At 40.9% G+C, this 483,449-nt stretch overlaps 3 protein-coding genes and 1 long non-coding RNA gene across 4 annotated transcripts; 1 reads left to right on the forward strand and 3 right to left on the reverse strand.

The window, feature by feature from the left end:
* The first annotated feature begins 41,384 nt into the window (after positions 1 to 41,384).
* Positions 41,385 to 154,538, forward strand: CEP85L (centrosomal protein 85 like). The gene is made up of 13 exons (XM_030489908.1): positions 41,385 to 41,465; positions 58,128 to 58,289; positions 85,658 to 86,421; positions 122,495 to 122,616; positions 135,364 to 135,481; positions 137,597 to 137,773; positions 139,958 to 140,110; positions 140,372 to 140,526; positions 142,100 to 142,217; positions 142,570 to 142,620; positions 147,998 to 148,105; positions 148,472 to 148,685; positions 150,017 to 154,538. Exons 1-13 carry the CDS (start codon positions 41,417 to 41,419, stop codon positions 150,178 to 150,180), a joined length of 2,355 nt encoding a protein of 784 aa, XP_030345768.1. The 5' UTR covers positions 41,385 to 41,416; the 3' UTR covers positions 150,181 to 154,538.
* Positions 89,221 to 104,983, reverse strand: LOC115609549. The gene is made up of 3 exons (XR_003991895.1): positions 104,844 to 104,983; positions 99,798 to 99,832; positions 89,221 to 92,237 (listed from the first exon to the last, which is right to left on the reverse strand). It is a non-coding gene; the product is annotated as an uncharacterized LOC115609549 (long non-coding RNA).
* On the reverse strand, positions 96,594 to 97,692 carry PLN (phospholamban). Its single transcript, XM_030489909.1, has one exon. It carries the CDS (start codon positions 97,095 to 97,097, stop codon positions 96,939 to 96,941), a length of 159 nt encoding a protein of 52 aa, XP_030345769.1. The 5' UTR covers positions 97,098 to 97,692; the 3' UTR covers positions 96,594 to 96,938.
* A 43,380-nt stretch (positions 154,539 to 197,918) lies between the features above and the next one.
* SLC35F1 (solute carrier family 35 member F1) lies at positions 197,919 to 437,430 on the reverse strand. The gene is made up of 8 exons (XM_030490249.1): positions 436,766 to 437,430; positions 301,779 to 301,954; positions 250,708 to 250,835; positions 237,174 to 237,333; positions 232,312 to 232,468; positions 227,508 to 227,560; positions 222,060 to 222,214; positions 197,919 to 202,038 (listed from the first exon to the last, which is right to left on the reverse strand). Exons 1-8 carry the CDS (start codon positions 436,966 to 436,968, stop codon positions 201,814 to 201,816), a joined length of 1,257 nt encoding a protein of 418 aa, XP_030346109.1. The 5' UTR covers positions 436,969 to 437,430; the 3' UTR covers positions 197,919 to 201,813.
* Between the last annotated feature and the right edge of the window lie 46,019 nt (positions 437,431 to 483,449).

Genomic DNA, 483,449 nt, shown 5'->3' on the forward strand with positions numbered 1-483,449 from the left:
TGTGTAGGGTAGAAGCCTGGTTTAATTCACAAACATACAAGAAAAACTTATCTGAAAAGGGTAGAGGGACCCAGCATTTTCCATCACCTTTTTGTGTAGTTTGTTGTGATTTGTTGCTTCTTGAAAGCATGTTTTTGCCAATTACAGAGATGATTTATTTTGCTATGGGGTTTCAGTGGCAGAAAGGCTGGGTTTGAAATAGTAAATTGGAGTTAACAAATGCCCCCAGCTCCATCATCATCAGTTTTGTTCTGGGACTACTTAATATCATCCTAGCAACCTCTAATTGGTGGTACCCTCAGAAGTAGCAGCATAGTTAATAAACAAGGACATTTCTATTAAGGTGAAAAGAAAACCCCAAACAATGTTTCAGAAGACTGTTAGCTTGGTTCCTCACCCACTAGTATAAATTATCCTCAGACCTTTATCACATCCCACCCCCATCTGCTGAGCCCTGCTCATGGCATAGTGCCAGTCAAGCTCCAGAAGCCTGAAGTGCCCTTAAGGGAGCCTCTGTCCTGTCCCATATTCATAGCTGCTCTTTGCCTGTGGAGTCCAGGGTCATACTGCTCACCTCAGGGAGCAGACCACAAGAAGATTCCAGCTTCCCCATGTTAGACTGCAGGCATCTTCTGCAGTAATGCTTATCTCGCTCCTAGCTCTTCCCAGCTTGCAACATTGACCCATATGCAACTCGTCACCTCCTGCCCTCTAGCATGAGTGCTTACATCCCCTCAGCACAGACAGGGCTCTGGGGCAGCTGTTGCACATCTGCCTGGGTAGCTGGTCTGCCAAAAGGCATTACTGGCCACTCAGTGGGGCAGAGCCTCAGGCTGCCACTTTAGCAGCACCCAGCAGCCAAGCTGTTACTGTTCTTCACTATCTTTTGCTGCCTCTCTCTGTGTAAACTCTCTCTCCGCTACCTCAGGCGTAAAAGAGGAAGATCCCAGGGAGTATCTACAGAAAGTGGCCAGGAGGAGGTCTGTGTGGATGAGACTTTCTCTACAGGCTTGGTACTCCCAGACACCTGGGCTTGGGAAAGGTGTCTGAGGTACAGGTATGTTGCTTGCACAAGTCAATGGACTCCTTTCTTCTCTTCACCAGAAACCAGATGTTTCAAGAGAGTCCTTGAAACTCCAGGCTTTCAGGCTTGAATAAAAAATGAAAATAACAGTTACATACCCCACAGCAGGATTTTTAAGGCAGAATCCATTATTTTTGGCAAAGAATAGGTCAAACTATTTCATTTTAACCAGAAACCAGCACCATTAAAAATAAGATGCAAAGCAGCAGACAGAGTAAAGCCAAACTTCCATTTCAAAGGAGCAGACTCATTTCAACACCTCAGATGGCCCTAGCAATGTGCGTAAAGCTCTAGTAAACATCCATAATTTATCAGAATACCTTCCTAACCTTGGGAGGTTTAACTCCTTAGTAGGTAACTAACGTTTCTGTTATAACTCAAACTATGATAGGACAGAGGAACTTCAAGAAAAGCATATGGCAGAGAATGTTTGTATGCTGTAGGACAGTGTAGGGTTGACTTTCTGTTTAGCCTGGATGAAAGGCAGTGTCAGAAGGCATTGTTCTTGGGAGCAGTTACAGTGCTTTTATTCTCTTTCTATTTTCTCAGTCTCCAAAGAACATCCAGCACTGAAAACTGAATTTCTGAATGCCTCTTTTGTTCTGAGCTTTGTTTGACTACTATAATGAAAAGTTTAAGAAATACTTAGGTCTGACCAATCCACTGCCTGTACCTGACATTAATACTGACATTGACTTTGTGGAAGCAGATGCAGGTTGCTGTTGTTCCTCAAAATTCAATAAATCTAATGCCGTTAAAGAGAGATCTATTATGTTACTAAAAATGGGATCCATTTTATAAATACCAGGCATCCATGTACTCCAGAAAGGTCTGTCACCATGGAAGTGCTATGGAGCAGAATGGCTCCACACAAGCTGTGCTACCTGAAGCTTCTTAGGCCCCAGTCATCAGTACCCGAAGACTTAACAATGTCTTTTCCTGATGACTGTGACTAAAGTCCATCAGACGGTAAAACTGGCAGAAATATAAATCTTTGCAATGCCTGGAAATATGTAAACAGCCCCTCCAAGAGAGTTAAAAATGAAAAGCAATAAGCAAAGTAAGTTAGGATGAAAGATAATATTTTACACCATTTTCTATTTTACTGTTTTGGTTAAATAAACTGTGCTGTAACTTGGACACATTCTATATTGAACAGCCATCATGTCCTTCATAGAGTCTCTAAAATTGATATACTTATGTATTCTTGTAATTGTAATTCAATATCTGTTAGCTTGTTACGCTGTCTTTGGACAACCCAGACAAGAAATAAATAATGTATATTTCAAGCCTAATTTAACTTTCAGTGATTAAAAAGTAATTAACACCAGTTCAGGCAATCTGCGCAATCACGTTTCTTGCCATCACTTTAGTTTTCTTGGAACTGAGAAAACTAACAGCTTTTTAAATTAAACAAAACAAATGTTGTTTTGGTCTTTCCAGACTGTTCCTGGTAAATCCTGCTACCCTCATGCCTGAAAGTAGTTTCAGTAGTTTCAGTGAAATCCCTCGCTTAATATGTAAGTGGCAATGAAACACGAGACCCTGAGCTGCAAGAGTAAGTACAAAGGAGGCTGTTTCAGAATCGTTGCTGGGCCTGGCCCAGCAAGTAATCCTGCCAGCTGTGCTGCTGCGCCGCTGCCGACCCATGCTCTGCAGCGGGGTCGTGGGCTCCTCCTGCCTAGAGCCTGGCAGCTGCAACACCCAGACATACAAGCTCCAAATTGATAGTTCTGCCTTTTTTATAGGCACGGCATTTGGCTTCTGGTTTATCTTTTTGGTTGTTTTCTTGGCTGGCTCCAGTGTTTCCTACTTTCAAAGACGTGGGTTATGGCGACCACTCTTATTTGATGTACGTCTCCTTCCTCCCTTTGTTTCTCTTTCTTCCTCTCTCTCTTCCTCTCTGTTTTTCTGTTTGGGCTATGCGTGATTGCAACCAAGCTTCTGCATATAGTCCTTAGGTTAAGCCACTCCAGATCTGGGCAGTTGCTACCACATCCTCTGGAGGTAATTTTCTTTTCCATTTTGTGTCATGCAGGTTGAACTATTTTCTGTAGCATAGAGCCTGTACATTTGAAGCAGCTGATATATTTTCTAAAAGAGTCAGCACTGTTTGTCATTGTAATAATGTACATACTTGCTGAGTGTTGTATCAGTACTAAAGCATGTTATTGCAGCTTATCTTTTCAGAACATTTGGAAGCATTAATATTTATCTATTACTCTGCCTATATTAAAATATATGTAATTAATGGGTTTTGTCAGTTTTTAAAATAATTATCAGTTCTTCTGTAGAGGTCTAAAAGGGAATAAAGAGTATAGTAATATAAGGAGGTCATTAAAGAAGCTGTAAACATTCATTCACGAATTCCTGGAGTGATAGTAATTGCTCTGCAAGCAAACATCTTTGGTAATAAATCTTTCCATTCACATGCTCTAGGAAACAGAGAAGGAAAGGGACCAGCAGCCCTGATTCCTGACACAGGTGGTTTTATCACTGCCCTGCTAAATCATCTCTAGTAAGTTTGTTTCACAGATCTTTTCTGTACAAATCTGTATCAGTGTAGAACAAGAATTCCCAAATGACATTATTTTACTTATAATACTGCTAGCAAAATTGTTTACAGAGAAGGTCCTCAGGCTCAGCTGATTCATTAAGCAGTAAGTATGGCTTTTACAGCCATTACGTGTGGAGTTTTTATCATCAGGCTATTAATCCAGATGTTGAAAGGAGTTCAGCAACATGTGACTCTCTTTAAAAGTTATTTGCATTTTAGGTTGGTGGTCTTCCTTGGCCTAATACATAACATAGAAATTGGTCTGTTTGGAATGCTAACTGAATATTGCCATGCATGCAACCAAAGCAAAACAAGGAATTCATTTACTGCTTCCCACGGGCAGGCAGGTGCTCAGCCATCTCCAGGAGAGCAGGGCTCCATCATGCGTAATGGTTACTTGGGAAGAGAAACCCCCTTACTCCGAACATGCCTCCCTTCCTTCTTCTGCCTCCAGCTTTGTACACTGAGCATGATGCCATATGGTATGGGATATCCTGTGGTCAGTTGGGATCAGCTATCCTGGCTCTTTCCCCTCCCAACTTCTTACCCACCCCAGCCTGCTTGCTGGTGGGGTGGGGTGAGAGGCAGAAAAGGCCTTCACTGTGTAAGCACTGCTCAGCGCTAACAAAAACATCCCTGTGTTATCAACACTGTTTCCAGCACAAATCGAAACCATAGCCCCATACTAGTTACTATGAGGAAAATTAACTCTACCCTGACCAAACCTAGTGCATTCTCCACCTCTTATTCCATACCATGCTCAGGTCTGATACTATTCAATGCATCCTCATTAACCACCGCTCCCCTCCCCATCCTTTAATACAGTACACAGATATCACTCCCTTAGTCTATGCACCACCCCTGTAAAATGTCTTTAAAATGTCCACAAAACATCCACTGAGTTAATTTAGTCCATGACTTTGGCTCCGTTACAGTAGTCGCTCAGGACAGGAGAGGTGGTGTGTTGCACGGAGTTCTTTGGCACAAAGCCAGCTCAGGTATGGTCACTGCTGCACTTGCGCTGCTTCTTGTAAGGCTTCTACTCTGCTGTTTCAGGTGGTTCCTGCTATACTAATCCCTATAACATGCAACTCAAATCATGGATTAAAACAATGGAAATGTGCAGTCTCCAGCCCTGGTCCCTTTGGACCAGGCTAGGTGGTTTAACATTGCAATGAACTATGACTTCCAAGACAGAAAAAATAAATGTCCATTTAATACCTGGGGTGCAGAAAGTAGTTAATTTTCCTGTCTTTCTATGTATGTATTTGAGGACTTTACTGCCCTCAGGCAACAGAGTGCCTGTCTCTAAGCAGTTGCACATGCCACATTTCTTACTGTTTCCCTATCCTGCACTTTCTATTTTCTTTTGATGGGCCATTGCTTAGCGATCGATTTTACTTCAGCCAGTGAATTCTCCATAAATAAAAGGTTTGGAATAACACTTAAACAGTCAGTTATTGCAATTCACTTGTTTATTCACTCAGTCAATAGCTTACAGTTGGTAAAAAACCCCACTTTGGCTCTGAGACAACAGGCAGTTCATGCACTCCCAATGTGAATCCTTTCCCAGCAGTTGCAAAAGGACCCTACAGCAAAGTGTTAGGAGTTATCAGTGGAAACACAACACCCTGTGTTTCTTTCTTTCTGAATTACTTCTACCTTGAAAACATCAACTGGCAGGCCCACAGTAAGTTGGCCTGGATAGGTGTTTCTGGAGTCAGTTATATGGCTAGCAGGGAAATCATTATTGCAAAAGTCAGTCTCTTACACAAAACTAATTCAGTGGACAGTACTGGCATACTGACATATGCTGAGGTGCTGGCAGAGAGAAGCTGCTTCAGTCTGCATCAAGTTTGCTTTCCAAGTTAATTGCTTCATCGTTGCCATTGCAGGATCATGCATATGCATAATAATTTATGCAGTCATTTCGTGTTGGTTATTATTACTACAAACTTCTGTCACTTTAATTAATAACTTTCACTTCATGGAAAGCATATTTTAATGAGGTTGAAATGCAAAGTGTACCTTAAAAATCAGAAATTACTGTCGCTGAGTTAGTGGATGAAGGAGGCAGGCTGCTAATGCCAGAATTCCAGTGATGTGGGCTTTAACTCCTCGGTGTGATTGCTTTTTAGTACTCAAAATAACTCACACAGTTCTGAAGCAGTATTAGCAATGCTAAGTAAAATCTCAGGAAATGGTGATGAGGAGAGTGTGACTGAGAAACTGGGATAAAAGATAACACAAGAAACATCATAGTAGTTTATAAGTGTATCATTTAGGGGAGGAAATCTTATCTGATACTGCTAACTGGCAAAAAGGTATCTAAAGCCCTGATTCTGCAAAAGCCATGTAAAGAGAAATATAGAATATGGCTGGATTTAGAAAGAGAAAATACATGTTTTAAGGTTTGAAATAAGTCTTAACATTTAGATTCTCTATGTCTGTAAACATTTTCAGTATGTCTCTTCAGTGACCGGAGTGCTGACAGAACAAGTGTGTTGAGAGGTGGTTTAACCAGAGGCTAAGCTGTTCACATTAAATTCACATTTCACATTAAATTCTGCATTTCCTAAAAAGAAGTTTTTATACATATGATGATAGATTCTATGTATATTTTCATGGGGTGTCCTGCACTGTAAAAAAATTCCAGAACCTAGGTATGTCTTACCAGTAACATTTAGTTTGTCATTAACTAAAGTGGATATGCATGATGAAACAAATTTGATGTCACGTCCAGATGTTACATTTACTGAACGAATGCAGTACCCTTTCGTAAGTCTTTAAGGAGACCCATCTGTAAAAAAAAATCACTTCTATGAATGAACCAGTGCTGCTTAAAATGTGTCTTTTCTAAATCATTATTATACATTTTTAGGTTGTATGTTTGCCTCCCACTAAAGGGGAGTTCCTTCTACTGAGTCAAATACTCTAGGTTTACATATAGGAAGAAACACAAGGTTGGGCGGCCAAACTTGTAAAATCAGTTTGGTACCTGAATTTTCAGTGAGTTTTTACAGATTGTTCATAACCAACGTAAGATGTCTTTCAAGTGGAGTTTGGGAAAACTTCAGGAAACTTGGGGAATGCTGTGACTTGCACTGGTTTCTGTAAATTGCAAGTGAATAGGGCCAAAGTAAGAATTCTTTCATCATACACAATGTGGAGTAGGAACAGTGGTTCCTCCTCTCTTGTGTTGTTTCTGCAGGTCTCAAGGAATTTAGAAAAACACAGAAACTTATGTTGTCAGTGAAAACAGTGAGCTTAGCAGAAAGGCTGCAAAGAGCAAGCCACAGAAGTGTGACTCTTCCTGTCCACTTCCTGTGTAAAGACATATTTTAAATCAGTGGGTTTTGAACTTGTGCATAGGCTGCATAAGGTCAAGATAAACAGAAACAGAACTGGCAAAGTGAAGGGAATGCACTTCGTGGTTAGGTAATTGCCCTGAGTGTTGAGAGGAGTTGCAGCCATGTGAGACCACAGCCAGAGATGCTGGAAATACAGCAGTCTGACAGGGATTCCATGTTTTGTGTTCTTGCTGAGGTGAATAAAATAAATGGGATTAATTTTGTTTGTATTGTGCGCATTTGCAGCACAATGTCAGTATGGGCACATTTCTAAAACTCACCTTAGATTGCCAACCATTCCTTTACAATGCTCTGAATCAATCTAGTGGCACAGGAATTGCCTTTCCGGTTTGCGTTTTCTTTCTTTTGCCTGGAAGATGCACTGTGGGGATCCCTGCTGAATGAGTGAGTATTTCCAGCTGTGTTAATAAATTTTCTGAAAAGATGACAAGAAATTGTTTGGATGTTGTCGTTTAACTGGCTAAAATCAATTTTGAATTTGAAAAGGAAGTGTCTAGTATCGATTTCAGACATACAGTTTGCAAAGAACTAGCAAATATACTGTGGGGAACAAATCTTTACAAGGAGTGGAGGAGGAGCGGCCCTGAAACATTTCCGTGATTCAGATATTCTTCAGAAGTTCTTCCTTAAAAGGGGCACTTTGAAATGAAAATGCTTCCCTTTTTTAAAAAGAGGAGGATTCGATGCCAGTGCTTGGTTTTAAACTTATCCTTGTTTCTTCCCACACAGTGAAGCCACATGGTTTGAATTAAAGAAACAAAGTAAGAAGCAATAACCATGTTTTTTAAATGTTGCTCAGGAATGTGCCCATTAATGAGAATAGCTAATGGGAAGAAAGAGCTTTGCGTAACAAAAAGGCTGAACTCCAAAACAATTCCTTATTCATTCAAAAAAGAAACTTGCATAAACATCTGTTTACTATAGATGGTACTATCAGCTCTGGAGAACCACAATTTTAATATGAATTGCTGTGGTTTGGTTTTGTTTCAGGCAGTGCTTATCAAAACACACTGTTGAGAGTAATTATTTACCCTACAGGTATTTGTCTCTCCACTCAGTGAACCCCTACAGTCTTCATTTTCAGACATAAATTACAGACTTACATTACAGATCTGGTTTAACAGATCTGATCATTCTGAAAACTGCTAGAATTTGTTCCTCAGAGAAAATGGCTGTATTTGCAGTTGTCTTCAGGTGAGGACAGCAAAGTGTCTCACCAAGTGAAAATAGTTGCATAAATGCAGTGGAGGGATTTGCCAATTGACAAGTAATGGCCTAGTGTTACCCAAATGCAATCAGTGGTAGCAAGCTCAGTATTTATCTTAACATTTGCCTGGGTCCCAAGATAAAATGGCAGCGGGTAAACCCCATTAATCCCATGAGGAGATATATCTCCTAGCAAGGAAAAATGTTTCAGTGTTTCGTTTAGCCTCAAGAGTGTTGCATCAGAAAAACAAAGACTTGAGCATCTGAGTTAAAAATCATATCTTCAAAACCCCTGCAGTACTTGTGCGCAATGCAAATGGGAGTTTCTGTGTGCCAACTTTCCAGCAGTGGAGGTCCCTCAGGAGTTAAGTGTATGTTTTGTGTACAGTCTGTTGCTACCTAGCGCACGTAGCTAAGCTACGCTGAGATCTTGATTTTAAGCAAATGTCTACGGAGCTTATTGGTAAGATGAGGTACATTTGGTACTCAATGAATCAGATTCAACGTACAAGATCTTTTCTCCATTAAACAGTAGTTCAAACACTTGTTCTTGCGTTCGTGAGTTTTTGAACTTACCTCTATGATGAGTGCTTAAATTAGCTACATAATGCTGTAGGATGAGGCAGCTTTGATCTTTTCTACTGCAAAACGGGGGAGTTTTATTGAATAGTTAGAGAAAGACAATAACTTCATGACTAGACCACTTGTCTGGATTGTCAGAGGGAAAGAAGACTCAGGTTCTTCTTTCCACTCTTGTGAATACTTAACATTAAGCATCTCACCAATAAATAGGTTCCCAAAACCTAGGTGAATGCTCAAATGTCAACGCCAAGCAGAGACTCAGTGTAAATGTGTAAATAGTCAATACAAAGAGCAACACTTTCAATGCAGAGAACCAAGAGAACCCCATCCCCTGATGAAGCCAAAGTTGGTAGCTCCTCAGGACTGTGTTGGCTTCCCTTCCCTGTGAACAGAACTGCTTCCAGGGAAGTTTTTATGTGACTTGCTCTCGGTCAAATGAAAATTTTAATATGCATTTAAGGCCAGCAATATCTTGTTTCATAATCTGACAGAGCTTCTAGATAGGAAAACACAGGTTTGCAATGCTCTGTAAAGAGGTAAAAGTGGAATCTGGGCCATCCATATACTGGTTCAAGCAGTGGATTATTAAGAACTGGAGGTCTTCTGAAGGTAGCACCTGCCATAATGTGTGTAAAGAAGCACTGGCACAGATGCCTAGTTTCAGGACAGAGTTCATGTCTGTGAATATAGAGAGGATGGAAGTGCCTGCCTGCAGTGAAGAGCTAGATGTGTAATATCCTGTGTCTCAAAAGGATCTTACTGGCAGCTGGTCAGACAACCAGCCACCAGAACCTGCATCTGAGCCCCTCACAGAGCTTAGGCTGAAAGCATTCCTCCCTAGTAACCTTCAGGTGCTTCTCTCCTTTAGCTGTTAACCCCATGCAGGGGTTATGGCTGTGAAGTTAAATAGAAAGCTGGTCACTTAAGAGCCGGGTATTGCAACATATGCATTCTTTTGTGAAGCTTATCCCTAGCATGTAGCAGCTGGGTCCTCTTCCCCCTCTCATACTGCTGTTCACTTACATGCATGCTGTACTGCCCAGAATAATTGATGATCCTTGGCTAGAGTGATGGGCTAAGGGAGAGAGGGCAGGACAGCTGGCTGAGCTTCCATGGAGGAGTTTGCAATGTTAAACTGAAGAAAGAGAAATGATCAGGTCGAATGGGGCTCTAAGCAACCTGATCCAGTTGAAGATTGCAGGGGGAATTGGACTAGATGACCTTTAAAGGTACCTTCTGACCCAAACTCTTCTATAATTCTATGATTCTAGGAGTTAAGAGAGAACTTAAGAAACTATAAGGTGAGGAGTCACTTGAAAAGGAAACAGCAAGAGGGTTAAGGCAATAAGAGGAACCCAGAGAGGAAACAGAAGATGCAACTCAAGGGCAAAAGGGCTTTTGGATCGATTGCAGAGATGTCTGACTTGTCAGGGGACAGCCTTTTCACTTCCGTCAGCTAGTAATATCCAACATTCTTGTCAAATCATCTGGTGCAGTTATCTGCTGATAATACAGTAGTGGAGGTAGTGCAGTGGAAGAGGAGAAGGGGAAGATGCTGCTTTTGTCTGTGTTTGCAGGTCCTTCGGAAAGTGGCAAAGTTACCTGGGGTATCAAATAACCCACATGGCAGGTGCATTTGGTGCAGGCAGGTATTCCATGGAAGTGTTTTTCCAGACACTGCTGTTCAGACTATCTGCATGAGTGGTGAAAGACTGGATGTGTTTAATGGGAAAAAAATGCAAAGAACCCAGGTGCCTTTCACTGAAGCTAGGGAAAACTTCTCCTTCAGGGAGCCTCTATGCCCTTTTAGCTGTGTTACGCAAGAGCGCATTGCTAACTTGCCCTAGTTGCTGGCACAGATGTTTCCTTTTACATGTGCATCTCCAATGATTTCATAGCCTGGCACGTAGCTGCGTAAGCAGGGCCTCCTGGAGTCTATATAATGGAGCTGACTCAGCATACCAATAAATACTTTTCCCTAACCACTAACCCTGCAGAGTCAGACTGAGATCCTAAAGGCATTCTGCAAGTTTCTTGTCTTGTGCCCAGAAACACAGGTTCTGTAGGCTAGATCTGCCCTTGGGCAATCCTATACAACTGCTCTTTTCGGTAATTCTGCTGTCTGTATCAACCACCCTGCAAGGGTTGGCAGGTGTCATAGAATTTGTTCTTGCAGTTCCAACTGAGTTATCAGCATTTTATCCACTTGCATGAATATTTCATTGCTCTGCTGTTAGCCTCTACCTTATCTCACCACCCAGCAGGTACTAAACTGATTTTGACAAAAATGCAGATCTGAAAGTAAAAACCTTGGTGAGGCAATCTAATTATTAAAGACATGCCAAACTGCCTGCAGTATCTGATGTTATCAGAGCTTTTCCATGAGTTCACAATCTTATATACATACTTCTGTGAACTGGATATTAATTGCAGCTTTCTGCATCTGTCAGATGCTAATTCAGAAACAAAGAAGAGATTGTAGTTCCTGTCTTGAAGGCTGTGGGACACTGGCACGGTTTCAGCTAGCTGTCTGCCCTACTATGAAACCCTCTTGTAAGAAGAAGGTAGGAGCAGGGTCTAGATTCACTACAGACAACATTCTGTCTCAGCCCAGAATGCAAAAGCATGTGGAGTTGTCTTTGGACCTACTCGATCCGTGAATGTGCGTATCTCTTCTCAGCACCCTTTCTACCACACTGCCGTAAAAGACAGAGCAAGAGGGGTTCAAGTTCATCCCTGTGTGACAAAGAGGAAGTAAAAGGTCAGTATTGCCTTTAAGAAAGACAGTGAACACCTGTCCATAAAATCAATAATAAACAATAGCACACCTAGGGTGCTTTTCACCTGTAGATCTCGGAGCACTTCGTAGAGGTAACTTCCGAGCATAGAGCTGACATAAATAATAAAGCCTTTTTGCTGATATATTTCATGTGGATCTTTGTTAAAGTCACTTCTCTCCGCATGGCGTAGGTTTAAGATTTACATGCAAAGTACAAGAAGAAGGGGAGGCGGCTGCAGTTGTTGCTTACCAATCCAGTGCTGACTGCCTTTGCACTTTGCAGCGGGTGGTTTGAGCTGCAGACGTGTAGCTTACCCGTAATTACCACAATTTCCTGTTGCACTCATTTGAAAAGACAATGTTCCTGAGGAAGTTATGAAGACGGCAAGTAAGTTGCTGCCTTAATTTCTGTGTGTTTGGCTAAGAGTTTTGCCTTAATTATGCCAGATAGATAGAGCTTATTTACGGTGCGTCTCAAAGGGTGCTATCTTTTGGAAGGGTGAGAAGGCTTGTGCTTCCAGCTAACATATGGGGAAATTCGGGTGTTCTGCAGTCCTCTCAGCATATTGCTCAGAAACAGCTGCAGAAGATTCAAGGCAATTCTTTCTTTTACTAGTGCTGAAACTGGGGGGAAAGTAACTTAAATATTCAGTTGCAAGATGCTGCTGCAGCTGGGATGTCAGATAAGAAAATGTAACTATTAGTAAATCTACTGTATGACAGTAAATGTTCCTTAAAGGCAGTAACTAAAAAAGCAATTTCACGTGTTCAAACCAGCATGTTTTGGTTTTTTTTTTCTAAAGTGCTGAATTATTTGTGCCTTCAGCTGGACTCTCCCGATGGTTGTGAAGTGTGTGCTAGAGAGCTCCCTCGCAGTTCACAAAGCAGGGGTTTCAATAGGAAGGATATCTGTACCTTTTTGCTAACAGCCGTGGCTTCCTGCCTTTGTTAGGGGAAGTATGGTGGAGGGACGCAGCAAGTTTGCTGTCTGTCTGATGCACAGATAACCTGTTCAGGGCGCACGGCGCTGCTGCACAGCTTGCAGCACAGACAGGACTGCTTTGACTTTGCCTGCGCTGTCTCTCATGACAGCACTTGCCTTGCTAGTTACAGCTCCAGTGCATATGGAGGGTTGAATGTAGCTCTCAAACAAGGGGATTATCCAGGGAGAATATTAGGTGCTGTACTTTTTTCTGGGCACACAACATGTGTGAGGAAATGTTGTGGGAAAAGCTGGGTTGCTAGGCAGTTGTTTTGCTGGTAATGCGGGAATTAAGCCAGCACAGAGCAAGCCGTAGGGGCTGTTGTTTTCAGGCCACAGAGGAACAGAGAGCCTCAGCGTGTTCTTTGCACTCTGAGTTTTCCTCTGTGCCTGAAGATTTGGAAACCATTGATAGCACCACTATTTAAAACTGATAAACCACCTGCAACAACCCTTCTCTCCACTCACCATAAAATTTTTCATTTCTTTAACACATATCAATTGTTATCATTTCTTTAACACTGATCAATTTTTAAGTTCCAGTTCATGCAAGCAGGTTGGACTAGATGACTTTTGAAGGTCCCTTCCAACCCAAACTATGATTCTATGATTCTGTTGTCATTTCTGCAGAAAGTGAGATTTAGAAAAGAAAAGAAAGCTGCTAACTTGAAAAGTTATAAATGAAAAAAAAAAGCAAAAAATATTATGGTTTAATGTGTGAGATGAATACTAGAGAAAAATTATTTAGCTGCATACTCATGAGTGACACTTCAGGTTTCTTCTCATTGTCATTCCACTTAAGGTTGAGCAAACTAGAATGCTCCCCTGCACACTTCCACGAAGTTAAAACATCATTAGCTGGATAGGAAGTGATGTCTGAAGGCCCAAAAAGATCCCTGTAGTTTATGTGAGGAATTGCAAGATCCAGAGACTTACAACAGCAGCCTTAATAAATGGGGACTAATTTCCATTTCTGAGATAGAGAGAAATGTACAGCCCTTGGGCACCGCACTGTACCTCAGTGGACTGTGTGGGGCAATCTTAGGTACTTCAGCTGCAGAACTGGGAATTCAATGCCAGACAGCGGGAAGCCAGAAAGCTGCTCTCAGGGAGAGTCCAGATATTGCACCGACACCCTGGCTCTGAATTAAAGAAGAGAGAGGGTGAGAGAGGGTATTTTTCAGTGCTGCTATTCATCGTATCTCCATTGTCTCCTGTGACTCTGCAAAAGGCTTCATGTCAGAGAAAGTACCATTAGACTTGGCATTCATGGGCATCACTACTGACAGTGCCAGCAGGGTCTCATGGCCAGACGAGTGTGGAGAACAGGATCTTGCATTTGAGTCACCTTCCTGCTGTCTGCTGGCAAATTTTGTTTCAAAGGATTATTGCAGCTGGTGGTGGTGGTGCCAACCCAAATCTCTGTCAGCACCGCGGCTGGCAGCGGTGTGAATGGTTTGCCATGAATGCTCAGGAGGATGAGTTCATTCCTGCTGCCTGTAACGCAAAAGCTCTTGGATGGCCTGAGAAACCAGAAGCTGGGTGTCATCTTTCACGGTTACTATATGCGCCTTCCTTCATTTGCCTTGTTGTATTTCAGTTAATATTTCCCAAGTAGTGGCTAAGAACATTATGGCATCTTTTTTGGCTTATGTTGTTAGTTTCAATTTCAGCTAGCATATTATCTGAATATACACCCCTATTTTCTTCTCACACAAAGTCAGTTTCTTTTTTACTGCACTTCATAAATAAGTCAATGTACAGAATCGTATTACAGAAGCTCTACTAAATAATAAATAATGCATTTAGTTTGCCATATGATCCTGTTCTTGTCTCTCTGCCCAGTGCTCCTCTAATTCACAAAATGTTTTTTTTATCATAGGGTATGTAAGTTAAGATTAGGTCTTTTGTTGTACCTTTCACAAAACTCATGCCTATTCTGAAATAGATTCTTCTGCAAGGAGTTTATACAGAGCAATAATACACAGAGGAAAAACCTTTACTTATTTTATAATGTCTGAAGTTTTAGTTGTGTTGGATTGGGGCTTTTTTTATGTTTTTGTTACAAGTCAGTGAAGTTTGGAGTTGACAAGCAGCATGTTCTCCTAAACCCCCTTGACTCTTGGCAGACCAGGTTGCATGGGGCTTTGACCAGCCTGGACTAGTGGGTGGTATTCCTGCGCATGGCAGGGGTCACAAAAGGATTTGTTTTGCAAACACAGAGAATGTAAGTTTGAAGAGTAAAGTCAACAGCTTCCCCAGACTGGTGCATTACTGGTCAGTGTGTAGAAGGCATGGCAAAACAGTGACCTTCTGCAAGGGAGATGACAAGAATTACACAAGACAGTGACACAGCTGATGTGCATATCACCTTCTGTGCAAAGGCAGCCTGATCACAGAGGATGGCAATGGTTTAAGGAAATCATGAGGGATTCCACAGTGGAGGGGGTCTTAGCTTATGCGAGGTGTCTCCAGAGAGAGAGATTAATAACTTTCAGCCTGTAATTTATAAGACCCTGGGAATGTATGCACTAAATCCATGAAACACCATACAAAAAAGCAAGCTTTGCTGTCAGTGAACTTAGCATTTGGGAAGAGTGTTGAGAGAGCAGAGAAGAGGACTAGTGGAAAGGACAGAAGGAGTAGCATGCATTGCCATTTCGTTCCACTTGTGAATGACTGGACCAGATCTGTAAATCTCACAGCTCTCCCTGGCCTTGTAACTAAGGTTGCTCTAATAATACAGACCTAGCACTTGCCTTGAATCTAAAATGTTGCTACTAGAGCTTTTAAAGAGAAGATATTTTCCAGTGTGCATCATCAGTGCTTAAATTGGGGCTGGACTGTACAGGGCCTTCATCATCCTCCGAGTCACTTCAGGCACTGCTTATGCCTCCATCTCCTTCTCAACAGCCTGCCAGAAAGCAGAGGATCTTATCCAAAGATTATTGCACCTACTGCTGACTCTGATGGGAATACAGTAGCCTTACCTTTAAAATACTGGTGAGTTGTGTGTGGCAGGATAGCATGTGTTGAAATATTCCTCTGCCTTGTTTATTTAATTTGTATCACTCAGTGTCTTCCTAGTTTTAATTTTTCCATCTCCTGCCCTTAGATTTACAGCCAATAGCATGGTGTCCCCTCTGAAAGCATTCCTTGGAATAGTTTCTGCAGCAGTGTCTTGTGAGGGACAAGGACACAGGGTGTTGAAATCTTGTTAGCCCTCACATAAGCCAAAGTCCTTTCTGAGAGGTTCTTAGAAGCATGTCAATAAAATGTCCATAAAGCAGATTGGTAAGAGGAGCTCACACTGCAATGAAACACAGCGGGAGAAAAGGTTGTACGGCAAAGATCTCACTAAAAGTGCTGAGAAGAAAGTAGATGTAGCTACTACCTTCCTTTTGAGGTCTTCACCCTTGTAACCTTCTCTTCTGGCAAAAGTGCAGTTTTGCCCACTTTGTCCATTACCACACACATTCAGAGCTGCTTGCTGTTTATTATTACCATACCAACCTTTTCAAATGCTGATGACGCATTTCTGTTCTCGTTTCCTCCTCTGCACAAATGTATATGTCACACAAACACCATGCAGTCATATTCTGGTGAATCCTTTGATAAAAATAATAGGAGCTACCCAAGGGAAGGGATGAAGTAAACGGCTCAGAGGGTGGGAGCCTAAAGTTTTAAACAACAGTAAGAATTAAGAAACTGATGGTATAGGGAAATAAAGACATTTTAGGGAATGAAAAACTGAGCCTTCATTTCTGACTGTGGCTTTCAAAGCAATAATGGTTTCCTTCCCCCGCTCCTCCCAGCACATACGCACATCTTTCCCTCAAAATAGCAAGTTATGATGACTGCAGTACAGAGAGAGAGCCAAAAGATTTGCTAATATATATTCTACACATACCAGTGGTGGCTATGTCATACAGAAAAAATGCATGGGATGGTTTTTTCCTCCATTTTTAATAGCAATAACCAACAGAGGTCAGGGCATTTCCTAAGGATATATTGACTGTTTGGAGTTAATATCCTTCACCTTACTCATGGACCACCATTTGCTCCTATCCAGCCATTAATCTGCAGGAAACACTCTGCACCATAGCCACTGTTTCCAGCATAACAGTAGAAACGGTGTTTGAAGAGTGGGTAGAAGTGCTACCCTGCACCTAAAATGCAAGTCATGTGCAAGAACAAGGGCAGGATGCGAAAGCCTCTTGTGCACAGGACCAGGCTGATTCTTGTGGGACATAACACCGTCCCTAAGCCGGATATCAGGGAAATAGGCTGACCTCTTCTGACACAGTAGCCTCATCACCCACAACCAAGTTCCAGCGGGAAGCATTACTTGTCACAGCAGCACCTCAAGATGCATAGACATAGGGTCTTTTCTGTCACCAATGACTTTTTATCCATTTTTTACCACTCTCTTGTATGGGATGTTATAATAAATCAGCCAAATGTGTTATCTTTGATGAGTGACATTTCTTCATGCTTGCGGTTTGTTCAGTCTATGAATGAAATTACACTCCCTTAGTCTCTGAAAAATTACAGGCAGAGAGTAAGTGCAGCGTGAGGAGGACGGTCTCGGGGAGAGCACAGATGGAGTCTGACAGAGCAGAGCCATGGCAACTACATAAATAAAAGCAGAACTGTTTATAAATATTTCCCTTTTTTGGGAGTGGGTGTGAGCAATTGCATTATTTGAAGACACTTTTCTCTCATCACACTTTTTTCATCCCTGGCTCTGCAGTAGGTTCCTATGGAACACACGGCAGCAGCAGTAGGCAGGGTGGCTGGGGGGGCCCCCTCAGCCAACACAGCCCAGCAGAGGAGCCTCGGGAGCCTCTGAGCTGGATCTGCAGTGGGAGCCCGGGCATGGGGCAGAGCTCTGCCTTGCTGAGTGTGCTCTGCTGAGCAGCAGAGCCAGGAGACTTGGACAGCCCCTCCGCTAACGTGACTTAGCTGCTTCCAGCAACCGAAATAGTCCTTGTACTGCCGCCAGCTGACTCTGTAGCCAGTCCCATCCTGTCACTCAAGTGGTTGCAATTGAAGCTTTCAGCATGTAATTCAAAGCTGATGTGATGAGGAGGGTGTTACAGTTTCATATAATAGAATTTGGTTTTACTTTGCTTCACAAAACAGAGGATTATAAGCGGTTAGGCACAAAACCTCTCCTAAAAGAGCTTTGCTTCCAGGCCGCGAGGTGGCTTTGATCCTGTGAAAGTACATTTTTCCACCTTATGTAAACTGCCTCAGCCCTTTCAAAATGATGCCGTCCACGCTCATTAATTCAGCTTTTCAAAGCTCCTGTTGCAAAGCTGAGGGGCAGCACCATGGAGGGGAGCCCAGGGGAGTGGAGGGGACCCCCAGTGCAGAGGTCTCATAACCAGGGGAAGCTTCTCCTCTGAGCAAAAGCCCAAGCAAGGCAGATGATGATAAGGTGAAGGCATGACCTCAGAAAAGGATACACAAGTAGAGCGAGGAGGAAGCCGAGAAGAGGATGTGATTGACCAGAGCGGGGCAGGTCACAGCGAAACAGCAGCCAGGCTCATGAGAGAAACCGAGCAGAAAAAAACATGAGTAAAGAGTTAGTCTCAAAAATACTCATAAAATATGTGCCCAAGTGACGGAACTGCTGGTATGTGTCTGAATATTTCTGGCAGCTATTTCTTACAGTTTTGAATAGATATTTCTAAAACACAGTAGTATGATTTTACTACATTATCGTATTATTTAAAAAGCTTTTGCTTAGTTCTTTTGCACAGTATCCAAATAAGAATAGCAATGTGTATTTAAATCCTTTGTTTTGGAAATTTTTTTACGCTTATGAAAGAAACACATCTCTGCTGAGCAGTATTGCTGGAGATGGTGAGGATGAGTAACCCTGCATTGGTATTCCTGCTGGCACTACTCCATGGGCCCCAGCCAAGAGGTTATATAGACACAGGCTAACAGAAAGATTCTGCTTTGGAAAACTCACAAGGCTTTTATTCTCCTTTTATTCCCTGCTTTTAAGCCTGGGAAGCAGAGCGGATGCCATGAGGGCCTGGCACGGGCATCAGGAGGGGCACACGTCCCAGGCTGGAGGCCAAGTGATGGGTAACACCCACATGGGGGTCTCCATCTCAGCCCGGGGCACCCCTCTCACCCTCCTCCCACCGGGCCAGGAACCAGTGAGATCCCATGGCTTTGGCTTGGGGACATGGGGAAAACTGCATATCATGAATTAAAATCTGGGAGGAAATAGCATTCTGAAAACTTTGAGGAGCATGCTCAAGCATGGCAATGTTTTCCAGGACGGTCCTGGCTCTTCGCTCTATCTGTGTCTCCAGCCAGGCCAAATGTCCACTCAGACTTTCCCCAGGTTTAACTGATGATTTCCTGGAATTTCCCATTAGTTACATCAGGAGGAAAAAGCCTTTGACAAGCCTTAAATCAAAGATAATGAAATTCACTAAACTGGAAATTCCTTTATTTGTCTAACTGTGATGCTCATGGGGCAGCTCAGGGGAAAGCCAGGAGGCACACAGGAAACAGGCTGCTTTGCTGGGCCGCGGCTGGGGCCATCAGCGCGCTGCAGTGAACCTGGAAAAGCAGGAAAGTGGGTGAGCAAACCGGGGAGCAGGGCTGGACACCGGAGCTATGCGGTAGGACTCTGAGCTTTGGGGCAGAGGAGAGCAGGACAGAGTGGCTGGGTCGGAGAAGAGCTGAGTGCTGATCCTCATACGGATTGCTGGGGTACACGTCCTTCCTCTCCTCTTCCTACCTTCACCTATTTCTGCTTTTGGCTTTATATTTTGCTGAAGCACAAAAGGAGACATGGTTTGCACCAACTCATATGGTTTCTAATTTAGGTTGTACATTGGCGTGTGAATACTTAGCCAGGATGTGAATATAGTTCCTTAGCTACTCCGTACCCTATTCTTTCTGGATGTCCTTACTATGTAATAAATATTGTGGTAACCTCCTCTGCTTTCACAGTGACCATGCAAAAGCCTAGTACAGGCTAGCTGTCAATTCACACCGTAGCTACTGCACACTAACTTACTCACTGTAGGCAGAACCTGACTTAAAGCAGCATCATTTCTCTGCATGGATGAGGCTTATTTTTGCTTGTGCTTGTAGTTCCTATGTGATCAGACACCAACTGCAGCTGGAGCGTCTAAGTGGCCTTGTAATAGAAGCAGAATAATAATTATAACTAATTGAAATGGAATAAATTTCCATTGGTCGATTTGGCAGTGTTAGGTGTACTTGATAATCTTGAAGGTCTTTTCCACCCTAAATAATTCTATGTGTCTATGATTCTATGATTCTTAATTGATTGTGTCATTGTAAGCACACTGTCAGATGAAGTAAAGAAAACCCTTCATTTGTAAGCTGTTAAATGGAGACATACAAAGGCCAGTTCGAGTCTTTAATTTCCAAGCTCGTCTGCAGGAGAATGGTTGTGGGTATTTCTTTTACTTCCAGCCTGTCACAGGTACAGTTCTCCCACTGGTATTTCAAACAGTATTTTGTGTTTGGCTGGAGGAATCTGCCATTTATATTTCCTAAGCCCTGCTTCTTGTGTGTCTGGGAGCTTTTGGCTCACACCGCTGGGACTTGAAGAAGTATCTGTGAAGACAAGTGATGAGATGGAGGCATCTTTCTTCAGTCTGTTCCCTGTTTAGCCCAACCTCCTGTATTTGCAGAGCTACTTGCAAAAGCCAAGAATGCTGCTGTGGAGACAGCCAGTCCCTCCTTCCTCAAGCTATGAGAGAGCCATCGCTTGGAGGCATCGTTCAGGGGGAGCAGTTTTAATGGCATAAACAAGCACCCCAAAGAGTTCCCTCTATTGGACATGGAAGGGAGAAAAAGGTTAACTAGTTGGAATTAATCCAGCTATAAAGGCAGAGGTAATTAACTTTGTGTTTAATTAGGACGTCATGTATGTGAAAAGGGACGTTCCATGGATTAATAGTTTCCTGTGGTGTATAAATGCCAAGTCCAAATTAAATAGATTGGGAAAAGCAAATGCTGAGGTGAAGAGGTAAAAACACACAGTATGTAACACACGTGGGCTTGTAGTAGCATGAATTTATTTTGTCATGGAAAAAGGCTGAAAGGGCTTGAATATTATCATCTGAGGCTGGTAAGTGACACTTGACCACTCTATCATTAATCAGGTGCCACATTTTGAGGGTTTTTCTTTTTTAAAGGCCATTTATTTCTCTATAGCCTTATAATCATGAAAATCTCCTTTTTTGTTAAGAAGCAGCTAGTTTTAAAAGAACATTACCCATAAATAATGCTAGCTCCCTAGCAACACAACAGACAGAATGGCACTCTGCTGGTATCATTACAAGGTAACATCAGAGAAATTGGTCTTTGCACAGGGCTTCTGGAGCCATCTTTTGTGTTAGGAATATTGTGTCAGGCTCTAATATCACCAGGTGAAGCTGCAAGAGGGATGCAGTGCTCCATGACAGAGGTTATGGAGAGCGCTTTTCTGAGGGAAAACTTTTGGGGTAGTGCAAAGCAATAAAATTCCAGAGGTGTTTGGTAGTATTGTTTTGGGTACATGTCAAGGGCCTGGTCTTGGTTTAGGCTTTGAGGGGGTTTTCTATTCCATTCAGGCTTTTTTCTAAGCACATCAGATACTAGGACTAGGCTGTTATTTCACAGTTCCAAGGTCAGCAAACTCACTGTCAGAGATCATGGCAAGAATGTAGACCAATTTCCTGAGAAGTGCTAGAAGCTGGATTGTTCAGGACGTTGAGAGGATGCTGGAGAAAATAATGTTAAATAAAGAAATATCATGATATTTTGCAGGGGGATAAACTATGTCACTGAGGAAGTTTCTTCCAGATGTGCGTTTTGTGATACTTTGAGCTAGAGAACAGGATCAGAAACCAAGATAATAAGGTAGAGCTTTCCAAAAAGGAAACCTCTTTATTTTTTTTTGGCCCAGCAATATTAAAGAAGATTGAGGAAGGAGAAACTAACTGTTGTCATCATCCGCTTTTAACTGAAGTCACGTATTGTCGCTAGCAAGAGGCTTATGTAACACTGTCTGAAATGCCTTTGTGCTCAGAAAAGGTCATAACTAAATGGCTTCAAAGCTTAATCAGTGCAAGTATAGGACAATTTCTGTATTCCTTTATAAATCAAATGAGGTCAGCAGAGTTACTTTGGATTTACAGTAGAGTAAGTGTGTGCAGAATATGGCTCCATGATTTTAGCTGTGCTTTATTTCCACTGTGCAGGTATTACATGTTTGTTTGGAACTTGCATAGAGTAATTTTAAAGAAAAGACCCAGTATGCCAAAGCATAAAGTAATACCTATAGGACAAAAAGTGAAAAGTTTAACATTGTTTAATATACAAAATGTTTTCTAGTGTTTCTACAGCAGTCTGTGAAACTAGAGAATACTTGAGGTAGGGATTACAGTGACTAGTTTTGTATGTAGGACATTTTAGAATAGGATTTTAAAGTACAGCCTTGCTGTCTTTATAGTTGTGTTTATCTTCTTGACCCATTATCTATTTACGTGATCTGTAGGCAAAGCCATAAAACCTTTGTAGAAGCAGCAGCTCTCAAGAAGAGTCTGGTTTGTCAAGTTTCTTTTGAGCTAGTTTAGATCCCTGGGTTTGTTGGGTTTGGCCACTTAGATAGCAGAGAGCACTTTCACCGTCTCAGATCACACAGAGGAATCAGCAGGGCCCTTTGCTTCAGGATATAAACGTGCCATTGGCAATGCTGGGGAAGCAAAGGCGGAAGGAAGAGAACACTTTCAGCACAAGTGGTCTGTTCACTTTCTGAAGCAGCCGAGAGTGAAATTTGATTTGAACCTGTAAAACAAATCCTGCACTTCTGTATAACTGCTTATGCAGAATCTGGTAAAAGGTGAGACTTCAACAGGGAATAAAAATCAGAAATAACAAAATAGAAATCATGTTTGGATTGACAAGGCTTATATGCAGGTCTGGGTCAGCACTTTCATGGAAGTCCCTGGATTTAGATCCTAAGCCTCAAGTCGTTTCAGTATGAAGAGGAATGGTGGAAAATAGAGAAGAGAGGAAAGAAACCAGAAAGCTTCTGATGGAAGGTAGACGTAGCTCATCTGAACCAATGCATCTTTCTTAGGATTCCAGTGCGGCTTTTTCTAGATGGGACCTATAGAGACTTACTACTGCTGAGCAGACTGCAGCTGCTACCTGCTGCCAGAGCCAGGGCACTTCCAGCAACTGGAACTCTTTTCACTGATTCATGTACAAAAAGTGCTCAGAACATGGCCCTGGGAGTCAACGATAAAATGCCAGGAAGGGTTTGCTCAGTGCTCTTGTTTTGGGGGATGCATTAGGCCGTGCTAAGTTCAAAGGGGTGGGTTTTCCTGTTTCTTTTCGAATGATGGTTTTTACATTGTACAAATATGGGAGGTGCACATACCTGCGGTCATTTTTCCTGCAGAAGCATCATGGAGCAGACAGATAAAATGATACAGCTAATTAATTTAGGAGGGTTATTTAAAGGTAAAGAGTTGAACAACACAAGTGACTGTTAAATTCATTGCCAAATACAACAGCTTTTGTGAGTGCTCTAGAAAAATAATCATAAACATGTTTGCATAAAATCTCTTCTGTATCTATGTTTTGTTATCTCGCTATAAAAGAGAAAATGCCCTTCCTGCTGGGAAAATTTAGTGTGACAATGACTTTTTGAGCAAGTCCAATTCAGAAGTCAAGGTGCAGCTGTGCTGTCTCAGGAAGAAAGGACAGTGTTCCCAGACATTTCCTGGCCTGGGAGGAGTATGGCTCCCATCAAGAAGCCTGACGCTCTGAGTGTAAAGCTTGTACCTGTTTTGGCTGGACACCTTGCTACATTGCAGAGGCTCCCTGCCCGGTGCCAGAAGTAGTGCTTGTGCACTTTCTGGCAGACCTCTCCCGCAGAAGACCACTGGGTGCGCTGGAATTGAGGCTTTCTGCAGCAAGATGTCCTATTTTTCAAGTCCAGCAAAGCAGCAAGCAGGGAGGCAGCCCAGCTCAGAGGTGACTTCACAATGACATGCAGGCTCCTTGCCTGCCGGCTCAGTGTGTTGCCAGGCCACCCCAGGTCCAGGGGGTGGCCAGGCAGAGCAGGAAGAACTGCACCTACCCGCCTATCTCCACTGAGAACAAGGCCACATCTGAACTGATCTCTATTTATTACCCCCAGGGAAAAAAAGAAAGTTATCCTGCTGATGCTACGCATGAGTAAGTGCACTAATAATGCTACTCTAGGAATGGGTGGTGTAACATTCGTACCTGTCTTCTCTAAGCTTAGTCTAGTCCCATGCATGCAATGCTTTCTATCACTTGATAACCCATCACTATGAATTACCCAGTGATTTGTTGATTTGAGGTATGTGCAGTGATTCCACTGGTAAAGCGAGGCAAGAGAATTTGTACTGGCCAAGTTTCTGAATAAATAGCAATGGAGTGACATCTTCTTAGAGATGTATTCACATTGTGAAACAGGCAGATAAATTTAAAAAAATCTTATTTTACTAGGCTTAATACTGTACTGGCAGCACTGATGTAGCTTGTGGAAATGAATTTACATTTCATGTAGACATCTGAGGGAGAGATTTGCTGATAGTGATCCTTCGTTTTAATTACAAAAATGTCAATTTACATCATATTTGAAATTTACTGAAATCAAAATAAATCATAAGACCATCAGACACTTGGGTTTTGTCTGCATGTTCTGGTGGCAGGGCTGGGTATAGTGTGAAGAACATGACTGGAGCAGCTGGTTTCTATCAAATGGCATCATGATGGTATAAGGGAAGGTAAACTGGGCGCTGCTGGCTCTCTCATTTATGCTCTGCAGACCAGCTGATGTAATTGTGTCTGATGGATCTCTTTCTCTCTCTGTAGTGTCCTGGGGAGCTGCACTGCAGTTGTCTATTCATGCTGCACTTGGCAGATAGCTAAGTGAACAGAAGTGCACCATCTAAAAAGGCAATGGTGCCGGCTTCCCATTAATATTCCTGTCTGTCCTTTTGGTGAGTTCTAAGGGTAAAAACACATGAGTCTGGAATCTGTTAACTGTTAAGTAGTTATTACCTTACAGACACGTCAATGTTGAGGTAAGGTCTTGTGATACAATGAGTTTTGCAAAACAGCGCCGTGTCTGCTGGACACCAGACTAAGGTTATATACATCTCTCTTTATAGACCAGTGACTTCGTGTCAATGGCAACATCTTTCATTCAGTGACCTGGAACCTGATCTGTAAATGTGTTTGTCTGGCTTTATGTTCATGTGCATCCTTTGTATTTTTTAGTACACTAGCACTGATATAAACGTGCTTCATGAAGCAAGCACCTTGATTAGATTTGGGCTTGTGTAAATATTTTGGTTTATGTACACTAAATTACTTCTTCCAGATAACCACATTTTCTTGCTTGTCCAGTAGAAAAGCTTGCCAAGTGCCTTGCACTGGTGCCCAATTACTACAGCTTTAACTCTTCCACAGAAACATTTGCATGCAGTAGTGGCTTTGTGCACTCTTTAAAATCCTTTTTGTATTGTGTAGTAAACACGCTGTTCAGTGACTACTAAAATCTATTTAGTAAAAATGTGATGAAAAAATGTAAATATTAAACGATCATATGTAAAAGCCAAAGCCATATCTCACCATGATTTACCAGAAAAATTTTGCCTGACAAAAAGCTTATATGTAATGGTAAATTGTAATAATGACATAGAAGAGAGAAGCTTTTCCTAAAAGAAATACAATAACAGTTTCTGGAATTCAAATCCTTGACATCCTCTGCTTAAATTCAGTCTTCTTTAAGAGCTGCAAAAAAACCTCACTAAATCGTTCCGTCTCCTTCCCTGAATTCTTGAAACCATGCAGGAAACGGTTTTTAGATGTGTTGTCAGATTAGTTTCCTGTAGCCAAATAATTACATTTTTTAAAGAATTTGCAAAGAGCTAAAATGTGACTTCTTTTTCAATCTACATTGCCAGCAAGGATGAAGTTAAATACAGATATTGAAAGTAGCATTTATCATGGATGGCACTGCAAAAAGAGCAAAACTTGGAGCGTCACCTTAACTGGCTGGTTGTATTCTCTATTTTTCAATACAAAGAAAATGAGAACATACAGGGCATAAATGCTCAACATGTCTTTTAGGCAGCAGCTTTCAATCTAATTGCGTGAAGAATGATATGCAAAAGATCATTACACGACGCGTAAGTCAGTAGAGTGTCAGTCTCACTGCATGGCTAAGGGCAGGGAGATTACAACCACCACCTTGTGCCTTTGCTAAGCTCTTTATTTGGCTTCTGGCTTGAAAGAGGTGCGAGTTCTAGATTAGAAATCCAGTGTATGACATGCTTTTGTGAGTAATCCAAGTTAGTTTTAAGTGACTTGTGTTCTATGGCTTATTCATGTTCTGTATGTCCTCAGATGGTTACCTACAAATCCACTGCAAGGAAGATTGCTATGGACTCCTATGCATTTGTCAGAACATAAGGGAGTCTGTGGCAGGCACAGTCTGGAACTGGCTCCAGTCCCTTGCAGTGGCATTTGGGATGCGAAGTGGTCTCCAAATTACTTTTTAAAAGGCTGCATGGTGCATCAGCTGGGAAAGGGTTTGCTGTCTCTCTACAGAGGATGCTGATCAAGACAGAAACACATTTTCTGGTGAAGTCTGTAAGTGATTTAAAACCTGGTGCAATAGTAAGTGAATGCAACGCCTTAGAGCTGTGCCTGCCTGTGTTGGCTCCTTGGGACCCAATCAGACATAAGACTATGGACACCATTCTCAAGTGAGGCTCTAAAAAGCTGGGGAGCTTCTGGTCCAGATGACTCTGCCCCGACCCAGGTACAGGACCCTGCACTTGGCTGCATGTTTCCCAAGTAAGTGCAGCTGGATTGGTGGGACTTTGCTGTCAGGAAGGTTTTCACTTGTGTGCCCTGAAAATCTGGAGCCTGCCGCATTCAGTACCCATACTCTGTTTTATAGCAGGGTTTTTCTTTCTCCAGCCAGCGCTGGGAACACTGACATTCACCCAGCGTGTTTCCTCTGTGCTGAATTTTTTTTCTACGTTGAATGACTAACAAGAGACCGAGCAACACTGTGAAGATGTCTTTTCATTGCTAGTGCTCAGATTTTCCATTCATTGCTAAGACGCAGCATCCATTTCCAGCAGTAAATGTCATGCACACAATAGCTCTGCTGTCGGTGTGAAACCTAGCTTAACTAGAGGAGGAGGCATAAAAGATCAGAGCTCATCCTCTGTGTGCAAAACTGTACAATCAAAAATATGTCTCATACTGGCAATTCAAAATAGATCAATTAGATAAGGGTGTATCCTAAGGCTCCATTGTCTGCCTGCATCAAATGTTACTTTTCTTTTTATTTGAATCATCTTTACATGTCTAGGCACTAGAACTGATTGTGGTCCTTATGTGGCCAAAAGAAGGCAGTGTTTGAAGGAAGGTTTGCAGACTACATGCCTGAATGCACATGGTCTTCACCTGGGTGAACAGGGGTTGGGTGAACATCAGGAGATACTGGAGCTGTTTGTCTTTATCCAGCTGGGAGCAGACAGTATTCCAGGCGTCGTGTTTAAGCAAGCAGGAGATGTGAGAGGCAGAAACAGAAGATGGTATAAGACAAAGGAAAGTAGAGCCAGCAAATTCCCAGTGCAAGTCAATGTTGAAAACAAACCCTAGGGAATGTGTTTGAGGTCAGCCACTGAATCAGTAGCAAAACCCAAATCAAAATCGGAATCTTCTGTCTTGTAGTTTGACCTTCACTGCATAGTCTGTAATTGATTTAAAAGTGGTGTAATTCCTTAAGTGCAGAAGTGTTTCATGTGCATGAGAACATTTCTCCAGCTTTATATAGTAAGCGACACATAAAATCAGATTTGGAAATAATATAGTGTGCAATGAATAAATGATACGCTCTGACATTTGGTGGTGTTTGTGAGATATAAGTCTATTTCTAGTGCAGTGCAGGCTTAAATAGCCGAGTGGTGTTTATAGGAGATGGGCTGCTGCATTCCTTTTCAGTTTGCTAATATGCACTAGTCTACTGAAGTAAGCCAGCCCTACACTGGGTAAACACATGGGACTCTGCTCATCTATAGGATGATGTGAATAAACCATCATACCTTCACGGGAGACCGATGCATGCACCATGTCGTAAAGTGTGAAAAATTTAAACAGAATTTACACTAATTGACCATGCTCATTGGATACACTCCCAGCCTGCATGCCTTAGTTTACCTAGCTGAAACTTGAACTATAAATAATCCATAGATGGAAAATCTTTGTGATGGACACTGAAATTCCAGTGAGATGGTTGTGAAGCATAGTTTATTCTTGCAAACACTTTAAGATCTTTGTTTTAAATGTGTTTAAACCATAAATGCTATCATGTGTTTGTTTTACTGCAGTTCAGTACTTTCATCGTTGCATTGTTACATTAAGAAAAGGGGCATGTTGTTTTGACTGGATTACCATGGAAAACTTTGTTCTGTGCAGTCCTCCAGCTGGAGCACAGAAACATGAGTTCTCTTGTACTGGTGAATGTACTAGAGAGATGCGGATATGGGGCTGTGTAGTGCCACTACCAAGTAGTAGAGGCAGGGAAAAAATCATCTTTTATGACTGAACTGATGTTCAGTCACTGGAAAAAAAACAAAACCCTAAGACAATGGGGCAAATGTTAATGATTCTTCCTCTTCAAGGTCATTTTGGCTTGTTGCGTTTGGCTAAATCTGAACTACTTTAGGAGATGGCAACAAATATTTGAACTTGAGTGTAGATTCTGCTCTCGGTTTTACAGTGGTTCTCTTTCTCTACAGTGGCCTGAACTATGTCCCCCAAAACTATGTCTGAACTTTTCTAGATGCAGCTGGTGCAGCTGAGGTATCAGGCTTTATTCCGAGCCCTGCTTTCAGTCTTCAAAAATTCAAATCCCATCTAGCTTAGGAAGGTGCTGAGCCAAAATCCTCTTTCCTTTCTACTTGGATCTTGCTTGGGTAGTAGCTAAGGAAAAAGCTTCACCTAGTTCTGCTAAAGCAGCTCCATCCTACCCTTTTACTGAGAATCATTTTAGCTGAGATTATTGCTGTGATCAGTTAATTAAGCCAGATAGAAGCATGCAGAGAGCCAAAGCATGATTTTCACTTGCAGCATCTAGGTCTTGAGAAGGAAAATGTTAACATGTGGTACTATCTTGCCACTTGCAAATACATGATTGTGCTTGAACACTGTTTCACTGGAGGGGAAATCTGTAAGTGGAATTGCAAACCTTCCTAATGGAAACAAGGACAGATCATGAACAAGGTAACTGAAGTAGCTGCTTGATTGATTATATTAATGCCCAGAAGGGAATGTGTCCATTATATTTTTACTGTGGCTTTCTATTGTATCCTTCTCTCATTTAACAATGATCCACATACAAGGAAGGGTAAGAACAATGCAAATTGGAGGAGGGAAATAATTGTTATTAAGCAATGTCCTTTTGCTTTCAGACTAGCTGGCATTGTTTTCCCTCTCTGTTAGAAACCCCTATGTATAGCCAGTGAGCAGGGTTGGCTGCTTGGTTTGAATTTCTCTTTGTCTATTTACTGTGACAAAAAAGACCCCGGCTTGTAAGCAAACTGCAAAGCACTGAGCAAGGATGTGTTCTGAAGGACAGGAACAGCTGGGCCCTCTGGAGGCTCTACAGTTTGCTGGTTAGGGGTCTCCAGGCTGCTTTCACTTACAGTTTTATGTATGTGAATGATATGCATATCCAATTTTATAAATTATTCCAAAGAGGAAATAATGCTGCTCTCCAAACTTTCCCCTCCCCAAGATGAAGAAATTGTGTCTCCAAAACCACGTCATCAGAATTTTCTTCTCTTTCTCTCCTTTCTTTCCGTCTCCGATTCTTTCTCTCATTCTGTTTTTTATTCTCTTTCTGAAAATCACTACATTCTCATGGAGGGGACAAATAACCTTTACATTTTGTTTGCTGCTTTCTGAAACACTTTGCATAAAGACCTAAATGATCTAAAAATGCATATCTTGCTGATGGTTCTTTTTACCCTATGCGAATTTAGCAATTCAATCATCAGCTTGATTTGGAACAGGATTGAACCCCCAAAATGGATTTCAGTACTGACTGCCCAGACTGCATGAAAGTAAGTGAGAAAAGAAAGACTGACCCATCGACCTATTTGCCTGTCTAAAGCTTTTACATCAGACAGCTTGAACAGTTTCTGAGCTGAAGAGTTTTTGAGGAGGCCATGAAGGCTCTAGAAGCTGACACTGACACATTTCTGAAAAGGCACTACTTCGGAGTACATATATGTGTTCCTTTGTGGCATCCAGAGTATTGTATTTGACTGTGAGAACCAAATTGTATTGACTTAGTGAGATCCAACAGCACACTTCATGCTGTTTGAGAGGCAAATGAAAAGCCAGGGCCTCCTACCAGGAGCCTGTTTCTTATTTATGAAAAGCTAACTATGCTTTAATTGTGGTCTGGAAGTTCATGTTATTTCAGAATTGTTGTCTTAATTCCCATCATGCCAATTCTGCAGATGTGGAAAATCACCCTCTTTACTATATTGCCCTTGACTCTCTTCATTACCATCTGCTAAGGTTTCAAAATCTGTTACAAACTTGCTGCTAATTTCAACTTCCTTTCCTTTTTCTGGAGAAAAAAAACCAACAAAGAAACCCAAAACAACACAACAAAACACGAAAAGATCCCGAACCAAAAAACGAACCCACAACAAAGACAACCCATCTGTATAGCTACTGAACAACTTACCATGCTGTAATGAAGAACTTTCGGAGACAAAAGTCAATACTTCTGCTTAGGTCAGCCAAGAGGAATTGTCTTTTCTTGGGTACATCCTATACCCGTCTCTTCTTCCCAAGGGAAAACAGTTTTCACCAGGCAAGCTGATACTCTGCCAGCCTGAAAAACCTGCAGTGTTTGAAAAACTAAAGCTGTCTCTAGTAAAAACCTCTTTTCTAGTATAAGCATTCTTTATTAGCCAGCTATGTAGTATTGAAGTGTTCAGAAAATAGTATTTATTAGTATTACGAAAACAGTAATTTTCTTAAAAGTGCATTAATTTTTAATGTATCTATTCTTTTTCACTTTTTCTAATAGCTAGGCACAGCATAGAAGTAATTAGACTGTTTGGATTCTCCCTGTGTGTTTTTAAAGGATTTTAATTTAAATGATAGACTTGCAACTGGTGAGTAATAATGACATCACTGTTACAGTAAAATCAATTTGTAGCAAAACCCCAGCTTACTAGGCTACGAATACACAATTCTGTGGGTAGTAAGTACATTTAGCATTGTCTAACAGGAAAGCATTAAAACTGGAGAGCCCTGGGCTGTTGTGCACCCAGTTTTCATCATCTTTGAAAGGGCTACAACAGGACTCACTCCCACCGGTGCAGAAGTGATGTCTGAACGTACAAGGTGGAATAAGAGTGTAAGTCACTGAGGAGGGGCTAGATACCATGAAGGCCTGGAGAGACAGATACATTGCACCACCTCTTTGAAAGCCTCACCACATACATGTATGCACACACGTACTATCATGAATAACTCTTATGATGCATTTGCCATTGACTTCTGCAGATGCTAACAACACACTAAATGAGCTGCCTATTCATTTGCAGTAGTCGAACAGGACTAAAGCTGTCGGCAGTGCCTACATCAAAGCTGAAATATGATGAAAGGATTTGTGTTGTGTACTGAATGGGGACAGACCTGCATCACACTCATTTCTCGTCCAGCAAATGCTCCTTCCTGACACTGTGACACGTTTACTGGGGCAGGTCTCTCTCTTTTCTGTGCTGAGCAGGAAGCCCAGCCAAGTCTGCCACTCTTCTGTTAAATCCGTAACAGTGTGACCAACTGTCAAATCTCAGGAAATTCTATGGAGCTAGCTTTGCATTTAAAAATAGAGCTGATAAGGGTGGATGGGGGAAAAGCACATTCAGAAATCTGGCTTTTTGTTCTTTGCCAAACAGTCCCACTCTCTCTCAGATGGATTTTACAAAATAATAATATAATATTATACAGAATTTTGTTCCCATGTGGGGAACAAGGGCTTGGGAAAATGAGAAAGTTTTGAAAGTTTCGAAAACGAGTTCTTAAGAAACTGTGGTCTTCTGGGATGGTAAACTCTGTGGTTAAGTGGCACAACTAATTGGATCATTTCTTATACAGTCCTCGTGTGCTTACTCGTGCCTATAATCACTGGAGTCAGTACTGAGGTCCACTCAGTCAAACTATTTTTCAAGCCTTTGCAAGTTTGGGGTCCCTGCAGGTGCATCAGCAGAGCTTCCCCACAGACCAGAGCCCTCGTCCTCTTCTGCACTGAACCAATAACTCTTGTCTCTGCCTTTTTTTTTCCTTTTTGTAAATCCAACCACAATGCATCAGGGAGCTTTTAAGTCCATATTGTGCTGCTCTGCACGGAATAGCCGTCGGGCAGGGAGGACCTGCTGTATGAACCCCACGCCGTGTGCTGTGGAAATGTTTGAAGTGGCTGAGGTCGAGAGGCAGTAAACCCCTGTATTGCAGTCACTGCTTGGATAACAAAAAGGATTTCTGTGGGAAATCCTTGCAGCTACAGATATGGTTGATCAGGGCTCTGCAAGAAAGTCCATTTCAGTGACTGCTCGCTTGTATTTTAAATGCATGAGTCTTTAGCAAACTAGTCTCTTACCATATGGTCCCATTTGAGTACCTATATATACTTAATGTAAAACTATATTTGAAAGTCATGTGAAAGATTATGCTAAAAAATCCAGTGAGGGAAAATTAGAGACTTCATTAGATAAAGAAACAAGGAAACACAATTCACAGCCTCTCAAACTAGACAGTTGGATATGTTTGGTCCAACTTGGACCACAAATTGATGTGCTAGCCCAATGAAAATTATTGTATTTACTAACTTACCTTCTTTTTTAATGAGGGAACTAATCTGCCAATATTTTCTTTTCATCTGTGTTCACCCAGATTTGAATTTGCAATAGGTCATGTCTTGTTGATGATGGTGAGCTTCAGGAGGGTTATCTGAGCGAAACAAAATGTTGATATTTCATCTGAATTTTAGAACCTTCTTGTACTTCAGAACTGATGTGTAAATCTTTCCAGGTGAAGCTTTGTTTTGAACATTCAATGTGCCTCGTTTTGAACATTCAATGTGCCTGATGATGACATGATGAAAAAACCCCCCAGTTTTGGTAGTGATTTTTTAATGCTTCTGTAGAGGCAGTTTCAGCAACTAAAACACAACGCAGCAAATGCTAAATATAGACTCAAGTAAAATGGTTGGTAGTTTTTGTTTACACAGCTCAGGTTTATCTCTGTGCAAGGGAGACTGGTTTACTTAAACTGAAATATATAAGCTCAAGAATATGGAGCACTAAGCAGATATTACTGTTTGATAATGTTCTGCTTTTAGAGTTTGTTACATACTTCTGGGGTTTAGATCTTTCAGATTACTTTGGAGGTCTATCAGAGTCACCTTTCAGAGGTCACAGTTTTATGCTTTAAACTTCTGTGTTCTTGCATATCGGTAACGTCTGAAAGCAGTAACATATAACTGCGGCAAATGTGTTTTGGAATATGTCACCTAATTCATCATTTTTAAAATTAGTTCTTGAGTTCCATCCTTAGTACAATGCAAAATACACGGTTTTCTTGTGGGTTTAATGCAAATTTTGTGAGCTTATCCTTGCAGCAATTATCTTCAAACACAGAAGTGAAAGGCAAGTAATATTTGCATGTATTTAAAGATACTTTATTACAGCTGTCTGCTTCCCTTTAATTTCTTTCTAATTTTTTGCTCTATCTTTTAACCGCAGTGGTTGTGATAAGTAAACATCTTGTCATGGTGACTGCTGGGGATGTGCTCCAGCAGGGCCAACATTGTGAAAGGCTCACGTAATCTAAGCTCAGTACAGCTCCTTGTCTTTGAGCAAGGACTTCCATGAATGAACTGACTTCATGGAGCATTCACTGGAGTAGTTTACACATGGGAGTGTTGTGTATGACTGCCTCTTGCACTTTCTTAGTGAAATTTGTTGCTGTCCATTTCAGCTTCCTGCACTGCTTGTCTTGTCCTGTTCTTGATTTTCACCTGGGGGAATACAGCTAGTTTTGAACTTTTAGACAGACTATTTACCTCTTACCATTAACGCATTTTATTTGGGTGGTTCAAGATACTTACCTTGTGAATAGGTGGCAGTCATCCTTCCTTCAGAAGCTAGGGGGATGTTGCCATGTTCTGGATTGACCTTCTGATGCTTGGCACAGAAGACAGTAACACTGAGAACTAAATGATCAAAGTATAGAGCATATTTGTATGGTACTGCCCTGCGTGAATCAGAAAACTGGAATTACGATCCTTCAATTTCATTTGAATTGATTTAACCAGATATTCTTATTTGAGGTATGAGAATGGTACACCAGTGCAGTACATGATGTGCAAGTCTTAAACCATGGGATTCCTAAATTAGTGGGACAATACCCAACAATTTAAGCAGCAAAACTTAAACTTCCATGCTTATTTTATTTATGTACATTTAAAGTTACATGCTCATTTAGAAGCTCAATTTCCTGTTTTCTCTGTGACCAAATATCAGGTTGCATGTTTACTAAAATGCCTCCCAGATCAATTTGGTCCCTCAAGCAATATATTAAAAGTAGAATCCTGGAGAATGATCTTACAGCCAAGCCAGAGTTGCAAAGTTACTTTTAATAAACAATCTTGTCTGTGTTAATTTTAAGTCAAAAGCAAAAACAGTCTAAGGATACTGTGGTGGATTCATACATATGGCATATACTAACCCTGACATCCCGTGCAACAGTTCCGATGGGCACTATAGTCAGTACAAACTACTACAGTCCGCTTTTTGCATTTCAGTCATTTTCTACTGTCTTGGGTGAACTGGGTTTGTCTGAAAACGTATGTGCTAATATATGTGTTTATTAGTTTAATGTGAGAATGCTGTTAAAATGCCCGAAGTATATGGAACACAAGATATAAGCAAATTGTGCTTGGGAGTCTCAGGGATACCAAAACTAGAGTGTTTTCTAAAGCTGCTCGTCCTGCACGCTGGGAAGTTCCCAGCAGTGCCACAACTGGTGGCTGCTGGCCCTCACGCCTTGCACAGGGAGTGGGGCTGGTCCTGAGACACCCGCAGGGGGTGTGCTGGGTGGGTCTAAAAGTGGCCTTTTAAACTGGATTTTATTCTAACAGCATAGAATGCCCCATCATTTTAGGCAAGGACCGTTAAGAGAAAACAGAGTAGTGTAACTTTCAGTAGTATACTGATACATGATTACAGTATATAGTAGTGAATTATTATAGAATCAATGTCAGTGATTTTTGTAGAATGGAGAAAAAAATGGGGTGGGGAGCTTCATAAATTTAATTGTATTTATAGTTAAAGTATGAAATAAATTTTTCCATCAGACTTTTACGTATGGGCATATGACAGCACCGAGCTGACTAAACTGAGCACTGGCATAACTCCACTGACTTTACTGAAATTTCATCTCTTTGCAGCAATACTGGGTTTGGCTCAAAAACAAGTGGCCAGATAATTTTCTGGCTGGTAATGTTCATAGCTTGTATTTCTGACTCGGGGTAAACAAACTACATATTTCAGGCTATAAGAAGATAGTGATGGCCACTTGGAAGACATTTCCATTTCCAAGTATTCAGACAATGTTGCATTGCTGGCTGGTTGTGCTGTAGTGTTTGGCCTTCCTGTATACAGTCGTCGTAATTTTGAATTCTCTATTTCCCAAAAGTTATGAAATTCAGTGGGAAATGTTAGTTGCAAGAGGAAAATAGGATTTATTCCTTTCTGCACTGAGGTGGAGATGGAGCAGGGAACCTCGCTGCATGGTCTGATCCTTTGTTTCAGTGACAGCGTACGAGGGGAATGCTTTTTGATTAACCTTCAAAGCAAGTAGGTTTTAAAGAGGCCAGCTTGAAGGCTGGTTTGTGCTTCTAATATGGCAGTTACGTCACATCTGAGGTGGAGTTTAACCTACATACAGAAGCTTAAAAACCCCCTACAAATTATCGTATAGTGATATCATCCAGCGCTTTATCCTTCTGCGCTCATTTGTCTGTGTGTAACACAGAGTCAGGCAAGACTGCCTTGAAATAAAAGGCCAACTCTAAAAACTCAAGCACTGCCAGTGGCAGTCGGATTGAAAACCTGAACCGCAGCACTGCTGAGGCTTCTTAGGCTCTACCATAAATTTTAGCAAAGGAAAGTAAATATAAAACGTTCAGTGTTTTGATAATCCCAAAATGAAAGGGTTTTGGTATAGCCATTTTGAGACCGAATTGTGCCTGCCTGGTCTGATCACTGCTATAGCAGTTATCTCATGCCTTCATTCTCTTCATTTTGCTGTTTTTTCTCTCTGAAGAGTACCAACGAATACTATCAAGCACCACATTATCATTTTTTATCATTACAAAGAAGCCTCTAGTCTGCAGGAGGTCCCAGATATGGCCTTCATCAGATGTTTCAATGTCGTAATACACGTACAATATCACCAAGAGGTCTCAGTCCTCTCTCTCAGGAGAATTTACAGATTGCTATTTCTTCTTGACTTCAACCTACTGGGAAAAAAAAGCACGGGCGCTCCTAAAATCAGATAGCGTGTTCATAGAAGGTAAAGGTGGCTCAAGTGGGCTCAAGAACAAGAGAAGCAGAGAGACAGTACAAAAGCCATGCAAAGTGAGTAGGAGAAACAATTTCTGAAAAACTTTCTTTTGTGGAAGCATATTGTCTTGCGAGGAAGCTGGATATGTTAGTGAGCCCACCAGGGCTAGAGGAGGAGGCTCGCTGCTCTGGTACAGGCACTTCAACTTTTCAGGAGCTGGCCCTGATAGGAAAAAGAAAGGAAAAGGCCTGCCACCGGCCTATGGGTTTTAATATATTCTCTCTATCTCCTTCCACGGCATTTATATTTCACCTTCTTTCCCACTGCCTTTGGGAGAGGAGGGGGTAGGGAAAAGGGAAGGTAGAACAGCAGAACTCAAAAATTTCCCCTTGAGAAAAACATACTTGGGAAATTCGTGATTCTCTTTACAAGTTATTGGTTAGATATCACTGGATCCCGCCCCCTGGATATATTCTTCTTCCTGCAGTATCAGAGTTGCTAACACAGAGTTGATTTAAATCTCTTAGACTTATTTTAAAATCATATGACACAAGAAAAGTGTTTGCCCTACCCACCAATAATGAACCATGTAAAACCTTTGACTCCCAAGGGTCTTCTAGCAATGATGTAAATAGTTTCTCAGGTGAAAATCTGTTTCTGAAATCTGGAACATTAAGAGCAATCTGAAATTTCAGGGAGCTGATAATAAACCATAGCTCTGGTAACAACAAGCTGCTTGGTTTGATTTACTCCCATGATATAAGCTATTACTGAAAACGTGGCACAAAGCAGATTCAAACCGCTATCAATTTGTGTTCCTTTGTGAAAGGTGTGCGCTCTCATTGCCTTGTAGAAGAGGCAAAAATAAAACCACCGCATGCACCGTGTTATTTCATGGTGCCTGCTTGGCAGCTGCTAGGTGACACAGTTTATTGTTAACACTGTGCACAGTGCACGCGATGTACTTTTAGAGGAACATTTTGGTGTTCAGTAGGCCAACCTGCCCCTACCAGCAGGGACGCAGTTTATTAGGTAAGCTAGTCTGCTCTTAATTATAGTGCCACCCAATGCAGTTTAACATCTTGCTTTGTAACATACCCAGTTGTTGGGGTTTTTTTGCAAAACAGGAGGAATTGCTCTAAGGCTTCTCGAAGGCTGCTTAGACTTCACTAGGACACAGTGTTCAACTGGAAAACCTGTGGGTGGAGGAACAGCATTTCTGTACTTAGCAAAGCAACTCAAGAACTGCAAATTCGTGATTTTAATTTCAAAGTCGTTTGCAATATAGATGTGCTTGCAGAAATGCCGCTGTTGCTTTTTTGATAGAATGCACACATGCTTGATTTCTTAATTAGATAGGGGAAATAGCTGCATTCTCTTAGAACAATGTATAGCTATTTAGCGTTCAGGGGTTTTTTACTAATCTTTTAATTCTATTAAATGTGAAAGCAAGTGTATAGAATGAATATTGAACGCATTTCTGGCTTTAATCAAAGAAAAATGCTGCTTTCAGAGGTTATGCTTCAGCTTAATTCTATTTAGAGCATTATGTTTTTACTCGGGAGGAAAAAAAGTGATTTCTGAACCTGGAAATAGACCACAAGCCCTTGGGTAAGATGTGCTGCAATTGACCTTAATGAGAGAGCATCTGCCTAGTGCCAGTGCTTACTTAAGCTGTTACTTTCAATTGTTATTTTACTTCATTGATACTGCCAAGAGGGTGGAGCGTGTGTCAAAAGAGAGTGGTGGGGAGAAGACTTTTCAGACAATAAGAACTTGAGTCCATGGCTTGTCTGGAGCATCACAGCTCCCAATAATTATCTGGGGATGTGGGCTGTTTCCACTTACCGTTGATTCACGTGTAAAGTTACAGGAGTTTTCTCTTGTACCACGCTGCCATTTTCTAGGAGTATTGAGAGCTTTACACCCCTCTTGAGCAGGGCAGAGACTGGAACAGTCCCAGACGCTGGAACACAGGCTGTTACCCTCCTGATTGTTATCAACCCAGGAGAGGTAAGAGGTGATAAACCAATGCGACTCATCTTAGTGTAGGTTGGCTCCATTAGGCGCAGAGGGACAAATGCACGTAGAATGGACTGGAGCCAGCGCTACCCGCTGCCCCTGCACAGTGGGGCCTTGTAGGTGGGACAAGAGACTTGTTAAGAAGCAGGGCTTGGGATGTCCTCAGGACCTGCTGCATTGCCAAGCTGAGATCCCTGTGAAAGTAGTGCCTTGCTTCCGCAGTGTTAAATAGCACAAACTCGTCTCTGCAGGAGGTCTAAGCCAGACAGCACACTTTTTCAAGAGGTTTTTGAAAGTCCAAAACAACCAGTGCTGCCAGTCTAGAGCTGTGTACATAAGCAGACTAGAGACCTAAAACATTGCTGGATAGTGAATAAGCTAAATTTTTTTTATAGAGTAAAACTACTGGCTTCAGTTTGGCCTGCTTTCCAAACAGATACACTGAGGTTATTGGTAACAAAAAAAGCTTTATTAATTACACTTAGTTTCTATAAAAATAACTGGAAATCCAATCAAGAGGATGAACGTGTCTCGGATTCTGTTATCTGACTGCTTAAATTTAAGCATGTTTGGGGTTTTTTTTTCTGCTCTGAGCACCAGCGCTGTCAAAGCACAGATGCTCCAGTGGGGACACCTTAGAAGACACAGTGTTGCTGTCAGAGGTGATTCAGTCAAACTGCTTGGTTATGCTCTGCCACACTCATCTTGGCCTTTTTACCTGTTTGGTTTTCCCCTTTGTGGTATTGTTCATGAGGAGTTGCATAGGAAACTAAAGCTTCCATGAACATGTAATACGAAGATAGATAAAAACTCTGCAGTGACATTTATTAGGAGATGGAAGAGCCGTTACCACACTCTTTCCAGGCATGCTGCTTTCCGGGGTCATGATATGCCTCTGGATTCTTGCAGCTTCATCACCGGGCAGCATCACAAACTCCAGAGCTCAGCAGCTCCTCACCTGCTGCTAAATGCCTTCCTCTTCTTGATATTCAGCTTCCTCGCAACTCACCGCATCTCCCCGTAAATATGCACAGTACATATGCTTATCCAGCGAAACAGTACGCCACAAATGTTACACACAGACAGCTCCTTTTAAAAGGTCTTGAACTAACCTGCTTACATATATTTTGGTCTTGACTGTTTTGCAAGATACTTTAGCTCTTTTTCTTCTTACGTTGATGTTTACCCACCATGCTCTCTCTCCCAAACATTGTTCAACATTGAAGCTCACATTAGGGTTGAAAGGCTGGACAATTTCAATCAGGTTTTATCAACAATAATCTAGACTCCTGCACTGGTCTTTTACTGTAAACCAGTAAAATGTAAACTATTATCATTCAGAGGACCTCTAGCAACAGCCTGAAGGTTTTGATGGGATCTCCAGGAGTTTTAGAATTTGGTATTTTATTCACTATTTACTAACTTCTAAAAGCCTGTATTTCTACCACTCACCTACAAAACACCTAGTGACAGCTACACTCCATAGTTAAAACAAGCTGGTGAGGAATGCGCATTGTGTCAGTTCTTCAGTGAGCATGTAAGGGCTTTATATGGACAACATAACAATGTGCAGCATTTTTACTTGCTCATGCCAGTACTTCTGAGGCCTGTCTTTTACAGGGTACATTATGAATACCTAGGCATAAATAAAATATGACCTGTGCTGAAACATAACATATAACTTTCCAAAGAGATAAAAGCTATTCTGTGATCATCAGCTACCAATTAAAAATGCATTGGGTCAGCAGGAAGTGTTTGAACACAGATTTATTGATTGTGAAGATTTCCACATGAACACAGAACTGCTCCTCACCTCCCTGTGCTGTCACATCCATCACATTCTGCAATGCACTGCTTTTTGTATCTTCATGGTGGTGGCTTCTGTAATTTTGGGATGGTTAGACTGAAGCTGGAAGCTATCCAAGTTATTTTCTCCTTCTCTTTATGTTTTTGTCTGATAATGTGGGTTGCTGATTGAGTCACGGTACGCTCGTTCAGAAGTCAGTTTAGAATGGGGACATTGGGCTGCATTGCAAACAACAGTAACACGAAGGCTGCTATTGCAGAATTCTCTCTCGAAGGACTTGGAGCAAACTCTAAGCAGCTTGTGGTAAGGGGAGGGGGGAGCCTCTTGCTGGGTTTGAATTATCGCTGACGGAGCATTTTGTTTCCACTCCTGTGGCTTAAACTGTATGATGACACTGAGGGTATTTTGGTGGAACTGATCGCTGAAATGAATGTTAAGATGCTTCCTTCTTTCCACTTGGTTTTCTTACTAGAACAAAGTATGGGTAAATTCTTATTTTATGAACTCTGCTAAGTCTGTAACGTATTGGCCTTGTGAACCTCAAATGCTGTAATTCTGGAGGAAGGCATTTCACTTTTCCTTACCGATTATACCAAATTAAGTGCCCTCCATGAGGCGTTTCCCTGATGACAGTTACACGCCGTTGCTAACGGGCCCCTTCCCCGATCCAGCGGGCAGGAGGCTGGGGTCCCGCTGGACAGCCTTGGGGGCGGGCGGACGAGTAAGTGAACAAACCCGCGGCCAACGGGACGCCCAAACCACCCCTGCGGCCCCACCGCGGCCTGAGCGGGGCGCCAGGGCCGCCTCACCGGCCACCGTGCGGCTGCGGCCTGGGGCTGGGCTGGGCTGGGCTGGGCCGGGCCAGGCTGAGCGGCCCCCCGCCCCGGCCCCCCGCGGCACCTCATCCCGCGCCCCCTCCCCGTGGGCCGGGTTATGTAAGCGGCCCGTCCCCGAGCAGCGGCAGCAGCATCTGCGGGGCTCCCGCCCCTGTCTCCGCCCCGCTCGCAGCGCCGGAGAGGCAGGCGGCGGCAGCGCAATAGAGCAAGTTTTGTCTCCTGCGAGGGGGCGGTGAAGTCCCACCGCCCTCAGCGGTCGCGGCCCGGCACCATGGGTGCGGCGCTTCTGGGGCAGGCGGCAGCCCCCACCGCGCCGACAGCCCCCCGCTAACCTCCCTCGCCAGCGGCTGCCTCCGCCGGCCATCTGCGCCGGGGCCGCCGGGGAGCGCGCAGCCCCGCACTGCTGCCGCCGCCGCCGCCGCTGCTGCTGCCGCCCAAGAACGGCGGCCCCCCCCGGCCCGGCCCGGCCCGGCGCGGCACCATGTGGGGCGGGTTGCACCCCCAGCTCGGCTTGCGCGGCTACAAGGCGGGTAAGGAGCCCCGCCGCCGCCCGCGCGTCCCGGCGGGGCGGGAAGGGATGGGGCTGAGAGGACGCACAAGGATCCCGTCGCAGTGGGGCAGCGGCGGTGGGGCGGGCGGGCCGCGCCGCGCCGTTTCCTCTTGCCGCGGCCCGGCTCCCCGCAGAAACGTCTGAGGAAGCCGCTTCCTCCCCACACGGGCGGGAAGCGTTAGGGCCCCCACTGGCTCCATGAGGGGGACGTGGCGGCGGGGCCTCTCGGAGAGGGCGCGGGGGCCGGCCCGCCGCCGGTGCCGCCGCCGCCGCGGTCCAGACCGGGATGGGCAGGGAGTCCGGCCGGTGGGCTCGGTGTTTGCTTAGCTGGACCATGCAGCGGATGGTAGAAGCTGAGCTTAACCTACATAATCCGTTTCCTTGTTCGGGGCTTTTTTCCTCCCTCTGTTCTGTTAGTATAGCTTTAGGCAGGGGCTAGAAGTGTGCTCTGCTTTATGCTTCTCATTTTGAAACTGCAACAAATCGAGTCCTATTTTTTTTATTCCCTCCCCCTTTTCTGGCTGTGGGTTAATTACAGCCTAGTTCCTGCAGGTTGGCAGGGAGACATTGAAATTTCACGCTTGGAGTTAGGTTGTTACTGAGGAGACATGGATCTGTAAGCGAGGGGCTGATCTCGGCCGTAAAGGCTGGCTGGCAGAACTGCCAGACGAGAACGGGTGGATTGATTGCAGAACCGCATGAGCATTACTTTTGGGCAGGTAAGAAGGGGTACCGACTGTCTGGGATGCCCTTTTCAGGATTCGGAAATATTACCAACTGCATCACCCTGCTTTACTCTGGCAGAGTTCTTTCCTGCAGATAACTTTGTGGTATTTTAACTTATTGAAGCAGTCAATCACTTGTGAAAGTCTGTGGTTTGGCTTGGCTCTGCTGTTACAAGTTCAAAGTAGTGCTGTTGGAATATTAATTTTTTTTCTTCAGAAATTTGGATTCATGTTTTAATTTTGGGATTACAGAATGCTTATGCAGTTAGTTCACTTATTTAAATGGCAGGATTGTTTTGCTTGCAAATACAAGAGCTGCTAAGACATTCTCAGCAGCTGCCTGAATCTCTACAAGTAGTCTAATGTTTCGTCCCTATAATGTGAAAGAAGACATTGTTCCTTTTTGTCTGTACTATTATTAAATTTTTAATTCCTGTGTATAACACGTTTGCCTTGTTGGAGTGTTGTGTGGTTGGGTTTTTTATTGTTTTGTTTTGTTGTTGTTTTTTCAGTGCTTCCACAAAAGGATGGAGTGACATTATCTTTGTGCAACAGCTTGCAGCGATACTGGGTGTTCTGAACTCTAGGTGCAGAGATTTCAGTTAATTTGATGGAAGCTGCAGGAATTTAAGGTGTTCTAGTTCTCGATTATTTGTGTCTGGGGCAGGAATATCAGAAGGTTGTATGACAAGCACGCACTGGCACTAGCTTCAGACCGTTAAAAAGATTGCTGGTGTTCATTTTTCATTTGTTTCAGAAAACTTGGGATTGTGGCATTCATGACAGTGTCTTCCCTTTTGCTTGGGGTCAAATAAAGTGGATTAATACCACGCTGAATTTGTCAGCAATTCTGGTCAGTCAGTTATTGGGTGGATGTTTTGCTTTGGTTTGTTTGTCAGAATTGCCTTTAAGATTTGAGAACTGATTTTGGGTATTGCTTTTCTTTCCTCCCCCATACTCTCTTTCCTTTAAATACTCAGGGTTAATATGAAGCTCAAAACATATGTTTATCTAAAAGCAGTAGAAGCGTAAAGTAGCAAAACTTGTAGAAATATCTCTTAATTTGAGATAAGACAGAGTAGCAGAAGGTGGTGATTAATTAGAAAGCAAGTAGCTAAAGATTTGGGCTTGAGATATGATCTGTGCATTATAACTTCCAACATGGTCAGTCCCTTCCTTCACCAGCCTTACTTTGAAAGAGTCAAGAAGCTGCTTCAAGAGGTTCATAATCCCTCTAAAGACGAGGAAGTTAATTAGCTCCATGCAGGTTATTTAATGAAGGGATGATGGCTACTAAGATCCTGACTGTTACATTATTGCTGGGTTAGATTTTTGGTGTGTTTTTGTTTGTTTCTTTTTTTTTTCCTGAGAAGGAAGCTGTCCATGGGAAAAGTATTTTGTCACAGAATAGTAGCATCCTACTAGGAAGCAGAAGTTTAGGCATTTAGTTTTCAAGCTGAAGGAAGTCTTCATTTGCCAAGATATGTTTAATTCTTTAACAGCAACTACTTGCTATGGATTCTGATTGTCTTTTAAATATTGGCATGGGAGCATAACTGTTAGTGACTTGTTAATTCTTATTAAGCTGTGTTTATTACCAAAAAGTGTTCCATTTTGCTAGTTGTATTCTAGTTGTCTATGGATATGGGTATCTAGAAGTCCTATTTTTTGTTGATAATCTTGCAATACCCTTACAAAGCTAGGTGTCTGCTGGAGAATTATTAGATTTTCGGTAATACATGCAGATTAATTCTGATTTTCTTCAAATGTAATAAGCAGGGACACTTCTTAGGGAGTATTTAATTTGTGGCCTTTAATTTTATTCCTTCCTGTCATTTCCAAATTGTTTGTGCTTTTCTGTTCGATAGGAGTGCTTTCTCTGGGAAAAAACCCAAACCCCAAATCAAACCCCAAAATTACTGTCTTGTTTGCATGCTGCTGAGATTTAATGACAAAGTTTGCTGCCCATGCAAAATTAATTAATAAGTTCAGCTTCTTACAGTCTCGATATCTGTCCGAGAAAACTAAATTGCTGGTTTTGGAATGCATATGATTAACTTACAGTCTTTCAGTCATCTTGTACGTAAATGGTTTATAAAAACCTTGCAGCATAGTTTATACCTCTTTAAAGACAGCAGTTACTCACTATGCTGCAGGAATTTAAATAACTGCAGTGAAGGGCATACAGCATTTCAAACCCTTTGCTTATTCACCTAGACCATCATTTGAAATGCACAGTTGGCTAGTAACTTTATTAAGATTATGAAACGTTCACCTGGATGTGTTGTCCCTCTGGGGTGCGCAGTCATTCATTTAGGCTATGTGTGTCAAACGGATGCCTGTGGAAAGTGAAACAAACACACTTTAAAATGAAATAACAAATACTTACTACTTTCAGTAAACTATACCACCTTCAGTCAAGCCTCTCTCCACTATCCAATATTACCAATAGTTGTCCACTACTGAAATTTGGCTGGTAATACCTGTTTAGGTGACAAAAGCCGGAAGTGATGAAAACTAGAAGTAAGGTGCTCAAAAGGATCTGATTGACATTCCCTAAAAATAGTAGCCTGCATCCCTCTGCTCCTAGAGCCCTGGCAGTGTGATTTGTTCCTCTGGCAAATCCCAGAAGACCCCTGTGTTCTCATGTTTAACCCTTGTTGGCAGACCCATGTGGGTCTGAAGGGCTCTGTAATGATGTCACAGCCAAAGTGCTAGCAACAGTAAGATCACAACACGCTGTAAGGCCCACAGGGTGCTGCCTCCTTTGGGCACCCGTGGACTTGACAGGCAGCTTCGCAACACAGGTGAGGAGGTGGGGCTGGTGACACCTTTTCATCCTTTGGGGTGGAGGGGGACAGAAATCCAGTAATTTCATCAAAACAAGTTTTATTGGTCTGCTGTTGGTCTGCAGCTGGGGATGTGCCAGCTCCTGGGACATCCTGAGAAGGCAGGTTTATATTTTCAGGCTAGGCAAGGTAAGAAATGGTGAGTTAGTTACTCTTACCAAGGGCAGACTTCAAATTGCTTACCAGTTACAAGTGTGCGTGTGTGTGTGTATATATATATGTATATATGCACACTTATGTATATGGTGCACTGTGAAGATTGATTACCCGAGCCTAAAGATGTGCCATCTGCAAGACTGACTGCTGGAGTGGCCTTTGCTGTCTTCCACAGATCACAGTGATGTGAATGGCATTCTGTGTTTGAGTGATAGTGAACAGGGGTTAGTTACTTCTCTACAAAAGCCATGCCTTTTCCCCCCCGCCCTTCCCTCCAGGCAATTCACTTTTATGGACATAATATCCACTCTTAATGCGTATAAAAGGTGAATGCCTTAACTGCTTAGCAAGAAAAGAGTGGTAGATGTAAGAGTATATTGTTGGTTTTAGAGGTTAGCAATTGTTCTAATCTCTTGTATGTTAAACACTTACTGACTGAATATAGACCTGTGGTTTCAGTAATTCTGCGCTTCTAAAATTTTTTAATTATAAGGAAGCAGTAGTTAGTTTAATGATTTTGAGAACAATGCTTTGATTTTAAACAGTTGTGCAGAATAAGTACATAGTAAAAAGCAGCCTGAGCCATCATGCGCGTGGTAGCGGATGGTGGTGAAGGAAGTGCTAGTTAAGGTAAGAGCAACTGTAGTTCCTCCAAAGAACATGTAGGATTTATGTCCACCAAATACTGCTTATTAAGGTTGCAAATTATTTATGCTCAGATTTTAGTCAGGCATTTAATACTTGTTAAAGAACCCCTGCGTTCCAAAATACAGACAAGTTGCCAAATATAGCGATAATGCATGGTGGTAAGAGTAACTGAAAGCCTCCTAAATCAAATAGTTCTTGCATAACTTGAGGTTGTAGCCAGAGGGGATTATCTGTCATTGTTGGAAGTGAAGCGTGTTTGTTGTAGACAGGTTAGTTAAGGAAAAGAGGAATGGTACTGCATTTGTTCAGTATCAGCTTTGCCTTTTGTACTCTTTGGATGCTTGTTTTTATCATATAACTTGCCTATGGCTTAATAGTTGAAGAGTTAAACTAATAGCCAAAAAACAGCCAGCACGGGAATTGACAGGCAAAGTGCTGGCTTGGTTGTAGTTGGTGGTAGTCTCTCAGGTGCCCAAATGCGTCTTGAAATTGTACACTGACAATAAAACAGTCTCATTGTGGTTGCGATTAGCTTTAAAATATGTTCAGTGTATTTGCTGTGTGATTCAGAAAGGGTCTTTCCTACTGGCTGCTGCAGTGGGTTAACCTTGGCTGGCTACCAGATGCCCCGCTAGCCTCTCGCTTGTTCCCCCTCAGCAAGATGGGAGAGAAGATGGGGTGGGAGAGCATGCGAGTCGAGATGAAGAAAGGGAGATGGTTTACCAGTTACTGTCACAGGCAAAGCAGACTTGATCATGGGGTCAGTCCATGGCAGCTCCTCTCCACTCCTTCCTCTGTGCTGTTCCCCTGCTCCAGCCTGGTCTCCCTGACAGGGAATCTTAGCTCTGATACCCAGAGCTTCTGCTCCTCTCTCCTGATGTCACCTCTGGGCTCGCAGGGCTGTTTCTCACACTTCCCCTTCCTCCCCCCCCCATTGCTCCCAGGCAATGTTTCAGTGTACTGAAGTGTAATAAGGTTCTGGTTTCTGTCTTGGGCTCTCACATGAGAGTTTTGTTGCTGACTAGGGCAAGTTGAGGTTCTAAATATGGTACGTGGGACACTGCAGATCAGCTTTGGAGGCTCAGGTGGATGGCTGGAGAACAGGAGGAGAACATGCAGCTGAGAATAACTTGTGTAAATGTGATCACAAGTGTGCTTAGGTTTGTGTTAGTCCTGACCCATCATCCCTTATGGGCCCTGAAACTGCTGACCCCTGTGGAATCGCCCCTGAGCATGCTAGCTTTCCCTGGGCACCTCTGCAGCATCTGGCTTGGTTGCCTGTGCTTGAACATCCTATCGATTGCACAGCTTTGCTCAAGTGACCTTCTTCTCCGCAGCCAGCCAGGCCGTAAACGGCACTGCATCTTTCTGTCCTCATTCCCCAGGGTTTTTGAGACTCAAATGGCCCTCTGTAAAAGAAAGGCAACTACTGAGATTTTTTTTGGGTTTTTTTCTTTTTTCTTTCAAGATATGGTAGTCCCTGAAATGTGGGAGGATGTGACAGATAGACTCCCCTTCAGGCAAAAGGGAAGAGTTTATGTAGGTGGGTTGCAGGGCATGATTTCATTTTATGGTTAAGATTATTTAGTGGATAGTTGCTCCCATCCTTCTGGGTACCTCTGCTCATGTATCTTTACCAGTTCCTATGTGCTCACTCTAGCAGCCTTATGGCAAGCTAATTCAGGATGCGGGACCAGGAGAATACTAATGTTAAATAAATACTGAAGCAGAGATTTACAGGTGGCTGACCCTGGTGTAAGACACTGCTGCAGGAAACATCTGTGCTGGTGTCAGGTGGGTGCGGAATACCTGGGGTCAAATGGGCTGCTCTTCAGTCAGCTGATGGATAGCGGAAAAATCTCCTGGCAGAATCCTGCTTTGCCACTCCTGATGACATCAGGAAGTATATAGCTAATCCACAGACGTACTGTGAAGGCCAAGGAAGATTAAGAGAGAGGATCAGGAAAAAGTGACATTAATTCCACTGGACAGTGTAGCTTCCACCAATTAGTGGCCTCACACAGAGGTTTAAGCAGGTCCAGAGTAATGGATAATGACTGAAGACGTAGTAGGAGACTATCTCAGTCTTGCTGAGGAAGGACAGTGCCAGTAGTGTCAAGGAGAAGTCATGCTGCCTCTTTGCTTGTTAATATACCCAAAGTAGACTTAGCCAAATGCAAGTAGAAAAGCAAAACTTTCGACTTCCTAATACGTTATGAGACCTTTGGTGTAGTACTCAGCCAAGAAACATCTTGAATCATCCTGGAGTCAGATCTGAGGTTCCATATAAGGTATACTTATGCTTTTAATGTCTGCTTTACTCCTTTTGTAGCATAGTTTCCAGATGGTGTGAAAAGTAGCAACTTTTTCAAACGTTTCGGAATAAATAAGACCTTTTTTTCAAGACTTTATTGCTTTAAAGGATGGTATTTTCTCTCCTGAATGCCTGCTTTACAGCAAAGCTATTTATACTTTCTGGAAATTCTTTGGAGACGTTCTTATAGTTGAAAATTAATGCTTTGTATAGAAGTTCAGTGACCAGCACAGAGCAAAGGCCCCATGGTTCCGTGGCTAATAAGAAAACAAAGTGGGAGTATAGTGGTCCAGCTAGAGGCACTAAAAGGCATTGAAAATGCCGTTACTTAAAACTTTATCACTCTTGCAAAAGAGACTTCACAGAAAACAAAACCAACACTTGCGATCTCAACATCTTTCTGTTCACTTCATCACCTGAAATACCAAACTGATGGAACAAGGGCCTTTGTGTGGTTGGTGGAATTATTGTAATGCCAAGTTTTGCTTTAAAACTGATGTAGCTGTGACGATGGGAACACAAGAGGTACTGGTTTGAACTGGAGCATCCTGGCTGGGGCTCATGGCGTACAGTGTGAGGGATTTTTTTACTTCTCTTTTTTTTTGAAGCTGTTGCTCTTTCTTTTTAAATTCCAGAGTATTGTCCCTGCTTATATTGAGTATGTGTGAGCTGAAGCTGAGCTTGGAGAGAAGTTGTGCCCTGTGACATGAGCACTGAAAGTTTGTAAGGAAAATCCCTGTATGATTTGAGTGAAGCCACTTAACCCAAATGTAACAGTATGGGAACTCCCTTACATGATGTGCATACTTCTGTTAGCATGCACTCAAACTATAGTCTGGCTGCTCAGGCTCTGGTACGTCCATATTAAAGTAGATCCTGTTGTGTGTATAATGCACATTAGACCTCTGAAAAATGGTGCAAAAAATTCTGTCATTGTTACACATAAGCAAAATGTTTCAATGATTTTTTTGGTGTATGTGGTGTTTATCTTCATTTATTTTAGTGTCAAGGATATCTTTAGATCTGATACCTGATTACAAGGAGGGGAGAAATCATGCTCTTCTTTGAAAAAAGAAAGACTGCTAGACTCCTTTATTTGATCCACTTTGGTACGTGTGGGAACTGCTTAAAACCATGTGGAATTTTTTTGACTCATTCTAGCAGCTATGATTACTTCATTTTCCCCCATGCACAGGAGAGATTGAATTAACTCTTAAAGAGGGAGGACAAAGGTAATTCTGTAAGAAAAATGTTGGAATGACAGAGAGTTTGGAGAAAAAAAACTTAGCAGGTTTTGAATACCAGTAAAACTTAACTGCAAGAAGGGCTGTAACCTAGATGGTCATCTGTGAATATTAGCTTTTCTTTGGTAGGAGGATTCAGCTGGTCACTTACACGTGCACAGCTTTTTAACAGACTGGGAACTGGCTGCATGTCCTCAGGGCTTGCTGTTTGAAGTTTATATTAACTTTAAACATAACTTAATGTGTTTATTTTCCTAGACGTTCCCCTCCTCATATTGTAAGTGATAAACTTCCCAAGTTTAAAAGGTAGCCTTCTCCTCTGCAGTTACTATATGGAAGTGAATGGAAACTAAGAATATCTTTTTGTGTTTCTGTGGGGTGAATAGTGCATTGAGTCCAAAGACAAAGAGGCAAGCCAGCATAGCAGGCATGAGGTAATATATATAGCCTGTGTGCCAAATGTGAAATAAGAAACATCTGCAGTTTGTATTTTGAAGTTCTGTTTTATGCAAATGCTCGGTCTGGAAGCGGAAGGCTCACGGGAGTGCCATCAGCAATTGGACTGAATGCCTGGTCTTGCTCCTCTCAGTGTGCAATGAAAGCAAACTTCTTTCTTTCTTGACAAGGGTAGGTATTTCATCGTTAGGTTGATATTAAATAACAACAGCTAAATGCTGTCTTGTATAAAAATTGTGAAGTGTGTTACAGATTTGAGTTTGCTTTGCATGCTTTCTAGAATAGAAATTGGGAAGGTGAGTCTGTTATTGCATACTGTGTCAGTATAAGGATTTTGCTACTTATTTAGCTAACAGAACACTGTGTTGAACACAGCTTTCTGCTAGTTGAACAGATTTTGTTGTCTGCAGCAAAGCCAGCAGAGATTTATGCCTAGCTCACTCCAGTTTAGAATCTGCCTTAATGTGCAATTTGGCAGTAGGGATGAGCCTAGTTACTAGCTGGTTGCTGCTGAGCATCAGAAGTATGCCTGTATGTTCCCACTCCCTCCTTGGCAGTGCTTCTAGTCTGACCCCTTGCTGAGCCAGCTTAGGAAATCAAATTAGCAGATAACCTTCTTTTGTAAGCGGGAACAGTTTGTTCCTGAACCACCTTCTGTGAGGCCTGGAGTGGCAGGGCTTATGCTGGGGAGGCAACAGTGAGTCTGTGTCTGGGAAGGGTGACCAGCCTTTGCATAGCAGCTGACCGCTAGATCTGATTAGCTCTAATGTCAAACAGCATTCTCGGCTCAAACCTGTTTTAGCCGGGGGTGTTAGGTAGCCAGATGGACTCTTTGATGGGAAGACAGAGCTGGGCACCTCTTACTTTCTGTGGGCTTGGGGGTGGGGGTTGATGGAGAGCGAGCTACCTGATTACGTGCTCAACTGCCATGGCAAGGTTTTTCTGAAGCTCATCTGTCAAACTGATGTATTTATTCTTCTTGGCTCCCATTCTCCCGTTCTTCCTTGCATGAGAAACCTCGTAACTTGTTCTTGTTGTAAAGTCATAAGAAATTGCAACTTGTGAAAGTTCATACTGAAATAGTGTTTTTTATAGAAAACAAAGGTTTTATAATCATCTTGGTGAGAGATTGTACATTTAGCCACTTCTGGGGGATGGGGAGCCAAAATGGTTTAACTGTTTGTTATTAGGGAATTGCAGAGGCAAAAGAAGTCTGAGGTTTGGTGACACGATTTGCTTAAAATTTAGCTCTCTTAAGAAGTTGGAGCACAAGTTTATGTTCCTTAAAATATGACTGTAGTCAGGTTCGTCTAACTGATGCTGCCAATGAGGCATATGTTTACTTAGAGGATTGTATCTTTAGGAATTTCTTCTTTGGGTTTCTCTTCTACTTTTATTTTTCTCCTTTACTGTTTTATGATATTCCCCCTCTCCATAAGTGGATTCTTTGCAAGGCCTTTGTTATCAGCCTGTACAAAGAAAAATGTTGGTCTCTGTCTCAATATTCTTCTGCTTAAACTCTTGCATGCCTGTTTTTCTTGCACTGCTTCCCTCTATATCTGTACATTTTTATCTTCCCTCATATTTAGGATTTCTCTAATCAGTTTCCAACTGAAAAATGAAGAGAACTTAGTTAACTAGCTTGCAGGCTCTGTCAAGATGGCACACTAATAAAGGATGGGAGTCCTCCGGATGAGTCATACTTCAGCTATCTGACGTTGTAAAGTGCTTTTGAGAAACTGAAATGTAAAAACTCAGTAGTTAGGGCTGTCATTTCATCCCACTTTGCCCTGCTCCTATTTGCACTGTGATTAAGCTGTATCATCCACCTACTCTGCTGCATTCATGTGAGACGAGGGACCTTGTGGTACCTCAGTTCATGGCCAGGTGGTAGAGCTGTGAAATTCCACCACCTCCAGTGTTTGTCAGAAAGGGTCCTGAAACTGTCACCTGGCCACCTTCCTTAAAGCACCAGAAACCCTCTCTTACCAGCGTACTGCTCATCTGGGAGGAGGAGAGGTTGTGCTGTAGACCTGGAGCTTGTTTTGGACATTTGTATTAATAAAAGTTGCAATTTGTTTTGCAGAAGGATCCCGGAGGTGAAATGCACCTAGCGAGTGTCTGTCTAGGTGTCAGGGTTGGAATGCCAGGTTTTTAACATTATTTCAGGAGTCTTTATTTGATCATATGAGTTTTCTTTTTGCCTGTGTCTGCAGGGAACATTCATGTGCCTGGTTCTTTTTATTCAGTCAGGATATCAGATTGAATGAATCCAGCCAAGGTTTTGCTTCACCTTCCGTTGAAGGAGCTTGCTGTTGCACCATTCCGTCAGCTGACTGTCAGCTTTTTTTAAAAGACCCTACTGTTGGTGTGACATCTACTTTTTGGAAAGGGTGTTTTGCATTTTAAGTTCCCCTGCCTCTTCCTGTGCTCACTATTTGTGTCATCTTCCAGCAGTTGAAAAAAAAGAAATAGTGTAATTATTAGCAAAAAATTGTGCATGAAACATGCACCAAAGTGAGGTTTTATTTAATCTTTCAGCAGTAATGATCTTGCAGCTATGATGAGTAAACCTAAAATGTTTTCCAGCTGAAGTATGTTTAGTGCTACAATACAGCAAACAGTTCACCGGGAGACCTTTGTGGATTTGTTTGTAGACTTTCCCTTTTGAAGAGATGTGTGGTTGTTTAGCCAGATGGGACAGGGAGAGAGTGCAGAAGAGAGGCTGCAAAACCTTGAAGGGTTGGTTTGGGAGATGGGGAAGGGAGAAGTTGTAACTGGGTAAGTTCAGCAGCACCAGGGGAGTGCATGAGTAGGCATGGGGGAATGGGTTGAAGGTGAGCTACCTTCTTTCAAAATACTGTTGTAGGATCTGCTAGCATAACTAGTAGGGGTTTTGGTAAAGCTGTTGATGGTGAAGGTGAACCGAGTAACCTTGGCAGTGTGTTTGGGCTGAAATGACTTTTCCCTTGGAAGGAGCTCCTGGCAGTCTTCAATGGCATTGTGGTGTGAAATGCTATTGTACAGCCTGGTCATATCTGTGGTGGGCTAGAAAGAGCTCTGCATAGTTGTCAGGTTTGTTAGTAGCAAATCCTTTGACTGTATAAATTTACACTGGCTGTCACGGGTGGTTCACTCCTGGTCACAGCTTATGTCAAGTGGAATAGAAAAATCAGTATCCTTAAGTTAGGATGTATCTGCTGTGAATGGGTTTCACAGCAGATGAAGTCTTTTGCTGTTGCTTTTCATTCATTGTGTAGGTAAAATAATAGTATCATAGCTGTCGCTTAAAATAATACTTTGCACATTAAAGCATGTTAGAGGTATTTTGGGAATGGCTGGTGGTGTTTATTATGTTGTATATCATGTGAAATCTGTGCATGCCGCTGAAATTAGGAGTGGTAATGATCCAGCATTAACTGGGTGCCTTTCTGCCAGCAGTAGCTGACAGCATTCTGTAATACACAGAAAAAGTGTTTTTGTGGGGTGAATTTCAACTACTGTTCTCTTTTAATAAGTAATCTACTTCCTACACTTGTATATACCTGGTTGTTTGTTAACTGATCTGTTTTAAATACCTAGGCTGGAAACACAGCACTATGTCAGTATACTTAACTGGCCTAACTCAAGGACAGAGTCAACTGTTTGTATAAATAAGGCTCCTTCTGAGATGTGTTTGAGATCTTGGATGTATTTTGTCATTTTTGTCATTGAAAGTTACAGCCAGATGCAGTGAAACTTCTTTCTTTTCTGTTGAATCCCCTGAAAGGTAGATTTTCCTGACACAAGAAGGAATGTTCCTAGTCAGATGGCAATATACAGTTGATCAGCACAAATATCTATCAGAAATCTTTGATTACTTTGCTTGCCTCACTCTGTATTTTGGGCAGATGGACAGTAGCTGTTGATGGGCAGGTTTGAGGTTAGAGCAGCAGGGTAAAGCAGGTGTGCTAGTTGAGCAGCATGGGGACTCTTGTGTGTCTTCTCAAGCTTGATTCTTTTTGTGTAGGCTGTTTGCTGTGTGAAAGATTGTATATTTACAGAGAGCCGTTGAAAAGGAGATGGGGAGCATAGAACAGGGTGCACAGCTATTGGTGATCCTTCAGGATTTGGCTCAGGTGGGCAGTTTCAAATAATGAAACTAGTAAATGAGTTTTAAAATAATGACTTGGACTAATGAAGTCTATAAGGTCTTATTTTATAGGTGAAGTTTCCTCATTGCAGCTTGTGTAAGTGCCTTCCCTCAGCAATGGGGAAGGGGGTTTGCTCTCTGGCACTACAAATTTGGTACATTATGACTTGCTGCTGAGTGTTAATTATTGAGTCCGTTTCTGCTATCTTGTTGCTTTTATTTGGCCTTTTGGCCTTTTATGGGAGTGGGTTCAGTTAGCTTTGAAAAGCTTGTTTTCATGTAGACAGTTTATTTTTGTACTGGCTTTCTGTCATGCAGAATCACCATTATGTCAGCAAGGTAAAACAGTGCGGATGCACCATCAAACATTGAAAAGTGTAGACTCCTCGAATATGCCTTTAGCTATCTAAAAAAAAAACCCCAAACAAACCCAAACCCAAAAAACCCCCAACCATAAAACCCAACCAACAAAGCTGCATGTTTAATGTCAGGGCTTCTGTGGGAGACAAGGAGAAAGCACTTCTGGAGGTGATCGCATACAACCATGTTCTGATGGCATGTCTAAAACAGGCTAAAAAGCACATACCGTTTACCTATTTATATTCTAAACCAATTCTCTTTGTTGGGACATCTCTCTTTTAAATGCAGTGGCCAGTCCTGAGCAGTAGAAGCCCAGTAAGGGAGAAAATCAGACCATTTCACCCCATCCCAGCCCCTGTCCGTGCCTCTGTACAGGATGGCTGTGAGGGAAAGGTGTGATCCCAGTGACAGCACTGTAGGCACGCTTGTGCTGCACACAGCCAGCTGTGCATTATGGGGGGTAGGGATAGGGAGCACCTGGGTGAAGAGACCCTTCTGGAGCCCAGAGTGCTGTGCAGGGAGACTTGAGTATTTCCTTGGAGAGCCAGGTGGGATCTGGCAGGCCTGTGCTGAGCCAAAGCTAACAAACACTTGATGTCCTCATGTTGAGCTGTGTGTAGCTATGGATGTGTGCCAGCACTTACCCTGTCAGGTCTGCCCGCTCAGGAATCAAGCTTCATGAGTTAACTTTGAAAGGCTGAGCTGCGCCTGGGTGCGAAGTTGCTCCAGGAAGTGCTGCGTTAATTCTCTGTTGTGCCAGCAAGTCTTCCTGGGCCTGTGCTTCAGCACCATGCTTGGGGTATTGCCAAGCTGGCTGCATGTAGGTGTATAATTGAGAATACGTTATAGTGTGGTTTTTGTGATGTTTTTTATTTCCTCTGTTTACAGTACCTGTAGAGATCCCAATGGGGATGGCCGTCTGCCCCCTCTGTTATGTTAACCCATTTTACTGAGTCTAGTTGTGCTGTATTGTTGCATCTTTTGGGATATATTGCAGCAATACGTTTGGAACTTGAGAGGCTCTGATGAGATACTAGGAGGCTCTTCTTTGCACCGAGGATGGTTAAATGCTGGAACAAGCTCTGCAGAGAGGTGGTGGAATTTGTGTCCCTGGAGCTGTTGAAGACTCAGCTGGATGGGGCCTGGAGCAGCCTGATCTAATTAGCCTTGCTTTGAGCAGGGGGTTAGAGTAGATGACCTCTGAACATCCTTTCCTATGTAAGTGACTCTCATTCTGTGGTATTTTTAGCTTTTATTCCTCTAAGTTTCATCATGGTGGAAAGTACCTCTCCTTTTTCAGGGGCTGCATATGAATGGTTATAGGCTTACACACTGAGCACTTGTCTAACCAAGGGATCTAAAGAGTTCTACACTTAATGCTGTATTGATTTAATCTGCCATAGTGGTAACATTGTCTGCTGTATTTCTTTTAACACTTGTTTAATGCCATAAAAGCTGAAATGTCACCAAAGAATCATTTTGTGGAGAACAGCATAATGAAGGGTAAATGAAACTAAATTTCTCTTCTATAAATGTATTTTAAATGCCTCCTGAATCAGAACTGTCTCTGACTTAATTAGTTTGGGCTCCCATAAGGTAACTTTACTCTTGCTGGAATAGTTAGATGCAGCTTGAGAAGTATGAAAGTGGAAGTCTTGTGGAAAGTAGGCCTATTTAGAGGAATGGATGGTTCCCAAACCAGCCAGGGTGTTTCATGAAAAATGTGCTGGATGGCAGGAGAGGAAGAAGCATCCCAGTTTCCCATTACCTGTATGTGAAACTATTGCGTTTCAGTATGTTAGATGATGACACAGAGAGGATGGTATGAAGAATGGCACCTTGGAGTGGTATTCAGTTAGGATCTTGCCTGGGACCTCCTTTCAGGGTGTGACTGGTGAGCCACGGGTGAGCCACATGCAGTTGTGTTCATGTCTGGCTCTCCTGGTCTTCTGTTCTACTGCCTAACCCCTGGGCTTGAAAGCTGCTCAATGGAGTAATTAAGAGTTAAGATACTTTTGGGGAGGAAAACCAAAAAGTTTAAAGAAGACAAGGAAATATATTGCACAAGGTATGGTTTAAAGTGGAATGAAGGGGAAGGAGGATTGAGTGATTTTGAAGAGTGAGAAAGGATAGGAAAATGTGTTAAAGGGAAGAAGAGGCAGTAACCTCAAAGGAGAATGAAGTTGAGACAAATGAGATGGACAGGCACACCTAGGACCTCCAGGAACCTACTTAGAGAAAGCAGAGTCTCTTGGACATCATGCTACAGTTAAATAGTGCATACAGTAAGGCAGTATATACTGTATTCTTCCATTTACAAGTGGTTTGGCAAGCAGCTGTTACCACTCTGGCTAGTAGGTGTAGTGATTTGGCTGCTATATGGGGAGTATGTATTCATATATATATATGTGTGTGTGTGTGAGTTATAGATATACAGACATGTTCATTTTTACATCCTCTTCTAACCTATTAAATTTACTGAGAAACAAGTACAGCTGGAAATAGCTATGATCTGCAGATGTCATTGCAGAGGCAAATTGCTGTTACAACTTTGGATGGATGTTGCTGAAAACGTTTAAATGACCTAAAAATAACCTCATGTAGCATAAGAGACATTGTATGTGCACTGATACTTCTTCATGAGTCATTTCCTGCTGCAAGTGTTATGCAAAGCTAACTGCTAGAGGGGTTTATGTATGTGGTTATATATAAAATCAAGAGCAGGCTGTGCTTTTTTTCCAAGGTGCTTTATGTGGCTCTGCTGGCTTGGAGTGTGAACGTGATGAGCAGTATTCTGCCTATAAAGAATGCTCAGATTTAGGTATTGGCTGTTGGAAATTGTGATGGCCCTTGGGGTTGTACTCTGTGGTGTCTTTTCCCTTGAGACTGACTATATATTAGGCCACACATCCTGAAAAATTCCTTGAACAGAGGAACTGTTTGCTGCTCTGAATTGTGCTTTACAATTTAGTATTTTAATGATTGTTTAAATAAATAAAATAACCAAAATGAAACAAATCACTGGATGGATGGATGTCTCACAAAGATGGCATGTGTGCAGCTGCTGTGTTCCTGCTTGAGTTGGTAGTCTATCTTTTGATGACTGAAAACTGCTGATAACAGTGAAACATAAGGAATTACTTTAGATATCAGTGTTAACAATGTCATTGCTGCTTCATTTTATCACCTAGATCATGTGGTTTATGCGTAGTTGGACATGACTGCATTTCACTGGCCAAATCTTCAACTGGTTTCTAAAATTCATTGGTCCCAAAATTTATTCATCTCTGACTGTGTTTAAACGCTTGCAATGCAAAATTCTGCCGTGAGTTGAGAATCAGTTTTAGGGTAGGACTTGTATAAGTGTCTTGTTAAAGTTAGTGCAAGAACAGTATGAGGGTGATGCTCTTAAATAGCAAAAATATATTTACTGGTTGTTTTTTTTTTTTGGGAAGCTTCCACCTAGCAAAAGGATTTTAATTAAAAAAAAAAACCAAACAAACAAACACCAAACCAACCAACCAAAACCCAAAACACCCCTTCCCCCAGTAACAAAAGCCGACCAAACACCACCACCCCCCTGCAAACAAACCCACCAAAAATCCCAACCCAGAAACCAAACCCCAAAGCATTGGCACAGAGTCTGGCTCAAACCTCAGCTATGAAACATAAGATTCAGATTTCATCTTGACCAGTATTTTGTTGTTGATTTCTGTACTTTATCCATAATGACAGACTTCTGGCTTCCTTCTTTATAGGCTCAGATTATTCCTCAGTGGGATGGTTACCTGGTACTGAATCGCTGTGGCAGTCCACAACTATTTCATCAAGCAGTCAAAGCAATCCTGTCAGAAGACACAGTATAGCTTCCGACAGCGGGGACACTGGGATTGGTACCTCCTGTTCTGATAGCGTGGAAGGTGAGTTGACACTGTTTTGGATGTTTCTGAGAGAGAAACGATCCAAAATGTTTTAAAGGTACGTTTCCCAAAATAACAGTACTTTTCCAAAGCTGTTGAGCTCATGCAATTCTTTGTTTTCCTGGCTGTACCAAGTAATTGTTTTGATGAGGTTTGATTAATTTACTTCTGCATGAGTTATGTGCATTAACTTACATCTCTGCCACAAAGCCAGTACTTGTGTTAGATCTTTTGGTAATTGCAGTTACAAGAAGTGCCAGATTTGTACAGAGAAGTAATATCCTGTGCTACAGCACTTGATAAACAAGTGGTAAAAGCAGAAAAAAACTTCTGAGGGAGTTGGTGAAAGGACAGTGCCTTCTGGTATCTATTGTGTGTGTCAGCAGAGAAAGCTTGCTCATTGCGGTTGGGAGGAAAATGGGGTTGTTGCCTTCTCACTTCTTTCTTCTGGTGAGAAATATGTTTGCATTTTATTGCATGGCATTTGACACACTCAGAGATCATTAAGGAGAATCAGCAGTATCTGAAGATTGTTAAAACTTGGTTTGGACTAAATCATGATTATCAACATGGTAAGTTGATCTTATGAAAGAGGATTTTAGCCTCTAAGGTAGCATCATCTCCATAACATTGGCACCCTCCCTGTGGAATGCGTCACTGGAATTAAACCAGAATGAGACACACTAGACAGCAGTAAGGCTGGAGGTTTTCTTTTTGCACAGCCTTATTTCCCACTCAGATTTTCAAGACTAAGGTAATGACAGCAGGACTGTGGTGTATTTTTCTCCAGCATCTTTCTATGCCTGGTAAATTTGTCAAAAGGGGTAGCTGAATGAAGGAGAAAAGAGAAATTAATAGAAATGAAGTAAGGAATGCTGAATTAATGTAAGAGACAGAAGTCTCTATAGGGGGGCTGAGCATTCCTGAAGAGAGGTCCAGATGCCTCAGAGTTAAGTCTGTTAGGCTTCTTTGCACATGAAGAAATCCTTTCCACCCTCTTCCTGCTGCATCTGTCAGTTGGAGAGGAACTCCATAGCTTGCTTTCTGTTCACTGTAATTTCTAAACCTTTATGGGCTTTAGCAAAATAAGTTTTACTCAAATATTCAAATTCTTGGATGTAAAACTGAAATAGTAAATGAGTATTAATGCAGAAACCTTACTGCTTTTTTCTTTAAGAGATGTAGGGGGAATAAAGCTCTCATGATGTATGTGTGGGTATATATATATATATATTTACAATCAGACTCACCCATGTGTTGCACAATGCTATTTTAAGATGCAGTATTTGAATTAAAAACGTGCTCTCCCCTCCCCCCTTTTGTGGGCTTCCTCATTTGAGGGGTGGGAGAGGAAATGAAACAGCACCTCCTCATCAGATGTTGTCCTGGCTAAAGAGAACAGAGCAGCTGTTCTGGGGTTCTGGGGACAGGGACAGAGGGGTTGGCACACGGGTGCAATCGCCAGTTTGATAGGCACTTGTTACCACTTCACTAATAACTCTGGTCATTTGCATGCTTTTCATAGATCATTGTTACAAGCTGCATGTGGGGTTTGTCAAAGCAAAATAAAGAGGGGAAAAGTTGCAACAGCAGGTAGTTCATGAAGTTCGTACCTCTGGCAGTGCTCGGCAATGGTCAGTTCTACTGTATCCTTAATGTTGTCAGTTTCCAGCCACCTTGTTTGAAGAACTTTCAGTAGAAGAAAATAAAATGTTGAAGAAAAAAGGGGGGGAACCTAAATGTAATCCAAAAGTTAATGGAAGGAGCACGTGGCAGGTTTGGAAATGGAATGTGTATGTACATTTTTAGTGGAAAGTGCGTTTGCCTGTGATACCTAGTTGTCTGCCTCTCTCGAGCTGTCCCCACATCCACAAAAAGAGTATCATTGTGATCTGTGGGACTGCCAGGCCACACTGGTAATTGCAGACTTGATGCTGGCCATCTGCTCTCAATGTGGTGCTTGGGAAGAAGCCCTTGGGGATTTTTTAGAGAGGAATTTTTTTCACCAGTCAGCAGATCATTACAATTTTTAACAATGCTCAGAGAAGGAAACATGGCCTTGCCATTTCCTTTCTATTATGCCTACTAAAAATCAAATCCTTGCTTTCAGAATTAACATTAACATCTGCTTTAGTTCTGGAAGTGCAGGTGAATTCGTTTGTACAGATGTGTAGTTACTAGTGCAGGGAATGGAGCTCAGATGCACTTAAAATCTGTTTTACTGGTTTTCTTTGTATGTTAAATGTTTCTTCAAATTAATCTCATCCTTCATTTTAGGAACACTTGTTCTTTTTGAAACTGCAGGGTCTAAAAAGTAGAGCCAAGTAGCTGTTATGTTAGGCTTGAACTTACATGGTGTGGAGGGGAGATGGGTTTTGGCAAAGACAAGAGGAAGATTTTCTGTTAAAGTATCTTCAGTTGGTTGTCGTATATTATGTTGTGCAAAGGTAGGAAAATTAGGAAATAAAATAGCTATCGGAGTTTCGTTGTTGAAGTTGAGCAATGTTGATGTGCACTGGGGGAAGCCGAGGAGGGAAATTTAGAAACTCTAAATGTGGGGAAGTTTGGGTAGAGTAGGTCTAAATATTTTAATTCAGAGTGCTCTTAATTTAAGGATAAAAAAGCATTTTATGTCTGTGTAAACTGCAGTTAATGTGGTTGCTTTTTTGTCTGTTTACTTCTGGTTGGTAAGTGGTTCTGGATTTGGGTCAGCTTGAGAGTGAGATAAAAATAAATACTGTATTCTGTGTGGAGCAGGAGGAAGAGATTTTGGGATGGATTTTGCCACATTCTTTCAGGTTCTTTTCTTTTTAAACTTACCTTTGTCTATAAGTCAGCTCTGTTACTAGTGTTTTCAATTTGTACTGTACAAGTCTGGCTGAACAGTTTGTGCTTGGGCATTGATTGTAACTAAGTCTTCAGAAAAATCTCATACTCTCTGTTAAGAAAAATTGTGGAAGTGTAATGTAGAGCCCTATGAAACCGTTGGAAGCTTCCTGCATTTCTGGTAGAGTAGGAGGTTTGTATTCAGGATGAATTATGTGGAAGAGAAGGTTTTAGTTGGTGATGAGCAGCTGATCAACTATCAGTAAAGACTATCTGAATAGGCCTGTTCTTGTTTTCCTTCTCCCTGGCAACTCTGAAACCGGCAGACATAACATGGCTTATGGTTATAGGGACAAAAGATAGCTCCCAACATCAGACAGCTGTGCTGTGTGTAGGCATGTACATTTAGGTTGTGTCTTGAACTTCAGACTTTGACCAAAAGATTGTTGTTACTATTTTAGAGCTGAAGCTAAAAGAGGAAACAAGGTTAAGGGGAGGTGGGTGCCAGGAAAAAAAGCATCTCTTGTAATGAAAAGTGTGGGTATAAAGTTGTGAAAACTTTGCGTTACGGGATCTTGTGTCTTATCTTTAGGCAACTTGGAAGACTTTCATATGGGAGCAGATTGTGGTAAACTTCTAAGTTATGACTTCTCTCATTCTCTGTCTGCATTAAATGCGTTGTCTAGATTAAAGTGCTTCTCTTAGAATTTGCAGTGTCTATTAGGAAAAAGGCATGGGATACTGTATGTAAATGTGCAATGCATTCATGAAGCATGATGTTTCCTATTCTCCATCAGCGATAACAGCATTTATACTCAGAGTTGTTAATAACCAATGTGAGTCCTGTGCCATTCGTCATCAGTCTCTGTATAACCATTTCTTTTCCTTTTTTTTTTTTTACATAAGGAACATGAAATCTGTATTTTAAGCATTTTTAAAGCTGTTTTTATTTGGGTTATCTATTTAGAGAGTCTTGCCAGAAATTAAATAGGCTGTAAACCCCAGCAGAGCTCTTCCTCCTGTGCAGATTCTGAGTTTTGCCTTGGACAGGAGGGATAAGAGCTAGGTACTGATATGGCAAGTTACAAGGCCCATGGCTCTTGCAGCCAAAACATTTTCTTCTGTAAGATATGCTTTCTGTGCAGTGGAAAGTTCCTTGTAAAGCAGATATTTGTCCCTTACTATTAAATACTATTCTTGATTTACCATTTCTGGTTGCAAATTAATAGACACAACAATTCATAGAATATTGCTTTCTTGGAAAAGAGAGAGGGGATGCAGAGGATCAGAGTTACTACTTTTTTTATTGGGGAGTTGATGTTCCGCTAGTTTAACGTTTAAAAAAAACCCCCTTCTTGATTAACACCAGCACCCTACCCTACCCCTGGTAGAAATGTTGCTTTAAGATGGATGGGCAATTGTGTCTCTTGTCATTTAGAAACCTGAATAAGTATGGTCTCTTCACAATTTAACACTCTGTTCCATAGCTATAAATAGAGGTTGCCTCTGGGAGAAGAGTTACACAAGTGGTGGTTCAGGGGGTATCGGGGACTAGATGCAGCGTGCTTGATATTTTGTCACTGCATTTTGTGTAGGTTGGGCTTCTCTGGAACGCTTAGCTGAACGTTTTAGTGTTATGAGACCCAGAGCAGTCTCTTGTCCCTAGTTTTGAACCAAATATGTTACCTTTTTAACAGATTAAAAAAACCTAATTAGTTCAATTTAATTGTAGTGTTTCTTGATACGCCAGGGAACATGGTACAGCCAGCCCCAAAGTTATTTGATTTTGCTATTTCAAGCACTTTTCTTCCAGCAGGTCTCAAGCATGGTATTTTCACACTTGTTTGTTTTTTTTTTTAACTTTGTGCTGAAGGAAAAAGAGAAAAGTTAATAAATACAGGAGTTGAATATAGTGAAAAGCAGAAGTGAATTTCAGGAGGCAAAATCTATCTATGAATATCTTGGGGGGATTCTTCTTTTGTTTAGTTTAGCATGGTGCTAAAGATAGCGGGATTGAGAATGAGTACAGGCAAATGCAAGTTCACGCTATTAGCTTTGATGTCAGGAAGGTGCAACAGCACAAGGATCCTAGGTCTTGAGAGCTGGAAGTGTAGTTTGTGCTCATTGACTGCTGTGCTCTGGAATTTTAGAAGACGACAGATTTTTGGAGAAGTCCCTGAACTTAACTGAGTTGAGGTAAATCTCTGTGCCTTTGGATCCTGGCAAATACTGGCTTAAGTTCGGTGAAGTAGTTTGGTTATTTGGAAGGTAGAAAATAGTTATGTTTGAGGCATTCTTCCTTGGTTTCCTTCCTCCCTGCTTGCCAGGTCTCACTTCGTGAAGCAGTGTCCAGCCCTCTCTGAGTCAGCCTTATTGTGTTACTTGGATATTATCTATTCTGACAATCAGACGTGCACTTCACTTAGGCCTACATTAGACTCTGTTCTTTGTAGAAGAGGTATTGTCATCCCTTGCTAGAATGAAACGTCTGTATATATATGAAGGGAATAGGAATATTAACGTTTGGAATTTGGGTGTTTATTTTCGAGAGGTTTTTTTTTTGGTAGGATTTGAACAAAATTTAAGCATGGATTATTTCAGAACTCTAGTAATCTATTTCCAGGATTTAGTGGATAGGGGGAAAAAATGTTGCTGCTAAATTTCTGCTAAAATAAGACATGGAGAAGTTGCTTCAAATAACAATAGTGTACTCCCTGTGCGAACCTGGGTACTCTGAATTTGAAATTGGCTTGAACTAAACTAAAGGCACTTACTACTTCTGCAGTTGAATGTCCTGCAGAGAGAAATAGATGCTGCATTAACTTGTACTTTGCCTTCTTTTGTGGTAGCTTCTCTGTTGAAAGCAGCTCAGGGTATGCACACGCTCAGTTTGCCTCACATAAAACAATACTAGCAGGATGTTCCCCAGCCGGCAGGAGTGCTTTGCCTAGTGAACTTGGTGACTTTTGCCTTCAGCTAACATCAGTGCTTGGTTTTTGGAAAGATGACTTCTGATCTAATGAGAAATAACTTGGTGAAAATAAATTGTGATTACTTAGGATTTGGCAGCATTCACTTTGCTACTGTGCAAAAGGTTATTTCTATCATATATATTTTGGAAGCTATGTTGGAGTTATATCAGAATGAATGCGGTTTAGGAGGTGCGAGGGGTTGTCCCCTGCTGGCAGGTAAGCCCCCATGCAATCTGACAAACGGACTCTTCCCCCAGAGGGATGGGGGAGAGGATCAGAAGAGCAAAACCAGGGAAAACCCTCAAACCTATGGGTTAAGATAAAGACAGTTTAATAAGTGAAAGGAGGGGAGGAAAAAACCAAATCAAGTGATGCACAAGCACCACCAGCAGACCTGTCTCCAGCCAGGCTCTGAGCAACAAATACTTTGGAAAAAACCTGCCTCCAGTTATATATATATTATGGAATCCCTTTGGTATTTCAGGTCAGCTGTCCCAGCTGTGTCCTCTCCCAACCCCTTGTTCACCCCCTCGCTGGGGTGGCAGGGCCTTTGATGCTGTGTAAGTACTCTTCAGCAAAAACTAAGATACCGGTATGTTACCAACACTGTTCTTGCTCACCAGTGTAAAACACAGCACTGTAGGGGCTGCCGTGAAGAAAATTAACTGTCCCAGCTAAACCCAGTACAATCTCAGCCCCTTATTCCATATCATTTGTGTCATGCTCAGATGAAATCTTAGGGAGTTGTTTTTAATATGTCCTGTAATCTGTATTTTTGGAATGTAGTGGATATCTGGCATTTTGATGGGAAAACAAGGAGCCTCATAGAATAATCTTGTCTATATTTAGGCTACTATCATGAGACCTGAGCATGCCAAGCATTATACATCTTTGCTGGGAGATTTCATGGAGGACTTTGCACTTTTCCTTGCTACTGCTACATCAAAGACACCTCTTGGGCCTGCATTCAGCAGCTCTGTAACTTGGGATCTTACAAAGCAAGCAGAAGTGAGATCAATTTTAAAACAGTAAAGGAAAGGAATCTTTTGAGCCTTAAACTACCTTTGTATGAATACTGGGAACATTCTGTAGCTACTCAATATTTAATGTGCATATTCAAGTAGCATTTGCAGCCTTATCTGAAAAAATCACTGGACTCCTTTTTAATCCTTTTTGCTGTAGACAAAATAGTATGCTTAGCGGTAGACTGTAGTCACTTTGGATGTAGGCAGTGAGTTGCTTATAGCCTGTTGCAGAGTGAGAAAAGACCTGTGGCTGGTGCCTGGAGTTGTAGCTTGGGACCTGACAGACAAGACTGGTTGTATCCCCCCTAGAAAGGTTTGTAAATCCCGGTTTTCTAACAGTTTTACAACAACACTACCTATTTTTGGGGGGCTTATGCTTGCTTTTAGTCTTTATTCAACAGACCTGTTTCTACCTTAAAATATTACCAAGGAAAACTTTTTTTTTCCTTAGTGTCAAGTCCAGTTAGTGTGTTTAATGTCATCCTCTATTTTAGCTGTGATTTCGGTGTGCTAATGATAAGGAATTTTAGTAAAAACCCCTTTGAAGTACAATATAAAAGCTGCTTGTTAAAGAGAACCTTTTTCAGGGCCTCACTTGTGTTCCTGTGAGCTTCTGTGTTAAGTCAGATGGATTTTTTACATCAGTTTTGGCACTATAAAGGCAGCAGTGAGAAAGAACAACATGCAGAGACCACTCTTACATGAAGCGTATTTACTCCATCTCACTTCCTTCATCACTGTCTTTGTTCAAGTTAGGGGAATGAAGTGTCGGTATGAGAAAGTGAGAAACAGGCAGGAAATGACAAGTCCGACAAGCTAGCCTAGGTTTTGGGTGGAATGAAGCAGTTTGAGTTGTGGGGACTGGTGAAAGGGGGGAAAAACCAAACAAGCCTGCAAGAATGCTTGCCCCTCTGCTCATGCAGTTTGTTTGCAGCTCTCCAACTGATGGTTGGTAACGGCTGGCTTGTTAATTTTCAGGCAGAATAGGTTCTAGTTTATCGCTTCTGATACATCGAATTCCTTGAAGAACTGCAACTGTTCTGTTTTTAAAGCAATTATTATTGTCACTGTGCCTTTCTTTCTTTTCACCATCTTAAATGCTTCTTACCCAGTCAAAGTTAGAAGGAAAATTGATGTGGGTTTTTCCCAATGCAAACATGGTAAAAAGAATCTCTTAAATTTTTTCTCTTCTTCCTTTTAAGGGGCTGACAGATAGGACTTTGCTATGACAGTGATTGCATTTGTGGCAGCTGCAGTCATGGTAGTCTGCACTGCAGAAGTATAGTCAGCTATACAGAGGTCACTTCTTTGCCACTTGAAGGGAACAACCCCCTCATTCTAGAAGGTGTCTTTAAAATGCGAACTTGGCAAGTTTGGATGTATGAAAACTATGAATTGTGATGACAGTGGAGTGGATCAGGTTTTTTTGTTATACTGAGCTATCAGCAGCCTTTAAGTTAATTACAGGGTTGGAAGAGGGGTTGGAACTAGATGATCTTTAAGGTACCTTCCAACCCACACCATTCTGTGGTTCTAAAGAGCTGGTTTTCTTTTTTTCCTTTCTTACTGGTCCTTTGACTTTTTTAGGAGTTAAGTTATTCACATGGATTTGTGTATGGAATGATCATCTCTGAATGTTTATCTCTGCAGTACCTGGAATCTGTGACTCTTTTCACAGCCTCATATTGAGTACTACAGTGTAATTTTGTTTCCAAAGAAACTTGAGGATTGGTGGTGTTCTTTAGGTACACTTTACTTGTAATAGCTGACCTACCCAGGTTTAGAGTTCCTTTGTATCTTCAGCTAAAAATACAAGTGTAAGGTAGCATGTCATTAATTCATTGTAAATACAGGAAGAAAATGGAGCGGTGACTGGGTGCTAAAGTGTATTGATCATTAATCACAGAATCAGCTAGGTTGGAAAAGATCTTTAAGATCTTCAAGTCCAATCATTACCCCACTACTGCCAAGACCACCACTAAACCATATCACTGAGGGCCTCATCTTGGATCTCAGTGGAAGAAAAAAAGATATTCCAATGCAGAAGTGTATAAGCAAATTTAATTTCTTTGATAGGTTGAATTTTGCTGTTCTTTGTTCTTATCGCTAGCAAGGTTTTGGAGATGAGGTGAAAGAAGAAGGTTCAAAATCTGTTTGTGTTTAAGAGGAATCGGTATGAAATACATCAGGAGATTGGAGGCAAGAGCATCTCCTGAGATGTTCCTCCGTTTGAAATTTAGTTTTATAGCTGTGTACAAAAGATAATATTGTAGATGCTATTTTAAAATAACCTGGAAGAATTCTGTACATAGTCTGAAGAATGGTCTTGGTTACACAAAACTCAGCAAGCCTTTTCTCCAGTTTTTGACGATGTCATATGAACTATTTACTGTGTTCATTTGGATATGCCAGGTAGCACCAAGTGACCTGTTGTGATTTGGTATTTGGGTTGAGAGCTGCACTGAATTTGGAACTGGGCTGAAATGAACTTGTTGCTTAGGATTTGTTTTCTTGTGGCTCTGTTAAGATCTAGACAATATCAGTAGTGTTGGTACTGCCAGGAAAAAAAATAAAAGCTTAAAAACTGGAGAGGCCCTGTGTTCCCTTCTGGCTGCAGGATGGTCATTGAAACGTAGCGTTGAAATAGGCTTTTGATTGCAGGGCGAGTTGGGACCTTTGTCCGTTTCTCCCTTTTTTCATTTGAGAGAAACTCTTTTCACATCTAACTTCACAATAAAAGAGCAAAAGCAGCATCCTACAAATAGGACATCTGAATATGCTGCGGGTTTAAGCCAGTTGCTAAGAAGACCTTAGGGTATGTCTCAATAAAAAAGTACCTTTTCTTGCCTTCTGTCGTGATGACTTGTCAGTGATACTGAAAAAAGAATGTTTAAAGTTCAAAAGGGTAGGTTTTAAAATGTGGGGGGTTTAATATATATTTTTACTTGTGCAATAAATCTTGCCTGCTGCTCTTCAAACTCCTCAGTTTTCTGCCTGTGACTTTCTTGTTATTGCACTTAAGGTTTGGCTTAAAGTTAGATCCGTTTTGTCTGGATATAGATCCTGGGCTTGCTTTTGTCCAGAATGACATTTACTTAGAAGGTAGAGGTTGAGCCGCATCCTGTGAATGGCAGAATATTGGCTCCTGTGAGAGGAAGTTTGTGATTTGACAGAGGTTTGCTCTGTTCTGCTTTTGTCCTGTTGCTGGCAGTTGGTGGGGTTTTATTTTGCTCTTCTACAACCCGCAGGCAAACCCCCACAGCTCTTCTTTACTGTGAACTCCTCCCGTGTTCCTCACACCCACAGTGATAGCAAATCCTCTCCTGAAGTGACCACATGGAGGCTTTGGGAAGGTTTGCTGGTTAATTTTAGTACCCTCCATTCATAATAAACATCTTAAAGTATGTTCTTACTTCTTGACTACTTTGAAATTGGAGGGAAAAGCTTCCATTAAAGATGACTTTTCCACTGCAGTTTTATATTCTTGTATTGTTGTTTTCCTGAGTAATTGGCTGAAAGTTGATGCCTCATTCTGCTTATGAAAACAAATACAACTTTCATGATGAATAGCTTTTTAGTGAATATTCAAGATTTTTCTGCAGAAAAACGCTTTGGGGCATCCGTGGTAGGAAATGTTAGTTGCATAGATTGAAAGAGTATCTTCTGTGTATGTGTGTGCATTGTTTTAAAAATGGCTATTAACTTGCAAGATCAGGGAAAAAAATCAAAGGCAGTTCAGCTATATATGTAAGAATAAAATTATGTGTAGTCTGAGAGGGAGAAGGGTGATTAGCAAGAAAAAATGTGGTGTGTTTTATTCCCTCTAATGCAAGAACTTAACGTAAAGTTAACATAAAGATGGTATTTTAGTCCTTGGCTTGGTAAGGAGAATTGTAGATTGGGTTTGAATTTATTTATTTATTTATTTATTTAATTTCATGCAGAATCAGGGTAGTTCTAAGAGAAACTGATTTGTTTTTGGAAACTGGAATGACACTTATGGTGGTGGAGGACGAGATCAGAGACTCTGTGGGTGGTTGGATTCTATCAGATTATTAGGAGCTTGAGGGTTCTTGTAAAAGATACAGGAGTAGCTTTCCTCATCTTAGGTCAATTTCTTCATGTTTAGTGTATGTCTGGAATTCCTGTGGTGTTCAGGACTTGCATCCTCTTCTGTGCACTATTCCCCATGCTGCTCCTCCTCCATATACTTAATCCTTGGAGTAGAAAAAGTGGTAAAATATACTTGGCAGGTGTTAATAATGAGTTACATTTATGGATGACATAAACATAAATCAGCATTTCCCTCCTTGCTGATTGCCTGTATATTCCGGTATGTTTCTTGTTCCTTGAAACGACTGGGTGGATTTTGTTTTTGGATTTTTCCTCCTTTCGCGGCATCAAACAGAAAGTTTGTAAGGGTGTTGTGTTGCTAACAAATCGAATGGATTTTCTTTCCCCATGAGCAATCCTGGAAGAAATCACATTCCCATTTTGAGATCACAACATATTCTCCATGATGGTATGGCTCTGAAAAAGGGATGACAGTGGAAAAAACCAATTTTGCTCTGATCTTGCCAGATAATAATTTAGCTGTGACATGACTATCACCTCTTAAATGTATGGCACAACTGGCACTGAATGCACATGGGTTTAGGTTGGCTCCTTGTAACTCACTTGATGCTTGATAATTTAAATGCCACAGTCTAGCTCATCTGAAAATAGGAAGCAAATAATTTAGACTCTTTTTAAAATGCAGAATTAATAAGGATTGTAGTCTCCTTAAGAAAGAATTTGCATTGGATATTTTGATGCTGTAGAATCATAGAAATGTGCTTTGAAAAGACTGCTGGAGACGAAAGATTCCAGCCCTGTAGAATCGGAGCAGGACCATCACCAACACAGATCAAGTCAGCCATGCCTTTGTCTGGCTGATTCTTGAAAACCTTGACAGGTTCCTCAGCCTGTTTGGGTAACCTGTTCCAATGCTATTAACGAGTCTATATATATATATAAACTTTGTTTCATAATATAAATATATATATGTATAATTTTGATGTATCTTTGAAGAACAATTCTGTTGTTCTTTAGCAGATCGAATGATTTAATTCTTGATGCTCATCTGTGAATCAGAAGACTCAACATCCTGTGCATGTTTCTTAAATCGTATGAACTATGATAAACTCTTAGTGGCACATCCTTTTCCATTAAGGGTTAGCCTATCACTGTCAAAGGCTAAAAATACCTTGCATTTTCAAAAACAGAACAATCTTTCTTAGGCTGATATAAACAACGGCATTTTCTATGAAGTGGCAGGAGGTTTTCAGTTTTCCATTTACAAATGTAATTGGAGGAGCAGCTAGAGATTCTGGACAGGATTGCAGTTTATTGTTCTGTCTTTTGAATAGAAATTCTGAAGAAATAGACTCTTTAACTGTGTGAGAGAGGTTTTTGGAGTAAGCTTTTCCTTTTGAGAAGTGCTATGGTTAGAAGTACTCTTTACTTACTGTGTCAGCTGTGTCCGTATGCACTTTGCTGTTGACAGGGATGGCAAGGTCTTAATTCTAATGAGCTCAGCTTGAAAAATGAGTTAAAAATACATACAGATTGCATAGAAAGGGGCACCCAGAATCATTAGTTGTGGTTCTCCTCACATGTTAGAGAAATTTTAATAGGTAAAAGAAGACTAAAAGTTATTTTGGACACTGTTAAGAATTCAAATGAGATGTGCTGAGTTTTTTTTGTTTTTTTTTTTTTTATTTATTTTTTTTTTACTTTTGGCAGTAGAAAACTAAGAACTGACAAGTTCGTGGTGCAGATACTTAGTAAAGGAAGCATGCAGATAAAAGATTGTTTAGTATAGTATTTATTTAGCTTGGTGTTTTAATGGGGTATTTTTAAAATCAGCCTGCCTTTATTATTGTACTAAATGTGTGTAATGCACACTAGTGGTTTGTGTAGATATCTAAGTTTCATGATCTAAAATTAACTTGAATAGGTACTAAACTGTGAATTAGGATGTTTAAATGCTGTATGACTTTTATGTACATGCAGGTCCTGTTGATATAGAGTGTAGCTATTTTCCATCTGGGAGGACAACTAATAATAAAACAAAAAAAGTTACAGTCTTCAGAGTATAAAGATCTGCCCCCCAAATGTAGTTATTTTCATGCTTATGTGAATCTGATGTCATAGATCCATGAAGGATCATTATGGATTGGAACTGGATGGAAAGCCAAGCTGTTTGCAGGTTGGATGGACAATGGGGCCTTGGAAATCATTGCTTCTCTGTAAGTTCTTAAGTTACACTGGAAAAGTTTGTTCTGTCAGGTAATACTGCTTGTGGAAGAACAACTCCTGCCATATCTAGACTAAGAGGAAAAAAAATACTTGTGATGAAAAAAAATCCCGTGAAGAAAACACTTTTTCTGTAGGTTGCTTGGATATCTGTTGTCTAATATAGCTTCTAAAAAATCCTAAGTGATTCGTGGCTTCTGTATAACTGGAAGCATGCTGACCCTGTGAAACGTGATCTGAATTTGATCTTGCGTTACTTCCTCTCTCCTTACAGCACCCATCAGTGTCACCAGCTTCACTGTTCCTGGTCAGGTCTTGTTACTGCCCCATCTTCTCTCTCCAAATGGGGTCAAGGGAGAAGAGAGGGAAAACAAACCTGACTTGAAGTAGTCCACAGGATAGGTATGCTTTCCACATTCAGACCTTTCCATGGAACCTCTCTCACCTCCACCAGGTGTTAAAATGATCTTACGCTTTGATGTTGAGGGGGACTATGGTAGAGGACTTAAGTACAGGATGCCCAGCTGGATGATCTTTACATACACAACTGTTTCAGTTTGTTACTTTTCTGTTCTTTCGGTGTCAGTTCCTTTGAAAAAAAGAAAGTGGTGAATGCTTGGTTCTGGCCAGAGTTCCTGTTTTATGGTCTTTGTCACGACTTGTGATCTTACTAATGGCTCAATTCTTGTAAAACGTGGTTTTTGAGAATCATCTTTTGTCTTAAAAAGAATAATACGTGCTGTAAATAAGAGAAAAAAAAACATTGATCTATGCTGGTGGGATTTCTGCTTTTAGAAAATGAGATGGTGCAGTAATACTTTCATCCTTTTTTTGCTGATTTATTTTTTTCCTTTTTCATGTTTTCCTTTGTAAAGTGAGGTCTGGGAGAGTGGCACCGTTTTTCTATATGTTAAGACTTAATATCAGGAAGTGATACAATCAGACTCTTGCAGGATACAGAGATGTGGTATATATGGAGACATAGTGAATGAACAGGAAAAAATGCGGGTTTTGTGTTTACCCATGAGTTTAATTTTTTAGTGAAACTAAAATTTATGTAATCCTTAATGGAAATGGGGCTGGAATATTTTGGAAGAGGATGAGGAATGTGAAAAAAAATTCAGAAGCTCTTAAGTACTTCTGAAGTTTTGCAATGAAATAGGAATTTGAGAGTAGGTATGAATATTATGAATATATATGAATATTTAGTTAGTTCTGGCAGGTAGCATAATCTAGTAGAATTAATATAATGTGACTTACTGCCAAAAGTTCATGTCTGTGTGGCTCTGGGAGTATTGTACTCTCATAGGAGTAATTTACTTAATTACTGTATAAATTTACTGTAAAAGTTGAAGAACATTAATTAGACAGTTGCTTACATGAGTGGGTATTATTCCAGCTGTTGGGAGGTAGGTGTGGAACTTGATGGAGAACGTGACACGCGTGGTGATGCTCTGTGTTCCAGAGGTCATACATCAGCCTTGGAGAAGTGTGGATTTTTTTTCTGCTCTGAAACTTAATGATTTCTGAGTCTGGTTAATATGTATTTTATATGTACTTATATAGATACTTTATAAGTACTTATTTAGACTTACATAGTTCAATTAATGTATTATATGAGAGTTTGTGTGTGTGCGTATGCATACAGCACAGGTTACCGTGCTTGGTTTTCTAATGTCATTAATCTTTTTGGCCTATAATAAGTGAGAATAAAAATTGAAATCTAAAAAAAACCCCCAACCATACAGAAAGACAGCATAAAAAAATATTTGGCATTTCTGTTAAGAAGCTGTTCTTGCATTCAGTGTTTATAATTACATTATTGATATAGTTCTGTTTTCACTTCAATATCGTAATTGTGCCTAATCTGCATGCAAATGCTACAAGAAGATGCAAAAGGGAATTCAGCTGTGGTTGATTATAAAAAATATTTTATGGAATGTGAAGCATGGTAGCTCCGACTTATAAAATAGCCTTGTGTCAACCCCTCTTCTGAAGGCTGAAGCGCATCAATAGCTTTCTGTCACTTGCGTGGTGATGTGGAGGTCTGTATGTAGCTGCTGAAACTGTTGCCCTTCGCAGGGTTTCAGATGTCGTGCTGGTAGCTCGGCGGTGGGCTGAATGCCATTGCAATTTGCAGTGTTAGGGATTTACTGGTGCTATTAGGTAACACTGAAGAACACATTAGATACTGCATTGCACAAAATGGTGCTCTCATGTTTCTCTGGGGTGAAAAATGACTTCAGTTATTAACATCATTAGACAAATGTAAATTTTTTAAAATTTAAATACATGCTTTAAGTAGACAGTTCAGATTCTCTGAGCCTCGTGGTTATGGAGCTGACTTCATTTCAGAGCCAGAGAGCAGGTCCTGGTAAGCTGTTTTCTCCCGCACCAGCTTTTATGATATACTTTGTTCCCTGCTTATTTTGATCAAAAAGTAAGATCTGAAATTGAGTTGAGCTTTTAAAGAGTTCTGTTTTAATTTCCGGAACATGCTGTGCTAGTAATACCACAACTGGGATGTTTCTTAATACTTTGGAGAGAGGAGAAGAGCAGTTTTATATTGTTTTGTGTGAGTCAAAGCACTGCTAATATGCTTGGATACCATAGCGATGAGTACTATAAATATCCAAATATATGAGCCAACAACTGGAAATTAATTTATAAGCACTAAATTCTTTCCACTATCAAAGGCAGCAACTGAAACATTCTCTGCTCTTCCACCTCTGGCTCTGTACCTATAACTGTGCACATGAGAAAATAAAACGGACATACAGACTCTCAGTCTTCTAATTTTCATGGAGCGCAGAGAGAAGTCGTCACTAAACTCTTGGAAGAAAAATGTAATTCTCATTGTGTTGGAGCTTGTTGGTTGGTTGGTTGTAAACGTCTGTTGTTTGAAACCCTCTTCTGTTTTAATATGCTCTAGGAGTTAGTGCTCAGAAGACTGGGTAGCATTACAGGTACTAGCACTTAGAATAAGACTGCCGTTCTTATGTCATACGATACGCTTTGTTTAAACATGAAGGCTGTGCTAATACTGCTGGAGGTTCGCTGGGTACTCGGAGAGGCATGTTGGCCTGGAACCAGCATCCCATTTAGGTGCTAGGGAAATGACGCTGTTGGGAATTTTGATGCCAAACTGATTTCTAGAATTATGGTCATCAACCTCCAAAACTTTACCAAGGAAGGATTCTCTGTGTGTGGTTTTGTCTTTTTGTTTTGAATGCTTTTAGCATGTTTTAATTTCTGCAGTCATTCAAGATACCTCAAATGCGCAAGCTGGAGTTTGGTTACAGTTCTGTTCTCTACAGTGGATCAAGTCTTTTAAGCTGAGACTGTTTATATCATTTGCAGCAAGTGTTGTGTTTCATACCACGGAGGATGGATTTGGTGGACCAAATGGTGCCCAAAATATATATATATAAGTTGGAAAAGGAGTCTTTGGTCTTTGAGGATGAGAAACATTCTTTTAAAGCATTTGTCATAATTAATGACTTACATTTTCTTGCTCCTGTGGTTTAGTTGGATTTGTCACTTTCATGTAATCAGTGTGCCAATTCATAACACTTTCGAAATTATAGTAATGTCAGGGCATTAAGCTCTTCTCTTTTGCATAAGCAGTGGGGGAAGAAACAATAACTTTTTTAGAAATGAATTTCCAGTGACATAATAGAGACATAATAAACTGCTGTTAATGTTTTGGGGTTTTTGTTTTGGTTTTTTTTTTTTTTGGTGGGTTTTTTTGGGGTTTTTTTTTTTTTTTTTAGAAGTTATTTGCAAAGCTAAATATTTTCATTAGGAAAAGCTGGGATAAAAGGCTGTGCCAGCTGTTAAGCGTTTCTCTCCTAATTTGGTATCTGTTCGTTTAAATGCGGGTTATAGTTAAAATCTGATCTTTCAGGCAGCCTTTCCAAAAGACACAAATGGCCCTCAGTTTTTGGAATATTTGTAAAGTAAGTAACATACAGATTCAGCTGAATAGTATATAATCATCATTACTTTACGGGCAGACTACTAAGAGGTAAAGAAGCGCTGGTAAGCATGAAGGTCTGCATATATATTCCAGAAAAACTTGAGAGTTACATTATTCAGATAGTAACATGCATGAATTTGGGGGTTCCCCCCCCCGCCTTTAAGGTTATCTTTTGTAGCTTCTTTGATGGCAGACATCTAAGGAAGCATAGTTCCCTTCTGGGGCGGGGGGGGGGTTGAAGGGGGAAAAGAGGGGAGGAGCCTGGTTTGTTACAGTACAGAAATCCTCCTAAGAGTGTGAGATTTAGTTCTAAATAAAGCCTCTGAAGTAACACTGCTAATCTTACCACTTATTCACATTTGCTCAAACTATCAACTGTCCTCCAAAAAAAAGTGAAATTACGTCCTTCAGTATGTGTGGGGAAGGTGGAGGTCTAGGAGTGAGGGTTGTTCGTGGGCGTTAGGAAAATGTGAATCCCTCTCCGTGCTGCAGAGAAATGACGTGTTAGAAATGGAACAACATTCCATTATCAATCTTGGTATCATGGCTTCAAGGTGTGTCTGAAAAGAATCCTAGAAGCTAGAGTCAAAAGGGTAAAAGCCAGATGATGCAGGAAAAAAGATGAAGGAAAATTGAGAGTTTTCCACATCCGTTTACTATATTGTCATCAGTTTTGTAGGGTGGAATCCAGTAACTTTTCCATATCTTCTTCTTGCTGCTGTTGCTTTCAGAAATGTTTCTGTTAGTAACAGGATTGTCAGATTCCTTTGGCACGTGTCAAGTTTTTGGTTGCTATAGGAAAATTCTGAGAATTCCAGGTGGGTTTTACCCGCCTTTCCCCCCAGTTTATTTCTTCTCGAATTGACAAAGTTTAAAATACATACAGTATACCAGGGTAGCCGGTATTGCTCAGTGTAGAGAGTAGTGGGAGGAAACAAGTAAGGTTTACTAAGTGACTTCAGGGTAGTAGTTGTAACATTTTGCCTCCTCTTCTTCATTCGGGAAATAATGATGCTTAATTTTTGAAGTACAAAAAGTGACAACTTTTGTAGGATGTAGAGCTATGCTCAAATCCAATTTACGGTTAATCTTCATGACCTGAACTGACTTCCAGATGGTGACCTACATGTGGAGTAGGCTGTTGACTGGTTATCAAAGACCTAAAGCGCCCAAGAAACTTTAATGGAAGGCGAGTGTCTTGTATAGTAAATGAAGGGTAACAAAGCCAAGAATGTAAAAGCTAGAAAATAAGGAGCTAGATCTACTTTTGCAGTGTTGTATTTTGCTCTTTTATTTCTCGCTTTTTTTGTGTGTGTATTTTACGGGGGGTTTATGTTTTCTGGTTTTGGTTGGGGTTTTTTGTTTGGTTTGTCGTTTGGTTTTTTGCTTTTTATTATCTTGCCTTCTCCCAAGTCTTAGTAATTACATAGGCCAAGAGTTCTAGGTCCTCAGCAGACCTACTGCAGTTGAATATAAGCTACTGTTAAAATACTGTTGTTACCATTTGGGGATCAGTGTCTGAAGGGGGGAGACTTTCCCAGTGAGCTAAATTATTCTGGAGGCAGCAGCTGAATTTTCGGGATTCCTGGGGATGATTCCTGGCCCTTGGAAGGCATTACTGCTTGATGTAGGCATTCCCAAAGTTTATTAAGTAAATTGCTTGTGGTACATGAGCCGCTTCCAAGTGGTACAGAGCAGTAGCAGCGGCAGTGCTGCAGCAAGCTGGCTGTGTTTGGCGACCTGGCCTGACCTTCTCTGCAGCAGAAGGAAGGAGGAAGGAAATAGACAGAGACAGTCTTGCTATGAAGCAGTGTGAAAGCCATCAAGGAGTATCCTCCTGCCTTGCTGGACCGATGGCAGGCTCACTCTTGCACCCGCGTACAGCACCTGCTTCTGCCTGTGAAAGGATTTCTTTTTCCAACTGGGCGAAAGCTCATACACATGCGCTTTTGCTGCACACAAGCCTGTGCGATACCTGGAAGGGTCACCATTTAAAGGGCTGTCAGACGCTGGAACAGGCTGCCCAGGGAAGTGGTTGAATCACCATCCCTGGAGGTATTTAAAACACATGTAGATGTGGTGCTTAGGAACACGGTTTAGTGGTGGATTTGGCAATGTTAGGTTAACGCTGGTATTGAGTTATCTTAAGGGTCTTTTCCAACCTAAATGATTCTACTCTACGATTATGACTTTGGGCTGAGGCTCCCATAGTGAGAATGTAGAGGTAAACTAGGGGGATGGCGACTGTGTGTAAGGCTCCACTGGGGGAAATCAGTAGGAGAAATGGGGTTGAAGTATGAGATTGGGAGAGAAAATGAAGGTATGTCCCCTTGTCCACACTTGCATAGCCTGCCATAAAGTTGAAAGCTGCTGCTTCTGTTAGAAAGAGCTGGTCTTGGGCTAGGAACCAAGATAAAGAGACCTACTGCTTACTGGTGAGCAAAATGCGTACCAGATGAATCTAAATATATCATTAAGCTAAAGACCATCTTAGTAGGAGCAGGGATTAAACTTTCATTAATGGATAATGATCTCAAAAACATAGCCAGGAACTCCAGTCTCCTTGGAAGAGGAACATGGGATTTAATCTCCTAAAGTAACTTGACATTAGATTGCAGGCTCTGTTTCTACTTTTACTTATGAATAAAATTGAAGTGGTTGATACACACCTCAGTCAACAACAAAGTTGTAACTGCACGGAATGATAGTGCTCTGTGGGAGCCCTCGGGTTTTGCTCTGGTCCCTCGAGTTGGAGACTTCCTTGTGTGTGTGTCTCCTCCCATGCACTGCACCTTCTTTTTCCTTCATGCTTTAGATGAGGTGGTTCTGCTGCTGAAAGGCATCAGCCTAGGTAGGTTGGGGGTGCTGCTGGTGGTGACGGTACCTGGAGTAAGTTAGAGAGTTGGGATAATACAAATAAGTTTCCTTTGGAGCCTGCGAAAGTACAACTTCTGTCTGTCTTAGTGTGTAGAATGAAAATACCTGGCATTTCCCTGTCTCTGGAGGGCAGGGCTGGATTTCTGCTCTCATGGGCCAAGTTACTCTCAATTTTTTGGGAGTCATCCCTAGCTGGGGACGAAGAAGTAATGCGAGCAAAAGGGAGTTCAAGCTGTTGAAATAGATGGTATCTGTGGCATGGGTAGCTTGCAGATTCAGAAAGGAAGGAGGACAGATATGTTTTAACAGGCGTAGAATTTTTTTTTTCCTTTAGCCATTATTTTAAATGAAGGTCCTAGGGGGATATTTGGTTTCTGCATGTCTTCACTGTTAAGTGCTTGTTGTCGGAAAATGGAATTGGAAGCTGTAGATGGCCTTCATAAAAAGGCAAATGCAAGTTTAAGATTGAGACCTTCAAAAAAAATAGAGAAACAACCAACCACAAAGGAAAAAAAAAAATAAATTCCCTGTGGCAGTGTAAGTTTTCACTCATACTCTCATTTCAGCAAAAGGAAGCCGCCCGATTACATGACTGCTGTTCTGGAATACTGCTTTATCCTCTTCTCTGGGAGGGGAAAATCAAACCTGTTAATCTAAAAATCGTTCTACTTAGTTATGTAACTATTTCTTAAAAATAGCTCTAGATGGCTGGAACAGGAGGATAGATACTGCGGGCTACAGAGTTTCTCCTTTCCCTGGTTTTTGCTCTTAAAACAGCCACATTTATACATAATATTCTTTTGCTACTTTGTGGTGGCCAGTTGTGTGCCACTTATGTGCCCATACAGCAGCTTATGAACATCCTGTAGCGCAGATATCAGATACTGTATATCTGTGGCAGTAGAAATAGCACCAAAGCTGAGTGGTGAAGAGCTGGTAGGTAGGCAGAGAGGTACACAAAGTATTGAGGATGGGTATTTCTTTGTGTGAGTGTCAGTTACTGCTGTGAAACTTTAACCTTGAAAATGATTGTTCGGAACATCCTTTATCATTTTGTGTTTCTAGAAATCACAATTATACGTGATTGTGGGTATGTGATATCCTTGGGACAAGGAGGTAAAATGCATAAATCAAAAGGTTTATTGTGTTCTGGTAAAAAAGTTAATTTTTTAAAGACTTACTTTTATCTTAACATGTTCAGTTTACTCATCTAAAAGGATTTTATGTAAGTTAGATTAGTCTTTGTAGATTAATTTAGCAGATGGCCATTGCAAGCTTGAACCAATAGTAGTTACAAATAGTTTGTTTGCAGCAAATGATATGCAGTAAAGATTTGCTCTTGGGCTTACCTGCTCTTTCCTTTAGACTCTGATCAGCTACAGCCTGTGAAAACTTTCCTGCTTCAGTTTTATTTGCCTCATGTGCTCTTAGTGAATCTGTACTTCCACATTTCTCTAACATGGGCATCTGGAATAATTGAGTACAGTAAGGAAAATGGAACAGGATTTTGCAGCAGTTGACTCTGCTGTAATTATTTTTCTCTGCTGAATAATCTTTTCCTGTAAAACATATTTCACCTACTGCTTTTTGAAAGCTGTCCTTATTGCACAGGGCTGACGCTTGACTTCGTTCTGGAGTGGCAGCATCCCACCTCTATACAGTGCTCCTCTTCTTTCTAGTCCCTTGTTAAATCATCTTCTGAATATGGGCTTGATGTGAGCGAGCTAATTTGACCCAGATCTGGCTCAAGAGTAGGAAGTTATTAAATTTGTTTGAAGATGTTTCTTTTCTGGAGTTGTGGATTCCCCGTCTGAGTATTATTAGCCTAGATATCGCTGGGCAAATTGTCACTTCACAGAAGTATTAGTAGGCATTACTGTTCTGTATTAAATCTTAAAAATATCAGTTATGTTAAGAACCCTTAAGCAGGATGGCTGTACTCTAGTCTGTACGTGGTATGTTGGTGACTTAAAGGTGTTTTCTCTTTTTTTTGTTTGTTTTCCTGGATTTTGATACAGTAAACTTGAAGTAATATGAACACGGCTTCTAAAAAGGATGGTGAAGATTTCTAGACAGTCAGAAAAAAAAAAGAAGTAAATAAAAAAAGCCAAGCAAATCCAAGCAATTCCTGTGGCTGCTACTGCATTCTGGAGAGCCATGCTTTTGCTTCCAGAAGTTGATGAATCAGTCTCTTAAGGGCTTTTTTGCTAGGGCTGGCCTCTTGCCTGTCCATTCTGAGATTTCTCAGTTGGCTCATCTGATTACCTCTGCTGCATTAAGGCTAGTTAAATTTGTAAGTAGGTAGGGGGGAACACCCGTGTAGCATAAATCCTGCTGTCATGGCACGTCATCGTGGTCTTTGTTTTTCCAGTAACTCCCAGGAGAGTTAGACCCTTCTGTTGTTGAAAGCAGCTGTTTTGGAGAAGGTTTCTGGGAGACAGCCATGTTTGTGTGGTAGAGTGAAGACTCATGGCCTCTTCAGCAAGTTGTATATTGGATTCTGGAATTCTGGCTTGTTGCTGGGGTCCATGCAGTTCGTAGTTACAGAGCAGTTCAGAGAAGCATTCAGAAGAACTGACACCCTGTAACAAATGTAAGAACTTTTGTACGCTGAACCACAGCCAGATTCAAGACCTTGACCTTGTATTCTAGAGGCTTGACTTCCCTAGTTTATCTTCTGCTCAGTTACTAAGAACAATTCAGTGTGTTTTCCTGGATTGGAGTAATCTGTGTCAGTATTGGGGGGGGTGCTGGTGTGTGGGAGGGCAGAAAGAGAAGGTCAGCTGTTTTTAATACTGGTGTTTTTCTCCTTGGCCAGGGCTTTCTAATTATACCCTGGATAAAATATCAAATTTCAAAGTCCTTCACACAAGGAGGGTTCTCTGTTTTCAGTGACATTAGATTCACATGCATCCCATGAACATATGTATCATATGCATTTTGATTCATATTAGGTAAGTGTATTACCTGATTGCTCTGCTCTGATTTGATAATATCTTATTGGGAGCACTGAAGAATTGGGTCACATACAGAAGTACATCTTGTAGCCCTAGTTCCATTTTGCAGCCGAAGAAGTTATTTAGGGTTACAGTGAATGTTATCCATCTCTTACACATTATGACTGACCGCTGGACAGCAGATAAAGATTTTAAGAAGCTGAATGATGGTGTTACGTATCTGGCCTGAGAAATGGCTTCAGAGATTTTCTTCTAGTTATGATAAAAACATAGTTGGTTCTAGTGTTTTAAAAAGCATAACACAGGAAAATGTAAATGAGTAGGAGGTGTTCATTAACTTTATATTGGAAGGTTTCTTTCTTCTCTCCTTTAGAAAGTTTCTGCTGTGCTGTCTTCCTGTGATTAGCTTTTATTAAGACCAAAATTTATTCTGTTACATTATTTTCTATGCCAGATATGCAGAATGAAATAGTTCAGAAGTGTAACACGAGATTGTGAAAAAGCCGTATGAAATGCTCTTTATTTCTTATTCCGTCTGCTGCTATTATGTGGTAGAAATCTTGTAGTGTGTTTTTTAAAATAGAATTTTTTCAATTCTCATTTATGTGGTTTGGGAAGCATTGGATGAGATATTAAAATATCATGACTATTAGAAAAATGCTCTAGGGAGCTTTTTGGTGGTGACCCCCCCCAAGTTATTAGGGTAACTGAAAAGCAGAATTTGACATATAATCTTGATGGGTGGCAAGGCAGTAGCAACCAGCTGTATCGTTTTTTCTTCTTTTTTACCCCTCTACTCCGCTCTTGTGAGACCCCAGCAGGAGTTACCGTGTTCAGCCTAGGAGCCCGCAACATAAGAAGGTCGTGGACCTGCTTGAGTGAGTCCAGAGGAGGGCCATGAAGGTGATCAGAGGGCTGGAGCACCTCTCATATGGAGACAGGCTGAGGGAGCTGGGATTGTTCAGCCTGGAGAAGAGAAGGCTCAGGGAAGACCTTACAGCAGCCTTTCAGTGCCTAAAGGGGCCCTACAAGAAAGTTGGAGAGGGACTTTTTACAAGAGCATGTAGTGATAGGACAAGGGGCAATGGCTTTAAACTGACAGAGGGTGGGTTTAGATTAGACATTAGGAAGAAATTCTTTACTGTGAGGGTGGTGAGGCACTGGCGTAGGGTGCCCAGAGAAGTGGTGGGTGCCCGATCCCTGACAATATTCAAGGCCAGGTTGGATGGGGCTTGGAGCAACCTGGTCTAGTAGAGGTTGGAACTGCCTGCCCATGGCAGGGGCGTTGGAACTAGATGAGCATTAAGGTCGTCCCTTTCAACTCTAACCATTCTACCATTCTTCTAAGTTTTCATTGATCAGATCAGTCTTAACCATTGAAAGATTCTGGGTTCACACAAGCTATGTTTAAGAATGTTTGTAACCCTCAAATAAATACTAGCTCAACGACGAAGTGATGCTGAGAAGAGAGCACTTTTAGTTCTGAACTAGGCATTTGCTTACCGCGGCTACATGGAAGGGAAAATCTGCTGCTTGGTTAAAGTATTCTTTGGCCAGATGGAGGTTATTCCTGTGACTACAGAAGTAATGTCTTTCAAGTTCCATGGTGCTTTCTGTATTCTTTCCTATTGTCAATGAAATTTCGGAATTTTATGCTTTTTGTGTTGTGAGATGTTTCGGAGTGCAGACTGGCTCTTTTTCCAGCTGAGACTGCAGTCTAGGCAGACTGAAGCAATATGCTCTGGGAAGAAGTGTGAATTTTCTCGTATGCTTCAGTGAGCGTTAATAGGAAAACTAATTAGGACGACTTGAAGCCAAAATTGCTTCCATCAGCTGTAGTTGGATGTACGTGGCATTCCAAGTTTAAATCTGCTTGAAGAATTTGGAATCAGAAGTGAGGAACAGAAGTTTTAAATCTAACTCACGACTTAAATTTAGAGTAGACCCAGGAAAAATAAAAATCTTACACATATGAATAACTCTGTACTCTAATAAAAAATGGTGAAGGAGATCGTATATTTGTAATTATTACTGGTTTTAATTCTAGTTTCAAGACCATATATAAAAAACGGTACCGCAGATTTATTAGCAACATGACCCATCAGGCAAAAAGCTGGTAGTATTCTACTCTCCATTTCTCTTTCTCTGATGTGAGCATCCTGCGTGTATTTTATGGCCATCATCAGCACCCTGTGAATAACTCTTGAACTGTGTTGGCCAATTTCAACCAGCTCTGACAGTTTGGTCAAGTCTTAATGATGGCTGTGTGCTGTAGCTACTGTGAAAGTAGGTGGCTGGGTAGAGGCAAGAGACAACGTGGTGTGAGCTTGTGCTTTGAAGTGGGAGTGTGCATGGTGGAGCAGGGACTCACTAGGAGGCAGGAAGGCTGCAGCAAGAATTTCTACCTGCTTAGGAGCCCTGGCTCCTTTGGAGCCGGAAGACAAGTATGTAATAGACAGGTATCAGTCAAGGAACTCTGTATTTTTTTTGTGGACTATAATGCATTTTTTTTCTTATGAGGAGTGTGGCTGTAGGGCTGTTAATTTCCTGTTGTGCTGCAAGTACAAGGAGTGAGAACGTCTGGTCCCAAATAGGGAGAAATACTCAAGTTGAGGTAAAAGATCTTTATTTGGGTATGTAGAAAAAGAAGTGCTGCCGTTTTCAGAAGTAGTTGCACCATTGGAAGCTCTCTTCTTTCTCCTATCTGTGACATTCCTATCTGTGACTCAAATGGTATATTGAGTCAAAAACATCCTTTGAAAGTGTACCCCATTAATAACGCGTTCTGGTTTTCACCAAAGCCCATCAAACTGTGTATGCCAGTTGTACTTGTAAAGCAATTTTTGTCTTTTAATTGTCCCGCCATGAACTCTTGTACCAGCTGACAAATCCCAAAGACATGAGTTCTCCGTAGGTTAGGATGAGAGAAATAAGAAGACTCTATCTGTCTTGGTCTTGGCAAAAAGGACCCCAAAAGAATTTTTTAATCAAAGCAATTTCGTACTGTCTATCTGCCACGAACCTAATGAGCAACAAGAGCTTGCTAAGGTGCAGCCATGTGACTCGGTGGGAGCTGATCCTCTAATGAGAGGATTAGGTGTTTATTTCTGGTTGTCCGCAGCCTGTGATGCTCAGCACATGTCATTGGGTATGTGAGAGCTCTCAGCCTATCCTCAGTAACCTCTCTTTTACCTCTCTCATCTTTGCTTTTCCATTCCCTCCTGAATATCACCTCACAGATTTCTCTGTTCCTGATATTTGAGCTTGGGATAGATTTCATAAATTATGCTACATACGGTTTCTGTGTGCTGTTTGTATTTGGGTCTGTAAATAACACACAACCTAAATGGAACATGAAATTTTTCAGAGTCTTGGTTTTTAGTAAATCACCTGGGAAAGTGGTGTGGTTTAAGCCCAGCTGACAACTAAGTGGCACCACATGGCTGCTCACTCACTCCTGCCTCCCCCCAAATGAGGTGGAGGAGAGAGCTGGAATTGTAAGCGAGAAAACTGGTGGGTTGAGATAAGAACAGTCTAACAATTGGGGGTGGATGAAAGGAAAATAACAAAGAGAAATGAAACCCAAGAAAGACAAGTGATGCAAATGATGACAGTTGTTCACCACCAGCTGACCAATGCCCAGCCAGTCCCCAAGCAATGCCCCCTCCACCAACCTTCCCCCAGCTTTATATGCTGAGCATGGTGACATATGGTATGGAGTATCCCTTTGGTCAGTTGGGGTCAGCTGTCCCAGCTGTGTTCCCTCCCAACTCCTTCTGCACCCCCAGCCTGCTCACTGGTGGGGTGGGAGGCAGAAAAGGCCTTGACTCTGTGTAACTACTGCTCAGCAGTTAAAAGAACAGGCCTGGGTTATCAACATTGTTTCCAGCACAAATCCAAACCATCCTAACCCCATACCAGCTGCAATGAAGGAAATTAACTCTATCCCAGCCAAAACCAGTACAGGAAGTATAGTTCAATCAGTGAGATCCAAAAGACGGGAAGAGTTCTGTCCGAGAGGCCATCGTTGAACTGGCTTGTTTCCAGCACTGCCATTTTAAAGTGCATTTAGTGCATTTTTTTTTGCCTTTAAAAATGAGGAGTGATGTGAGAGGAATCAGTCCTGGTACTCCTGAATTGTGATACCTCTGCCATTTGTGATATACAAGCTACTTAATGTTATGTGGGGAGCTGCTGTTGCCACTGCTGACTACAGTTTTCTTTTTGTAATGATGGTGTCTGAGCAAAATAAATTTGAAAATCTCCCACTTAATGTTTCCATTCTCACAATCTTGAATGGTTTAGAACTTATTTTGTCAAGAAACCTGTTACTTTCTATTTCTGCATTTCACCTTGAATTTGATGTTTTGCCCTCTGGGCACTGAGGTTAATATGAATTCTGTATTGTACTTACGTGATAAATCTTCCTTCACAGATCATTCAACTTCAAGTGGTACATCCTCGTTTAAGCCCAGCCGATCACTGGTTTCTATTCCTACTGCCCATGTGATGCCGTCTAATGCCAGATCTTCACTTTCCAAACACAGGGAAGCTTTCAAGTCTGATGGTTCAAAATGGAGTACAAGCTTTGTACGGTCAGGAGGAGGCAGAAATCAGGGTGCCTTGGACAATTCTCTTGACATGAAAGATGCAAGACCTGTGAGAAGATGGTCTTCCTTGTCTAAACTCAGCTCACCAAATACCTTCAGCCAAGATGGCAGTAGTCATTCAGTGGACTCCAGGGCTAGTACAGACAAAGCCGTGTCACCACAATTAAGGACAAACGGGCCAAGTTGTTTGCATGATAGCATGGAGTTGCTAAAAATTGAGGACAAAGAAACAGGGAAAAAGCGATCTTCTCTACTGGACTGCAAATACAAATTTGAAACATGCAGCAAAGATGATTTTTCAGATTCCTCAAGCAGGAGACATGCCTTAGACTTGACCTACAGTGCCTTACCTGAAAGCAAACCTATGGCAGCCAGCAGCGAAGCTTTTGGACAGAGATATGCAACTCTGGGACAACAGGCTGTGAGTGGAGCTCCCATACAGCCAGCAGTGAGGACTCAGATGTGGCTGAAGGAACAGTTACGTGCAAATCCCCTGGAGTGCAGGACTGCTGAGGAGCCCTACGGAGTAGCAGCGTGGCATGTGCCGCAGCTTGAAGAGTTTAGAACAGGAGGTGAACAGCCTGTGCAGGTAAGGCTAAAGCTTGGTGTTCGCTGCCACCATGTGGCATCCCGAAGGAATAACATTAGGCAGTTTTTAATAAAATAGGAAAGGGAACAGGTGCTTTTAACCAGGTGATGATGTTTTAAACTTTGATTAGGGGTGCTGCTGCTGTTTCTCAATATTACCTGAATGCCAGCAGTTGTTTGTTCGGGGTTTTTTGGCATTCACTTACAGTTTACTCTGTTCTTTGTGCCTTATCTGCGTGAGACTAACATCTCTTTTTGTGAAGCTGGGCACAGTAAGAGGTCCATCAAATAACATTTTCAGTATTACTGCACGCTTTTAACTAATTAGAATCAAATAATAGTATTCAATTAATACGATTTCTTTAAATAAAATATGTAGGTTTTGTGTGTCATACTTGAAGTATTTTCATATAGCAAACATCAAGCATGTGGTTTTAAGAGAGAGAGAACCCTTTCTAATGTGACAATCCACAGTCTTCGTTTCCAGCTCTTCCACGGCAAAAGATAGCTTGTCAAGGAAGGCAGTATTTAAAATCTAAATGTTGAGGTTTACCTGGGTAGGTAAACTTGGCTTGGCAAAAAAGTCCCAAGCAGATTACAATAGCTAGGATATTATGTGAGCAGAGATAATCTAGCTCTATGTGCAAATTACTAGTTTGCTCTAGCCTGAAGATATATTAAGTAATTTACTAAGAGTTTTACTCAAATCTTGTTGTTTCTTCCATTGTATATTGAAGGAAAGACTGACAAGTGTAGAGGTTCTTGAGTCCAGTTTTGCTCTTAATGATGATCTGGGTTTGGGTTTCTTTTTGGGGGGGGGGGGTTTGTTTTGGGATTTTTCTGGGTTTGATTTTTTTTTGGTGGTTGTTTTGGTTGCTTGGTCGGTTTGTTTTTTTGTTTGTTTTAACTAATATGGCCATATAGCCTGACATTGTTCCAGGGAGCCACCCGTTACATTACCCTTACCACTACAAAACCTCCTCATCTTTCTCTAAGCTTTTGAAGATTTGATATCAAAAAATTCCGCAGGTGGAGGCAGAGGCTGATGGGGTCCTTTCAGAGCCAGAGTGACAGAAACTGGCTCACTGCTGAGGCTGGGTCAGGGGCACTGCCAGATGGGCTCTTGGCAACTCACAGCTACCAGTGGTGTCACGGAGCACGGGAGGCGTTTAGGAAGCGACTTACTTCCTTCATTTAGCTATATGTCTCTTCATCATCTCTAACGTACCTTTTATTCGGGATGGGTGTTCTAGAAACTTATTTTTGTTTAGGTCACAACAACTCCCAGGTTTTTTGATGTCCGGCAAGAGCTCTTTCACTCTGACTATGATTAAATACAGTGTCTCCTTTTTGTATGAAGGCAAAGTCTCACGTTTGAAACAGATGAAGCCCTGTATGTGTTACTGTGGTTATTCAAGACCTGCTGTGCATGCAGGCATTGATGCCGAGCTGTGTTTTGAGGGCAGAGCCAACAGGGGGAGCACAAGCATTAGTTATCTTTTGGCTGAATTCATAGAGGTGCTTTTCAGGTTTTTGAGATTGTAAGATTAAAGCATGAAGTTTTGCCTAAACATTTCTTGCTCCTGTTATTTTTATATCTGTATCAGTCTTGATTACATATGTTACAGGATCCGTCTAGCCGTGGTTTAGGAAGCAATGATCCTGTTGGCTGTCTGGTCAGTCCTGGAAAACAGGGGAAGTCCTTGAAGCTGTGGCCTTTGCTCTGCTTACCCTGACTTCCCACTTGAATGCGAGGGGGGCCCACAGGGAGTCTGACAGTACTTAAGGGCACAAGGGGTGTGGAGGAGGTTCCAGGTGGCCTTAGCAAGCAGAACACCTCTTCAGAGAAGGTGCATCATTCAGCTATGGGCATGATGTTTGTACCTTCTGGAAATAAATTTCTAGGGGGGATTTGGTCTGTGGTTATTGTGTAACATCATGGAGTGTATATGAAAGTTCTTTTCTCTAGCTAATGTGTACTATTTAATGTATGCTTTTTGAAGACAAACATTCTCCTACAGGTTTCCTAGGAACAGATTTTGACAGTAAAATAATTTCTATGCAGAATTTATATTTTACCATACACTTAATTATTTATTCTCAGTGTACTGCTGGTCTTCCAGCAGACATGACCATTGTAATACCTTCTTTACTTTTCTTTAACCCTCAGATAACACACAACAGCAGTTCTTACTTACTGAACCTGAGGCCATACAAATCTGGATAAAAAGACTATGTATTTTCATGTAAAGGCATTTCTAAAGGCCACATCCTCTTATCTGTCTTATTATTATCTCATTAGTAAATACTGTGTGCTAGTCCAGAAGTTAGGTTTAAAATAAAGCATGCTTTTAAAATTGTGGGAGATAATACAGTAAGAAGGAAGGTTTCAGAAGGTCACAGATCTACTCACTAGCTCTGTACAATGTTGTAGGCATCACTCTTTTCCGCTGTATGGAGCATCTGTATGATTTCTTCATGGTGTGCTAACTTGTGTCAGAATTTAGCAGAGCAAATAGATGGAAATTGCTTAAGTGCATCTTTTTCCTTTAAGGTATCTGGTTTACTGTTTAATGAGGAAAATGCTGCCTTGTTAATGTGTGTGTGTATATATATATATACACTATGTATATAAAAGTCACTGGAAGTAAAATTCTAATGCAGTGGGAGATTTAGAGATACCTCAACAATTTTCATTTCAAAACAGAGAAGGAAATAAACTGCATGCATACCTGAACACTGGTTAATGAAAGTTGTGAAACCTTAATTGAAAGAAAAAGGTAAAATATTCTTCAAATAATATTGTTGCCACAGAAAAGTTTATTCGGATATCAGCTGAAAGCTAGTTTTTCTTATGATCCTGGCAGACAACTAAAAATTATTAACCTCAGCATTTTTCTTGTGTCACATGTTGATAAAATCATACTTTTCAGCAAGATGAAACTTTTGAATGTGAGCAGTTACCAGCTTTGCTTAGTGGAGTGAACTACTTCACTGTGAGCCACAATTAAGCTCTTTTGTTCTGTTCCTTTTGCTGTGAAGTCAGTAGTCCAACAACTGGGATTCTGTTCATTGCATTGCATGTGCGTGCTCAGTCTGGAGTAAGCGCTAGCAGATGATGGGAAGCCAAACCTGGACCATGCTTGATTGCGAAAAGAGGCTTGGCACTGGTTAGCTGATAACTTTGCCAGTTTTAGATGTCATCTCAAGAAAATGCATGTTTCAGTTTGAACGGTGTATTTCAGCATTGTTGAAGACTCTTATTTTCATTGCTGGCTCAGAGGAGGCTGCTGGGGTTGTATATTGTTTTTCTTTCTGCAATCTAACAGCAGTGTTTCTTATATGCTTCCTTTTTATATAATTTTGGATCTGGAAATACATAATTCTTGGTGACAGTAGTAGTAAGAAGGAATTTGTGACTTATTTTTTGTCAGGGCTAACTCATTTATCTCATTTTAGCTATTAAACTCTCACAGTGTACTATGCAGAAGAGCACACAGACAGTAAGCTTTGTACAGTCCTGAGCGGCGTATCAGAGAATAGCCATTTTGTTGGGAAAAATGGTTTTTATTCTTTAGACTAGAGTGGGCTTCATATCAGTTTGTGTGGTTTTGGTATGCTTCAAGCCATCCATGTCAAGCATCAGCAGAAATCTTCCTAAATGATAAATAACTATGTAACTGTTACAACATATATCCCTTGTGTGCATATATATATTTTTAAAGCAGAATATTTCAAGATTATCAAAATAAGTAATAAAGTGCTTACAGTGATGTAGCTATGCAAAGTTTTCTGCTTTAAATGCAAACAGACAGGAGCTGATATTGTTATATCAACATTAAAAAGTTATAGATACGTAATTTGCAGAAGCTATTTTAAATGTTTTTTGCACATGTAACAGATGAGAGCAAAGCTTTGTTTTAACTATCCCTGCTGCCCTAGCTAATTGTGCTGGTTTGGGTGGGCTGCATTTAATTTTCCTCATAGTAGCTAGTATGGGACTAGGTTTTGGTTTTGTGCTGAAAAAAGTGTTTCCAGCCCAAACCAGCACAGTAATGCTGCCTAAGCTTTGGAGCAGGTAGCATAGAGCAGAATGTGGATGCCTGTTAAGGCTAGGACTGGCATTAAACTGTGTTTTGCTGGGCGTACTGCCGTTTCATAGGAGAAGTCTTCTTTGTAGCTCCAACGTAGATGAGTCTCTTCCAGATCACTGAACCACCCATAGTAACCAGTAATCATCTGGAAATCCTGAGGATGAACAGGAGTCGATCAGCTGTGTGATATACTCGGCACTTCTGAGAAGTGGTGGATCAACAGTGTATGTGCTGAATCAGGGGTGTGCTGTTGGCAATAAAAAGCTGGAAGCTGGGGCTTCCCCACCTCGTGAGCAACATCTACCTCATTTGCATGTGTGCAAAAGACTCTTAATATGGGTATGTATGGCATTAAGTTCACTGTACAACATGTATGTTGTTGTACAACCCATATGTGTTGGTACAATTTGTTCCCATGTTGTACTTGGGAAAGAGAAGTGCTTGTTTGGCCGCAGTGTGATACATAAGATATACTTCTGGCCACCTTCTTTCCCAGTGTATCTCAAGTGTATAGAGCTGCCTGCCTTCTGGGCAAATAATTCCAGCAGAAGTGAGCTCTTCTTGGTCGCTGTCCTTCCCAGGACCTCTGGGGAAAGTACATCATCCTGTAAAGGGTCATAGGAGAAGGTCCTGTAAGAAGCTTATGTTGCATGATGAAAGTGAGGACAAGCTATGGACTGCATGGTTGCACTGGCAACTAACAAGTGGTGTGTCAAATACGGCTTGAGGGCTCCCACACTGCACACTTGACCTGTGCCTAAGTGGTAAATCCGGCTTATTGAGGCTGTAGCACACTTCCTGCGTTCGTGCAGATGCGCCTGCAGCTTGAGTATGGGTCAGTGTTAAGGGCTCCTAGGCAGAGTTATGATAACCCTTGCTAATGGTAGTTTATTTTTCAGTTGTTTTGACAGCTGCTTCTTTTGATACTGTTGGATAACACTAATGGCTTCTGGCTTTTAAGGTGTTGCTGTGAACTGTAGGTGGTCAAAAGAGGTATAATAATTATGTTTTTGTATTTAGCTTATCCCCATCTCAGTTGCTGCAAGCTGCTTTTCATAGATATTCGTTTCCATCTACAGCATCTGTGCTTTTGCTCTCCACAGGTAATTTGATGCATGCTGTCAGCCCAATGTAGGTGTTTCATTTTGCCTTCCTGCTGTTTCTGTGTCATTTCCCATAATGTACATGTTCTACAGAAACTCCATTTAAAAAAATTGCTTTCTGCTGTCCCTTTTTGCAGAAATGATGTTCCTTGAAGGCTGCATATCTTTTGTAGATCTTTAAATACAAGTCAGCTGTAGCAGTGAGAAAACTACAGTAACTTCTGACACATACTTGGATTTCTTCAGGTACTCAGCGAGGCTCTAGATGCTTGCTTTATTCAGTGGCAGGTAGATGATTGTGAACAATTTTTAGGATTGCTTTCTGATAAAATAGGTGCGTGGATACTTTGGCATATATTTCAGTCTCTGCAGGCTTTGCATGTTTATGTTCACATAGTTCAAAGTGTCTTACATTATCATCGCAAAGTAAGATTTGAAAAGCAGAGCCTCACAGAGGTTCACATCAGCTTCACAAGGATAAATGCGAGCACCAGAACCAAGACGATAAGCAGAAAATTGAGCAGGAGGTTGACACCTCTGTTGTTAGCAAGATCCATGATGTGCATCAGTCTGCCCTCTTGTGCTTGCTGCAGACTCTTGATGGTAGATTTGGGTTGTTCCTGCAGTAGTAAGCAGTGTAGAATCACATGAATTTCATTGTGTGCTCGGCTGTTTGCCTGGTTTTAGTTTCCACCACTTAAGAAAAAAAAGTTTACAATAACTATTGCCCTCCCCCCATCCCCCAACCAAGGAATGTGGATGCTCCTTCAAGCCTTATTTTCCAAATACCTTAAAAATAAAAGAAAAATAAAGTTAATGATAGCTTTCATCTTTTCAGGCCCATGTGATTTTCAAAAGAATGGCTATTCTCAACACTTACTTGTTTCAGCAACAGACTGTTGAAAATTTACTTCTGAAAGATCTTTGTAGGTGCAAAACCTGCCCAACCTTCTCATCTGTGCAAAATGTCCCGCTTTAAATAGGAGTATTTCCTACCCTTCTAGGCTTTGGCATCGTGCAGTGCAGTACGTAATATTTTGCCAGCAGTGTGCTGTGTAGGATTAATTGCAGTTTTGCAAATGCCTTATTAAGAATCTAGATTGGGCTGGCAGAGGATGCATCCTTAGTGCTTTTAATAGCACATACGCAATAGCTTATTTTAAGATAGTATTAATAACTTAGCAATTGTGTTTTATATATAGAAAAAGTAGATATAAATGAAAGCAACAAATAGGACCACTCAGCCCTAACAGTGAAATGTTGCCAAAAGTTCCGTTTAAATAACCAGCTGAGGTTTTAGGAAAGATCACAAGAGGGCAGTGTTTTATAGTTTTATATTTTATTAAAAAGAATTGAACTTCTGGTATTCTTTTTTCTTACAATACAATGGGCTTATAAAGCAATCTGTTTGACTAAACTAACTGTCAGATATTACAGTAAGTCTAGGGTCTGTTTTAAGTAATTTGAATCACCAGGGTTCTTGCTGAGATGAGCAGCAGGTTTGAAGGAATCCTTATTTATAAACTGCTCTGGTTTTAATCCTTGCAATGAACAAGAGGTTTTGCCTATCTCCTTCCGCAACCAAAACAGATTCTCTCCTCCCTATCTTTAACATCTAGGCCAAAATTAAAAGGACTACATTTGTGGTTAAATAAAAGATATCTGTGGATCTTGTAAGACTTCACAAATACTTTCTAATTGTATTCTGACAGGCGCTGTTTATTAACAGCCATACAAATTCAGGCATCTGGCCTGTAATCTATACTATACTAGTATGCATCCAGATATGAACAAGAATACTCCCTAAATGAATGCATTTGTTACTCTGCTCTAATTTTGGCAGAGAGGATATAGGTAAAGTACGTTTAGGCATGAGGGTGTGTCTGACATGATTATTGCTCTGTGTGCAGTTGTAGCAAAACTTGCATAAAAGATCTTTGTGCCAAGGGGGTCGGCAAACATTTTGTGCATGTTTTGTGAATAATTTTGTTTAAGCCTGTTTTACACTTGTCTTTCCACTGAGTGGTTCGATTCTGTTGCTCGGAAGGGTAGTTGTTGCTAACTTGCTGCAGAAAAGTTAGTAATGCAAGTACGTGCTGCCCTCTATAGTGCCTCACTCTGGCTAGTCTTGATTAGAGCAAAATTTCAATGCTGAAATGGCTCATGTCTTCACCTAGAGAAAGATGAGTAGCTGTAGCAGTTTTTGCTGAAGAGCTGGCTGAGGAGACACATCTTTATAAGCAGCATATTCTTGTTCCTGATTCAGCTCTTTTCCAGTGTAAAATTGCCACTGACGTTTGTCATTTGTGGGGTTTTTTTTGAGGAAGAGTAATAGCAGATTGTTGCCTGTTTGGCTGTCTTTATTTATAATCCTTATGTAAGATGAATTTAGCCTTGGGTAGCGTGGAACAGAGAATTGAAAACTTAATCCAAACTACATGCTGTGTTTGGAATTTTTATTACAGCTCATAAAAGTAGTGAACATTTTCATTACACTTTCATAAAACTCATTAGGCTCTCATGTGCACTAGTTACTATGAATTATGTGTAAGTGATCTGGACATTGCAAAATAGGCAAGATTACTGTTGAAAACCAAAACAGAATAAATAGAAGTATCAAGAATTAGAAAGCTGGGTGATGATTTGCTCTTTTTCACTTAACTTTAATAAGTAGATGTTAGAATGCTTCTAAACGGAATTGTATTTAAGCATCTTATTTTATACATTACCATATTTTCAAGCAGTCACTTTAATAAATAAAACTACAGTAGATGTTGGTTTTAACACCCATATAAGTATACAAAGAAGACTGTACTATATACAAAAGGTTTTACGCTTGTAATCTCTGGCTTCAGTTGAAGAGACACAGAGGATGGTAGTGAGGATGGTAGCAAATTTTATGATCAGCAGAATCCTAAGACAGTAATGAACTATACAGTATATGCAATTTATCTGCATTGTTGTAGAATAATAGTAGGGCTTCCAGTTTATTTATACTTCAGTTTTCTTCTTAGTTGTTAATTGTTGTTTTGGTTTGGTTTGTTTTTGGTTTTTTTTTTAATAAATAATGGCTTTTCAGCTACCTATGAGGAAACTGGTGGGTTGTTTATGAGAGAGGAATGGGGCTTTTATTTCCTTAGTAATGCTTTACTTTGATTTTTATGCATTACTGGCTTATGAAACCAGTAATCCCAGTGTGTCCTCGGAATGTATGTACTGATATTCTACTCTTTAACACCTTTTTCTCCAAGAAACTTGCAGTACTGTAGAACTATTGTCTATTTCCAATTGAGTTTCTTGAAACACCTCCACACCAAACTAAAACTGGAAGCCCTATCCATCACAAAAACACAGATGTAAAAAGAGAAGAAAGTAGCTTTATATTTTTTCTATTCCCTCCCAGTCCCAAAGTGAACTATTTGTGGCTTTTCATAAGAAGAAGAATTAATAGGGAAAGTGTGCTTACTAAAATCTCATGCATTTGTGAGAGTGGTCAGAATGCATGAAAAGGAAATTAAGATTATTTTGACAGTTTGAATCAACAACAGTCATATACTAACTTGCAAGTGGGGATGTGTGTTGCCAATCTCATCAGCGCTTGCCCTAATCCTCTTAGAGTAGCTAACTAATTTCCTCTAGAGATTAACCTCATTTCAGAAGTCTGGTTTTTCAACATTCTGTTTGCCGAAGAGGAAGTGCGTTACCACTGGACTTAGTCGCATTCCATCGAAGACAAAGGTTTTTTCCAAAGATTTCTTCCCTTCCTGCTTAGGTGTTCAGCACCAACCTCCACTCATGGAATATTAAGTCTTAAAGGCAGAATACAGGATTAAGATAAACTTGTTTTGATTTCTGTATTCGTCAATAGGGTTGCTTACATAGAATGGTATAGAAAGATACCTGTTTAAAAATGGATTTCTATTTGACCTCTGTCTTCCTTGAGCTTTCTTTATTTCTTTAAAATAGTATAAAGTTTCTAGGAATTTAGCTTAATACCAGCAACATATAGGAGGGTTACAAGTCTACTGCCCAGTCTTGGTACTGAAAACTGCTGGAGTAGAAACTTCATCTTTTATGGGTATAGACTGTGGTTTATATGTTGAAAATATACTCCTGCAATGCTTTCCCTCCTGTGCGTAACTTTATAATTTATATTGATGATTTGTTTTAGGAAAGTACTTGCCTTTTTTCCCCAACAAGCATTTGCAGTTGTAGGTGGTGGTGGTACTTGTACAATGCACTTCAACACAGCAGTAAGGGTGACCTAGACCTTCCTCATTACCACATCAGATATAAGCCACCTCGTGTGACACTGGCAAATACCAAGTTCTCTGTAGCTTCAAGGTAAGGAAACTGTAAATTACGGCAGGCCATAATAAAGGTGTCTGAAGCCAAATATTAAAAATTCTGAGAATTATTTCTGGGTTATGCCAACTGTCATGTCAGTTAAATGACTATAGAAAATTGTATCTTTGATACCAGTGTGGAAGTCTCAATTTTTTCTGCAAAAGACAGTGAAAAAACTTTTCCGATGTCACTTCTGTAAGGAGGTATCTAGTGAAAAATACTGTAAATGAAGATGCCTTTTTTTTTTCTCTCCTTCTTTCACAAATCCAGGGGTGTGTGTATGTGTGTGTGTGTGTGTGTGTGTGTATATATACACACACACAACTGTGTGTATAAAAGATCCTTTAAATAGGGAGAAAAGCATATGAAATGGGATTTTATTTCAGAGTTAGAAGAGATTTTTGGTTTATTTTCATATTCCTGTAAAAAAACTCTAAACCAATTTGAATGCCTTCAGTTGATAATGCAGAGATGCAGCATCTTGGAATAAGCAGAGCAGAAGCTTCCCTAGGATGCATTGAGGGCTGTGTGCCTGTAAATGTTTTTTGGGCAGACATGGGTCAAATTTGGAACTCAACCAAGGGCTTACGGACTTTCAGAGAACCCTAAAAACACTCTGCCCCCCACAAAAGTGAAGTTGCCATTTGTGTGACGTAGCTAAAACATTGAGGAACTTACCAACTCCATGAAGAGCAGGTACTTTACCCCAGTCAGAAAAGACATCTCTTGATTGAGACATAAATTAGGTCATGCACAGCTTTGTAACAACAGGCTCTAAACACTGTTCTGTACAGAAGTAGTGTGTTTTTAATACATGTAGCAGGTAGTAAGAGATAGTGCAATGGTTGGCATACAGCTCTAGTCCAAGTGCTAGCCCCCCTCAGGAGGGGATCCTTGCATTGGGAGTTGCAGTGTAGGTCTCTTCCCTCTGGGGGTGACTCTCCTAGAGGACAGTGCAGAGAAGTGCTGGAACTTCAGAGGAGCATCACAATGATACAGATCAGCAAGAGGCAAATTAAAATCAGGCAGAAATTCACAAAGAGCTCTTGGAGCCTTTGGCGTGCTTGTGGGTTCACCTCAATAGTTGAGGCTCTCCTCAGAGCAGAGCGGGTTAAGTATTGGACCTTCTCCATGGCAACAAGAAAGCAGAGGGCACAAATCAGAGGTTTTAAGAGAGCAGGAAAGAAGAGAAGTTGTCAGGAACAGTGCAAAGTGCCTATTATCTTCTCTTTTTGTTTTAGACAGCCTTTGTGGAGCTGGGAAAGCAGGAAAGTGAAGAGTTAGAAATGCAGAAGTGTTTTGATCGGTGCAAACAGAGATTCTTTTAAAGTTCTAAAAAGCCCGAAATTAATAGATTGCCTTTATCATGTTTCTAGTTTGAAACAGGACTTTTATAATTTTATTTTTCAAGTTTAGGTCTGTGCTGTATTGTCCTCCTTCTCCTGAAGGCTATGGAGCACCTGCTTCTTAACCGTGGTAGGGAATTGTAAAATGGAAATTGTGGATATGTAGGTTTTATCCACATCATTGCTATAGGTCTAATCTTTTTGTCCTTTACAGTTTGTAAAAAGGCCATGGCTGGTTTCCCTCCCACCTCCACTATATCCGTTCAAGCACAGGTGAAGGCCTGATGACATGAGTCACAGACCTTTCAGCTAGGAGATCTGGATATCACTGCTGGCTGTTACTGACCTGGGCAGATAATCTGATTTACCAGTACCTTATTTTGGAAGGGGGGGGGGAGGTGCGAAGGGGAGGGAAATCTTGCTGAAGCATTTCCATTCCAAGTAAAAATTCTTTGTGGGGTATAATTAAAAGCTAATGCATCACTTTTATAGGGAATTTTAGTAATACATTTCTCAACAGACAAAACAGAGTAAGGACTAATGTGGTTTTCTGTAACACACATCCAGGACAATGTGTTACTAAATGCAGGTGCAAAGGCAGAGCACTGCCATGAGGAGCAAAATATAACATGTATATAACTTTGTCTCTGAAGTGTTTTATTTCAAGTATATTTTAAATGCAGATGGAAGCACAGGGTGTCAGTTATCTTGAAATTCCCAAAGAGTAGTTGCAGTGTAAAACCCTCCTATATGAACTTTCCATGGCAAGAGGCTGGCTTGGATGTATGCATGCTTAGCTCATAGTAAGGTGGAATCTGTAGGTGCTGTCGCAATTGTGAAACCTTGGTTTTCAAGATGATGTTGATACATGCATCTCTCAAACTTTCCTCCTAAAGCTGCACTTGCTCCTAAATGTTTTATGAATTTATATTATGATCATCTCTTTCTCAGAAGGCCTTTCCTTGTCAGATATCTGCTGCCCAAATTACATGATAATCCTGACTGAATCAGAGATACTTTGATGTCCACGAATTTGTCTTTACATGTGGCTAAAATGGAAAAACCTTAAAATGAAACAGAAGTGTCTTTCAGGCTCTTCTCTTTTAATTCCTCCATGTCGGGCTGTAGAGCCAAGTAGTACTGTATGAGCACAATACATGTGCTGCCAGTGCCAGTGTTGGTATTTAAAAAGAGGCTTTCAAAGGAAACCAGATTACACATGGATATTTTAATACCTTTAGAGGATTCCATATGATGACATCTCCTCCTAAAATTGACCTTCAGATTTTGTTATGATGTTTTGAGCTATAGTTGATCTTAACTTTATTGCGAATAAGACGCACACCAGGAACTTCTTTCGTAGTGACTATAATTTTTCAGCTTTGTTTGACTGTAAGCTGTGCCTGGTTTTGTCTATTTAAGCAGTTAAAGTGCTTGCCAAGTGTATTCTGCTTAGCTTTTTGCTTGTCACTGTCTACCCCAAGCGCAGTAAAGCAAGACATGCACAGGAATTCTCAAGCGACTTGGCTGGAGGCACATTTGTTCTCCCAGCCCAGTACAGGCAGGGGTACATTAGGCTGTTTATCTTCTTCTAGACAAGGCATCGTAGGTGAACTGCTAATGCGTTTACACTAGTATAGAAAAGTTTGTGTAACCAGCTTGTGTGACAGACGCTGCACAGAGAACAGTATTTCCTGCGGATGACTTCAACACAACTTGTTATGTCATTTTTTTAATGCAGGGTGTATGCAACCTGTGGTCTTTGGCTGTGTGTGACCTGCTACAGAAACATATCTGTCTTCTTCCTGGCTTCTTCGGGCCCTTGTAAGGATTGGAACAGCATAAGTTTTTGCCAGCATGTATGCACAATAAGTCCATTTCTGTGTGCTGCATTAGATTTAACTGCACATGTGCTGGCACCTGCACTGCTGTGTTGCTGCATGTTTCACTTGGATGGCTCAAGCGGGAAGGACCTGGGTCTCTGAAGTGCTTCTGTAAAAAGCAATACTAGTCGGTTGGGCGTTGCAGATGCAAGGCCAGCACAGGTGAGGAGAGATGATGAGATCTCTCTGAGAGGGGAAAAACCCACTCTTCCCTTTAGAATGGGTGAGGGATGTTGCTGAGGGAGCAGTCAGTAGGTCAGAAGGCTCAAGTGAGCTGAGCCGGCATTACCTGTTTGGTCATACATGACCAGAGAGGTGATACAAAAGGATCTGGAAGAAAGCTAGCCTAAGTTAAAATATATACCTTTTACAGCTAGAAAATGGTGTGGAGAAGGGATGAGGAAAGGTCAAAATAGAGTAAGTTGGTTTTCTTGATTTAAAAGCTCATGTGGTTTTGGAAATTTTTGGAACACCTACATGTTGTTTTACCTAGTAAGCCTGTCTGTGGGATTTGTTTTCTCATAAGCAAAGGAAGCAAATTCTGTGTCTGTATTTCAAAAAGCTTGTCTTTACAAGTACATGGCTTCAACTAATAAACACATACCTTGCTTGTTAATCCTCCATGGCGCTGTCACCCACCTAAAGTGTGCATAAAGAGAAACAGATTCAGTAACACAGCTGCATATGGGTGGCTACCAAGGTCAGAATGGACAGTCTGAAAAATAATTACGCTGAAATAAAGGCTGATCATTGCCACAAATAGTAGCTGTTCTCCCTTGTTTAGTCCCCTGACTGTGTTTTATGTCAGTGTTAGGAGGTATTACGCATGCACCATTTCTTGAAAGTGCAACAAAAGGGCAAACTATATTTGACCTTTTCTTAAAGTTGTGTTGCTCATGTGTGCCAAGATCGAGTATTGCACAAGAGAAACTGCTGGCTGCATTGCTATGCAGCTGTGTGTTCAATCCACTGTTGTTAGTGTACGTGAAAGGCTTGTCTTATGCACAGTGCAAATCTGCAGGTAAAGTCATGGGGCTGATACTGTCAGTTTCCATGTACGGGCTCCCCTACACCTGGTGCCCTAGAATGAGTCACAGACCACAATTGTTGTGTCCTCCTTCCCTGACATGTGACTGTTTCCCTGATTTGTATTAGGTTATTTTTATCTTTGTTCCTGGATGTCCTTCACAACGCGAGGAGCTATGTGACCAGAGAGAAGACTGTGGGCCACCCTCGTTCCTAGTGCAACTACGTTGACTCCATTGAAAGTCACACAGGATAAATTTGTCTCCTTTGGAAATGCCACAGCAATTTGGGACACAGATTGTTTCCTGTCATATGTTTACTAAATGCAGCAGTGATATCAGTGGAATGGAAGAGGTTTGACACACTTGATTTGTTGCTGTTCCATATAACCAAGTGAAGCCCTGAAAGGGCATTGTTAAAAAGTAATATTGTGTAACAGTCTATCACATAGATTTTAAAATGAGATGACCCAAACTCCAGTAATTCAATTTCATCCATTGAAAATAAATGTATTAATAACCATAAATGCAGGGATGCAAAACATACCATCAAGTTATGTGATCATTGGTTGTGTTTAGAACTGTTACCAAAAATTACCTGGCCTAAGAAATTCCTATAGGAATTTGTGAGCAGTGTGATACTCCTAGATAGGAAGGGCATCTTCTGCATGTTCAGAGGAAGTAAGTTTAAAGGTTTGCATGTATAGTGCCAAACAAAGAAGAACCCTGCATGCAGGACTAAATGCTATAAGTTGAGTTGAACCTGAAGCCCCTTGTCACCATTGTCTGTGGACTGTGTGGCCCCCAGAGAAGACATTGCAGAGTTTTAAATCTCTGCCTGGCACAGCATCTGCAGTTGATGTGTAGGCATCACTGGCTGTCCTGTGTTAGTGTATGTATCTTATTCCAAGTTGCATTGCTTTATTTTGAACCCTGCTGTAAAATACCTCATCATTGGCACTGTGGAGTCACTGTGGTTGAGACCTTCTGGTCTGAAAAGTCTCTGGTTTTTTTTGGGTGAGGAAGATGGGAGGTGAGAAAAGAGTGAAGCAGGAAGCAGTGTGAATTAACTTAGACCTCTAGAGGGTCTCACTACTGTCACTTCAATAAGTGAAAGTTTCCAATGACAAAACAGAAGTTGCTTACAGGTTTTCAAGTACTGAAGTGATTTATAAAGGTATATCATCATTTTTTACTTTTGGTTTTTTTTTTTTACAAAAAAACCCCAAGAAGCATGGAGGTGACTTGCTAGGATTTACCCCGGCAGCTGGATTTTGTGTTTGCCTGTGCTAGCGGTGCAGAATTCTGTTGCTTACTCTGATGCTAGGCTGAGAGTTGCCCTAGGCAGTTGTGTCAGTGAAGTAGGGTATTGAGGATATTAGCCAATTCAGCAGTTGCTGGGATGGGTGAGGGCAAGAGTGCAGACAACGGTGCAGGAGAGGACGGGTTGAGGGAGGAGGATATAAAAAGATGAGCAGAGGAAGAGTGTGGGAGTGTGGAAAAAACCCAAGTGCAAGGGGAAGGAGAAAACTGCAGCTGGAGTACATTAAGTCATTGAAGAGAGTTAGTGTCTTGTGGCGTGTAACGTCATTTTCTCAGTCACCTGCAGAAGGCACTTCCTTGGGATGGGGGAAGAAGCAACAATTCATCCCAGAGTTTGGCAGGTGGCTGATGGCATTTTTTCCTTCATTTTACCTTTTGTTTTAAAGTCTGTTTTGCACTGAAGTGTCAATACTTTTCAAGTGTTTGGGAGAGGACAAGGGAAGGCTCACACTTTAAGTTGTTTTTCTCTTCCCTATCTTATTAATTCGGTACTCTTACAATCTTCCTTTTGACTAGCTTTGATGTTCTCAGTGTCCTAGAAATAAGATCACCAGTAAGAACCTTTATGTGTATTTCAAGTCCATGAGAATGTGACAGGTGTAGATACCAAGAAATTACACCGATGAATAGTTGAACACTCCAGGCTTGGTATCATGGTTTTTGGAAGTTATCCACATACCTCGTGGCTAACTGGGGCTTCTATCTCTGTGCTGGTTCGTTAGAGTAGCCTGGGAGCTAATGCTTTGGGCTAGTTTTCAGCTGGGTTAAATTCCCTGCAACTGCTGCAGGACCATGCAGTGGGATCTTGAGCAGGTGCTTCAGCCTCCATACTCATTAGTTCCCCTCATCAAAATAAGACGTTAAATAACCATATCTTTTTCCCATCTGTTGGTATCATTTGGCTTTTATATAGTAACTTTCTTTTATGAAATTAACTCCTTCCATCTCTAGATGCACCAAGTACCAAACAGCTTGTTGTTAGCGAATGTAACGTTACTTTCCTGTAGGGCTTTTTTGTTTCAGTTGGGGTGCTTTTCTATTCCTAAATCAAATTATTCTTAAAGCAAATAAAAAGCTGCTTTTGTAGCTGTGTAGGTGTATCCCATTTTTCTTTGCTCATGGTCTGAAAAAAACCCAGTGAAAATCATCTTCATGCTATCTGATTACAACCTGATTTTAGTGAGTTTCATATTGTCCAATGAAGACACTATATTCCTAACCTTTTCTGAGGATGAGAAATAAATGCAACTTTTAAAAATAGAAGTGTGGTCTATACGTAAATCCAAATCTCTCTAAATGCGAATAACAATAGTTGACAAATGAGTGGCAAAAAAAAAAGGCAGAAAATTGTTATTTACTGTAAACTAAATGCGATATTTCACATCTGATTTGTAATACCACCTGCTATGTAGCACATGCTTCTGTCAGGACTGTTGGCTGTTGTTACTCAGCGTTTGGATTCTTGTGATATGGGATGTTATCAGTGTGAAATTTTTAGGTTTAACTTAACAGCTGAGCCATACTGTCATCTTCTTTAAATTACCTAACTCTGTGGCAGAATAGAATTCAAATGAACAGGCGTCTAACCTGCTGCAGCTATGGATGCAGTCCAGTAAACGGCTGCCTGCAGCAGGCAAGTTTCTGTATGTTCAATCTGTGTGTCTATGCATAAACTCTGTATTTTTAAAGATGTGTATGCAGTGTTTGTGTTAGGAGAGAAAGATGCTTTGTGGGGCAGAATAACCCCTCTCTTCATTGGAAAATACATTTTATGTAACGTTAGCCCTGAAAAGAATCTGTCTGTCAGAATCTTCTTGCTCATTGTAGGCATTGGTTTGAAGGCACTGGGAGCTCTGAAGTGGTGCCTCTGACTACTGGAAACAGCTTCTAGAGAACTTGATGACAGATTGTTTGCCTTAGAAGTAACAGGGTGTCCAGAACTTCCAGTACTTGTCTGTTCAAAACTGGCACAAGGCTGCTGAGTACAAACCCAAGCACCTGCATGTATTTTTGCCTGATGCCTACCAGTCAGTAGTAGGAAACAGAATTAGGTGTGTCTATTCAGTAACAGGGAAGACATGCTTCACAAAATCAAGGTGTATATAAAATCTGCTTTTTCTAAAACCAGAACCTTAAGTGGACATAACTAGTACGGTGTGCATTGATAGAAAGGGGGAACATGATTGTAAGGAGGAGATATTCCTTGAAAACCTACATATTCATGAATCATAATCCTTTTAAAAATATCTGTATATCTAACTGTTCAAATGTTCTTTATGTGACATGTTTCTGTTTGAGATGCACTCTGCAGTGATATTAAAGCTGGCTTGTATTTTGTTGTACAATGTGTACACGCTTCCCTTAGTTGAAAATAAATGGATTACTTTCTGCATTTGAAATTCAGTTCATGTTACAAACATTAGATAAATTGTTTATCTGTTATTAGAAGCATTCTGTGACAAGTTTGGCAGTTATAATGACCAGCAAGAGAAAATAAACGTTTAAAAACATTCACAGCAAAAATGTTGTATGAATCCTGTAGCTTGAACTGCTATTTGAGTAACATGACATAATTTCAGTTCTGGTACTGCTAGACACTGTTGACATTTTTAAATTAAGGGCACTTTTCCATCATACAGCAAAAAAAGTTTGCTCTCTCAACGTGTTAGATCAGAAAAATGTTTTTACGCATTAAATGTGGTGAAAGAGCTTTACCTTTGCTGGGCTGTGGTTAGGCAGCTTTGGGGAAACAGAAGTGTTTCAATAAAACTTTAAGTGAGTTACTGTCTTTGTGGATTAGTATTTAAAAACAATAAATAAATTAAAGAAAAAAAAACCAAACCAAAACCACCCAAACCAACAAAAAGGAAAGAAAAAGAAAACAAACAAAAAAAAAAACCCCACAACCCCTAAACCCAAATCACCAAAAAAAAACCAAAAGAGAAACAACCCCAAACCACACAATGCAAAACCCAAAACTTAGTTAAGTTAAAAGGAGAGAGAAAGGTCTGAGGAACATGTTCAAAGCTTTTCACCTGCTGGTGTAATGCTACCCGTGTGAATCATCTACCCAAGGAACGCTGGTGTCCCACAAGCATGTAGAAAAATCTCAGTTGCCTTTATTGTTGCTAAAATACGTCCCCACAGCATTATAGTTTTGACTCAGAGCTGCAGTGCCCACATTTCCATATTTTTGATAACCAATTATAACCAGCTGTTAAGTAGAGGCATTTTTGTAGAAAAGTACAGCTACAGTGCCTTGCTGCAAGAATGAAAAGCATAAAAGAAGAGAGGTTCCTTACCTCTAGTGTGACTGCTAGTGAAGCAAGAGGAAACTGTTCCAGGCTCTGGGAAGTGTCTGCAGATCTCTGGCAACTTGTCCGAGTCTGTGACCAAGTTGTGGGAACAATTGAAGTAGGCTGAGGGGAAAAAATAACAAAAGTTTCAGAGGCAGGACTCTCGGTGTCATTCAGCAGCTCACAAGTTGTGATTGGTCCTGTTTCTGCCTTCTGGCAGAGGCAGTTGCTCTTCTAAAACTTGTTCACAGCAATGATGTATTAAACATGGGCAGTATCTTCCCTGTTGCGGAGGGAGCTGTGTGCCAGGGAGACCACCTGCTCAGCCACAGAGTGAAGGAATCTGGGAAGTGGCATGATTCAGTGGGGTAGTGAAGGGAGCTGCTTGCTCACACCCTGCCTTTTCTTAAACAAGAACTTAAATGGGAATTTTTTCCGGGAGCTCTTTTGGATATGTTACTTTTGCTACAGCAGTGTTTTTTCATCATGAAAAACAATCTCTAGTGTAGGTGATCACATTTCACATGGTTTTTTTGACTTGGAATGATTTCCTTTTGTACAAGGGGTTTCTTAAACTACGTTTCCAGTATATATAGTTCTGATAATTCTATTACACAGCTGGTATTCAGTTTAGTGTATAATGTGCATTTTCCAATATCATCTTCTCACAGTACTTGAACTGAAATAATTCTGTGTTTCAAGTCTCTTCCAACCTTTCAGTTAATCTGTGGGTTGGAGGATTTTTTTTTATGCAAATAATTTGTGATAAATTACAGAGATAAACTTATCATTCCTATATAACTTGAAGTATTTACTTTTCCTTTAAAACACACACCTACTCTTCCCTTTTACTCCCCCCTGCCTCCCCTCCTGGTGTTTTTTTTTTTGTGGCTGGAAACTCTCCAAGTGATTTTTTGAGAACCTGTTCTGTTTGTTTGGCTGGGAGCAGCAGTTGGATACTACTTCGCAGGTTATCTTACGTATGTTATCCTGTGTTGAGAAATGATAAATGAGACCATAGTGCGTATATGGGGTAGGTTTTGCGCATCCAGGAAGTAGAGGATTTACTGCATGTGAAAGGACTGAACCGTTGAGTGTGCAAGCATCCAGCATAAGGCTTTGCATGTGGAGGCAGCTGACTGCATTTGCCTCTTCCTCATTGGGAAATTGCAGGCAAAAAGACAGGCGCTCAGCATAACTCCAAACACTTACAGATCTACTTTTGACAATAATTGTTTAGCACAGATTAGTGCTTGGCTTTGAGCAGGAAACCAGACATGGTGGCTGCTCTTTTTTTTTTGGTTTTTTTGTTAATGTATTGGGGTTTGGGTTTGGCAAGCCTTGCTGTGATACATGCTGCAAACCAGAGACAAAAAGACCTTAGATGTGATGTACCACCTTGTTTCAAATTGAGCTCTATTTTTATTTTTGTAAATAAGATTTAGCTCTTCAGCAAAATTGATTGTAACAGAGTTGAAGTTAGCAGCTCAGTTTGAATATAATAAATCTGCCTGCTTTCTGTTATCCTTTAATATCAAACGCAGAAATACAGGGTCACATATTTCAGTTGAAAGTTAATTGAATATCTCCACAGTGAGGAGTGATAGTTCTTTACCAGCGCAAAAGGTTTCATAACTTACTTATAATGGCATTATTAACATTATAAATCTCTCACAGTCAAGCAAGCTGTATTTGGGCTTTTTATGAGGGAAGCTTCATGTTTTTATTGCATGCTGTCATCCGGCAGAAGTGCTGCTATCATGGCATTGTTTGCTTTTTTAAAGATGTAATATGAAACTTGGACTATTGAAATTCACTTCTGGACTTTGTTATTGAAGTCTAACACCCAGCACTGCAGTAGCTCTGGTGCCGGTTCCTCCCTTTTACCAAGTCACTGTAAAATGATCATGTTATTTAGTTACTCCACCCCAAATTATCGGCTTTTTTTGTTAGTGAATTGGACTGAAACATCATGTTGGAGCTTTTTAGAAACAAGAAGCCTTAAAAGAATGCTGGGTTTGCTTGTGACCTGCTGACACAGTCACAGCTTAGGCGTCTTTTTAAAGAATGATACTTAAATGTGCAAGGTAAGGCATTGATAAAAATAGCACTATCTCATCAGAAATATGATACATGCCTTCTTTAAATGTCTGACTCCGGTAAGAAATTGTAAGATAGAAAATATATTCGTTAAATAACAGTAACATGTACAAGTTCAGACCACGTGGATGTTGTAGACCTTGTATTGATGATGTTTCTCTGGCAACACACTTGTTTGGGTACCCTCCCTGGAGAACAGTTCTCCAGTTTAGTATCACTCCCTCATGTAACTCATGGGGAGTTTGGTGGGATTCTGAGGCAGATGACAAGGTGTTGCTTATGGGACATGACAGTCTGACAGGTACAGACAGGATATACGAGCACATGTTGTATTGTCTGATTCACCCCTGCGTGAATGGGTCCAGACACCCATGTTTATCAGAAGGAAAACCTTTTTAAAAAGAGTCTCTGTTGGAGGTTCTGGTCTGCTTTATTTTGTTCTGGGAAACAAAAATGTGCAGCTGTTGCTTGCTTGACCTTAAATGGAGATGATCTGGGCTTTCTCCAGTGGGATTAGAAATCCGCCACCAGAGCATGTTTCTTCTCATAAATTTATTTAGAGATCTGGATGATATTTGGGGTAATGTCCAAAAAGAGGTGTGTTATACTGCAGCATACCAACTGCTTTATTTAAATAATAATAGTAAAAATTCTGTTCACGCTGGACTATGCTTGTCTTTCATATGCCAGTTTTTAAAATTCCAGCTGTAGACATTAGCCACCTGTATAACCTGCGTGGCGTTTGAGATGTCAGTATCTGCTCTGTTGATAATCCATGACTCTGCATAGAAATGAACCATAATCCAAGCGCAATTATAATGCACAAGTGAAAAAATTCAGCGGTAAGTCTGAGAAGTCAGGCTAGTGCATGGTTTCATGGTGCTGCTGCAGTTTTCTCTCATACTGCAGTGTGTTTCTACGATACCACACTGCTGAGGTTCTTGGGTTGCACGTTTGGTTTAAAAGTAACTAAAAACAAAGAGAAGGGAAAAGCGGGTGTTCTGACAGACGTGCACCGGTTTGTGTGTGTACATGGGACAGAATAGCAGATTTTGCTATTGAAGCTGAACACTAAAATGAGAATTTCCCCTTTTGTAACCAGAATTTTTCTGGCCTGATTCCGAGATGCTTCCTGCAGCAGGTGTAATTGCTTTTAGTCATCCAGGTATCAGCAAATGTGGCTTACAAGACACTTTTTGCTGATCTCTGCTATGGGAAAAGACCCAGCTAAAGTATCCTTCAGTTGCATTCGTGCTGCAGGTCTAACACAACCTAAAGGGAGATGGCAATTTTTTCTCCCTTCTAAAAGTACAGGAAAAGCAATATTTTCAGCTGCTGTCAACAGCATTCCACATTTACACCAGGTAAGGAGGTAGCCTAATCAATTCAGAGATAGTACACATTTTTTTTTAATGCCTTTGAGATTTTTCACTTGAATTTAATAGATATGACCCATATGCTTGTATGTTTTACCTGATGCCTCCTTTAATGATTGTTTTACTTCAGTGATTCTCATATCTGGAATCTCAATGTCTTTTGGATGCATGTGGATGAAGTTGCCTTTCTGAGGCTGAAGATTTTCCTCCTTGTATAGTGAGAGTTGAAGTCTCTGTTAGTGTTACAGGACACCGCTCTGCTGAGAAATCTAGGCTTTGCGTCATGTTATTCTCCTCTGGGATAAGAAGTATTTACTTTTCCTAAGCATTGGACAATCATTAAATTAGTTTGATCTTCACATTTTGTTCTTCATTATAAACAAGGTGAACTTACTTTTCGAAGCTGCCACTTGTGAAGCATACCGTTGCAAAGTGATTTAAAAACCTGTACTAAATAAATAGAAAACTATACAGCTGGGGCTTAAATATTTCTCATTTTGGGAATGCTGAAGGCTCTGGCAGGACTAGTCATCTGATTTGTTACTAACTAAAGACATTTTTCAGAAAGGTCATCTTGGATGTTTTCATTTCGGTTGCTGTTACTGGCATGAACTTTTAACCATTAAAGTAGATCACGGGGCTCAGAAGTGTGTAACGCCTGTTTTTTGTCTTTGGTGCTTTGACCCAATGTTACGAGAGAAGCAGAGAAATAAAGAGATTTTGCCTGGCTCTTTCTCTGAAAAATATAAAGTGCTCCCCCACAGGGAGCACTTATTTCACTTGGAGGCAACACAGTTAGCAGAGATTTGACCCATGTAGCCTTTTTATTTTGCAGCAAAATATTGACAGCACAAAAAGCCGTGCTCTTTCAAATCTCTGGTTGCTTTCATATCAATGAAGTGTACTTTTTTTACTAGATTAATGAAGGTCAAATAATTGAATAGTAGCAGTTAATTGCAGTGGTACCAAGTGTCTTCAACATAGCAATGTGATACAGAATAAAAAGTTTGATCTTCATTACAGTGGAAATTTTTATTTCTCCGAAATGCCTGGGAGAACTGTATTTTGGTGTTTACTGATGTCCTCAATTGGTTAAGCTGAACAATGTGCTTTAGGTGGTGTGCTGAGATCCTTATACCTAAGAAACCGTGTTGAGTGTCTTTGAGATAAACTGTTCTAGGAAGCACAGAGATTAGTTGTGTTATTTGACATGTTATGAGTGATGGATGAACGGTGGGACAAAGGCATATGAAGGAGAGATAAAGTTGGAAGACCATGTTCCAATTGCCAAGTGGTGGTGCTGGATTATCTCCACTTAAACAGTAACTGCAGAATGGAGGAGAAACAATTGGGGTTTAGATTTAGCTGCTCCTTATTATCAGCTGAGGTTGTTCTAACAGCAAAGCATGAAAATTGCCCAAAGGATGAACACATTAGCAGCATTTAGAAGCTGAAGGATTCTTTCATGCAGAGTATTGCAGTGACCATCCTCCTGTAGTGTGGACGGGGAGCTTGTAGGCTGGTGGCCTCAACGGCTTTCCTCACTGGGATCTTCATTCAGATCAACATGGACATTGCGTAGATCAGGCATTCAAAGAGTTTTCAGGCTAATTTTCAGTTGGTCCTACCTTAAGATGTGCATATGGGAAATGTGGACCAGAAACACCTTTCATTCTTTCGGTTGGCATTACAGAGTGGTGTCTTCTTCCACTTACTCCTTACACCTATTGCCCTGCCCTTTTTTTTTTCCTTCTTCATTTCTATGGAGTGGCTATAAATAAGACTAGCACAATTCCCATGGTGAATGTCAGCTATCTATCACTTCCTTTCTTTGTTACATGCCATTTGTAGCTAAAACACTAAGAGTTTTTTGCTTATTTGCTTTTTAGCTTCATCAGAAATCACTGATGTTTATTTAACTAACAGAATGTCTTTTGCTTCTTCAGAAATGAACTGCTGTTTCACAATTACGTATGTAGGAAAATATCCTGTATTTTAAGAATAGTTTTTTTCTGCTCTTAGCACTCCAGAAAGTTAGGATCCCAAACAGTATTACTTGAGATTTGGAGGTATGAAACTTTGTATTTTCTTTATTTTATTGTAGAATGTGCAAAAACAATAACGTTGCTCTACTCCTCTGGTTTAGACCATCTCTGAGTAGCAGAGAAACTAGGTAGAGATATACATACAGCTTTTAACTAGTTGTTACTGAACCAGCTTCTAGTTCTTTCCAAATGTTTGGTATTACTGACGTGCTGTTAGACAGTATACCAGGAAGGGTTTGCTGCAGATGCCCCACTTCTAGCAGCGTGGTGCATCACTACACTGGGAATCATTTTCCCCTCTCATTCTCTTAGTACTGGATGCAAAAGGGAGTCTCCAGCTGGAGCACGAGGAAGCCTGCCTGTGTGTGTGGTGTGTGACATTTTCTAGCATGATGAAAAATAGATTCAGATCCTGCCAAACAGAACATGCAGCTTCACCTCCATTTTGGCTCCAAGGATGTTCTGGGTGGATAAGACCTTGGTTTTCTTTATAATTCAATCAAGAAGTTCGTTCAACACATGTTTATATTTCTTTAGGTGGGGATAATCTCATTTGTTTCTGTTAAAACCAGTGTTTTGCTTATGAAATGGTTTCCATGCTAGAGAATCTGCTGGGAATTAATGCTCTTTGGAGAGTCTTGGTCAAATTGTCTTTTCTCTTGTCTCAGTTTCCTTTCTGTAGAATGAGAATTATAATTCTAGTTTCTTTTCAAGGTACTTTGAGATCTATGAGTGACAAGTACTAATTGCTGGTGATGGAAGTGATATTTATTTAATTTTTGTGTGAACTTTTTCTACTCTTTCTGTTTATATTAAGAAGGTGCTAGGACTTCCCCCAGTTTATCTCCTAAGGAAGGAAAACACCTTCACACACTGACACAGATGTTCAAATGCAGCCCTACATCATACTGCTACTTTTGTTAGAGACAAGTGCATTTCAAGTACCCCTCATAAACTCAAGTGGGAAAGGTTCATAATCTGGATTGAAGCCAAACAGTTTAAATATCTGTCACTTACTCCACACACTAATTGTGTGACTACCTTCCATGCTTGTGTGATGCCCAGTTTTGCAGACAGTCCAGTGTTAAACTGGCTGCATTTCTTCTGTTCCTCAGTGACACAGAAGTTTCAGGCTGGGATTTTCAAATGTTTGACTTTTGAGATTCCAGGACCTGATTTGTCAGAGGCACAAAGCCTCCAATTCCCTCTGAAATTTAGAAAGACACGCAGGTACATGGTGTCTCCATGTAAGTTTAAAATCATTATTTTTTTCCAAAATAGTTGTTGTTTACATGTGATACATGTGATGCTGTAAAGGTGGCTTTACTAAATCCCCCACTGCTGTTTATAGAGCATCCTTGTCTTTTTTTTCTTTTTTTAATCTGTGTTCGTACTAATGAAAGCTATAGAACAAAGGTGGGAGGGGGGTTGTTGGGGGGTGTGTGTCTTTATTTCTGCTTACTTTTTTCCTTTATCAGCCTAAAAGGGAGTGGGAAAGCAGTATATTACCTAATCATTCCTTCCCCATATGCTCTCAGTTATAGCATGTACAGAAGCTGCATCTGCAAAACTTGACATGCGCAGGCTCCGGTAATTTGGCTAGGCTCCATTCTTTTGGCAAGTGCCCATAGAGACCTGTTCTGGATTGTCGGTTTTTTACACCACGTGCTTTTGTGAGTTTGTGTGAATACTTGGGTTTGTCGTCATATAAATATTTTGAACATTTCTGCTTTAATTTTGTGGGAGTTTTTTGTTTCTTTTTGAAGTTCAGTTAAATGTGATGAATATTGCGCTCATGGCTCATGTTTCTTTTAAAGTCATGAAAAGCTGACACAAGCAGAATGCAGAACTGAGGCTCAGGTTTCTGATTCAGGGGACAACACCCTTCACAGAATCTAAAGATCTTCATTTTGAAAAATTTGGACTCTTGATAAAAAAATTGCAGAGCATCATTTTCCCCCAAATGTGTACTCCTGCGTCACGCTAAGTTCAGAGCGACTTCTCTCTCTTTCAGTATGTTTGCATTTTTTGTTAAGAGGCTCTGATGCTCTGTGCTTATCAGTCTGTCTTAAATCTTCTTTTCCAATTACTGCACAGCAAGCATTCCCTCCCCCCGGTATTCACCCAAGTCGCACTCTCTTTTTATTATCCTCTTGGTCCAGAAGGGCTCCAGGCGGTTTCTGTGCGAGACTGATGACCAGCTCTGCTCTTCCCGCAGAGTTTGTGCAGGCTGGCAAAAAAGAGAAACCTTTTTGCTTGCTTTCTGGGTCACTTTTTGCATTCACTCTTTTGTGGCCTTGAGCAGGAATAATAAGTAATGAATGAGCAGTCAACACCAGCCCTTAGGAAACTGGTATTTGTAGATATTAGCAGTGTAAATTTTTATAAATTATCAGAACTTGGTTGAAGATGCCCGAGTGCAATGCCTGAGATATTTTACTTTTAGGGGCACTTTATTCATGATTGATTCGTTCCTTCTCTTGTCTTCCCAAGTATTCATTTTTTTTTTTTAAATCTATTTCTGTCTTGTTTGTACAGTTCATAAAATTTTGTAGTGAATAATGTATGTCCTGCATTTGTACAGCACTTAAAACAGTGGTATTTTTGTGGTATTTGAATAACTGAAGTTGGTTTTGGTCATGCTGCTTTCCGGGCCACAACAGGAAACAAAAAAGTAAAATCAATTTAACAGTGAAGCTTTCACTAAAAGCATCAAAAAAAGGGGGGTGACGTTGCAGTTGTTCTCCTTGTGGAAGCTCCCTTTCATCTCCAGATTTATTTTGATTTTTTTTTTTAGTAAATAGCATTTAAATTTAAATGTAATGGGAAGATAAAATGAACACTTAATAAAACAAGTGCTTCTATACTTAGGAAAGACCCAATTGTTATCAGTGGAAAATTCCAGGCACTGTTGCTTTTAACGTCATATTAAGTGGCACCTAGAAGTGTTTTGTGTTCATAACATTTGCCAGAATATAAATGGAAAGGATTTCTGACAAAAATAATATTGGCGTTGTGTGGAGTATAAAGGAATGTTATAACATCACATAAAAGCAAAAGAAGTGTCATTGTTCATGGGCAGATAAGCAGAAGAGGGTGTATAATCTAGCCTGCAGCGCTGGGAGTGCCGTTTTCACCCTTTAAGAACATAGCAGCATAAGGTGCCAGAGATGAGACAGTCATGGGGGACTGCTGAGTGGCTGCAGCCTCTTGTAAGGAGACTGTCCTTGGCTCGTACAGTACCGATGTGCATCCCTAAGGATCTTGCAAAGTTTTTCCAGAGTTAATATGTTGACTTCTTAGTTAATTGTTTGAGGTTTTTGCACAATACCATCAAGGATGCTGGGGGGAACGAAACCTTGCTAGTTAAGCAGTGGCCAGCATTCCAGTTCGCTTCCCTTACTAATCCCCTGTTATATTCCTGTTTTATTCAGGAACCTCTGCTAGATGCAGATTTTGAGCACATACAGATCTTTCACACTTAGTCTCTGACTGTAGGCCAGGACTGTGCTGCTGGTCCTGTGTGTGCTCTTGTAATTCAGATAACCAGCACAAGCAGGATGTTTCAAAAGATAAGAAAGCGCAGGAGGTTTTTGGTTTTATTCTCTCATGCCCACCTGCATGTGGAAGTTCCACCTGATTGCATATCTAAACACCAGGTCCTGGCCAGTAACTTGACAGTGTCACAGCAACTGCGTAGTAGTATTTTTTTCAGAAGCTTAGAAAATATCCAGTCTGCAAACTGATGGAGGGTTTGGCACTGTCTGGAGTTGAGATAATTTGACTTGCGGTTGTGTGTTTGTACTAATCCAGCACAAAGCTGTGCCACTGTAAAACGTGTTGTCTTGTATGCTGCTTTTCCACTTAGCAGTGTGTGCCAGCGCTAGACTTCACAGGCCTTGTACAATGAATCTGGTAGAGCCTGACCCAGATACAAATAACCCTCGTGTATGGGATGGAGGGAGAGTGTAGGACTAGGGCTGTCAGGAGGGAGCTGAAAGGTAGGGGTGTTTGAAGTGGTGAGAAAGGGCAGGAGAACAGCCCCCCCCCCCTTTGACAGCAATGTAAATTTTCATGTAAATGCCATGGTTAAGTGACCATGTGTTTGCTATCAAATCCCTGTAGCTATGCCATCACTAGCAAATCTCTGCTTGCTTTTTTATTATTATTATTATTATTATTATTATTATTATTATTCTTTTCCCCTGCATGGTGAATACTATACCTGACCTTAGCATTTGTTTTCTCCCATCTCTCTTAGTATCCCAGCAACCATGTAGTTGCTATGCTTTGCTCTTAATTCATCTGTAAGCTATTGTGCTAAGGGATCATGTCTTCCTCTCTTGCTGCAGTTATCAAACCTGACCTTGATAAAGTTCAGAAGCCTCAGCTGCAGTATAAACAGTGCTGGGGAAGGAGTAAATGTATAAAAACCAGTAACTCGTGGGACAGTCAAATTCCTCCCTGGCTTTCGTGGGTCAGATCTGTGAGGTCTCTTAATAAAGCACGTAATGCCTTCTGTGCATTGGGGATTTCATTTGTGAAGGAGGCTTCAACAAACATTCTTGTAGAAGTGTAATGGCTAGGTGGAGTGCTGCTTTTAGGAAGCATTTTAATGCCGTTGCTGTTCATTCTTTTCCTTTTTGAAAGCTTTCCACTTTCTAAAAGATACAGTGGTAGTAGTGTCTGTAAATAGTCAGCATTAGCATTTTATTTTTTTATTGGAAAATCTTTAAAAAGTCATACAAGAGATGCAATAATACGGTTCCATCTAACCAGAGAGGCATGCTGCCTCCCACCTTGCAGAACAGAACAACTCATTATCACAGTTTTAAACACTTGCTGCAAAGAGGAAAAGGAGCACGTTAGTGCACTAGCAAAGGACTTAATGTGCTTGCTTTGTAAAGACCTGTACAATATTGCAACACCAAACTGAATGGGTCTGATTCTTATAATAGCAAAAAACCTGCATGAAAACAGGGGGTGTGGGGGAGTGGGAATTGTCCTTTATTTGTTGTACTGTTTGCCAATTTTGAGGTTCCAAATTCCCAACACTAATTTAGGATACTGCAAACTGGGATAACGGTTGGTGTGTCTGTCATGCTGGCTGCTTATTCTGTGGAAATCTTATGTGTAGCGTCCATGCAGTAGAACTGTGGCTATATATTTTTAAGGTGAACTGTTTCTTGAATGAGTTTTGATCTTGGTTTTCAGTCTGTGAAGTTTGAGCCTAACTGTGATCGGCAGTTCTATCCTTAGTCGCATGTACTTGGTCCCAGCATAATTTAACACTAACACTGAGAAGTCCTGATGTGTCATCAAGGACTGGCTTGCCCTTTAGTTCCTAAACTTTATTCAGTGTAGATCCAAAAATCTGAATCTTCTTTCAATTGTTTGTGAGATGCTACTTTTCTCCCAGTTTTTAATTTGCTTGGGGTTTTTTTTTGGCGTTTTTATCTTTTTCCTCCCATACTTGTATCCCAAATTGTCATATCGCTCTTCCACCAACCTTGGTTTGTATGGACTTTCAGCCTAGGAAACAAAGTGTTTGCTGGCAGATTACATGTCTCTTTAGCCTTTGTGGTATTTAGCTCTTTACTTACCACTCTAAGCTTTTTAATCTTTAGAGTTGTTCTTCCTCGAACATGTTCTACTATTTCAGTGGCTTTCTGGTAGTACAATGCCCAGAACCGAACATGTTCTTCCAGCTGGTTGTATGCAAGAGCTATTTAAAGTCACTGTTTTACTCCTTTCCTCACCCACTTTCTCTGTGACGTGACATATTGTGCATGGGCAAGTCAGACTTGCATTAAGCTGATTTTCAGGCAGGTTAAATTGTGACCTCCTGTCAAGTTTATTCCCCCTATTAGTTGTGGTCGCTGTTATATTAATTACTTTGCAGGTTGCTTGTCTGTGTAACAAAGTATGTGTTTGGGAATTTTTTTCCAAGCCTTATTCATTCTATTTATTTATTTATTTTCTGCACTGGATTCCACCACTTGCATTTGGCAGTGCTGACCTCTCTGCGATTAATCTTTATTTCTCAGTACCTCACAACTCAGTGGTGATTCAATTTTGATTTTATGTCCTTCTCCTTCTCCATTAAAAATTCCCCAAAGAGCACCACGTGTGCCAATGGCTGGAATAAGGGTGCAAGGACATGATTAGATGTTCTCTCCCTCATGACTGCTGGAGATTTGTGGAAGTACAGCAAAATGGGATGCAACCTAGGTGTTGCTGCCAAGAATTGTGGTGATTATATCCTGCTGAGCAGAAACACTGCCTTCCTTAAATGGCAGCAGCGGAATGGAGTGGAGTGGTAGGTAGGTGATGGTGAAATACAGACACCACAAGTCGGGATTTCTTGACTCAGTCCATTGCCTTGTTTTTACCCATCTGGGAATCTGTTACAATGCTTCTTTGTGGCTGTTCTTTCTAGTAGGTACTTTCTGTAGAAATTATTCCTTGCCTTCATTTTAATGTGATTTCACATCAAGGCCTGATTCCGTGCTTGCAGCCTCCTTTCAGCTTTCCTGCATGAGAGCCCCTAGCCCTGTCGTGTTTTGCTGGTGGGAAGATGGATGGTCCTCAGGGTTGTCTGAATTAAGGTTGCTGTTGAGCTGAAACACTTGGCCTGATGTTAGGAGGAAATCTGGGTGGGAAGGAAGGGGTGGGTAAACCCTTCTTTCCTTACCCAGGGCAGGGAGCAGCTGCAGGGCTCATCAAGGATGGCTGCTCTGCCTTTACAGATCTAATCCTTTTCCCATCACAGGGAAGCAAAGAGCAAGAGGCATCTCTGTGATAATAGTGCATTTGGGCTTGCTAATACCACATCCACCACCTCTTCTTTCTCCCTTATCGCCCAGTGACATGGTAGGGCAAGTGCTGTGTCTCTGAGGCACAATCCGTGAAGACATTTCTATTTGGACACTTGTATTCCTTTCCTCCACTGTTAGATGGACAGAAGGAACCATTTGTGCTCCTGCTGACATTGGTTGTGCCAATTCTTTGCTTTTGATTAGCTGGTGCTAAGGAATTCTCTTTCTCCTGAATACTGAATGCCTGTAAAATGCAGAGAGAGAAGAATGATACCTGCAGAGTGGGGTTAATGATAGCAGGACAGCACAGGTAGTTGGCTAGAAGAGATCACTCAGCATAACTTTTGTTGCTCTGCTAGCTGTTAGTAATGGGCTGTGAAAACTTTACAGTTGTGATATAGACAGTGGTATATTATTAAAACTGCAACTTTCAGGGAAAAAAACATTAAAATCCATTGCTGCTTTTGAGCAACCTGGTCTAATGGCTGCCCATGGCAGGGGGCTTGGAACTAGATGAGCTTTAAGGTCCCTTCCAGTCTCAACCATTCTGTCATTCTATAATTCCATGATTCTATGAGAATAGCTATCACTTTGTAATTTTTGGACTCCGCCTTTACTTTGCAATCCAGCACGTTACATGGAATGCTGTGCTACTCTGTGCTGAGACATTGAACTGCTTTAGGCTGAAACGACAAGCACGTTTGGAGAAGATTATTTTGATTAGCACAGTTAAAGCCCCAGCCATGATTGGCCTAACTTATTCAAATGTTGTTACTCTTTAGTCCAGAGAAAAATTCTTTTCCCACTGTTGAGAAACATGATGGAATCAGTCAGTAATGTGTGTTATGGTAATAAATATTTGCATATAGGCTAATATAGCAAAGATTTACTTACTTTTTTTTTTCCCCGGCAGCTAGCTGTGCCTCAGCAGTGACTTGAAGGCTTGCCAGGTTGTGAAAGTCAAGGCCAAGCCCTTGTCAAAAAACGAGCTAGTGGGGACCTTTGGATGCCACTGTGCAAAGGATACTGTTTTAACTGAACAGATGTTCTCAGTCCAAAGCTGATAACTCTTGGAAGAGGTGCCAGGTGACAAAAATAGTTGCATTTTCTAGGGCAGATGGAAAACAATGCTGTGTTTCAAGCTGGTATTTCACTTCGTAGTTGTGGAGAATTCAAGTCGAGGACTTGAAGTTGTGGATGGCTTTCCGTAGATGAGTCCTAAAAGTGTGCCTTACTCGCATTATTCGGCTTGATGTACTTGGGAGACAAAATACTCGAATGTAAATGGACCACTTGTATGTTGCCACACCAATCAAAGCAGCTAGAAGGCTCTTTGGAGTAGTCAACACCACGTGCTCATAAATGAGTGAAGTGTCTTGTAATTCTGGGAAGTGCTGAGAAGTATTTTTAGCATTTTTTTTTTGTTGTTGTTGTTTTTTTTTAAATTGGCTGAAACACGATAATCAGAAACAATTTTTTTTTTTGTTGTTTTCATCTGTTCAGAGTGACAAATTGAAACACACAGTTGTAATACAAAATATTCTATTTGTTGTTAAGGATGTATATACTCTGTAAGGTTAGCTATATTGCAAAGCCAAAAGCATCTCGGTCAGTCAGCTAAGGGGCCTCATGTATTAGGTTTAAAACAAAACCAACACTACTATTAGCATTTAATGGACAAGATATTACTCTGTTCTTAAATTTGCAAAACTTCTTGCCTTGATTTTCAGCAACTTTAATGTTTAATTCGCTTCTTGTATAGGCACTTATTGTACCAAAGTTGAAGGGTTTCTTTCTAATTTTAGGGCAAACTGTTAAGTTTGCAAAGGTGCTAGACTGAAGTAAGGGGCTTCCTTTGAAGAATTTTGCTAGAGAACCACTGGTGGCTTCCAGAATGTTTTCAGTTAAGACGGATTCATATTTAAATAGTTGTCTTTAATCTCTCCGTTTCTATAGTTCAGTCTTAAGATAAAATTCACCTTGTTCAATAAATGGGTTGATTTGGCTTTATAAAGCCATATATTTCCTGTTTATCATGTCAAACCCTTGAGGGCTGTTTCTTTTGGGTAGAGATGGAATTTCTGGCTGTGAAACATAGCTAATCCCAACTGCATTAAGGACTGTTTCTCTTTTTTCGGCTGTGGTGTAATGCGATTGAGGAGGATATAGAAAAGCATTCTTCAGCACTGTAGTGAGAGAAGCAAAGGAAAAAATTTCATGACACAGTGTACAGTGATAGTTCCTGATGTTGTCACTTTATATTGCATGACATGGCGTCTATGACTAAAAGACTTTCACTGAAATAGTTTTGAGCTGGTGTCTGTTAATTCAGCCAGTCATGTGGATAACTGTAATACAAAACAATATGTGACAATCCTAAAGTATTCTGTAAGCACCAAACACGAGTTTGAAGTTTATCTGGTCTGGATTGAGCAACCCAGGCAAGATTTATTTTAGATTCATTGATCCTTAAAGACTCTGCACATGTATTACTTACAGGAAGAATCATGACTTGGTTATCTTTCCTGTTTTATTAGGCCGCTGCCCAAACCTAAAAGAGCTAAGGTGATACCACCAATTTATGATTTTTTTAATGGTAATATTGGTCATTGTGCATGAAAAATGAAGCAAGACAAGTGCTAAATCCATCACAAATGGGTGGTAGATCTTAATCCAGGCAGCACTTAGCTTTGCCATTCCTTGCTTCTCAGTAGAGCACAGTGCCATCTTTAACATAACTTCCTTAAACAACCATAGGTTTAATGAACTGACTTACCAGAAATTGCAGATGATACAAATTTTATTCACATAAACCTTCAAACCTAGAATATGCTTGCAGTAACCAGTTGTATGAAGAACTTTATTTTAGGCACCACAATTGAGAGAATTTTCACGTTTTCTGTTGTTTTTATTGCTTGTGGAATGTAATTATGAATGAGCGTGGGACAAGAAATATTAACCATAGTCATATGAGCCGGCAGTGTGCGCTCACAGCCCAGAAGCTGAATGTATCCTGGGCTGCATCAAAAGAAGCGTGACCAGCAGGTTAAAGGAGGTGATCCTGCCCCTCTACTCTGCTCTCGTGAGTCCTCACTTGGAGTACTGTGTACAGTTCTGGTGTCTTCAACATGAAAAAGACATGGAGCTGTTGGAGTGAGTCCAGAGGAGGGCCACGAGGATGATAAGAGGGCTGGAGCACCTCCCGTATGAAGACAGGCTGAGAGAGTTGGGGCTGTTCAGCCTGGAGAAGAGAAGTTGCGTGGAGACCTCATAGCAGCCTTCCAGTATCTGAAGGGGGCCTACAAGAATGCTGGGGAGGGACTCTTCATTAGGGACTGTAGTGATGGGGTAATGGGTTCAAACTTAAACGGGAAATTTAGGTTAGATATAAGGAAGAAGATCTTTACAGTGAGGGTGGTGAGGCACTGGAACAGTGTGCCCGAAGAAGTGGTAAATGCTCCATCCCTGGCAGTGTTCAAGGCCGGGTTGGACAGAGCCTTGGGTGACATGGTCTAGTGTGAGGCGTCCCTGGCCATGGCAGGGGGATTGGAACTAGGTGATCTTAAGGTCCCTTCCAACCCAAACCATTCTGGGATTCTATAAATCAATGAACCATTTTAAGATAAAATTTCAATTTAATATTATTTTACTTCTCCTCAAAAAGCACTGTTTATCCAGTCAGTATGACCTTTTCAATAAATATGAGGTGCTTGGTATTGTCCAGCAAGGAACACAGTCAACATTTTCAGTGCATCTTTAGTCAGAAGTTGTCATGAAGTGTTTAATGTGCAGAATTGCTGGTTTTATTTTCAGTCATTCATAACTAATTTTACTATTGAGGCTATCCAGTTTTGTTAAGCAAAGGGTATATTCCCTGAAGCAGATGAGTTGGGCCGGGGGGGCGGGGTGTTAGGGGAGGAGGAGCGTGTGTGAGTGACAGTCTTGAAAGATTTTAAAACTAGTAAGTTGTGTCATCTTATATTTGGTTTTAAGTTATAATTAAAAGATGGAAAATGTGTTTCTGTCCATTTTAGCAGTGGACAAGCTAGGGATTGAACTGAGCAAGACTGAATGGGGAAAAAAACCCACCTTCTCAATTTACAGACAAGAGCACAGCACAGCTGTCAGGAGTTGGTTCCTGACTTCAGCTCGTCATAGTCTGGGGTTGTTAGGCAATGAATTCTCTCCATTTAGTGTTAGAATTCACAGTAAGAAGTGTGGCCTGCTTGACAGTTGTTTACCTGATTTTAATTGCTGGTGATATGTCTTGGTCTTAATACAGTTTATTGTAATTTGAAATTAGATTTAAAATTACAATTAAATACAAGTAAAAATAGCCTAAAATCTATTTAATTTTTTCTTAAAAAAAGGCCATATTTTATTTTTCACATTTTTCCTTCTGCTCTCTTCCAAAAACATAAAAAGGCAAGATAGTCCAGGATGCCTCCCAGATAATAAAAAGAAAAATCTTTTTTTCAGGATTAAGAAAACTGGTGGAGGATGATGATACTTCATGGTAGCTGATGCTGGGATCCCTCCGTCTGATCACAAAAGTTCTAACTTAAACCTTCCCTTATGTGAATTCCTGATATAAATATTTGTAATACTTTTTATATTTAGAGTATCAAAATGTTCTTAATTAAACATCCTAGTTAGTTGTTTACTTTTCTTCCAAACCATAATGTTGTTAGTTCATATTCAGTTCAGCTGTGGTCCCCCCTTTGTTGAGGCACATAGCCTGGCTTTTGAAGATGAATGGAAAGCCTGAAACCTGTTACTTATGAAACTTGTATTCTTGGAAACAGTTAGAATTTAACTAGAATTATATTCCCATATTCTGTATTTTAAATGTACACACATCCAGGAGATTTTCTCGTTTTCTGTATGCAGAAGTTACAGGTGTGAGTCAAGCAAGTGAATGGTAACAGTTACCTGCAGTTACCAGCAGGTCTAAAGCTATCAAGCCAACTTTTTTGCAGTGCTACAAGAATTGCAGCAGGATCTGAACATTTTGTGGTGTTTGTTTTAATTATGTACTTAAATTCTAAATGAGCTTTTCATCTCAAACTGCTTTCAGTGCTATGAACTCTTCAGTAGAGAAATGATAAAATAAGTTTTAAATCACTGACACTGGGCTGAAGTTTGTTTCAAGAAACTTGTTTATAAATAAGATCGTTTTACATAAAGCAAATGTGCATTAAACTGAAAAATAATTGTAAGGTTTCTGAAACAACAAACTGCTTTGTAAATGCTCAGGTATCTAGGATATTATTTACGTCTGTTGTTTTGGAGGCTAATTCTACAATTATTTTATGCAGGTTCCAACTGGAACATCTCGTCAGAGTTACCCAGCTACCAGCTACCAGGACTTCAGCAACTGGGAATCTCTAATGAAAATTAAAGAGGGGCTGCTAAGACAGAAAGAGATTGTGATCGATCGGTGAGTAACCTGCTCAGAGCTCCTGCTGCACTGATTAGATGATGTAAAAGCTATGATGGTGAAACTGGCTTGCAGGAGAGGTGCTTACTCAGGAAAGTTGCTAGGTTCCAGTCCAGGAAATATTTATACGTGTGAGCTAATCCTTGTAGGAGTTCTTGATGTTTGGATAAAATGAGGCCTTAACTCGGAAAACGTACTTTCAATAAAGGGCTTGAGCTTAATGAAGGTCACACTAAATTAGTAGATGTCATCAGGAACTGCAGAGTTTGAATGTAGGACATTTAAGAAGGGCACTTATATATTTGACAGAAGTATCATTTGACTCAGTCTGTGTTTCAATAATAAACTCTTGGCTCGTGGCTGAGAGAAGAGTGGTTGATCTTGAAATAGTTGTGTCCTCTTATTGATAGTTTGCTCCACAGCATGAGGAGAGCTGTGTAAAGCAGGCGTGTGTTGATTGCAGGAGTGTTGGGCATCCATTTTGAATGTTTTTATACTTCGTGTAGCAGTTCCTTTCTTTTAATGGGTGGAGATAAACAATTTGGGCATAATTTACTTTGGGATCAGGAGGATTATGCTTGTGCAAGATCTGTGCCTTCCTCTACTGCAACAGAGCAAGGAACTGCAGTGGTTTAAGGTGTTTCTGTCCCCTAGCAACCTGGCCAGTAACTCTGCTGCCACTGTAGTGATGATGCTTGGCATCAGCTTCCTGAGTTTGATGGGGCATATTAGTGTGCATTTACCTGCCTCTGCAGCTGAAGATGGTACGCAAAGGTACGCGCTGCAGGGGCTGAAGCACGGGCGCACTGTCGCACTCTGCCAGCCCTCCTGCAGAGGTGGTGATCTCCCAAGGGGATAAGCAGTTAAAATAGAAATATCCTTTAACCGTTGCTTACATCTCATCTGTCAGAGCCTTTTGATCAGCTGCTTAAAGGCTGTCTAAATTACAGTGGGTTTTTTCAGGCTTGCTGTATCAGTGTTAAGGCTGTATAACCTGCAGCCCGCCTCTCGGGGCCCAAGCTGTGAGCAGCATTTGGAAGTGCATTACCCATGATGGCTAGCAGCAGTCTTTGGTGCCTCTGCTGAGCATATCGTCCTCTGCACTCTACATGAAGGCTTGTTACGTGATGGCAACTAAAAAGGCAGTTCACATTATTCTTTTCAAACTGGAAATGTTTACAGTCAAGGGTGAAGTTTCTGAAGTGACAGCTTGTGACATAGTTGCCTGCTAACATTGCTCGATACCTACAAACAGAGCTCCATTATAAAGCACCGGTGTTATATTTCTTACTAGATGGGTATTAATAAGACTTAAGTGTGAATACTGCCTTTCTTCAAGGCAAATGAAGGCAAAAATTTGATATTACCTATATTTAACATATGGGGCACAGGCCTTGCGCTGAGAGTCAAGGTGATGTTTGAGAGTAAAGCTAAGTCTTCCAGCTCCTGGTCTTCCTGTGCTTATAAACTTCTTTTCAGAATTTGGATTTATTTGGAAATGGTGACCTAAAATAAAAATATAAAGTTTGACAAAGTGTGGTTAATTAGGATTCAATATGGTGGTAGTTAAATTACAGAATTTATGCTTTCAGGAAATGGAGGAGGAATTCTTTTGTTGACTGAGGTTTGGTAGTAGGTGTTTGCTGAGAAGGCCCTTTCATACCTATGGTTTTCATGGAATTTTAAAAGGTGTAGTTTCCCTAAGCCGTATCTCATGGTGAATTTACAAACTGATAACTGGAGAATGCCTGCAAGACTTGTTTACTTCTGCCTAGACTGAAGCTTGGGAGAGTTGGGTTAACTTCCTGCTGTCTGGAAGCTGTTGGAGCAGGTCAGCATCCAGCACCGTGCTTCAGCCCCAGCTGTTTGCTGCTGACGGGTACAAGGAACAGCTGGATGAAAAACAGCACACCAAGAACACCTTTCTCTTGCCCTTGTCACCAGCCTCACTTTCAACCACATTGGGACATTACCCAGTTTTTTTAAGGTTAAGCCCTCTTCTATTGGGAATTACAGTGGGGCACTGCTAATTCAGGAGGTGGAGGAGATTAACATCACTTCACACCACACACCTTGTTCTGCATGGCTTAAATCTATTGATAAGTAGGACATGGAGGCTCTGTATGAGGCAGTATCCTTAAACTGTTCTACCTTTATCTTGTTGAGAAAGGGAGGAGGCGCAGGGGAAGGAAAGAGAAACCTGCTGCCTGCTTCCCTTCTTACCACACAACGATAAAAAAGCAACAAAAATCCAGCCCTTCCGGATTAGATTTTTAAACTTCCTTGCTTTGCATCAGAAATCTAGCAGTTTGGAACAGCTGCAAGCAAGTTTCAAATAGCCGTTAAAAACGATGCAAGGATTCAAGGAATAATGCTTACAATGCAAGTCATCATACATGGGTACTTTGGTGTGTCACTGGAAGTTCAAAGCTGTGAATAAAATGTTTAAAAAACCCAAACAGCCACCTGCGTCTCTGACTACATGAAGTGACTTGATTTTTATTCTATACACTGTGTTGAACAGCAGATTTAATAATAGATCAGTTAAAAAGATTTGAGTTGTGTAGTCTGTCCAGCATAGCAAATGCATATTTTAAAGTATAAACGTACACTGTAGCATAAATGGGTGGGTTTAAAAGTGGGTTTGGGTTAGCTTTTTAAAACTACTGTAGGAATCACTGCTAATCTAATGAATTAGAGCCTAAGAATGTACTTTAAGTCTGCTCGTACAAAACGAGATGGAAACTGTACTTTTAGGAAGCCAAAATGTGGTGTGAGGAAGGGAGCCTGGTGTGTGTGTGTGTGTATGGGATCACTATATCATTTCTTCGAGGTATGTGTCTTGTTTTCTCCACATAAGAACTGTTGCTACAGGGTGTGAATAAGGACTTAGGGATTTTGTCTGCAAGAGGAAATCTGCTGCTGTAACACTTATTACTAGAATGTCTGTCACCTACTGTACAAAACAATTGAATTATATCATTGCCTTACTTCTCTGGTGTTTAGTATGTAACACTACAGTATATTTAGCACCAGAGGGAGCCAACAGTGTTTGTATTGGTTTAGAAAATTACAGCATCACATTTTAATTCTTTGTGCGGCTCCTCTGTTCGGTGCATTCACGACCGTGAAATTACAGTGTTTGGTACAATTGTGAACATCTCTTGAGGCTGGCCAGCCACTGTAGATGTCTCTAGTGTGGTCCTGGCGCTGTTTGTTTGGCAGGAACTGTGTGTAGGGGGTACATGAATATATGCCAAATATTTGAACATATGACATAAGCTGCTGAGAATAACACTGCATGCAGTCCAGGCTTGTGTTTGTGGAGCTGAGTGCTGTTCTCTTCCAGACAGCTTAAGGGCATTTGAACAGCTTTTTAAGGCAAGGTAGATATAGAAGTATAATTCTAGTGAATAGCTGCCATTCCTCAGGACATAATAACATTTACATTCTTAAAACAGTTGCTAAATCATGAGCTTTCCATCCGTAGGTGAATTATGCTTGTTTTCACTGGGGCAAGAGAATTAGATTTTTCTTGCCTTGTGTCAAATTGTCCTGACTTCAGTCATTGACATCGAACTGTTACGTGCTCTAATAGTGCTCATGTTACTGGTAGTGTAAAGCTGTAATTTTCTTAATTGGAGATGGTCTGTTGAGATCTGCAGCATTAGCATATCCACTTGAGTGATAATTTGATGTCATTCTTGAGAAGGCTTTGGACCTGTATGCCACCGAGGGCCTGAGCACATGCATATGTAACTGTGAGTCCTGTGCAGCTAGCAGGGCTGTGAGGAACCTCCTCAGAGTGCCTTGCTATGTAAAATGTTCTTTACTTGCAACAAGCCTGAAAAAGATGCATTTATCTTTTTCTGACACCACCAATCAGCCAGGTAAGTTGTGATTGAAGCTTTTGTATCTTGGGCTGGTAAACTTTCAGGAAGATTTTGTTACAGCATAGTTATTTCGTCATAAAACAGAATTTGTCAACATTCGTTTTCACATAATAACCTAAATCTTGGCACTAAGGAGAGGATGTAGGGCTACAAAGGCCGTATCTGCCAGGCCCTAGGGAGAGTAAGCTGTGTAGTGATGTCAGTCCTGGTAGATGTCAATGCTGTTGCTATCTGCAGTAGTTGACGTTCTGCCTTTCTGGGTTGGACAGTTTGGTGATTAATTAGCTGAAACATTAGAAAACTTTTCCTAATATGACTTAGTCTTTCCTCCTTGGTCATGTTTTCTAGACATCTGGTAGCTTTCGTATTCCTTGAGATCTCTCCAGCTGATTAGTGCACCTTCCCTGCAGTGTCCAAACTGGCCAGTCCAGGCCTCCCTCTGACTGAGCACTCATCTCTCTCACAGGCCATGTTTGTGTAGTGTTTGCTTCTTGCAGTATAACATCGTGTAGTTTCGGTCAGCTGCAATCCTAGGTCCTTGTCTGTGGAACTGGCACCAAGCTGTTTTCTGTTCTGTAGTTTTAAATGTTTTTAGGAAGTTCTGGTATTTGGCAGAGCTGAGAACAGCAGGGGAGGTGCAAGGCTTACTCTCTCTTCATCCTGCAGAAGTTGACTGCAGGATGTTGAGGGACATCCTGCAGTCTCTCTGCAGAAGTTGAAAACCTCCCACCACGGGAGGGAGGGTGCAGTCCTCTGAGCAGACAGCGTGTCCCACTTACGCCACACACCCCCCTGACAACGTAGCCCACAGCATACAGTTGCTGACTGTGCTTTTGCCTGCCTTGCTTCAGCGCTAGCTACCTCCCGTGGGTCAGGCTAGCATTTCAAACTTCCATGCAATTCAGAAAAGTCATTTAAAAATAACAGTTAAACCAGAACAGAAATCACCTCTGGACTCCCAGAGATAGTGTTCCCCTCTTCTCTTAAAGATAAGTTGTGATTGGTAGAAAGGTAGTCACTTTGAACTGCAGGCTCTTAAAGCAGACTTATTGCATAGGAAGTTTGAGATCATCTTTTCTCGTGAGCTTTGCTGATGTTGGAGTTCTTTGGCATTATCTTCCAAATTATGGAAAACATATTCCCATTGTTTTTAGGACTTTTTTTACTACTGATCTCTTTCCCTGTCAGTACTCTGCACGTTTGGACTTGTGGTCCCAAGGGATCATGCCTTTAGAACAAAGGGATATAAAAATTAGTATCCAGCTTCTTAAGCAACGAAACAAAGCAGCATACCTCCAGCTGCTGTGTGGAATAAATTGTAATACAGAAGGATCTATATTGTACTTTGCATCCCCATTCTGACGAAATCCGCTCAGGCATTTTTACCTAAAGCAACTCCTTCTCACTAACTCACAATTTTTAAAGGTAAGCATCAGTTGTCATTTGGTTTATTATGAAGTTACTGGTGTCCCTTCTGTGGTGGGGGAAGTTCTGTTCTAATGTTCCTGAAGTCTTTGTAGATACTGGACCTGTATATATAGAAGATACAGGGGCTTAGTAGTAGTAGGACTACTTAGTGTAGTGTGGCACCTAGATTTATGCTAATTTAAGTCTGTTAAAAGTTGAGGAGAGGAAGTGCTTCTCTGACAGACATGGGTTTCTAAAGGCTTTTTCACGTTAGAGTAAGTGGGGGCAAGACGAGTTTATGGAGAGTAGATGAGTTGATCCCAGGTTGAAGAAAATGTGATTTGTTTCCAGATGAATGCATGTATGAGTGTCTGTAAGCATGTGTCCACAGTTGGCTTGTCCTGTGTGAATATAAGAAACTGATGTGAATGTCAGTTATGTCCTACTAATGTTTTTGAGACATACAGAGAAGCAGTTGGTATATTAAGCAGTTTATTTATTATTAATGCTGGTCTCTGAAGACAGTTCAAGCTTGTGCATGGTGAGCTTTCAAAGGGGATTTTTTGAGCTCAAGGACAGAACTACAAATGAATCAAAATCAACATCTGCCTCTTCCATTGATACTTCACTCTTATGGCTGTAGCTTCTTTTTTGCTCATTTAGAGGGATCCAGTTAGTATGAAGTGGCACCAGTAGTTTTCCTCTGCATTCTCGCCAGTTTTATAAGTAGAGTTACAGTCATCCAGGATGGGGGGAGCATGGCTGCCATGTTTGTCTGCAGAGAATAGTGGCATAGGGAATATGCACCAGCAGAAGCAGCCCCTCACTGTGTGCAGGCAGAGAGACCGCAAATTTAGCAGACTCGTAGTTGAAACACACATGTAAAGCCTTTTTTGATCATTCCCTAGCCCTCCTTTAAGTGTTTTCTGATTCTGACCTTTAAATACAAATGTCCTGGTAAGGTGATGCTCTTATCACTGAGGCCAGTATTTGACTTGCCTTTCTCCCTTGACTGATGTGCAGAAGAGTACCAGCTCTCTTGATTGCACAGCAGTGCTGGGGTGGGCCGCAGCAGAAGTCCCTGTTCCAGCGATGGCAGCTTGGCTGGATGGTACCCACTGTGTCCAGGGCAGGGAAGGAGAGCCACAGCAATGTTGCCTGGGCTCTTGTCTCTTCAGCATTATCACAGGGCCCCAGCTCTAGGGATCAGCCCCACAGTTTTACTCAGGGCCAGCATTGTTCATAGTCATAGAATCATAGAATGGTTTGGGTTGGAAGGGACATTAAATGTCATCTAGTTCCAACCCCCTGCCATGGGCAGGGGCACCTTCCACTAGACCAGATTGCTCAAAGCCCCGTCCAGCCTGGCCTTGAACACTGCCAGGGATGGGGCAGCCACAGCTTCTCTGAGTAGTGTGTTCCAGTGTTTCACTGCCCTCATAGCAAAGAATTCTTTCCATATCTAATCTAAATCTACCCTCTTTCAGTTTAAAGCCATTCCCCATTGTCCTATCACTACATTCCTTTGTAAAAAGTCCCTCTCCAGATTTCCTGTAAGCCCCGTTTAGGTGCTGGAAGGCTGTTATAAATCCTCCCCTGAGTCTTCTCATCTCCAGGCTGAAAAAGCCCAACTATCTCAGCCTGTCTTCATAGGAAAGGTGCTCCGGCCCTCTGAGCATCTTTGTAGCCCCCTCTGGACTCACTCTAACATGTCCACATACTGCCACAAGCCTACCCCTGTTTTTTACCCTACAGTTCCTTCAACCCCAGTAACTTCTCACTCTGCTCCCTCCCTTCCAGCCCCACAAGGGCCAGGGGTTGCCGGGGAGCATGAAGGGGTGAGCAAGGACTGGGATCCAGGGAGGTGCTGAGAGCTCATGTCCAGGACACAGGAGGGATGCCAACAGCCTCTCTGCAAACAGGCAGGGCAGCACACTGTTAGTGCATTTTCTTCTTGTCATCTGCATATACCAACTGAAAGCGAGCTGCTTATGTACAGACCTGGCTTTAGGCAAGCTAGAAACAGTTACCTGGTGTTAGGGCACAACTAATGCTCGTTACAAGAAAGTAGGATAGTTGGTGGGCTTTTTTGCAGGTCGCAAAGGCTTAGAAAGTGTTTTTTTCCTTAGATGCGTAATTGGTTGAAAGCATTCTGGGATTCACCTTTGTCCCTCATTCCCTTAGCATCAAAAAAATAGAAGTTTGAGCTGGATTTAGTGGACCACCCTTTTCATACACTTGATGCTCAGAATTGACTTTCTGCCCAAACACAGTGGCATTTAGGATCAAGGGCTTTTGCTTTCGTCAACAGCAAAGGACATTGGCAGAGACCTGTCAGAACTGTGCTAGCATATGTCACTTCATTGCTTTCAGTCCTTTGAGTGTGGGCTTTTAGCTTCCTGATGATTGACATGCTTTGGTTTGATTTAAATTGTTGGGCTCAACACAGAAATTACTGTGTGGGAATGGAAGTGTCTGTGGCAGGCAGGAAGTCAGACAAGGGGAACTACTCTTCTTAAATGTCATAAAAATAATGACTCAGATTCAACATCTTAGTCAGGTAGCCTAGTCTCTAGTGCCAGCAGTTCCTGTAGGGATAACAGTCAGTAATTCTGGAAAAGGCAAGAGAATGGTATAATCTGCCATGGCAAGTTTTTAACTGTTCCTTCTTTACAAAGTGTCATTGATCTACAGTAGTGAAACACAACTGAGCCTTGAAATTTTGTTTGCAAAAATAATGAATGTTCGAGGAAACAAAAGAAAAGGGAACAAAAGATGTGTGTGTTTTACAACAACCGGAAGTAAGCCAAAGTCATTACTTTGTGAAAATAGTAGGGTTTGCTGTAAATAACTTAGCTAGAATGTAAATAACTAACGTGAGAATTAGGACAAAAGAGCTGGTTATAGGGGACCATAGAGGAAGTAGCCACCACTTAAGTCATGTGTGTTGGATAACCTGCCACTTCAGCCGAGTTCCCTCAGAAAGAGTGTACCTGGGAGCAGCACAGGGAGGATTTGATCTCAGGGTATTTATAAACTACGGCTAGAAGTTCAGTAAATGGGGTGAAAAGGCATAGTCCAGGGCATCAATGAAATAATAATAGTAGTAATAATAATAATAATAATAGGAGTGGGTTGTTTTTGAGAGGGGAAAAAAAGCCTTAAAATTGTTGCATCTGAGGAAAAATAAAAGACAATGTATTCAATGCAGAACTCTTCTGCAGTTGGCTGCAGTGGTCTTCTGTGTACCAATCTTCTAGTTCAAAAGGAGTTTCAGTTCTCTCTGTGTCTGTCTGTTTTTGCACCGCCGCCTCCCATTCCTGGAGACAGCATTACACCCTGAGGGACAGCTGGAAAGATTTGTGCCAGAAGTGTTTGTGAAAACAATGTTATTGTTGGAGTCATGTTTGTATAAATCAATTGGAAAGAAGAGTTAAAGTTTATACACTTTTAATGACATGTTCTTCTGAAACATCAATTTAAATAAGGAATATCCCTCCCAAAAGGATGTTTTTCATTCCTGCCTTTTGTGACTCTTTTTTTAACCAAGTTTTCGCCACCCTCTATGTCCCTTTGAGTGGCTGATGACCTTAGAGCAGGGTATTGCCTCCTTTTCTCCTTAAGTCTGAGGGGAAGGGGTAGGGTTGTGTCAAGGCAGACACTTGAAGTGAAAGAGTGTTTTCTCTTTGAACAAAGGAGCTGAATGAAACCATGTGAGAAGTGCCGTGACATTCACATAATACGTCAATAACTCTTACTTTGTTATCAACATAGAATTGTAACGCTCATTCATGGAAAAAAAAATAGGGAATTTGTGAAGGAGAGAAGTTTCCATGGTACCTAGGCACAGTAATTTCACTGAACCTGGTTGTGTGAGCTACAGTTTCTGTAAATGTAAATCTCAAGGTTGGGATTCTGTCAGATTCTCCCGTATCTTGAGCTCAGGCCACAGCCTGTGCCATCTTGTATGCAGATGGCTTCTGGAATCAGAAAAGGTTGAGGAACTCAATGTCTCGAGACTTCAGTCCTGTGTAAGATTGGGTGATTGGAAATTCCTGTGATGAGTTACAGGAAAAAGAGTAGGTGCAGCGTAAGTGCAGCTGCATAACTCCGGTGTCAGGGGGAGGGTAGAGAGGAAGGGGGGGAGTTAATCTTGGTTTTTTTTAAATCCTCTTAAACCTCTGGGGAGACTTGGTGGTGCTAACAGCAGAGAAATGGAAGAGTAGAGGGGACTTTGCCAACATTGGTCGCAGCAGTTGGAGAATTTCAGTTTGCTCCACTCTGGCCCTCTGTGAACACAGAGGATGCATATGAGGTTAGAAACACTGCATGTAGAAACATAAAAAATGAGAGTATCATTCCAATGAGAGTATACCTGTCTAGAAGGTAAAATACCTCAGTTTCAGGATTATTTATATCTGGTTTTGGCCTTCTCAGGGGGGCAGTTGCCATGTATCTGAGCAGAATCTTGAAAGCACTTAAATGCTGAAGGTTCGTTGGTTTGGGGGGTTTTTTTGAAAGTGCTGGGATGATTGATTGGTATTAGGGAGACTTCTGGGGGCAGCGTTCCTGCTGTAATACGTGAGCTGTGTTTGTGAGAGCCGTTTGAACTTTCCACATTCCCTTTAAATAAAGCTCACAGCGTGTGGTTATGCAGCGGATTAATAGTAACAGCAGTGGGCTAACAGAGGATTAAAACTGTCTTAGCATATGAGAACATCAGTGATAAAATGCATCTGGTATGAAGTCTCCAAAGATTTATGGGATTGTATGTAAATAGTAAATATGTTTCTATGGTGTTTATCTTGTGTTCTGGTTGTGACTGCTGGGCTGTTTTCAGAATTTTTGTTCCTGGGTGCCATGAAGTTAATGATGTTTTCAGAGAGGCGGTTATGCGAAGAAGTTTTGTGTGGGATCTACACAGCCTTGACACATTTCTACGGTGTGTTTTGTTGGCAAGGTTTTATAACAGTGGAGAGTTTCATGCTTTGCAGAGTGAAAAGCAGCAAGCTGGTTACACTCTGTACTAGCGCAGCTCTGTTTCATCACGGATTAATGTGTCTCACCTTTTTTCCTGCAGGGATTTGGTAGGCTAGGGAAAGGATTATGAAAGGAAATATGGTAATGTAGTTCAAACTACATTGGAAGTTCAGAAATACTCTGAAACATTTACTCCAGGCTGCAGTGTTTAGTTCAAGCTATTGAAATCCTGCCTGTGAAGGAAAGCACTGCTAAGTTACAATCAGCCACAAACAGAAAATCACTTAGTGCCTTCAAGGGATAAGTGACAGATGGATAAGTAATTTTAAAACATGTGGGGCAAGGGTATTTTAATAGATCTGTCTAGTAAGTAATAAGGTGATAAAGAATTAGAAATTACTTCTGTTCACAGGTTAAGGCAACTTAAACTAAATAATTTTGGTATCCGTGACCAAGCATGCAGAGGTCATCAAGGCTTTATATTTTCTCATGCAATTATACAAAGTCTTGGGCTCCTATAAGGTCTGTTACAAGTTAAGACCATATTCTTTTATCTAATCTTCAAATCTGTTTCTTCCAGAATAAGTTTGAAGCTTTTTGTTTGTAGTGTCGTCACAGGGACACCAACCAAAACCGTACAGTCTTTCAGTGTTAGATACTCCTTTTACATTTGTACAAGCGTGTTCCATCTAGATAGTGGAATGGAAGAGGGAAACCTCAAAATCACCTGTGGTGATACAGAGTATTTTAAGACTTGCTGTGGAATCACGTAAATACATCCAGTTGCTCTGTTTTTATGAATTGCATTGAATAAATTGTTCTAAGGGACTACCAACTTGTGACTTGTTTATACTAGTTTTTCATTTATTGCTATTCTTTATAGATATAAAAATAGGGAAACATAAAAAGGATGTTCCATAGGCGTGCATCATGTCTTCTGTAATGTGTATAACTTAAAAGTTTTAACTTATAAGGTAGTCACTACTTTTTAAATATTAAATTCCTCTTGTGAACTAAATAATTGGGATACAGTTGGCTGATGACTAGGAGAATGTATGTAGCTAAAATACTGCCTTTAATTGAGTTTTCACATCTTATTTTTCTTCTCAAAATTTGCAGTTGGTGTCTTTTCAACTAATACATCTTTTGTGTTAGTTTATAGATTGTGTCATATGTATTTTGTATACTCATGATAATATTTCCAAGATGTTTTTCCTCATTGTGGTCCTCCCCAAATTTAAAAAAAAAAGGCAAACCGACTTTGGTCTTTTTCTGTACTTCTGGAGGATTTGATTTTCCAGTGTGTGCACAGGCAGTTCTTCTCCCTTGAAGTTAAACTGTATTTGCTGTTTATCTCCTCATAAGATTGGGTTTTGTCATCTTGGTTCAGCATCATTATTTCCAGAAAAGCCAATCATACTGCATGCTTAGAGATGATGCTTTGAGAAACAGTTTGCATGCTTGCATGCAAACACATCCTAGTATAAAACAAGAAGGAAAAAGGGAAACTAGAGGAGTGTACAGAATTGGTTTTAAGTTTATTAAGAAGGTTGCTATGTGTGTTTCTGATGGGTGCTAACAACTCCAGTCTGGCCTCAGTTACTGAGGTACCCGTAGCTCCGCAGAGAGTACAGCACATCTCATAGGGCTCTAATTTGGGTGGAGGCCGAGACCTGACTTGTATTTGCCCTGCAGTCATGCTAGTTCAAATGCAGTCATGATTTAAATAGTGATATAATTTGTGATATAATTAAATAGTGATATAATAGTGATACTGTTTCCGCTGTACACTGGCCAAGTGATTCCTGTAAGAGGTTAATTCTGGTTTAGTACACAGTATGGTATTTTACCATAGGGATAAGGTACATCTTATGTAAAGCAGTTGTTTGAGAAAGTCTTAAGCAAAGCAAAAAGAAAGACTTTGCTGGAAAGCTGTGTTGACTGCCTTATATAATGACTTTTTCTTCCCCTTGATTTGTAAATCTTTTTAACCTGTGTCAAAAGTCAGCTCTGGCAGAGGGGGGCTGAGCAGAAATCCAAGTAAAATGAAGGTGTGAGGGTTTTTGTTTTCATTTTGCTTTCTCTATACTTTTTTGTGCTTATGCTTCTGGCCCTATGAGCAAATCACAACTAAAGCCTCCCACAAACCCCACAAAATTGAGAAAGTTTTCAGATCTACAAGATTTGCTTATTATTGCCAATTGAGTACGGATCCTCTGGGGTATGCTTAAGTGAAAGTTACATGGCAACTGTAGTTTAATAGCTCATATCCTGATGAGATTCCAGTTCTAGTGGTAAACTAGACTAGTTGCAGTCCGGCTGTGGTGGGAAAATGCCCACAGCTAATGTAGACCCAGGACAGTCAAATAGCATTGTTACAGTATTCTTCAGTGTAAGTCTTAAGATCTATGTCTTTTTAATCTCTGTTCCATTCCTTTTCTTTTCAAACAAAATCTGCGTATTACAGGCAAAAGCAGCAAATTAACAATTTGCATCAGAAGATAAGGGAGAATGAATTACGAGCTCAACATGCAAGACTGAGCCATCTTGTGAACTGCGAAGAACCTTACATGACTAATTTGCAGGTAGAATGGATATTTTTCTTTCAGCAAAGCTTTCCATTGCCCAGTAACTGACACCCAAAATCATGTTCACAACTTACTGCAGGCCAAAATGTGGAGCTTTTTTGATTGATGATGGTCGTGTAGTTGTACAGCCATAAATTGTATGGTGGAGAATACTCCTCTGAGTGTTGTAATTTGCCTTTCGCAGAAACCTAAGTTACGTTAACATTTTGTACATACTTGTTTTGAAATCTGATGAAAAGGGGGTAAGAATGAGGGATTGTGACACTGTACGAATAAGGGTTTAACAGAGTGCATGTAGTGCAGTTATACAGGAAGATATTAGGAGATAAAGTAGTTTGATAGGAGAATTATCTAAAAACAACTGATGAAAGGTTTTCTGGAGAGGAGAAGGAGGTACTACCCAAAGGAGTGCTTAGGCTGTGTCGATAGACTAGGCAGAAGAGATGTGAGAAGTTCAAACAGACTGGTGGAATGACTTTGCACGAGACTCCTAAAAAGGATATGGATTAGTACTTCTAGGGAGCACTTACTTTGTGAGGGGGTATGTGTGGTGGTATTTTGGGCATACCTGTCCTATTTTTTATCTAACTAGCACAAATAACAGAAAGTGTAAAGCATTTTTCATGGTTTGCATAGGCTAACCATGAAATGCAGATTTGAGGACTGTGGCTGCTGCCCTGTTTTAGTACACACATTCCATCTCCAGACCTTGGCATATCCAGAAGGCAGTGCAAAAAGAGAATGTTAGAGGCAGGTATGAAGAGAAATATCTTTTTGTCCCCATTTTATTACCATATCTTTTTCTGTCAAAAACACTGCACCAGTATCTCAGGTAGCATGCTTCAGCATGACATTAATTATGTCCTTGGAGTAACACAGCTGTGCATCAGGTGAGAATCTGGTTTGTGTGAGACAGGAGAGAAATTCCCCTGAAGCCTCGGTGTGAAGTTAGGTACTCAGAAACTTTTTCAGTTATCTAGGGATGGATAGACTTCAGTTATCTAGGAATGGATAGGCTTCAGTTATCTAGGAATGGATAGGCTTTTGGTGCTTTCAGAAGTTCTTTATAAAATGCTTTAAAATTCTGTCAAGATAAAGGTTTATGAAGGGGGGAAAAATTACTGCAGAAACTGAAATTTTAGTGTACGTATCTTAGTATACCATAGTAGACTTCGAGTAAAGCAGCAGATACATTCATCTTTCATAATTCAAAGAGTTCAAAAGTTTATAATGTATTAGGATTTCTGTTTGATTTGCGTGTCTTCTATAAGATTAGCTTACAAAGGCAAATCTCCTTTAATGGAGGTTTTAATCTCTTTTAATGCTTTGCTGAAGGAATGTTACTAGTTAAAAATACTGTCTGTGTAACTTCTTTAAAGATACCGATTTATGTTACTAGAAGAATCTTGAAACTGAAAGCCTAATGGGATGCATCTCCTTTTTTATCCCACATGCAGCTGATTTCCATTTTGTCCGTGTCTGTCTGTGGGCGGTGGAGGTGGAAGAGTAATTTTGAACTGCAGGAAATGGGAATGGGGGAGGGGTTTGGTATACAGGGCAGAAGGTAGGAGGCCTGCCTCCTGATTGTAGCTGTAGCCTCAGGTTTGGCCCTGCACTGTTCTGCACCTCAGGTGTGATAGCTCTAGGGTTTGACTAGTATTAATGTTCTGCTTTCGAGGGATCTTGAGTTTGGAGCATCTTTCACTTTAATATATTCGCAGCCATGTTATAGAGTGTTTTTCTTCCTAGGGGATGAGATGATAATGCAATGGCAGTGATTTGTTTCGAAAACACGTTTTGTTTGGATTTTCAGGGGGTTCATTTGGGAAAAAGTCATCTCTTCCATAAATCTGAGAGGGAAGGTGGCTCCACAATGTTCATTTGCATGTGTTGTGAATGTAAATGTGGCCAGATTCTTTTTTTTTTTCCCCTTAATTTTTGCTCCAGATTCCTGAAATACACGCTGTTACCACATGCTTCAATGTTTGAAAATCAAACCCCACCCTTCCTGGCAGTGGGAAAAAAATGCAGGACTGTGTTCTGCTGTGCTGCTCAATTATACGGTGGTATGTGTGTGTTCATTTGTATGATTATTTTCTTTCTTTTCGCAAGCAACCACAGTATGAGAGCACACCACTGCAGCCTCACGTTTCAGAAAGATCAGCATCCTACCTTGAGGAGCTTGAGCGAAAGTTTGCAGCATCTGGGAATACAGAATTACAACTCAGTGAATTTATAAAACTAATTTCAAACAAATCCAGTGAGGACAAAAGGAAGATGGAGGAGAAAGTAAGTGTCTTTCATGTTCCAAATTTCCTTTTGTTAGAGCACTGTTAAAGCAAGATGTGTTTTGTTTTGCTAGAAAGCATCTTAGTATGTGCGTTGCTGAGCTATTTTCAAATGGTAGATAGATAAACTATCTGTGATCAAAAAAATTGATAGATGGTGATGGCAGGTGTTGGCAATGGATAAATCTGAGCTTGTAGTGAATGCATCCTAAAAAGCGATACAAGATGAAATAGCAATCATGACGACTGTTTTAACCAAGTATCAGTTAAACTTACTTTAAAGAAAAGCTGCTCAGCTCTAAGAATTCATGTAGCTTAAAGTGTAATTACAGTAAATAAAGTATTGTTTAAAAATATAGAAAGTGTGAAAATGAAATCCCTATTTTTAACATGGTTTGTAGATGTGGCCCTCATGATTTGAGATGCACTTAACAACCTCTATGTGCCTACTCAGCAGGAGTGATTCTCTCGTTGCTTTGCTAGGATACACAGAGTAGACTTTAGTGTCATAGAAGGAAGGGGCTTAAATAGCTGTGTTCCTGGAACTCTCTTGACAAGGGGTTTTTTTTTGGAGGCTGAAGCAGTATCGAGTGGAAGTTTTGAGTGTCTTGACAACCTGCCTTTATTGCAAGCAACAATGTGCTATTGACCAAGTGGTTCCATTTAGCGGTTTAGGAATACGTTGTCACTGTTGCTTTCTCTTCTTTCCTCACTGGGCCTTACTACTGGGCTTGTATTTGTATTAATGTAGGTGCCAGGGGTAGGAGCAATGAAGTGGCATCTAACACACAGCAGTGTGTGTATGGAGGAGGAAGTTAAAACAAACAAACAAAACAACAAAATCCAAAGCTTGTTTTCCCCTCAGCAGAGTCAGCAAGAGCAAAAAACGAGTTAAAAAAAACCAAACACATTTTTTCATCTCAGGTAGCAGAAGGTGGAAAGAGTTCTAGGGGTGACACTGGGGATTTAGAGAGGGTGGGAGGAATCCAAAGCAAACACGGTAGCTATTAGAAGGAAAGAGGTTGCAGGTGAGGAAATTCCCTATGCTGTATATGCAGGACAAGAAAATTTTGAAACCATGTAATCTTTGTCATACAAGTACTGGAGTATTCTGACTGGTCAGCTTGTCATCCTTAGTGGTATGTGAGAAACAGAAAGAAGGGATTCACTTAGCTAACTGTCAGACCCCTGGCAATTCCTACCATTCAACACTGGCTTACATTTGCATATTTGTATCACTGCCTTAAGTTCAGTTTTGAGATCTTGATAAAATAAAAGATAGAAAGATTCCTGGCCTTCTGGCAGTCCTGAGTTTTGTGCCCCATCTAGAAGGCTGTCTCTGGAAAAAATTTCCAGATATTATTGACTTAAACTTTTCAGTAGGCTGTGTTAGTGAGCTCTGACATTGACAGTGTCATACATTTGTTTCTCAGTGAGATGGATGTCTGAAGCGCTGAAAAAAAAGTACATTTAGCATTTACTCCAGTGACAAGTGTTTTGTTATCTGTGAATTACTACACCTTAGTCAAGCAATAAAGATACTGTTTCTCATTAAATTTCATTATGACTGGAAAACACTCTTTTCTCGCCTGCCTTTCCACTTTTTTGCCTTGGGTAATAAAGCAAAGTAAGTACCAGGAATGCAGGCAAAGATAACACAACATAAAAAATCTTTTGCAGGCTGGTGGACAATTAAGATTTATGTAGAAAAGGTGTTAAAAAAGCCACTGTTCTGATGTCCTCTGATGTAATTGTCAGACTGCATTGAAGTCAGGTTTTTGGCTCCAGTTCTCGTTGGGTAAAGTTCTTGGTCCCTGTGTTTTAATTTGTTTTCCTAGGCCAGAGGAAGAGGATGGACTACAATATTTCCTGACCATTTGTTACATATGAACATCTCCATTGGTGAAAAAATTAAGACTATTTTAATTATTGAATTGTTTGTGTTTTCGGTTCACAAGGCAGGTGGAATGTTCTGGAGAGAGATGAAGCAGCTGTGGTTTGAAGTTACGTGTGCATCTGTGACTTGGAGCTGCTGCAGCTAATCATTGTTTGGTTTTGTTTTCTGTAGTAATCAACCCTTTCATGCAGCTGAGAGTATAATTCTTGAAGAATGACCAGCCTCTGCTTCCAAAACAGGTTTATTTTTCGCTGTAATCTTAAAACATGTACTCTTTCTTTCTTTTAGCTTAAAACTAGAGACCGATACATTAATAGCCTGAAAAAAAAATGCCAGAAAGAGTCTGAGCAAAACAAAGAAAAACAGAGACGAATCGAAACCTTAGAAAAATACCTGGCGGACCTACCAACTCTGGATGATATAGAAGGGCAAACTAAACAGGTAAAGGAAGTTTGGTTTACATTTTAAAAATACAAGTAAGCTGCCTAATATATGTTGTCAAATATTTACCTTTTTAACATGTTTTTCCCTCTGTTTAGGAAGAGAGGTATTTCAATGATTTAGAAAGCACCTGTAGCTATTAGGGTTTCTCATACTCAGAAATGGGCCCAAGATTATACAGAAGGTAACTGCAAGGCTGTGGCCTGCTGCAAGGCGTTCTGCTAATGTGGCATTGTGTCTGACTAATGTAACCTGTGTTAGCTGCAAATTCTAGAAGAGAAGAACAAGCAACTTCAAGAAACAACGACTGAGCTAGAAAAGAAGCTTGGAGAGGCCCGATCACAGTGCAGAGAGAGGGAATTGCAGCTGGTATGTCAGAAGAAAAAAGAAAAAGAGCTGGTCACAACAGTACAGAGGTATGAACAGCTGCTTGGGCTGTGCCTGGAAACAAGTGTGCTTTCCCACCTGATGTCCAGATCTAATGTTATTTGCACTCTTAATCTATTACAATGCTAGTGATTTTTCATTAAATAAATTGCTATGCAGCATGACAATGTAACGCGATAGAAAATACAACAAGATTTTTGTTTGTGTCAAGTTGCAAGTAATACCACAGAGAAGAGTCTGCCTAAGACACTCTTCACTACCTTTCTTTAAAGATATGGGACACCACTGCAGTGGCATCCCTGCTGTCAGATAGAGGATAGAATAAACATGTGCAGCAAAGGGGTATTGTATAGGAGCTGTCAGCACTCCTATTTGATAATTAATCCTATCACGAGCTGTGGAAAAGCTCCCTGGAAATAGCTGACAGGTGTGTCAGGGAAGGGTCAAAGATTTAAATAAATTGTAGCTGTTTCTTACCTTTTTGCTGAGGATGGGGGTGTTTACAGGGAGATTCAGCTGTAGCTAATCTGCTGCCATTGAACTTGCATAAACTGAAGAAATGGGACAGATATTCATGAGAAGATTCCATATGAGGCATGGAGACATTTAGATAATTTTAAACATTTACTTTTTTGAAGGGGGAAGCAAGGGGAAGTCACTTTTAGTAATTTATGTGGATGTTACTACAGTTCACCGTCCCTCCATTGGTTAAAGGTGCATGCCGCAGGAGTCTGAAAGTGTTTCCATGATGAAAGGCAAGCTGGTTGGGACACCTTGCCAGCCAAATGGTTGACACGTTGTTTCCCTCTTACCAATGAAAGGCCTTTTTTCTTCATGCCTTCATAATCTAGAGAGGGATCATTTTGTCTTTTCTGAAAGCCAACAAATAGTTGAAGTGGCCTCTGGTTTCTAAATTAAACAGCAAGATAAACACTAATAAAATGTGTTTCTTTTCTGAGACAAGCTGAGCAGGCAAAGGCTGTAGCTACACCTAGGAGTTTGAGTTCAACTACAGAGGGTCTGAAGATCATACCCTTGTGTGGGAGCAGCTGGCAAGAGTGGCTTTATGCTCCCCCCATAAAAGTCACAGGGGGCTTGAAGCATAGGCCACCAGTAGTCAGTGCAGCCTCTCATTCTAGACTCCACTTTGAGTTGTGTCTGCCCCGTTAAAAGAGTCTGATTTTAAAGCACCTGTAAGTTTGGGAGGTTTGAAGACTCCTCTGATCTATGCTGGTGCTGTCTGCCTCCCAAAGTAGCATGGAGCAGCTGTGAAAACCACCAAGTTTCTTTGCTCCTGTCTGCCTTCTCTCCCTACGCTAAACTGCTGGAGCTGTGCCTATTGGGAGATGTAGCACAGAATCTGGCCCATAAAACCATTCCTGCATGAGTCTATTCCTGACAGTGGCACAGACGCTTCAGTAGTTGAGGATTTTTCAATCATTCATCCACTGTTGGTTTGCTCTTCCGTAAGTCTGCATTCTGCTAGGTACGGTTTAATAGTTCTGGTTGGAAGATGGTGCAACTTTCTAATTTTTCACTAGAGCACACAGCTTTCCTCGTTTCTGTCAGCACACTTAATTTTTCTTTCATATTGAATGACAGCTTACAACAGAAAGTAGAAAAATGCCTGGAAGATGGTATTCGCCTTCCCATGTTGGACACAAAACAGCTTCAGAGTGAGAATGAATGTCTCAAAGAGAAGAATGAGAAAGCCAGTAAGGTTAGTCTGCAAATGATCTGTTGCTGGCATCTTTAACCTTGAGTTCCACATTTTTTTTTTTTTTATTTATTTTTTTTTTACTTTAGAAATAAGTATCTCACTAAAGAATTACACATCTGTTGCTAATTCAGATTTCTTTTCAATATCTGTTTCTGTTCAGTACATTTATTTTGCATGAATTTCCTGTTCTGTCAGAGTTAAACTCTCTGTCTTGTCATTTACACTTTCAGATACTCCATTAAAATCTGTGGCTACACATCTGTAAGCTGATTTAAACTAAACAAAAAAAACCAAAAAACAAAGGTATTTGAAGATATTCCAGCCTTTTACATTGCTCACTTTTATATTCTAGGTCATAGACAACCAACAAAACCAGATAGCTGGACTGATTTTAGACATGCAGGTAAGGAACAGCGTATATATATTCTGTCGTTTACTCTTGTACATTTTCAGTTCATAAAGTAACATTACTGAAGTGTGAATTTCATCCATTTATCTTCCCAGATAGGAGGCAAAGGTAGAAATTCCAAGAACTTAATCTTATGGCCTGTAATTGACGTGTGTTTTCTTGCAGGCTCATAATGTGGTAGTCATTGATGTTTGTGTGGTTTAGCACTTCACTGCTACTCACGATAAAGTGAAAAACTGTTGCTATGTAGTATCCTTATTCTGCTGGTCTAGTGGATGTTGTATCAGAACTGCCTGTTTCAAGTGTGAGAACTGTGTCTGTAAGAAACATTGAAGCCTCTTATCCAGCTTTGGGGTTCAGATGATCATCCAAAGTACAAAAGGTGATATGGAGTAGGAGCTTCACAGCTGAGACCCTTAATAGAGACAGGTACCTTTCTAAACTGTACCACTTCGCATTACACATCATCTAAGAAGGTCCCTGTTCAGCTGGTTTCTGACGTATCACTCACTCAGATATCTTAACTCCCTTGGCGGATCTTGGGTACCTAGGTTGGAGCCAAGGATTTTTCAAAACAGCAGAGGTTGTCAGCTAGGAGTCAGTTGCAGCTCTGTGGATCAGATTAACACATCGGGCTCCTGAGACTTCAAAGTCACTTAGTGACCAGTGTTTGTTGTGGAGAAAAAGAAACATTATACAGGTTATAGGGAAGAAGGTTTGACTTGGTTTAGAAAAAGCTGAGCATTTGAAAAAACAAACATCTGTTTTCAGCAAATACTGAAGCCAAATTCAGTAAATTCTAGTTTCTGCATACTTCTAGATTGGCGTTTGTCTCCACATTTTTATTTCCTTGCCTTCCAGGGAGAGTTACAGGGTTGTCCCTTGAGAATGAAGAACGTGCTCCTGCTTTGGCTCTGTGTAGGTTAGCTTTGGAAGAACAACAAAATGATAGTAAACAATCAGCTGAATGCCTGCTCCTTCCAAAGCGGAAAGGAGCGTTCTGTGGAGCTATTATCCAAATAATGAAGAGACCCAAAACTGCTTGCATAACGCTCGCTAAGTGAACATGCTTTTTTGTTTGCACACTGAAGCCAAGTTTGCTTATTCGTAGCTGTTGAAAGTAAGTTGTCTTCCACAATTAAATTGCTTCCATTCTCTACCATGCAGGTAAATAGCAGGCCTGATTCCTATAGACAATCATATTTTTGTTTGATGAAATTAGTGTATTAAATACATTTGTAGAGAAGTCGTAGGGGAATTCAAGTTGCAGCATAACATACATCAGTTAACTGAAAAGCAAAATAGATCATTTAAGCTTCTCTAGGTTTGAAGAAGACAATTTACCTAGATGTTTTCTTGGAGATGTTTTCATGGAGAAGCCTGTTACATGGAAAAATTAAGATTATTGATCTATAAATTATGGGTATATGTTGTGCTTAGAAGAAATATGCACAACTTGCATAAATGTATTATCACCAATCTAATTTTTTTCCTATTTCCTAACCTTTCTGATCTTTTTCTCACCATCACCTTCATCTTGTGAGACTAGTGATCTCTGTGCACATTTATACAGTTGGCGGTTTTGTGTGCTTAGTCTGAAGTGACTTCGGGGAGCTGAGACTAGGAAATGCTGAGTAGTTGTGACAGTCTGTGAATAGAGTAGTGTTCTGTTCCCCAGGACTTTCTTTTACTTTTCCTCTTCTGAGGTATTTTGTGTAAGGACAGAAAATAAGATTTGAAAATGATGTTAGCCCTCAAATTACTTGTAGGCAACAGCAGCTTCTTTGTATCCTTGATCTCCCTGGCCTTCCACATTTATTCCTTGGGAAGCATTGAAAATTAGGTCATTAGAAACTGAAATCCCGGATCAGCAGAGAGGTACAATTTATCTTCAGCTCAGATCTCATTTTATTCCCTGTTGTCTTCTGCCATATTATAAACTTACGCTTGAGAATGTCAGTTCATTGTTTTTAACTTGCAAGCTGAAAACAAATTCTGTTTCAGACAGCAGTGTATGAAGCAACGCTAGTTTCTATTTGCTCATAATTGTGGCTGCATATATACGACATCTTCAGAAAAAGAAAAATTATAGATTGCAGTGGTGTTTAAAAAACCCCTGTATTTACATGATTAATTTGAATATCGCAAAATTAACATTTTTTGGTACAAAATAAAAGACAGTAGAAGTAAGTCAGATTATGTGATGTCTGTGTTACCCAAAGTACATCTGTCAATCCTGTCAGACACAATAAACCCAAACTGTGCGAGGCTGGGAGTAACACCACCAAACTGTAACTTTGGAAAGCATATGGAAAAATAAGGGGTGAAGTACGGAGGGCTCATAAGCAACTGAGCAACTGGGAAATCACAGCACTGTGGGCTCAGCCAGGCTAGTTAAGCACATGTGCTTTTTCTGAGCCTTAAGATTAGGGTAGCAGAGAATGGTAGATGCTACGTCTATCTTTTAGAGACAAACACTGATTTCCACTTAAACAGTGCAGCTCATGAGCTGAACATGTGCACATAATTTGGAATACTCTATTTGGGTTTGGAGTAGTTTGCACCTCATGTAAATTTAATGGCAGATATAGTTCTGAAAATACGCTGGAGAGGGTAATATTTCTGAACCTGTCTGCCCCACCACCTTCCCATCCTCAGGAAGGCTGCACAGTCAAACCTATAATGTCTGGTGTTGACATGAACATGAAATGTGTAAGTGCTAGTACTAAGGCATGTATTGTAACTGGGGCTCTGGGTGTCCCTGAACGTGCTCTTCATCAAAGACTATTAAAATTTGAAGATACTTGGAAGCTGGGAGGGTGTTTTGGGCACCTGTGTTGCCCTGTTCTCCTTCCTAAGCATTCGCTGCCACAGACAGAGCTAGAGGGACCTTCAGTCTGACCCAGTATGGCCATTTTTCTCAGTAGATGTTTTTAAAAGACTAAGGAAGACTGTTCAACAGGTTCTGCAGGTTCTGCTCGTCTGCAAGGACAACAAAGGAAATGCCTGAAGTAGAGCTACTTCCTGCCCTCTCCCTGTCCAGGGTGTTTCCTTTGACGTGATTCTGGGCCTTCTTTCTTCCTCCCCTTCCTCCCGCTGGAGTGTGAAGCTGTGCTTTCTCACACAGCTTATCTTTAGGATGCACATTACTTCAGCTCTTCCTTTTGAGGGGCGCGGTGTGGGTGAACTAAGAAACAGGTCAAATGTGTGGAAATGGTTTTTGAAAACAAGTAGTCGTTTCTGGCTTCTGCCTGCTCATTCGTATTACTTACATGAAAATAAAGGGGTGGGGGTTAGTGCGTATTAAATGTGTATATTTTAGCACTGTTGTCATACCCATTGCAAAACTGGAAAAGAAAGAACTGCTTCTTCTCGCTGCTTGTGCAATGAAGCAATGAATTCATTGGGAAATTCTGTCAAGGCTGCACACCTCCCATGAGTGGCAAGGCCATGAAAAACTCTACATTGGCCCTGCCTTGCCTCTTGACAGTACTAATAGTTCTTACAGCTGGCAAATCAATTACATGTCTTCTCATCCACTCTGTAAGCCACAAACATGGTAAATAACAGGTCTGTATGTAGACAATACAGTCCCCAGTACTGGTACCTGAAAGTTCTGTTCTTTACACATCTTAGGAACAACTCCCACAAGAATAAATTTGGTGTATTTTCCAAAGCTAAGTAGTTCTCGTAAGACCCCTGAACCAGCATACCTTGACAGTTTGTTGTAGTTCTGTCAAGTGGGGAGCTTGGGGGGTTTTCTGTCTTTGATTAAAGTTACAGAGTCATGGTGCAGCAATTTAAACATACTTTTTACTAAAGAGTGACTTTGATCTTTCTATAGCATTTTATTTAAGCTACCATATAGAATTCCGTGTGGGAGAGCTGTCTGCTTTGAAAGAATTTTTAGTATTATTCCTACAGAGATTCAAGGGAAAAAAAAAAAGCATTCTTCTGGTACAGCATCATTCCATAAATTGAGAGCCATTGGTTTATGAAATGCTCCTTTTCCTCCCCTCATTGTGGTCTACGGTTTCACTCTTCAGAAGGTTACAGTGAAAACTGTGCCAAGGTGTGCACTGTTGTTTCCAGTGCTTCAGCTGTATTTTGAGTGTGATGGGATTGGATTTGCATCTTATAACTGAGATTGGGCGACAGGTTTTACATATCAATGTGCTGAGCTAGAGATGGAGAGGACACTTTATATGCACTGTGCTAGCACAGCATTGGATTTGTGAGTAATAACATTAACAACAAAAGAGGATTTTTTTCTTCATGAAAGCTAAAAACATCTCTCTGTTTTAAAGCCTGAGGAGTTTATGTAGTCACTATTCGTTGTTATTAGTATTCAGATAAAATGGTTTGACTGTTCCTTTTTCTGAATTTTGCCAGATGACCTTGAAAGACATACCTATTGATCTAAAAGCCACTAGTGAAATAAATATGAGTGCTTTAAACAACAGACACCTGTGGCCATGCTGAATTCACCCCCCAAAAAAAATCCACTTTGGAAATACCTCATGATTTCTCAGTTTCAGCTCTCTAGGTGAAAACTGGGATTGGCAGCAGCGGATTCCATGTTGCAGCAGTTGTTCATTTGTTGCTGCTTGTGACTGGTCTGGAAATCAGTCGTGGAAAGCTCCAATACTTAAGTACAACAGCATCCTAGAAATTTGCTGTTTACATTACTTGAATAGTAATTATTGTATCTGTTAAAAATGACACTATAAACTACAAATAAGTTACTTTCTTGTCTACAGTTGTTTTTTCAGCACAGTAGGGTTGTATATAGACTGCTCCATTTTATCTTGTATGTGAATGGTTTTAAAGAGGTTGCTGCTGTGTATCAGCTGTCAAAGGCTTTCTTAGCTGTATAGAAGGTGAAGTGAATTCTGTGTTACAAAAGGTTGGAGGAAGTCCTGCCATAGTCTTTGTTGAAAGGAGAGGCCAAAAAAAAATCTCCAGTTACCAACTTGGAATTGCACAATGAAGCTTAGCTGTCATTAATCTGCTATTTATTTCAAGTGAAATTTTTTTGTTAGAATAAACAATATTGCAGGGTTTTATTAGACTTCATGCATTCCATATTAGAGTAAGGTTTTGCACACACACAGTTTTCTTGTTTCTAAGCAGATACTGCTTATTTAAAGGGTTTCATTGATACTTGGAATAGCTGTGTTAGTCTACAGAGATATGTCAGAGTCCATCTGACTATTACAAGGTGCAACATGATAGAAAATAAAAAAATAAAAATTAATACAAAACAATAAATAAATGAAACTTAGAAACTTACTAAGGATGCATTTTTTTGTCAGTGCTAATATAAAGTATGAAAATTTAAAATCATTACCTGTGTTTTGATTCATTTTAGTCTATGCAAGAGAAGCTTTTGCAAGAAAAGCTGATTGTTCAGAAGATGACAAATGAGCTTGAAGAAAAAGAAAGGAATATAGAGCAGTTAAATAAAACTCTCTCTGAAGTAAGTAAAAACTCCAGTAACCCAACCTCCGACCACAGCAGCTGGGAAGTACCTTATAGAATGGTTATAAAATGGTAGGGCTTCATAAGCTTAATTACATGCTTAACTGTGCTGCCACGTCTACCATGCAGACATATAATCTTTGCAACCTCAAGAAGTGAGAATTTCAAGGGTGAAGGCCACTAGGCAATAGTAACACGGAATAGCCATGTAAAAGCTGTCCATCTGCCATTCTTTGGGGGGGTACAGAAATATGGATTACATGCATGGAAATTAAATATTTTTAATTATTTTTTGTGTGGTTTGAAACAGGAAACTTACACTGCAGACTAACTTTCCCCTTTTTCCCATTTACTTTTCATGAAGAACCAAAGACTGATGGAAGAGAATGCCTGCCTGAAGGAGCAGATGCGGCAGATCGAGCAGTCCAGGCAGCCAGTATCTGAGAAGATGCCTATCGCAGACCAGTTGTTCAAGGAAATGTCCAGTTGCTTGTTTGACTTGAAAGCACTGTGCAGTATTCTTACCCAGAGAGCGCAGGGCAAGGAGCCTAACCTTTCCTTACTGCTGGGAATCAGATGTAAGTGATGTTGTCATTCCAATGCTTAATAGCGTTTTGACACAGAAGAAAGTTTAGCTGATAGTGCTTGAACTTGCCAGCTGGACAGTCCCTTTAACGCAACTGAAGCAGTTGTGTGTGAACCGTATGCCTGGAGCACTCTGGAAAAGCTGGGCTTATGAGGCACCTGGGTCATTAAATGCATATGACTACAGAGGTCCTTGCCAAGTCAGGAGAGCTGGTAGCTGGCTCTTCATATGGCCCGCTCATGGATGTGTTCAACCCCCTAGAAAAGAGTGGTGTGTAGGAAGGTGTCCTTCCCTCCCTCCTGAGACACACTGCGGTCACCTTGAGGGTTAATGGGTGCTTTTCTGTCAAATGTGTTCTGCTCTATAAACTCATTATGAGCCAGGTGAAGCATAAGGAGGCCTGTTGTGGCTCTGGCGTGTGGGGGTGGGGGGTTCAAAGCCCTTGGGGTCAAGTGGTAGGAATATACATCTACTGTTGGAACATGTTCATGTCTAGTTTGGGATAGGGGTGTCTGTGTGTGTTAGATAAGTTTAGTGCCAGGCAACTTCATCTCCAGTACTATTAATGGCACGCCTTGTCTTTAGCACTTACTAAGCTGTTAATCAAGGAAATGAGAAGCACTCCCTAAAGCCAGTCAGACAAAGCTTCAGCATAGGGACTTTGTTGGGTCTTTTCTTTTAACATGCTTAATAGACATTTACATGGTATTAACCTGAACATATCATATTCTATCGTTTCTGAATGTTAATTAGAATTAATCAGATGGTCCAGTTCAGCAGTGAGTCTTTCAGCAAGGTAGAAATGTAAAAATACAGTGTCCTTTGCAGCAAGAGCTACTACATACCACATAGACTCACTCATCTGCACTGTAACCCCCTAAAGTACTGGCGAGTGCAGCATAAACCCATCTCAAAGTCTGTGAAGCCATTGTCAGCCAGCAGGATGAATAGTTTGCAGCATATCTGTAGTACTGTCATCATCTTACATGGCCTCATTTCCCAAGCCCTCCTATTCCTGTTTTCTGACTGGCCATAGTAACCTCCAATATCTCTATGAAATGTCAGTTCTACCCATTTTTTTCACTGCTTTTGAGATCCATCAGACTTCAGAAAAGTGTGTCTTTCAGAGGAGCACTGATGGGCTCCAAATTGACTTTTAAGTTTACACAGTACCACATTTTGTTGGCTTTTCATCATACTAAAGCCCGATTTGTTGTGATGTAATTAAAGTGACCTACCCCTTATTTCAAAGGGGACTGCCTATTTGAAGCGTTCACAGAGTGCAGTTACTAGAGCTTTAACCTTGGGTGTTGTTTCTTGTAGCACTGAGCTGTTCAGCTGAAGAGAATGAAAATTACCACAGCACAGAAACCCTTTCAAAGAAGCTCTTGGACGTTTGTCAGTTACGAAAAGATATTGATGAATTAAGGACTATAATGTCGGACCGTTATGCTCAGGATATGGGGGACAATTGCATCACTCAATGACAACATTTCATCTAGTAGCAAATGACTTATTAAATGCTGCTGTGTCACAGGTCTTTGCATTTCTATTAAGGAGCCATATCGGAAGACTGCAAATAACGCCGCATGTGCATCTCTGAGGACTGTGCATATTTAATCTCCAGAGTCTGCTGGGGAGGGGAGAGTCATTGTTTGAACAGAGTGGTACAAACTACAAGAAATCTTTTCTCCAAACTACTGAATGTAGGAACAAGCTGTGAAGAATGATTCAGTTGGACGCTCTGTTTCTTTCATTAGGGTTTATTTTATTAGTTCACCTAGTTTCTGGAATCAGAGCATCAAAACAGCCCTGCTGCTGCTACTCTCAGTCCTTTCCTTCATCAAAGGTTTGTATGGCATTATCTGTGTTCTGAAATTAGAGCAGGGTATCAAAGGACCTGTAGCTGTACGTGGGGAAGCCAGAGTCTTCTGCAGCTGCACTTCACTCTAGGAATTGCAATTGGAACAATCTTGGAGCACTACAAAATGCAGTTGCTCTTCAAGTTGTGTAAAAAATTTGATATAGGGAAGATGTTGGTTTTAGTAATGGATGTTCAGCTGGTTTGTCCAAAAGCAGAAGAAAACCGAGTTTTAACTCCTTTATGCAAGTGAAGTCCATAAAATATAGTGCTTTCAAATTGTTTTAACCACTTTCACGTTGCTGTAAGAAGTTTCAATAACGTGAAGTCTTTGACAAACCCAGAGAAGCTGGAAGGCATGAAACTGCAGCATAGTACGTGGCTGTTGGGGGAAAAAAACCGACTATACTTCAATGTTTGTACCATACTTATTTTTCCCTTAGGTCATCTCCATTTTAAAATGTGGGTGGTCTGTGTTCCATCCCTGAAGGCCTCTGAGGTGGTTGTGAACCACCTCAAACCATTTTTTACCACGGCTACAAAACAGGTGTTTGGCACTTGGTAAAATTAGGGCTCAGGACAGAATGTTCCCACTTAGCAGTATTAAGTACTCTGTTATCTGAGTACTGCAAAATTTTCCACATTGTTTGAGAATTCTTTATTTCTCCATTTACGTAGGAAGCAATTACATTTAAAAAATTAAGATCATGTTCCGTAGTTTATTCAGTGAGTGTCACTTGGCAGTGCTGTTTCACTCCTCTGAGACAGATGACATTAATGCTTCTGATTCCCTGGAACATTACTGCAAGTTAGCTGCACAGTTATGCATGGTGTAAAATAGTATTTAACTGAAGGAAACAAAAACCTGCAAAGAGCAAAACCACTCTCAGATCGCACTGTATATCAGCATCAGCTACGTATGTGGTATTAAAGTTTCAAGTGACTAAGGTTCAAGTCAATCAACTGATCCATAGTGTGGATAACGGCAGAAATCTCATAGAAAGCTTAGCAATTAGAACCAAGAAAATTCTAGGGCAACATTTTTATGGCAAAAGTGTTAGTATCTTCAGTTTTCTGATTATATTTGTGTTAATAGAAAAAAAAAAAGGTATAGCGGTGTAGACCGACTACCAGTTTTAACTTGGTGATGTTTTGCTTTCTGTTCATCGTTAAACAGTTACTGTTAATGTTGTTTTTATAATTTAGTGATTTAATTATTTTTTTTTAGCTATATGGACTTATTTATTTGACAGTTTTCTCTATCCTGAACCTACACATGGACTAATTTGTGAAAAAACATAGTGTTGTTATTTATATTATTGCTACATGGTATTTTCAGATAGATTAATGTGACTGGTTCAGCTCCTGTGAGCAGTAAATAGCATCTACATGAAATCTCAAGTGGAATTGCCTAGTGTACCTACTTCAAGGTAAAAGAAACCAAGGCCATTTTAGTTTAAATTTCTATGCTCTTTCTGTAGGTTTGAAGGTGTGCTTTTATACTAGTGCAAAACTGAAAACAAGGATCTTTGCACAAATGGGCTTGCGCAGTTTCCTGTGCCTCTAACAGTACTAGCTTTTGTGACTAGGGCCTCGGCTCGTTACTTTGGTGTAGTTCATTGGTGGTGGTGGCCCTGCAGTGAAGTAATAGTCTCCAGTTCATGGTATCTGTCTCATATCAGAATTCAACAATAGCATTTCAGAGAATAAACTAGAAGTATTAGGGAGAGAGGCAACACCCAAGTTGCATGTTACTGTTTCCTTACATGGAAACGTTGTACCTATAAAAATTAACAAGCAACATATTTTTCTAAATTTGGTGGAAATAACAAGGAGTTTAACAGAGCAATTAGGGAGGAGCAGGAGACTTTTTGTCTCCCTTTGAACTATTAAGCTGGTAACTTGGCTGGTGTGCCTCCACTGTCCCTCCTGTTACATGGTGATACTGTGCTACAGAGTTGAGGTCAGTGATTTTAGATTTGCAAAGCACTTCAGGAGCTTTTATGCTCTTCAAGTATTAGTGGAAAGTCCCTCAGGAAGGAGGAGCCATTTTAGTTGTAATACTTTGATTGCAGTGCTCTAATCTTGCACTGTAATATTTTTATTATGGACCCTGTAATATTTAGGTTGACTTTAAAGCACTTGATTTTAAAGAACCCTGAGTTTATCTGCCTCAGTCAAATTAAAGTAGGGAGATAAATGATGGATGTATGAGCCAAAGATGCAGACTACCAATTGACTGTCTACAGTGATCCACTATTTTCCTTTGATTTCTTAAAATTTGGCCTGTTGTAGTAGTAGTAATTATTATATCTGCATCAGTTTATGGATGCCTCTAAATGGAATAAGCTTTGTCTAAGATATGCATGATTGTTTAATTGGTTAAAATGTAGTGTGTGTGTGGTCTCATTCAGCATATTTAATACAGAGTTGATTAACGAATGTTAACATTGGAATTGCTTAGATTTAGTCATGACAACTTTTTGCTGTAGCTATTAGACAATCTCAAGGGCTGAAAACCAACTGCTCATGAATGGATACTGTACCGTTCTGGCTGCCAGCAAATTTGTACAGTAATGTTCTGTATAGTTTCAGATTGAATTTATACAATCCTTTAGAAGATATTTACAGTAACTACTGTATTTGAGAATGTATTTTGAAAAAGACTTGGAAAGTAACTGTCTTCGGACAAGCTATAGGTGATGCTATGTATTTACGGTATAGAAGTAATGCAGCTCAGTTGTGTAAATGTGATTTAGGTTGCTCACCCCTGCTCTGCAGCTTTGTAGTGTGATAGTTGTGTGAAATTGTGGAGATTGCTGTAACCATGCACTCGGGCTCCAGCATTCGAAACTGCCGGTGGCCATGAAGCCATTACAAGAGCTGAAATTTCGTCCATTACACTTACAAAGGGTTCCTTCCTTTGCCCTTGCTGCCCGCCTTTCATTTCAAATGGAGGGGGGGAGGGTTGACGTTTCTCTTGCAGTGTAAGAGCACAAGGAAAGAAAGCAAACCCCTTCTTCTGTGACCTGCTGTCCTAGCATGGGCCGCGATGGCACGCTGCAGTCACTCTGCATGGGAGTAATTTGCTCCAGTTTTCCTTGTCCTTATCAATGATGTTACACAGGTCGAGTTGGAGCTATAATTGGGCTCTTCTCATTGATGTGAGAAGTTCTGTCGTGAGGGGGGAGAACATCATCTGAACTAATCTGCATTCTTAGACTGCAAACAAATCAATGGTTGTTATCTAAAGAGATGACTTATTCTGGTAGCTCATTAGCAATATTAATTCACAGCTGCATACCTTTGTGCCTTTTTTTGCCTGAAGTAAGTGTATATTCCCCTTGAACTTTAAAGAGGTTATTAGGATGCTGATGACTGCACCTTGTTTTCTTCTTACCTGCCGATATTTTGTTCATAAGTTTTTGTAGTAGAACTCTCGCATGATGTCTAGAAACAGAAGTACTTAAACTAGGTACTAGGTGTACACTTTGAATGTTAGGCTGGTTGTAGTATGCAGCGTGAGCAGGAAACTCCAACCGTAATGTGTTCGTTTTGTGTATATAAATTGCAGTATATCATTAGTTCAGTGGGGAGGAGTGTCTGGAGCTATCTTTTAAAAGCACAGCTGACATATGTACTGGATCAGTCCCTGAAGACTGGTAGTTTTGTAAATTGGGTTCAATTTATGAACCGCTCAGAATACCTCATATGTAAATAGAGTTGTCATGACTTAATCACAATGTGTTCATTGTAAAAAGTAAAGGAGCCACTGGCTGGCTCAGCTTTAGGCTTGTTGTTCTTGCCTCTTTTTGTAATTTTTTTTAAAGTAGGGTTTACAGCTAGAATTTTGAATGCCAAAGTTCTATTTATTAAATAATAATAAAAGTTTTCATTGTTAATGACTGGTATTTTTCCACTGGAATTTGTTTGTTGATGTTTGGGATTTGTATCCACAGAGCAAAAATAAATTTTGTTACAAAATTGATTTCTTCATGGTTCTCATTTGTCCAATAGCTGGCATGTGACAGAAGTGACCAAAGCTGGACTAAGGGCAGGAGATAAGAAAATAATCATGAAAAATCTTCAAGAAGTCTTGGTAGCAAAACTATTATTTCAGTGTAGTTAAAGGGTTTTGGAGCAGAGGTCCCTTGTGAAGTCCCTGGTGCCTTTATAGGGAGTTGCACCTGTTATCCTTTTCGGATGCTGATTGAAGATGTTACAGGTAGGACTTTTTAAAAGACTAATTTGGCAAAAAAATAGTAAGTAGAAGTGTTATGATAGCAAAGTTGCTGAAAGATTCATCAGCTTTGGAATAACATGTGGTAGCCCCAAAGCCAGTCACACAGGTCAAGAAATAAAATCGGATGGTGAATTGAAACCAGCAGTGGACCTGGTACCAGGAAGAAAACTGGTGATCAGAAAGGACATGCGTTTTTAATTATTGCTTTTCAGTTTAGAAAGCACAAATGGATGGCTGGTCAGACTGAGCAGTAGCGAAGGGCAGTCAGAAAACCCTGCTCCATGAAGTACTGCAGGTCAGTATAGTCCAGCACAACCAAGCAGCATTGACTTCCCTTCCATGTCGAGTTAGTGCAGCCTTAGGAAAAGTCAAAGGTTAGGGGTTGTAATCAATGTAACAGGAGTCTTCACAAGTGCCAAGTGAAGTGGGATCACCCCAAAATGGTTTCTTCTGACAGTTCCTTGTGAGTGATCGTAGAACCTGTTTGAAGCATTGAGTGCTGAACAAGCTTTGCATGTAGAGTGGTGTTCCCCTTGTCCCCATCTGTACTGCATCATGCAGAGCACAAAAGTTGACACCGTGTCAACTTTTCAAAGACACTGGGAGGTTCACTTTAATTAGCTAATGCATTATATATGGTAGAGATCACTTGCTTTTCTCCAGGCTTGTGACTGAGCATTGAAAGATGGGCTTCTAGCTCAATTAAAAACATTCTGTGCTGTGCATAAATGTATGTAAAGGGTTGCACACATGCCAACTTTCCATAAGATTTCTGAGGGTGACCTTTTGTGAAGTGCCCAAAGTCAGGTTTAGGTTTCAAAGTATCATGATTAGAGCACTGCTAACAATAGTAGTGGTAGAAAATGCTCTGTTGCCTTTATGCCACAAGCAAAATACAACTCCAAATGTGGATAAAAGTGAAACATTGGGCAGTAATGCTGCACGTAACACTACAGCATCTTGAATGAGGGCAACTTGCAACAGCTAAATCTGCAGCAGATAGCCTACATTATGTAAATTAGGCAACTGCAGGATGTGCTAACAGCCCTGGGTCGTTTGTTTTGTAAATGGATGGGTTCAGTATACTTGGAGAATGGCCAAGTGTCAAGGGAAAGTGTATACTATTACCGATGATATTTAATTACACTTTGGTACATGCATATTTCTCTTCCTACTTAGTGTGAGTTAACCCCCCTTTGGGGGCAGCTGCTGCTTTTCTCCTTCTTTTCTTGGTGTGCAGGTGCGAATTCCACAGAGGTAAAGGCATGCCTCAAGTCCTGGAGTTGAAGCCTGCTCAGTTTGTGAGGAACCTGATAGGTTCAGCTAATGCTTCGTGGCTCTTTCATGAGTGGTTTGGCAGCACCCCTGAAGAATGTGACCCGAGGTATTAATAGATAAGAAAACTGATTTACTGGTTTGTGTACCTGTGAAAGCATTTGCCTGGAGGAAGGCAAAAGGAAACTTGTCGTGTTCTGGTTGAGAAAAATGGTATCTGTTGCTGGGCGAGCGAATTGTAGTGCTGGAGGTTGTGGTAAGAGAGTTTTCTAACTGAAAACTCTGCAAGGGGGAACCAAATAAAATCAAAAAAGCTCGTCTCCCTTACATTAAAACTGAGAATACAGGTAGTTCCTGGCTGCCCAGAGATGCCAAAAACCCCTCCCAGACCAAATGGGTTGTACTGAGCTTTGTGGTGGCCCCGGGTGCCAAACCGGAGGGTGCTGCAGAGCCTTGCTGCTGTCAGCTGCTGTTGGGGCAAGGGCCCAGCCATACCCTGCCCAGTGCAGGGCCGGTTCCCCACTGCCTTGGCTCCCAGGGCTGAGCTCTTCCTCATGGGATCAGGAGATGGCCCCGGTCACGGTGCTCCAGTGCGGGCTGAGCCAGGAGCTGGATTTTCCTGGTTTCTCAAGAAGCTGACTTGCCCTTTCCAGCAGCAGCGAGATGCAGCTCATTGATAATGTGGGCTAGCTGTGAGGCAGGTGCTGCAGGCAGTTGCTTCAATCATAGAAGACTTAAACCTTATCCCTCCTATGTTAAAACACACTGGAGGAGACAAAGTGTGAGGCCACAATAGCCTTCTACCTGTTCCCACGGCTGTTGTACTGAGCCAGCAAAGTAGTTCAAAATGTCTGCATCTGCAACCGACCACTTTCTCTGATGAGGCAACAGTTCTTTATACTTACCAGTTGTAATGATTTACTATTAGGGAAAAAAAATCCCCTCTTTAATAACTACATTTGGGTAGGTATTAAAACATTTTTTTTTTAGCTATTGACCTTTGATGACAAATGAATTGCCATTCTTTTTTTCATGGCTGGTATTTATGAGGCCTGTGTTGTGGAGCAGGCATATTGCAGAAAGTGATTTGGCTGAGATCTTTAAGCTAATTCAGTAATTGGAGCAAGGACTCATTATATCTCTGTAATCATATCCACTTTCATTAATATACCAAATTATTTCCCAGGACTTTGCAATCACTTTCAAACTTACTTTCTTTTAAAGTTTGGGTTTATGTTTCTAAGCACAGGGATCAGGTGCATTACAGCTGAGCTTGAGGTTGGAGCTGTCTGCTTAGACGTAGCTGTTCACAAGAGCAAGTCAGCATGCCTTTCTAAGGCAGTTTGGGCAACAGGACTTAATGGACTGATGTATTTTCTAACCTTCTGCTATTTTTGATCTCATAATGGCTAAATCAGACAATGCCAAATTTATTGTCAGTTAACCTGGGGGGGAATCCAGTGACAGGGAGGAAGCTCTGATCAGTGAATGATGACATGAACTGTTTCAGATGAGCCATCTTCCCCCAGTGCACAGACACTTGAGCTATTCAAGAAGCTGGTGCATTTGAGCCTGGTGTTTTAAGGTGGCCCAAAAGCAACACTGCTGCCTGTGGCAAGTCTGGAGCTGTGGGGCAGCCATGCGGCAGGACAGGATGGGCTGGTGAAGACACTCTGTCCCACTGCACACAAGCCCTGGCTGTGAGGCAGGTTCTGGAGTCTGACAATTGCACGCTGCTCCAGTCCATGAAAGCCCCACCCAGGCACCCTGGTGGGGCTCAAGCCTCGAGCACAACCATCCAAATCTTCATTCAGTTCAGCCACTTGAAAGCTCCCATGGAATTTTCAAACCGAGCGTTCTCCTCTGGTGGCTCCGCTGTGCCACAGCATAGTGATGGCCATCACCCTCCCATTATTCCAGACAACACCTTGTCGTCCTTTTCATGTCAGAGCTGGGGTGGCAGGACCCTGTTTCTGGACCCTTCTTTGGTCAGTAACTCTGGTCTGATAAACATGATTTACTGGCAGGTTAAAGCTACAAAACAGCCACCTCCCAGAAAAATCATCTCTGAAGTATTGTAACAATGACCAGAAGATCATCATTTGCAGTCTGCCTTTTGCCCCCCTCATAGGAGCTCATCATTCTAGGCAGAGAAAATAAAGGTTACAGCTGGGAGGGAGCTGGTGCAGGCAAACACTGCCCTGCAGGGAGCTCTGCAGGAGGAGAGAATGCTGCAAAGGGGTTTGATTGATGTCATAATCTGATCAGCTCCCAGACACGCTTCATTATAGAAGCCAGTGACAATCAGATCATTAGTTACATTATTGCCCACTGCCTCAGTGCCCATGAAATTGCAAAGATAAGTAATAGGATTTTTAAAGTTTAAATTATGGTTTGAAGATTTTAATTAAAAGCCAGTTCTAATCAATCTGTATCTAACAGCCTTTCCCTCGCCCTCATTCATAAAAATTAATTACTGCCATGAAGAGCCGGTGAGTGACTGTATCCTGCTCCTGACAAGTTCCAGCTTCAGAGCCCAGATTTGCTGCTGCTCAGGTGGCTACGAGCATGGAGGCAGCCCAAGTTGTGTGCACTGGTGAAACCAGTCACACAGGGCAGGTTAACAACCTTCCTGGTGCTGGGCATGGCCTGGCATGGGGTGCGTGGAAGTAATTTACACAAAAGCGATGGTCTGCTCAGGCCCTGGCATCTCAGACATCTGTTTGTGCCTTGGAGGTAAGGTTAGAGGAGCAGAAAGCAGCTAGATTTTCACCAATTTAAAAAGAAAACTTTTCTCAAAGTGCTGGCATTTCCCACATCTTCCCCAAAGTGCAGCTGCAGTTGCTATGAAGGTCAGCACAATAACTACCCCACAGGGCTGAGAGAGCAGCTAACAGCGTGGGGGTCCCAGGCGGCTTAAAACCGAGTGTGTACACGCTGGTTCCAAAATGTATTGAGAATGTAAGAATAAATACAAAACTGATCCTTTTTTAAGAAAATTAACCCCAAATCATCGGCTAAACTTAGCCTTGACCTTCTCAAGGTTCATCTCTGATCCCAGCCTGCGTAAACAAAATGAGACTTCGGCCTTAAAATACCTCATTTGGGAATTAAACTCTCTACAGCAGTTCTGGAGCCTGAAACAGAAACGCTTCCTCTGCCAAAGAGAGATCAGCAATTTTAACTGATGACTTTTATTAATTATCAAAAAAAAAAAAAAAGGATGCTACTGTTTCCCTCTGGGTAGTGGACCCGGTGTAGTGTACCCATCAGCAGGGCTGCTGTGGGTTCGAAAGAAGGAAATGATTGGTGTCCTGCCAAAAGCAGCCTTGTGCGCTTGCTGCCATTTACAGCACCATGGGCTGGTGTTTGGGCCATAGCTTGAACATACTTGAGAAGGTCACCTATGCACATATATACACCCAGAGCCCACTTTGCAGGTTGGTTCTCTACAGGGCTTGTGTTATTTGTATGCTGTTAGTGCTTAGCCTAACATTTCTCCATGGCCACCTACAGTAGTCTGAGAGAAGTTACTCACGCTGTGTGGCAAGGAGTGGCGAGTCACGATGGACACCCAAACACAGAGCCTGGGAGTGCAGAGGACCTGGCAAGGTCCACAGCAGGAGAAAGGGGATGGGGAGAGGCCTTCACCTACTGATAGATGGGTCGCACTAGAGGCAAGCAGTCAAAGCTTAGCTCTGCATCGGATGGCTGGAGACAAACCATTTCTGTGGCCATTCAGTCTCAACTGGTTGAAATGGGAGTAAAAGGTGGTTTCATGGAGGGGCAGTCAGAAGCAGCAGCAGTGACATCTTCTGTGTGTTAGGTTTAGGGCTGCACACAAATGTCCAGAAAGAATTCCTAAAAATCTCACAGCACTGTAGTACTGTTATTTATCTGCACACTAATGCAAAGCACAACACAGGTTCTGTTTAATTAAATTATTACATAAACTGACCTTCTAATAAAAAGAAATTAATTAGCCCTGCACTTAGACATTCTAAATCTGACTTTTGAATGCTTTTTGGATTGTTTCAGTGCACAGAGTGAAGAATTTGTTTCTTCTTGACACAAACGAACAAGAAGAGGTCACCTTTGCATCTGTGGCATGCCTGAAATGTGTTTCAGAGGCACCACAGCCTGGAAAATAGGCACAAAATGCCCAAATGTGGTGCTGTCTCTTCTGTTTGGGGTGAGCTGGACAGCTCTGGGCAAGTTGCTCCATCTCAGTGCCTCTGTGTATGTGTGTGTCAAGTGGAGATTACACAGTCTCCTTTGGCAAGCACCTTGACACCTCTGGATGCAAATTTCCACAAGAACTGGACAGCATCTCCCCTAATGAGCATTCACACATGAGACTGTGAGATTGGATGCTAAAAGAATTAGCAGTTTCCAGTGTACTCACAAAACTGGATGCTACATCTCCTGTCTTGAATACCTTATCAACCCATGGCAGTCAGTGACCCAGGAAAACTGTCCTGCTCCCAGAATTGAGATCAGTTGAACTGCACAAAACCAAATCCACTCCTCATACAATAGGGGAAAAGAAACAAAAACCAAAACCAAAACAACCTTTAAAAAGTTTACTAACTAGTACCCAGAGAGTCAAATTCAGCCAAGAAATTACGATTTCATTTACATACAGCGTGATTTCCCTGGATCCACAGGTACTACTGCAGGAAGAACGGAACTCTTTTTCTCTCCTTCTGTAGACCTAGCACAGAAAGCAAGTTTTGTTTCATCAAGTACCAGATCAGTTGTTAATTGCTGGATTCCCTGGGTTTGCTGCCTTCCCCACGCTAGGTTCTGCTCAGCCACAGTTTGGAGATTGTCGCACCGTGCCTGTGCATTGCAGCAGCATTGCTGCCTCACGTGCTTGCAGGCAAATGACCAGAGAGTGGAAAAAGCTAGCACATCGCTCAGGCATCTGGCTTTTTTGGGAAGCAATCCCTTGGGAAGTGAGTGCCACGGGAGAGCATCATTCAACATCGCAGGGCTGTGTGGAGCGCTGCAGGCAGCTGACGCCTCCTTTGCTATTCTCTGTTTCAGTCTATCTGGCCCTGAATTTGCTGAGCAGCAACTCCCAGCACTGCTTCTTGCCTGGACTCCGGTGCTTTTCCTCCCCATCCTGCAGTGCCGGTAGCCCCCCTTTCGGCACCTCCTGGTTCTACTCGTCACTTAAGGCCTGGACAGTGAGCACCGCCACGGCAGTGGCTGCTGTTGCACATCAGCATTACTCCGTGAGTTAATACTCCTAATTGAAAGGCCCACACTCATATGTTCAGCAGTCTGTCGGTGCTTCAGGCTGTATATGTGCAGTGTTAAATGGAAAACGAGCTCAAAAGTATAATGAAAAACTTCAAAAGCTCAGGCACAGCTGTTTGATCCCTTGACAAACAGCCAACAGATTATGCTCTCATTTCCAACAAGGAGAAGGAACACCAGAATTACAGAAATAATGTGGTTTCACAAGGAAGTGTCCTGGCCAAGCAAACAGAGATTTGCAGCACTGATGAGGACAAAACGTACAGAACAAAATGTACAGGATTAGTTTAAGTGCATCTCCGGATTTTGTCGATCACACGTGTATTTATAGTGCTCTTATTTTCTTTCAGATTATAAAGAAAAAAGGAGTTGACTTTGTTTCCTTGCTTCACGCTAGAGTGTCAGCATGGGATCTTAACCACACTCTCATGGGAGCCACAGGCATAGCAGGAGGTCCTTCTACCTGTGTATCTTACCTCATTTTAGGGACCGGTCTTTAGCTGTGGCAAGGGAATAATTCTCCTCCTGCTATAACCTGTGTTTCCTACACTCCCCATGTAAATGGCTGCTGATGCACCTAAAGCAAATGCTCCCAGATGCTGCTGAGCCCTTGCTGCACAGGAGCACCACGTTCAACAGGGGCTTGTCCCAAGGTACAGGCAGCTGGCACCACTCATCTTAGCCCAACAGCCACAGTAAAAATATTCTCGGCCTTGACTCAAAGATTTTCATTACCACTTAGTAAAGCTTTTCCTAAGTATTAATAACCCTTCTCTCACTCATCACCCTTGTCATACAAGCAAAGCCTGAGTGCACATCCAGTGTCTCACCTCCCACAGATCCTCCTTGGTTATGCTTCATGCTTTGGGTGCGCACATCACCATGTTCATTGCCTCTACCACACTGCAGGAGCTAAGGAGACAGCAGAAGGGACTCAGTTTGGCTGAGCCAAAGAGTGGAAGGGAGCTGGGCGAGCTCTTGTTGCCCGTATCTTGCACAGACAAATCAAAAGCAAAGGTCAAAGCCAATCCTGACTCAAATTCCTGTGCATCCTGCTCTCCTGCACCTTTTTCTTGTCCCATCAATTGCTCTTCCATCCACTTGACATTTGCTAGCTAATGAATAATGTGTCTGACCTTCTCCTAAAGCGAATTCAACAGCACAACCCTTTCAAACTACGGTATGCAGAGGCAAAACGTGACACTGGCACAGTCCATTTTAAAAACATCCAACTGTCTCTGGCTGAAAGCAGCATAGGCTCCATGCGAGTAACAGATTCTCCTTTACAGAGGGGCAGCCTTGGGGAGCACAACTACAGAAAGGCTTATGGGCTAATATAGTGATGCCCTGCATCTTTTTACTTTTGAATGCTCTTGGTTCAGCATTCAGTGACAGCACTCATTGCTGGGCTGCCCAGCGAGGAGTCTGTCCCCACCGTGGACTGTGCTTGTACCATCACTATTTAAAATGGTAAGGGCATGCAAATACTGACCAGGAAGAAGAAAACTTATTCTGCAAGTGAAATAGCAAGTTACTGTGAAAGAAAAACTGGAGAAATTACTATGAAGTCTTTAAGACTCTCAGCAACTATTCTAATGCTGGTAGCACTAAGTGTACTACTATGTAAAAAAGGGGCAAGGCTCAGCCTTTTGGCTCAGCTGCTGGCTTTATTCCCAAGCTCCATTTCATAGCATCAACAGGGGTGAACCCTGAACAGCACAGGCACGCTCACAGCACAGCCCTTGGAAGCAGAGATGGATTTCTGGTCTCCTTTTCATTGGCAGCACGGGGATGGCTGTAGATACATCTTTGGGAATAATAATAGGAAGACTCTTTCTGCAGCCTTCAAGCTTCATTTCTGCCCTGTAATTTTCCCTGAACACTCAGCAGAATTGCTCAGATGCCTGGACTCTACAGTGAGAAAAAGAAGGCTTGGATCACCACTTGTCTTGGATGAACATTTGTCCTTATTAGTGATTTATCACCAGTCACCATTTAATTACCAACGACATTTACCCTAGCGATGGGCACATCAGCTACATTATTAATGTGGCAAGGAATTGGGTTCCTCCATTAGCTGTGCTGTTTCTCTTGCAAAGAGAGAAAAAAAGTGTTTAAAACCATCTTTGGGTCCTAATTTATCCCCACAACTACAACTGCAAACTGGTTTCCCCTGACAGCAAACAGGGGTGCGGGAGGCCAGAACCATGTGCCGCTCCCAGGCTCCCACTGGTGTTTGGCACTGGCTGGCAGAGAGGGGAGACACACAATTACAGCTTCTTCATGGTGACACCAAATCAGCACTTAAAGAAACCTGCCCTTCTCCTGCTGGGGATTTCTCTTGGCAGAGATGGGAGGCACAAGAGGTTTACACATTTTACCAAGCTCAGGTTCTTGTATAGAGGAGAACAGTCACATCTCAGTTCTCCGTAAGGAAGCACAGTAGCTTCTAGAAATGTTTCGCACTAACCACCATCCATCCCACCCCTGGGCCCACGACCCTTTTTGCAGGGATGTTCAAGAACTGCTATTATTTAGCGGTACTGAAAAAATCCACGTTTAAGTACAAGAGGCTATTTATAAACCTGCTCTTCCAAAGCAAGATGTGCAGGGAAATAAATGAAAGGGGTTACTCCTATGCCTGGAAGGGTTAAATCTCTCTTCCATTAAAATCCTGAAGCCAAAGATTTAGAAAGAAAGCCACATAGGTCTCAGGTGACACTGGGGAGGGCAGGAGCTGGGCACCCCACTGAGGGCTTGCACAGCTTCTCCTCATGCTGCCCTGCTCCCCCCATGCCTTGTCCCAACCTTCCTGCCCTCCTGGTTTGAAGAGCAGAGCCCAAGTCCGTGACCACACCACCATTGCTCTCCAGGAGATACTGTACCTGGACAAGAGGACACTCTGCCACCTTTTTTTGTTTCCAGGAGGGAGTGTGGGGAAGGGAACAGTATGCATAACATACTGTATGCATAACACATACACGTTTTTATAGTGAACACCGCTTCTCCCTCACTGAGTTTTTGACCCCTCTGGTGAGGCAGAAGATACAGAGGGATGGTGAAGGGTAGAAAGCTGTTCCTCCCATGGTGGCGAGCACAGTGCTCTGCTCTCTCAGAAAAAAAAAAAAGAATAAAATTCAACATTTGTGCAGGATGACCCAAATTTCTCCTTTAAAACATGCATGAAGCTTTAATCTTTTTCTTTCCCCTGACATATCATTAAAATTCAGAGCAATGGAGGTGTCTATATCCTGGCAGACACTCAGCCCATTTCATTCAAGGTACTCATAAAATATTTCACGTGCTAAGGATGGCTGTCACTACAAAAAGTAATTCCTACGTAACCGTAGAAGTTATTATGATAGCATTGACATTTATATATTACTTCACAGTATATTTTTATGCTTGCTAAAAGGCAAAAAGAAAAATCAAACAGGAGTACAAACGGCTTCACATCAAGTACCTAAGCCTTCACCCTGTAACTTACTGACAAAACGTAATCCATTTGTTCTTCACATCCACAATGGACATCGTTGCTGCTTTCAGCCACCACTTGAATAATCCTGGAGGGAGGGGTGGGATTTGCGGCTGGCCACCTGCAGCTGAGTGCAGAGAGGCAGCCACCCCAAAGCCAGCTCCCCTTCTGGACCTGCCAAACCTTGCCTCCTGAACCACACCCACAGCTCCTCCTGATCCTGTCTAATCACTAGTTCACAAACTCACCTGGGGAGCCACAGTAATGATGGAGTCAAACCCACTTTGACTCAGAGAAGCCAGAACCCAGGTTTTCTAAGTAAGTCCTGAGCAAGCGCTCTGGCGTGTGCTTGTAGGTTGTCACGAGGGAGGAGGAAACAGAGAAAAATGCATAAAGCCAAGCCCTTGTGTCCTTGCTGTGGAGCTAATCTGAAGACAGTTTAATAGACATTGTGAGGCCTTCAGCCAGGCAACTGGTCACATCTACTTCCATGCTTAGGACAAGGTTAGCAGAAGGCATCTGAGAAATTACTTCAGATTAAGTAGGTTCATGGCACTTACTCCACCTATGGCTATGGAGACAACTGTGCCCCTAACGTGATTCTTTCCATCACTCCTCACAGCTTTCAGGAACTCTCACATTTTTCCATATATTACACACATTCCCAGAGCAGAATCCACATTTTTAAATCCATGGAGAGGGGAGCTGCAAATGGGTAAGTGTATCCTTAGAGGTCTGAGTCCAGTCCCTCTGGGTCCCACACCCATGGTCAAAAAAGCCGTCTAAAAATCCATTAATTTTAAAACTCCTTGCCTCACTGTAATTGAAATGCAGACCTCAGCAAAACATCTTGGCTAAACTAATGAATTTCTCTTTCACTCACACGATGCCATTCTTACAGAACAATTTGTTCGACAAAAAGCACACAGGCTCTGGAGACCTCAAAATCTACCAGCACTTAAGCTTCTAAATGATAAAATTGCCACATCAAAACATGAGAAATTAATTGCTACTAACAGCAGGACTTGTCAGATGTACTCAATTTAAACTGTACATCTTTCAGAATAACATGAATTGCTCCTTTAATGGACTTTTACATGGGGCACAATTGTAGCAATGACTTTAAGACCTCAAACATTTACAATAGCCTCAGAAAAAAACACACCAGAGCTGAAAGAATGTTTGGGACATCAGAGACTTGGTGAGATGGAGTCATTTTAAATGAACTTCCCATTATAAGGAGAACCAGAAACAGCAGATTATTTTGGTTTTTTAACTCATGACACCAAAAAATTTAAGTAAGTGCCTGACTCACTCAATATCAGCTTTTCAAAGAGTTCACTGCAGATAGATAAGGATAAAAAAATCTGGCATGTAATTCACATTTATATACAATTTACATGCGATTTACAAGTGTAATTATGTAGTAGTATTATTAATTATTAAGTAGTATTATGGATAAATATGCGATATAATTACTTGTATATGTACACATATATAGTGGTAATTATGCATGAAATAATATTTAATTAAAAAAACCCAAATCAACAACTTGTGATGAGATTCAGAGATTCCTGACAAAAAATTTAAAGATGCTTAAGTATCTATGCAGAAGTCATAGTCCATTTGGATGTTGCATTATTCTGTACTATCTATATGGTTATAGCTAATAGTCTTTTTTCTTGTTTTAAGGCCAGCATCTAAAATGTTTTGGGGTTTCTTCAATGCAGGTTCTTGCACCTTATCTGATAAAGCACTGAACCACACTGATAGAAATGAACAACAAAGTCTCTAACTCAGTGTGGTCTAAATCACTGCAGGCCTTGGAGTCCCCAGATAAGACTGCAGCTTCCCTTCGAAGTTACTGTGGAAACCTAGCCACGGCAGCCCCGAGAGCTAATACACCAAAGAGGCAAGACAGTAAACAAGTGGGATTATGACACAAGTGTTCACCATATACGGGAAGGGCAAGGATGAATTCCTTAGCTGTTGCTTAGTGCATATCTATTGTGTTAACTACCGTGAAACCATCTGCACCGCCTAGCTGGAAAAAGCACTTGCACTGACGTTCAGGGCTTTTTGTGGAGTACTTCTCAGATGGGAAATAATCCTATGTCACACAGCATTAGATGCAGGTCAAAAGGCATGACCTGTGTTGAGATTTAGAATGTTGCCTGGTGCCCATGAAAAGGACTTTGAAACTGAGGATGGAATCAGGAGAGGAAAAACAACTGTTAAGTTACGCAGAAATCTTCAACTGAAAAATGGTAGGAACCACATTGTTCAATATTAAGCTATCAGTTTTCAATAAGCTATTAAAGTGTTAGAAAACACTGCAAATGTGCCCTACAAGTGGGTTGTCTACTTGTCATAATGCTCCACAGTCGCTTTTTGAGAACACAGGAATGGAGCAAGCAGGCAACAGCAATCCCAACCTCCATGAACCAACCTGCTATGCCGCAGAGAGCTTGTGAGTGGAACTGTCACAGTGCTAAAGAAATACTGAACCAGACCAATGGAAATGTTGTTGTAGACTTCCCAGCTAACACCACCTATGTTGGAAGAGAAGGAGATCAGGTGCTGATCTGTGACTAACGAGACGTTCACATCTCACAGCAGAAGTGTGGTGTATTCTTCAAGTTCCACTTCAAAACTTCTGGGACTTTTTTTTGACATCTGAAAAGCAGGAAATAGATCAAGGCAAATTCACCTGTGGTGTAAGCCTATTTATTTAGCTCGATTTAGATTAGGTATGAAATTGGTTCCTACTGAGATTTTAAATTATGATTAAATTTGAAATGTCACTATCAGGCTTCAGAAAAGCGGGAGCTCTGGCAGGCGCTCATGGCCCCTGGAAGGAAGTGGTGCTGAGCCACCTGCAGAGCAGACATCCATCTTCCTGAAAAAAAATCATTAAATTCTTCTACCAGAAACTCATCAAGTTACAGGACTTCTAACAGAGCAACCTTCTAGGTGTTGTACTGTCCCCCTGAGGGTGGCAGAAAGTTGCCAAATTTCATTACAGCAGGGATGAGGTGGTTGGATCTTGTGTCCAACGAGCTGTAGCATCTGTACGATACCTTCAGCAACTGCTGCTTGAAGGAGCACAGTAATTTCTCTCTTTGGTGCTGCAGCTGGCTGAAAAATTGGTGACACAGCTCCAGATGTTGGCATGCAGCTGTTTAGCAGTGCTCCAGGTGGTATAAAATGTGAAGATTTTCTTGTGGCTTGAACGTCTTCTGCCCTCATGTCCACCTTTGTCCAGTCTCAGCCTGCTGGCTCTCGCGATCGCAGTGATGTTCATCAGTGGCACAGGTGGGAAGAAAAGACAGGTTTGACTTTATTTAGGCAGTTATTCATCACAATCTGGACTGGAAAAACCTTCTCTGCCTTGCAACTGAGTCGTGATCAAGGCAAGGAAACTACTAAGACTTGATAGATGTCTCTCTGTACTTCCAACCTTGCCTGCAAGCGAAAACTTGCAGCAAATGAACACAATGATAAATCTTTTAAAAATTAGATAAAACTCCTTCATCCCTATTAAACCACTGCCCACCCTAAGCTTTTCTGACAGGCAGTATTGGAAACGGCTTTAGTGGCTCCTTTTCCAATATAAAAATTAGTTGCCTTTCTTGTGTCAGCAGACATTTTGGTTTCCCTCCCACTGAGGATTAGAGCCACTTTGGTGTGAACACTTTTCTCCCAGGTGATGGCATTGTGGATGTGCACTGTGTTCTATATTTCATTACAAGTACCCAGTCTCACTCGCAGTGCAAAATAGGTGAGTGCTTAACAGTGACCCACCTTGCCTTCTCTGTGAGGCAGAGCCTCTTGATGTTCCATGGATTCAGATCCAAGCTTACTTGCAACTTGCATGTGAGTGACAACATATAGATGTTTTTCCTCCCTGAATGCTATTTTAACCTTGCTGAAGACAGATCAACAGCAGCTTGGGTGCTTCCTTTCTAAATGTTGGGTTGCTGGTAATGAAATGTTTTGGAGGCACGACTGCCCCAGAAGGCCCCCATTGCAAAATGGGTTGTCTGGGAAAAAGCATGCACCAGGCAGATGGGAACGCTGGGGGGATGGCAGGGAAAGGGGAGACACTGCTCCAACAGAGTTTGGTTGAATAAGTTTTCAAAACATATTTAGGGCCTGACAAATGATAGGATCAGTATGAGAAGTACTTCAGGCACTTTGAAAATGAGAGGTTTTCAAAGTGCTTGAAAGTTGGTCCATTGTTGGATCTCATAAAAATGAGAGCTTTCCCAGGAACCATGATAGAAGTCTGAGGTCAGCGCTTAGTTCCTCTCGAAACAGTCCAGCATGGATGTCTTATGCACTGAAGTAGTATTCCTGCACTATCTCAAACAGTTACAGAAGTAGATGTAAGTAAGACTAATTTTATATCTGGAGACACATGCAACTTTCTTAGGTGCCAAGGAGATCAGTGGAAGAATTAAAATCAAAACCACAGACAACAGGCAATACTGTTCTATCTTGTTTCGCTTAATTTAAAGGATTAGTATTCAGACATTCACCCAAAGAGGAAATCTTGTTAAGAAAACAAGGTAGAAGGTGTAACTGTGTTAAATCTTTAGAGGAGCATTGAGACCATTTAGAGACCACCTAGATTCCACTTAGGAAGAACAGAGTGAATAAAAAATCACGAAATAATAGAATAGAAGAAAATCAGGAACTTTGAAAGGAAATCAGCATGGCTGATGTGCCAAGGTAAAAGCAAGAAAGTATTCTTATGAACAAACAAAAAACCCATGGTGTCCTTCTACTGAGGATTGCAAACTCTGGTAGTATACAGGCCAAAAATGTGCAAGGAACAACTTGTAAAGTGTATTTAAAAAACCCAAACCGATACCTTTTCAAACACATTAAGGTTAGCATCTAAAAGACATGCAGCTGATCCACATGTGACAGAATTTCCTAGAGAAAGTAAACCATGATTGAATGCCTAAGTGAATCTCTGCACGTCTACAATTACCATTAAGTAGCGTGAAGAAGTTCTGGTGTTGGACCTGCTCTCTTTTGCCCATCCCTCCTTTTTTCAGTAGAAGACGCAGAGGGTCTCTCTCCAGATGCAGAATTGGCAGAAAGACTAGGGAATATTGGACAAAGTAAAGGGGAGGTAAATTGACAGAACAAGCAGTAGCGAAAGGCCAGGACCTAATTGTATTCACTCTGGAGTTCTCAAAGAACTCAGAGATAAAATAGCTGAACTGCTGCCAGTGGTGTGCACCCTCTCACCTGGCATCAGAGGGAAGGGGAAGGTGAAAACGTGATGGCAATATTCCTAAGAAGTGCCAGGGAGGTCGGGCCACTGCACACCAGGAATTCCCAACTGGCAGCAGAAATGTTCAGTGCTGTGAAAAAGAGCACCTCTGAGCTCACGGGTCACTGCAGCAGTTTGGAGAAGACCCAGCCTGGGTTTTGCAAAGGGAAGCTACGCTCATTTGTTGTCACTCAGCCCAGACCTCCATGTCCCAAGAACATTCCCGGACAGCTCCCTGTTTTTTCAAGAAGCCTTCTCAAAGTCTCCATAGGTTGTTAAGAGACTCTGGTGCCCTGCTGGTGAATGGAAATGGTCTCACACAGATTGACAGCTTGTTAGAGGGCTGGAAACAGAAGGCAGAACTGAACAGGTCATTTACAGAGTAGTCAGACCTCACAAAAGTAGAGCTCAAGCTCTTGCACTGATGCTATGCAACATATCCACACATGATTGGGGGAGAAGGGGGGATTTAAAAAAGATTTTCTTCCAGTACTAATTTAATCAAGATATTAAAGGATGTAGGGCAAGAGAAGAACTGCAGAGGACTTTGTGATACTGAATAGTTCTGTTATGAAATAGAAGATGAAGTGCAGCTTCCACTGAAACGTCAGCTCAGTAATGGTGAACCTGGGAGAAAAAAAAAGAAAAAGAGGAAGAAAAGAAGAGGACAAGAAACAGGAGAAGGAGGAGGAGTCACTTGGAACAAGGCACAAACACAGTTGTAAAGCTGGAACCCTGGGTACCTCTGTACCCCAAGTGCTGTAGGAAGTTCCCCGACTTAGAGATGGTAAAGGAAAAATGGATAAGTTTCTTAGAAGGTCAGCAAATGCATGGAGCTGTTTTCAGGCAAGCAATAACTAAAGTCACTAAGACTCTTCAGTCTAACAAAAGAATACCCAATCCCCACAAAACTGTATTGTCTATAAAAGTGCAAGTGTTACAGAAGAAACAAGTAGGGATATTTTACATCCTTTCCAGTACAAATAAATGGGGCATCAAGTGATGTTAGCAAGTGTCAAGTTCAAAACAAAACCAAGTTAAGAGCCTGACTGCCACACAGCATAGAGAGAAGATGATAAACTTGTAGAACAACGTTGTGGATGATAAAAAGTTTCTTGAGGCTCAAAACAGCAGCTGGAAAAATTCATCAAAGAAAAATCCATCATAATTTATTATATACAAGTCACCAGCTCTGGCTCAAAGTTCCCCCATGGCATTTCTGCCTGTGGCTAAAAATGTGTTTTGGGAATTATTGCTCCTGGCTTACCTTGACCTTATTGTCTCCTCTAGGCATCTGCTGCTGGAGGCAGGAATGTTGGCTATAAGTGTCTTTGGTCTGGTCAAGAAAAGCCTTTCTTTTCTTCTGATCACCCTAGCCACCAGGAAACAGTACAGACCTGTCCTAACAGGAAAAACAGAGAAATGTGTAAGTGCAATTAAAGAAATATATTATCCAAGAGCAAGACACAAGATCTCATTGCATCTGTATATGAAACACCATATAAGTAGTTTCTGTTTGCATTTTTAATCAAATCCACTTTCATCTTTCACTGTGGAGTCTCAAATCCATTACTAGATTTCAGATAGGATGCTAATCGCTGGAACTGGCTACATGTGCACTTTTTCCAAAATGGATCAGAAACAAGCACAAAGAAGGCTAGAAGATGGGGTGTATTTATTATTCCTTTCAATGGCAACCTTATCCAGAAGATGTCACCCAAATACAAGTAGTGCTCAGAGTTCCTAGGACAAGCAATATGAATGGGAGGACTTCAGACTTGCATAAGAACCACTGAAAAATCATGAAGGATGTTGAAAGAACACTTCAAAACTTGTTGTGTAATAGCTGAACCCCAGACACAGAAAAAACCAGGTGGTTAGTTAAGGTCAAATCAGTGCCTGGAGCAAAGTCTCCCAGTGCTTCTGAGAGTTTGGTCTAGCATAGCAGAAATGTTGCCACTGCTGCGACCTCAAGCAGATCAGCAGCCGATATCTGACAGATAAATATCATTGCACTTCTTTGTGAGAGCTGAGCTCAGGTATGAGCAGCATGGCTCGTGTTAACTAATGCACTGTGGCTCAGAAGAGAAGCTGTTGCAGGCACAAGTTCAATATAAAGCACACAGACCAGGACATCAGCCGACAGGAATTGTCCTGAGTCTTGAGCTTTGGGTTTAAGGGTTCTCTTGGGCCTCTCTGGCACCAGATGAGCCCCATGCCATCATATTTAACCTTCTCTGAGAATAAACCAAACCAAATCTACCTGGTAATGGTAAAGTCCATAGATGCTTTAGGACTGACAACCTGTTAGGGTGTATCACCACCTAAGTATCACTTTCCACAGACCTCCCCGATGAAGGTGTTCTAGGAGCAATAACAGTATGAACCACAGAGATTTTAAACTCAACAGCTCTTTATTCAGATCTTGTTTGTACACATGACTGCCCAAACAATTTAACTTCATTTTGAGCATGAAGTTAAAAGTAACATTTGGTCCAGTGTTTTGCACTGTTATGGGAAAAGGTTTTGTAAGACGTGCTGCTAGGAGATTATGCATAATAGTTGTGTAGTACGAGATATCACTTTCTTACAATGTCAGTTGACAGATTTAGCCTAATCTCTAGGAACCTGAGGCTGATGGAAAGTGTGTCCTTTCTGATTCTGTATTAATCAAAACAATGGAATGAGGCCAGGTCTACACTAAAAAGAAAAAAGTTTCTGTTACCTTGAAATCTGAAGGTATTTCAGCATGAAGTTCCTGTGTCCTAAAGCTAGCTGTAGTCTAGACAGATTTTTATATATATATATATATACACATTATTAGCAATAGTCCATTTCCATAATTAGATTTTCAATCTACTCAATGCAATAAGCAATTAGGTAAAAATTGATCTTACTTCAAAGTCTTGGCATCTAGCAGCCACTAAACAAAAAATATTTCAATTTCTAAAAATTCATAAAAAACAATCCAACCAGTAATGAGGTGAAATGCAACTCCTCCTTTGCAAGTAGAATTTATTTGGGTTTCAAAAGATGAATTGCATGCTTCTTGGCTAAAGAAGTTCAAATTGTAGTCCTTAAGAATACTAGTGCATGGAACCTAGCCTTGTTGCTTGTGTTTGAACAATCAAAGCACTCTTTTGCTTCAGATAAAGAGAAGCAGTTTCCTTAGCAATCTCTGGAAGTTAACCACAGCAACAGAAAAAAAGGTTTAGCTGCAGATACATGTTTAAAGCAGTAATAAAAATGCTATTCTACTTTACTAGCACGTTGGATCCCAAGTGATGACTAACAGATGAAATCAGCATGTTAGACACCCCATAGTCCAGAGCTCCCACACAGGGAAGAAACTCCACAAGGAGAGAGGGTCAGGAAGTTAAAAGCAGAAGTCAGCAGTGCTATAAATGTAATTCTTCAGTGCTTGTGGAGAGGAGCTGCCTGGTTCAGAGAGTCCTTTTCAGAAAGCTCTTCTGATTTTCCCCTTTCCATAACAGGGGTTTGCTTTCTGTTTTTCTGAGCAAGAATAAAGAGAGGTGGAAGGAGTGGGGCGGGTGGTTGTTTTAGTGTGAGATAGGACAGGACATCAGGTCGAATTATTGACAAAGATTCTTCTTTTCATCACACATGAAGAAGACCATATAGCTTTGCATGAAGGTAAGTCTACATCAAAATCTAATGCCTCATTAGACATAATTTGGGAGATCAGGAAATGTAAATAAAACAGGCATCTGGCCTTACTGGGTAGAACAAAATCAGAATTTCAGGCTCTGGAAAGCTCTGTTCACAGACCTACTAGGCAATAAATCATTGGGAATGCACAGGATGTTTTATGACAGAAATCCTCCTCCATTCCATTAAACCATTTCTTGCTCTCTTTGTCATAGCCTAAAAGAGGGTGCTTGATAATAAACACTCACAGGTCTGATTAATTTGCTGCTGTTTGTAAAAAACCTTCCTGGTTTCACATAGACCTGGACAACCAGTATGGTTAGGAAGTAAGATTTGAGACCAACCAGAACCACCACGGTTATCAATCAGTAACCGATGACATCTTTTCAAATTTCAAATTTAATAAGCCTTCAATGTATACATCTATGAGCAAAGATACTTACAGAGAAATGAAAACAAGGCAGGAGATGCTGAAATCTTTTCCCTCTTGTTATTTTGTGAGCAGATCCTATTCTGTGTAGACATCACAGCTGGGCTTGCTGGTAGACCCCAAGAAGAGCTTTTACCATCCTAACACATTTTTTTTGGAGGGGGGTGGAAAATGCTTCCAAATGCAACAGTGAGGAACTTGAGCTACTGTCAACTACAGGTAATTGAAAATTCACATTTTACTTCACATGCTGATCATCATTCAGTATTCTGTATTTTCAACCTGTGCTTAGCAGTATTCACAGGTTGTCATACATATTGCAATTAAAATAAAGACATAGTTATGAGAAAATGACTAGTTCTTTGCATCTAGTTTTATCTTTGATTCTGTGCTGTTGTCTATATTGGTAAAGAATGTGACATTACGCTTTTTTTACCTCTTTTCAGATGTCTCTTCTTTTTAATCTCTTTTATGAATCTCTTTTATCGTATTCCATCCTACAGTGCTTGCTGGTTCATATTTCTTATACTCTAAGGAGCTACAGTCACGGAGTTTCTGTAGCCGGTTTACCCGCAGTACTGATTACTTAAAAATGGGATGGAAAATGTAATTAAATAAGTGTACCTTCAATTTAATTCAGAGTTCTCCTTCTTGAGGAGGTTACATTGAAGCTGACCTCTCAGTTTCTTCTCTGAATGTTTCACTGCAGGCAATGAAGCAGAAGTGGTAGTTCAGAAGCTACACTATTGTGGTGATGGTGACCCCCTGCCAAATTTGGCGCTGGTGCCAGGGACAGAGATTCGAGCCGACACTAAGTCTCAAGGTCTTTTAAATTAAATTGGCATCCAGCATGAAAAGGTTTTGTAGCAGGTACAACAGGCTGGCAAACACAGTGAAGGCTGTGGTATTTTTCTCTGTCAATCTGGTTTCTCAATGTTCATTTTTCAAACATACCTCCTTTATCTATGTTGCTCTGTTTGAGCACTTGGAGGATGGGGACATTTTGGGATGTGCACCCAAAATGCAGTGGGCATGAGGTTGAGTGAGCTTCCCCCCTGGTCCTGGCTGTGCAATTTGCTTTCTTAGATGAGACATTATATCAGTGGTTAGAAATAGCAGACTTGTGGGTTATACGAGAAGAATCTGTATTTCATGGGTGAAGAACATTGGCCACATCTGTGATGTGATGTGTCTCCAACAATTGCCACCCTGGCAGCAGTACTTCCAGCACCAACCTTTTGTCCTTAAATCAAGATTTCCTCAAGGGAAGGTAGGTATCTCTTCTCAAAGATCAGAGAGGAAAAAGAATTCTGAACAGTAGCCTAACTAATTAGAGGATGTTATTAGAGAAAATGGAAAAGAAGGTTAACTGAGTCTCTGTTCAGATGCTTAAGGACTTGATAATTAAGAAGCAGGATAACTCACAGGCTCAACCTGAAGTATATAGTTAAGTCCACGACTGCATGAAAGCCTGTATTGTCAACCACTCTGAGACACTTGCAGCATCTGGTATTTACAAAGTTTTGTGATACAGAATCCTGTCTACTAAAAACTAGTCTGAACGCCTAGTTTGTTTTATGAGCAAGGCAATGAAGAAAATTAGATTTTAATAACTTTCTGTTAGCATCAATGTTGGATGGTTTTAAATAAATCACAGTAAGCAGGCACGTACTAGACAACCTATATACTTGACCATCTCAACTCACGCATCTGTTTCATTTTTTTTAAAACAAAACCCAGGCAAAGTAGAAATAAGCAGGATCATTCCCTTTTGCAGGATCATTCCTTTTTATTTGGTAAATGACAGCATCGTTTCATATAAAACAACAAAAAAATCATGCTGATCAGCCACCCACATACTTTCTTTAAAGCTCTCAGAAAATGAATCAACATTTAGAAAGCACAGCAAGTAGTGGCATTTAAGTAATATGATAACAGTCAAGCTGCGTTAGTGAATACGTATCCTTCCTTTGTACGTTAGCTTCCCTATGCACATGATGTTATAAGACACTGCTCAGCAATACGAGAATGTGATTTTCATGGGAATTTCACAACTAGAAATCACCTCTTCCTTTACAAACACGAGTAATGTAGTTAAGGTCCCCCTTTCCCCAGCACCAGCTATTGACAGAGCTGCTCCATCATCCTGCCACTGGTTACGTAGCTATGCTCCAAGCCCAGCATCTGTGTCTCTCAATGCAAGAGGTTAGCCACAAGCTACCTGTGCGCAGTGGACTTCTTGATCTCCCCACACCTCAATTTGAACTGAATTGGAACCTGACATGCCTTGGGAACATCTACAGCTATTGCTGTGCCATATCCCTGCCTTGTTGACAGTTCATTGCTGTATCAGTGATATGTACCCTTGCTTCCAAGGAAAGACAGATTAAAGAAGATAAAAGTATTGTAAGGTTTGCTTAGAGCCAAAACAGATGGTTGTCATTTCATCCTTTTCATATACAAGGCAGCTCCATGAAAACAAGTTTGGTTGTTTTTTTGACTCAGTATTTCCAGGAAGAGTCATTGTGAACAGACAGTGGTGGTGTCTCATTCTGCTGCTCTTGCCATTATTTAAAGTTGTGTAGTGTTTACATTCTTGTGCACTTATTTCAACGTTGTGTTTTGAACACTGTGTCTTAAATGTTTACCTTCTTTATTGCCAGCCCCTCCTTAGCACCAGCCTGATCTTCTCCACTTGTTTTGGGGTGTTTGTGGAAAGGGGAGATGTCTTGAATTTTCAGGCTGAAAGTAGCAAGTTATTGTGATCTTGTTACTATTCCAGCTGAACCCCTCCGAACCCCCACAGGTAATCCTTACAAGACACATCACCCAGGAATATGAGCTGCCTACCCGCTTCTGAGGCATCTCAAGGACAGCGGTCTTCCCAGGAGGCCACCCCACAGCTGACCCCAGAACCGAGCATTTTTGCAAATGGAAAATCTAACACATAAACCAGCATTAGCATATGCAATAAATATGTCAATCAACACGAGTCTTTAGCTAACTTGCATTTCAAAGCCAGGATACATGTATTAAAACAATGGACCTACTCCGATTGGCTTTCCATTGATGTCCTTGCAGTACCTTCTGGAGAACATTGGCTCCTAAAGAAGGGCAGTCGGCAAGATTTTGAGTGTAGTGAACATTACTTTCTAGGGAGGTAGAAGCTGAAAAGGTTTATAGTATTCTCTTTCAGCTTACATATGACTGCTGTTTGTGTCAGAGTTGTTGGTGAGTGATCATCGCAAGCAGTAATTCTGATTTCTTTGATCTGTATTGTCTGCCTGCAAAATCTTCATGGGCTATGAGAGACAGGTAAACATGTGCTCTGTGAGTGAGCAACCATCGCAGTAGCTTTTTACATTCCTTCAGGGAATGCTGGGACAAAGGGACCAGCATGGGGCAAGGCAGAAAGGGCCCCTTGCTCTGCACTCTACAAGGGCGGCTGGCAGCTCTGGGCAAGGCCATTCTTCTTCTCTGCCGTCCAAAAAGTGCACAAAGGCTTACATATCTTATAAATGCCATGTTATGAAAGTTAAGGAATGGCTGTGGCCATGGCACATTCTCTCTTTAAACAGAAGTCATGATGCCTGCGGCGGGAAGCTGGGTCCTGTCATCTGCACTCAAGGCAACATCTACCCACTCGTGAAGCAGTCCATCAGGTTTGATCTGCTTGGGCTAAGCAGGGACCATGCAATTAATTTCACTCACAAGTGGAATTTAAAGCAGAATTTAAAACTGCAGACCCAGAAAATTGAACTTAAAAAACTGCTCAACTCTGTGAAGAGCTCATAAACCTAAAATTAAAGCTCTAAACTAAATGCAAATGCCATAAGATACTGCATTATGTTTCTCAGTTATACCAATTTAAAATTTTCACACTGAGATAATCTGAGTAGCCCAACTCTGTGTCAGTAATATCACCTACACTAACACTGTGCAAGCACAGCAACGAACCCTCTCAGGCAGGAGGCCAGGTGCCAGCACCAGCTACTGAACTCAAAATCAATTTTTTCTCTCAAGTGTAACTTTATTCTTGTAGTCTATGAATATATCACTGTGTACAGGGACAGCTGTACACACATTTTGTAGAGATAAGTAAGATGAAACCACTGACTTAATAAATGCATTTTTTTTATAGCTGTGTAACACAGAGCAGGACTGAAGCAAAGTAATGCAAAGTAGGAAGAAAGTAAAGACAAGAAGATCTTCCACTACCTAAAGGGGGCCTACAAGAAAGTTGGAGAGGGCCTTTTTCTAAGAGCAAGTAGGGATAGGACAAGGGGGAATGGCTTTAAATTGAAAGAGTGTAGATTTAGATTCAACATAAGGAAGAAATTCTTCACTATAAGAGTGGTGAGGCACTTGAACAGGTTGTCTGGAAAAGCTGTGGCTGCCTCATCCCTGGCCGAGTTCAAGGCCAGGTTGGACGGTCTTGGAGCAACCTGGTCTAGTGGAAGGTGCCGCTGCTCATTGCAGGTGGGCTGGAACTACACAATCATTAAGATCCCTTCCAACCCAAGCTATTCTGTGGTTCTATGTTCTTTAAGATCTGTTACAGCTTCTTGCTCTGGAAAGGGAGCTTCTTTCCTGCAAGCTTTATTGTCTCAGTAAAGGATTGCTTTGAGGGTTGACTACAGGCTTTATTTCTCATTCTCCTGTCACGCACACAAGCAAGCTTGTATTTGCATCCCCAGTTCTCCTTCACAAAGTTTTGCATTTACCTGGTCTTTAAAGTGCCCCAGAATAAGCTGGACTTGGAATACCCTTTGCAGATTTAAAAAAAGGAAAAAAAAAACCCCAGATCAGCTTCATTATCCTCTGTGTTAATAGATATAAGTAACTATTTCCTATACTGAATTATAGCATATAAATTCACTCACCAAATATTTACTTGGAATTGGAGGCGAAGAGAATAAGGAAGAAAAAAAATTTTCAGACTAAAGAGAGCTGACTGCAGAAGCCAGCAGTTAATGCTTTGCTGGCAGCAGGCTGAGGTATCTGCATTTATTCTAAAAGCTAGCAAAATTAAAAAAAGCAAGGTCTAATGTACCACTGAAGCAGTAGAAAATGCCCTCTTATAACCTTCTGTTTGTAGTCATATCATTAATAATAAGAATACCTATTTTTCCACCCGTATTAGTCCACTTGAGCCTGACCTGAAATTGTTTAATGTTCTTCTTTCACCACAAGAGTTAGTTAATAGCTCCCTCTAACTCCAGGGTCACACATCTCAGCACAGTTCAAGATCACGCTTTTGGCAGAGGCATCCCTCACAGGAGGCAGATCTGCTCACCGCTGTGACCATTTGATGATTTTAGAACAAACAGAGGCATTTAGGCAGAAGTGCTGTGGTTGTCTTGCTCTAATGGCTTCGTTATCTGGCACGATGCCTGGCATCTTTTGATGCCTTGTTATCTTGTAAAAGCAGAACAGCTGCACACGTGGTACAGTTATTCCAATGAACAAGTCACAAGACTCTGAGAGATATAACTGGTGAAAGGCTGTTGAAATGCTTTTAGAATTATAATGACAACTTATCAATGCCTGGAACAAAATCATCCTGTTACCGATTAATTCACAGGCTCTGGGAATAGTGTTTGCCTGTGAAATCTCTTGTGCCTTTTTTTTTTTCCTTCCTTGTTTTCTATTGGTGATCTGTAAAAATGGAATGTTAAGAACAGCACAGCCATGGACCCTTCTGAATTTAGCTCTGTTATCAGATAGCTTTCTTGAGAGACTAATAGATAAAAGCAAAACATGACTTTTCTCACCAAATAACAACTGTTTTGACATGCACGGTTTGCGAGATAAGCCGCCTGTGCATGACATCATCTACAGACCTGTGATCTTTAAACTACAGCTGTGCTGCCCACTGGGTAGCCAGCTCTAAAAGGTGGGCATCAGCCCACCTGTGACCATGCAGAAAAGGAAACTCTTTAGGACTTTCCACATGAGTAGAGATTCCCTCACATGTGAGCTGGTGATATAGAAGAGCTCCAGATGAAACTGAATCTGGCTTTTATCCGCAAGCAATAGTGATAACCTATATTTCAACCAGTTGCCAGTGATTAAAGATCCCTTTTACTCAATGTACTCAGCCTTAGGCAAACATAAAGATCTGAACCCACGCTACTTGTTGGCAGGTATTCAGCTGAAGAACTACAGCCGCTAAAAATTATGCTCTAAGAAAACAGAGATGATAAGCAGAGGAGACTCAGTGTTAGATAAATTTTCACATGGAGGAGAACTTTTCTGGCACGCCCGAATCACACTCTCTGAGGGCAAGCAACTCCACATCATTCCAAAATAAGCCACGACACAGCTTGTTTCAAATAGAGGAATGACTCAGAGGGTGCCACTGTCACCACGTCTGGCTGTGAGTCCTTCAGAAGTCACAGTGACACCCTCGCTCACTTTGAACACTGGACGACAAAAGCCAGAGTGATCTTCACACTTCAGGCTGCAGAACAGCAGGTGGTTTGCATTTGTATTCAATCCAAGTGGTACAATAGCAGGGTTTATACAAGCTCACCCAGCTGATAACTACAACCAAAAAAAGCCCCAGAAGCCATCCCTCCTTGTCAAAACCCCATGGTAGAGAGTCTGTGCAGAACAGCTCTTGTGCTAGTAAAGTCCTGTACCTGAGACCTGGCCCATGCCAAGGCTTATTCTGTTTGGAAGCAAATCACTGAGAGAAGAAAAGAACACCTTGATGTGTTTCTGTGAAGGCAGATAAGAGAACACTAAACCAACGTTTGCCTTGGCTGGAAGAGGAAGTGTGCCATAAAGACACACTTCTGAGTTTTGTCTGTGGCGCTCCAACTTGTGTCCTGAAAGGGAAAGTCCCTCAGGCCAGTACTATATGATAATGCTGTGGTTGCCATTAGGTTATCAGAAGTTTCCTGTTTTCAGTAGTGCTTTTCAAGTCCATCTACAAGGCAGGAGAGTACTGGCAAGAGATCGTGACACCTAGAAGGACTCTTACCTTCTTGAGGAAAGGAGCCCAGTAGGTGTTTGTCAGCCTTTTGAAGTTACATTTCTAAGTGGAGAAAGAAAATACTTTACACTGGCTCCCCAGGACAAGGATGAACATTTCCGTGTTGAAACCTTTGCTTTACTTGCTGCTCTGGTTACAACTTTTCATTTTTTACCCTATCTGAACCTGAAATCATCTACCACCCCCACTCACAGCAGACAGTTTATGTAACATATTTCACAGTCTAGGTGCCTGGTCCACAAAGAAATAAAACAGAGATGCTGGCATCCAGAAACAGCATATGCAGGTCATAAAACAGAAAGCCCTCTGCCCTGTAACTGGTCGCAAACTAGCCATCACGTCCCTCCTGTGATCTCTCTTGCTAAGCTCCCAGTCCTTCTTGTTTTGGTTCCTCTTAGAAATTGACCTCACTTGTTATTTCAGTCACAAATACTGAACATTGCATTTGAGATTCTTTGCAGACAACCCTCTGCTTACTGACTACTATTTATCAAGGGCAGATTGTCTGCAGATGCCCAGTATGTGATTATGAAAGACTAAACAAACAGTATGGGAACAGCTTTAGGAATCCCAAATGCCAGTGCTGATGATGCATACAACTACTGCTTTATTATCAGAGAGAGCACAATATCAGTTGATCAGGTTTGTTCCCTGAATTTAAAGGACTTCTTTGATTTCTAAATTTCTAATCTTAAAAAAAGTCAACACCTTTCTCAACTTCAAAGCCAAGTCCCTAAATGGTGAATGGCATTGTCACGAAAAAACATCTAGCCATTCATAGATTAAAAAGCAAACAAGCAAACAACTCTCCCATCTCTTCGACGAGCGGCTGTAATTTCTCCCCAAATGTTTTGCTCATTATCTTTTCTGACATCCACACAGTATGAGAAGCTGAGCACAATTGTGCTGCTTTTTGCTGAGTTTTTTTGAATGTGTTGACTTACTGCTCACCTTTCATTGGCTCCTTTGTCATTTTGGTGACATGCATGTTATGGAAGTCCTCCAAAATAATACATATTTGGTGAAAGACTGAGTCTATAGACGTTGAATGGAAGGTAAAGAAGTTGCACATTCTCAACAGTGACAGAGCTCACAGGAAGGCAAGCCACGCTGACTCAAATGGGGTCATCTACAGCTTTGTGTTTGTTTTGCCTTGGGTTTTTTGGCATTCCCCCTCCCAAATCTTCCTTATGTAGCCTTTGAAAAGCCTGTCAGAGACTGATACCACATTGGTAAGAATTATAGAGTGTAAACAAACATAATGAACTCCATCTCAAAGCTGTTTCCAAGAAACTGAGGTACATATTGATTAAGATCATAAATTGCACACTTTCATTTGAACACTCACTGTACAGCTGAGAAGGCAAAGAAAGTACTTTATGTACTTTATGATGAATTTTGTTAGCTTGCACTGAAAAAAGACATCTTGCCAGACATCTTGAATAGGATACTTAGGTTTTTAGTCCCATTAGATTAGCCACTGGCTTATTTCCAAAAAGACATGGTTCAAAGAGTCTGGAATGAAGGGTCTCAGGTGTATAGATCCAGAAGCAGCTCTACCCATTGAACAGATGCTCACTAGAGTCTATGTCTTTTTTCTTGATGGCAATAATTAACCTCAGTAAACTGCAGTTTTCTAATTTGGTAAAGCTCAGACAACCGTGTTGTGGCATTACTAATACGGGAAGGCAAATATTGTATTAGGATACGAAATATGGTGAACATCATGCACATAATCTGAAAATCATGGCTCAGTGCTGACTTCTCATGAGGTTTTGCAATTGTGCCGTAAGAGGCTTCCCCAACAAGGGAGTAAAACTCTGAGCTGTTTATCATTTGCTAATACATACCACAACTGTTATAGGCAGCTTCTTCGAAATCTAATATTGTAATATCTATTTTGACAGCCAGAATCTTGGGATAAACAGCACTGAACGTAATGTGATTAGCAGCTGTAATTTCCATTTGATGGGAATGCAATAACCCTAACTCAAAACTAAACCAGAAAATGAGTAACTGAAATTTTCAGTCAGTCAGCCCTGGAGATAAATTTAAACAGAAAAAGTACCCACCTCTATTGTGGAAACTGTCTGAGGCTCGAGACCTGCCCAGCTGAGCCCCAAGAAACACCACTTCCAATGAAGCCAATCTAAACACCTCATATCAATTTAACTGTTAGCAGAGTAGCAAAGAATTTTCCAAAGCTTCTGATATTTTTATATAGCACTAGTTAGCATAGGAAGAACTGTTTTCTGAGTAACAAATATGTTATTATTGCCAAACACCACTGTTGGAAATGAGAGACAACAAGCACCTGGTAGGTTATTGACAGTGCGGTCTAACCAAAGAGATTTTCTTATCCTTTCTTTTCTTTTTATTTTTGACATTTTTTCTTACGTTGCTTTAAACACCTCAGGTAATGTGGCTTCTTCATCATGTTTTATGAAACCATTCTAATTTGATAGGTAATAATTAAAAAACTACCTGCAGGCTGAATTTTTTGTTGATTAGTTTAATGTAATTGATTTCAGAATATCTCCCCCCACTTGAAAGTCAAGTCTTTCAGACTGTCCTGGATTCAGCTATAGCAGTCATTTTTCTCCTGCTTAGTAGCTGGTGCAGTGCTGTGTTTTTTAACTTTCAGCCTGGGAACAACGCTGATAACACCGATGTTTTTAGTTGTTGCTAAGTAATGTTTATTCCAACCAAGGACTTTCTCAGTCTCATGCTTTGCCAGGGAGGAGGGGAAGCCGGGAGGAAGCAGAGACAGGACACCTGACCCAAACTAGCCAAAGGGGTATTCCATACCACAGCACGTCATGCCCAGTATATAAACCGGGGGGAGTTACCCGGAAGGCCCAGATCACTGCTCGGGTCGGGCTGGGTATCGGTCGGCGGGTGGTGAGCAATTGTATCCTCTCCCCTTGTTATTTCACTAATCGTTATTATCATTGGTGGTAGCAGTAGTGGTTTTGTGTTATACCTTAGTTGCGGGACTGCTCTTATCTCAACCCGTGGGAGTTGCATTCTTCCCATTCTCCTCCCCATCCCTCCGGGAGCGGGGGGAGGAAGAAGGGGGGGGGGAGTGAGCGAGCGGCTGTGTGGTTCTGAGTTACCGGCTGGGCTCAAACCACGACACAGACACTCAGGAAAGCTCACAGTTATGGACAGGTAATGCAATTTTACCTGCTTGTATAAAGCCTCTTTTTTTGCCCAACCCAATCTTTCCACATTTCAGACATTCCTGACAGTCCCCGAAGACTTCCTACCCTTCCTACAATTACTCAGATTTGCCAGCGCCAATTCTTTGGAAGTCAGAGATCAAAGGCTAGGTTTGGTGCAGCTGTACATAAGGTAGCACTGGCTGAACTCTGCTTAATCACACAATGCAGCAGACATCTGAGGAAGCTAAAAATCTTTCAGAGATTTTATTAGTATTATTATGATATCAAAGTGAATTCTTCTCACAGAGAAGACCTTTTTTTTTAACCCTCCCTAGTTTTTCTCATAATTTGAAACTGAACAGCAAATTTTTACTCTCTGAAAGATGTAGTTGCTAGTATGGAGCGAAATTAAATAAACCTCAAAACTGAAGGGTGTGTACTGGAAAAGAAAACAAAACACAAACACGAGGAGTGTCCAAAAGGTTTTCAGTGGTCTTGGAAGCTTCGTTGTGCATGTAATATAAGATTGCAGGTAGCAGTTCAACCCTCAGCTTAAGAGGTCCTGTGAGTATCAGCAATTGTCCTGAATCTGGAGTTGATCAATTGTTCTGAATATGCACTGAAGAAAAGTGACACTAATGGCTATGACAAATTGTTATTTAAGGAGACTGTCAAAAACTCTAACTCAGGACCAGAGCCTTACATAACCCTGCAATGTAATGTACTCTGTATACATAGGATAAATTAATCTTTATTTAATAAAGTCAAGCAGACAGCTCCAGTAACACCTCATTCTTATGCTTCAGCCATTGAGCTCTTCAGCAAGCCACAAGCATCATTAATTAAAAGAAAAAGAGCACTACCATTTAGCAAGAATTACTTTGAACAGTTCAGGAAATAGATGTTATGTCTTAGCTACTGCCACTGTTCCCAGAGCACACATCATAGCCTTCTTCCTACCAGCATTATGCATGTAGCTACAACTTCTGCCTTGCACATTATGTTCAGCTCTCTTACTTGGATTGTGTTATGTTTTGTGGACCCCATTCACTGTGAATAAGGACCTGTTGAAGTACAGTGTGTGGAAACCACAGCCAGAGAGGACTGGTGTATCCCAGAGCTTACATCAGCGTGGAGCTGATGTGTGGGTAGGGCATACCAGCAACCACAGCACTTCTGACTCCCAGGTCAGACGTATCCTCCTTCCGCCTTCCACTGCTTATTCCCTTCTGTCTTCTACATTTTTATTCTCACCTGTCTCCTCCTGGTACTGTCTCTGCTCCTTCATGAACAGTTATGTGGTGTTTAAAGTGTATATGTTGAGCATATATCCATGTAGTGGGCTGCTGCATACCCTTGCATGACCGAAGAGGGGAGATACGTGCATATATACACACCCTCTTGTACAAAGGATATTCTCCTTGCCTTATCACATGAGAACCAAGAACAAAGTCAGATGATAGATGCTGCATCTCATAGAAATGCAAAAGGCCATGTTTTCAAGAGCTGCTGTGTTTTTCTGAGGCTTTCTTACTTTACTTTACATTTAAAATCAGTTAGAAAAATATTTTTTGTTGATTCACATATCTAAATGTCAATTGTCAGAAAGGCTCTAGCTACTTATTTCACTACGAAAATATTCTGCACCTAAGCATTTCAGTTTTCTATGGCATTTCTATTAAAATCAGTCATATCTATAGGGCACTAAGGCATTCATTCATGAACTTCTTAAGGAATAAATCTGCTATTTGAATAATTGGAAATGAAAAGTTAAATCCTGAAATTCAATTTCAATGTGAGTTTTCACTGCAGGCCACAATGTTCTAATAACCTAAAGATTAGAAAAACTGAAAATCTACATATCAGTGTAATCTCCATGGAGAAAGGAAACTTCAGATTCAGCACAAGCATTTCTCTTTTACAAGTACCACATCTTGTTGGAATTTGTAATCCCCATTGTAGCCCTATGTTAACTATTTTGACAGAATGAATGGTGTTTTACAAGCCATGTGATTTTGACATCAAAACAAAAATATCCAACAACAACAACAGAAAGAAAACAGATGAAAAGCCACCATTTGATCCCATAGTGAAGAATGGTCCCATCACAGCCACTGTGTGGTAATCAATGAAACGCAAACTCAGATTTAACCCTCACTTGCCTGCCTTTAATCCACAGGTATTTTGAAAATGTTCCTGCTAATGGACAGAGGTTTACAGAATGCTTTCATTAACTCACAGCAGTGTTCTCAAACTACACATTTTCCCAGAGTCAGGTAAGAAGATGAACAGATATTAAAGCCAGGGAACTGAAAGCTGTTGCCAATTCCTTTGTGTAGCAGGAGCAGGAGAGGTGTTTTGGACGGAGTAACTGCAAGAAATTTATAATCTTAAATGCTGTTGTAGGAAATAGACAAACAAAAACATAATTACAGCAGCAGAACACATCATGGCAATTTCCAATTTCTTCCCCCCCCCAAACCCCATAAACTGCAGCAGTCTATGCTGCAGATAAACCAAGCAGAAGTAGTGAGTTTTGGGGAGAGAGGTAAACATGGAGAGATTTCCTGAATTAATGACTTTTGTTCCGAAGTATTGGAGCTTAAATGAAAGATGTTCTATTGCTGTTGGGATCAGAGTCTATTTCTTACATACATGGGCTCCAAACATGGCCAATAGAACTGTGAGATATTTTTTCATTTGTAAGCCAAAACCCAGTCTAGTAGATAGGAGCAGAGAAAGCTCTAAACTGGTGGGGTGAAGCAAAGGTGGAAAGAACTTGTGACGAAAGAGACCTGAACTACCTATGCTTTTAATGTTTCACTGAATTTTTGGGCTTGTGTTAGTAGCTGGAACTTCGGGGATGCATTTTAGTAAGGAGAAAAAAATCAGGCCTTGAAACTCATGTAGACAAAATTCCTCAAAACCTTGGGAGGTTTAGAACTAAAAGACAGACAGGAATGAGGACTCTAAATGGTCTTATAATCACTGCTCTTTATATCTGCAAAACAATAATAAAAGTATTGGATTCGAGGGAAAGACTGTATTGCTAACTTGCAAAAGGATAGCATAAGAAAGTTGGGTTGGAAAGAGAAACAGTGTACATATTTTCTACCAAAACCAGTGTTGATAATTGTGGAAAACAAGGTCAGAACCAGAGTTATTTCATTGGAGGGAATGGGGAAGTAATGCTGCACAGAACAGGACACTGAATAATGAACATCTTCCTCTTCCTCCACACATGAACACCTATGGTATACATACCTCTTTTTGATGACAATTACTTCACCTATTTGAAACAATATAAGCTTTGAAAGAGACATAAAGGTGACTAACAGGGAATCCACCCTCTGATCATCACTAAAACTACAGTCCTCTTTCCCCAGGCAGACTCTCAGGGGCTCAGTCAGTGTTGAGCAACTACTTTATAGACACAGATGCAGCTGACCTGCTGCCAAGGGATGCTAATCACTTCATTTTCCAAATTAGCTATCTGCATAAAACCACCAGTGTCCCTCTGCTTTTATACTTCAGGAAAAAAGTAGTTGCATTGGAAAATTATGAAACAGATGCTAGAATTATTGATGCTCTAGAAAGAACTTCCAGCATTTTAAGTCTCTTGGCCGTGGTGACTTGTTTCACGTTTGTGTTGCCATCTTCAATTTTCTTATAGGCCCTCACAACAGGGGAAGTATAGGCCAGTCATGTAAAACCCAAAACAGAACTGAAAACCTGTGCATCTGTTTTATGTCTTGTGGTATTAAATATTCATACACTAGCAAAAGGCCAAATGACCAAAATAAACCATCATATTGAAAAATTTAGCTCTACTTTGCCATCAGAGAGTACGTATAGAAATATCTGTGGCAGAAATACCACAATTTGTCTGAATGTGTCTGCCTGTGAGGGCACCAGCAGAAAATGAAGGGTTAAAACAATAGTGTATAGCGCTCGATAACTGAATACATGGGACAGTAATCACACAGAGGAATGTGTTGCCATCAGGGTGCAGGTCTTCCCATCTAGATGTGAACAGGAGGATGGCAACAAGGCTACATCACATGTGCCGTTCCCACCCCTGTCATCCAAAGAGAAGTCAAGTTACAGTCAGCACAATAACCAAAACAAGGAAATAAAGGCAACGGGCAGGAACTGTGATGAAGATTAGTGGAAAACAAGATAAGCAAGGTCCAGAGGCAAAAGCTTGTCCCATGGTAACTGTTGAGTCCTCAGAGATACATCAAGTCTGTTCAGAAATAAGTTTTCTCTCCTGACAGATGTGTTAAGGACTTGGAAGCTGAAATCCTAGTTCTTGGTGTTGTTCACTACTGATCTTGGATGGCTTGTGATGGGTGTGAATGAGTATAATCCGTGAGACAGTGAGTGTGACTGATGGCAGCTGTTTAAGGTATCTCCTTACCGTCTGTAAGGTCTTACACAGACTTCTCTTACATTAATTTACTACAAGATTTCAGGTACTAGAGGACTATTCTATCTGAAATGAAAGAAGTAATTAGCTTCCTTATACGGAGGAAACCTTCAAAAAGAACTCCAAAACAACATCCACTTGCCTGATGCCAGCTGAATGCACAACACTTCAGCGACAAAACAGTGAGGAGCTTCTGCTGCTGGAAACACTTGTTCTAATTACTTTCTCTCCTCCTTATCTGCAGCAGAAGCAAAAGCAGAAGTGGAATTGATCTCCTAAGTACTGTGCCCAAAGAACAACCTTTAAGGAGAAATTAATTAAAACCAAGACGAGCAGCAGCATTTCTTCAGGACAAAATTGCACACTCATCGAAAGGAGCAGCAGCTTCAGGACTGCAGAGTTCACAGTAATTAAGAACAGAGATGAGCAGATCCGATGGGAAAAGGCTGAACAAGGCTTAAGCCATGCTGTCACCCACAAAATTATGTCAGAGAGCTGCAGACAGTTTCGTCTGGCCAGAGAAGGCTGATTTGAACTTGAGAGGAAGGTTTGGGAGTCATTAGCATTTACCTGGTAGATGGTGCATGAACAAGTTTACTGATGGATAAGATGCAGAGGGAAGAGAGAAAGCAACCAAGGAATGAAATTCTTCAGGACTTAGAGGAGAGCTGGAGGTGACACAATTAAGAGCATTCTGAGGTTAAGCTGTGAAGCTGAGAAGAGGCAAACCAGGAGAATGACAAGTTTCTAGATCTCAGGGGAGCATGTGCCTGCCAACGAGACTTGCTGCATAATCTCAAAGTTTTTGCCAGCTGAATGATGAAAGTGCAGGATCAGAGATGTGTTCACAAAGATCTTCCCAAGGGCTGGGCAGGAGCCATCCTGAAGCTTCAGCAAGAGCTGGCAGCTGGGCAGAAGGCAAAGGGATTAGCTACTGCCCAGCCAGCATTTGTGCAACACACCTCCAGGAAAGGTCAGAATTTGCAGCTGTCTGTTATCAAACAGCTTTCTGCAGAAGTTGTTCCATGTGCACAAATGCCTGAAGGCATCATCAGGGGATGGAGATGGGAGGGTGGCATCCAAAATGAGAAGCTGACAGCTTAAGAGAGGAATGCATTTCAAGAATAATCCATAATTGCAGCAGTCCTCTTTTCTGCTTAAATGCAAAATCAATTAGGTTCCTCCTATTTTCAAATACAATACATCAAACACCACACATTCATTGGAGAAACAGAGATAAATATAGAAACCTCAGTAAGAGCAATCCAGTGCTTATGGCATTCATTTTAAATACAACAGCATGTTTAAATTTTAAGAGCTATGCCATATAAAATGGGAAAAAGAAAAATATATTTCAAATACTTAGTTCCTTTATTATTTTCAGTTGTATCCTTTAAGGCTTTTAAATATGCAGAACTCTTATATCCCAAGCATATTCCAAGCAGAGATGTAAATGTAAGAAAAAAAAAGGATATTAAATCATGGCAGGTTAAATTATTAAATCATCACAGTGGCAAGGCCCAGAAACAAGACTTAGCTCTGCCATCACTCAGAATTAGCACTATCACTTGCCTCAGTAAGAAGAAAGTATGAAAGCCAAATGAGCATGGTACAAATGTCACCCACAAGATATATGGAGCAATACTGTATATACAGCTATGCTGTATATAAGCTCTTATATATAGCTTTACAAGAACATAGAAACATTCAGATCTAGCTAGAAGTAGCATGTTTCTCCAGGTGACAAGTCAAAATCTTAGACTTTATAAGAGACAAAGAAAATATTCTTTCTTTTGAAGTGCTACTGGATAGCACAAATACCTGCAGTATGCAAATGAACATCACCTGCTACATCCTCAGCAGGCTGAAAAGTATTTTTGCTTGTGTCTAGGTAATATAAGTACAAGTAGTTGCATGTTAAACTGCTAAAGTGAAAATCAGCTTTGCATATTCAAGGCCAGGTTCGAGTCACCAGCTGTGAGTGAAAGGCCCCTACAGAAAAATTTGTTCTGTGGGGCTGTGGATTGATGCCATTGCCTCAGAAGTACAGCAGCTCCCATACAAGATGTACTTTGAATTCCCAGCAGGTGCTACTGCAATCTGAGGACAATTCTGCATAGGCATCTTCCATTTTGGGATCATTCCTTCTGCACTCATCAATTCATGATGTGACTGACTGGTTTATTTTCTGAGCACCACACCTTTCATTTCATGAAAGTCAGAATGCCCAAGCATTTTAGCTGTGTTGTTTCTTCAAAATGCATGAGTGACAATTACAGATTCAAAAAGTTCTTGGTCAGTGGTTACATCTTCCGTTCAGTGTGCTCTCATGTGTGCTCTCATATGTGCTGCTTCACTTTTTTTTCTTTATTCTCTTTATAAAATCTGTGAATCAAAATGGACCCCTTGGGCTCTGCTATTAATGACTCTGGCACACCACTGGGCCTAGGGAGAGGAAGAGCACAGGGCAATCGTAGCTTTCCTGCCTTATGAACCTGCAGTTACAGACATGAAACTGTCACACAAGAGGCCCACCGAGCCAAAGCAGTTTTTTTCCCTTTATTTCTCTCCCCTCATCTTTCCTCCTTCCTACTGAATGAGCAGTGAAAGAAGTGACACCTTTAGTTCCTAGCTCTGTTGCAAGCAAAGTAGGGGATATGCAGGAGAGGAAATGTTGAACATAAAATCTGGGAGTTGCTTTTGTCCAGAACTGCTGATAGCAACACTGGGTTATTTCATAAGTCTTAAAATTCTTCCAAACAAAATATTTTGAAATTGCCAACAGAAAGTACCTGGCATTTCTCATTAAAGTGTCAGTGGCAAACTCAAGGCGCTACTCTTACAGTACCTCAAACACACCAATTGCTATTCAGCTTGTGCTAAGAACGGTCAAAAGACAGCCAGTATCAACACGGTGAAATAAAAACCAGCAGACTAGGGTGGGTTATTTTCCCCCTGCTCAGACATACTGACCATCTCACAAATTCACAGAGATGACCTCTCCCCAGAATATAAACACCCAGCGCAGCAACAATGTTCCCTCATGCATCTATACACATTTTTAAGAGTCAGTTTGGAGTGGGGGCCATTGGTAGGAAAAAAAGTCACAAAAAGTAGGGCAAAAAGAATACCTTGTCTGACAACAAGAACGAAGTCCCTTTCCACACTATCGTTCTTGTTTGAGGAATTTTTCTTCTATCTTGCTATCTGGGAAGGGTTGTTCATTGACTTTGGCGGTGTTTTGTTTTAGGTACGCACACATCCATCACAAGCGCTGCAAAATACAGCTTCTAAAGAGGAGCCACCTACAAATGCAGCTCCTTTCTATTTCCACCATGATTTCAGAGGGATGTATGGGAGGTATGGATGTGAGAGCCCCCCAGGCAAAGCACTGCCATGTGATAAGGCAGGTCCTGCCATAGCATCAGTAAAAGTCAGTTGGAACAGGTAAGAGTAGAACTCCCTACTTTCCAATGTTAGTAGAAGCCAACAGAAGTGACATTGCAGTGTGGAAGAGAACCACTGCTTTATAAAATCAGGAGAAGTCACGGATGGCTGCCTGAAGCAAAGGGCAGATGCACCTGTGGCAGGAGGAGGTGAGGGCGAGGGCAGAGCACAGTTCCCCTGCACCCACTGGCGATCAAGGGGAGAGCTAGCGCCTCAGATTTTGCTGTGTTTTCATAGCAGCCAGGGTGATAAACCTCTCTCCCACCCCTCTTTAGCCTCTTAAAAATGTCCCCAGACCACAGCCCCTCTGCCCCAGCCTTGCTTTCCTTCACAATTCATGTTCATCCTCCACCCCTTTTCCATTCCAAGAGATCCCCCTCCCCACAATCACGACTTTCCTCTCTTCCGCACTGCCATGTCTTTACCTTTCATGACTGTAAAGGTACCTCAGCTTCACAGGGGACTGCAGGAGTCTGGACCTGGCCTTGCAGATGCCTTCTTGCCTGGAATGCTTACTTTGCAAAGGAGATACAGGACTGAATTTCATGTGACTGAAATTACCTTCGGCTGCCAAAGCCTTTTTTTTTTTTTAAGCCTTTCTGTATCTGGATTTTGCTTTAAGTCTCCAACACTGATGTGGAAAAGGTGTCCTGGTACAATGTGTGGGCAAAAGGCATGGCAAACTCACAAGGAAAATGCACAAGTTAAAATGGGAATGCTGCTACATTTTTCTAATGAACATGTAGCCTCTTCCTGGTATTTCATGACACTCACTCAGAGCAAAGTCCATCAGTATTCCCTTGTCATATCAGAATACCTGTGCTATAGCTGGCAGTGATGTTTCCCTTTCCACACCAGTGGAGACAAGCCATTGTTAGCGCAGCTGCTGCAATTACCTTCTTTAACTCAGCAGCTTACAACAGTAATTCCAGTTAAAGTAAACCTGTGGAAGGTGCCAGGCTGCTGGCTCTGCTAAGCGTGGCCCTGTATGTAGCCACGATTTGAAATCAAGTAGCTGTAGCAGCCCAGGCTTTCTTATGCTGTCTTGAGCATATGTCCTTCCCTCCCTCACCCAGGGGAAATAAAAAAAGCTCAGCTGTGTCTGTCTCCCCATCCTCTCTCATTAATTGAGGTCTGAGGTAGAAGTGAAGATTTAGGTTTGGGGGCTGAGTATTCACGGTCCTGCTCTCAGCCTGTCATGACAAACACCAGCTCAGTCACAGTTCATGTTTGCACCAAACACGGCTCAAAGGAGTTACTTGTACAAGGAGAAACAGAAGCTGTGAGCTGTCACTGTTATAGCTTGGATAAACTCTGCCTTTTTTTTTTTTTTCTTAATGGAATTAAGATTTTCCTTTATGTGGCCAGCTGCAGAAAGGCTGGAGAGGAAAATATGAGCTGCAGGTGAGATGTGGGAAGAGGAAGCCAGTCCCTGTGTATGTGAATGGATTCTCAATGCCATCTCTGAAAATAATTAAAGAAATTACAAGCTGGAGAAGCATTTATGTTTGTCTTTTCTATCACGAAAGGATGACGTAAGTTACCATCACTTGCTCAGTCCAAATGTCACTTCACAGCCTGAAATAATATGGCTTCTTTTGTTACTGACTTGTCAGTGACTACAAGGATACTCATAGCTCATCCTTCACCAGCCAACCCTCTTAACTTGAAAGTCAGAAACAGCTTTAGCAAGCAAGTTTTCACCTTCCCTGTCAGTCAAATTGCAGGCAAAGGAACATTGTTTTCTTGAATCTCTTAAGGCTGATTGCATACCATATGGTAGGATGGGGGTAGGAGGGGCATTTTAAATTCAATCACCCCCCCCCCCCCCAAAAAAAAAAAAAATCCCTCCAGTTGCAATGGAGCAGGGCTGGAATCTGACATTCATATAGATACCAAAAGAAGCTCCTATTCAAATATTCCATGGCCAGAAGCCCATTTGGCTGACTACACAAGCAACAAGGCAGAAAGATGTTTGTTTGAGAGGTCACAGAGCAGGCAGAGGACCCACACCATGGGGGCAGACCGGGAGGGAGAGGCAGAACAGCTAAGTCTTGAGGATGTGAATGAATTAATTTAGGTCTGGCCTGCATAAAAGAGTGTGACTAACTTGCTTAGAGCAAAAGGGCAGAGAAGATGAGCTTAGCAGTTGTCTTGGCTATGTGGAAATAGGCGGATGGTGATTGACTTGGGAAAAAAAGATTGTCAGACAAACAGGGTAACAGAGCACAGGTACAAGGGACCTAGGTGCTATCCTCTTCCTTTCTTTCAATTTTGCCTGTTCCACTTTAAAACTCTGTTTACTTTTATTGTATGTTGTATTAAGGCTCAAGACTAAACTAAAGATAAAATTTTGTGTTTTCCAATGCTTTGCTGGCCAGTGTGGCACACTTACACTGTGTGCCCTGCCACGGGAGGTGGTGTGCTCCTAGGATGCAATGTCAAAGCAGGGCATGCAGTGCTAATGTTCCTCATCAACTTGGTTATTTAATAAATCTTGCTGAATGGATGCTGAACTGCAACGGTTCTAAATGAATAAAGTTGTCATCCTGTTTTGTGGGTACTCTCTTTTAACTAAAGTGTAGGCTCACAGAGGAAGTGTGGGGACATAAAGACTTATGAAATCCACTCCAATGGTTGCATACGTGTGTGACCTATTTACCATCTGCAAAGCTGTTTAAGGCCAAGAACTACATTAGATAATTCAAGCTGAAGCTCAGAGGGAGTCAAGTTATGAGGCTCTTCAGATTGTTGTCATGATTAGCCCATTCCCTTCCCCCTTCTCACTTATGCAGTTCATTTAGGCAAGTAGTCATTTTAAGAATATGCAAATGCTGATTGCCTGTTTGCTATGGATCTGGCAAAAAGCCTGGCTTTTGTGACACTGGCCACTATAGGCAGCGTGAAGTTAAATATGCATGACCTCACATAATGTTGATCTGTGGGCCCACAGGCGTTCTGCACCTGTAAAAATCCAAGCTATTCTGAATGCAAAGTGTCTGTAGAATTATAAGTTGATCACTTAGTGTTTCAGTGCTCAATGATCATGTAAACTCAGCACATGTTCATTATCTGTCTCTGCTTTGGTAAGGTGTGAGAATAAAAACACTCTATTTATCCAAGGTAAATCAAATACTTTGCTCTTGACAAGCACTTATGTATTTCACATGGCAAGGAGGGGAAGATTTCATACGGACAGCTTTGCAGTTATGTTCAAATTGGATGAGTCCACTGCTGTCGAGACACAGGGAGTAAAATGCAAGAGTTAGTATAAATAATGTATTTGGCAGTAAGGAATTAATAATGCATTAGTAAGACCAGAGTGGCACTAGGCCATTGCCTGAGGGCATTGTATGTAATAAGGAGTCACAAAAGGTTAAGTATAGCTGAAGATTATAAAACAGAATCTAAGTAGTATAAAATCTATAAATCCACTAAAATCAGCTTTACCTAGTCTTGATTTACAAATATTTGTATAGTATATAGGATTGACAATATGTGTATTCTTAAAGAGATTCTGTCATCATGAGACTATCCATAAAGGGGCAAATTCTGACCTCATGAATACCAGAGGAATTCAGAGCATAGTTTTCAATTAAAAATGGAATTTGTAGGATCAGAAAAAAATGCCTACAAATAATCACAAATGTACTCTTTTACAGCAGAAAGGACTGCACAGAGTGCTGACTTTTAATTTTGAGCCTCAAGATTTACTTTGAGCCAAGTTTTTTTCTTCCACCTGGTTGCTGTACAGCAGCAGTGATAGCAGGGGCTCCTGCTTGCCAAGGGAAATGCTAGTGAAAGGTAGCGCAGTGGTTCCTCCCTGCACCCAGCAAAGAGACCCGATGGGACCACGGCGTACCTATGGTGTTTTCCAAGGCTGTGGAGGCTGCTCCGTGTCGGTGATGCGGCCTGAAGGAACACTGTGAGCCTTTTACTGAAACTAAAATTACAGCCACAGTGCAAGTAACAGTGGTCTGAGGCTTACAACTGCTTTTTTGCGGTCAGTTTGTGGGGTTTTGTCTCCTGTTGGTGGCTCACAGCCAGTCTGTGACTAATCACTGATTAGTGATCCCAACCCTATGGAATTTATGTCTTTCATATAGCAGGATATTTTATTAATAAGTACCACAGTGCATGACCCTGCACTTAAAATTGGAGGAGAAGGATGACATGGCCAAGACTCTTACTCCAATGTCATCATCACTGCTGCGTTGCTGGCATTTGGTACCCACTTTGCAACTGCCATGGAAACTGGTCTATGGCTGCATAAGTGTTCCCTTTTGCAAAGATTTGGCTTTTTTTTTTTTTTATCTTCAATTGTGGAGCAGACTTAGAAACCAGCTTTTATAACTGTAAAAAGCATCACTTCCTTATTTGTATGCCATAGCATATTGCTGTTAAGCATTCAGCTTTGGATTTGTAATATTTTGGAGAACTAGCTCTAAATAAACAAAAACAAAGGGAGATGGGTAGGTTTAAGCTGATTGAGCGTCCTTCAGTATTGAAACATGTTTGATTTAAGCGCAGAAAGATCCATTAATGCCTATTTATGATGTATTTTTAGAGTAATTCCAAGCAATTACTATTCATATGACTCAAGCACCCAGGCTGAATTCCAGCCAGGCAACAGAAGGAGATTTTTGTAATGCCAGAGAGACTCTTGAGCAGATTTGGAGGAAAATACAAATCCAACTGTTAGCATGATAAAGCCATGCACACCAACTCAAGTTTCTGGAGCTCTTGATAGCTCAGGAAACATTCCCACTGGAAAATCAGACATAAACCAGCCCATTTGTGTGGCACTGCTGGCTTTGTAATGTCTGGGGCTCCATGCAGTTACAGTGCAGAGGGAGGCTGGAAATGAGCTCACCAGTCTCCGTTCCCTTTTTCACTCTCTGCAATGAAGTATGTGAGAAATACCAATGAGAAGTTTCTTGTGGAGACATCAGGCAAGGAGAGATGGACAGATTCATATGCTGGCAAACGCTCTTAGAGGTGAATACATGTTCACAAAGTCTCACACACTCAGGATCTTCCCTTCCTTTCTTCCCATCTGGACTTTAAATGAGCCAGTCTCATTTTCTTCTTTTGCTCAATTCTGCTCCTCCTGACACTCCTTTTCCCCCAATATCTAATTTTTGTCTCCAGCCTTTCTTTTTCTATTTCAGGACTCTAGTGGGAAAAGCGCTGCAGCACGCGGCAGGGCAGCTGGGAGGGAAGGCTGGGCAAGGCAGCCGCAGACACTCAGTAACCTCTGCCAAATAAGCCCTTTAACATCATACACATGCGTTGCCCTACATTAATTCTAGCTTGATTAATCATTTCTGGAAGGCAGCGGGGGGAGTGCTTTTGTGTCCAAATGAGGGCAATAAATATCAGGATACCTGAGCTAGCCATAAGGGAATGGCAGGTTAGGACAGAGGGTGCACAGGAGACTTGTTACCCTGAACAGAAAATGCCTTATCCTGGAGCAGCACCTGGGGGCCAGGCAAGATACCTGAGGGTGTCTAATGGCACCTACGCCAAGACATCTTGGATGGAGTTGTAGGCGAACCACATCACAAGGGAAAGAAATCCTCAACACAGCAAAAAATTATGCCTTGCAGTAAGATTTACACTTCAGAAAAATTGTTTTAGGCTAAGAAAACACAAAGGAAACAGGCAAGGAAACTAATAATCCTGCTTTCATAAAGCATTTATTTTTTTATTTGAAAACATTATACAGGCATTACATTGCCACAGCCAGTCCATATAGGTGCATGCAAATATCAAAATGGAGAAAGGTTTGTTCAGCTTTTTGATGCAGGATTTGGGGTTGGGATTCTGTTTGCTTGGTTTTGTTTTGGTTCATATTTCCATCTGTGGTGTCAAGATTAGTGTGCTTTATTATGGCATTTAACAATAAAATCCTACCCATGGGGTAAAATTTGTATTTGTAGCTAGCTCAGGAATACTAAATGGTTTAAAAAAAAAAAGGAAAGAAAACGATACTACACGCTTGTCAAAATGTTAATAGCACAAGTTAGCAATCTCTACACTATACATTGAAACTTCTTATGACACAGTGGTGCAAAATTTTCAATTGCTTGGTCTATTGTTGTGTGTTTTGAAACTTTATAGCCGGAACAAAGACAAGGTCTGTCTCCCAGTGAAGGTTTTCATCCAGTAGCAGAAAATTACATCAGTCTTGCCAAGGGCTGCTCAAGGCCAGCAGAATAACAAGAGTTTCAGTTTGTTCAGGCAAGGAGCTATACAGAGCTAGAGACATCCTACGCAACAGAGAGTAGATAGCTGCCGGTTAGATAGCAGAACCTTTGCTGGTGCACACTGAGGTCTTGAACTGCAGAAAACAAGCAGGTAGAAGTAATGTTTTCCTTTACTAGACCTCAGTTTTTCAGTCAATGCAGTTACTTGTAAAGCTCTACTACTGTTTTCTTTTTATGGTCCATCCAGCACGAGCACACTGGTGCTAACCCAAGTATCCACCTTGTTCAACAGGAGACACAGACAGTGAAGCAGCCCCACTTTGCACATCAGACTCCTCCTGTGCAAGTATCACAGGGGATGCTGGCTGGGCGCAGAGTGCACACTGAATCATTTGTAACTTCTTTCCGTACAACAGAGCCTTTGAAAACAGCCCATAAAAATTGCTTCAGATGGCACCTCTCAGCCACTCGTGGATCACAAACCCTTGTAAGCAGAAACTCCCCGCCCAGTGACCTGGTTGGGAGATGCCTCTTGCCCAGCTGTTTCTGAGAAGACTCTAACAAACATCTACAAGTTAGTGTCAGAAAAATGAGGAGGGGGAGGCAGAAGGACCACAAACATTTGGCTTAAAAATAAATACTAATAATGAAATTAACCAAAACATTTATGCAAAAGGAAGGAATTGTAAACATGAAACACACACGCACGCAATCCTCAAGGTTCTCAGACCAACACAGGGACAAACATTCAGAGAAAGGTATTTAATTGGTATTAAAGGTAGCAAAAAAGACTGAAATGACAGGTGCCCATCAGTGTGGCTCTGGGCACCTGAGGGAGCCATGGTGGTTGTAACCAGAGCCCCTGCTCCTGGGAAATGTACAAAACCCACCTCAAGTAGAAGCTCTCCCAGGGCTTGACCCAAGGATGCTTGCTGGCCCCTGTGCCTCAGGGCTTCACCTCACCATGCGCTTCCCACCTGGACTTCCGCCCTATAGACCTTAATGTTTCTCACGTGGTTTTTACTTTATTTTTTTTTTAATCCTGTAGGATTTAGACCTTCCTTAACATCCCCAGAATATGGACTCTCGTTTCTCTATAGGAATCTTTTTTAAATTTTAATCCTCAATGATTTAAGAGAAAAAGCTTGGAAACACCAACGCTAAAATAGACTAAATAAACAGAAGGTTGGGCGAAAAGGAATCATACATTTGTTTAAAACCAAGCAATCTTAACTGAAGCTTTTGGGCCACTTTTGGGCACAGTTCGGGAATGCTGCAGACGCTTCTCTCAGCTGCAGCAAGATTGTGTCAGGCAGCCTAAAAACAGTGGAACAGAAATCTCCTCCTCCACAGTGAGAATAAGATACAACACACTTTTGCTGTTCAATAGCATTTTGGCATATGCCACTTCATGTATATTATGCATACATGCTTCTTCCAGTCTGCTTCAGGGAAGTCCCTTCTATATTAGAGCAGAACGGGACTATAAAAGATGAATGTTACCTCAGCAGAAATTCATCCTGCTTGGTTGAACTGTGTGGCCTTTCTAATCTCCAGGGTACAGATTGATTTGCTTTTTAAAACAGAAATAGGTAAGTTGAATTTTTCAAACATGAAGCCCTACATTTTCACTTGAGACAGGCTTCTTCAGCAGAATAACATTCAAATCAAATTCATCTTCTATGCCCACCAGCTAAATATTCATCAACGCTGTCATAAACTCAATTTTCAAATACAATGAATGTATACACACTTTTATAGTGCTATTGTGTACTTAAACTCCTTCCTTCTGAAGATCCTGAAGCAGTTTAAAATAACTTGGTCCCACAGCACCCCTGTGAGGTAGGTAAAATATGATTATTCCCATTTATAGAGATTGGGAAACAGCCACACAGAAGGTAAGTCATGCCCAAGGATCATGCAGTGATGTGGCAGATCTGTGAATAAAACCAAGCTCTCCTGGATTCCTCTCCTACCTGTTAGACATAAGATCATCTCTCCTTCCTTAATTTTAAATTGCAAATAAATGATGGATATTGAAATAATAATTTCCTTTTATTGAGCTCTCAGAAGAGCAAACATACAGGCAGAGATGGATTCTTTGTGGTAGTGACTAAGATATCCCCCATTCTGATAAGGCTCTTGGGGTAGAAGTACAGTTGTGGAGCACACCCTTACTATTTTCACATGTCCCCAGGAATGTAAGTAAATTGCTGAATTCTTCTGCTAGTTTTGTAGTTGATGAAAAATAATTGACTGCACCCTGCTGGTACGAATGCCTTTGCAGTACTGCAGCAACGCCAGCAGATGGTCCGGTCTTTCTGCTCATGAATTCCTTGCTTAATCTTCCTGATTTTTATAATTTGTGGGCTTTGGTAAAAAACCAGACACATTTCTAAATGGCTATTGTTAGAATAGTGAACCACAGGAGACTCAGCAAACTGGAACAGCAGAAGGCGCCCTTGATGCACTGAGTATCTAAAATGAGTGCCCTGATCCACATGATATGTCATCTTACCATGGAGAGGTACAATACATAGGAAACTAGAAAATGCATTTTTCTTTTTACAGATGAAAGTTTAAAAAGTAAGAAATCTGTGTTAAGTCACGACTACAGAGAACCTAACTCCCCATCACCTCATGCAGAACCTCAGCTGCTAGGAAATCTGCCATGGATCACAGAGAGGTCAATGCTTGAGTACTTCACTTCTGCAAATATAGAAAGGCTAAAATGCTCGCCTTATACCTATTCCTAGAATAGAGACGGATATTGTAAGTTGTCCCTTCTCTGGATTCACGGAACAGATTACCTAGAAAGGGCAACTAGACAGATAGTACAGATGAATTAATTGTCTTTCCCTCACCAAATCCAAGGAGCTAGTAAGAGTGTGTCAGGCTGTTGCTACCATGACTAACCCATCTATTTGTGCAAACAAACAAGTCTTAGAGAGAAATTAACAGTGGACTGCACAAGTGTATTTGCTGTAAAAAGGCGGCTTTTCCACAACTGGTGTGGCTTAGGCATAATATCTCTCAGTGGGTGCAGAAATACCCTTCTTTGATTTTCCTTTTGTAATTTCAGCTTAGATATTGAATATCTTTCACAGGTAGTTTGACATTAACTGATTCATATACAGCAGTTTGTATTGCAAACATGCTGCTCACATCGTAAATGAGGGACTGGCATCTCCTTGCAATGAACACTCTGGAACAAGTAATTTGTAGTTTTATGAGCTTTCCTTATTTGCTACCTTGCAGCTCACCAGTGTAACTGCACCTGGTAAATACCTTTCTCTATGCACAATACAGAGATAGTGGATATACGAGCTCCACTGAACCATCAGTAGGTGATCAATGGCCCTGGGTTTAAGCAACTCTAACATGAGGCTCCTCTTCTGTCTCCTGCCCCAGGCTGGTGTATGTTACTGAAGGCTCCAGCTGGCCAGTCGCTGGCAGGTCTACAACAGGTCCTGAAGGGTTTCGAAACTGCTTGTACACCCGAGGATCCTGGGCGACATAGGTGGATGTGGAGGAGTAGAGCACCAGCCCAACAAGGATAGTGAAGAACGACAACAAGTAAAGTCCTGAAAACTAAGCAGAAATAAGAAGAGTCATTAGACACAGCACCAGTTATCTTGAGCTCATGAAGACCCACAAGCAGGGATACACACAGATTCATTTTGGAATGCACTACACAGAACAAACCCCCTATCACAGCGATGATGACTTTTTATGGGAATGTCTCTTTGAAAGTTGTTTTGCTCCCATCAACTCTCCTGTCTCCCACAAGCAGCAGATAACTGACACCTTGCCGTGGCCCAGGCATCCTAAATATTGATTGTGTAGGACTTGGGAAAGCTGGGTTCTGGTCGCAGATCCAAAGCCGATTTTGTCGTGCTTTTAGACATGCCAACTACTTTTCTGATTTCAAGTTTCTCTAGCTCCAGTGCGGGGTACTATCATTCACAGTTGTCTGACAGGTAGTGGACAAATCTGAAGTTGATTACAGCTAAACCACACATGTCTGTGAAGTATAACATGCTGTTGGTAATATAAAAATATAATTAAATAAACAATTAAATAAGCATTGAAAACCAATATAGTTAAAAAAAAATTATTGTCATAAAGGCAGCTTCTCTTGCTTGTAAGAAGAACGCAGATGCTAGAAGATGTAATGTGAGTTTGGACAGAATGAACTTCAGATGTGAAATATGCTGCAGGTTGACCTCAAGAGGTTTGAAAGTACATATGAATGGCAGTTAACCAAAAACTCAAGTACACATATATTGGCACACAGCTTCAGTGGATCAGAGGTCAGCCTGAATTTTCTGACATATCCAGATGCATTGTGCCTGGTCTAAAAATACAACACAAATAATGTTCCTGGCAGATAAAAGTAAAGGCAAAGGTAGGGTTTCAAAAGCACAGATCATCAGATATTAGTTTTCAATACTTGGTTCCTGATATAGGGGACACATAAATGGCTTTAAGACCATTCGACTTGTTTCCTGATCATAGACTACAACTTATTTCTTCTTGCATGCTGTGTGTGAGAAGCCACAAAGGACAAATTGCATCGCCAACAGGTTGGTGGGGATATAGAACTGATTTGTATTCAGTGGGAGGTTAAAAGTGTCTGTATTCTGCAACTGTCAGGGATCTGTACTTGAACACCAACAACCAGCTGCAACCTGTTACTAGCTGCCTCATGAAGTACCTCACTATTTTACATGAAGGTATCTGCAAGTCTATTTTTTAATCCTAAATGACTATGCTTTGATGGATGCTCAATTTGTTTCCTCTGGATCACTTTAGAATGGCACAGAATGGATAGAGCAGATGGACTATATTATTTTGGAAGCTTTTAGCCATTCTGATTTTTATATTTAAAGAAACAATCAATGTGGAGAAAGCAGATTTTACTTAAGCAAACTTTTTAGCAATGTTAATTTGTTGCCATTTAATAAACCTACAAAAGGAAGCGTTTGGTCTTTTTACAGAATCCACAGTATCCTTGAAAGCTTTGGACATACAACCCATGGTGATATATCTGTATGTGGTTTTGTTTCTCATGGCTAGTATGCACATCTTAGAGGGAGAGGACCATAATGGGGAAAGTTTAAATTGCATCACGATTGCAGGGTAGGAAGAGTTCTGCTTTCTATCAGCTCTTAATTGCTTTTTTCCAGGAAAGTCACCAGGTCTTCACGTGTCATCTGGCAGTATGATTTGATGTAATAACCATCCAGCTGTCCCATCAGGCACAAAGACAGTGTGGAGCCTCACCCTGCTTCTGCTGAAGGATTCCTCCCACATGACACAGCTCTGAAAGGGCTGTTTAGGCTTAGATCTCCCCCATGTGGCAATCAAACCCAAGTCAATAATTTCAAAGCATTTTCCAATTGATTTTTCTCCCCATTTTCAGTTTAATTTTGCTCTTAGCACTTTCCTCCCCACTTCCTCTTTGCATGTGAACTTGTGTACCGCTTGGCAACAGTGGATTTGGCTAAGCTAAAGCAAAACTCAGAAGCCAATTGCATCTAGTTTCCCAAGCCAGGAACTAGTTCTCTAGTTTCCCACTGTCCCTCTTTCCCACCTTATGCCTGAATTTCTCACCCTGAACAGCCAATTGGCTTTGCTTCACTGTATAACCAGAGTGCCAGACAGATTTGTGATTGCCTTGTGCCCTGCTGCGAGGGATCTGTGGGGCTTCCAGCAGCTAAACGTACTCTTTTTTCTTGCTCTAGGAGCTGCCTGGCCAAAACCAATTCACTTTGCTTTAGTTTGTGGCTCCAGCTCTACCATATATCCCCCCTCCAGGCCATACTTCTCATTCCTCTCAGGGGCTTCCTGCCAGTGGGCTCTTTCACCTGATAATATTCCCTCCATGGCACTGTCTCCCATAGTGGCAGCTCTCCAGCCTGGGAGAAAGGGTTTGGACAAAGCTGGGGGAAATCTAAACAAAGGCCTGTGAATAATTTGTCTTCGGTATATATGCACAGCTAATGCAAAGACCTGGATCCTGACAGCCCTATAACAATTCCATCTTTAGCTTCCTCAGAACAAGTTAAGGTTCAGCCTGAATTGTTTTCTCCAGCAGCTCTCTGCAGCACTGGAGTAGAAGGGTTGTTAGTAAGTTTAATACAGGAGTACATACTGTAGGTATATGAGAGATCTCTGGGTTTTGTCAATACTCTGTCAGATTGACCCAAAGCCCCTTGAAATCAATGGGTATTTTCCTCCTATTAATATGGCAGTGAAGCCAGCAGTGTGATGGGAGGATGCAGACTTAGTTCATAAAATACAAAAACTGTTGTTCACTGCACTGTGTTCCTCAGCCTCTAGCTGAAATCTTCATAGTTTATTGAAGGTAGGATTTCCAGGCATGCCCCAACGCTATGTCTACATGTAGGTTTTGGAGGGTTTATTTATCTTGACCTGCTGAGATTCACTATTAACAGACAGCAAGAGAGAGACGTTCAAAACCAGCAGAAAGAGCTATTTCTAAGAAATTGAGCAAGGGAAGATCAGTTTTCATTGCTATCCTCTACAAAACTGCAGTACCAAACTGCAGGCTCTCAGGAAGTGCACGATTCCTTTCTTTGGCTAATAAGCTACTTAAGAATAATATTGTGCTTCATTTTTCTGACTTCTCTCTCACTTTCTAAAAATCATATTTCCTTTAAGAAAAAATATTTTTAAAATATCCATATTTGTAGACCTCTCCAAATCCCACTTCCCTCCATGCTAAACAGGATAACTGTAAGCTGTTCAAAGAGTAGTATGGGTAGAAATTGTTCAGCTCAGATTAGGTAATGGGTGTCACACACCCTAGAGTAAGCAAACAAATAATAACTCATGTTTCTATATCATTCAATAATTTTACTATAGATCTCATAGCTATACATATAGGTACATATGTATACCGTAGAACCATAAAACAGCTTCAGTTGGAAGGGACATTAAAGATCATCTAGTTCCAATCCCCTGCCATGGGCAGGGACACCCTCTACTAGACCAGGTTGCTCCAAGCCCCGTCCAACCCGGCCTTGAACACTGCCAGGGATGGTGCAGCCAACTTCTCTGGGAAACCTGTGCCAGTGCCTCACTACCCTCACAGTAAAGAATTTCTTCCCAATATCTAATCTAAATCTACCCTCTGCCATCTTAAAGCCATTATCCCTTGTCCTGTCTCTACATGCCATTGTAAGAAGTCCCTCTCCAGCTTTCTTGTAGGGCCCCTTTAGGTGTTGGAAGGCTACTCTAAGGTCTTCCTGAGCCTTCTCTTCTCCAGGGTGAACAAGCCCAACTCTCTTGTTTATCATGCAGTTTCTTGAGAGACCATGTGACTTTATGATTAAACCAATGATCTAACACTCTCAGGTCCTGGGACTGATTTTCAGCCTATGAATTCCTCCTGTGAATCAAAATGATTTTAGATAACCCTCAGTTTCTTACCCATTCAAAAGTGATAGTAACAGTTGTTACTGAATAAAGATGGGATTACAGAATAAAAATGGGAAGTAGGGATATCATTCTCTAAGGAGAAGGCAGAGACTTTCTTTTGCAGAGAAAACCTAAGTAAGTGTCTCAGTTACAATAACATCTCAGATTTCATCACTGACATGAAAGGTATCTGACAAAACTTACAGAGTAGTCAAATCAAATAGTTAAATCGGCCCTACAGATCTCACCATGGCTGCTCCAATCTGATATTTGGGTGTCTATAAATGTTTTCCCAACTGGAAGTATTCAATATGGAACACACAATGATATTTACAAATTCTAAAATATCAGCAAAACATAAAAAACATGTCTTCTCTAGACATGTTACTAGGTGCAGTGAAAATAGCTTACACTAAACTACTATTAATTTTAGGCATATAACAAGTCAATTTTAGGTGCCTGTCAATTTGAAGATAAACATACAAAGCAAAACCTAGACAAATGTAACAAGATAACATCTGTAACAAGATTTGTTCAGTGTGTCAAAACCTGCACTGATTCTAGGTGAGTGGATGTTTCTGGTATTTACCTAAGAGACATTTCTTAGGGAGCCAGTACTTGAATGTATTTGCCCAGCCAGGCTTAGCAGAAGAGCTAATGGCATCTGACGGCTTAGCTGCAGGAGCAGGGGGCTCGCTCCACTGCTACAGTAAGGTCTAGTTGACCCTACTAAATACACGGTGAAATCATGATGATTTTCTATTATCCATGCACAAAGTCTTTTACATTAAAAAAGAGCAGAACCCAAACATATCTGCAGTGGTTTGTTGTGGTTTTTTGTTTGTTGGTTGGTTTTTGGTTTTTCTTGGGTTTTATTTTTAATAAAATACCTTAAAACAGTGCTAGGTACAATCGTGGATGAAGTTTACAAAACTCATTTGAAATTTAGTTTATATACAGTATTTTTGTGTCAAGTGAATCAAAATTGCGCATTCTGGAAGTCAAGCATCACAAGATTTCTAAAATAAAGATGAATATATAGGCATCTGCATACTTATGATTTTTAAAATCTAGAATGAATTATTAAACCTTTCAAAATTGACTTCTCACTAGTTCTTCTCCTCTACTTCTTATTATATCTCCATTCAAAACTTGTATTTCATATATCTTTAAACCGTTAGGCTAAATCATTTCTACTATTTCCACTTGATATTCTTATGCTTTAAAGTAATCCACTTGAAAAGGTGGATGCAAAAGAAACTTCTTGATGGGGCGCAAAGAGTGTGTTTGATTTCATCATCTTGAAGAGTGATAAGACTGCAAAAGTAGAAGAAAAAAGAAAAGCTGTTCAGAAAGCAGTAAATTCATGCCTGGGTCTGGAGAGAGCGAGATGTTCTTCAGTATACAGATCAGGAATTTAGAAGGGAAAGCCCAAGGAAAGGGCATAGAGGAATCGCTGTTACCACAGCTAGGAAATGCTGCACTGACCACTGACTGCTGCAGAGGGGATTTGCAGACAAGTAGTTCTGACTGTCACAGGTGTCCACATCCACATTTCCACTGACACTAGGGCAAAGCAATATTCAGAGTGACAAAAAGAGACAGATGAAAGTCTGCAGAAAAGCCCACACAGACAAAGAAACTCAATGATTTGCTAATTTTGGTTTATCACTCAGCTATCATGATAATGATCACAACCATTATCACAATGGTTATGAAAATGCAAATTCTTTTTTACTCGGTCCATTGAACCGGAAATAGTCTGCAGGAGCAGACTACTGGAGCTGCACTGCTCCAGTTCACTTTGTATTTGACAACAGCAGCCATAGATTGAATCTCTTGGTAGGTAATATGAAGCCCAATCCCTAGCCTACAGCAACCCAACTGTGCTTTTTAAGACTTTAAAATGGATTTTTTGTTATAGGACTAACTGAAAATTTAGAATTGTCATGAAATGAATTAACTACCTTCTCCCTTACCTTGTCTAGAAATTCTCCACATTTTGACTTAAAAAAAAAAAAAAAGAAGAAAAAAAAAAGAATTCAGGTCTATTAATTCAAATTTTACATGTTAGAGAGAAGTGATCTCCTTAGAATTACACTGATGAACAAAATGTATGTATCAGGTGAAATTCATTTAGTCCTATATTTCTGTTGACACCCTCCATGCTCTCCAGGCAGGCTGTTTCTACCACCTTCTTACTGCCATCAGTGGGTCTGTGCAGTCTGATGAACTTCTCTGTTTTCTGAAATAACTCAGTTTGTAGCATATGCTGCACAGCCCATCAAAGCTAAGGCCAATAGGGGTTCCTGCACTTACTTATATCTCTTCCCCCAGGTAATTTCACACATGAGAACCTGGACAGGATGAGTGAAGGGAGTTAAAACCAAATTTTCGTCATTATCTTTTATACAGCACACAGATATTTCCACTCAGTTTGATGAATTGATCAAGAGACTGAGCTTCTTTTCACACTGTTTTCTATTTTCGCCTCTGATATAGCAAATGAAGTTCACTGTGACCAAGCACAGAAGCTGTGCTGTAGGATCACGCACTCTCCAGCCAGCAGCAGTACCAGGAAAGGTGAGGGCTCTGAGAGCTATGTATTTGCATAGTGCTTTCACTTGTGTAGCTGGATATTACAAACATATTATTTTATCAATAGAAATGGGAGCCAGCATCCTAGTCATAGCTCATCATGCTCTCTGGTAACTCCCTTGGCTCAGACCCATGAGGATCTGGCCAAATTTCTCTTAGGTTGGGATTGTGATTCACTGAAACTATTACAAACTATTTTTGTCCCAGCCTTTGAGGAAAATGTCCCTTTGGGATTCAGGGTCTGCCCTGCTTTTTATCAGAACAATCTTCTGGTTCAGCCTCAATTACTTCTGTCTACTTTCAGGGGTGAGAGATAAAGACCTGACCTTTGGCTGATCACTGATCCCTAGTGGGAGTTATGGGCAGAACATTTCCTAGGAATAGGTACACATGTTCCCAAATGGACTACAGAACTAAGCTCTAGGCAGGTGACGATACATCTTCATCATCAACAGAAATTAGGGCAGCCATTTTGTAAAATCCAAATAGCACCAAACACCAGAAAAGCTGATGAGTTTTCCAGACTTCATTTGAACAGATAAAACTCATGCACCTGAACCTTTATACATCCTGCTAGATCTCAGATCTTTAATCTAGAGATCTCTGAAGAGACCTAAACCACTAAGGATATGGTTTAGCATGCCTTCTCAGCTCTCCAACTGCAGAAGCTTAAATGCTTAAGTGTTATTCCCCTGCTGGAAAGGGTACCAAGGGGCGCTGGACAGCTTCAGTAACAATGATAACTTCTGGGCAGCAAGTCTGTACACTACAGGCAGGATTGCATCATCTTCACACTTAAATGACCTCCAGCTATTTTCAAGGCAAACTGTGAGGATATAATCTTAAGTGATGACTTAAGCTCCTGTCTTGCCCTCCCAATGCAGCTGGGATGCAAGGCGAAATTCATAGCTAGTTCTTCCACATCTTTTTTCTTTTCTTTCCTGTCCATTGGCAGTCACACAGAAATTTTTCACTGGATGAAGGAGGCTTGCACTGCAGGCATGTCTCAACACATCATCATTGCTCATGCTGGTCAGAACCCAAAGTAAGAAGCATCTGCCTTGCTTCAATGACAGTGAAAACCTGACATTGGCCTCATTGCCATTTGGTGAAAACAAAAAAGCTAAAGGAAGTTTTCCCTCTGTCATTTCATGCATGAGAGAAAGGCCATACTTCTCAATTCCTTCTGCCTGCTTGCATCCTCAGTGTGCTCTCAGATGAAATGCTGCCTATTACAATGGCTTACACTGAATCACAAATGTTGCATAGAAATTGTGATATGAAGTAATCATATGACACATTTTCTGCATTTTCCAGTTGAGTATCAAAGATTTTTGTCCTAGTGCTTTCATGTTTTACTGTAGGTAAAACATAGTGGTCCATGCCTTCTGTCATACAGCAGCACCCTCTTTTTCAGTCCTTGCGTGGTATTTGCTGGTGGGCACAGTTTAACTGGTAAGACAGTGGTAAGTGGGAAAGTCCTAACCTTTCAAATGATGAGGTTACCTATAGGGGAAAAAAATGAGGGGGTTACCAGCAACTGTCGCCACATATTCTATTAAAATTTGGGAAGTTTTGTAGTTTTCCTAGAATTCACTGGTGGAATAAAACAAATTTATGGAGAAAACTGATAGCATTTGGAGAAAAATCTCTGAGCTGTAAGGCAAATACTGGTTTTACAACAAATCTGCATGATTTCATGCTTCTCAAAAGGTATCATTAGAAAAAATTTATAATTGTCTGTCCTCTCTAAATACGTGCCTGCTAGGGCAACATGTTTGTGCAAAAAGGCTTATCTTCCTTTCCTGGGTGCCAGGAGAGATGGGAATGCTGCTTTCTCTTCTGTTTCCCTTTGTTGCCTCTGCCATCAGATGTAGAGGAAAAATGAGCCGGTGTTCAGTACCCCTGTGGTACCAGCAGTCTATCTAATTAAAAAGTGCAAGGTAGAATGAGTCTGGCAATCTGTTTTAATCTTATCTACATAAGACAGAGATTTTTATGGGCAGTTAAAACACTTATATTACACTGCTCTAATTTCCTGTGAGCATCCTTACTGTGGGACAAGGTTATTTCTGGTAAACTTTTCTGGTTATTTCATATCAATCACTTGGCAAGATAGTGGTAAAGCAGTTATCCTTTTAAATGTTCTTAATACAAAAAGGAGGAACACAACAGAAGAGCTTATAAAAATAAAATCAATTTACTTTCTCCACTTTCACCTTTCAATATTCTTTGCTGGTTTGCCCTATCAGCTCCCACCTGCTATTTGTCTTTCTGGTTTTGTGTGTAAGTATTTAATATAGTAGCAGTTGTCTGCTGTACTCAATTTTCAAATAATGTATATGAGGCTAATTGTCTTCAGTGTGTTCAGAACCAAGGCACAATAATTGATTCATCTTGGATTCTTTATATTTTCCTGCTGAATCTAACAATATATTCCCGAAGCATTCTTCCAGAATGTAATTGTTTTCTGTCAGCCATAAAACAGAGAGCACTCCTACCCTGAGAAACAAGGAATACACAGCTGCAGTTACCCTTACCATGAGTGACTATGTAAGCTGTCTGAAGGGAGTGTGACACGGCTGTTTCGCATCGGGGTTCTCCATAGTCTGGCATGTTTCCTGCAGGCAACAGGACGCTAAACTTCAGGAGTTCCAAGAGCTCTCAACTGAGACAACTCCCAAGACAGGCCCACAAGGGAATCAGAACAGAGAGCACGTCCTAAGCCATTGAATTCAACCCCCAATAACTGCGTACAGTCGGATCACATATTCCAGCTGGCAAATACACCCTGTCCTCCTGCAAACATTATAAGGGCTTTTGTCCACTCCCCTCTAATCTACTTGAAGTCTGTTCTGGAACCTCTCTGCTACAGTAGCCAAAAAATCCCCCTAATTTCTATTCCAAATGTATGCATTCTCAGATTCTGCCCATATATTCTCATGTTTTTACCTCAAATAATTTTCCTTTCCTCCCTGTGAATTTACAGATTAATTTGTATATGCTGAGGTACCATAGTCCCTCCCAGTCCATCAGAAATCAAAACTATGCTACATACAACAAACATTTTTTAGGATTTGCGCATTCAGTACATTCTTAGCGGACACACACTTACCCTGTCAAGGCTTTGGAGCAGGTAACAGAAAAAGCTCTGCTTGGCCTTCTTGAGCTTGACCAAAAAAGTGTGTAGCTACAGCTAAAAAATGCTGTCCTTAGATGGTAAGTTGTCCTGTTCTATGGCATTAGCACTTTTCTATCAATGCTAAAAATACCTAGATTGTCCCATTTGGAAACAGCTTTGCCACAACCATGCTTAAATTCCTCCCATCTGTTGCCACAGACATTACCTCGCTCTTTGTGCTTCATTGCATTTCTCAATGTCATCCAGTTCTTGTTGCCTGATTATTTTAATCCTCCTTCCTACTGAGGTGCCAAAGCTATTACTACAGTCACTACACAAGGCCAGTCTTCAGAACAACTCTTTGGGACTTCCATTAGCGAGAAGGTCCTTCTAGCAAGCTGTTTCTCTCTCAGCATGTTGCCTTGTCCTTTATCCTCATTAGCAAGTTTCTCACCTAGCTTCCAATCATTACAGTGCTAATCCTGTTCCTTAGCTTAATTGATAATTTTCTACACTGCACTGTACAAAAGCCTTACAGATTAGATCTACATTTGACTTCTGTATACAAAAATTTGTTAAATTATCAGGCATGAGATTTAGATTGGATGATTTACCTTTATGTGTACCAGGTTGCATTTTGTCCAATGTTCCGTTTATCTCCATGTGTCTAATTATTTCTCCCTGGTGTCCACTTCTGATTTGAGTTTATTGCCTACTTCATATACAATTCCTCCAACGGTCTATATTCCCATGCTTGAAAGAACTCAGCTTACTGTGTTCTGTTTCTACTTCTGACTTCGTAATTTCTATTTCTATTAACTACTGTGCATTGTTTTTCTATTTAACTCTTGCTCTTAGTGAATATGACAAAAAGTCTCATTTTCATTTTGGTTCCAAACTAAACGTTGTGTAACTTTGGCCTCTGCTGTCTTTGCATAGCGAAAGTATTTCTTCTCTGCATATACAAAAAGAACTTTTAGCTGTTCTAACCCAGGACAGTTTCACTGTTGTCTTCATTGCCAAGCTTGGTTTATCTTTTACAGCAATTACTCCTTCTGTTTTTCACCTGTACAGTATCAGTTTTCTTTCATGATTTTTTTTTTTACTCATCGTTTTCTATTGATTTCTAGCTATTTTCTTAAAAGGCTGGTTTGTCCAGTTGAATATAGAGCTGTCCCTTACAAATTTTCCTCTTGAACTTAAGATACAAAATCCAGATTACTTTAAATCAAAGCTATTTTAAATCTCCTTCAAACTGATTATGATCCCTTGGAACACCTCAAAGAGCAGATACTTTTGTTTGCTAAACTTAGCCATGCTGATGGTGGAAATAACTCTAGAAGTTTACTAGTTTACCAGTTTATTAAGGTAAGTTGCTTAGCAGCAGTGCTGATGACAAGCACCTATCCCATACTATGGGTTTGAAAGCTTCCAGTCTAGTGGGAAGTGGGAGTTTAGGCACAAAGAAGATGCTTTTTGAAGACTTTCTAGCGGTTAATAAAATATTTTACTACTTAGATTGAAGGCATGTAGAAGCGATGACTTCTGACTGATGTTATGTCTGCCTGTTGGTCCATTCCTTCATTTTGGTAGGAAATAGGAGGTAATTTGGATGCTTTAACTCTGTATGTCTGTAACATTCATTAATTTGGCTGGTAGGAGGCACAAACAGAGTAAGCATTTCAATCTACTTTGTTAATCAAAACAGAGAAAATAATTAATTTCCAATTTTATGTATGTTTCTTTCTGGTGGCTATGTGGATGGCCAGACACAATTCTTCACACACTACCTAAATGTTATCTTCTTTTCTGGAAACAAGGACTTAATACTGTAAGAAATCTCCCAAATTATAATGCAGCTGTTGCATTTAACTCTACCATTTTCTTTCTACATCTCTGGGGAACTTCCAATCTTTGTTTCCATATGCTAAGATGGAAATAGCATTCAACTTGAAGAATCATAATTTGAAAATCTTTGTAGATTTACAGTAACTGAACCTTATTTAAGCTTCTGAATGCAGCTGCTTCTTTGCTAATTCATTACTTTTTTTTTGTTGTCTCCTTTGGGTTGCAAATTATTGCTGAGGTATGTAGCTCAACAGATGCATTGTACTTGCTTGTCTTCAGAAGTATGCTTGACTTGGGAAATGTTGAGGTTCTCATTTACTTTTTTTTTATGTTTCCCACAAATAATTACGAAACTAAGCCTCCTGGTCTTTGTTTTCATATTCACTGAGTATCATTTAGAAAAGGTATGTTGTGGTAAGATCCAGCTCATTTAATAGGATATCTCTGTTATGTTTTTCTGTCCGCACTTTTTCTTATAATGAAGAAAAAGGCAGTATTTATTACAATATTTTTTGCTTTCTGCAGTTCATTCAAACCATTTTCTTGTTACACATTTCTCTTGCTCCACTCTCCCAAATTTCTCTTTTCAGCCCATGCTCACCAGCATCTTTAAAACCCATATGGTTTTGTTGAAGATTCATCATCCAAGAGTTAATTATTTCCAATAACAGGAAGATTTCTGTTAATATGTCTGCTTTCATATTGGGTAGGAATTATAAGCTCACTTTAATCTTTCCCATGACTTTTCACTACTTTTTCCAAAACACTATTTACTTCCTTCAGAGTCTAAGAATTAAACTTCATAATGTACTCTGTGGTATATTTAAGAGATCTCTGAACAACTTTTTCCTTATACTGAAACTAAAACTATTTCAAACAAGGTAATGTGTGTTGACTGTTATTTGCTTCCAAGTTCTCAAAGCCCATTGTTACCATACCTGGCTTCTTGCATTTCTTCAAGTTAATAATACCCAAATATTAACTCCAAATGAAAAGGATGGATGGAGGCCTTATGCTAAATGCAAGGATACTGTTGCATGTTCCGCCAGTTCAATGCCATTGCCTCCTTTTGGCTGCTATAGTGCCCATGTGTCTGGATCACTGTTGAGCCTGGGGGTAGAGGTGGGGACAGAAGAGACTAGTGGGATCACGTCTTTTGACTGTGGGCAGCAGTGACTTCAAATTACATACAAAATGAAACAGCATCCTGAATTACAATTCCCTAACCATTTCTCACTAGTGAGAAACCTATATCTCCCTAGTTCCCTAAACACTGGTCCCCCCTATCTACTCCTGTAAAGAAAGCAGTAAAGACTTGAGGATGATGGACTCAGCATTCTGCAAGGTGTTAAAAATTCAGGTCCCATGGCAGTGATGTGAATTACCTTCTTCAAGTAGCCAAAGCATATTCCTATTTTTTTATCCATGTTCAACTCATTCTCCAAAGACAATTCTTTGTTCAAGACACTTTAGAAAGAGTATTTTGTAATAACTGAAAGCAATACCGAATCTCAGCATAACATTGTCTGTACTGAGAAATGTCTATGATGGAAATTTATAATCCTGTGGCTCCTCTTCATTTTGTATAAAATATTAGAGAAAACTAATAGATTCTATGCTAGGACTTAAAACTTCTGTTCATGATTTTGATTGAAAAATAACAACTTCTCACTGTAAGGTAAGTAAACCACTTTCCCAGTGCCTTGTAGGTCAGGGAACTTAAGTGGTTCATTGTAAGCAAGTCTGAGAACCAATTTAAGTAGATTACACAGGCAGATATACTGTCTCTTTTCTTTCTCTGGGGACTGTCTGTGAACGGGCTGATTTTACACTTTTTTTTGCTACAGTTAACATTTACATTCTTCTTTCATTTCATGCTTTCTTTTGAGTACTCAATATCCACTAGGCAATTTGCTATCCCATATGACCAAAGGCAGAACTCAGTCACACAGTGGAGCTTTTTTTTACCCCTGGCTGGTTGGATTGTCAGTATAAACTACTTCAGTCTGAAATTGGTTCTATTCAGTGATTACATGAGTTTCAACTGGCCTCAAACACCTTTTATACAAATGAAAATTTACTTGCATACCTACTGTACGCACATTTTTAAAAAGAGTAGAAATACATCAAATTGAAAAGCTCTTTTGAAACTGCAAATAAATCTTTTAACATTTTAACACTTAATCTCTGCAGGAAGATGTGATACTGAGACATAAAAAGATTTGATTCAAAAGTTACGCACAATAAAAAAGGGGGAAAGGTGAAGAAAGAAAAGAAATATTATGACCATCTAAGCATTCATACAAAAAACCTAAAACTGTACTCTGAGTTGACAACCAGGTATTGAGTAGCAAGGCACAGAACAGTGGTGTTGTCAGTAAATCCTGTTAACCAGGCATTGACTAAGAATATTAAGAAATCTAAATTACATAGTTAGAAGAATATAAATCCATGGACAGTTAGGTAGATAAGCTCCTGGCTGTTCTTTTTCTGTAATTATGAACTAGTTCCTGGCTAGGAAACCAAAACGTATGCCTACTAGAAACTCTGGCAACTGCTGCCTGCAGCTGACAGGATTATCTCCATGGCAGATGCCTGGAAGCCTTCAAAGCTCCTTCTTGGAGTTCTGGGTTGCCTAATGCAGAACTGAGATTTGTTCTCCAGCTTCCAGAATTCATGAGCTGGATTACTCGTGTTTTCTGTGCTGGAGATCTTCCAGTCCTAGAATACCTGGCTGAAAATGTTGGAAAATGTGCACTGCTGCAACCTCCCAGATGAGAGGGCAAAACAACAGTCAAGGTCTGAGAAATGCCATCTTCTGTTTCCTTGGGAGCATACTGAAAACAGGATTTTTTCCACTTTTAGAATTTATCTTTTGATAATTAGGCATTTCCAACAAAAATGAATTTTGCTAGAAAACTCCTAACCAGTTCTGTTGTGAGCAGTCTTTTAACGTGAGACAAAATAAAAATCCCAAGCTAAAAGCCACGAAAACAATCTACAGAACTTGACATTTATGATGAGCTAGTGTCTGAAAAAATATAACTGAAATAGAAGCTTTCATCATAACTTTTGCAATATGAATGCCACATCTTTTATACTCTTTTTGACTGCTCCAAAACAGTAAGTATCCATGTTTCACTATTCATGCTTTGTAACTAATGAATCTATTGCAAGATAACACTGTGAAAGGAAGAGATATCCTTTCAACAATGAAATATTTTCACAAAGCTGCCATATCTGTGCTGTTTTGTTAAAAATCTACTGCCAGACTGCGCAATGTCTTGGTAGGAGTCATTTAATTTTCCAGCTTCTACTCTTTTTTGTCATTTAGTTCATAGCTTTTTTTATCGTATAGCATCCTGCACCCTCAGACAAAGAGTAAGTGGATGTGGCCCTTTCTATCAGAGGAATATACATTCAAGTGTGACCAAAGACAGACCTAACTCCTTTCCCCCTCAAGGTAGCTCTTTAAATATGCACAGCTAACTATTTTCAAATTTATTATAATTTGGAGGAAGAAATGCAAATAAAGAAATAAATAAATTTAAAGAAATATGAGAAAGAAGACTTTAAATTGCCAGTTAGATGAAAGACATGCAGACAGTGCAGCTTCATGGGAACACAGTTGTTGAGAGGGAGTCCCACTGTAAGAAATTTAGTACGCTGGAAAAGAAAGAGAAACATGCACATTGGTTTCTGCACATTAGCAACAGCATAAAGAATTAACTAGTAATATGATTTACCCTCATTATCAAAGGCTTAGAAGCCTTTACTAGGATAAAAGCCCTGTGAGATTAAATTCCATTCAAACAGAGTTTATGGGTCAAGCAGCTTGCATATCCAATTTCATCAGGAAAATATTCTAAATCACATGACCGAGGAAGTAATAATGTAAAAAATACATTTTTACAGTTGTTCAGCCTGCACTGCCAGTTGTACTAGAAGTAATGTTGCATCATTGTTTTCAGTAAGGGCCAAATTTTCATTTCCGTGAAGCTTACCTAATCCCCAATTCATGGACATTGCTTAGGATCTGTGCTGGCAAAAATTAAATAGGAACCTATTGCCCCCAACTTGTACCTTCTCTTCTCCATTATGTTAAAACCCAGTCTCCTTCATGGCCTGTTTCTTGATGTAATGGGAAGGCTGTTATCTGCTCCCTTCCATTGGAGGGACTCTGCTGTTAGAATTAGCATTGAAAAGTCATTTTTAGAAGCATCAGTATCAGCAAGTGGGGCTTCAGCTAGCATCATTTCAGATTTCTGGTGCTGAAAGGTTTTGAGTATCATGTTTGTCTGTGTATCCAAGTCCTTTGTCACAGATACTCTGCATGACTCTAAATCAAATTATATGACTTCCTTGATTTATTATGAAATATATGTTTTCTCCACTTAGAAATTGCTACTATATCCAGAAATTCTGAATTTTTATAGCTGCATCTTGGATAAAATAATGAATGAATTTGTCAAGGCAGAATATAATTGATTGTGCTTGGCTTGCTAGGTAATGATATAATATAGTGTGACTCGACCTGCTGGTGCAGAACAAAATCAGTATGCATGCTCTAGCTGGCGGAAAACTTAAAATAAACTGCTTAGATTATTTAGTGAGAACCCAATTTGCTTAGAATGACTAAAGCACAACATACAGCTTGCCAATGAAAAGTATGAACTTTAAAAATTCACATAAAATGAAGCCAAGACTGAGACTAAAATGTAAAAAAGAACACACCGTAAGCAAAAACCAACTGAAGTTATACAAAAATGCCAACCTGTACACCCAGAGAACTGGCCCTGAATTTCCCACCTCCACTAGTGTCAGTGTATCCAGGACAAAGAACAGCTATTGCAGCCTCTGACAGGGCAAGGACAGTCCTGTTACTCAGAACATCAAATTTCCTCCATGCTACACTGAGACATCCCTCTACACAGCATATATCACATTTGTATGGCATCCTTCTGATTCCAAAGCTGTTTACCACCATGTCTATAAACAGAAAGCATGGATGAAACCCAAGCAGCAAAACAGCCCCTTGGGTCTGCTCTGCAGGCTCATTTCTCACACTGGGGGCCACTGTGGGCTCCCTCCTGCATGTGTAGGGTGGGAAAGAACCTTATGCAGACTGGCTTTATTACTCCTGGGAACACTGAAGTTCACAGAAACCAAGAAATCAGGGTAAATCAAACCAAAAGCTGAGTCTGAAAGACAGGAGGTGAAGATGAATGTGATAGTATAGGATAACAACAGCAATAATAACATCAACAACATCAACAATAACAATAATAGTAACTTGTGTTTCAAAGCAGAAGATAATTCAATTGTGCTAAGAAGAAGGTGAAATGAGAACAGATAGGAAAGTTTTCAACATCAAAACTCTATAAAATATATCAATAAGATGAGAATTTTTAAAAAGAATTGAAGAGATGGAGGTGTATACTTAAATCCTATGGCAGTTGCAAATATTCAGCTACCAAAGAGGCTAGACACATTTCCCCATTCACTGGGATATCTGGAATCAGTTATTGACTACAGAAGAACTAAAAAGAGAGCTTTTATTTGGGGGATGCAGATAATTTTAAGAATGACGCACTACAATTTAGTCATCTACCTCAAATTGAAAGTCATAAATCATTACATTTAAATACAATAAAAACTTGAACAATTAACATCTTGAATTATAAGTTAACTGCTTATCTGTCAAGTTAACATGCCATATTTCTAGCTTCCATGGGTCTGGGAACTGTCCAATGCGCTACAAAGATATCTGCATATAGGGTAAGAATATAAATATAAACTCATTGTCCTGCATGACATGATGTTGCAAGTCTGTATGATAAAAAAATTAAATGCTAACGAATCCAAACACTTCAAGCACAATTTTTTCCCAGTTTGGTTTCAGAGGCTCTAAAACCCAGTTAAACTAATTTCCTGCATTTTCTATGGATTTTCATAGATTTACTGCTATAGCTGCAATAAACCCATCTGGTGATAAAAGTAGCAGTGCAGGGAAAAAATAATAACTGTTTCTTGAAAGACTCATACAAGTCTATTCTGCAAGGGGCACTAAACCACTCAGTTGATCCTAATTCAGCATAAAACCATTTGCTTCCCAGTGAAGTGGGGCTGTGCCCATTGGTCAGTGCAGCAATAAGCAGAAGGAGCTGCATATCTGAAGGAGATGCACAGCTGAGCTGGGAACGAAACAGGTTTTTAAAAGCTAGAAAACAAGCAAGTGTACACAGTCTTAGGAGGGGAATTAATTTAGAGCATTTAAGGTTAGACTTTATTATTGACTGCAAGTCGCACATTTCACAGTTCTACTTCCTCATATAAAATGATACCTGATAGTAAACCAGAAAGAAAAGGAGGAGGTGACCTGTCTAAGGATAAAAACATGGTAACTAAAGAAGGAACCAGATAACTAAGTGGGCTTTTAAATCTGGATCATCTTTGAATATAGCCTCTCTTTTCAAATTTCTTCTGCAACGTAAATTGGGTATGAAAGGAGACACCGACAGCTTGGGAAGCTGATACTACATTTCAGGTAAAGTCCCTTTCACAAAGTCCTGACAAAGGTCTTTTCTGCATCAGCACTTCAGCTGGGAAGAACAAAGGAGAGACTCACATGAGTTATATGAATTGCAGGGTGAGTACAAACCACGAAGGAAAAGCAGTGATGAAAAATGTAAATATAGTTTTACTATCTATGGGGTAACAGGCTTCCTGGAGAAATGGAGATACAAGAGCATTGCACCAGGTGCTGGAGGGATCTTTCCTGCTTCTTGAGTTGAAGGAACTACCTCAAGAAAGATGAAATCCAACCAGATGAGGTGCAGAGAAGGGTTTGCTCTGATTAGTGAACTAGGGGTGTGGAGAGGATGCAACTGCTGCCTATTGGTGTGTCAATGGAGTAAAATGCTAAGGAGACATGGGCATTCTTTATACTGAGGGATACTCTTGGCAGAAAAATGAGTAGACCAAAAGCCACAAGTAAATTTATGCTGAAAATATGAAGGTTTGTAACTTTTGGAGTAGTCATGTCTTGAAGTAAGAATTTGATAAGAGTTTATGAAGAAGACTGCATGATATATACATTAACTGCAGAAGAAAGATTTTCAGTTTTCTAATCAGATGAGTAGTGGCAGAGGAGACCGCCAGCTACTTCAGAGGTGGAACTCAACCAGTTATCAGGACAGATGATGAAACCTTGCTTTCAACCAGAAAACCTTCCAGTTCTGAGTCTTCTCTTCTTGCCTGAAGTTTAAGGTTTGTGTTTTCAAATTGCCTTTTTTGCTAGGTATAAGCAATACTGAACACAAAGCTGTCCAACCCCTGCTGCCTTTGGATTCTCTCCCTCTAACAGAGTTTGATTTTGCTAGACCACCACCACCACCACTGTTTTCAGAATTAAATTTGCCTGTCTTTTACAGTGTAATATAGCCATTTTTCTTAGAAATAGTGAACTAGCATAGCTAAACATATTTTGCTGTGGGTATCAAATAACATTATTAACAGGATATAACAATATTCAGCTAATACCTAATGTCAAACACTTTGGGTTTGACATGTCGGGCAGAAAGAATGAGGAACCAGATCACCATGAGACCGACCCATGAAGCAGCAGACAACCCCTACATTGTTTTGTCAGTCAAATTTTTGTTTCTATACTTGCTTTTCTTCTCTCTGCAAAATTCTTAAAGCCATAAAACAAAATAAAAGGCAAGAGCAAAAAAAAAAAAAAAAACAAACTTGTGTTGAACTCTGAAGCTTTGAACTTTCACTGTCTCGTTCAGATTCAATCAGGTACCATTAGTATCACAAAGTCTGATGTGAGTTGGTGAGCCACTCAGAATTTTAAGGTTTTTCTTTGCCTAACACTTCCCTGGGCCAGCATTTTAGCTATCAAGTAATCTCCCTCTTATGAATAAATGATGGTACAAACCAACTGCCTCCAGCATCCTGATGCTTCTTTCACGTGATGGGCACTAGGGGGGATACTTGTGAATAATGAAGTGCCACTTCTTTTAATTGGAGACAAAACATGTGCCAGATGTTTTAAATATTAGAACACCTGAGAGGTGAAAGTTCAACACAAATCTGCTGCACAATTTGGCATTTACACTAACAGGAAAGCCATTGGTTTGGTTGACAGGGAAGGTGCAATTCATGGACAATTACAAGTTATAATTTCAGAATCAGCATGATTCAGAATTCAGCATGTTCCTTGTTCTCAGGCAAAAAAAAAAAAAAAATCCTATGGGATTTTTGGAAGAGTCCTTCCCTTCATGCTGCCACCCTGGGTCTGGCCACAGCAGTTGAAAGTTACCTCTGAGAAGTAAAATAAAATTAGTGATACAGTTGCTGATGAACAGGTACTCAAAATTCATAACAATAAGACCAAATGAGCCCTTCTTAAAAACTGGGAATCATAAAATAAAATTCATTTTGGTGTGGGAAGCCTGAAGTATAAAAAAAATCTGCACTTTCACTGTGTAGATCTAACAAAGCTTGGAGGCTTCTTTTGTTTCATTGTTCTGCATTGACATTTCTTCAGACATCCTGCTATTACTCAAATGCATCTCTCATTTCCACATACCTTGTAGTGGAAGAGGAATAATCCACAGAACAGGCTGTACAGGTCAGCTGTGAGTAGGGAGAGGTTGACGGCAGTAGCACTAGTTTTCTTTATGACCACTGGCATAAAGCTGTAGAGGCCAAACATACAGGCGCTGAAGCCAACATACAACAAGCCTGCAGAAGAGAAACAAGAAGCAGAGTGACCTTTCACAGCCTGAGGAAATGACTTGTGTTGGTAGGAAGAAGGCCGTGTTTTTGGAAAAGAATGAATAACGCGTTTTCAAAGAAACATGGATTAAAATTATTAAGATACACATATATAGAGAGAAAGACTAAGAACATAATTCTAAATATGTAAGAAAAATAGTGAAAATCATGTCAGCAGTGGACATGAAGTCCTTCTCTGTGCTCTCCATAATAGCAGTGTAGTTTTTAATTGGTGTATTCCACTACTAGTGAATACCTCATTTCCAACATAAATTTGAATGAAACGATGCATTCAGACATGTCAAATCTAGTCTCTGATGGAGATGAATGTCCCCAACACCAGCTGAGTTCAACTGAGTTGGATGGAACACAAAATATTTCCTGGGAATGGGCCCAAAAATTGAACGCGAAAGTATTTGCAGAGGAGTTAATGAGTCAACGGCTGGATGCATGAGGACAGCACTCAAATGACAGAGGTCCTAGTTCTATTTTGCCACCAAACCTGTCAAATCACTTCACAGTTTTGCATGTCTCTTCCTCTATCTCTTTTTGTCTGTCTTCCTTAATAAAGCTTTTCAGAGCGGTAAGTCTTTCTTGTTACATGTTTACAGAGTGCCTCACCCAAATTAGATTGTTAGACACTAATATAATAAAAATACATTACAGCAAAAATCTAATTTCATTTAAAAACCTAAATAACTTACTGGGAAAGAATTCATTGCTTCAGATATTACTTGATAAATCCCAAGGCAAATTAATCAATATGAAGTTAAGAAAACATCAAACACTCCACTCATCTGCTCTCATGCAAATGATATTTCTTAGGCTGCCGTATGCTGTGGAATTCCCAGCTGATATGTGCACAAACCTAAATTTAGACTCACTCCAACTCTTCAGAGCATGTTGTTATTGACTAAAAGTTGCAGAAAATCTGATTGCCAAAGTCCTGAAAGGGATTAGAAGGGAAAAGAAACCAAAAAAAGCCCATATGATTTGCATCTGCTTGAAGATCCACTTAGTTAAAAACTCTTTAGAAAAGTTATCTAAAGGACAAAGTCAGCTGTAACAGCTTGAGTCCCTTAGAAGCATCTGAACTGAAGTGTACATTCATCTGAAGAAAACACAGCAGACACAAAATGTCAGTGTTCAAGTGTCCACATATCAATTGTTATGGCATGATAATGAATTTGAATTTATATTTATATTCAGAATATGGATACTCATAAGAACTGCTTTTACTAGCAGGTAGCAATTTTTTCAGGTGTACAATGTTTATGGGTAACAACTGAATCAGTCTTAGACGGTGCTTGAAACAGTTGCTTTATGCAAAATCTGCAGTTCTTCTGTCGTAGGCAAACAATTGCATCAAATGGAGCGTAGTTTTGATCAATGAGAAATTGTTTGCATACATGAGCATTAAGTCAGCTTTTCTTCCAGGCTTAAATCAAGAACAGATCAGGCTCGAAAGACATTCTGGACTCAAAGTCAGCATTTTTAAAGTACAGTCTGCAAACCACCACCTGGTCCACAGAGCTCCTGTTAGTCCGGATTTAACTCACATATTCAGGTGCTTTGCTGGGTTATGCTCTCAACCAACAGTATAATTTTATGGTACTGCCTTGGTGTTCACATTATTTGCCAGCCAACTACATGCACTTCACAGGCTGCTTTTCCAAAGGGCATTTCAGTTCCAGTGGAAAATTGCTTAAACCATAGCTGTCCTACCAGAGGTGAATGTAAAGTGTCATTTCATTTACATCTTAAATTACATGTAATATCCACCAGCTGGACAGCATTTAGTGGTGACAACAGTAAACTGGAAATAACGCCATAAGATTTTCAGATACTGCTTCTTAGAGAGCCAGTTTTCAGACTTAAAATATGTTTTAAGTCAAAGGCTTGGAGCCTCAGCTTCCTTGGGAACTGCAAGTGGCAGTCTTGGGAATTGCTACTAGTGCTGCAGTTCCAGGTGCTGGGGCCTGCCTACCCAGGCACTGAGTCACTGGCGCCATGTGACTCAGTGCCCAGGCACTGAACAGAAGCAACCTGATAAGTTAGGAGGTGCTTTTGTAATGACCTGCTGACCAGCTGGACTGTCTTACATGCTGAGAGGCTCGTAATGAGTAACTGTCTCCTTTCAGATGTGCTGGCATTGTCCTGAACTGAAGGCTTAATGTGCATAAAGGCAGCTATGAGTAGGATTCATTACACCTAACTCTGGACACATACTAAGGGTTGGTGGTCAATGAAGAGATTGGGAAATTTTAGGGTGCAGACTGTCCAACCTCTTTTAGACACCAGCTTTAGCATAGTATGATTTGTATCATGCCTGTTTATTGTTGCTGATATAAAGGGAGACGATTCATCTAAGTAAGATGTCTACATCCCAGGTATCTAAAGTTGGTGGAAGGAATCCCATCTTGTCTGTCACTGTTCACCCTGGTGGGTAAGGTCACCAATTTTGTCTGGTTAGGTGTGAATGCCTCACAAGTGTCTGTCCTGGGCACTTAGGATCAGAGAAATGTGGGGTGACTCAGGCTGGAAGGAAGCCTGAGTTCAAACCCTACTCAAATCAGGCTCAGCTGTAACATCAGACCAAGTTGCTCAAGATTTTGCTCAGCCTGGTCTTGAAACCTCTGAGGATGAAGACTACACGACCTCTCTGGGCAAGCTGCTCCACTGCCTGCCTGTCCTCAAGGTAAAGATTTTCCTCTTACCCAGTCTGGATCTCTCATTTTGGCTTCTGCCTGTTGTCTCATCCTCCTGCCATGCCTCACTGTGAATACCTTGTCTGTCCTGATAATGGCTTTGTAGGTAACTCCTCAAAGACTTCTCTTCTGCAGGCTGAACAAGCCCCAGACTCTCAGTATTTCCGCACTTCTTTTAAAACTAGGCATCTCCACACAGATTGGCAGGATCTGCCTGAAGGGACTGCTCTAAAGGAGTCCAAGTACCACCAAGACTAACATGCCTTGGGAACTTTCGTTTTAGTTCCTGAGCATGCTGGTTGAATGTTGCATGTTTTAGCCTTTGCGTTTTTACTCCAAAAGCTATCATTCCATTGGGATAAAATGGAATCAGTTATGATTTTTCATACTGTCTTCTTGGAATAAAGACCATTCAGAAATATTCAATCCCCCTATAAAAAAGGACACTTCCTTGGAGATTCAAACTGGCTTTTCTCTTAAATAAAACTGATGTTAGTTTATTTGTTATTATTTCATCTATCACTCTACAAAACATGTCATGGTCTCATATGCAACCACTCAGACAGAACGGTATAATCATTCTCCTTTCAGTCAGGTTGTCAGCAAGTATTAATACTTAAACCTTCAAGGTTTCAAAGAGAGCTACCCTGATTTATACTAACTGTGAAGATTATGCTATATATCAGAATTTCGAAAATTAAAACCAGGAGGGCCACAGCCTGTTACATGATAGACATAACAGATTGGCTTTAGACCATTATATTCAAAAATAATTTCCATTTTACATCAGTTGAAAGGTAGTTCATCCATTCTTAATAGCATAATTAGGACAGATGGCAACAGGCCACCCTGAGTTATTTGTTAGGTTGTCTGCTGTGACTCTATCACTACCATTCAGAAGGCTGATGATTTAACTCTGCTGGACTGCAGGTTTGAGTCTGTCATAGTGGATAACTGTTCAGGACAAGGCTGTGAACACCCTGACATAGATCTGCCAGTCACTACTGACAACCTCATATCACTGCCAATGCAATGGAAAGCACACCAAGTGCAGTGGAAGCCAGGAAAGAACACACAACTACACATAATTGTCACCATTTAATCCATGTTCAACTACATTACATTTCCAATTATTGCTCTAACAAAACAAGTACATATCTATGATGCTCTTGCTAAGATGATCTCCTTATAAAGCACAGGGACTCTTCAGAATTAGTGACTAACTTTCAATGACATTTTAATGGCATCACAGAACAAGTAAGACTTTAGTTCAATAGTACATTTAACTGATGTTGAGTAACAACAGAAATCCCATGGAAGTTTACATGAATAGTAGATTAATGCACTATGACCATTGCTAGTTTCATCAGTACCAGATTAATTATGTCCCTGAGCTCCTTATCATGAAATATAAACAAACACTGATGTAATTATGCTAATTATCTCAGATTAAAGAAGGCCAACACACTTATAGTACACAGTTGAGTGTGTTTCTCCATGGATACTTTAAATTGATTTGTCATTTAGTTTTATAGCTCAACCATCAAATCTCCAAGACTTCTAGGTGCACTTGCGAAAGATGCACTGTTTTTATTAAGGTTTATGAGATGAAGAGGAAATTGTGAAAATGAGAGGAAATTCTGAAAGAAGTTTAAAGAAAAGATCAGTGTATTCCATAACATGTATCCCCTGTCCTCAGGGATTCCCCAGGTGCCTTTGCACACTTCTGAGATGTCATTTTGATGTTCGTTCTGAAAGCAGGTAACAAGCAATTTTCAAGGTATTACCAAGGCTTGAATCCTCTGCTAAGTATATGAGCTCTATACTATTAATATTCTTTTATTTTTTCCATTGTTATAAATAGTAAAAGAGTGATTATAGGGGCTCTCCTAAATGTTGATTTGCTTTTAAAGCAAATAATTTTTGGACTAATTAGAAGGGAGTCTTAGATCATAAACTCAGCTTCCAAACTGAAATGGGAAAATTCAATCCACTGCATAGCAGAACACTGTAAGAACTTCATTGTGGACAATGCTACCTAAACTTGTCTAAAAGGCACATCTGCTATATTCCACTGAAACTACTTGGAAAGCAATTAACCATTTGCATACAGAAATACTCCCTTTGGAATGAGTTCATGAGGTTATAATATGCACTGCAAGTAGTTTTTTAGGTTTTTTGTTAGGTTCCATTTTCTTTCTTTGACATTCATTGAAAAGGTTTGGCTCTGAATGACTACCTCATTTATTCATCCCATGTGTTGCACTGAATCTTAGAACTGGAACCCCATTATTGTTTTACTTCACAGCTCTCTGCATAATTATCTTACAGCATACATATGCTTAACGTAATGGTGCAAGGAAGGCACAGGATGGCAGTGGGACGACATATTTTAGAACAGTGATGAAGCATGTGGTTCAACCTTTGGCAGTAACTGGTGGAAAAGTCACAAACATTGGCTCCTGTGGAACTCTGTGCCTGCTTCCCCAAACATTGGTTATCTCCACGCCTCCTTCAGCAACTATCTGCAGTGAGGTAAAATGTTATCTTACCTATTTGCCAATCCCAGGGAACTTTCAACAGCTCTTTGTGTTCCATGATTGCACTATAAGAGAAGAGAAGGCAAAATGTGATGGAAGAGAACAGAAGTTAAATTACTTCCACTCATTCAATTCAAATGCTGGACAAAACAACATAAATAACCTTATTACAAAAAATCTCAGTAGGAACCAACTGCAATCAGACTTTGCTAATCCACTCTGGCATTATCCCTGTGCCTGTATTTGAAAGATCTTCAGGGCAGTAATCAGACATGATAGAATAAAATTTCCACAAGTTTATTTCCAACTCTCTATACCTGTCCAAAGTGCCCATCCCCCCATGTTCAATCCTCATATACTCTTCTGACTTAATATTCTGAAAGCTTTTGAACTTCAATGATTAATAATGTATCTGCCTGAGTTATTCACCCTTCAGAGCAGCTCTGCTGTGTCAAATAAATAGATATTAAGGCTGGCTTTGGGGAGAATACTGTGATTTGTTACACACTGAGAGAGATCAAATAGTCACAGCAAAGAAAGTCAGGAAACAAAGCAAAGGATGGGCCAAGACACAAAAATCCACTTTCAACATCTTGCAAGTCTTGCATTGTACATTCACATCAAAATCCCAGATCCAGAAAACTCTAAGGTGGTAACAAGTTTCAGCTCTTCCCAATATAGGCAAACAGACCCTTGGAAATTAGATATCTCATGATCTAGGTCTTCAGTCAGCTAACCACTTTCTCTGATCTGTGGTTTCCAGGAAACTCCTGCTGTGCAGAACTCTGCATGCCAGTCTGCACACTATTTTAAACAAGTATAAAACATGGAATTATTCAGATTGAAAAACAAAGTACCTAGTACAAAAGATGGCATGTGGAAGACCAAGTCTAATAGTAAAACTGCAGGAACTCAGTGCCTTCCAGATTAATCTGGTCTAGAGTTGCATCCTGGAAATTTTAATTTGCTTGCTGCTGATGTGTGGTAAATCTAATACTAGCACAGAATAATAAGATTATTTTGTCTGCAAAATAACTAAATTATAAGTGTCTGATGCATAAGGCATATGTCTCTTTTATCAGCAATTCCTGAAGAATATCTGAAAACATACTGCAATGTCTCTTGTTCTGGCAAACAAGTTTTGATATAACTTAAATGTAGGAACATTGCTTTCATACTATTGCCTATCCAATACAAAAGAGATATAAAACGATATGGTATGGTCTGTGATTCATTATGCTCTGTGAAACAAAGAAGGGTAAGAGCAATTCACTGAAGAACTGGAACCACGATGATCTTTGAAAGGTTGTGGTGATTGGAGTAGGTCCCTGATGACTGAAAAGAGACAAATGCAAGATCCGGTTTCAAAAGGAGCAGAACTATAGCCTGGCCAGCCTATGCTAACCTTTGGGAAGATTATGGAGCAAATCTTGCCAGAAGACATTTGCAGGAAATGAAGAAGACATGACTGGAAGCAGCCAGCACAGACTTCTCAAAAGCAAACCATACCTGACCAAACTAACTGCCTTCTAAGACTGGCTCAGTAAATAAAGGGGAAGGAATGAATGAGAGGATGAGATATAACCTACCTCGACTTTAGCAAAGCTTCCAACATGATTTCATGAAAGATCCTTAGAGATTGAAGAGGTATGGACTGGATGGGTGGACTACTCACAAGGTAGTCTGAAGAAAAGGGCCAAGAGAAACCATGTGGGGTTCAATAAAAGCAAACATGAATGCCTGCATCTAGGAATAATCCTATGCAACAGTACAGGCTGGAAGCTGACTGTATAGAAAGCTGCTTTTTAGAAATAAACCCTGGAGTCCTGGTGGACATCAACCTGAACACGAGCCAGTAACGTGTCCTTGGAGCAGAGAAGGCCTACAGCATCCTGGGCTGCGTTAATAAGAGTCTGGCCAGCAACCTGAAGGACATGATTTGTGAGACAGCAGCTGGAGTACTGTATCCAATTTTGGGCTGCCCAGAATAAGACAGACATTGACAAATTGGAGAGAGTACAGTGGAGTGCCATCACAATGGTCAGGCGGCTGGAGCACATGATGTAAGAGGAGATGCTGAAACAGCAGGGTTTGTTCAGTGTGAAGAAGAGAAGGCTAAGCCAGGGGAAAGGCGGGCAGAACAATAAATCTGCTGTCTTTACTTAATGGGTAGTTATAGGATGGATGACAATGGACCCAAGTTGCAATTTGGGAAACTCTGATTAGATATAAGGAAAAAAATATTGGTCAAACACTAGAACAGGTTGCCCAACAGGAATGGAATTTCAATTCTTTGAGACATTAAGAAGTCAAATGTACAAGTTCCTGAGCAACCTGATGTAACTTTGAAGTTAGCTTTGAGTTGCTTTGAGTTGGAGCTTGAACCAGATGACCTTCAGAGATCCATTACAAAGTAGGCTATTCTAGGATTATGTGATTCCATCAGACAGCATTATCTCCGTTTGTTAGGTAGTTACTATATTCCCAACTCCAGTCAATTAATTTCTACTCTTTTTTTGATATACAGTTCTTCCCTGCTTTACTCACATTCAACCCACTAAACTTCTCTTTCCATCATGCCTGGGGAGTTAGGCAACTCCTTGCTTCACTGTTTGCCTTGACACCTTAGCCCTTCATTTGCTGTCCAACAGCCATTATCTTGGTTTATTTTTTGTTACAGCCTAATACTAAGCACTCTTGCTAAACTGTTCCAGGAAACAGCCTACTTCTTGAAAGTCCTCTTGGAGACACAGCCCTGTACTAGAGTTGAAGCACGAACTAACATGAATCACCCACACTTATGTAGATATTTGTAAATACACATGGAATAAAAGGCAAATACCACAGCTTTTTGCAATTATATTATTTCGAGATCAGTGCATGTCAATAAAAGGGACATTCGCTTGTGGGTATTGTTTTGTGTTTCATACATTCAGCATAGTACACATTTTTTGATGCTTTCCCTTCTTCAAAATTATACTGTTCCCTGTAAATAAGAGACTTAAACCTCCAGTGATATTAGCACACATCTTCCCCATCCTCAATCACTTTGTGGATGCTAAACAAACTTTGCTGTGTCTAGCATGCTGGGAAATGGCCCTGTTTCTGAGACATTCCTTCCCCAGACTACTTCAGTTTACAGGACCTAAAGGTTCTATGTTGCACCAAAATGGCCAATAGTGTTTCAGAGACAGTGTCTGCTATTTTAACATGGGGAGCTGGCTTCTCTTTCAAACAACTGATATATTTAGTTAGATTAAACATTTGTGAACACATAACTATGTGACATCTGCTCTCCATTATAGGTAAAAGTAAGGAAGTGCTGAATTGCTACATGGAACCAAGTAGCAGAAACATTATTGGCCTCTCCTGTTATGCAAGCTTTTGCCACCTTGTTAAAAAAGTACACATGACCACTAAGTGTGGTCAAGTCTCCACATCGTGCCACAAAAGTACTAGCAGCAAAAAGCTGCAGAGGCTCATGGAGAAAAAACCTGCTGGTGAGAACTTCTGGGCCAAAGGTTGGCTAGAAAAACCTTAGGACTTTCAACAGAGAAATGGTTTCTTATTGTTTCCTTCCAGTTGTGTCCTCTGCATACAAAGATGCCTTGTCCCAGAACCAGCTTCTTATCCCCACCAAAACAACTCACAGACCCTGTATTGTGACTAATTGCTTGGGTCAAGGGGAGGCAATAGCACTATAATTGAATTCAGGAATATGAGACATGTACATGACATGTACACACTCACAGCAAGACAAGGGCACTGCTTTGATGCCCTGAGAATCAGTTAGCACCTACCTATCACGAACACTGTAGGTAACAAAAATGCTTTAGCCAAACATACTAGGCATATTTGTGTGTTCTTGAATTCTATATTTTTAAAAAGGGAACTGCTTGTGTGGCAGCCAGTTAATATAAATAATTTTAAGTCACACTTTCAGATTCCACATAAATGCCATAAGCTTTCTGGCTAAAGAAATAGAACTAATTAAGTGGGAATTGGTGGGCCATTGTTTTGATCAGTCTCTGTTCTTAGAAGCTGAATAGCTCAGATGTGCAGGGAAGCAACTTGGTTTTGACTAATAACCAAAAGTTATTCTGTGTGACAAGAACCAGTGACAGATCTGCATAAAATGTGGCAATCTTTCATGGTAACATTCACTACACTTTCATCAGTCACAGTATTACAGAACTGGAAACTACTTTTCAACTCTTAGGCTTGCAGGTGAGTTGCTCATTAGTTACATGTCAATACAGACAGGTAGGTCTCAGCAGGTCCTGAAATCCATGCAACAATCACCTGAGTACTAAGCATTTTGAAGTGAAACGGCCGGTTTCTTAAAGGCTTTTTCATTATTTCTTCCATATCATAATGTAGTTACACAGAACAAGCCAATTCGTAAAATACCTTCTGACTGGACATATTTTCTACCTGTTTAGAAATCTAAATGACTTTTTAGAAGTACGAAACAGGACCAGAGAGAGTTGTATATTTTGTTATTCATGGATCAGACCAACATGTGAAGTATTTACTTGTCTTCCAGCAACAAGATGGTAGGATCTGTCTTTTATTCCTCCTGCCCCACGTGACTACTCAAGGACACCACTACTTGAATTAGAGTACTTACGTAGAAATTCGTGTTATTAGTCAAATCCCTCAATCAGAAATATGAAAATTAATGCAAATTTTGGAATTAGAGGACACCTATTCTCCACAGGAAATGGCTACCTTCGAAGAGAGGGTTATAGTACCTCATCGGAGGCCAAAGCTGCACTTATTTCAATGACCTTGGGGCTCAAACCTGCTCACTTACAGCTGAATTCCACTGAAGAAGGAGCCAAAGAGTCCGATCATGCCCAGGAATTCCACTCGACTCAGATTTCGGACGATGTACTCTTCGCAAACATTTGAGATGCCGTATAGCGTTGCTCCACCCAGTACTAAGAGATCTCCTATCAGTTTATTTTCACCTAGGAATAAACAGGGGAAAAATCAGAATGCCTCAAAACAACCATGTTTTGACTAGAACCATTGCAAATTCTTCACTAGAGATTTCAATCCTCAGTCACTAAGTAGCACATATCTGGGTTAACAAGCTGAATGCAAATGTCCTGTCAATTCACCAGTTGTCATTCAATACCCCAGCAAAATCTAGCAGAGGTGAAGGGAAAGCATCATCCTTGCTGTAGATAGCAGAATCTGAAAGAACCTGAAAAATTGTTAAAAAAATATAGAAACCAAGTGGCACTTTTCAGTAACTATTCTTTTTTAATTTACTTGGGTTTTTTGGGGGTTTGTTTTTTTTTCAGGTAGAATGTGACTCTCCTATATAGAGCAAGAAACCTTTTTATCCTTAAAAATACCTCTTGATTTATCGAGTTCCCGTCTTTTTGTTATTACTGATTTGTAAAATACACACTGAAGTAAATGAAAATGGAAGCCTAACATACCAATTGGTTCAAAATTACCTTTTCAACATTTTTCTTTATGGTGTTCTTTTAAGCCTTCAGTTTTCATTCCAAACTACAGTGCTGAAATTTCCAGTGAAAAGAAACTTATGAAAATAAGTACAGTTATAAGAGGACAGACCAAGGGTTCATTTATCCAGTATCCTATCTCTAACACCGGCTATAAGTGCCAGAAAAGTGTAAGTTGTTTAAGGACAAATAGGAATGAGGTAAAGTTTAAAATACTCCCAGTAATACTGTTTTAGTCGCCACTATTTTTAAGCTCAGAGGAGATGTGGCTTCTATGTATTTATCAAACGTGACCAGATTTCTCTTCCACGTACTCATTCAGTCTCTCACTGAATTTCTGTTTCACATATACCTTGACTGACAGCATGTTTATATTTGACCATTTATCTTTTTAAGATTTGGTAGTTATTTTCCTTTTAGTCTTCTTTTGCAGTCAGCCTCAGAAGATGTCCTTAATTTAAAATAAGCATCAGCACTTCACAAAACCTCTTCATATCCCTGATGCATTTGATGTTCCAAAAGAGGCTCCAATCATCCCTCACTGAGCTCACTCATTTGGTATTTATTACAGCTACTCACTGACACTTCGGGGAAGTACTGCTGAAAAAGCTTTTGACCTTACAGCTTGGATGTGCTGAACTGCTGAGACAAAAGTATCATCCTTTTGCATCTGTGAAACAAAGCTCAGAGGCTGAGCACTTCCACAGAGACAGGATGGCCCCAAGCACCACACAGCGATGGCCCTCTGCAAAGCGCACTCATGCTCAGAGAGTGTGAGTCTCAAACTTCAGGGCTCTCCCAGAAAAGGAAGCCAAGATCTGGTCAGACCATGGGTCTGCCTAGCCCAGAACCCTCCTCTGGCACTGGGCAGCACAGGGTGCTGAAGAAAACATAAAGAAATAGGGAAACACAGGGGGATATTTATCAGCTAGTTCTCAGTAGATTAGGAATTTTCTAAGATGGAAGTTGCATTAAACCGAACTTGAGGGACTCTTCATTAATTTGGCTGAAGTCTGTATATTTTTAGTCTATTATTAAAAAGAACTTCGTGTTTTCAGCTTTTAAGCCTGATACCTCAAAATTATATTGGTGATCCCATAATTTTCTTATTAAGAGAAATATTTAAGAATCACTCTTTATTGACCTTCTCCATACCAGTAAAGACTTCATGTACCTTTATCTTATTCTCTTAGTTGCCTTTTACGAGAGACGAAAAGTCCCAGTCTGCCTATAGACTCTTCATCCTGAAGTCATTTTAGGCCCTTGAACAGCTTTTTTACCTTTCTCCATTGCTTCTGTGAGCTTATTTTCCGGTCATTTCTTTTTGAGATGCAGTGACTAGAGCAATATATGGTACTCAGGAAGTTAGTGTATCAAAACTTTATATACTGGCATAAAAATGCTTTATATTATATTTTTGATTTCTTTACCAACAATTCCTAGCATCTTGGTTGTCAAACACCTTTTCTTTGCTCCTCAAGAGGCTGACTTTGGAACTTTCCCCCCAAACCAACATATCCTAAAAGACATATTTTCATGGATGTAAAATCCACGTGTGTCTACAGGTTTCATTGCTAAGGACTGACTAGAGGCATTTTAAAGACTTCTAGGTTAATACAGTTGCACTTGACCAATTTAATGGTGTAGGTCATTCTTCTGAAGAAACACAAGGCATAGCTTGGCAAAACACGCCTTGCATTAATCATTATTAGCATTTCTAATGTTCTCTAGTAGCAGAAATCATACAGTCCTGAGAGGAGTTAATGTTTTGTGGACTAGTTATAGCACTATAGTGTAGCATAAATCATTTAAATATGACCTATGTTCTGACATGATTGCTTTTCATACTCTCACTAGGCCACTTTGCCACATTCTTACCTTAACCCCCAGCATTATGAGGTGTTTCTCTTTGCTTTTGCTTGTAATTATCATAATATCAAAATAGCAGTCTCAATGTGTCCCATCTTAGACTAAACACACGCTCATGAACTTATTAGCAGGACTGAAGGGACTAGTTTTCAGAGACTGCCGTAAGATAGAGCTATAAAGTACTTTGCAAAATCTGGATGGAACACAGACCTCTGAATTTTAGACCCCTGTGTATTACAGGAGCACACGTACCGAAGTACCTTCTGGGTATCAGTTGAGGAAAGTGTTATTTTGAAGTATACTTGACATGTAAGGTGATACAGCACAAAGTAACTGTTTTTGCCATTGAGTAATGTGCAAAACATCAGTCAGGATACAATAAAAAGAGGTAAACTACCATATATTTATTAAAAGTTGAGAGCATGCCTGCTCATTATACCCAATTCTGAAAACAGTTTGGAAAATATCTATTAATCTCTCAGTGATGCATTTTAAATTCATGTTCCCTTACTGTAAGAGTTGGCCAACTAGACTGCTGTATGCAGTCGGTACCTAGTAGCACCTTATAGGCATTTCCAGTACAGTAAGAAGCTTTGTCAACAGGGCACACAGGTGTCAACAGATCTTTTTCCCCAAAATATAGGATAAACAAAGGAGTTTACTGAGGGCTAATGTAGCATCATTGCTTTTGGTGCATTCCTTTCTTTTGTTAGCCCAGTCCTAGGAAATATCCTATTTTCAGGGTTTGGAACCCTTAAAGAAGAATTTCAAGATTTTTTTTCTCTTTTACTGCCAATACTTCTTTTCATTTCTAGATTTTTAATGTGTAGCTTTACCCCTTCAGATAAATTATACCTGCTGATGTATTTTACTTTGCTAAAGACAACAAGATTAATAACATTATTTTGCCACTTAAAAAAATGAAGCTGCAGTCTCTCCACATAGTGATAAGCATGGACGTGGTTTTTCATATATAGGTCCGAATTAAAAGTCAATAATTCATGTTAACAGATTTTTTTGGACAAAATTACCTGACAGCTATACCTGTGCTTTAGTAATGAATATGGCAAATAATATCTAATTATTGCAGTTGGATGGCAAAGTGTCAGTGTTCTTCAATCTGTTCCTTGTCTGCTGAGGTCCACTGCCCCACACGCTCCTGCTGATCCAGCACTTAACCACCCTACCATGTTACTCTCTAGATTACTGGGACACAGGACGTTTCCTCTGGAACCCAGGGTTGAAATCCCAATTCTTCCAAAATCAGTCATTCCCAGTGCAGCTTTGGCTGGCTGATTTCACAGTAGAGAGTATATTCTTTTCTTTTTAGCTGGAGCAGGGTTATTTCTGGAGGAGACCAATAAACTGAAAGTCTCCTTTTAGGACAAAGGACAGGGATAAAAGGGGGCAGGGAGATATGTGAGCACTGTCACAAACTCCCTTGTCTTATTTAGTAGCATCCTGGCAAATGCAGTTCTTACAGCACTTGCATTTGTATTCAGAAAGCTGAGTCAAGAATTTTAAATCCCAGTGTATTATGCTCAGCTCACAATTCAGTGCTTTTAATTAAGAATGAAACTGTGCCTAATTGACAATCTTTGAAAAGAATTTCCAGCCTTCCCACATCATTTGGGTTGGCACTAGAGAAATCAGTGTGACAAGGGAAGTTGATCGATGAAATCTAACTCTAGTCTGCATTAATAGCTATACACACATTATTAATATGATTCCGCACATAAAAAAAGAACATTTTACACACAAGCAGGTTCTCTTCCACAATGACAGAGGCGATTCACAAACTTTTACTCAGAGACTGTGTGCAAAACCCAATTGGTACAGTCAGCATGCAGATTTGGTGTCTTTTAGCATCTACCTAGTGACCCTGCCTCTGTACAAAAAAAAAGGAGCAAAGTTGAGAGAATTAAGAGTACATAGTAGACAGGAGAGGTGGTTATGAGTCAAAGATGTAGCCAATTTGGAAAGGAAGTAATTGAGGTTTGCAGTCAAGCAACTAAGCCAAAACAGAATTAAACTACAAGTATTTAGCTTGTCCCCCCAGCCTGAACAGAGGGTGACCTGTGTTGCAGACACAGGGCCCATGAAGTCCATTTGCAGCAGTGCTGACTTCCAAGTGTTGACCCATTTTTGTTCTCTGTCCCTCCTGACAGAGAAGCAACTTTGAATAGTGCAGTGCTTTGGATTCATGAAGGCACAAGTTTTCTTGCCAATTTTCTCTTTTTTTTTTTTTCTTTTGTTCCAGTCTGTCATGTTCTGGTCAATGTTTTCTCTGAACAGGACTTGGTCGTACAATCCACCCATCCTTACTCACCTGCTCCTTGCTGTCTCCCAAGAAGGACATCTGCTCCTGCCATGCAGCCCATGCCCAGAATGCAGACCACGATCCCGATGAAATGTACTGCCTTGTATCGTACCAGTAAGAAGAACCAGGAGAGCAGTATCACCACTGGGATGACAAAACAGTCTAGGAGCTGTCAAGAAAGAGAGAAAAAAATCAACAAATCAACCTGCTAACACTTTTCTCTAAAATACTAGGATAGATTCCAGCAGAGAGGAGCAGCATTATTTAGTTTGTAACAGCATTTTCTACCAGAGAGAAAGTGTATTCAAGCGGTTGTATCATCCATCAGACAGGATAAGACTATTCTGTTCATGACTATTCCACAAATTCAGAAGACCTGTTGCTCTACAGTAACACCCAAAAGCACTGCTTCACTCTTGGATTCAGAGGCATATTTCAAATCCATGGGAAGGAAACCTGGGCCAGAAGAGAGCCACACCACCCCATCTGGTCCTCACCTCTGGTGATTAACAGACAAAGACTGAGGGCAGTTTTCCTGCAGTCTAGACATATGCTTTAATTCAGTAATTTCACATCCAAATAGCAGGAATGTTCATAATGTGCAAGTTGACCAGATTTATTAAATCTGGCTGAACAAATCAAGAGGGTTCTGCATGTAGAACACTTATGAAAAATCTGCCCCCTGTGGGGACTGTTAACTCCTTGAAAATACAGCCCCATATGCCTCTGAAGGAAAAACAAAACAAAACAACACCTTGCCTGCAGTGCAAGAAGCAAAATCTTCTTGCCAATAGGCTCTGGGTTAAGAGAGTTCTCAAAGAAGTGTTATAAAACAGTCTTTAATTGTGGTTTGTGGTTTTGGGTTTTATAAAGAGGCACTTAGCAATAAACCCAGAGAACCCGTGATAAAAAAGAAAAGCACCAAACGTTTGGGAGAGGACCTTGAGACTTTAAAATTAAAAGATATTTTAGAAACTACCAGTATGTTACCAGGAAACAAAAATCCTGGGTAAGAAACATCCAAAGAAATTTGACTTTAATCTCACTTCCTAAAAAGGATACAGATAATTAAGAGTCATGATTTTGTGGACTAACAATAGGATTTAACAAATTGTGCAGGGTACACCACTGTTCAATGTTGACTGTACAGCAGGAACCAGAGCTATAGGATTGCATCTTCTTCCTAATGAAAATGTCTGGAACAACTAAAGGAGGAGACTGTGTTCATAGTTCTGGAAAACTATTCCAGATGTTGGTACCTTGATTTTAGATGATGCAATTTGTTTTTTCTTCCCTTTGGGCCTATTATCTGCGACTTGCTCTCTCAATGCGATTCACCACTAAGCACACTAAGTGTGATCCAGTAATGATCACATCCCTTTTAACTTCTTTGTCTGTCCACACATTATCTGAAGAGAATAAGATTTTTGGATGATTTCAAGCATTCCAGTGCTTAGAAAATTATTCTTTACATGTGAGATACCTATGTAACAAATATTAAACTTGAGGGATCTGCAAAAATATAAAAGGCAATTTTTGGGCAACGGAAAAATTGCCTGAAGCTTTGTTTGAAAAACAAGAGTGTGCAGTGGAAATCCACCCATTTCAAAGATACTCCAGACCGTGAGTGGCAAAAGCCTTCAGAAGAGAACCAGTTCCGTAGCAGGACCACGCTGCTCTTGGGAGGCTCAAGAAGCCCCAAAAAGCAGCAGAACAGATGAAGGAAATTACAAATAGGAAAGATCCATGCTAAAAGCAGGTTCTGCTTTTCAAATGAGAGCTAATAGTACAAAAGGCATGGACAGGCCTCTTTACAGTGAAATTTTCCTCCAGCAGTCCTCAAAATGCCATCCTTCACAGACCAAAAGTGAAAAGGGAGAAGGTCTGAAAGAACTGTCACGAGATCCTTCATCTGCTCAGGGCATCTGTTCTGCCCCTGAAAAGCCTATAATGTGTACGGCATATAACACACCTAACACTCAGTAACTAGTCTTTGCAAAACCATGAATACACAAGACACCACAGGCACAAGAACAACTCAGAAGTCACACTGCTGGAAGCAGCTGTCTCCTGGGGCAGGGAGAGGTGGTGGCAGGACTACTGGGCATACTCATTAAATCCTGGCATGTGGTGCAGGTGAGGTGGCACATGGCCTTCTTCCGGCACTGCAAGGAGGGACAGGGCTAATCCAGCCGGAACGGATGGTCACTGCTGCATGGATAACATCCTCTGATCATTTCTCATTTGCTGCAGATTACAGCACTTCACTAGTGCAGCCCTAGCATGCACCAGCAATAGGTGGCACATCGAGGGAGCTTCAGTGTAACCTATGGGATGTGGACAAAACTCAACACCCCCCCTTCTCAATCCACAGCTCATGTCATTATGCCAGACGTGTTCTTCATCTGCTGCGCTGGCAGACAGTGCACCCATCCTCTGTGCTGAAGATGGAGGTAAGGTGGTACCAAACAGCTGGGAGGCAGTTACTCCTTATACTGCTCATAGCTATCCTAAAAAGTGTGAATGCCTCCATCACATTCCCTTGCAGTGCAGCATTGAACAGGTGAACCTAACTCACAGTTTTCTGACCTTATCACTGTTTTCCACTCCTTAAAGTGTGGCTACAAAGAAGATGAAGTCTCTTTCATCACTAGGAGCCACATAGAGAAGACAAGGGGAAATAGGTACAAGTTGCACAGAGGAAGGTTTCATCTTGATGTAAGAAATTATTTTTTTACACTGGGAACAATCAATCACTGGAACAAACTCCCCAGGGATGTGGTAGAGTCCCCATCACCAGAGTTTCTGCATCACCAAGATGTGATTTGGCAGGGTGCTAAATAATCTCATCTGTCCCAATAAAGGTTGGACCAGATGATCTTTGGAGGTCACCTCCAAGCTGGGCCATTCTGTGAGTCTAACTTCACTGGTAGTTGGCATCAAAACAAGGTGGAGAAGTACATGGGCAGGCATCTGTATCACCTTGGAGAAGGCAATCAAAATCTGTCACCAGTAAGAGCCACCTTTACTTGGCTCAGTGCACATGGCTTCCCTTCCACTCTGTCCTCCTGGAGTCACCAGTAACCAGTAGATTATACCAACTCAATTAACTTTGCACTGGAGAAGAGGCACCCTTATACTTGATTTAGAGTTGAACATGAGTAAAAGAGGACCAGCCAGAGGTACTGCACAGTCTGCCATCGCCTTCCTCAGGCGAGTATCTAAGATTTGAGCACCCTCTTTCCCACACATACACGCAGACCACCTCAGATGACTGTGCCCAAAACAGAGCAGAAAGCCTTATACACAGTTCAGCACAGAGGTGTTTTTAAGAAACCACTCATAAGTCAGACAGTAAGCATCTGCAATCATCTTTCCAGTTCTTTTCTGTGGAAAGGTAAGTGAACCTTAACCATCACTGGACTATCTGAATTTGCAAAATCAGGAGCTCTGGTCACTCACGAAAACAGTGTTTAAGAATAGATTCAAAAGTATGAAGATGTCACCTTTCAGTCACTAACTACTGCCTCTCAAGAAACCCAGAGTGACTCAATGGATACTTTTAACCCCTAACATCTGGAACCCCTTGCTCATCTTTACACACAGGACATGACATTGTATGTTCATTGTGGGACAGGAGTTCTGTCAAGGGATGCTTTACTTACTCCAGACAAAACCCAGAAAAAGATTTTATTGTGAATAGGAGATATATTAGTGTGCTAGTGTGATTTCAACAGCCAGTTTTAGAAATTGTATCTGCAGCATGTGTCCTTCCAGATGCAAATTCTCACTAACAGTCTTTCAGTGGGAGATTTTTAAAATTCCTCTCATTCCATAAATATTTAAACATACCTGTGCTTTCAAGTACGTGAAGATGTGTCTTTTAAGTGCTAACATGAAGTGAAGCATGAACAGAACCTGTAACAAACAAGCAACACTGACAGCAGCTGGAAAATGCCCTTTTGGGGCTGGTAGTCCAAGGTCTAATCCACAAATTGCTACTTGAAATACTGTAACATCAATAGATATAAACATTAAATGTAGGTAATATTCACTGACATTATATAGTTCTTGAATTGTGCTAGTTTAGACCTATAATTACACAATGGGATATATGGAAATAAATTAGGTTACTACAATATAAGCAATAAGATAACCTAGTGTATCTTGCTTAACCATTTTTCAGTTATTGCTTTACATTTAATTTCTTTAGGACTAAATTCCTCCTGCCTTTCTTTTTTCCTCAAATAAATCGCCTAGTAGAAAAAAAAATGCATATGTATTCTACAGACAAAAGATGTGAGATCGTGATTTGCAGTCAGGCTTTTTTTTTTTTTTTTCCTTTTTTAATTTCTTTTGTTTGTTATTAGTTATTTCAGCTATTAATAAAAAAAAATTATACCTAATTGTCATTTTCTCACTATAAAGCTTTTACAATAACAAAGGTAAATTATGCTTAGCTTGAATTTCATTGATAGTACATAAAGGTAAGTTGTTTACCAGTATTTCCCTAAGAATCATCTTTGATATTTTCCTTCTGACCTTGACAACCCTGTCATTATGTTAAATTAATGAGTAACTGTGGTTGTCTGTGGTTTTCTGCAGTTACAGCTCTAAATTGTGCTCCTTTCTAAGGCAGGATACAAAAATATATGATCTATTCACATACCATCCCACAGAAACTCCTTTCTATTATAAAAATGCTGTGTTGTTGTAGGGATTGAAGATTATTATTTGACTCTAAAAGATATCACACTGCATTTAAGTCTGTTGATGATACACAATGTTGAAATGTATTTCCTCCAATGACTTGTTTGTTAAATTACATTGACTTTATTATGTTTGTGAATCATAGACAAATACTCTCTTGCTACCGCTAAATATCCAGTCTCTGATCTCACAAATTCAGCATGTGTTTGCACATCTATAGCAAGAATGTTCTGCTAGTCATTGGGAAGGAGAGCTGGCAAGCTTTACAAGGAAGGTCTGTAATACAGAGGTTGAACTGCTGCTCTGCAGTGATACCAAAAAGAAGAAGAAAGCTGGGCAGCAAACTCCCTATGGGAACAGCTGAGCTGAATTTCCCTTTTTAAGGATTCATGGGATTTTTTTTTTCCCCAGTTATAAGCCCCTTTTTTCACATTAGGGGTTTCTCATTAGTGCTGCCCTCCAGCAAATCATGTGGAGAATCAGCTGCACCCTTTACTCAGCCTGCTCTCCAGAGCAGAGGGATCAGTAGAATCTGTCGCATCCGCCCAATGTTGTATGGTCAAGTACATGTGACGGCTATTGAATTTCAGCATGCAACCTGGTAAGTTTAATACAACAGCAAGTGCTATATCCAGTAAGAGACACACCTTCTGACATTTGCTTTGTTTTTCAAAGGAAGAAAGAGTTTGCTGCCCATTTGAGGGCTTTCTGTTCCAATTTTCACACTACCTTCACAATACCACACACACTTGATTCAACTGTACAAAAGCAGCGATGATGTGAACCCTCACAGAGCTGGCTGCTGGCTGCCAAGGGAACTGTATGGCAATTATGCTACCCTGTGACTGAAATCTTCTGCAGGGAAGGTTTCTACCTTCTAGATAGTTCTACCAGGATGCTGGCAGCATTTCTAACAGAGTTATTTCAAGCAAGTCAAATAAAAAAGGAGCATTGTTTTTACCTGTCATGTTTCTATTCACTATCTCATCACAACTTACTCACTTTTTTGCATGGTTTTTACACAATCATTGAATTGATTTAAAAACTGTTACTTACTTCATTCAGCCAAAATACACGGTGCTCTGGGCAGAGAGATTGATGAAAGAATCAGTTAGTGTTGTAATTTGTTTAGGAAAAAAAAAATAAAAATTAAAATGTCTAATTTCCATGACATGGAGGAAACAAAAGCCAGAGGGCTGCTCCCAGTCTGAAGCCTCTTTAAATCAGTATTTTGCCCACAATATCTCTAGATTTTTTTCCTTAGGGCCACAACAACAATGCTTCTATAACTGTTCCCATCAGTTCCCTTCATCTGTTCTCAGGATTTTCTCTGCAAACACAGAAACCTGTTCAAAATTTTTACTATTGAAAGACCTTCCCCTACCACTGATTTGCACGCACCAACACCTGAGATGAGGATTGTCACAGCTTCAGCTTTCTGTGTACATACAAGGAATCCAGTGACTTCCTGAAGTTACGTTAAATGAAAGGTGGTGGTCACATCCAATCCACAGCTCCTCTGCTCTCAACTCTCCTCACATGGACACATGGACACACTTTAATACCAACATGAGTAATCACATCATGACTCTTGAAAAAAACCCTCCTTAGGACACAACTCTTCAACCTCTCTTCTCATTACATGCACTGCAGCTCTGCTTATGCAAGGTCTGCTCAAATACCAGGAGGAATATACCAACAAACTGACCACTGAAATGGCCCTTCCTTTAGTTGCCTTCTTCCTCCAATTTTACATACTATTGTCAGAAACATCATTCTAAGATAGCAGACAGCTCTGCGAGCAGTCACATGTTTCTACAGAACTGTTTTCTGGTTTGCTTCTCTATAAGTAAAATGACTGGATAAGGGCTTTGAAGACCATTTTCTCAAGGTTACTTATTAGAAACTTCTCCATGTCATCAGCTTCTGTAAGCTATGCAGGGGATTAGATCCTGGCAAGGAAAAATCATGCATGTCTCCCGCAGAAAAACCTCTGTTTCTGCATTTCCTCAGTAAGAATACACAAAATAAGCAGAGAACACCAAAATCTCTGCTGTTGTAATGGGCACAGCTCTGCTGACTTTAATGAGATTTTGCATATTTTTGTTAGTAAAAAGTTCGGCTCATGGTGAATTTTACCATCAGAGGCAGAAGCTCTGGATACTGAGAGCTCTGTTGACTCCAAAAATATGTACAGAGATTGAGCATGCTGAGGGGCTGGTTTGCGAACCACAGATGTGTAACACAGTTAAAAGACAGAACAACAACTCGAAGTGTGATAATTAATCAGATGCAAGATACACCCCACAGACTCTTACAGTATAAATGTATGGTATGCAACACTTCTGCACAATGCTGATCTATCTGCAAACCTTAACATTGCACTATTCTCTCACCACCCTGAAGCAAAACAGGAAACTATGGTCAATCTTACATGCATAGGACTGGGGAGAGGAAGGGAAGGAGTTAAATTTATATCTGTTTTTGAGATATTGCACTTTAGTGGGCACCGGAAAAGGTGGATCAACAACTTCAGTATTGCACATACCCTGCACCTCACCTCCCAGATTTGCTTCAAAATTATCTCAGAACTTCTGCCTCGACATATATTAGTCCATAGGGACTGAGCACAAAGCAAAGTGTATTGCCATCCAGCACTCCTATAATAAGCACTTACTGCTGACTCCTTTCCTTTTCCAGTGGCAGTTGTTGAGGTATGAAAACTGCCAGAGGTAATTGGAAGTATGATGTACTGCCGAGCCTCAGAGTGATCTAAGAGCAGTTGAGAACATTGGCATTGTAGTCTTTACTGTCTGTCTCCTGGTGTCTATAAATTCCAGCTTTTACTACCTTTGTTTTCATCATGCCAATCAAAGGCTTGATTGCCCAAGGAATCAATTACCAGATAAATCACTATTTGGGAACACAGCTCTCTCTCTCGGACAGTGCCTTACTAGTGACACCATATGCATATTCTACAGTACTACTATGCAAGGCGCTGCAGAAATAGTCCAATTTCTATGTGATATCATAACACAGAAAAAGAAGGATAGCATTTCCTCTGGAGAGTGCAACACAACAGTGTAATATGGAGGTGGTAGAACAGTGGATTGCAGCAAGGAGAGCTAATTAATGGGACAATAAAGGAGAGGGGAGAGGACAGCCTGCCTCATAATGCAGCTTGGTATGATGAGAAAGCACTTACCTAGCAGCAAAGGTTACAAATGTTGGTATCATAATAGGTTTAATGGAAGACATTATGGACTTGGTAGAATGTAGGTGTTTGGTACACTGTAAATGCAGTACAGGGAAGTCAAAACATAGTTTTAAACAAATCAAATGTCTAGATCTAAATAACAGCAAAAATTTTGCAATCTTTAAATTCCCTGGGGAATTGGGGGAACTGATTTTATCTGCTGTGTAGAAGGTGCCCCTAACTAGTTAAAATACCCTTATTGAATACTTACTAAAAACCTTCCGCAGGCCTACATCAGGGTTGTTTTAAAAACCATTTGAATAAGTATGGAAAGCATTACCACAGGCAGTCCTGAAAGTTAAGCGTATAATCCATGGGATCAGGTGCTAGTGTACATAGGAGCATTTAATGTACTTTCTGCACCTGCTACAGCTGAAGCACAAGAAGGCTGCAAAATCTAGTATAAGTTACATTAATGCGCCAAAGAGAAACTAAAGATAATTTTGCGAGGTTTTGGCCACCTGGGAATCAGGACACGTGTCAGAGCATGAAGTGTGACTGATCTCTTGCACTTCTGGTACTTCTTGAAATGCATGGTTTTGGATATCAAATTGATCCATCTACAAACTGTGGGCCTTTTACCTGGCATATACTCAAATTTTAAATGCACCCTCTAGAGAACAGTCTTCACTTACTAGCCGGAGCATTTTCATGGCTGTGGGAAGTCTGAGTTTCAATCCCCACAGCTAAGGCGGAGTTAACTCAAGCCCTTTCTGTAGGTATTGTTTTAACAGCTATGACTTCATGTAAAAGGTGGCTCCACCCTCGCAATTTGGAGAGCACCGCAGGCTTTTTGTAAGCACTTGAGGCATCCTAAGATCATATCTAACAAATTGAGTTCCTCAGGGTACTTTGATGTAGGAATACCTGGCTTTTGAATTTTAAAATGGAGACAGGTATTTAGGCATCTGTATTCATCAATACAGAAGCCCTCTGGGCATGCAAAGAACCACAACTTAAAGCTTCCAAAGAAGGAGCGACCTGAGAGGTTGGAACACGTGTTTTCATGTCTTTGGATTGTGCTCTGAGCAGCAGGTTAATATACGTAGACCCAGGAAAGTTAGACGTCTACAACATTCTAGGTATGTAGACAATTAGATGTGGGTTTCTTGGATTGTTCTATTAAATCTAGTTGCCCCTGGACTGCACTGCAGGTACCTTTGCATGGATTTTATCCTTAGCAATTGGCCTACACCTTGATGTCTGAAACATAAACAGTGCATTGGTTTTCAATCTAATTTTTATGTCACCTAGTTTATATGGGAGGTCTTTTGGTTTGTTTGCTTTTTTTAAGGGAAAATTACAAGTTTTAGGCTTCACAGTACTTTGTTTTTATCTTACGATGGATCTGAGCGTCTCATTCTCAGACAGTAATTATAGAATCCACAAGGATTTGAAATAATCAGAAGCACGTCCCAGAGAAAAGGTTCCACATTAACCTCTGATTTATGCCTGTGTGTCCTCATTCACTGTGGTTCTGAAAGCAGCCGGTGAAAGACATATAGGAAAGTTTATTAGAAAATTCTGTTTTCCCAGACCCAAATCAAAAGGGAATTTTAAAGGAAAGTATAAGAAAGATTGGATGTGAAAGTGGGGAAAAGTAGGGCACCACTTTTCATCTTTTCCTGGAATCGTGATGAGATAAATGTCCATTAAAATAAGAAAAAAAAAAAAAAGATGGAGTTTAAATTAGAAACTTTGACAGTCCTAAGATTTTAAAGCTGCTGAACCCCTGGAGTTTTTTTGTGAAAGCAGAGCTGCAAATCAATTGCAATAAAGGTATATTTCCATAGTTAAACTTCAGCTTTTTACTGGGAGCAACTTCATGTTTTTTGCCTAAAAGCACCACAAGCCCAGTACACTTGCATATTTGTTTTGCATGATGGAGCAGAGATATCATGTGGAAAAAAAATATATGCTGTAAAACTGATTTCCTACTGAAATGGTCCATGCGTTACCACTATAAAAATACTACAAGATTTCTCATTTACTGAACTGAAAATTCCAAAACATCTTACATTCTCCCCATCAAAAATGCCTTGGTCTAAAGCCTGTTGAAAATAATATCCTGCTGAATTGACTTGAGGGGCTTGATTCTCAGTCAATGTATACATTGGGATAACTCCCACAGCCTTCAGTCAAAGCTATACTGATTTGTGGTAGGTAGCAATGGATTCTCAGGTCTCAGTTCTGAAAGGATTTGAACTCTCCTTGCTATGTGCCAGTGAGAATTTATGGCCTCACAGCTAGTGCTCTTGCAGGACCAGGCCTTTCAGAAAATGCTTGAGAGACTGGTCCTGTTAGATTCTTCAGAAATCAGATTCTAGGAAAGTCTTGCTTTCTTCCATCTTTTACTTTCCATTTCTTCAGTCTTCATTTCATACCATAACACACTTTGACCAATGCTGCTTCAGGCTGAATAATCCCCCGAGCTTTTTTGGTTTCATCATTAAATAGGGTGTTGTTTGGCTACATTTCATAAAATGTGTCATTTGATTCAACATCTTCATGGATTACCTCATGCTCATCCCATTCTCACCATATCTTTGGGCCTGTCTACATTTAGAACCTCATGCAAATTAAGGCATGAATTGAATTTAAAACACAACAGGTATTCCCAGTCACTCCATGTGTATCCAAGCAATCCAGGACAACTATGAGAAAAGGAGACACTGCATTCATTCCACTCCTGAAAGCAAGCTTGACACAGCATTTGAGCTTCCACCTCTTCCTTCTTTCAAGCTACATAGGAAAGAGACCTAAACTCTATTGTAACCTTTATGTGGAAGAGGTCTAAAATGGACATGATGCTGTCAGTGCCCTATGACAGTTCTCCTGTTCCACCTCTTCTCTCTCTCAATATAAAAAGAGACTGTGGTTCATTTCAGCTAATAAATTCCCTGCCGAAACACAGGTAATGCCCTTGAACTCTCCTGCCTGCTTCCTCCTCACACTGTAGTTTTCGATCGCTCACACTGAAGGCTGTGTTCATTGCAGAAGAGCATCTTCTGGAATCGATGTTTCATGGGTCTGGCCAAACGAACCTCTGACGTGCTTGCTGGTGGCTGTAGGAAATGGGATTTAATGACCTGGATTGTCTTGCTCAGTCCGCTATTTCTACTTGCTATGAGTGAACATGCAAAAGCAGCAAATCAGCTTTTGCTTTTCTCTTTGAGGCTTTTAGTAGCTATAAAATCAGACAGTGTGAGGTTTACGTGGATTTATGCTTTACTTTATACTGAGCAATCTGATTTGGAAAAGTGTTAAAAAGCAATATTACATTGTCTGGGCACATTTCAGAATTCTCAAAACAACATTCTGATGGTAGAGGCATTTGTGAATATTTAGCATAAGCCTCACACTCAGATTCCTTCAATTCATACTTTTCTTCTATTTTTGCTTCTTATTCAGCTAAGGAAGCTCAGTATTTTCCAGTATCACTTTTCAACTATGGAAGAGATATATTCCTAATTAGCTTTGATTCTGCAGAACATTGACTGATGCTTCTCTGTTTTACTGGCTCTAATACAAACTTCAGGCAAATAAGGAGTAAAATACACTGAACACTATGCAGTGTTGCCTAGTTATGTAGAGACAAAGTAAAAAGGGAGTAGGTTTGCTTTAGAACAAGTAGCAATGAAGTATGTAATGTTTTCCAAAGATAGACACTTTTCAGTCTCCTGAAAATGTTTCTATTATTCACTTCTCTGCTTAAATTGGAAGAAGCCTGATTCTTTTGTGTTTGTATTTCAAATATACAGGTTGGATCTTTGCAGAAATCGCTACTCTAGCTTTGGTTCACTGCATGTATAATTTTTTAAGGGAGAGTACACTTTTTGACAGCTGAAGTTAAGCTGTTATATAACATAAAACATCTAACAGCTTGCAGTAAAGTAAGACTTCATCATAACTACATTCATTTTACTTAATGACAACTTTTGCTCTCAGATATAATTACGGATTTCTAAAAGCCTGAGTTGAGTTTGCATGGCAAGGGTTTGGTAGTGGGGGGGGCTACAGGGTGGCTTCTGTGAGAAGCTGCTAGAAGCCTCCCCCATGTCCAACAAAGCCAATGCCAGGTGGCTCTAAGATGGACCCACTGCTGGTCAAGGCCAAGCCCATCAGCAATGGTGGTAGCACCTCTGGGATAACACAGTTAAGATGAGGCAAAAGTTACCATGCAACAGGAATTGCAGTCAGAGGAGTAAGAATATGAGAGAAAAACAGCCCTGCAGACACAAGGTCAGTGCAGAAGGAGGGCAGGAAGAGGTCAAGATGCCAGACCAGAGGTTCCCCTGCAGCCTGTGGTGCAGCCCATGGTGAGGCAGGCTGTCCCCTGCAGCCCATGGAGGTCCATGGTGCAGCAGATCTCCACCTGCAGCCCCTGGAGGACCCCACGCTGGAGCAGGGGGATACCTGAAGGAGGCTGTGGCCTCGTGGGAAGCCCTCGCTGGAGCAGGCTCCTGGCAGGAGCTGTGGCCCATGGAGAGAGGAGCCCACACTGGAGCAGGTTTGCTGCAGGACTTGTGACCCCATGGGGGACCCACGCTGGAGCAGCCTGTTCCTGAAGGACTGCACCCCATGGAAGGGACCCACGCTGGAGCAGTCTGTTCCTGAAGGACTGCAACCCGTGGAAGGGACCCATGCTGGAGCAGTCTGATCCTGAAGGACTGCACCCATGGAAGGGACCCACGCTGGAGCAGTTCATGAAGAACTGCAGCCCATGGGAAGGACTCACATTGAAGAAGTTCATGGAGGACTGTCTCCTGTGGGAGGTATGCCATGCTGGAGCAGGGGAAGAGTGTGAGGAGTCCTCCCCATGAGGAGGAAGGAGCATCAGAGACGTGATGAACTGACCACAACCTCCATTCCCTGTACCCCTGTGCTGCTGGTAGGGAGGAGGCAGAGAATTTGGGAGTGAAGTTGAGCCCAGGAAGAAGAGAGGGGTGGGGGAAAGGTGTTTTTAAGATTTGGGTTTGTTTCTCATTACTCTACTCTCATTTGATTGGTAATAAATTAAACTGATTTCCCTAAGCTGAGTCTGTTTTGCCCTTGATGGTAATTGGTGAGTGATCTCTCCCTGTCCTTATCTCAGGCCTTTCGTGATATTCTCTCTCTCCTGTCCAGGAGAGGAGGGGAGTTACAGAGCAGCTTTGGTGAGCACCTGGCATCCAGCCACGGTCAACCCAACACACAACATTTGCACTCAGATCTAATTCTGAAATCCTAAAAGAAGTCGTTATATTTTTCTCAAGTACAACATAAAGTGAGAAAAACATTTTAGCCCATATGAAAATATTTCCTTAAAGGACCAGATTAAGTAGATAATGCCAAAAATGTGATCATGAATAGTTTAGCAGAGGAAAATAAAATTAAAGCCAGTATATTTTTGTACAGTTTGGAAAACACTGAGTAATAAAAATGGTCCAATATTAAAAAATGTGTTTTATAAGACAGCATTAAAAGGTACACAGAAGACATAGACAGTAACTAGCTATTAATGCACCAAAGCCAATGGACGCTGCACCACTGGTCTTATTATCTTACCTCAAAAGGGAAAATCCTTTGAGTTCTTACCTGTACACTAGTAAGAGTGGTGTATTGATAAGCTTTGACTACCAAGTAATTGGCTTCTATATCTATTATTCCCAGGATCATGTACTTCCACCATCTCCTTTTCAAAATTGCCAGCAAGTTTTCTTCTCCTGTGGTAATAAACAAGAAGAATTATGTAAGAGTTATGTTTACATGCACAAAATACCTGCCTGTCAAGAGAAATTATCTAGCAGATCTCTTGCATTTACAATATGCAGTTCAAAAGCACCATATATAAAGAGGTACTCAAGGACGTGAAGACTAACATGCAGATATTAAAATAACCAGCTTGGTGAAGTAATATGTGAGGGTCAGACTGACTCTTCACTTAAGATGTAAACAACACTGGGAAAAACAAGTGCATCTTGGGATTACTGTAAATGTGTTCTTAGTTTTATATATCTACACATTTGAAATGCTAAAGAATAGAGCAATTTATTACATACATTTATACTTTCCATACATACTGACAAACATTGTATCACACATGACGCAGGACGGTTTTTTCAGAGTGGCAGACTACAGTATTTGCAAATACAATGGAATATTAGAGCAGTACCTTTGGGCAGATTACAGATCCCATTCCAAGGATGGTTGTTATCCTCTAGGATAATAACCATGTTCCAAGGATGGTTTTGATCCTAGAAGTTCAAGATATCAGACTTGTTTAGAGAAAGGTTGCACTGAGACAGATTTTGCGTGACAGATTGTTCTGCTACCAGGATCGATTTCTGAGGTAGGCAGGTTTGTTGCCTTCTATGGGGGCCCTGTCAATCACCCAGTACTTAATTTCCACCACATGAAGACTGACAGTACAATACAGCCTGCAGATCAAACCCGTAACTTTCAAAAGGTCAAAGCATTCCTCATGCTAGGCTAGGAATTATTATCATTCTCTGTTCAAAAGAAACCAGCTCATTAGTGAGGGTAGGCAAACTGTTACGTATTTGCATTACAGTAAGCTCCAGACATGATGAGACCCCACTGTGAAAGGGGTTGGACACACCAACTGCAGCTGTACAACTGGAGGTCCGCAGCCTAAACAGGAATGCAAGTAGGGATGACCTGTACTGCCAAAGTATCAGAAATGGAATTTGAACTGCCTTTAAGTTTTAAAAAACCCCTGCTATTCTCAGATTTGTTCATGTTGCTGCAGGCTTTCTAAGTGTCTGTGATTATCAAAATGAGTGGTGGAAAATACAGAAGAAAAGGAACATTATTGTCAATTGCCACCAAAACTTGCTCAGGCTTTCCAATTCTCTCTCATGATTTTCCTTCATCACAAAAGTGTTCGCCCTCTGGTTCAAACAGACCTGGTGATATATGAGTTGCCATACTACTAGAAATGGCAGGCTCCCTATAGCACAGAAGTATCTCAGAACTTGTAAGATGCAATCACAGAAAAGTAGATAATTACTTCAGAAGTTGATTCAGAAATCTTGGCCCCACTGAGTAACTTGAATTAGGATTTACCTAAACAGAACATCTGAATCATTTGATGTTTGTTCATTAACAGATGCTCGCACATACACACTTCCAGTGGGATATTATTAGGCAACAACCTAATTATTTGTTAAAGTGAGAATGACACTGAGTGCAAAACTGTAAATGCTAAAAAGCTTTCCTTTCCTTCCCTCCTCTCTCTTTTCCTTTCAATAAGCAGCAGAGAAATAGCAGAAACAAGGTGGTGAGTAGGTAAATGATTTAAGACCCTACGTAAGGAGTCAGTACATTCAACTACACCAAACTTTACTGTTACCACCAACTCACAGTAGAACTCATGAAAAAGAAAATTCCATCCTTTGGATATTAATTATGGCTATATTTACATACTTTTTATGATGGTTTGAGCATGCAGAAATATTTTAGATCTTTTTTTTTGGATACATTTAGGGAGGTATTTTCAAAAAAGCATTTCAGATCAGATGTCCTAATTCCTACTAAAATCAGTGTAAACCACACAGATAGATCCTTTTGAGGCACTGAAACTGTATCTCTAATTTTTATGCCACCCAGATAATACCTTTAAAACACCAACTGGAAAACATCAGTGCAACAGAATGACATGATTAACAAACATTTCAGAGGGATTTTTCTGTTTTAATTGTAAAGTTAAAAAATTTAAGACATAAAACTGCAGGTTCTATCTGAATACTGAAAAGCCCACCTGATTTTGTTACAGTAGGACCTTGGTGGTACCTACAAAGCAGAAAGTAACAGCAGGCTCAAGAAATGTACAGGCATTAGGCTGCCTGAGCAAGGACTACTGACATACATTAAGGACTCTTTGGTGCCTTTGGTTTGTTAGTGCTTTCTCCAGCTTCAATTTCCAACCACAGATCACTGTACTGCTCAGATGTGGCCAAATAAGTTAGCTTTAAAAACAAATGTACGTCCATGACTTCTGGCTAACATGTAAAGCTAGAGTTTCCAGAAATGGAAAGGAAATCTTCGACAATTTTAACTGACATACAGGGTTCTCTCTTTTGCTTTCTCCATCCATTCTTTGATAATGACAGAAGTAAGAAAAATAGTTGGCAAGCACTATTTTATCTTTGATTAACAGCTCTGAGATATTCCAAACTGCAAAAGATCAGTTTCAGCTGAGAAGGCTGGGCAGAGCAAAAAGCAATGCCAAAATAAGTTCATGCAGGCATTCTTGTAGGCCCCCTTCAGATACTGGAAGGCTGCTATGAGGTCTCCACGCAGCCTTCTCTTCTCCAGGCTGAACAGCTGCAACTTTCTCAGCCTGTCTTCATACAGGAGGTGCACCAGCCTCCTGATCATCCTTGTGTCCCTCCTCTGGACTTCCTCCAACAGCTCCATGTCCTTCTTATGCTGAGGACACCAGAACTGCACACAGTACTCCAAGTGGGGTCTCATGAGAGCAGAGTAGAGGAGCAGGAACACCTCCTTTGACCTGCTGGTCATGCCAAGATGCCTTGACTTAACTTGGGAAAACTAAAATAAAAAGCAGAGGGAATCAAGAGCTTCATTCAGAAGTCTACATCCTGAATAGAAACATCACCTTTGCATAAAAAACAAAGTGGGGGAAAAAATATCACACTTCATTAAGAACACAACAAAAAGAGACAATCTGTTGTTTGCGGGGTTTTTTTTTAATTTCGCTTGATAACAATTCAAAGCAAAGTAATAACTCAGGTGTTCTGAGTTGTAAGCATTGTAGGCCAAAAGGACTGAATGTAGATGCCTACACCTGAAATAGCTGCTAAGGTATTTTTAAAGCTTTTTTCTCCTAATGTATTTCACATGAATTGTTTAGGATGAGACAACCAGTATTTTGAAAATAAATACCTCTCCCACTGAATGTAAAGGGAAGGATTATGTCAGATCATGCGTTTTTGTTATTATCTCAATAGGACTCTGAGTAAGACTTCCAGCCAGCCATATAAACAAATATTAAACCATAAAGTGTTCAGGTTAGCTTAAAAAAGAAACATTTCCAGTGAGCCAAAGCACATACTGATGTCGGTGAACATGCATTTATATGAGTGCACAGAGTCATACTATCTTGAGACGCTGCCGTCTTTTGATGGATAACCCCTTCCAAAAAACAAACCCCTAACTTCTCACGCTTTTGAAAATACAAGCCTTCATATTCAGTCTAACCCAAATGTAATGTAGACTTAAAAGCAAATTGCTTACTAAGAATGTTGTAAGATTCAGAAAGCTAGCATACTGTTAACACAGAGAAATATAAATCCCTCTCTTTGCCCTTTCTAGACGGATAGGTTTAGATTTTTACATTTTTTACTGATTTTGCAGCGAGACACATTTGACAGTTACATATACAGAGGAGCTCTCAGTGTTTGGAAGAAAGCTACAGCTTTGCCTCAGCTGACTCAAATTAGAAATCAACAAATAAGCTGCTTTGTAGAAAAGATGATTTTACATCATATAATAAGGATTTACCCCTGGGGGGTTACAAAATTAAAAATAAATTAGAGAGAAAATTAAAAGAGGCTTTAGCTGTGCAGTGTCTGCCAGAAATACATATATACATGTGCAAACCCCTTTTCACATTCACCCGCACAGCTGCAGAGGTACAATAAAAAAACCCAACAACAGCCATTAAGACAGCAAATTCCCAATTGTTTATGTATGGGCTTGGGACACAGGTAGAATAACAGCACTGCTAGACCCGAAAATAAGCATATTGCTTCTCTTTCATCCTCTGCAGTCTCTCTTTTTTAATTCAGACTACAACTTGCTCTTTAGATCCAGATCATCAAAGGAGCTGTGCTCTCCTGCTTTACAGAGCTTGGCAGAAGAGATCTAAATGTGTGGACGAGTTTTACAAGGAGAAGGCAGCGTGGAGAGGGAGGGCTGCTGGGCACACTGGTCCTTCCCCTACCAACAGAAGTGCCAGAGTCAAGTGCTACATGGTAAAGAAGCAATAGTCTCAGAGAAGATTAAGATTATACCAGAATTTACTTATTATCACTTTCTTTGAAAAAGAAACTCAGTTACAAAACACAATTATAGGATAATTGTTTCTTTTCCATTTTCACCCATTATAGTGAGCTTTGCAGATACAGAACTACACCAGTACTGATGTTGCTTCTCTACAGACTTTGTAGTCCTCCAGCCCAGCGCAGGAGCAGGGGAAGGAGGCAGTCAAATGGGGTAATACCATGTAGGGGTAACAAAAATCTTCTCAGTGTTACAATCCCAAAAGGCTTCCATGCCCGAACCAGAAAACTTTGCTTATCTCCTATTGCTGGTTCAGGGGACTTAAAACCCGTTACAGAAGGCTTTCAGCTCTCCACCAAGCTCAAGAGACCTGTCCCTCTTCTGTGTGACTAGAAATCTTCTGGCGTCAAATCTTCTGACCCTTCTTATTTCCTCATATCTGCTTCTATTACTGATAAATACTTTATGGTAATGCTGTTGCCTAAAGGCAAAACACCACCACTGCTTAATTATTTATGCAATAGAGAAAATATTCTCTTACAGGAATGCTCCTCCAGTCTGGCTTCACAAAACACCTGAATATACTGTGTTCACCTTATGGATGACTGCTTATAGGCTGCACTGCTTTTGTCCTATACCATGTTTTCAGTGAATCTTTTGCGAGAGTAGATAACCTCAGCTCCTTTTGCCTCCTCAGAACATCTGATTTTAACCTGCCTGATCTTAACCAGACCTCCTTTCTGCTTCCTCTCCCGTGGTGGAAAAACAGTGTAACCCACAGACATGCTGCTAACAGTGCAGAGTCATTGCTGCAAGTGCCCTCCAGCTGCTGGCCACGTGTTCCTGCTGCTTGTCCTCTGCCAGCACTGGTGCTTTGGGGCTGCACAGTGAGCCAGGGCAAAGAACTGACTGGAAACAAAGATTCTGGGTTTTCAGATCAGTTTTCAGACTGTGTCCTGAGTGATCTGTGACCAAATTAATGTTTGTCCTGTAGGAGATAAGAACCAAGTAACAGTGGACCCACGCAAGCACAACTCACAGGACATGAGCTGGCATACACACCTCACCGGTGGTGAGCTATGTCATGGCAATGTGTTTTCAACTTCTCGGGAAGTAAATCTTATTTACCAGTCCCAATCAAAAGGGTTTTTCAGTTTTGAAGAGGTTCTATCTATTTTCGTTGTCTGTTCCAACTCCGTAGTGTTTGAACATCTACCTATCATAGAACCATAGAACAGATTGGTTTGGAAAGGACCTTAAAGATGACCCAGATCCAACCCCCCTGCCACAGACAAGGACACCTTCCACTAGATCAGGTTGCTCAAGCCCCATCCAACTTGGCCCTGAACACTTCCAGAGTTGGGACAGCCACAGCTTCTCTGGGCAACCTATGCTAGTGCCTCACAACCCTCAGAGTAAAAAATTTCTTCCTAATATCCAATCTAAATCTACCCTCTTTCAGTTTAGTAGTTACCATACTAACATTTATTTGGCTGGCACTTTGCAAAAAGGTACTTTATATAACCTCTGATCTCCAGATTATCATAGGATTAACACAAACTGAAGGTAAGACTTATAACCCCTCTGTCTGCTACTTTTGCCATTTTGAGCCTCCTCCTTTCTATAATATGCTTAGACCATTAACAGGACATGCTTTCCAGTTACTAAATCACAAGCTTATCTGAAGTATTTAGGTTTGTTAATTCCTTTTAGAGATTTTGCAGATCAGTCTGGTTCAATTCTGGATGTAAATCATAACAGCTAAAGTCAGATCTAGGAACTTGAACGTGCTTTTTCATAAAACATGAAAGGATTAATTTCTGGTGCCTTGATTTTGATCTAGCCTAAGCTCTGTGGTTAGATTTGATAATCTTCAGATGTCTTCTTATTTCATACAATTTACTTTTAAGAGTAAATTACAACTAAAACTGAAACAATAAAGTAGTTGGTGATTTTGCCGATGCCTCGGTTTCTCTCTACCTGCCTGTGCAATAGATTACACACAGTTTTTCCTTTGGTGGCAGACACAATGCTGTACATTACTGCCATGGATTACTGCAAGAAACAGACCATGGCAAGAACTGTGTAAAACCTAAAGAAAGTTCTGAACATAGCACTGGTTCAAAAACCAGACATCTAAACTCCTTTAAAGTAGCCCTTTAAAATGTCAAGATAAAAAACACTGATGTTTCCAGCACAGTTTTCATTTAAGTTGTTTTATCTTCCAGCCTAAACTTAGGCAAGCACCTTTCCTGAAATGGCAGATCGTGTCCTGGGAGAAGCACTTGCAAGTCTGTAATGCAGAAGGACATGAGCACACCGAGAAGCTAGAGTCTTCCCTTAAATCTGAGATTCGACTATGTCCTTTTGTCTTCATGCATGAAATTTTCAAAAATGATTTCTAATTGATGTATTGTCAGATTCAAGTTGCCTCTGAGCTAACACTGTAGTCTGTCAGCTTTTGGAATTCAATCTGGCTCACTCTCACACAGAACTACTTCAAAACAGGCAGTTGGAGTAGATCATCGTTGTAGGTTAGTCCCTTCCAAACGAAACAGTATTCTCTGCTGTTCTAAAACAATCCTATTGGTTTACTCTGTGAGCTCTGCAGTTAGACCCTTTTTTCATTGTTTATCCTATTTTATCTGCTATGAAGCTACTTACAGCACTGCAAAGAAAGATTCTGAGAAGAAAAAAAAAAATCTCATTTTCAAATTTATCAGGGTATTAAGTGAAATTAAATAAATCTGTATATATCTGTATATCATTTATAAATCTGTAATTTGCATGAATAATTTATCCTGCTGGATAATCTTGAGCGTGTTTATCATATTCACAAGATTTACTTAAAATCAAATAATCTTAAAGAAAAAATATTCATTGTTTAAGGCCGAGAAATAAGTTAGGGTGCAAGAGCTTTTTTTTCCCCTTTCATCAACTCATTACAACTAGAGTTGGTCCAGACACCTACTCACTCTTCTTCCACCTGCTTCACTACTTCCCCCAGCATACAGATATGAATATATGAATAATGAATTATTTACTTACTACTTCTGATCCCTATAAAGTTTATTTCCCAAAGCATGAGATTTGCCTGAGATAGTAAAAAAAAAAAACCAACCATACTAAAAAACCACGATGCAAATTGTCATTACTATTAACCACCCAAAGATCAAGCAGATCCAACTGAAGCTGAATTTGTAGCCTTGCCTTTAGAAAATAGCATGAAATGAATAAGGAAATCAAGGAGCATGTATCATCTTTCTCTGCTCTCCATCAGTAATGTTTGAACACACTGATCCAATTTAAAACTAATCTGACAGAGTGTAAAGATATTTGTTCCTAAGGTTTATTGTGAATAGGTAACTGAGCAGAAGAGAGAAAACCTAACATCGTTGCCACTAAGTATAGGCTCGGAGGTAAACCCAATTAGATACCAGAGCCTGGACTCTGCATCTTCTTAGGCACCAGCTCATTCGAGATGAGACATAAAACCCTAAGAGATCAGGTGATGACAGTTCTGGGACTCACCCAACTACTGCCCTGTAGTGGGTGCTGACATATGAGCAAGAACTCTACACAACGTGCTAAATATGAAGGAGAATCTGCTTTTTACAAGCTATGAAGCCTAAAGATACCTAATAAGAAAGAAATCTGTCTGCTGATGACTACTAAGAGGACAGTACTATTAAGAGGAAAGAGGCTACTGGTGAATAACTGAAAATGGGAGTGTTGTATTTTGTGGTATGAACCCTAAGGGCACACATACAGTCCAATACTGTGATGATTCCTGTTAGCTTAGCAACAACTAAACTAACATTTAAAAGGGCTTTTTAAAGTAGAATAAGATGAAAAGCTGATGCTAAAGAAGCACTGCTGGCGGAATTTAAACTTCTCCTGGAGTCAATAGTGTTAACCAGTAATATATAAAATCCTAACACCCAGCATTATTTCACATCATTGCCCAGGGCCAAGAGGAGAGCTGAAGAGTTCAGAATAGCTTAGGGCTGGCTGGCTCAAAATCAATATAGCTTTACAGATGCTTCATGATGTCTAGAGGGAGTTCCTATTCTTCTGCGTTAAGAGGCTGCAAATATGCACTAAGTCCTCTTGGAGTATCTATTTGTGGTAGCAGCCATGGGAAAAACTAGCAGAGTGATTCCTCTTCTGGGACTTTCCTCACACCAGTTGGTGAACTGGAATAAGGCTTGATAAACTTCCAAATTACATATTATCCCTGGAGGAATATAGAAGCTTTGGGAACGTGCTGCCATTATGGGTTATAATAAAAGCCTCAGATTGGAACAACCACAGATTATTCAAGAAATGCCACTAATAACACATGAAGCAGAAAATGTAGGAGCTGCCATTTGGTTAAAGCAATTGTGGGGCCTGCCCAGGACACTTCTTGTCTCCAAGGTGACCAGCTGCAGAGGCTCAAGAGAAGCATGTGAGACACACCAACCCATTGTGGCTCCTTCATTGTTGGCCACAGCATGAGCGCCTTGTTTTATGCACGGCAGTAATTCCAAAAGGCATGAATGAACCCAGTAAAGAACAGAGAAAATGCAGGCATGAGCACATAGAGGTATGTGAAAGTGGCTTCAAGTAACACTCAGAGCTGGTGCATTCAATAGTTCCCCTATTTCATGATACTATCAGTCTCATGCACACCAGAAATCTCAGTGTTGCATCTATAATAATCAAAAGTACTTAATCCCTTCCCCATTTATATCCTTTGCAAATACTACTGATGCATGTTAATAAAAGCAAAAACACCACAGAACTGTGCTAATTAATAGGAATAAGGCATCATAAAGGTACTGTGTCAACTAGACATTTATAGGCAATTCTGCTGAAGAAGCTGGTTAATCATTATCACATAATCCTGAATGAGTTACCCAGAATGATCGTTTAGATTAGAAATCAGGCCAGATATCTTTTTAGATGACAAGTTTTTGGAGCAGGTGCTATTTTTTTGCATACCTGTTGTGTACCTAAAACAATGGCGTCTCAATGTGATCTTTGGAAATGTAGAAATATTATTATCAGATAAACAGAACAGCATTATACATCCATGTATCTACATAAAGGAGCAAGCAATCTGGGAGACAATAGGAATGACGGAGAACAGCTCTCCATCCAGGGTAGCCAGCGGGCATGCTCTTCTTTCCTCCTGAGCTGGCAGAACTGGGCTGGAAAAACCTTACAATAAAGTCAGGTCTGTAGCACTTCTGACAAGAAAAATGCATTTTCTCCATGATTCAAACTCTGTAACAAGACAAGTAATAGGTTTATGAAGCACCTCTAGTACATGTATAGCCAGTAGCACATTTTTCTGTATTTTTGCAGCTTTCACAAACACAGTTGTCAGGAGTAGCCCATAAGCACAGTTGTATCCAGAAAGGTAGAAAGCTATGCAAGCTGATGCAGTGCAGTTCAGACATTGTTTTGCTCTAGATAGAACATTAAAAGTTAATTAAATGCTCAGTTTGTACCAGCTTAGCTTAAGTAAATTGGTCAAATCAGCTTTGTAGCAGGGACTGAACCTCACCTGGTCTCATTTTTGGGCAAAATAAAGACTGGTATACAAAATGATAACCAAGATCTACAGAGAAAGGAAATTTTGTGTCCCTGCTTAGTGTAGTCTTCAGCTAGTTTATGACGTCTGAAAAATATAGAATCTAATTATTATAGCTGTGCAAATGAAATAATGAAGAGATTGAGAGTGCGACTGATAAGCAGTTAGATGCTACACTACCACGCTGGAGGTCTCTAAAAGTCTGGCAAAAATTACCTGCAGTGGGATGTACAAACTGGGGGATATTCAGTAGGTGCTATTATAACCTGAATTATGCATCTAGTGCTACTGATGACTGGAGATTGTGCACATGCTTAAGGAATTGAAAAAGTAATTAATCTAACATGTATTATCTTTCCATGGTAGAAGGTGATAGCCAATAAAAGTATGATAGAGAAATCCAGGATCTTGTCAAATATATACAATAAAGTGGTGTAGTTTGGATCCTCAGATATCATGTAGCAGGAAAGCTAATGCCACTGTGCTGCTACTTATTCAGTGAAAGACTAATATGACACTTGCTACTCACTGTACTAGCATAATAAGAGAAACTCCATTAAGTCAACCCGTGTGAAACTGAACTGTGCATCTCTTGGAAAAGCCAAGTGTGGTTTTAGGATGAGCTGGTGCTAGAGGCAGAATCTGGAGCCAGCACTTATGTGTGCAGGGGGAGTTTGGTGCCCACTGGGGTCCAGTTCCAGAAGAGCTGTGAGTCCTGGGAGGGCATGAAGAGATCAGTAGGGGGAGACAGTGGGGGAGGCACTGGCCAAAGAAGTGGCCAATACCCCCATTTTGGCTTCAGGATAAATGCAAGTAGATTGCAATGATGTATTAAGATCCCTTCTGAAATAATCAGCACTTGGTGCTTGTGATCTCTGAAACTGTCACTTTCTGTAAACTCTCCTGTAACATGTGGTACTGAGTCATACAGCACTCAGCAGGGCACACTCCTCCCCACCAACAGTTCAAGACAACATGTATCTGAAAACACTGCTGAGAGGTATGCAAACTTGACAGACCAGCTGTGAGGAGTGACTGCTCCTCTCCTGGTCCAAGCTGATTGCCACAAAGCTAAAAAAATCTCCAGCAATAAAATAGGAGTGATAGTCAGAATGAGCGACCTTATCCTAGACAAGTATTTTCTTTACATGAAATCTGATTTATAAGAAAAATAAATACTGAAAATAAATAATAATAAATAAATGGCTGAATACCTCACTGCCATTTATCTTACCATGGTCCCTGTGCTTTAACAGTAATTGACACTGTAGCCTTTCTGCAACATTGAGAAGATCTTACACCTACTTAGAAATATGCCTGAGTCCTTTTTTAGTATAGGAAATACTAATGTGTTAGGAAGATATTCTGCCTGATGTCTGCAACATGAAGTTCTATAATGTGGAGCTGCAGGGTTAGAATAAGAGAAACGTGCATCATGTGCAATTAACATCCAAGCAGAAATCCCATCAACTGATGAGGTATCCAGCCATTAATGTGCGAATTACAACCATGTATCACAATTACAAGATGCACCCTTACACATCCAGCTGATTAGTTATACCAACAAAATCTTTACTATTCTGCCATCTATTATTTTGTCCAGAAGCACATCATCCTATGCTTTCAAGTATATGTATCTGACTCAGACACTACTGATATTCTTTGATAATTTAATCAATCCAGTTGAAAGTCATCGTTTTTCTCCCTTTCTCCTATTCCACAGCTGAAGCCCGAGGGCAGTTCAGTCATGCAACAACTGTTCAGTGCATGAGAAAAGTGAGTCAATGCACCTTCCTAGCACAAGCTGCTGAGAAGTGACAGAGCACTGAGGGCTGCAAAGCACACAGAGAGAGAGAGCATTTTGATATTCTATATATGAGTATTGTACTGATGCACCTAATGCTGAGCAATGCATCAGCACAATACTTCAGGGGAAGGAAACCATCCCCAGAGTAGGGGTCACTTTAGCAATCCCACCTCTCAGAAAACTCATCAGCACAGGCAGAATGAAGGTGTATCGCACAAGATGAGGCAGTCAGAAAGCCTGAGCCGGCTGTACAACCTTCTCAGGGAAGAGATGTTACCTCAGTTTCAATGTGAAGACGCAAACTTCATCATAAAGGCCATGATGGATAAGTATGAAATTGTCAGTAACAGTAAAACAGCCCCAGACTGTGAGAGAAGTGAAATAATAAACTTTCAGGAAACGTAGTTAATATAATAATTCTCACAAAACACTGGGTGGCATCTAGCATCAAGAAAACCTACTAGACGGATTTTTTTTTTAGATGGATTTTTTTTTTAAGTTTTTTTAATGGAAGCCAATTCACAGATGATGAACCTACACATGAACTTGATGGGAAAAGGAGGTAGTAGCTGCCACTGATCCCTGAACTATAGGTGAGAAAGCCAAGGGTTCTGTAACCCCACCAAACAAGAATGAAGACACCACTGAACACCCCATACCTTCTCCCATTCTGTGATACTTAAATACATATTCAGAATTTTTTAAAATTATGACCTTGATTTTCTGCAGCTTTGTGCCCAGTGAGTGCAACCTGGGTAAGGATGAGTTATACCTGCTTTGTCCAGTGTGGTAGTGGCTCCATGAAGTGCACAACAGCAGAGAGTGTGGGCTTTCTCTGCTGTGGAAGCAGCACTGGGTATCTTCAGCTCACATCCTCTAGAGCAGATCTATAAACTGTAAAATGTATTTCTGCTGTGAAGGCTCAGCCCTACAACAGTAAGACAAGCTGTGCAACGTGAGCACAGGTTTCAGGAGAAATTTATGCAGGGCAGCCCAAGTGAATTAGATCCTTTCGGATGTTCACACAGTTGTGAGTTTCTAGTTGCAAGAACCAAGCTGAGCTCTTCTAGTGAGAAACTCCCAAGAGGCAATTAATATTTGATGGCATAAAATTCAGCACGCCAGACAGATGGCAAAGGAAGAAAATGAAGGTAGCACTTAGACATAACTATTGTGCTTGGACATATGCATTCACCTGTTAAAACCATACATGCAATACCTGCATAATAAGGGGTGCTTTATCTGCTTTGCTGGTGGTGACATTAGGCTTATGTACGAAGTAGAAACACCTTATGGAAATTTGTGAGCCCCCGAGATTTATAGGCTGATCATGAGATCTCTAGCAATCCCCAAGCAAGTGTTGTAGCTAGCTGCAGCCTCAAGTGCACTAGTAGGAGTTCAAAAATCCCTTCTCTTTATTTTGTTTTCCTGCTCTCCATTTCTCTCTCTTGCTCTCCAAATTTTCATGGAAAACCACAGACAGCCTTTCATGGTCTTATGGAATGGATCAGTTTATCATTATGCTTTTTACCATCTCCCATGCATAAGCAATAACATACACACATATCTTCAGTCGTTTCAGCCTGGCAATATGGATCATAAAAGATCTTTGCTACTCCTAAGTGAGCTAGAAGACAACACCAATGGGATGATTAGGCCTGTTTCTGGGATCAATTACAGTTTGATTTACTTCTAAACATATGACATATATGGCTTTGATTTCTAGATAGGAATTAGTAACAAGCCATTTTTAGTTCAAAAATGTAAACCATCAGTTCTGTCTCATGTTGTGACAGCAAAAGACTACAGAGCTCTCCTGACAAACTCTGTTTCTGTTTTTCAGCCCCAGATCCATAATAACTATTCAGGTCTGCTGTGATCTGTCTTACACATCTTCTCTAAAAAAAATCCTGCTTCAAAATAAATGATTGCATTTAGAATTACTTAACAGTTTACATAATTTGCAAATAAGGAATGCTGAAAAAATATTCCTGGGATTCAGACTTCTGCATAAATTTCACCAGTCAAAAAATCAACAAAATTTTCTTAGACAAAATGAGAATTTTAATGAAAATTGAATAGTACCTCCAGTGAGGAGAAAATATAAAATTTTTTGCATTAAAAATATTTGTTTTACGAGTTTGAGATTTTTTTTTTTAGTTAATTAATTTTTCATGGTTTTATTATTTACATACTTGTAGGAGAAGCAATGTGAACTGACTGACTCATGGTCTGATATTTGTGATATATAACCTATCAACCTAATAGTTGGAATAATATTTTTATCACATTATCTTTTTTTAATAAATCACAGAATAAATACAGAAACTTTGATTTAAAAAAGAACATAAGCTTCCCCTATGATGTATCAAAATAAACGAAAATGAAACAAAATAATATTGCAAATAATCACTAGACACAATGAGTATATTCTGAGATGTGGCTTTACGTTCTCAGCTCTTGCTTCAAACCTGCCTTGCAGTGTGCAGTCCTATGTCAGAGGAAAGGGCTAAGGCGGATGGCTTTGCCTGGGCAGGAACGATATCATTCACAACATTATTTTTTATCATCTTACTCTGTTATATTATATATATTTACTTACTGCAAATAAAGTGTTAGGTAAATAATTAAGACTAAATATTGGAAAAGACCCTTTTTTGAAAGAGGGTTTGATACCAACAGGCCTTTAACAGCTCTTTCAATCACAGTATTTTGTGAGCTGGAAACACACATACTGATGTTTCCAAGTGTTGGTTTGATTTGCATTCTGGAAAATTCCAGAATTTAAATGCAAAATATCTCCCAAAATGATTATATGCTTTCCCTCATTTTCCTGTTCATACCACTTCCCTCCTTTGTACTTTTTGCCCTGCATGCCCATTGCAACTTTACTTTTGCTTTTCCAACCTATTTTACTAGATTCAAATACGAATGTATCCTATATTCACATGTCTGCTTTTGTGGTCAGCCTGAAGCAATTCAGGCTAGCACCTTCCACCATGCCTCCGTTCAGCAAGCGGCACCAGCCTGGAGCCAGGCATTTTTCCTTCTGTGTCAGGAGCTGGCACATGTCTTTATGGTCATGTTCGTAACTGTGGCAGAATTACCTATCTCAATCAGAAAAAAAAAAAACCAGGGCCAGCAGCATCCAGCTTCTACAAGAAAAGCAGAATCTCCCCTTGCTCCTGAAAAGGGAAAGCAGCCACCAAGCTTCTTGTTCAGAGGTCTACAAGCAATGAATACCTCCTGGCCTGGTGCATACTGTACGTGCACATGGTTTCATGCAAAGATTTATTTTCCTCCTAGTCCCTTCTAAAATAATATCAGATCAGATTGTTTTGCCCTCCAACAGAAGATAGTAGGAATTATGCTGAGCACTAGTTGGTATTAATGGTAACTACAGATTATGCCCCACATGATGCGATTACTTGTTTGATCCTCTATATGCTGTATGTGTACACATACAACCAAGAGCAATAGGGGCACAGTTACTCACCCAAAGAAAACAAGCACAACCTTTTTCAATTTCAATATTTCTGTAATTCTAACTCTCAGCTATTGGATTGGAATTGTTTAGTTTATGCTTTTGTCTCTTCCTCTCAAGTCTAGCTGTAACAGAGCTGTCTCCTCTTGGCTGATGCTGCTCTGAGTAGCTGCAGTCGGGAGACGGGGAGGAGTGAGTGTGTATGTACCTCTGTGTGCGCACAAATATGGGTTAGCACAAGCATACTTCTGCTAAGGGAGCTCTCCACATACGTAGTGCTGAGGGTGTCTTCATATCTGGTCCTTTTCTGCAACAGCACTCGTTCCTATAACACTGTTGGTGCAGCCCAGAAGCAGTAGAAGAATGCAGAGACAGACCATACTCCATACACTTTACTTTGCCAGGGCTCTTCCAGCTGCCACTTCTTCCCATATCCCTCTTTCCTCCCCTCACTGCCATGCAGCTGCTCCTCTCTTCTCTGACACTTGACAACAATCCAGGGCCCTTTCCAAAAATCAATTAAAAAGATAAAGTTTCCAGCCAGCAGGGGTCAAATGACTCAGCTACTCACAGTATCCTCTTCTCATAAATAGTATGCATGTTTAATTCTTCCTCCTTAGACAAGCGAGGCAGCTCTTGCATCTCATATACCAGATGAGAGTCTTCGACCACCAGACTAAGCTGTTTCTTGATCACCTCCACATCCAGTGCTCCAATATAACGCAGCAATACTTCCAAATATTACTATCCCTTCTTGTTTCACCTTTAAGGCACCTTGTTGACCACCAGCCTGATCATAAAGGTGCAATTTCAATGAACTTTTGTAATTTATAGACAAGCTACCACTACAGCTTAGCTGCTCTTTAGAGGGACACAGTTAGCTCTAACCACAAGAGTCATATTTAAGGAAGAAAAGGATTGTGATGAGTGTGTTAGCTTCCTTTAATAACATCTTTAAAAAGCTGCAGTGATACCGCTCTGAAAAAGCTTCTGTACGTAAAATTCTAATAAACTCTATTACTCCTAAGAGCATTAGTCAAAGTTTGTATAGTTCATCATCTCTGATGCAGTCATTCACATGCTATGGGGCTTGACACTGGATAATCAGTGCTTATGCAGCAACACTTGGCTTTTTAATCTGATAACTTTACTATAGGCCTTAAAGATACTATACCTTTTTTTTGCCAGCAATTGCTTTTTTCTTGTAGCTTGCAGCATCACTGTTTTCCTAATGTAAAATAGTTACAGAAACATTGATCAGTAAGTTATTAGACTTCCTGCTCCAGTTGCCTTGACCAAAACCTCCCTTTCCAGTAATGAAAGGACCTTCCTTCTGTTTCCTTCAGCGATGGTGTGAAAGCTATTGTAGGCACTATTTACTGGGTCACAGACATCAATCATATTTCTAATGTCTGGTTTATTATCACCTAACAAAGACAGAAAACTGGCAGCTGGACCAGAAAAGATCCCAGGTCATGTTTTCCCACAGGGATTTACACCCATGTATGGTCCAATTTAGCAGCATGAACTCATCGTGACACATGGGTCCCCTCTGAGAAATGCTCACCTGAACCCTTGGAAACATTTGTTATCTGCTTGCATTAGGCAGGCGAGCTCATGTTGTGGGCATCACCAGTGTGAAGTTGTTTAGACACTGTAAATTAATTTTGTAGAAAATGGCACTGTTTTAGGCATATGGGCATATGGCTAACATTCACATCTCTCAAGATAAATAACCTAGGAACTACACAGAAGACAGTTAACAGCTTCCCTTTCTGTTTTATGGAAAACAAACTTACTTTAACATTACTGGAATTACTATAAAACATTTTCATAAAATGCCCACCAGTATATTTAGTAAAGATTGAGTGAAAGGCAACAGGCCATTAATCTAGCTAAATCTGCAAAATTAAAGTGCAAGCTTTTACTGAATAAATAGATACAGAAACACTGAGCCGGGACACGGGTATTATTTTTACTGCTATTAGTCGTCAGTGCCATTTGTGCAAACAAGAAGTAACTTCTGACCTTCTACAGGGCACTTTACTCATTTATCTGATTTTTAAGACCACATGAACACCACAGATATCAGCTCCCCATCTTTCAAGAATGTGAGATCTCACAAAGAGCTGCAATAGCAAGGAGTGGAGCAGAACTGCCAGGTGTGTGTGCTGGGCAGGAAAGCAGGGCAGTGGCATGAGACTCGGATTCAACAGAGAGCTTGGCCATAAAGACAAGCATACGAACAGTCAAGTATGCAGCTAAGAAGCAGCTACATATTTTCAAGTAGCATCAGCACTATTCTATCCGTGAATGGCTGGACAATAAAGTTTAATTAGGTACATATACAACAACTATGGCAGTTATCATCTCTACACTAAAACTTTTTCCACTTAGAGAACATTTTGCAATGCAGCTAAGGATTCCATAACCAAGCAACTTCACAATGCCCTTAACATCATTAAGGGGAATACCAAGTTTAATGGCAGCTAAAAAACACATTTAAAACTCATCCAGGCAGAAGTGGGCCTTACTTCAGAGGCTTCCATATGCTAAAGCATTGAACACGGGATGTCACCCATGACAGTAAAGGTGCATGCTCTTTTTCAGTATGTTATTTGCTGCACCTGGGTAGTAGCTTACAAAGTAATTTTACTGGTGCTTGGTAGACTAACTGAGGGCAAAGGCAGGAATCAAGAGATTACCCTCTTCTGTTGCCCTGATATGGCTGCATATATGTCCTGGATTAAAATACATAGCACATGTATGTTATTGTACATGGATAAATATGGAGGAAATCATCATACCCCTAACACAGGACTGAGGGTTCCTCACCTTAGTGTTCTTAACCTGACACTCATACCACAGAGATGTGGGAAGGGAACTAGACTTTTCAGGCACCTTCATCTTCTTTCTCCACAAGTGTGTTTGAAGGAAATGAGAAAGTGACCCCACAGTGGTTACATACTAGAATATAAAACTGAATGGTGGAGAAAATTATCTGGTCTTTATCCTTGCCTTTTCTTTTACAACCGATAATTACAAATACATTTAGATTATTTCACATTTGGAACTGTCATGCTAAAAAAAAAAAAGGGCAAATGAATTGAATCTGCTAGGTCAAGCTTCCCATCCCCCATCCCAGAAAATCACCAACCCAAATGTCAATTGTCTGTGTTGGTTCTCACAGAAGGCAAACCGTATGTTACATTCCCAGTGTCCACGTATTTCTGCAGCTTCTAAATAGCTGGTTCCCCCAGACTGCTGTTGGCCAGATTTTGGTTCTCTTCCAGTGCTGAAAGGCAGAGGGTAGGAGATGTCCTGCTGCTACTCTCCTTTCATTTAGAAAATGGAGAAGTTGTCTGGCTGCCAACCTGTCAGTGTAAATAAGTCCCCTCTGCAGACTTTATCAGATGAATCCCAATGTGAAAACCTTTTACATATGAATTGCTTTGCAAGGAGTGCTCAACTCTTTTCAGAACAAATAGGAAAAAGAACAAAATAAAGGAAATGAAAAAGTAAAGAACCTGCACTGAAAGGTCACTTCAAAGGAACAAAAGTCCTTTTGGACATGGCTTCTTTCTCCTGTTCTCTTTCTTTCTTCACAGTTGGCTCCCCAACATCTACATGCTGCTCCCCTAACTGCTGCAGGCTTAGTCACCACAAGCCTCATCAGTTGTAGGATTAATTACTCCTGTTAATCAAAGCTGAAAGGCTGAAGGAACTAGAGTGCCCAACAGATTGGTAATGCAATATTGTACTCTTATCAGTGCCAGAAGTCCACTGACAGCTTAGGTAAGCAAAGACAAGAACAGCTCATAGCTACCAGGTTTTCAGCAGCCTAGGCAGAATGGCTGAAGGGAGCGTCAGCCTGTAGAAATAATGCTTATCCTGGAAAATCACCAGCACTGCAAATGGCAGCCAGGACTGCTGGTTATATTAAATTAATATTGCTAGTTACTTTATTAAATATTAATCTAAGATATAAAAACCAGAGGGTTTTTCTGGCTCTGCCGGAGACAGGCGGTGTAATCATACACAAACCAATTTAAATTCTCATCTGTAAAACAGATGATAATAATATTTCCAACTGTCCACCTTTTGCAAGCTTGTCTCTCTAGGCAGGCTCCCTGCTCGCCTCTCACGTTGCATACATATAGTATAGCCTCCTGGAGGCTGGTGCCCCTAGGAGCCACTGTAATGGTACAGATGAAGAGACACAGCACAGAAAGGTCACGCTGCTTGCACTGAAGCTCTAGAATCTCACCAGCTCTTGCTGGCTGCAAAGCAGGAACAGTTTGGACTAGAAGAGCGAAAAGATAGATTGGAGTGCTTTAAATATTTTTTTTTTTTTTTTGTCTTAAAACCAGCTGACTCTGAAAAGCACTGTCCTCAGCTGCTGAAAAAAGCTGTTGAGACAGCCACCAAACTGTTATCAGTTCTCTTTGAGGATTTATAGAGCTGAGAGAATGCAATACAAAGATGGGTGACAGCGACTCAGATTTGGCAAAAACAAACCATGTAGGACTTATTTCTATTGCAGGGGAAGTGTTACGGGCAAAGGAGAGGCATCAGGTGTCAGTTTAAAAATCTCAGCGAGGCTTCTGGCAGTGTCACTGTGCTGCCTCCAGCCTCTTCCAGCACTTGCTGTTGGTGCTGCTGTGGGGAGGAGGCCAGGGAGCCAGGGGAGAAGGGGAAGGGGCTACAGCCCATGCTACACTCTCACTCAGCACAGCACACCAGCTTCACTCACTTCATGTTTCCTGGCTTCTTTGTTTATATTTGATTAATACAGGCCTTCAAATAGACACTCTAGGTACGTAGTCCAGTAGAACCAAACACAGCAGTTGAATTGGAGCACCCTGAAGCAAGAACGGGCCATTAGATACTGAAACTCAACAGCTAGGAGTATAGACCCTATAATTCCAAGTGCGTTACCCAGTATTTGAAAGAATACAGTCATTCTGATTAAGATCTATGTGAACCAAATAGTTGACAACTGACAGGTAATTCAATACCTCAAAACAGACCAGCACACCTACCCTCAACACCTGCGTGAAGAGAACAGTTAATGCTGCTGAGGTCCATCAGATGGATTGTCTCATTAGAGAAGTCAACCTGAAGTAACAGTGGGTCAAAATTAATGAAAGCACATGTAAACATTTCCTCCTCATGAACAGAAATGCATTTGGAAAGGGCTAAGAAAGAAAGAGGTAACAATTTCATGTTAAAAACAAACATGAAAAAAAATGAGTAAAGGAGAAACCTTGGAGTAATTAACTCTGAAAGAGTTAATTTTGAGTTAAAGAGTACAGGCCTCAGCTGAGGTTGTAGCTAAACTTTTGCTTGAGTGATATTTTAACCTGGGGACAGGTATGTATGAAAGAACATAGATGACAAATGTGATTAAAATACACAGAAATGCCACCTCTGCACATGAATCCTATTTCTGTCAACAGTACTTTAAGCACTCCAGAATACAACTGAAGCCTGAATTCCTGACTTAAGCTTAAGCACATACTTAAATGGCTTGCTGAATTGAGATGAGCTGATGAAATGTGATCCCAGAATACAGTAACTGAAGGATAGGTGAACTCTAAGTCTAGCCAGTCACAGAGAAATTGTCTTCTTTATGCTACTGACATATTCCTGTACCATGTTCATTTTTGTCTTCCTAAATACAATTCTGTGATAATAGAAAAATAAAAAGCAGGACCACATTCCGACTCTGGGACCACTCCCTTTCACTCAGTGAAATGCCCCTGCATGTCAGTCTTTCAGGTGCCAGTAATTCAAATCACTCTTCCTGGATGGATGGTAAGCCAGGTGAAGTGACACTGGCTCAGTAGAAGGCCACTGGACAAGGTAGCGCCCAGCACTGATTGCAGCATGGTGTTCTGTCCTGAGCTGTTTGACAGCTCAGCAGTACCAGAGCATCGGAGCTCCTTTAAGTGTGCAGTTTGCTTGGAGGGCAGATGTAGATTTTCTCGTGCATTTCTGAAGAGCTTACTGTGTAGCAAGTAAATAGCAACATTTAAGTAATAACAGGAGATTGCTAATACTGAATATGAGGCAGTTCAATTTCACAACTGATTAAAGCCTCTCACCTATACTGAAGTCAAACATTAAGCCAGATTTTAGTACTATTACAACTCTGAAACACAAAATAGAAGCTACTGTGCATGGAACAGCCAGGCTGACGAGTTACTGTGCAGGGAGCAAAGCCTCTTAGTGCTACACAAAAAAAAAAAAAATCAACTTCCCTTTAAACTCAACAGCAGATAAAAGTGATTTGTGTTCCATCTAATTTGGTTTGTTTTTCTGAACATATTGCCATTTTGTATTTTTCTATTTGATCTTCATTCCCGTTTTAAGACTGGTTTATTTCTTCTTGATGGTTTATGCTAATTTGTTACACTGTATTTTACTGGGGTAATAGTTTAATAAATTCTTTAAGAAGCTAGTGATTGACACAGATCATGAGGCTCTAGGGAGATCAGCTTCCTGCAGAGTTTGTACCTTCACACTGACTTACCCCATGGTGGGGAAACTGCCCAAGCAGAGTCAAGCCTGGACAGTGATGGATAGCAGTAACACTACAATAATGCCTGTTGATGGTGATAAGTGCAGGATTTTGTGCATCTTTGTGATCTCATGGTGCATTCTTAGCCATAAATTATTATGAAGTTGTAGAAAAAGAAATCACGAGAAAAGGGACCCTGCTGATGGGTTACTGTTACTTTCTTTCTGTGAGCGGCCCTATTAAAATAGACTTGATGCTGAACACAAACCAGCAAGGTGTTGTCTCCAATACAGTAATAGCCAGCATGGCATACACTGCGACTTCATAAATCCATATGTAAGAGATCTAAATCATGAAAGAAAGATTAGTTTTCTTTACATCCTTCCTAACATGATAATTTCAATGGCTAATTGTTTTCTAACAAGTTTACTGTAGGCATCATACAGAATTTATGTTACTTTTTTCAGCCAAGGCTTTCACAAACACATATGTCAAGCTTTGTATATGTTACTACATCGCATCTGCAGGCCAGGATGGTAAGAACAAAGCTTTCAGAAATAGCTACTGATGTGGGGTGTGAAAGCATTCAAAAATAAGAGCAGGAATAGCTGCAGGTCAATTAACATTTTGGCCACCAATACAAGCAGCTGGAAAAAAACAAGCAAAACAAGAAAAGCCTGAGTGCAGCATCTGAACTTCAACTTCAACTGGAAGGTCTCAGTGGTTAAATAACTCCACAGCAGATGGTGCCAGACTGTTCCTAGTCCCTCTCTGAGGGAGAGTGAACTTCTTTCTTTGGGAGGCCTTTATAAATGACATGTGGGAGATGATCTCTCAAGCTAGGGAAAGACAGCAGGGATGAGAAGGGCTGTGGCATGCTTACAGTGATGTGAAGCTATGAGCACAGTGTTCTAACACATGGTGGGGACCACTGACTGGGAAAACATTTGTGATACTGCCTTCACAAAAGGGTGACACCCACTGCAAAGACTGTGTCATAGGATACATCATCCTTCTGCAAATAGTACCTTAATCTGCTGCTGCCCAAACAAGGCCACTTGCATTACTGCCATCCCTGCCATCACTCAGGGGTCAAGGCAACGTTCCCACCTCTTCTGGGATGTGACAGCAGCAAAGGAAAGGAGAAAAATAACCAAACAAGTTTTCTTTTGAGAGGTATTGGTGAGAGAGATAGAGAGGAAGAGAGCAGAGAGCACCAGATGAAACACCGTCACATCAGGACATCAGCTAGCAGCCAGCCTGATTCAGCTCTGGTTTTCTGAGTGGACCTCCACACAGTTGCTCTATTTCTCTACAGAAAATTACAACCTTCTATCTGCTTACCTGACAACAGTGGCACCATAAGCCAGTGTAACTGAAGTGCAGGGGCAAGCCTGACAACAGAGATTGGCTTTTTTCCTGCTCTCTATCAAGACAAACAACAGAACCAGAGACCTGTTTTGCAGCTAAGGACTAATGTAATTTATCCAGAGATTCTGTTGTTCTGCTCAGTGCTGTTTCCTTAACCTGTATTAAACTGTTCAACAGACTGACTTCTTTTAATGGTGTCTGCCAGCTGCTACCCAGACCAAGCTTCCCCTAGCCGAGCATCTCTATGTGAGCATTTAATCAGTTCCCCAGCCCAGAATGACAGCATATCATCAGTTTTGGTACCCTAAATCTGGTAGGTTTCTGAAATTAGAAAAACCTTATATATATCTTGCATTAAACATAAGTGGTGAGATCCAAAACTAGTGTGCAGTTTTTCCCTCCACCACCTCCTTGTTATTCCCAACCTGGAATGCTATGAAAAGCAATAGCTAAGTTGGCCTCCTGTGGGACTGCAATCTTTAACTGGGAATGGGACCGATTTCCTTCATAGCTGATCTCAGAGGAGAGAAAGCCCCAATTCAACTCTTGCTTTTCCCCGAGCGAGCCACAAAGAGAAGGGAGCTAGGCTAAACAACAATAGCTTCAATCAGCCAGACACGCACGAAACAAAGGGAATTTTTTTGCTGCACAGCCAGAAGAGGAGGGGTCTGATTGGCATTCAGACTTTGCAGCATCTCACTGTGGGAGAGAGGTCTTCTGCAGTCATTACTCTCCTACGGTGCTTGTTATTGACAGCACTTTCGACTGACTCTGGCAGAGAATAAAAGTATACCTCTCAGTAATATCATTCTTTTCTCCTGCTTGCTGTTCCCCCTCTCTGTGCCTCATCCAGAGCACATGTGCATCTGACAGAGTGAACACAGAGACCTCTGAATATGCAAAATGCTAAGGACCATCTTTTTTTTTGCTCTGCTGCCATGGCTGACTGAAGCAATAGCTTGGCCAGCATTTTGCTTATGAAAGAATGCACTAGTTTGCAACTGTTAGCCCACAGATGGTCAACTGAGCCCGGCATTCAGATCTCATATTTAGTTTCACAAGTAATTTAGGAAGCATATAGTTAAAACTGATGAGATACTATGTTCAAACAATGTGCACCTGCTTCTACTTTCTTACAACAGTTTGGAAGATATGTCAATGTGCTGATCATGGAGTAGAGGTGATTTAAGGGAAGAGAAATATTACCAAATTCCTTTTTAGAATTTAGGTCTCTAGCACTTCGTAGTCAGAGTTTGCATGAATGAAGTACACCAGATGTAAACACAGATTAAAGAACAGGCTTTACTCATACTGGACCTATGTAGATCCAACACTGCTGAACTTCTGTAGGTTATACATGTGAAAAAGGAGGATTCGCCATCTCCATTTCTTTAAAATCACGATGGGGACTCCTTGCAATGGTAAGAATAAACATAATTAACTATTGCTCATAATTGTTGAGCACAATGCTCTTTACTTGCTGTCTGCTTTTTAATACTTACGATCTTAAAGCTCACTTTTTAGTTTTAACACTAAACAGGCATATTGTTTAGACTTCAAGACCAGAATTTGCAAAATAGACATGAAAGTGATTAAAATACCAGAAGAAACAGTATTGCAGAATATGGAGGTAGGTCTGCTGAGGCTTATGTGATTTTCTACCAGTGATTGCTGAGAGGAAGACAAAAAATGGACAGTGCCATTGTCTGATGAGCGTGTTTACACTCGACTTGCTTTCAAGGACCTTGTAACACAGAAATAAGATTTCAATCAAAGACAAAATTTTAAGAAATCAGTAAGTCAGTGAAGTATCTGGGAATGTCACTGTACATTCATGGTTCATACTTAGCCTTCCTTGTAGAGTTAAAATCATTCTTAATTCATCTTTACATTGCCATCCTTCCCCCTTTTTATCAGAGAAATTGCTACACTTCTTATACTCATTTAATCTATCCTTGTATTCCTACTAGTAAGCTCACACTATGTGTTGGCCACTGACTTCTTGGCTGTTCTAGCTGGAATAATGCTTCCACATGACTGTAATCACCAGTCCACTGACAAACAGAGCTGCAACAAGTTCAATGTCCTTGGGCCTGTGATGCTGACTGCTTGCAACAGGTCTCCTGTAAACACCACAAAACACCCAATTCTCAGCTGATACAAACCACTGTAGCTAAATTAAGGTGTGTACTTAATTCCTACCTGTCCTCAAGTCCTAAACATAAATCCTCCTGTAAGCAGTGAGAATAGTAACAAAACTTTCCTCTGCAGAAGCTTAGAAAAAAAATATCTAGGTTTCCATTACAGCTTGTTTGTCATTACTGTTGAATTAAAACCTTGGAGCTTCTGTAATGACAATTAAACACAAGAATATCACAGCTCACAGCAGGGATGAAGATTCAGTAACTGTCTCTGGTCAGCATTACTGCTAATAACTGGCACATGTCCTAAAGAAATTAAAAGAGTTGGCTGCCCAGTAAGAAAAAGCAAATGAAGCAGGCAGATGGAGAAAATGAGGAGGGAAGGGTTGAGAGGTGGAAAGAGTATTTTTAAGGGCTTGTGTCAGGAAATGGAGATAAGGAATTGATCAGTGAGATTTTTAGTGAACTTTCAGCAAACCTGTTACTCAGTGAAAGACGAGTCACTGGCACAGCTTTGTTCTACAGAAAGAAGTGAGGATTGGTTCTGCAGCTGTGACCCCAAGAGACATTTGTCCTCTCAGAGTCAGCCTTGCAAAGTCCAGATTAGATGCTTGAAGTGTTAACCATCACTTCTGAATGACAGGAGCTTGGAAAACAAAAAAAACCCCAAACTCCTAACAATAAAAAGAAAAAAAGTAACAGGCAAAATCTTCACAGATAGGCGTGTTTGTTATCAATGCTAAAAGTTATTGAAAACCTGAATAGAGAATTCAGTATGTATTCTGCCTTAACCATTAGCTGCCTTAGAAACCTCTATGGTACAGCAGTCTTGTAGCATTTCCTCTGCTTTGTAGCAAGTAAGTGTGTCAGTGCTGAATTCTTAAATAATCATCGAGAAGTGATAAGAACTTAAATAATTCATGCTTTAGTCCATTGTTAAGTATGTAAACCAAGGGCATGTGGTGCCATACCATGCATGGCTGCATAGCATATGACTTCAAAGAACCTGCTTGCAATTTATATTATGTAAAAATCACAGAATGGTTTGGGTTAGAAAGGACCTTAAAGATCATCCAGTTCCAACCCTCCTGCCATGGACAGGGACACATGATATTTTACAATGCAAAAGGTTTAGAAAACAATTACTTTTCTTTGACACTGCACCCTGAAGTGTATTTGATTTTCAGTATTTTGATCTATCTCATGATTTAAAGAAGGCAATGAACAGATTTAAAGAAAAAAATAAACATGAGCAACCTTACACAAGAACAAAAAAAGAATTTGTATTCAAGACAAAAAAATTCTAATGTCAGGAAAATGGTCTTAAGGGTATTTGCAATTGAAAAAACATTTTTTAAAGTGCTTTGATTGTTTTGATCAAGTATTTTAAAATACATTTAAACTATTAAAAAAATTAAACTCTTTAACATTTAAGAAACAATAGTTTCATTTTCAAAAATGTTGAAAGGGTGTTCTTGGACTCTTAAAGAATTACAGTGTGAAACATTTGAGAAAAATGACAAATTCCTAATATATTTCATTGCTGCTGACCAGTATTTTCTTTCCAAAACACTGCAGGCACAAAACCATCCCTTAGTTCTACTTACAGTATTTTCTATTTTCCTCAATGTACAGTTTCTGGCATCAATTCAACTTGCTTCTATTGGAACCTCCATTAAAACCTGAACCCAAGCACTCACTTCACACAGCAAAACTTGAAAGTATGGATTACATGTATTCTAAAAGTTAAAACCTGCCATCAGCCAAAAGGCATCCAAAATGCATTATTCTCAGAATTCAGGGTTTTTCATTTGTTTGCTTGATTATTTTTTTTTTAAGGTCAGTTGCATCGTATTTGAAAAGTAAAGGCTGACAAACCTGGTACCATAAACACAACAGAAATATAAATCATGTTTCCCCAGGCTATAAATAAGAGTTACTGAATAAATGAATTATACCCTGAAGTTTGTAAGAGAAACAAGAATAAGCACTGCCTTCCTAGAAATCATGACCTTTGGGAGCATTGGGAACGATCATGATTGTATCAATAAACTTTCTGTATAGTAAGAACTTTTTCAGGGGAAACAAACACTGTTCAAACCCAAATACCTTTAAACCAAGACAAAGCTAAAGTTCAATTTGTTCTTCAATTCAAATTTTAATTAAAGAGCTCAATGAAATATAGAGCAGTGAAAAACAATTTGCATGTATATAAATAAAATTTTAAATGTAATCTAACAAACAATACAAACCAACCAGATCTATAAAATACTTCTCCTATACAGCTGCAAAAGCAATTTCGGTTTTCACCAGAAGGAGATGAAGGAACTGCTATTTAAGGCAACACCTGCTTATATCTTCAAGTGCAATTTTTCATTTGAATTGTTTCTAGTCGTGGCTGATTGTACTCAAGCACAGAGAAGTAAATTAAAGAGGTGAACAGAAGTAACTCGGCCTCCAAAAATCAGTATGTGCAAATTGTTCTTGTAATTAGTGTTAACTGCAAAAAAAAGGGGTTGGCTGAAGGTGATTCTTAAATCAAGGGTCAAGACAACTTGTTGCCCAATGAAAAAAACAATGCCTATAGGATAACTGTCATCACTTCTACAATGAACATGACTAAACCAAAGCTCTGAGTAATCTCTGTGGACAGAGAAGCTACACAAAACTAGTATCAATAAATGATCAACATAGCTTTTAGTAAGAATGTTAAACAAACAAACAAATTTAAGGCCTTTTTTTTTTTTCTTACCTCAAAGGGACATTTTTCTCTGCTGAACAGGTGATTACAGGACTTGCCACTACAAGATGAAGGCTGTATTTTGGTAAAGGATAAGTGAAGCCAGGCCTGGTCACAGTCTTGGGACTGTCCTTCCTGCTTCTACACTGTAGGATCCCACTCACACATATATCAAAACAGAAGATGAAGCTTCTTCCTGGTAAGAACAACCTTAACTGATCCCAGATTTCATGCGGGAAGAAAAGTGCAAGCAACAGAAAAGACAGCGCAATACTGAATTTGATGTGGGACTGCTTATCCTGAAAGGAAGGTATTTTCTTCCTGTCCTCCTAATGCCTTAATGCACCCTTATTGAACACTAGTTTGCTTGTGTGGCGTTATGTGCTTTATAACTCATGACATGAAGAACCACATTGTGCATGATCTGCTTATACAATTACATTATATAAATCTGCACTGCACAAAGACAGAAGTCAAAGTGTTTCACAGCACTATTTGAATAGGCGTCTGTATTTCCGACGTACTTGCATTCCCTGTCTGTTAGTTTATGACATAATAATCTATTTTTGAATAGGATAGTTCCATTTTTTTGGTCAAACAAGCACTTTTGACATCTATTACAAAAACAAATGCACTTTTTAAAAACTTCAGTATGTATCTGTTGATGGGCAACATTTCTTATATGCCTATGATCTAAATTTTAAATGAGGATAGTAATTTTTATTGCTTTCATCTCAGAGAGCCTTAACTGACGGGACAGCTGTGAATGGAAACCTACCCACAGAACCTTATGCCCAGCTGAGTTAAGTAGGTCCAATGATCCACTACACAGATGAAGAGAAAATGCTTTTTTCTCTGTGCTCATAAAAATTCATAGCATATTAAGCAGCTATTCTACAACCAAGCTCCAAAAAGAAGCTGCCAAACTGAAACCACCAATAATGCTAAAGGGAAGTTTCAGAATATTCTTTGCAATGCAAATATAGATGAACCTTAAGTCCAGAGTAACTTGTTTGGAATCTGTCCCTGCCTATTTGTAACTATATTGCACCTGGTTCACTTACGGCAATTGGTTTCATAGAATACCTGTCTGAGAAACATATCTGGTTTTAATCAGCATTTTGTCTTGGAAAACTCAAATGGCCTACTCTATTTTGCTCTTCATTTAATCTCTCCTCCACTACTTTTTCTCTCTCAGGCGAGAGCAACTGCACCACATAGCAAGTTAATGGACAAAATTGACTGGCTCTCCCTTAACCACACTTTGTTGACTGTTTTGTTGGAGCGCACCAGAAAACTCCCCCAGAAGTGCCTAAAAACAATTAGGGTATTGGCTATATCAGGAGGCCCTAAGGAGTTACAAGATATCTTAGCATGAGGCCAATTTATGGATGCTTAAGTTGTAATGAACCAGAAATTGTACAGAAAACGAAACAATTTAAAAATATTAAAGCTTTTGGAGTGTGATTCAAAATCAGAAAATTTCTGTCCTATTTTCCAAGCAGCAGAGTACTCTATGATTTAAGAATAGGTTTTTTCTCGAGAAATGGTAAAAATTGCTTTAAAATTAAATGAACCCACGTAAAAGCCAAAAAGCAGGACTATATTAAGCTTGAAAACAACAGGGGACTTAACCCTTCACCCAGCACAGAACCAATACTCCATAAGAGCTAGGAAGCTCTAGGTAATAGAAATGAAGGCCAAAATTTGATCTTTATCCAAGCTGTCAAACAAAATCTCCTTAAATCCACAAGCACTGAAAAAGCCTGAGCAGTAGACATCATAGCAGAGGAAGAAATGGTGCTAACTGTAAGCATTTAGCAAATGCACTGAAGTCAAAAGTTCAACTTTCCCTTACAAATTCTGCTGTGATAATACTGATTATGACATTAAGACTAGTTGCATCATGGTCAAATATATTTATGTTTTGAAAATGGTTTTCTAAATTTTTGATCCAAGTAGCAAATCATGCTGAAGAGATGATGCTCTTAAGAAACATGTATCAGTAGTTTCACATACCCAAACAAAATTAAAGAACTGATTGCTGGGTTCTAAAAGGCCCTCAAGAATAGGAGATATCAGGCACAAGGAGTGTTATGAAAGTATTTATGCAACTAAGCAATAACCTCAGAAGTCAGAAATCTAAAGGGTAGTGACTATGTTCTTTGATATTAATATTTATCACAATCATATGCAAAATACTGTAAAGATGGTGCTCTTAAATATAACAGAAATTGAATTCTCACACAGATCTCAGTTTTTTTTCTGGGAGATTTAGAAGCAGTCCTGAGAGGACTATGTTGGAAACTGTTAAATAAACAGCCGAAGATGAAAGTCAACTGCTTGTTTCTTCTGCTTCCCAACTTTCCTTGAATAAAAGTTTAAAGAAAGTTCGCATCATTGAAATTCCCAGTGAAGTAGTTAGAAGAACTGGGCTGTTAGTGGCAAATACGGCTTTAGCTTAAAAGGATTAAACAAAGAATATTATTAGAAATTGCCTAAGTTTTGAGACAGTCTCCTCAATGTGGATAAATTAAACATACTCCCTAAACATGAGTTTGTTGCTTAAGGCCATCTCACCCTGAGCTGTGGAGAAGAGCAGAAAAGACCATGGGTGCTTAGGGAGGCCCCATAGGAGCTTAGTTCAGTTGTTTTATTTCCACTCCTCAACTAAAAGTGACCTCAGAATGGAGCAACCTGCAGATGCAGCCAGCAGCCAGCCAGCTCCCAGAGAGCAGGGGACCCCTTCCCTTAGCTCCTCCTGGGGGGAGGCAGCTCTTGCCCCCTGGGTAGGGACGCAGAAAGCACCCTCTGAAACTGTGGCTTGGCCCTGCCCTGCCCTTATGGGGCTCATACAAAAGGGGGGGCCACTACTGCCCTGCCACAGCAGGGGGTGCTATCCAGGTTGGTGTAACAGATTGGGTAATTTTCTGCCTCTCACCTTCCATTTTGTTTAAAACATGCCTTTAATTTCCTTTCAAATTGAGTCATCAGTTGTGACTTCTTTTTCCTCCCTGAAGTATTTAGATTCTTAATTTGGGAAGAATGCCCAAGACCAATATGCAGTCAGTCCAGGCTGCTTAATTAAATTTAATTTAATTTTATTCTGGTGGGATGATGAGTACTGACCAATTTGCTTGCAGCTAGCTCCTAGCCTATTTCATGCCTTTCAAATACCTGCTCACTAGCACAATGAATCCTTCTTTTGCCTATTAACACTGCAAGGAAATATCCCATTTTGGTTTTGAGAACCCCATTCTCACTAGAGTTAAAAAACAGCATTGCTGTTGCACCAGCTGACTTGCACTAGAGATCCAGAAACAGCAGGGAACATCATTAGATAGTAGTGCAGGCCAACTGGGAAGGATGCTAGAGATGCAGAGTGATACCCAACAGGAGTAGCCATCCAGACTCCTTTCCACAGGACACAGAAGTAACCTAGAAACATGTTGCAGAGGCAAGTGGACTATGCTTTCCTTAACTGTGGGACATTTCTCCTTTTTACTCATGAAGGTACTGTAAATTACAAACAAGTTGCATCTTCTCTTCTCCAAAATATTGTTCATAAACTAATATTAATTCTATAAACCAGCATGAAACACAAGACAATAAGAAGTGGATTTGAATAATCTGCTATTGAGAACATCGTAACACTGTAAGAAGCAGCACACCTATGATTTACAGAAACAGTCCCCAAACTCTTTGAATCCAGCTCTTTGTTGCTATTTATTGCCTATTTTACACCTGCATTAGCACAGAAGTCAGCGGAGTCACATTAGAGAAGTGAGAGAAAAATAGTTTTACGACCTTGTTTTCTATTAGAGAAACCTCTAAGGGGAGCATGGAAGTAAGTACTCACAGGAGACGAAAAGCTGTAGGATCCCCTACTTTTGTTCACAAAGAGCACTCACTTGAGAGACTAAAATGCTTGGGTTTATACAGTGCCCTTAAGCATTATTACTTATTATCATTTATGTGATTACAAGCTGTGTTCACAGCAATAAAATAAGGCTAAGCTTGGGTAGTATTAATAGCCCAACTAATTACACAGCTATAAAAGGTTTATGGGTGGTATAAATTTCAATATTATTACTACCATACCATGACACTGGCTTTGTCTAAAGGAAGCCATTACAAAGCCATCTCCATGTGCTCTATTTTCACTATAATTCATAAACAATTAGTGAAGACAATAGGATATAGAGACATTCCCACCTGGCTGAAGGGCCAACTTAAGTCATGTCTAATCCTGCAGCTACAGTAGAAAAACATTATCACTCTGGATTCCCGTTTAGAGATGGAAAAGATCAAAAGCTTTTTTCTCATTTCTACGGTCATCTGAAATCCCAGCAGCATTCCTTCAGCTGTGCCCAACCCTGTCAGACATCAAGAGATATTCAACTGGAAAATTAAAAACTCTCTCATCATCTACTTTGTGATTTTGTTCTTATTAACAGACATGACCCTAATTTTATCTAGACTTGGAAATGGTGGAAGATTCATTTAGGCAGGATACATACCAGCTTTAATGATACTGCTTTGTTGAATACTTTACATGTTCTAGGTCATATTACAGATAAATTCAGAAATCACAGAATGATGCTATTTGGTTTCAGCAAATCAAAAAATCTTCCTTGAGATTATTTCAGCTTTTTGAGTAAAAGTAGGCAGGTGAAGGCAAAATATCATGGAACTGAATTTCTGTATGATTAAGAAAGAAGAATCTGAATTCATTCAACACTGTTCTACCTTCTGTATAAAAAAACCAGACCTGCAAAAAGTGGATAGTTGCTTTTTCATCAGTAGGGAAAACAACCTTCTAACAAGGTAGCTATAGTTGCCAATGGGGCATTTGAACCAAGCAGAAAAGTGTAAAATGGAAACACAGGAGTGCCTCTTGATCAAGTGGCTTTTCTTCCATGTTACCACAACAATTGAGCTTTCTAATATGATGGATTTAACAAGGCAACTGGGAACAGCAGGGAATGAGGAGCTGCCAAGGCAGTCTGCCAAGGCCAGACAGAAAAATATTGATGGTGATCATCCAGAATCTGGAAATGAGGATTCATCTGTTACTGGAAGGAACACATTGCCACATACTGCTGCTGAATGGGAGGATGAGATGGTAAAGTCATTACAGCTGGTTTTAGAAATGAACAACTGGGGCCATTGCTGGGGCATCCGGCCACCAAAGACTGAAAGGGATCTTTTAAATTGGATGGGAAGTGCATGTCATCCAGTGCATATCTGCATCCACATTACCCTTTGCAAGACGAAGGCTGCGAGACCTGTAGACGCTTCTGATACTGGATTCCATCTGGAGTACCAAGCGACCCATAAGAGTCATGTAGGAAAACACGACTGTTTCAGTATGTTCCTAAGAGTTTGTTCTACAAGATAACCATCAAAAGTTGCAAATAGCACCTTGTCCTCCTTCATATTCTGTACTTGATGCCAGTAGGCTTTCTTTCTTTTACAAGCAGATGGAGCAGGTTGTGTGCTTTTTGCAGGGACTCCTCTGCACTCAGTGGAGGCTGTACAGTCCATTATACTTTTAAAAACTTGGATCAGTGGGCAAACTGCTATGCATGGGTAAAATATTAGTAGCACTCTTCAGTCTTTTCTCTGGTCTGACACTATTTTCTCATGCTCTGGCCAAGAAGAGCACAGGCAAATGTAGTCTCCTCTTCAGAGTGGCAAACTACTGAACCTATCATTCAGGGAAGTACCGTTCTCAGTACAGCCAACCACAAGCATTCAAAAATTTCTTCGAATGAGATATCTTATTCAAAATTTTAGAGAGAGCTGAAAGAATCACATTATACCAAACATACTAAATTTGAGATTAAAAAAAAAAAAAAAACAAAAAAGAAATTGCGATTCCATGTTTGAACACTTTTCTTTGCCACCATGTAAGAAATATACTTCTTCTAAAACTCCGAGGAGATGCTCTCAGCTGACAAAACTAAATGAGGGTTTTAAGAAAAAAACAGACATATTTATTATAATGAATCTCTTTAAATTACAAAATTGTTATATAAAAGTTGGCAACATTACTTTTTTCTACAAAACACAATCTTTGGCAGTTCACTGCCTCTGCTGATTTTCTTTTCCTGTCCACAGAAAACAAACAAGAATAAGATTATACTTTAAACAACTTGTTCACTGTTATACACTGAATCAAAGCTAGAAACAGAATTTTGCTATTTTCAATGTGTTTTGTAATACATTTGAATACAGGGGACCTAAAATGAAATAGCTTTTAAAGGCACTCAGGTGCCACAGTAATAGACAGGTGGACAGGCAGATAATCTGTGTGCTTTTGATGTGATTTACTGCCTTACAGGAACCTGTGCTATACAGTACTGAAACTGAAAATTCCCTAAGACTCTGCTCGACTGAACTCTAACCACAAGGGGCATACCTTTCAAACATAACTTCATTGGTTCTATTTCCATGGCAGCAGCTATGAAAAGGTTATCCTGCTCAGACTTAACTGCATCAGTATTTGTGATCAAAGGTTTAATCATCAAATCTCTATATTTATATTTACTATAGTTAAAAAAGACAGAGATGCAGAGAGCTCGAAAGCTCTGAATCTTCTACATTAATAAAATGCCTGACTTCAAAACAGTCAAAATAGATGTTTTCTCAAAATTCATCTATATGAGAAATTCTCATTACAGCTTAAACACAAATCAAGTCCTTGTGAAATGTCACTCAACTTCTGTCTGTATTTTAGATGTGGATGTAATCCATTATTGGTATAGTGAAAAAGTAGCTCTGTAACAAAGAAACATTATGTTCTAAAATGGAGGTTCTTTTCCTTTTTCTCTTGCTCTCCTCCATATTATGATTCTTTAAAAGCCCCTGAATTTGACCTCAGAATTTGCTCTTACTGTATTATCTCTTTTGATAACAGCATGCCTTGTACAACCTGCTATAGCTGCTCTGATGTTCATTTCATTTCCCCTCCTCAAAACAGTAAACAAGTTGCATCTGTATGAAACTGTATTAGAATAAAAATTATTCCTGATATGTTAAACATGGAGCAGGTGGCCTCACTCAGAATCAAATGCATGATTTGAAGATAGTTTCAGAGATATGATCAGTTGAGAAGCATTTTCCATCTTTACGCAATATTCGCAATAAATTACAAAAAGGCTTATAGAATAAGGCAGGAAAGCAGGGAGTGAAGCCTAACACTACCGAAAGGACTCAGTAAAAAAGGAAATCAGAACATCACAAACGAGAAGAGAAAGCAAGCTTTGGATGGCACTGATAGTAGGGACAAGCAGCATAAAAATAATTTTGGTATGATGGGGGAAAATGGAATCAGCAGGGAATTCCTCTGATCACAGATGCAACACACTGCTTCCAAATTAAGCAGAGGATGAGAACTGCTGTTCTCCAGGCATACTGACTCACTCAGCTTTCTGCAAGCCTACATAATGTTTTGGTCTCAGCTCCCACTGCTTATTACAGCTTTGTTTTCTTGATTTATATGTCTGTTTGTCTGTTCAGGCAAACCCTTCACAGATTTCTTCGTATGCAATCTCCAAAATGGCCCAGAAGGCTACATGAAGATCATACTATATTTATGTTCTGAACTTAAAATAATAAATGACTTTCTCCTGTACTTCACTTTTTTGCCCAGTCCGTCCAAATCCTAAACCTAAATCCCATGTTTAAACTCATGGGCACCTCTATTTCAGCCTCAATTTCATTTTGTCTTTTTAGCTGGAACTGGACAAGGTCAAAAGACAATTTTTCTCTGTACAATTGTTCCCTGAGGATGTCGGGGAGTTAGAAAGGAGTGCCATCAACTCTCGTCCTCAAACTGAGCTACTGCCAAAACCACCCACAAAATTTCAGTTTGGATAGGGATGGTCTGCTTTGTAATAACATAAAACCCAAACCTGACTGTCCAAACAGCCAGCCACCATGCAATCATCTGGAGACTGTGCCATCAGCAAATTCAGACATCCAGAGCACAAGGTATCAGCCTGTGCCTGGTTGTTAGGTCTGACAGAGGTAAGCACAGACACATCATAGAATCAGATTTCTACTTCCACATGCTGGAACCACTACCCTTTCTGTTTCTCTTGGCCATTTCACTACTGGAAAGAGTGCCAGCATTTACAACAGATGATCAGTTAGCAATGTCACTTTGTGATTCTGGTGCTATTCTGAATTGGGAAAACAGAGACCAGTACTCCAGGAAATGTCCTTGAGGAACTATTCCACTTTAGTGTCCCTGTCTGCAGTCCCTTTCCACAGCAGTTCCCTCACAGAGTCTTTTTGTCAACCAAACCAGCAAAAGCAGAGTTCCAGCAATCAGATTTCATATCCTCTTCATGGTGACATACAGCTAATTGAGTATTGCTTTCCCATGCTGGGAACGCTCGACTAGCACAGGTGAAGAATGACCTAGGCAGGTCTTGAGGAGGGACTTGGACAGTACTGGGAGAAATACTTCTGTGTTTTCTTTACTCGGAAGAAAATGCTGACCACAATCTGAGGGACACCTGTTTTGTGACGGTATAACTCAGCCAGGGATGACTGCCACAAATCTATCAACCTGGTGCTTCGGGCATAGCAAGTTAAGGATGCTCTTGTGGTGCAAGGGCAGTCTCCAGAGAAAATATTTGCATTTCCTGAGCTTTCCAACCTTGCTGATGTCTCACAACTGTCCTAAAAACTCTTTCTCTGACCATGTCTCCCTGAAGCCTCATCAAACTCAGTTTCTCATGTTCATATTTTCCTTACCTACTAGGTGGTACCTTCCTTTGAGAGGAAGCACTGTCTGTATTTGGCCAAAGATTTATAGAAATATAAAGCACCTAATTAATGCCCTTGCAAGATGATTTCCTGTATCTATATATTATCTATAAAAGGCATTTTTCTGATACTAGTACTTGAAACTAGTTGGTGATTGATTGCTGATGCAGCGGTTCAATTGGGTTGCATAATGTCCTCTGCAAGTTTAATTTTCAAGGTTTTTTTACTTTTTATGATCATATAATTATCACTTAGTGATAGAATTTTGGAACAAAGTGAAGAAAAAAAACCCTTCTTGCAATCATTTAGAGCTCTGAAATACTTATTATCAGTGTATCTATTAAAACAATTATCATCCTTGCTTTGAAGTTATCAATGTTAATAGGTAATAAAAATAACTTGTAATGAAGAAATTAGTTTACTAAATGCCTTGAAAGGGAATGGTTTATTCCTCAATGCCACTTTGCAGCTAAACTCTTGATATGGGATATGATTTTCGGTTGAAAATCACTATCAATGATTTGCTCAAAACTGTTCACTACAGATACATTTTGGCTTCTACAACTCATTAGTTCCAACCTAACAAACATGAAGCTTTGTCTGTAAGACTGCAAAAGGCAATGACAAACATCAGTGCTATTGATCCTATTACTTGCTACTTCTTAATTCTACAGCTTTTCAGATCTGCCAATAATCTCTCTCTCAACACCCAGGTTTTCATGAAAAATTCTGCTTCTTTTCAGTGTTGCCTACATCTATAACCAATAATCTGTCAAGTCCATTAAACACTCTTCAGTACACAACAGATTAAATCCATAAAACATATTAAACAGAGATCAAGAGAGTACAAAGTAAAAGCATCAGTGAGAAATATTAATACTATTTTTTTAAAGAAATATAGTCAAGTAGATTATCTCTTAATATTGTAATTAACAGAAAATAGACTGTTCCCCCACCAATGTAGGATTAGTGGAAATTGGGGAAATAAACACAAGCCTCATCAAATGCATGAGAACGAATGCCTCTGCAGTGAATATGACACAGACAGCTGACAATGAATTTCCATGTTTATTCTACTGTTCAAAATATTACGAAATAAAGAGATGACATTTCGTCACCCTACCGACAAAATATGAAATATATTAGCAAGGACTAAAAAAATGAGTCTTCTGTGAAAATTGAGAAGAGAAGTTGATAGAACCTGATAATCTGCACTAAGCAGCTTCCAATTAGGCATGAGTTGCTGCTCTAGTATCAAGTGGGCATGTAACAGAAATTGAAGGCAATTGTGAAACTTTTAGGAAACATCCTGCTTAAAACTGAAAGGTGTGAGTTTCTTTCTTGTGTCAGTTGGCTTGTGTTTATTCCTCTGTTTAACCTAGGACTTCAGGTGCACATACTTATAAACGTCCATTTAAATGCTTGTTGTGTACATTTGCTTAGAAATGGGCTTTAAACTGAAAGAGGGTAGATTTAGAGTAGATATTAGGATGAAGTTCTTTACTGTGAGGGTGGTGAGACACTAGAACAGGTTGCCTGGAGAAGCTGTGGATGTCCCATCCCTGGCAGTGTTCAAGGCCAGGTTGGATGGGACTTTGAGCAACCTAATCTAGTGTGAGGTGTCCCTGTCCATGGCAGGGGGGTTGGAACTGGATGATCTTTAAGGTCCTTTCCAACCCAAACCATTCTATGAAATACCTATTGATACCAAGCATTCTGTGCTTTTCCATACAAGTTTGTTGACACAGCACCTCTGCATTTTAGGTCCCCCTCTTTTTTCCATGGAGAGGGCTATCACTGTCTTTACTGCCTGACAAATGAAACAAGCACCTTGCTTTTAAACCAAGATTGTTTTTACATCTAGATGATTTTAAATAAAAATCAATCAACCATAAAGATGACATGTCTTTACACAGCTTTAGGCATGGATACAATCCTTAGAGACAGCGACACTGAAATACAATCCATGTATGAAATGAGTCAGCCCTGCTAGAAGTGATCCTGTCAGCCCTGCTAGAAATGTTTCTATCTTTAAGGCCATAAAGGCATCGTAATGGTGCAATTCTTTCACAGACATTCTTTCACAGACATTCTAGGAGCTCTTCCTTGCAATCATGTGTTTCTGTTAATGGAAACACAAACATATGCAGCAAGAAGTAGTTACATAGACATGTCCAAACTTCTGTCTTGCTTTGTATCTTATGTTTATCTCAGTGGTTTGCATTATGAAAATCTCTTGGTGAGTGTGATCTCTATTTTGAAAAAGGATCCCCTTCAGCAGTCATTATACTATTAGAAAAAAATACTATCATAAATACCACAGTCATTTGTCTTCTTAAAAGCAGGTTGTTCTGAGATATGTCTTGAATTCCCTCACCTTGAAATACCACCACATTTCTTTTCTGCAGTATCCCATATCCTTTAAAGACAAAGGAACCCTAATTTCTTTTTCATGAGTTTCATTTCCCTCCATGCTTCAGAAAAATATTATTCTGATAAAGACAGATTGTTTTCTGTTTTCTAAGCAAATAACAATAGAAGACAACAAACACATTCAAAATCCTCATTAAATTAAAAGTGTCTGGATTGCTACATTTCTAATACCCCATTCACCAGAGAAAAAGCAAGTAGTTTTGTGTATGCAGATCTCAGACCATCACACACTGCAGATCCACAAGCATTCTCAGGCAGCATTATCCAGGCAATTTCAGTGTTACAGCTGCAGTGTGGAGAGAAAGGTTAAGTAAAGTTTTAGTCTTTCTTCGGATCAGTAACTTCCAGTGATTATTACTTTCCCCATACATCCTCAATAAGGGACTTTCCCACACAGAGGGGCAATCTGCTGTAGTAAGAGAAAAACACCACGTCACCTGGGATGTGATAGTGATATATACCAACCACATTACTATCTAAACAGGAGCTAAAATACTGGGGCATGTACTTGTTGGTACAATGTGCTTGTCCCTTGACAAGCACATTTTCCACCTTGCCCACCTGACATGCTATGGTTCCTTGCGTACCAGCATTCAAGAGTGCATTGGGGCAGGACCATTCCCAGCCTCTACTTAAAAACGTGTTTCTCACTCAGACCTCTGACTGTGAAGCTGCCCTGTAACTTCAACTCCTGCCAGCCTGCCACCCCCTCAGCTAGATGGTTTTCCAAGAAAGCACTCAAATCAGCGACTGCAGCCCAATGACTGCTGGCTGCCTAGCTCCACGGCCAAGTCCATTCTGCTTTAGGAGGGAGCAGATCCCAACAAACATTTTTATAACATCAAGTTTGCCTCAGTGATGAGGACATCAGAAATTTACTGGAGTCCTTCAAACGTTTTTGCTGTTCTCTTCAGCTTTGGAATATAGTCTTAACACACGACATCTTTTGTCTTAACACAAAATTTAATCCACAGTTCTGGCATGCTGTTGCAAAAGACTTTATAGGATCCTTCATCAGTGTCCACGCATTCAGGACATGCTTGGGAAGAGCTCACTGTTAACTTGGTTCACATGGAAAACATTGTTATTTGCAAGCTTCCTTCCCCTTTGTGGCATTTTAGCTCTTTGAAATGTTGTAAAAGCTGTGAGTGGACATGAGGTGTTCCTGGTAACACCATGGCCTGTCTATTATCATATGCCTGCCTGAATAAGCATGAAGCCTAGCTCAGGAACGCCTGAAGTTCACTGGGATCTTGAGATGATAAGCAATGTAAAATAATACTAAAAATAAATTCTACTGATAATAGATAGGGGTTTTTAGATGTGTGCATATGTATGCATATGTGCATGTATATAATTAACTGTGTGTGCATGGAAATACTCTCAGGATCACTCACATGAAGGCAAACCACTATAGGTCCCTTAAAATGAAGCCAAACCTCTTACATGACAAACACAGGAAATCAGGGCACTAACTAGTTGTTCCTCTTGAACACGAAGCAGCTGAAATCTTAATAGGACATTCAAACAAAAGATTTCAAATACCAATGAAAACAAACAGCATCTATCCTCATTTATGGTTAAAATATATATAATAAATCATGATACATATATGTGATATAATATATGATATAATATATAATATGTAATATATATATAAGATTATATATTACATATACCCTAAATGATTATTTATAGCATATCTATATGTCATAAATTATGGCAACTCCTTTACTTGTATCACCAACGGTGCAAATCAGTGCAGATCCATTTTATAAAAGTCGTGACAGTCCACCTCTACCCTGGGATATTAAAACCTCCTTTAGAATTGAACAAAACAAAACAAAGTATCAGATCACAGACAGATAATCAGAGAAGCAAAGATAAATGATATTGCGTAAATATTCTAGTAGCTGCACAGAAGCAAAGTCATGAATATTTAACTCAGAAAAGGTACAGATGCATAATTTTTCTTTGAAACCTCATTTGCTACATTTCTGTATCAGTTACAAAAATATCCCTGTGAATTGACTGTCGCTGTCATATAACTGAAAACGAAAGGATAAGTGTTCCTCTGAGACATGCATATGGTCTCTCCCTCTCCTGTATATTCAGAGCGCTCACTACTGCTGTCAGCAAAGCTCCCACCTTCCATCAAAGATTCCTTCTCCCATCAGGGAAATGTGTGCAACAAATGGAGGAGGCTGCTAGACGGCATATGTTATCCTTCTCCTTTTCTCTAATACCAATTCAGGAAAGCTGATGCAGGGAGAAGTTCTAACAGAGCTGGTTGCTAATGATCCTGAGCTACTCCATTCAGCAGCGACCTGGGTCTAAAGCATCCCCAGTGTTTGCAAAGGAAAGTTGCAGCCAAAGGGAGACCTAAGCCAAGAGGTGATTCCCCAGGTCCCTGAATTCTGAGCATCATTCAGAAGTGACTTGCTGCTCCTGCCTGTGCTTGGAGCTTATGAGCAGAAGGGAGAGCATACAGCACAACTGCAGCTTGCACACTTAGTGCTAAATTTGTACACATTTCTTCAGATGAAGTTGCGATTATTATTATAGAACTATCATCCAGAAATGCAACAGGAGTTCGAAGTGGCCATATGCCAATGGCTAACAGCTCAGCTAAATATAAAAGAAAAAATATGCTTACAAAATGGTAGAAAACCTTGTAAGATATTTGAGCTTTTTCTTACTAGCATAACTTTTTATTTCCTTGATTCATGTTGTCTCACAGTCTGTATTTTAGAAAAGGTGGTTTACTTAGAGTAAGTTTTATAGCTGTGGCTGTGAGTTACCTGAAGCATCACATAATGCTCTTTGCTCTTTCCTCTGTCCCCGTACCTTATTAACAGAAACTAACAAAATCAGAAAAAGAAAATGGAGAGGTGGGCTATTTCCCATGTCAGAGAAATACACTGTACTTCCAAACCTTCAGAAAGGACTGTGCTGCAAGTATTGTGCACAGTTTACAACTGGGGTCTGCAAAATGGGATGCTGCTGAGTCCTTAATTTAGTGAAAACTTCAGAAGGCAATCCAATTCACTGCAGGAACCGCTTTGTTCTTTCATTATGATTCTTTTTTAATGAGAAAGACGATCGCAAGGATAAACTCTATTCCTCTGAATTTTTACACTAATTACATACAAAGCACCATTCTGGCAGAGCGGGACTTACCTCCTTCAGGCAATACAGTTATCATCTTGTAACCACACTTCAAATCTCCCGTATGAACACTGGAGCTACGTGTGCTGAATGTGGATCTTGCTACCCTGGCTAGCTGCTTGAATTGATGAATGTTTAAGTATTCAATAAATCACAGGCAAATACTGATACTGCATGAAGTGACAGAGATGACCGTGGCATTCTGCATACAGCTGTAGGATCAAGGGTATGCTGTTTTATCAGAACCATTAACTTTCCTCATTGTGGTGGGAAGGGATGGTTGGTTTTGTAAACAGCACTTGAGATGTTTATGTATTAAGAAGAATCAGACTCGTATACTAATACTACAAGGGACAGTTACCCTTTAATTCTACAGAAAATCAACTGTTTGTGATTCAGCTCACACCCTTAAGAGACAATTTATTATTTGACACACTGTGAGGCAATCTGGGCTAGATAGGGAGCTGCTTTACCTTCAAATAAAATTACTGAGAGCCACATTCACCCCTGTGCAACACTCTGATACTGTGGACCAAATTTCAAAGCTCAGTATATGCTCACTGCCATGGTATCTGAGCACTTCCAGGGCTGTACCGTACAATGCCTTGTCTTTGCATGTTCAAAAGACTTGATTCTTTTACCTACGACATCTGTGCCCCTATCTGAATCTGTGGTACAAATACATAATGGCAGCTGCAGAAATGGGGATGCAGATCGAGCAGCAAGATGCACGAGTATTCAAACTGCACTTCCTCAGAGCTTCCTTGAGCCTGCCCACTCACCCTTCTAGTAATGAGGTTTATCTTCCCAAACAGGTGCTTACAGACTTGTGTTCTGATTACCCCATGGTTTGAAGGGCTGGCATGGCTCCTGGAAAAATGTCTGAGGAGGGAGTTTCCCAGGGTCAGCAACAAAATCTAAATGCTGATCCAAACATAAAAGCTTGCAAATATATGTTGCCTATTTGACCCAAGTCAAATGTGACCCAAGTCACATTTGGATGCTGGAATAGCCAAGAAAAGCATCACAGTACAAAATGCCACACTGTGACAATTTTTTTGATTTTGCTAAATTCCAGTAGCTACCTGTGATGCAGCTGTGAGCTGAATAACTGCATGACCTCCATTTTATTGCATCTGTAATTTTCATTTATGGGCTTACTGGCATGGAATGGCCACATTTGGCTAAATGTTCCTAAATTGTATGTAGATTTACCTCCAGGGTAAAACTGCCTTATTTTTAAGCAGTATATTCAGTATAGACATTGCCTCACAGCGATGACACAGCATCTTGATGCAAACATGGTTCATCACCCAGGACTTTGGCCTACCTAAAGCCTGGCAGCCTTTTTATGCTCATTGCACTTACTGCCTGTAAGGTTTGCTCTCATAAAACATGCACCAGTCTTTGAACCACGGTGCAAACCTGAATCTGTTTCTAGAAGAAACTCGATAAAGACATAAACCTGGCAGCCAGAAACATGACCAAAAAAAAAAAAATAAATGAGGTGCTCCTGTCCTTTCACTTGATGCCTTCTTGCAGCTTTTGTCTCTAATGGCATAAAGGATACTGCTTTGAGCAGTAAAGCTATTTTGAAAGCAACCTAGCAAAACAGGAGGCACCTCTGGACTGAATGAGTTGCATCAGGGATCATGAGATACTACTACAGAGAATGCTACAGCATGGATGCTTGATTACGCCTGGCCTGTATTGCTTTGGGGTCATCGTGAATGTATTAGTGTTTGCATCATTAAACCATGACACACAGAGTTCATGCTTAACTGCTGCCACCTGCACCCTAAAGGAACAGTACTTTCCAATTTTCAGTTTGTATGTTCTGTGGGATGCACGTGATTTATTCCAATGGTAGGATGCAATGACCAGAATTAACAAAAGGACAGATACTTCATAACACAGGACTATGGCTGTGGGTTCGCACAGCAGATACCTGACCTAACAATCAGGAACACAGAACTGAGAAATGAAAACGCATAGAAAGAAAGGACTGAGGTTTCTTTTCAGCCTTTGCCTGCCAACATATTTTCACTATGTTTTGGGCCAGGATTTCTCTCCATAAGTGTTTGTTTGTAGCTCGTTAAACAGCTGGCAAAGCAAAACACACCTGATGAAAATGAAAATTGACTAAGCCCTGGAATGCCCTGAGATGCCTGGTGCCTTGTGTGGGTGGAGAGGAGCAGCACGGCCAAAGCAGAAAGCGTGTGTCTGCTGGTAAGTGTAACGAGGACAGCTGACAGCAAAAACCCCTAAGGATTAAAATACCCCACCAACCTCTCCACTAGGAATAGCAAAACAAAATAAAGCAAAAGACAGAAGGTCAAGTCTGTCGGTTTTAACCCTGCCTTTGTATTACCAATATGGTCTACAGGTTTTTTACTCTGTCTTCCTTCAAGCTACGTGGAATAAATCGTACTCTGCAGAAATTTCATCTGTTTCTGTATTATGGCTAAGAATGTGAGAAGAGTTCATTGGACTGCGAAGGGAAATTCTGTGGGTTTGGGAAACTATCATAAAGAATAAGATTCCAAGGTCCTGCGTGGAAACTATACACACAGGAGAAGTTTAACACCTCACTGAACTGTAACCACCTATAGAGTAAAATAATAAAGGTTCATGCAGTATAGAGCACAGCAGCATTCAGCATTTTACAGCAGGGAATTTTTAAAACTCAATTTAGAAAATGCAAACATGCAAACACAAACACAATGATTATGTAAATGGCACTGAACAGTAATCTGGCTCTGGTCATACTGTCTTTTTCTAGCTAGCTTGCTGCGGTGCCCACGATGTGATAGGCAAATCCTAAACACGTAACACGTCATAATTCTTGCTCCTGTACGCATGCTATCCAAACCAGAAAATTGCACGTTACAGAAAAGATCCCTGCAATTTGAAGCGCCTATAAACAGCCAGCATTCTAGTTTCATTTCTCCTAAAATACAGAATTCCCTCTGAATATGAAAAGGGCGCTTCAAAGCCCAGACAAAAGGAGTGTTTGGCTCACCATTTTCATAATAAACATATCCCACACAGTTGGCATCCCTAATTAGAAGCCCAGAGTAATTAGGAGAAAGTGCACTGCAGACTGCAAAGCACCACACAGCAGGGAAACTCTGCAGTGCTGCTATGAGAATACCAAAGACCTGAATGTCATTATTTTTCACTGGTCCCAAGCCATGCTTGCTGCCGTGTTTCATTTCTACAACCCAGGCTTAGGCTGGCCCCTTGCAAGGATCTGGGCCGGTTTGATGTGCCTTCCCCCATGCTTAGAGTGGAATGTTGTTCTTTGCAACATCTGCCACGCATTTGCAGGCCAGCATGCGGTCACCTTGAAGGACTGAGGACCACTTCTGTCACAGGCAGAGAAGACCACAAAGCTGCTTGGCTGCAGCTTGTGCAGGTTATGTACAACACTGGAGGGATAACCAAGCTCTTTGTTCTACAGCAGAGGCATAAGCCTACTTAGGAAACCAAATGATGATGAAATGCATCTTTTCTAATCAAAATCACTCCCTGTCATCCTCAGTGAAGAGAAAGTGCCATATTTCTGGAGGCTTATCACTGAAAATGCTGATGGGATCGATGCCTTTTCAGAACACGCTTAATGTCAATGGTACAACACATATTGCCCAAAGTACAGGGTATCTCATACAGTACAATCAGCTTAAATCATGTACTATCTTTCTTTCCTAGGCATGTTCTTATGGGCAGTTGACAAAAAAAGGTGTTAATATTGAATAAATTCTGGTATGTCTACCTAAGTTAAGTGCATAGTACTAAACTTTGTGCCAATATAATATTGCTAGTGGAATAAAATTGAGTAAAAATTTACCCTTCCTATCATTCCATAAATTTACTGCTGACTGGTAAAAGAGAGCAACTCCTATATAATGCTCTACTTTCCTTCAAGAAGCCTCTTTTAGTCAATTTTGGGGAAGTAGGAAGGATATTGGGAGTGGCGGGTCATGCATATAAATGAAGATATGCATTTGAATAGCAGATAAATCAGGAATTTATATACAACTGGGATACCAATGTCATAAAACAATCCTAGACAAAAATGCATAAAAAATAATATTCCAGTAAAAGGACTTCAATCCTTAATAGTCTCACAGGATTCTCTGGCTGACTCAGGGGCACAGATCACATTTGATTATATGTCAAAACTAAGACACTACAGTTACTCTAAGGAAAACCATATTTCCACTGACATATGCTACAACCTCACCACTTAGCCTAGAAGCAGAATTCATCCAGACAGATTCATGAAAACTTTTCTGAACTAGCAAATTCTTTCCAGCCCTCAGTAATGGTGGGCTGAAAATACTCGGTAACTTGTTACAGTAAAATTAAGGGAACTGTTGCCAATGTGGAGCCCTGCTCACACAGAATCTGGCCCTTAAGGATTTATGGTTCCCTTCTGTTCAAAAGACATCCCTACTGCTCCCTCATTTCTTGTTTTCCAGAATAACAAAAAAATAGCAATTTCATATTTTTTTTCCTTTTAATGATGTCTAGTAGATGCGTTGTTTTCATTTGTAGCATATGTGAGGTGGCTTTTAGAAGTAATTTATTTTTGGTGGCAAGCTGCTGATGCTTGCACCCATGTTGACTGTTAGTAATTAACACCTTCTGGTCCACTATGGACAATTTCCCACGTACTGCTTTTTAAGGTGTTAAAACTAATCTCCACCAGCTCTACTTCCCATAGCTCCATTTCACTGATAGGAGGCTTTTCTTCCTGGAAGCCAAGTCTTTTCTTTTCCTCAATTAGTAATAACACGCAACCAAAAGTGTCCTGACAAGCTTTTGTTAAGCAGGATCCTCTGCTGATGAGGGGACTGAGCTGTGATAATAAGTGTTAAAATCTTCTTCTCAACTCAGAGGTGTTAGCACGGACAAATACAGGTTTTGGCTGTGAAAACAACAGGCATGAGAGGAAGTTACCTCAAGAGAAAGAACGGAGGGGGTCCTTATTACCTATTAAATTTTCGGCATATCAGCCAGATAAAACATGACGTTTACTGCCTTATAATGCTGCAGTAGTGACATTAATTTTGTAGCATTGTTCTCATACAAAGAAAACTCCTAATGAATTATATTCAGACCTCAGCACTGGTGTATTAATGCGCACTGGCCTGGAAGCTCTAGTGGATACCTCTTTGTAGGTAGGTGGCTACTGGCATCTGTGCATGCCTGTGTGTGTGCATACCCTAACTGAAGAACCTCTCCACTCACCTCTTTGGGGAAATAATAAGTTCAACTTAAATTTACGTATAACGAAGAAAATTAAAATTAGCATTAAAAATATCCAGAACAAAAGAGAGAGTTTTCTATAGGCTGAATTCATGATTTACAGAACAGAGAGTTCAACTGATAGAAAATGTTGTTGGATTTTGCACCAGAAAAATCCCAGTTTGTCCAAATTCTTTCCCTTTTCATGACCTCTACCTGAGTAGTAGCTCCATTTTAAGGCTTACACGAAAATCTCATGAGAACAGATCTCCTTTTCTCCTTTAACACTGCTGTACTTTTACACTTTTACTGCCTTCAAACTGATTCCCCATTTAGAGCTACAGGACATGGGAATGAAGCTTAACAGTACTCAGATTCTGGCACTAGCAGGACTTGTGCATCTCCTGCACTGCCTGATGACATGTAGATTCATTACATGGTGGTAGTCCTAATCTTTGCACCCACTAAAGGGGTGTGATAAAATTATTTTAGTAAAAAACATCTTGATCCACAAAATAAAAATGTAGTGGAAGCTGCTGGTTCCCATGGACTAATTTTAGCTGTTGGAAGCTGGGCATTCACTGCAGAAGGCTTTAGTCAGAAGAGGTCAAGAATCAGGAGCTTTAATCATCTGCTAATGGTGATTTTCAGAGACCAGTGCAAATTCTACCTTTTCATTATCACTCAGGGAGCCTATATGGGATGAGATGAACAGCAACGGAAGGCTAAGTCAAAGGGGATCCACAGTAAATCAAAATTTGGAAGAAGCCTCTAGAGAAAGGGGAGTTCCTCATGTCTCGGAAAATTATAGTTTTCAGTCCTACAGTGAATTAAGGGGTTTTTTGCTATCTCAAGTGACACTTCCTAAGCCAGTACATTTCTGCAAGAAAAACAGAGATTAAGAAGAAAGCAAAGAAAAAGACAAAGGGATGCAGCTATTTTTGACTACAAGCCAACTTATGATGGTTTGATTTCTAAAGGAGGAAGAGGATAATTTAAAGAATCTTAAATATTGCATCCAGGGTACAAGAACCACATTTGGAAAAAAAGAGCCTTCTGATGCTCTCAGCACTCAGAACAGAATCATCCCATACAAACTTAATAGCATTATTATGTGATTTCCATCTGTTAGCAATGCCAAACGATTAGAACTGCTAGCAAAACTGCCTGAGTGGAACAAACACAGATAATGAATTTGAATAAATACACAAGCAAAAAGACAATGTCAGGCTCAATCACTTGGCAATATTAAATGCCAAGTAAACGAGCTGGCTGTGTAATGCTATACTATCCAGCAGCAATGTTATGCTGAGTGCCTGGATCACTGCTTTCATTGCTTCTGTAGCCAGTTTTGTTCTGGATTTTTCTTTTTCTTTTTTTTCTTTTTCTGATAGTTCCTTTTCCAGACTATTCCATTCGCAAGCTTTATATTGTGCTCTGGTTGTTTGTAATGTCAGTATTCAACCACAGGCCCGTTCAAACACCTTCCCCAACCCTCCTCACTTGTCCAGAAAGTATTTTCCACATATCCCCAACACTTTCCCCATTCGCTTCCTAGATATATCTTACTGGCACCACAGATAGCTCTGATAAACTCTCTTTAGTCCACCACTGTATTTTTAAACAGAGTCAGAAAATTATTTATAAAGTACAGTTTTCGTATACATTTTTATATGTGTAAAACAGGGCATTTTATAACATTCTTGAAATGTCAATATATACCAGGTGTCAAACACTACTCTAAATAAACCTCTGTAATGCACAGCAGTATGCTGGCCCTTATATCCTTTCACAAGCCAGCATTTTCAAAAAAGTAAAATCTATTTAAAAGTCACAGGGACTTGCCTTCCACAGCTTCTAAATCAATCCTGAGAAGGACATTTCTGGGACAGAACTCAGGAACATCTAGGCAATCCTACACTCAGAAGAATTATTTTTAACCCAGTTCTCTAGAAAGATGCTACTAATACATGTTTTAAACCTTTTGCAGAGCAAAGCATATGGTGATGTTTCCCCCTACACAAACTGAAATACCAAGACAGCAAAACACTGCCTGAGCAATCTCTCCTTGTATAAAAGCTGACATTTCCTCCACAGATTGGCCTTCATTGCTTCTGAAAAATGTCAATGGAGACCAACATTTATGAAACTGAAGTTGTAATACACTTCAGTGCTTTGTACTGGAGCACAGTGGTATGTTTTTGACTGTTCATTGTTTGCATGGAAATTCAGTCCTTGCTGTTTTGGAACACTTTATAGTACTGGATCACAGACTGGACTATGAGTGAGGAACTTAAGCTTTAGGGTTGCTCCCAAATCATTAAAAAATGTAACATCAAAGAACGATCCAAAATGCTTGTTCATGTAAGAAAGAGTGAACCTCTCATTATGGTTATCATATATATTAGGCCTCATCATGGCCTAATACATTTTGTGGTTCTCCTCCTCATTAGAGCCCTTCCCTCCTTATGTCAGGAGAGCCAAGTCAGGAAAGCACATGATACTTTTTTATTTTGCTTCTAATCCATATGGTCTGTGAAGGTGAATAAATAAAACCATTACAAAAAAAGAATGGGTGAGAAACGTATTTAAACACTTTCACCTCCCACACCTCGTCTAGACATGAAATCTCAAAGAAGGGAGGGATGGGCAGGAAAGGTACAATCCCCCTATATTATATGTAGACTGTCAAACAGTGTCAAAGTGTACTATAATGCATCTGTCACTTTGGAGGTCAGGTTGGTTACACAAAGCCCTGTTGCAAAGCAGTGGCAGGGCTGTAGTGCTGCTCTGCCCACATAGCACCTCAGAGAGACGACACTCCAAATTCCCTCCCTTCATCTCCTACAGGCTAAAAATTGGCTGCTTTTTTTTCTAACAATAGGTGAACTACTGAATGGCTGCACTCAGAAACTAGAACTAACAAGCTCTTCTTTGCTTGCATCTGAGATCTCCGTAGTCTATATAAGATGTAAAGCATATTAGTATTTCCCAGGAAGGCATGCAGTCAAATCCAAAATGAACCCTGAGTGTGTGGTTGTGGTGCCAGTCAGTGGCAGGTGTAAGACGAACATTCCCATAGGAACAGTTAGAAAGTCAAAAGTATTGATGATTCTTTTTGCTTTTAGCTTGCACCACTATCCTTGACACCTACTGATTCATTCTTTCCTAATGAAGATTTGTTGGGGTTTTTTCAATTCATCAAATATGTATTACTAGGTAATGTAAACATGAAACAAACAATGAGATATGTGTATAAATCACGTTGCTTGCTGTTTTTCTGCAAAAGCCTTTATCCTTGTTGTTTTCTACAAAATGGTTTCAGAGATGCACTTACCTTGTCTGACAGCTAGTGTTGTTGTGTAGACCAAGAATAGAAGGATATAATTGAGGAAGCTCTGAAAAACAGGTGTGTTGGCATGGAAATCTTCTGACAAATACTTGCTTGTGAGACCAATGCCACAGATAAGGAGGGAGAGTACTTGGCCAAGCGCCACAGACAGCAAGAGATCCCTAAAAAGAATGAGAAAAACACAGACATAAAATATTCGGCCTCCTCACCAAGGAGGAAATACCCATCCTCCTCCAGGAATCATGCTCAATAGTTCTAAGACACAGGAAGAAACACTGTGTTTCAGTCAATAAGGGAGCTGTCGGGTGTAGCCAACATAACATTTCCATTATTTGTGCTCTTGTCTTGGGTTTAAACATTACCCAAACACGCTAACTTTTATTCACACATTAAACAACAGCAGATGGTACATCTCTACCATTTAATTTCACAAAGGATAAATGATAGTTTAAATCAACCAAAATACAGCACAGCTTCCTTCGAGCATCTTCCCTAACAGAAAGACCCAGGACAATCATTCAGACAGAGCAGGAATCATAGCTCTTCCAGGCCTTAGTAGCCACAGAGAAAAAGCAGAGAAAGGATTTTATTTTGTTTCACGATCAACATGAATTTACCCTATAAGTTCCCTCCCCTCATTTCATTTCCATTTCATCGTATAAACTATTCTTTCCACCTACTGTGATAATATATGTATCTTTTCTTTTCATCTTTTGTCACCGCTTAGTTCCTCTTCTGTTCACCAGGAGTGGGAGGTTCCACTTTTTCCTTTCCCAAATCCTTCTGTTTCTTAAAAATGTATTTCTGGTTTGGTTTCTTGCTTTAATATGTTTTTCTTGACTTCAATCTCCAGTCTTCTCTGCATTCCCCTATTACAACGTTCCCCCTCTCTCTTCCCACAGGTCTCCAATATTTGCTCCTTTTGTGCATGTTCTGTCTTCCTGTAATTTTCATCTCTCTACTCAAGAAACCACTATATCTGAAAGCCCTTTTCCTTTCCATCTATCTTTATCTCTTTTACTCTTCCACAGAATTTACCTAACCACACCACCCAATTCAGTCCAAGCAATCTTCCTTTTCCAATTTTTGTCATAGGATCTCCTATACCCATAGCACATAAATATGTGTATTTTTAAATAACTCTTAAGAGGTTTTCCAGGTTCCCCATGCGTCAGTACTTTCATGCTGACCAGGACTGCTCCAGAAGCATGATATGCAAAAGTGTTGGCCTGGAAGAGAAGCAAGCATGACTGCAAGGGAGAGCAAGAGGACATCTAAAGGGGACATCTAGCCCAAGCCCTGCCAGCTACTGCTATTGCTGTCACCAGCCCCCGGAAAAGAGGGGTTGCAGATCCCTGGGGGAACCAATGAAGGAGAGAAGAAAGTGGGAGAGGAGCACACTCTGAAATGTCTCATTAAAGCCTAGTACAAGGAAAGGGGATTAGGCAATCCCAAGAGAGTAGAGGAAAGAGGGCACATTCTACTCAGCTGTAACTGTATTTCATGTGTGTTCTCCTCTGCCAGATGGTTAAAAAAAAAATGCTTCAAGGCTGCTTTGCTTTCCCTGACACATTTCCCTGACCTCGGCTGTGCGTATTCGGCAGTGATGAGCATCTGTGCTCCCGCAATGACTTTCCTGGTAAACTCAAGTGTCAAATTTGTTTTCCTTTTTTCTCATAAACAATCCTCCCACTAATGTGTGTTGGTGTCAGTCATGGTGTGATTCAACCAGACACTGGAAAGCACAGGAGGGTGGGTAGTTATATTCAGCTAACATACCTCACTGACAAACAGCCTGACACAGACAGTAAGAGAACAAACTTTATTGTGCTAAACCCCGTGTTTTGATGGGAAACTGCTGGATAAGTAGCAAGTAAAACTCTACAACTGCTGCCTCCGCTTTCACATTACTCACTCTACTGTGAAACATAACCATGGGAAACAAACACACTCAACAGAGATGACGTCTGAGACTATAATGCAAATGCTGCTAAAACTATGTATCCTCAGTTCCTGCCATTACCTGCTATGCTGTTGATGTGAAATAGGAAATTTGAATAGTGACTGCAATTTAAATCCACATATTAATCTTGTAAACTTGTTTACAGTTATTCATTTAGTTGGATGGTGTTTCCTATGTCCTCCTCCTGCAATAAAGTTTCACGCAGGGTTGTACTCTTACCGACTGCAGTTTTTGTTGGTTTATTTCATTAGTAAATTAAATGTTTACAAATCTGTATCTCTAAATGTGTTGCCTGCTTTACACGGGATGCAGGTGGTTATTAGATGTTCTCTGTATCTCGGCTATGCCCATGAGCAAATGTTGTATTACATCTATTGTGGGACTGCATCTGTTCTGGAAAGAAGAATTGTGGATCCTGCTTAGACTTACAGAAACCTAAATGCATCCTCACTCATGAAAGGATTTTCCCAATAATACATTCCATGCTCCATATGACAGCTAGCTATTGGACATCACTAATCATTAAATTTTTTCAGACTAGTGGGAAGTTTGATGAGATCTTATAAAAGGCATAACCTTTTTATCTCAGCTTTTTATACTCTGGTGTGTCACCAGGCCTAACCAGGCAGTACTGACCTCTGTGTTAAAAATCCAATCAACAAAAAATGAAAAACAGTAGGTAATTTTTCAAGGCTCTGTATGATAACTACAGCCCTCTCTGAAGTATGTTTTCATTCTGTCATTGCCATTTTGCAATTTATAAAACAGACATACTTTTTTATACTTGACTCTTTGGCAAGTCATTCAACCACATCTAAAAGTGGCAGTTTTCCTACAGAGTTTAAGCAGCTGTCTTGTCTACAGCCTTATATATAGGCTGTCCTCAACTTCTGTATTTTACATTTCATAAACATACAAACAAGAAGGTAACTCAAGGTAATTCAAACATTATGGTCTTCTTCCTACGAAGTCATTTAGAATAGTTTTTTGTGTCTTCCATCAATTACAAAATATGTCAAAAATTCCATTCACTGTTGTCTTACTTAAGTCATCAATGAAGACAAAGGGTAATTCGGAGTTCAGTAAAAACAGACATGGACAAGAATCACGACTATGAACCTGAACACCTTCAAGTATGTAGATAAAGGTTGGATGTGCATCAGAGTATAATCCCTGTAGCTTGAATTGTGTTTTGGATTACAATAGAATGTAAAAAATGCAGAAAACTACTTTGTGGAAGACCAGTGCCAGTAGTACTGTCCATGACACCAGCTTTTAAAATACTGGCTGCATAAATGATATTGAATATGTACTGCTTGTCTCTTGATTTTTGCACACATTTGGCATTTTTAATTATGTAAGAAAACTCATTCTGAAATCAAGCAGTTGTGTTTCTCTTCCAGTCAGAATTTAAATGTTCTGACATCTTTGTTCTTACCTAGTCAGTGCAAAGAGTAGCATATATTAGATGTTTAAGTAGAACTAATTCAAATGTCTGTGAAGTGCTCAGAATTCAAGCAAAGATGATCCATTATATACAGTATAGTGATTCCTAAGATTGTTCATGTCCACATTAAACTACCCTGCCATTACTAAAGATACGTCCACTACAGACATGAATGACAGGTAGTGGCAAACGAGATTTGTTATGCTCCCCTTCTCTCATCAGTGTAGATTGCAACAGACAATAAGCACTACCACGGAAAATGGATGAAATGAATAAAAAAGAGAAACCGAAGCACAAGATCAATAAAATGCTGATTGTTGCCTTGGGTGAATGGAAGAGAACAACTCATCTCTCTCCAAGCAGAAATGTAGAAACAAATCTTAAATGACTTTTTTTTTTTTTAATATTAGTGACAATGACAGCAGCAAAGAATACACTGTTTGGATAACCTTAATAACCAATGTAAGATGCCTGAATCGTACAGAAAATGCCTTATAGCATTATCTGTATTTTGTTTTTCCTGCCAACAATGATCTAATAATACAAGAGTCTTAGCTCCTGAGCCTTCAATACCTGGATGAGAATAATAACATACCCATTCTTCTTTAAGAAAAAGCAGCAAGCAAACATTGAAAAGAAGCTTTCAATGGCTGTGGAAAACCTACTACTTCCTTTATACAGAATAAAAAGCAACTAACTCACTGCTGTCATCTTTGGCACTGAGTATCTTTCCTAAATATTGTAATACCATTGAAACATGCAACACAGCTCCTACCTACAACACTTTCCTTGTTGGTTTTCATACCCTCTACTACTCAAAGACTGGCACAAAGCGTGATTTATTTGTCTTTGGTCTACCATGCTGGATTCAGTAGTACATTCATTCACTGAGGATGCAACATTCATTCCTATTTTGAAGAAAAGCTGTATGGTTTGAGGGCCTTCAAACAGAACATCAAAAAGAGTCTCACTACAAAAAGCTTCATAAAGGTGAGGTTTTCTGCCTTTCAGAGTTAAATTTCTCTTTAGGTGAGTGCTATTCTATTTCTCTACTTGTATTCTATTTAAACCAAATAAAGCAATTCTTCAGAAATCCCATTTTCCCTAAGATCAACAATGACTTTGCAAGCCAAATCAAAATAGGGATGATCTTCAGCTTCCCTCTAAACTTCGATCTCATGAATGCATAGAATTGTTTATGTTGCAGAAGACCTTTAAGATCAAGTCCAACCGTTAGCTTAGCACTGCCAAGTCCACCACTAAACCATGTCACTAAGCGCCACATCTACACGTCTTTTAAACACCTCCAAGGATGGTGACTCAACTACTTCCTTGGACAGCTTGTTCCAATGCCTGATCACCCTCTCAGTGAAGAAACTTTTCCTAATACCCAATCTGAACCTCCCCTGGTGCAGCTTGAGGTCATTTCCTCTCATGCTATTAATAGTCATTCACTAATACAAAGCAAATAGAAGACATTCTTCTCCTGTAAAACACCAATTTAAGGCCTGATCTTTGAATTCTTTTGCTTCAGTCAAAATCCTACATTGGAACCAATCAAATTCATTTCACTGTAGCCACGCTTGCTAATTAATCTCTCCAATGCTTCCTATTGAGTCAAATGGGTATTTTGAAGTAAGAAGTAGGTCAGAATTACCTCTAAACCTCCAGGTTTAGATGGTAGGCATCTATCATGGGTTTTCATGATACCCTAACAGAGATTAAACAATACTTCCTTATTGCCTCTTTAGAAGTGGAGCCAGAAGACAAAGTCTCATCTTTGCATTGGGAGCTATTTAATTCTGTTAAAATGCCTGGGCTGGTAGCTGCTGTGCATCATTTTTATTTGCTCCTTCAGGCATATGGAAATCTCTGTCACCTGAGTTTCTCCTTGTTTATCAGCCACAATAATGCCATAAACTTCTGAAGGCAGACATTCTTCAATTGAAAAACTCTGAAGCTACTGCTTGGTTCTTAGCACATACACACTGCCACGATAGGAAGTACTAAACAGCTATCCTTGGGTTCCCCTGTAATTATTCTTGATAAAGTTAAACATTTAGCTTTGACTACTAGTTCATTTCCATGCCCCCCACCCTGAACAATGAAACACCATTCAGAACACAAAATCAATGCAGTGCAACATTCAGAAGGGGCCACACAATTATAGCTGCTGTATGCTGGAAAATAAGTAACATGCTGCTGGTGGCCAAGTGATTTAAACATTCAGGCCCGATTTATTCTGACGCTAAATCCTGTTTTAAAGTACCCTCCATGTCACTTTTTTTTAACTTAATTGCCTTCCTTCCTCTATTTTGTACTCTATTTGGTTTCTTTCTACTGATAGGTCCCCACTGCATCAATTAAAGTGTGCCTCAGATGATAAAGAACAGAGGCTATGGCTACGTTTCATCTCTAGCATGAGGTGTGTTAATCCTTCGGCATGCTACAGGCTCCAGCAGATGAGAGATTAGCAGTCTGTTTCCTAAACTGTGATTTCACTAGAGGAACACATCTGTAAAGGCTGCTCCACAGCACTGTTAGAGCAGGCCTGCAGGCAGGACCATGCTTTCTCTGTGATGGTAATGACTGCTATACAAAGTTATCGCTCCAAATGTTCCAAGCGTGTATTTAAAAAAGAGAAAGAAAAGATACACTTCATTTAGAGACTGATTACTGCTATGACATAGTGAAGTTGATGATGCCTGTCACAGCACTGTGGGTTTGCCAAGCTTCTTCACTTGAGTGCATTTTAGTGTGTTTCTATAAAAGCGCAAGGAAAAATAAAACAAGGTCTTAAAAACTTTGATTCAAAGTCAGCTGAAGTTACACCCCTGTAAGAATCCAATCAAATTTATTTAAATGTTTAAATGTAGATGTGGCATCTACCTTAAACACCTACCAATAAAGATGTTGACACACATCACCACAGGAAAAGCAGGAATGGCACACATGTCAAAACCTCAACTGTTAAGGGCTTTGAGCCCTTCCAGGTCTGCCAGAAGTACAAAATTAATTCCTTCTTACTGCATTTAAAAGTCTTTATGCCTTAATTTGGGGAGAAGAGCTCTGGACCTTCTTGTTCTCATCACCCTCTCTTGCCACTTCCCCAGCTCCTCACTGCCTCCTTACTCACACTGTGGCCCTGAACTACACTTTACAGATACTTTCCTCAGTGGAGCAAAGTGCCATATTACATGGCATCAGTATCCATGTCTCCAAAACAAGTCACTGACTTGGATGGGTCCCAAAGGAGGGAAGTGGAGTTGTTTTGTCCTTCACTGGCCCTAGAGGGAAGGCTGTGGGGACAGCAAGGCCTGGGCAGGCAGAAGAGGGGCACCGCGCAAAGCCAGGGGTTGCAGTTCACGCAGCATCCCAGGGACGGATGGCCCTGAGAAGCAGAGCAGTGACAGCTAGACCTGGCCATGTGGCTGGTGCTTCCCAAGAGCTGGAGAAACCCTGGCAGTTACCATCCTGACTGGAAGGTCACACTGGCCAAGGGGAGAGCTGTGAGCGTTTCTCATCCTTCACCTTCCGGCTTTCCAAGTTGCTTTGAGGTTTTTCTATTTAAAGCGTCAAGGTTCTAATTTCTATTCAAATACAACTGGGCTTGAATTTAAGAGCCTTTTGGGGAGCTCACTAAAATTCAGGGTCTATGTACATCTGCCCCAAAGCTGTGGTTGACTCAGGCTCTGCTGCTTTTAAGTGACAGCTTGAGGGACCAGCACAGATTGCTGGCTTTGGATGAAAATAAAGCAGAATCATATTCAGCAAGTCTTGGGAGTTTCTGGAGCAGTTTCTTCAGATGAGATCTTACCTAAAAAATTTCCTAACTCTTGTATATTGCCAATTACAGCAATTCTTGAAAATGGGTTTTATTTATGATAAAACTTTTACACCCCAGTTTCTCACACACACACGCTCACAAATACATGTGTTTTATAATTCTTTAATAACAAAAGGAACTGGAATTTTTTAAAGACTATTCTTACACAGATAAAACATACCTCTGCACTTAATATATAGCTATATATTATGCTGAGACAAGTCACTGCACTGATTATAAGTGTGAAGAAGGCACTTTTTAAGGCACTTAAAAAAATTAAGAAATACATTAAAAAATAGAGAAGGAAAGTGTAGTGACAAAATTTCCATGCTATTATTTTGATGGAGTCCAGTGATAAATCGTTACAGGCAAATTGGAAGGGTGGAGAGTGTTGGTGTAACTTCTTAAGAGTCAGCTTCATCCTACCAGTGAGCAAACACAAAAAAAAAAGAAAGTTTATCCTAAAAACATGCGTAAGTTTTGAAACAGCCAGCTGCCTTCCAACCAGCAATTTCTTAGCACTTTCTCAGCTACAATTCACAGGACTGGGAGTACCACAGGCTTTTTCTCTTTAAGAGTGAAGGTCTCTCCATATATAGTTCTTGGCGGTTTACCAGTCTAGGGAGCACTGGATAGACTGAAAATATTCCAATCTTTCAGATGGAATCAAAAACATAATTATAGATGACCATGCAATAAAATAATTGTATTTCAGGTCATTTTAGCCAAATGAACTGACTGAAGCTAGCTGCAGCCCATAAATTTTTATAAATTGTCACTGTCTACCTAGGTATGACTAAAGAAATTAAAGCTCCTAGATCTAAAGATTTAATCTAGATTGGAACAATAAATTACAGAATTAACTTTCCATATGAGAACTTACAAAACTAGTTACAAACCCTAATTGAGGAATACAGTACTTTTAAACAAGTAACTCTTCTTCCATAATTTTCCAGGAATTAATTAAAAAAGTGATATTTACAGTCTTAGAATAAGGGACTCAAGGATGGATTAAGAGCGAGCTGTAATTTCTCAGGCTAGAACTCCTTATGAAATATGACAGCTGCTGAAAATATTACATTTTAGCCTATAAAAGCTAGACAGTCACTGGGCTGCTGGTCACCTTTATTTTTATAATTCAAGAATAAAGTACACAAATAGATGTCTTTTTACGAAATAGATATTTTTTCTTACTCTCTTACAATGCAACAGTTTGAGCTTTCAGCTGTTGGAAGAAACTGGGATGTGGAAGGACTGTCAGCTCTCCATCTCTTGGAGAAAATGAAGTTCTCTGTCAAATTTCATTAGTTCATCTCACTTGCAGTGGTTTTTATGCCTGAGGCTTGGGACATTATAAATACAGTGATGAATATCTTTAGATAATATGAGAAACAGTTTTAAAAGTTTCAGTTCAGTTAAGATCATCATTAGCTCCCAGTTTTCTCAGAGGAGCTGAGAGCCTACAGTAATAGATCTGGATGATTCCCAGCATCAAGAAAAATGGCTCACCAGTGCCCTAAGAAGTACAACATCACTTCTTATTGCTCTCTTGCCATTACTATACAGTACTAATACAGTTTAAACTGATGGGGTTTTATGGACTCTCGCAGCTATTGAGAGACAACTGATAAAGAAGGACGTGAAAAGCATTGCAGCTCCTGCTATACTCTTGCTACCGATACACCAATCCTGATTGAACACTCTGATGGAAAACAAGTTTAAACGACTCAAGATTCCTCAAGTGATAGATGCTACTGTAACTTAATTCAGTGTTATCAGAAATAAGACGCATGGGCTTGGAAAATCAGGCAGAGTTCTTAGAAAATGGTATTTATGTGTGTCAGTGTGATGGTATGATGGATGGTTTCAGATTTTTCCCGATGCTCCTGAAAATCACAAAAGTTGTTCTGGATTTATGTCCCTGCAAAATGCATACCTCTAAGTGTACGCACTTCTGAGCACTGGCTGTGCATCCACAATTGGGCATCTAAACCAATTATAGTTTGTTTCTCCAGTGAAATTAGAACTACAGGTATGAATATTAAAAGTACAAAGGTGTATCTATGATGATCATGACTGGTTTTTGGAGAACTAAAGCTGCTAGTTCAATTATTAGAAGATGTAGAATTTTTCTTTTTTTTTGTGAGCACATCTGCAAAATGCAGATATAAAATAACAATGAATGTTCATTCTAGAGAACATTTAATATCTAATGTAAAAGTTTAATTTAAAAATCAAATTTATCTGCCTGGATTTTGAAAAATCTTTTGCTTGACTAAAACTAACTCTGTATCTCTACAGAAAGCTTCACAACCCAACTACTATAAGACAGAAACACAGAAGAAATTAAAAACCCCTGCTTCAGTGGGCCACGTTTTCTCCCCAAGTAGGCATATGCGATTCCCATAAATTTGAATCTTCTTTACAGTAAGTTCCAGCTATAATCTACATGCTTAAAACACGTAAAAAAAAACTTAAAAAAATAGTCCTGAAGTTGGCCCCTGCATATTGCCCCTTTAATTGAACCCCTCGTACAGAAAGACAAAGGATACCCACAGTAGCATTTCACCATGAATGGCACTAAGTTGCTCCACACTTTCCCAAATCTCCAGCTACTTCAAACGAGAGATGCTCATGCGCCTGTGGCTCATTCTGATTTCGACTCATGAAGGCCCTGACCTTCTTTCACTGTTTCCCACTACGAGTTAGTGTTGCTGCTGCCTCATTCTGCAATCCCTCAAGCAGAAGTAATGCTTAAAGTTGCTTGTTCATGGATATTATGACAAACACAAGGACATTAAAATTTTATGTAGTTTTTTTCCCAACAGTTCTTTAATGCATGGAGGCCAAGGTTTTCCCATTTTGAGTATCATTCTCTACCCTCCTCTTGCCTGTGAAGCCTGCATACTTGGTTTCGTGGTGGGACAACTTCATTGAGGAGGAACAGAAAACACCCGCATCAGATCTACCATTAATCTGGTGATTAATACACCACATGAGGTAGCATATGTGGGTTCGAGTCCTCAGAACGAGACCACTGAAGCCACTTAGGCAAACAATTTAAAGGTTTGGCTGTTTCACGGAGCTGGTTACCCCCTTCTGGAAGAGAAGTTTGTGCTCCAGTGGAACTGTGGAGACATGGCTGGAAAGTGAATTCCTGGCTTACGTAGGTAACTAGCCGGGGACTACAGCAATACAGGATTTCAGTAGGCTATACGCTTCCTATCTCAGCTGGATTGACTTTGAGTGCCCTGCTTACAGGACCTGAAAGGTGGTGTGCTTTCTTCTATTTCTGGTACTGGTCCCTTCTAAGAACAAGGTACTTCTAAGGCGCTTCCAAGTTGGGTGCCCAGAACTGACACAGTGATAACCTTGTACGTGCCTTCACAGGTCCTCTCTGCCCCTCTACTTCTGTGATACCACATGTGTGCAGGCAATGAAGCACTCAGTGAAAGGGGCCACTGTAAAGCCAGCCTCCTCAAAGGGACATGGAGTGCAGGTGCTTCTCCCTCTCCTTGTTTTTGCTTTTGCTCATCACACAGCAGTGATAGCCATTACCCAGCCAAAACTACACAGGAGGTCCAAACTTCTGCATCTTTAAATTTCTACTCCATATAGCTAAAACCAATATTTTAAGCATAAATTACAACTGGAGACAATTCACTTCCTGTTAACTGAAAATTCCAACTATCTGCAACACAAAGTTCATAATTTTTAGGTACAAGTGTGATGGTTCTGTCTTACTGCTCTACCCTTAGGCTCCATGATAAATCTCTTCCTTCTTCTCTTCCTTTCAATTTGGTGAAATAGCATGACTACCTCTGTCAATGCTATAAATTTACTAAAGACCTGACACACAATGATGGAACAGGCTCAGCTGAAAAAACATAAGGGCACTGATCTGATTTTTGCTATTCTAATATAGTGCTTGAAATAAAAAGTGAAAAAAAAAAAAAGTGATTTGGGAAGGTGTCAGCTGCAGATTTTTAGAGGGTCAGGACAGGCCTGTAAGATCCTGCTGTGGTGCCAAATGTATGACCAAAGCCACCAATGACCTAAAGAATGATAATCAGGACTCAAAGTAAAACAAAACTTGGGAAGAAAGGTCCTCTTGCAGGAGATAATCCGAGTCTGACATTTTGACAGAGCATTGATCTGCCTAAGCTCTCTGACTCCCAAGTTGCTTTACTGCAGTTGCTTCACAATATTGGCACCTATATTTCAGGTAGGCAAGAAAAGAAAACTCAGTAGAATTTCTTAGTGGGATTTGGGTATAATTTTGCCTTCCCAGCACTGAACTGTGGAGTCACAGAAAGGCAACAAGTGGGCTGTAACCAGGCCATTGAGGGTCTCCTCAGTGTGTGTGGCTAATACGCCATGTCCTTCCCATACAAAGGGCGATGGCAGGCCAAAACGCACTACTGAACCAGGAGAACATGGATCAGCCTCATGACGCTTTCCCAGTTTATGCTGTGAAGTTAAACCAGCACCACACTACTCTCCTGATGGTGGTGGGTACAGAGGAGGCATAGCTCTGTTCTTTCCTTAGCCTTCAGATGTACCAACCTCCCCATTACTGCCACTGGAAAACAGTACTCCTCTATTATCCCTCGGGTTGCTCTGCATGTAGTGTTTCATGGGTGGCCCTTGTATTGGTTCACCTTCATGTGCACCGATTAGAGAGCTGCCTACGCGTGCTGAAACTGCCCTCTGAAGAAGCTTGTCTCCTTTGAAGACAGCCATGGAGGATGCTATTCCAGCTCGGGCATCTCTCCAAAATGAGGGCGTCTCAAAAACAGAATAAAAAGTCCACTGGGGCACAGGGAGGCTTCCTCACTGATGAACTGCTTTTCTTTAGCAGAGGCGCTTTTGCCTCCCAGCCATATACAAGCGTGGTCACAACCTGCAGATGTCAAGTTTATTTTATTTCCTCTCCCAGCACAGTTTAGATCTGTGCTTGGAGCAAAGAGAGCAGGGGGTCAGTCTGACAGTTGAAATGAAAAGTGTGAAGAAAAATCAGGGATTACATCATTTTCTGTGCACACATGACATTTGAGAAGCTCTGTTCTAAAGCTTTACACAGCTACTGTTAAAAAAATACATGCATAAACCCACCGTTAGCATAAAAAGAGGAGGAAGAATTTTTGTGTTATTTAATAGCATTTGTTCTCCAAAAATCACCCCTCCAAAAGGTGTCTAAGGCTGTAGTTATAACTGAAGGAGAAAATCCCAGCCTTAGCTCTTCATTTCCTTGCCTTTCGGAATTGAAGTTAGCCGTTAAATAGGATTTCACTGTAACAATATACATTTCATTTTCCATTGATTTTTATTTTCCTTCTAGTAAGAAGTAAGAGAAATGGAGAAAAGGCAGAAATTCTCTTGTAAGCCACATGAGTGAATCAAATGACATACCTATCATATACAGCACACGCGCTAGGTTAAGGGATTATATTCATGCAGGCCATGCTGTGACATGATTGTAGGTATCTTACATGTTCCTTTTGAACAACATGCACTGGTTAATTTGTGTGTAGAAGGGATTACCTGACAAGGGCCATAAGGGACTGTAAGGCACCTAAATACTTCCGAGATTTAAAAAAATAAATTAGCTTTTAAATTCCTTTCCTAGTTTACTTACAGATTAAACTAAAATTTAACTTAATTGTAATTCAATTACTCTGTATAAGTAAAACGTTTTTCTTTATAAAGCCCAGTTGGAACACATGGATCCATGTTTATAGCTGAGTTAAGCAGGTGCAACTTCTTTGGGCGCTTCCACCACTGGTGACCCGAGGCTGAAATGGGGCTCACCATGACTTGAGAGCGTGCTTTTCTAATGCCACTGCACTCACTCCTCAGCTCCCCACATGGAAATCTGACTGCAGGTTAAAACATCACACTGGTCTGCTCAACCAGGAGCAGGGAAACCCGGAACAAGACTGAAAAGCTGTTGAGACTTGTGAAATACAACAAATATAACTTACCCAATGGAATGACATTCTGCTTTTTCAGATTCTTTTCTTTATAAAGAAGATTTATTTTCTTGGGAAGACAGATGGAGCAGACATCATACAAGACTGTTTGCAGCTGCAAAGACATCTTTACCCACGAAAAAATTGGCATGACAATGGCCCTTCAAATATTCTGCTTTATATGAAATTGATGAGGAGGATTTTTTCATTGTGATTATTTTCCTATTGCTTCCTAAGTCTGATCATGAGGCCAAGTGCCTGGACAGACCTCAGAGGGCTTCACAGGGGAAATTATCTAAACAAAATAGTGGCAGTCAATGAGAAAGTTTTGGTATCAATGTCCATCAAATCATGCCACGTTGTTGTTACAGCTTCCTTACTGCATGCATCTTAATATCATCAATGCTTTGCAGGAGCCTCTTGGACCATGTGTGTTTGGCTGTGTTGCCTTTCCAGCAGGTATGAGGGTGGTATCAGAGAAGGCCTCATATGCAAGGGTAGGTAGTACATGCCCCTCAAACATAAGAGCAATCTGAGAACCAGATACTATTTTCTCCTGGTTTTAAGTTTACACTGTTGGGAAGTTTCACACTTCACCTGTGTGTACTGGTCAACTATGCGAGGTGCAGAATATCATCAGTATCATATTAAGGTATGCATAGAAATGCTTGACTAATACGATCATGTATATGCAGGCATACTTGAGAGAGATCATGGGACCACATGAGAGAGATTAATCTTGTAATTAATTGTGTGCTTGAATTTAATTTATATGCTTTTATTATTTAGTACCTGTGTCAACCACTTAATTTGCCTGCAAATCATTTTCCTGTATAATATTAATGAAACATGCTATACCGAAATTCATCAAACTATGGAAATTAGAGATTAGGAAGAGTCATTATATCATCAATTTATCCTCTCCTAGTTCAAGAGCTCTGGCTTCAGAAACCACTCCTTCAAGAAGAGTATTTCAGCTCAAGAAAGAGCATTTGTGGCACAATGGACACAGTCAGAGATCAGAATTAAAAATGTGATTTACATTGTGGAGCAAACTACTTATGGGAGTCTAAATTTCATTTCTTTCCTCAAACAAGACTTTGAGAAGTAAGAAATAACAATGGTAATATTAATTTCAACACAAACCTTGCTCAAAGGTCAATGTTTTTACAGCTCTATACATATGACATTCTGAGCAAATGAAGATCATGAGATTTACACAATAATTAACCTACAAATTTGACTGCACAACCTGCTTAAAATAATTCATGCCTAAACATGGAGCTGGGACTGCTTGGGGTGCTGAGGGGCTGCTGACTGAGCATAGGGAGAGATGAGAAACATCAAAATAATTGCTGTTTAATCTTCGCAAAATTGCTTGCTTAACTCTGTGTTAGTCTAATGGATGTTTAGGGCACCCATGAACTACTCAGCTGGGAGGGTGCACTGCTGTATTTCAGAAGGAGTGTCTGGAACTGAGAATGGCTGGGAATTGGCATTGTTGTGAAAAAGGAAAGAAATTGCTAAATTAGAACAACCTCTTTGGTCCCTGGGGGTCATAGTGGGCCTAGTTGGGATTCCCCAATATGAGGAACTTGGAATATATAGCAGCAACCATGCTGAGGCCCCATTTCCTGCTGAACTTGTGTCATAGCAGTGCCAAGCGGTTAAGAAAAAAAGCAACCCTGCATCTTCTAACTCTCTGGCGAGCATGTTAGGCTTTCTGTTGCATCTGATTACTTTTGCAAGGCCAGACAGAAGAAGCACTCCCATAGTCCAGCCTGGCTTGTGGGATGGAAAGTATGGTCCTTGGTCCAAAGGTCTTATCCTTTCAGTGGGGATCAGAAAAAAAACAGGCAAAGGTCTAACTGTGGGATTTTTTCCCTAAAGTCTATTCCCAGCTCTATGACAGAACTACCACAGATATTTTTGGCTCTCCCTGCCTCTATTTACTCTCCAGTAATGAGTATTGTGTCTGCTGGAGTCATAAAATCACAGAGAAAAGAGTCTTATACATTAAACAAGCACCTACAGAAAGCTTTCCTTTCTGTAGGAAACAGACCAGAAACTGGGAGGCAACACAAAAATGGTTTCCACAAGAAAACCTAGTAGAAGGTGCCCACCAGTGTCAGTGGACCCACACTTCTTAACTCCCTGTGGACAAGACTTTCTCATCCTTCAAAGAAAAATGTATTATATTGTCTCTTTGTAACTGTGGTTTATTTTTCACAATTATTTGGAAAAGCTAAAGCTTTAAACTTTCCTTGTTTCCATTTTCAGTGAACCTTTTGTTGTGTGACGGCTTCTGGTTCTTTGTAATAAAAATGCTTTCATTGCCTAGTTATATCGATTTTCAGTTTCCTGAAGCTTTATGCCTTCCTTCTTCTAAGGTTTTGCTGACACAGCTTAGGCTGAGTCTTACAAACCCATTTCCCTCCTGCTCCTGACTGAAGTTCTGAAGAAACTGGATGAAACTCATCAGGCATTTAAAAGTTACACCAGTTTAGCTCAAGCCTCCTATTTTGTCCATTCTTTTAATCTCTTCCATCTTCCTCCCAGTGTTTCATGAAAGAAACTGAATGTAATTCAGAATATGTGTTTTAAAAGCAAACCTCCACCTTGGTGAACTCGTTTGCAGGTAATTGGCCTGTGGCAACAGGACAAGGGGTAATGGTTTTAAACTGAAAGAGGGTAGATTCAGACCAGAAATAAGGAAGACATTTTTTACAATGAGGGTGGAGAAACATTGGAACAGGTTGCCCAGAAAGGTGGTGGATGCACCATTCCTGGAGAAGTCCAAAGTCAAGGTGGACAGGCCTCTGAGCAACCCGATCTAGTTGAACATATCCCTGCTCATTGCATGGGGGTTGAACTAGATGATTTTTAAAGCTCCCTTCTGACCACAGATAGGGTTTTATATGTAATTTTCTTCCTTACAAATACACAGGTACTGAGGTCAGAATGTAACTCACAGGAGAAATTTACACTGACAAAATTCGAAGATGGCCTGTCCAGTCTTACTAGAGGTGAAGCTGGTGCTGTGTCCCTATTTCTTACTTCGATCCATTTTAAAAGGACACAGAGAAAACCAGACTCTTTAAAGAGAAATCTGAGTCAGGCTTGAAAGCCTCAGCAGCTAAACATTTTTCTTGTCATTGAGAATTCCCTGGAGAAAGTGGCAATGCAAATTGCAAGGGTAAGTGCATTTTTGTTTCATTATCAAGCAAACAAACGTTAGGCATAATTTCATATCAAAAGTACACAGGATTCACAATTTGAGAAGAAACTCACAAAGAATAAACTTCTTCATATATCAGCTAACTCACATCTATACCAAGAAGTAACATTTCCATATTTTCATATCACAGTAGGTTTTCACTGTTACCTGCTAGTAAGTCTTCTCAAACTCTCCTCCTGCACTTACTAACTTTACTAACTCAATGTAATATTTAATCCTAAAATTACTTTTGAGAAGAGTAAACCATCACAGCATAGAGGTAGATAAGACCAAATGCAATCTCCAAATTATTCTAACATTATTTTTTCATAATTCTGTCACGTCCTTAAGAAGTTTAGTATTTGCCTGTTTGAATTCCTTCAATTTCTCCAACAAGATTCTTTTGATCCCAATTCTAGCATTCAGGTAGCTTCATACCAAATGGCTAACCTGAGTAGTACAGGATATTTAGAAAAAGACACAGCTTGGTACTTCTCATGCCACAATATTGAAATTAAAATGGAAACAATCCATTCATGCAATCTAACTCTGGGTTAACACTCTACAGAACAAATTCAGGATTGAAATCAGCATGTCTTGAACAAAAGCCTCTTTCAGAAAGATATCAATCTTTTATTTAACTTCAGGATATGGGAACTTGACAAATTCCTAATTAAGTTGTTTGAAGAAATGCTTATTGAACCTTACTTCTAGCACGAATTTTTGTAGTTTCAACTTTGTACCACAAGATCATATTATGATTTTTGTCAGCCATCTATTATACAAAAAGAAGTTAAAACAGGAAAAAGGAAAAAAACCTAGCTATAAACTTCAAGCTCAGCTGAAAAATCTAAATATAGCTCAAAATACATTGAAGGAAAATCAGTTTCTCTGAAGAGCTTTATGAGGTACCGGGGCCAGCTGACCATATAACCAATTGTGCTCAGCGCAACCTGGAATCCTGGCTAAGCTGCCTCTGGTTGGGAAGCTACACATTTTTTGCAAACAAAGGTTTTTCCTGTGAAGCTGTCTGCTACAATGACAGCTAACATATAAAATGAAAACTAAAATGAATGTAATTATTGCAGGTACTTAGTCTATCTTTTTTCTTTTTTGCACTTGACTAGTTTGAGCCGTGTGTAAGTTCCAACAAAGAACATAGATATAATAAGCTAAAATGTCAGCAGGGATCCACATGACTATTTAGTTTGACCTCCAACATAACACAGGCCATGAGACCTCTCCGAATTAATTCCTATTTGAATCAGAGTACATATTTTATAAAGGCATTCAATGTTGTCCTAAAAATGTCCAGCAACAGAGAGACTTGACAAGTTGCTCCAGAGATTAATTACCTATTAAAAATCTGCATCTATTATTTCTAGGTGGCATTTGTCTAGCATCAGTTTTCAAGCTACCACTGCTTCCTGATGCTCTATTACCATTTTTTGCTTAACATATGCAAAACTCTACCAAATCATTCTCTAGTCTTATTTTTGTTTAATTAAACAGGCTGAGTTTCTTCAATTCAGCCTTCCACTATAAAGCATTCTTCCTTTTAGGGCTCTTGTGGCTCTTCTCTTAAACTTCTCTAGTTTATCACTATTCTTCAATCTTGAACAATAGAATGGGACACTCTGTCCCCAAGCCAGCCACATTGTGTGCTGATGTAGTCTCCCTTCTCGATATTCCCTTGTTCACCAAAAAATCTCATTATCCCTTTTGCACCACACACTCATAGTAGGCAGTTATACCCTGCTAATTCCACAGGCAATGTCTCAACTCTTATTGCTTCCCAGGATAGGCGGCCATAAGGGAAGATCATGAGGGGAGACGAGGGGTGGCCATGAGGGGTGAAGGGCGGTCGTGAGGGGAGATCATGAGGGGAGGTGAGGGGTGGCCATGAGGGGTGAAGGGCGGTCGTGAAGAGATCATGAGGGGAAAGGAGGGGCAGCCATGAGGGGAAATCACGAGGGGAGACAAGGGGTGGCCGTGAGGGAAGATCATGAGGGGAAAGGAGGGGCGACCATGAGAGAAGATTGTGAGGAGAGAGAAGGGGTGGCCATGAGGAGGGATCATGAGGGGAGAGGAAGGGCGGCCATAAGGGAAAACCATGAGGGGAGACGAGGGGAGGCTACGAGGGGTGAAGGGTGGTTGTGAGGGGACATCATGAGGGGAGACGAGAGGTGGCCATGAAGAAAGAATATGAGGGGAAAAAAGGGGCAGCCATGAGGGGAAATTGTGTAGGGAAGATGAGGGGTGGCCATGAGGGCTGAAGGGTGGTCATGAGGAGAGATCATGAAGAGAGACGAGGGGTAGACATGTGGGGAGACTGTGAAGGGAGAGGAGGAGTGGCCATGAGGGAAGATCGTGAGGGGAGAGAAGGGACGGCCATGAGGGAAGATTGTGAGGGGAGAGAAGGGACGGCCATGAGGGAATATCGTGAGGGGAAAGAAGGGATGGCCATGAGGGAAGATCGTGAGGGGAAAGAAGGGGCGGACATGAGGAGAAATCATGAGGGGAGAGCAAGGGCAGCCATGGGATGTGAGGGGTGACGGGCAGTCATGAGGGGAGAGCAGGGGCAGTCATGAGGGGAAAGCAGGGGCAGCCACGGCATGTGAGGGCTGACCATGAGGGGTAGGGGTGGTAGCTATACAGTGCGGGCCACTATGGGGGGCAGAGTGGAGATTATGAGGGGCAGCCATAAGGGGAGATCAGTTTGCCCTCAGTGACATGGTTTAGTGGTGGACTTGGCAGTCCTGGGGTAACAGTTGGACTTGATGATCTTAAAGGTCTTTTTCAACCTACTTAATTCTACGATAGAGCCAACAATCCTATCAGCATGGCCCACAGAATTTATTCCTATATAGTTCTTTTATTTGGCTTCATACAAACTCCTACTGCTTTCTTCCATTTTGTACACAGCAATCAGGGCAGACCACTCTGTACAGCAACTTGTTCTGTTAACTACTATCATCCCCTTTAATTTTGCATCATCTGCAAATTTTACACAGAATGATTTTCTGATTTCTTCCATATCCACTGAAAATACATAAAATAGCATGCAATTCATCATCCTGTTTGTTCAAGTAACACATTTAGGTTTAGGAATTGCCACTAAGCTGGTTTTAGAACCATTTAATGTATGTATGATTTAGATGTTGGATCATGCAACTTCCTTAATCAAAAAATTGTGTAACATCAAGTTGAAAAGACTGAGATTCGAAATACGTAACTTCAAGACCGCCCCTAAACTAGCAACCACCTCAAAAAAAAGCGTGAAGCTATTTTGACAAAAGGTATTCACTATAAATCCACGCTGATTAGAACTAATTATTTTAACCTTTCCTTGATATTTGATTAATCAGATCCCAGATGTGCTACAATTTCAAATCAATAGCAAGGTGACAGGACAATGAATATTTGGATCATCTGTTAGCCCTTTAATAAACCAGTACAACACTAACTTTACTCTTCTCTGGAACCACCCTACTGCAAACCAGCATTAGTACCATAGAGTGCTCTTATGGATGCAGATTGCATTAGCTTGCTCACTTACAAGCATCCAGGTTTTAAATCTTCCTTAATTACTGCTGGAGCAGAAAGTATTTCACCATTGCCATGCAATATACACCACCTGGATATTTTTCTCAGAATCCTTCTACTTTTCTAATTTTTCTCTTGAAACAAAATCAACAAACAACTTCCCCCTTCCCTGCAGGACACCACCATCAACCCCCAAGCAAAGCAAAAATCGGTTTTCCTCCTGCTTTCTGACTCGCCCCCCCTCACATACTTTCTATACTGGTTGGCTTTTGCAACACATAAATTCCCATCTGCTCTCCTTTTCTTTCATTTGTTATCCATTTAAGTCTTTTTGTTAATTTTTTAATGTAATCATGAAAGCACAACTTACGGGAAGGAGGAGTATTCTGGGTGTTCTTTTAAGAAATACTTTGAAGTACTTGTCAGGAAAACTAAAAAGAGGTACTCAAAGAATACCTGAAAAATATCTAGAGAATGTTTGCAGTCAGTCAGAGAAATCTATTCAGATGCAAGTAATGCTGAGATCAGTGGCATTTCTCAGCTCCACTAAGTATCAAGAAACTTTCAACCTTCAACTCAAATTTAGTTTACTGTTATACATCTGTCCTGATCTTTCACTATAGGGACTGAATATTGTTTTCCAAACACAATTTGCATAGGGATGAATACTTTGCTATGCTGATCAGTGAGGAATGAGCTTCTGCATTGCAAAGTTTTTCAAGCTAGGAAAGAATAACACTTTTTTAATAATTCCCCACAGCAGGTAAAGAATGTTATAACTGTGAGAAAGCTCATTAGAGTTACATGAGTCTAATTGATCTGTCCTGGTAATAAAAGACTCATTTTCTTTTGCACCTGAACATGCAAGAAGTCTATACTTCTTCAAATCTATTCCAAACAGAAAAAAAAAAAAATAATCTTTGCACAAAGAACCAGCATAATTAATTTTAAAATGCTCTTTGTGCCATCAGAGGAGGACTTAAAAGGAAATTAATTGCTGGAAAGTCCTTGTGAGGCTTTTCATGCCATAGAATGAAATCTTGATTTCCCTGAAATCAGTAAGAGAGAAATCAATACTGACTATTGAACCATGGGTTTTTAGCTCCTTATTATGGACTGCATTACATTTTGAATTTCATTGTAACAACAGCTGGATTCAAATTAAAATCATTCTCCCTACTGTTTCACTGAAATAACAGTTATATTGTTCTTTAGTGATCCAAATGAATAAACCTTATCTTCAGTAGTAAAAAGGCTGGCACTTTTTCAAACAAAAAATATGTGCTGATTCTGGTTTACTTTTCTTGTAAAAATAATGGCTTATACTTTGAGAAAGAGTGTGTAGCAAAACCAAGAGCATAGTTTATATATTTTTACTGAGAAAGCCACAGAATCATAGAAATGTTGATTCAGTGGGATCTCTGGAGGTCATCTAGTCCAACCTCCTGCTCACAATAGGACTATCACCACCAGCAGATCAGATCGGTTTTGCTTATCCTAGACTTAAAAACCTCCATGGATAAATAATCTGCAACTTCCCTAGATAACTAGTTCCTGTACTACAGTACTCTCCTGGCAAAGAAGCTTTCCCTAATGCCCAGTTCAAATCTGCCAAGCCACAACTTGTCCTACTGCTGCTTTTCATGTAGAAGCTCGAGCAATTCAATGTACTAGAACCAAATATAGTGCCTGATGTCATGGGACACTGCTTGACATACCCTCCTATAAATCAATGGGAATTTAAAACCACCTAGGCTGTTAGCTGAGAGTGCTTGGTTTCTCAGTGGCTTTTCCATGATTCAGCATTACATATGTAGCATGAATAATGCAAAAGCTTATCAGTCCATATTTACGCAACAGCTAGGTCTAAGCACTACATTCCCCAGACATGCAAGTCAAAGCTGCACTATGGGTAAGATGCAGGGCTGGGCTCCATGTTTGCTCTAAAATGGCTCAAGAAACTAACAGCAGTTTTCTCTCATTCAGGTTTCTATGAATAATATCAATTTCTTCAAGTACAAGAATATTAAGAAATGTGTCATCTTTCAAAACGTGTATGAGTTGTTCATAGTTCAAAATGCAACTTATATCCCACTTGCCTTATGCAAGTAAATGCTCTTGATGGAAGTGAGTAAGTATGGCCCTATACACCCCTTATTGTCTACTTTCATCACTCTTAGTTCAGTTTGCTGGCATGCACTAAGGGAAAGAAATAGTATGCCAAGAAGTGGAAACCCATAATCTTGATAAAGAGGACGTTGTTCAGCTTCCATGGGAAGTTTAGCTGATGGGAAGAGAAAAGAAAAAAGCTTCTTTATTCCCCCCCTTTTTTAAAGAACTGTGCCTGCTACAAGGGTATACAAGGCTAGCAGTAAATGGTGAAAAAAAAATAGCAAGGAAATGAACCAAAGCGTGCCCATGCAAGTCTTATAATGCTATCATTTAGAATGTAATTAGAATTATTTCTATTCGTGATTTCAGTAGTCCCAGGAAGCAAATTTTCCCTCTTAACACTCTCAGCTACATGAAAGGCAACATCTACATACAAAGAATTTGTCACTGTGGTCTGGGTTGATAGGCCTTCCTCAGCCATTACTTCCTGCTATATTTTGTCCTCCATTCGCAATAAACATGCTTTTTTGATCAGCCCTGAGCTGAACAAAGAAAATGAAAAGAGATACGCTTGCAGGACAAGTTTAACAAACATTAGATCTTTATCCTAGAAAATGGATGTTGAAAATGAAGGCAACAAGAATTATGAAAGGATATTAAAATGGATGTGATGAAATGGGAACTCAGTCATCTGTGCCTCATCACTTTCAGTAACAACTTTCAGCACTAGGGGAGGATGAAGCCTGACTGGGCATATCCCTGTCCTGTGGGGTTATCTGCTCCAAGCCCTTTTTCAATTCAGGAACATTATCCTCTGCTTCATGAGCATCACCGTGAAAGGGGACGTGACCCGTGTTTTCTAACAACAAGCAACGTGTTACTGCCTTTCCTCTTGACACTGGGTCTGTAACTAAAAGCAAACATGAAGAGACTTACCAGACATAATGGAAACGACAGTTAATTAACCATGTCCTGGATGAATTAGCAGCAACACTGAGTGAAACCCACCTGCATGTACAAAGTTGCCCAGTTGGACTTTTTAAGTGTGATTTGAATGGTGCCTAGGCTTCCTTTGTTTAGCTTTTCAAATGGATGCTCTCGACCACCTCAGAAAAAGTGAACAGACTTTTGAGGACACTGGCAGTTGGCAACTTGAATTAGCAAATGAAACCAAAACACTCCCTGCATGATGTGAATCCTACTCAGCCATAAAGCCCTCTGCTTTTAGGGAGCAACAATAGCTCTTTGTGTGGAACGCAGCAATATTTCAGTGAGCAAAACTATGGATTTTCCTTTTGCTCTTGGTGAAAGGTAATGATTTTACTGGATGAAATTGCCTGTGACATTTTAATGTTTAAGAGAAAGAAGTATTTGCATATAGTGTTCCCCCCCCATTTTCTCCCTGGTTGATGCTAAGCTCTGGCATCCCCCTCCTCAGGCAATTCTTAGCACTCTTCTTTTGCATTACCAAAGTGAGTTTTCCCATGTTGTGATCTGCTCATCAAATCATGGTCTGAAAAGGGAATCTTTCCACTGAGGAAAAAGGATGGTAATTACGTTAAATGAATGTTAACTTCTTCCTAATGAATGCATTACATCTCTCCTAAACATTTCTGGAAGAAGAAACACACAAAGAAACAAAAAATAATCAGACATGCCATTCATTTACCAGAAGTATTAATTACAAGTAATTAGAAAAAGTGACTCATTTTTGAAGATACAAGATTCCTAAAAAGAAATGCAGAGGTTTCAGCTAAAGCTGAATAGATGTATCTGTACCAAGTGGATAATACTGTATAAAAATACAATATTACATATGTAAAGGTTTAATTTAAGGAAAAAAAAAAAAATCTAGTCTTGATTTTTACATTTCCAATGATAGTAATCTACAACTGCCATGAACTGTATCAGTATCTGATTGTTTTCACTGTTCAGAAGATGTGCCCAAGATCTAGTTTGCATTTACCTAGATTTACCTGCTTTTGGATCTTGCCCACCTTTGCTAGACCAAAGTTTTATTTCCCCAACTATTTATTTCCTGCTGTTTAGCCCCTTGTTGGTTACCATCTCTTCTCTCTATGACTTCTCCCTTCCAGCATATATCAGTAAATATATGAAATGAATTAAGGAAAAATCTTCTTCCCTTTTTTTCGCCCTTTGAATGCTATTGCACGCTCCCACAGAATTTTAGTAACATCCCTTTAGTTATACTATGAATTTCCACAGTTCTTGAGTGTAGGCAAAAATTAAGCTGAATGTATCGAATTGTATCAAATCTTTCCCTTTAATCATAGAATAGTTTGGGTTGGAAGGGACCTTCAAGGGTCATCTAGTCCAAACTCCTGCAATGAGCAACTAGATCAGGTTGTCCAGCACCACATCCAGCCTGGCCTTGAATGTCTGCAGGGATAGTGCATCCTGTTCCAGTATTTACCACACTCATTGTAAAAAATTTTTTCCTCACATCTAGCCTGAATCTCCTCTGTTTTAGTTTAAAACCATTACTCCTTGTCCTATTGCAATAGGCTCTGCTAAAATGTCTCTCCCCATCTTTCTTATAGGTCCCTTTTAGGTACTGAAAGGCCACAATAAGGTCTCCCCGGAGTCTTCTCCAGCCTGAACAATCCCAACTCTCTGAGCCTTTCTTTTGGGCCTTTTCTGAGTCACCTTCCAAAAGCCTGTCTGAGATGTGGCCCAGCTCCCAGCAGGTGGATGTGGCTCTGGGACTTGCAGCCTGGCCTGCCGTTCCGGCTTTTCCTGATTTCCAAAATCCCTGTTTCACCAACACCCCCACATGCTCCAGGAAGCTCCAGGTCTCCCCATCCCCTACAGCATTCGACCAGAATGCACACCTTTTTTTTACCACCAGATCACCTTATTACTAAGGCCTGCATAATACTACTTAATCCACTGGAACACAAAATACTTTCAGCAACAGCACATGGAAATATACATAAGCATTAATCACTTCACCTTATTAAAAACCATTCACATTAGCCATCTCCAATATGAAACCTTGCAGCTATTGAACAGCTCTGGGGAGCACTACAAAACCAGATGGGAGAGAAAACGTCCAGTCACGTATAATGGGAACTGTAGGGGAATTCAGTTAGCGAGGCTGCAGTGCAGGACAGGACATTCCTGCCTGCCTCAGCACCTGTGTCTTCCTCAGTAACAGGGGAGGAATTGGTCTAACTCCCTAAAAGGTGGCACCAAGGCGCTCCTACTTATGCAAACCGATGAATCTTGGCTGTTCTCCTTTTATTGAATCTTTAATGCCAGTTGTATAGCATAACCAGAGAGCAGGAGCAAACCTGCCAGGCTACTTCAATCTTTGCTGCGTGTGAGTTCTCGATACCCACCAAATAATAACAGTTTATGTTCTGATATTGTTGTACTTCAATTCCTATGTACAGGAGAGGGGGAAAAAAAATGAGGAGACTGGAGGAAAACTGCACTTACAAAACAAATTTGACAATTATTTTATTATAATACACTGTTGCAGCATAATTTTGTCGTGGATGTGACACCAAATAAAAAAAATCCCTGCCTGGCATTGCAAAGGGAAAGTAGGAGACCCTTTTATTGGCTCTGCAGTTCCTTAGAGCTTTATTCACTGTGTGAAGAACCTGCTTTAAAATGGAATCTCTCTTTTCCTCAGAGGTCCTAGTGGGCACAGCAAATCTCTTTTACAGAAGTGCAAGGTGAATTCCCAGAAGTCTTAGAGACAGCTCAGAAAATGCAGCAGGGTACAGCAGCACATCTATTTTTTAAGTTCTTAAAATACGCATAGAGCAAAACACTATACAGCAATTCATTGTACATTCATATGCATACACTTAAAAATGGAAAAGAAATGTGGAAAACAGTGGATATGCAAAAAGGAGGGAAATATTTTCTGTGGAGTCTTTTCTATCATTGATGGTTCGTTTAACCTCACCATTTATCTCAATGTAAATGTTTTGTATTGTAAATCAGGCATATGCTTCCAAACCATGTTATATTTAAATATATGAGAACCAGATTCAGTCAGGTTACTGACAGCATTGCACAGTGCTTGGCATAATGACTTCGGTTTGGAAACATTTATTCTATCATGATTGCTCACAGAGAACGGGAAGGCATTATCTGACATAAAGAAAGATATCTACATTTGATCCTCAATAAATTTGAAGGAATAGAGTTTCTCTTCATGGTTCATTGCCTTTATCTAGGAGGTTGGTTTTCCTACACACAGTTTTATTTGTTCAGCACTTTAGGATGAAAGAAACATGTTAAACCATCCCTAGAGAAAGATGCACACAGTCCCTGAAAGGCTTCTCCTGTCATATGCTCTGCCCTGGAGGAGACATGAAGCCTGCAGGATGAAGATTTGCTCTAGAGTCTTACCGCATACAGAAGCTCTCCTTTGATAATTTGCCAGTATCAGACAGCATGCTTTGAAATAGTCTCCAAAACCACCCGTACTTGATGAGCGATCACAAGAGTTTATTAATAAACTTGTCTGTCAATGCTCCCATCTTCCTACAACCATCCCATACATGTTGCACTGGGACACTGTTTTGAGAAGTCCACATAAACAACCCTGGGCTTTTGTCAGCTGCAACACCACTAGTTTCCTGCTTGTTCCAACCTTTTTCACCCCTCAGCTTACCTGCTTTCCCCACTATCAGTTACTGTCTGCTTGGCTGCTTGAAAATTCTGTACTCAAAGCCCTGGAGACATGAACAAATATTTGCATGTGCTATCAATAAAATTAAGTTCTGCTTTTTTGACCATTATTTATCAAGTTTTCTCCCTTATGCTAATATAATCTCTCTGCTAATGTTGTGGGGGTACTTCCCAATCTTTTACAATCTCCAGATTTGTTTGGTCATGTTTCTCTGCTTGATGTCAAATATAATATATATATGTGTATGTATTTATATATGCATATATGTACACTATATATAAATCCAATTTATTTTCCCATGTTTTGCAGTCCAAATCTCATTATCAAAAAGACCAACATGAATGTCCTTTCACACTGGGACCAGAAAAAACAAACTACTAAATATACAAGAAAAAGTAACTCTTAGCAGAAATATGCCAATAGATGAAACTATGGTTTGAATATTTCACTTTAAAAATTAGAACTATTTGTAGAAAAAATGCAACTGATTTCATACTCTGGAGAAAATGACTATGATATGTGTTATTTGTAGTTCACACACTGAAAAAATGCTCTTTTCTAGGGCGCCCTCAGAGCAGTGCAGGGATGGATTTCAAGGCACAGCAAGGGTGTACTCGTGCTGGCAGACAGCACAGCTTCTATACAGCTGGCTTTTTTTCCCCACGATTTATAAACCATAACACTGTAGGCCAAGTTGTTAGGCTTTGCATGCAAGTGATCCACTCCATTACGGGAGTACCATTATTCCAGGTACATTATTTCAACTTCAACCAACTTGAATATTACACTTTCTTACTTTTGTTGACATAGTAATAGGCCTTGAAAGGCACCATTTATACCCTAAGCACAGAATCTTCTTTCATGCACTTCAAACGTGTCTGTGCTCTGAAGGACTCACATGTGGGTCTGGACTTCAGCAAGTGTATGTTTGCTGCATGGACTATTTGAAAGAAATAGTTCATGCCAAATTCCCCATTTGTTAAGAAGGACAGCCTTTGTGTCTCTGGTGCCATCCATTCCCTTTAAATGTAAAGGCTTGGAAAAAAACAGATATTTTTCTTCTGTAAGAAGGGAGCACAACTTCTCTGGTGACCTGTCCTATTAACAAGCACTGAAACTCTGCATTAAGCTGTGGAGGCTCTGCTGTCACAGTGGGGCAGATGTTGCTCATTAGCTCTGCCCTGGGCACTAACAAAGTAGGACTAATTGTCTCAGCAGGGCAGTCAGGGCAGCTGAGGGTTTTGGGAGAAATCCTTTGGGTCAGATATTTTAAGGTGATAGTGTACGCAGTAAGGATGCTGCAGGGCCTCCAGATCAGGTCTAAGGAGCGATATTTGTATGTCTAATAAGCAGGATTAGTCAAAACTGAATGCTCTTATTCAAACTACTTTATGTCCTAGTCCACGTGCCACTCAGCTTAAATGAAGTTCATCATCACATCCCACCTCCTTGTTCATCTTCAAAGTTTTCCAGGCAACCTGAGTTCTGCACTTAGGTAATTCCTAATTTACTAGTTGCCCACATTCAATTTGAAACGTTAAACGTCAGAGCACACATCCTTGATGTGACAGACTAGAGTACGATCCTCATCAGCTTTCCTGCAACTTCTTGCCTGGACATGGGCTTCTACTACGCCATGTTGAGGCTGTGGCATAATACAGATATTAAAGGCACATATAGGGAAAACTTGAAAAGAGAGTTTACAGTGATAGGAGACTAGGGTATTCCCTTGGGTACATTAAAATTTCAATCATACGTGGGGTTATGTGGGTTATAAACCATATTTGAGATTCGTTTTAATGTGATCATTATAACCCTTCCTCTCTGCAGGTAGCATTGCATGTACTGCACTGCTCTTACCTAAAACAAATATTTTTTTTCTCCTTTCTAAATACGTATCTCAATCTGACACATATTCCAGGAAACTGAACTGCTTTTTTACTATCTAGCTTCCAAAATAATGTGTTTTCTTCTTTCTCCTGTTAATGAGCTTAGACATGAAGACTTAAGCTATAACATGGAGGAATAATGTAACAGCAGAACTGAGTAGCAAGAGATCTTAAATTTTGTCTTATATACTTGGTATATTACACAATAAATCCTATTTGTACATCCAGACCACTATACTTCAGTATGCAAAAAAATCTGCAGTTTGAAATATACTTAATAGGGAAGAAGTTAAGATTTAACTTTAAAAATCTAGCATTCTGACAACTTTGCATAGTAGCCTCATTTAACTCACTTTTAAATTGTCATTTTAAAGTCTCTGCCCTTTATTTTGTCTGTGAGTGACCAGCTGACTTCAGAAGAAGCTGAGCACCAACCTTATTCTTTTCTCTAGCCCTTTACCTATCTAAATTAAGAATTAATTCTACATCCATTCTACTGCTTCTTTTGGCTGATTCATAGCTGATATAATTAAGCAATAAGACATGGCAGAAGTATACTCACGGGTATCAATATCATACTATAAATGGCAGAATCAGATATTAAATTTTAACTCTCCAAGAAGTGCTGCAATTGTCCAGAGATATTGTTTGAATTTCCTGTGCTATTATTAAGAAAAGGAATCTACCAGACACAGAAAAAATAAGGAAGACTGGAAGGTTTGCATTGTATACCTTTGCAATGGGTTAGAGATGCCTGGGTCAACACCTTCATAAGAGGCAATAAGTGGCCTGCTTCTCAGTTGTGCCCAGCTTAGCCTTTTAGAAATTGCTGCAGAAATCCTCTGCTTGCACCTTCTCCAAGAAGCTCACTAGGAAAGTCTCAAATTGGACTGATGAGACTGAAGGCATCCACAATGGTCAATAATCAAGTTTTAAACTCCAATCATTTCAGCTAAAGTATTAATGATGTGAAGTAAACAGCTTCACAGGACACAGTGCTTCAGTTAATCCTTCCTTGGAGTTTCACCATCGTCTTCCCACATTGTCTGTAACACTGGTGTTGCAGTTTCAGCACTAGACAATACTATGGATGCTATGGGCACAGCATCACAGCTCGCAGCCAACAACCCAGTTTCTTCATCCCTGAATTATTTTCAACTGTGTAAAGAAGGGTAGGTAGGCTTGGATCTACTTTGGGCAATGACAAAATAAAGATGGTGGGAGGCATGTTGGTGCCAAACAGGAGTTCCACATGCACCTGCATACTGCCAAGCATGTTTTTCAGGGGCTATTGCTACACGGCAGTGCTGACCTCAGAGTAAGGGGTCTGGCTGCAGCCCTGGGGCATCTGGGGTACCCACAGGCAGAGGGCAGGTAGGCAGCCTGTGGTGGGTCTATGGGCAATAACACAACTTTAGGAAAAGGGAATCAGGAGAGAAAACTTCATTTTGCCCAACTCATGCTGACAGCAAGACCAGAGTGGTTTTGCTTAAGAAAGGGAAGAGGTAGGTGGGCAGGAGGGGCCTGGAGTGCATGTCCTGACCTCTGTTATTTGTGGGGAGCAGATATCAGTCTCAGTCCATCAGCTACTCTCATTTTCAGAGTGCAATCATTAAGTAACCCTAAAACACGCCACTACATAGGTAACCACAACAAACAGGCACTTGTCACTGGCCACTTATTTTATAACTGAGAAACCCAGCAACAACAGGAAAGCAAAGCCACTGTCTTTGCAGACCAAAATTTTATCACGTTTCTCATACAAAACTTTGGCTCCTCTCCACCACTTCAGTTTCTCCAGAAAGCAGCTATTTTTCAGAAATTCCTCCCTACTTCCAGTTTAGCATTACATCAGGTTTTATTGCCTTTTAAACACAGCTACTGTTAAATTTCTAAAGCCCAAACCCTCTGAGGCCCTAAGATTCATGGCCAATACACACTGCCACTATTCAGAAAGAGCTTCAAAAAACCAGTCCTCTGTATTTATTTCCATGGTTATGTTACATAGGTGTGCAGTGCAAAGGGACTCCACTTTCTTCCCCCTCCTGGCGGGCATCTACTGCATCTACAAGCAGCTCTGGCACTTGCAACTTGACAGCCTCATCTACTCACCGCATTCCCCAAAGAAAAATCTTGCAATAGCACAGAAGATGGCACTTGTCAACACCAAGATAAAATATCAAGATGAGGAGCCAGATTGTACTCGGGCATTCAGACTAGCCAGAATAAAAGGAAAAAAAAAACCAAAACCAACCTAGAACACCCAAGAGACATTCCTTTTCAAGATCTCACAGCCAAAGCAAGCTACAGCAGTCAACACTGCAGAAATGTCTGATGAGCTGGTGTGCAGGCAGGCATGGGCGAGGGCCCTGACTTCTAATGAAATGAAATAAATAAACAATAAATAGCAATTGATATTATGAGAGGCATAATTTTCATACTATGGCAAAAAACATTATATGTTCATTAGAATTCAGAAAGCAAAACTCTTTTTCAAATACAGTAAGGGCTGGCCAAACATACCTGAATGAAGGCCACTAAACTCTTCATTTGCAGCATGTGGACTAAAAACAATCTAATCAAATAGCTACAAACTGAAGGAAAGCCTGCGCAGCTGTAAGCAAACTAGGGTTTGTTTCAGCTGAATCCTGAAAAAACCCACTTTCCACTTTTCCATATTACATGAGTTCACAGTATTTGCAGGCCCAAGTACATGCAACTTATGATTATTTTTATTTGGTAATTTTGGCTTCTCCCAGCACATAAACAGCTAGTAATGGAAAAGAAAGAAGGAAGAAGGATGAAAGGCAGCCCTGATTGTTTCCAATCATCAAACATCCTCAACAGGGTTAACAGGAAAGAAAAAGAAAGGGAAAATTGGACGAAAAGGATAGAGAAAAGCCTTACAAAGGTGTTGTGGTACCCTCCCACTATTTTAGCTTGAGGCAATAGCACAGCCCCACTGATGGACAACAGCCCTACCTATAAGCTACTAAGCTACGGACCCTGAGTTAATTGACTGCACTATTCCAGTACCCAACAGAAGAGAGGATATCATGTACAGCATAGAAAATCCAGTATCTAGTTAAGTATCTATTGTCTGACATCAACTGACAGAAAACAGCAGGGCTACAATGTCTAGCAAGGGGACAAAGAAGTAAAGATGAACTAGAAAGGAAACATCCTGGGCTTCTGAAAAAGTATTAATCCTAACTGGCTGGACACATTGGTCCCGAGAATCACAGCAGACTGTCAACGGACACACTAAAAGCCATGATATTTGTAGCTGTCTTGCCCTTGGCAGGTGCCATCAGTCAAGTAGACAACAACAGAGACAAAGAAACCACAGGCGACAGCACAGCTATTGGGGGGTTATGATAGGCACTGGCACATTTCTAACAGAATTCCTCTTGTGCCACTGCATGTTAGGATTTTGTGGTTTCCTCACTGTGCTACAGCAGCTGAACCTTGCTTTCAAGAGCATATGGTGAACAATATGCATTGCTGGTATAATGAACAGGAGAACTGCATGAACTATGTTTCTGCCCTGCCCTACCATCCTACTCAAACGATGAGTCAAGCTGCTGTGCTGTTTTGCTCTCACAGCAACATTTTACGGGTCAGCAAAATTCATGCTGGTAAATGTCTCTTATTCTTAACTCAGTCCACACAACACCTACAGCAAATTTGTGACTAGACTCTATTTTGGTTTTGGTGCCTTTACGTTACTCTGATGGCAACTAGGAACCACCTCAGCTGCCCACCTCGTTGGAGCTCTCCTTAGGAACTGATGAGCCCTCTGCTCAGTGCTGCTCTGCTGGCTCTTGACCTCTGCCTCTGCCTGCATGAGCATCAATATAGTCTGTTCAAAACCACTGGCTCTCCTCCCTTTTATATTGTCTTCACATGGCTGTAACTTCCTCCAAGTTTTCACAAACAAAAGTCAGGGGATAATCTCACCAGTTATGGACCAAATTATGCAGAACATAAATGGCATTATTTATCCAACAACACTGGAGAAGCGTCAGATTATGCTAACAGAGAATTTGGTTCTCTGTATAAAGTTCTAACTGTAATCAAGCATCCACCCAGATTTTAGTAGGCTTTGATTTGGACTCTCATTGTATTGTATAAATGGAAAGCACTGTAATTTGCTATCCGCTTACAGTTCAAATCATCATTTCCAGGCACAGAAGATTAATTTCAGAGGAATCAGAGAAATGGTATTCCTAAACACTTCTGTCTCATTTTTTCTTGTTTTTCAGGGCCTATTCAAACAGACATTTCATCTACCCTAATATCCACAATGCCTTTACAAAAGGAAGAGGACTATGATGCAGGAGATGGACTCTTCGTCAGGGACTGCAGCAATAAAACAAGTGGTAATGGGTTGAAACTTTAGCAGGGGACATTCAGGTCAGATATAAGGAAGAAGTTCTTTACTGTGAGGGTGGTGAGGTGCTGGAAACAGGCTGCCCAAAGCTGTAAATGCTCCATCCCTGGCATTGTTCAAGGCCAGGTGGGACAGAGCCTTGGGCGACATGGTCTAGTGTGAAGTGTCCCTGCCCATGGCAGGGGGGTGGGAACTAGGTGGTCTTAAGGTCCTTTCCAACTCAAACCATTCTATGAGTCTATGGAAAGAGATTAGAATAGCCAAGTAAGAAGCCACTACAAAGCAAACCTAGAAGTCATTAGGCAATGCAGATTCAAGACGACAATATATTTGCATCTTTACTATCCAAGAGGGGGTCTTTTCCCACCCCCTCAGATTCCCTGCCACACAGCCTCTCCTGTTACAGACCATTGCCACAGCTCAGTGAGCACCTCCCACTTCTGCTCTGTCTGGGCTTTACCCTGGATGGTGCAGTACATGCTGTACCTCATCTTACATCTGCCCTTCTCAGATTTGCTAATGGCTGAGCTGGACAGAATAAAAAATAACTACAAGTGGACCACTTCCTTGTTGAAATGACGAATGGGTTATTTTTTAACTAAAGAACAGTGTTTTGTTGTTTTTCTTTTTTAAACAATGAAAACTTACTTAATCTTACGTGGTTATAGAGAACATTCCTGTGCTAGATGCAAGAACAGCAAAGGAGGTGCAGAATATGTGAAGTAACTGGTGCTTACACCCAGAGGCAGCAGGAAGTTTTGCGCGTAATGAATTTAGCATCCAGCACCACTTAATTTTCTCATCCTGGTTAACTGCAGACAAAAGCAATGTACAGGCAGCAGCAGATGCTCCAAGTACAGGCTTCAAATAATAGCAGTAACTATGAATTGGAGTTGTGCAGGCTCTGAAAACAATTTGTCCAAGAGCTATTGATAACTGCTCTGCAAGATCTTCTTGCAGAGCTGTGGCTATTTTTCTGCCTGAGAAATTAAAACATTTTACCTGTGATCTCAAGCAGAGCTTTAAAAAAAGCTTCAATTCACAACCATAGTGCCATTAAAATTTGTTTCTACTACATACCCATTTCAACTGTGCAGCTAGTATCATCACATATCTTTCCATTTCATAAATAAATTCTTACACCACTGCTATTGCAAAACCCAATCTGATGATAGCCAAAGGGATTATAAAGACCTCAGAAGAAATCCATCATTTACCATAAACCCCATTTTTTTTAATAACCATTTAATACAAGGGCAAAGAAACAGAATAATCTCTGTCTGATCCCTGCTTCCAGAAGCAAAGCCTGCCTTTGAGTACATCTTACCCAGCCTGGATGAAGAGACACTTCCCCAAAACACCATGTCCCTCTTTTGCCTAGGAGAAATTTTTCCATAGATCATCCAGATCAGATGAATGAGATGTGTACAGCCAAGAGAAACAGATGTGGGTAATCTTCTTTAGAGCACTCTGTTTTGAGACAATAGATTCTTAACTAGATATTGCAGCCCAAGGAAATAACTGTTTTAAAGCAATATTCAGTTTAGGCTCCACTCCTTTACTCCCGTCAGAAAGGAAGAAAGGCCATGTACATTAGGGTGGTTGAGAAACGGGTTTGTAGGAACAGTGTGAAACGACCAGAGGTGTTCAAAAGCTTGGTAAATAAAGCTGTGTTTTGAAAGCTAAGAGAGGAATGGAGAGTAAAGAATGGAGAGTAAAGAATGAAGTCTGAATACTTCATCAGCTATTTCCTGCCCACCAAAAAAGGACAGAAGGGAGATACCATCTCTGGCAGTTTACACAAGACTAGAGTCTGGCATTGCACTGGGTTTTGAGTCCAGTCAGGCCAGATGCTGTGATGTGCCTGTTCGGCACCCAGTGCATTTCGGTTCAAGGAGGGACAGAGATAAGCATGTGCAACTGCTGTGACTGAGATTCTGGGTGCCCAGATACTTACCCCCTGTCAGTCAAAATACCTACGACTTCTCTGTGCCGTCAGCAGCTCCTGCCACCAGGAACATTGACAGTACCCCCTTCTCCTCTATAAATGCCTGAACTAGATTATCTTTTTTTTTTTTTTTCCTAACCATGTCAGAACCCTGCATTTGGATGACCGAGTGCTCACAGACAAAAGTACAACAGCAGCTTGTAGTGCTCCTACTTAGCTTACAACTTGTGGTCCCCTGCTCCACTCTGGAGAGCAGAGAGGAACGGAAGAAACAGGGTCCCAGCCCCAGAGCTTCCCCAAAAGGCAGCTTGTGGTCCTTCTTCTGCGACACCCAGCTCAGCAGGAGGGTCACTGGAAGTCTGTAATTCTTCCTGCCGTGCACTAGATGCCACTGCACAGACTGTTTTTAGCAACCAAACAGCCATTGCTTTTTCTCAGGCAGCCACACTCCACCTGTTCAAAGTCCCTCATTACCACTGACTTGGAAGTTCAACACGCTTAGCCTAGCAAAGCTCCCATCAGTTAGGACAGGGCTATCATTATTTTACAGGTGGGAAACTGGGGAAAAGAGACTTCAGTGTGATTTTGCCATGGGTTGGGTATGGCAAGGCTGACCGAGCATGGACTTCACCTGCATTCACCAAACAGACTGAATGCCAGGGAGCAGGCTTCCTGGCTCTTTCCCCTACCATCACTGAAGCCAGATACAGAGAGGAGATTAACGTGGAGGCAGAGGAGAGAGGATGGGGAATAATAGTCACAGTCATATCAACAACAGCAATGTGACCAGCTAATCACAAATCAGGTCAACACTGCATAGAGGTTCCCATGGCCAACCTCAGTTTCTCAATCTCCTATTGTCTGCTTAAGCTCCTAGTCATCTCCTCAGGAACCACCTTCACAGGTCTCATAGCCAGGCACTCTCTTCCCTCTGGGCACGTCTCCACATTCCTTCAACAGCAAAACTTTCTAGCGATGAGCAAGGAGAGGCAGCAGAGAATCTTTGTCATTCAAGGTTTTTAAGATTAAAGGCAGCAGCAGGTGTCCCCAGATAGTGATGCTCCCCCCATTTCAAAGCAGCCGTATGGGATAAGGAGGAGCTCCTGCTGCTAGTGGCTCCACAAGGCAGATGAGGCATTGGGAACCTCTGCAGTACACGATCTCTTTCCACCTTACTTTCCTTTGATTCTGGGGACAGATATACAGAACATGGAGGAACATCAGATTCTTGTCCTCATAGCCAATTTCCTGAAAAAACACCTTATCTGAGCCAGACGTGGCAGCTTCTCACAGATGTCATACAGCAATCCCAGACACCTTCCAGCACACCCGCCCCTCCGGTCCACTCCATTGGACTCTTTTGCACAAACCTGTTCCAGAAAGATATGCTAAGCCATGCGCATCTCCTTGTTCTATGCTTGACAGTCATTGGTGGAGCGTGTTCACTACTAGCTGAAGGTTGTGCAACATCTTATTTATAATCTTCAATATAGCTCACTGGAAACAGCTGTATACAGCTGCGAGTTACAGTGCCACTGGTACTTGGAGTGCTGGTACCATTCCTTCCACCTGCTGCAGCAAGAGTGTGTGAGCCCTGGCTGAAGGGGGCAGCTTTAGACACCCTAAGCCCTGCCTTCTACATTTCACCTCCCCATACAATCTAAGCTCTTGGTTTGGGGATAGGCCAGAAAACATGGCTGGGCAAAGAAATACAGCAGCATCCCAGCATCAGCCCTGAGCATTTGCACGCTTGCATGAGTTTTTTATGTTCACTCTGCGAAGTGAGCTCGTTCGCAAATTCTGTTTCTACAGCAAATTTTACTGGCTTTCAAAAGCCAAGCAAATAAAATTAAGGACTCTCTGACAGAAGCAGACTAAGCTGCATGAAATAGGAAACAACCGCAGAGTCTAAATTGAGGTCTTCCTTGAGGTCTGAATCAATTAACCACAAGGTCTGTCAGAGTTAAAGCTGTGTTACAAAAGATTCAACTACGACAAATACTTGTGTCGGCCGTTTCTTCCCAAAAGAATGAGTTTTTAAAAGGTACTTTTGTGGCAATGGTAATCTGCAGTTTTGGGGTTTTTTTAATTTCTGCTTGCCAGCTGAAGAGTCTTGATTTTTATTGTTGTTGTGTGAATTTTAAAGTTTACCTTCACTTGGGCAGCCACTGGCTAGGTCTCCATAGTGGAAAGAAGGCCAGTCCCAGAGGCTGAGGGCTCAGCGTCACACGGCCATCCATGTTAGCCCGCACATGGGCAGTCACACAACCCAGCACTGTGCTGCTGGTGGGCAAACGAGCCTTGCTGCTTATCACACCTGGTGTGGCAGCCACTCCCCATGTTGCCCATGGTGCTGCTTCAAACCGGTGTAATCAAACACACATGCACCCCCCGCTGCATTTCTGCCCCAGAGCCTGCACATAGCCTCCACTGTGGGAACCCCCTGAGCTTCCCCCTTCCCTCCTGAGCCCACTGGTGCCAGAGCTGTTGGCTGTGATGGGGCACACACTCAGCCACCCCACCAACAAGGAGAGCCTGCGAGGCGAGCCATGGCAGGAGTAGCTGGAGGCAGCACTAGATCATCACTTCCAGCCCACACCAGCCCGGAGCTACTCAACAACCTCCATTAGCAGCATATACGTGAAGCCTCCACGCTGTCACAACAGGGTTTACATTTGCACTCTGCACTGTGTAATTGGTAGTTTTTTTCCTGATGATTAGTAAAGCTTTTACATGAGTGTTATTTGTTTATTTTATAGATTAGCATATTTTGTGTAGCTGGTGTCAAGTACTTCTGTTGCAAGTTTATCAGCTATGACTTGCTGCCAGCTGAATTATTCTGTAGAAGAGGTTTATACAAACTCTCCCATGTAAGTAAACTTACATACAGAAGTGTCACTCCATGAAAGCTATCACTTGTTCGGTAGGTAAACTGTGTGTGCACACCCATCTAACATTCAGCCCATACGCAGGGGATTAGGAAAAAATACAAAGCAGCCTGTGGGAATGCATGTAGTATTTTTTTAAATCCATAGAAAAAAGAAGGCAAAGGAAACTGGGAATGCCTGTAGGAAAATATTCTCAAATAAAACAAAGTGAGAGAAACAGTAGCTACTAGAACAATATGGCTTTTCTTATTCTACAGTATTTCTAACACTAGGATCCAAATAATGAGTTATACTATCCAAAATCAGCGTGACAAGTTTGGTGGGTCAGCGCTTTGAGCCCTCTTGTAAAATTTTTAATTCTAACCTCACAAAAAAAAGATGAGTCCAGACCTCAGAACCTCCAGACTATGGACCTGTCACAAAATGAGTGGCATCGGTCTGAAAATATAATGGCATTTCCTCTTTTGCTTTGCTCTGTGAGAGCTCAGCAATTACCTTTGCTTTCTTGACACACCAAATAACTGGCACAATCAATTAGAGATCAGCTCAATTAAAAAGAACGAGTGAAACACGATTTCAGATACATTGGTCCTTTTGTGCTCTGTTAATTTTGGGGTGTCTACAATTTCTTCTACCTTGTTAAAACAAAACAAAAAAGCTACATAAATTAAAGGAAGAAATGGCTGAATATACCAAGGAAAAAATAAAAGTAGTAATACATATGGAGCATAACTCACCCCCCTACAAAAGATAACCATAAACATATCTCTCAAAATATGGCAAGTTATAAACTGCAGAACATGTTCTACTTATGTGTAGGGGTATGGAGTGATTGCTTTCCTGTCTGGTATTAAAACTTTTAATTTTCATGCTGTCAGACAAGTTGAAAAGCTATCTGTTACAGCAAGTATCTAAAATAAATAAATTTATTACATTGACTGAAGAGACGAGACAAGCAGTAGCATACTCGCCTGATTTAGGATGCTCAAAAAAATACATAATTAACATCCGCCAATAACTCCGACAGATCCTGGCAGAGGTTGGAGGGAGATGTAAGAGATGTGGTAGTACTGTCTGACGCAAGAGACTAATATATGCTGTTCCACTAATAAATGCTGTTCACTTTTTTCTCTCTATCCTCTGCTTTTTGGGGGGTTTGTGTTTGCCCTTTTTTTTTTTTTTTGGGGGGGGGGGTGTTAAGAAAATAAGTTTTCTTTACAAAATCTGGGCTAAACCAAAATTTACTCTTGGTTCTACACCAAGTGTTCAGGTATCCATATCATATTTGGGCACAAGTACTATTTCTTTAAATCGCTGAAAGATTATTACAAATTATCAAGAATACGAAAATATTCTTTGGTTAATAACAGAACAAGGACTGTTGTGTATCAAGTCACCAATACATGGTGGGTCTACGGTATAATCATAGATCCTCAAGGAAGTACCTGCAGTATCAGCCAGTATTCACTGTTACTAAATTTAAGTGAATGACTATGGCTAAGCCCATGTTTAAGTGTTCTGCTGAGCAGGAAAGAGCTACCAAACGAGGTTCCTTCAGAATAACCAATTCACACAAAAGTTGTTGCTAAGATATAAGTTTTTTCCTAATCACATAAACAGCTTACAGATGCAGCAGAGAAAGTGTAACAGTTCACACTCAAGCTAATGCTTAGCACACTTAAAAAAAGTAGTCCATGCATAACCAATATATCTGTTAAATAACTAAAGTATGTAAAAAATACTGAAGGTGGAGATGAAATGCTCTTTATGATCATGCAGTCCAGCCTATCTACTGCCTTTCCTATTTCAATACTTGACTAACACAGTTAGTGAATAACTGCAGTTGGTTAACAGGAAGCATATTTATTCCCCAGAAAATGGCAAGATTTAGAAATTTTGGAAGAAATGTTGAAATCTCAGATTTTTTTTGCAAATAATTGCAAAATATTCAATTCTGAACCCACAGAAGTGGTTCATATGGATGTGTTTCAGTATTTTATAAAAAAATATTACAGTATTGTGTATCAAAACATTATAGTTTACACGAGCTGACTGAATCTCAGGGAATTATTCAAGTAATTTATTTCTACAAATCTAATTACCATCGTTATATTTCTACAAAATGTTTTCATAAGCTTGAATAAGGATTTTCTGTTGGTGAACCCCTCTGCAAGTTGGTTTGTAGGCAGTTGCAGATCACACCAGGCTGGCTAACACCACCCAGGAGCAACACAATCCCAGTATATGCAAACCTGAAGCTTCCTGACCATAATAGTGTCCCCAGACAAATGCACACAAGCAAAGGTTTTAAGAAATTCTGTAACAGCCTGCTTGAAAACAGGCACTATCAAACCAAACACACTTTTATAGTCCCAGAGCTCAAAACTGATTTAATCCAAAGTTTCCAGCGGCAGTATATCAGTGCTGCTCTGAATATCCCAGACATGATTCAGAGAGCCTTTTGTAACGTAACCAGCTCTTACAGAACTTTTGCTCTGTGTTTTACTGCATGGCAATGCTTTTAGTCAATATATCCACAAATGCTGGTAACAGCAGATCAGCCCCATTTGAAAAAAAATATGCTGCAAAGACCAAGTAATAGACTTTGCATAAACCTTTGGCTACAGACTTCCATTTCAAGCATGGAAATGATTAGGAACACAGGCAAAACTGAAGAGCCTCCCAGCTTCTTCTCAATCACCATTTCGAACACAGAGCAAGCATCAGCATATGCTGCAAGCACTTCTGTAGTATTTCAAACCTAGCTCAGGTTCTGACAGCTTAATTAGGACCAGAAAAGACATTTTCCATAAGAAGGAAAACCAGCATAGACTTTGATAGCTCCCTCCAGTGGGTATCTGGTTTATTGTACTTCAGCTTCTTAACATTTTGTAGTCCAGCAAGGGCACAACACATAGGGATATGCAGGTTTGGAATCATGGAATTGAAGAATGGTTAGGGTTGGAAAGGACCTTAACACCATCTAGTTCCAACCCCTCTGCCATGGGCAGGGACACCTCACACTAGACCCTGTCACCTAAGGCTCTGTCCCACCTGGCCTTGAACACTGCCAGGGATGGAGCATCACTTCTTTGGGCAACCTGTTCCAGTGCCTCACCACCCTCTCAGCAAAGAACTTCTTCCTTGTATCTAACCTCCTCAAAGTAAAGAATCATGTTCTAATAGTTGCATTTAGATTCTGCAATGTAAATACCAGCCCCAGCATGAGCAAGACGCAAAACAGAAGCATGGTCCTCTAAGGTGAGACATGATGGCCAGGTCACAGGTCAACATACTGCTTCTTTGCAAAAACATTTTTGAGAGAGACTAATTTTACAAGCTACAGTGCAATGCCTGCAGTTTCAACAAGACTTCCAAGCTACTGCAACAACAGCTTTGACAGTTCTAGTACTCACTGTAATTTTATTCACTGATTGATCCACTTAGAGCCTAGGCTTACTTCTCTAAGGACTGTCTGTACTATGGCCTTCTCTTTTTTTATATACTTATAGATGTCTCATTTCTTTTTCTATCACAATTTAAGTGAAAATACCTTAAGAAGCAGCCTAGGCTGCTGACCTCGAAGAGGCTTTTTGTATAACCATTTTACTTGAAAGAAAGGAAAGACAAAGACTGACAACCTAAAAAACAACCCTTCCAAATAAAAAACCTGACACCTGATGACATCAGTGAAATCCAACTTAGAGCTTTAAAATTCCCAGATGTCATCTATCAGTGCTCTTCTGAACTCAGGTCAATGCAAATGCGTATCTCTGCCTCTTCTACTTGCACGGGTCAAAACTGAACTAGAAATCCTTTTAAATGATCTACCAGGACTCATATTACATTCAGTCAGACAAAAAAAAAATAAAAATTAAATTCCATCAAAACCAATGTATATTGTAGAAGAAAGTTATTTTCACTCATGCCCTGTGAAATACAATGCAGCTGTTTTCTTCTGGCTAAGTATGCTGTTGGGTAAAGAAGAAATGCATGTCCGTATACAGGCCTCAGTTCACCACAATACTCAAGTACATACCTAGATTATAGTACTACGTTAGAAAATCTCCTAATTAGACTTTAGAGGCTTCATGCAACCAACCAAATATACAAATTAATATGTATTATAAATGCACATACATACACACAAACATACATACTCTATTAGCCAGAGTTTTCCTGTTGTTATTTGCACACCTAATTATGGCATCAGTCAGTTTAACATTTTCATTACTCTTTCTAATACATACTGGGCTGCAGTCATCTAACTCATACAGCTCCTATAGGAAAAATGTGGTTTATGGGACCACTCTCTCCAGTGTACAGTTTAATAATGTTAAAAAGATAGCAACATAAAATTAATGACTAAATTTTTCATGAAGGGAGCATTACATTTCCACTTACTGGGGGTTTAAGCAATTATTTCTCTATTATTACTATATTGCTGAAACTAGTTCAGTAGCCCATTCTATGATACAACAGAGAATCCAAATTACTATTGGTGCTAATGATAAATATCCTTAGAGAGTAAATATCTTCTGAATGTTGTGCCAGTTCTAAACTGATTGTATTTCGGCCAGTGTAATGAAACCTTTTCTGGTGGTGGTTGAAAGAAAAGGATTAAATAAGACTTCAGTCACTTTCATGTGTCAAAAGGATTATTTTCAGGCTCTGTAATTTCAACTCACTACAAAGCGGATGCTTTCAAACTGGCGCTGGGCTTCAACATCAACATACCTGCCGCCAAAAACCCTTCCTCCTCCCTCCCATTTGCTTCCGTACAGTGCAAGAAGAGCTGACCAAAAAGCCTGAGGAAACAAGTCTTGTATCTCCCAAGAGGAGGCCCCAGTTGGAGAGCATGTGTGAAATGCTCTGGGGTGCTTCTGCTGTGGAGGAGGGCAGATACTTCCTTTTACCTCCTTGTCCTTTACCACAAAAGCAGGTTCCAACCTTCTCAGCCACTTCAGCTCCAGTTACTCCACACATCCCTGTCTTCTTTTTATTGCTCATTCCTACATGCCTAAAATCTACCCTCTCTTCCCCCCACTGCTCACATTTTTCTTTCCAAATGTGATTTCTGTGACCTTATGGCCTTTCTAATTCTTGCCTATGTTATTCATAAAAAGAGATTTTCTGCATAGACATCTTACTTCCCTTTTGCTTTGTTCACATTTCCTCCTCTTTCTTCACCACTCGCACTCTTTATCTTAAAATACCCTCCCTAAAATATTAAAAATATATTCTGAACACCCCTTTTTCCACCAAGGTTTTTTTTGCTCCCTGGCAGTCAGAGAGGGATGCTGTCTTATGCCTTTGTTCTGCTCAGTTCCCCCACTGCAGTCAGTGTTTCTGGTGCTGCACAGGTTGCTTTAAGCCATTATCTGTTCTCTCCTAGAATTGCCCAACCTTCAACCACCCCTAATGACCACAAATCCTAGATGACTGGCAGATCAATCATCCTGCTCTAGCTTCTCACTCGCACACATACCCTTCAGAAAGAAAAAGTTTCCTTTTATTAACTGGGATAATAGCTTCTGGCACAAACACTTCACTATCCCTATCTCCTCCACTGCCATCTTGTCTCCATGGTACCTGCCCTGGCTGATCCACAGCACACACCAAACAGGGTTTGGTTTAGCGTTCTGGTTGAGAATATGGGTAAGAAATGATGCAACCATCATAGGTAAGGGACAGACACCTGCAGCCAGGGTTGTGAAGAGTGGACATTCCTCCTCATTGAAAAGGGAAAGCCAGGCAATGGGAGTTCCTCAACCTGGTTGTATGCCAAAGAAAAGGAAAAAAATCAGAACAGGGAACTGCTGCCTAAGCCACCAGCTCAGTTTTCCATGTAATTTCTGACACTGTATGATACTGGTGTTTGCCCATGAGGCCAGTGTTGTGAAGCAGAGCTAGTGAAACCATCTGGTTTCAAATAACTATAGCTACAGACTGAAGCTGAACTGATTTTGATTTGAGAATGAACCCTTCCTCTTCTAACTTGAATGCAGCAATTCAGCACCATAGGCCAAGACCATGGTGCTGCACAAATCTAAGCAGGGATGTCACTTCTTTATTGGCCGTATTTTAGTTAATGCCATTTAAACCTAAATTTATACTCATTAAAATTAAGTATTCACAAATTAAACTTAGAAGGATGGATGTGGAAAACTAAGCTGATACTTAACCCACTTCTGATAAGCGGAAATATTGGCTGAGGGCAGTAAATGGATGACAATCTGTCAGTCATAACATAAAGGCAAAAAGCTGGACAGAGAGACTATGGGAAGTGATTTCTTGGCTTGTGCACACATTTACAAAGGCCTAGTAGATGGAAAAAATACAGGAAAAAGCTATTCGTACAGACAAATTTGTGAAGATTTACCACCTAGTTTACCACATACAAAGCCTATGATTCCCCACCTACATTTGTAAACAGCCCAAATGTTTTTCATGACAACGTGTAAAATACTTCCTCCAAATTTGCATTCTGTGTATGATGACTTAGAGATGCTTTTGAACAGTAGCACTTCCCACTCTTTTGTTAAATATTTGCTTTCATATGACTCGTTTGGATGCATCACATTTCCCCACATGGATATTTACAATTTTCCCATCACTGACAATCACAATAATTTATTTCATTGGTTTGGCCCAGCCTAATACTGTCTGAGATCCAGTCTTGCAAGAATACAGAAAAGCCTTTACCTATATTGCTCATTCTTTTTCAAATGGGCAGAGAAGTACACATTAATAGCTGCCCATTCATAGAAGGGCTTATATACTTGTGTCATTAATAACGAAAGTTTTTATTGAATAAAATTTGATTTTTGTTCATTAATGCCAGCGCCCTTAAATTGCCATGAGACACACACCATCAACGTGTTCTGGGCAAGTTGGCTTAAGAAGCAGAATAAATCTTTTCCCTCCAATTTAAACTGGACTCTTTCCACTGACTTGACTGTACTGTGCTGAACTGTACATCTTCCCACAGGCTGGAGAAGAGTGAAGAAAGAAGGCGTCTATGATGCCTGACATGTACAGTTAGAAATCTGAGGAGGAAAATGGGCAGTGACATTGTATTGAGTGTACAGCCCCATTCAACAGATGGCTCGTAGTCTTGCTTCACATTTTTCACTTTTAAAGATTAACATTTTCAGATGAAAAATTAAGAGAACCCCAAGGCACTGGAGAAATCAGCCATTGTTCTTTTTTTTATTAAGTTATAAAAAAAAAAAAAAGTAAATCTTTGTGGCCAATTCAGGATGCTTCAGACAGGCTCTAAAGCAAATGGTCCCCTGAGCTATTCTCTTGTCTATCGGATCATTTGCTTTGTGTAGGATTTTTCTTCTCAGCACAGAACATGCAGCCCAGATCCCCTTTAATTCTTCTTGACTAACCTCTAAATCAGAACTTACTCTGTGACAGGGCCATAGGAAGTATAAATCATTGCAGAAAACAGGCGATAATTATCTGGCAGCTTAGTTACTAGTGTAGATGTCAAGTTGCAACCCACTCCCCAAGCATCCCTCTGCCACTCACTACAAGCACACATTCCTACAATAAAATCAAAAGACTTTTATGTCCCATTAGAGCACTTGGAAAGCTGGCAAGCCATGCGAGACTGCCTGCAAAGTTTATGAGGTCTATGGGACAAACAGGAGCTATAAGATGGAAGTTAAAATACCTATAAGGAATAAGCATAAGAATTTCCTCTGTAAACTAGTATAAACACCACCAACCTGGTCTGAGCTCTGACCAAGAGTTCCACATATCATAAAAATCATATGTTCAAGATAGCAAAGACAATTCAAAGTATTTCCTGCGTTTCCCATCACCCTTTGTAGATACTTCCCATCCAGTTCTCAGAGCAGTACAATGGGAAGCCAGCACAGTCATGTCATGGGACAGACCAACAAATCCTTTCTGCTGAATCAAGCATCAGCAGATGACTTTTTCTTCATCCTATACCACACAATCTCTGCTCCTAAAAGTTCAGACAGCAACTGCAATTTTTCTTTCCTAGATATCCTAGCAAGCCTCCACCAGTAATGACTGTCTGATCTGAAAGGGTACCACTATTAATCAGAACAAAAGTATACCAGGCCAGCTGACAGCAAGGCAGGAAGAAAGAGCAATGTCCTAACCGTGAAATAATACACTAACAAATTTTATGTATGGTTTCATTTGTTAAAGTCCTTTTGCCTGCTGACATTTAGACCTTTATTCCTAGCTTGATTTCTTATACCATGAAAATACGCCTTCAAATTTCAAGGTCAAGAGCAGTGTGGTCTATATATATTCTTTGCGCTGGGTTCAACTTGTAAAATTTCTCTGCTGCAGACATAATTACACCAATACAGATTATCCCTTTTTGTATGCTAAAATACATAAAACACTTTTGTGGCAGTGTAGCTGAACTCACATTTAATCTTATATCCATAGTATATATTACTGTCATGAACTTAATTTTGTAATCACAATGCAAAGGAATAAATTGCAACCTTTTTTTTTAAGCCAGAACCACTCGTGTATAGACAAAACCACTCAAAGCAATTAACTATGTGGAAAGAACTGGATTATCAGCTTGAAAAAAATACTTCCAAATAAAATTATTGTCCACAGTTGCTTCTTTCTTCTTGTTATTAGAAAGATGGTAAAGGGAGGAGCTGGGTGAGCAGTGTTTCTGGATGTGGCTCACCTCCTGTACCTCAGAGCTGAGGGGTAAAAACAATCTGCAGAGAAGCAACCTGGAAGAAAAGGAATCCTCAGGCTTTCTGTTTTGCAGGGCCAAATAAAGTCAAATCTTCTCTTAGGGGTAAAGTCTGCTGGGATCTGACATATTTGCACTCAAGGCCAACTGGCTGACTCCCCAGGAACAGCTGCCTCCTCCTCTGCACCCACATCCCCGCACAGGCCATCACTCCCAGCACCTCTCCTCTGCAGCTCCACACCAGACCATGCGGGCTGCACAGCTACATCTTTGCAGTGGGAACACAGGCTTTGACCTTACATTCACAAAGCACATTAAGAGCCTCCGTTTATCAGTTACATCGCGCTTTTTGGAGTGAGTGCTCAGTCTGAAGAACCTCCCAAGCATATCTGGGTCCCTGACTTTTCCTTCTATTCCACTCATCAATATGAATATATACTGTAATCTTCTGCCAGATAAAATGCTAGGGAAACACTGTCTGACTTGACCAAAACAAAACCACTTGGAAACTCTTCTGGATGCAAATGATTCCTTTTCAACTCGCTTCCCTGCCTATGAGCCTTAGTTTCACCCAACATCTGTCTTTCCCATACAATGCAAATACGTTGCTTGAGGCTCATCTGGAAGCTATAACCAGCTCCACTCAAAGCCATTCTTGCACAACTGCATTACAGTTAATCCCATCCCTGTACATAACATATGCCTTAGTAGCCATTTAAGCACATGCTATAGACACACACTCCTTATTGATCATACTGTTTTCAGTTCGTCCCTAGCATTGCAGAAATTCAAAATGTGACAGAAACAGGGATCTGAGACTGGGGCAACAGGGACTGAGCAAATCCTTCCCTCCTTCTATGCACAGACAGGGTAGGGCAGTCAGCAGTAGTTTGAATGCTTTTTCTGAAAGACTAAAAAGATAAATATTCCAAGACAGTTTTGTTGTTTTTTATCTCTATAGGTTCCTTTCTTTCATAAAACCAAAGGAAATCCTGATGAAATGCTAGAGTACTTAACTGAGTACCAAACATGACTTATCATCCTGAGGAAGTTTCTCCAAAGTGTTTCTTTTTTGCAGATGATACCTTCTGGGGATTTTATTAGTGCATGTTCTCATACTTAAGTCTCTTTGCTTTAGAAATATTCCTGTTCATTCTTTGGGGATTTTTTTTTTTTTTTATTTCAAATTAAGTGACTGTCAATTAACTGAAGCTATTTGGCATTTCTGAAAAAGCAAGTCAGAACTCTCCCCAAACATTTGTAATGCACTACAAATATTTATAGTCTGGCTTAATCTGATCCCTAAAGTAAACTAGAAACGTTTGTAGTATACCTTTTAAGATTGCACTAATTCATGTTTGACAGAGGGGTTTTCACTTTCTGGAGAAGTTCAGCATGGAGTTGGGTTGCCCTTTGGCTTTTTATACTGTGGGGTTTTTTGTACACAGTAACAACTTCCAAAATTCCGGCTCTTGGGCCTATGCCTACCGAGCTTCCTCTAAATAACTTTTTCATTTTAAAAGTGCTAGAATTTAACTGTAATAGAGCCCATAACTACCCAAAGATAATTTTTCAGCTCCTACATACTAAAATAAAAAAAAAAAATAGTATTGTGCAGCTGGATAGTGCAAGATGCAGGGAGTATTTTTAGAAGTACCCATAAAAGAGAATACATTGTGTAAACAACCACAGAAGTATTTTTTGTGTTGATTATATGCAACTTGTAATATGATTTTGAACCCCCATCCCAATTTTCTCTACAACTTAATAATGTCAAAGCATGAATATATGCAATCTCCTCTTTTACCAGAATTTCATTAGCATTTATACTCATTCAGTCTATGTGTATGTTTATTTACTTGACTGGAGAGAGACATCGTGCATATTGCAGCAATTAACTTTTATCATATTACAGACTAGAATTACAAGAAACTCTTTCTCCATCCCAACACGAACAGGCTATTTTGTCAAGAAAGTCATCTAAAAAGGTTCATTACAATTTTTTTGCTTTCTTTTCTAATCAAAGGCCCACCTCTTCAACTACAGCTAATGTATAAAGTAACTTTTCCAAGTTGAGAAGCATAACCACCTTCTTGAACGCAGTAACTGGACAGAAGAACTACTAGTTCAAGTTAACTCTGACTTCTTTAAGTGGGTGGGATCCATCTTATCTTTGTAGCATCTAAATGTAGTAATTTAAAACTTCAGTTGATAGTCTAAAATTGCTGTTCAAGTGCTTTCTCTATATATAAATAAACATGTATATCCCTACCCATAGAGAGTAGTTGATGAGACGTATCACAAACCAAGTAAAAAAGAATTTTCGGAAAACAGGTATTTACTCAGCTTTGCATATAATGATTTCCCCTAATCTCAAAACTCTGACGTGTAATTTGATTAAATGAGGACTATTGGCAGTAACTGGCAGAGTAGAAATAAATCTCTAGCTTTACACTAAAGATCACCAAAATGCAGCTATATTTAATTCAGTGTTTGGGTTGACTTGCTATTACTTTGAGCTGGCAGAGTGATAGAAACGCATAATACTTGGAATGATTAGACCAACCTGCTTAATGGCTATAAACTAGGCTTCTATATTCCCAAATGTTTTGTTTTCAAATTTCCTATGAATTCTAGCCTTGTGTTATTACTGATAGGCTTTAATCTGGAATGGTCAGAGGATATGTTTGAAACATGCAAACTATTGACAAAACATCCATTTCAAGCCCAATTAGCCTTCCCAACAAGAGACTGCACATTTTCCCTCATATTTCATTTACTGTAGCCACCTGGCAATCAAATCATACAGCTCTTCAGGGCTGTTTAAGATTTACATTCATATGTACCTTATGTGTTGCTTATTTTAGCCCATATGTCTCGGAGAAGTGACTTTTCAGAGTTTGGAATATCTTCTTTCTAGCCCATCTGATTGATGTAACTCATATCCAAACTTCTCACTTCCTGACATTCCAGGCTTACTTTGTATACAAATATTAGCAAAGCCTTGGAGTTCCATAAAAAAAGAACAGACACATGAAATTGTTTTCTTGTATGTTCCTGCAAATCTCTTCTGTCCAATGTTTTCTTTGTTCCAGACAGTAGCAAAGCCCTGCAAGTGAACTAGGTATATCTCAATGTATAAAGTGAAAACAGAGTCTGCAGTTATCTCACTAACTGCTTGTAGAAACCTTTATATCACAATTCTGCCATAATACAGGTCCATAAGAAGCGCAAAGGTAAAGCTGTTTCCAACTGCAGGGAAAACATCACTAGTCCCTTCTGCTGCAGCCCACAAAGTTCCTGCCATAACTAAACACCACCAACATCCCTTCAGAAACTTACTAACACCTCCTTAAAGAAGCGGTAAAATTCAGGTGAAAGATTTTCTGGTCCTGGAGTTCTGTCATTGTTCACATTTAGCATAGCTTTGAAGAATCTGCTTTCTGTAATTTTTCTTACAGATTTTGCCAATATTTGCAAATCTCCCACATGGAGATACATTTGAATAACCTCTGGTGGGATATCTGAAATGCACGGGTTTCCATCATGACCAGGACAACTTAGTGAATGTGTATGTTTGACAGACTCACCTGCGTTGATAAATGCATACTATTACATTCAATTTAACAGAATTTCTGAATAAAACTGACATACAGGTTAATAGAAAAAAAAAAGAAAAAAAGTCATGCTTGTAACATGCTATTATTCTGCTAATTTCAGGAACTCAGATAAAAATTGTCCATTAATATAACAAACAACAAAGCCAAGCTTCCATTTGTTAGTTAGTTTTGCTTCTAATAATTACAAGCAACTGCCATGTGAATATTATAAATTTTGTAAATTTATTTTCTTTTTTTAAGACAATATAGGAACTATAACAAGGAGGAGAATCCTATGGTGTGTTTGCTTTAATTAAAAACTATCTGCAGAAGTTTAGGATTATCAGCACAACTTTTTTTGCAATCAGGAATTAAATAAATCCCTAGTTAGAAATTAATTCTTGACTTTTACTAAGTCATGAAACAAGTACAAGGAATCATCTACAGCTGAAACATGCTGCAGATCTACTCCACAATAAGTGATTTACAGCAAAATCTGTGACCCATGTGACCAATCCACCAGCCCATCATGAGTTTTCTGATACTGCTCCTCTTGCCTTCCACATATCCAACCCTGCAGCATTGCAGCCTTTGGAAAGAAGCACTGAGTGCCTGGTCAGACTGAATCCTCTGGTGCAGTGATCAACTGCCACGCTATAGGGCTTTTGGTGCACAGACATGTGCATTACTATCCCATAGCAGCTGTCCTTGTAGATCAGAAAGTGAGAGACATGGATAGGGTTATTAATGGGGTTGCACAGGTAGACCCACATACCTACTCTTTGCTCCTCATCTACACACACACATATCCTGGAGTTCAGCATAGAAAGGGTTATTTTGACAAACTGCAAGTGGAAGGTTCACTAATATTAGTTTGGGATAGTCTGAAAACAACCATAAAGCCAAGCTTTTTATGATGTCTGGACTATTTTCTTCCATGGAAAATTTCCATGGTGGTATTGAGAGTTGTGTTTTCTTGCACATGCTTTCTTCTTATTTCTTAGACAAGAAGATGGTAACAACCCCAGCAACTGAAGAATATTGGTGGAATGTTCTTTTAACACACTGAAATATAAATGGAAAAAATGGGAAATGCTAAGGCTGATGATAAATATCTACCTCTTACGATAAAACAACCCCTCACTGTATTGTGTATGACCTTTATGAGACCCTTTATGAGATAGATGGTAGGAAGAAACAGGCAGACTAAGGTATTTAACACCTGCTGCGCAGGGGATTTTTAATCCTACAATACATACTGGAAGATTTTAGGCTATGAGATTTGAGGCTGTGGCTTTCATGAAAAACATGCTGTGATAGCCCCCAGTGTTTTCAGAATGGTACCCACATGTTCTTTGACAGGTTGACAAGATCTAAGTTCTTCTCTTGTGGCACCACAGATGATAACAGCAACAGCGGCAGAACCTAGTAACAACTTACAGTCACACCTCTCATAGGAGCTGTGGAGCCTGAAAGTACACATGGCCATCCTGTGACTACTCCTTACCCTTACAGTGTTAACGCTAACAAAGCTTTTTGGCTCTACAGAACGGAAAGATGGCAGAACATACAGCAGAGAAGTTTGCTTCAAGCTACTCCAGTATCTGGAAAGGCCACAATAGCCTCAGTCACAAGTTTTAAAGAAAACATAGACATGTAATTTTTTTTAAATGAGAACATCTGGAGATATCCAATATAATTCTCTTTTTGCTGGTGATGAAGCACAAGGTTAAGCGGCGCAGCTGAACAGCTGATGCGAGCAATTTGTGCAGCCCATAAGAATTGAGCATCCAAATGCAATAAACAATAGGATGGGAAACAGCTTCTTATAAATGCCTGTGAAACAAGACAGATGGAAAAAAAGTGATTTAAGAAGCGATTCTTTCTAACCAGGCCAAGTTAAGCAATGACAGGAACCAGGTACATGAAGAAACACGTAAGTATTGATTTGTTTCTGATAACTGAAAAACATTAATTACCTCTGATTTCTGTACAAGTAAAACTTAATATTTTCCCTGAAGCAGAGAAAACCTCTGTGAGGCATAAGTTCACAGATCCCAGGTAGATCCTATCCAATCTGAGCATAACTAGGCAGCAGTGAACACCATTCTTATAACCCAGCCACAGCTCCTGGCCTCTCCGAGGGCAGCACGGGTGGTCCTGGTGGTGGTAAAGCTTGCCAACTCTGGTGCCCAATAAAGGGGATGCTGCTGAAGATCTGTGTCCCCACACCCAGGCAGAAGCCAGGCTGAGCAGGTATTCCCAATAAGGCAGAGGTGCACATATTCACACAGCATATAGATATATCTATATGCAGCCACACACGTTGAGTCAGTACTGAATTCATGAGCTGAATCAAAAAGATCGAGCATTTACAGCCTGTCCAGACACAAGCACTAACCAGCCCCTTGTTTACATGTGACCAGACCCCTTTATATCTTTTTCCTCTAGTTTTCCATGCTGGTTTCTCCCCCAGTCCCTCCCTTTCCCCACCTTTGGTACTCTTCCCAGACATCCCACACTAAGTTTTGTGCATGCCCCAAGTGCTGTTCCCCCAGCACGAGCCCACACCCCCTGCAGCGATCCCCAGCCTGCAGGTCATCTCAGGACAGGCTCTCCTGCTGACTCCAGGCAATGGCTGTCACCCCAGCAGCCAGCACACAAGCAAGGAAGTGACATGGACCCAGAATAAGTCATGGAAGCAGAGGACAAATAGCAAGCGGGAAGGATGGATGAGCCACACGGTGAGGAAGGTATGAAGGAGGCAGCAGATGCACAAAAGATTTGTCAGGAGCAGGATGCATGACAGTTCCTGTGGATGGGAAACTCCTGTTTCCCAGAACAGGGCTTAGAAATCCATGATTGTTGCCACAGAAAGAGGAAACACAACACATTATAACTTGAGCAAGCCTGTAACAAATTTTGACTGCACATGAGCTCTTGGTTGGAAAGAAGTAAACCCATTTTAAAAAAAGCAGTTAATGAAAACAAAAACACAGTTCCAACCAAAACATACCAACAGGTTCACAACCCATTCCCCTAAAAAAAAAATTAACAGAAGGGCTGTCAGCATGTCTAAGCTATCAGCAGCTTCCCTTAATTAAACCTAATTGCTACACATTAACGATTCCAATTGACACATAGATGATGAAGCCTCCAGCCAGTCTGGAGCAGAGGCAGATTCCAAGCACATACTTACACTCCCCTTTGAAATGGAAAAACTGGTCGCTGATAACATCAACCTTCTCCTTACAAACTAGGCCAACTCCATACTGGTGGCAAATAAATATAAATTCTGTGTGTTCTTTGAATTTTAAGAGACAAACATCCTTCAGCCATGCTTTGCCAATGGAGCAACTGGTGATGCTTTAATAGCTGCTGCTTGACAGTTCACAAATGGATTGGGTGAGTAGATGAAAGAGCACTTCTTTCTGATTTTGCAAGTATAAGACAGGTTTGTAGACTATGCACACTGCATGTACAGACCATGTAAATTTACCTTTGAAGTGGTATTAATGACCTTACATTAGAAATACTTACCAAGAATCAACCAGCACTAGTGAAGAACTGCTTGTCTTAAATTTTTTATTCTGCTCCTTTGTGCATCTGGACCGTATGAGTTCAGGAAATTATTCCAGCATGTGCTTAAATCTCTCTGAAGTGAAAAGAACGTAAGTGCGAGCTTAGTTAAGTGAATACTTATGTAGCCTTCTGAGACAAGGGAGTGCCATTGGGGCCATAATCTTTGAATCCTCCAGTGTTATGACATTTCTCTGAGGCTGATAAGCATCTTCTTGTCACAGGTACTCTTTGGCTGTAGTCAAGCATAATTCATGAAAGTAAATCTCATCCCACAGTAAATTTTGCTTCCAGGTCCTTCTATAAATTAATGAAAATTAAAGTGTCACTGCAGGTTTGTGGCACACATAGCCCACTTTGGCTTGCACACCCCGATTTATCACAGTTTTACAGACAGGGCCCTAGGACCCATCTATCAGCTCCTCTGAACTGGGAACTTCATCTGTCAACAGACCTGCGGGTGCCCCACTGCTAAGAGAAATGTCAACTGGATCCACACACTGCAACGGCGTGTGTGGTACTAGGGCATCATGAATGCTCGCAATCATTTTTCTGCAATCAACCCTTTTTTCAAACTATCTTCTTGATCACTGCTATCTCACCAAGAACACATCTCTCTTCTGGCCTCTGTTTTAGAAAACTGATTTCCATTCTCTTTCAGCCCAACCTCTTAACAGCTCAGAAAAAACGATCACAGTCAGATGAACAGTATCCTGCAAGACCTGCATATATGTGTGTATATATATACACACACACATATATACAACCCAAAAGAAAACCATATGAGAACCAAAAGATACTACTCAAATTGATCAACACTATTCTTGTATCTGTCTTTTGCAGAGAAATGATTAATTTCTATTTGTGAATCAAGGCAACTGGGTGCTTAACAAAGAAACTCAGAATATTAACAAGTGGGGAAATGGCACAAGCAGTCCTTGTACCTGGCCTGCTGCTGTGGCCAGCTGAAAAAGATGGAGGGATGTTTCTAGGTCTACCTGGTGACCATCAAGATAAATTCCATTCTTATGCAGATTGGAGGCAGCAGAAGCAACTTCATAATTTCCAGGCATGGTAGGTCTTTCAGGCCAATGGGAACAGGGACACTTTCCCAGGCTGACGTACTGACCACTGGTGGGTTCACAAGAACAAACAGTTTTCTTGAGCATCTGACTTCATCTTTGCTTCTCTGGCTGAAGCTATACAAACAGCAAAGAAAACAAAGAAAGAAGGAAATAGCATGTGCCTTGCCACCCTTCATTTTACTCAGGGACTACTTTCAGGCTTAACTAAAAAGCATCATCAGCTCCAAACATTAATTTCTGCATCTTTTGGCAAAAGCTTTCCACTGCTTGTAAAATGGGGCAGAGTACAGGTTACTGGTGAAGAGTCCTTCCCCCCCAAGACCTCCCTGTCACCTCCAGGCAGGTCTTGGACCAGGCCCAAGAGCAGGACTAGTTTTGGACTGCTCTCTTCTTATGCCACAGTCATGCATGAATAGGGGCCAGATACAAAGGCAGCATTGCATCAGCTTTGTTGGGGAGATTGCAGCCTCTCCTTAACCCCCCAACTCATCCTCCCGATACAGGCAGATTGCTGCAGCTGCACAGGAATGCTGTCTTATGGACACACTATTTTAAAAGTTCCAAAAATAATTCCTGTGAGAAGGGAGAAATTGTGTTTGAATCCTGACAGAGTAACAGCCAGGCTGAAGCTGGATGGAGAACAAGTAGATCAGAGACAGAGCAGTCACGACTACTGTGCTGTTGAAAATCAGAGGACCTAGACAAGGTAGAGCATCTGCAGTCTGGGGGAGAATGAGGCTTTTTTTCCCCTCCTACACAGAGCTAGGAAAGAGAAGCAAAAAAGAAAAGGAGTCTTGCTAATCAGAGATCTCTGAGTTACACCTGCACCCAAAGCCCACAAGTGCTAACGTTTTGATGAAGTTCTCAAAGCCTGCTGATAAACAGGCTCGGGGACAAAGAGCGCTGCTGTTAAATGAAAATGAAAGGCAGTCAGTCCATCAGTGAGGCAGACCCAAGGCATTTCATAGAAGCATCCCAAAAGGCATCTACTCAAAATTTAGAGATAACTTGAGAAAAACTTTGAAAAATATGCCTCGTACTTGAGCTGGTAATTGCAGAGGTGCAGACCACACTGTAAAGAGCTTCTGGGCTTAGACCCCCGTTCTGTTTTGAAAGGTTAGTTGCAGATTCGGTAATGTTGACAGTGACTTTCCTTGAATTGCATATTCTGGAGTTCAGCCTCCCATTATATTTTCATTGCAGTGAAATTAAATTAAAACTGATCAAGTGATAGCTGAGGATTACAGTCTATTTTAAGAGGCTGTTCTTTCACTTTGAGCTATGAAACATTGCCAAGGGCTGGCAGAAAAATAGCAAAGAGGGAACATGATTAAAAAAGAAAGCATTATTATGAAGACAAACGGCACATTTTGCACATCAGCTATTAAAGATACTTACAGACTTTACAAAAATAATGCTCCGAGCTACTGAAAAGGTGTTTTTGGGCAGGTGCATGGGATTACAGAAAAGCACTGCAGCTGTTAAAGTGGGAAAACCCTTCTCCTGTAGGCAAGGAAAATTAGAGTATAAGGCTTTGTACTGTGTTGCCAGTTCATCAGGGTATAGAGAGAAACAACCCCAAACAGCAGCTCTCACTGAGGTGGTCAAGGTAAACATATCTTTACGCTTCACTCCCCCTCTTAATTCTCACTGGTGTGATCCATATACCAAGTCTCCATCTGCGCTACACATGCACCATCCCCAGTACCCCCATACTGGATGGGAGATGAACAAAAGCCAGAGCTGGTGCAAATGGCTGGAAAACTCTCTCTCAGGACAAAAAGTAAGAAGCAGAAGCAGCTTGCTTTATTTCCCTGCTTTTTGAAGGGCTGTGAGTCAAAAATTGTGTGAAAAAGAATAATGGATTTTCCAGTAATGCTTTAAAAAGGTTCATTAGCACCTTGACTGGCATCTCTACTCATGGTATTTTCTCTGGGTGACAAATCCCAACAGCATTAAAGTATAGTTTGACCTTGTTTTTTTCTAGTAGTTGGTGCATTTAAACCTGAAAATCAAGGTGCCATTCAGGTCAGGTAATGGGCCTAGTTGAAAACTGTGAAAACAGGCTTTCAGGAGGCAGTTTTGCTGAGGGAGCTCAGGGTGTTTTGGACAGGGTGTGCAGATCTGCCCCTGGGCAGAGGGAGACACCAGAGCAGGCAGTGATGCCTCACCACCCAGCTGGGACAGATGGCAGAAAGCAGAGCTGGAAACCACTGTATCACAATCCAGCACAGCTGTACTGTAGCCAACATCACATCACTTAACAAAACCCATTTAGCCGACATTTGCTTTGTGTGCCATTAAACCCTTGCCTGCACTCACCCAGTTGGCACGTATGCTAACGCACAAAAGGGTACCCGTGCTGTGGCAGCCTTTCCCGGGGTTTCAAAAGGAGCTGGGCCTGGCACTGCCACTCCAGGTCCTGCTTTATTCCAACTGTAAATGGCTTTTGCTGCGTGCCCAACTGGCACATCCTTTAAAGTTAAGACGGGGGGTGGGATGGAGGGTGTTTGCTTTCTTAAGTGAATGAAGTGGTTTTGAAGAGGCCAAAATTCGAAAAGGCCAAAACTTGCAATGCTGAGAACCAGGCTTGTGTTTAGCTGCAGCCCAGACAGGGGAAGCAGAAGGCAAGCAGCCTTTCCCACACCTCTCCTGGCACTGTCTGACACCAGCCAAAGGCACTGGGCTGGACAGGGTGAATGCTGCTCCTGCCAACTCTGGTGGCAGCTCAGCACCAGCCATGACAATGATTTCCATCATTTATACAGCTGTCCTGGAGCGACTGAACTGCTGTCACCTACTCACTCACCACCAGACATTTAACAGCTGCCTAACAATAACCATCTTTGCTACTTACCAGTTTAAACCAGGAATTCGAAGGAGAAGGACAAATTGAATTACTACCTCCTTGAACTAAACTGCCTTCACCTAATATTGTTAAAGCCTTATGTGAAATAATACAGGATGAATTGTGAACCTCTTTATTGGTTTCTGGGTAGACAGCTTTAAATGCTAATCATAGCTAATTAAATTACTTAACTTCATTTGCCTCTGCCAATGGGCCATGTGATAAGATGACTTCAGAAGACAGTGCTTTTTGAGGCTGTGGCTCTTATATTTTACACCGGGGCAATGTTAATCACCAGAAAATGTAATTACCACATTATTGCTAAATCCGTCTGTATGAAATAAAATGAACTCTAGCAATGGGAAGATATGAAATATCCAACTTCTTGAATAATGACAAGAACTGCTATTTAATCTCTTCCAAACACTCAACTCTTGGTTAGTAGGGAACGCTCACAGCACAAGAGAAACATGTTTATGACAAAACTAATATTTAATATATTTATTAAAAGTCTACCACTTATCTCCACATCCCAGGGAAGCATCCAGTCAAACACTTGCTGTTGGTGTCTCAAAATTTCAAAAGGTCCATGCCAAGAATACTGGCACAGAACTCCTCTCCACAAGGAGTGCCTCATCACACAAAATGTTTTTCACACTTCCACTGTACATCTGGAGAAGCTGAGGCAGAGACATGAAATCGTTTCTCCCTAGCTATTGATACAAAGGCTCTAGACTGTAACTCATAAGATCTTGGGCCTTATCTTCTTGCACCTTTCTCCTATGTAATGCTGCTGTCTTTCTGCTGATCAACACTGTGTTCAAAGCCTGAAGGCTAACCTCTGTATTACTGGCCAGCTGCACCCATCAGTTGCTTTCATCTCCTCTATGCTTGCGGGCCTGTCATTTGAACTACAAGAAAGCAGGTGAAGCACTACCATCAGTCTTTATTTATAGTGGTATGAAAATGCTTCCGGATAATGACTGTTGAAGTCAGGAATAGAAGTTATACACAGATCATTGGCCAGAAAGCATAATTTTAAAACACTAGTGACTGGCCATTGAAATTTATCACTCAATTTCCATCCCTGGCAATAGCCTGCTAAAGAAAGCTTCTTCCCATTGCAGCCTAGCATATTGGCTGGCTACACCAGTTACAACAGAACAACATATTATTCACATGGGGGAGGTTCAGTCTGTCCAGGGTCATCAGGATCTCCCTAAGACTGCCTGCTCTAACCATCTATTTTTAACATCAGCATTTGTTCACACTGCTCCTTTTTCCCAAATGGGGCATTTTTTTACATAATGGTTGTTTGTTCAGTCCTACTCTCAGCTTCTCCTACCTGCTGCTGGGCTTTTGCAGTTACTCGTTCATTTGGTCTGTCCCGTATCCGGGACAGATGCAATAACTCCCGCCTTCACCATAATCTCATACACTCACCATAGCCTCACGTCTGTTAAACTGCCTGCAATGTGAAACACTGAGGCCTCAAGCTCTGCAAACGATGAGATTAGTTAGCATTTGGGCCTTCCCATGCTCACAGCAGGATTTGTGATGCTCTGACTCCATCAGTTTAAGAGAGCAACTTAGAAACCTCCCGTGTCTTTCTCCTTATGATGCAATTTCCCCAGCCAAAGCCAGTGCCTACTCACAGTCATATGTTACATGGCAGCCAGGAAAGTGAGTGCATGCATCCAGATTAATGTGGGAGACAAAAGGAGAATTAATTGTGTCAAGAAAGAGAAAACTTGTGCCGAAAGCAAGACTTGGTGAATTCAGTGGTAGTGACACCCTCCATTGGCACAGCCTGGGAGTCCCACCACTTGCTACGTGGCAGCGAGGCTATGCCATAGCCTGTAACTGATGGGCTGCCAGGGATGTTTCTACTCAAAGTATATGTAAACATACCCCTCCTAAAAGGGGTATATTGTGTGCATATATATAATCACACACAGACACATCTCTAGGTTTCCCTTTGGGCCATTTTAGGAGGGCATGCAATCTTCCCAATACATTTCCCATGGAGAGAAGCAGGCAAAACATTGGAGTGTTATTACTTTGTGATATCTTACTAGCCAAGATTGTGAAAAAAACTCTTTCTGACAATATGTCACCATGAGGCACTTTTAATCAAGAGCGAACTGACTAAAACGTTCAGCCTGGATTAAAAACCGCTCTTTTGCCTTAAATACGCAATCAATCAAAGCAACACTATTACCTGGCCTGAATTAAAACACTCGGTGATTTGTAGCTCAAACACAGACAACTCCAGAAATACAATTATCCCTTTAATATTCAGAACCAAAGCAAAATGATTCTGAACACTTAATAAATCTTCAGACAGAAAATTTAACATTTGGTAACATGTTATATTGGTTTTGCTCCCAGTTTTATAAGTACCAATTTGTCTCTTCAAAAAGAAAAGCAAGACTGACAGCATTTCTTAATTGAGTCAGCAGCTTTGCCAAAACACTCCACGCTACTTCTTAACACAGAGGGGGAAGAAAACCCTGCTTCAAACAGAAAAAGTCATGCCAGGCAGACTTTGAACTTACTGTCTGCACTGAAAAGGCCAAGGAGAAATCCCAAGGTCCTCACGATTGGCTGAGGACTAAGTAAAGACTGGAAGATCTGGTGCTATTTCATTCACACACAGGGATATTGTCCAGAGCAGAGTAAGTTGACTTGACTTGTTTTTAATGATGTTACCCTATTAAGTTGCAGAAGAGAGTTCCATGAATTAAGGTAATATTGAGATATATGCTAATTGTTTAAAATGTTATATATAGCTTTTTTCTCCATCATTTGTTCTTGTTGTGAATTATAAAAAACAATAGTCATTGTTGCAAATAGTTGTAATTAAGCTAAAAAGAGGCATTCTTGCTTTCATCAGGTAATTAACCAAATGTTCTTTCTCTGTTAACTAGAAATGTAAACACAATCATGCAGACTACTAATAAGCATTAATAAAGAGATTAACTGTACTTAAATCACTAAACTCAATATAAATGTTAACTTCAGTTACACGCCATGAACCATACATCACTGTCACAGGAAGACAACCAGTTTACAAGCTGCAGATTAGAAAATAATGAAGCAAATATTACTGCGATCAGATACAGTCCTCAGCCAGAATTCAGTGGGTTTATATTAGAAATGGGTTTTAACTGAGAGCATTTGAGTGAGTTCATTTTCAGGTTTGTAAAATTAAAGTTGTAACACTTGACTGCAGCACCAATAGAAAGGTATCTATGCTTGTACTGCAAGATCATGCTTCTGTAGGAATAACAATCCCAGACGATGAGACATTGAAGTGTATTTGTCACATTTTAAGATCTTCTTTAGACTGAAATCTTACCAGGAGGGGGGCTTTTTTCACCAGCAAATACTCCCTCATCATCATGTTATGCCTCTAATGAGTGCACAAAATTTCTCAAGCACTGGCAGCCAGGCAAAGCAAAAGGGAAAACAGAGCATAACACACCTGTATCTCACATTTGTACCACACCATTTCTGAGTAAAAGCCAAAACTTCATTTCAACAGCTACTATTTCTAGCAAGTGAGAACAGGGGAAAAGGAGTCTTGGCTGCAGATGAAAGTAAATCAATTCCATCCATCGGTCCCAGGGAGCTGGGAGGGTATCTATTTCATCTTGAAGGGATCAAATAAGACACTGGGCTTCTTCTGCACAGCAGCAATGCTGTGACATTATTTGCATCATGATGCTGCAGATGAAGTTACTGGGGGAAAAATTTGGGTCTGTACTAGGATGTAATTCAAACCAGTAAGTTGTAAGGAGATTTACCAAATGCAAAGCATTTGGCAAATATCCAAGAAGGGGAACCCCAGAATATTTGAAGACCTTTTTCTGTGGGTGTACAAAAATTCTGAATTTCGAACAATAACAGCATGATCAATGATCTTCATTTGGTACACATTGCATAGAGGCAAAGTTGCATTGGACAATCTTCCCTTTCATTTTTCAACCTGAAATCTGACTTTCTATTTCAGTTTAGCTTTGTAATTAGTAATTTAGCTGAGCTGTAGAAAGATGACGATATATCCATCAAACCTTGACTTCCTGTATGCAGACTGGCGTAAGACCTCATGGCATATATAAATCTTACAACACTCAGATGGCAGCTTTAGAGTTGTGGCAAATCCTTTTCAACCCAAGAATTTTTGCTATGCTAAAATAACATTCAGCATGTAAAATACTAAATTAGCAACCCTTGCAAAGGTATATTCTATTTAATAAGATATTTTGCAATCCAATGCTCTTGCATGCACATACTTATATAAATCCTTTCTTTTCCAAATCTAATCCAGAATTACAACCATGTAATCATCCTCTGGGATGAAAAAAAAAAATAAAATAGTTCACTGGTATAAATGGAGAAATAGTAGCATCCTACTACTACATACCTTAGAATCATAGACTGGTTTGGGTTGGAAGGGACATTAAAGATCACATAGTTCAACCCCCCTGCCACGGGCAAGAACACCTTCCACTAGACCAGGTTTCTCTAGGCCTCAGCCAGCCTCGCCTTGAATGCTTCCAGGGATGGGGCAGCCACAGCTTCTCTGGGCAACCTGTTCCAGTGTCTCACCACCCTCACACAGCAAAGATTTTTTGCCTAATACCTAATCTAAATCTACCCTTTTTCAGCTTAAAGACATTCCCCCTTATTCTATCCTTACATGCTCTTGTAAAAAGTCTCTCTCCAGCTTTCTTTTCTAGTCCCCCTTTAGGCACTGGAAGCTGCTCTGAGGTCTCCTTGGAGCCTTCTCTTCTCCTGGCTGAACAAGCCCAACTCTGTCAGCCTGTCTCCATAGGAGAGGTGCTCCAGCCCTCTGAGCATCTTCATGGCCCTTCTCTGGACTCACTCCAACACATCCATCCTTCTTATGTCTGGGGAGGAAGGGAGAGGAGCCAGAACTGAACTCAGTACTTTGGTGGGGTCTCGCGAGAGTGGAGTAGAGGGACAGAGTCACCTCTGTTGATCTGCTGGTCACTTTCCTTTTGATGCAGCCCATGATACAGTTATCTTCTCCAAAGACATAGAAAACATGGAAAAAGCTATATAAAAAGAGTCAGTAAAAAGGCTACAGATCTTGGAAAACACCTCACATTGAAAGTATAATTGGTTTACTTAAAAAAAAGAAAAAAAAAAAGATTATAATTTATAAATACTTTCATAAAGAGAGACTATTGCCTGGCAAAGTATTCTTTAAGTTTAGAAAGTGTGGAGAAAAGCCAGATAAATTGATAATGGAAAGAAGGTGCAAAATCCAGCTGCTGGGACAAACAGCTGAGCAAGGCAGTACATTTTCTGTCTGTGCTGCCTTCAAGCCAACGCTAGGCATCCTTCTGGAAGATAAGCCTGACTCCAAATCAAATTTGGGCTATCATAAAGAGAAAATCTGGCAAAGTGTAATAGTTTGTCACAAGTTTACATCTTGCAGCATAAGTTGACATTTTATAGCCCTTCTGGGCTGAGCATCAATTCATCTGAGAAGGTGACACCATGGGAGTGCCTCCCTGAAACCTGCCAGTGCTGACACTGGCAGCACAGTGGCCTCTTTTGATCTCACACTTCTCATCAGCAAAAGCCTAGAGCAGCCAAGAACCACTCAAATGAATCAGGTGAAGAGAAACCAAACAACGAACAGCAGCTCTGTAACTTTTCAAAGGCTTTTAAAGTGAAAAATTAATTTTTCAGTGGCTATGGCAAATCTCTGCTACATTATCTTTTAGGGTTAAAAGAGAAAGAACAAGTGTCATGTATTCCTTATAAAGACCAGACCAAGAGCATCTAAGACCTACTCGAGATATATTTTTCAATCTATGAATTTGTACAAATACAGGCATCTTTCATGTGTCCTGTCTTTTTATAAGTATAGATTAAAGTTAGTCATAGTACGGAAAATATTTCCATGTAGCTTTTTAAAAATACTGAAGCAAATTTCACACTGAATATCTGCATGCTTTTATTCACAAATGTTAAGAATTTTTCTTTAAATAGCCTTCCTCTTACGGTTTTCAGAGGGTTTTTTAATACTATGACCACTATTAATAATTGTTATAGTTTCTATGGATAAGGAAGAACCTGAAAGTCTTTACCAGATTTCAAGCAAAGTAGCTTCTGTTCTGCATCAAAGACATTACAGCCTTATCACTCCTGGTGTAATTGCCTTCACTCCTTTTTGTTCTGCTCTCTACTATAATAGCTCTATGCTTCATTGACCTTCCCTTATTTTCATAAACTGTACCAACCATTTACCTTTATTTGCTCCTCTATTGCTACATTAAAACAGTTCAAGAAGATAAACTAGGCTGCCTTTGCAGAAGTCATGTTATTTTGACCTCATCTTATCATGATTTTCCAGCTGCTTGATAGCAGTATTTTTTTAAATCTTCTTCAGTTTAATCAGTTTGCTGGTTACTAAGATAGAGTGCACTAGTTTGTAATATCCTGGATCACCTTCAGTGCCTATAAAGAATACAAACACTAGTGTGCTCCTTGCCAGTGCTCCAGTATGTGTTGTTTTGATCATAAATGATAAATTTTACCAGTCGGCAGTATATTTTGCCGAATTCCATTGCTCCATGTGTCCATAGCAAACGCTACATCAACAGCTATCGCTGCAGTGTGGAAAGACAGCACAGAGAAACCAAGGCTGGACCTGACTCAAAACAGAGGCTAGAGCCTTGGCAGCAGAGCACAACTCTGCTTTGGGTGGGTAGTGCTGCTGATACCTCTGTGCTGCCCAGTGGCTGCCTGCACTGTGCTGCACACAAGCCCACTGGCATTAATGGGCATGCTGCTTTGTGATGCTGCTCTGCATGGTCTGGAGAGTTAAAGAAGCTGTTGCTATCAGGTTTCATAGTGCACTTTGCTTTAGAACTGAGCCAAGAGTGCAAGCCACAGGTAACGATGCAGGAGCCTTTGGACAGCAGTGCTACCACCTGGACCATGGAAACACTAGCATCTTCTAAAAATGTAGGAGAAAAAGTCCTCTACTGCTTATCATTTTTAGAAGCTTCTAAAAATAAGCTCTGTGTGTTGGTGAGTTGGAGAGCTACATAAAGAAGAGCCCGCCTGTTACTCACAAGTGAGCCTGCCAGACACCACACCATAGCGTCTGCTTAGCACTACCTGCAAAAGGCAACAGAGAATGTCTCTGAGCAACAAATACTTGTTATGTTTCTAAGGGCTTTTCAAAAAATTTAAAGGCATCTGTAAAAAAAAAAAAAAAAAAAAAGAAAAAAAGAAGAAAATCTTACTATTCTTTCCAACATTAAAAACATGACAGATGAAGCATGGCAGGTTAAACTAAACATTTATCCACAGCTATTTTCTCATCCAGCTTGGCAAGGAAATAAAATATTATTCTGTAGCTAACCTGACTTTTTTTCCCACTTGGGTAAACTAACTCACAAAAAAAAGTAATTATTCCCAGAGTATTACTTTAAAAAATTGTGTGCATGTGTGATATCCTTGCCAAGCTTCAAGTTTCTAGTCCAGACCCTGGAATTATAAGAATTTTCAATAACTGTGGAGTTTGGGTATCTTCTAAATCTATTCTAAAATATAGCTGAATAGAATCATAGAATAGTTAGGGTTGGAAAGGACCTTAAGACCACCTAGTTCCAACCCCCCTGCCAACGGCAGGGACACTTCACACTAAACCATGTTGCCCAAGGCTCTGTCCAACCCAGCCTTGAACACTGCTAGGGATGAAGCATTTACCACTTCTTTGGGCAGGCTGTTCCAGTGCCTCACCACCCTCACAGTAAAGAACTTCTTCCTTATATCTAACCTGAACTTCATCTGTTTAAGTTTAAACCCATTACTGCTTGTCCTATCACTACAGTCCCTAATGAAGAGTCCCTCTCCTGCATCCTTGTAGGCCCCCTTCAGATACTGGAAGGCTGCTATGCGGTCTCCATGCAAGCCTTCTCTTCTCCAGGCTGAACTTTCTCAGCCTGTCTTCATACGGGAGGTGCTCCAGCACTCTTATCATCCTCATGGCCCTCCTCTGGACTTGCTCCAACAGCTCCATGTCCTTCTTACGTTGAGGACACCAGAACCGTTCACACTGCTCCAAGTGGTGTCTCATGAGGGCAGAGTAGAGGGGCAGGATCACCTCCTTCGACCTGCTGGTCACACTTCTTTTGATGCAGCCCAGGACACAGTTGGCTTTCTGGACTGCAAGTGCACACTGCTGGCTCACAGAGGTGAGACTGACTGGTCTGTAGTCACAGGTCTTCCATTTTTCCCTTTTTGATATAGCTTTTGTAGAAGTAAAGGAAGCAGGTATTCTTCTCCCAAGAACTCCCTCTTACCCCAGAAGTAAGTCCTGCAGACAGAGGCAGCTAGATGGGAACACTTCAGCCTACCTGGTCAAAAACTACACCCTAGTAGTTAAAACTGACTTAAAACAAGATCTTAAAATTTAAACCATTAGATAACACCAACTAGACTTGTCATAGCCATGGTATGTAAAAAAAGCCCCAAAAGCTCATAGGATAGCAATGGTTTCAGTGGAGTGGTACTGAATTACATGAGCCTGCAATCTGCCCCAATGCACAAAGCAACTTAAAGTTATCTACCACCTGACTAACCTGTCACACAGTATTTCTACAGCCATTAGAGACTGGCATACTAGACAGTCATCCAAATTCTATTAGAAGGGCATGGCAAAAATGTTTCTGAAAGTAATAACAGTATACACTCACAGAATCACAGAGTCATTAGGGTTGGAAGGGACCTCTGGAGATCATCCAGTCCAACCCGCCTACCAAGGCAGGGCCACCTAGAGCAGGTTACACAGGAACATGTCCAGGAGGGTTTTGAATTGAGCACCTCTTCTTAAAGTTATCAAGTTAACTTTCTTTTATTAAAAAAAACCCCACAGAATCTAAACCAACAGATAAACATTATTCTTTCAGGACAGATACACAAAGAAGAATGAATTAATTAATACAATTAACTTATCATTTGTTTTATACAGCTTTTAAAGATGGTCAAATTCATTCTTCTTTCCCTTGCTCATCTATAAGACTTCACAGGATGATGCTGACCTTCCAAGAGATGCGTCATAGCAGGGTTGTTAACACTCTTCTCCATTAAATGTGTGTAATGCCTGACTGATTTTAGCAATGCCATGGCCACATCTTAATACACAACAGCTCAGTAAAACCAGATGATGAACAAATGCAAATTTACATGGTCAGGTTTCTAATATGTAAATGTATTTGTTAACTGGACTCCATAATTTGCTAATATCATGCAGACATTAATGATATAATCACAGGAAAAAATAGGCATACTAATTCATTAGGTAATAGTCTGTAAAATAATCTGCTGCTTCATAGCAATTTACGTTAATGCACTCAAACTCCTCTAAAACCTACCAAACAAAAAACCCCAAACCTGAATCTTGCATGCCTAAGAGTTTGTATTTGGCTACAGCTTATTTAATTCAAGCAATGAATTGATATACATTTGTACCATTAGAAAAACATACCAAATACCTTCCTTACCAATCTCTTCAGACAATTGCTAAGTTGCATTTTGAAAAGCACGGTCTCTCTTGCAGACGCGTTTTTCACCCATCACTCCGGACTATTGGTAAGCCGCAAGCACAAACTGGTGCAACAGCAGCTATACATACCTGAGAAGAACCTGGTGACAAAATGCTCAGCTGGGCTGATCTGAGCCTACGATTTATATGTCAAGTTATCTATATCAGTAACAGGGTTACAGTTTATGCCTATAACCCTGTTTAGATACCTGCCTACCTTGGAAAACCCTCCTTCCCATAGCGTCCAGCTGTGAGAGACCTAAAACTTCACCACACATCCACAACAAAGCAAGGCACAGAGCAGAACAAGATCAGTCACTGATATTAATTCTTCAAAAGAGGCCCTCATGAGAAGAGTGAAAAGGTCACTAGGGCATTATACCCTCTCCTTGCGGCTCTTCTAATCAATCTAATGGAAATACAGTATGAACAAGACAAGGATGCACATTTTTTTCAAGACAAAAATTGGAAATATGATGCAATTTTGTGTCTCTGCAACTACAGTATCCGCATTGCGGACCGATAAAAGTTCACAACATCAAGTGTGGAACTGAAGTGAACCTTGAGATTTATGTTCTCATCCGAGTACCAGAAATTATGCAAGTACATCTTCATTTCTCTACATTGGAGAAATACATGTCAGGGGGCAGGAGGGGAGAAATCAAGGGATCTTTGGCGTGGGAGTGCACACCAACCATCAGAGCCCATCTCCTACTGGAAAGGGAGAAATACATTTCCTGATAGATCCACTTTGAGTAGTAGCATCTGGACCTACTAAGGTGGAGGAGAGGGAAATCACAACCTCAATCCTTCATCCTGGATTTGTGCCCTATAGCTTATGCTCACATCTCAGAAGACTGCACTTTCATAGCTTTCTTTGCCACTGCTTCCATGAAAATTAGTACAAAGTCACTGCGCTCAAGAGACAGGCGAAGTTATTTATTCTTGTAACTTGTTTTATTGCAAATGTTCTGTGCAGAGAACACATGGCTTGTTTTTGTAGAGCTCAAGCTAATTTCTTACATATGTTCAGAATCCGCTCTAAGGCAGCAATACTTTCAGGTGAGGTGGGCTATATGGGAAAGATGACAAAAGTCTCATGATGCCACAGACTGTTTCAAGTATTAGCTTTTAAAGCACTGGTGTACTCCAGGCACTCTTTTATTGTGTGCTGGGAAAGTACAAGTATTCATCAAAACACAGAAGGAGTCAGGTCTAAAGCAGGGTGCCTGACATTTAATCCCACCAATAAAATGCTGCTGGCACAGTTTTTAGGGCAGCTAGGTCAGCCAATAAAGAGCCCTTTTCATCCTCTGCTGTCCACAATTACTGTATCCCCCTCAGGAAAAAGCAGCGCAGATCCTGTCCTGCACACGTGTCAGTGCAAGTAGGAAAGGGTAAATTCAGCAAAGAATACAGAGTTTAAAAGCAATCACCTACATCAGAGAAGCTATAAGGAAAACCATTTATTGCTACATATCAACAAACATTATCACACCTACTTAAGTGCAACTCTTCATCACCAGCAATTCAAATCTCTAGCAAAGCAGTTGCCTAATAGCACCTTCTAGCAGAAACAGAAAAGGGAAAGAGAAGGCAGAAAATAATGCACAAATGCAGAGTTTGGCTTTTCTGCAGATATGGTGTGTGAAGAGGCTTCTGGCTCTGCTTCCAGACACCTCCACCATGCAGCTTCTCCCGCATTTCTGCAGTGTACAAGGCTGGCTACAGAACTGAGCTTCATAGAGCTAATACAGGCAGCAACAGCTCCCAGAGACTCTAAAATGAAAGCACTGAATATAGAAAAAAAAGTAAAATACATCATTCAAGAACTTTGGTCAACCTTTTACAGCCCCATCCGGTAAACACAAGATAGACAGAATTAGTCTACTGCAGACTAGAGAGACGAAGTGTAGAATAAACACCTCTATGAAACTGTAACTTCAGTATTTTTGTGCCACTGAATATAGGAGCTATCAAGGACATAATGAAGTGAAGGCACTCAACCAGTATCCTTAGTCTTTGCAAGAGTGACCCAGAAATCTGCTTTTGACCTATACAGGAGCATGAGTCACTTCTGCAGCTTGCAAAGTCTGGGTCGACAGGGTGGCACTGTGGTGAATTTGTTAATGACAGACAGGACACTAACTCAGATACAAACCAACAATCTCAATAACGTTTAGAAATTTTAGAAGCATTTGACAGCGTTTTATTCATACCTTCAAAACCAGAGTCAATTGCCAGGCTTTCAGTTGAGCTACATGGTCACTTGCTAATGGGTTACTTGAGATTTTAAACACAAGAGCTCCAGGAACTCAGAAAAAAAAAAAATAGAGTCTAAAGCATCATAAAGCATCATAAGGTGTTGTCTTTTATAGCAGGCAGAAGTTTATGGCACAGAAAAATGGAAAACGTGCCAGTAGCGAAAATTTGGTAAGCAAAAAGATAGAGTTTATCAGCAAACTAACCAGTGTCTGTTGACTCTCCTGTGCATCCTTGTAACAGCATATTATGAAACTCATCATCCTAATGCCAGGACAGGTATGCCCACCCATGAGGCTCATTAACACCATCTTCTGTCTTCTTTCCTATCACCCACAAGCAAGTTTGTAACTTGGGTCAGAAAGGTGTTACTGGTTTGAGACTTGTAAAATGCAGACAACCAGCTGTGGTAGAAGAGCTGTGCAGTCAGTATTTCTCCCAAACCTAAGAAAAATAGCTTACTGATAAACTTTGCTTACAGTCTCTGAAATTTCATTTTAAAAGCACCTGAATTCCCATCTTGTCAAAGGAGACAGACATATTGAGATCCTGGGATCTCTTTAATGCTGTTCTGCAGTCTGCAGGCAGCTGAAGAGTCTGCTGGCAGACTCCAGCGGAGATACGAATGTATCATCCAAGATTTTCATGAAAACATAAATCACAGCTTCACCAATTTCAAACTCAAGGAAGACTAGGGAGTGGGAAGAAAGTGACCAGAGAAGGAAGGCAGGCAAACAAACAAATGAATATTTTAAACCTTATAGAAAACATGAACACTATGATCTGATTCTATGAACATGTCAAGTAACCTCACATTACATGAAAATTCTTGCTTCAGTGCCCATGTATTACTTTCATAAAGATTTGTCCTGACTTTTAGCTACCTTCAGCAACCTGACCAGTGATCCCTGTGTAGGTTTTCCATCAAAGCACTACACTGAAACATTTTTTCCTTCAGTCGACAACATGGGTGGTGAGAACAGCAGCAAGACTCCATGTGTATCAGTAATTTGATTCCTGAGGAGCCGTCCATCCATCACACACCTGCTTGGCTGAACCCCCCCAACAAACAAGCTGCTTTAATCCATTTCTGTGACACCTCACGCTGAACCGCTCGGCACAGGCTCTGACACAGCGCCAGTTGTCTTTGCCAACTTCCATCACACTTGGCATTTTATGGATGCTTCTCTGAAGGTAATCAGTCAAAAAAATTCGATAAATAGGTAAGGAGTCTCAATACAGCAATCAGGGCCAAAAAAACCCCAAACATATAAGTTATACGTGTAGCCTTCAAGAAGATGTCACAAAAAAAGTTATTTTAAGTGCCTAGCTAGTGGGAGTCGGAGGTAATAAATGCATGTATCCACCACCAGCAGAGTATATGATTTTATGCAAAGAAAAATTGGTACTGCCTTAGAATGCAATATATGAGAAAATTACCTGGTAATGTATGAGCCTTGAGAATGAGAAGGCAAAGGGAAAAATTTGTTGCCTGAAGGAGGCCAAAACTGGAACTGCTCTGCTGCTTAGAATAAGAGTGACAAATTCACACCAAGGATGAGCAGCATCATTTGCTTTAGCACTGTACTGTTAACCTGAAAAATAATTCTGCATCAGGTTCACTAACAGAAAAACTATGTTGCAAAGACATTATTAAAGTCTTTTACATGCTTATCTATTTCTAGCTTTGTCTATAGGAAACACTTATGAAGATGACAAATAACATCAAAACAAAATTCAAAACTTAGGAAGGAGTTATGAGTTGGATACCAACCCTACACAACCTTAATGGTGGATGTTGACTGATCTCATGTGCCTCACCATGGAAACTTCACATTTTCTTGATATAGGAAAGATTTTCATTGGACTTTTTTTATTCCTTTAGATAATAATGGACATATATACACTATATTGAAAAAAGTGTTTGAGAGTCTTAGCAGGACCATGTGAATGGAAGTTTCCTGTTCCAGCAGGTTCATCACTAACCTTCTCCTCTTTCAATTTCACCATAACGATTTGAATAAATTTTAAGTCAGACATTTGCTATCACTTTCAGTAGGTATGACATTTACAAAGCAATTTCCATTAGGTGCTCCTACTCATGCACTGGTAAATTTCAAAAAGAAATCTGTTTCAGTTTTAAAATTTCCATGGTTAGTTTCTGCTCAGAATTGTATTCTTTATTTAGAGAGAGAAACCATACAGGTAAGAGGTGGGGGATTTTTCAACCCTTTAATATTTGCTGAAGAAACTATAACCATATTTTCAAACTGTAAATCTTCTGATTTATGAAGCTTGGCATGCTGGGGTTTTTCCTCAAAGCCAAACCTGTTAATCTTACTACAGGCTTGTGTGACATATCCCCCCACCACCACACCCTGAGTCTTGTGTGCCCTATACACACCGTTGCCAGCACCACTCTACAACACGGGGTCATGGATCCATCCTCTGGACTCACCGTGGAAAGAGAGAAATGACTGCAAAGACTAGGAACTCCACACGGTAGTTCAAACTGTCAGTCTGTCTAAAATGATCTGATTACTGCTCCAGCTATTCAGGATGATGGAAAGAGAGATAAGTCACGGTAAGTATTTCATGTCCTTCAAATACTTGGATCCTTATATGGTAGTTTGAGAACGTATAGCAAGGATAAATACATAATCAAAAAGGAGTGAGGTATGTTATTTTTTTTTTTCCAATATTCTAATCATCAAATACAGTATTGAGAACACTTTTTTTACTGAGTTTGGGGTGGGTTTTTTTACTGATTAGAAATTAAACAGAAAAGGAAGTGTTAATATAATCTCAGTAAAAGTCAGAAATGTCAGTACACTTTAAATAACTGTTCTATTAGCAACAGTAATTCAGTCTTATAACTTGTATTTAATATTTTTCATCTTGCTTTTCTCTAATTATAAAGCTTAATATTCTACTACATTTTACACCATTTAACAAATGCTGTAACATATGCAGTATGTACAACAAGACAATGTTAATACTCTTGCTGGAACTTTCACTTTCTGTTGTTTGGTGATCTGCCTTTTCATCTCAGTGTTACAAATAACAGTTTAATATCACTACACTGCTTTGAGGCCGAGCAGGTCCAGCTTCAGCAGGAGCTGACCGCTGACCAATGCTGGGCATTCCCGAGGCCTTAGTGTGAATGCTCAGCCACCTGCTCAGCAGAATAGGGCTACAGCCTGGATTGTGTGAAGATTTATGCACCCAAATTTTGCTGTATGTCTTCTTGTACTGGCACTATTCACACATCAAAGAGTATATCAAGCACTGAATGAGGGCTATGTGAAGCAGATACATCCATTTTGAAAGAACAATAAGGATACAGGAGAATATAGTAGCTTTAGAACAGCATGAAATGCAAATGATTTATACTGAAAATACAGTATATAAACTATTTTTCTTCGATTGCACAACAAAAACCAAAAAAATCTATTTACTGCATCTAAGTGGCTAATGAAAAAACAAAATCGAGCTTATTACAGATAGCAGATTCCATTTTTGTTGTCACCTGGTGCCCAGCCCACTAAAGATATGTCATTTTATTTCAAAGCCAGAGCTATTGAAGAAGCAGATGGAACAGGAACAGACCATTCCCAGCCCATTAAATCTATGGGAGGTATGCTGTGCCAGTTTACGGAGGACTGTGCTCGGTTTTATAGCTTCTATGGATGCCACTGTTACTGCTTTTTGCAAAATACTTATCTGCTAACAGCAGCTACTGTCCCCTACTAGGCTTGCTCCAAAGCAGACTTCAGACAATGTCAGCCTTTCCAGCTTTCGATTCAAGATCCCTAAAATGCCAGATACTAAATGTAAAGGTCAGAAAAGTTTGTTACGTATCATGGCTTGGAACGGTTATACACCCAGGTATACAGTTGTAAGTTTTATAATGAGATGTTTTATTTCCCAATACCTGGAAGCAATTTTGGAAGTAATATGGCTCCTGTTTTGGAGGGGGAGAAGAAGGAACAGCCACCAAAATGCAAAGAACAAGAGAAACAGCAGAGAAGCTGAAGAGTCTGCAAAAAGCCTTACAATTGGCAATGCTGCCCATAAGAGAGTGAGTCCTTAGTATGTATTAGATCCTGTCTATAAAGATCCCGTCCAACAATTAGATCCTAGAAGAGCAGTCCATATCCTGAGAATGAAGTGAGGAGAGTGACAGCAAGACCAAAAATGTGTAAGAGCTCCTGATAAGTGCTCAGTATTCGACTTGGGCAGAAAGAAGGAGCCTCGCCACTGTCACAAGGGCAGTAGCAGTTTGTGGTGAAAAAAAACCAACCAAAAAAACCCAAAACCCAAAAAACCAGCCTACAAAGGAGTTGGATTCCTGGGAAAGCCACTGCTACTAGCAGAACAAAACCAAAAGCTCTCTTGTCATTCCTTGAGGGTTTGCAACAGACATAAGGACTTGCATTTGCTCACTTGTATTGTGAATCCTAGTTGAATATGCAGATTATCTACAGATTACTATGAAAGGCCATCATTTCAGCCTAAGAATAAACAATCTGGGCTCTTTACCAGTAGATTTGAATTGTTTATTTTTTGTAAGAAGGAGAGTCTCCTTCAGGAGAAATCAGTCTTGGCCACAATACTCATGGGCAAACCTTCTTAGAGGAGTTTGTGCCGAGCCGATCAACTTTACCCAAGACAGTTCCAGGTAATTTACTAGAGAAAATTAGATTTTTCTGGAACTATATTTAATATTTTCACTGGCTAGAAACCATCCAGCATTGAGCAGTGGTTAATGAAATCCAACTATAAACTTCAATACAACTTGTGGATGGCTAGAAAAATGCAACCACTCTCACCTGTGACTGAATCTCCTACGGTCTCAGGCAGATACCTCATCCAGAAGAACAGCGGATAGACTCAAGTCACAATGTTTAAAATAGAGCTTTTCTTTCATTTCACATGAAGTGTTTCAGATCAACAGGCTTGCAGCCAGCCACACCACGATGCTTCCTAAGGAGCAGCCAGCCCCGCAAAGTGCTGCTTTCATGGGTGCGCAGTGCTATCAGCAGGGGTGGTAGCTGGAATCAAGCTCCTGCAATTTAAATTGATATCTGCTTCTAAATTACAATTTGCAGATCCGTATGTTGTGACTCATTGAAAGCTTGCTAAGATATTATCAACGTTAATGAAACTCGAAGAGGCATACAGTAACAGATCTAAGCTTTGCATGAGACCCAACTATCCTCTACACATAAGGGGAGGTAACTACTTGTAAGCCTACCTATGCACCTTCTTTGCAATGCTGATAAAAGTACTTGGTAATAAAGCTCCTGGAAACCTGCCAGTTTGCATTAAATCCCATTACTGGAAACAAACTTATTTTGTATTCAAAATATGCATAATCTTCCCAGTATTTGAAAAGTACTTCACGCTATAAGCTCTTAGTAATTCTGAAAAACTATCAAGAAATGGTATTGTACCATAGGTTTTTTTCAGTGGCATTAATTTGAACCATTTTGCTAGTAGCACAGTAAAATGCTTGAAAGCAAAGTAGATAGTTTTGTTTGTTTAGACTTGCCCTCTTCTTTTCTGACTAAACCACAATCTGATCAACTGTTGCTTTAATTCTTTCACTTTGGTTCCCCCCTCCACATAACCGATAATGCTCTCTGACTTGGCCTACCAAAGTATGTTGTTAGCTTCCTGTACTGGGAATAGTTGGAGGAAGAATACCTTTATTAAAAAGGAAGATTATTTGTTCCTTCAGTGAAAGTAGGAGAAATCAAACAAAATTCCATAAAAAGCTAACAGAGAACAGCATTAGTGTTGCTGATACTTTGAGAATACTTGAGGAAAATGTGTAAAGAAGGCCTGAACATTAGAACACACACACACAAAAAAAAAAGTATTTTCTTCTTCCTGTGCCCACCACTTTCTGATATCTATATCATTAAGAGTATCAAGGGCCTTTTGATGGATTCCAGTAATCTTGCACATAAGTCAGATACTCCAATACACCGAAAATAGATAAAACATTCAATGTATCTTTAAGAAAATGTGGAAAGTGATTGTGAGCCAAGGGATTTTTGGGGGAGAGATATGCTATCCCCTTCTTGCCAAACATTAACTATATGAAAACATCTACGTATACTGTGATAATCTGTGATCATTTTTTCAATAAACAGATAGAAGACAGACATCACTGGGTTGAAGAGTATAAATTAGCTTTAAACAGTCTAGGTTGTAGAACTAAAAAGCCAAATCCTTAACATTCCACCTCCCCAAAGCAACATTTAGTTCATCTTTCCCATCTTCATTTGCTAGCTCCATATGCTGGCGCTTGCTTTCCAGATTTCCCATTTTCACCACTTCATGAGCAGCATCTACAAACGCGTACTAAAATCTATCTGAAGAAAAATTCTGAGTAGCTGTGTTTACCGAAGTCTCTCACTTGGGCTGAGGGAGTAAGCGATCGCTTTGAAACTCCAAGACGCAACACGAAAGGGAGGAGATCTGAGGTAGGTAGCACTGCATTTGCCAATGATGACTTCATTTTGTTTTGGAATCAAAAAGACACAAGAGTCTCTGCAAAGTTTTTGAGTTCAGCTCTAAAATGACCTTCTGAATTTCACTGATGTTCAATTTTATCTGGGTTCCTGAATTAGTTCAAAAATTTTAAAGTTTTCAGTTTCAACGATTCCTTTTTTCTTCAGTTTCATAATAAATAAACAGGACACTTCAGCCTTTATGAGGAACAGGAAGATCCTAATAAATATATTTTGTTTTCATTGCCTTCTATTCAGAGAATTTAGTTTAACTTATAAAGTGCTAACCTTTATCTAAGTATTTTGGATTGGCAGGCATAGCATGATCATTTAATAGGCGTAAGTTAAAGCAGAGACATTCGCTAAATGACAGAATCAAGAAAAGAAGCTGGATCTTGGCTTCTCCATCCCAAACAAACATCTGTTACCATTAAGTTACAGAAGCAGCCTCTCCTGCAGGCTGTTGGGTGGCCCTGCTCTGTAAAGGACTATCAGTGGTCAGGCTACACTCCTGTAAAAATAGATCTAGGTTGCCTCAGGCTGAAAACCACCCAGAAGCTTCTCTGAGCTTCCTGGATCATCATCTTATTACTTTAATACCTGAATCCATGTCAGTCAAGTCCAAGCTGCTGCAACTGCTGCTCCACACCACATCCTACTTGGCTGAGGAAAGCCAACAAGCCTTTCTAACACCTGCAGGAAAACAAGGTTGTATCCAGGATGGCTGGTTTTGCCTAATGTAGGATTGCTGCCTACTAAGAGACTGTTTGGAGCAGAGCGACACTGCTACGTGACACAATACCTACCCGTCACTTTTCATTTAAAGAAAGAGATTAGACAGAAGTTTCACACGCCCACGAGCTGATTCAAAACTCATTAGAATTCTACCAATGCTCTTTTCGCCTAATTCTAGCATGCTTTCCTCCATTATTCACGGGCACCAATGCTCGTTTTAAATGTTCTATTAATTGGAAGTCCAAGTAATCATCAAGGAAACTGTAATTATGATTTGAGTGTTGTGGAAGTCACCAGTTTTCATTTTGATTTCAGCCCTTGATTTAGTGACAAAATAGGCATCTTTCTGCAGCAAATGGAATAAAACAAAATAAATCTTTGTTAAAAATGATAAAACTCCAAATCCTGTAGCTAGCATACTACAAAAAAATAAAGTGATTTTAATGGAAGAAAAATCACCATAAAACACAAAAACTAACAATCCAAAGAAAACAAATTCCATATAAAAGCAAAATTTGAAAAATGTGTTTTAGATCTGTACCATAAGATTAAAAATCTGCAATGAACCTAATGCCACAGCAATCATAGGCACCAAACTGATGTATCACTCCAGGCAAAGGAGGACAAGTACTGCTATTGAAGCAGGCAGAGCTGAATGCCAAAGTCCATATTTAAACAGTGTCTAGTGGGCTTCCTTCTTCCTCTGGGGTATTTATCAGGGTTGTTTCATCATATTTGCAGTCTCCCTTTCCACTACCCAGCCCTGCTGGAAAAAGGGAAATGACAGCCAGTGCTGCCTGCACATTCAAAGGAGTGCAACCACAAACCACCATGCTCCAGATTAGCACTGTTGCTTATGTGAAAGCCTACCAAGTCTGACTCGGCCTTAAGGGCAGCCTTCGACATTGGGAAGTACAAAACTGCCTCTGTTAAGTAAGACATCCCCAGAATAGTGTCTTGCCCACCTCTGCCTTCTTAATAGTTGCATTCCTTAAATTTCTCTTTTCAAGCTGTGGTTCCTGCTGCAAGTGCAAATATATTCAATATAACAGTACATTTGGATGAGGGATGCTACAAAGTGGTAGCTACCCTTTGCTACAGCATCTTGCTTGAGGTACTGCTGCAGACATCCCTAAAGATTCAGAGGCCTGGTTAAAGTAGTTTTGACTGCACAAAGTAACATAACAACCCATGTAAGGATTAAACAGAACAGAATTCAGTTCAGCAGAGATCTAAAATGCTCAGAGTTTCAAAGGTTTCCATACAAACAGAAGTGTAACACAGGCACTGAACACACAGTGGGGGGAGGAGGAAAGGACCCCCCCTCCTTGGATGGCAAGGGCAGGACCTGCACAGCTGCAAACCTGGCAGTTACACTAATATGCAGCCAATGTACCTGCACACAGAGCAACCTTACCAACCTGGGGTTGGGCCAGCAAAGTAAACTAAACCTTCCCATCCACTGAAACTTGAAGGCAGTGGGGAAGCACTACGGCAACCTTAGCTGGCTCTCCTGAAAACAGAAGCAGCAGCCTCCAGGCATACAGCAATGCACAGGCAGCAGCATGGGCACCAGCCAAAACAGCCAAGAGCAAGGGGGCCCTGAATGGACAGAGGGGAGGGTATCAGAGACCACTTCCAGTCTTCTCCTCCAACAATAACTCATCTTGGAAGAGAGAGCAAAGGCTGTGCAGGATATGAATAGCACAACTGGAAAGGTTCACCTAACAGGTTTTGAAGACTTCAATTTCAGTGAACATCTCCAGCCTTTTCTTCTTTTTTCTTTCCTTTAAAAAACAAAAACAAAAAACAACAACAAAAAAAAAACTGTCATAACAATCATCCTTAAGAGTCTTTTGCCTTACGATCGCCACAAATTATTTTTAACACTTATCACCTACAAAAGTGAAATGATTCCTTCCTCTCTATTTGCACAGACTTTTAAAGTGATAAATCCTTTCCTGACAGGCCCTCAATGCACGATAAATGGAAAAGACAGAGTCAGACTTAGGTAGTAGCTATGACTCTTTCCTAAAGCATCTGGATCCTGTTTCTTAAGCCAAGAAAGGGATCTAAGAGAGAACAGGCAAATCCAAAACAAACAAAAACGCTTCTGGTCTTCTTTCAGTTGTTGGAAAACCAACCACAGGGATAGCCCAAGATCCAATTAGCTGCTCTAAGATCCCAGCTTTATTTCCCTGGCTTCTGAGAACATTTGGCTACATTTTTACAGATTTTCCTGCAGGAGGCAAATCTTTCACATGAAAATTGGATCACTTATAACCCCCACTGAGCTTGCCAAACTAATACAGCAAAGCATTGCAAGGTTAAATATGCCCTGCTTGGCTGAGCTGTATTCCTATTAGATTCTTAAAAGAGAAAAACTAAGTGGAATAAAGTGAAACGTACACCAACACACTAACAGGAACCAGCAGATGGATTAGCTTCACAAGGCAGGACTAGCGTACAACAGTGACAAAGATGAAACATCTTGTTCTCTGGCCTTGAAAATACCTTTCAAGATGACATGACTGAAACTGTAATGGTAACTTTTCTTTTGTATATGTGTCTGTATATATATACACACCCACAGGAAATGCCAAAGGAACAGGACTTCACAGATGACCTGAGAACATTTCCAAATGCAGGAAAGCAGTCTAAACACAAAATAAATAAGAAAAACAAATGGGGAACTAAAGAATAACTGAGTGAGGCAGTAAATACGGGGAAAATATCTTCACCCTATTGTAAAATTTTCTTCTGCACCAGCTTAACTTCAACCACAACCTTCCTTACCAGGAGGCTTTTACAGATTTTTACCTAATGAAAGATTTTTCTGTTAAGCATTTAACGTTTTAGTTAAGGAAAATGTCAAAGATAGATATTTGGACAATTATTTGTTTTGGTTTGAAATTCACTTCAAAAATCAACCTTCTCCCACAATTTTGGTTTCTGTGAGTCAGCATTTTCTGATAAAAGAAACCCTTGCTGGAAAATTCCTGACCAAGTTTATTTCAATTGCACAGCCACACAGTTAATTGCTGCATGAATATTTTATCTGAACCACAGCAACCTATTCACTTCATAGTTTCTTCACTCACATGCTGAAAGGTTTGATAATTTATTGCTTACGCAAAGCCCTATTGACTTATGAGCAAGGATTAAGTGGTATTTCAGCGTATTAGTTGCCAAGGTTATTGTTGTCTTTGCTGTCATAACTGAAGAGCAGTTGAAGCACAGTCTCCATCCCCCAAATTCACTCAAAACAAAATCTTGCCAAATGAATGAAATGCATCAGTGACCCATCGATAAGCATGTGTCTGTCTGGGCAGAACCACCTCTTCAGTGCTGCTTGCCCCACTATGAGCAAATCCAACCTTAACCAAGTGCTGGTGTCATAAGGCAGCAGAACTTAATCAAGCAATGAAGTGGAGAAAATTAGTTGTATTACAACTAATGTTCACAGGAGTTTCAAGTAATGCTGCACACACTAGAACCAAAGGGCACTGGGGCAGAAACAACAATGCTGATGTCTGACCTGGCATATTTAAACCAAAGAGAACTACTTTTCCAATCCAAATACACTATTATTACATTAAGAAAGTAGAGAAAAGCAAGGAAAGAATTGCATGAGGTGGAAAACCAGCATCTCAAAGGGCCTTTGTGTATACAAAGCCTGAAAAACATCTATTAAGGTCACACAGTCAACAAAGAAGTACTGACAGCACAGTCTTGACAGTTTTATGCTCTTAGGGCTCTCAGGGAACAAGACCACAGTCTAATTCAACTTTTCCATCACTGGCTCTTTAGTATTTAAGAATGTGTGTAAAATCATTTGCTTGAATTTAAAAAATCCTAGATACTATCTACTATCTTGTATATTGCCTTGACTGAGATGCTCTGCAATATTACTGCGTAACACAGAAATGGCAAGGCTCAGGAGGTCAAGTTAACGGCTTATGAGATAAGGAAAACGCATGAGAGAAGCAACACATTGTGCTCTGCTGCTGCCCCAAGAATGCCTGAAAGCAGAGCAGCAGCCCTCCCTATTCACTAAGCATGCATCCTGCATGCGTGTAGAGGAAAGTCAGCCATGAGACAAGGTTGATGAGGCACAGAGAATGCACAGGACTTGCCATCTTCTACACACCATGTATGCAGCACTCCAAATAAAGAAAAACAGGAAAGAAGGTTTCAGTAATAAAAGCAACTAAGATAAATAGGTTCATAAGTAGCTCTATCCCAGCAACTCTATGTAACCTCTATATATTGTTGTCTAAGCTAATGTTCTCCATGATTAGTGCTTAAAACTGTCCTAGCATCACTTACATTACTGTAATTAGGACCTCTTTTTCGGGGTATAATTCCTGCTCCTTCAGACTCAGCCAGATCCACTTACATCCACTTAAGTTACATGTAACTTATGCTTCTTCATCCGTCAGCTCTAAATTCAGCATGGTAATTTACCTACTTCTGCATTTAAACTGTGCTTGGCCTTCAGTTTCGTAGTGGCAGTAGCCACTTGTTCCTTGCTGTGGCTCATGTCTCATTTCTTTGACTACAACAGCTTCAGCAAAACACCATAAAAAGAGTTGATTTCAAGCACTTCAGTCAATGAGTACCTTCTACAGAAGAGCACTAAAATAACACCACTGGGCTAAAACACCACCACTTCCACATTAGGACCAACACAAAAAAGCCTACTGTTGATGAACGATAGAAATGTAATTAGTACAAGTTCAAAGCATTGCTTAAATTACTATTATTTAGAAGAGCCCTCTATACTTGCAGTTAGGCTTTTGACATACTCTGAATTTGAGAATCAGTAGTAACTGAAGGAGGAGTGCCCCAGAAGAGCTCACAATCATCGTATGAAATCAGAGGGATTTCATTAGTTGATAACACACTAGGCCCTACTGCTGGTAAGAGATGTGGCAGTCAGCAAGCTATGTTTATCACCTGAAGCTCTGTAGCACACTGAGAAGGGAGGGTATGTGTGTGCTCTAAGAAGAGTGCTGCAATTTTTACTCATGTTTTACATGCCTGTTGAAGAGGCATTGCTACACTGCCAGGCATCACAAGTATGGGCTGGTACCACAGCAGCTGTCAAATTCCCTCCATGTCACCTGAGAAGAACAACAGGCTTGTATCTCTAGAAGAGATACAAAGCGATATTGCACATTTTCACAGTTTCCTGATTATTGTCATAGCCACCATTGTTGATGATCTTTCCAATGGCATTAAAGATGATAATTATAAAATCTTCAGAAAAGTTCCTGAGATAAAGCTCAGTAACAATCCACAAAGATTCTGCATCCAGAGTTAATGAAATATAGGAAAAACGAAGAATAGCCTTCAAGGTAACCAAAAGCATATTCCAGAAATTAGTGATGCAGCCAGACTCATTATAGCATTTCATTTACCATGTACCTTTAGTAATGCAAACACAAAACATAACTCAAAGTTGCCATTAAAATTGAGGTAAATACTAGATTTATTTTATGTCTATGTCTTTGCTGCCTTTTCTCTGCTTCTGAATCTATTTTACCATATTCATAATGTGCTACATTTTTCCAGTACAGTGCTTCTGAACCTCCAATGACTCTGCCTTTGATTTTTTGCAAATCTAGACTGGAATTTTACAGGCCTCTATTTGGTATAAATAATGTTACTTTGATTTTTAGCTTAAATGTTACATTTTCCTGGCACATCAGTCTAGTTCTCTTACTTTGCTCCTAATTTACATCATCACATGCATACACTAAAATAAACTCAGAACTGAAATCAGAAATTTTGGATGTTTTAGTCTTTACAAAGCAGCGTAAAGAATAAAAAATTCTGTCCCCTAAAGAATGTGAGTCTGACAATTCCAACACTATTTTGAATATTTTCTTTTTTCTTCAGGGAATTCATTTTCTACTCTCTTGAGATCTTGTACACACTCCTTAAAAAAAAAAGAAGTCTTCCAAATAACCTTCTAATTTTATGCTATTTCTTTCAGATTTTAATGACCTTTGATACTATTGCTTACACAATGTTCACATTTTATTCTGGTGGGATATACAGTGTAAGAAATATTTTTGCACTCCCTCTGCCTTCCCAGAAGAAAGGGAATTCTACATGGTACAAAGGGAGGACAATCTTATGCAGGATGCTGGGAGAGGACCCACCAGATCTATCCTTTCTTTGCCATCTACATCAGATCATGAGGGAAAAGGTTTGGGGTGATGATGTGCTGTTGGAGCAAGGAGCAATACACTTATTTTTTATTTATTTTTTTTTAATAAGACCTTGCTGCCTGACTTCCCAAATGCCTTCTTGAGGATCTTAGACAAAAGACAGCTATGTGCCAAAGAGATAACAGACCAAGAGAACTGGCATCTTCATGGAATAGGGAAGCCAACATGAAATACTACTGAATCAAAGACAGAAAACAGTATGCCGACAGGATTATTGGGTTTTGAAATCCTCCTGGCTATCTCAGTATTTCTAAATCTCCAAGATCTTTTTTGTTTTGTTTTGGATTTTGTTTGTTTGGAATTTTTTGGGGGTGGGGGTTTTTGTTGTTGGTTTTTGGTTTGTTTCGGATTTTTTTAATAAATTAAACTAAGTTGACCAAATAAATGATACAAAATCTCCACTTATCACAGCATTCATAATAGCTCATCAAACAGAGCAGTCATTATGTTCTGGCTCTTCCCCTTGTGACGGAAGAGAAGGCACTGCAGGAAGAGGCACAATGTATAAGGAAGGCACAGCAAGTCCTCCCAGGATTTCACTGACCACACACCAAATCCCAGAATGGGGATGTGATTGTTCCGCAGTACAAAAAGACTGGAGGCAATGCTAGTTTGAATTAAACCGACATATTTTAGACATTCATGCAAGCATAAACTGAAACAGTTGGGGATTTCAAGAACAGGCCTACACTTCCTTACTTGTGATAAATTTAATACGAGTGATTTTCTTAGCACCCTGAAAGCTTAAACTGTTGATAGGGGAGGTAGTTCCTTCAGAAATAGCATGCAAGAGGATAATTATATGACATCTCACCCAAGATGACCTTAAGATTCAGAAGCCATGAATCAGTTCAACACTGCCCCATTCAGCATTTTTTAAAGTTTTTTCTGGTATGTTACATATGGAAAAATTGGCACCTGGACAAGCATCAAAATCTCCCAAACTGGGGATTAGAGTGAGCTCATCCCATCGTGGTAAGAACTAGTCTTTGTTCACAGTGTGACATCTTGCATTAATAGGAGATCATTTTCTCACAATCACCGCCATTCATCTGGAGTGCAATGGGGTCTGCATCGAACAACTCCTCATTGAATTGCAGAAAACAGGGAAATAACTGCCGAGTTTTCCCAGTTACGCTATTGATATTTAAGTGCTGTTCTCTGTGGGGACATAACAGCTTAACTCCAAAGAGGCTGTGACCTATTTCCATGATTACTGCTGCACTAATGAACAAATGGTTTCTAAAGGACATAACTGCACTGCAAAAGTTTGGAGAAATATGGATGCTCCCAAAAGAACAGGCTAGGTTAGGTAAAAGATGTAACTCCAAGAATTATTTGCTTTAATTCTGTACTGAACAACAAAAGAAAAGTCTGTGTACAAATCCACACATACTTTCATATTGATTCTGTGGTTTAGCTCTGAATCCTCTTGACTTTGAAGCTATTCTCACAGCATCTTAGGTTTGGAGGAGATGGAAGGGTGAAGATCTGAAAACACGTGTATTGGCCACATGCCCAGCTCTACCATGACTGGAGAGAGTGATAGAAGAAGTCCACACTAATATAAAACATTTACTTTTCACAAGACAGTGTCTTCTGTCCTGCGTCTGTTTCACTAAGGAAAGCTTAAATAAGAAACAAACAAAACAAACCAAACAAAAATATCTGATTTTCATTGAGAATCTACCTTTTCATCCAATTTGGCAGGACTAAAAGGTCAGCAAGATCATGGAAACCCATGAATGAATTTAAAGCAGCACCAGAGCTCATCTGGGCTCCACGACCTTGTTTTACATGAAACAACCATCCAAGTTGCTTTATTCACGAGAGCAGAGTTACATGATTCCATGACTCATCCCTAAAAGATCATATTCAATCTCTCATAGCTGTGGATTGAATTTAAACAGTACTAGACGGAATCGGCTCAGTCATCTATGTGAAAAGCTGCTGTTTCTTTTGAGAAAATGCTTATGTAAAAACCCATCAATTACTAGAAAGTTTGCAAGTTTAAATTGAGGGGAAAAAAGGCCTCTCTGCTTCTAACCACTGACTGGGCTAAACTCACAGAAGCTCAACAGGCAAGACTCTGCTACATGAGTGATTTGCTCAAAACAACAGAAGTGATTATACTTCGCTAAGTGACAGAGCTCTGATCTGCTCAACAAGGTGCTTAATGATCATTTGCCAGGTGAATGGCACAGATGTGCAACCAAGTCCAGCTGTGCCCTTCCTAGGGAGGGGAACTTTACATAACACATGATTTTTAAGCTCATTACATCAGTTTCTTTCCTTTCCATGTAACTGGCACATAGATTTCCAAAGCAATTTATATCCACAAAAGATTTAAGGAATAGACACTAACTGTTTTAAAATGACAAAAGAATTTCATCTCACTGACTTTAGCCCTGCAAAAGGGCTCATCTCATCTAAGATTTGCATCTGGGCTTGCTCTGTAGTCCATGGATAAGACAGGAACCTGCAGAGGATAATTCCTCCCATTTGTCTTGCACAGCAGTATCCACCACCGAGGAATACCCTGGTTCTTCACAGATCTGTTTTGACCAGATAGTCAATACCAGATAGCACCTTTCCTGGCGAAAGCAGTGCTAAAACTGGTGTGTTCCCCGGGGTGCAGTGGTTCCGTTGAATGGGTACTGTCCAAAGAAAATCAGTTTGTGAAAACATGCACAAGCTCTCCCCACTTAGGCTTTTCTTGCCAAGGAACTAAATCAGCAAACCTCTACTAAGAGCTTTGTCAAGTAAAACAATTTTAAAAGGGGTGTTAACAGTTCAGAGATAATTACCTCTAGCTGCACATTTCAACCACTGGCCTGCATCTACTGCTGATATTTTCTGCAACCCAAACAAAAAAGTCTTGCTCAAAAAGCTGCCACAACCTCTTTGCAAAGTGGCCTGCGATAATTCAGCGCATGCAGATTAATACATTTATCACAGGTTATTCTGCACTTCGATCTAAGTGTTTCTTAGGTCATTTACTAGTTAAGAAGGAACACAGTTTGGAAGCAAGCCCTTAGCAACTTTCTCTCTCAATAGTAATGGACTGGTTTCAAAGTAAAATGAAGACTATGCAACTTCCTTGTTAAACAGTGAAGAACTGCAGATGGTAAGCCCTGGAACAAATTGTCCAAAGAAGCTGTGGATTTTCCGCTCTTGCAGATTTTTTTTTGATCTGAACTGCATAAGGCCATGAGCCACCTGATAACAGCTTCTCAGTCAATCCGAGCAGGCAACTGGACTAGAGACTGTCAGAGGTGCCTTTCAACATAGTATTTCAGTGATCCTATAAGATCTTCCAAAAATTAAGTTTTGTGTTTTGGTACACATTCTCCAATTTGAGTTTGTCACTGATGGATGAATCAGCCAATGTTAAAAAAGTTAACCAAATATTTATATATTTGCCTTCACCTCCATTTACATTTACAATCTTCTTTCCTTTCTGCAGGGAACAAGAGGGACAGGGGTGCAGAGGGGAGGTGGTAGTGCATAAAAAAAGACCTTAATATATGAAAATCAGAAGCATTACATTTGGGTTTTAACCCACAGAAGTTCATGAATATGCAATAGAATTTCTTTCTTTAAGCTTTACTGTTTAAGAGTATAGCATATTTAACTCAAGGATAGACAGCTAACATAAGTAAATACAAATCTCTATCAATACTGATCTACATATAATTTGGGACAAAAGAGACTCCGTATGTGCGGATTTATTGATACCTGCCTTGAGCAATTATACCAAGCAGAGGGACGTTCAACACTGCCATCATTATATACTGTCTGGTCTCCTGAAAACAATTCCCAAGTTACATGTGACTTCTGACACACTCTTCCCTAGATTTGACCCCTCTGCACAAATTGCACGAAGATTCTAATTGCCCTTAAATCCATTATACATGAGGCAATTACAAGACTTCAACTGAGGATGATTACTCTTGTGTTATTCTCAAACTAAATACTTGAAACTGAATAAATAAAAGTTGTTCTCTTAAGCTAGATCCAAAACGAGGGCTTATAAATATGTGTCATGGCTCATCAGTGATGCGTTAGATAAACTACAAAAGTGTTTTTAAAGATACTGAGAAATCTCTCCATTGTTAGTGTTGTATATTATTTATGCCTACTCAGACTTAGTGCCACAGAGCATCCTCCAGGCTAGGCTAAGTAGGACCCTCCATTCTATTTTCTTTTTTCCTGTCTTTATTATATAAGGAGTGATCCATTCTTAAGAGAATCAGACTTTTTAATCAAATTACTTTTTATTGCTGTGCTCTAGTTAACTGGTAATATCCCTAATCTATCCTGCAGTTTTGTGGCATATTATTATCCAGATTTTGTATTATTCTTCCTGAGAAATGTCTGTATACTGTAAATTCTTTGCGATAGGTCTGTTTTGTCTGGTTTTGTTCTACGAATCCCTTATTCTTCTGAACCCTCTAGTTGCTATTGTAACATCGAATTTAAATAATATTCCAAATGTCTCACCCTGATCACACTGCAGCTGAGAGTTTTCAGCAAAGATTCTGGAATGCTTCAAGATTTCTGGTTTGTAATAAGTCTGTTCAGAGTTGTATACGATCTCACCTTTCTGTGCTCTTCTCCTGCAATCAACATATAGAGCATGTATGTGCATATGTTTTTTAACACAGAATAAGTCAACGAAACTGAGCAGTTCAAACTTCTCCCCCACTGTGTAAGTAGCCAAAAATCAATAGCCAGACATTGTTCTTAGCTGCTCTTTTGGGCTCTCAGATTCTGTGATGTTTTCTTGCTAAATGCAGACAAGGGAGAGACAACTACAAATGCTATTTTAAGACACCTCCTAAATTCAGTGGCTATAAAAGCACTTTTAAGGAACAATTCATTAAAATAATTTTATTTTTTTCCTTCTCCATTTTGCATGATATGCAGCAATCCCAGAGGTGCCTTCTCTGCACCGACTGCATGGAATAGTCCAGACATGAGTTGAGATGTAGGTGTCTACCTCCACATTGATGATTCCTCCACACTTCTGCTAGTCTTAAACCATGTGTTACCCCTCCCATCTGACTTTTCTTATATTAAGAAATGTTTCTCAGCTCAGAAAGGTGATGAAATAAAACCTTCCAAGGGTGACTGGAACACAGAGAAGTTTTGGCTGATTTCACAGTATGCTGGCATAGCAGAGTACAATCTTCCATAGTTAGTTATACCTATTCCCATGCTGCCTGAACTTGCAATTAATGGCTCTTTCTAGAAATCATCTGCCACAGAAGGAAAACAAGGACAAACTTCAAATCATTGTTTGACAACACCAATGCCTCAATCTCATGAAACATGAATCCCTTAAGCAGTTTTCTAACCCAGTTTTCCTATTTCTATTGTGAATTACCAGGATGCAGATAGACAACTTTTGTGACCTTAGAATCAGAATAGAGGAATAATGCCTAAATTATCCCTGTGCCTAAAAGTTCCCAAGTGACTGGTGGCTCTGGGTGTCTGTCTTGAAATACAGAACAGGGACAGACTTCAATATATTGTAAAAACTGATGCATCTAAAAATCACTGCTCTTTTCTGAAATCCTAGGCCATAGCCAGCTTAGCTTCTTGGCACATTTGCACACCAAATGTTCCTCAGCATACCAAAATGAAAATTATTTTGATTTCATTCCTGTCTCACTGCACTCCATTTTACATTTGCACACTGTACTACAGCAGTGCAGTAAAGCTAATGGGAACAGTATAGCCAAGAAGTGACTCGTGCTGCTTCCTTTGACTAAAACTTTGCTCTCATAACACCACCACTCACTGTCGGTTTGTTCAAAATCTAACCATGGAGTTTGGAAAAGCCACTTTCAGTGCAGCACACAAACTAAACAATTTACCTACATGTTCAAAATCCTACAGGAACAAAACTCTTTATGATAGAGAAATTCTCCTCCTCCATACCAGATTTAACAGCCTAGTGCAAACTATGGATAAAACAATGTAGCAAGAAGAAAATTATTTCCACCTTTCTTCAGCTCTTATCAGAGTGCCAAGGTTTGTACTATTAATCCCTGCCTTGAAGGCAGCTCTGTCAGAGCAGAGAGACACCTTTCCCTTGTCCTTTCTGGGCCTAGCCCCCCGAGACACTGATTTCAATAAGAGCTATTGGTACTCAGCAGGAATGGGCTTTTGTTAATAAGTGGTGGAGAAATACAATCCTAAATCTAGTAACTTTGCTGCCAACTAAGTGAAGGCATTAGCAGACTGATTCGATATACCCAGAGGAGCTGCATTTAAAATGCCAGTCCACTGGGACCTCCTACCTTTGCCAAAACCCACCTTTGATCCTAATCTACCTTCTTCACTGCTTCTCATATTCCTTCTTCCTGTCATTTATAACGTAAACTCAGCAGTAAAAAGCTACATTTCACTTCTCACATTTGATCTGCTGTTCCCAGCAATTTCACAACTGTCCCTTTTACTGGCTTTGCTCTCACTAAAGTCTCCAGCAATTCCTTCAAATTTGAGGTTTCGACTTCATCTCCATCCCCCCTTAGCCGATTTACGACTTTAACAGTTCAGATTCAACAAAACATCCTGATTCACACCATGTACTCTCCTCCTGCTTACTGCACTGTCAGCCTCTTGTCTAATGATTCTTGTTACACTTCTCTATACAGCACCATGACTTTGTTGCTTCCTCCATTTCCTTCTTACCCACATTAAGTCTGGGATGAATGGTACCCGTTTTGTTTATTTGGTTTCCTGTGGGGGTGTGTTGTAAGGCTGTTCTGCTCTGTTAGAGTGGGATGCAGAAAGGGAAGGTCTCTGCCTACCTACTACTCCCAGCTGCAGTACACTGCAGGGGGTGGAAGTCACTGGTGTGAGCAGGATGCTGTTCCTTCCCCAAAAGCAATGGGCTGTGCTACCCTGGGGGAAATCTTCCAGACCACAGGACAGGCAAAAGTAAAAGACACACAGGAAAGGTAGTAGGAAGCCAAGTGATCGTTAGAGGTAACATCAAGACAGAGGTTTTCCCTAGAGCACCAAGGAATTCTATGGAAGCTGTTCAAACCAGGAAGTCACTGAAATTAGAAAGATTGACGCTGCAAGGACAGAGCGAGCAGGATTTGTTTTCTTGTCCTTCTATTTCACTCTGTTCTTATTCAGAATTCTCAGTGTTAACAGAGTTAACTGCATCCTGATCACTTTTAACATCACTCAATCAGTATGCAGGAAGCCTTCTCCATGTTCTCGCCCTCTTGGGTCCACCACGTTGAAGCCATATCCAAACATTGCCCTATTTCTTTCTGCAATATAAATTTCTACCCATAGATTCCCTCTTCCACTAATTTCAGTGGTCACTACTGTCTCTTCTCAACTTCAATCATTAAGAGCCTCTTCTACCATGTATAAATTAAAATATTACATATGTGGCAATGTAAATGTGTGCATCTTGACCCTTCCCACTATATACTGCTCTGTAGAACAGATGCTGTACAGGGAGTAAGACTCTTCCATTCAGGCGACTATGCACAGGTGTCCACAGAGGTACCAGTTGTCTACACTACCATTATAATCAGAGCAGATTCAGCCAATATAATCAGTGGAGTCTAGAGAGTGATTCAACTCATGTTTAAGTCAACATCTAAGGTACAATCCACTTGTCAAACACAGGACATTGACAACTTGCTACATATAGCTGTCTAGTTTCACAATAACCAAAATATCTATCCCAGCTATCTGTCCAAAGGGGTATGGAGCAGGTCTCCTGCAAGCCTATGGTACCTACCCACCCACAAAGATGTCTTAGATTCTCTAATGTGTCTCAAATACCTTTATACATCTTTGGTTAGGCAACTGAATTGAGCCCATACTGGTAAATAGCTGAACCACTGCTCTCCAGGCTTTACTGACCATACTGACTGGAAGCTTTGGCACCCAGTACACACTGCAATACTCAATGTAGGTGTCTTCACCTCAACCCAAGTTGTACCTGCTGTGTCGTCGAGGAGGCACTGGCAGTGCTTTGTGGATGTAACAGGAATTCAGCATGCAACAATAGCAAAAAAAACCCCAAAATTGCCCTTCTTTCATTTCACTATGCAAACATTTACCTGTTTATCTAAAAATCAGGACGGATATTTTCTAAGTATCTATCCTGTACCTTGCTCATTAGATGAATGAGATGAGGGGGTCTGCCTTCAGTGGCAGCAAACTTCTGAAGCTGCCTGCAGCAAAGGAGAAATTCTTGCAAAACCAGTGTGATAAATAAGTCACTTAGCTTTCTTTGCATGAATGGATTCATTATGTGCAGATGTTCGTTGCACTTCTACAAGTTTTTACGGAAGAACAAGTCACATCATTATTGTGTTATTTGACCAGAAATGAAGCATGGACTAATGCCATCCAGGGCGGGGAAGAAAGAAAAAAAATCCTGTGTTTTTGAGTTAGAACATTAGGCAAATATAAAAGATACGTGCAAAAATGAGCAAGAATGTACCTGGAGATGCTAGATGACTCCTGGGATGAATAACAATTCATCAGAAAATAAGAAACTGAATTTTTCATTACACTGCTGTCTCTATAATATCCTTTAATCTGCTTCGGCAATTTTACTACAACATCCAGAAAATCACTTTAAACTGTACTCTGATAGATCATCTCCAAAATGAAGAAAAAAATTAAGCACAAACTATTTCATTATAGAAAGCAAGGAAGCTGAGCATCTGTGGCAATTTTCTAATTCCATTTATGCCGTAGATTAAAAAAAAAAGTGACTCATATGAGTATCTACACTGGCAGCTGCAGGAAAAAAGCTAATTATAAATTGTATCTCAATACTTAGGTTGAGTTATATGACAGAGTTCCTTATTTTCAAATCTCATGGCAGCAGAGTATGAAAAACCTATTTCAGAAACTACTGACATCCTCTTAAGTTAGACGAAACAGTAACTCAGAAGCATCTCTATGTACCAGCAAAGGATCAGACCACCACCACAACCATAGTTTTCTAATTTCTTCAGCCACAGATATGGTCTAAACAGGAAAACATTGTTTGAGGCCAAAAATACCTCAAACGCTGCAAAAGTGATGCTAGGGCAAAGTAGCTGATGAAGAAAATGCTTTACAGTGTAAAAGCATGGTTAATAAGGACAGTTTTTGTTAGGAGGAGCACACATCAGGGGAAGGAGCAACACTTTGTACTGTCAGCGCTTTCTCCAGGACAGGCTAGTACTTTAAACTTTCCTTGATTAGTCTATGATACTAACCTTGTTGGAATACGAAGTTCCTAAATGAGAGTGAGTAGGAAATGCTTTTTCTACTAACAATCAGACTGAACCCAGCAAAACGGAAAATTCCAGACAACAGCATAGATAAGTAAAAAAAAAAAAAAATTTTTTTTTAGACATTAGTAAGAGTATAACGCCATGTTAGCACAGCCAGTACAGAGTTAACATCCTGTGTGCATCCTACATCTGATGCTTAGGTGCCTCAGCAAAAGATAAAGAAGATAAATAGAAAAATCCTCTATTGCAGATGTCCAAACCTGTAACTCTCAGGGTTTGCAGTAGGGCATTTTAGTTTACAATTCTTCTACTTGTTTATTATTTTGGCACGTGAATCACTGCAGGACTCTATAAAGTACCAAAAAGGAGGTGTGGCCATACTGCAGAACAATTTAAGGACAGGTGTTAACTGGACATCCTTCACTATAGCACCAGGCAAAGAACCAGCAAATTTATCCCCAAATCTATGTACACTGTACACGAGGAGTTAGCCCTACCTACTTTCTGGCCACCCTGGCATCATTGTAAAAGATTTACAATAGATGTTCACTCTAGTGATTACCTCCTGATTGCATGCAACAGGTATGCTGCCTATCTACCCAAACACTACAGCTAACCTATGCTCAACCTTGGAAGGCACCAAAACTCTGATTCTATTGAAGGCAAAGATCCCATTACATTATTCAAAATTAAGAAGATCTTTAAAGGGCTTTTTGATTCCTTCTTATCATGAAATAAAAAAAAAAAAAAAAAAGAAAGAAAAAAACCACCACCAAAAAAAACCAACCCACAAACCCAACAACGAAAAACCCCACACAAAACTCAAACTGTAAATCAAAAGTATCCAATGTAAACAAGATTCTACTACACAGTATTTTCTTTCCATAGCACAAGTCATAGCCGAAAAAGGTACTAATTACAGCACTAGTGCAGCTACATTAATTACAGCTACATCAGTTAGAGCAAATTTCTGTAATTTAGCTAGGTTGGCACTTAAAAGTTCAGACCTGTGGTCCATCTCTCCTCAACGAGTTGGTGAACTTTTAAGTTAGTGCTGTGGGGGTTACAGAGGTAGCCATTCAAAGGAGGTGATGTTTCATGAATGTTATCTCTTCAGCTGCCCTTGTGTTATCAAGGGAGCTAATAAAACTGGCTCACAGGCAGACTTCAGCCTGTTTGAGCTATTGCCTGCTACAGCCCTCTGACCCTAGGATTTCATCTCTCATTTTGGGCCTACACTGTGAAGTGTCAGTCTACAGCATTCTGCATTGCTAAAGAGCCTTTTAAAATCAAGTGATAATTTCAACAACAACCAAATACCCCACAGTTTACCTTTACAGGCTACATGAGAGAGGGTAGGAGAAAGAGAAAACCTCTGGGTCAAGTTTCCTCAAATCCTTGGATTTGAGGATGCTGCAGAGTTTTTAATCAGCCCATATTCTTTTTCATAAGACCCCGATACTGCAACAGTGGAGATATTTCCTATGCAAGGATGGGGTAAAGGAGAAGCAAGCAGGAGCCAGACATCAGGAGTTAGCTCTTTACATGTGGTCAGTGCCTCTCCAAGATTTTTACATTCCAGCACACTCATGCCTCAGCTGACGTTCTTGCAGCCCCAACACTTTTCACTTTTTTAAATATCTCAATACTGTTAGAATTTAAAGACCTGCAAGTTTACCCCACATAAACGGAAGAAAACCTGAAAAAATTATCAGCAGGATGAAGCTTTTGCTTTCAACATTCCCATTACACTGAAATGAAAAGACAGTCCGTATCGTATTGCATTTGTACCACAACGTTACTGTTGGGACACCACAGTCCCATGATCAGAGTGTGCAGGAAAGGGAAGGGGTGGAGGAGAAAGACCACAAGAGACAAGCTGGGAAAAATGTTACGATGCTGTACAGCAGAATGGTACATCTTTACTTGAAGCTGGCATGCCAACTAATAGCATGACTTCAGCAGCTGACTCCAGATTTAAGTTAGCAAGCAGCTATTAGTCTCCTATTTGAGGCTTAGGTATATACTTGAAGCATTTAAGGTCTTGTAATGCTCTATATTATTAATGAATGCAGATAATATGTTCATAAATATCATTAAAAATTTTAAGACCTCTGAGTATCTAAACAGACAAGAGTCACAACATAGGCAATCATCCTATTTCTTTAAAATTGGTGTTTTACGTAGGTGTATATTCTCAGGTGAGTTTTTGACTACAACGACCCAAAGGACAGAAAATCATGAAGACACACTCGTTTTTACCCAACACATAGCCATAACATAATCCAACCAGAATTTTACAGGTTGTGATGACTAATTAAATAAATGTCTACAGTAACATATGTTAACAGAAACTCTGTGCACGAGTGTACACATGTGCATGTGCTAGTGTGATACCCAAATTCAATTAATAGGTCTCTACATGTCTTTACAAGGAAAAGCTAAGCAACAATACAATCTCAGGCTTGACTGAAGAGGCAGCAAAGAGGCTGAAGCTGTGGAAATGGAATGAACACAGAGAAAAATATTTTAACTCCAAGTAAGTCAGTCTTCAGGAAAAAATCACTTATAACTATTGTTACCAATATCGCTAGACAAACTTTGCTTAACAAAATGATGACATAAATGTAGAAAACTATGCTGTGCCCAAGACATATACTGGCCTAAAAGGAAATACCGCTTAGAGTAAAGTTGGAGACAAAGTGCCTGCATGTGACACACAGCCTACGTGCACATTACCTCCTATACAAAATCCAAAACTGCATTCCTTGCATGTCAACCAAAACACACATCACAGAACATTCAAAACAGCATAAGGGACTCAGATGATCATTTACATGGATGTCAATAGGAATCATGTACCTTACTCCCCTACATTAATGTATATTGTTATAAGTGATTTTAATCAGTGGACAACTTCATAACATAGACATCCGTCTACTGTAGCCCTGACCGTCAAGCATTAACTACAACACTTAATATTCTACTGATGATACAATGAGCCACCAGAGCAGCTGTTAACCGCCGACATGGCAACGAACCAGTGGATACGGACACACCACCTGCTGGTCTGCTCCATCTTAAAGATAGGTAAAACTGTCGTTATCTACTGAACAGTGACACAGAGATAATATTCATCTATACTGTCTGATAGCTTAACATTGCTTTAGATCTGAGTTGCATTATATTTAAGAACAAAAATCCCTATGCCAACATATGTAAAAACTAATCATGAGTTTATACTATTGTTACCCACATAAATTACATGTAAACATAGTACCCAGGCTCCTGCTACTAAAACCCACTTGTAGCACCTTCTGAATTGGCAGGACAAGCCACTTGCCTTTTCCCTGTTTTAAATCACAACTACTCAAAGCCACTTTCAGGTCACTTTATTTTGTCCAAAACCACAGAAAACTTCAGCTATCGTAACAGTCTCCCCCTGATGAAACCTAAATGTAACACACTCGTTCCATAACACGGTAATTGGGGAAAAATTTCATCAGCAGAACTGAGTTCAGGGACAACAAAGCCTGTGCAAAGACGTATGATGATTAATGCTTGTCCGTCATGATATAAATTGGAGGCCCACAGCTCCAGAAGCAAAAACAACCCATGTTTCTAGTCTGTGATGCACAGCTGGCTAGGTGATTAATCTTCTAAAATCAAAACAATACACTAACTTTTGGTTTTGGTATAATGATTAAGTCTTCATCATTCAACATCCTAAACTAGTTCCAGCCTAGCACTAACCCTCCCCTTTTCCGTGCATGTTAGTTTAGTGGCCACCTTCTTTTTTTCTTACTCTTTACTTTCCATTGCTATTCTTCCTGGATTTTACGAAGGTCTTGACACTGAAGACTGTGACATCAAGGGTCAACATCAAACCTTCAACTTCCTAACACTTTATCTCTGGCTATCTTTATCTTTCCCAGACATCAGCAATCTTTACTGGTAACTCAGACTGAAACATCTGCCCAGAAACGATGAAAAGAATGAAGAGAGATTCAAAATCCCTAGCTGGAAAATAGGAACTATCTTGGTGTTAAATTTTATTTGCATTTCTCTATGAAAAATAATACTCTAATGGCATGGTTTTCTGCATCAATTGTTCCTTTAGGAACAAATCTTTGCAAAACAAACACTATGAACTCGAAGTGAGGTAAAAAATTGTATGCTAAAATTTGAGACTCTCCAGTTTGAAGTTGTTATTCTGCTTCTGTTTGTTGTCATGGCCCATCAGGGCCTGAATCCAAGTCCGACATGCCTGACACTGCATAACACAGTGCAAGCAAAGGGTTAGTTTCACCTAGTGGCACCATCAATGTGTGCTGCGTTTTCAAAATACATTGAAGTTACATGCATAGGCCTAATGAAATTAAATGCCAAAACAGAGATTGAGAATTCCTGCTCATGAAGTGTCTCCCAAATCAGAAGGTGATTTCAAACTTTCTACAAGTAGATGATCAAAACCTGCCCCTAGTAAAATGAAAGCAAATGCAGGGAACAGATCAGGATGACTCTGGTCAGAAAAGAGGTGAGGTCAGGATGCTGTGGGTAAGGAGGGACTGCTTAAACAGATATGGAGAAAACAAAGAGAGGTGTGTCTCAGATAACTGGGTGACCTGTGTAATGGTCACAGCACCTGGACGATTCTTGTAGTAAAAAAAAAAAACAAACAACTATTTCTGACCAACTGGATCTCAAACAAAACACAAAACCAGTGAGGATTTCCACTTCACATCCGTATCTCACAGAGTAGCTGGGGACATATTTTCATGTATTTATTACCTGTGTCAGTGGTAGTTATTAACTGATACTGAAAAAAGAACTTAATATTAGCACATGCTCTCTCTCCTATAGAAATGAGAACAACCCTGCATTTGGCTCTGCCAGCCCGCCCCTGCTCTCTCAGACACGCTGCAGCCACAGCAAGCAATTATGGGTCAGTACAATGGAGTGTGCAAAAACTCTTTATATTGCTGTCACCAGTGAGACTCCAGAGAAATTTAATCTCAGACAGTCTAAAGAACAGAGAACCAGAGACAGTCAACTAACAGACAATTTCCTATCAGCATCAGTGCTGTTAGTGACTTGCATCCCAGACATTTATTACAGGGCAGTGAAGAAAAAACTAACAGATCTGGATTTCTTTTTTTTTTTTTTTTTTTTTTTTTTTAAACTCTGTAAATAGCAGTAGTTGAATGAAAATAGAAGTTTTAAAGGGTAGGGTTCTCCTTTTTTGTTTTCAGTATAAATGCCAGCGATTCATTAAAGAATATGTGCAGGGAACCAGAGACGAAGCATTCCTACAATGGAAGTAAGCGAACAGGAGCTAAGGTCTAGTAACTACATAGGACAAGGAACCCTTTCACCTTTCTATTTTATGGCCCATTTTATGGCTTCAGCATTGCATGGGATACTGCTAAAAGGAAAAGAGAAGTGGTTGTAACTACTGCTTACTTAAACAACCCAAGTTACATACATAATACTCAAGCCCTTATTTCCTCTCTGCTTATTATCCCATCGTGACTAAAACTCTCCTATTCTGAATTCACACCAGGGTGTTTGCACAAAGCTTTATATAGAAAAAAATCAAGCCACTACATCTTGCTTAGACTTTCAAGCAATACCAAGAGATCACTGTATTTGTATCAGCAGTAGAAAGCTTTAGCACTTGGCAATTTGCTTGGCAGTTCAGTAGAATATCTGATCTGCAATAATTATTTTGGAATACTGTCATTTTTTCTGAAATCAATCCCCCTGTTATCAATTAATATCCAAAACTGTAAGTGTGCTTTCATTTCAGAGTAAAGGCTCTACAAAGGGTGAGATTTTTCCTGGAATAATTATATCTGAATATTTACTCTGGAATAACTACTTCAGTAAGTTTCCGATAGAAGACAAAGCCCTTTGCTACAACAATAACTGGAGCTCCCCAGGAAAGGTTATTTGATTTTTTTGCGCTCAAAGTTTAGTTTTTCAGTAGTTAAAGTTCTTAAGTGAACTGTAGCTTCAGCTGAAAGAATGGGTAGGACAAACAGGATACTGAAATTTTCTAGCCACAAAAGTACTGCCCTGCAGCACAACTGCCATCAAAACCTTCTTTGCCAGTTACTAGCGAAAACTCTCCTAAAAAGAGCACTAGGGCCACTTCTCTTGGGTGAAGGTATTTCAGAGTTTAACCTTTTCATTCACGCCTCAGTTTCAATATCAGATTCTACATTACATCAGTCAAGCTCACCACAGTGCCTCACTAGCAGCTAGCCAAACCAATTCACTGCACACTAGGTGCTCTTAATTTTATCTAACATTTTAATTTACCTATAGCATTTAGTACAGGTAACAAACTTTGAAATACTTCCTCCATATTTAAAGACAACAGTACCATGCAGGAAAGCAAGAAGGATACTGAACACAGACTTTTCTCTGAAACCACCAAGCAAGAAAGGAACTCCTCAGAGAGGTCAGAGATGAAATATACAGCATCATCCTGGTGCAAGCCTTACTGGGAGGCTCTTCTTTGTCACCAACACTCCAGATACCGTCCTCAGTTGTCACCACTTACTGTGGTGTAAGTGCACCACACCACAGAACATACCAATTACACTTCATTTTATACTGTTACATGCTTAAATAAGACCAAAAAATTAGTCCTAAACAGCATAACAACCTAACTGATAAGACCAAATAAACCATATATAGCCAGAGACGAATCGCTGGAAAGCTATGAACACCGAAGTAATAGATATCGTCAGAGGCAACCCTTCCTTTGGTGGTTCATACATAGCTTTCAACCTACTTTCAGCAGATGACATCAACTTTATTGTCCAAGCTGCCGCTCCACACTACACTTGATGTCTGACAATTTCATTGTTGGAAATTATAGACATGAAAAATACAGAACTATAAAACTGTTAAAGTTATTACTGAAGGTGTGATGACACAATATGTTGATTTTCATGCAAGAAAATTTCATTTTGCACATCCCACATTTTGGAGGTTTGTTAAGACACAGCCAAGCCCAAATTAGGGGCTGAGAGGCACAGCTAGAGAGAGAGAAAGAAAGATGAATCCAAGGATCCATGCTCTGTGATGCATAGCGCAACAGCATCTCAGAATAAAGTGATCTAGTTGAAGATGTCCCTGCTCATGGCAGGTAGGTTGCAGTAGATGACCTTTGAATATCCCTTCCAATCCAAACCGTTCTATGATTCCATGAAAATGCAAACTCATATATGATTAGTTTTGTTATTTAGGTAGGGATTAAATACACTAATTTGCAACCTTCCAAGAATTTACGACCCACGGAAATGAACAGATGCTGACTGAAGATGTCAAAATTCAGCTGAGAAATCTCTTTGAGACAGCTACAAACATTGGGAGGTTTTCTTTTATTCTTTTCCCTCACAGGTAGTAATAGTTTTAGGAAAAGCGAAACACGTACTGAAAGATTGTTTCTCTGCAAGAACATGGCCTTTTAATACAGAGTGAAATTTCCGAAGGCAGAAAAGGCATCAAGGTGCCTGACTCTCAGTGAAACTCAACAGGAACTGAGTACCAGATTGTCATTCATGTTTCATTTCATGAAAACCAAGAGCTTAATTACAGGTAGTCGTGGAATACCCTTAACCTTCAAACTGACTTCAGTGCGGGCAGGGGGAGAACAGCCTGATCTGGCTTTTAAGATATAACTGCCACCCCCAAAACAAAAAAAAAAAAAATCAATAGAAGTGTTGGGTACAATGCAAACTAGCTACTTTCATGGGAAAATTAATTATCATGACCCCAATCAGTAACAATGGTTACCTGATCAGAGGAACTCTGCACTCCCAAAACTGATCAAGCACAAGAACAGTACATGAAACTGTAGCTGCTGCAACATGCGAGCAACCTCCCACTCTCTAGAAGCCGTGCTACACCCCAGGGTCTGCAGTAAATACCACTGTGTGAGAGTACCAAAGCACTATATTCACAGGAAAAAGCGTATTACTGAACTTGGTTTTCAATACGCACTGTCTCTCCCCGCAAGCAAGCAAAAGTGGTCAACATCAGACTTCTGTCACTCTCTTCTCTTTTTTCTGACACGCTGTGAGCAAACCACAATGCCTAAGTTCTTGCACTAACACAGAGCCAGCAGCGCCAGCTCTCAACTCCAGTCAATAGGCAGGCAGGCTACTCTAAAGTCCCCGCACCAACCAATTTGAGATTCATGAGCTCCTGGCAGCAAAATAATTATTTCCTCAGAGGTTCTTATTGTCTCCAGCACGCCATGAATTCTGTTCAAGTTCAATGTCAATTTATCACTCTACACTACTGGCAGCAGCTGACATCATGGGTGCAATTGTTAAAGAAAAGGGAAATTATTTCTGCCCTCATACATTTAGAATCCCTCCCCCCTCCATAAGCGCAGTGAAGGGAAAAAGCTTTGAGCAATCTGAAATCGCAGAATGCCTCTTTCTATAAAAGCATTGCACTTGTCCAGCAAACCTCTCTATCTACCACTGCTGAATAATATCAAGTACTAGAGAGACCTGAAAGGGAACAGAGAGAGAAGTATGACCTGCAAAAAGGCAGTATTTTTAGAGTGCAATGTGGGTTTTTTCTCTCCCCTCTAATATGTAACACTTTCTTTGGGCTTGATACAGCGGGATGCTGAGCATGCCAGCCCTTCTCTAGCAATGCAAGGCAGTATGTGCTACTTACTAAGCACAGCGCGCCTGGCACACAATAAAGTGCTCTGCTGAGGGGAGACCAAAGTGCCAGCACCTCACAAGCTAGAGCTCACCAGCCTCCATGTCATGATCCTGATACACTGCATAATACGGAAGAGCCTTATCACCATGTTCCACTATTTAAAGGGTGGCTACAAAGATGACCAACTTCCTTCTTACAAAGAGTTACATGGAAAACAACAAGGGGTAATGGGCACAAATTACTCCTGGGGAGATTCTGACTGGGCACAAGAGGAAAATTTTTCACAATGAGAAAAATCAGCCATTGGAATCATCTTCCCAGGTGCACTCCCCAACATGGGACACTTTTAAGGGTCAGCTGAACAGGGTGCTGTGGCGTCTAGTCTTGGCTAGGCTGTGCTTTTGCCAAGGAAGATTGGACCAGGTGATCCATGAGGTCCCTCCCAAACTTGTATAATATGATTCTGATTTTGCTTGCAAATATATATGTATTTAAGTGGGGTAGTAAGTCGGCTTAAAACAAACGAGATCATCCCAAAATATCCAAGGGACTGTTTACACACAGGGTGTGTTACTCTGTGTCAGTACAACAGTATTTTACCTTCATCTACCATCAATCTTCAACTTTGAATTAAAAGCAACTTAAATCACTATTTCTACAGGAAAAAAAAAAAACCCAACACTCAGAGACAGGACTCATGTCAAATAACCATTCTGAAAGTTAGCATTACTTTTTTCTAAAGGAATTAAGCAACTTTTAAGTAAAAAGATGAAATAAGTATCAGACAAGTCCTTCTTCATAGACTCCAAACATTCCATGCCTGCCCCTGAAACACTGCAACCCGTTTGACAACAGGCAAATCTTTCAAAATGGTGTAAGCATGCCCTGACAATGCACGAGATGGAGGAGGTTAAAGTGAGAAGACTGATTTTAATCACCACTAAAAGGCAAAACTACATTTATTTAATTCAGTGTGCCGAAACCTGCAATGTGCATAGCACAACCCCACCGGCAAGCAGCTAGAGCCCAGCTGGTACCAACTCTTCTCACTGGTGCCCGCTGGCAAGACAAGACGCAGTTGGCAACTACTGAAACACATGAAGCATCTGAAGACAAGACAACTTTTTTATTGCAGGAGTGGTCAAACACTGGAACAGGTTGCCCAAAGAGGTTTTGGAGATCTGACAGTGTAACAGGCTTATACACCTACTCACAGTGTTATTAAAACTTGATCAAAGGATAAAAAGTTCATTATCTTTCAAAACCAGATAACGTCACAAATAGCACAGAAATTCCCTTCCATTAGGAAATTAACCTCCATGGTTTAGAAACTTCATTATTGATTGCCTAAGCTAACTTTCCATGGCTTGAAGGCATTTCCCCCTCTCCCCATGTTTTCGTTTTTAATGTTCTCTCCATGGAGATTCTTAAGCAGCAGCTTAGCCTATAAACAGCAAATTTTGATAGCCTAACATGTCCACCCCAACTCTGTATTTAGCATTACTAGCTAGAACACTAAATCCATAAGTGCTCAAATGCTTGCCACTTTGAAGCCTGTACGACTCATCCTTCAAGGCAGCCTCTGACACCCCAAACTGCTGAAACACTCTTCCAGCATCTTGCAGCTCCCTTGCTTGCTGGACCAGGGCAGAGACACAGCAGCAAAGCTATAGTACAGTACACCCCAAAGTCATCCTGAGCAACTCCTCCTTCTTACTGGGCAGGGAATTTGCAGCATGTGATTGTATGATCAGAATCATAGAATGGTTTGGGTTGGAAAGGACCTTAAAGATCATCTAGTTCCAACCCCCTACAGCAAACACCCTCCACTAGACCAGATTGCTCAAAGCGGGGGGGGAACCACACCACACTGGGGAAGGCAGGCTCACCCCAGGGCAGCAACAAGCATCAGAATACAGCAGATCAAAAGGAGGTCAGTACCAGATCCCCATCACAGGCAGAGGTGTCAGCCCTCACCAAACTCACCACACCTCTGGAGTCACTCCAGTGTACCTGTAGCCTCCCCACCTCACACACCACCAGCTTGGTGAAAGGTCTGCCTGCTAAAAATAACTTTTAACTGCACATTTTTTCCTCTTCATACTCTGTGCTAGTTATGGCAAACACAGCTCAAGATGAAGGAGCAGAGCCGAGTTCAAACAGTACGGGCATTCACTGGAAGAGAATGGTGGGGAGGTGAAGGAGAGACTTAAGGTCTGAGATTCTTATGCAAATGTGGTGGTAACATGAGAGATTTATCTGCATTTCTAGAAGTAAATGGATAGCCCCTTATTATGATGGAGTTGCTAAATACTCCTCAAACCCAGATGCATAGGATTTTACTTTACTACAGAATAACATACTCAGCATTCTGCTGTTTTTCTTTTCACTAGTTACAGAATTAGCCATTGGTACTATGGCATATTAAAAAAGTAATAACATGAAATATAGATGAAACCAAAATACGCATATGCTGTTGTCATACTTATTCTTGAAGTAGTTAATAATGCCGTTTCTCAGGTTACATGAAGATAGGAAACATCCCATTCCCCACCAAATCAAAGGCCTTTACTGTATCAGTTTAGGCATAGGGGGCCTACAAGAAATCTGGAGAGAGGACAAGGGGCAATGGCTTTAAGCTGAAAGAGGATAGATTTAGATTAGATATTAGGATGAAATTCCTTACTGTCAGGGTGCTGAGGCATTGGCACAGGTTGCCCAGAGAAGCTGTGGCTGCCCCATTCCTGGCAGCGTTCAAGGCCGGGTTGGATAGGGCTTGGAGCAACCTGGTCTAGTGGAAGGTGTTCGGCATGTGTCAGGGTGAGTGGAACACGTTGATCTTTCAGGTCCCTTACAAGCCAAGCCACTCTATGAGTCTATGATAGCTAAGCCTAAAATTTGCAGAGGTGAGCCATAACAAGGCAAATTTATGCCACAGAGAAGTTAACTTGCAGTTACATGTTATCAAAGAATTTTACCTTGCAGATTAAAATTACAAATATATCAGCACTCTGAGACTGCAAGTCAGCAAGACTTTACGAAAGAAAAGCCAAGACAAGCCAAGTCTTCAAACTTGAACTAGCTGCTTTCTGAAGAATAAACTGTACCTCTACCACATACAGGAAAGAAGAAACAAAAACACCCAGACAAAAAGACATTGATGACTTGCAAAAGTTTATTTGAAAACTTCAGGCTTGATCTAGCATAGGACTCTTCTTACCATTTTTAAAGCCAAGGCAATGCAAAGGTCAGCCTGTAAAAAGATGACTACTGCAGAGAAAAGGAGCTAAAAGTCACCACATACTGACTTTTATGTCTCTCTCTCTCTCTCCATATAAATTTATGTACACATTGCATTTCTCCAGGTTTTTTCATCCAAGTAAGATGACAAAATACAAAAAGAAACAATTAAAATATAGCATATAAATTCCCATAAATGCAAAATGTAAGATGTATAAACATGCACTCCTACAAAATCTATTGTTTTTCCTCTTCACCACAGCCTTTGACAGAAAGTTGACATGCATTTGAAACATGCATCAATTAAATGTTTTCGTAGTAAAAGGAAAGGTCAAACTGAAGGAAACACTATGGGAACACATACCTAATATAGTATTTTCACCTCTTGGTTAAAATAATGTGAGAGGTTCACAAGCAAGTTGTATCAATGTAAATGAGCTTTGCATTGTGGTTTGTGCACCCCTTTATTGTGTACTGAGGGGGCGAAAAACCAATTATTTTTACCAGATAGTCCCTAAAGGACAGTTTAAGATAGTTCTGAGATTAAAGCAACTGAAGTATTTTCATATGCTGTTGACAGGTTGTTGGGGTTTTTTTAAACGTATAGGAAAAACCTCGAGCTGAGCTGCATGGATGCCTTGCTGGCTGGAAATGCAGGCATTCTTCTAAACTGGATTGTGTGACAGCTGGCTGCACCTATTTCTAACACTCGCCTCTAAGATAAAATGCAAATATAAAATCTCCTGATTACTTTTGATCATTAAAAAAAAACCCATAATTTGGGGCTGTGGTTGTCTATCGGCTTGGAGTCCTGGCCAAAATCCAGCTTCAGTAATTACTTTGAGACATATCCTGTTGCCCCTAAGCTGCATTCAGCAATACTAGCTTGTTTTCATTTTCCTCCCTGTGGTTACAGAGACAATGGTGTAAATTTTGTGCGTATGTGCGTACTCTCAAAAGAGAACTTCAGTGAAGTTCTGCACGTATATGGAAAGAACCTCCTCCGGAAAGCTTTCCATCAAACCCATAAATTACAAACAATAAAATCTTGACTAACCCCACTTCATACCAATGATTAAAAGTATAATCAGTCTTCCTTAATACGACAGAGGAGCATAAGCTGGGAGACAGCTCTAGCTGCTGCTAGTGACCTCTGAATGCTCCCACATGGACAGGGATTATATTTATCATCCAGATAAATGAAAACATAAATCATTTTTCTCACCTGCGGTAATATAAGCTACATGCTTCAAATGCAGAACATGTAGTTTAGTATAACTCTGTGCTCATTTTAAATGCACTGCAATTATGGGAGATCTGCATTACGAAAGATGCAAAAGAAAGGCTGATTGCTCATTGGTTTTATTTGTTTAGAAGTTATTATTATTCTTAAAACATCTTGGTTTTGGTAAAGCAAAGAGATGTGTAGGAGTGAGAGTAACAAGATTATGAGAAATTCATTAATTGAAAGGAGTGTGAAAGCCAGCATGAAGATGCGAGGTGGTCAAGAAGCATGCTAGAAAGGACCAGGGAACCTAGGGAGTGGTATTAAGTCTGGCACAAAGGTAGGAAAAGAGCATGTGGAGAGCACATCAAGACCAGGAGTTCACAAGACAGCCAAAAGGTACAACATTTGAAAGAAAATTTGACTGAACATGGTGCCCCACATTGCCTCCACCCTTCTGCTGAGCAGGGAGGACCCCAGGGAAGGGTTTCCTTATCATCCACTGGACACGCTTCTCTCAGCAGGTGGCCTCCTCTGACAATTTAAGAACTTCAGTGACTGATTCAGTCTTCTTTATTAGCAGCCTGACAAAGGACACCCAGCACTTGCAACTTGTTCTGGTTGCACTCTGGGTGCAGAATCACTTCTTCCTACACCACAGTCAGTGCAGGAGAAGCAAATCGCACTGCAACTGATCCAAACATCACTGAAGCTGAGGAAAAAGCTGCTACTGATCCCTGTGGCATTATGATCACAATGAACAAAATCTGAAAAGCAGAAGAAAAACATGATACCGACTTAAACCTTGCCCCAGGCTCCTATCTGGGCAATGGGACCTGCACTCCTTCCCAGCTGCCTGCCCCAGAGCACTGGCTGTGCTGCTTCTGCAAGTCTCTTCAGGTGCCCCTGAAGCTGAGAGCGCTTTAAACTCTTACCTTGCACAAAACAACATAAAAAAAGCCCTTTTAAATTAACCTTGCTTTGAAAGAGGACTGCAGGGCATTATATAATTAGCTACTAAACCAGGGAGCCAACGCTGCTGTCTATCTAGGCAAACAGATTTTTTATGAAAAGGCCAACTATTTGGAAAAGGTATCAACTAAAATAAATCACCACCCCCATTGGTGCAGGCTGATTATCCTGACACCTTGGGATTTGCAGCAGCCTGAAGACCTGTATTAGCTACAGACCAAGCAACCTCTGTGCCCAGTAACTTTAATGCTAAGTCACAGCATTCTGGATTATTTCAGCCACAGCGAAGCATGACTTGGGAGAACCCACAGGACAAGGGATTAGTGGTAGGATACTGGATAGACAGAGAAGCATCCAGTTCATAAAGGTTTCTAGCAGTACTCTACTTATTACTGACAGCTACTGCAATATGGCAAATGCTTCCTGCACACATGGTCCTTGCTTAAAAAGCTCAAAGTGGTACAAAGCACAAAATTGAACACTGGAACAAACAAAGAGGGGAAGACACAATTGTCCTTTCAGATTATGAATGGTTTTGACGTCATCTATTGCATTTTAATAGCATCAAAACCACAGCAAATCACTTCTACTACTAAAAATTCCAGAAAGATACACTTTCGGGTGTATCTCTTAGAAGTATTATTTGCCTTTTATTCCCCTGTCAGCACGCGTATCACTTCATCAGCCTCCCTCCGATTTCCTTTCCCTCTGGAAGAGAACACTTCCTGCCTTGCCCTAGAAAATATGAAACCTTTGGAACAGAAAAGCTCCTTTTTCCACTTCATCAGATGCTGCTGCTGTTCAAACTCATCTCAAGAAATACTGCCTTGTGTTCGTGGTCTGCACGGTCTCCCATTTTCCCATGCCAAGAAATCAGCTATAAATGCCAGAGACAGAATTTCTTCCTGCTTCTGTCCAGTTCACATGAAAGTCAGCTGGAAACTACCGCTATGGTTGTTGTGGAAAATCACGTAGAAAGCAGTAAAAAAAAAAAAAAGAAATAATAAAAGGGTGATGCCAACTTCAGTAAAAAGAATCTCTGTTCTCCCATGCAGCCTTTCAAGATTAAAAAAAGGCAGCTGTAAGCAAGGTTATTTTAAATTGCATGTATAAATCAGATTCAGAATTCAATACAACCCACAGCCCACCTGTGTATAACATCAGAGGATCTGGCTACTCCGATATGTTACTGCTTTTTGCTAGGGATGCTGCCTGTAACAGTATGGCACATGCTCACCCCCCTGGTTTGCTCTATCACAACACAGCATCAAACTTCGGCTCCCATTACAGGTACCAGGCACCAACAGCTCTCCTGAATAAGCACCAGAGACACCTTCTTTGCAGGAACTGGACCTCATACACCAGCACTGAAGGCTGGCAGCACACTCCTAAACCTTAAATGTTGATTCACAAGCACAGAAACCAAAAGACAGGAAGAGCAGGGGGGAAGTTCAAAGCCACACCTGGCTGCCACTTGGACAGCCAAGCCTGGAGAAAGCACTTCAGAGCGTGTGCACGTGGAGTACAGGTGGAAGCAACAGCAAGTTTCATCTTGTAAAACCTCCTCTGGGGAATACTGATCCCCAAAATGGTACACTGGATTATTTAGGCTTGCTTTGTGATCTTTGCAGTACCTTGTACTCGTATGCAGGCACTTGTATGCCGGCACAAAGAGACATGTTTACTCACTCATTGAGTACATGCAGGTGTCTCTAGTTCACTAGTTATTCCCTTCAAAGACATGTCTTTCTAATACACGACTTTCTTTTCAGTAAACTTTACATCACGATCTGTATCCACTGGACAAGAGCCAACAAGTGGGCCCAGTTACAGATCTCCTTCCTGAAGGATTACAGTTTTTTACTTAGGATACTTGGACAACGTAGAAACACTATCTGTTATGCCTCTTTCCTCAAAACACACAACAAGGACTCATTAGAGAAATTCCCCAAACTGAGGGAATGTTCCAAAGCTGCTGGTATCAGCAAGCCTCTTTGGAGGCTAAATAGTACTCACTTCTGATAAAGATAGAAGCTGCCGCTTTAAATATTCTAATGGATATAATAACAACCGTATTTTACAGGACCACTGCAAAATTTTAGATGAGGTTTTAAACTCACTAGATTTAATGTTTGGGGTTTTTAAGCATTGTTGGTTTTGTGGTTGGTTGTCTTTTGGCTTTAAGGTCAAAGAGTAAAGAAAATCCCACTTGTAAAACTTCAACTTGTATTGGAACATAAAAGAGCCCACAGAACTCAAGATTTCTCTAGACATAAAAGGAGAACTGTTCCCAGCCCATATCTCAGGTTTTACAGAGACTAACTCTATGCTTTTTTCATCAGCTATCAACCATTCTACAATTCTACGATCTGCAGCCACTACAATGTCAAAGAACAGAAGACCCCACATTCCCTGTACTGACAGACAGAATTAATTTTATTAACTTGATTTATCGATCATATATTTTATATTCTTCAGAGTTTGTGCATATTCATTTTTCTTGTAGGGACATTAAACTATTAGAGAAATCTTTTGCTAAATGTATTTGGTGAGATAAACCCTTATTAGAACTAGCTACGTTATTGCAGCTAAAGACAAGGGAGACCCTTCCTTTCCCAAATTTATAGGTTTATAATTGAGTATGTCAATTAAGATTTAATGAAGATTTAGCAGGCTGTAGCTGAGGGTAATTACTGCAAAGTCACTGAGGTAAAGATATGTGCGTTATTTTTCTAGAAGCTGAATTAATTTTACCTAGCCACTTCGTACAGCAATCATCATCTTTATGCAACTTTGCTGCTTATTTGCAAGATTCCAGACTTTCCATTAGCAGGCCAAAGGATCGTACTGTCGCACTATGGAAGATTTTATATTCTTCATTGTCAAAAAAACAAACCAAATCATCTTTTATTTGTCCATAGGAAATCTGAAGATCTGAATGTATTTTCCTTGTGCGATTCTGATGCTGACATTTATGGCACCACAGTTCCAAGCTAGATTTCCCAAACTCAAGTCTTGTTCCTGAAGACAGAAGCATATTTACAGAGCCCTGAAACTCTTAGTAGGAGACACATTTCTGAGGGTTGCAGATGACACTCTCAAAACATTATTTTAAAGGCTTGATCCTTAAGTGACCCATGCTCTGCCTTAACTAAAGGGGGTTTGAGAACAGGAAACGTTTCCTAGGAAAAAGATTGTATCTCAATAGTTAGATGCCAGGCATCTATCGAAAACCATGTTGATATCAATTGATGGCATTTTGATATTTTTTAATTGATAGATAAAAATGCAATGGCAATGCAAATGCAAATGCAAAAAAGATACATTACTATCATATTGACAATGAAAGCAATTTGAGATATGGTATCTATGGGTTATGATGGACTATCCATGCTCACTATTACCTCTTCCCTGCTATTAACAATTATTTTAAACTGTGAAAAGCAAAAGCAAGAGGAAGATGACACTTTCCTCATGCTCTGTTAGGTGGCTCCATAGCAGAGTTACTTCAGTAATGTAGAAGATATATCTGTGTCTTCTTAGAGGAATACTTGAAGGCTCGCAAGTGCCAGTACAAGTTGTATTATAGGACATCTGTATGCGATCTGTGGGGTTTTTTGAAAGTGTAACACTTGGTCAAATTAGACCAAGTTTTCATAAAACAAGTAGATGGTGTTGCTCGGCCTCCACACCTACTCAGTGTTCAGGTCTCACTGAAAGATCTAAAGGGCTCCGCTGACATGAAGCATTCATTAAGCTACAAGAATTATTAAATTAGTAGGTCTAGTACTCACTGCTGCTTCTTCATAACACAGACACTCACCTAAAATTACCCAAAGTTGATAGAAATTAAAGGGGAAAGAACACATTACATATTAGCAACAAGGATTAGGTTTGACAGCTTTCCACAACTATTCACTCATGAGCGTCAATGCTGCAGAACTCCCCTGGTGCTACCCAGATGAGGATGTTTCCAACTTTGCCTCCAAGCACATGGCAAAACATTGGATTGTTTTTGCAACTGTTCAGACTAGTAAGATTGTATTAGCTGTACGACAGCCCAGTATTATCACACAACATGGCAGCATGAAATATAGCAGAAGTACAGGAGCTAAGAGAAGGAAATCAATGGGTATTTAAAACACCATTTAGTTGATTTAACTATAGCACAAAGCACTGCCATTTACAAATCTCTCATGGAGATGTCTCTTCCCCAAATAAATGTCTGTACCAAGGAGATTATTTACTAAAAGACTTCTAAGCGCTGCTATTAAAAGCAACACATTAAAATCAATTAAAAGGTTTTATAAAAACAGCACGCTCTCGTTTCCTATGCTCTTGCCAGCATCATTCCACCCTTCTCCTACTAAAACAAACAACGCGTTCTTCCTCAATTCAAATAGTACAGAACGGACCATATTCTACAACAAACCCTTGTTTTAGGCAGCACACAAATGTTCCTGGATAGGTGTGTGCACCTTCATTTGACTTAAGTGCTCTGTTGCATAACATAAGTTTTCCTTGTTTATGTTTTGGGGAGGAGGTAGACCAAGTCTCAATCAGGTAGTGTTTGATTCCCTCAAGAAGATAAAGAGGGCAACCTATTAATGTTAATTTAGGAGTGGAATTCCTCCCACCTAATTTAACACATCAAAAACTACCCATCAGGTTACTTCTCACTCTTCAGTGAAGAGGGAAAAGCATGTTCAGAGGGCAAGTAATCATTTTTAGATAGGACAAGATAATATTCTGGGAAGGCCTATCTCCATCCACTGAGCACAGACAAACAATGTATCAGCAAAGGCCCAGTCTAGAGATAGCCAACATCCAACAAAACAACCCCCAATCTACATTATGATTAATAAACCACTCTCTATACATGGGTTCCTTATCAGATTTAACCCTGTTTTGATGAAACCTGGCAACATTTGATGATCACTGAAGTCTAGGAGCAAAAACTACAGAAATAACATAAATATCTTAGGAGTCTAAACCTCATTTTGCAAAAGCCATAGTGCTGCTTAAGCTGTCACTCGGAGAGTACAGAAAGGCGCAAAAGTGGGATCTGTGACTTCCCACTGGCCAGATTTAGTTTCTTAAGTTTTGGAAACATACACATAGTTATTAAACATGTACCCAAACCCGGATCTAAAAAGAATAAATTGGGGGGGGGGGGGGGGGGGGAGGGACCGTGTAGGTGTAGAAATCACGCTGGCAATTTATCAGGGAAGTTATTCACTTTTTAGCACTTTCCATCTTACAGCTATAACTCACGTGCCCGGTTGTGACAAGCCTGTTTCAGGTAGCAGAGCCTGCTTAGGTGAAAAATATAACATTCGCATCAAGAAGAAAGGACAGCCAGCTGATGGCTGCATCATGTTTGGTATCTTGAGACAGCCCAGAAGCGAGCATAAGTTTCCCTTCTTTTTCCTTCTCTGCCTTTTTTAGTTTGGCTAACCTTTAAGGAACTGAAGTTTTCTTCCTCTGTTGCAGCATGAAGATGTCTACTCTAAGCAGCAGCTCTGTATCTGCAACAGCAAAAGAACAGCTACAGGGAAAACTTCTCAAGCCTCTATCCACCAGCATCAGGAGGCTAAACGTCAAACAAAGCATCATGCATTCAGGCGCTACAGCAAAGAAAAAAGCAAAAAGAAAAAGAAGAAAAAAAAAAAAAAAAAAAGAAGGTGCAAGCTCTGCATTATTTTTCTGCTTAGCCCATGGAAAGGAAGCAGCCAGAGAATTCTCAGAGGAGCAAAATTTAAAATTCATTTTAAATCACAAACTAATTTAACAGTTCCACTTGTAAACCTCAGAAAATCATTCTGTGCTTGGAGTTTGTGTGGTAATTTGAAAGACATGCCATTCCCCATTCATAACCAAGCAGTTGGATTATCTGCTTTAGAAGAAAAATTCCACTCATTCACAGCCTCAAAGTGTGACTGGGGCTTCAAAAAGAAATAATGAGTGGGGAGAGCGTACTCTAAACCAATGCTACTCCGCTAACTCAGTGGAATTTCACCCATTCATTCTAGATGCAATACGTGTTCTCAGGACAGTAAGCAGAGAAATATGTACTTCACACTCACTTTACTTTTTGTTTGGCTACCAGGACATAGCCATTGCTTCACACCGCGTTTGGGGAAAAAAGGAAAATAAAAACACAACACCCTTTTTTTGTTTCATCTTTCAAAGCAGCCTACAAAATGCTGTTTTGCCTCCTCAGGTCTCTGCTACATTTCTGCTTCCAAACGCTTACAGTTCCATGGAAAAGTCATCAGGGCCCCTAAGGTCATGGAACGTTTTGTGCCAGTACATTATTTTAACACAAGAGATGTAAAACCTCAGAGCAGGTCCCAGAAGGCAACTGCCCGGCGGCTGGGATTAAGTGACAGAGGGCTCAGGCAGCAGAATTTGGCGTTGGCCAGCCTGTTGCAGAGGCCTGGATGCACTCGCACAAAGGCATCATCATTCTTTCAGGCTCGGGTTTTATCAATGAACTGAGCGGATTCCAGGCACTGTTTCCCCGTTGCCTAGCGGAGGGACACTCATTGAGGCTTTAATCACAGTTTAGGTGCCACAAAGGAGAGGACCAGAAGACTGCAGCACACAAAGCGGCTCAGCAGCACATCAAAGAAGCAGGACCTATAGCTGTGCCCGGTCTCATGTACGCTCTCTCACCCAGCAGCAGCCGTCAAGAAGGACAGTGCTGCCCTGCTCCCCATCATGGGAAACCCCCACAGGGGGTGACCAGCCTGGTCTGAGATGCTGCTCTAATTCCCAACACTGCTTGCAGTGAGGGGGTTGCTCAGGGTCTCCTACCTGCCCATGCACAGGGAGGAACCTTGTGACAAATTATAGCCCTGCACCAAGGGAGACAATTAAAAAATGGCACACCACAATGATATAACAAGACTTAGGTCTGAATGCAAATCCTTCATCCCCTTCCTTAATATTTCTGAAATTGCAGCTTTGACAAAGAGCTAAAAAAAAAAAAAAAAAAAATAAATAAAGAAAAATCATAGAAATCAGAGATACAAAGGACATTTGCTCCCATCAGCAGAGAATGATTTTCTCCATGTGGATTTGAAAGAGCTTTCTGTGATTTAGCTTGGAGGATCTCTCTTTTTTCATGAAACATTCGTTCACATTCAAACAGATATCTCCATCGAGTCCTGTTTTCTATTATCCAGCTTTTGGATCTGTCCCATTAGTCCCAATTATGTCTTTGAGACGTCCCAAATGCCTTCTGCTACAGCACAGAAAGTAAGACTTTGAGATTTTTATTTAAAAATAAAAATGAGTAGCACACACAGGCTAGCTAGTACACATTCTTTCACATCCTTCAGCCTTCCTACCCCAAAAATTAATATAACCTTTTTTTCTAGGAGCATGTTGCAAGGCAACACAGAACTAGGACTTAATAGAAAAAGATGGTATCACAAAAACTTCTAGCAAAGACAGCAAGGAGAAAATTTGATTAAAAACTAGGGAGCTTTTGGGGGCTAACTCAATCTTTGATGTATTGCAGCATGCAGATCTCCCTCAATGCATTTCGGGGCTACTTTTTATCCTAAATCAGCCAGAAAAATTCAAGTTGTCATGTGAAGGAGTAATATTTTATTTAGGAAGTTAGTAAATCTTGTGTTAATTTATTACTACAGCTCAGAATGAACAGGAAGGTTTCGCATAGAAGCTGGTTTTCATGCTTATGTCATGCCACCCTACAGAGATACCAAAACACTTGAGGATTATAATCTTTGTGATTTCTTCACCTTCTTCAGACACCACACAAGATGCAATTGTTGATTTTTTCCTACTTCTGTAGGGCAAAACTCTACAAGCTTTACAAGAAAACACCTGTTTCACTAACACTCTATACTGATCTTTATTTTCTACATGCAGAAGCCAATCTTTTTTAAAGACAGAAGTTTCAGGTTCATTAACTGCAGTTAACATTAGCTTGTCAACAGTTCTCTATAGTCCACGTAACTGTGGATTTGCATACTGTGGAATATGAATCTTAAACTTCTTTTCTCATCTGGCTTTATGAATGCATATATTAGGCTATCGTATCACAGCCAGACCATTGCATTTGTGGATGGCTGTTTTGGCTCTGACAAGGGGGGAAAAAAAAAAAAAAATCATGTTCCATTGCTTAAGCAGTAGATACTGGTATCTCAGAGGCTGAGCTGAGATACGTAACAGAAGTTGCCTCCTGTTAAGGAGGATGTGGAGATGCAAAGGACATGAGCTGCAAAGTAGGCAAAGAAATAGACTTGCAGACACATTTGGATCAGGGGATGGACAAAAACCTTCTGCCCTGGTTCGTTATTAGTGTTTCCAGGTCAACTTTAAGATGTAAAAGATCTAGAAGTACTATATTCTTAAGATATTTTACTAACTCTCAGTTTTCCTGTGTTAAGAAGGCATAGTCTATTTAACTATGTTGGAGGCCGTTCTTCGTGTTGTGACAATCAATCCAATGGTAAGAAAACTGAAGAAAGGTAACAAATCTGTCAGCAGAATCACTTATCCCAATTTTGGGCATTTATGTGGTCAGTTAAAGCAGGTAAGTATTTCAGATGCAATCCTAGAATACCTACCCAGCTGAGCTCAAAATTAATTTTAAGAGTCATAACAGTCAAGGGATAATTGTATATAATCAGGCCATGCAAGTAAATGAGGAGGCAGCTTATTTACATAGACTATTCTGTTGGCAAGAAAGAAAGCATTACCAAAATGAAACTAATCGAGAACTCAGTGCCAATATTATACATAATTCAACAGCATCCTAATTACATTGCCTTTTTATGTTTTCTTGAGCTGCAGCGAGATATGGAAAAGACTTTTCCATATCTGTGACATGGCCTTTATAGCCTCTTACTCTCCTTCACCATGGCTGCTCCTGTCCCTTGTATTTACAACACACATTAGAAGCATTTCTAAAACTCTTGCCTATTTTTTGTTTCATTAAACAGTCCAAGTCTCCTGATGTAGGGCTGGTGTTTGCATTCTAAGGGGAAAACCAGAAGCAAACCAGAGAATTGCCTAGCTCAAGAGGCAGAGACTGCATGTCAGAATGTGGGTTAAAACTAAAGGGGCTTTGTTCTATGTTCATACCACTACATTGTAATTATCTCACTACAGCATTAATCTTGGCAGCTAAAAATAACCTAACAAGGGTGTACATGAAATCAGCCAGAACTGCTCTTCCACTAGAGGGGACGCTGTGGCTGGAAGATCCATAGACCCAAGAGCATGACACCAGAAGAGCAACTCAAAGCCCTGCACATTGCAACAGTGAAGCTGCTGCCACAGATACATCGTTTCCAACGCAGTGGTTATTGTCATACCTAACAATCTCAACCACAGAAATCAAATCTTAACATAAGTTTGCATTTATTTTTCATCAGGTATCTTGCTCCTGTGAGACATGCTGAACAGATTAAAGCCATGGGAAAAAAAAGATCCAGCAGACTTCTGCTCTCAAAGCCCCTTTAAGCCTGCACATGTTTAAGTTAGGGCGAAATGCCTCCACAAGAGCCCAGATTTGGGATAGAGGATACAGGCTAGCAACTCCTGCCAGCAGGCACCAAAAAGCAGCTGTAATCTTTCAATCTCAAAACCCTACCCTAAGAGACCTGAGCATCTGACCCTTACCTAAGAATATCTTCTTCTGTGGGAAGAGCAAGAAAAAGAGGCAGCCAAGCTGGAGAGAAGAAAGAAAGGGAAGCTGCAAGTGAGGGGGTGAAGGGAACAGCAGCCACACAGTACAGAGGAAAAGGGACAACCAGCCTACTGCTTCACAAAAACAAGGTACTAAAATGACAAAAGTAAAATAAAATTGTTCCTAGCACTGGCCCCAGGGCAGGCAGAGCAGGCATTATGTGTAGAACTCCATGCAAAAGGCATCCCATGTGAGCAGTGCAGGGCCACAGCCAGCAGCAGCTCCTGCCGTGCACCATGGTGGCTCTTCCTAGCCATCTGGCAGCCCAGAGGTCGCAAGGACCCAGGGCTTTTACCAGGGAAGACTCCGGTATGGACCACTCGGCACGAAGAGGTCTCTCTTCCCACCACATAGGCCGTACTGTTCTCCACCAACAGGACAACAGGTAGCACCCCAGGGTGCCTCAGGGTCTTTGATGAGTCTCTGCTGACCAGGAACAATGCAGATCTGGGAAAGGGATTTCCACAGGCCCCACGAAAAGGAAGGAAGGGAGAAGAATGCTCTTTCTTTAACTGGTTATTATTCTTCCACACAGGAAAGCTGATCCTGCGGGATACAAACTTAATAAACAAGAGCTTAGCCTGCAGTCCCTGAACAGTAATTTTGCACATTTTCAGTTTAAAACTCTTTGAGAGGGGAGAGGTAATGGCTGCAAAGCCATACGCTGTGGGTTGGGGCCATTTGGATTACTTCTCCTCTAATTGCTCCAGCTTGACCAAGCCTGAAAGATTATAGTGATGTGCCATACATAAGATGAAACAGGACTGGTTCTTCAGCCACAGTTTACTTACCAACAGTAATACCAGATGCTTGTTAAAATAGAGCAAGCCAATATTATGTTCCTATAGTCCTGTAAAAGTGACTAACGCTTTTTAAAAGTCCTGTGTCTGCGAATAACATGACTAAGCTAATCACCCAAAACCAGGATACATAGCATGCACTGAGTATGTGCAGCTATTAATATTACAGATAATGAGTTACTTAATCTATTTTATCACATTTGACTCTGATCTGTTGTACCAAAGAATGCCATCTTACCCACTATCTCCAGTAAAACTAATTGCAAGTTTCCACACACAAATGTTGTGTAGATAGATGCATCAAGGTGACATTCATTAAAAACAAACAAAACCAAAAAAAAGAAAAAAAAAAAAAAAAGGGAAAAAAAAAAGACTGTGCTGAATCATACCTGTCCCTTTAAGGCTAAGAGAGAATATTATGTATTTGATAACTTCTCCCTTTAAACCTGTTTTCCTTTGTGGCATTTGGTTTTGGTGTGGATTTGTTGGGGTTTTTTTCTCTGAGAAGCAATACTAAAGGTAAGAGATTTCAATGCCTCTAAGGAAGAAAAAAATCTTCTCGGACTTCTGGGCAGCTTTTCTAATAATGTGCTGAGGAAATTAAGACTGCCTTTCCGGTGAACGGGACTTTAGCCTACAGGAAGACTTTTAAGAAGCATTTGTGTTCACCACTGTTCAGGTTTCTAGAATAATGACATAGTAAACATCGCCTATTTCTCACCCATTACTTATGCAAACAGACAAATACAGAGCACAGTTTTGCTGCAGCTGGCTTTCATTTCCATCATTATAACAGCAATTCCCAGCTGTTCTTTTTAAGGCACAAAGAAAAGCCAGAGACATACACATTAACTGTCTGGTGTAAATCTTATGATAATAAAATAAAAATAAAAAAATCCATGCATACTTCTTGAAGACAATGTCTCTTACATTTCCCAGGCACACACAATCACGTGAAGGCTACATGCACTGAGCTGGAAGCCACCATCCCCCATCTATGTTGCAGTTTTTCTTCACAGAAGTTCCCTGGGCCTCAGCAAGCCCAGGAAGGTGAAAGCCAGTCTGACAGCATATAGCAAAGTTATTCTGGCTTTTTTTTTTTCTTACTAGTTGGAGGGAAAAAAAAACATTTCTCCATCCCACCTTTTGGGGTAAATCAAATAGAAAGGTGCCTAAGGAGCAGCTTTAACCAGTGTTAAAGTGTTCTGGGCAATTTACAGGGATCTGTAGTCGACACCAGCCCTTAAAAGCAGTGATTAATCACTACAACCAGAGCATCACACCACCCGCACTTGGGCTGGGATACAGGGACTGCAGTGTGCCCTCTTACCCACACACGCATCTCATAAGGGTCACCGGCTCCTCGAGGGGCTGCATTGTCCAGGCACAATTCATCGTTTATAATAGACCCTCTCCACTGGGGATGGGGGACCCTGCCCATACTCCCCTTTCATTTACAGGAAATCTTCCAACTGTGCTGCTGCTGTGGTTTTGGAGGCAGGCTGCATGTATGGGGAGAGCAAGGAAAGGAGAAATGTTGGCCATGCAAAGAAAACACAATTGAGGTTACCACGTGTTTGAGGATCCAGGTAGGAATTCATCTTAAGAACTCATGTGCCACTTTTTCCTGCACTGCTACTATATCTTCTTCACTCATACAGTAGGTCTTTCAGACAAAACAGATGACCCATCACTTTCAGTACATCACCATCACGGCACTTATAAGAACAGCCAATGTGTCTATACTATATCCACACATGCAAGCTAGTTCGTTGCAAGCCACATGGCAATCTCTGCTTGCCTGAAGTCGAGCCATATCCATTAGGATCACCCAAAAGGCAAAGAAACAGGTCCTTCCTCCCTCCCTCCCTGACAATTTATGTCTGTGCCACAGAAGCATACTTAAACACAGAGACAAAATAAGATGGAGATATTTGCTGTGTTGCATCTCTCCACTTCAAACAACTGGGATTCAAACACTGGCAGAATTTACCTTGAAGCTTCTTCCCTGGTTTCCTGCTCATTCACTCATTTTGGCATCAAACCAGGAACTGCTGTATATTGTCCTGTAGCACTCCTGGGTTGGTTTTTCCTTTTAAAATCAACAGAGCCTGTACTCCTAGTAATAGAGACATTCCCTGTCTGAACACAATTGCTTGATTAGCCCATGGATACCACCCTGGACTGTATTAATTTACAAGCTGTTAAAGCTTTAACTGAGAGTAGGAATGTGGCAATGGTTTAAGCTTCCCCAAAACAAGACCGGCCCCAGCAAACAATCTGAGTTGGTGTTGGACAGTAATCTGGAGGACAGAGGGGAACCACAAACCAGATGAATTATTGCATTAGGGTTCAAGGCAAAAAGAAAGTATCACAGTTGTCCCATGGCCAAACTTGCTCTCAGTACTGTCACAAAAAACTACTGGTGTTAACACTTAGACCTTTAAACAGTGACACATTCAGCTCATATGGATAAAAACACAGTCCTCTGACCCATGTCACAAAACCAAAACCTCCTAAAACTCCACCTCAGGGATCAAAACATGGTCGACTACCACCAGTCATAAAAATAACTTGCCAAGAAACTCAAGCACAACCTCATAATTGCTGAAAGCTGGATAAACTGCAATGCCCCTACTTTATTTATTTATTTTAAATTTCTGTCGTTAAGAGAAAGTCACAACCTAAAGAAGCTTTAGGCCCTGATCTGCAATTTCTATTATCACTTTTTTTTTTTTCAGTAGGATCACAATGAAGAACTAAACAATGCGAGACATCCTCCATCTGGATTTGTTAATCCTTTATTTCTCTCCAGGCACAGTATACAACCATACTCTTTCATGCTTTTTGTCTTCTACAATACCCATTTGCCTCCTTACCTCTGTCTGCCTGTGCTTTTGGTGCTCTAAATACAACAGTTTGCTGCAGGAAAGGAGAGGATGTTGTGAAATAATACGCTGGAACTGGGCAGCACAAGGAAAGACTTTTCAGCAGGGCCTCTTGCAATAGGACAAAGGGGTAATGATTTTAAACTAAAAGAGAGGAGATTCAGGCTGGACGTGAGGAAGAGATTTTTTACGACAAGGACAGTAAAATACTTGAACAAGTTACTCAAAGAGTTGGTAGATGCGCCATCCCTGGAGATATTCAAGGCCAGGCTGGATGTGGTGCTGGGCAACCCGTTCTAGTTCAGGATGCCCCTGCTCATTGCAGGGGGGGTGGACCAGGTGATCTTTGAAGATTCCATCCAACCCAAACTATTCTATGACTCTATGTTGTATTCTCACAAAAGAGAATACAACAGCATATTAGGATGATACAGGACTGATTTGGGAAGAAGGACTAATAAACAAACACTCCCATAAAACTATCTTTATACGACAGTACAATCTGTCTACCCAAAAGGAGCCCTGGTGCAACCACTCTCGAAGTGATCAAATTGGTGAAGGTTTTGCTCTCAAGAAATTCTTTTGGTAAGTGAAGCCATGGGATTAGCGATCAGAGCACTCTCTCAAAGGCATGGCCTTTAGGAAAGCAAGCACCTGACTGCTGGCTCTAGGTAAAGACAGAAGAGAAAAAGAGAGGCTAGGGAGCAGCAATACACCTCCAAGGTCACATCAGTCAAATAAAAATCACATCAGCTATTCACAATGCACCATATAGAAGAAAGCTGTAATACAGCGCATGCTGTTACAGAAAGTGAGGTGAACCAGTTCAGTGGCCACTGATCAATTGCTGTTTTTCTCATCATTAGCAGCAGCAAAGTTACTGCACACCATACCAGAGAGACAAAAGTGAGTCATAACGCCCACAAGGGCACTACCACACACTAGATACAGTGATTTTAGACCTGCTGAACATGCACCTTTTAGTTACTATGAAAAAACAATATCAAGGATAAGGCTCCCATTACCATCTTCTAACAACAGGGAAACACATAGCATGCATACATTAAGGTTTTGCACAAATGCCCATCCTCACTGAACTCAGTCCAGCCTAAAAACAAACAGAAGGTGTAACAAGGAAGATGCTTGTCCATTCAGGGCTATATCATACCTCCACCATCACCTCCAACACTAGAGCACACACCAAGTACTTACAGACTTCAGACCTGTAGCATTCATCTTTCCACCAGCTCCATCCAAACTTATACTATTAGATACCAAGTCACCCACTCTTTCGCCTCTCTACAATCACGTCACTTCCCCTTGAGTATGGAATTGGCTACAGCTGACTGTTTACCAACTGTTGATACCCACCAGGTTTCACCTGGGGCCATCATCACTCTTCTCAGAAACATCAGGACTAAGGTTTGTAACAAGGGAGAAGGTAGGACAGCAGGAAGCTAAAGACCCTAGCAACAAGCAGTTAGCTCAGGCATGGTATTACAGTACAGATGAGCCAAATAAAAAACTTGTGACCACCGAAAGAGATACTTTTTCTTCCTTCTTTTCAGTTTCTTTTACCTCCAATCTCTATTTTCTCTATCTCCTCTGTCCCTGCTGCTCCCTGTTCCCTGCCCACAGGCTCCTTCCTTTTACCAGTCCAGGCACTAGTCTAATCAAAAGCTAGCTAAAGATGCAGCAACAGCAACAACCTTTTTCAGCCAGGTTAATTCTCTGCTGTTTTAGTGAGCCAACTGTGAGATGTGACAGGAACCAGATTGGGCTTAGCAAAAGCAGAAGGAGCAATTTGGCCAGGAGCAGGGAAGAGACAGAAGTGAGACCTTTTGGCAGTTTGTGAAACTGTGACTTAAGAGCAAACATACTGCTCAGGTTTATCTTACCCAGTTCTGTGAAATGCCTGAGAGGGTGAATCTTTGCACCTGGTAACTCACTACCCTCTCCTAATAACTTCCAGGTATTAAATCAGGAGTGGCTGATTAGGAAACGGTTTCCTACACACACAATTTTTTTTTTAACAGCCCCCTATTAAACCAAATCAGTATGTGTGTGTGTGCATGCATTGTTCACATAGTGCCATATATTCATGTCATAAGTATCCCAACTAACAGTGTCAAGATGTAAATCTCAGAAATTATTACAGGCTCATCTCTGGCACATCTTTAGCTCCTTTCCCCCCTGTTGGCAGTTTCACACACAGTACGGTGAGCTCCAGTCAGCATCAGACCTTCACCAAAGGATATCTCTTATGCTGCCATACATAAGAAATCGGCATAACATGTCTCAGGAGGCAGGAAAGGAGGTCAGCTCACTAACACACCTTCTAACCCCTGTGATGGCAGCGTCTTCTGTGTTTAGGTAACATGGTTTGTGACATCATCTCCAGCGTCAGGAAAGCTTCGGCAGCATGCTGAAGCCCTGCTTTCTCTCCAGACACTTGTTCTCGCCCCTGTACTACCCTCTTCTCCATGCTAGTCCATGTTTTTGTAGCCACATGATAAACTACACTGGAGAGAAGATCCATCTGGAAACACAAACCAGCAACAGAAACTTTTTACCATTTCTCTTCCCTTCTGCATCAAGCCACCAACCTGGTTCTCCATGCCACCATGCAAACAGCTCCACCAGCACAACAAAGGGGAAGGAGGCTGGGGACAGGGGCAACAATAAGAACGAGCAGTTGGGAGTGGAGCAAAGCGCTCTTCTGTCACCTGCCAGAACCTCCTTCTGCAGTCCCAGCCTCATCCGACACCAGTTTCAGTGCCAGACCACTGCAGATGTGCTCAGAAAACTTTGCCTTGTATTCTGATGTGAGGTACCTCAGGGAACTTAAGTTAAATGCCTTTGAAAAGATGCCATCCCCTCTTCTCCCAAAGCCTGCATGTACTGCGTGCATCAGTCATTTTGTTTCTTGGCAAACGGCTGCCCATAAAGTTTCAGAGAAGCACTACAGTAACTGCAGACCAGATGCTCCTGAGCACTATGCTGTATTTTATAGCACTGTATAGCATTTTATAAACATTAAGTAATCAACAACTCTTCCAGGTAGTTAAGTTTAATTATCCCCATTTTACAGGTACTGAACCAGACCCTGGGAGGTTGAGAGATTTGCCCAAGGCTGAAAAACCAATTGGTGTCCAATCCTGGACTGTAAATCAGGATGTGTTACTGTATGTAACTTCTTCACAAGTCCTTCAAAACACAGTATTTCTCCTTATCTGCTGCTGCAATACAAGGTGCTTCTGAAAACAAAACAGGCAAAAGCCCACCCCTGCCTGCCCTTCATTGCAATGAGTTGGTTGAGCTGCTTTTTGTCCACCAGGTCTCCTGTAACTTTTAGTCAAGCAGAGTCAAAACGACACAAACCATAACGCTCTGGCTTTGGTCCCAAATCCCACAACTGAACCAGACAGGGCATCTGCCCATCTTTCTAACTCTGGTGCCTACTTCTGCATCATGATGGTTTTGCGGGTGGGTTTTTGCCCCTCGGTTTCCCTCTATCACCTGACAGGTCCTTTCGTGCATGTTGTTTTTGTTTATCAGGCTTGAGCTTTTAATGGTCAGCAACTGCAGTGGTGCACAAGCGGCAGCTACAGTAGCAAGAGTTAAGTACAGACCAAAAAATGGTAAGATGAGCAGCATACTGGGTGTATAGAGCAACTTTTACCGGTAAACAACAAAGAAAGGCCAGTCGGAGAAGGGTTACTTTTAAGGAGCTTCACATTACAGACCACTGGATGAAACATTGTGGACTTGCAGCTGCTGGAGATTTCTCCACCAAAATGTCTGGTGAGCTGCTTTGGCTGAGGTTGGGCTGAGGTCAACCAGTCGCTGCAATTCTCTTCCTGAGAATTACAGAACTTTCTGGTCCATCCAAAGGAAGGAAGTATGGTATCTCCAAGCACTACTGGTGCCGTGAGGGGAACAGAAATGCCCATGTTTGGACTGCATGAAGACTGATCTCTCCATACCATCAGTGCTTTCTACCTGTCTTGAAATGGCACGATGGGCAGAAGTGACCAAATTGCTTTCTTCCTCCATACTTGCTGTAGCCTCCACCTCCCTCACTTCCCATCAAACTTTCAATAGCTTCTGCCTGATGCTTATGCTCTGGAAGCAAGCAAACAAGCCCCACATCGGCTATCCATTTTGGCTGGTCTTTGCTACCACTTCTCAAACACCACTGCTTCCGAAAAATAAACGCACACATGGCCGCTGCTCAAAGAAAAACATGAAAATATACTACATTTGGTAGTCAACTCAGTTGTAAATAACATTTTTACCTTTGTTTCCTCTCCTGCTTTGGGCTTCCCATGCAGAACAGCAGCCAAAACACATCTCAAAGACTGGGTCTGGTCTCAGAGCCTGAATCTTCAAACACCTAAGTTGCTGACTAGACCCAATGACTAGAATATGGTCATGACTTGTTTGATGCTTGATGCATGGCATTTAGCTCAAACAGAGCCCACATACATGGAAAAAAAAATCATTAGAGAACAAAGAAAAAGACAAAATTGTTGGAATGTATGCTTCAAAATAAACTGCAGCTAAATACTCTAAAGTGTAACAGTATTTTGGATGTTAGTAAGAGGATTCATAAATGAGAAAAGAAATTGGTATTGATTCTGCAGGCTCATGTCTCAATACATCTATACATTGTGAAAGTGTAGGAATAAATCTAATAAATTAATCTAGCTGAGTAATGATAAGTTCCATTAACATGGTAATACCTACCAAATCAATATGTATGAACAATTTCAGACATCAGATTTGGCAGAAATTCTTCTATGAGTTAGAATGCGCTACAATTTATTTATTTATAACAGGATGTTAAATTTGGGTAACTTGTAGTTCAGCTAAAAAGATCTCACTTGCTTACACACACAGAGAGACACAGAGTCCTTTTTTCAAGTGAATTATTAGGGAATTACTTGGTGTCTTAAACTCAAGTAATCTCTTTAGAGCAGGAGAAACTCTGAATCCTGGAGGTTTTACTTGGTTAACATAGATGCAACATAACCCTTCCACATACATGTATGACAACCATCACACCACTTCGCCCCTGTGCTTCTAGATTAAGTCCTCAAATGTCCTGGATTCTATTGAATCTCTCTCTTCAAAGATGTGGTATCCCCCCACCACCACCACCACAAACTGGACTGAAAAAACAGTATACTGTCAAAAAAAATGCTGGTGAGTGCTAAACCAAAGCAAAGCACCTTTGGTAGAAGAACCTGAAGCAGAGCCAACAGACCAAGGCTATGCACAGGTGTTGTCTGCTGTGGGACAAGCCAGAACACACTTCTGCAAATGGTGCTCTCTAAATTACAGAAAAATAGTCTTTTTTTCTACAAAGCATCCCCCTCAGCACACCAGGCACACAACAGAGGGGTCAGGTATTCAAACCTGACTGGAAGTTACCTGTGCACATCAGGTAGGTCATGCAGGAAAGGAAGCACTTGAGTCTGATCATTACATATATTTGGGTGCTGGCTTATTCCCCACCATGTTAGGTGAAGCTTGGAGACTGATGGTACTTAATCCTCATACCTAGCCTGATGAAATTATCTCTACAATATTAAAGTTTTATTTCCTTCAAGTATCAAATCCCATTCCCATGAAAATATTTTCTAGCTCCCTGCTCGACTCTCCACAACCTACTCTCTATTCGCTGTCCTTCCTCACTTTCAATCTATCCAGAACAGTCCCCACAGACCTCAATATACTGGTAGCAAGGAGTTAAAAAAAAACATAATCAAAAGTATTTCATGCCTGTAGCAGCAGCAGAGAGAGAAAAGGAAAGGAGCAACAGGAAAGAAACACTTGTACAGTTTCATTACAGCACTCAGCTTCTAGTAAGATTTCAGAAGGTAAACAGCCTAAATCAGGCTGCAGAAGCCACTGAAAATACAGAGCTATTTAAACTCCATAAAAATATCTGGGCTTAGAATAACCACAAGGTAATTAATTTAATTTTATTAAGTATTTTCCAACATTTGTCTGATCATCATAGAGGGGGAGAAAGCAAAGATGCACGCAGAAGAATACTGCACCCTGGTAAAAAAAAAGCAAGCATAGGATAGGGTACAGCTTATGCCTTATCCACCTTGGAGTATTAGGCCCCTACCTGTCAGGCCTCCTCTTCAAGAGTTAGACATCTAACTCCTCTCTTCAATAAAAGGCAGAGGTAAATTCCATGGCTTCTACCTTGTAGCCACCACCCTCATTCAACCCATACCCCTCAAACTTCCCATTCCACTGAAACTGGCAGAGCTAGCAGCCCCAAGGCTACATTAAGGATCTGGATTTTAGTTATTAGGCTGGAGAGATCCAGGAGTAGAGCTGTGGAACTCTCTTTCTCTTCTACGAGGTTAATGAAGAAGTATCAGAGCACGAACAGATGCTGGTATCTCCCTTCGACACTGCCAATGGCCTCCTCTCCGTTTCACCAAATGGCGGAAAACATTTATCATAGAATGGTTTGCGCTGGAAGGGACCTTAAAGCTCATCCGGTTCCAACCCCCCTGCCACAGGCAGGGGCACCTTCCACTAGACCAGGTTGATCCAAGCCCCGTCCAACCTGTCCTTGAACACTGCCAGGGATGGGGCAGCCACACCTTCTCCGGGCAACTTGTGCCAGTGTCTCACTACCCTCATAGTGGAAAATTTAGTCCCCACTTAACTGATTTCCACATCAGGTCACATCAAACCACTTGCCAAATGAAAAAAGCAATGAGAATGATTGTGGCACAGAAGACAGTACCATTTTAAAATCAATGCAGCCCAATAACAGACAGTGAAGCAGGCTTCTGAACACACGTGCAACAGTTTCTTTGACAAATGAACACCAGAGAGGGCTAACTAATGGCCATCACTATCAATGTTTCAAATTCTGGTTTCATTTTGTCATCACCTAATGTTTGCTCACAGGTTGCAATTAACACTAGGGCTTGGGAGGTAATAATTATGGTTGTGCTACTGGACAAAAATTACCTCATTTATCTGTATTAGAGATGCAGCAATCTGTTTCAAGCATAGTGTACTATTGTAAATGAACACCTTGAAGCCTAAATGCCTTGGGAGATGAGCTGAGCAAAAAAAGGCATCTTCTAATCCCAACTTTTAATTTTCAAAACTCCTACCATTTTGCATTAGGACAAAACCACAACCTTTCGAGGTTCTTCATCTCAACAGAACCTCACAGTCCATGTGCTTGCAGCAGCCCTCAGGGATGCAGCAAAGCAGAGTTAAACCTGGTCTCTTACATAAGTATTCCCATCACTAGATTACCATGAAGTCTTACTTGATCTCCATCTAAAAAAATCTAGTCTGGACATAAGAAACCTTGCTGAACATGCAGTCTTGAGAAAACCCAACCCTTCTTGCCAAGGTTTTCACTCACCTGCGTTTTCTGACAGGAAAAAAAGCTATAACAAAAAAGAAGATTCACTGTTGGCCTCTAAGTTCCTACAGGCTGCCCCAGGTCAGACCTGTCTGAAGGTGAAGCATAGTCTCCCACATCACCATGGGAAAAGGCAGTGTAAGGAAGTAACTGATCACCACACCAAGGGGAAATGACTGTATCAGCTACAAACAGAAGGCTGGGTTTAGTAAGTGTCACAGTTTTTTATGGTGGCACCTACATGGTGTCATTTGTGGACAGACCTTTCTTGTGAGATCAAGGGTCATCCACCCCATCTAGGAAATTATCTGGCTAGCACCATGTACCATGGCACATCCCAAAAAGCAGGCACACTCCCTGCAGAGGTATGGCACGGTCTTGCCACACGGGTGCTCCCACTGAGCATGGCTGGGCTGCAGAGATTCTCCCTCCTCCATCTCTTGCTCTTTAGTTCCAGCCATACTGAGGAGAATGTAATGCATGGGGGTCAAACCTGCTAACTCAATCATCTGGTGCCTCTAGGACAAAATGATAGAGAGTGAATATTTATTGAAGAAACACTTTCTTAAATCACAAGAGAAACCAAGTCAGAGAAAGCTGAAAGACAAGCTTCAAAACTTGCGTGTTTTCAGCAAACATCCCAGAGGGACAGACAACAGACATAAATAAGCAGGGACAGGTAGGTTCGGCAGTTCACAGCATGAATTTCACAACCACCAATACTTACGCACTTTACAGTCATAGCAATTTATGAGTCCCCATACTGCTATTCTTGCAACAGGTGATTTCAGCTGAGTTTAAGCTCAGCTCACAAGCCTTTGAGCATGAGTGTTCTGCTGTTGTTGGGTTTGGGGGGCAATTTTTGTAGTTTTTTTGAAGTCCAGCTTCTTCAGCAAGTTCTTTTTCCTAAGCTTTCCTGGTAATTAGCCCTAATCAGTATTCAAATGCTGATCTGTAAGGCTATCTGCTGACTTAAAGGAAGGGAACACCTCACTAATAGCCCCAGTGTTTGCCTCTGCCTGCAGAAACAACCTCGATAAGGACAGAGACTCCAGCCATCTCTAAAGAGACAGAGCCACAAAGAGCCCTTCTGATCGCTGCTGGCATCTGGCCTTCCCCTCATTAGCACATTAAAGCTGCTCTGTCCATCCCATAAGAGCCACTCTGTCCATTCCTCCAGCTTTCTCTATGGAGCCATTTACAGTGCTGCTCCTTTGAAACCCCCCTAGTTCAAGAGGCAGTAACCCCTTCCCAAAGCCCACGGCACAGCCAGTGTCAAAAACTTACAGACAGGCACCCAGTAAGTACTGGCCTTCTGAATGTCACAGGTAGACAGAAGACACCCACATATTTCGCCTTGCCAAATTGTCCCTCCTAGGGAAAGTCTTTTCCCAATCCCAATCAGTATGTCAGCTGTCGGGTTTAGATTGCAGTGCATTTACAGTGTCACTATTTCAGCAGGCTGAAATAATCAGGACCAGCAAGGCTGCTGTCTCCTAAGATGCAAATTCTCAGGAGCAAAAGCAAGGCAAGGGGGACAATTTTTCATCAGTTGAGTTCTAAATCCTCTGCTAGGATGCTTTCCTATGGGCAGATATGACCTGACCACTTCCCTGACCAAAAAGAATACTACTAACAGGTACCAGAAAACCAACCTAGTTGCTTGATCTGCGTTATGAACTCATTTTCTTTGACATACTTCAGAATGGTATAAATATTTTTACCTAAAAGGAGAGCTACAGCTATCTGAATTGGGCTCAGACTCATTCTTCTACAGTCATTGTTATTCTGGGTGGACTTTGAGAAGCTATTTGCACTTTTAAAGAATAAAAATCCTGAAGGAAGCCAATCCTTTTGTTTTGAAGAAGAAAGAAGAAGAAAGCAAAGCAACTGAAGGTTACGAATACTCACGCTTTTTTTGGATTCCAAAAATGATGTGTTTGATCCTTGACTTGCTTCTCATTAAGGAAAAATGCCATAAATTATTTGGTTTGTTTGCCTCTCTGATCAGTCAACTGAAAGACGTTATTGCTTTGGGGCAATGAAATACGTTACCTCAATTTCATTATTATTCAGTTTCAGGTTCTTTTTAAGTACATAAACTCCCTCTGTCTGATTTACTATGTGGATACATGTTATTAGAAAAAAAATCATAGGGTTATAGCTTTTTATACTTGCACTGTCATTCAAACAGCTCTCATTTCTCAAGAGTTAGTAGCCTTGACACACGGTTCAAGTTCAAAGTTAGTCAGCTAGTGGGACAAATTCTTCCTCAACTCCATTATCAGGGATGAATTTGGCCTGTAGCACATTAAAAAGGCAAAAGTTTTACACAGACTGTACCCAAACAGCCGGCTTTCTGACAAGATAATCCAAACTGGTTTTCTTCATATAATTTCGCTCATTAAATTCCTACCTAGCTTAATGAATTATAATTATTAGCAACATTATTTTTTCTTCCTTTTCCTAAGAAACATAGTGGCAATTAAATCATATACTAGCATTACGCACAAGGCAAAAAATTTTTCGATAAAGTGAATAAGTGAGCAAAGAAGAAGAGAAAGACTCACACTGCTCAGGAGACAGCTTTCACAATCCACTAGTGCAGACAACTACAAAGCTATTTAAAAGATGGCATGGGACTGAGTGCTTCAAATTACTCTTACTCCATCTTCTGATATCAAGTTGAATATGCCTATGATATTCTTATATGATTTTCAGGAAACTTCTGAAAAATAGGAAGTGCCGTTTAGCAACAGAGAGCAAGAAAAAGCACATGAAGATATCCTTGAAACAGCAAGATAAGGCATGGCTAGATCTTATTCCTTAAGAAATTACTATAAGATAGAAGTACTATAAGATAGTACTAGAAAGTACTAAAAGATAGAAGTGGGTAAACTCAGAAAATAGTATGTGCCATCCACTTTCAAACAAGTCCTCATCAAGGAAAGTAATACAACAGCAGGACCCCAGATGTTACTTTGGAGACCTGAGTTCATTGGTGAGGCTATGGTATTTTTTTGTTTCCCAGAATATTCACATTTACTTAGGTAAAACAACTTTGTTAAACTATCCAAAGACACTAACTCATTCCCTTGGAGAAACTTCATTTTCCCTCCTTGTCCTGATGCCTAGGACTAAAGAGATTATGCCTAGGTACCTCATCTGTTGGCTTTCGTTTGGATAATAATTTTTAAGAATCCCCCACATAGATCATCTGGCAACCCATTCGCCTGTGTTTCAGCAATGTTTATGCTCTGCCCAGTTCCTCTAAAGAGGTGATAACCAGTCTTCTTAACATGAGATCCATGTTTCAAAAGTCTTCAGGGGCCACAGGCAACATTTGGCAGGTGATTCTTTGCTCTTGACCCTTCAGGTCAGCCAGGGAGAGCAAAGAAGGGACACAAGGCACCCCTCTGTGCTGGGAGACAGACAGACAGAGCAAGTGTCGAGCCACCAACAGGTACCTCTGAAACACGCGGGTGCTGGGGTGGAGGCACGGAGAACTGCAGAACTCCAGAGCACATGATTTTCTCCTTTTCTTCTTGCTTCCTGCTATAGGTGGGAGGCAATGCAGAGCAGGTGAGTCACTGCTCATCAAGTGGTCCTCTGTGAGCAGACAGAGTTGGTGGAGTCCAATTTTGGCTTTGCAGAGGCTGTGGGGAAGCAAGGAAGCAATCAAACAGCCAACACTATTCTTTCTCTCCCTTGCAATGTAGCAGGGCAGGGTCAGCCAGGGACACCTGCTCAGCAAATGTGAGAAGGAAGGTACCAGGCAGCACCCTGCAGTTGGGATTCACGGATCATGGGTGTGAGTCACAGGTCCAGGAGCATATTTGTGGTATGTAATCTGCAACAACGTTTCGTCTTAATGCAACAGCAATTCCAAGTCATCCTTCCCAGACTTCAAGGATAACAGGAAGCTTGCTCCTGTTGCAGTAGGTCCTGTTCAGGACCACTGGCAACTCAGGATTTATATCCAATCTGACGATTGATATGATTCTGACTCTTCAGTTTTGTGTTTTACTTTGGTTTTCTTTCATGGCCAACTTTCTCACAGAGCTCAGTGTTTGCCGTGATCACTGAAATAGACTGTTACAGTCCACCAGCTCTGCTTTCAATATGTTCTCTCTCAAACACCCTGGGGGGGCTGGTGTTCCAAGTGTTTCTCTATTACCTCAGGATCTATTGAGTGAACAGGGAGAAGAGTCTGGGAGGTGAAGTTAAAATACGTTTTCATAGCTTGTAAAGCAACTTTAAGAGAAGCCTCTGAAGGCAATTCAGGAATCGCCAAGTGCCTGGATGACCAAACTACTACATATAAAGTGAGAGAGAAATAATGCTCAGTTTCTGCCAGTGTTTGTCCCCATTATCCTGCTGTCTTGTTTCATCCCTGACCTGTCCCTGGGGAAAGGCTTTTTAGCAGGGCCCGTTGCGATAGGATAAGGGGTAACAGTTCTAAACTAAAAGACGGTAGGTTTAGACTAGATGTAAGTTATAATTTTTTTACAATGAGGGTGGTGAAACACTGGCACAGGTTGCACAGAGAGGTCGTGGGTGCCCCATCCTTGGGGACATTCAAGGTCAGGTTGGATGTGGCTCTGAGCAACCTGATCTAGTTGAAGACGTCCCTGCGCATTGCAGGAGGGCTGGACTCAGTGACCTTTAAAGGTCCCTTCCAACCCAAACCATTCCATGATTCCACCAGCTACAAGCAGATTTCTGGCAATCCCAGCTGTTGTCAAGCTTTTTGGTTTGTTCATCTGCTCAACAAGCCCCCATTTTGTCTAGCAGAAAACAGAAGTACATGAGCTCAATCCAGTGAGTCAATCAGGGATCTTTCACAAACGGGTCTCAAGCAAATAGTGCACAAAATGGTAGAGATAGCATGGAGAAAGTGCTACTCTGTTCCAGTAGAAAAGCATTAAGTGAAGAAGCCAGTGCTTAGTTTGTTCTGGGCTCCTGCTTTTTTAGGGATATACCATATATATTTCTTCCTTTCCCTTACACATTTGCATGCTATAGACACATCTGCATCCATAGAAGATGAAAACATAAACATCATGTGAGGATTCATTTCACTGTGTCAGGGTTCACTTCACTGTATTGACAGAAATATTGCATGAAAGCCATGACTTTACATGGGCTGTGTCATTAGTTTTCATGTAAAGATGAAGGAAACCTAACTCAGGCAAAATTCCCTTGATACAGACTTCAGAATGTGCTGAGGATTCTCTTACACAAGGAAAAGGCTGTCTTAAAACACCACAGTAACAAGTCTTCTCCATCACCATAAGTCACATAAATTTGGAAAAAATTAACTCTCATTTCATGCTTGAGGAGGAGAAAAGAACATGTTCATGACCATGTTCATGAGGGCTGGAGCACCTCTTGTATGAAGACAGGCTGAGAGTCTTGGGCTTGTTCAGCCTGGAAAAGAGAAGGCTCCAGAAAAACCTTATAGCAGCTTTCTAGTACCTAAAGGGGGCCTACAGGAAACTTCGAGAGGGACTTTTCATAAGAGTAAGTAGTGTTAAGAGAAGGGGTAATGGTTTAAAACTAAAAGAGGGTAGATTTAAATTTAATATTAGGAGGAAATTTTTCACTGTGAGGGTGGTGAGACACTGGCACAGGGTGCCCAGAGAAGCTGTGGCTGCCCCATCCCTGACAGTGTTCAAGGACAGGTTGGATGGGGCTTGGAGCAACCTGGTCTAGTGGAAGGTGTCCCTGCCTACGGCAGGGGGTTGGAACCGGATGAGCTTTAAGGTCCCTTCCAACCCAACTCAAACCATTCTATGATTCTATGAAAAAGTGACAGGGCTCCTGTTCATTAGGGTGTTCCTCTGGGCCATAGGAGATCTCTTTCTAGATTCAAGTTTGTGAATCAGAACACAGATTTGAACTTTGGTCACTGGAGCCAATTTCTATCCTTTTTCCCTTAAAAAAAACCAAAACACTGTATATTATCATTTCAATCATATATATAAAATAATAAACACTTATTTGACTCTTTCTCTATGGCTGAGAATCATATATACACATAAGCATGGTAAATGCTTGAACTATATGAATTAATCCTCCTAGCCATGAAGACCATGGTCAGTTTGATGGCTCCCCAGAGGTCGCTGTTACCACCTTTGAACAGGAGTACATATTGCTTCTGTATCTGATTCCCTCACCACATTTGAATTCCTCTCCTGCTGCCCCCGAGAAAACTTCTTTCCTCTAGTGTCTCGTTTCAGGATGGACACACATCACAGGATGACCAAGCATAAGGAGAGCAGGATTTTGAAAGCACAGGACACCCAAGATGACACAGATCGTTGGGTTGAGGAATTGAGTGAATTTTACTATGCTGAGAGTTACTAACACAGACGTATAAGGAAATGCATAATTGAGCTGAAGCAGCTTTTACTTGTTTCAACTTCTTTTCAATCCTTCTCATGCTTGAATAACAAAGGATAAATATTTCCTCCGTTACTGATGTGTTTGAGGATCCTCCTACAATGGTTACAGTTAATTAAGTGCACCTAATAGCAGTGATCTGTGAGCAATCAAATACTTTCAGGTATCTGTAATAAAGTAACTATCATAATTTCCTAATGTTTAAAAGATTGAAAAAGACCATCTTCAAAACTAGTACATCCAGATAGAACAGCCGTTTTTCTTAGTAGCTTATCCATATTATATGTATCCGAAACTAAAGCGGAGACAAAGATGCCGACACTGGTCGGCACCATCCCATTGCTGCCCATAACGCTGCGACCGCTCTATTCAGCACATAAAAGTCACTGGGCAGAAAGGGATCGCTTCAGCCGGCTTTTCAGGCAGGAGCGCCTTTTGGAGAAGTGTAACCTGTTAGGCTCTGGATAGACAGTTTTATAGCAAAAACCTCAGCCTTAATCAAATGCAGTGCAGAAGAAACAACTGGCAAAGGCAAAGAGCGTAAAGGATTTGAGTAAGATGGTTCCAGTGTTTTCTTGTGCGTTCGGTGAAATGATTTACCCCGAGCACTCTGCGCTCCCCTGGCTTTGCGCTGACAATCTCGAGCCGCACGAACAGGCGAAGGGACAAGCCAGTGTCCCGCCGGCACCCCGCTCCCGCAGCCACAGCATGCTGCCCGCGACCGCGACACCTGAGCGGGTCCGTCAAAACCCCGCTGCTGGCGGACCCCGCCGGGACGAGGGGCCGCCCCTTCCCAGCCGCCCTCCCGCCCGGCGCCGGCGCTCCAACTCTCCGCTACCGGCCGGGCTGCGGTACCGGGGACATGGGATCCCTCCTCCCCGCCGCCTCCCGAGCCAGGGAAGCTGAGACAGGCGGGAGGCGCGGGGGCCCCGCTGCGGGGATGTGCCTGTGGGCAGGGCAGGTGCGACCAGCACCGGCCCCGGCGCGGAGGGAGGGAGCGGGCCGAGGCCGTGCCTCACGCCGCCGCCTCGGAGGCAACAATGGGCCAGGGGAAGCTCCGCGCCACCGCCCCCTGCCCGCGGCTCCTGCGGGGAAAGGCGCTGCCCGCCCGGCCGAGCCGAGCGAGCTGCCCCGCCGGAGCCTTCGTGCCCACGCTGCCGAGGGGCCGGGCCGGGCTCCCCCGACGGCCGCCCCCGGGACCTGCGCACCCGGGGGAGAGCGGCGGCGGCGCAGAAAGCCGCGCAGTGCCGCCGGAGCGCCGGTGCGTCCCCTGGCCTCACCTGTTCAACACTTTCCTGATCCTCTGGCGCACGCTGGAGGAGGGCGCGGAGATGCCGCTCCTGCCGCCGCCGCTGCCGCCCTCCGCCGGCAGGTTCTCGATGGTGGCCACGACATGGCTGGGCTGCGGCGGGTGGTGCGGCGGCGGCGGCGGCTGCGGCGGCGGCGGGTGGCGGTGGTGGCGGTGGCGCTCGGGGGAGAGCATCGCGGCGGGGCTGCGCCTCAGCGGAGCGCGGGGCGCATCCCGGCGGGAGGGCGGCGGGCGCTGCTGCCGCCGGCGCTGGCTCCCTCGGTTTCCGGGCAGCGCCAGACCCTCGCCCGCTCCTCCCTCACTGGGCTGCCATGCAGCGAGGGGCGGGCTGCCGCCGCCGCCGCCGCCGCCAGCGAGTGCCGCTCACGGTCGACGAAAGTGGCAGCAGTTTGGCGACCCTCCTCCTCCTCCCCACACCCCCCGCGCCCAGCCAGCCGGTGCCTCCCCCCGGCGAAGCCGCGGCCGCTGCGCCGCCCCGATCCCCTTTGTTCCCGGCTCGCCTCCGCCCCGCGCACCCCCAGCGCACGGCGCCCGGCCCGGCCCGTCACGGCGGCGGCGGAGCCCCCTCGGAGCCGTGTGTAGCGGCGGCCGCCCCTGCACGCCGCGGCTCCGCCGGACGAGCGCGGCGGAGACCGCCAGGGGGCGCCAGCGGCGGCGGCAGCTCCTCCGCCCCCCACCCCGGGCACCCCGCGGGATTCGGGGTGTCCCCGGAGGAACGGGATTCGGAATGGAGGGATTCGGGATTGGGGGGGTGTGTCAGGATAGGGGGTCCCTCCCCGCAGGCTGGTGCCGCCGTCCCGTCCTCTCCCGCTGGGGCGGCAAAGGGAAGGCAGGCTAGCCCTGCTTATCCCCGAACTTTCCCCCATTAAATACTCGTTGTTTTTTCTCTGGGGTGTTTAGTTGTGTTTTTGGGGTAGGTTTTTTTTCTTTGCTAGTCCACTGACGCTTGCCTACATCCAGGCAACAGGGCACCTCCTCCTCCGCTAACTGGTACGGTGTGAACACCTAGGAACTGCCATCCATCTGCCCTCTGAAACGTGGCGCGGCTCCAGTGAATTGGAAAAAGCGTGAATAAAAAATGTCCCTGAACACCACCTCTTTCACTGCCAGGGAGGCCTGTAAGGGAGCTCGGGAGGGATGGCGGCCACCGCCAAGTTCAGAGCTCCGTGCATTTTTCATAGGGATGGGGCACTTGAAGTTCATGCCTGGGCGAGGCTTCTAACAGACTATTGTGTGAGTCTCTTTCAAATACGGGGACTGTCTCTCAGAAGATGTGGTTTGACTGTGGGTTTAATATTTCATGTTCGAAAGAGTAAGATATTTCACTTTAAAAATTGAATTGGGCTCAGAGGAGGTGAAACATGTACGTATCTTTTAAATCGACCGTGTCTCTCTGAAACCTATTACATGGTAATTTTGCAAAGTCCTTTAAGCGACATAAATTTAAAATTTCATCTTTCCATTCTATTGTTCCCCCTCCACTTATTTTTGTCAAAGATTCTTTCCCTACATTCCTGTTTGTGTGAACCTTATACAGAGCTGGGAAGGTGAGAGGAACATTCGTAAAAGGCAGGGAAGTGTGGTTATAAAGCTGTGGAGTGTCCCCCAGGGAAATCAGATGGATGTAATACTCGAAATTACTTTTGCCTTTTTTTTTAATGACTAGATTTCAGGTCGGTGATGTCTGTTTATAGGAACTATTCCTTTTGCCAATATTAATTTTTAATATGTCGGTTTACTCTGAGTACCTCAGCAGCCTCAGTCTAACAGGTCTGCAGACGAGATCCAGTGGAGCATGTTACTCTACCAGAAGAATGCTTTTGAAGATGGGGCTCGCTTACTCAAAATCCTCTGAAGTTCATTCTCCATTCTGGGCAAAAATCCAGCTGTTTTCAGCACAAGCCGAACCTCAGTTGAATCAGATTATGCTACTATGAGATTCTTCTCTTTCCTATTCCCCTCATGGCAACCACATGTTTCCCTAAGTGGAGAGATGAGGTTCATTCTCCTTTGCAGCTTCTGGAAGTGAAAAGGGCAGAGGCTCCAAAGCCATGGTATCTGCATCTGGGGCAGTAAGAGGATACAGGTGCAGCGCTGGTCACTCCATGCAGCCATCACTGCCATGCGCCCTCACTGTGCAGGTTCAGCCACAGCACCCCTAGCTCACACGCTCACCTCTGCCCCATGTACCTCTAGCACCTATGCGCTAGCACTTCTATGCCCATCGTTAAACGTGGTGTTTCTCCAAACCAGAGCTGCATGACAACTACAAGTATTCTGGAAATACTCCCTGTGCGGGTATGAGAGGGGTTGGGTAAGAGGTGTGTTTGCGTCTGGGTGCTCAGTGGCCATTTCAGACTATCCTGGCAGCCAAGTGGGTCAGAACAACAGTGTTTGTGTAGCTTTGTGTACTTTGTGCAGTTTGTGTAATCCTCGTGATTAAACCAAATGAATGCATACCTGAAGTCCCGTTTGGGGTCTGCTGATAAACATGGGGGGGGCTGTGGGGAGCTCCTATCCTCAGGACAGCCCCCTTATTAGGCAGGCCCCTTTTTACCAATGTGGAGGGAAACTAGGTCCATGAAGACAGCCCTGCTGCCGATATGACAAATGGATTTCTTGCACACGCAGGTCTATCATAAATATGATGCTAAACTTTAGCTGTGTCCAATAAAATTGTTTCCAGTTACTTTTCACTTTGCTTCACTATCATACCTCATGTGTAGCATTACGCCACCCCATAGGTTCATGCGTTTAATGTTGCAGCTTATCCACGCTGGTTTTTTCCATGATTAGACAAAATTACTGGGAGGAACAATTATTCTGGATGTATTCTGTTTAGTAATATCAGCAGTTGACTGCATCATACAATCAGCAGTGACTGATTGAGAGCAGCATTTTTTAACATTTTAATAATTACTCTAGATGCTGTTCAAGTTGCTCAGTATCCCTCGCAGTCTGAGCACTCTTAGCCTGATTTCAAACACAGCACCAAGCATGTTCAGCTCCCCTGTAGCTGCTTCTCAGTGTGCTGACATTCAACTATGGCACATCTGGCATCTTCATCAATGTAACACCCAGCTGGATTAATTTTACCAAAATATGAGAATAGAATTATTGTGAAAATGTATTTTTTGTTAAGCATTTCATCCCTTCGGTTAACAGGTGAACATGTTAGAGGTTATTCCGATGACTCCTTTTTGTGGTATACACTGAAGAAGTGTTTTGCCTTCTAGCATTAGGTCTGGTTTTAAGCCTAGGTTTTCCAAAATTGTCATATGAGTTTAAACACAGGCTCCCAAATGCACTGAACTGATTGAGCCTTTTTGGTCACCAATGTTCTCCATAAATAAAACAAAACCACCTTTCCATGGCCATCTGAGTTCACAGGGGACCAAGTCCTTTTTACTTTTGAGTTTCTGTCAATAAATGAAGAATCATAGAATCATTCAGGTTGGAAAAGAACTCTAAGATCATTGAGTCCAACCATTAACCTAGCACTGCCAAGTCCACCACTAAATCATGTCACTAAGTGCCGTATCTACACAACTTTTAAACACCTTCAGGGATGGTGACCCCTCCACTTCCCTGGGCAGCCTGTTCCAGTGCTTGACAACCTTTTCAGTGAAGACATTTTTCTTAATATCCAATCTAACCCTCCCCTGGCACAACTTGAGGCCATTTCCTCTCATCGTAATGTTTGTTACATGGGAGAAGAGACTAACATCCACCTCACTACAGCCTTCCTTCAGATAGTTGTAGAGAGCTATAAGGTCTCCCTTCAGCCTCCTTTTCTTCAGCCAAATAACCCTAGTTCCCTCAGCTGTTCCTCATAAGACTTGTGCTCTAGACTCTTCACCAGCTTCGTTGCCCGGCTTTGGACTCGCTCCAGCACCTCAATGTATTTCTTGCAGTGAGGGGCCCAGAGCCGAACACAGGATTTGAGGTGTGGCCTCACAAGTGCTGAGTACAGGGGGGTCATGACTTTCCTAGTCCTGCTCCCCATGCTATTTCTAGGCTAGGATGCTGTTGGCCTTCTTGTCAGCCCGGGCACTCTGCTGACTCATGTTCAGCTGGCTGCTGACCAGCACCCCCAGATCAGCCACTCTTCCCCCAGCCTGTAGTGTTGCATGGGGTTGTTGTGGCCCAAGTGCAGGACCTGGCACTTTGTCTTGTTGAACCTCATACAAATCCCCTCATACTTCTGGCCTCCCACGGGGTCTTCACTCCATTGCAGCATAAGGTAGGAGGGACACCCCTGTTGTGTCACACAAGGGGTGAGGAAGGTTGTGGGTAACAATGCCTTCTCATATACCATAAAAATGTTTTAGATTTCTTATTAGTTGCAGGAGGGGATATACCAACTGACTGTAATAATTTTTGCTCTTGTAGGGGAATATTTATACACACACAAAGAGACGGGGAGAATTACATTGCAATACCATTGGAGCCTGAGACCAAGCAGCTCAGTCCATATAAAAAATGTACATTATACAATACAGAAAGGGTAAAATTAAATAGAATTTATTCATTTCCATCGCCTAGGGTGAGCAACATACGGGAATGCCTTAGCTTAGAGTAGCACAAGGTTCATCAGCAGTTCAGAAACGGAACATCTGCAATAGCTCAGTTTCTCTGGAGGAGGATGGGGAGAGCTCCTGCCTCACATATGATTGCCTCTTCTTCAAGATTTCACTTGCTTCACTGCTGCAGCTATCATTTCAGCAGAGTTCATAGTAGCCATGCAGTCACCAGCAGCTTTTAGACAGTTGCAAGCATTACCTACTTGTCCTTCTCCTAATTTGTGTAAAAATAAATGAATCCTGCAGAGGTTAATTAAGAAGTGTAGTAACTTTCCTACCTTGCTTGTAGCATAGGTCACTAACTGACTCAAAACCTCAGGCTGGAAAGAAAGCGGAATCTCAAAAGAAAGCAACAACAGCTCATCAGCTCAGAAAGCTGCAGGGAGGCAGACTGTTATTTCCCTCGTTGATATTCAATACCGAAAAAGCAAGTGGGAAGAAGTCCCTAATATGCTAGCAAAAGAGAAATGAATTTGTAATAATCTTGTGATGCTATTTTTGCGCAGCCCAATAGCATTTTCAGTCTAATTGTTTTTTTCAATAAACCACATTAAAATTACTTGTATTTGTTTTATTGCATGCTTCCTCTCCATCCGCATTACATAATTGCATGTCAATTATGCACACCCTGACTTAAGTGCCTCTACTTGTCCAGAAATAAAAAGATTTTAAATAATCCTGTTCTTCTATGAAGCAACAATAACCCTTTTCAACAGTAACCCTGTTACTGTGCAGCCATCAGAAAACATGATACACAAATGCGAAAAATCAAGTCAATTCCCTTTGAGATTGAAGAAACAGGTCTTGAGAAGTCCTTTTCAGAAGGAATATGACAATCTAATATTGCTGTATTGCCTTGCTTCTCTGCACTGTTTACAAAAAACACTCAGTCTTGCAGACTTTGTTCACTGGTGCATCACCCCTAGCTCTCGCGCCCGCACTTGGGAAACCCTTTGCCTGCCATGTGAAAGGGGCAGTCCTCCTCTGGCTGATGCCTCCGGAAGGCCAGGCTGCAGAGGAGGGGTCTTCTCTGCCTTGGCACTCAGGGAGCAGGTCAGAGGCACACTTTGATCCACAACTTGTGAAACATTTTTTGGGCCTGACAGCAGATTTAGCCATTCTATTTGGCTAGGACGCTCTTTTTCCCTGACTTAGGAATGAACCTTGTCCCATGTCCCATGTCCCACCTGCATGCAGAGCTATCCACGTGTCTAAGTGTCCCATGATGAATTAGGAGTGCTAGCTCAAGGATAACTAAAGACTGACTTCCTAAAATGGGAAGGGAGACACCCTTCACAGCAGAAGTAGTTTATTAGTCCATTTGCAAGAGATAATCAACAATCTGACAAGCAGAGGTTTACAAGAATGAAGTTGCCCTTGGATAAGAGCCATTTCACTGCTCTGGTTTCATCACGCAATTTCAGTACAGAGGTAACTCAGTGAAATGTAGAGCCCTGTGGTGTGGAGGAGGTCGCATGACGTGATCTTGAGGTCCTCCTGGCCCTGCACTCTGAGTAAGCAGTGTCCAAGCATACACTCGAGGTGAGAGGACAGAGACATACTGCCAGACTCCAGGGTGACACAGCAGTTTTGCTGGACAAGAATTACGTTTGGGAAAAGGATTTCAACATCTAAAGAAATTCACCTCAGGAAAAGAACAAGAGTGCATTTTGTCAGGGAGGAAAGTCATTAGACTATAGAGGAATTAAAGGGTCTTCCCAAATAGCAAATGTGCTACCCTCTAGAGAAAACCAGCCATACATGTCATATGCCTTAGTGGTGTTATAATACATTTCATTGGCAGACTTTTGTCCTAGTTAATAGCACTTCACTTTCAGAGGTCTCTGGGTTTCTAATTACTGCTGTCAAAGCTCCCAGAGGAAACAAAACAGCAGGGCTGAAATCTAAATCAAACCTCCTGGAGATGCGAACAAGACCCCAGAGACTGCAACCCCAGCCCAGATGAGGGTGAGAGCAGCATGGTCCTTCTCCAGGGTCCCAGGGCCATAAGGAGAGGCATCTGACTGTGGGGAGAGGCACCTGGCCACAGACAGGCTGCAGGAGGGAGAAGCAGAAGGGTCCTGCTTCCAAGCGGTAGTTGTGATGGTGCTGACAGGTTTAGCTTTTCCCTCTTGGTTTCGTCTTCGAGGTCCGTTCATTTGAAATGGTATGATGTGACCACATCTGTGTCTTTGCTGGCATTGCCTGCCTTTCATGTTCATCCAAACTTCTCATGTCTTTACTCTCTGGCCTTGAGTACCTCTAGTCCCACCTGCCTTGGCTCCTGCTGCACAGAGCTGCCTTCTCAGAGCTGATCCGTACATCTGTACACAGTAAAACTTTAATTAATTCTACAGGGGGAGGAAGGCAACTGACCTTTGCACTGCCTTCTGCATTTTTTTGGTACAGTGCTTGGATAAGCTATATTGAAGGCAGAATAGCCTGTTGGAAGCAAAAATGGCTTTCTATCATTTCTGACTTCCTGAGGCCTCCTGATATAGCCAGGAACTGTGTTGGTTACACCTTCAGACTGCCCTGGAGTCTGGGATATACAAGAACAAACAGGCTTTTTTCTCTAGTATGATGATGCTCTGAAGACACCAAATCACAGCATTCTCAGGTTACAGGCTACAAGAACTGGCAGGCACTTTATTAATTCCATCAAGCAGTAGCACAGACTACCATAGATAGAAAGTCTCCATCCTTGGAGATTTTCAAGGCCAAACTGGAAAAAGCCGTGAGGAACCTGGTCTCACCTCATGGCTCACCTTGCCATGGGTAGGAGGTTGGACCAGAGACTTCCTGAGCTCCCTTTCAAGGAGAATTATCCCACAGTCCTACGAATTAGGATTTTAGTTGCGCTGAGTTACATTTCAACAGTCTGTGCATGTGTAACTGTGAGGTCAGAAAACTCTGGAAGGCTAAATAACTAGGAAGAGTAATCTTTTCACTATTTCTCACTTTGTCAGGACAAAGTTACAGAAAAACTCAAAAGTCTGAGGATCTATAAAGTAACTTATTCCCACATGGCATTATACAAGACTGAAAATAAAGCAAATGTAAAGCAACAACAAAGTGCTTGACCAAAGCAAATTTTTGATTACTCAATTTTTTTGATAGAAATAGTAGAGATTCAGCTCTATTGCCCTATTCCTTTCTGGACTGGAGAGATGAGCACCTCTTGGGGTTATTGCCTCAGTCAAGATTCAAAATGTCTATGACCAACTGGCCAATTAGGGTACCCATTAACAGAGGTCACAGCTAATAAAAACAGGAAAAATTCAGAATACTTCCTTCAGGAGCAACACCTTCTGGGCATATTTATTATTGGTTTTCAGTGATTCTTTGTCTGGTACATTTTTGCAAAATGTCTTAATCTTTTAAAAGTAAAGACTGGTCTCCAGGTACTAACAAGTTCTCCTTGTCAAGTGTAAAGTGCCTTTCTATGTTATCTTTTTCCATGTATCATTCTGTTTTGCAGGCCTCACTGGCAAGACAACTGTAATTCTGCAAGTGAGTCAGAGGAGGGATTGATGTTGAGCCAAGTCTGAAGGCTAGTGTCCTGAAGGATTTAGAAATAGAGGCAAAACACATTGCTTTTGGGGACAATAGAGTCACACCTGCTACTCACACTTTGCAAATAGGTCACACTTTGCAATTAGGTCAAACTTCTGGGCAATTCATGGAAGTTACCATCAGGTTCAAGGCTTTATTCCATTGTTATTTATTATTCTAGTTCTGAATAGCTGCAGCAGACACAATTAACAGGATAACTCATGCTTAGGAAGGTGTCACCTAATGAGGTCATTATGTCAGCATCGTTACCAGTGTTCAAGGTAAAGATGGATAAATGGGAAGTGGAATTATTTCAGTGGTTAATCCTGCTTGATTCCAGAGGTTAGATTTGATGATCAAAGAAGTCATGTCCCACAGTACTCTCTACAGTAAGTTTTACCATCTAAGAATATGCAAATGGCTAATAAAGGATTCTCTGAATGAACACTGAATTTCAAAAAGAGATATGGAAACCAGAGTCTGTGGGCGAAAGCACTGGACCAAATTCAGCTCTTTTTTGCTGACTGGGGTGCTAGCTCCTTTGACTTGTTCCTTTTAACTTTTTCTCAGATCATGTTCAATTAGCTCCCAGAATAAACAAACAACAGATGCAGGACTTAGGCAGAAATTTTACCTGGTTCCACACTCTTGTTACAAGCGCATGAACTGCTCTGGCAAACACAGGTTTTCTTCTTATCTCCATGCACATTTCTATGTAACTGCAGAGCTGGAGCCTTGCCCTGCTCTGCACTTACGGCAAAGAGTGGAGGAATAGGATGAAGAATGTGCTTGCCCTGATGTACAAGCAACCAGATTTGCTCCATACTGCACTGGGATTAATGAACATGCCTATCGTATTCTGGAGAGTATTTAACTGCCATGCCAACTGAAGCAAGAGCTATCCTCAGCAATAAGAACTACTTAGCAGACAGATATAATGCCTGTGTTGAAGTAAAAGCAAGTAAATCCCACCATAATGTGCTCCTGTACATACTGTGAAATCCTCAAGGAAGCAAGGCCTGAGTAACAGAATTTAAATCCAGTTGCAATGACTGGGACTGCTTTTCAGCTTTCTCAGACTCAGTAACTCAGCTCAGGAGTACTGCAGACCAAGAACCAGAAGAGTGCTAGAGATGTAAAACATTTCACAGCTGGACTTGAAGGCTGACTCGTACCCATTAAGATGTATTGCCTGACAGCTAATTCTGCAAACTACTGCCTACTGTCATGTGAAAAGCCTGCCAGATACTGCAGGTCCTTCTGCTTGCTGAGTCCTCCCTTTCCTTGGAGAAGCACAGACAGCATTTGCAGATTCAGATTCAACTCTCTTCACCTCAACCTATCCAAATGATTTATCAGAAATTAAAATGAGCAGTAAAGCTAATGTTACTGCAGGGTGAGTATCCGTTCAAAGTCTATGAAATGCCAAAACACGTTTCAAATTTTACATCAAAGACTTTAATAAAGAGTGGAAATCTCTGATGCAAAACCAGGGCCCACCCTCTGAAATTGTTCAGGAGCTTTTGAAATTACAAGGAGGAGCAGAGGGGCTGATGCAAGAAACAGCCTCAGTACTGTGGTCTAGGAGCAAACAAACCGCAAGCTGTTTAGTGCTTTTCAGGTAAAAAGAGAGCTGATGCTTCTGTTCTCCAAAATACTGTAAGTGGTCAGTGCAATAGCTGCACATAGGATACTTATTTACCACTGATGAGGATCTTCTGGTTCTCAAAAAGCTAAATATACAAGCCATGCCTCATGTCAAGTCAGCAACTTGGGCATTCTCACTGAGTTAATGATGTCAAACTATGTACAAAAGGTGTACTGAAAGCTATTCATGGGATACTATCATAACCGATTATGGTATTTCCACCTGCTGGACCAGCTGCTGAACTAGGAGTCCCCGCAAGTGACATTCATCCCCGTATGAGGAGATGAGCACAAGAGATTATGTACTCTGGCCATTTTACTTAAACTAAAAATATTGTGCAAGTAAAATAAAAGCTATGTGCCATTCCTTCCCAAGGGCCTGGATTTCAGACAGAGCAAGACAATGTCTTCTTGTTTTGTAGACTACTTCAAGGCTGCAGGATTCAGGGGAAGTGTTTACACCGAGTACCTGGACATGAGCTCTGGAGCTGTGTTTGATGGTAATGCAGCAGTAACCTGTGTACAGAGCAAGGTAGAAATCTTGGCAGGCCCCTTACCAGCTGTAAGGTTATGTTGTACTTCAGTGTAAGCAGCTGCAGCAGCTTTCTGAAAGGTCTGGAGGGTTTAAAAGCTACATTACAGCAACAAAACATACCCAGAAAATGTCAGTGTGACAATTTCATAGGCTTTCAGCATGAAACCCGGAGACCCCCTGAGCATACTTGGGAAGCCCAACCATATTTTTTTTGCAAGCCCTACCATGTGCTTGAAGGTCATCACCACTGGTGTTTCTGACACAGAGAGCTCTTCAGGAGTCTCTCATGGTGTTTTGGGATGCTTCCACAGCAGATTAAAAGGCTTCTCCAGCAAAGGTAATTGCCTGTGTACAGGAAAAAGTAATGATGAGACATGACAGCTAAATGAGCAGTGCTTATGAGTTGGAAAATACAGGATTACGACTATCATCGCTGCTCTGAGTTTTTCCTACTCCCCAAACACTGCCTGGCTATGTGTGTTTTGCCTGTTTCTACTACATCTGTGCCACCTTCTTTCCCTTGTTCCACCATTTCATGTGCTCTTTGTTACACACAACATGGTATCAACAAGCTGCAGTTTGCTCCAGCAAAGGAAAAAAACATAAGCTTTGACTTTCTTCCCTGGCCTGTGACTTTGCCAGTATTAGATGAGTGCACTGGTTAAAAAATAAGCATGATTGGCATTCATGGCAGGAGCAGAACTGATGCAAGATAAATCAATATGAACATGGGTTAAACCAGATTCAGTACATCTATCATGGTAATTTACATAAGTTTAAAACAATTTAATTAAACTGACTCACTTTTCTGGTAGAGACAAGGCTTTACAGTATGCCAAATTTAATCCATTGACTGGATTAAAGTAACAAAAAAGGGGTGGCTGGTCACTTTCAAGTTCAAGATGATGAGTGATTGGTACTGTCATGGAGAAGGAGACATATGAAGATGGCTGGATGTGCTCTTAAAAGAAGAAAATGAATCAGAGTAAAAATATCTCCCTTACAGTGCAGTGGAGTGTAGTAGGCATGATCACTCTGAATTGTTAACTCTGTGCATTATCGATGCCTCTGTAACCCTTGCCTCTGGCAGATGGCCACTTCTAAGGAAAGCAAAAAGCCTTGCCTATCATCAGAGACAGCATAACTGATCATTGCATATTCTTAGCTGTCCGCTTTCACAAAGTAAAACTTGTTGGTTTAAATCACTTTCCCCTTTAAAGCACTTGGGTTTACTGTGGAATTCCACCCTGGGGAAGGTGGAATTCTTCTAAACTCTCTAGGCCAGACTTTGCTGCCTGCCTGCAATACTTCCAAGTATACTGTCATTTACAAATTTCTGTGTCATGGGATATTTTGGGACATACCAAAATGTCCACCAGAAATCTCTGGCTGAAACACTTCTGGAAGAAAACAGTAGGCTACGAAGCCCTGCCCTTTCCATGGAGAACATTTTGCGTATGGCTGAGATCAATGTAATTTTACCAAACCCAGTTTTGTAGAGCTCATCGGTTACAATCAAAGAATGACTTTATGAGAGAACTCTTCATTATCCTCTCTTTCCATTCCACAGATGACCTCCAAGGAAACATTTTCAAGCCCCTCCATTCCAGTGAGGATGACTTGTTGTCATGTCATTATTGCTGGCTGTCCATATGCCTGCACTGAGACCATTCTGTGGCTCACATCAGACACGGAGGCAATGTTACTAACATAGAATTTTCCTCTGTAGAAAGGGCTCATACAGCTACTTCTGTTCTTCTGATCTCTAAAACTCAGGGAGCTGATTTTATTTGGTCCACTCATTCCTGTCTGGTTTCTGACTCTGCTTTTTTCTCCAGAGTCTGCCTGATGTCTAAGCAGCAAATCATGGCAAATAGCTCCTGTCTTGTCTAGCTAATTGCTACACTGACACTATGAGCAACAGCAAAAGGAACAAAATGGGAGTTTGAGCAACAATAATGCAAAATGTTTAGTAAAACAGGTATAAAAAGCAAAAGAGAGGTCTAGGAGATGATCAGTATTGCACTTGTATCATATCCCTCTTACTGTGTTTAATAATTACTTCTCTTTATCACAGAACTGACATCACAGCGCTTCCTCAAGATTGCCCATTATATTGTTCCCTACAAATAAGTACCTTTTGTTAGTGTTAGACTCCTAATTATTGGCCACTACTCTTGCAATAGTAGTGTGATAGTTTTCTCCATCCTCTTCTAGCAAGCATTTTTGTCGTGTCCTGTTTGCTTCTCTTATCCTTCTTGGCAGTGTGCAGTTTAGGATAAAATGGTTTTGTCTACCATAGCAAAGCCACAGGTAGCTGCTGCCAGCTTGAGTTTTATGCGGTATGCATTTAAAGTTTTACCAAGCTTTTGCCTAGAATGGTAAAAAGGGAAAGGTTCTCACTAAGTGTTTTCCTTTACCATGAAATAGTCTTCAAACATATTCAGAGCTCTCTTACAGTAATTTGCTGTCCAATTGTAGTAGTCCATCAAAAAGTCAGGGCTTTAGAGCTGACAGAAGACTAACAGCAAGCTACATGGGTGGGCATCACCCCTTATAGCAAAGAGGTAACTGGGCATAAGAAATAATGAGTTTGAATTTGGAGAGCACCATCTGTTGCACCAGTCTGGATAGCTACGGCACTGGCTCAAGTATTACGGCTCTTGACAACAGCTAAGAAAATGCAGCTGGAGCGTAGTTCAGTCCAGCTGGGCTCAAAGAGTTTGAACTGGTAAACTCAACCCCAAACCTGGGTATGCTGCACTGGTAAGCTCAATTTCATTGAAAACTTTGTTTCAAAGGGGGGAAGGGCTGTTAAAAGTTGGCCCCTGATGTTGTAGCTTTATTAGACAAGGTCTTTGGCAGCAGTACCAGCCTCAGGTGTTGATGGCCTCCCCTGCTCTTCCCCACTGCCCTGTCTTTTCCTACCACTCCACTCAAACAAATTGCCACCTGAGGTGCACGGGCACTGTTGTTCCACAACACTGTGAATGTGGTGAAGGAATCAACAGAGCTTCTAGAGGGGTGTTTTTTGTTGGTCATTTTTAAGCTGGCCGGTTCTGTACTGGGTTTGCATGAAGGTCTGGTGCACGAGGGGAGCTGGGCAAGCAGTGGCAAGTGGGGCAGCAGCCCCTTAGCACTGCCAGTAGTGCTGCTGTTGGAGACTTCATGTCATGAAACCACAGCTGAGGAAAGGACTGCCAAAGGGCTGGGTGCAATCAGACTATGCAAGCACAGAGAAAGGCTGCTGTGATCCCACATCACTTGTGGTTTTCAGATTTCTACTCATTCAGTTTACACAGAGTGGCACTAAATTAAGTACTTGACTATTATGGTCGATAAGTGAACTCATTTTCAGAACCGTAGCTGCCACTGGTGTCACATTCAGGGTTAGAAGCCGAATTTCTAGAGGTACTTTCCTAATGCATGGGGCCAGACTTGTTTTCTTGCAGAACAAAATCCAGCAGAAAGGGGCTTTGTGCCGGCTTCAGGAAAACCCTGACTGCTGCTTGATGTTCAAGCATGGAGATTATCTGTGCTTCTTCACCTGTAAAAAGATAATTACACTGCCCAACTTTCTAAGGAGCCTTTGCGGCCCCAGATAAAATATACTGCAGAAAAGCACTACATGAATTATTCAGGCTAAATTAAATTAATGAAGACTGGAAATTCAGTTGCTTTCGTTTCTTTTTCTCTGTGCTAGGTTCAGATCCTGCAGTGGCCTTTGTGGTCTCAAAATATGCTGAAAGCAGAGCACTGCTAGCTCACAGCTCTGCTGAAAATATTTTCTTCTTTGTCTGAAAATATATTAATTTAATTATTGACGAGCCCATTTGTGAGAGAGCTATTGAAGCATGACCAGCTCACCACAGTGTTTTCTCTAACCATAGGCTGCCACAGGGAGTGAAGAATGAAAAGTCAATGCAATTTCTGCGAGACAGCAAGATGGATTTATGAGGAATTACAGGCTGGTTTATAAGGGAAAAAAATGATCACTTGGTCAACAATGTAGGATTATAAGGACAGTCCTTGCACCAAGGGCCTAGGTGGAACATGTACAAGGTCACTCCAGGATACCTTTAAATCCTTTGCAACGGTGCTTTTGGGTTAGCTGTGCTTTTGTCTCTGCCCTGGGCCTCTCTAAGCAGCCCCTCTCCCTTCTTCTGTCCCCAAGATGCCAGGAGATGCCTCCTTCATGAAATTCTGCTATTCTTACCCCAGCATTTGGGAAGTGGGGCTGCCAGCACTAGAACACGTAAAGGTCTCCTGGTAGCCTGCAACAGCAACTTAAATTACATAAAAATATAATTTATTTTGCCAAAAACTGGACATTTCTTAGGAAAATGGATTTAAAAGAGGTGCCTTACACATTATATTTGTACTCATACTTAACTTTCTTTGCTGGGGCTTAGGCAGACCTGGCATTTTTTCCCTAGTGTGGAGAACTGAAACCTATCAGGCTTGCAGCCTGGTTCCCCTGATTAATTTATTTAATTTTTTTAATATATCTTTATCCTGTCAGCTTTTCCTGTCTCCTGTAATCTCCTGCCCTTTCCTGGAATCTCGGATATGTTAGGGGCTCCTTTGAAAGCAGGCTCGGCTACCGGAGGAATCTTCCAGCCTGGCTGGGTAGAGCCAGACATTGATACCCTCACTCCTTTGAAGCTGCGTACCTGAGTCTGGCTTAACCAGATCATTATTTTACTTTTCCTTGCTCAGATCTATAACAAGCCCTTTATCTCTTACTTTCAATAAGCTGCATGAATTCAGGCGAGCAGCAAGAGGAGGTGTGGGGAGGGGGCAGGAGGAACGATATAGCATTAATCAAAGGGTCGTGCAGGCGTTTTCCCAGTTTGCCCCACTTTTTTACCATAGGCTTCCACATGATCCTGAAAACAAGGGATTCTTGCCTAGAGCCTATAACAAACAACCTGTCACCACTGGGTTTCTGTTTATTTTAATTAACAAAGGGCTTAATTTCTGGCTGGCAGGCAGTGGGGTGGAAAGGCGGGCTTGGCCATGCCACCCCCTTCCTGCTGCTTTGGCAAAGCTGGACTAAACCCTGGTGCCAGATGGCCCCCACTGACCCCCAAACCATGCCGAGGGCTCTGGACACAGCTGGGACACAGCCTCTGTCCCAAGGGAAGGGCAGGGGATTCATAACTCATTGGAAAGTACCTGCCTACCCACTGTCCAAGTCAGCAGATTTGTTTTTCTAAAGGCAGATCTCAGACCCAGATGCACACTGTGCTGCTGGAAAGGGCTGAGGAAGGGAGGGAAGAAGCAAGAGAGAGGGAAGAGGGACAGCAACTGCTCAAGGTGAGGTTTTGGCAGCCATCAAGAGCATCCACAGCTTCTGTGCATCCACGGGCACGAAGATGGAGCTGAGTGAAGCCTACCTGAAAACTGAAGGGGAGGGATTTTTTTTTTGGAGCTAAATAGGAACATCATGGTGAGCACATATGGACGTTCTTGATTAGCTATCTGGTGAGCTAAGGGTACGGTTTAGTCTTCTAGTTTCCCATGCAGTGAGCACAATGGAGTGAGTTGCCCACTCATTATCTGATCACCCTCAAAAGTAGGTTCCTGCATATTTCATCCACCAGAAAACTCTGAGAGAGAGAAAAGATCTACTTTTTTTTCCCTGCTAGTGTGCCTGAAGCCATGCAGCACTCTGAGCAACTACTGAGCAGCTATCATACATCCTCCTACTTCGCAAACAGTCAACTACATTGATGTCAGGGCCCTGGGGGCAGTCATGGGCCTTACTGCGCCTGTTCAGCCTCTGCCAGGGACACCTGGGGCCAAGTTCCCCATTTCAGTCCAGCCTGGGACCATCAGTCTCTGCCCCAGTGTAGTGTTGGTTGTACATTGGGACCCCTCAGTTGTACGTCACAGCCTTGTCTCTGGTTCTGGTCTCCATCCTCCTCTCCTTTACCTCCTCTTGGAAGACCCTGGCCCTTCTTCTTCACTTTCCATCTGGGGTGCTGTTAATAGACCTTGTTATAGCCATCATCTCTGCCTACTGTGGTCAGAACCTGTGGGATGGCACCCACTGGTAGGGGCATGGCCTGCACTAGGGTCACCCTCAGGTCCCAGCTCATCTCCTTTTAGCAACAGCTGTGTCTCACCAAGCAGCAGCGGAAACCAGCTTTGATAATACAAGTGTGGAAAATGATGGCAACGAACCACCTGCATTTGTAGTATTTCCATGTGCAGTAAGCACCACTGCTGGCTCTGTGTTAAGTGATGAGAAAACATCTATAGCATGGGTCATGTGCACTGCGGTAGTTTTGCACAAGAGCAAGAGGGAAGGGATGGAGTCAAACTCCAAGGTGTTCCTGTTATACAGCCATCTAAAAGTCTTTAAAACAGCCATTTAACTGTCTTGTGATAATGCCTAGTTCTTACAGCAAATAAAAGACTAATAAATCCAGTCCTCTCAAGCCTTTCCTCATTTGGCACCCCTAACCATCACAGCAGATCCTCTCCAGTTTGTCAGTCTCCCTCTCGTACTGGCGGACAAAGCTGGTGCTCCAGCCATGGGCTTGCAAGGGCCCAGGTGTGGGGAGAAACTGCTCCCCTTGGCCTGTGGTTGTCCCTTGGCTAGCACAGCCCAGCTGCTAGGTTAGCCCAGCTCACTGAAATGCTCATGTTTTCTCTGCCCGTTCACTTCCTCCCCTCTGAACTCCCTCCAGTTTATCCATCTTTCTTGAGGGCCTTTAAAAATAACAGCAATGTCCACCTGTGGAGCGGGTATGTCATGCAACATGGTGCAGCTTCTGCACAAGGCATCACTTGGTGGATGCTGAGGGGACAGGGACAGGTCTGTGAAGGTCTGAGTTACCTGCACATGAAGCTCAGAAGCAGCTTGCAGAATACAAACAAGATAGTGGTGATGATGACTGATCTTGTGACAAGTCACCTTGTTATTTCTCATTTTTTCACAAGTATAGAACTGCTGACATTTCTATCTTTTCTTTAAAAAATAGTTGCATACCTTATGAACAGGAGAGCTGAAGGCAGACCTCCATTCCCTTCTTATATTTTGTTATCTGTCAAAATAGCATTTGGTAGAAGCAAGACTGTGACAGAACAGAGATTTTTATAAATATTGCCTAAACTGCACCCCAAACTTTCACTCCTTCCCTTCACCCTCTTTTCTATTTCTTATTCTCTTCCTTTCATCATTTTAATTTCCTTCTTACTCTTTATTTCTCAAAATCACTGGTCCTTTTCCTAGTTAATTTAAGCGTCTGAAATAGCTATGAAAAAGCTGTTTTTTCTTGAAGAAAAAATAAATTGCTGACATCAGAAAATAAATCACTTCTAAGAATACCACTACTAGTATTTCATATTCAGCAATAAAAGACTGACAAGGGGCAAAAAGAAGTTAACTTTTTAAAAGTTATTAATAGAAGTATGGTTAAAAAAATGTTATTAAAACAAAATTTATATTTAAATATATAAATAAGAACTGCAAAATATCTACTAACTCTAACTGGGAAACAGACATCTGGAGTATCAGATTCTTAGTCTAGTTCTCCTTCTCCTTATATGAATTAATTTTTTTCTTCAAAAAGAATTTATTGCATACAAAGCAGATATTCAGCTTGCCTTTGATTGCCCACAGTTTTCCCCACTGATACTGAGTCAGGGAATACCCAGAGGAACAAATTCAGATTATGAAGTGAAATGTGGGAAAATGAGAGAGAGCAATTATGAGTGAAATATTAGATCTTCAGTTTCATGTTTGCAAAATTTTGTCTCTTCCAAGATTTACATGAAGGGTGCGATTCACAGGACTTAACCATAGCCCTGTAGGGCTGCCTGAGCTGCTGCAGAGTGTCACACCAGCCTCCAGCTGCTGGTCCAAGCTGTGTGGCAAGTTTTGTGCCATGGCTTTCAGCCTTGTGCAGATGTTCTGTGTACATGAAACGGCATGAGTTCCCTCTGTTCTGGCACTTGAATTGCTTCTTTCATCTTGATATTGCAAAAATGCCAGCGGCAGACCACGAGCCTTCCCATATCAGAGGACTGGTAAACACCAAGAAGCTTGCAGGCTTGTGTCTCTCACCTTACTTTCCATGTCAGCAAATTATTTTAATAGTGCCATGAAGTGCAAAAGGAAATGCTGCACTTTGGAGGAGATAAGCATAGTGAAAGGCAGTCTCAGGGACTGCACACAGCCATGAACAGACCCCAGCCTCAGCCTAGTGCCCCTCTGAAAAAGAGGAAGGTCACACTGTTCCTTTAGTAACATGAGCCAAGCCAGCCTGTTAGGCATTACACAAAATACCAGAGAAGCTGGTCAACATGACGAGGAAATGTAATCTTGATGTCTTGTGTATCTGCTAGGGGGTGGGAAAAGATGCTGCTGCTGGTTGCAAATGAAAATGTGTTTTAATACAATGGTACTTTCTGAAGGGTTTATTGTATTCATCCATCATTATTGGTTAGCTACATGTCCTGGCATATATTGTATGTGCTTCAGAAAGCTCAGATTCTCGACATTTCCCGCATTTCTAACACTTAAAACTATCTGATCCCCCATGGGACAGCTGGATTTGTAGTGCTATTCAGCAGTCACAAGTATTCCTCTTGGCATCTCATGTAATACTGAAGGGATGAGCTACTGCGATTAAATGAAAGACAATGTTAGCACATATTAAGAAACCGAGGGAAGATGGGGCTTTCTTGCAGGGCGCTCATCTGCTTGATTTTGAAAACCCACAACTTCAAAGAGACTGAGTAGGAATGACAAACTGGAAATATCCTTTCCTACGAGAGGAAGGAACATACCTGTATTTCATAAACCATTAGAATCCAAATTGTGAATGCCATCAGAAGCAAAGGATGCACAGTCTGTTAGTTGCAGATTAAGTTTACTGACATAAACACTCTTACCTGGGAATACTTATGTCACCAACAAAGATTAATGCCGTCTTTAACAATCTAACTTACTGGGTGCCAGTTTTTGCTATAATCCACCCAGCAGCTCTGTGTCCAAATGTTTGCCCTCCTCATGTGTTGGCTTGCTGGATGAGTAACTTGCGAGTGGAAAGAAAGAAGAAAGTGAATTTTCAAGGATCTGCTCAAGAATGAATTTATCCATGATGCTAAACCCCACAGTAATCTGTCCTGTCCCCAGTGTGCCTTTGCTCAGTTGAAGTCCAGGTGGTAGATGGAGCCTAATTAAGGCAGTAGGTTAATCTTCCTCTAACAAGTTCACTGCCTTTGGTTTAGGCTATTGTTTTCTTCAAGATGCCTTTTTTGGTAGAGGCGTCTAGAACATCCATTATCGGAAAAACAACACAACCCACTCCCTTTGCAAGTACCACACAAGGAAATAGCAAATGAAATCCATTTGTCCCTATACCACTTTTTAATCCTCACTAAAAGAAATAAATCTCAGTAAAGAAGCAGTTCCTGCTCCTATCCCACTGCTGGCCCACCTACAATGGCTGAGCTGGGGCAGGGTAAGGGACAGGGAGGGAATCCTGGAAAGAGGCACAAGGTGCTTTAAGAGGCATTGCCACTGCAAGAAGTACATACGTAGAAGCAGGCGTCTTTGAGGGATGAGACCCATGGGCAGGGATGCATCTCACTCCTTGTCTACCTCAGGGAGGCCTAATGGAGCATGGCCACAGGTGGAGAAATGTTATGAGGACTGCTTTTGCCCTATTTACACTCCAGAAAAATTTCCTTTTCATTCCTTCTGTCTAACTTTGCTTTCAGGTCATTAAAGCTCTCCTGGCAGCAGTTTGTGGGGGAGACGGAGAGCTCCTGACACTTGAAGTTCAATAGCGCATCCTGTGTAGGGGAGGGCTCAGCAGTGAAAGCAGCATGCCTTTCACATTGCAGCACAGGAACAGAGGCAGCAGAAATTCATTTTACGCTGAAGAAGGAATTCTGGGTACCAGGAACTTCAGCTTTATTTTGGCCAAAATTGTTTCTGTAGGTCTGTTGACTCACTTCCATACTGTAGGATTCACAGTAATAGTAGTGCCTAGGGCTGCCAGTGATGCAAATCTTCCAGTGCCAGAAGTTGCCTCCCAGGATAGAAAGCTAGTATTTCTTCTGTTCAAAGCACTATGTGGCCTCTTTTAATAGTTTTGTTTCCATTGCCTTTGCCTTCTCTGAGTGCCTACAACACAGGGTGGTAAACAAAGGCACCAGTTTCCTTATAACAAGGCATTGTGCTGACAATACGTTGCATTTATCTTCAGGTTTCACTGGGGTGCTTCAGGGGATGTCCAGTCTCCTCCATACTGCTCTTTCTTTCTTTTCTTTTAATGTGATTTTGGAATAATCAGTGTCCCTGGGGTGTCTGTTACTCCTCTTTCACTCTTTCTTCTTCGTTTCAGAATGTGCAACCCTGTTTTTTCTTCTTTCCCTTTTTTTGTTTGCATTTGCCTGTTGAGAAGGTAGAAAAAAAATCAATGGATTTATGGAGCACAAAATCCTTTTTTTAAGAGGTGAATATGACATAAGCAAAATAATTACTTTCTCAAGTCAAATTGGCTCAATTCTGGATGATTACTTTTTGAAGATACATTTCAATGCAACTCTGATCAGACCAGCCATTTTCCATAGCTAGTATTTTTGGCCTGTGTGTTATTTTAAGCTTATCATTACCATGAGACTTGAATTCATTCGGAACTTATTAATAATCGGTATAATTCCCTTTCATTAGAAATCTCTTAGTGGAGTAACTGCTTGTTGTGACAATTCCTATGAAGTGACCATCTTTGTAGATATACTGCCTGTGATGATGAGTTAACACATAACTTTATATTAAACTTATACTCCCCAAAATAATATGAAATGCCTTAATATATTACATGCATAGATAATAGAAGATCAGAAGGATGAAAAGTACAATTGTGCAATTGGAAATAGGATCATTTTCTTGGTTATCAGAATTCCTCTTGTTTGGTGTGATACACTAGAGGGATTTTATGTTGCATATATATGCATCTTTCTCTGCTACATGTATTTTTCTGCCATGTGTAATGGAACTCAAAATGAGAAACACTGACATACCCGATGAAGACAGAGTCCTTCCCAATATTAACACAGTGGCTGGCAGTTCATCAATGTCTAAAGAGAAGATTTTTTAATCAAAGACATTGAAAACCTGTGAAAGAGAGGGTTAAGGAAAAAAGAGCACTTTGTCCTTGGAGCATGGGCTGCAGTCTTCTCTGTTTTTCTCTCAACTTTCACTAAGCAAATGTGCCTGTATCTTGACCTTCTTTACAAGTTACAGTTTTTGTAGAAATTCTTGCACACAGGCTAACAAAGCTGTGCACAAGTATTCATGCTGCTTTCAAGGGGTGTCAGTATGTCACGTTTCCCTGGACAACGAAGGGCTGTAGAGGGGGAAGAGGTTTTAAGTAGCTTTGAAAGAACATGGAACAATTCCCTTGTTTTGTACCTCTTCCATGTGTGCAACTACTCCACCATGTAACAGAAAACAAACACAGTAGTTCTGGTTAAATTTGGTGAGAATGAGATTTAAGAAAGAGCCTTTTCTATAGCCACACTTCTGCTGATAACTTTTGAATTCTTTTCTGGGAGACAGGAGGAAAGGGGTAGTCAGCCAAAGCTGGGTCTGGAAGCAGATTCTCTTATTTGAAGGAGGGTGAGGACAGGAACAAGGGCATGTCCCATGAGCAATTAGTTGCCTGTTTTTCTGTACAGCTGGATTCCACTTCAAAGATGGCAAGCATCTTGGGGCAAAAGTTTCTTTCAAATGTGTGCAATCACTGATAGCATTTCTGTTGCGATAGATCAGGCCATTTTCTCAAGAAACTCATGACTGCCTCTAATAGCGTTTGATGACTCCACTTTCAAACTGCTTCTATCATTCCTTCTACCTCCATGGCTGGATGCAATAGGAGGCTGTCATTATGCCATTCATGTTGGCTTTAAATGTCAACTTGATTCACAGCAAAATAATTCCCACTGCACCACTGGCCATACCAGAGTGACAATGGCTCTGTGCCAGGCAAAGGGCTGCAATTCATCTGCCCAAGTATAATGTGGACAATTCCCTGCAAACTGGCCATCTAAACCCTGCTTTGTCAATGAGTCTTCTCTTTCTAAAGTGGGCTTTTCTACTGAGTTCGTCACAGATAACTCCCACCCTGGAAGTGCCAGTTTCTTTCTATGTACCACAGTGACAACCTAGTTGGCATCTTGGGTGAGGACAGCTGCCCTGTGGGAAATACAGGCCAGCAGAAGTCAGCGCCATCCCCAGCCACAGTGCCCTGGGACCTGCCTTCGGTTTTCACCAGGAGGAGACGAAGCTCCTGATAAAGCAAAGAGTTTCCTTAGACTCTTTCACAGCTCAGATGGGCTGTGAGGAAAGAGACCTTCATCCTCCTAATGAGCAAATGTGTTCAGAGTAAATGCACTCCTTGAAGAGCGTTAATGCTTTCATCACCACTGGCTAATGAGCCTGAACTTGCACCTTGTACTAGATACTAATCAGATTCCTCTTTCTGCACTCTCTAAAGCAGTGCAGTTCAGTCTGCCAGCTGGCAGTGATGCTATTTAAAAATAACCACACATGGGTGTTCTTATTCAATATTTCTGTCAAAGGAGTTGGTAAAGGTCTAGTCCCAGGCAAGACTGGGGCCCATTTTAATATGCATTGCATTCTTAATTTCTTTTAAGGATATTATTAACTTATTCCACTTACAAAATCAAATAATAAGCTTTCTAATTGAAGAGTAACTAGTTCTTGTATAATGCAATTTGATTCTTTTTCCTTCAAATTTTCAAATTACTTTGGTCCTGTTTTTTTTGGTTTTTTTTTAAATCATTTGCATAATCTACAACACTTTCAGGACTTTCTTCCTTTGCATAAATCAATTTCACTTCTTGTTCACTTCATCACTTTCAAGGGGATTCTTTTCTGCTTTACTGGACTTAAATTAATCCTCTAGAGGAAGCAGTGTCATGACATGGCCAGCATCAAAATCTGTATAATGAAAGCAATTTTTTCCATTTAAATTGACACTCGAGATATCACTGCTCATTAGCAGACTTTAGGTCTTTTATTTCACTGTAAGTGAGAAAGACAATCATTCTTTCCCTAATATGAATTTCTTGCATATGAATTTATTCACAGACCTTTAAATTTATTGCAGTGCAAGTCAGGTGACTAAATACCTTTAAAAAACAAGTCTATGTGATTTGTAGAGTATTAACATCACTAGCAAGACTGTCAAAATTGCCATGCTTGATCAGAGAGGTGATCTGTCTCATTTGGTTTCCCTCTGGGGTCAAAACTGATCTGAGAAGATGGTTGAATAATTGATGGGTGTGGAATCACTTATGACGAAAGGGAAATTTCTTCCTAATTCGAGGCACTCAGCAGATGCTTTTGCTGGTGATGATCTCAGATGGAGCTTGATATGAAATCTGTACTGAAAATTATAACTTAGTGCTCAGTGTAACAGGAGGAGAGCTTCAGGAAAAAAGCTCTTAGGCTGGAAGGGGCTGAGATGAAAAACCTGTGTTACTTATCTCTTGAGTACTAGTACACAGCTGCAAAGCAGCCACATCTGTTTCATTAGAAGTCTCCAGGGCTATTTAGTCTTCTAAGGTAGATGCCCTCACCATTTCCTTCAGGCTGAAGGCTTTGTCATTAATAATTCTGTATTTATCTTTCACAGTTTCAGAAAAAATACCTGTCTGTGGGGAGGAAGAGCACTTCTTGCCCTTGCTTCTGCAACACAGCTGTAGGATGGTGCAGCCTGAGATCGTCATGCACGTGCAGCCTTGGTCAGGCCCAAGAGCCAGAGACTGCCCACTGCTGGCTTGTCTCTAGGGCCTTGCTCAGGCTCTGATATGACTGTTCTGCATGACTCAGCTAAGGCTTCCCCAGACAATGCTGCTGATTTAATGACGCCAAGCAATCTGTGGTCCATACTGACCTTTTCCATTCTGTCCTGTCACATTTCCTCACAAAATACATGTTTTACTGGGTCTGGTCCAGTTGTGAAAAGGAACATTCTCTTTCTATGTAAAAGATTAAGATTATTTTCACAACTTTGCAACTCATTGTTTCCATTTAAATATTTTATGGTTTCAAGTAGCAATGATATCTGCTTGCCTTTTGTTAAGTTTCTCCAGTTATGAATGAGAAGTTGCTGTTGCCTGCTAAATACAATGATAAAGACCATTTAAACACTCAGAAGAAAGTGTTAATGCACCTACTTCTCCTGCATAAATGTGTGTTTTCCAGTTGTTGACTATTTATTTGTTATTGCTATGATGTAGAAGAAACACAATGGAATAAACTGAACACAGAGAGACTTGATAAGAAAATATATGTTTCAGAAGCAGCATTGAAGGTTATGTTTAATTGGTAACATTCATAAAAGACTTTTTAAAATTACTTTCCTAGTTAGTATGTATTATTCCAAAATACATGCCTTTGATTTTAGAAATTGTCAGAAGAAATGAATAATTTTCCCGTAATTGTTGAATGTCTTGTTTGTCTTACATATTCTGTGCCAAATAAAAAGAAATCTGTTTATGCAGAATTTATTTATGCTAAGTCTTGAAAAAGATTTACATGCTAGAAAAGTGGAAGACATGAAGATCCTTTTTATTGCAAGACTCGTTAAAAACAAACCTTCAGTCTGATGTATTTCAAGGTACACATTTTTGTTTCATCTTCCATCGGTCTTCCCCTAAGTCCTTGATCTGCTGCAAAATAAACATAGGAGCAAAGTAAGTGCTTTTGACCTAAGAGAAACATTGTTTTCTATTTTTTTTTGTCAAATGTATTTCAAACGAGATACCTTGGCTGGTCAGATGTATAACTGAATAGAATTAATCCATACCTTTGGAGAGCTGTACTTGTGAAGGCACTCATATTTTCTGCATTCATGGACAAGATGCCTGGAGCTGGGGTGAGAAGAGGAGAGTGAGGATAGTGGCAGTCTACCGTTTGGACACTGGCAGGGTGGACAGGGGTAAGCTGGGTTTGGGTCCTTCACCCTGTGTTGTTTCAGAGCTTTTGTTGTACTTCCTGGATAAAATGGTTAGTGGATATAAAGGTATGGTGTAACTTGGACCATTTAGGTCCATTTCCTTGGTGACTATGCCAAACCCTTGGCAAGAGGGGAGTAACCATGCTATTGAAGCACAGGGACCTTGCTGAGCTCTTTGGATTAATATCAGTAAAGCATCCATTCACTTCATAGCTCTGACCTGTGGATAAAGGCACCTGCCAGAGATGCAGGCTTTTGGATACAGCCATATATGTGGTCAGCATTTTCTCTCTGTCAGCCTTGAGCATCCTCCTGCTGATGGTATTATGACTAGGTGCTTCCTGTTCAGGCTGCTGTTTCCTTAGTCCCTAACCCTCTCCAAGCCTGGCACAACAGGGAACACAGTGGTTTCCCTTCCTGTCTGTACTTGAAAACATTGGATTTCACTCACTGAGGGGGGAAAAAAAACTTTCTACCAGCTCTCAGGTTTTCAGCCAGAGGAAAACAATTTGAACATGTTATGCCATTGTGAAGAGCAGACCCTTGGACCATGAGGGTGCAAAAAGGACAGTATATTGCAAAACAGTAGAAAACCTACCACAAAAACGTTCTGGGCCTAGTAGAGCTGGAGCACCTACGGTCAGGATGGAAACTGCTCTATCTCCATGAGGCCAGGTGATCATATAGTTGGAAGCCGGAAAAAGATTCTGGTACAGAGCAGTCAGCTATGGCAGACTCTAAATACTGGGGTTTTTTTCTTCTATTTGTTTTAAGTTTTCAAATAAAAGCAAAGAACAAGCTCTTCATCCCAGGAGCTTTCAGTCTAATGGGCTGTTCATGAACTATCAATTACTTATGCGAAAGGAAATACACATATATGCACACATTACTATTCCTTAGCTGTAGGTTTGCTGTGTTTAAATGCTGAGGGCACTACCCTCCTCACCTGGGTCACTGGCCCACATACATCTTCATCTGCATTCATTCTGTTACAAGGAATAGTATGTAACACTTCAAGCAAGATGTGTATCTGAGGGTCACAGACTCATGCTCTGATCACATGCAACACTGGCAATTCCCTGGGTAAGTTGATAAGTAGCACTTCTATGCTACCGAGCAGTCGCAGTGTATTAATCAATCCTCAAGCCCTCTTGTGAAGCACACTAGCTGTTAATCTTATTTCTAGAGGCACTGTCTCCTTCTTGACTGTGGATTCTTGAATTACAATGGCTAAAAAGCACTTCTGTCCATTCATAAGGAGACCAGAAGCTAAACTTTCTTCCACCCAGCCTCTGTCACTCACACAGTGAGGACTGATCATTGTCATGAGCTTGACCTTGTAATGAAATTGGTGACCTTGATGGTGGCACAGGCAGTACAAATCCTCTTGTTCACCCCAAGTTTAGAAGACTTTTGCTTGACTCCTTTGATCAGCTTCCCTATGAATGAGGAGGCCTCAGCAAGACCTGCCTGAACCACTTAAGTCGCTCCTTCCCATATGGTGCAGAGGAGCCATTTGCGTGGCCCAGGAGTATCAGGACACAGATTGCTAAGCTCAGTGCTCAGGCTGCTATGGATCCCTTTCTTTCCTCAGGCTCCTCTCCTACATTTCCCTGCATATTCCACTCCCTATTAACCCTGTAGTTGTCCCCAGGGTAGCCTCCAGCCCAGGGACCAACAGCATCCTACCAGCCATCACCTTCTCTGCCCCATCTCCTTTACAGACCTGCCAGAGCTCCCATGCCCAGGCTGCCTGAGCAGAGCAGCACACAGAGGTGCTGGTAATGGGAGTGAAAAACCAACAGAGAGTGCAAACCAATATAGAAAGGAAATTTTTATTTAAAAAATGCATTGTCTTTCCCTGCTTGTGTGTGTGTCTGTGTGACTAGACCATGACAAACAAGCTTAGCATCCTGAAATTAGCCAGGCTGCTGAGGGTTAAGGTATTTATGAACTTGTTAAGAGATGGAAACATTATGCACTGTTCACAATGTTTAATTTTAACTGCCATGCTAGAAAGAATCTTTGATTACATTATCAGTTTATACTCATTGAATATTAGCTGTATCTTTTTCTTTTTTTTTTTTTTTTTTACAGTGCTATTTCTGTTTTAGAGAAGATATTTCTCCTAATTGCCTGGAAATAGAAGATTTTAATTAATCAACCTTTTCATGCAGAGAATTACAGCTGCTGAAATCCTGAGCCAGTATAGGGTTAAACATCAGCCTAAAAGACTAATGACTTAACTGAGAACATTTTATCACAGATACAGAAAATAAACCCATTCCCAGAGAGTCACAAACCGTGTGTGCCATTGAGGAATGGAACTGCACAAACCAATAACAACTGATTGCTCCTGCACCAGCAAACAGCAGTGAGAAGACAAAAATCATTATAAGGATCAAAGTCGCTGAGCTCCTTGGCCAGCGCTGATGCTGCAGGGCTGAAATATGACGCGTGCTGCCTACCCAGGGGTGATTTTCTCCGGAGTTGCTTAGTGCCTGTGCCCTCAGCTGGCTTTCATGGCACAGGAAAGCAGGGATATGTGCTTTCATGCCAGGTTTATGGGAGTGAGAGTACCCCGTGCTGCTGCAGCAAGAAAACAGGTGCTAATTTTCATCCAGAGTTTAAAGCTCTGGTTTGGATTCTCAGATGCTGCTGCCGGGATGGACATGATGTGGACTTTGAGCTTCAGAGCCTCAGCCAGAGACATACTGAGGGACCAAACGTGTCAAATTTACAACAGCTCTGAATCAAGCTTTTTGTTGTTGCTACTGTTTGTTGGTTTGTTTTTGTAATTTCCAATTTCTCCTCCTTCCTTAAAAGTAATAAAACACCCCACCACCTCACATTTCCCCACACGCTTTCTTCTTCCTTATATCATTCAACACATTGCTGGCTGCGACTGTAACAAAGTGCAGCAAACAATGCACCTACTGACTGACAGTGGTGTCCAGAGAACGTGCAGGAGCAAAATGGGCAGAAATCTCTCCTGGTGCACAAACTTTTAGCAGTTACGAGAACAGGACACTGAATATTACAGAAACGTTTGGCTGCATGTGTTTTAAGGCTTGCTTGCCCACAGAGAAGGAAATTAATCTGATGTTTAGATTAGGTTCGTGTCTACACACTGTAAGTACGGATTTAGTGGCTTTTTGGCCAGAAATGAAATCAAAGATGCTCAAAACCACAACCTTTAAAATGTTCTCTATTTTCCAGGACTAAATCCTTAAGTTGTTAATTGTCAAACAGACAAACTTTGTCTCGATGAGGACAGAATAATATCGCTCCTTCACCCACAGAAAAATGTATCTTGGGTGGGTGGGTGACCCCTCTGAAACTGCTGCATCACTGTGAGCATTGACCTGCTCAGAGAAAAAAAGTATATAAATATAAGTCCTTCAGGGTGAGAACCTTATCATCTTACATTACACTTTCATTTTTCAATGCAAGACTGCTCTGTAATTTTGCAAAAGCAGCTCTCAGTAGTAGGAGCCATCTTTACTGTAGCAAGCTGAGGGGTATAAGAAGTCCTGATTCTCAAGGAAGACCCTGTACACTGATACCATGGATATACACAAAACTCCCAGCTACTTCAAAAATATTAGTCTGCAAAAACCAGGCACTGGAAAGAAGAGGCAACGTGGCAGTTGTTTGGACAACTTCGATTCAGTCCACTTGCATGACTGTGTTAGAGCACAGCCTTAGCCAACCTTTCTCTCTTGCTCCCTTGCACTGTGAATTGCATGGGAGAAAGTAAGGCACTTGTTGAGCAGGTGACCAGTATTTTATTTTATTTCCTTTTTTTCTGCAGCTTGTAGCCCCACGCTTTGTCTACTGCAGAATTTTCAAACCAGCTCTGCATAAAGATGTGTCTATTTTCCCCTGGCCTTTTCCTTAGCCTTCATCGTTATTACCTCTGACTGCTTCAGGCGCTGGCTTATTTGCACAGTCTTGTAGATACTGCCTTCTTTGGTGAGTGGAGGATTGAGGCATTGAGAGATCAAGGTCAGGGTGGTGTGTGCCTGATTGAGGCAGCTGGATCTACTTTCCCTTGCACAGGACACGCAAGAGTATCCCAACACAAGTCTATCCCAGCTGAAACCAGGACAGTCGGTTAGCTGTCCAGGACATTGCTCCCTTGTACTTCAGCTGCAGGTATTATCATATCTACAATGGCAGGGATGATCCCATAAAGAAAGGGGAAGGTCAGATTCATGACAGTAGGTTTAAGTGGCTGGGATTTGCAGTGATGAAGAAAAACAATCAAAAGATTATTCAAGAATAGCCAGACTCCAGCTGGTACTGCTGCGCTACAGAAAGCCTATAACAGAAGCTCTGCCAGGTGTCAGCTGCTGTTACGTGCTGGGCAGCACCAGTCGGGGCACGTCAGAGGAATTTAACCTGTCCCAATGTGGTGCATGGTTTTTGCTTCCCAAGGACAAAGCCTGTGTGAGAAGACTTGCCCCACCACACAGCTCAGCACAGCTGCCTGTTCCTGTGAGAAAGGGAGGGTCAGGTCCCACCAGCAGGACATCTGCACTGCACGGGGTGAAGGGGCACCATCACCTTGTGTGGGGAGGAGGCACACTGCGGCATCCTTGCATCCCAGTTCTCCGGTACTTTTTCCTCAAGTAGCAAGCTGTAAGAAGGAATCTTCTTTTTATAGAAAGTTACACAAAGGAGCTACACAAGTTCTTTGGTTCTGCCTTTGCATCCCAAAATATACAACTTTCTTCCTGATACTGTATGATCTTCGGTTACCATACAAAAATAAATTATCTGCAGGAGAATGAGGGCAAGCTGAAAACTTATTTATCACCCAAGCATTATAATGTGGTTGATGATCAAACAACCTGTGAAGCTGAGATAATTTTCTTCATCTTCAAGTAGCCACTGGAAAGCCTCATTACATGCCTGAAGTTGCATTGCTTAGCAACAACATTTCAGAAATTCAAGTTATCAGCGTGATCACTAATAAGACAGTAAGCTGCAAAAGAATCCTGAATAAACTAGATGCATTTGCATTTCAAAATAAATGAGAGTAAATGTCAGATTGTGGTTTGGAGTATATGAACTCTTCTTAGCACGGATATATTACACTTACTCAAGCTTTTGTCCAATGGAGACAAATCTGAAATGTTTCTCAAAATTTATAAATACAGCATGTCTGAGAGCTCCAGATATTTTAGTACTCTTTGACTGTTAACTTTAGCGAAACAAGTCTGTTATCAGAAAAGCATGCTGCCAAAGTATGGTGCACACAAGAACAATTAGAAGTGGTATTTTCCACGCAGGACATGACCATGAACAGGATGAAGATACAATTAGTATGCTGCAATGCACAGGATCCATTTTGAAAGACCATTTGGTTTATTCAACCATAGTTTGGGAACACATTTTTAAACTTTACGAAACAGAGAAAAAAATGTTAGATGTCATATGAAAAATTTTTGCTGCCTCTATGTAAAACTGTAGACAGTTAAGAGTGACATGGTTCATAAAACCAGGGTAAGTCTGGGACTTTTCTGAAGCCGTGGATTTCTGGTGAAACATACAAAAAACAGAGCCACGGGAATGCTCAGTGAAAGTGAAGTGAAATAGCCCAAGCATATCAGTGGCATGTTACCTTTCTCAGCTGGTCATAATATTGAGCTGAACAGCAACCAAGACCCAAAGCACCTGCCAGCAACAGTGAAGCAGCTGGTTTGAACTTGTCCTTGCGTTGTCTCCAGAGAATTGCTCTTGAAATGTTTCCTTCACTCGTTCACTCACAAGAATAACATTTAGGGAGAAAACCCCCGCTTATTCCTATTCCTTCTATAGGCAAGTGTAATTTACCTTGACGGCAAAGAAGAGACATTGTCTTACCTACCTACTTGTAGCTAGCAGGCACCTTCTCTAGCCAGCATATTCAGGCGTTTCCAAAAGATGCCACATCCCACCTGTGCAAAACCTCCTCTTTAGCTGCAGAGGAAGCCTCCTAGACAGCTTTGACTCATTGCTTCAAAATGCGCTCACTGAACTAGAGGAAATAAGGGGTTTTTTAAGAACACCACCAGGACAAGCGAAGCCAAGCACAGCAGTGACAGCTTCAAGAGCAGGATGAACAGGAATGACCTTAGAAGAGCAATAGAGTGTGAGGGAAAGCATGAAAAAAGGAAGAGTGGCCAGGGTGAAGGCCACCTGTGAAGCTCACCCAGCCCACAACAGCAGGACCTTTCAGGGCACCTTCTTTCCCATAGAACCCATTGCTTTATGTAGGATGGGCAGTATTCACATGAACAACAGTTGAAACTCTCAGTTTTATGTAGTAAACAGTAATCTTTATTCATTTTAGGCCCAAATTACTATTTTATTCACTGTGGTTAATCTCAACAATTTTGAAAGTTATCTTTCCAGGGCACTTCAGAGGTGTGAGGAAAAAGAGCTGGATAGTCAGATTTTACTGTTGAGAGACTGATGCACAGAGACATTAATTGGGGTTCTCAGTCTGAGAGGTCTAAAAGGTGACTTCTCAGAGCTCTCAGCAATATGTAAAGCTCTCCTGTGTCCAGAGGACGGCTTATATCCATTATGTTGGCAGCCATGAGTTCTCAGCACTTCACCAGTCAAGTGCCAGGGTCTCAAGCTTAACAGTTAGGCATTATCTGTGGAAAGTTTGTCTTCAGAATTCTTGAATTACTTAATTGGAAGTGTCAGATAAGCTTAGCAAAAGACAAGGCTAGTGATGCTACCTAGAGCACAAGCACCCTTTTGCACCCATTATGGAGAGATCTTATTCCTTTAGCAGTGTTAAGATCTGTAATTGTAGAGCCTGTTTTTACAATTCTACCCAGGATGAGTTAGGTGTTTCCTTCTCAACTTCCTCCCAAGAAAAGAGCTAGACTCATTCTTCAGGCTTTCTTTTAGTATCAGTTGTCAGTAAATAAAGACAAATTCCAAGCCAAGTTTTCTCTAGTCTAGAGGTCATTCAGTGGGAGAGCTCTTTCCTGCAAGGGAAGAACATGAATCCAAATGACAGGCAAACATATCTGAAGGAGAGAAAAAGAGCTTGGCCTTGCAAGAGACAGAGGTGAGGTTACTTGGATACTTCAAGAATATGAAGATGCACAATTTAAATGCCACCCTTCTTTCACAGACTGTTCTCAAAATACTTTTTGTAAAGTACAGAATTATTGTTTTGCTGTAGTATTTAGGTCTCCTCCAACTTAAAGACCTAGACTGAAGTTATTTCATCCTGCAAGAAGGTATTAATTTTTAAGGAAAAAAGTATATACATGTGAAGTGGTATTTCCCCTTATTTCAAAGCTTAATGTTGGAAATAGTTTGGAAAATGCCATAATTTGAATACTGTGAAACCTCTTGTATTTTAACACCCACGCAGAGCTCTTCTGGCCTACAAAATAAGGTAAGAATGGAAAATAGCTCATTCTAAACTTCAGTCATGTTTAATGCTGGAAATAAAACATGTAGACAACCTTATAATTCTTATAAATAATGATTCTGTGGTCCAGAGCAATAAATGTGAAAACTGTGGTTTATGGTAATCTATTCTGCAGTGACAGTAGAAAAATAGGTCATAATTTTGAAAGGAAGGAAGCTATCTATCATCTTGAACACACTAACATGAAATCTGAAGTAGTTTCAGAGGCTGTTAGTCCAAGATATTGTTCTTCTGACCCCTGTGTCCCCGAGCACAACACATGAATGAACAGCTTGTTGTGTCCACTGCGCAGGGAGGGTTACTACATGCATCCATCCCAAGGCTTGTCATATTTTGTGTTAGGAATCTGGCTGTATTGCAGAATATTGATTTGGATTAACCAAATCACATGAGTTTTACTGAAAAAAAAAAAAAAGGAAAATAAAAAAAAGAAAAGAAAGGTGTTTAAAGAGCAGATGTTACTATCATTAGCTACATGAAAGGCATGGTTAACTGCAAGCTCCTGCAGGTACAAGCTAACACAGAACAATGAATCATGTTTTATCTTTACCCAGTTAAGCACAGTTGCCCCAATAGGTCTAATTAACCAGTTTTTCAAGAAGATAATTAATGCTTTGGTGACTGGGCTAGAACCTAAACCTGTGGTTTACAGGGAAAAATATGTTCAATGTGAACCTCTCCATTAGCACTAGGTGAAGATGGTCAAGTCTCTGGCAGAATTTGGTTTTACCTTTGTCAACAAGTCTCCTCAACAATATATTTATGTGTGCAGGTGTAGGGCATGGGGCAGTTCCACACAACTAGGGCATAATTCTGAGCTTGTGTCTTAATAAATGCTTGACACAAATCCTTTTCCAGACAGACAAAGGCAAAGGTTCCTTCATTTAATTGCTTTTCCAAATTGTCAGTGTCTGATTCGTTTTATTCTGATGCTTTAATTTTCTGTGATAATTGATTTTTATGTCTTATCCTTTTTATCAGTAAGTAACAAAAAAGGAATTCACCAAATCCCATTTTATTATGCTTTTGTTCTAGATTCTTTTTTTTCCCTTCCACACTATCTAAAGCAGCTGCTTTTCAGCAGGGAAAAACCTGCTCAGACTTTTCCTTGCTCTCAGCCTTGTTTATCTTTACCCAGTGTTCCTGAAAGTGCACTGCTTATTCAGTAGCTTGGGAATAGTTTGCTTCCACAAACTGATTTTTGAATAAACTCACAGTAATTGGCCTCCAACAGCCAATTTAAGAAGTTTGGTGAAAATGTTGCATCTGACACTAATTTTGGAATAAAAAGTATAATAGCAAAGTCAACTAAGAGCCATTTGCTATGAAAGTAAGTAAACTGATTCATCTTCAGTTGCCCTTGCATCAAACAGATGCCTATAAAAGGTCCAATAATAAAAATAGCTCTAAAGACATTGAAAGGACATTTCTGACCAGGAAAGAAGAACCTCTGCTCACCAGCAGTGGTTACATCTAAAGGTTGGTTGTCTCAGTCAATACTTTGGGCTTTCTTTGTATGTAGCCTTGAGCAAAGAGCGCTTCCAGAGGGATATTCACTGTCCCTAGTCTCAGTCATCTTTTTGTTCTGTGGCAGCAGTGTCTGTACTCCTCTTTGCAATGAACTAACTGACGTCTGTTTCATCCACCCCATTAGATACTTCTACATAAAGATATATATTAAGACCCCGAAGGTATTCTTGCAAAGCTGGCAGGAATTTCCAGTAAAAGATTTTATAGAGATGATATTGCTGAAAAGAGAAGCCCATCACACAGTGGGATTGTGGCATGCCCGGGTCACGGTCTTGTAGTCAGCTACTGGCTTTAATACAGAAAAATTAATTCCTGGATTTTTTGTTTAATGCGTTTGTTTGACAGTGGTTGGAATAAAAAGCTAAATTCAATCTAGCTAAGGCATCTTGAGGTGGTGGGTTCCAAACAAACAAAACATGCCCAGGTTTTTGTGCATATTGGGGTTTTTCCCTCATAGTAAAATTTGGACTTGACTTAGTGTAATGCATGCAACACTTCTTTGCAAAAAAGGGCCTTCAGAGAGGGGGCTTCAGGTTTCAGTTGCCAGAATTATTATTATGAGGCTTGTTCTCATTTAATTCAGCTTCTGAATGGAGGGGCTGGTGAGTCATCGAAGTACAGGCATATATACATAGATGTTTAGATTTTGTATATATTCAAAAGCATGTAACAAAGAGTTATTCACATGCCTAAAAAAAGTCTCATGAGTAAAGTGCAATTTTGAGTGTTTTCTACACAAACAACACTAAATGATCAGAATCATTTCTCTTGCTCCATTCATTAAAGTGACCTCTTCATCTAATTTCTTAAATATATACGTGTCTTGGCTCACCTTGGGCTTTAATTCTAGGCATCTACCTTTGAAGTGTCCCAGTAAAACTGAGACAAAAGCCCTAAACTCTCCGGAATCCAGACCACCACCACCACCAAGGGTTTTCCAGCAAAACCTGGTAAACAGAGCCCCCCAAGCATGCCAGGTCACAGTGGTAGCCCCTTCAGATGTCCTTGCCATCAGCCTATCTCCTGATGTACCCCAAGATGTTGTCTGAAAAGGCTCCAATGAGGAAAATAGGCAGGTGCACTGGCCTTTTATAATGGGAAAACCCAAAGGAGGAAGAAGTTGAAGGAAAGAAATCCTTGAGGACAGACTTGTCAGAGACTTCCACGTTCTCCCAGTCTAGCAGTGGGAAGGAAACGGGATTGAAGTAAGTCTGGGAATTTCCTAACCCCAGGCAGTAACAGCAGCCAGATCGGCATTATGGGGTTTGTTTATAGGTATATGTTTATGTAGTATTTTTCACAGCTGCAAAATGAATGCTGGGCGATTTCAAATTTCTTACTATCTGGCCTTCAGATATTCTCTAGCAGCAGAATTCACTCCAACTTCTATTAGCTCAGTTTTACTTGGATCTATTTGAAAGTTAAGCTAAAGAAATTTCTCTTTAAAAATATATATATAATATGTGGATGCCATAACAATATCTTAAATATTTACTGCTTTAGAGTGACATCGTCTCAGTTAGGTCAGAATGTGCATGTTTGAGTAGGAACTGGGCAGCTGAGACATGATATAAAAATCTGACTGGGTTCGGAGGAAGTTGTTATCAATGCTAAAAGAGAAATTACCTCATCTTTTTCTTGCAAAAACTATCCTAGAAGACTCTATAGTGGTCCTAAACATGACTGCTAAAGAGAGCAAGATGCTAATAATTTTCATTTTAACTGTTTTCTCACAGTTATAGTGTGGTGTGACTAATAGGACACCCAGGGATTTTGGTGTTACTACATGGATTTCCCACAGGATATGTGGTATGGGTTTGATTTTTTCCAGAGTGCAGACAGCTTTAGTTGTTAATCTCTGCAAATTCCCACTGACTACACATACGCTTAGAGTTCTCTCCTTAAGAGCTGGTTCAATCTGCCGCCTCTGTCATTCCTCTTGCAGCAATCGGAAGATGTTTTAAGCCATTCTGGAAATAGACTTTATGTGGTGGGCTCAGACCCAAGAAAATAAGAATCTCCTCCTTGTTTCTCTGTGTTTTTCCAAGAGAAGGCAGTTTTCTGGCCAGTGAGAAAAATAAGGAGGGTGTAGAGCACAAAAATACTTCAGAATATGTTATTTAATGTTTTAGTTCCTACTTCGGCAGTTGGTATCTTCTTGTTTTGCACCTTCTTCTGTTTTTCTCTCAAACTCTGTTTCATTTATATTTGAGTCATCACTCTATATTACTTTAGAGCAAAATTCACAGTTTCTGCATCATTCCTAAACACATTTGGGGGGCGGCAGTGCTTCCATTTCTCTCTAGAAGATATTTTGCTACAAAACTATGATTCAGATAGCTCCCCAGGAGTAACGTCTATCCTCCCGTATTCCCCAGGCACGGACAAGCCTTTTCACACGGGAGACTCTTGAGCTCCATCTTCCGGAAAATCTGGGACAAACTTGCTTTCCCCAGCAAAACTGGGCGGGTTTAAGGCAGTGGCCAGTGTAACTTGGCAGAGCACTGCAGGGCAGATGGGACCGGGCTGCCACCCAAGGCATCCTGCCCCTTGAACTCCCTTTGCCCACGTTTTCGAAGAAGAACCAAAGCTTCTGCAAGGCATTTGGAACATACAGGTACAGCTCAAAGGCAGGTACCACTCAACGCGGCTTGGGTGAAAAGCTCTTGTGATTATTTTAATATTGACAATGGTGTCACAGGTGGGTGGAAATGGCTGTGCAGACTCATTGCTCTGATGAGTTGGAATATTGCGTGAGCAGGTTCCCGCAAGCCAAATGTGAGAACGCATAAATATCTTTGTGTTTTTCAGCCGGTTGGATGTTTTCCATGCTTTGGCTTCATTGAGGTGTAGGTGATTTAAGTATGCCTGGCCAGCGCTGACAGGCTGTTTCTCTTTGTCACAGGAAAGGCTGAAACAACACTTCAGATTACACTCTTACCTTGATCTCCCTTACTCAGCAACTTGGTTTTTGTGCTGATTTCAAAACTGCACCATCAATTGATAGAGCTTCTCTTTGTTTCTTCTGGACCACTTTTCCCAGGCCAGAGTGAATGCAGCCTCCCTCCACCTCTGCCCTGAAATACCATGCAGCCAAGCAATGCAGGCTGGAACACTGGCACTGGCTTTGCCAGGCTCCACAGCAAGAAATCCTGGTTATCACAGTCCTAAGCAAGAGGGAAAGAGGGGAAAGATGGTCTCCAAGGAATCCTGAATGTGCTTTGGTGCCAGCTGGTTCTTAAGATTGGTTTTGCTTGTTGTATCGCAGAGAGGGACACTGAAGCAGGACTGTTCTCCTCATGTGCGCACATTGAGGTACAGAGCCAGCCCACAGGGATTCTCAGGCATTAGAGCACTTTTGCTCCATGGCACTGTGTATTTAGGAATCCCTTGCCCTATGCACACTTCACAGGGCACAGCCGAAGTACTGCATGGGAGAACAGCAGCAGCAGTGTGGGCAGTGCTGGGCCTGAGGGGGAGCAAGAAGAGCCAGATTTGTAGAACACTTCTCATGGTGGAGACAGCAATGTACTCAGTCCTCCCCTTGGGACACACTTGGAGAAATACATTTTCATGACTATAGGGAGTGCCCAGAAGAACCAGCCCTGAAACAGGCACATCCAGAAGAGATGGTTACTGCCCAGAAAAGTTTAATATCTTAGTATAAGAGGAAAGCTGGATATGATACGGGCATCCATAAGTGGAGAGATTTTACATCCTTAGTAGGCTAAGCAGGGTTGAGGTCAGTTAAGAAAAGGCAGTTTTTATTTTAAATATTTGACTTTCATAGGGTTGGGTGGGAGCACGAAGGGAATTTAATGCCATTGAAAGAAATATGGATGCAAAATTCCATTGAAGCCTAGAAAAAAAATAGGTTACTCTGGAGGTCATGCAAGAATCTTCTATTCGAACCAGAGCCAACTTCAAAGCTACATAGGAGACCCAAGGTTGCCTGGGACCTTGTCCAGTGAAGTGTTGCAAATGCCCAGGTTGAGGAGGACGCATCCTGCCTGAGCCCCAGTTCCAGCTTGTGACTGTCTCACTGAGACATCTGTTTTCCCTTTTTTCCATGTGTGAGTGGAAAGTCCCTTGCTGTATCTTGTGGCTGTTGTCTCTGGTCCTCTCACCGTACATCTCTGAAAAGTCTGTCTTCTTCATGGACCACTATCAATTTGTTACTCAATTTCAGAAAGCAGAAAAATAATCTCTGCATTGCAAATACCACGAGATTTTCCTCTCAAAGAAGGGAAGGAAAAGAAAAAAAGGAAGTGGGTTTTACAAATAACATCATACTTTGAGGTTATTGTCAGGAAGTTATTTAAAAGCTCTAGGCCCTAACAAGACAGGAAAAATCAAGTTTGTCCAAGAATTGAGACACAAAACACATTCTGTCTTTTCTATTAACAAAATGCACATAACAGATTTTCCTTCCTCCCAATTTTCGACAACTTTCCCTCAAATTAGGAGCAGCTGAGCTGATCAAGATTCACACAACTCATCTTGGTCCCCAAGGCATTCCCCTGATGCTCCCTTAGGACAAGCTGCAAACGCAGACTGCCCAGGCAGGGGAGCACAGCTCGGTGCTGGAGGAGAAGCAGAGCGTCCCCTTTAGACCTGCTAGAATGATGGGTCTCATATCCTATTTTGCCATTTTGCCTTTTGGACATTCAGTGTTGGCTAAGTATATGTATGTGGCCCCAGCATAGGTTATGACCTGTAAGCACAGCCATGCCATAGATGTTATTAATATGATGTTCTTATTTTCCCAGCATCTTCGGGACTACGGGATAAGTGGAGGCCTGCAGAAAACATTACTTAAAGGAAGGGATGCAAGTACTCTTCCGCTTTCGTAAGATACCCACCAGAGGGTGCAGTCCTCTGCCCTATGTGCAGCTGCACAGCAAGATTAGACTCCTTCATTAATGTAACAGCAGGCTCCCAAATAAAACAGAACTTGTCTTTTTCCTTCTCAAAGGCTCACTGTTGCTCAAGAGCTGATGGATTAGAGGTGTCTGGGAATACCACTGAGGAAGGCAGCTGGCATTGGGTGAAAAGGAGAGGGAGGAAAGCACTGGCCCTGGGGTGAGGTGGGACAGCCCCAGAAGCCGCTGGACCCCCATGGGAGCAATGGGGCCAGAGGCTAACAAACCTGGGAAGAGAGAGGTTGTTCCCACCTGCCCTGAGGGAACCACGGCTTCCCACATTCCACACCTGAGGGCGGATGGCCTCAGGAGGAGGGAGGGCCTGCTCACAGCTTCTACAAGGGTTCATGATCTTGCTCCTGCAGTAGCTCTGGGATCCTATAATGAAAATGAAGCAGCTCTTCATTCTTCGTTGTCTTTCCCCTGCCATCCATAGTCTGCAAAGTAGTTCGGGCCCTACGCACTATCCCTTCACAGAAGCCAAGATGAAAGCTGTAGGCAAGAGCGCTGCTGGCATCATCCTTCCCAAGATAGTTTCCTTCTTTCCTGCTAAAAACACGGTGCCTGCTGAGGGTTCAGGTGTCGTCACCCACTGGTTCCCTGCTCACCACACTTCACACAGCATTTCCAATGTGGTGAGTGGGAAATGTGCTGTTTGCTGTAGTAAAGCAGCTGGGAACACAGATTTTTCTAGCCCTTTGAGGTGGTTTTAATTCATTTCCATTACCTGGGAAACTTTCCCACAGCAGAGGCAGGATCACTTTTCTTGTGGACAGGAAGGTTTTCTGCCTGTGTGGCCTTGCACACTTCTAAATGCAAGCACTTTGGCAAGGAAAAGGTGAAGAACACATTTTCTTTTCCACACATCATGAATCCACAGTGATTGATTTTTCTTAAGCAAATAGACCCAAAGGAAGAGAGGTTTTTAAAACTTAAAAAATTGGAAGGGCAGGTTCCTTGCCTTTTCAGTTCCAGTGCACAGAAATATTCCATGCAGGTGATGAATAATGTCCACAGGGAGGTTTCAGCTACCGGCTTAGGCAAGATTTCTCCACCCAAAGTTAGCTGGGGTAAACCTCTCCTGCTTAATCTAGAGCCAGAAGTCTGGAGGGTGAGGAACAATGAAAATAAAACATCTAGGCAGGGATTAATTATTTCTTATAAGGAAGACCACAAGCATACATTGCTTTCTCCTCCCATACCCCATTCTTTGGAGAATAAGAAGAAAGTGAAAAAACTCTGCAATGTAAAAGCAACCTCTTTTTTGCACCATTTGCAGCTTGGGAGACCAGGAAGTGCCCCACAGCAGTGATCCCATCCCCTAATACGTGCATGTGTTTCCTTCAGCAGTTCCTCTATGTGCAAGTTGCTGTTAAGGCTTCCTGGCTTTAAACGGCAGTTTTTTGCCTTCTCATCTCTTTCAGCGCTGGGCTGTTTTTGCTTTAGCTGTCTGGTTCTTCTTTCTGCTTTGCTAGTTTTTGTGGCAAGTTAAAGTAGTGTGCGTGCTTTCCATTACCTAGATAATTTCAAACATAGAAATAATTTTCAATTAATTTTGTATCATCTCCTAAGTACATTTGAAAAGCAGCATGCCTCGCTTGAAATCCCATTTTTGTGACATTCAGAAGCAATACCAGCAGTTTTGGCTACAACCCTTTTAATTACTTTTTCCTCGATTAAGACAAATTTATTTCCCAGAGTTATGTGTTTGCACAAAATATAAAAACAGAAAGATCCTATATCAACAAAATGACACTAGTTTTGCAAACTACCCTGACTGCAAATATTTATCACTTGAACATCTGTCAGAGCTGTACTTCCTAGAAACATTTATACTAAGTTTTTTCTTAATGAAGATGGAGGGAAAGGTGAGGAAGGGAGCTTAGGGGCAAAATTATACAGCATAAGAAAAACAACCTAATCAAGTGTCTAAGGTACATGGATACTAATTTTGTCTGCTGCTCTTGCCTCAATAATGCTCAAGGCTTCCTTTGTTTTTTTTAAGTTTCCTTCCTCTGTTGTCTCAGTTCAAGAGGTTCAAGTGGAAAAAGACACTAATAAATTTTGAACATAATTTCAAATAGAGCTAGAATTGATTTTTTTTTCACAGTGGAGCCCAGATAACAGTCAAACCCAATATTACTTTTTATATGAAAAATTCCACATCTTATCAAAATTCGAGAAGGTGTGTGTGGATCTGGGAGGCAGTTGTTGAAGAGGCCAGTCTGTATCCACTCCAGCCCAAACGATCCAGTCATCGTCCGCCTGACATCCTTTTCTTGCACAAACCTCAATTTCAGTTCCTATGGTCAAAATAACAAATGGCTAACAAGCTCTCATCCCATGCTGGAAATGCAGTGTGCTCTCAACAAACACCTTTGAAAAGAGGACATTAACCAAATGGTTAGTTACTGGCAACAGGATTGTCTTAATAGAATAAAATACTCCAGAAGCCTTCAGGATGTTATCAACTCTGCAAGCTACAGATTGAGAAGCTCTTGAGGGGCAAAGTATGCCAGCACTATATGCCAGGTCTTTCAAGACAAATGTTTAATAGGCTTAAGGAGATTTCTAGGTTTGCTATAATAAGAAACTGAGAATGGCCGTACTGGGTCAAACCCAAGATCATGCAGTATGTTGCCTCTGGCAGTGGCCTGCAGCAGCTGACTAGGGAAGAACATAAGACCTGGGTAACAGTCTATGGCATTCTGCCAGCTGCCACTTGTGTTCAGCCCCTGAGTTAGAGGTGTTTTCTTTGCATTTAAAAGACCTCAATTTTCTTCTGTGATTTTTGTTCTGTGATTTTCCTTCTTCAAAATCCTACACACATTTGGCATTGTCAGTTCTTTCTCGGCTACACCCGCTCTAGTGAGGGGTTTGTAATGCACAGCCTGTGCCACCTGGGCAGGTATGGGTATTTCTGAGAGGGTACGGAGACAAAACAGCCTATAGGTGACTGTTCTGGACAGTCACCTGTAGGACGATTCTGAGCATCAGAAAGGCAGACTGGTGTAGCAAAATCACCACAATCAGGTGCAAATGCACTAGAAATAACTCGTGGTTTTGTTCAGAAGCTGAAGGCATGTTTTAAATTTCACAGTGACCTTATGCCAGGTAAGGAAGAACAAGTCCCTGAACACCAAGGTCAACAGAATTGTCCTTCTTTGTATGACTTGGTGGTAAAACTGGACTAGGAAACCACTGTACTCTAACCACAGTACACATGCCCAGCTAGGGGACAAGGCATGGCTGTAAAATCAAAGGGTATCTTCTATTGGCATCTGAGTGCCAGTAAGTTGGGGATTTTTCTCCCAAAAGCATGCTTTTGAAGGCCGAAAGTCATTTTGGGCTGAGAGGAGTTTTTCCAGCATGGAGTGGGAGCACATGGCCAGTTTTCATAGCTTCCTTTTTCTGTAGGAAGAGTAGGCCAGAATTTCTGACTCTGCTTTTACAATAGGGACACACCAAAACAACAGTCTCCATCCTCCTTATACATACAGCAGCCTTTTGATTTCATCATAGTGTTGATTCGTAATGTTAGAAATTGTATTGTTAAAACCAGGAATATCAGATAATTCCCAAGCTTCCTTATAGAGCCAGCATATTCTCCATAGCTTTGACATCTGCTACATTTATGGAATCTTTTATTTCTCCCATATATTTTACTACTGTGACTCTTCATCAACCAGAAGCGCTCAGGTGCACTTGGTTGAGTACTAAACTGTAGGAGCTGTAGTAGCAGTATCCAAAGCTGGCAGCTCCTTGGAGAAGGGAAGTAGCTACTGACACTAACACAGTGTAAAGGTACTGTGTTAAGGATAGCCAAGACTCTACACCTAAGTTTGAAAAGCAGTCAGTAATGTGCACTGTCCCAAAAAGCCTGAAAAAGATGCTCAGCACTTTGTAAAAAATAGTATTTATTTCAGACGAGGTCCCTGAGAGCTTGAGCAGGTCTTGGCAGGTCATTTTTGCAAGTGAAGGTTTTTTGATGCCAGCTCAGCATTGTGCTGAATAGAAAAATAGTATTATGCACTAGTCATGGAAAAAACAATGCCTTTCAGGTATTTCTTCCACTTTATTTATGGGCGGTGGGGAGGGGGTGGGGTGTAGTAGACCTGCAGCTTCTGTGTGGTCAGAAAATTTTAATTCCTTTGTTATTTAAATTTCTGACTTACCTGCGAACTTAACGCCTTGCTATATCCATCCCCATTCACAATAGCTTGTTGATAAAAAAACATGTTACTGAGCAATTTGCTTTGAACACACTCCTTTTTTTTCTTTTTAATATCACTGACTTTTATTTTTTGCATACTTGCAGATTCTGCAGCACAGGATGTCCTTCTGTTGTCCTTGTTTCTGATGTTAGAAAACCTGCCCCATCCCTTTGCAAGCGACTTTCTTCTCTCAGCCTGCAAACAACAAAAGAGGCTTTAAAGATAAAAGGAAAAGGAAGACAGATTCACTTTTTAATAGTCTGGGGACTGGACACTATCCCCTAGAACAGTGGAGTCTGACTGCAGAAGCCTAGAGATTATTAAATTAAGCTCACACACGTAGTGTCATGTTCCCACAGGATGGCCCCAGGTGAACTTTCATCACCAATCTGTTGTTAGAAAGATATATATATCAAATAAAAACAAAATAAAGCAAACGAACAAAACCCCCAAACCCACAATGATCTGTAATCAATATGATGCTCTTTCCTTTTCTTGCTTCCCTCTTTGCTTCTTTCAGCCCAACAATACTGTAACCTTCAGAATAACCTCTGCAGAGATCCTGCTCCCCCCAGAGCAGTAATGGATGCTCTGCAGCCATTTGCTTCTTCCCTAAGGTCAGATAATACAAGTTTCACATCTAAACATTTGTATCTTCTCATTTATGCTTTTTCTGGCTGAACATAGAATCTGCAGAATCCTGTGCATTAAAAAATAGTACAGATTTAAACCAAAGGTTTTAATTTTGAATGCTCCTTTTTTCTCAGCATGCTATGGCTTAATTTCTCTTCAACAACCTTCCTAGATTTTCCTCTTTTTACATGGGTGCTGGTGCCCCCTGTGTTCACATTAACTCCTTCAACATTAGCACTTCCTTATTCACAAATGCACTTTCTTAGAAAGCTGGGGTTTTGCTTAACATATGGTGCACAATTTACTCTTTGACTCTTCATTCAGACATAATCTTCTTCAACCGATAATCTAACTTATTAAGGAAGATCATGTTATCACACTGTTTAGGAATATTGCAATTCTGCATCAATTAAAACTGCAGCCTCTTTTTTTCACCTGGAGAACTGGGCTAGGCCACTGAAAATAAGCATGTATTTTTGGAAAGCATTGTTCTAACCGCATCAAAGCAGCAGTATTTATTCAGTATTTGTATAAGTGGAAATTGGAGGTGCAGGGTGATATAATCATGTTCAGTTTTCATTTCCTGCATTAAAATAAACTGCATACTACAGATTAGAAAGATCAGGTGACATTTAATTGATTCCCAATTCAAGAGGTGTAATGATCAAGATAAGCTGACACGATGCCCTGAGGAAAAAGATTGTGAGCAATTTAAGGTCAGAATAATGTTATAATAGGTCGCTCGTGGGTCTCTTGTCAAATGATATATTCTGGCCATGGAGGTTTGATTTGCCTGAGTCATCTTTATTACAACTGTAATAAAAATGAGTAAGAGTAGGTTATGTCTCCCATTCACTGATTTAATGTCAAAGCTGATGCTATCTGGTGGTGGATGTCTTACTGTAAAAGACCTGATGACCTATATTTTCTAGCTTTTAGTTGTTTGCAAAACAGTAATTGAAGGTAGAATTGATCCTTCCACATTGATCAGTAAAATGCTAAGGATTTAAAGAGATGTTCTCCTTGGGTCAAAACAAGAGTTAGTCTTTCAGGACACAGTAACACTGGGGCTACCCATGCAGGTTTCCCAAATATGCCCTCTTTCTTCTTCTGATTGCTTTGTCCAAGCAGAATTTGGGCACTTCCACCATCTGTCTGTTTTTTCTGGACCAATGACCTCTTCCCTAGAGCTCCCCAAAAGTAATTCAAACCAGGCACTATCCCTAGCTGACAGAAATGGGTGTGAAGCAGTTATGCTGCCCTGTTAGCACTGTGGATGCACTGTGAGGAAATGAGACTCAGCTGATAACTGACAGCTGACAGCATGACAACTCTTTTTTACATTTTTCTCCTCCAAAAATACATCTAATATACTTCCAGGTATTGATACTGAAGGAGATTCTGTTCTTAAAGACAGTGAAAAACACAAACAACTAACAAGACAAGTTTTGTTACAAGCAGACCCATTTCTATTCATTATACCAAGTGGGATCAGATGTGCAACATCTTTAGGTGCCTAAAGATGCAGGAGGCTGTTATTGAAAGCAACATGAACCAACACCAAGGTGATCTGAAATTGTGATTAGAATGGGCACAGCTATATTGGCAAGCTCCTAAAAGCTGGAAAAGATGGATAAACCTGGCCTTCATACCAGAAACTACAACACAGTGAGCAGTAGGGGTTGTGATGGCTCTGATGGATTTTGGCAGTGTGTTTGAAGTGGGTGAGCTTTGCCTAAATAGCAATTATGTCTTCCTAAGAACTGCTTTAGCTGCATACTGCAGGGGGAAAAAAAAGATCTCCTAGCGTAGCCAAAACACAGACTTGCACTACATTTCCAGGGCTTTTTAAGATGCTATGACAAAATCAACTAATGATATCATGTAAAGAAAGGCCTGTGATAAATCAATACAGAAAACCAGCCTGCTTGGTTTTCAGGAGCTCTGCACATTTTGAAGCACAGCACATCCTCAGGACTGACTATTTGCCTTGCATGTTCAGGGAGGATCTGTGCTTAGTTTGCTTCATGCTCTCGGTTAGCAGAGGCTTTGCTTTTTCAACTGGGGGGCCAAAACCTGACCTGCCACACATTGCCAGAGGGCAGCAGGAGACATGACTCCACTGCCATGCTCCGGTGATGCTGCAGGTGAGCCCTAGTGAGGAGCTAGCAAGGAGGGGTTGCAGGTACAGGGCTGGGAGCTCCCATTGCTCCTTGTGGGTCTGAGCTGCAAAAAGGGCTGAGGAAGGCAATGGGGTGATGAGTGTGGTGGGGCTGAGCATCCCCACTCTGCCCTCTGCTACAGCATCATGTCCGTCCATGCTGTGCTTAGTATCACCTCTGAAAGCCGGCATCCACGACACGGTGTGCAACTCTGTCCTGAAGCCCAGGGCATGTCTCCCATGGGCCCCTTTTCTTTTTTGCCTCCTTAATATACTAGGAGAAAGAGTTAATTTTATGAATAAAACACAAGTGATCCTCAGAGCTGGGTGCTCCCTTTTTCCTGATAGTCGGCTTCCTGTAGTTTAAGAGAGTTACGGTAACACCAGTTACTGTAATGCATTGGTGGCTTACTGAGG

This window comes from Strigops habroptila, chromosome 6, assembly GCF_004027225.2.
Source record: "Strigops habroptila isolate Jane chromosome 6, bStrHab1.2.pri, whole genome shotgun sequence".
Classification (NCBI taxonomy): domain Eukaryota; kingdom Metazoa; phylum Chordata; class Aves; order Psittaciformes; family Psittacidae; genus Strigops; species Strigops habroptila.

What these genes read in the sequence shown, in the direction of transcription:
- CEP85L (XM_030489908.1), top strand. Translation starts at nt 41,417, where the DNA reads ATGTGGGGCGGGTTGCACCCCCAGCTCGGCTTGCGCGGCTACAAGGCG. An exon ending in CTTGCGCGGCTACAAGGCGG is followed by an intron (nt 41,466 to 58,127) that starts GTAAGGAGCCCC and finishes CCTTCTTTATAG; the next exon opens with GCTCAGATTATTCCTCAGTG. An exon ending in CTTACATGACTAATTTGCAG is followed by an intron (nt 135,482 to 137,596) that starts GTAGAATGGATA and finishes TCTTTTCGCAAG; the next exon opens with CAACCACAGTATGAGAGCAC.
- PLN (XM_030489909.1), bottom strand. Translation starts at nt 97,097, where the DNA reads ATGGAGAAGGTCCAATACTTAACCCGCTCTGCTCTGAGGAGAGCCTCA.
- SLC35F1 (XM_030490249.1), bottom strand. Translation starts at nt 436,968, where the DNA reads ATGCTCTCCCCCGAGCGCCACCGCCACCACCGCCACCCGCCGCCGCCG. An exon ending in TTCTTCAGTGGAATTCAGCT is followed by an intron (nt 227,561 to 232,311) that starts GTAAGTGAGCAG and finishes CTTCTCTTATAG; the next exon opens with TGCAATCATGGAACACAAAG. An exon ending in TATTCCTCTTCCACTACAAG is followed by an intron (nt 202,039 to 222,059) that starts GTATGTGGAAAT and finishes ATTTCTGCTTAG; the next exon opens with TTTTCAGGACTTTACTTGTT.